General features: G+C 48.8%; 68 protein-coding genes, 1 long non-coding RNA gene and 8 gene segments (V, D, J or C); 46 read left to right on the top strand and 31 right to left on the bottom strand.

Annotated features, from left to right (window-relative positions):
• Positions 1-4506: 4506 nt before the first annotated feature.
• Positions 4507-12540, top strand: igfbp3 (insulin-like growth factor binding protein 3). The gene is made up of 4 exons (XM_053883118.1): positions 4507-4928; positions 6096-6343; positions 7096-7215; positions 11785-12540. The coding sequence occupies exons 1-4, from the start codon at positions 4556-4558 to the stop codon at positions 11887-11889; spliced, it is 846 nt and encodes a 281-aa protein (XP_053739093.1). The 5' UTR covers positions 4507-4555; the 3' UTR covers positions 11890-12540.
• A 1082-nt stretch (positions 12541-13622) lies between these two features.
• On the bottom strand, positions 13623-16441 carry LOC128769405 (insulin-like growth factor-binding protein 1). The gene is given in 5 exon segments (XM_053883095.1): positions 13623-14633; positions 14635-14715; positions 15234-15362; positions 15858-15997; positions 16065-16441. Coding segments are annotated over 5 exon segments (780 nt in total). The 5' UTR covers positions 16420-16441; the 3' UTR covers positions 13623-14558.
• A 4115-nt stretch (positions 16442-20556) lies between these two features.
• On the bottom strand, positions 20557-57848 carry LOC128769213 (adenylate cyclase type 1-like). Of its 2 annotated transcripts, XM_053882674.1 has the most exons (20): positions 56858-57848; positions 51658-51807; positions 51350-51468; positions 45196-45307; positions 34050-34177; positions 33823-33981; positions 33619-33760; positions 30719-30874; positions 28850-29047; positions 28690-28787; positions 28539-28623; positions 28383-28472; positions 27053-27315; positions 26421-26547; positions 26055-26171; positions 25140-25286; positions 24982-25080; positions 24803-24917; positions 24621-24745; positions 20557-23683 (listed from the first exon to the last, which is right to left on the bottom strand). In XM_053882674.1, the coding sequence occupies exons 1-20, from the start codon at positions 57464-57466 to the stop codon at positions 23288-23290; spliced, it is 3435 nt and encodes a 1144-aa protein (XP_053738649.1). In that variant the 5' UTR covers positions 57467-57848; the 3' UTR covers positions 20557-23287. The 2 variants fall into 2 exon arrangements, 1 of the variants encoding a protein (XP_053738649.1); XR_008416365.1 differs by lacking the exons at positions 20557-23683; positions 24621-24745; positions 26421-26547 and having other exon boundaries at positions 24868-24917.
• A 9091-nt stretch (positions 57849-66939) lies between these two features.
• On the bottom strand, positions 66940-70055 carry sirt5 (sirtuin 5). The gene is made up of 9 exons (XM_053882475.1): positions 69955-70055; positions 69051-69152; positions 68806-68939; positions 68480-68705; positions 68282-68369; positions 68163-68216; positions 67925-68048; positions 67741-67856; positions 66940-67413 (listed from the first exon to the last, which is right to left on the bottom strand). Exons 2-9 carry the CDS (start codon positions 69142-69144, stop codon positions 67359-67361), a joined length of 891 nt encoding a protein of 296 aa, XP_053738450.1. The 5' UTR covers positions 69145-69152; positions 69955-70055; the 3' UTR covers positions 66940-67358.
• Positions 67976-111439, top strand: LOC128769131 (phosphatase and actin regulator 1-like). Of its 2 annotated transcripts, XM_053882473.1 has the most exons (13): positions 67976-68115; positions 70750-70937; positions 87173-87337; positions 95685-95765; positions 96595-96798; positions 97126-97456; positions 99011-99207; positions 100473-100629; positions 103972-104027; positions 105402-105463; positions 106348-106488; positions 109822-109898; positions 109978-111439. In XM_053882473.1, exons 2-13 carry the CDS (start codon positions 70826-70828, stop codon positions 109991-109993), a joined length of 1599 nt encoding a protein of 532 aa, XP_053738448.1. In that variant the 5' UTR covers positions 67976-68115; positions 70750-70825; the 3' UTR covers positions 109994-111439. The 2 variants fall into 2 exon arrangements, with proteins under 2 accessions (XP_053738448.1, XP_053738447.1); XM_053882472.1 differs by lacking the exons at positions 67976-68115; positions 70750-70937 and adding an exon at positions 83665-84167.
• On the bottom strand, positions 78137-81109 carry LOC128769133 (zinc finger protein 99-like). Its single transcript, XM_053882474.1, has 3 exons — positions 81002-81109; positions 80138-80241; positions 78137-80068 (listed from the first exon to the last, which is right to left on the bottom strand). Exon 3 carries the CDS (start codon positions 80034-80036, stop codon positions 78402-78404), a length of 1635 nt encoding a protein of 544 aa, XP_053738449.1. The 5' UTR covers positions 80037-80068; positions 80138-80241; positions 81002-81109; the 3' UTR covers positions 78137-78401.
• Positions 111440-112772: 1333 nt separating the features above from the next.
• On the top strand, positions 112773-154449 carry phlpp1 (PH domain and leucine rich repeat protein phosphatase 1). Its single transcript, XM_053882266.1, has 17 exons — positions 112773-114512; positions 140133-140329; positions 141626-141751; positions 142383-142531; positions 145112-145258; positions 146655-146882; positions 147076-147278; positions 147425-147485; positions 147784-147879; positions 148754-148909; positions 149327-149527; positions 149603-149765; positions 149827-149957; positions 150027-150140; positions 151225-151419; positions 151765-151993; positions 152064-154449. The coding sequence occupies exons 1-17, from the start codon at positions 113156-113158 to the stop codon at positions 153303-153305; spliced, it is 4995 nt and encodes a 1664-aa protein (XP_053738241.1). The 5' UTR covers positions 112773-113155; the 3' UTR covers positions 153306-154449.
• mep1bb (meprin A subunit beta b) lies at positions 154333-160406 on the bottom strand. The gene is made up of 14 exons (XM_053883718.1): positions 160344-160406; positions 160256-160271; positions 160146-160196; positions 160040-160083; positions 159904-159982; positions 158493-158610; positions 158234-158412; positions 157869-158087; positions 156552-156704; positions 156271-156486; positions 155737-156201; positions 155480-155659; positions 155253-155421; positions 154333-154619 (listed from the first exon to the last, which is right to left on the bottom strand). The coding sequence occupies exons 1-14, from the start codon at positions 160404-160406 to the stop codon at positions 154394-154396; spliced, it is 2178 nt and encodes a 725-aa protein (XP_053739693.1). The 3' UTR covers positions 154333-154393.
• Positions 160407-165696: 5290 nt separating this feature from the next.
• Positions 165697-170738, top strand: LOC128769745 (opsin-5-like). Its single transcript, XM_053883717.1, has 5 exons — positions 165697-165784; positions 166576-166738; positions 167319-167446; positions 168508-168842; positions 170142-170738. Exons 1-5 carry the CDS (start codon positions 165697-165699, stop codon positions 170736-170738), a joined length of 1311 nt encoding a protein of 436 aa, XP_053739692.1.
• Positions 170739-171557: 819 nt separating this feature from the next.
• On the bottom strand, positions 171558-187158 carry amph (amphiphysin). Of its 3 annotated transcripts, none has more exons than XM_053883081.1 (20): positions 186965-187158; positions 179029-179109; positions 178892-178946; positions 178716-178810; positions 178558-178653; positions 178369-178476; positions 178222-178307; positions 178091-178166; positions 177942-178024; positions 177518-177656; positions 176667-176786; positions 176516-176599; positions 176362-176388; positions 176264-176281; positions 173795-175351; positions 173447-173491; positions 173192-173365; positions 172942-173127; positions 172774-172875; positions 171558-172699 (listed from the first exon to the last, which is right to left on the bottom strand). In XM_053883081.1, the coding sequence occupies exons 3-20, from the start codon at positions 178917-178919 to the stop codon at positions 172595-172597; spliced, it is 3129 nt and encodes a 1042-aa protein (XP_053739056.1). In that variant the 5' UTR covers positions 178920-178946; positions 179029-179109; positions 186965-187158; the 3' UTR covers positions 171558-172594. The 3 variants fall into 3 exon arrangements, with proteins under 3 accessions (XP_053739056.1, XP_053739057.1, XP_053739055.1); XM_053883082.1 differs by lacking the exon at positions 186965-187158 and adding an exon at positions 180133-180336; XM_053883080.1 differs by lacking the exon at positions 186965-187158 and adding an exon at positions 180359-180957 and having other exon boundaries at positions 171559-172699.
• On the top strand, positions 183033-185994 carry inhbab (inhibin subunit beta Ab). Its single transcript, XM_053883083.1, has 2 exons — positions 183033-184063; positions 184871-185994. Exons 1-2 carry the CDS (start codon positions 183652-183654, stop codon positions 185653-185655), a joined length of 1197 nt encoding a protein of 398 aa, XP_053739058.1. The 5' UTR covers positions 183033-183651; the 3' UTR covers positions 185656-185994.
• Positions 187159-189079: 1921 nt separating the features above from the next.
• mplkip (M-phase specific PLK1 interacting protein) lies at positions 189080-190031 on the top strand. The gene is made up of 2 exons (XM_053884117.1): positions 189080-189396; positions 189784-190031. The coding sequence occupies exons 1-2, from the start codon at positions 189136-189138 to the stop codon at positions 189928-189930; spliced, it is 408 nt and encodes a 135-aa protein (XP_053740092.1). The 5' UTR covers positions 189080-189135; the 3' UTR covers positions 189931-190031.
• A 156-nt stretch (positions 190032-190187) lies between these two features.
• On the top strand, positions 190188-192991 carry dnajc1 (DnaJ (Hsp40) homolog, subfamily C, member 1). Its single transcript, XM_053883911.1, has 12 exons — positions 190188-190389; positions 190792-190893; positions 190958-191004; positions 191069-191234; positions 191313-191410; positions 191474-191567; positions 191697-191778; positions 191838-191989; positions 192048-192167; positions 192229-192277; positions 192385-192737; positions 192808-192991. The coding sequence occupies exons 1-12, from the start codon at positions 190240-190242 to the stop codon at positions 192889-192891; spliced, it is 1497 nt and encodes a 498-aa protein (XP_053739886.1). The 5' UTR covers positions 190188-190239; the 3' UTR covers positions 192892-192991.
• A 289-nt stretch (positions 192992-193280) lies between these two features.
• On the top strand, positions 193281-196808 carry c13h7orf25 (chromosome 13 C7orf25 homolog). 2 transcript variants are annotated; one of them, XM_053883912.1, is made up of 2 exons: positions 193281-193369; positions 193625-196808. In XM_053883912.1, the coding sequence occupies exon 2, from the start codon at positions 193633-193635 to the stop codon at positions 194884-194886; it is 1254 nt and encodes a 417-aa protein (XP_053739887.1). In that variant the 5' UTR covers positions 193281-193369; positions 193625-193632; the 3' UTR covers positions 194887-196808. The 2 variants fall into 2 exon arrangements, with proteins under 2 accessions (XP_053739887.1, XP_053739888.1); XM_053883913.1 differs by having other exon boundaries at positions 193295-193380.
• LOC128769870 (inositol monophosphatase 1-like) lies at positions 194597-197158 on the bottom strand. Of its 3 annotated transcripts, none has more exons than XR_008416430.1 (9): positions 196407-197152; positions 196213-196349; positions 196026-196130; positions 195919-195964; positions 195748-195856; positions 195572-195680; positions 195228-195379; positions 194983-195163; positions 194597-194910 (listed from the first exon to the last, which is right to left on the bottom strand). XR_008416430.1 is itself a non-coding variant. In XM_053883915.1 (9 exons), the coding sequence occupies exons 2-9, from the start codon at positions 196467-196469 to the stop codon at positions 195045-195047; spliced, it is 840 nt and encodes a 279-aa protein (XP_053739890.1). In that variant the 5' UTR covers positions 196470-196479; positions 196543-197152; the 3' UTR covers positions 194955-195044. The 3 variants fall into 3 exon arrangements, 2 of the variants coding, with proteins under 2 accessions (XP_053739890.1, XP_053739889.1); XM_053883915.1 differs by lacking the exon at positions 194597-194910 and having other exon boundaries at positions 194955-195163; positions 196407-196479; positions 196543-197152; XM_053883914.1 differs by lacking the exon at positions 194597-194910 and having other exon boundaries at positions 194956-195163; positions 196407-196479; positions 197056-197158.
• A 319-nt stretch (positions 197159-197477) lies between these two features.
• On the bottom strand, positions 197478-201885 carry riok1 (RIO kinase 1 (yeast)). Of its 2 annotated transcripts, XM_053883288.1 has the most exons (17): positions 201647-201885; positions 201099-201282; positions 200964-201036; positions 200828-200897; positions 200722-200764; positions 200408-200500; positions 200232-200344; positions 200084-200164; positions 199887-199973; positions 199682-199819; positions 199513-199616; positions 199321-199427; positions 199180-199245; positions 198969-199109; positions 198814-198867; positions 197902-198042; positions 197478-197842 (listed from the first exon to the last, which is right to left on the bottom strand). In XM_053883288.1, the coding sequence occupies exons 1-17, from the start codon at positions 201700-201702 to the stop codon at positions 197732-197734; spliced, it is 1662 nt and encodes a 553-aa protein (XP_053739263.1). In that variant the 5' UTR covers positions 201703-201885; the 3' UTR covers positions 197478-197731. The 2 variants fall into 2 exon arrangements, with proteins under 2 accessions (XP_053739263.1, XP_053739262.1); XM_053883287.1 differs by having other exon boundaries at positions 199180-199427.
• Positions 201886-202054: 169 nt separating this feature from the next.
• Positions 202055-205837, bottom strand: cdyl (chromodomain protein, Y-like). The gene is made up of 7 exons (XM_053883901.1): positions 205664-205837; positions 204690-205410; positions 204428-204627; positions 204179-204351; positions 203838-204048; positions 203607-203750; positions 202055-203538 (listed from the first exon to the last, which is right to left on the bottom strand). The coding sequence occupies exons 1-7, from the start codon at positions 205685-205687 to the stop codon at positions 203380-203382; spliced, it is 1632 nt and encodes a 543-aa protein (XP_053739876.1). The 5' UTR covers positions 205688-205837; the 3' UTR covers positions 202055-203379.
• A 98-nt stretch (positions 205838-205935) lies between these two features.
• Positions 205936-208721, bottom strand: LOC128769862 (protein disulfide-isomerase TMX3-like). 2 transcript variants are annotated; one of them, XM_053883903.1, is made up of 16 exons: positions 208652-208721; positions 208503-208554; positions 208391-208433; positions 208200-208323; positions 207711-207756; positions 207566-207646; positions 207407-207506; positions 207274-207351; positions 207145-207211; positions 206985-207083; positions 206857-206914; positions 206734-206787; positions 206605-206661; positions 206385-206514; positions 206256-206324; positions 205936-206186 (listed from the first exon to the last, which is right to left on the bottom strand). In XM_053883903.1, exons 1-16 carry the CDS (start codon positions 208686-208688, stop codon positions 206010-206012), a joined length of 1272 nt encoding a protein of 423 aa, XP_053739878.1. In that variant the 5' UTR covers positions 208689-208721; the 3' UTR covers positions 205936-206009. The 2 variants fall into 2 exon arrangements, with proteins under 2 accessions (XP_053739878.1, XP_053739877.1); XM_053883902.1 differs by lacking the exon at positions 208652-208721 and having other exon boundaries at positions 208503-208638.
• A 420-nt stretch (positions 208722-209141) lies between these two features.
• ccr9a (chemokine (C-C motif) receptor 9a) lies at positions 209142-210681 on the top strand. The gene is made up of 3 exons (XM_053883905.1): positions 209142-209257; positions 209365-209415; positions 209477-210681. Exons 2-3 carry the CDS (start codon positions 209377-209379, stop codon positions 210539-210541), a joined length of 1104 nt encoding a protein of 367 aa, XP_053739880.1. The 5' UTR covers positions 209142-209257; positions 209365-209376; the 3' UTR covers positions 210542-210681.
• A 325-nt stretch (positions 210682-211006) lies between these two features.
• On the top strand, positions 211007-213008 carry bfsp2 (beaded filament structural protein 2, phakinin). Of its 2 annotated transcripts, none has more exons than XM_053883922.1 (7): positions 211007-211465; positions 211560-211642; positions 211707-211863; positions 211927-212088; positions 212308-212436; positions 212507-212727; positions 212830-213008. In XM_053883922.1, exons 1-7 carry the CDS (start codon positions 211007-211009, stop codon positions 212888-212890), a joined length of 1272 nt encoding a protein of 423 aa, XP_053739897.1. In that variant the 3' UTR covers positions 212891-213008. The 2 variants fall into 2 exon arrangements, with proteins under 2 accessions (XP_053739897.1, XP_053739896.1); XM_053883921.1 differs by having other exon boundaries at positions 212507-212733.
• Positions 213009-213061: 53 nt separating this feature from the next.
• On the bottom strand, positions 213062-216039 carry klhl18 (kelch-like family member 18). The gene is made up of 10 exons (XM_053883390.1): positions 215891-216039; positions 215401-215531; positions 215182-215322; positions 214899-215097; positions 214679-214839; positions 214473-214606; positions 214172-214394; positions 214001-214105; positions 213752-213863; positions 213062-213679 (listed from the first exon to the last, which is right to left on the bottom strand). The coding sequence occupies exons 1-10, from the start codon at positions 216017-216019 to the stop codon at positions 213293-213295; spliced, it is 1722 nt and encodes a 573-aa protein (XP_053739365.1). The 5' UTR covers positions 216020-216039; the 3' UTR covers positions 213062-213292.
• A 116-nt stretch (positions 216040-216155) lies between these two features.
• afg3l2 (AFG3-like AAA ATPase 2) lies at positions 216156-221103 on the bottom strand. Its single transcript, XM_053883210.1, has 17 exons — positions 220769-221103; positions 220117-220216; positions 219999-220058; positions 219811-219935; positions 219422-219574; positions 219279-219353; positions 219087-219208; positions 218747-219020; positions 218537-218674; positions 218319-218472; positions 218123-218230; positions 217940-218065; positions 217762-217872; positions 217586-217701; positions 217327-217527; positions 217063-217257; positions 216156-217000 (listed from the first exon to the last, which is right to left on the bottom strand). The coding sequence occupies exons 1-17, from the start codon at positions 220826-220828 to the stop codon at positions 216761-216763; spliced, it is 2358 nt and encodes a 785-aa protein (XP_053739185.1). The 5' UTR covers positions 220829-221103; the 3' UTR covers positions 216156-216760.
• fastk (Fas-activated serine/threonine kinase) lies at positions 220760-225352 on the top strand. Its single transcript, XM_053883209.1, has 11 exons — positions 220760-221252; positions 221968-222726; positions 222819-223137; positions 223201-223388; positions 223460-223608; positions 223679-223895; positions 223956-224115; positions 224177-224268; positions 224329-224857; positions 224920-225034; positions 225099-225352. Exons 2-11 carry the CDS (start codon positions 221988-221990, stop codon positions 225183-225185), a joined length of 2595 nt encoding a protein of 864 aa, XP_053739184.1. The 5' UTR covers positions 220760-221252; positions 221968-221987; the 3' UTR covers positions 225186-225352.
• Positions 224995-230496, bottom strand: ubtfl (upstream binding transcription factor, like). The gene is made up of 20 exons (XM_053883211.1): positions 229854-230496; positions 229236-229322; positions 228997-229172; positions 228841-228924; positions 228624-228779; positions 228490-228554; positions 228266-228386; positions 227996-228106; positions 227811-227938; positions 227597-227738; positions 227493-227534; positions 227322-227429; positions 227122-227262; positions 226944-227054; positions 226787-226878; positions 226532-226721; positions 226356-226403; positions 226146-226280; positions 225964-226083; positions 224995-225900 (listed from the first exon to the last, which is right to left on the bottom strand). Exons 2-20 carry the CDS (start codon positions 229288-229290, stop codon positions 225847-225849), a joined length of 2079 nt encoding a protein of 692 aa, XP_053739186.1. The 5' UTR covers positions 229291-229322; positions 229854-230496; the 3' UTR covers positions 224995-225846.
• A 412-nt stretch (positions 230497-230908) lies between these two features.
• On the top strand, positions 230909-234544 carry tmub1 (transmembrane and ubiquitin-like domain containing 1). 2 transcript variants are annotated; one of them, XM_053883539.1, is made up of 7 exons: positions 230909-231019; positions 231509-231946; positions 232017-233096; positions 233361-233542; positions 233625-233700; positions 233909-233954; positions 234276-234544. In XM_053883539.1, the coding sequence occupies exons 2-3, from the start codon at positions 231540-231542 to the stop codon at positions 232363-232365; spliced, it is 756 nt and encodes a 251-aa protein (XP_053739514.1). In that variant the 5' UTR covers positions 230909-231019; positions 231509-231539; the 3' UTR covers positions 232366-233096; positions 233361-233542; positions 233625-233700; positions 233909-233954; positions 234276-234544. The 2 variants fall into 2 exon arrangements, with proteins under 2 accessions (XP_053739514.1, XP_053739515.1); XM_053883540.1 differs by lacking the exon at positions 233909-233954.
• A 286-nt stretch (positions 234545-234830) lies between these two features.
• LOC128769695 (zinc finger protein 501-like) lies at positions 234831-237482 on the top strand. Of its 2 annotated transcripts, XR_008416424.1 has the most exons (4): positions 234831-235062; positions 235316-235445; positions 235511-237038; positions 237146-237482. XR_008416424.1 is itself a non-coding variant. In XM_053883630.1 (3 exons), the coding sequence occupies exons 1-3, from the start codon at positions 235033-235035 to the stop codon at positions 236845-236847; spliced, it is 1497 nt and encodes a 498-aa protein (XP_053739605.1). In that variant the 5' UTR covers positions 234831-235032; the 3' UTR covers positions 236848-237482. The 2 variants fall into 2 exon arrangements, 1 of the variants encoding a protein (XP_053739605.1); XM_053883630.1 differs by having other exon boundaries at positions 235511-237482.
• Positions 237483-237668: 186 nt separating this feature from the next.
• ttc19 (tetratricopeptide repeat domain 19) lies at positions 237669-240376 on the top strand. Its single transcript, XM_053883787.1, has 9 exons — positions 237669-237790; positions 238109-238230; positions 238294-238379; positions 238459-238569; positions 238638-238676; positions 238762-238818; positions 238876-238937; positions 238999-239287; positions 239360-240376. The coding sequence occupies exons 1-9, from the start codon at positions 237702-237704 to the stop codon at positions 239648-239650; spliced, it is 1146 nt and encodes a 381-aa protein (XP_053739762.1). The 5' UTR covers positions 237669-237701; the 3' UTR covers positions 239651-240376.
• On the top strand, positions 240333-244076 carry slc4a2a (solute carrier family 4 member 2a). 2 transcript variants are annotated; one of them, XR_008416427.1, is made up of 15 exons: positions 240333-240465; positions 240522-240657; positions 240726-240849; positions 240909-240957; positions 241025-241079; positions 241141-241319; positions 241394-241499; positions 241568-241771; positions 241905-242053; positions 242110-242304; positions 242395-242742; positions 242809-242975; positions 243043-243531; positions 243662-243835; positions 243907-244076. XR_008416427.1 is itself a non-coding variant. In XM_053883786.1 (15 exons), the coding sequence occupies exons 1-15, from the start codon at positions 240439-240441 to the stop codon at positions 243887-243889; spliced, it is 2391 nt and encodes a 796-aa protein (XP_053739761.1). In that variant the 5' UTR covers positions 240333-240438; the 3' UTR covers positions 243890-244076. The 2 variants fall into 2 exon arrangements, 1 of the variants encoding a protein (XP_053739761.1); XM_053883786.1 differs by having other exon boundaries at positions 243043-243296; positions 243362-243531; positions 243662-244076.
• Positions 244077-244308: 232 nt separating this feature from the next.
• Positions 244309-246659, top strand: LOC128769567 (E3 ubiquitin-protein ligase TRIM63-like). The gene is made up of 9 exons (XM_053883386.1): positions 244309-244518; positions 244856-245025; positions 245084-245264; positions 245326-245421; positions 245501-245734; positions 245795-245817; positions 245886-246010; positions 246085-246407; positions 246537-246659. Exons 1-9 carry the CDS (start codon positions 244399-244401, stop codon positions 246600-246602), a joined length of 1338 nt encoding a protein of 445 aa, XP_053739361.1. The 5' UTR covers positions 244309-244398; the 3' UTR covers positions 246603-246659.
• A 540-nt stretch (positions 246660-247199) lies between these two features.
• adhfe1 (alcohol dehydrogenase iron containing 1) lies at positions 247200-250761 on the top strand. The gene is made up of 14 exons (XM_053883304.1): positions 247200-247408; positions 248179-248216; positions 248279-248325; positions 248394-248447; positions 248514-248668; positions 248738-248934; positions 249001-249078; positions 249139-249244; positions 249321-249473; positions 249616-249714; positions 249786-249864; positions 249941-250037; positions 250099-250256; positions 250325-250761. Exons 1-14 carry the CDS (start codon positions 247356-247358, stop codon positions 250406-250408), a joined length of 1398 nt encoding a protein of 465 aa, XP_053739279.1. The 5' UTR covers positions 247200-247355; the 3' UTR covers positions 250409-250761.
• A 96-nt stretch (positions 250762-250857) lies between these two features.
• Positions 250858-258429, top strand: wdr33 (WD repeat domain 33). 2 transcript variants are annotated; one of them, XM_053883824.1, is made up of 20 exons: positions 250858-251036; positions 251532-251750; positions 251832-251900; positions 252768-252872; positions 252948-253043; positions 253347-253498; positions 254562-254786; positions 254863-255017; positions 255081-255159; positions 255239-255349; positions 255421-255515; positions 255588-255671; positions 255775-255911; positions 255975-256124; positions 256195-256740; positions 256946-256991; positions 257054-257384; positions 257460-257656; positions 257730-257894; positions 258162-258429. In XM_053883824.1, the coding sequence occupies exons 2-20, from the start codon at positions 251547-251549 to the stop codon at positions 258293-258295; spliced, it is 3081 nt and encodes a 1026-aa protein (XP_053739799.1). In that variant the 5' UTR covers positions 250858-251036; positions 251532-251546; the 3' UTR covers positions 258296-258429. The 2 variants fall into 2 exon arrangements, with proteins under 2 accessions (XP_053739799.1, XP_053739798.1); XM_053883823.1 differs by having other exon boundaries at positions 258159-258429.
• On the bottom strand, positions 257896-260196 carry sft2d3 (SFT2 domain containing 3). The gene has a single exon (XM_053883828.1). It carries the CDS (start codon positions 259170-259172, stop codon positions 258504-258506), a length of 669 nt encoding a protein of 222 aa, XP_053739803.1. The 5' UTR covers positions 259173-260196; the 3' UTR covers positions 257896-258503.
• Positions 259363-263395, top strand: slc39a6 (solute carrier family 39 member 6). 3 transcript variants are annotated; one of them, XM_053883827.1, is made up of 13 exons: positions 259364-259593; positions 260068-260230; positions 260291-260660; positions 260876-261041; positions 261111-261134; positions 261165-261266; positions 261330-261499; positions 261563-261721; positions 261874-261940; positions 262032-262388; positions 262451-262531; positions 262652-262842; positions 262913-263395. In XM_053883827.1, the coding sequence occupies exons 2-13, from the start codon at positions 260070-260072 to the stop codon at positions 263042-263044; spliced, it is 1980 nt and encodes a 659-aa protein (XP_053739802.1). In that variant the 5' UTR covers positions 259364-259593; positions 260068-260069; the 3' UTR covers positions 263045-263395. The 3 variants fall into 3 exon arrangements, with proteins under 3 accessions (XP_053739801.1, XP_053739802.1, XP_053739800.1); XM_053883826.1 differs by having other exon boundaries at positions 259363-259593; positions 261111-261266; positions 261877-261940; XM_053883825.1 differs by having other exon boundaries at positions 261111-261266.
• On the bottom strand, positions 263395-265383 carry crfb16 (cytokine receptor family member B16). Its single transcript, XM_053883716.1, has 7 exons — positions 265350-265383; positions 265110-265254; positions 264723-264913; positions 264537-264661; positions 264145-264289; positions 263909-264060; positions 263395-263843 (listed from the first exon to the last, which is right to left on the bottom strand). Exons 1-7 carry the CDS (start codon positions 265381-265383, stop codon positions 263667-263669), a joined length of 969 nt encoding a protein of 322 aa, XP_053739691.1. The 3' UTR covers positions 263395-263666.
• A 2348-nt stretch (positions 265384-267731) lies between these two features.
• cldn15la (claudin 15-like a) lies at positions 267732-269199 on the top strand. Its single transcript, XM_053883860.1, has 5 exons — positions 267732-267948; positions 268553-268717; positions 268787-268868; positions 268937-269050; positions 269118-269199. The coding sequence occupies exons 1-5, from the start codon at positions 267732-267734 to the stop codon at positions 269197-269199; spliced, it is 660 nt and encodes a 219-aa protein (XP_053739835.1).
• A 584-nt stretch (positions 269200-269783) lies between these two features.
• On the top strand, positions 269784-272432 carry saga (S-antigen; retina and pineal gland (arrestin) a). Of its 2 annotated transcripts, none has more exons than XM_053884193.1 (16): positions 269784-269869; positions 269954-270011; positions 270190-270250; positions 270315-270359; positions 270440-270639; positions 270702-270761; positions 270827-270894; positions 271039-271174; positions 271247-271331; positions 271391-271463; positions 271522-271659; positions 271721-271798; positions 271862-271876; positions 271939-271991; positions 272069-272078; positions 272168-272432. In XM_053884193.1, the coding sequence occupies exons 2-16, from the start codon at positions 269964-269966 to the stop codon at positions 272295-272297; spliced, it is 1200 nt and encodes a 399-aa protein (XP_053740168.1). In that variant the 5' UTR covers positions 269784-269869; positions 269954-269963; the 3' UTR covers positions 272298-272432. The 2 variants fall into 2 exon arrangements, with proteins under 2 accessions (XP_053740168.1, XP_053740169.1); XM_053884194.1 differs by having other exon boundaries at positions 272164-272236.
• A 3524-nt stretch (positions 272433-275956) lies between these two features.
• Positions 275957-279980, top strand: tmeff1a (transmembrane protein with EGF-like and two follistatin-like domains 1a). Its single transcript, XM_053883302.1, has 10 exons — positions 275957-276783; positions 277055-277164; positions 277235-277364; positions 277438-277467; positions 277545-277641; positions 277720-277868; positions 278253-278312; positions 278381-278504; positions 278570-278731; positions 278805-279980. The coding sequence occupies exons 1-10, from the start codon at positions 276648-276650 to the stop codon at positions 278887-278889; spliced, it is 1083 nt and encodes a 360-aa protein (XP_053739277.1). The 5' UTR covers positions 275957-276647; the 3' UTR covers positions 278890-279980.
• A 322-nt stretch (positions 279981-280302) lies between these two features.
• On the top strand, positions 280303-281997 carry cavin4a (caveolae associated protein 4a). Its single transcript, XM_053883214.1, has 2 exons — positions 280303-280900; positions 281290-281997. The coding sequence occupies exons 1-2, from the start codon at positions 280493-280495 to the stop codon at positions 281860-281862; spliced, it is 981 nt and encodes a 326-aa protein (XP_053739189.1). The 5' UTR covers positions 280303-280492; the 3' UTR covers positions 281863-281997.
• Positions 281998-282095: 98 nt separating this feature from the next.
• On the top strand, positions 282096-284714 carry ift57 (intraflagellar transport 57 homolog (Chlamydomonas)). The gene is made up of 11 exons (XM_053883212.1): positions 282096-282495; positions 282776-282950; positions 283192-283310; positions 283378-283483; positions 283538-283606; positions 283689-283811; positions 283875-283946; positions 284007-284138; positions 284206-284268; positions 284340-284406; positions 284466-284714. Exons 1-11 carry the CDS (start codon positions 282344-282346, stop codon positions 284654-284656), a joined length of 1269 nt encoding a protein of 422 aa, XP_053739187.1. The 5' UTR covers positions 282096-282343; the 3' UTR covers positions 284657-284714.
• Positions 284715-285163: 449 nt separating this feature from the next.
• On the top strand, positions 285164-300089 carry lamc1 (laminin, gamma 1). The gene is made up of 28 exons (XM_053883881.1): positions 285164-285746; positions 289805-290109; positions 291014-291144; positions 292679-292845; positions 292911-293099; positions 293226-293343; positions 293421-293519; positions 293583-293719; positions 293781-293903; positions 294096-294285; positions 294364-294476; positions 294548-294769; positions 294838-295026; positions 295097-295342; positions 295414-295567; positions 295636-295778; positions 295839-296017; positions 296084-296240; positions 296306-296511; positions 296585-296664; positions 297220-297357; positions 297419-297563; positions 297634-297783; positions 297852-297966; positions 298026-298225; positions 298295-298453; positions 298661-298760; positions 298834-300089. Exons 1-28 carry the CDS (start codon positions 285374-285376, stop codon positions 299088-299090), a joined length of 4785 nt encoding a protein of 1594 aa, XP_053739856.1. The 5' UTR covers positions 285164-285373; the 3' UTR covers positions 299091-300089.
• A 367-nt stretch (positions 300090-300456) lies between these two features.
• Positions 300457-308266, top strand: rasal2 (RAS protein activator like 2). 3 transcript variants are annotated; one of them, XM_053883268.1, is made up of 18 exons: positions 300457-300935; positions 302267-302394; positions 302999-303122; positions 303227-303327; positions 303410-303519; positions 303580-303733; positions 303800-303898; positions 303989-304531; positions 304605-304749; positions 304827-304971; positions 305036-305275; positions 305338-305539; positions 305603-305712; positions 305773-306553; positions 306623-306790; positions 306947-307149; positions 307215-307302; positions 307390-308254. In XM_053883268.1, exons 1-18 carry the CDS (start codon positions 300815-300817, stop codon positions 307555-307557), a joined length of 3630 nt encoding a protein of 1209 aa, XP_053739243.1. In that variant the 5' UTR covers positions 300457-300814; the 3' UTR covers positions 307558-308254. The 3 variants fall into 3 exon arrangements, with proteins under 3 accessions (XP_053739243.1, XP_053739242.1, XP_053739241.1); XM_053883267.1 differs by having other exon boundaries at positions 303227-303321; positions 303800-304531; positions 307390-308266; XM_053883266.1 differs by having other exon boundaries at positions 303800-304531; positions 307390-308263.
• dhx9 (DEAH (Asp-Glu-Ala-His) box helicase 9) lies at positions 307265-314486 on the bottom strand. 3 transcript variants are annotated; one of them, XM_053883262.1, is made up of 28 exons: positions 314387-314486; positions 313894-314045; positions 313690-313830; positions 313492-313606; positions 313287-313417; positions 312994-313142; positions 312406-312452; positions 312203-312339; positions 312051-312140; positions 311818-311979; positions 311674-311751; positions 311427-311618; positions 311214-311355; positions 311072-311154; positions 310844-311000; positions 310691-310788; positions 310412-310625; positions 310255-310349; positions 310110-310183; positions 309891-310043; positions 309661-309821; positions 309475-309586; positions 309240-309401; positions 309047-309174; positions 308740-308969; positions 308517-308632; positions 308258-308458; positions 307268-308195 (listed from the first exon to the last, which is right to left on the bottom strand). In XM_053883262.1, exons 2-28 carry the CDS (start codon positions 314002-314004, stop codon positions 307928-307930), a joined length of 3747 nt encoding a protein of 1248 aa, XP_053739237.1. In that variant the 5' UTR covers positions 314005-314045; positions 314387-314486; the 3' UTR covers positions 307268-307927. The 3 variants fall into 3 exon arrangements, with proteins under 3 accessions (XP_053739240.1, XP_053739237.1, XP_053739238.1); XM_053883263.1 differs by having other exon boundaries at positions 307269-308195; positions 313492-313603; XM_053883265.1 differs by lacking the exons at positions 313492-313606; positions 313690-313830; positions 313894-314045; positions 314387-314486 and adding an exon at positions 312514-312586 and having other exon boundaries at positions 307265-308195; positions 313287-313415.
• An 843-nt stretch (positions 314487-315329) lies between these two features.
• On the top strand, positions 315330-320852 carry lamc2 (laminin, gamma 2). Of its 2 annotated transcripts, none has more exons than XM_053883137.1 (22): positions 315330-315429; positions 315684-315775; positions 315951-316127; positions 316187-316304; positions 316363-316478; positions 316543-316674; positions 316742-316931; positions 316999-317111; positions 317182-317574; positions 317634-317855; positions 317921-318057; positions 318129-318285; positions 318385-318590; positions 318661-318740; positions 318809-318946; positions 319005-319149; positions 319232-319381; positions 319453-319567; positions 319642-319838; positions 319894-320052; positions 320118-320217; positions 320291-320852. In XM_053883137.1, the coding sequence occupies exons 1-22, from the start codon at positions 315377-315379 to the stop codon at positions 320542-320544; spliced, it is 3444 nt and encodes a 1147-aa protein (XP_053739112.1). In that variant the 5' UTR covers positions 315330-315376; the 3' UTR covers positions 320545-320852. The 2 variants fall into 2 exon arrangements, with proteins under 2 accessions (XP_053739112.1, XP_053739113.1); XM_053883138.1 differs by having other exon boundaries at positions 315339-315572.
• A 40-nt stretch (positions 320853-320892) lies between these two features.
• On the bottom strand, positions 320893-324929 carry nmnat2 (nicotinamide nucleotide adenylyltransferase 2). Its single transcript, XM_053883139.1, has 11 exons — positions 324454-324929; positions 323560-323648; positions 323418-323485; positions 323194-323272; positions 323006-323129; positions 322867-322947; positions 322751-322795; positions 322569-322645; positions 322318-322419; positions 322185-322252; positions 320893-322083 (listed from the first exon to the last, which is right to left on the bottom strand). The coding sequence occupies exons 1-11, from the start codon at positions 324533-324535 to the stop codon at positions 321981-321983; spliced, it is 918 nt and encodes a 305-aa protein (XP_053739114.1). The 5' UTR covers positions 324536-324929; the 3' UTR covers positions 320893-321980.
• A 159-nt stretch (positions 324930-325088) lies between these two features.
• smg7 (SMG7 nonsense mediated mRNA decay factor) lies at positions 325089-334204 on the top strand. Of its 2 annotated transcripts, XM_053883135.1 has the most exons (23): positions 325089-325354; positions 326670-326701; positions 326795-326912; positions 326997-327129; positions 327983-328154; positions 328228-328299; positions 328377-328527; positions 328608-328743; positions 328816-328978; positions 329043-329202; positions 329291-329361; positions 329447-329507; positions 329578-329694; positions 329837-330254; positions 330333-330474; positions 330565-330938; positions 331063-331374; positions 331774-331923; positions 332179-332262; positions 332356-332509; positions 332580-332750; positions 332816-332976; positions 333035-334204. In XM_053883135.1, the coding sequence occupies exons 1-23, from the start codon at positions 325329-325331 to the stop codon at positions 333149-333151; spliced, it is 3495 nt and encodes a 1164-aa protein (XP_053739110.1). In that variant the 5' UTR covers positions 325089-325328; the 3' UTR covers positions 333152-334204. The 2 variants fall into 2 exon arrangements, with proteins under 2 accessions (XP_053739110.1, XP_053739111.1); XM_053883136.1 differs by lacking the exon at positions 331774-331923 and having other exon boundaries at positions 325091-325354.
• Positions 334205-335479: 1275 nt separating this feature from the next.
• On the top strand, positions 335480-336028 carry LOC128769743 (T cell receptor alpha variable 39-like). The segment is given in 3 exon segments: positions 335480-335528; positions 335607-335905; positions 335972-336028. Coding segments are annotated over 3 exon segments (405 nt in total).
• A 2313-nt stretch (positions 336029-338341) lies between these two features.
• Positions 338342-338907, top strand: LOC128769742 (T cell receptor alpha variable 3). The gene is made up of 3 exons (XM_053883714.1): positions 338342-338405; positions 338484-338782; positions 338884-338907. Exons 1-3 carry the CDS (start codon positions 338357-338359, stop codon positions 338905-338907), a joined length of 372 nt encoding a protein of 123 aa, XP_053739689.1. The 5' UTR covers positions 338342-338356.
• A 70-nt stretch (positions 338908-338977) lies between these two features.
• On the top strand, positions 338978-339415 carry LOC128770059 (Ig heavy chain V region MC101-like; the record flags this gene model as incomplete). The annotated part of the segment is given in 2 exon segments: positions 338978-339041; positions 339120-339415. Coding segments are annotated over 2 exon segments (345 nt in total), but the record flags the coding sequence as incomplete, so codon positions are not given.
• A 7389-nt stretch (positions 339416-346804) lies between these two features.
• LOC128769741 (T cell receptor alpha variable 3-like) lies at positions 346805-347332 on the top strand. The segment is given in 2 exon segments: positions 346805-346868; positions 346947-347332. Coding segments are annotated over 2 exon segments (435 nt in total).
• Positions 347333-351146: 3814 nt separating this feature from the next.
• On the bottom strand, positions 351147-379929 carry LOC128769060 (M1-specific T cell receptor alpha chain-like). Of its 5 annotated transcripts, XM_053882338.1 has the most exons (6): positions 379870-379929; positions 379694-379798; positions 352281-352487; positions 352177-352218; positions 351988-352095; positions 351147-351274 (listed from the first exon to the last, which is right to left on the bottom strand). In XM_053882338.1, coding segments are annotated over exons 1-6 (510 nt in total). In that variant the 5' UTR covers positions 379916-379929; the 3' UTR covers positions 351147-351272. The 5 variants fall into 5 exon arrangements, with proteins under 5 accessions (XP_053738313.1, XP_053738318.1, XP_053738315.1 ...); XM_053882343.1 differs by lacking the exons at positions 379694-379798; positions 379870-379929 and adding an exon at positions 369409-370919; XM_053882340.1 differs by lacking the exons at positions 379694-379798; positions 379870-379929 and adding an exon at positions 364934-366322.
• A 484-nt stretch (positions 379930-380413) lies between these two features.
• LOC128769739 (T cell receptor alpha variable 3-like) lies at positions 380414-382233 on the bottom strand. The segment is given in 4 exon segments: positions 380414-380434; positions 380726-380827; positions 381785-382089; positions 382168-382233. Coding segments are annotated over 4 exon segments (477 nt in total).
• A 3014-nt stretch (positions 382234-385247) lies between these two features.
• LOC128769062 (immunoglobulin lambda variable 1-40-like) lies at positions 385248-386008 on the bottom strand. The segment is given in 3 exon segments: positions 385248-385309; positions 385404-385669; positions 385918-386008. Coding segments are annotated over 3 exon segments (306 nt in total).
• A 121-nt stretch (positions 386009-386129) lies between these two features.
• On the bottom strand, positions 386130-386630 carry LOC128769061 (immunoglobulin heavy variable 4-31-like; the record flags this gene model as incomplete). The annotated part of the segment is given in 2 exon segments: positions 386130-386425; positions 386504-386630. Coding segments are annotated over 2 exon segments (345 nt in total), but the record flags the coding sequence as incomplete, so codon positions are not given.
• Positions 386631-387771: 1141 nt separating this feature from the next.
• Positions 387772-388596, bottom strand: LOC128769738 (immunoglobulin heavy variable 4-59-like). The segment is given in 3 exon segments: positions 387772-387819; positions 388150-388454; positions 388533-388596. Coding segments are annotated over 3 exon segments (402 nt in total).
• Positions 388597-389799: 1203 nt separating this feature from the next.
• Positions 389800-390354, bottom strand: LOC128769679 (T cell receptor alpha variable 3-like). The segment is given in 2 exon segments: positions 389800-390212; positions 390291-390354. Coding segments are annotated over 2 exon segments (387 nt in total).
• Positions 390355-390483: 129 nt separating this feature from the next.
• On the top strand, positions 390484-393554 carry LOC128769677 (armadillo repeat-containing protein 1-like). The gene is made up of 7 exons (XM_053883596.1): positions 390484-390850; positions 391149-391321; positions 391414-391505; positions 391569-391758; positions 392629-392745; positions 392879-392953; positions 393030-393554. Exons 2-7 carry the CDS (start codon positions 391160-391162, stop codon positions 393222-393224), a joined length of 831 nt encoding a protein of 276 aa, XP_053739571.1. The 5' UTR covers positions 390484-390850; positions 391149-391159; the 3' UTR covers positions 393225-393554.
• A 9-nt stretch (positions 393555-393563) lies between these two features.
• On the top strand, positions 393564-394586 carry dusp28 (dual specificity phosphatase 28). Its single transcript, XM_053883597.1, has 3 exons — positions 393564-393732; positions 394053-394406; positions 394466-394586. Exons 1-3 carry the CDS (start codon positions 393649-393651, stop codon positions 394553-394555), a joined length of 528 nt encoding a protein of 175 aa, XP_053739572.1. The 5' UTR covers positions 393564-393648; the 3' UTR covers positions 394556-394586.
• A 58-nt stretch (positions 394587-394644) lies between these two features.
• proca (protein C (inactivator of coagulation factors Va and VIIIa), a) lies at positions 394645-396870 on the bottom strand. 2 transcript variants are annotated; one of them, XM_053883627.1, is made up of 9 exons: positions 396805-396870; positions 396645-396728; positions 396347-396528; positions 396254-396278; positions 396075-396185; positions 395674-395814; positions 395498-395616; positions 395320-395437; positions 394645-395259 (listed from the first exon to the last, which is right to left on the bottom strand). In XM_053883627.1, exons 1-9 carry the CDS (start codon positions 396809-396811, stop codon positions 394676-394678), a joined length of 1371 nt encoding a protein of 456 aa, XP_053739602.1. In that variant the 5' UTR covers positions 396812-396870; the 3' UTR covers positions 394645-394675. The 2 variants fall into 2 exon arrangements, with proteins under 2 accessions (XP_053739602.1, XP_053739604.1); XM_053883629.1 differs by having other exon boundaries at positions 396645-396725; positions 396805-396857.
• Positions 396768-400112, top strand: LOC128769692 (otolin-1-like). Of its 3 annotated transcripts, XM_053883625.1 has the most exons (8): positions 396768-397047; positions 397222-397335; positions 397406-397626; positions 397719-397772; positions 397898-398288; positions 398350-398430; positions 398505-398585; positions 398654-400112. In XM_053883625.1, exons 3-8 carry the CDS (start codon positions 397507-397509, stop codon positions 399508-399510), a joined length of 1584 nt encoding a protein of 527 aa, XP_053739600.1. In that variant the 5' UTR covers positions 396768-397047; positions 397222-397335; positions 397406-397506; the 3' UTR covers positions 399511-400112. The 3 variants fall into 3 exon arrangements, with proteins under 3 accessions (XP_053739600.1, XP_053739599.1, XP_053739601.1); XM_053883624.1 differs by having other exon boundaries at positions 397222-397626; XM_053883626.1 differs by lacking the exons at positions 396768-397047; positions 397222-397335; positions 397406-397626 and having other exon boundaries at positions 397742-397772; positions 397831-398288.
• mfn1a (mitofusin 1a) lies at positions 399594-403624 on the bottom strand. Of its 8 annotated transcripts, none has more exons than XM_053883621.1 (17): positions 403454-403619; positions 403239-403369; positions 403059-403165; positions 402835-402991; positions 402647-402771; positions 402471-402579; positions 402300-402407; positions 401961-402242; positions 401781-401902; positions 401582-401708; positions 401412-401510; positions 401235-401337; positions 400960-401168; positions 400800-400900; positions 400536-400733; positions 400332-400466; positions 399594-400262 (listed from the first exon to the last, which is right to left on the bottom strand). In XM_053883621.1, exons 2-17 carry the CDS (start codon positions 403362-403364, stop codon positions 400196-400198), a joined length of 2175 nt encoding a protein of 724 aa, XP_053739596.1. In that variant the 5' UTR covers positions 403365-403369; positions 403454-403619; the 3' UTR covers positions 399594-400195. The 8 variants fall into 8 exon arrangements, 5 of the variants coding, with proteins under 5 accessions (XP_053739596.1, XP_053739594.1, XP_053739595.1 ...); XM_053883619.1 differs by having other exon boundaries at positions 403059-403188; positions 403250-403369; XM_053883622.1 differs by having other exon boundaries at positions 399595-400262; positions 401961-402028; positions 402089-402242; positions 403059-403188; positions 403250-403617.
• A 243-nt stretch (positions 403625-403867) lies between these two features.
• Positions 403868-406189, top strand: si:ch1073-184j22.1 (erythroferrone). 4 transcript variants are annotated; one of them, XR_008416344.1, is made up of 8 exons: positions 403868-404458; positions 404753-404854; positions 404939-405053; positions 405223-405350; positions 405412-405567; positions 405650-405731; positions 405802-405880; positions 405956-406103. XR_008416344.1 is itself a non-coding variant. In XM_053882457.1 (8 exons), the coding sequence occupies exons 1-8, from the start codon at positions 404216-404218 to the stop codon at positions 406052-406054; spliced, it is 960 nt and encodes a 319-aa protein (XP_053738432.1). In that variant the 5' UTR covers positions 403868-404215; the 3' UTR covers positions 406055-406189. The 4 variants fall into 4 exon arrangements, 3 of the variants coding, with proteins under 3 accessions (XP_053738432.1, XP_053738433.1, XP_053738431.1); XM_053882457.1 differs by having other exon boundaries at positions 405412-405523; positions 405956-406189; XM_053882456.1 differs by having other exon boundaries at positions 403869-404458; positions 405412-405541; positions 405956-406189.
• Positions 406147-409386, bottom strand: LOC128769121 (cytochrome P450 7B1). The gene is made up of 6 exons (XM_053882450.1): positions 409140-409386; positions 408106-408242; positions 407360-407950; positions 407090-407296; positions 406800-406978; positions 406147-406730 (listed from the first exon to the last, which is right to left on the bottom strand). Exons 1-6 carry the CDS (start codon positions 409208-409210, stop codon positions 406437-406439), a joined length of 1479 nt encoding a protein of 492 aa, XP_053738425.1. The 5' UTR covers positions 409211-409386; the 3' UTR covers positions 406147-406436.
• A 360-nt stretch (positions 409387-409746) lies between these two features.
• Positions 409747-414840, bottom strand: vcpip1 (valosin containing protein (p97)/p47 complex interacting protein 1). Its single transcript, XM_053882449.1, has 3 exons — positions 412012-414840; positions 411784-411870; positions 409747-411019 (listed from the first exon to the last, which is right to left on the bottom strand). The coding sequence occupies exons 1-3, from the start codon at positions 414602-414604 to the stop codon at positions 410289-410291; spliced, it is 3411 nt and encodes a 1136-aa protein (XP_053738424.1). The 5' UTR covers positions 414605-414840; the 3' UTR covers positions 409747-410288.
• LOC128769126 (uncharacterized) lies at positions 414758-416463 on the top strand. The gene is made up of 3 exons (XR_008416345.1): positions 414758-415283; positions 415770-415906; positions 416313-416463. It is a non-coding gene; the product is annotated as an uncharacterized LOC128769126 (long non-coding RNA).
• Positions 415421-419775, bottom strand: LOC128769122 (CYFIP-related Rac1 interactor B-like). 4 transcript variants are annotated; one of them, XM_053882451.1, is made up of 12 exons: positions 417734-419775; positions 417567-417627; positions 417249-417322; positions 417042-417163; positions 416866-416971; positions 416666-416802; positions 416511-416588; positions 416339-416455; positions 416173-416252; positions 415974-416100; positions 415826-415896; positions 415421-415763 (listed from the first exon to the last, which is right to left on the bottom strand). In XM_053882451.1, exons 2-12 carry the CDS (start codon positions 417623-417625, stop codon positions 415700-415702), a joined length of 1035 nt encoding a protein of 344 aa, XP_053738426.1. In that variant the 5' UTR covers positions 417626-417627; positions 417734-419775; the 3' UTR covers positions 415421-415699. The 4 variants fall into 4 exon arrangements, with proteins under 4 accessions (XP_053738426.1, XP_053738428.1, XP_053738427.1 ...); XM_053882453.1 differs by having other exon boundaries at positions 417567-417609; XM_053882452.1 differs by lacking the exon at positions 417567-417627 and having other exon boundaries at positions 417734-419772.
• On the top strand, positions 417451-420903 carry phb2a (prohibitin 2a). 2 transcript variants are annotated; one of them, XM_053882459.1, is made up of 11 exons: positions 417451-417959; positions 418100-418240; positions 418402-418531; positions 418625-418709; positions 418795-418874; positions 418980-419164; positions 419227-419356; positions 419434-419537; positions 419604-419681; positions 419985-420061; positions 420715-420903. In XM_053882459.1, exons 2-11 carry the CDS (start codon positions 418220-418222, stop codon positions 420731-420733), a joined length of 909 nt encoding a protein of 302 aa, XP_053738434.1. In that variant the 5' UTR covers positions 417451-417959; positions 418100-418219; the 3' UTR covers positions 420734-420903. The 2 variants fall into 2 exon arrangements, with proteins under 2 accessions (XP_053738434.1, XP_053738435.1); XM_053882460.1 differs by lacking the exon at positions 417451-417959 and having other exon boundaries at positions 418090-418240.
• Positions 420904-423916: 3013 nt separating this feature from the next.
• ptmab (prothymosin alpha b) lies at positions 423917-426225 on the top strand. Its single transcript, XM_053882461.1, has 5 exons — positions 423917-424077; positions 425223-425288; positions 425360-425444; positions 425505-425593; positions 425660-426225. The coding sequence occupies exons 1-5, from the start codon at positions 424033-424035 to the stop codon at positions 425702-425704; spliced, it is 330 nt and encodes a 109-aa protein (XP_053738436.1). The 5' UTR covers positions 423917-424032; the 3' UTR covers positions 425705-426225.
• Positions 426226-428804: 2579 nt separating this feature from the next.
• dlg1b (discs large MAGUK scaffold protein 1b) lies at positions 428805-445821 on the top strand. 10 transcript variants are annotated; one of them, XM_053883689.1, is made up of 27 exons: positions 428810-429398; positions 430256-430387; positions 431935-432098; positions 432532-432603; positions 436196-436357; positions 436718-436825; positions 439473-439562; positions 440160-440213; positions 440286-440336; positions 440407-440531; positions 440595-440764; positions 440833-440969; positions 441046-441190; positions 441310-441439; positions 441507-441663; positions 441748-441850; positions 441917-442031; positions 442105-442281; positions 442349-442412; positions 443345-443444; positions 443864-443905; positions 443973-444023; positions 444100-444201; positions 444268-444440; positions 444591-444700; positions 444804-444895; positions 444967-445818. In XM_053883689.1, the coding sequence occupies exons 1-27, from the start codon at positions 429380-429382 to the stop codon at positions 445071-445073; spliced, it is 2952 nt and encodes a 983-aa protein (XP_053739664.1). In that variant the 5' UTR covers positions 428810-429379; the 3' UTR covers positions 445074-445818. The 10 variants fall into 10 exon arrangements, with proteins under 10 accessions (XP_053739661.1, XP_053739665.1, XP_053739667.1 ...); XM_053883687.1 differs by having other exon boundaries at positions 436193-436357; XM_053883686.1 differs by having other exon boundaries at positions 428805-429398; positions 436193-436357; positions 444100-444440; positions 444967-445821.
• A 67-nt stretch (positions 445822-445888) lies between these two features.
• On the top strand, positions 445889-447930 carry LOC128769733 (zinc finger protein 568-like). Its single transcript, XM_053883699.1, has 3 exons — positions 445889-446439; positions 446711-446905; positions 446974-447930. The coding sequence occupies exons 1-3, from the start codon at positions 446199-446201 to the stop codon at positions 447567-447569; spliced, it is 1032 nt and encodes a 343-aa protein (XP_053739674.1). The 5' UTR covers positions 445889-446198; the 3' UTR covers positions 447570-447930.
• Positions 447577-459073, bottom strand: tmem71 (transmembrane protein 71). Of its 6 annotated transcripts, none has more exons than XM_053883703.1 (11): positions 450136-456012; positions 449605-449729; positions 449489-449530; positions 449379-449421; positions 449111-449317; positions 448818-449038; positions 448546-448731; positions 448402-448468; positions 448279-448340; positions 448164-448207; positions 447577-448093 (listed from the first exon to the last, which is right to left on the bottom strand). In XM_053883703.1, the coding sequence occupies exons 2-11, from the start codon at positions 449663-449665 to the stop codon at positions 448070-448072; spliced, it is 957 nt and encodes a 318-aa protein (XP_053739678.1). In that variant the 5' UTR covers positions 449666-449729; positions 450136-456012; the 3' UTR covers positions 447577-448069. The 6 variants fall into 6 exon arrangements, with proteins under 6 accessions (XP_053739678.1, XP_053739676.1, XP_053739675.1 ...); XM_053883701.1 differs by lacking the exons at positions 449605-449729; positions 450136-456012 and adding exons at positions 456027-456149; positions 458985-459005 and having other exon boundaries at positions 447578-448093; XM_053883700.1 differs by lacking the exons at positions 449605-449729; positions 450136-456012 and adding exons at positions 456027-456149; positions 458971-459073 and having other exon boundaries at positions 447579-448093.
• znf622 (zinc finger protein 622) lies at positions 450840-453300 on the top strand. Its single transcript, XM_053883698.1, has 7 exons — positions 450840-450998; positions 451387-451942; positions 452067-452321; positions 452392-452554; positions 452619-452728; positions 452785-452925; positions 452992-453300. The coding sequence occupies exons 2-7, from the start codon at positions 451393-451395 to the stop codon at positions 453123-453125; spliced, it is 1353 nt and encodes a 450-aa protein (XP_053739673.1). The 5' UTR covers positions 450840-450998; positions 451387-451392; the 3' UTR covers positions 453126-453300.
• On the top strand, positions 453845-455867 carry marchf11 (membrane-associated ring finger (C3HC4) 11). Of its 2 annotated transcripts, XM_053883708.1 has the most exons (4): positions 453849-454269; positions 454766-454921; positions 454986-455178; positions 455282-455864. In XM_053883708.1, exons 1-4 carry the CDS (start codon positions 454027-454029, stop codon positions 455584-455586), a joined length of 897 nt encoding a protein of 298 aa, XP_053739683.1. In that variant the 5' UTR covers positions 453849-454026; the 3' UTR covers positions 455587-455864. The 2 variants fall into 2 exon arrangements, with proteins under 2 accessions (XP_053739682.1, XP_053739683.1); XM_053883707.1 differs by having other exon boundaries at positions 453845-454269; positions 454986-455867.
• Positions 458305-461220, top strand: LOC128769731 (uncharacterized). Its single transcript, XM_053883697.1, has 2 exons — positions 458305-458364; positions 459082-461220. The coding sequence occupies exon 2, from the start codon at positions 459180-459182 to the stop codon at positions 460803-460805; it is 1626 nt and encodes a 541-aa protein (XP_053739672.1). The 5' UTR covers positions 458305-458364; positions 459082-459179; the 3' UTR covers positions 460806-461220.
• myo10 (myosin X) lies at positions 460480-477345 on the bottom strand. The gene is made up of 41 exons (XM_053883685.1): positions 477121-477345; positions 474260-474358; positions 473874-474038; positions 472140-472327; positions 471939-472073; positions 471753-471877; positions 471580-471593; positions 471437-471521; positions 471271-471374; positions 471078-471207; positions 470897-471015; positions 470673-470819; positions 470509-470609; positions 470194-470260; positions 470027-470119; positions 469895-469963; positions 469746-469828; positions 469396-469501; positions 469256-469336; positions 467610-467734; positions 467439-467553; positions 467271-467377; positions 466858-467199; positions 466754-466793; positions 465833-466678; positions 465645-465765; positions 465341-465584; positions 465181-465276; positions 465016-465109; positions 464439-464494; positions 464236-464378; positions 463982-464173; positions 463768-463925; positions 463574-463697; positions 463201-463498; positions 462918-463125; positions 462720-462856; positions 462535-462655; positions 461981-462457; positions 461723-461914; positions 460480-461657 (listed from the first exon to the last, which is right to left on the bottom strand). Exons 1-41 carry the CDS (start codon positions 477139-477141, stop codon positions 461562-461564), a joined length of 6264 nt encoding a protein of 2087 aa, XP_053739660.1. The 5' UTR covers positions 477142-477345; the 3' UTR covers positions 460480-461561.
• Positions 477346-477956: 611 nt separating this feature from the next.
• basp1 (brain abundant, membrane attached signal protein 1) lies at positions 477957-480848 on the top strand. Its single transcript, XM_053883722.1, has 2 exons — positions 477957-478217; positions 479127-480848. Exon 2 carries the CDS (start codon positions 479141-479143, stop codon positions 479606-479608), a length of 468 nt encoding a protein of 155 aa, XP_053739697.1. The 5' UTR covers positions 477957-478217; positions 479127-479140; the 3' UTR covers positions 479609-480848.
• Positions 480849-481628: 780 nt separating this feature from the next.
• adcy8 (adenylate cyclase 8 (brain)) lies at positions 481629-494806 on the bottom strand. Of its 2 annotated transcripts, XM_053883305.1 has the most exons (18): positions 493053-494806; positions 490321-490470; positions 490038-490168; positions 489815-489926; positions 489598-489725; positions 489264-489422; positions 488912-489182; positions 486351-486548; positions 485662-485762; positions 485384-485585; positions 485222-485311; positions 484945-485117; positions 484757-484835; positions 484345-484503; positions 483601-483747; positions 483439-483531; positions 483260-483374; positions 481629-483070 (listed from the first exon to the last, which is right to left on the bottom strand). In XM_053883305.1, exons 1-18 carry the CDS (start codon positions 493941-493943, stop codon positions 482577-482579), a joined length of 3693 nt encoding a protein of 1230 aa, XP_053739280.1. In that variant the 5' UTR covers positions 493944-494806; the 3' UTR covers positions 481629-482576. The 2 variants fall into 2 exon arrangements, with proteins under 2 accessions (XP_053739280.1, XP_053739281.1); XM_053883306.1 differs by lacking the exon at positions 486351-486548.
• A 5705-nt stretch (positions 494807-500511) lies between these two features.
• Positions 500512-514843, top strand: efr3a (EFR3 homolog A (S. cerevisiae)). 4 transcript variants are annotated; one of them, XM_053884064.1, is made up of 26 exons: positions 500512-500657; positions 500898-500993; positions 505095-505171; positions 505356-505483; positions 505737-505887; positions 506372-506493; positions 507138-507287; positions 508575-508715; positions 508795-508873; positions 508964-509099; positions 509513-509590; positions 509957-510124; positions 510298-510412; positions 510528-510579; positions 510918-511090; positions 511233-511308; positions 511410-511571; positions 511662-511793; positions 511991-512058; positions 512129-512256; positions 512332-512382; positions 512769-512845; positions 512950-512998; positions 513059-513162; positions 513229-513278; positions 513473-514843. In XM_053884064.1, exons 2-26 carry the CDS (start codon positions 500984-500986, stop codon positions 513576-513578), a joined length of 2583 nt encoding a protein of 860 aa, XP_053740039.1. In that variant the 5' UTR covers positions 500512-500657; positions 500898-500983; the 3' UTR covers positions 513579-514843. The 4 variants fall into 4 exon arrangements, with proteins under 4 accessions (XP_053740039.1, XP_053740038.1, XP_053740041.1 ...); XM_053884063.1 differs by lacking the exons at positions 500512-500657; positions 500898-500993 and adding an exon at positions 501834-502076; XM_053884066.1 differs by lacking the exons at positions 500512-500657; positions 500898-500993; positions 509513-509590; positions 512332-512382 and adding an exon at positions 501871-502076 and having other exon boundaries at positions 512763-512845.
• The last annotated feature ends 2909 nt before the right edge of the window (positions 514844-517752 follow it).

Genomic DNA, 517752 nt, shown 5'->3' with positions numbered 1-517752 from the left:
CATCATCCCAGCGCCCCCATCTTAGCAGCACTGACCCATAAATCAGGGGAAAACGTGACCTTTACGTTGTAATGACAGCAATAATTCTCCGTGACTAATTCCCCCGTGGCACATAATAAAGCGCGCTGACCATCCATCAGGAATTTAAACTGCCTCCGCTCTCGGCGCTTGAGGCTATTTATCCAAAAGCGACATCATCGTACGTTGAGTGCGAGCGTATATTTTTACACTTTCCTGGAAGGGTTCTGCTGGAAACCACCGTTAATCGTTCTGATGAACATAATTGTGTCTGCGCGTACGAGTTTCCAACCCCAAATGGTCTCAGCTCGTGTCCTTGTTAGCTTTTTCCATTTAACAAACAGTTTGCGAGGATTTAGTCGCCTGTTTTACAAACTCCAGAGCAGATAGCTTGGTACATCGCTTCGCTGGAGCTTATCTGTCGGGCTTCTACAGGCTGTGGTCCAGGTGAGGGCCAGTCACGGTCAAGTACCAAGTCGCAGAGGTGAGGTTGGTACGAAGCCAAGGACTTTGAAAGCACCTGTCAATAGAATACCTGTTGAGATCTTCTCTCTTCTCTTATTGTGGTTTTATTTTGCCGGTCGACTTCCTGTTTCCTTTCCATTGAGTCTCTGGGAGTCAACTCACCTTCCGTCCTCTGTGCCAGAAGAACTTTCACCAATATCAACGTATTTTTCAGACAACTGACGAAACAAAGACCATTAAAAGTTCTATTAGTTTGGTGCTGATGGTGGGGGATACCGTAAACTGGCGCCCCAATATGTGCAGTCATGCTTTAGCACTGACTTTGATGAAACCTTTCCTCAGTGTTTTTTTCTTATCGTGCTGACACAGCAGTTTATGGCATCCTGAGTAGGATTTCTATCAGACAAATGACCCATTCAGTTTCACGTGATTTCACTTGGATGTGTACAAACACCTGCTAGATGGAGATGTTTGGCTTGTCACCTGAACAACTGGTACGGTTTTCAAATAATCCACATCACTAGATGGAATGATTCCACTTTATTCATAGCTATTTTCTGGAGTCAAAACTCTCCCACCAATTTTTATGTGAGCTTAAAATCCTTATAGTAAGAGTCAGTGCAACACAAAAAAACATTCTCCAAGAGGTGGCGCTGCAAGAACAAGATGCCACCGACCCTAAATGACAGGGGAAAACCAAGCAAGGGAAAAAAGCAAAGAAGGAGAACAAAAACAAAGTCAGTTAACAATCTAATATTATGATAACTCAGGTTCCAGGAGAGGCGGACTGAGGCCGTTGGAGATTCATGTCTTGGCTCCGTGTTCAAGATGCCAGTGTAATAATACAGTCAGGGACTTGAGCTCCAGAGAGGAGAAGACAAGAACAGAGATTCATGCAGGGATGAGAGCCACGGAAAACGGAGATAATGAAAAGGTTTGCATGTGCGTTTAATGCAGAGAAACTTCTGCGTCATCCGCTGAAGTCGGGGGTGAAGGAGTGCAAGCAATGTAAACATTTTTTGGCCCTTGTTTGGGGTTAAAATTCTGGCCCCTCGTGTGATTGAGTTTGACACCCTTGTTCTTGGCCTTACCTCAGTTTAGAAAAGCCATGACTTCACACTGCATCCCTTAATGCACTGCAGCAGTTGAAGATCAAACACAATCAGTTTCAAAAAGCCCTTTTTTTCAGTTGCCAAATATGAGCTGAATCTTTTGACAACGATGAGGTTTAAGATCTGGCATCGACACAAGCTCCGCTTGAACCTGAATATTTATGTCCATATGAGGGTTTATACTGGAGCAAATACTCACCTTCATTCTGCATCATTTGACTTTCTCTGCAACATTTGTTGGACCTTTGACAGCAGGTTGCGTCCAGCCAATATCCTGTGTGTGTGTGCGCGTGTGTGTGTTAAAGGCAATTCTTCACACTCGCGCTTTATTGAGTGGCTGCACTGTGGGACGACATTCCTCCAGAACACTGCTCCCTGTGCCCGCCGCTGGCTTCTGCTATGCTGAATATGCACAGGTGGCTGCGAGACCCCCTTCTAAGGAGCTGGGAGCGGAGAAGAAGGAGGGAAATCAGCAGGGCCTTTTTTTTTTCTGCGTATGAAACAAATGTTTGGCATTCCAGCGAGCGCTGCTCTGCTGTAGAGCTGTCTGTTAACAGGCGGCAGAACGCCAGGGCTTGTTGGCAGCTGATCTCAAACAAGCTTCCAAAGGCAAAAACCCAGCACCTTGTTGCCTCCGCTTTCTTCTTTTTAAGGAATTTAATCCTGATCCGCTCCCTCTTCTCATCTGCAAGCAATTAATAACAGAGTCCAGGTGTAATTACTCAGGAATTCTCTCACTTGTACGTGTAATATGTATTTTGAGGCTCGCACTGGAGCGGCGGACTGTCAGGGAGCTCCACTGTACGTGTGAGGATTCGAGTAATTGACGCAAATTCTTCGCATAGCTCAAGAGCACTACATACCATATGGGTATATCATTTTGGAGCATTACGACTATTTTGGGGTTTTGCACTCTCAAGGAGCCAAATGGCAGCGGGACCTTTCAGAAATGTCAAAAACAACAATCTGGCAAGGCCAGCGATACCTAGCATTTAGCGGCGTCAGATCGTATTAGTGGAAACGGGAGTGAAATACAGACGGAGAAATCGTGAATCTGAAAATGTGGCTGCCTGCTGTTGCTCGCCACCGCCACTGTGAGCGCTGTAACTTGCATATAAACTCCAGATAAAATAATGCTAAGAATGATGACTATTCCTAACAGCAACTTTCCTGTTCTGGATCATAGCGTCCGGCAATTTTCCATTTGTTAAAATCTTGGAATTTTCATTTTTTTCCCCACCAAGTGTCCTGACCCTTTGTTTTTTTTACAGCGTTACACATCCACAAATACTGAAAATGGCCTCTCAATGTTCCTGGATCCAGACGGTGATCCGGATCACTCCCAAAATTGCCCATATCACATACCTCCAAATACAAATTCATCTGTAACTTTTCAAGTTATTTTGAACAAATACAGACGGACAAAGCACCTTGGCTACCCTCCCTCCATTCACAAGTTGTGAATGTTTTCCTCCACATGCGTGAAACTCATTTCTCCTCCTCGTCTCTTTCTTTTTCCTGAGAGAAAAAGAGAAAATATATACATTGCTACTCACTAGTCTCACTCGTTCCACCCTCCCTGCACTCTCTTCTTCACCTCCCACTCATCTTCGTTCTTCACATGTATTCTTTCTTCCACACTTCTGTCCAGGACGCCAACTAAACATCACAAAGCCAGTAAATCATATAGGACAAAATGTTGACGGGTGAACTCTTCTGACATCATGGTTTCCTTGTTTACAGCAGCAGTGTTTTGCACAGGTAATGTGAGGCGTGATTCATCAGCTATTGTCATCGCTTGTTGACCGCAAGACAATGATGGAGGACAGAGTGGGAATTAAATGGAATGATCTATCTATCTATCTATCTATCTATCTATCTATCTATCTATCTATCTATCTATCTATCTATCTATCTATCTATCTATCTATCTATCTATCTATCTGTCTGTCCGTCTGTCTATCTCCCCTAAATTCTCTCATGGGTTTCCCCAGGCACTCTACTTTCCTCCCACAGTCTAAAAACATAGTGTATATTCAGGCTAATTCCTGCTTCTAAACTGTCCGTAGGTGTAATGATTGTGTGTCCCAGGATGTCCCCACTAACCCTGGAGTAATGTGGACACGGAGCGTAGCACCTAGAACTTGGAATGACGACCTTTCCAGCGTGTCCCCTGCTTCTAGTTCAGTGTAGCTGGGATTCTTTTATATCTTATTGCAGCCTTCCAGTGATGGCGGCAGCAACTGGAGTGTAGCAGATGTCAACAACAACATTCTGACCTCATGACGCTGAACTCAACAATCTGACTCAAGAGTCATAAAATATTCTAACAGGAAAACGTACGCAAATGTTTTACTAGGAAGGTCAAGTATAACCTGGAGCGTAGTGAATTAAATTAGACGCCTCGCAGCTTTTTAAAAGTGCACGGTGAGATTATACTGAAGATGAAGTGAAGTGAAGATTTTCTACGTAGAAATTCTAGATAATTCGCTCCGTTTACGCAAAAAAAAAAAAGATCGATCTGGAGGTGCGGTTGTCTGATGAAGCGCTGGTTGGTTGTCACTTGATTTTGGCGCCCCCTGTGGAATCACTCGCGTATGACAGATGACCGGCAGCCATCGAACTGGACACCAATTATTTTCTTCATCCTCTTTTACATTTTGTGTCTACATCTTTAGCGTCTTCCACAATGGCTCAGCGGGAGCCGCGCATTCTGCAGAACAATTTGACGACTGAAAGGATCGAGTCGCGTGAAAAGTCATGTCATGTCAATATGTAAACTTGCGTGAAGCCTGCAAATGAGAAGCAGCAGATCCATCAGTCGAGCACATTGGGGGGTGTGACTTCAGCCACTGGGGTCTATATATATTCGGATGTGGTGTCCGGTCTCTGCGTGCGCACGAGAGGGAGACGCTGTCCAGCGGAAGGTGGCCACAGCGGGACGTCGCGCGCGCTTCAACATGGATTCCTGCGTCCGCGCACTTTGCATGACTTTTGTCCTGGCGTCGTTCACCCGGAGGTCAGGTGCGGTGGGGCCGGTGATCCGGTGCGAGCCATGTGACGAGGCGGCTCGGCTCCTCTGCAAACCTCTGGCCAAGGACTGCGCCGAGAAGGTGCGCGAGCCGGGCTGCGGCTGCTGCCTGACGTGCGCGCTCAGCTTCGGGCAGCCGTGCGGCGTGTACACCGGGCGGTGCGGATCGGGACTGACGTGTCAGCATCAGCCCGGGGAGACTAAACCTCTGCAGGCGCTGCTGGAGGGGCGAGGGATTTGTGCCAACGCCAGTCACAGACGACCCCCGGAGAGACCGGTGGCGCCGGTCAACGAGCTGTCAGGTAAGTCACCTGGCGTCCAGTTGGACGGAGAAGCCGCGAGAATGAAATGGAATAGATTCGAATAGTCGGATTGTAAAGCAGGGTAAAGTGCGGCAGGGGTGTCAGTGGGGACCTGGGCAGGTGGGTCTCGGTGACGAGGCGCTTGGATAAATCTGATATTCCAGCGTCACGCCATGCTCGGTCTCTCAAGCAGATATTTCAGTCAGAACACAGGTATTTTACACACTCGAATTTCCAGTCTTGTGATCTTGGCTCTTCTTTATGACATTTGTTTCATTTGAAATAAACAGAAAACTAATGCATCTAATATTATTAAGACTGTAAATTATGTTCCACCGATAAAGTCTGAATGACCCTCATTACAATTCAGAATATACTTGGGTTGTTATTGTATTGTGTGTGTAAAGATGGTCAGTTAAGGTTAAGAATATATTTTACATTTTTGTCAAAATGGCGGCCATGTTTGTAGTGCTCTGTTCTTTTTCTTAGACAACTGATGAATATTTAGTAAATAATATAATAAATAATAATACGTTTCATGATGAACTCGCCTCCTTTCCAGGGTGTCCTAGGCCTTACTTTTTTAAATTTATGTAATATGTACTATATACATATTCTTATTTGTCACTTAACCTTTATGAATAAATGCCTTTTTTATTCTTGCTTTGAAAACACTGTTTCTGAGCAGAATTTGGATTTATTTAAAATAATGCTAATAATGACCTTGATGTCCACTGGTGTTCAATGTTGAGGACACTCTGGAAAGGCAGCCATGTCATAACAGGATGGATGGAAGACACTAGCATTGCTAGCATCATCGTCACAAATTCAATTCAATTCAAGAAACTGGTCAAATAACAATGTACATTGTCATTCTCAGAAGAGAAAACAATGCTTCAGAGGAACCCTGTTGCTCTTGTTTGCAAGTGAAGGTGAAATTCTGAAGCTCTTTTGGACTTTGCAGTGAGGGGACTTGGTCAGACATATTGGGATGCACCACACATTTTGATTGGAAACTGACCAAAATGAAACTAAATAAAGACAAGGCATCAAAGATGTATGATTTTATTTGGTAGAACGTGTAACACAAATGTCAAACTCACCAGTTCAACCCATCGTGAAAGCAGATGAACAGGGAAGCTAACCTGTTTCACTCCAACTCTGCAGAGACAGTGGAGACTCAGGACGAGGAGCGGAACTCCACCAGTTCAGGCATTCAGACATTATACGACACCCACAGACCGGTCGGACCTCTGCGACATCCACTGCACCCCCTTTTCCCTTCGGCAAAGTCGGAATTCCTCCGGCGAGAGCAGCAGAAGAGAGCCCAGAGTTTCAAAATGGAGGAGCTGCCGGGACGGTTCATCCCAGACCAGCAGAACTTCTCTCTGGAGATCAAGCAGGAGCCGGAATATGTAAGTGCCAAAAAGCCAGAGTGAAGGAGAGCGGTTATCTGTGTGCTGGTGTTTTTCCTCGCCTGCGGGTGATGAAATGTTTGGGGTCAGCAGCGCTGGTCGGCGGTTGGCAGCCACCGTGAGCAACAAAAGCGACATGACAGAGAGTGGGGAACGGCGTCCCTGCGGCTGACCTGGGTCAGGCGCTTGTTTGGCCACAAGGCGTCCGCGTGCCGGCTGCGCTGGGAGCCAGCGGATGATGGATTGGCCTCCGCGAGCTCCTGATGGAGAGCTCTGCTGCTATTTTGATCTTCTCTTTGGCCGGAGAAGTGAGCACACGCTCGTAATGGGCTTTCACTGGCTGCTTTGATTAGTGACTTGAGCACTTGGACTTGGGGACAAGCCTTTCGGCTCCAGCCTGGACCTCTTTGAATTCACTTCATCCTTCATCTTTTGTGTAAATCATAAGAGTTCTAAGAAGCTTTGCCGCTAAGCCTCCACAAGTCGTTCAGATGGAGCCCTCGCACATTCCCTTTCATATTTGCGAGCGCCATTGTTTGGGTATTAGAGCAAAGGAGTGTGATGCAGCGTGAGTCAGCTCTGCTAAAGACTCGATTTGCAAAATGAGCGGATTCATGACAAAAGCAATCTGCGGGAGGAAATTACTGCCGCTAATCAGCTGCATAATGCCTGTTGTTTTTTTTTGTTTTTTTGTCCCGAGTTTAAGCTGGTGAAACGTTGCATAAACAGAGTTGGTGTTTCCTGGTGTGCAGGGACCCTGTCGGAGAGAGATTGAGAGCATTCTCAGCAGCCTGAAGATTACAGACATTCTCAACCCCAGAGGTTTCCGCATACCAAACTGTGACAAGAAAGGCTTCTATAAGAAAAAACAGGTAAGAAACACGTTAGTTTAAATCTGCTGTGGGGCGACAGCGGACGCAGGAACTGACTCTGGAAAGCGTTGCTAGCAATCTTGCTAAGTGTCACAATGTTTGCGATGAAAATCCTTCAACAATGGTCGACCAATGTAGACAGTAGCAAAACATCGCGCGTCCATCGTACATTATAGCAACAGCTGCCTGAACAGTTTGTTTATCTCAGTTGACAATGCTTTTGAAAGATGTTTTTCTTGACCTTCTATTTTGTCCAAGAAAAAAGTTGCCTCTTTGCAGCGTGTTCTGCTTTGAGGAGATGAATGTTCTTTATTGTGTCGTACAAAAGACCAATGCAATTTTGTTGTCATACCTGAGTGGGTCACACCCGACTTACCTCTGCTTCTCAAGTCGCATTATAAAAGTAGGTCAACCTGCTCGGGGCAGGGCTGAAGTTTGTGGAAAACCAACATGGCGGATCGGCGAGGCAGAATTATATTCTCGAATGGATGTTATAGCCTTTAGCTCAGCTCAGTGGGGTATAAAGTCTATATTTTCCCGTCACGTAAAATCTGCTTAATGTGACGCCACATGCCGCTAGAGTTCATATGTTTCAACCTCGGCGTTTGGTGGGACAAATGTCGCCTGAGAATAGACGCACATAATGGCATCATTGACTTCAAAGGCAAAACCGTTTGTCACAAAGACTGCGGTTGTTGCAAACACACCTTTAGGTGAAATACCTTGTGGGTCCATGGTGAGTATGGGTTGGACTCACATATTTCATTTCCTGTACTTGAATTACTAGTGAAACAGTCGCGTATCCTTAAACACAGAAGAATGACATAATGCCATCGCCTTTGAAGGAGGAAGCCTTGTACATGACAGCATCGGTGTACCAAGGTACACACTCCTGCTGTGCAGTCCTGCTGCTGCCAGTACTGTGAATCAGTTTCCCTGTGTACTGTTGGGGTCCGAAAATGCTTTTTAAAGTGGCGAATAGTTTTGCTTGGCCCAATAACAATTCCGATATCTGTATACTAGCTGCTAGAAGTTTGAAAGTGAAACATGTCTTCTGCGTTGAAGACCTTGTTTGTGTTTGTTGAAACGTATATGAACCGTGGAGAAACTATTTTGGCAGGCCACATTAATAAGGACCTAGAGACTTTATCGTTGGGTCTCTCGCAGCCCAATTACAGATTCGAAGTTGTCCTCCCGTGTACAGTGGTAGTTATTAGAGCCTCATCACTGCACCACCATCCCAGTGAGGTACACCCTCGCCTCTGACTCTGGAGACAGGAACCACAGGGGCCAAACCCCAGCGGGGCTGACTCCTGAGACGATGCCCATTTAACGGGAACCTTCCCAAGGAGACAGACGTCAAGGTGGCCGCCGGCACCGAACGCACTCGCCCCATAATTGCTGGACTTTGGAGAAGCAGGCACAGAAATAGAGCTGTAGCCATCCCCACACTCACATGGTTCACCCACGATCGGGTTGTAATAAATGAGTGGTTCTGACGCATTCATATGGAGGCACTTATGTCTGCTGCGCTACTGCATCACCCAGACAGCTTTTCTTATTACATAGCAGTGCCTGCTGCTTAATGGACGTGTTCTCCTTGACCCACAATCATGCTAGGACCAGCCACGCAAGGGCAGCCTCATTGTCTTTGTTTGTGTAGAACAGTGCAGTTTGTTAAGGCCCGCGGGCGCTGACGGGGTGGCGGACATTTTTATGTCAGACGGTTTTATTCAGATGAGGACACGGTTTTAGAAAGGCCCTCTTAATAGCAGCAAATGTCTCCACTGGGAATACGTTGCCAAGTACGGAATCAATGCTGGAAATTACATAATAACGGGGTTTTGGTTCGCTCGTGTTGTGCGGCGTAAAATCTGCGTTTACCTGATTTGGCGCCCTTAATTTGGGTGGGCTTTGGTGTGTTGATATTCCAGAACGGTGGAGAAATATCAGCCGAGAATGTGATGGTTTAAGAGACCGCAAAATAGCTGGAGCGGCTCTTCGGGTCTCAGTTTAGAGTCCTGATTGGCTGAAGGGCAGTCAATGAAAAATGGCAGGTTTATAAATATCGGCTATTTAGAGAGCCACTTAGCCCACCTAAACGGTTTCTGACCCATCTGGTGGATTTGCACCATTTACACAACAAGCAAGGCAGATTTATCAAGTCGTAGAGTAATAGAGTGCGTTCAAAAAGCTGGAGTGCTCCCTCCCACGTCTGCCCGGGGACTGACGCTAAGGTACTCATGCTAAAGTACAGGACCGTCTGCCACTTTTGCCTTTGGAATTTTTGTCTGCCTTGGACTGCTCCTTAGTACAAGACCCTAACGCAACTCCCAGGATTGTGGCTCGATGAAAACGGTCCACCACGGTAAGGTGGCGATACAGGGCGCGGGATGCTACGGTATGCCCGCCGATAAGAGGTTTGTAGTCCCGCTACGGGTTAGTTCCAGACATGGACAGAAGTATTCCGATGCGACCCTTGAGAAATGGCTGGGGCCACCTTAAATAAACCTTAAGTTGTCGTCACCATCCACTGTTAAAGTCAAGCGTAACTTTTTTTGGACACGTATTCTTGAGTCACCCACGGCTTTGAGCAATCCTCTAAGCTAAAAAAAAAGACTTCTCTCGAAGTCTGACCAGTCTTTCGGAAGTATGACTGGCAAAATAACCTGGAAAAACAAAGTATTTTCCGGTGGAAACTCATAATATTCATCAGAAACCATAACTGTAGATCTCATTTTAGCACTAAATGTGGAAGGATGACTTCCATCTTGATCAGCTCCAACTCCTTTGTGGAGCAAGAGCCGGGTTGCTGTAGCCCTCGAAATGAATGGCTGCATGTTTTACTAGAGTGGAGGTTGACCTTTAGTAAAATTGGCAGTAAAATAACAGCCCTTGGGTAGCTCCAGAGACTCTGTAAGTCATTTGTAGTACCCATAATTTGGAGCTGTGGGGTATAATCAGCAACAGATGATTCGTAGTGGCCACCAGCTTCTGAAAATAGATCTCGGTTCTCAGTTGTTCACGAACGGGACTAAGCAAATATTTTACCAGCTTTCTGTTTACCTTAAAGGTCTCTATATGTGTGTGTAACAGGAGGTAGACCATAAAATGCAGCTCAAAATACCACGGCAGGTTGGATGGCCAAGGCTGCGTCGACTCAGCACAATCTGCCCATTAATGCCTCTTAAGGTCTCCAGCCTCACTTCATTGAGTCAAGTTATTCAGTGCACACTTCAGATGATATACAGCCATCGGGATAATAAAACGTGCAATATTGGAAAAGCGCACTGGCCGCGCTGAACGTTATATAATTTCTCGGGGTTTAAAGTGTGCGGCACATTCCTGACTCGTGAGTAAAGGAGCGACGACTGGCCGAGACACACAACCGTGTTTTCATTTAAAACAGTTCCCAATGTGAACAGCCGAGTCCAACTCGGGACACATGAAGGGTTTGAAACGTTTGAATTGGAAGGAATGAGTCATTCTGTGACATGCCGGAGGCTATGTTGCAAGTTTGTATTCCAAGGCTGTTTACGATTCCCAGAAGATTCCGACGGTTCTAGTAGCTGTATCAGTGTTTGAATCCTCCTCTCCTGGAGATTCATACGTTTACAGTGCCTGATGACTGGCTTAACATGACATGAATAAATGAACAACTTGTCAAACTCGAGGCCTGCAGGCCGCGACCATCCCATGAAGTTATAAACATGGCCCCATATAAGTATGTCCTTGAACACACTCCTTCTTCAAGCCCCATAACGTTCTGCAACGGTCGCCACAATCACAGAAGTTATTGTGAACTGACAATTCACCTCAGGTTTGAGACGTTGACTGTAGAAGTTTGTGACTGAGTTCAGTAACTCGATCACGCCGAAGCTACTTGCTAGTTGTCTTTAATAGCGGCTCCTTACTGGCAAGAAAATGTTTTTAAAAATGTTTCTATTTTTTTAACCGGATACTTATGTAGTATTTACTTAAAAAAACATTTCAAAATTCAAAAGACATTAAATGTCAAAAAAATGTATATAATAACTTTTACTTAATTTTACGTGTAGCTGAAGCAATTTGTTTACAACATTCTGAGCTAGCTGTTAGCTTAGCATTGCCCATTTCACGTAGCACAAATGATGCTATGATGTTAAAATAAAAAAATAGAAAAACACCAATTAACTCAATATAAAATTGGGAGCCATTTAAAAAATACATACTATCCATGTATAGAAAAAAATAAACAAAGTTCGATTATTTTAAACAAATACACATTTTTAAATACATTTAATGAAGTTATACTTCTATTTTCTCATTATATTCAATAAAGAAGGGGAAAATGTACAGTATAAAAATGTCATTTTCTGAAAATAAAATGCAAAATATACACTATATATATATTTTGCAAATATATATTGTATATTTTACATTATATCTATCTATCTATCTCTCTCTCTATATATATATATATATATATATATATATATAGATATATAGATATATATATAGATAGATATAGCGCTGATAAGTTGTGTGACGCCTGTTCCTTGTTCTGAACTGTCGCCCTCCTCTCCTCAGTGCCGTCCGTCCAAGGGCAGAAAGAGAGGCTTCTGTTGGTGTGTGGACAAATACGGGCAGCCCCTGCCAGGTTTTGATGGAAAAGAGAGAGGAGCTGCTGATTAAAACAACCAGAGAGTCATTAGGAGCGGCGCAGAGGCGGGGAGGGGGAGAGCGAAAGAATTGTAAACAAAAAAAAAAAAAAAAAAAAGACACTGAGGATATTGGGAGAGAGGTGCAGAGATGGCGCGGCCGATATTTGGATGTTTGCTATTCCTGTCTCTGGCCTGTGGGACCTTTGCGAAGGCAGAGCAGGAGTCACCAGGGGAAAAACTCTTGTCCACCACGGGTGGATTCTTCATAAGCTGTTTTGGAACCTGCACAACTTTGGAGACTGTTCACGTCTACATTTACGCACAGTTTGGTGGCATTACACATGCTTGTGATTTGTTATGATGTTTTGTATGTTTCGTCACGTGAGGTCCGAGTAAATGTGTTTCCAGAGTAAGCATGCACTGTCTTACACTGACTTGATGTTTCCCCCGACGCTTCATGACCGTGCAGCTCCGACACCACAGCTACGCTAATGGATCCTCACTCCAGAGGGACGTTCCTTCTCCTTATCATCGCTGTGGTTGTTATTTTCGCATAAGCTGAGATGCGTTGTCTCGGATCTCTGTGTAGTCAGTGATCGAACTATTTACCAGGTTTACTGTAAGTAACTATGCTGTGTGCATGTACAATGCAACCCTCAGAGGTCTATTTTTTACTTAATAAAGGCAGTGTAAAATCGCTCTCCTCTTTCTTGACGTCCGTCTGATGCTGTCATAGAAGCTTTTAAAGTCTGATCGTCCACTTAGCTCAGGAACACATTTGGATAAAGAAGGGGGGGTTAAACTTTTAACCAGAAAAACGCAGCCCAGTGGAGTTCGGACCATCAGACTCAACTCAACAACTTCGAGGCCAGAATTTGCTGGTTTGGAAAGACAGGAGGGTCAAGTCAAGTCAAGTTGAGCTAAAGAACTGACGTGTTGTTTGAGCGTAAGCACAGAAAAGGGTCTGTTCAGTGATGTCTTCAGTCTTCCTGATCACTCACTCTAACACTCAGCATCAGCTCCTCACAGCCAGGGACCGTGCTGAAATGAGATCCGTCCCGAGGTGAGGAGCATTTTGCAAGAGTAAAACAGCAATGGTGGCAACTTCTTTCAGTCACAAGGTTGATGTATTCTGGTGAAAAAAGAGCTGAGCCAAAAGCCAATATGAAGCAGATATTTGTTACGTGTGAAACATTGGAATTCAATATAAAATTGAAATTTTAACATTTAGATTTACTTATATTTAGATTTTAATTTGTATAAATAATGTATTTAAAATTGAATTGAAGTTGAAATATCAGAGGCATAATGGGGACATTTAACCAGTTATTAAATTAGATTAAATTAAATTAAATAAGGATTTTTGTCAACATAAGCCTCAAAACAAAATGTTGATTTGGTCAGAAAATTATTGCAGTCAAACAAAAGGAATAAACTGATAAATAACCAGGTAATGTGCCTCCAAAATATGTTTAAAAATGACAGGAATAAAGGATGATGAAGAGGTAGCACAATGTAAAATGACAATTGAAATGAAAATTGAATTGAAATAAAAGAAATCTTAATAAATTATTGAAACACCGTCTAAAACCTATGCTATGGCAAAAAAAAAAAACTCCAATAATTGTTCTTGTGTGTGGCGCTCTGGCTTCCTCCCACCACTGACAAACATGTATCGCAGGTCAATACGTGCCCTTGCCCTGTATAGCTGAGATGGACCGAGGTCTGACCTAACAGAGGCCGCAGTTACAATGAGATGGTCAAAGGTGGCCCACAACTCTCTCACGCTGTTTTTATAAAGTCTATATCTTGGTCTTAGATTAAAAAAACACTCTCATTTAGTGAGAAAAAAAGTTTATTATGAATAATAATAACAGTAATAAAAGATAGCAGCGACGTTTCAGCACAACAAACACAGGTATATCATAAATAAATAGAAGAGACAAGCACACAGACGCTGAGCGTGAAGCAGGGGACCTGAAGGGAACCAGCTGAGGTAGACGCATGCAGAAGAGCCCCCTCTGAAAAACCTCCGGGTGGCTTGGACGGAGCTCTGATATGTTTTCGCTCGGCCACCATGTAAATACTCGTGGCATTTTATGCATTTCCCCGAATACCAATTGAGGAAACGCCAATGGAGATACATTGGGACGAAGTCAACACGGCGGAATGAATAAGCAGCTGTGTCGGTGGGTTTTAGGGGGGGGGAATAAAAAAGACTCTGAGGAGCTGCAGAACTGTGGAGTTATTTAGTTCAGGACACAAACGTTTAAAGCCGTGCCATATTTACAAGAATGAGACAAGAGTACGGACGGAATAAATAAGTCGGGACACAGGTTTCCGGTTGCTAACCAAGTTAGCATGTAAGAGGGACTGGACGCTAAAAGAGCTGAGCCAAAAGGCAAAGCATCTGCTGTCAGGAAGATGGATGGGATTGTTCTCCTGGGGGGCTGGGCCTCTTTCATTAGAGTGCTGCCTCCTTGACCTGTCCATAACAAAGAAGCAGGAAACTTCCCTTCCGCTTTCAGTAAAGCAGTTCTAAAATAATAATACGCTTTTGTACAATGGAAGGACCGAGGTTGAATTTCCCTGTCTTGAAAGTAGGGCACCGGACCCATGGGTAGGTCCACCAGCGTTCAGGGTGCGGGTTCAGGTCGCCCAGAAAAAGACTGTTTACATGCTGGAGTCAGCACGGTGATCCTATTGCCGTGGATCCAAACCGGGTGGTGATTCAGTGAGTGACTTCTTGATGGCACTCTGAGTCTGCCAGGAGGTCGCTGGATCCCGGGATCCTCTTCCCATTCCAGGAAGAGACACACCAGCAGCGAGCCGGCGGTCCGACCAAGGATGACTCACACTGCAGAGGAGACCCACATGGGAACCACATTAATAAATCACACAGTAACTTCAGGGAAATCCCTTTTCCACCCTTTTTTTTTCCTTCATTATTGTCAATGCTTCTGCAGAACTCATGACGGTCAGTTCACTGATCATAAAGCAGAATTTTTTTTTTTCCAGTTTAATTCATTGCTGATTTTCCCCTTATAATTTTCCGGTGGGGGGATTAGAACGAAAGTAAAAATAAAGAAAGCAAAAAAAGGCTATTCTAATCACACAATAAATTATTATAAAGTCAGAAATTAGAAAATAAATTTTATTTATTTTGTTTATTCTTAATGATTTCCATAGTTGAAAGTTTGAGGAAAACATGAATGCATTATGAGATCATAAGATAACAAGAAAAATATGTAAATGAAACACTAGAAATGACAGTTCAACAAATATTGTGTATTTTGTATGTAGTATCATATAAACTGCGACCTAAATTCTTTATTAATTTTGGGGTAAGAAGGTAAAACGGTTCAGTTGACCTACCTGCTTCGACTTGTAGAATCCGTGCTTGTCGCAGTTGGGGAGGTAAAAGGTCGTGAACTTGTCACCAAGTTTCTGCTGAGAGCTGGCGATCACGTCCAGAGCTGCGTGCAGTTCGATGTGACACGGTCCCTGGCGGGAAGACAGTGGTGAGGTTCACCTGCTGCACTAGGTATTTATGCAGGACTTACTCTGACATGCAGCGATAGTTCTCTGGGCAACATTAATGGAAACAAACAAACAAAACAAGTTGTTTGTTTATTTTAATAATGATGCAATCCCGAAAAAAAAAATGTTTCAACCCGAAAAAAAAACATTTTTTAAATTAAAAGCAATGTAATTTAAAATTGATAAATTAAAATTTATTTAAGCTTTTTTTAATGTTTAATAAAATTAATACATCTTGGGAAAATGGATAAAAAATAATGTATTTGAGTTTTAATTTGAATAATTTCCACCACATATGTTTTCAGTTCCATATCATCATATAGCTGTTTTAGTCGTAAATATTGTTAAGTCATTTCACATCTTTTTTTTTTTTAAATGCTGCGTTATTTATTTATTTATTTATTTTTAGCTCTCACACCGCCCTCTAGTGGGCGGTGGCGGCGACGTTGCTTTACTCACTTGCTGCACCAGTTTGTTCCGGATGGCATTGACCTTTGCCTTGATGCTCTCCTGACCCTCGGCGGTGTCTTGGAGGTCAGATGGAAGGTTGAGGCCCAACATGAAGTGCAGCGATCCGTGCTCAGCAGCTTCAGCTTCTTCTAAACAAAGAGAAATAAACATGAGCCGTGACGGGAAACGTGTCCGGAGCACTGAGCTGCGCTGTACCTTGACCCGGTTCTTCAGTGCAGACCCCCTGCCCTCTGGTCAGTGCATGCAGCGGCCTGGCCTCTCCGGGTTTTGGGATGCAGCGGAGACCGTCCGCGCAGTGGGCGGTGTGGACCCCGCAGGAGGCCCCCCTCTCCAGAGCGCAGGCCATGCAGCAGCCGCAGCCCGGCTCCCTCAGAACCTGCCGGCAGTCGGCTGGGATGGCCGGGCAAGCGTCCATTTTCTCCTGGGTGCAGGGGGCACAGCGGATTGGCTCCGGTCCCACCACAGGAGATGACCTTACGCTGACCAGGTCAACCAGAGCCAAAGCTGCCAGCAGAAGCATCTTCTTGTATAATCCACTCATCTCCATCATGTTTCCTCTCTCTGCAGTCTCACTGTAGTTTTACTGGTTTCTGAAAAGCGGCTCCATTTATACAACATCCCGGCCTCCGCCGGGTTAATGGTTGACAGGACGCCAACAGATGTGGGATAGTTTTGCTGTAAACCGTGACCTTGCGTGACGCGCGAGATGCAGGTTCACAAGGTCGCGGGTCAATATTGACTTTCGGGAACATAAAGAGGCTGCACATCAAAACAACCCGGCCTCTGGTTCAACAACAAACTGACCAGTCATGTTGTGAGACGCCCATTCTCCAAAACAAACCAGGTCCTGTGGCCCTCTGACCGGGCCCCGGCCACCTCCTCCGGGTCAATGTGGCATCGGAACACGGATGAAAAACCGATGACAAAGGCCTGTACAGTTCAAATGACATTTAGATCAAACCTTTCATTGAACGTTTGACTCATTCATTCATCATTTATACACACATTTATATGTGTATATATGTAAAATGAAGAAATATAGCAGTACGTTTTAAAGGCTATTTTAAATCATATATAATTATTTTATATGAATTATACTTTGATAATGAAATATTTGGAGTATTGCTCTAAATAAATTCTTATTTCCACGCTTATTCAATATTCAATATTTTACTTTTACTTAGCATTTATTGCATTCATTTCAAGTAAAACAATTGTTTAAAAATTAATAGTTTTCATTACTATACAGTGTTTTTATATAAATAGAACAGAATAAATATAAATTAAATATTAATATTAATAATTTATCATTTTAATTCAGCAGTTTATTTGTGAGTGTACAAATACATTTAGTAATTTTTGACTTTTTTTTGCATCATTTAGATGTTGGTGGTGATGTACATGATAATTCTTTAATTCTTTCTTAGAATTTAAGTCTGAAAAAACAACTACTCTAAATAACTACTCAATGTAACCAAGTTTTCCTGCAAACCATATGCAACCATGACGATCGATGGCATCACCATCAAAAGAAGATTCAAAACAACACGTGGTTCATTGCTGTTTTTTTTTTCGATGTCCACAACTTTGACAAGGTCCGTGACGTGCAAGGCCTCCTTGTTTCTCTGATGTGTGCGCGTGTAAAGGTCCACCTTATCAGTCAGACAGATAAACAAGATCGTTCCCCTCCAGCGTTGCATAACTCTCGCCCTATAGACGGCAGGAATCACAACATGTTTGTGTGAGGAAAGTCGCTGCTGTAGTGTAGTATTCACCACAAACCGGTCATAAATCCTCCCATTTACACAATCGCTGTTTTTCTTTGCTTCGCTAACCGGCTACGTGTGCTAGCACCGTTTACAAATGAAGAAAAAAAACGGAATATATTCCACCTTTTTTGTCAATTACAGGTCCTGTAAGTTTGTATACATTTAAGATTACCTTGTGAGAAGGTCCTGGGAGGAGGCCCGGGGACAAACCCAGGACAGGCTGGACATTTCCAGGGAGATATAGGTACCATAAAAAGAATTTTAATGATGAAAATAACTGATATTTTAGTGGCCTGTGAGGAGAATCCAAGCAGAACCTTCATTATCCGGACTCTACTCAACAGTCAGCTGGTGTGTCCTTGCTGCTTCTATGTCGAACATCAGCGCCACCAGCCACTCGGGGAGCTCATTGTTCTGAGAATCAACCAGAGCGGAGGGTTATGGACGTCTCCTGAAGGTTTGTAACCTGTAACTCACCCTCCGGCGTCTCCTCCTTGGTGTCCTCTGCTTCTTCTTCTGCCGTTTCGCTGGATACGGCTTCAACATTTTCCACTCCTTCGGGAGCAACACAAGGCTCACTTTCATTTTCTATAACTGTCAGTATAGCTACTTCCACTGCAGGTCAGAATTGTGACCCTTGAAGAAGATAAAAAAAATAGAAGTCACCTTCATCTTCATGACTCGACCGAAGGATTTTGTCACGTTCATCGTGCTATCACGACTCGATGAGAAGCTCTGAGACGGTCGCCTTGAAATCTCCAAGCTGGTCGAGGATAGCTGACGTTGAGGTCTCATGACCTTCAGAGAGCATTCCTCCTCCTCCTCCTCCTCTTCCTCTGTTCCAATCTCTCTGTGCTCCTCAGCCTCATCTTGTATCTCACTCAGACCTTCACTCTCCAACTCAGACTCTTCCAAGATGGTGTCCAGCTGATGTTTCTGCAGCAAAACACAGACTCATTTCCGCTTCAGTTTCATATCTACCTGCTCACTCACGTGTTGCAAATCCATTTGAGGCTCTTTCTGCGACACCACGAGGTCGGACCGCAGCCTTCCTGTCAGATCATAATCTCCAGCAGGTGTGAGCTCAGAGAACTCAACTCATCAGGCTAATTCAAAGCAGCTTGCTTGCTTCAAACCCACGTAGTCTCCATGACATGAGAGCCTTCGCAAACCTACTCCACAAACCAACGTTGGTTTCTCCATAACAGCGACCTCGACTTCTGAAACATCACTGACATCCACGTCGGCGCTGAACAATCCCGGCCGCCGCTCCGCGTCCGAGACACGGTGACATGTATTTGGCTCAGGCTGCGGGAAGGATAATCACCGACGTAACAAAACCCGTTATTGTCTGCAGCCTTGACTGAAAGGTGTTAATACGAGCCATAAAGTGAGGTGTGAGAAATTAAACTTTATAGACTGGTGAAAACGGCCCACAAAAAGCTATATTTGCTGCCCCGCGCTACGCTTGTGGGGCGACGGAACGCTTATAAACGTCGGAATGGCAGCGGCTAACTGCACATCAGCAGAACGTATAGATGGGATCTTCACGGACTGGGTACATGTATTTATTTTGGGGGTTTATGCTGAAGTTAAAGCATTCCAGTCCTGCATCTGAGTGATGAACATGGCCAAGACATATAGACCGGTTAAACTGACTGGAATCATAACTAGAAGGGAAGAGGTCGCGACAGTCTTGGCACTGAGACAGAACTTCCTGGTGTGCAGCTTTCTGCTGAAATGGACCATGAAAACCTCACTGGAGAGTATTGTCGATCAAAACCTGTATGTCTTACAGTTCCTACACTTGTTGGACGGAGCAGTTCTTCAAATAGTAGTCTGCGGCGTGCTGAAGTTCTCCGGATGATCGGCCCCGAAAATAGTCAGGGCCAACTTCCTCCTTTAAGGAAGGAATAAGGAAGGAAGTCAGACGTGTCGGCTCATCGTTTGTCAAGGAAGTTGGTAGTGTTCTTTGATGCTTTCCAAGCTTAGCTAACCCTGCTTTCCAGCGAGCAGCACAGTGGTGGCGCCGTGGAGTGGAACTACCCCAGACGAACCGCGCAAGACTTTTATCACGTTCTCACTCCTCAATATGGACTTAAGTTGACGGCAAAGTCAGACTTGCGGGTTCAGTGTTGGAATTTCATTGGAGTCAAATGTCTTCCTTCCCACATTCTAGAGGGGTCTGGGTTAGGACCCGGACTGGGGGTCAACAATTGTGATCACTACTCCAATGGGGGTCACATGGTATATGTAGCACCTGATGTGGGAAGGAGGAGGGGCATCCAATTGATCAACTCTCTGCTGGGTGACCTGCTGCCTACAGGTCCAGAAACACTGCAGCACATGCTTCAACTGAAAGCCAAATGCATCAACATGCAGTGGCTCCTGCATCACTCTGGAATGCACAAGTTTAATAGTCGCTACTACGGAGTCTCTACCATAAGCAATGCGTTTCCTTTTCAATTGGCTTTTGCCATGTGCCTGCTCTCTATCTACGATTCCTCAAGGACGTACCTACTTTACACAGGCCGAGTTCCTGTCCTACTTGAAATGGCACCAGCACAGAATGTGTGAAAAACAAACAACTATCCCATAAGAAACCTCCTGTTCACTCCGTTCTTCGCGTTCGGTGGAAATTTGGGGAAAGATTTACCCTGCATTTCATCCCCATTCTTGAGCGCACCAAGGTGGATTTTGTGACCGATGACTTTTGTCATATATGTCAATAGAGTACCATGAATTTCAGACTATAAGCCGCCACTTTTTTTCGCAACCTGAACCCTGCGACTTATACAACGCGGCTAGTGTATAGATTTTTAGAGGCTAACTCCACCACATATCAAATAAAATGACATTATAAATTACATTTTATTCCGGTGCATTTACGGTAATATTTTTGGCTGTGTCAGTGGACATACACCATATTTTATACACCAATATTGTCTTTATTACAAAGTATTCAATAAAACCAACTTTACACTGTACAAGATACAACATAGTTTACAGCTTTTTACAAAAACAAACAACAAATCTGCGTATGAAATCAAATCATTCTAAAAAAAAAAAGAAAAAGGCAGGTTGCAAATCACTGTAAGCAGATAAGGCAAAAACAAAACATCATATATATACACATTGGTGGTGTAATAATATGCTGAGTCAGGCTATTAGAAGACTGGAGGATTGTGCGAATAAGTATATACTAGCATAACTGATGGACAACTGAAGCAGACCATGGCCACTGGACGTGAACGTGAGAGTGAGCTGACGTGCTTCTGGTGTGTGCTTGAGCTCTAATGTGCCGCCCCCCCTGAAGCTCCTGAGTCCGAAACAATTCAAACCATCCACCTTTGTTACGCAACAATTCCAATCACCAACACCGCGTTTTTTTGTTTTTTTTTCAGCACTCGCACGTGTCAATTATATTATACGGCGAAGCAATAAAACTCAAAAGCTATGGAAAGCTCATTACTTTGGTTTTTGTTATTATGGCTGTCACCTCTTAAAAGTCATGCAATGTTAACTTTATGTCCATCCAGTGAGCGCCGAGGGTTAGAAAAGGAGGTTGTGCTTTTCCCCTACAGCGAGTGTGTGATGGCATGCACACACACTCACGGGGTTTGAATACACACATGCTGATACACACTGTAGAGAAACACAAGTGAACACTGTAAATAATGCGACGATGTATCCTTGGCATCTTCAGAAACAGTGCAAAAGCAAAAGCAAGAGAGTCTCCCGTAGTGAATGCACGTGCTGCGTCCGTCCGACGTGGGAATCGGACCAGCGCTGTGTTTCTGCTACATTCCTGAGAGCGGAGAAAGGTGCCCTGTTTTAGTTCACCAAATCATGTTGCTGCAAGGGGGTTGCCTCACTAGTGAGACCTGACTGTGTCCTCAGGTTTCCTCGAGTATTGTGGCCCTTAAAGAGCAATGAAAAAAACCCTCCCCCCGCACTAATCCCATAATGTACTGCAACAGTTAAAGCTCTTTTAACAGAGGTATATTAAATAGGTATATTTCAAAAAAAGATGTAAACATATTTTGTTGATTCTAACAAGCAAGCTCATGTGTCACGACAAAGAAGAGTTTTTCCACATTGCGTGCTCCGTCGCATCAAATCTTCTATATATATGTCAGGGTTTCCGCTACATGGAAACGGTCCTGGCACACCACCACGGCTTAAAGGCCCATTTATGCCCAACGTTACATGTGGATCCGGACGGGTCCTTCTGTCCGCGCTCACTGTTCATTTTGTCTGCACGGTTCCACAAAGCTTATAGACCAAATTGAGCAATACCACTGGAAACTGTGGAGGGCAGCGTTGCTGTTACCACCCGATACGTAGCTCTATTGAGACACGAAGAAGACATAACAATGGCGGAAATTCTCTGTCGCGTTATATTCAACGGCCGCACCGACCAACGCCTCCTACAACACTGCCTCTGTTTCGTCTTTAGTGCTAGAGGTACGTTATCAATGCTTCTTCCACAGTCGCCATGTTTGTTTTGGAGCTTCTCGTCATAAACTTTTGACTCTGAGCTGCTCCCCCTGGTGGATATATTGGTGAACAGCAATACCAACACAACAAACGCATGGAAGCATGTGAGCAGTGATGGCAACATCGTACGCAAAGGGAGCATCAATGGGCCTTAAATAAGAGCCACCACAGCTTCAGAAAAATATGTCTCTTTTAAAAGATGAAATCTCACGTGATCAAACGTACAGTTTCAAAAAATCCTGGCAGAAACCCTCCACTACTGGTGCTCAGGCTCAGGAGAAAAGTGCCCTTTTTGCTGGGCCACATTTTTTTTCTTCTTAAATTCTTAAGAAAAAAAGTGACTCTCTCTGTCACAAAAACTCTGCCCACATGTATCTTGGTATTGGAGGGGGCATTTATTTGAGTTCCAGTGAGAGTCGATCGCCGGAATCACAAAAAAACAGAAACACAACTGCAGAAACAAAAGCCCAATTATCAAAAGTGCAATTCTGTTTCTCTGTTTTCGCTTTTGTTTCGGTAATTTTGATTCACCTTTTGCAACTGTTGTCCAGTTTTTGTGATTGTCATTTGTCTATTTGTTTTTGGAGTCAGTTTTTTCAAGTCACATTTTCCAGTTTCTCTGCTTCTGTACAATTTAAAGACAATAATTTCTAGAATTTCTCTCTTTCTGAGCACCTTTGTCTTTTGGGACACCAACGCACAGAATAATTTGATAAAAATGCCGACCTCTCTGTGTAAATGCAGATTACGGTAACCAAATATATATTTTTTACAAATTTAGTTGTGCTTAAAATAGGGCTTCACTTCTCTTTCCTTGTGATTCATGATCATTTTTTGTCACGTCTCTTTCATTAAAGAGAAAAAGTGGAAAATGGAGACTTTTCTGGTTTAAAAATGAGTTTCCTCTCAGGAGACTGTAGCAGAAACACAACGCCGTGGGTCATATTTAGTGTTTACATGTATTTTTTCAAAAGGTTTAAAGGGAGCACGAAGTGAAAGAAGAACCAAGAGTGATTTCCCTTCTTCCTGAAGTTCCAGAGAAGCTGATAAACTCCCTCAGAAAATGTCTGATTGTCTGGATTTAAAGTTCATATCCTGATTTTGAAAAATACCCTGATCCTTGTTTCAGCCTCTTTTTGTTTTCCAAGGTTAGACGGCGATCTCCGCCACAGCTTTAATCTGGATCCCCGTCACGTCGGTAGCTTCCATCTCCTCTTCCTCCTCACCGACCGTAGGCACACAGGAAGTGGTCAGGCACGCCGCTTGGCTGTTGCCGACGCTGGAAGTGTTCGTCTGAATGTTGCTGATGCTGGTGGCCGAGGAGACGCTGCCCAGGTGAGCCGGGACGCTGGTCTTCCCGCAGGAGTGGATTCTTCGCGCCAGGCTGGCGGATCGGATCACCGACGCGGTGGTCACCGTGCCGATGGCCTGGACTTTACCTTCCAGGAAGTAGGTCAGCATCTCACCTTTGCCCTTGACGCTCACTTTGCCCCGGCACACCAGGTCGTAGTTGGAATTCAGCAGGCGGTAAACTTCTTCAGTCACCTGCGTCCGACAGGAACGTAGCTTAGCTTGTAGTCAACAGGATTAAAGAGCGTTACTTTTACTTACTTTTTTTTTTGTCTATGACGGAACAATTGTCTTTCAAATCTTTTGGTATGAGTTCAGTCTTATCATTTTAACTGAAAATATTAGCACATTTCTATAGCATTTTATTGATCATCTATTTCACAATGACGACACAAATATGTTAAGAATCATGTTGGTGGATTATGACATGGACAGTGACTCAGTGACAGTCGCGTGTCGAACTCAAGGCCTGGGGGACAAATGTGGGCCACCAAGTTCGTCACCAAAATAGTTGACAAAATATGTCAACTAGTGAAATAAGACAAGTAAAGGGAAGTAACAAAAGTAAAATATGACACAATAATGTGTAACGTGACTGAACTCCACCTCACCTCCACATATCGTGACCCAGTGTTCAACCCGCGTAACTAGCACACAGAGAGTATAAACGCCACAGTTATAAATGTCAAAAAATAATCTGGCAACTTTCTAAAACTAAAAGCAGAATATGTTTTTGCTTTAAGATGAAAAAGTCGAAGTATAATTTAAGTATTTTGACAGCAACCACAGAGATGCTACATGCTAAAATTAGCTTCCAATAGCTTTTAAAAGGAGGCCATCCCAGTAAGGTGTTTAGGTCCATAAATATGGCTCATTTCTGACACTATGCAACTCATATTGCTTCAGTAAAATCTATGGAAGGTGTTCGTTATAATCCGAAACAGCGCGTGACACGCTGGGCGGTCGAAATGAGGTGTGCGTGAGGGAAAGACGTGGGTGAGCTTCTCAAGCGGTCGCTGTATGAGCTGCCATTCCAACTCACCCTCCTGTGGTTCAGTCGCCGGGTGTAATGACTGCCACAGTTTTATAGCCTCCTTCCCACGACACCCCCGACTTTCACCTGGTACAGTACCTGGATCTTTCCTGGAACTCCTGTGCTGTCCATCCGACTGGCCACGTTGACCGTGTTGCCCCAAATGTCATACTGAGGCCGGCGAGCACCGATGACCCCGGCCACAACCGGACCCACGTTGATCCCTAAAAACACCACACTGAAGACTCCGAAACATTTGGAATAGAACCATCAACACGTACCCACTCTCAAGACAAACTCATTGTAGGACTGGTAGTTGATCTCATCCAAAACGTCGAACATCTCGATAGCGTAGTCCGCTATGGTGCTCAGGTGGTCGTACACGGTTTTCTTGGCCTTGACAGGAAGCACAGCGACGTCATGAACCACGACACGACTGCGCTGACAAAGAGCCGCCTACCTTGGTGCCGATGGTGGGGACGAGCCCCACAGCTGCCATGTAAGTGCTGCCGATGGTTTTGATTTTCTCAATGTCTTTGTAGCATTCTTTATCCATGAGCTGCAAAAACCAACTCACAACCTGAGTTTCAGCTCAAAGATTTCGATCCCGCGTCCTACCTCATCGAAGTCGGCAATAATCTCATTGAGCAGCCTCAGGCACTCCACGCCCATGTTGTTGCCGTCCAGCTCGATGTAGAAGTCGTTGAAATTTGGGATGGAGGCGAAGAGGACGCCCACTTGTGCGTAAGATTGGTAGTAGAGATCCTTGTTTTGGCAAAAAAACAGTCAAGGTTTTAGTATATCAACTTGGTTAGTTTTACTTCCTGAAGTGCAGTTGACAATAAATGGTGCAATTCATAGAGCTCACTAGTGACACCTGCTGTGCGGACAAATAATTGACCAAGTCAATGTGGAGTAGTTGTTTTACACATGAATTCAGATACTATACTTCATTATGGAATTATTTATACTTATATTTTAAAAATATCCAATGCGCACAATAAAAGTGGCTTCATACGTTGGTTTTTAAAATAATTGTTTTCGTGTGTTTAAAAAAAAGTAGAATATTTGATCTCAAAATAAGTTGATGGTGTTCCAGTTTTTCAACTTTTTTTTTTTTTTAGCTGTGACTCCACATGCTATTTTTTTCTCTAGTTCATCAAAACAATAGATTAAAGTACCAGCTCACATTTTAAACAAAGCTGTCTGAGGGTATCGCATTTGTTGAATAGAAAATTACATATAGAGAATAGAAAATAAACCCACATTTGTGATATAGTTTAGACAAAACCATGTCATCAAACTGCAATGATATTGAATATTACAGGTCTTATGGGGTTCAAATGTGGGACAAATACCACACACCGATGAACAAGATATATATTTTAGATGAAGATTATCAAGTACATCAAAAGTTCACTACAGTAAAGTAGTAATTATAGGCCTTTTAGGGTGAGATAGTGCAACAGAAACTAACAATACAGTTTGAGTCAGCCTGCTCACTCAGGCTTCCAGTCCACCACCGAGTCTCACCATGTTTCTGGGGTTGGACATGAGGAAGTGCTGCGCCACATGTGCCGGCAGAAGGTTGAAGAGGATCCTCCTGTTATCCAGTTTGACTTTTTCCATCCCATCACGCTCCTCTTCCGCCTGTAAAAACGTTGCATCCATCAACTCTGAGGCAGTTTTTTTTTACAAGACTCCACCGCTTGGTGTCAGTAAAGTGCAAAACATGAGCGTTCAATTCCTCACAGCTCCTTGACTAACAGTGTTAAATGGACTTATAAGACGCCATTTGGACGTTCCGAGCTGCTGATCTTGCTCGTGCTTTGCTTGTGAAACCTGTGTGTTTGAGGAGAGTGTCATCTCTGCATCAACATCCGGCGGCTCCATCCTGACCTGCACAGCCCATAGGAAGTCCAGACGCAGCTTGAGGTCGAGCTGTCGGGAGTGGAGGGCCAGCGCACTGACAAAGAGCAACAGAGACAGGATGGGCTCGTAGCCTCGGATGTGGAAGGACCCCCCACTGTGGAGGAGACCGACACACCAGTCAGCGTTGGAGCAGACCACACGCAAGTCACGAACAGACCCCCCACACAGCACTCATGTTCTATCGGTGAGATCAAGTGCGGCGCTGGGACTCACACGTTTGAGGAGAACATCTCTGCATTGCACGTTTGTATGTCGCAAACCTCGGTGAAGAAAATTGGACCTACATTCTATAAGCAACTCTGTCGGCCTACTTCCTCATTTCAGGCGACTAGTGAGCACGTGTGTTGAGGATATGATGGGCGTGAAATGGAAGTGGAGTGTGTGGGCAAAGACAGACGTTCCCAATCATCTTCAGGCTTCTCTTCTAAGAATAGCAAGAGGTTTTGATGCTACGCTGCTGAACTGGACGGATTTTTTTCCTCCGCAATGTGGGAGCAAAACATGCAGGGGAGGTGTCGCAGCTCTGGCTCGGGGTCATGTGCTCAAAAGGTCTCGCAAGCTTGACATCGCACGTCGCTGAAAGTGTTGCGGCGTCTCACCCGGCGGTTTTGCGAAAGCCACTGAGCTCCAGCACGGTCACGTACAGCACCCCCAGGAGGAGCATCAGCGCCATTTTGGGCAGCCAGGAGACACGCAGAAACAGCGCCAGGGTGAGAGTTCCCACCACACAGGACAGGAAGGCGTATCGGGCACCGTCGCAAGGCAGCTCCGTCATGGTGCGGTTGGAGCCGCTGCCCACGTCGATGATGACAATGGAGCTGTTGGCGTTGGCACTTTTCCACAACCATGGCATGCAGCCCACCTGGACGGGAGACGGAGGACACCGCATTCATGAGCAAACTAAACGTGATTTTGGTTTAGCCATTTTTTTACTAATTTATTAATCTTTGTATTTTATTGTATTTTGTATTTATATTTCTATTCGCATTTCACTCACCAGAATTAAAACATTGCTAATCTAGATGTATTGGATTTTGCAGAAAATAGAGTTGTGTTCAAACATACATTTCATATCTAAAAATTATATTAAGAATTTGTAATGAATGACAGAAAAAGTGTACAATATATTCAATAATTTTGACCTCAGACCTCACAAATATATGCTTAAATGCATAAATATATATTTTTTATTTTTGCTCATATCCATTTGATTTGCATTCACATAGTTTATATGATATTTCGGCTACACAATTCCATTTATGCTTTCTAATGTGACTTTATGTTCATATATTATTGTAATGTGCTGCTTTACATGGTGTAAATATTAATCTCAAAAATATTTGTCATTCATAGATGATTATATTCAGCGAACACACACACACACACATATATATATTTTTATTTATTTATTTTCAGTGCTCAAATTATACAAAAACATCAGGATAAAAGCACAAAACAAATCCTACACTGGAGAACTTTCTTTTGTTTACTATTTCAACTTAACATCTACCTAAAATTTGATCATACTTGGTGATTGTAACCTCGATTAATTTATTACTACCTCTCATTTATTTATTTATTTATACCTCAATTTGAAGTACCTGGATATTTATTAATTTTCTCTCTTTATTTTCATTTAAATATTTCTGGCATGGACAAGTCTATATATGGCACCTTTGTACTAGACTTCTATTAGCAGTTGTTTATAGGGAGATACACAACAAAGAACATTCCTCACATAGTGAATGTTTCTCTGGGTAAGCCCTGTTTTGGATACCAATTCCCTGTCTCTGTCAAACATGGCCGAACACTGTCGGTAACACCAGTGATAATGACACATTTTCTAACCATGGTTTGCTCATAAAACACAATTTCAAGCTCAGATAAACTACAATTAGAGTCGGAAACAAGATGGTGGTTGGCACTTACCACACAGGCCTGCGCCACAGCGTAGATTAAGAGAACGATAAGGATGCAGAGTGCCGTGCGGATCTGGATGGTCAAGCACCCAGGAAAGCACTGAGGGACCAAGGGTGAGAGTTCATGTGATATTAGCCACAAACTGGCAGGTCAACTGTTGCTCACCTGTATTCTTGTAATATGCAGGTACATGATGCAAGCTACAAGGAAACAGATGCAGAAGACGAGAAGGACTAGCACCACCATCCCCCTGAAACAATCCCAACATGAGTTAGTGGGGCGAACATGGCGGAAGAAAGGGAGGGAATATACGCACTGTGGTATTATTAGCAGATAAACAAGGCCACACAACGCAGCGAGGATCAGGGAGAGGACCACGGCGCTGATGAAGTACTCATCTGGAACTTGGTGGTACTGCGAGAGAAAACATGATCAACTTGGAGATAAGAAGTCGAATGAGCCGCGCCGGCGCTCACCCTCTGCTCGCGCTCAGAGCACTTGTACATGAGTGTGAGGAAGTTGAGGTCAGCTGTGTCGGACTCGGTCTGCCGCGCCTCGATCAGCCGGCCGATGTAGCGGTTGACCCGCGTTCTGGGGCTGCTTTGAATGAGGTTGGCCTGGTTGGCGTTGGGACGGTTCCTCAGCTTTTGCGGCGCCGTCCTCATCGCCCTCCGCTGTGGCACCAGAGAAACAGCAGCCGTCCAATTACGCCACGATTCAAAGCATAACCCTTCATTCCCACACCTGCCTGTTAAAGTTATCATCTCTCATTTATTTTCTCTGTCCTCCTTTCAAATGGAACACCTGGTGCCTTTGATCTTATGAATCTGATGCTTGCCATTGCTGGCCTCAATGGGACAGAAATACCCTTCAAAAACATTCAATATCTCACAAACCCTATAAAAGACAGGCAGGCACATTTACAGCCCCCTAAATGAGACCATTCTGGACACTTCGTCCTTTGATGAAATGTTTGTAGCGGCCCATTTTCAGCCCACAGGCAGTTAAATATCGCTGTAGAAATGGCATGTTAGCCCTGCGCCCTTTTAACGGTTACTGAAATGCTTCCCATTTTGATAGGAACATCCGAGCCTTGACCTAAAGCCAGCAACAAAACTAATAAAGGCTTGTGAAATATCACATTAATGTCAAACTCAGAGGGATGTGGTGATATTAAATATACATAAAAGGACCGATCATTCTTCATTAGCATCTTTGATTTTCCATTTCCCTCACTGCCTTGACAGCAATGTCACTCTGGCTTCACCTCAAACTTCCACACCGGCGCTCACCTACAAATCAGACTCTAAATAGCAGCTTCGGATGTTTTACAGCTGCCAGGTCACAGGACTTCTATTCACGCACTCGAGGTAAAGCATGCTCTCTGACATTCATCGAGATTGCCAGTGTCGCAGGCGGTGCATGTGTGGAAATTGGTGTCTAGCAGAAGCAATATCCCGCTGTCATTACATGTGACAGTCCCACCATCGCTCACAATGACCCTGCAATACACAATAAATCAGCAGAAAGACACACTTTGTCTTCCTGGATATCATTGCCATGAGCGAGAAGGGTCTTCTTTTTTTCTACTTAGCCGGGGCGAGTGACCTCTAAACCTTACCCCAGACTCGCTTCACACACCAGGTCGTGTTAAAATCCTGTACAGTGGAGATGTAGCACTAGAAATACTGTTGGAAGGTGGAAGGGATACTATGTAACAAGGTGGTCTGGAGGAGGTCTCTCAGCGTCGTCGCAGAGGCACATAAATCATATGCTCCGGTCATAGGACTGTTGTGGTGAGGAAGGAGGTGAAGCCAAAGACTAAGGTCTTGATTTATGCTTTGGGTTGTGGCGACATGGACCCCTCATGTACCTAACATGGCTGAGCGAAACTCAGCGTTATGTCACTTAAAGTCTTACCTTTATTTAGAGCTCTTCATGACACCCAAAACATCATTTATACGTAACACAGTGACACTACCTTCTCAGGAAGCAAGAGCCATATCACTTGGAGGCAAACTTTTGAATGAAGAATCCTGATGTCTCGTGTCAAAATACCGTCCTCCACCAACACTCACATATCCTCCTTTTTTTTCTTTCAACTTTATTGCCATTGTCAGTGGGGATCCCACCAACTAGGAAAGTGCTTAGGAATAAAGTGCTGTCAGTAAAATAAAATAAAATAAAATAAAGGTTGGATTTGTCTCCCAGGGCTTGAGGTTGTCCCCTGTATATTGGATTTTTTTCCTCATTTATGAAGCATATTCGGTGATAAATAAATCCATTTCTATGATCACAACTGCACTAGCTAACAGAACAGGGACAGAAAGGCTGTGAGTTCCTACCTTATCGCCGTCCTCGCAGTTCATCACGTTGGAGAAGGGAATCTCAGCCTTGAACATCTTCCTGCAGTGCATAAGCTGCACCAGTAAGTAGCACACGGTTTTGAACTTCATCTTTTTGGCTGGCTTTATATCCGAAAGAATCAATCCAGGGAATATCTGTCAGCAGATAAGAGAATAGGAACTGGGATTAAGTCAGGATAGCTCACGCAGTCGTATGCGTTCAAGGTTTGGGGTGTGCAGTTCATGCCAAGCCTCCACACACTCTCACACAATTATGAAGCTTTGGACTAGAAAAAAAAAAGTCAAATCCAGCGGTGATAATAATAGTAGAAATGTTGTCCTCATTTCTCCGTTATTACGTAAGATAATTCAGAGAAAGCAGTTAAAATTAGGAACGCATTATAGTGAGTTCATCTCTCTGGATTCAGCGAGCAGGATGGTTTCATACAAAATCCTCTGGCTTTTGTCAGGAGTTAGGAAATGCAATATTTCAAGGTCGGCTTCTGCTCCAGAGAAACCTAGACCAGTGGATCATTAAGAGAATCAGGAAGTAAAGTGCAGTGACAAGGTGAAAAATGGAGTCATGAGAGAAGTGCATTGCTGCAGAAGAAAAGGCTGACAGAGAAGGCTATTGGTGTCTTGAAAAGGAAATCCAAACATGAATATAGGTCAAGGAAGTTGATAAAGATGAGATGAGATTTTAACCAATGTCAAGTGAAATCCAGAGGAAGTGGACGATAGAGTTGTCGAACCAAAGAATACAGGGCAACAACAGGGTGACTTTTCGAGAATACTATTCCTTTTTCCGCACCATGGTCACAATCATCTCCGCTGACTGCAAGTTCTTCCCCCTTCTGTCACCCTGTGATAATCTGATCCCTGCAACCGACCTTGTCTACTGTTAAAGAGGACCTGCTCCCCCTGTCACTTCTACATCCTTAACAGTCTGTTAGACAGTGGGCACAATAAACATGAACTTTGACACCCTGCCTTCTAGTCTGTGACAATTTCATGGCACAAGAAAGGAAGTAAAGGTGAAGGTTTAAAATGGAATCGAGGCAAGATAGATAAGAGTAAAATTAAAAGTTAAAAGAAGGATAAGGTAAACGGCACTATTGTAAATAGTGTTTTTTTACTAGTTTACTAGGCCATTTCAGTATAAAATAGTATTGTACTTGAGACCACCTGACTGGAGACAAAGCGAGACCAAGACCAAAACTAAGAACTAGACCGAGACCAAACTAAATCCAGAGCAAGCTCCTTTTTTATTTTTATTTTTTTACCAATGACAACGATCCGAAAAAGGGCTCTAATTTCTTCTGCTGTAAGAAATAAGTGTGTGTTTCTACATGACAGACTGGTGCTTCTGTACTCAGTCTTAGTCCCGGGCCTTCAAAGTCTCCGCCTTGGACTTGGCCTGTGTATGCTCCGGTCTCAGTCTCAGGTTAGGTGGTCTTGACGACAACACCAGTATGAAAATGTGACGCTTGAAGCACCAGGAAAGGCGGTGTCCAGAAAGGGGTGGTTTAAAACCAGAATGGAGAGATAGAACTGATGGAGAAAAGGAAGACAAAACACAGCTGAACATCCGTTAATGTGAGACACACAACACTGACGCACTGTAGGTTCAAGTGACGGTCAATGTAAACCAAGAATACACTGGATGCTGCCAAATATGGAAACCGCTTTAAGAAATATTATGATGGAACAACCAGGAACATGATAAAAGCGAGACTGCAGAATGTTAATGTAGAGGAAATTTGGGGCCAAGTCGGGAACTTGTGACGCAGATGAGCGTTGTAGGAAGTCGGTGTGATGCGGGAGGAACATTTGTGTCAAGCAAATGAATATGGAAGGATTGGAAATGTCGGAGATTGGGAGGAAAACATCGATGAATAAATCCCCCCAACACACTACTGGCATGTCGCAGGTTCACATGTCGGTCAATGGAACCTGAGCAGGAATCCTACGCTGCTAAATATGGATACAACTGTGAAAATTACTAAGAGGAGAACAGGAACAAATGGAAGGAAATCAATAAAAGGATAAGGAAGAAGGGAGCGTGTAAGGGAAGTTCGGTGTGTGGCTGTAAGATAATCCGAGGAAATACAAAGCCAGGGATGGTAATAATGGAGACGTGGATTTGGTTTGAAGCATCGGAGGAGAGGAGGGAGGAAGGGATGTCAGGAAGGGGAGTCAAGGAATGAGGTGTCCATGAGACAGTTGGGGTCCCTGAAATTGGGATAGAAAGGTAGAGAGCTATAGGCAGCAGTAGGAGACGAGTCGGTAACATGGAGGCGGAACTATCGGGAATAGAAGAGAAAGAAAAAGAGAAGGGGAGAGGAAGAAAGATACGACTGGAGAAAAGGAGAGCGAGTTGAGAGTAGAAACTTTACAGCCGTGAAAGGGACCGTCAGAGACAGAAGACAAAAAAACGAAGGGAAAAACGATAGCAGAAGTCAATAAAGGGAATTTAATCTCAAGTGTGGGAAGAGAGCGGTGGATAAAGGAAAGGAAGTTCAGTGAAGTGAGGTATCAGGGAGGCAATCGAAGGAAATGAAAGCAAAGAAAGAGGGAATGTGGTGCAATTACAGGAGGAGGAAGTCAAAGAGAAAAGAGGGAGCGGATGCCGGAGGAAGGCATGATGAGGAGGGAAAATGGGAAAAGTAAGGCGCTCCAGCTGTTCGGAGCGCGTCAGCTGTGGCGTGGCTAGACGCACATTAAAATTATGGCCACATATTTATTGAACTGTGAAGATCTCGGGTGATAGATGCCCAGGGCTGCATATATATTTTCTTATCGCACTTCAGAGGCTGCGTGTAATAATCTTTTCCAGACAGAAAGGGGAACATTCCAGGAGATCTTCACGAGCCTCGGCTATAAACACGTAGCGCACGTACCTTCCGTCGGTGAGATGGCACAATAAAGAAAGTTTCTATGTCATGTTTTTGGAGGAAGGCATTTCGTTCGTGTCCGTTTCCAGGCTCCACTTCGTAATCTCCGTTCAGGCACTCCAGTGTTGATCTGGTGATGTGGACTTTGCTGTGAAAGAAGAAGCACATGAAGATTGGAGGCACGTGAGAAATGGCATTTCCAGGACTGACCCAGGAAGTCCTCCCGCCTCCATCACGTTAGCCAGGGTCACGTCATTGGACCAAACATCGTACTGCCACTTCCTGAGGCCCAGAACGCCACACAGCACCCGGCCTGTGTGTAAGCCCACCCGCATGTTGAGGTTGACTTCTGTCGCCTCAGCGACCGAGCTGTGAAGATCAAAGAGGCTCAGAGTAGAGTGAGCTGAGAGACCTTTAGTGATTCAGTTCATGCTTACGTGATGGTGTCAATCATGTCCAGACCCATCTCCACACAGCAATGGGCGTGGTCGGTCTTGGGTTGAGTCAGTCCAGACACGCAGTAGTAACAGTCACCCAGAATTTTGATCCTGCGACAGTGGTTCTCCTACAGAAGGGAAGAAAATACTTGTCAATGTAAAAAAAAAAAAAAGAAAAACGATTTATTTCGGGGGTTTTTTAAATAGTTTGCGTTCCCAAAATTGTCAGGGCTAAATCATAAGGAAAAAAATTATTTTGAAGACCAAGATACAATTCAAAATGAATTCCTCCTGTGGCTGCAGCATGAAAATGGTGGCTCACACCAAAAGAACTGCCTCACGTTACGCAACTTCACTTCCTTCCACAGCTCTCCTCAAAGTTCAAACCGGAAAAATCGGTTTTCCTCCAGCTACCTGGGACCGGCAGTGTTGAACTTTTATAATCTTGACAGTTAATTAAATTCTGTTCATTACACTCCCTGGATATGGATCAGTGTTATTTGAAAGTATAGCTTCAAGCGCTCCATTGCCACGAGTTGCAAAAATAAATGAGCTGCTGTTGAAGTTATTGCCTTTGGAACTTGAAACTCTCGCTGTAAATGTAGTGGTTTAATCAAACCGAGCGATGGGAAGAAAAGGCCGGTGTAATTTGTCTTCAACATTCTTGAAGTGGACCTTTTTTTTGGACTTCTTCTGGATACAGTTGAGGAGCTTCAGACAATGGCAACAAACATGGCGTCTCATCTCCTTTCGAAGAAAGAGGTGTTGTCACTCTATAGCATTTAGCGTGAAAGCCTCACCCTTTAAAATAATATGGCCATAGTTTGCATGTCAGTAAAATACGAAATACTATCATGCAGTTTCAGTACTACAGCCGCTTCCCTCGCCCACAGCCAGGACACAAACTAAAGCTGGTCACAACATGTGGAAAACGGCGGGCACAAACGCTCAATGGTCCGAATATAAAAAGGATGAGTCACCAAAAAAAACCCTCTATTCTCGGAATTTGAACAAGAGACGTTCAATTGAGCAGGGATTCTGGACAACAGCTGGCACAGCCCCGATTGTTTCCATGGAGGTAATGGGATCATTGGTCATGCATATGAAGCACACAAAGACTCACAATTAGGCCCATGGCTGGGCACAAGAAAAGCTTTTTACATGTGAGCTGTGTGAGATTTAGAGGAGGCAGAATAGGCCTGTTAGAGTCGGGTATCTGTATTTTCTTCCTGTATAGAGCCACACGCGACGCAACTCAATGGTATTTGAATCATATATAAGGCGAATGTGTTTTTTAGTTGGCAGTGATGATGAGTCATCCAGCTTTGTTTGTCATCCAGTCCATACCCATTTATTACAATGGCACCTCTCCAGGGAGGAGCCAGTGTGTGTGGACCGTGGCTGCGATGTCTCAGTCGAAACACTTCATCATGTAAATAGAAGCCCCATTAAAGATCGTAGATCTACCGACATAATTATAAAGCAAGAAAATACACCCATAAAATTTCATACAAAATGGTTCCGGATATGTGAAAGAAGCCTTGTCCTTTCATACAACTGTCACACTTGGATTCCCAAAAATAGTGGGGTATTGCATGAAACCAGGGAGTATTTCTGGCCTAAATATGTCTTTTTTTTTTTATAAGTGACAAGCCACTAGACTAGTGTTTATCCAACAGAAGTGTCCTTGCCATGCAGGGTAAGAAATCATTGTTGTTTATCTGTTCAAAAAATGCTACCAAATGTTGACAGACATTGCCCCGATTATTTCATATTCGCCGGTGTTTCAGATTCCCATCGGAATCCACTAATCCATCAAGGAATTCCTGACCTTCTATAAAGTACTTTCTACTCCCATATTACAGTGTATGCTGTGCTCAACAGAGTCCTGTTGAGTGCTTGCGATCAATGAGATTTCAAATGCTCAAAAGGGTATCAAATATTATTGATATAATAAATGAAGGGAAAACTATTGGGCAAATAACTCTATTTTATCTTGTTTTTTTGTGTGCTGTAAAACAGTATTAGGTACATTTTCTTAGCTAGTTATGTTGGACCCCTTGAAGTAACTTTGCTACTTCATTTTTAGCAAACATCCCTCCTTGTATTAAACAAAATGGTCGGTCCTGAAGTCAGCCTTTCTTTAACAATTCAATTCTTTTAATGAATTATGCTTGTTTCAACTGTATTTCTTGTCCCTCAAAATAAATAAACAAAATATTCTGGAAACAAGTCCCTTTTGATAAAGTACTTTTTTGGGTCATATTTACATGTTTGACCCATAGTTCTGTTATTCATATCATGAGAAAGTAAATATAAAAGTTAAAAATGTGTGTGGCAAGCATTTACAATACATTTTAGATCCTTTTTTCTCTCCGTTCGACCTCACAGAAGATGAATTGCCCACACCTTATGTATGAGATGTTTAGATTGACAATGTGACTCACTTCACTCCTCAGTTATTAAACAGCTCAAATCTGTGTTAAACAGAGGAAGTGTTTTTCTTGACAGGCAAACAATCTCACTGCAGACGTGCCATTAGCTTTCGTGCTCGCAGGGATTTAGATCAAGGAAGCAACATGCTTCGACACTTCCCACCAAGAGACTGGCCTCATTTGAATTCAGGAGAAAAGATCTCCCCCAGCTTTGTTTCTAATCTTCCATCAAGTGCCCGCTTAGTATTCGCCTGGACGCCTCCCCTTTTATTCCGTTTTAATTCAACAAACCTCAAAGCAATTAAAAGTTTGACGCCACATCTTGCCGGCAGAGACGATTGATCCCGATCACTGGTGTCTGTTGGGGGTAACTGGGGTGGTGGTGGTTCAGTCGTGGCGTTGTTGTGCTGAGGCTGGCGTTTCAGGATGCAGGGAAAGCCCTGGTACTTAAGAGTCTCCTTGTGTGTATTTTTCCTTCGCTAATCTTCACCGTGGGGTTAGGAGCTGATTCAGATCCTGGCAGGATTACCACGGTCATGTGACCCAGGGACAGCGGGTGGTCTGAAAGGCCGGATAAACCATGGGTGTCATTTGTGGACACCTCGGTCCAGTGTGACCACGTTAAAACTGTCGCCCCAGTCGACGGAACAGAGAGTTATTACTGATAGCGGGTGAGAAGAGGAGCACGGCGCTTTTAGATGGGATTTTAAAACATATTTCATAGTCTGAAGTTCACTGTTCACAAACGTGTTTCTTGGACACTCTTGGGACATTTGGTGTTGGTGGTAGGATGCCGGGGAAGATCTTTCAAACCTTCACAGACTCTTTGTAAACATCTAATTGTGCTAACACCTGATGTTTACTCTGTATCACTCGAATTCAGCAGATCTAAAACTGGAATAAACAGACAAAACAAACAAAGTTAATATCAGTTCCAAATAGAAAGGTCTCAACAGCACATTGTGAGCCATAACTTTTGTAATGGCCTACATTCTCTGCTACTTCCTCCAAGAATGATTTTCTGTGGCAAATCTTATTCAAAATGCATTTTCACACCTTGAAAAATGAAGCATCATCTGTTCAAACGTCATCATCTTTGATCATTAATTTGTTGCTGCTCCAGGCAAAACTCGGGCAGGTGTTAAAAATGTTCTCTCCACGCTTCATCTCCAAACAATCCTTCCCGCAAAGAGGGACGAAACAGATCAATATTTTTGTTGCCAGCTCGGTTCACCATCGATTTGAATGAGGTGTAATTATTTATGTGCTACACGAATGAATAATATATCAATAATTATACCTCCCACCTTAACCTGGTGGGCCGACGCATGCTGGGGATTGTTTTGGTGTCTAACCTGTAGGTGGCTGTTGACGGGGGGAAAAAAAAAAAAGCGCTCACCGCCGGAGCAACGTGTGAAAAACACTCCCAAAATATCCAATAAGGTGTGAATTATTAAACATAGCAACAGGAAGATGAAGCGAGCCGACGATGTCAGTGCTATATAGCGTTGACCAAGTGATAAAGATTGTGTAACGTCAGGTTTAAAACACACGGCGACCAGGGTTCAGCATGGCAGAACTTACATAAAAGGGACGATTACATCGGGCAGCATCTGTTGTCTGCCTGTCTCACTGTCTGATTGGAGGATTACATACAACTGCCTGCTCAATTGTTAAGACACTTACAGCAGGATGGAGCACAGCAGGGGGGATTAAAAACTTCACTAATATTCCAAACAAATGAATAACATGCTTGCAGATGCAATGGGATGAGAGGGACGTTACGAGGGATAAATCACAAAGCTATTCTTCAGTTTCTAGCCAAGGTGGAGGCGGAAATTTGTCGGTAGGTTTGGTGCTACATCACAACAAACTGGTGTGGCTGGAGGACCTTCTTTAAACCACCTGCTTCAGAGGTGAAGGAGTACCTTGTATTCCTCACGCCTGAGGTGTGGACCAGGAAACAATGATCTAGTCTGTTATACAGCAGGTTGAGCCTCACTGGAAGGACATGTTCTGAAGGCAGTAAGTGATGCCGGAGGAGCTGAACCTGGCTCCAAATACTTCATGTCAGAATTGGAGAAAGGACCAACAGATATAATGGTGTGACATGGAATGAAGTGTAACAGAGTGAGCCAAAATCTGAAGCCCTCCATCGATCCACTGACAGTCACATGCTGTGACCAAAAGAACAGCACTACAGATGATTATCTTCCTTTGGATGTTTGGTTTGGTTTCACAGAGGAGGAGACACTGGCCAACCTTACCAGGATGCCTGACGGGCACCTTAAGGAAAGCCCTCGGGCAGACCCAGAATATGGTGGAGGGGTATTGAACAAACCCCACAACTTGTCTTGAAGGGCTGGCGAAGGTGTAAAGGGAGTGTCGAGTCTTGACCCGTTCGCTTGGCCTGCTGTCCTCACAACCAATCTCACCTAAGAGGATTACTCATTTCACTCTACACAGGAATCAGCACTCCGCTTTCCATTGTCCTCAGACGCCTTGCTAGTTCCCATGCTAACTTCCTGTCGCACACCCAGCAAGAGGCCACCTGCATGTGGCTGGGCTACACTGGGCTTTGTACTGTGCACCTTATCGCCTAAGAAGATTCCAGACACCAGGCAAGGAAAATGGCAACGTTGCCATTCCCTCCTGTCTCCTGCCTCATTCATGTAGAAATAACACCGACAGTGTGTAAACAAACACTGCATCCGACACAAAACGGTGGCGGATTCAAGAGTTTCTGTCGACGTGTAAACAGCACCTAATATTGGCCAGTAGCTGAAGACCTTACTCAAGGATAGGAACCTTGATCAGCTTGTCGAGAACTGTGCCTTTTGGCTCAGCTCTTCTCCACCATTCTCTTTTAACATTAACTTACAATGGATACGAAGCAAGTTGATTTCATCGTGTTGCTAAATTTATCCTTCCTCCGTTGACAAAAGCCAAACTGTTTGGTTTGGGCTGAGCTTCATCCCACAGCTTCTCGTGCGCAGACGTCTAAAGTAAACAGTCGTGTTTACACTGAGACCTCGATGTCTGGCAGGCAGCTGGCACTGTGTCAGTAACAATCCTTGAAACAACAATAATTCATGAAAGTGTCAGCATCCAAAACAATGTTGGATTATTTAACTACTGCCGACTTTAAAGCCCATTATTTTCCCGGAAGAAAAAGTGCATCATGAGAGTTGAACTTGGTTCGAAGTACCATTTGTTGAATGAGCTTGTAGCTGCGCATGAGCTTCACAAATGGGGCCGAAGGTAGGAGACAGTGGAGCGATATATCATTGAGCCGTCCTAAAAATGGAAACATGAGACAGGAAGGGAGTGCAGAAAACCACGGGGCATAAAAGACACAGTTGAGAGAAGTAGGCTGCTGCGTGTCAATCAAAAAGCCGAGAAACAAGGAGCGGAGGAGTCTGAAAGCTGTGATACAGAGAGGTGTTTGTGAGAGGAGAGAAAAGAGAAGCTCTGTGAAACTCTGCCATGGAAACGGCACAAACACGCACGCATGAACACACACACAGGTTGTTTCATGTTGTAGAGCACGACGACAAACATGGATTAATCGCCGAGTCTGTTGGTGTCCGGCCCGGGAACAGCTTCCTCGACCTTGAGATGCTCTCATGCAAGGGTTGTGAGTTCGAATCCAAGCCATATTTTTCAAGTCACTGGTGGAGGTACGAGTGCTTCTCTGGTTTTATTGGTTTATCCTGCAACACTGTTCACATCAAACCTTGAGTGGCCTCAACTGCCTTCAGAGTCGAGTGTGTGACTCGTCCAAGACGCTGCACGACTCCAGCTCAAGTGTGTGACCTGCTGCACTTCCATCCAGGTCTGTCACACATGATACTGCAGCAACAGCCGATTAAAGTTCTATTCTTAGAGCTAACTACATAGCGTCCGCAATGTAGCATAATCATAAAACACTCGTGAACAGTGTATGTTATTGTGTCGCGACAATACTACTAAAAGCAACAGCAGACGCTGTAATTACAGGAAGTTTTATTTGACAATGTGGTCACCAGGGGCCGAAACAAGGCAGTGTGAGGTTGAAGAAATGAGCTTGTCGACAGACAACAAAGGCTCAATGTGTCTTATGATGGTGTCAGTTAGAAAAGTAGCAGCTTCATGATGAAAATACTCCACATTTTCGGAGTGAATCAGAAAAACTAGAGGCAAAATAATGTTAAAGCCTATTGTTCCATAAACAGCAGACACTCACTCCAGATTTATATCTTCTTTAAAACAACTTCAGTTTCCAAAAATGTCTTGAAACTTAATCAATAGATCATCTAAACCAGTGGTGGGCAATTGAAATTTCCTAAAGGGCCACAAACTCTAAGAGTTGTGAGGGGCCATCATGCCAAAAGAAAGACAGCGATGACTGCAAAACATGATACAGTAACAGTAAACACTGTTCATGAAAGCAACTGCTGAAGCAACTTTGAAAATGGAGATACTTTTATACACTTCACTTATACCTTCTTTGGAGTTAAAAGAAAATGTATTTTTATTTTATGATATTTAGACATGGTTTTATGATATTTATTAAAATTAGGATATATTAGTTATATTGTAATTTTAATCTGATGTCAAATGGGCCACAACAATACAGGGATCGGGCCGCATATGGCCCCCGGGCCACACTTTGCCCAGGTCTGATCTAAACCTTTCTCCATTCCGCTGGTATGAGAGTCACATTACAGTTTTGTCTTTGCTCTCATTCAGTCTCTTCACTTCTCTCCTGGTTTTCTTCGACGTATGAAAGTGATGACGAATCAGAGCTTCCCTGAGACGTTCGCGGCTCTTGTCTCCAGGCTCGGTGGTAGTCAGCAGATTCTGGAGCTGGCGCTGAAGAGTTATAATTACTCCCAGCTTGTGTTCACGTGGGTGGTGGGAATAAAACATCAAATTCTGTTGGGTGCGAGTGGGCTTCCTGTAAACTCGGCTTTTCAAGCTTCTGCGCTGCGACTTAATAATGCTGCAGATTATTTACTGCCGTATCGCATTAATTGAAGGCTTATATTCAATGTTTATTCTTTTGTTTTGATATCAACACGTGCAAGAAGTTATTTGAGAAATTTAATTTAAAAAGGCAAAGCTATGTGTAATAGACACGTTTCTTTGTAACTACATAGGGAGTTTATCGGCCTATGGCTGTGTCAAGTCCAGCCCGGGGGCACACTGTGCTTTCAAAGACCCTGCAGCCTCTGCCCTGAAGTGTAGCGTATGTGGCTCATTGGAACTGTAAAAGAGAAAGTTAACCATCATCCAGACTCAACCGCTTATCTGTTGCCGGGTCGTGGGGGCTTGAGCTTCAAAAGTTTGTGCCAAACACCCTTCTCCAGGGCAACATCCACCAGCTCCGACTGGAGGATCCCGACGGCGTTGTGTAAAGATTGCTTGAGTTTCTCTGACCTCCTATAGAAAAGCTTTATTTTTCAACTTTTCCTTCATACTTCCATGCTCTTTAGATATAACATTCTAGCTAAAATATATTTTTTATGTCATTATTCATTGGCTTTTTACTTAAATATCTTGATTCACACTTATTTTCTGTCTCTCTCTGAGACCCAAATCAAAGAATAGATGGAAGTTTTCTGCAAAAAATGCAGTTGCAGTTTTAGCGAGACATACAGCATGATAATGCAGTTTAAGTATTGTCTTATGAAACAGAGGAGATAAACAACCTTCCACCCAAGGAAAACAGCTTCACCACCCACTTTTGAGTCCCGACCCACCAGTTGAGAATCACTGCTCAGCAGGAATGACCATAAAATATAATACACTGGCACCTAATGATACATTTCTCTCTGTAAAGAATATTTCTCCACCCCACTCCTTCCTTTATAAAGAGTTTGTTATGATGGGATCAGGTGCAGGTGCCAAAAGAGGGCGATAAAGTGGCTTGATATTTCCCTCTGTCACGATAACAATGCAAGATCATTTCTTACTTTTTTAAAGCTTTGATATAGAATTGAAATTAGACAAGTTAGACAACATTTACTATTGTCGGTGTAAATTAAAGATCAGAAACCAACTCCAAATCCCTTTATGGCATCATCATAAGCAATATTTCAGAGTCGTTGTCGACCATAAAATGGCCGATATAAAAGGGACGCACTGAGGCCGACACTTTGTTTGTCGTAAATCATCACAGTTGAAGACCATTTAAACAAAAGATTGTGAAGTTAGAGTCAACAATCATTGAATGTGTCACCATGCTTACATTTTTGCGGCATTATTTAAACACTGCGTTTCATTTGGCTTGACTGCGCACGACCAAAGAGGGTTCATGCTCGCGATGTTTTCCATGAATGTTTTCTGCAATGATGTTGAGCGGAATATCGGAAGCCACCTGAGGATAGGTGGGTGAGAGAGTAACAAGAGCGAGGTTCGTGAGGTTTCTGATGCGGGAAAATGGCTGCAAGTCATCGTGAAAGTCTTGGCTGGAGTGGAGAGCAGAGCAGAGGAGGAGACTTGGTTTTCATGCACGCCACTTCAGGAGAACACTCTGTTCCTGGACGGAATCCCATGCAGCTTGACTGGTCGGTGGAGAGGACAGGTGGTGTGGGGATGGTGCTGGAATGGTATTATGAGACGATGCCCGCTGGCCATGTGGCATCGCCCTCTCGTCGTATGGAACCGGAAAAAAAGCAGTGCGTGCCGATAGTGACCACAGCTCTGAATCACTGGGCACAGCCCACCAGCGCCCGACCGAATGAGTGGGTCAGGGCGAGGCCAGAGAACTGGATGACAGGTTTCACGACTGGGGACGGCCTCTAGGTGTGAGATGGGACTCCCAGCGAACCGCAGTAGCTATTCAGTTGTTACTAAGAGAGTCAGACAGCTCAAGTGGCCACAGAGAGAAAATTAGAGAGGACTTTTTACAGGAAGTACGTCAGCGCTGAGGCTGCCAGTCCTGCACATGGGATTTTACGCCAAAAGATCCTGCTATTGAGTCAAACACAAAGAGTTATCGACAAGACCGCATGTCGAACGACAAGAGTAAAAATAGAACTCCAAGAAAAACCTTCTATGAAAGTTTAAAAAAAAGGTTCAGTCATAATCTTGCGGATTAGTGGATTTGACTGGTGGCCTGGTGGAAGAAATAAAGTCCAGATTACATGCAGTGAAACGTCACTTCAGTGTCGAAGACAAGACTTTCCATCATCGGAATGAACTTGGTTTGGGGCTTTTTGACACCAAACGTGTAACAGTAAGTCATAGCGTCAAGGTGAAGCAAAGATCATGAGTTGCAAGGCGTACGTGCACAGGAAGTTATTTAGCACGACTATCTCCGGCTGAATACGACATCACAAACACACAGAATGCAAATAGATTGTCCCACTTCTACGCCAAGACTTTAAGTAAACAATAATAATCTATATTTAATATCGAAACAGCCACCAAATACTTGAAAAGTGTGACTGATATGCTGCTTTAACATGGCATACCAAGAGTGCCAAAATGAGGAATTAAAAAAGGAAAATAAAAGTGGAAATAAATATGTAAAAATAATAAGAAATACATGTGGATATATCTATTTCCACATTTATCTCTATTAATTTTCCCATATTTTTTCCACTTTAATTTCCAATTTATCACCCTATCGTCTTTCCTAAGTGTGCTTGAAGAAAGAGGTCACGCCCCCTTCAGGACAGAGGCGGGAGCTTCTTTAGACAGGAAGTTAGCATTACCAAAAGATGCTAGCTGTTGTCGTTCAAGCCAAAGTTCTGCGTCTTCGCCTGGGCATGACGGGCGTCACAATTCGGAAATAAGTATAAGTGTGCTACAATGGATAAAAATAAATAAAAGTTGATAGGTTTGTTTCCCATTAAACATCTATTTCAGTTGATTTTCTGTATTTATTTCCACATGTACTTGCTCATCTTGGCACTTCTGGTGTTCCACATTGCATAATTTAAAGAGAAGAAGAAGTAAATTACAAAGTATTCAATGAAAGAAATATATGTAAAACCATCAGATCTTATATTATAAAGCTTCGGATTACACTTTGCTCTGTTTTTTTTTATCACCAAGTGGCTTTAAATACAGTGGTTATACCCCAATATAATTATTGCGATAACACATGTAACTACAATAGTATGTCTGTTTCTGATGTAAATAAATATCGTACATTCCACGAAAGTTATGGTTGAGCCAAGCTCAAAGCAACTTCCCTATATAAAGTGTTTCTGCTGTTCTCAGAGTAAAAGACTCCAAAGCAGGAAGTAAGATCTAAGTATATTGTTGTCGCAGAAGTGCAAACAAAGTGGAACTATGCCCAACAAAGTTTCATAACATCAGCGACGAGAACAACAGCACATTTGAAAGCGACAAGATTAACGGTCAAATTCACAGCGAAAGTTGAGCGGATTTTCAGCGCTGAACTGAGATGAGGTGAAATATTGACAGATGGGAGCGCTGAAATCTTTCCTACGTGCAAACCAAGGGAGATTGTGCAACTTTATTCTTCCCATTCAAACAAGCCAAGAGAAGCGGGGCGGTTTAACCCTGAGTAAATCTGCGCTAGATTAAAGGGGGCTGTCGACTCTTCCTCAAATGAAGCTCTGGATAATCATATTAAGCATCATATGGGCTTCTGTGGCATCATACTAAGCTGATATGTGAGCGGCGTGCTAAATGTCTCCAGTCAGATCAAGCAGATTCCTGCTGTGAACCGCTGAAAAGGTGGACAGACTCACCGTGGCCAGCTCATCAAACTTCCCAAAGAGCTCATTCAGCAGTTTAACCAGCTCCTGCGCCGTGCACTGAGAGGCCAGGCTGGTGAAGCCCACGATATCTGCAAAGAGGATGCTGCAACAGAGACAGACATGAAGGGAAAAGAAGTCTTTTGAGTTATTTATAGCAGCACGTTCGACTGTATCAAAGAAAACAGGATTATTGAGAGCCAGATCAGATTAGTCCCCTGGAATATGAATCAAACAACACTATTTGTTAATCCGTTGGAGCATTGTCGTCGCGAGGAGGATTTGTTTACAGCCGACTAATCAAATATTTAAATGAATAACCTGGAGCAGCGAAAATAAATTAACAGGAGGAGGAGAGGAGAGTTGCTCCGTTCTGGATGTGACTGGCGGAGCAGTCAAGCAGAGACACTCAAAATAGAAGCATCCTCTCCGGGATCGCGGAGGAGACATGTCCTGTTAGGTGCTCAGGCTCTGATTCTTGGATGTAAAGCTACAACCCAGACCATGTGACCCGTCGAAAAGCAAGCTTCGCAAACCCAACATTTTGTGTCACAGGAAGCACATGGGCTGGAATAAAATGAAAAAAAAAAACATTCATTATTAAAACTATAAACATAATACTATTACATGAATAACATGATCCAGAAAAATAAGTTTTTCTGGCACTGTTCAATGACGTAAACAATCCAAATACACTCATGTTTGAGTGAGACACTGCAGATAAGATTAATAGTTTGGACTCATAACAGCTCATTTCCACGTCACATTGTGCTCCCAGATATTTGTAGGATTTTTGTTTTGCTACAGCTGATCCTCCACAGATAATTCCACTCTGCTATGTCTCTCAATATCTGGTATTTTTCTCAAGAGTATAGGCTCCTCTGAACAATATATTCTTCATTTGAATTGAAGTATTTTCACGGTCGGTTTGAGAGGGAAGTCCAGCATGATCAATGACCAGGCCATCATCTGCTGAAACCTCAAGTGAAGCACTGGACGTGTGGTCAGCAACTCCCCACAGCTCCCAACTGCCCCCAGCACTGCGTGGCCAAAAACTGCTGAGTCATCCAACTCCTCGTCCCAAAACAATTGCTTGTCATTTTCTTCATGTGGGCAGGAGTTTTGAGGACCTTCTAAATGTCACAGCGTCTCCCCTCAGATGCCACGGTGCGAGAACTGGAAACCATCTGTGGCTGACAAATGTTTGCAGAGCAATATTTATGGTCAAGACTTAGTCGTGGCAGAGTTGCACTGACAGGGACCCGACTGACGCCACCCAGGACTTCAGATCAGTGAGCGAAGAGAAAACACCCAATGGCAGCAGGCGTGCAGTCAAATAAGCCGTAATGTGTTTAGAGACTTGTCCAATAATAGAGCAAAGATCTGGATGAATCCCAAATTGATTCTGAATGATCAGCCCACACAACACATGCCCAGTTATTTAATCCCATAAACTAACAAAAAAAATAAAATTCCATTTCTGGCTCGGCACAGGCTGAATTTATTTCCCAGCTCAGGGTTCCGACAAGGATTTGTTTGCTTTTGTGATTCTCATCACACAATCTAAACGTAAACACTGTTTTTTTCCGTAGATCAGTTTGAACATCGTGACTTCACTGGCCTGATGCATTAATGTGAGAAGTGAATGAAGGCTTTTCACCTACTTGTGTCGCGTCTTAATAAGGCCTGTGTATTGGCAGGTATCTTGCGACACGATACGTATCGCGATACAGGAGTTGTGATGCGGTATATTGCCATATATGGCGATACTGTAAGTTCAGCAATATATTGTAATAATAGCCATCATTTTAAGAGGAAGAAAAATCAGATAATGCAGTGCAATATCACATGAAAGGAATGAATGGAAGTGAGGATATTAAAAAGTGTAAATATGCCAAGAAACCTATAAAAATATTTCATTTCATATGCCTTTTATTTGGATAGAAATCATGGACTAAACAACTAAGAAAGATAATATATTTTCTATTTTCATTCAATGTATTTTGAGGACAGGACATATACACAAAAATGGTCTAAAAATAAAGAACATTTACTGTTAATATTATTGCTAAAAAAGAAAGAGTCAGAAAAAGGACTACATATCAGTGGTATAGTTTTAGTCTTACCTCATGAGGGCTGTGGAAATGGCCACATATGGCCCTCAGGCCATGCTTTGCCCAGGTCTGATCGAAAGGATTCTTTTCATGCTGCATCGCAAAAGAAGCTATTTGTCATGGTGCGAAAGAGAATTTGTGGCCTTGTGTACAGGAACGTTGGGAGCTGTGGGAAGACTACACTAATCCCTACTGTAATTCAACTTTTTTTCTCTTTGTGCTATGCAGCACTGTCTTATCTAAAAACTAATCCACCCAACCTTCTATCTGAACAAGCCAGTGTATTTTTACTCCTGTCCGAAATGAATCAATCTACAGCCACCGGAGTGTCGGAGTGCCTCGCAAGCCCTGGACCCAGTTCACTCTTCACCTTATAGATCCAAGAGCCTGATCATTAAATAGCAGCCCTCACACCTCATCCATCACTTCCTCTACGTAGTCATATATCAGAGGAGTGTTATTCCCCCAATTATGCAAATGGCTTGTTTCCAGCTGTGGGAGACGTTAGTGTTTCTAAATTTGGCAGGTTGGACTTCAATCTTACAGCACCACAGAAGAAATAGTGCCAGTGCAAGGGTTAACTGCCAAGCAGGCCCCTCTGGTGCTTCAGTGTGTGGGCAGGGAGCGCACTGACAACAAGCCAAGGAGACCAAGCAAGAGACGCTCTGGGCTTCTCGGTTACTACTGAGAGTACAAGCAATGAGAGCGTTTGGTTTGGTTCTTGACCAGTTACTGTGTTTTGGCTGGTAGACATTAAAGACACATCAAGGATATTACTCTATTGAGAGGTTTAAACTAACAAGTTGGATAGATGGAGGAAGAGAGGGAGGGAGGAAGGATGGACAAGGATGGGGGGGGGTGGGATGGATGGTGGGAAGGAGGGTGGGTGGGAGGAATAGGATGGATGAGGAAAGAGAGGAGGAAGAGGAGGATGGATGGTGGGAAGAAGGGAAGCTGGGAAGGACAGAGGCAGGGTGGATGAGGGAGGGAAGGATTGAGAGAGGGAGAGAGAGAAGGCAGAATGGATGGATGGACGGATGGAGTGAGGGAGGGAAGGGTGGGTGGATAGATAGATGGAAGGAGGGGTGAGGGATAGATAGATAGATAGATAGATAGATAGATAGATAGATAGATAGATAGATAGATGGATGGATGGATGGATGGATGGATGGATGATAGATAGATAGATAGATAGATAGATAGATAGATAGATAGATAGATAGATAGATAGACAGATGGACGGACGGACGGATGGATGGATGCATGGACAGACAGACAGATAGCTAGATAGATAGATAGATAGATAGATAGATAGATAGATAGATAGATAGATAGATAGATAGATTGATAACATTAATATGAAAAACAATATTCTACATTATATTCTAGATAGATAGATAGATAGACAGACAAACAGACAGACAGACAGACAGACAGACAGACAGACAGACAGACAGATAGATAGATAGATAGATAGATGATAGATAGATAGATAAAAGTCTCACTTGACATTACTGACTGCATCAATCCCCGACTGACAGCATCATAATCACATTGAACACTGCCCACAGTCTCAGAATATAATGAAGTAAATGCAGAGTAAATTGCGCTCCACGCTGTTTACTTTCCAATTAGAGTCCAAGCGTATCACATGAATCATGTCCACATCCGATCCGGTCCGCTCTCACCGGGCGCCGCGCTCTACCAAGGAGTTCAAAGCATAAACACAATCAGCAGAGCCACACCGGGACGGTGACCATATTCCACAACAGGCAGACAAACATATTCAGGATTATGCAACAAGAATTTAGTCTCTGTTGCATTTAATCCCCCGTGGCAACTAAATCCTGGAGGCAAAGCCAACTCTTTCCCTCACACTTCACTGTCGTCTAAATCAGACCCGCTCTGACACACAACAGCAGCAGATACATGCATTTTTATCATCGTAATTTCCCTCACGTTTGCTGCGCGCATGTGTCGTGCAGATAAATATAGACTTATTTATAGATCCTCCGCGGGGGAAAGCTATCGATACGCTGACAGTTGTCGAGCCTCCACGACCCAGTGATCCTTTCTAGACTAATTTGTTTGGGGATTACATTTCACTGTTGTCAAGACGAGTCTAATCTTCTTCTCTTGCAAGAGCACCAGATACTTGAACTCATAAACCTGTCAACATCTTTCTTCAATAATCCATGGTTGTACGTACACAATGGTGTTTATATACACCGGGGAAGCATAAACACGAGGCACTTTATGAGGCAAAACTGGGCATCACGTCTGTTCTGCAACTCCGACCTTGAGCTCGAAGATATTTCTTATCATTCCTTTCACCTATATTCGCACACAAACCTGAAGATCATCTGAGCACTGGCCGGGGGCTCAGAATGGAGGCTTGCACACTTTTCAAGTGGGAGCTCTGGTGCGAGCACATGAAATATTTTAGTAGCACTAAGAAAAAATCTGCAGCATATATTGTTATTAACATTGTTTACGATGCTTACGAGCAAAACTCACTAGTAATTGCGATCAGAATTGTCACACTGTACGGCCCTACTTTGGAGAAAATGGGGGCCGGAAGCCTGAGGGAAACATGGACATGCTGTAGGGCTAATCTGTTAGCATGCTAATGCTTTGGTATATAAAGAAGCCTAGCCATTTTTCTTTGTGTTGCGGTCATAATAAGTCAGATAATAATGGGATCAATGGGTGGATCTGATTCGCAAATTCAAAATCGTGGTTATAATAAACTGAAACACAGAAATTTGTTGAAAATGCATCTCAATTGAGGTAGGTTTTGAGCAACATGCATCTGATTGTAGTCTGTTTCAGGTATACAGAACACAAATGCAGTAGTTACACCATATAAAACAAATTGCAGTAATTTAAATTTAAGAAGAAAAATAGATCTTGTTCATACATTAGCCGCACTGGTCGATGCAGTGGTGCTGTCTGTGCTGTGGACAGTGGACAGGACAGTGGTGCACCGGCTTAAAAGGCTTTTCAAAACTAGTTTTGAGAACGGGGTCATGCATTGAGAGTGAGGGAACAGCGGAAACACACTGTGTAGTACGGAGCATCTTGATTTATCCACTCTGCTCTCACAATAACACAATGAGAAAGATTACCTGGAGAGTTTCCCGAGACAAGGTGCAACTTTCCAAGTCAGCGGCCAAAACTCGAGTCGCTTGTGTCCATGTTGGACATTTGAGCTGAACGCACTTTGTCTCGAGACAGCATCTCACATCTTCTATTCACATTAAAGACCTCAACATGCACTGTTCTCTCCCGCGTGTCCAAAGTTCCGACACCACTGCCGGTCTCAGCGACTGCTTTTCGATTCCAGACCTCCAGGAGATCCACTCTGTTGACGGAGCTGTGGACACGCGAGCGACAACAGCACATTTTTAGTGCTTTAAGGGTAAATAAAAAGCCTCTGATTTAATCTGATTTCACCCTTTACAAATCCACATATTAGCCGGGCTGTTGTATAAGCCGCAGGGCTCGGACCGTGAGAAAAAAGTAGCGTCTTATAGTCCGGAAATTACGGTAGTAGATTATTTATTTCTTTACTTATGATAAACTGCAAAAAACAGGATAAACATAACCCATGATAGAAATGGAGACAATACTGAGGCTCAGATTCACCAACATAACGTCAATATTGTTCCACCCTAAAGTGTCACGGACACAATGGACAGCAGTTGCCAATGTGTTCCCGTAGTACGCCGGCCTGTTTGTGTTTAGCGCCTGATGTCCTCCATGATGTTTGTTTCATGCTCCAAAATGTTTCTGGGTGATATCACAGAACATTGTGCTTGCTTCAGTTTCCTAACCCGAGGACGTGTTTTGCCACGTTTTTTTCATTTCATTTATTATCGTGCCGTTAACAAAGTGAGTCAGCGTCAGTTCAAATATCTGAAAATCCGCCCAGAAGAAGTTGTGAAATCAGCGGTTTTGAAGTGGCGTCGCTCAAGGAGGAAGCACTGATTCAAAGTGGCATCCAGTCACGGCGGTTTACTGGATGATCTTACCTGACGTTGTCATGTCGCTGGATGTAGATTTTGTGGAAGATTCGTTCGGGTGGCTTCAGGAAGTCCTCTTTCATCTCCATGGCTACGTTCCTGGGGAGCAGGCTCATTAGGAGACGCTCCTGGATTATAAAAAAAAAAACAGAGATGAAGATTAAACAAGATCCAATGACATATAGGTCGCTTTAAGGAAACACGTGAAGCTCTCGAAGGGAGACACAGAATCCAGCGGATGTGTTGGCTCATGACACCTGATGGGGGGGTGAAAATCAGACGCGTGTCTTATTTATTCCACAGTTTGGGCTGTGTACCTGTTTCTCATTCTCATCCTCCATGCGGAGACGCTCCTCGATGCAGTTGCGAGCCTGCAGGAAGGCTTTCCTCTGGGCTCGCTCTGTCAGGATGCGCACAAACAGCCCAGACAGGTTGACACTGGTAAACAGAACCGTGTTGGCAACCAACTGCAGGAAGACAGAATATACATATTTTTAAATATTTTTAAAATGCAACATTTTCTACGAGGTTCAGTCAATAGCCAGGCAACTACAACTCTAGCTATTTTTTAATAGATGTATGTACATAAGAAAAACTAACTAACTCACCAACATTGTGGTGTTTCATTTGGCACGTATCAATGAGACATGGATTGATTTGCAGTAATGATACGAGAGTATGAAACTCATCGCGAGCCAAAACAGAAGCTACTTATTTTAGAAAATATGAAGCATGCTTATTTACTGCCTTTATTTTGAATGTAGGCGTTTTGGTGTGTCCAGTGCCATTCTGTTCCTCAGATGTGAGAGTCCCTCATCGCTATGACACAGTGGTTAAATATAGAACAGTAAAAAAGCAACTGGAAGATGGAGATATTGGTTCTTTTTTGAGTCTGATGTGAGTCAGAAGTTGGTTATTTTGAAGTGAAAACAGAGATTCACATAAATAAAAAGGATCCAAACTTGAGCCTTGCGGTACACCACCCCTATCTGTTGAATGCATAACAGACTGTAACATGCAGAACAACTCCAGGTGAGGAGAGTGCCAGGGCTCAAACTAAAAACCTATTCAAATACGTGCAAGGTACACACACAGTACGGAGTGAACCAAAAACATCCTTGACATGTGTTTTTCTTCTAACCAAACCTAAGATTAAAGAGAACAGTAAATTAAATAGAGGTTTTGACTCTCACAGTTATACTTAAAAAATAGGTCCCAATTCTCAATATAAATGTCCTCCATGTTCATGTCTCGGTTCTGTGACATTAAAGCAGCGCAGTGCACGAAGGTGTCTTCATCCATCACGGCTGCCCTCCTGCTTTTAACCTTGAAAACTGTTCTATTTTTCCCACAAAGTTTGCGTGACTTTGGAGGCAAACACGGTCTTCGATCCAGACCGCGCACCAAGCTGTTATCCAGAGATATAATTATTCATAAAGTGTAAAAAAAATATATGTCCTCTGCTCGAGTTGCGGCGAATACACAAGCACAGCAGACAGTTCACTTCCTGAAAAGTTTAAAGAGCAATTTCAAACTGAAAAAGGAGACAGTCCCAGACAACTGAATTTGACCTGGTTTAGATAGTGCTTAGCGCTGAGGTTGGCAAGCGACGGCATGTTCCGCCGATGTCTGCGTTAGTGCCTTGAGTGAGCTGATGCAGACATGGGAGTTAAGTAAGGTTGGCACCTCGCCCTGCGAAAATAACCCCAAGTGACTTCAAAAATTGTGGCGGAAAGTGTGTCAGATGAAACCTTTCGGGAACTCTAACGTTCCAACGCCGCCGAAGCGCCTGGTATCACGGACGTGTGACACCTCTTCATGACTACTTGTTTTGTGGAGTGTCTTCAGGGGTAGACAGGAAAGATGGCTTTTTGATTTCTTCCTAAAATTATCAAAAGTTTCACTTTCTTATCTTGAAAATTGAGCACAAAGTATTGAGTTATTGGTTGTGCCAGCAGGGACCCCAGGAGTAGCCTGTAGGCATGTTCTAAAAATATGTTTTCGTGACACGCTACACATGTTTTTATTAGTGAAAGATATTCCTAAAGTGCAACAGCTGTGAGGAATTTGTTGCGATGCTGCTGCTACTCCGATATGTGCAAAAATAGTGGGTCAGTAGATGGTAAAATGTGGACAGGATTTCTGACTCAATACCCTTGAAGTTTAGCAAGGATCTCATTTAGTCTAAATAGAACGACGATTCCAACATTTTCTTTTGTTTTTGGGCACCATTTTCACCGAGCTAAAGATACCTTAGATCAAACCTTAAGTGCAGTGGGCGACTAAGCCACACCATTGGACCTGAATATTTTATTGTCTGGCCCCACTAAATGTGTTGCTAGTCCGGTTCAGCAACTCTGCTACTATTGAAAAATGGATTCCAAGCGAGCGTCTTCGGACGGCTTCGCTGAAGCAGTCAACTTCCTGTGAACATGACTCGGCTGTGCAGGAGCGAGGGCCGACCGAGGCAGGCAGTAAGTATAAGTGAGAGGTTAGCGCAGGTCTGCCGGGGTCACGCCTCACACAGCTCATCTCCAAGATTAATGGATTAGCTATCTCTGGTCCCACACTGTCCTTCACATGGCCACACAACAGGGATCTCATCACTCACACAGAGAGAAAACAATCTCCTTGGTAAACACACCGTCATCGGCCGAGACTGTGATGAACTGATCAAATCTCAATCTGCCATGAAATGCACAATTTTGCCAACTTGACGCGAGGAGGAACGTTGCCGTTCCCCCAAGACGGGCTTGATTGATGTGACGCGTCTTCTCTACTCGAACCTGATGACAGTGAGGAAGGTGGATGTGCGAGCGAGTGTGTTGCTGATAGCACTCAAATATATGGCAATTTTATTTTGGGTTCCTGAAATGACATTCTTGAGTTCGGCCTATTTTCACTAACTCAAGCATATAGAGCGGTGATGGTGTGGAGCTCGTCCTAGTTCTGACGCTGGCAGGACGCCACCCTGGCGGCTCAATCCCCGTCTCGTCCTCCGAGACTGAATCATCCAGGGAAACAGTCCAGGTATGTCTCTCTAAAGCCTGGACACATTAGAGGGTCATTACACCCGTACAATGGGTCCCATCGATTCGACTTGCTAAAGTGCAAGTCGTGGCAACTTGTCATTCGGAATAGATAAAGCAAAATGTTTGTTTGGACTGTGAGCCGTCTTTCCCTTCCTTAGAAAGGAGCCCAAAGTAAAATGGATGAGCCACTGTGATGTAATGCTTTTAAGTTGAAATGTAATAAACACTCTGATCTGAAATGAAAAACTGCAGTTCCTATCCTTGTCTTGTCTGCGAACAGAATCTCCCACGATGGTGGTTGAGTCCCAGGGATGATGCTTTTCTGCTCCCACTTTGAGGCACTTAAGCTTCTGTAGGCAGCCGATAAGGGGGGCTCCAGGTCCAGGTTCCTCTGAGTTTCAGAAGAACTTTCTTTGGTACGAACTAGAGAAAGCAGGGAAACTTAAGCGCTAGCAGACCCTGACTCACAGTGGAATACTGCTTTTGCCACATGAACACAAAGGCTCACACCAATGTGTGATGCAGCGGCGCAGTTACAGTTGAGCGTTGATCGTTCATACAGGAAATCAGTCAACATAGGTACTTAAGGAAAGTTTCTAATAACGGAGTACTCAGAGAGTTTGAATTGGATTTTGTTTTGAAACACAACAACATGCCGCGGTGTGCCAACCACTACCCCTCCAGCATTGCAAATCTCACATCATGGTGCGACACTGCTGCTACAAACCACGACTAAACTTCAGTCTGGGATCAGTGTCAAATGTTCAAAAGCAGTCATTTTTTTAAATAAATCAGCTTCCAAAATAACTAAACCTTTAAAAAATATATTTATTTTAACTGACTTTGTCAATGTCCAGGCTGAAATTCTGTCGTTCATTCGCATATTTGTCAGTTGTGTGAGCAACAGTTGGCATAGCCAGTTGTTAAGGGATGGATGGTAGCACCTGTATCCTCATGTTTGTTCTTAAGATCAAGTATTTCAACTCATATTTTCATTGCTCATTCGACACAGTTTAAGCTTAGGCTTGCTCTGTTGGTCAGAATTGGGGTGTCTGTAGTAAACCAACCACATATACAAAGCCACCACAGAGGAGCTCCTGAATGCACTTATCCAACCACGTTGCTGCCTAAAATCCAAAATGTTGTCACAGCATCCTTCTAAGACTTCACTGTCGTATTTGAGGAGCTTGTCTGAAAGGGCATCTAAAAGAGGCTGGTAGATGTTGAAACACAAAGATACACTTTGCAGAGCAAGACAGAAGATCCCATTTCATTGAGCATTCTAAATACAGAGCAGACTCACTGGGAGCTGGAGAGAAATATATTCAAGCTCTTATCAAGCAAGTGAGCAACAGGGAGCTGTCCACAGTACTGAAGTCAGCACCGTGACCTGCGTTTGTTGCAGCCTGCAGGCCACTTCCTGCCATATACTGTGAAAAGCCTGGCTGGTACCAACCCAAATATAGCAAACATACCACCACCTCTGGAGAAATCACTGGCAAACATAAGTATCTGAATAATTAAAAGCTTAGTTTTGCACATCTTTTCACACCTCATTTTCTGATCTTGTTACCTAATAAGAAAAGAATAAGAATCACCATCTGTACTCTCAATATAGCCAGTACTGATCAAACACGTCCAAAAAAAGACTTGAGGGCAACAAACACAAACAACAATGACACTGAAAAGGCATCTTCAGCAGATAAAGATCATTAAGTTCCCAGTAGAGAATCATGTGCAGAAATAGATCCACCAGAATCATTGCAGTTGTTACTAGATGAGAGTTTAGCTAAATATATTCTGTCTTTACAGAGAGGGGTGACTCAGGGGTCCGTTCTCAGACCGCTCATTTTCCTCGTAAAATAATTGCACATACAGCAATGTAATGAGCACATGACATCACTACACATTCAGGGTCAACCAACTTTATGAATGTAATACCTTCATTCATCTTCAAAACAAGATTCTGAATCAGATGTTCTTTTCCTTCATGGGTTGTGCGGCTACTATTGACATTATTTTAAAATAAATGAATGAATCAGTACACACCGGACGTTAAGCACTATATTTTGTGTATTGTTTTGTTAAAACTATTTCAGCATAACTAGTTTCCCAACATTCAAAGCAAAAATATGAAATATGATCTTTGTAAACATTTGTATTGACGCCTGTGCCGACTGTTTAAAGGTTAGAGTTCATAATAATAACATTAGCCCTTAAAAATGATACGGATATATGCAACACACTTTAAGCCACATCATATCTGCTGTCATAAAATTAACACATGAATCATTCGATCATGAATCACCTGATGCCAACACTAATAATTAGTAGAACATTATAATAAAATAGGGGCCGATAATATCGGCGTTAACTGCCAGAAATATTAGTATCAAGACGGATAAAGTGTGTCAAATACTGTTGCACTTTTGTGGCGTACAAGTACGCAGGCGATGATCTGGTAAACGTGTTGGTGTTTACTCACAGTTCTCCACAGTTTCTGAGTCTTGACGGTGACAGAAGTTGCGGTCACTATCAGATGCGATATGCTGAGCACTATTCCGAACAGAACCGCCAGGAGAGTCCGCACGGGGAGCAGAGCGTAGGCGACGAAGGTGACCAGGATCAGCTGCCACATGCCCTGCTCGGGGGAGCTCGGGGCTTCCATTCCCATCGCTCCCAGGGGGAACGGACAGCAGAGGAAGGAGAAGGTGAAGCCAAAGAGAAGGGTCAGGTTGACGATCTGCTGCAGCTGAGTCACCTGCAGGTACTTGACGTTGGTGACGATGAAGAGGGACACGAAGATGACACAGTGGACCGGGTGGGAGCCTTTGGAGATGGTGAGCGAGGGTCCGGACAGCAGCTCCAGCACCGCCAGCGTGGACGACATGAAGATGAGCACAGCCAGAGCCTTCAGGGTGGATGTCTGCTCCAGCTTCAGGTTGTAGTTCTGGAACAGAGACTCCAGCTCCTTACAGTCGAACTCGTCCTCGCACACGATGGTGGTCAGCGGGACGCCCGGGGGGCAGTGACTTCTCTTCCGCCTGGTTTTGACTTTCTGAAACGGTATTTCCTCCATGTCAGTGCCATTCATAAGCTGAACACCTGCTCGCGGCGCGGGGCTCGAACGCGGACGCGCAGCCAAAAGACGCGCAGGACGAAGCGAGACTCGGTCCCCGATCGCGCCACACTATCCACAGGTTGGCTGGTGTTGTTCCTGGACATTGGCGAGCGGGGAATCGTTCATCTCTGCGTCCGAATCAGCGAGTATATCCAGAGCTGAGCGTCCGCTCGAGTGCCACATGGAGAGCAGCGCGCACGACGTCCGGTTCAGATGGAAACACAGCTTTTCTTTTTTTGTTGCGCGACTCAGATGGGATCACGCCTGCGCATTGAGAGGTGAAGATAAGACTGATCTCAGCTTCTCAGCGCTGATGAGAACACGAACAGTATTCCCAGTACGACACGTTCAGCTGGAGAACTAAAGCTTTCACTGTTTCTTTTCCCCACGATTAAAGACATTCGTGCTTTGATGGTGACACGATATTCCCTCTGGGTTGCGCGCATTATTCGCGTATTTTTCGAATTAAAAAAAAAGCTAAAAGTGAGTTTAAAAAGTAAGGGATTGTATTTGTCCATGTAAGATAGTATTGAAGTGCAGAAAGGACAATGAAATAGCACACATTTATCTGAATGTTAATAGAACTTTTCTTTTTGAAACAGCGATGCAGTGGACTTTTTTGAGGCAGGCGCCTTCAGTGGACTCGAATTGGGCAAAGAAATGTTATGACTTGAAAAAAGCCTTGGATCAGACCACCGTGTTGAGGGTCAGGATGCTCTTCGCAGAACATCTGTAGGACAGCACCAGTTCCTGGGACATGGTGACCTCCCTCAGTGGCCTTATAAAGTACAGATGCTACTTTGCTTTTGCCGAACTGCTTAGATGTTATTGCTCCATAAGGGGTCCAAAGAAGTGCATGTTCCCGGCGCTGACCCTGTACTCTGATGGGTAGAGGGGACTCCTTCTGAAGTCCCAAACTAACTAAAGATGGATCGGTCAAAGAGTCTAAGAGAAATCCTAGACCCTGACTCTACACCAGAAGTGACACTGACCCCTGCACCTCACACATTTCAGAATCCACTTGCTTAAGATGATTGAAGGATAGAGATGTTACGTAAAGGTCCATGCGTCTAAAAAGCACAGAAGCGATGTACAGATTCCTCCCACACACGTTTCCATCATTAAAGCAATCTAATTTTGACAAAGAGATTCAGTTATTCTGCTCATGAGTCATTCTCTCACTTGGTCGCCCAGCAGGAGAAACTGGCTGCTCCATGTTTGGCACAGGCGAGGGACAACAACATACCCACCTGCCATACATCATCTCATTCCATGTGACGGATACACACTCTCCATAAGGATCCGTTTTGCATGCAGGAGGCCGTCTGCTTCATTACAAAGGCAGGAAGAGTGATCGCTCACAGGCTGACCCGAAAGTGACAGATGGATGGTCGATGCCAAAGTCCAGCACTTGACACAGATGCCTTCTGTCTCCCGCTCTGTCTAAATGTTAAATAGGACTGTTGACTTTTCTGAGTGGAAGCCTTGAGACAGGAAGGGATTTTGGAGAGATGTTGCTGTCAGATTTGTGTTTGGCAAGAGACTGATGTTTGACTCTGTGTAGACAGACTTAAATATATGCGGTGCTCCCAAGAGAAAGGGAGAGTGTCACAGGTAGCAGTGTCAAGAAGGGAAGACGAGGTCGGTTGCCAGGGATCTTATAAGAAAACCAGCTCGGTCAAGAACAGAGCAGGTGGATCAGGGACATGACAAAGGTGGGTGGGTAAAAAGACATCCACAAGAGCAATATGGCAAGGCATGAATGAGGCGTCCAACTCCATCAAGCAGGGCAGTGCCGGATGCCGTATGAGCAGGTGGGCACTCCACCACCTAGTTCATGACAGGACGTGAGCTAGCTTGGGTAGTCAGGGGAGTCGAGGTATGGTGCTGAAAATAGGTGGCAACCCCTGATGGGAAATGCAGGGAGACGAGGAAGTGAAGTGTAGTGAGCTTCAGTTGCACGATAGCTTTGTGGTTCTCCAGTGGTCTGGCTCTGAGACCCATGGTCAGCATGGCTATGTTCTGCTCGAAGATAGTAGCAAAGAGTGCACTCACCTTTATTACTAGTGGTCATTGAGCTAGCGCCATATTTCGTCCTTTCCATATGAGTGTTTGAACGAAGCAGGCAGAGGAGAGATGCAAATGTCAGAAAACTGTCATCATTTATTGTCAGTTGAGCACGGTGTAATTAATCTGACATGGATTTTGTGCCATCTTCCTAATCACTTTATCAATATTCCTCGTGCGGCCGCTCGCCACATTAAACTCAATAATGAGCGGCGCTGAGTTTCAGTTTGGTAAGACATTTCACATTCCCTTGATGCAAATGTCACACAGCGAACAGCAACAAGATGAAGATCTGACATTCAAATGGGTTCTGGAGCCGGTTTCCGTCGGCTCATGCACATTCGCCGTGAAATTAGCGCGACGGTGAGGATCCTCTGACCTGTCAGAGACAATGAAGAGAGAAAATTTGCAGTGTTACCTGCTCGGCCTTTGGCTTGAGTGCACTGTCACACTCTCCTGGCTGTCGGGGGGGTGGGGGCAAAGCCAAGGTCTTGGGAGAGTTAGCGCCATGAAGCGGCACATCAGGGTCACGCTGGTTCCATCTATGTGGACGTGAATCTCATCTGCACACTCTGTCTATTTCTGTCTCTTTCATCTTCACCCAGAAAAATCCTCTGAGGCACAAGACATCGAAACAGCCGAGCTTCTTAAATTATGTAAAACAAGCGATTATGCATGAGAGACATATTTGCATTACCTCATTTGTAATTTGGATTGGACTAAACCGCCCGACTCTCCCCCAGCTGTTTACATCCTCCCCCGTGCCACTTGTTAGTCTTTGTTCTGATCACTTTTCTGCCGTGTCTTCAGCTAACAGTCGGCGTTTGATTCATAACTCGGGTATAATCTTCTATCTTCCACCAGGTGGGATATCTTCCTCCTTTTTCTTTTTTTTTGTGAGCTGCAGTCAACCATTTTCAGTCAAGTGCAGACTGCAGCCCAAAAGCTGCTTGATGTGTTCCGTTAACCGTCTGAGGCCCACGTTATGCGCCGGTTTTGTCAATGACATGGCAACAAGCTAACACGGCAGTTTACGTCGTCCCCAGTCAGAGCTTTTGCAAAGATTAGATATGTCAATATGGAACAGCAGGAAAGATGAAAATCTGTAGGTGGATGCATCCCTTAAAATGTAGGACATTGTATGGCAGACCTGGGCAAAGTGCGGCCCGGGGGCCACATGCGGCCCTTTGCATGTGTTTTTACGGCCCTTGTGAGGTCAGACTAAAACTATACAACTGATAATTTGTTTTTTTCTGTCTTTTTTTTTGTCCTGTTTATATTTTAGCCAGTTCAACAGTAAATACAACACATTCATGACTAAATTTTTGTTTCTACATTTTGTTTGTCATTTTAGTATTTTCCTCAAAATTAGTTGAAAGAAAATTGCAAATATAATTTTTTTTTTTATTTCATGCCATATTTAAACCTCTTAATATCCTTGCTTCCATTGAACCTTTTCATCCACATTACTTAAGATTTTTTTTCTTTTGACATGAAGGCCCCTCACAACAGTGACAGTTTATAATGTGGCCCTTCATTCACGTCTTTGTGACAGGTAGCATTGCAGTATTCAAACAAATATGAAGCCTGATCTAGTTTCTACTACACAAGAAGACGGACACATGTAACTTCAACCTGAGCAACACTTGTGTCCAGTCAAGGAGGCGAAGGCGGTTGTAGTTTTGTTGCAAAACACAGACATGGAGGCCGAATTTGACTGACTCAGATTCTGAACAGAAATATTGACACTCTCACTTTAGAATCAGTTTAGTTAGGTTAAATAAAACATGTATTCCTATGGGTATTCACAGCATCTTAGCTGATTATTAATCATTATTAAGTATTCATTAGTGTGTTTATAAGTGTTTATATTCTGGAAAAGTTGTGGAAAGTTTGCTCAAACAACATCGTAATTACCAAGTATTAACTGTAACTAAACAAGTAATTAACAGTTAAAAATGGCGCTTATCCAAAGTGATACCTCACACTGAAACAGAGAGTGACAGCGAGTCTAAACGGTGGCAGAGATAGGGGGACTGAAGGGGGGAAAAAAGGAAATAGCGGGAGAAGCCGCAGGAGACAAGGCAGCATCTGTGTTCGATGATGCCCAGACAAGACTCCAGAGGATCAGATGTAATTCAAAATGGCCGCCGCCTTGAGACATCATGAGACACAAATTAGATGAGTGATGATACTTTCACTTTCCAAGCCACAACCTTTTAAAATAGTGATATAGACCTTTTAAAATACGTGATCCCAGTACGACTGACTGCCTTCACAGTTGCCACCCACTCCACATGCATTTTCACTTAAACTCACTCATTCAGTCTCATTTTCGATAAATGCTTTTGGGCACTTAATAAGCCACGATACATAACTTTCCCCAGGTGTGCGGTCCCTCTCTCATCGACTGATCATCGTGTCCCACCGGTGTCCTGTGTGGCTGGTCAAATAATCTGCGCTCAACACCACCAAATGAAACAGCTCAGGCAGACCCCAGAGAGCGGAGTGATGAGTGCTGTGAATTAGCTAATGTCACTGGTAATTAAAACGTGATAAGAAACCGGACCTTCTCTGCCTGGTCTTCCCCTTCATTTTTTCCAACCGTATAACACAGCCAAGCTAGGTAGCACCTTAGCGATGGTTTTATTTTGAAGGAAGGGCCTTAAAGTGCTCTTGAAGACGCCAGCAGAGTGGAACCCCTCTGGTGTCTGCTGACATAACTTCTTAAAAACACCCCTCCCAAATCGTACTTCTCTGGTAGTAACGCTAAATTACCCAGGGCGCACTCTCGCCCACTACTTTATTGTCATGAAAGTGAAGACTGCAAACTGGCAAATGCAGGAGCAACGTTGACCTGGTTGAAAAGAGTCAAATCCCACCATCCTAGTAATGTTAGAATGTCCAACAGAATAGTCAACAATCTGCAGACGACTTTATAGCCTGATGCTTCTACAATGACTGAAGTACACATCAGAGGGTTGCAAATACTTGACAGTTCTTGTGCCATCTTAGCGAAAGGAAGTACAGAGGTGAGAAATTCAATGTACTACTGGTTGAAGAAGCAGTCAAATGAAAGAAGTACTGGCAGTTATTTTCCTCTCAGAGCCGCTGCCTGAGCTGAAGAACAGAAAAATGCCAGAGGCAGCAACCGGCTGCGGTCAATCTCTCATGTCTGAAAATGTAATGCACACATAATTACTAAATCAAAACTGCCGTCTGGCACAGAAATCCACGAGATTTTCTCCTTCATTCAGCACAAAGGATGATTGGTTCCAACTCCAAAACAAATGCGGTGCTAAGCACAACTGGTGGGTCGCTGTAATCTGACGGGAGAGGAACCCTACTTTACCAAGGTCACAGAGTCCATGTGGGTGTACAGGAATCTGTAAACCTTCAGTATTGATCAGACTTGATTTCTGTCCTTTCTATTCCTCTCTTGCAGATCATGGCTCTGGTATTAGTGACATCGCAATCGCGACTGTTTTAAGGATAAGAATGTGACGACCATATGTGCAACAATGATGTGTCATGTGTATTCTGATGTTGATGTTTAGAGTTAAAATCATTGCTAACTGTAACTATGAACCTGAGCGCTGGATCAAAAGCAACTTTTCTTCTGTGCCTGCTTACGTTCACCCCAAAACAGCAGAATATATTTGCTGAACAGTCTATAATGGGCTCTTCTTTGAGAAGGAAGAGTCAAGGAAGTGTCACAGGAACGGCTTTTATTTTATTTTATTTTATTTTATTTTATTTTATTTTATTTTATTTTATTTTATTTTTTTTAATTTTTTGTCAGCACTTTATTCCAGAACACTTTCCTCGTTGGTGGGCTCCCCACTGACCATGGCAATAAATTTCATTCTGATTCTGATTCTGATTCTGAAAACAGAGTCAAAACAAAAGGTGGTAGCGACCTCCCTTTTTATTATTGGAGGCTGATTTTGGCATAATGTAGCACTGTGGTTCCCACAGACTCCAAAATGTTTGCTTTGATTTTTTTTTTTTCCTGTCTGGGTAATATATCTGCATTAACTGGTGATATTTATTAGATAATAAATCAAAGAAATAATAATAATAAAATAAATAATCTTTAAACATTGAAATTTGGTTGGTCTTGCTCGTGGTTGATGTTAAATGACTTGGACGGCCATATTTGGGCCCTGGGCCTTGAGTTTGATACGAACGCCATAACAGATGAAAAGGCTTCTGTTGGCACTTGGGAGGGACTTGGTGTAGAACACATTCTTTTTCGTAATAATTTCGAATTGGTCACTATGTTTTGAGGAGTTTGCATGAACACTGAAGGATGCAACATTTTAAATCATCTTTAAAATTATAGGATTGTGAAGATCAAAGCAAAAAGTACCTAGAGAATTCTGTTCTTACATTTTGTTTTATCATTTTAATATCATCTTATAAAAGATAACAACCCAAATCAGCTTTTTCAATTCTTGCCACCTCAGCAGAATGAGGGGAGAAGAAGCTGACAGCGATAATTCCTCACAAATGCTACTAAAATGAGTAAAGTGAAGCTGCAATACTCCTGCAAGTTTTGCAGTACGTTAGGAACAAACACTTTTTTTTTTGTTCCTAATTTTATGTTCCAGCAAAGACTTTTCTTCCCAGCAAATGGTCCAGTTTCCTCGTGACAGCCGGCTGATTGTAACCTTTTGCTTATCATCTTCCTCGCCTCCTATCTATTAGGTAGCAAAACCTATTATCTCACATTATCATCCATCTACATCAGCATTGCTAATGAACCCACACAGAGATGCAGCGTCCTAAAGAAGGGGAACTAGTAACTGAGGACGACTGTTTCTCGTCCAGTCTGAGGAGTCTGTTGAGCACGGTAACCAAACTGCCGAGGGGTTTTTCTGAGAACCAAGGTGAAGCAGCTGTTGTCGGTCACAAGAGCTCACCGTCGTCTGGCTTGCGTGCGTGTCTGCGCACAAGCTTGAATGCGGATCGATAGCCATCAGGTGCAGGCGATGAGATTCAAGTGCAACACCCTGCCATTGTGGAATCCTCTTAAGCCTCTGATACTTGAGGTAATCTAGACCAGGCAACCGTGTGTCACCTTGTGTGTGAATATTGTTTCGTCACATCGGTGAACCAACCACTGAATAAGCAGTTTCACGAGACCCCGCAATGTATAATGACTCATTTAAATGATAAAACTTCAGTACCTTTGTTACATTTATCTCATTATCGTGTGCCCTGCCATCTGCTTTATACAGTTTACACCTCATAAAAGTTTTGAATATTAATTTCATCAAGTGAAACACCAGGTCAGGGAAGTCTGTTTTTGTGAAACTGCAAGGCTCACCACCAGGTTTCCACCCTGAGGTCAGAGATGGTGTCGGCCACTGAGGAGTCGAGTCGAGGGGCGCCATTTTTCCCTTCAAATGTAAACAACACTTTCATGAAAAACACAAAGACCAGGTCGCACGTGGGTCTGGTGTTCCTGTCAAAGCCGATACTTCTCCCTGCTGGACAAGGCGAGTGATCAATAACCTGGAGAAAGTGGCCACTTGCCTTGATCCTAATTAGTGCTGGATTAGAGTAGATTAGCCTGCACCTGATCCTGCATTTCAGCCTTCCTGAAACAACAGCCCTCTCACTATCAGGCCACAAACAGAAGCAGTTTAGCACAGCGAGGGGCGAGGCAGATGAAAACGATGCATCTCCTCCTGTCCTTGACGCTTTCAAACACGAAAAGGGTGAGGAGGGGGCGGAGTGGGGGGGTGGGGGTGGCGGGGAGTTGTTCCAAGGGTCAAGACTGTTAAATACACACAGTTCATGGAATGGTTAAGAAGGACTTGAGAAGACTGACCGTGAGACCCTCTTGACAGCAGCTAAAAATAAAAACAAAAAGTCGCCCGCCTCAGTTAAAGCCATTTATTTGTTTCTATGATGTTCAAGATAAAATTAGGGGTTTTATTTTTAAATCGGCTACAATTGTATCTCATTTACGCAACAGGCAGTTCATTTCACAAGAGTGAACTGCATGAAAATATCATGTCTCTTCAGAAATAGCTCCTGTGTATTTAGATTGTATGCTGTATCTACATTTAACAAGATATATTACAGTGTATACAGCTTCTGCTAAGCCACTCATTTTCACACAAACTGTGGGTTTGATAATATTGTAATATATATACTGTAATTCATCGATGTAATTCGTGTTAGATATATTCCAAGTGTAATATGCTCATCCGAACAGCAGGTGGCAGTACCTTTATTGAGAAAATCCTTTTTAAAATTTTGGTGAATCCAGACACTGTCGCCATAGACGCATGAAAGTTGATTTATAGCAGTATGAAAATTAAATGTTACGTTTTAGAAAGTCGGGATTTTCGATTTGGGCTCTTAAAACTGGAGCCAGTCATGTGACCGGAAGTAGTAGAAACAAGTGGGAAATACGTTTTTGAGTTGTGCTGTTTCCAAACAAACGAACAGAGCGCGACATCATGACGAGGTGGACAGTGGTAAGTACTGCAACACCAGAGCTGGGTGTTTGAACGAGTCCACTCCCTGTCCGACAGCATAATGTAAATTATTGACTCCAAACAGTCCATGAAAGGGCGGATAGAGGCAGGCAACTTGGAGTCACCTATTAACCTCTGTATGTTTTTGGACTGTCGGAGCAAACCAGAGTGCCGGAGAGTCCCAGTGGTCATAATACATTTTGCCGGAATATACATGAAAAGTGTTCTTGACCTTTAATACTAGGGAAGAATAGGATCCAGTGAAGCAGCTGACTTGCAGTCGAGCTCCTCACAACTCGTCACCCTGGTTGACCTGGTTTGCGATGACACGTCTGCCAGTTTGTATTCAGAAAGAAAATTGTAATATGCCCACACGCACACCACTCCAGCCCATTCTATCCCCTGGTGAGAGTGCAGACTTCCCATCTCCAGTGCATTATCCCTGCGTCTGTGTCAGACACACAGGCCCATGTGACATTGAATCTCCACCTCCAGTCGACATGTTTGCCATTAATAACATTTACTGGAATCTCTCCTGAGCAAAATATTGAGCTGTAAATGCCATTAATTCCATAGTCATTGTTTCATGACAGTCAATCATCAGCACCTGTGACCTGCTGGGATGAAGGGAGGCCACTTGCTGATCCCGACCGCTCTCCACTTCAAACCGTCTCCATTTTCGGCAGCGTGATTGATGCTGGTTTCTTCAGCTCAGCTGTAACTGCTCCTCCAGCCTCGGGGGTCCACAGCCAGCGCTCACACTTACTCATGCATACTAAACAGTAATATCTAAGAGCACACCGGTCTGCTCAGATGCTCTTTTGTGAAGCTTCTGAAGCTACATGGTGACATCTACTGGACATAGGAAGGACATCAGAAGCAAGAGCTGGTGTAGTGCTTTAATAATAGAAGACATATCTGTTCATAAATCTGTAACATGTGAATCGCAACAACAGCCGGAGACAGAAACAACTGTATAAATCTTTGTAACATGAGACGTTAAAGCGAGAGATTGGTTGAGTTAAAAGGCACTGGACAGTCTCCATCGTGTGTTCCGCCACACCCCAGAATTTCAATGTACAGCATATTTGATGTGTCAGCTAAAGATCAAGGTCGACATTCATGGTGCATTCCCTTTTCCTTTATCTTGTAAACCGTTCGTTCGTTCCAGTTATGCAAGTTTATTCAAGTATGGTTGCTAAAGCTGAAGTCGAAACTCTGTAAGGCAGTTATTTGGAATTAAATGTAACCCCACATCCACAGAAAAATTCAGGAATTTCAAAAAGATCGGATTCCTCAGCGACTCATGGGGCAATGGCTGGAGGAAGTGTTGTTCCACATGGACCCTGGAAATGAAAGCTGAAAAGATAAAGACAGGATACCACATTATTTTCTGTCTCCATAACTCAGAAAATAGTTTTATCCTTGGAGAGTATTTTTTTGCTGATTAAGATATATATTATTTAACATTTACAGACACCAGCAAGTGGCATTAGAGAGCATATTTGTAAGTTATCTTAACAGCTCTTTCATTGTTTAAAAATGAGACGTCTAATCTCCAACACAAGCCGATGCATAAGGATTAAATGTGAATCGATGGATGCGCAGCTTGTGGGCAAGGTAGCTCATTATAAACTATTTTACAAAAGCAGATTGATCTTCACTTGGTTTCAGTCCCTGACTCACTTGAAGTACTCTGTTTTCGGGGTTACTTGCGTGTTGAATTCGGCCACTGGGACGCCTCTGGAAGCCACTCGCGGTCCGAACATGGCTGCCGGGTAAACAATGGAAGACGTTCCCACCTGTTTGCAACACGTATATCAGTTATCTTTATCCAACATGATGGGAAAATAAATAGTCAGCCAGTTACCACAAGACACAGGTCGCAGGTTTCTAACTCTTTCTCCACTTTGGTCAGAATGTGAGAGTCCAAAGTTTCGCCGAAAAACACGACGTTGGGCCTCAACAGACCGTGACAGTCACTCTCCTTGCATCTAGAGACCACGGAGGAACATACCTCAAGTCAACTGTTGGGGAAACCAAGCTAACAAAAGCATTCAGGTATGTTTCACCTATTTACGTTTTATTTTAGAATGTATTGGGCGCACCTGGGCAGTTTATCCACCGGAATCTGGGCATCATCAACATCTGGACCGGGTGATCTGCACAGAATGGGAACAACATTTTCATGACTGTCCACTGAGGCAGAATCACCAGGCAACGTTACCCTTTGCCTTTCAGGGCGGAACATATGGGGCTTTTCTTGTTCACCGTCACATGACCACAACTAACACATCGCGTCTCCGCCAGGCTGCCTGCGGACACACAGACATTTAAGTTCTGCATTGAATTCTCACAGAGAGGAAAAGGGTGCTCTGCTCTGTAGTCAAGGTTTCTGCTTCTTTCACTCTTTCCTTCCTCTCACCATGAATCCTGAGCACGTGCTTGCATCCTGCCTGGTGCAGCAGATCATCGATGCACTGGGTGATCACCACCACAGAGCGTCCCTGTTTCCTCAAACGTGCTTCACATTCCGCGATGGCCAGATGAACAGCGCTGGGCTTTTTGTGCAGGGCAGCCTCTCTTCTGTAGTGATAGAACTCCCACACTCGCGACGGCGTGCGGGAGAAGGCCTCGGGGGTGGCTAGGTCCTTAATTCAGACAGAAGAAAATGATTCAGTGGAACACGTTTCAGCACTAGAATTGAGATATGCCGCAGGATAAGTCGTTACACAGTCGGATTATTTTTACCTGAGATTGCCATTTCCTCCATTTTTCATTTTCACCCCTGAAAGTCGGAACTCCGCTCTCAGCACTCAAACCAGCACCTGTGATGATTGCAATGTGTTTGGCTTTGGAGAAGATTTTACGGAACTCGGACATGTCTAGAGAAGAAACAGAACAGAAGAAAGAAATTGATTATTGAAATTTGGAATAAACGGTAAATGTCATTGTAAACAGCCACAATGATTTGGGGTATTCGTAGTTCACATTACCAGAGCTCGGCCGCGTGTCCACCAGTGGCCCTTGAGTCACATGACTGGAACATAGGCGAAGGCCGACTTGGAAGACTTGCCGGCGGAGAAGCATCCTCACTGCTGGAGACAGATGAGAAAACAATTTACTTAATTCTTCAAGGCACTGGCATTTACAGCAATATTATTCAAATTGTCAAATTCGTCAAATTATAGTTGTTTTAATTCTAGCATTTTTTTGCTCAATAATCCAGCTTTGTTATTGTGTGTCATATTGCATGCAAAAACTCTTAGTGCCATCAGTGTGTTTTCCAGTCTGTTGTCGAATCACATCTAACATATTTTAATATATCTTAATAATATATGTTAATATATTTTATTTATTATATTTTCTTTTTTATTTTATTATATGACATTTATTTTTTCTGCATAAAGCCAGATGATGAGCGGCATGTGATGGAGCCAAACAAGCTTCAGATCAGCTCTGCAGGAATGCGCAAACTAACTTTGTAATGTTAAGTATAAAAGGAGCAAATGTATTGTCGATAACAATAACCGAGTTTGGGAGCGTCATGTCGAAAGCCTGAACAAACAAATGTGTAGAAACAGGTTGAGCAAGGTTCAACAGTGGATTTGAAAGCTTTAGATTGCTGCTAACTCGTTAATGTTTGAGTTTTAGAGGACTTTAATCGCTTTTAAATGACCAAAAATGCACTTATTCTGGCATAACTACGTTTCCGTAGACTTTTGGTTGAAATCGTAAACAAACTTTAACAGCGCAACTGATTTGACCTTGGTTTTAACTTTAATCTAACTTTGCTAAACCCGGAAGTGGCTTAGGGCGTGTCAAAAGTTCTATTTTCCGCATGCATTTCGACAAATATCGCTTCGAGCGGAGCGATTTGAACCGTGACATACTGCTCACCTCGATCAGCCGCGCAACTCGACACTTGCTGGTCAGTAGCGGAGTTGTGTTGTTTATGTAGACCGCTGCAGACTGGGTGAGAGGTCGTAAATGTGTCATGAATGTCGTGAACCGAGTTCCAGCAGAAACAGTTTGGAGTCGTAAATGTGTCAGGCTGTCGTAGATTGTGCTCCAACGCGGAATGAGTGGTTCATGTGAGACCTCTACTGGCGGCTAGTTGTAGGTACGACTTTTGTTCATATAATCTTGCAGAACTAAATAATTAATTAAATAAATAATAAAAGAATGTTGTCATCATCCCAAAGAGAGAGCGCTGAGGCTTAATTATTATTAATAATTAATTCATTATTAACACCAATTTCCACAGTGGCATAACGGGGTGCAGATAATAGAGGCGATGTATTCAATGGGGCTCATGACAATATGTTGAAGCCTTTATTAGTGCTGGGTTTGATTCCAGATTGGTGCAACTCTCAGTTTGGATCAATACTTTGCGTGCTGAGTTTCTGTTTGATATGTTTTCATTTGGGCCCTTGAGTCGCCATGTGATGGACCGGAGTCCTGTCCAGGGTGTCCCCCGCCTCTCCCCCCCACGTGCCTAATAACGACTGAATGAATATTTGCGTAACCGACTCCGTTATCTAATGTCATCATTACGGATGCAGTTGGAGGTGGGAAAGTCAGTTTAATGATTTTTCATTCATGTGAAACTCGCTCCCTCCTCCCCCTCTTTCTCTCTAACACACTCTCCCTCTCCTCTCTCTCTCTCTCTCTCTCCTCCTCTCCTCTTCGCAGCGGTCTCCGAGTGTGTGGCTGAGCTTCTCCTCGCGTGAGACGGCCAGCACTCGCCAGTGTTCCCAGTTTCTAATTGATGGCGACCACCACAGACAGCAGCACAGACCGCCGACTCATCCGCCGACTGCGCTCCAAAAGCGACACCCCGTATTTGGTGGAAGCCCGGCTCTCCTTCAACCTGCGGACAGGTAGGCTCCGTCTCCCCAAAAAAAACCTGTCCCCGCAGCAGGGCGTGTGTGTGTTTTTGTCTCGCGGACATGAACAGTGTCTCTGCCATGACGAGGGGTTGCAACAGAATCGATGAGCTGCGCGTCTATTCCAGCAAATGTGACTGAAATGTTACGCAACTTTGTGGAGCGGTGCTGCCGCTGCCGCTGCTGCCGCTTACGTCTGGCGCAGTGAGCGCGTGTTTACTAATCAAACAGCGTGTTCGCAGCTTCCACCCTCCACATTTTGGGACTTGATTTATTTGCCGCCATGTTACATAACGCGCAGCGGTTCCAACGTGACCTGTAGTAGCCCCGCGCGAGCTTCGGCCGGACCGCTAATGGCCACAATGTGACAAGATAATCACTTTATTCCCCTTCTATATTTACTCTCGTTTACCGCGACTGTCAAATATCCTCCGCTGTGGAGAGCGTTGCATCCTCTGTTACCATGGTGACTTGGCATTTTGTGCTGACTGAGTCAACAGTGAGTGTTTCAGAAGGACTGCATTGTTGTGATGACAAAAAAAAGCCAACCTCAACTTGGCACTTGATCTTTGAGGGGAGAAGGATGTGACATCACCAATCGATAGGGTCTAAATTTAGCTGTCTTATTGCTCACTCACACGCTTATTTCTGTCATGAATTTCTTGATGATTAAGTGAAGACAATGCAGTGATGTTGAAGGTCCAGCCTGGGGGCCGTTTGTTGCCCTCAGTCAGATGTAACGGGGGCCACAGCCTCTGACAAGATCCCACTTGTGTGGACTATGTCATGCGATGAGGCACATTTTCCATCGACTGCTCAACTTTTTTTTTCTCCTTTTTCCCTTCATCATTCTTGTAATGTGGTGGTGTTAGATTAGTTTAGCATGTACGCTTATGAGCATCCTGGAGGGTCATTCACCTCTGCCACTTCTTCAAATAAGCCAGAACCTGTAGCAGGTGTTTTTAATCTGAGCTGCGGCAAAATTTGGAATTACTGTGAAAATGAATGAGGAAAAATAAACATAAATTTAAGTAGACTCAGAGAGGACAAACCTCCTCCAATAAAGAATCCTTCTGGATCTACAGTAAACGCTGCTCTGGATCATTTATTCCTTGTCCCATTTCACATATTCCCTAAAAATTCCATCCAAATCCGCCCATAACGTTTTAACTTATGGACAGACAAACAAACCAGCAGCACTGAAAACATGGCCTCCTTGGCAATGGCAGAAAAATGGGAATACTGTTCCTGTTTTCAATAAATATATCTTCATTTTATTCCTGTGTATTTTTCCACTTTTGTTTCCTTATTATGGCCCTCCCTGTGTACAATAAGCAAAAGGCCTTGTTGAAGTTCGATCAAACTACTTGGCAACCTCTAAACTAATTTGTTCCAAAGGTTTTTCAAGTTACTTATTGGAATACACAGAAATCACAGAAATCATGGGAATCTGCTCAAGTAAAACTGTCATGTTTTATGGCCCAAAGTGTCCTTTTATTTACAGGCAATATACCTGTCGCCGCCATCATTTCTCACCGCCCTGATGCATTTGGGCACTTTGTAAATTTGTGGAAAGAAATGATGTGGCTGTCATGGGCCCATTCGTCTCAAAATCACCATTCAAATTTAAACTAGTTGGAGTTTAGTAGAGTTGAAGGCAGCAGCGCAGCGAACTGTGTCGCTACCAAAATTAGTCTGACCCATTTAACTTAGTTATTAAGTTGGATTTGTATGGCAGCCACGGCAGGAGGTCCAGTGCTGCGGTGCCCTGTGGTCTGTCATGACCACAGATGTTAGCAGTCAGAGTGACACTGATGATGCTGGTGAAGTGAGTGAAACTTGGTTAAGAATTGAAAGTGAAAACCTTCCTCCCGTCAGCAGCGCTCCTGTTCAAGAACCCACTTCACAACAAGTGCCTGAAGATGGTACGGGGGCGATTTGTACAACAACACTGTTGACTCACTTCCTACTGAAGTACTGGAGCAGTATTTAGCTTGCCTATCGCCAAGGAAACCAAAAGTCGCCTGGTTGTGTGCCCGAGTAGCAAAATGAAAACAAACAGCCAGGTTTCTGAGGATGATGAGGAAGTGCTGCCTTTTAATGACTACCTTCTGTAACATGCGCTAATGGGTAATTATGGATTCATTACGGCGCCTGAATGGAAGTTGGTTTCTGCTTCCTGTGTTTGGGATTGGCTCTGCTTACTGAAGACAATGGATAAATGCATAAGATTTGCACATTGTTTTTGCACATTTACTACAGTTATTAAGCATATGTGCGTGTGTGTGGGTGGGTGTGTGTGTGTCTGTGTGTGGCTTATCCTCACTTATGCCTTTGTGGCAACCATTTATCTTAGATAAGAGAGACTCTATTGATCTCACAAAGGAGGAATTTAGTGTTAGAGAAGCTCTTAAGTTGTTGTGATTCGGTTGGACGCCACAAATCCAAACCTCAATATGAGGATGAAAACTTCAAAACAACTAGGTTATTCTCATTCTGGTTCATGTTTGGTTCAGAGTCCTGGCTAAGCTAAGCCATATGTTTTGGATGGTTAGGTTTAAGGTGAAGTATTATGGCAATGAGAGGTCCTCACAAAGATGGAGATGCAAACATCCCGGACACACACTTGAGAGCAGTGCAGATATTAACTATTTGATCAAATAGGAACCTCTGGGCTTTTATTCAACTGATATGACTCATTGGCTCCTGCACAAGGCTCTGTTTAACATCACACATTATCCCATCTTGCTAAATGGCTCGCTTCATGGTAGCATTTCTGGAGCTGCCAGCTATTATCCACGTTTCATAACTCTGTCGTAAAGATGGATAATTGACCTACTTTACACTCATATACGAGGGAGATAGCGGTGTAACTCTATCACTAACCCAATCACGGACTGAGTGTGAATATTTACGTCTGTGTTGCATTTTTCACAGCTCATTCTTGTTTTTATTTATTCCAATAATTTCATCACAAATTTCCATTTATGATTGTAGTTAAAGTTTATATTTACTATTTCTTTATCCAGTGATTCCAGTCAAAAATAACTCCCTCAAATTATATTGAGAAAAATAGAACAAGTCTACAGCAAAGGAATACATTTGATTCTGTTTAATTGTTGGAAAATATTCAATAAAAAGGCGTGCAATATGGTTTTTAATCCTCAGATTTTATGCATGTATTTGTTCATTCATGTACCACATTATATACATTTATTTTCCTGTAAAAATAATTTAAAAAATTACCAATATTTCTAAGATTAGATGAGTTTTTATCATTGAATTGCTAATGTTAGCATGGCCATTTGAATTTCAGTTGTGTGTGAGTGAGCGCAAAAAAAGGTGCTGGACTTGTCTTCGCTCGCACAGGCTGCTTCCCACTCGCCTACAAACGCATCTGCTGCTGTCAGTGTCAGAAACAGTCTGAAATACAGACGGATGTTTGTAAACCTGTGTCTTGCATGACTATTAGTCGCTTGTTAGTGCGTGATGCGCGCTTCCTGCTGACATGGGATCCGTCTCCCTGTAAGAACCTGTCAGCTCGTCTTTAAATACCCATCATTCACAAACCTACTGCCGCATCTGCTGCTGCGTGCAAGCGCACCGCGAGCCAATTGTTCTCCTGAGAATCCAAATACATAGAGTACTGACCCACAACTTCCACCTCATTTATGGATACGGTGTGAGTGATTATGGATTTATCTTAGATTGTTTCCTATAATGTGTTTATTGAAAGAAAATTAAAATGAGAAAATCAAAACAATTTTAACTTATTCAGCTTATAGTCAACAATTCTGCATCACATTCTTTGATCCTTTTCATTTCCTTTTTATTTTAATTTTAATTGAAATCACAAAACTGTATAGTTGCAAGGTCCACTATTGTGCGGCAAATAACACACATTTTTTTGTGGTTATCATCAAGTAATGCAACCATTAAAACCTTTAGACACTCATTAAATACAACATTAGATTGATAGATGGTGGGTGAAATTCGTGTTTGGGGCCAGGTGGTTGGCTTTACAGTTAGGAAATGTTATTCATTGCTATATTACTTTGATTCATTTGTATGAGTCAAATGAATTAAATAATTAAATGGCAGAAATGAGTGTCGACATCCATTTATAACTTCAGGAGCAGAACATGATGCACTGAGAGCATTATGAATATTCAATCTGAATTTAAAATGACAGCAAAAATTGACTGGTACTTATGTTTGGGACTATGGTGACTCAGCTTTCATATAAAATATGACATAAAACCCCAAGATTTGAAGCCAATGCTGGCTTTGCGGCAGATTTTTTTTTTTTTTATGTGAAAGTTGTGATCATTTATAGTTGTGGAACTACATGATGAGAAATAAGAACCTTTGTGAGTTGGCCTGTAAAAACTAGTGCCTTAAAAAGCTCCAGGCTGCAAAGGTTTGCACAAAATATGCTTTATTTGCAAAAGCAATGAGTATTTCAAGTGCAAAGAACACACACCCGCACTCAAAATAAATAATTGTAAGTGCTAAATCAAAAATGATGATGAATTTAGTACATATTGTTCAGTGACTGGCGATATGTTACACAGGATCTGGAACTTGGGTGTCTGAAATAGCGTCAAAAGAGATCGCTGTTTGTTTACATCCTCCCTGTATAGTGTTCAGGTGACGCCGCGCTGCACTAGTGAGTTCCGCTTTCTAGGGCATTATACATTTAAGTCATGGGAAAGTTGACATTTATAAGTGGATTCAGAATCATTCACGTCCAAATTGCGACCCTTGGCAAAACTGCAGCGCCTCACAAAACTCGATAAATTGCTTTCATAGTTGCGATCGCAACATCACAATTTCCTGCAGGGACTGATAGAACTGTGCAAAAGCAAGAGTCTTAGTCAAGACAAGCTCAAAAAATGTTTTGCTCTCGCGGCTGTAAATCGAGGCCACACTCATGATGGGTGAAAGTCTTCAAGCGGGGCAGCTACTGGGAGAACTGGAAGAGAAGCAATGAAGTGCAGTTTCAGATGCGCTGGCGAGGTCATGCAAATGCGCGCTCACTAACCGAAAATTCGCTGCTCCGGTCGGGCTCTGTGTTTTAGGCTGAGAAGCTGAGCTGCACTCATTCACCACCCACTGCTGCCTGTGTGCATGTGTGCGTGTGTGTGAGTGAATAACCCACTCTGTGTTACAATCAGTGGGTACAGTAAGCACCGCTGTCTGAAAGAGAACAATCAATACCCTCCAGCTGCACCGTGGGACAGGACCGACTTCTACCGCAGAGCCATTTTACACCCATACCGACCATGCATATGCGTGTGTGTGTATAAACCACTGCAGCTTATCCATCATGTAACTACAACATACGCCATTTGCTTATTTGTACCTCAGATTTGCAGAGATATGTCCTACCTATTCAACTCCCTGTGCCCACACACACACAGTTGAGACCGTGTTATGATTTACTAACAGATCTGCATCTCACAAAATAGACATCCATCTTCCCTCCCTGGTCACACACAAGCTGGTCTCCTCCCTGCTCTGAATAAAACATGAGGCACAGGCAAAAATAGGAAGCAAAGACAAGACGCTGCCGCCGCCGCTGCTGCATAAGTGTTCCCATCCGCCAACCCGAAATATATAAAAGCAGGCAGGTGTCTCCTTCCACCTCCTCGTCTTTCATCACATTCCTTTTCACTGCCACATTCGCTAGATGGGGGGAAGCTCCTGGCTGTGATGTGCAATTCAAACAGCAGTTCAGAAAGAATAGCGGGTTCTTTCCGTTCAAATCTGAATCTGAGCAGGACTTAAATGAGGATGTTGTTAGAGCCAAAGACATGACCAAGTCCATTGACTGGGACTTGATGCTGGCGCCTTTACTCGCCATAATGCCGGGGCTCTTCTGGACCATTGTGCTGAATAAGAAACTTGACAAAGTCTCTTCCACTCTGCTGCAAACCGTCCACTCCATCAAAGCTGCATTGCAGCACTCAGCAGTGCAGTTCTCCACCAAGGTCGGAGGAGAATTCCTTTGAATATACAGTGGAGGAACATATCTATTTCTTTAGTTTGCTTTTCAGTGTTATAGTATCAGCAGCAGGGTTTTTATTAAGACTTAAGTCATGTTCAGGTCAGGAGGTGGATGTTTGACAGTCAGGGCGCTGTGAATCATTTAGCTGGAACAGTCAGTTGGACTGACTTGAAATGCAACAGCAGTAGAAGCAGTAGAATCATACGAGAGTCAAAGCAACAATAGGTGGAATAATAAGCAGCACTATTAGCATTAGCATTCCGAGAGGCAGTGGTTTCAAAAATCCATTCACAGTGTAGTAATTGAACATAATTCCAGTAAAATATTAAGTGTTATAAATAGATATTAGTATTACTAGCAAACCACATGAATGTTAAAGTTTGATAAATAATGCAGTACCAAACAATAGTGGCAATATAATAAATCATTAAAACGGGCAGCGTAACAAAAACAAAGGTTTGTGATGCTAATAGAACAATTATTTACAATTTACAATTATTACAAAAGTGGTATGTATCACATTCAAAATGTGCTGTAATTGTACTAGAAGTGTTTGCATTAGTATTTCTTGAAGTAGTGGATCAGAACAATATTTGTTGACAAACAGTTTAGTAGTTGACTACTACCCTAAACTGCACTTGACTACTAATGCCATACTCGCAGCACAGTCATTGATTGTAGTCCTGTAGTTATAGTATAGAGAAACAATAAGAGAGGTAAATTATTAGTTGGTAGTCATTGTGGGTAACAATACTAGAAGTACTACTTAATGGTATAAGTACTTTTCATTGGTCATAAAAAGTAATATTAGTCATCGTAATTGCAGTAGCGGTTACATATAGATTTTTTTGTATTAGTTATTTCAACTGATTTATGAACAGTGTCACTGCTGTGACTGTATATACATTAGTATTATGAGCGCTAGAATTACTGGAATATTAGAGCACTGGAACTGAAGTGGAAGAAACGCAAATTTCTAGATTTAATTGTAAGCTAAAGTACTACAAATATTGAGTATAACTCGTGCTGACGTCCACAGTACAAGCGTTATATAACTGCATCTGAATCAAGGAGTTCTCAGTTTTACTGGCTCCGCCGACGTCATCTACTCGGGAATAATACATTTCCTTCTTTAAACTCTTGAACTCGGTGATGCCTGAAAAGTCTGCAGCTTTGGCGCCCTCTCGCGGTTGACAAAAATGGGACTCGAAATTTGGTATCAAAATATCACGTTTCACTCGGATATATTCAGTAAAAATGGATGATAGTTTATTACAAGATCATTAACAGCAGTGGAGAAGCACAATAATACATTTTGTTTTGTATTTTCAAAGACAATATCAACTGTTTCAAGTAGTATATTGCTTTACTCTAATGCTACATGAATCACATGAGGAATATCAGTCACGAAGCGCGATATCACTGTGAATTCAGACACTTTAGTGCATTCACAGACAGGGCCTCTCTCTGTGCTTCTTCAGACGGCACCTTTTCGTGAATGCCTTCCCGCACCTCTGACAAGCAAAAGGCCGCAGGCCGGTGTGAACCATCATGTGTCTGTTGAGCTGGTTGTTGAGTCGAAAAGCTTTGCCGCACACCTGACACTGAAAGGGCCGCACCTGACTGTGACTGGCTTGTTGGTGCGCCACCAAGTGCGACCTCCTCTTGAAGCACGCGCCGCAGTCCTCGCACTTGAAAGGCCGCTCCTCCGAGTGCTGCACCATGTGGAGCTTCAGCTGAGCCTCGGTCGGCCAACCCTTCCCGCACGTCTCGCACAAGTACGGCTCCTTCCCCTCGTGCCTGTACAGGTGCCACTTCAAGTAGGTCTTTTGGTTGAACTTTTTCCTGCAGATGGGGCAGGGGAAGCCGCCGGTGTGTCTCACCATATGAGCTTTCAGGCAGCGCATCTTGTTGAACTCTTTGCCGCAGTAGGAGCACACGCAGGGCTTCGACTCTGGCTCGCACTGGTGCATCTTCAGGTGAGACTGGCAGCGAAAACTACGTCCACACGTCTCACAGATGTGCGGCATGGCAGTCATCAGGTGGACCTTTTCGTGATTGTCTACCAGCGCCGCCGACGCGTAACACTTATTACACGTCGCGCACTGGTACAGAGTTTTGTTCTGTTGATGCCTCACCAACTCAAACAGTCTTAAAAACGAGGCCTTGCACGAGCTGCACGGGTACGAGCCTCGGATGTTATGGGACTTGGAGTAATGTTGTCTCATGTGGATGATATCTGAGAAGCTGTTTTGACACAAGCTGCATGTAAAAGTGTTGCCTTCCGGTTTGAGCGATTCGCAGCCGTGAATAGCAACATGCTCCGTCTTCATTGTCCGTTTCCTGCGACAGGTCCTTTTGGAACATTTGCTCTGATGCTTCTCAAAGCTTTTGGGATAAACAAAACTGTGACCACATTCCTCACATGTGACGGGAGTTTTCGGACCCCGTTCCTCCTTTTTGGTTGAAGACTTTAAGTTATTCCGCTGATGTTTGCTCGACACTTTTTGCCCGACAGGACGAAAGTGGTTTTCTGAGTTGGGAAGTTCGTCGAGCGACTCCTCAGACCACCCACTTTCATATGAGTCTTTGGCTCCATCCACACGACCATGTTTGGCTCCTTGAGAGGACGACTGCTTCTGGGCACTGATGGCCTCACAGATGTTCTGGTGTTTCTGAAAGTTCCTCCCGTAGGTGAAGGCTTTACCACAATCTGGGCAGATCAACTGTGGGGCAGAACTGTCACCAGCAGGTGGCGTGCTATCCCCCTCTTCCTTCCTTGTCTTTGACAGAGCACTAGCTTTGTTCCTCTCATCCGGTCTCTCAACAGGGTCACAACTTTTTCTGTGCCGCCTCAGTGTGGCGACAGAATTAAAAAACTTCCCACATGTCGGACACTTGTGGATTTTAGTCAACGTCCTGCTGCCTAACTGATTCTCATCGTCAACAACCACCTCAATGGAGGGTCCTTCATCTTCAGTCGCGGTAAAGCGCGGCTCCGTTCTTCTTTTCGTTACATGGACTTCCTCCTCCTCATTCTTTATTGACTCACGAGCCAGTGAGTCGTCCCATTCTCCATTCATACTTCCAGGCGGCGCAAAAAAGGTTGGTGCATCTTTAAAAAGCGGAGAGATCAGCTATTAAAAAGTCACTTTCATTGTTGTCAATAAAGTTAAACAGTCACCTTTGAAAAGGTCAAATCCTTGCTGAATATGCTGTGTGAAGTCGTGTGTCTCCGTCAGATAAGTGACTCCAGAGCGAGACGGGCACTCACCGATGCAGCACCACCTGTTGTGTCAGACCAGGTTTTAAAAATACACATAAAAAGCCATGCATTTTCATGTTGAGTGAGTCATTCCATCACAGCAATAAGATAATTGAGGCAATGTTCCCAGCAAGCGCCTGGGTTGAAACAACATCGCAACAATAATAAATGAAACACGGTCGCTCATATTTTTCACCCGGATTTCACTGGCAAACAACTTCAACCGCTAAATATCACATTGTCTCAGATTGATTTCAGAGAAAACTTTTGAGTATGGTTTTCAACAACATCGTTTTGGTAAGCAGAAGCTGAATAAATGACATAAACAATCCAAAAACTGAGATGTTTTCTAACGTGAGTCAATCCCAGACGGTGAAATCATCTCAACCCATCTTGTGGGAATGTCATCTTCCCCACTTTGTTTTTCAGTCACAGTCAAAGGCACGACAGCTTTGCCTTTTGGCTCAGCTCACTTGCCTGTCAATCTCAGTCGTGAACGCACCGTTATACAGAAGCTACTGGAGCTGCTCCACCTTGAGTTAGCAAGTGAGCACCGTCGCAGAACAGTGAAGCACATCCCTGCTTTCTCCCTCAGTCTCACCCCGCAGATGTCGAGCGCTTGGTCCGGGAGAAAGAGGCGATGCTACAACTGCTAAGCTCCATTTTACAGCAGAAGACCGCACCGCACAGTGCCATCATTCTGTCATTCCGAGGCGCTCTAGCCGTTTTAAATACTGTCATGTCTAATGCATATAGTTGTTGCACTTAGAGTTCAAAACTCACCACTGTCGGCAAGCACCTCGCTCATATCGGATGTTTTATTAAAGTAAAAGTAGCTGTGGAGATTTCACAGCAACATCGCAGACATCAGAAAACGTCAGACTGCGGAAGGACACCGCTTACGTCATCACGCACACAACTGTCCGCGTGCGATGCGCTCTGTCAAAACGCATATCTTTTTCACTAGTATAAAATTATCTCATTTTTTAATAATTCAGTATAAACAATAATAATTTGGTATAAATAATTGTGGCATATCCTACACTTAAACGGAAAGCAAATCAGGGTTAGTATCAAACGTGCTGCAGTATTGTATTTTGATCGCTAGATGGCAGCATTGTAGTATTGGCGCCGCGGCGAGAGCTCAAACGCAGTGCTTTCAGGAAAACGTTAAAAACTTCACCCATGAATCGTGACAACTGCGACAAGGCGTTTATTGTGTGTCTGTTTCTATTCAAATGATCCTTCAGGAAACTCACGGCCCTTGTTTTACATGTTAGTTAATGCATTGTGGAGTGGGTTTAACTTTTTACTTCAGATGCATTTCATTTTGTATTTTTATGTTTAACCTATAATAATATACATTTAGAAATTTGGCTATTGACTATTCATGTATGCCTTTATTTTAACTGTTGTGTCTTCTTTCATTCTATGTTTAATAATTACATATTGAACTCCACTTATTTATATCTTTACATTTCATCATATTTTTGAAGGCGATTTACATTACATGGCTATGACTGTGTTGACAAACACAAAATCTGTACATATGTAAATTGGATTTTTAGAAAATGTTTTATTCCACATTAAAGGAAACTCGAAACTATTTATAGAAACATAGGGATGTGTGATCCAACTGTCACATGGATATTTGGAATGTGACATAGATGACTGACTTGCACCATAAAACCATGTGACCTACATATATACACTGCATAGCTACAGATGCTTTCACTAATGGAATTTAGGTTTAGCCTGCGTCTATCATCTTAATTAAGAGATCTTCTTCATCCCTGTTCCTTGGAAACAATAGTGCACGTGTGCGTTACTATGGCCAAGTGTCGCTGCTAATAATGCAGAGGGAGAGTGACAGATGGACGGGCACAGAGAGATCCAAGGAGAGCAAACAGCAGATCTGTAGTGGCAGGCTGCTCGGCCGGAAGTTGTAGCCTGAAAAATCTGCAGCACAAAGGTTCATGCGCTTTTGAAAAAGGTTAGATTTTTCTCGGCCAGAGATGCAACACTGCTATAGTGCTGGATGAGACCTGATATTTATTGAGGCTTCTCGGAGACAGTGAGGTGAGAAAACATTTCCATCAGCTGTGAGTCAGAGAGGATTTGGCAGACTGCAGCTTTTACTGCCAATGTGTTCAGGTTAGGATTCTTCAAGCTCTTGAGAGGATATATCACTTAGACTTAAACACATTTCAATGATTCACCCGCTGTCCCAGATTATATGGAATAACGTTGGTGTTCCACCCTGAGTCTCTCGGGGTTGCACCAGCTGAACAAAAGTTGTGGGGGAAAAAGAAGTAGACGGGTTAAAATCTCAAGACAAAACTCTCACTCCTTCACTCTCCTGGACACAAAAAGAGAACCATACTCCCCAAAGACGGTGGCAAAGCACTGCGCTGCCCTGCGGTGAGAGTAAATCAAACAGCTCCGTCCTTCATTTCGGAGACTTTGAAGTCAGTGATATAAGCCGCCGGAACATCAAAGACCCTCGGCTCGTCCCGGGACCCCCTCACTTCTCATCAACTGTTTGTTACTCTTATCAATTACCCCCCCCCGAACGCACCACAGCCAATGACTGCTCCGGATTGGAAACGCTAAGAGAGAATGCTTAATCGCCGTCTCCGTCTTTGGGCCGAGCTGCTTTATTTTGAAATATGTGAGCGCACTAATGAAGCTCCCACCGCCCCTTGGGTTCTTTGACTTGAATTCTCCCTGCTCTTGTCTGATATTATTCCCAAATTAGATAGATGTTGTAATTGGTGCCGGCATCTTTCATGGCCCGCCTGCTTAAAACGGTGCAAATTGGGGAGGCCTTACAGTGTGTCTGTGGCATCGTTTCATTATTTTAGAGTCATAAAACTCAGATTTTAAAAAATCTGACTAGCTCATTGAAGAGTTTTTGATGGGGGCTTCTCAAAACACATTTGTGTTTGAAATCTGAAATCATTTAGTTGTCAGTCAGGATCATTTGTCGGTCTTTGAAGACTGCATGTGTATTTTAGTGTGGGTGTGTATAGGTTGAATGTTTATGTGTGTGTGGGGGGGGTGTAATCTGCACGAGTGCCTATGAGACAAATGAATACATGGATGTTAAGTGATGTTTCTGTGATGCGATTTGAATGTTAATCGCTTTTGTGTATATTTTAGTGCGTATTCTGGCGTGTATTTCCGGTTTTGTTGCTTTGGCTGTGCAGTAACAAGCATTTTTTTTTGTTTCATTTTTTTTCGTTTATTCTTGGATGTGTGTGTCTGATCTATTCCCCGGTGGTTATATAAACGCGTTTGGGTTCTGCTGTGGTGGTTTCGGTGAGTTCCGAACCCGAGTGTTTGTGTCCGTGCTTCCTGCTGCCTCATTGGCCAATTAGAGAAGCGGAGCTTTGGGCCAATCAGAGCGCAGCTGCTCAGCTCCTCTAATCGCGGATTAGACTGTACAGACTGCAGTCTGCAGCTCTGGAGCGACATGAGCGCCTCTCTGTCACTCGTCCCCGTCTCTTGTCTTATTAGCTCTTCTGGACTTTACTCCTTTTCTCTGGATTTATTCGCGCATTCCTCCACAAAGCCGCACATGCGTGGAGCGCTCACTTCCATGGGAGCTGCTTTCACTCGATCGCTGCTCTGATTCCGAGAAGATCCTCGTCTCCCACCGTCCTCATGTTCAAGACGGTCAACTACCCGGTGGTGGACCCGGCCCCCTCCATCATGCGCGGCACTTGGCTGGCCTCGGGCTGTCGGGAAAACACGCCCGTGGCCGTGGAGAAGCCCAAGAAGAAGACGTTCAGCCTGAGCAAAATCATGTCCATGAGCAACAAGAAGCCGCAGCAGAGCAAGCCGCCCAGCTACAACAACAACATGCCCTTCTCCATCCACTGTCACATTGGGAAGGAGATCAAGCACATTTGCAGCAACTGCAGCCGTGGAAACGACACGCAAGACGGTGAGTAGCACGCTCCAATCCCTGCGTGGATCCGTCCACGGTGGACCTGCGGCGCTGCCATTAGGATGTGCGCGGCTGTGTGTCTGTTAGCTCTTCCCTCCTCTTTGTCTCCTCCACTGGAACTTCCCAAATTGGGGACTTGTTGATTTTAAACGCGGCCACTGCTTCGGGTAGACTTCTGTCTCCACAGTTCTTTGTCATGACATCACCACTCAGCCATCTTGGTACAAAACAAATGTTTTGATGCCAGTGATGTAGGTCAAACGATCAGTCAGTGATTCTGGATATTGATAAGATGATAATGATTTTTCTGTCTCTCTCTTTGGTTTTTTTTTCCAAGTTGTTTGTAAATATCACGTTTTCACTCATCTTTCTCTCAAGATTTCTTCTCATTTTTGTCACACCCAAACCTCCCTCTCTTTAATAGTAATCTCTTCTTCTGAAAAGCTTCGTTTCCTCTCTGGTTTAAATGTAACATTTTTTATTTAGTTAAACTATATATCGAAATAGGTTCTCCTTTGATGTATTCTTCAATATTTTAGTTATCTTTCTTTATCATTTATTGTGGTTTTAAACATTATTTCTGAAAATAGCAGACGAAAGTTAAAAGATAAAAAAAATACAATACAAGCTAAAACATTTTTTTGAAATTCGTCAGATGGATGGAAAAAAATGTATCATGAATATAAAAATAAACAATGGAAAGCCACTAATACATATCATATTGCATGCCATTAAATATCTTTGTCAATTTTTTGCATTGGAAGAAAATTTGTATTTTCTTCAACTACTGTGTGCTTTTGTAGCTTTATGACTGTAAAAATAATATCTTTTCATCATAATTTTGAGGTTTTTACTCAGCAATTCGTTGTACAAACATTCAACATTTTAAACAATGATATTCCTATGACTAAGAATGAAAATCAATAAGAAAGATTAGAATAAATGTGGCCGCCATGTTTGTTATGATGCTGGAGCAGCTATAATGGAGTGATGATGTGATCTTTAAACCTCTGAGTGAGTGGATAGTTGGAGTGCTGACTGTCATTGTGACCAGTAACTGACTCCCTTCTCTCGTCCTCTGCTTTGTCTGTATTTAAAATGAGTCGACTATGGTTCAGCAAACTTGTCCAGGTCCTTGTGTTCTCCCGCTTGTTCCACCAAATCTCTTTACTTGCACTTGAATGGGAGTGATTTGCGTCCATCGAGTCAATTAGCTAGTGTGGCAGCTGGATGGTGAATATTGTTGGCTTTTGGCCCTCAAACCTTCGAGGTAATGAACCGTGGGACTAGTTTCCATTGCATGACCGTCACATTATTCACCGTGACACCTCGGAGCCCGGAGGTGGCGGATGGCTGCGGTGTTGGCAAACATTATGACTGTGATGCCATTATGTCAGAACCACCCGCAGAGCGTTTCTTAAAGATGTGCTTGGATGGGTTTGTCCAGGTTTCGCACTCAAAATTTGTTGGTCTTATGCTTTGACATTAATTGTCATTTAATAAACAAACAAAAAAAAAAAATCTGCATATGATAAATTATACACAAAATAAATGTACAAAAAGTTAAGATATGTAATTTGTAGAAAATGTTAATGCAACACTAAAATTTAGTTTATTTTTGGAGAATATTAAAAATGCATTTTACATTTTAATGCTTACTTAATTCAAGGTGCTCAGCCTTTGTACAAAGAGTCTGTTATTTCACCCACAGTTGTGCTTCTTGAAGGTCAGAGTTCGTCCATGAGGAAAACTGTCTTGTAAATGTGTTGTGTTGTGGCGAGAAGAGATATTGAGGGTAAAATGGTGAGAAGCAAAGTGCCAAGAGCAGCAGAGGAAGTGTCGAAGATGATGTTTGTGGACAGGGTGAGCGAGGAGGTGCAGGTGGTCACTTAAAAATAGAATGGATGTGATGGTCGGAGAAGAAGTATTGATCTTGTTTTCAGTAAACTGAGGGCTTAATAGCTGATGAACAACATGGAATGAAATGTTTTTATTCCAGCTACATTTGAGGAACGTACATGGTTTTATTGCATTGCTTTTTAACGTAGAACCTGGGTGAAGTGCCCTCATCTGAATCAGGAGAAAAGCAGGTTTTTGGGGAGAGGCAAGTCAGGGTCTCTTTTCTTTGGCTGCTGCCCCCTCGACCTAATGTGATATGAGCAGGAAATGGATGGAAAAGCCCATGAAAATAAATGTGAATTTGTGGAAAAACATTCTTTGAATTATTTTTTGATGTTTGCCATAGATGTAATGAAGAGGCCACTGTATAAGAATATTCACCAAAAAATAGAAATAAAGTGAGAGACAGGTGTTTAAAAAAAGACCTCCGAAATGTTCTGTAGCTTTTATTTTGATGGTCTTTGTTTAATATAATGTCAGATAAGGTTGTGTTTTTAGGATGAAGTTATGATGGCTGCATTGTACAAGAAATATTCACTCAATTCTGTTGACTACTACCGACAATGGATTCTAAATTTCATGCCTGAGTGACTGCCACGTGAGAGCTTCTGCTCAGCACCTGACGGTTTAATGGCTGCGTCAAACTCCTTCCCGTCCACAGTGAGTCTCTCACCGTCGTAGCTGGGAATCAGATAATCCAGTTTGAATGCTTCTTTCAGATCATCCTCTTACAGCTCTGAAATTTGAATTTCCCTCACCGCTGCAGCTTTTTTTTTCCCCTCACAATGGGAACGTTTCACATGCCAAAGTGGAATTCTCGGAAGACTTGGAATGCCGCTGCAAACTATTGTTTAGCCTACTTCTGTGCAGCCGTGGCGAATTAAAGATGCTGTTTCTGTGGGGTTGCATGAGATATTTCTGCCTAATGAGCTGCTTGTTTTTGGCTGAATGTTGCAAAACACTTTGCGTTCGAGGGTAATCAGGAATTCAGCTTTGTTTATTCCCAACTCATCATTCAGTTAGCAGGTGGGGAATGAAAGCAGGAGCTGTTTCCAGCCAGATGATCGCCGTGTCTTCACCATGTCTCTGTCTTTTCCACACAGCTGAAGAGGTCGAGAGGTTGGCCGTCATGCGTTCCGAGTCCCTAGTTTCTGGAGCTCACACCCCACCCATCCGCTGTCAGAGCAAGTTTGCCAATCTGGGACGCCTCCTCAAACCCTGGAAGTGGAGGAAGAAGAAGAGCGAGAAGTTCAAGCAGACGTCAGCTGGTACGTGACAAACTCCAGGCGACTGCAGCCTCTGTCGGATTAGATTGATAGCGCAGGTTCAGCCAAGAACAGCTTTGGCGTTTTGGCGCAAACAACAGCAGGGGTGAGGGGTGTCAGGACCTCCACGAGGCCTTTGGAAGTGGATGGAATGCTCACTCAGCCAGAGAGCTGCTGTTTTAATTCTGCTCAGTGCGATATTTTGGTGAAAGGTTCTTTCATGTTTGACTCGTTTCCTGCCCTCTGCCAGTGAAGGGTTCATCAATTTATCATCAGTTTCTACTCATTTTTCGTACCATCTGTTCTTTCAAACATGCTTCCTGATCAAGGCTTGTCGAGGTGATGCTTTCAGGTGCCGCTAGAATTCCAGGAAATGTATTTATTTTTTGAATCACAACATGATAATCCTGTAAGATCTTGAGCCAGTGAATCTTGAGTTCTGCTTCTGTAGCATTGTCTTGTAAAAAATACATAACAGCCACCAGGGTAATTAAAATGCGGGAAAGTGATCCAGCAGAAGTGCAGCGTCGGAGTTTGAGATGCTCTTTGATCGTCACGTGGATGTATTTTTACTTCCTTAGCTGACACTTTGTGAATATTAGGGGCGGGCTGTTTTGCAGCCAGCATCTTCCCGCTGTCGTCAGGGAAGAGAACTCGCTCGCAGGAGCCTGACCCGAATCAGAACAGGACGTTCTCATTTGAAACAGAATTATTCGATTTGTAACCATGGCGAACCATCAGTCGGAGTTGAACCTCTCAGAGCTTCTGGGTCCAAACATGTGGTCCTCCTACTAAATATGGACTTTTAGCTTGATAGCTGGACCGTGATGTGCCTCGACACAATCACTTTGTGCTGAAAAAGTGACTCCTACTCCTCTTTGTGGAATGCCACCTGGCTCTTCCGTCCACTCACTGGCTGCTATTTTTTACTATGACCCAAAAAATGGATGCAGATTGGTCTGGTTCTGTTGAAGACACAGAGTCCAGTTGAACAAAGACATAGCCATTTTTAAAGTATGACCCATATTTGACTCGACTTGACTTGGTACTTTGTATCTAATAACTAACGGTATCGTGCTTAACCTCATCTATGTTTCCATGGTTATTATTATTAAACCATGGATATTATCAAGTGAAATTAAATCAGTTTTCTGCTTTAAATCGAATCATGGCTTTAAATAAGGAGTGATAGAAGCCTAACACTAATGCTAGCTCACTTTAATTTCAATTTACTTATTTTACTTTTTTTTTTTTTGATTACTTAATTTTTAAATTCAGAATCAGAAAGTGTGTTACTCGCCAAATATAAACAATTTTACAAGGAATTTTTCTGACAGTGAATTTAACTGACAGTAAATTTTAACAATGATAGTTGTGCTAAAACGGCAAAAGAGATCAAAAAGTCTTATTCAAAATGCATTTTGCCAAATCTTATGAGAAAAACTCTTACATTTTCAGCCTAAAAAATAATCTGGTTAACTTTTCAAAGCACTTGATAAGTGTATTTTTGAAAATACATCCTTTATTGTGTTCTCCAATAGTCAAAAGAATCTGTATAGGTTGGGAGGGGGGATGTCTATTTATGGCCAAACGTATTAAAGATACTGCAGTTTTTACTTTGTAGTAATACCGATGTTGCCGTGTGGTTGGACCGAAATGTAGATGTGGAATAGACTGTGAGTTATATAAGAGTGTATAAAGATTGACAGAATTTGGAATGAGAACCAAAGAAGGACAGAGGAGGGTGGACAGGTCTGAGATTGATTTTTGGCTGAGATCGCTGGGAATGTACAGACCTGTCAGTCAGGGGAAGGCCGAGGATGAGGTTTGAAAACACGGTGAGGTGTCAAAGAAAAAAAAAAAAAAAAAAGAAGCCGGAGTTTAATTTCAAGAAAGATCCTCTGCCGGACGTGCAGTTTAAATTGACTTTTTTTCAAATCACAAGTTTCATTTATTCCAGAGCCTTTCCAGTATTTCTGTTGTAAAAATTAATGTAAAATCAATGTATAGCAAATATCCATATTTTTTTTTGGTCTTCAGTTGGTAATGGTTAATGAGGTTTTCTACAATAGATTTTCTTTATTCATTTAAAATATTTTTAAATACATTTCCCTACAGAAATGTCAAGCTTTGAGGATAAATAATCTCATGTTTTCACGTATATATTACATTTATTTTAATAACTCATGATATATTGTTGGTGTTTTGTATTCGCTTATTTAATATTTTTTCTCCAAACACAAACTTATACAAATGGACAAATATAGAGACAACACAATGAAATTTAATCTCTCATTCATTCATTCCCTCTTTGGATTTTGATTTTCTTTGGCTGTACAAACATATTTTCTAGTAAACAACCTCAGTGTTTGCTGAATTTCTTGTGTTTCCATGGCATGTAATAACAAGCTCACACTATCTGTTGATACAGTGATTTGTAGTCCAGAGTCATGGTTAGAGCTGAAGGGTGGTGAAGAGGAGAGTGCAGGGAGGGTGGAACAAGGGTGTGATCTGTGAGGTTAGAGGAGTAGCCTGCAGCTCAGAGTTGTCAGGAAAAGACTCAGCCGATGTGTTTAAGAGAGTTTTAGAGTCGATCTTGAATCTTAGTTTCACACTATGGAGGTTTTAGACTGAGTGTTGTGCCACTTTTCTGTTGTTATATAACGCGTGCAAACATGTACATCCACTCGAACACCTTCATGGAAGGAACCCGAGGTGTGAATTAGAGCCTTCCATTCAATGTCTCTTGCACTTATGCAATCACTATTGCCTTTCTATTTTTATCCAGCTTTTGTCTCCAAATATTGCTTTGCCCGCTGCACTCTTTTGTTTCGCTCTCCGCAGCGGTTGAACTATCAACAACCCTCACAGGAAAAGTCTTTGATTGAAATGTTTGGATCCGGTTCAATCTCTCAAGCTGCTTTTGTCGTCAGGCAGAGAGAAGCTTTAGACGACACTCGCCTTCAGCATGACTTCCTGTTGGTGAGGGAACGCTAGCGAGCCAAGTCCTGCGTCACATGAAATATTAATGCCAAAGTAAATGCACAGTCAACTTCAAACACACAGAAAAGCTCAGTTCAATATCCACATTTTCGGTCTTCTGTGTGTCCAAACCTCGGCAGCTGTAGTGGCGAACAACAAGGACAACAGCACGTGACCTCAAAAGCAAACTGGCTTACTGCGATTAGTGCTATTTGTAAATGTAGCGTTCAAAGGGTCGAAATACAGATGGAAAACTTTGATCAGCTTCACAGCAAACAGCCAAAACTTCGTGACCACTTGCTCAGTGTTATGCTTTCTGTCCTGATTTTTTCATATAATTGTGAAACTACAGAATATGAAATATAAATATGATTAATTTTGACTGTCATTTTGGATTAAAATGACAGTGAAAGCAGTGACTTGATATCATTGTAAACACAAGCAAAAAGGCTGAAGTAGATTCATTTTAAGAAATTGTAAACTTAGATGGTTTTTCTGGTAATCTAGACATCTGTCTTTAATAACACTACTTCAGAATCTGCAAATATTTACTGGCAACAGATACGTTATTGTTATTGTTTTGGGGTTTTGTACAAACAAACGTATTAAAATCATAATAATATGAGTCATATTGGACAAGAAACTTTGTGATAGCTGTACTTGGGTGGACACTTCTTTATTGAAAAGGCTCCCTAACACATCTTAAAATAAAAAAAAAGATGCAATTTATGATTTGTATTCATTTATCAATTAACTATATAGTATGCATTTAGCCACCATTATGATGGATGAATTGACAGCAGGCATCGTTTGCTTCTCCCTAGTTGCCTCCAAATAACTCTCCCTCCCTCTTACTCTCAATGGAGTTGCAGTATTTCCATTGTTTGTCATTTCTTTTACTTTGTTTCAAGGTTATACACTGCTGAGAAAATAAAGTCTTATTATTTTACATAAAATCCAGTACAAATTGTCACTCAAACTTTTACTGCCATTTACACTTCGCCCTTCAAAGTTCTTTTTGTTAAAAATAACTGTCTCCCTCCTGTAACCCAATGAAGCGTCCGTACACACTTTATGTAGCCAGCGTCATAAAACCCAGTTAGAATATTGTTCTCCTCAGAACCTAATGAGGCGAGTACTATTTCGGCTCTTGCTGCGTTTCTGGGAGAATCAATTTGGATTAGAGCGCGGTCACGGCACTTATGTTTGACATGAGCGACGTCGGGGAGCCCATTGTACTGTTGCTGAATGACATTGTCACACTTCCGTCGTGTAATTCCATCAAACGTATTTGTGTTTATAAATGTGTTATTATTTCCTTTGCCGCGGTTCTTATCAGCTTCTCGCCCTGATTTGGGAGCAGATTTCTTCATCCCAACCATGGTATGTTTCCTGGATCCGTGTCGCGCTGCTGGCCGTGTTGTTGTTGAGGATAATCAGAAACGTTATTATGGTGATGCGGAGCCGACTCCAGGGAGAATATACTCTTCACCTCAGGAAGGCGAGCGGGAGTGTTTGACAGCTGGATATCTTATCATGCCCTTTTATCATGCTCGCTGTGTCCACACATCCAGCTCCGAGGCTATCAGGAGGAAAAACCCACTCTGCAGATGAAGATCCGGAGATAAGGAGAACACGACTTGCTTTGTCGTGCTTTTATTTCCTGTTTTAATCTCATTCTTCTGGTCACGCTGCAGTGTTATTTATATCACGTTGGCTAAAGTTACTGTAGATTCGGAACAAGGGCGACAATTGCCTTTTTGTTGTTCTGTGAGGCAGGCGACGTGGATGATCAAGTTTTGGTCTCCTGTAATAGAGCTGAGCCAGAGGGAGACTGGTCTGTGACGAAAGCTGTGTTTAACCAGTTAACTGAGCACCAGCACTAGCTCTTTGTTGGTCAGATTGTCAATACCATTTATCTTTCATGTTTGGTTTCCGTTACCTCAGAAGTGGGAAGTCAGTGCTGCCAATAATGTTGAGTTCAGCACCTCGGTCCGCGTTGAGGTTGGCACACACCTCACGTGGTTATAAAATTACACTATAGAAACATATCTATATACAGTATATGGCTCAAACAATACTATGTATTGGACTGATTTAGGGAAAGAAAAAATAGAAGCATTACAGGTGTTATTCTCAGTTTACTCTGGTGGTGATAGTGAGAATTCACTCACACTTAAGTCCAGTGTTAGGTGACGTCATCTTGGGGGTGGAGCTTGGAATTTTCTGGTTCCAAGGACCAAAGCAACGCAGTGTCTTTATTTGTTATGGTGTATCACCTTCCAAAACAGGCACCGCTATCAAGCAAATGTTTTCGAGCTGGAGTTAAAATGGAGTGTCAGTCCCCAAAGTGTGGCTGATAACAAACTGTTGGGAAATCCCACCTATTACTGTAACACTGACCAAAACGAAGGTCTTCCTTGTTTTAGAGGCGAACAAAGAAGCCGGCTGACAGTGTCCTCACTAAGCTTCCAAATCTTATTTTGTCAAACTCTTGATGTGTTTGCTTTAATGCTCCAGACCAGATAAAAGACTCCATGAAAGTTTAAATGTTTTCAGTGAAGCTCCAGCGTAGAGAATCGCCTCAGTAAAAGCTTCCACTTTGAGCTGGTGAGCCTCAGGATGTGTTCCGACTATCTGGGTCACTTCGCAGTGGAATATATTTGCTAAAATAAAGTGTAGCGCGCTGTGATCAATATAGAGCCGGTATCGAGATCTGCCATCTTGATTTAATATGCCGTGTACTGAGCCCTCCCTGATGACCGGCTAATCTTCTCATCTTGATGGAGCGGCGCAGTGGACTCGACGTCTCGACGGATGGATCGCGGCGTGTCTAAAATAAGAGCGCCGCGATATTTTAAGACACTTCTGTGGTGTGAAAATGTGTCTTTAAAACGGCTTATGTTACGTACTGGTACCTACTTGGGTCAACATAGTCCTTTCACGCCTTAGTAAAAATAAAGTAAAAGAAAATGAATGAATACGTGAAATAAATTCCTCAACACTGTGTGAGTCTATGTAAAACTCCCAGATCTTCTTTGTTTCCATTACAAACTCTCAAGATCAGATAAAGACTTTTTTTCAACTTTTCAAGCCATATGGACTTATCATTATTGTATATATAATCATTCAATTAATGGGATTTATTTTCTGAATTAAAGTTCATATAGTATTTCTGGCCTTTATTAAATAATTTATATTCTTTCCTGTTTCCATCATTTTATTGTTTTACTTGTATATTACTATAACTATTTTTTATTGTAATATTCTCACGATAAAGTATGATGTATTGTATGGAATACGAAGAGTGCCATATTTCAAAAATAAAAATGAATAGAAGTTACTTTTTAAATGTGTTTCCATTTATGGAAAACCTGGAGGACTATCTGTTGCTTAGTATCACTTCTTGGTTGCATTTTGTGGCTCTGAGAAGCTTGAAAATGGAGCGATTATGTGGTCACTTCTCGAGAAACTTTGAAAAATAGATGCAGATAGAGTCGAGAAAAGAGGGATGTATGTCTGCTGTCGGTGGTGAAGGAGGATGAGTGAACTATGTTGACCCTAAAAACTGAAATGCTAAACTCAGCCTCCATGAATTTAAAGCTCGACTGATATGACATAGCCATAAACTGAGAAAACATCTTGCCAAGAATTGGATTGGATCACTTGAAATGATTGATTTGCCACGGCACCAACAGTTGCCCTCATTTTGGAATCGATGCAGGGGCTTGTAGGAATGTGTTCAGAAGTCCTTGTTTAATTGTGAATTCATGTCAAAGCAGAAATCGATTCCCAAGCTTGTGGGAGTCAAATGGAGAGCCCGGTGTAACCAGTGGGAAAGTTATGGCGGAAGACAGAGCTTAGAGTCGGTGTCCTTCACTGTTTAAAACAGTCAACACTGTGTTTTTTTTAGAAAATAATGAAAGAAAATGTTTTTAAGCATCAGCAGTTTAACCTTCTCAGTCAGACTCAAGTTCACATGTCAACATGGTCTCCTCATCAGACTCCCACCGGATGATTTCTGATGAAATGAACGTGAAACCCGACTCCTAACTGAATATTTAAACCGACTCTTGCCTCTTTGTTTTCGGCTTTGGTGAGACACATAATCAAATTGTTCCTCGTCGGTGCTGTTGATCGGATGGTGTTGCGTAACTGAATATGGCTTATGTCATGAAGCAATCAGAAAGTGTGTTTAATTCTGGATGTAATCTCTCAGCACGTCTCTTTTTATTGTGTTGATCTTTCAGCCCATTGTTAACAGCAAGCCTGTTGGGGGTGGGAGGGCATTTCGAACACGGTAAACTCTTCGTGACTCGCTCTTCCGTCATGTTGTGATTCAAAACTGTCGTGAGTTCAAGTGTTTCTCATTCTAGATGCAGCCTGACCAAGCCGTGGTGAAGTGTGCGCTTTAAAGAAAATCTAAATATAGAAGCAAGAAGTCGCTGTGGGCCGAGACACATCGTGCATAATCAATTACAAGAAGAAGCGTCGGACCAGCAGTTTTATCTTTCAACTTTTAATCAAGGTTATTTTGGGACAGATTTCGCCAAGGATGATCATTGGTGAAGCACAAGGAAAACTTATTTAACAGTTGAATTTGGTGTCGCAGTTCAAGAGCACATTCCACTTCACAGCTGTCTCTGGCGAAAGGGATTCCAAGGTTCCTTGACCTTTCAGGAAGGACTCCTATTCTGTTCTGAGTCACAGCATTTGGCCTGCGACCGGAGTACAATAATGCAGGAAAGGGAGATTTGTGTTCCATATTTTCCCATTGTTTTTAGAGGCGATTTAAATTATTGTTATAGTATTTTTACTGATACTGATACAGCGCTGCTCGCTGGACCGTCATTATCAACATATCTTAAGTTGCCCCACTCCCTCAACTCCCCCGACGCCACACACTCCCACTCCGACACCTTGAGTAACCAAATTTCAACAGTAATTTTATGGAAATACAGAAAAGAAGAAGGGCATCAAGTAACTGAAACTGAATAGGAGGGGTATAATCAAAATGTTGGATGAATGGAATTATACAGTAAGCTGCTATTTGTTAAAGATATCCAAGCAGAAAAAAGTTTTTAATATTCAGTTTCTTTAAAAATGAGAATTCTGAAGTCTTTTGTGAGAAAAAAATCTGTGCTGTGTTCCCTAACAGCCAAATGAAAGAGGAATATTATTCACTTCACTTGCCAGTGATAGATTTTTTTCTTTTTTTAGGAAAAGAAAAGTGAGGTAGGATAGGAGAAATCAAATATATTGTTTTGGTTTTTATTGTCATTCTTTTCACTGGCCATTTTTCAAGATCTTGAACAGTGATGTCTGCAGTTTTATTTGAATCGTCCCTGGTTTGATGTTTCCTCTGCAGCTCTGGAGAGGAAGATGTCCATGCGACAGAGTCGAGACGAGCTAATAAAGAGAGGAGTTCTGAAGGAGATATTTGAAAAAGGTGAGTCAACTTTGTGGATCACACGATGGGAGGCTTCCGAGAAACTTCAAGAAGCGCTGACGAGGGTCGGCCTTTTCCTGATTAATCCACAATTTCACCGCGGATCACCAGAAGATAGAATCTCTGGTTTCAGGAAATGCTGTGGCGGCGGAGGTGCTCTTTGATCGTGATTTCATGTGCGCGGAATTAAGGAGACTGATGCTGCAGGACATCAAAAGCAGACAGGCTTTGGGTTTTAAGCTCGTGCCAGGTTTCCTGGAGATCATACAGACTTGACTCTAGCAAATTACAATAAAAAAATATATTGTTTCAGAAGCTAACGGGAATTGACTGAGGCTCCTGTTGAACAGTTTAATCTCTATAATGAAGTTACCACGTCAGTGCGCTCCAATGATCACCACTGGCTTCTCACATGAATACCTTCTTGAGCTTCAATAGTTTTCTCCCCCACGTCTGCTAAAAAAACAAAGCAGCTTAATGAAATTAAATAAAATGTAATAAGCTCTTATTTATTTCCACCTTTCGACAGACTTGTTTGTGGAAAGTTTCCCCAGAGATTCAGCCACATGCAGCTTAAAAAAGCGTCATGTTTCCGCTGCTCAGATCGGCTGCCGTTCCCCTAAAATCCAATGAAATGACTGACGTATTGTCAGACTAGTGAGCTGACAGCTTCATCAGCCTGCTGTCTGTTGATAAAAGGATCTCGGGTCGTTCGTTCAACCGTCTTTGATTTCCCTGGCCCAATTATCTCCAAAATTTGAAGGCTGTTGCTTGAAGCGTGTTTCTGCGGGAATGATTTTTACAGCTTCTTTATCTTTTATTTGTTCAGCTACAGTTGAGTTCAGGTCGTCCATGGACAACGGCATCTGCGTCCAGGAGCCTCAGCTGAAGTCGTCGATGGTCCTCCCGACCAAGAAGTCGGTCACGTACGCCTCTGATCACCAGGAGACTCCGGCCAAGCCGCCGCTTTACCACAAGCAGCCTCCGGCTCTTCCCCCGAAGCCTTTCTCAAGGATCCCAAACCATAGCACAGGTGCATACACACCGTTCATTTTCATCCAGAACCATGACCTTGTGGACCGACCCGGCCTCAATGATTTATGCGTCTGAACCAATAGCACGCTGCTTATTAATCCGAAGCTCTCCTTCCGTCATGGAAAGTGAGATATCACGCATGCACTGGATTAAACTCTGTACAGTCCGCTGAGGTCAGATGAGCTCTGTGTCATTGTCAATCTGTCCGGTTAAGTAGCATTACCATAACCTACTTCTCATTGCTCTGCGCCAGCTCTTTCTATCTGTCTGACCCGACTGAATCCTGTCTGATCCCGCTGAAACCCACAACTTTCTCTTCATCCAGATTCTTGCCAACAGTTGAAGTTCTCGTCTCTGCCCGGGGGGAAGCACTCGCCTCCACTGCCGCCCAAGAAAGTCATGATCTGCGTGCCTCCGGGAGGACGGGAGTCCACCGCTTCGCCCTCCCCGAACCCCCTCACCCAGAAGTGTGCCGCCCCCCAGGGCTTGCCAAATCACCACGGCACGTTGCTGCCCTCGCAGCTGGCCTGTCTGTCGGGCCTCCACCAGAGTCACGGCCACCCACTGCAGCTCCAGTACGGGAGCTTGCACCCGCCCAGTCGGATCATCGAGGAGCTGAACAAGACCCTGGCGCTCTCCATGCAGAGGTTTGAAAGGTATGCAGAGTCCAAGTTAGTGTTTCGATCTGTATCACATGAAAAGGCATCTGAGGGCATGAGTTTCACCACAGCGCTTCATGAATTGCACGGTGAAAAGTGTTTATTTTAATCCGCCCTGGTTCTCAGGTATGAATCGTCTCACTCCCTCACAGGGCAGAGTGGCCTAATTCTGAATTAACTGTGTGGGTGCGCAGAGTAGGCGTCCCTCCAGCCGCCAGGCTCCACAAAAACCACAATCGGCTGCTCTTTACAAGAGCGTGTCTCTTCATGTTGGGAGAGAAAGAGCAGAATTGGATGTTGCGTAAGGGCCCTGCTTTCGGGCCGATTTATTGACCGCGGCGCTCGGGCCTGGCATAAGAAAGCCAAGCTCACAATTAGTCTAAAAGCTTAAAAGGTTGCGTAACTGTGGCTCATCATGAGGTCAGATGGGCTCATTTTAATCAAACGTGTCACTGGTTGGGGCTTAATTCAGACTAATGGCTACAAAGACCACTCTTTGTTTAGAGTCATCCAATTTGTTTAATCAGATCTCCACTCGCACTTATCAACTTTATATAAAGGTCTGGTGTCACACTACTGCTGCCTCTCTGCTACGTGTTTCTGCCTCTGCAGCGCTTGTACTTATTATACTACCACTCATCTGTTGCTTGTGTTTCATTGAACTTTGATACTGACTTTGTTTGTATCGTCACCGTCTGCGTCAACGCTGTCGATGTGACACCGGTACTTGCTGTGAAACAACAAACGCCTCAACAGCTCTTGCCAGTAGTACAAGTTATTTTGATTCAAGTCCCGCAGCTGCATTTACTTGCAGCACCACCAATAGTACTACTCCTACTTCTACTACGACTGTTTTATTACTGTAAATACTACTTCGACTACAACCACCATCTGTCTGTTATTTCTACCACTACTACTACTGTAGTATCAGTACTACTATTCACTTGTCCGCTAACTATTATTAATGTACGACTACTAGTACTACTGTTGCTGACTCTACTACAACTGGTACTGTAGCTTATTTTGCTACCATTCTTTTTTTTTTTTTTTACTATGGCTAGAATGACTACTGCTACTGTGGCTTTTACTGTAACTAATCCATTATTATTAGACAGAAAATGTATTACCCTAAATACTACACTTATTCATACAGTATGTGTATTAGCAGCACATTTGCCAGTAATGAATCATTATAAAGTGTTGATTTTAGATTTTACCCGAGAATGCTCACTGAAGTTTGCTCTAAACAACACTGTAATTACAAAGTAATTGAACAAGTAATTTATTAGTTTATTAGAATCTAATACATGTTCCCGAAACTGTGTTACCCTGTTTTATTACTACCATTACTACTGCTATTGAGTATCATAATTCCCATTATATTTCCTCAATACTACTACTACAACAACAACCTCTATTACTGTTAAGTCTCCCTGTTCAAAAACATTGAATTGTGTTTCACAGTAATCTGTCAATTCATATATTGTGTGTAAAACCTCTTTTGTTTCAGTCGGTCGGTTTGTAATCTTATTTTTGCGCTGGCTCCTTTAGCTCTTTGTTGCACAGCAGTAGTTCCTGTGGCCCTCTGGACCGGAGAGAAATTCCGTCTGTGATCATCGACTACGAGGACGACAAGGAGAATATGCCGAACGAGTCCGACTACGAAGACCTGCCCAGCATGTACAAGGACGAGGACGACGTCGACGATGATGACGACGATGATGAAGATGACGACTCAATATTTTCAAGTGAGCATCATGGTTTGATTCTTCCGATAAGTCTGAATCACGAAACCTGAAGAACTTGGTTGGTGTCAGATGAACTTTGTTGTGGGTGAGGAGCGAGATGTTGTTGACTGTACTGCAGCCCCCTCAGGTTATCCGCAGATGTGGCGACAGCTGGTCATCGTGCCTGCCAGAGTTTAACCTTTAATTGCAGATACAAGACCAAGTTCACTCAAGTTCACCCTGAACATATCTCTCACCAGTGGAAACGCTCTCCACTACTTCCTTCTGGCAAAACTGCTTAGCAAAGCAGTGTGTGTTGTGGTTCTGGCATCGCACAGCCTCATGTTCACATGGATGCACAGAAGGGTTTTTAAAGGTTGTGGTCGGTCATGTGCACATGAGTCGCTCAATATGCCAAATCATGACTTTTAGGAGAAGTGGAACTAAAAAAAGACCTTAAAGGTACAAGGTACTGGCTGAGAGCCTCACTCACTTTTGAAAACCAGGGGCAAAGTGGTTTGAGTCAAAATGCTTATAAATCTGTCGTAGAGTAAAACCTAAGCTGCTTAATAGTTTTAGACCTTTTCATTGTACAGAACAGTTGTGATGCATGTTTCTTATTTTTCTTGTTTTGTGGGTTTAAGAATAAAAATAAGAAAATAAATGACTTCTCCTTGGCGGATTTTGCATTATTGCAGTGATTATTGAGGTTAGTCTCTGATATTTGTGTTGGATTTTAACCAGCGCTGCGATGACTAGTCGACAATAGTTGATTTATGAATTATTTGTCGAAAGGTTAATGAGTCGACATGACGTCTTATCGCAATCCAAAGTCAGAGGAGAGGTGAGGCCAAAACTATGAAATTATGGGACCAGTTATCAAAGGACACATCAAAGGACACTAACCTCTGGCACTGCTTTCTGCGTATCTTGTGCAATTAAAATTCAAATAAACAGTTTCAAACATTATCCATTTACATTACTTTCTCTATTTTTTTCTATTTAGAACAGAATTAGTCATGTTGCCATATTTGTCAACCTGTATACGTCATATGCCGATTAGTCGCTGTTTTGAACTGATAACTCATACTGTAGCTACATGACATTCTGAGTATTGATCTCGATTCTTTGATTCTTGCATCCAAAGAAAGTTTTTTTAATCATGTTACCGTCATTGTTTTACTTCTGCCTTCATTCATTGACTGTACCGGCGTGAGTCAGTAGCTACACAGACGCACTGCTCCGGTCCTCGGCGTTTGACCTCTCGCCCTGTGTTTGGGTCGCAGGCTCGTTGGCGCAGAAGGTGCTGAGGAAGGACTCCCTGGCCATCAAGCTGAGCAACCGTCCGTCCAAGCGAGAGCTGGAGGAGAAAAACATCCTGCCGATGCAGACAGATGAGGAGAGGCTGGAGTCCAGGCAGCAGATAGGCACCAAGCTCACTCGGTGAGAAGCGGCTTTCTATTTTTAGCCTGGAATACATTTGCACACCTGCACAGCTGAGCTCCCAAATATTTTCTGCAAACTCACCCGGTGTTGCGGTGTTTAACAACACCTGCAGAACCTCACTGGCTGAAAAAGCCCAACATCCTGACGGACGGAAACCGAACAGCCTTTTGATGATTCTTTTCAGCGTTTGATAAGCATTAATTCTTTATCATTGACGGGCTGAAAATGGAGCTGACCTAATTTCAAAAACGCATCACCCCTCCTTCTCTTGTCTTGTGCTCTCTCCTCTGTCTCTTCCTCCCTCACTCACTGAATCACCACGCTGGTTCATGTGCCAAACCATCTCCACCCGACTCCTCCACACACACTTCTCACTCCACTCCAGTCCCTTCATAGCTGCAGTCGACTCGCTCTCTCTCTCTCGTGGTGCTGCATAAACACAAGAATTTGTGTACGTTTTTGCACCATGAATGGTAATTTGGAAGATCAAACAAACCTAATGTTTCCCTCCCGATGGATCACAAGCCTCATTTGATTCCACTTATGATGCTTTTGAACATGACTTGGCTCGCTGGATGGTGGGATGTAACCATGTGTTGAGAGGAGAGAAAGCAGCTGGGATGGAGGCCTGGAAACGTGGCTTCAAATGGAGGGCAGGGAAGGAGTTATATCAGGAGACGTTGGCACCCAAGTCATCCTTCCCCACTGTGACTGGAACACGCCGCATGTTCCCAGAAGGTCTGCCAGCGTTGTTCTGGTGTCCCTCAGTCGCAGTGGAAAACACAATTGTGTTCTAAATCCAAGAAGCCTCCTGATTGGTCAGTGAATATCGTAATGAGTTATGGTCGCAGAAGGTCAGAATGAAATATACATGATGTGTGTTTTCATTAATGCGTTATCACGCTGCTGCAGCACGTGGCACATATGCTGAGCTGTACCTATCAAAGTGTTTTCCAGGTCGTGGGTCTTGTATTATTTACAATCGTTTCGGGGCCATTTTTTAAAAGAGGGTGCGACGCACGTTTTCCACTGCTGTGCTTAGTAAAGTTTGATGGAGTGATGGTGGAGAGATGGAAGATGGACTGACCCACTTTGCCACACAACAGTGGCCTGGCCCAGTTCTCTGCAGTTGAAGCACCCTGAGTGGAAATTTGAATATTGAATGGCAATTTTTTTTTATGTGTAAACGTGAAACGCATTGGTCAGTATGTGGCTTTGCTTTCATAAGCGCTCAAGAATGTACAAAAGGGTAGAGTGAAGGTTAATGCACATTCTGTCTCTGCTCTCTGCTGATCATGTGACCGTTTGCCCCGCAGCGAAGGATGCATGCCAATTATATTTATAAACATCTGCTGCTTATAAAACAGAAACATTGGCGTGGAACAGCCTCCTGTTTGTGGATTAGCAGTTTTATAACAACATTCTGTCTAATAACCATTCAGTCATTCTACAAACTAGTTTTTATTTTAGCTCCAGTCCTTATGGTTTTGAGAGAAAGTTAAAAAAAAACAAAAACAAATACAACAACAAATAATAATAACAAAAGTTTGGGAAGCACTGCCTGACTATAATTCTGATGATTTAATGATAATAAATTATTACTTTTGGGGGGGGGGGTTTATATGGAACATTTGCACAAGATAAAAGTAATCTTTCATATTCACATGATTATTATTAAAACATTACAGTTTGCTATAAGACAACAAGGTCATGAGTAAGATATGGTTTTGAATTTGTATGATTTTGTAATATTTACAATCAAATATAATAATTGGATCTAATTTTGAAGGCCAGTGTGAATTAGATTTACTTTTTAAACTCTTTTAAACCCCCTAACTTTGTCTCCAAACTCCTTTCTCCTCAGGACCAATGACACCCTCTCCATCTTCATCTCTGACTCATATCATGGCGCTACTGATCTGCACGCTTCCCTTTACCCGCTCTCTTTTCTTCACCTCCCTAAATCCGCCCCCCTTCCCCCCGCCACATCCTGCATCGCCACCCTTCTTCAAATTCATTCAACACTTCAGTTGCGTGTAATTCTCACAGCTTTTTCAAAGAATCAATCCGTTAAACTTTATTTTTAAAGCGGTTACAACTGCGACTTTTCCCCACTGTTTCTGTTATTCAGCACGTAAGATTGAAAAGTGACGATCCGTCACCGCTGCTTGGCTAATGAAGGTGGCAGTGGGTTCAGGAATATGCCTTTAATTACACGATTATCTAGAATCGCTAATTACACCGTGCGCTTATTTAATTAGCTGGGAGGGACTGCCATTCACGGATGGCTGAACGTGGAGAAAGGTGGATCTGCCAACAGTGTTCCTCCCTCTACCCAGGAATGATTCCCGCTCCCTAGACTGCCGCTGTGCACGATTTAAAATAGCACTTTGATTTCTTCAGATAGCAAAGTTGATGTGCTAATAGTGGAATTTCTAACAGGCCTTAAAGGCAGCGGACCAGACAGTCGCAGATAGCCAGAGTGAAACCATCGATATGAACAAAGATCTGACACACTGAAGTAGAGGAGAATGTCTGAAACTCTGAAGATAAGAAATGGCCGAGCAGAGAAGAGCAAATCATTGATATTTTGCTTAGGAACTGACGGGGATGTATGTCCTTTAAAAGAAAACATTAAGGGCATGATAATAATGACGTTTATGACAGTGTTGTAGAAGAAGAAATGGGAATGTAATGCAAGATGGCTTTACTTCGCGAGGAAGTTCAATGCCTACGAGAGGACATGGAAAAATTTTGGCGTGTTATCTCAGTAGAGATCTTGCCACTGAAAGATCAAATAAAAGAAGAGCAACAAGAGATCAAAGGAGTACAGGAAGTCGGTTGTATGGCAAGCTACAATGAGAATAAAATGAGGAAATTATGGAGCGAAACTGAGAGACATGGAAGCTGATCATCTCAGGCTCCTCACTGAGGACCTAATGAAGGACCAGGTGGGGTTCAAAGAGGAATTTATTAGCGGATCGGCATGACCTCGACCCATCGTGGTGAAATTCCAGGCCGAAGTAATGAAATTCATAGTTGTTAGGGCAGCATGGCTTCACTGGTCAGACTGGGATCACATTCGACCACCATCACCCTCTTAAGGTCTATAAAGAGAGGCCTCTAGAAATCCAAATGGACTTCAATGAGAAACACCTGAAGCTGACCTTCTGTCTGGCAAGTGAAATTTTAAAAGAGACAGGTGTTAAAAGAGTTATTTTTCTCTCTGTTCCTTTGATCCCTGAAACCACATTGAAATGGGAGAGTTGTTGTATGTTTGATGTGGGATAGAAATGAACTTCTTCCTTTTCTTTTTCTTCATCTTCTTGTCCTCCCCAGGCGCTTGAGTCAAAGGCCCACGGCGGAGGAGCTGGAGCAGAGGAACATCCTCAAACGTGAGTACAACTTCACACATGATCCAGCCATGGAATGACAAAACTTCTTCCACCACATTACACCTATTGTGGTGGTGAAGCTGGAGTCCATGTTGATGGACGTCCTCAGGTGCATCCTGACAATGCGAGTGGCCTACTTATAAAAAAGCCAGTGGCGTACATCTTTATTCTGTCTTGGTCCGTCTTTTCATCTGTGGCAGGCAGCCGGGGCTCCCTGAGGTATAATGTTCACACAGACTAGTTTCTCAGCTCAAACACATACACACACTATCAGATAGAGGCAGCACTGGGACTCTGTGACTTTCACTTCAAAGACCGATTTACCAGCGGTTCCCACTCCCCCCGCGGCTCCTGTGAGATTGGCAGAGAGCAGAGCGCGAACACGAAGTTGTCCAATTTATAAGTGACCTGTCATGTCGGCCCCGTCACTCACAGTTGGCCGTCACCAGGGTTAAACAAACGGGGGCGCTCCTCCAGATACACTGTGTTGTAATGTCAGCAAGTGTGTCAATGTGAGGTGTATCCCCCAGATTTGTTGTTGCAACAGGAGCGCAACAGCGACTGGAAAATTCAGTGAGAAATTTCATGTGTGTCGGTTTGCCGTCTGTTTTTTTGGCAGAAGATAACCAGGAACATTTGTGATTTAAGGCCACCTTCATGGGTGTGTGAAGGGGGGAGGAGTCTGAATGGATATTAACAATAGAAACACAACTTTAATGGTTACAGCTACAACAAACCACAAATCCGTTTGTCGATTATTTCTTTGGCACACTCTTTGTCGATTGAGATTTTACTCATTTATATTAGCTAACTTAAATTGTAATTTCATTCATACTTTTTTATTAGTATTATTTATCATTGATTGAAGTGAAAACTGGAGAATGTAAAAAAGAATTCCATAAAATGATACTTTTATTTTTCCAGGGATTTAATGATTTTTTAATTACCATTTGCTACTGGATCTCCAGTTGCTTTAACATTTCCCAGACTGTTTTACAATTTGGATTCATGGTTTTGCAGCCCAAAAACCCTAGTTTAGGAGCAGCACCGTGGATTGACTTCATGTGTAAACTGGTGTCAAATTCAATATCAGCTGCACAGATCTGGACTACAAAAAAAACATTTTCTTTTTCATTTCAATAAATAAAGCATCAATCTTAACCATGACCCGCAGAGCTTACAGCTCACGCATCAACAACAACTCCCTCGGTACTCATCCTAAATAGTAGTAAACAGCGGGTGATGCAATTCGTTTGGGGCTGTCTTTAGCGGCTGTTAATGAAGGGATTATTCAAAGTGTGTTTTTGTTGCCTTTCAGTTGTTATTATTATTCATGTTTCGGAGCGGTCCGGTAATCACACTCTCCCTCCGCAGCTCGCAATGAACAAGAGGAGATGGAGGAGAAGAGGGAGATCAAACGGAGGCTAACGCGCAAGGTGAGTGAGGCGCCGCGTAGCCTTGGTGTGCGCCGCGGGAGCGTTGGACCGGGCGGCCAGATCTAGTTCCGACACCGCCCCCCGAGGTCACGGATGTCCGCGTTGCCCTTGGCCCTTCCACGTGTTGCCTGCCAAATCCTTCAGCCACACAGGGAGATGTGGAGCGTTTCCCCGTCACTTTTAATTAAATAATAACACTCGGCGCTCTCCCGCGGAAATGCTGCTGAGCTCCAAAATAATACAGCTGCTGCTGCTGCTGGACATTTGTTTTTGTTGCAGCCTTCATTGCTGCTCAACTTATGTTTAAAATACATTTAAATTTGGACACTAATTTCACTCTCCGTGCACTTGTTGAAGATGGTAGTCTACTGTGAAGTGTTAACAATGACATCACAGTTTTGTCTGTCATGGTTATTGGTCGCTCAATAAACGGGAGCCAAGATTTATGAGGAAGTCATGAGCTTGAAATGCGCCATCTCCTGCTACAACAAGCGTCTAAATTCTGGAGTCGAGAAATGAAGTGAAGGAACCGCGGCTTAATTTTAGTGAAATCGTCCCTTCATGCTCCGATAGGATCTGTTCTGATAAGTTCGTTCTGGTCTCCAAGTGATGCTTATGAAAGATTGATATCTTCAAATTAAAAAAAAAAAGGTCACCGCAGAAAGTTGTTTCTATTATTTCGGCCTGTTATCGTCTCCATTTGCTCTCGGGCAGCACAGCACCCAACAAAATAACTGTTGTCTCCTCTCTGGCTTTTGGGGGAGAAGCTAAATTAACTTCATCTTCTGCATTTATAAGTGTTTGTCCCCAACTTGTTTTGCAAGACTTCAGAAATAGCAGCAGCCAGTGGCCATGTGAGTGATGATACTGCATTCTGTTCTCAGCTGAGCCAGAGGCCCACAGTGGAGGAGCTGAGACAGGCCAAGATTCTCATCCGGTTCAGCGACTATGTGGAGGTCTCGGACGCGCAGGACTATGACCGGAGAGCGGATAAGCCCTGGACCCGACTCACGGCCGCCGACAAGGTGAGAGCAAGGTCACGAAAGAAGGGAGGGAGGGTGGAAAGAAGGAATGAAGAACGGTAGAGGGTAAGGAGGGAAGGAAGGAAGGGGGGTGGGGTGGGAGATAGGAGGGAGAGGTAGGAAAGGAAGGCATAGGGGAAGGAGGGTAGGGTGGGAGAAAGGAAGGAAGAGGGTAGGGAGGAAGGAGGAGGGGAGGGTGGGAGAAAGGAGAGAGAGGTAGGAAGGAAGAGGGTAGGGAGGAAGGAGGAGGGGAGGGTGGGAGAAAGGAGAGAGAGGTAGGAAGGGAGAGGGTAGGGAGGAAGGAAAGGAAGGGATGGAGGGTAGGGTGGGAGAATGGAAGGAAAGGGGAGGAGGGTAGGTAAGACTGAAGAGATGATGGAAGGAAGGGAGGAGCGAGAGTGGGTGTGAGGGGTAGGGAGAAAGGCAAGATGGAAGGAAGATAAATGGTAGGGAGGAAGGAGTGGAAGGAGTCAAGGAAGGGAGAGGGTAGGGAGGAAGGAATGAAGGAAAGGAGTCAGGGTGGGATGTCTAGGGAGGGTGGAAGGAAAGAAGGAAGGTGGAGTCTAAGGCTGAAGGACGGGTGGGGTAGAGAGGGAGGGAGGAGAGTAGGTAAGACTGAAGAGATGATGGGAGGAAGGAAAGGAGGGAGAGTGGAAGGAGAGAAGGAAGTTAGAGGGGAGGGAGGAAGGAATGGAGAGAGGGTGGGGTAGAGTAAGGAGGAAGGAAGGAAGAGAGGAGGGTAGTTAAGATAGAGGAGATGAAGGGAGGAAGGAAGGACTGCTGTTTGGAGGAGCAAAGGAAGTAATGATGTGACAAAGGAAGGTGAGTTGTGGGAGGAGGCTGGAGTGAAGGAAAGATGGAAGGGAGTGAGGACAGGAGTGCTATGTGAGGGAGGAAGGGTTGATGGAAGGAAGGTTGGGAGGGTTGGGGCAGAAGAAAAGGAGGGAGAATGGATGGATTGAAGGAAGTTAGAGATGAGGGAGGAAGGAATGGAGAGAGGGTGGGATGGGGAAGGGAGGAAGGAAAGTAGGGAGGGCATAGGGAGGAAGGAGCAACTCGAGGAGGGTACTTGGAAGAGATGAAGGGAGGAAGGAAGGACTGGGGTTTGGTGGAGCGAAGGAAGGAGTGACATGACAAAGGAAGTTGAGTTGAGGGAGGAGGCTGGAGTGATGGAAGGGAGCGAAGACAGGGGCGGTAAGTGAGGGAGCAATGGTTGATGGATGGAAGGGTGGGGGGATAGGGAGGAAGGAAAGGAGGGAGGTTGGAGGAACAACAGCGAGGTTCATGGATGGACATGAAGACAAGAATAAAGAATAGAACAGGTGTGATAAAATGACGGAGGAGTTTGGGAAACGTGGCGGCCATGACGGCCCTCTGTGACCCGTCTCAGGTGCAGCAGAGTCTAATGTGCCTTTATTTTTCCCTCTCACTGATGGACTGTGATCAAAGCTGTGTTGAATTTTGATCAGAAGAACGGAGCATCGCAGCAGGAGCCGGCGGCAGCATCATAAATAGCCTGGCAGCGCCACATGATGCAACCTATAACACAGGACGGCAATTGTATCCAAATTTGTTCCTCCTTTCTTGTTACAGCGAACAGCTGTCTCGAGTCAGACGCCCGCGAGGAGTCCGGCTGCTGCCCTCCTCCCCCCCTCCCCTCGTCGCCGCACCTTTTAATGAGTTCCTGCGCTCAGCCAAACAGGAAGCGCTCGGCTGATCTCCTCACACACCTGAGGTCCCGCTCATGTGAAAACCACGGGGTTACGCAACAGCGCCTCTTATATAAGGGAGTCAGCGGACAGGCCTCAGAGCCCGGGGCTGGATTCTGCTGACAGTGTTCCAGCAGCCGTGTCGGCCGCCATCAAGGCTTTGCTGTGTGTCAGCGCTGCTTCTGAGACCCTGAGTCATGTTCCATTCCCATCACCTGATCTCACATGATGGTTGGGAAGAGTGTTGTCTGGCTCACTTCCTGTCACCCTGACTCACGCTCCGCATCTCCTGTCAGTCTCCCAGAAAGCAGCTGTGATTTCAGGCCCATGAATTAGTCATCACTGTCGCTGCGTCTCTTTAGGGTTTAACGTCGACTCGAGGAGACGCCGCCGCCGTAGAGTTTTCTGATGAAAATGGGCGAAAATAAGATCAGACCGCAGAGAAGCGAGTGATTCTAAATGTGTACAAACATGATGCAACACCGCTGCAGCTTCGTGTCATATTACTGTGATGTGCTGCAGTAGAACGCTGAACGACAAGTACACATTTGATCTTTATACTTGGGATTTTACTTTCTGCTGCTGCAAACATTAATAACCAGGTAATCCTCATTTTTACTCAGTAATTTAAGGTTTGCATCAGCTATTTTTTATATTTAAAATATATTCAAAATGGTAACTTATATGATTATTAAATTGGTAAATTCTTATTATTATTATTTCCCAATTTTATGTTTTATCGATGACATGGCAATCATGTTCTGATATAATAATAACAATAATAATATTCATTAATAATAAAAATCTACAGTAAATGTCAAATGTTTTTTACATAACATTTTAGTCAATACATTTATTTGAATTCCATATGAAATGAATTGTGGACTATTGTATATTTGTTCAGTCAATCATTCTATTCTTTTATTATTGTTTTATTTACTGAATATTCATCTAATATCTATAGCATTTATTTGTCATTCCCTTAGACACATTTTATAGTATATAATGACACATATTTGTTTAATATTGTTCAATATATTGGGGAAGAAAGTCTATTTATTGAATGATTGTTCGATGAATACTTTTTTATCTTTCAGTTTTCATTGTTTTGACCTTTATTGTATTTATTTATCAATTTTTTAATTTATTTAGATTTTTATTATTTTTAGTTTATTATAACATGGATAATAAATGTGTCTTTAGAACATATATTTATATTTTATTCACTGCACTGGCAGTAAAAGCAGGTTTGTTTATTCATAACTGCTCTGAAGTCTTCAGAGCTTCAGTTTGTTTACAAGAAGCAAAAGACAAACGGAATAATCGTCGCTGAATCTCCGTGTTATCGATGTGAGTTCTGGGTGGAGCGTCTTGTTCCTGGACGTCTCTGCAACACTCTGCTGCTGCTGAAGCTCAGTCAACACCAACGGCCTCCAAAACACACGTGCGTCCAATCACGGCTCTAAAAATACCTCCCTGCCGCAGAATATCCGAGGTATTTAAGCCTCTATCGAGCTGCACGCGAGCCTGTGTGGCGTGGAATTAAAGCCACTTGTGATGCTACGCGCGGCGATGCATGGAGAGGAGCCGGGCCTTAAACCTGTCTGTGCTTCCCTGTGCTCCGCAGGCGGCCATACGCAAGGAGTTGAACGACTTCAAGAGCAATGAGATGGAAGTGCACGAGTCCAGCCGCCATTTAACCAGGTGAGGAGCCGCACTGCTGAGCTTTGAGCCTGACCCGTCCCGGTCCAGTTCCTCCACTCACGTCTGATGTTTTCTGCAGGTTCCACAGACCATAATAGACCAGCACTGTCTCCCTCCTCAAGTGCAGGACTGTAATTTGGTGCCCGTTTCTACAACAAGGCCATGACTTCAGAATTGCCTTTTATTTTTCCAAGACCCAAACTGCGTCGGTACTGCGGCCAAGATCCAGAACCCCCACCCCCCACAGCCCCCTCTCCACTCTCACCCCATTGTATTTACTACCGTCGTTCACCAGTGGATTCACACGTCACCACCAGGAGCGTCTCTCTTATATAAGCCTCTGGAAACAGCAGAGAAATCATGTGCAATAGTTCCTCTCCCTCCGCTTCTCCTCGGCTATAGCGCCACCCGGAGGTCTCTCTGTGTCACACGTAAACGTACCGACAATGTTATTCGCTTAACTGTGAACCCAGGAGTTCCATCTCCTGATGTACATTTTGTTTATATCCTTCAAGAAACACTCATGCTTGACAAATTTTGATGTAAAAAAAAAGCTGCAGCTGGCTGACGTCCAGTTCGTCTGTTTTATATTATTTTATTTTTTAATTTGATGATAACTGGCGTCTGGTTCGGGGCGCCGTTGTTTTGGACTTGACAACCATTGCGTTTTTGTATTTTGAGTTCTTTGCTTTTGCTGTGCTTTGTATGACACACTAGTCACCATCCTGAGCTTTTTAAACAAGCAATATGTTTGTGGGTTTTTTGTTTTTTTTTTAATTTTATTTTCCCTGCTGGTTGGTACCGTGGCACTTCAGGGTTTTCTTTCTTTTATATACTTTACATCAGGAAGGATTGATTCAGGACGACTTCTCCGACTGAGCCACTGAATTTACCTGCCTCACCCGACGATGCATTCACAGTTCCCACAGAGAGACTCTGGAGGAGCTAAATATTCATTGCACTGTTACAAAAAAAAGTCACTCTTTCTAAAGCCAAAATATTGACGTACCGTTTTTACTTTAGCACTAAAGTCGCAGATCCTTCAACGTTTGTGTAAATATGACTTTTTTTAAATGGAGTGGTGACATGAATCCCCCAGTGTTGGATCGGGTGTTTAATATAAGGACTGTTTGTTTTCTAAGTGTCGAATCAGCAGTTTTCATTCTGCACTGGTCACTTTTTTTTTGTTCCCAATTTCCAGTAGTCCACTTGAAATTTTTGCCAATTTCCACACCGATTATGTTACGGCAACAAGTTTTAAACGAGATTATAACATGCTGTACAGGATGAACAATTACATTTTGCTGACTTCAGCAATAATCTGCTTCCTTTCACGTCTCCTTTTTGTTTGTTTTTTTATTTGTTTTGGGTTTTTTTTTTAAAGGGGGGATGCTATGTAAACATTCTTCATGCAAATTAAATTTAATTTCCGAATGTCTATGTATCATGTGTATTTTTATTTTTCAGCTTCACCTGAGCAGACTGCAATGAACATTTGTGATTACTTCATTGTTGTTTTATAAAACAAAATTGATGCATCAGATGATTATTTTTTCGTTTAATTCCTTGGTTATTTCTCACTGTTCTTACCATTAAAAATCATTTTGTTTTATTAGTGAAGGTTGACACGTATGATCCTAAAAAGTAAGTAGTGTTTTGTTTTGTTTCAGGGTTTCAGAATTGTTGGATGTGTATAATATATCATATTGATATACATATATACATATACACACACACACACGTGTATATATATATATATATATATATATATATATATATATATATATATATATACGTCCAACAATTTTGAAACCCTGAAACACTTTTTTGAATCTGTTTTTGCCTTAAAATACTTTGTATCAGCTTTTGTTTTGACCGAAAAAATGCAAAAATAATGCCGGAATCAGTCACTATTGGACATATTTTTGGAAACATATTTGACACGAAACTTACGTTGTGCATAACGACAGTTAAATTACACTATTATGGGACTTGAAAGGTGCACAGATAAAACGCATGTTGCTTCTGGTCAATAGAACAAATTCGACTTCACTAGTCCATCCACTAGATGGCGACAGACACATGCGCATCAGCCCGAGCTCGTCCGGCTTGTGAAATGGCGTCCTGTGATTCCGTTGTTGAGTTATATCTGCTTCGTCACAGCCAACGTCCAAGACACAACGGCCAATATTTCTGACACCCACAATTACTATCTCTAAAAACGAGCGCTCCTCTGTAGCGACCTCGGTTTCATAACTCGAAATTTAAAGGCTGCTGTTATTCAACACCTGGCCGCTCACTGGTTAAAACAATCGCCAAGTGTTAAAATAGTTTAATAGCACTCCACCACACGTGACAACCTTATTGCGCTGAATATATATTATACAATCACTGGTAACGCCTTCTTTCGCTCTCGCCGCCTCACCTGACTGGAAGCTACGCGGTGCATTGTGGGAAACGTAGTGTGCTCATGAATTAATCTGCGTCGTTTTCCATTTTTAGCGGCAAGAGTCGGGGGGGCGCTTCAGGTTTCAGCATCAGATTTATTGCCAAGGTCAGTGAGGATCCCACCATTTTGTGAAGTGCTTTAGACTATAGTAATAATAATAATAATAAATGTAAAAAAAACAATAGTAAAATAAAATTGAATAAAAAATAAGTAAGAGAGATACAAATGACCCCCACCTCTCCCCGCCAAAAAAAACAAAAAACAAAGTCATAACTACTTAAAAGGATTGTTTTTAACAACACAGAAAAGCTTAACTTTGTGATGCAATAAAGCAATGCTGAAGTCGAAATTTAAAATTAATATAAAATAACATATAATATATATGATACAGCGACAATGTGGAGCTGTTATTAAACAAATATATAAAGTCTTTTTTTTATTTGGTGTTGTTTTATTTGCATGTACTAGACTAACCGACTTCACATCCCAGAAGCCACCGCGTTGTTGTCGGCGGCCGCCATCTTGTGTCCTCCTCATGAATATATATCAGTTCGTATGTTCGTGAACGTTCATTGCATATTCCAGCACCATGTTCCGGTCCAAATGGGACGTACAGCCACGTCTCCGCCCTGCTCTCGTCCCCGCGCGTCCTGCCTCTTTCAACGCTAAAATGTTTCTTCTGAGGAGCGAAGGATTCCCCGACGAGGACCAGAAGGCGAGAAGCGACTGACAACCGTCGCCGAAATCCGGGCTTTTAAATGTAGCCGAGCGTCGTTCGTTTGAAGTCGGGGACTTTTCATTGGCAGAGATGGAAAGTGTCGCTGAGGACGGGGGCGCCACGAAGTTAATGAAGAGCGCTGCCCGGGGAGCTCCGGCGGACGACGGCGGCGGACGTGTGACGGGCTCCCGCGCGGAGGCGAGGACCGCCGGGAACGGGCTCTCCGGCGCGTCGACTGGCCGAAGCTTGTCCAACTCCAGCTCCCTCCTGTTGAGACGGAGGCGCTTGAAGAAGAACCTCTCCGCCGCAGCTGTCAAGATGAACTCGGCCCTGTCCTCCGCGTCTCTCCACACACGCAGTTTGGATCGGAAGACCTTGCTGAAGCACCGGCAGAACGTGCAGCTGCAGCCCGCCGATCGAGAGTGGGCGCGGGCTGATCTCCACCGCGGCTCCATCCACGTCCACGACAGCCTGGCGCTCTCGTGTCCCAGGCCGGTGCTCTGCACTCTGGACACCACAGCCGGCGAGGTGGCGCTCAGCCTGGGGAAACTCTGCAGCAAGTCCGGCTCGGTGATGCGCATTTTTAGCAACGACGGCTCCAAGATGGACCAAAATGGCAACTGCAATGTCAAGTACGAATATAATTACAAGCAGTGCAAAGCGAGCGAGGACTCGAGTTTGAAGCGCTTGGCTCCTATGGAACCCACAGACTTGAGGGCTCGATCGAGTGACAAGATGAGGCTGTTGCTGATGAAGACTGCGCAACAGGACGGGAAACTTTTCACCCCGGAGTCAGAGTCGGATTTGAATTCCAACACCCCGAACGATGACGACGACGACGACGACTCTGAGCACAGGAACAGTTACGGCTTGAATTCCGGCTCGGACGTGGAGAGCAGCGCGTTCGATGATCTGAGCTCGGGGGCCCGGCTGAGCGAGCACCGGGACTCCCTCAGCGACGACATGATCCTGGGCACCGACGCGTCCATCCTCAGCCCGTCGTTCGACAGTGCCACTGAGGGCCACGACATGTACGGAAGCTCCTCGGATGAGCTGGAGCTGGACTGTCCGCCGACCGACAGCAACGGCATCGGGCTTTTAAATGACAGACAGCCCGAGTGCAGACTGGAGCCCCTCAGTCTGGCCCCGAGCAGTAGCGCGGGATCATTGTCAGGAACTTGTTCCACCGCTAATACACCTGACCCCCAGGACCCAGACTGTGGTCAGCTGGCTGTAAAACCGCCAGAATCCAGCGGTGATCCCGGTGATTCCATCCCCACGCTGTATGTCCAGCTGCACGGCGAAGCTGTGAGGAGGCTTAGCCCAGATGAGAGGCCCCTGCAGATACAGAATGACTTTCTCTTTAAGCTTGGATTTAAGGACCCATGGAGAGTTCAAGAAGAGGGTCTGAACACAGAAATCGGCTCTCTGCTGCGATTCTATGCAGGTGAGTTTGTTTTATTTCAACAGCAAAGAAGTCATTCAAAACTGTTCTGTGAAATGAGTCACATTCAGCGCCCTGTTAGGGCCCTCTTTAGTAATATACCAGACGTTTTGGTTTGACAACCCACTGTCATGTTACAGCCTCCCTGGAGGATAATCTGGGTTTTCATGGCGCTTTTGTGTGGACTTTTTAGTCTTGCGTGGTTTGTCCTGCACCCTCTACCAACTGGAGTCCTGTCCAGGGTGTCCCTTCCTCTGTTCAATGTGGGGAAATGATGGTGAAAACTTGAACTTGAAATGGAAGCCGTAGGGAAGACGACATGCCTTTGAATGCTTTAAATACTTCTGGTCTTTGTTGCCTGTCATGTACCTCCTGTGCTTTCTTTCATGTCTGAATGGACTCTAACAAACTTGCTATTATGTTAGTAAGGAACTTGGCTTAGAATTTTCTTCTCAGCTTTGTTTACGTCGGCAAGTTCTGTATCTACCGCTAACAAAAAAACAGATTTTGGAATTCAGTTTCAGCTGCTCCCTCATGGCTGAACAGTACACCGTGACTCAACGGCGCCCTCCATAGAGTATGATCATGGAGTAGGAAACACTCCTCACAGCCGACATCATCGAGTGACTTTTGTTTTTGAGCTTCAAAAAGTCAAGTCAGACAGCAGTTCTATTCGCCACTCAGCGGTTTGTCAGATCTACTTTCTACTGGGTTTGTTTTGTTCCCAACGTAACTTCCACTGACAGCACCACTGTGCCGCCCCCCCCTGCAGACAAATGGCAATTCCACAAAGTCATCACCCAAACTTATGGAGCTCAGACATGGGGCCCTTTCCGGCTTTTGCTCCATTATGTCCAAATGAAAAGGCAGAATGCCTTTGTGGTTGGATGGAGAGTCGGGGCGGGGAGCAGTATGGCTGGGAGGACCATAAACCCTTTCTGTGGACTCACTGAGCTCAGGTCATTGAGATGCTGCACACTTTCTCTCCGACTGGCGTCCAGCGCGGATACTGTCACACTAACCGAGTGCCTGCCAAGTTGGCCTAACGTGCTCCTCCAGAGCTCAGGAAGCGCCTTTCTTTCCCAGGCTGCCGGGCGCAATGGTTGGTCAGTCATAAAAGTGTCTGAGGAGGAAAAATGGTGCTGAAGAGAAGTGGAAAACGCTTCCTTCTCTGAGCCAGTGGTGGCTCCAAACAAGCCATGTATCGTCCGCCGCATGACCCGTCTTGAGAGGCGAATGCGCTTCATGTACCGCTACACTTGTTTCGGTTTGATGTTATCTTACGCTTCTGTGGGCTGATGTGAATGTGAGCCGTGCAGTCAGCTGAGCGGGCGACAGCCAATTGCGTGGGTTGATGAGCCTCCGAGGGCAACGCCTCCCACGTCCCATGTGAGACAGCTTAACGCCAGTCACCTGAGCCTGGCTACTACATGGAGAATAAATCCTCTCATGAGCAAGGACGCCGTAGAGGTCTCCTCGGCACAAGCGCCGGAGAGACGCAGAGATTCCTGAATGACATACGGCCTCGCTCCGACTTCCTCTCCGTGCTCTATGAAAGCATGTCAGGAATGTACGCTGGCTCCTCTAGAATGTCAAGCACGTCTGCTGAAGAGGAAGTGGAGCGAGGGGGGTGACAGAGAAGGGCGGGAGGGGGGTTACCACTCTGACACATGTTGAGCTGACTTTGACTGTTTGTCCTTCCCAGATAGTGGAGCCTCAGCTGACTTGCTGGCTGACTTTCAGCCACAGCTGCCACAAGTCCCGTCGCACCAAAGACCTTTTTGTGTGCGAGCCGCTTAAATGTTCCGTTTGTTCAGCAATTTTTTTTGAGAGATTTGAGTTCTAGTTCTAGTAAACTAGCTTGTCTGAATAAACTCCAATAACTGGTAGCTACATACCAAACCACCATGCTTAGCTTAATGTTTTCAAACTTGGCGCCTTTGTTGTTGTTGTCACGGCACAATGTGGCTGCACTGATCGTCAGCCATATCTTCATCTCCAGGGCTCTGGATTGTTGACAAATTCTCACACTTTTAGGACCAAATTTTTACAAGTAAAATTCAAATCTACTTGCACATGTTTTGACTGTGGAGCTCCCATTAAACCTGACAAAACACTGGCTGGCTGAGACCTGTCAATCACTGGCGTATGACCCACCCCTCCTGTCTGAAGACGTGCGTGGTGGATGCAAACATGCCAGTCAGCTGCCAGAAGTAGATAGAAATCATGGCTGAAAGCCACCAGTACCAGTGCTGCTACACATTAACAGCCATTCCACATTTGTTTCTAAAGACTGACTGTACTATTTATTTATGTAGCTTTCTTAACTACATCTTATTTATTGAGCCCTGTTCACATTTTTAAGTAAATGTCCTAGCTGCTGCTACAATTTTAGCCATTAGCATGCAACCCTGTACCTTATTCACCCTAAGATATTGACTTGTCTATATATAACAGTGTATTCTGGAATGGTGACGCATGACTGTTTGAGTGAGAACAATACTAATACTGCTTGGTACTATTTTGCTGTATAGATTTTATGCTCAGGCAATGCACTTATGCTACTTTTAAATCTGGGCCAGCTAGGATGAGAGGCAGGGGACAGCCTGCATTGGTCACCACACATATAGACAGACCACCAGTCTCACACACATTCAGCGTCACCAATTAACTGCTGTGTGGGAGGAAACCAGAGTGCCTGGGGGGAACTCACACAAGCACAGGAAGAACATGAAAACTCTCCTAGAGTTTCCTCGAGCTGGATTTGAACCTGCGACCTTGCTGAGAGGCGAAACTTAAACACCCCCACTGGCTTGTTTGTGGTGCGGTCAGGATACTCCTGAGTGCAGCACTCCTGAGTTCCAAAACATGGAATGGCATCGAGGTGAGCAGCGCACCTTGCCAAATTCTTGTGCAGCACAGAGGCCAGTTTGACTTTGAGAGGGTGGGCGGGGCATAATTCCAGCCTACATACCTCGCACGGGCCAGATGAGAGGACCCACTTTTCTTTCTCGACACACAAACTGGCAACTTCACATGTACAGACGGCTGATGAGATCAAAAGGCCGCTGTCCTCTCGGGCAGCCGGGCGAGTGATCCTTTCAGCGCTGCCCACACAGGAGCCTTTTGTAGCGCCCGGCCGCCGTTATTGGACTTGGAGGGCTTAAAAAAAAGGGGGCTATAACTACAGTACCGAGACCCGTGTAGTCAATATATGCACACTTGGTTGCTGACGCTGGTGAAATGTCTTGCCTTCCTGAAGGACGGAGATCTAATAAGAGATTCTAACAAGAGTCATCGCTATAATTTAATAGGCCTTTCAGCGAGGAGAGAATCGTACAGGTTGGTGTCGCTCAGCAACAGATCCCCCACTCTCAGGTCAGGAGATCCTCAGCTCCGCAAATAATGAAACTTTGTTGTGTGTGTGTGTGAGGGGGCGTTTGTGTGTGTGTCAGGTATTATTCATTCTGCTGAAATATCAATTTTCTTCTGTCGTTGCATGTAAGAACCTGCCTCCTTCCTTCCAGGAAACAAAAAAAAAAGCCTGTGGTGTAAATAATGGACCCTGTAATGCCTCGGATTTAGTGGCCACTGCGAGGACTGATCCGGTGCCAGGACTGACTTTCTGGGGAGAATTACATGAGAACATTGTTCCTGGGTGTTTAAGGCTGGGTGGCTTTTACAGTCCAATGAAGTTCTCACTTGTGTTTATTACACACATTAAGTGGTCATTTACTGTAACTCGTGTGAGGGTGATCTGTGTGGCGGCATGGTCTTCTGCAGACATATGAGGCGAGATGATGAGATGTTTCTACCCGTCCTTTGATTTATTGGTGTTTAGTTTTCGTCGAGAGAGGGCCACTTCTGATGAGTGGAAGTGTGTTGAGGCCGACGGTTGTTGGGGAATGTACTGACTAATACACTTGTCATGAGTTCAAATGAAACTGTCCTTGCCCAAACACACTTACACACAAGGAGCCAAACTAAATATTTAGTGCACTGGCTGAGCTGCTAGTGTGTCATTAAAATCCCGGGAGCTAACTTAGCATTAGCATCTCTGTGTGCAGTGTCAAACACGTAAACCTCCCTCCTTCAGAATCACCTTGCATTTAAAGTCAATTCACATTGGTTTCCAGAAGTTTCCAGATTAACCAGGGAAGTTTCAACTGATCTATTTAACTGGCATTGAAGACAAGTGATAGCCAACTGTTTCAAGCTCTCCTGGGCCACCTACAGTCAATTTGTTGGCCAGGTTTGGCCCGCGGGCCAGTGTGGAAGGCAGTTGGGATTCGGTTACGAAGTAACTGAATGAGATGTGGGATAAAAAAGCATAGCATAAAAGACTATACTTAGCTGTTGTTTAAATAAAGAATAATCCAACTGTGGCCTTTGAGTGTCTGTGATGCTCAAGAAATCGGAAAATATATTCATTATAATAGATGACATCAATTAGCACCTTGTATTTAACAGAAGAATGAGACGCTGCGGCTTGTAAATACTTCAACCTTTAAAGTTCAGAACAAGAGTTGTATTTGAATTGCAACTTGTTTTCCATAGTAGTGACTTGACGGCGCATAAAAGTTGAGTTTTGTTGAGTCAATCTCTTCAGTTTATTTAAGAATTTATGAAGCATATATGAGGATGGGGGTCGGCAACTGCTTCCCTCTTCCAACTTCCCTCCTCCCAGTTTGGATGTCGTGCTATTTTCGTCTGATATAAAAGCACACCATCCTAGAAATTGAGTGATGTCATGCGTTAAGCAGAATGTATGTCCGCAGGCTGGCAGGAGAAAGAAATGGCACACTGAACCCTATCAAATAGTGACACAGGATTTAGGAGAGGCCGCGGCCCCTGTGTTCTTAACCAGACCAAAGAGCCTCTGAATTATTTAGATTCATTAGCCTCCTCAGCTTAGCAAACACTCTCATCTCGACATGCTGCTCGGCATAAAGCAGCTGCTCTTTGTAAGCTTCCCAGGCTCTTATGAAATTAAAATGTTTGCATTTTAAAGAGCCGCTGATAGAGAGGGAAGTTTGAGCCATTTGTTAATAGCAACATTAATGAGCACCGGTGTGTACTGGCCCAGAAACTTTCAAGGTAATTCCTTTGCCGTTGGATGCGGCTGTATGTCTCCGTTCTTCTGTGAAACCCAGTCAGGGTCGATACCGGAGTCTGCACTCAATTTTCAGGTAATTCCCTTGTTGTTTTTTAAGCAAGGTGAACTTGGCAGGAAGGACTGTTTGTGGTGAGCCAATAAAACCAGACGTATCTGATGGAATGTTTAAGATAGCGGCCGTGGTTTTATACAAGGTTGGACTCCTGAGTGATACTGATAATGGCACTGTAGGGTTATCAGGTTCGTATCTTATAAACAACAGTCTGCATTGTTAATTTTAGATCACAGAACCCTGGCAAACGCATCATGACTTTAATACGGTCACTGTATCTGAGGTCGCCGCTGAAGTCCATGCAGATAGGAAGGTGAAGCTATCATCTTCAGTTGTTGACTGACGGCTTCTTCAAGATCAAGAACTTGGTTTTCAGGTGGAGGTTCATGACTTCTACTATCATGGGGAGTGATGGCAGGGTTCGCACTGCTGCAGAGTAGGGGGCACCGACGCGGCTTCAACTACTCCACTGAGTTTCACCAAGTGGGGACAAAAATCTAACACTGTCCAAGTTGCAGGCCGAAAAAAAAGTTTATAAAATTGAACTGTCTATTCCAGAAAACATGACTCACCACTTTCTCTTTCAATTTCTAGTATAAAGTGTTTCTCTTGTTGTCGTCTTGTTTTTATTGAGCTTCAGATTTGAGGCAAAGCTCTTGTAAGCCCCATAAAATGATCTGGCAAGACAGATTTGGCCTTTTAGTTTGGGACCAGTGTATTGGGTGAGATACCCTCACTTATGGTCACACGTTTTGGGAACTGAACAGCCACCGAGAGTTTCTTGTCATAGAGGTTGATAAGCTAGGTAGCTAGCTAGATAGGATGATAAGCAGGTTTATCTAGGAGTCAGGCTTTTAGCTCTGATTGTCTCAGACAGTGCCCACCACCCAAACACGTTGAAATGCTAATTTGGCAGCTCGCGTTAGCCATGAGGTACGATTTGACTGACAAAGATCATAGCAGTGGTAAAGCAGCCACTATAAAGGCTTTAATGTTTATGTAAACAGTGTTCAGTGGAGGAAAAATACTCGAGTTCTCGAGGTGTCCTACCAAAAAATAGGGCATCCACTGGACATCCAGGTGAGCTAGCTAGCCTCTGTTTGCGTTGAGGTGCCTTTGGTGGATCTGAACTCCTCTCATGATGGTGACTTCTAGCTTACTAGCCACAATTGAGCTAAGGAAAATGGATCACCACTATGAAGCAACACTGAATATTAAAATACATAAACACATGTTCACGTAAATATCAAACACTTTTCTCTGCCGTGGAACCAAACGACTCCCGTAACGTGTTTGCGCCAGCAACAATTAAACAGGGTTTATTAACGGGAGCCTGTGCCTTATCGAGAGCTATAATTATTCAATTAAACATAAAAACCAATGACTCTTAAAGCTGCGCGTCGAGCCCTTCTGGAACGGGTGAAGTCGTTATGACTTTGCAGCACCGTAGATGTTAATTAGAGCAATGTTTGGCGATGGATGCAGCGCAAATATTAACAGAAACATCAGCTCCACTTTATAGCGCCAGGCTTAATGATGCTCCACTCCTTTGTTAGCTTCACTATCTTTGAAGCCTGACTCCCAATTTGTTTGTTTATCTTTTTCGAATTTATTCCGAAACGCTCCAAATTTTCCGTCCAAGTTCTTGCTGTCTGGAATTCTTCACCGCAGTGATTTTGGATTTCCCCCGGCCCTCTTTCTTCTGCGGCACATTCATCGCGAAGCCGACAACTGGCTAATCGTTTGATAAACTGGCTGAATTGCCCAGGGAAAGAGGGTGTCGGGGCGAAGCCGCTACCACCGAAGCAACACACACTCTCCCCTGCATCCACTTCATTACCTGACAATACTCATTCTCAGCAGCCCTTTGCTGAGTCATTATGTAATTGCGTAATCCGATTTCACACTTTCCGGGGCTTGAAATCCAATAAGTTGTTGTCGCAGTGATATCAAATATATTTATGTTTCTCATTCAGTGGGATCGTCTCCGGTTATGAGAAGTGGACTTTAATTACGCGCGGCGGTCACAGTGAGAAGTGTTTTTGTTGTCTACAGAGGCAGACGTGGCCAGTCGGACGGTGTCATCTTGTCGGGGAACTGTTTCCAGTCCGATATAGATTGCCTTCTTGGCTGACATCCTCCCACCACTGTCCTCCCTCTCTCTCCATTCCTCTCATGATCGATCCCCCTCCTTTTTCTCTCACTATCCGTCCTCGCATCTCCTCCTCCCTCGAGCCATCTGACAGTTTTCATTTATCTTCCCATATCTCTTTATCACTCCCAAGATCCTTGCTTTTCATTCCACAAATCGCTGACCGTCCTGATAATCGCCGCTAAATATTAATCAAAATGCTCTGAATTTCCCTGCTAAGATTGGATTTCCTTAATTTGAAGATGGCTATTTATAAAGCGGGTGACTTTGAACTTAATGTGAACATAAAGTAATGAGGGCTAGTGAATGCTAACTCGCCTTGTGTCGCTCACAGAACAAGTGCACCTGTTTTGGACAAAACTGACATCAAAGCGAAGCATTATTTATTCATGTGGCTCAGTGGAGATGCAGCGACTTGGAAATGTCACTCTCTAAGTAGTGATGATTGGAGGAAAGGTTTCATGAACAAATCAACTATGTATTAGCATATTTAAATTACTTTTTTTTGGCATTTAATATGGCTAAGCTAAAACAAGAAACTAATTCTGAAACATCAACTGTTTTCATTTGTTAATCGATGTTAAAAAAAAGACTGAAAATGACAAGGCGATGAAGCCAGCGATTTTTCCAGATGACTCGTCATTTCTCTGTCTCTCGTAACCTTATCTCAAAAGTCGATGCAACTCCAGCGATCCGGATTTGTCCAGCTAAGAAGCTTATCTAAGTCCACGTTGCTCAGAACTGATTTTTGCAAGAAAGCCCAATATTGACCTGAAATAAAAATTGTAAAACTGCTTCCACGCGTTTTGACGTCCTGGCAAGTCTAGCATAAAAACTGTTGTCACGTGACCTTGTTCATTTATGTGCTTCCAAATGCTGGAGAGATTAAATGCACTTATGCATTTATTTTTATTTTATACAATTTCAAATTTATGGATTCTCATTGCGGCGCTTGAGAAGATGCACGTCTGAATTGGCACTTAAAGTCTGGTCCTGAGGCCTATTCTGGCCATCTTTGATTCGCCCTAAGTTTCTGTCACAGGGTACTGTTTCTGTTTATGTAGAAGGTAGGAAGCAGTGCTTGTAATGTATCAGGGAGATGTTTGGAGACAATGGATAGTCAAAGTTCAGGAGGAGGAAGATGCTGATCTGCTGTGGCAACACCCAATGGGAAATGCTGAACGATTCAAATGTACCGGAATAGGTTGGCGTTCATATACAACATATGCCAATGTGTACGTCTAATTTGCCACCAAAAAGATGTCTAAGTGTACTTAAAGGTCGAGATAAACTATCAGCCAAAACTTGCTGACAACAAGAACACGGGATCGAAAAAATGTTGCAATAGATTTTTGCCAAGAAGCTGTGACTCCAATGAAAATACCATGAATACTCCAAACCTGTTGCACGCAGAAGTGTTCCAGTGTTTTGTTTCTCAAAACCAGTTTAAGATGTGTTTCATGTTCTGAGCAGGTGACTAAGATAACATCATGCATCATCACAGCTGACCTTCTGGTAGACTGGTTTGGGTACATTTGGGAATTCAGCTTAATGCTTTCTTGTTTTTCCAAATCATACCCTGGAATTGTGAAACCTATAACTCTAATTAGAAGGGAAAAAATCTGTGACTTTTCTTTGTATTAAGTCCTTATAAGTGGAGGGGTGGAGAAGAATCCCTTCTAAATGTTAGTGGCCTATTAAAGGATTTGTGTAGCCAAGACTTGCGTGTCCTTAAAGTGGTATGGCCAGACACTCAGCCAGTGTCTGCTTAGTTGTGTGCAAAAAAACATGAAAAAAGGAGATGAGAAGTATGGAATTGAAATTCTCATTGCATTTGTAAGCTGCTAAATCTGGGCCGAACAATGTCAGGCAGATCTGTTATTCCTGTCTTCCTGCTGGCACACTCTGAAGTAGGGAATTTGCTAAGGGGGTTAGGAGGGAAAGGGGCTTTTCCTGCCTCATGGGAGCAGTCCAACTTCTCATCTTTCGGTGAAACCGCACGTTGACACTTTTAAAAGTATATGTTGCCCACAAGCAGAGGGGGTGTGAAGGTTGCCCCTGTCTGTAAGGTCATAAAGAAGTCTGAGTGTCCCGGCGCTCAGCACCAGCCACTGCCCCGGCTACAGGCATGAGGAGGGATTAGAGGGAAGCTAGCGGGGGCTCACTCTCTGCGGCTTTGATCAGCAGCAGTGCAGCCTAATACCAGACAACATCTGCAACCCTCAGCATTAAAGAGGCCCAAAAATTCCGATTAGGGAACACACGGGCTGCTCTCCCACAAGTGAGCAGAGCCGAAATGTGTCAATTCCTGGATGGGAGTTTTTGAGCGGATCCGCTGCAGCCATACCGACGACTTGAATCACGTGTGAATAAAAGACATGCTACCGAAATTGCCACTTTATTTTCAGTCAGGTCAAAGCCACTGTGTGTCATGTGCACGTGATGAGTTTAATGTTTGACCACTTTGGCTGTGTATGTGACCCATTGTTGTCCTTTTTGGAGACAATGTCTTCCACATTGACAAGCCTCAATGGACACCTTCCTTTCACTTGAGTCCAGCCAAGTAACATCGCAATGTTTTGCAAACAATATTGTGCGACTACAAGTGGGAGCAGATCCAAACTGTCTCCAAATCTTTGTTTGTGTCATCTGGACAAAGCAAGATAAGACGTGTTTGGGTGGAGCTTGCTCTCTTTCTATGGACTCTGCTCAAAGAGGAACAGGGGCACGGCTGTTGATACGATGTGACCCAGTTTAAAGTTCATCCATCTAAAAAAACAAAGGCGCACGAGAATGCAGCTTCCCCTGTTAGCTTAAAAATATACCTGTCCTTGCCGTGTGGGGTACTGGGTCACCGGTTTGACGGATTACTTTCACAGCCTGATGCAACATCGTAGGGTTTTGAGCAACGCTGCGTATTTAGAGTTTCAGTGCTTTATTTGAGGAAGAAAAAATGGAAGCTACTGAGGTGTTTAATACTTGTTAATATATCTTTTATCGCAGCGCTACGATACATGGTACTTTATCCCATAAAGCCTTTGGGATTTAATCACATGACTAACAGGATGTTGACTCTGATGTATGTTAATTATTTTATTGTCTTTCTGTCGTCACGAACTTAAGACAGTGTTTGCCACTTCCAGGATAAGTGCGGAAAAAAAGGCTATTTGCTTTCGATATCATTGTCATAGGGTGCGTTCCTGTGGCAGCATGTGAGCTCCTGGCATATCTCTGAAATAATAAATATTTACAATCACAACTGCGATCCGGTTCAAACAGATTCAGCAAACTCACTGAACTTGTAGCTAGCGGTGTTAAACCCATAACAACTGGTGTCTGTTTGTACAGGGCTCCATTCGCGGTTGTTGATTAATTAACCTGTTTGCTTCAATGCTATGTATCTTCACCTTCAAATTAAATTACCTGTGTAACTGTGCACAACCTGGACATGCATTGCTATATTACTGAGCATGTTCTGTCAATCAAAATGTGGTTTGTGCTTAGCTAACGTCTCATTTTCAATCTGTGTCTCTTGCACTTGATAGTGTTAGCAGCTTTGTCTCATTCTTTATTTTCACAATCTGTTGAACTGCATTTCTAGTCTTCACACTGCAGCACTGTGTAGCCATAGCTGTAGCTTCTGTGTTATTTGGATTCTTTTTCAGCGCATTGTCTTCATCAGTTTTCATTAATTCATGATTAAAAGAGTTAATCTTGTCTCTCTGCTTGAAGAACTATGAAAATAATATTGTCATTTTCTGTATATTCACTTATAGTTGTTGTATTCAGGTCAACACTGTCACATTGGAGGGTTACATTATCTCAAATATCGATGAGTCGCCAGGCAGCCATGAGTCAGCGCTCCTCCAAACAGCCTGATTCTCAGCAGCTCGCATGCTCCTCCACGTCCAGACAATAAAAGTTGTTGCCATTTGTTGCACCAGGAAGTACACTCTGCCCTCCCGCATCTAATTCTCACCCTCCCAGCATCTCCAGTTTAGAGCCCTCCCCTCTTTTAGTCCTTTCTTTTCTCACATACCCCCCACCTCCCTCCACACACACACCTCTCTCTGTGCCACAGCGTTCACATGGCCCCTGCATGTGACATGAAGCTGAGCCAAAACACCCCGGATGCCCGCTCCGGCTCTCTAGTGTTCCCAGACCTTGTTAAATTTTAAACAAAACAAAAGCAAAAGAGAAGGAGGGGGTGAAGAAGAAAGAGAGGAGCCAACACGTGGGTCCAGGGAATGTGCAACAACATCACTATCTCATTCATTCTCCCGTCCCGTGCATGGTCAGGAGAGCAGAGCCCTTTAATTCTGGCACTCTCTCTCCCCCCATCACTCTTCTTGTGGGAAAGCTGTCCTCTCTGCCTCAATGTCCTTCTCTCTCCTCTGAAGTGGACTGATTGTCGTTTTAAGCACAGATCTGGGCTCCGATTACTCTGCGGCCAGTCTGTCTGTGGGATTAAAGCATCGCTGCCTTGCTTCGTGACACCTGGCACCTGATGCACCAAAACTATTGCGCGTCTTATCTGGCTCATTAATATTCGCTCTGTTCTGTCCGAGGCTGCAAAGGGCAAATGTGTTTCTCCACGTGGGACACTGACACTGTTGTGTGTCCGGCCCCGCACATTTGCACAACAATAACTTCTAATAATATATTGAGAATGATCTAAAATTGGCATGAAAAAAGGTCAATGTGTGGGTGAGAAATGCAAAACACTTAAATAGGAATATATAGTTCATATGTATTTAATCCCAAATTATATTTATAAATATAAACTTAATATTGACGGAATATCGTAATTTTTTAGTAAGAAATGTAAATACATAAGTACTTCTGCTCCAACAAAATAAACGTTCCCTGATAGAGATCAAAGGCAATGCCCCCTGCACTCTGGAGGACCGAAGTAAATATAGTTTTACTTCTGCTAAAATGGCTGTTTTTTTGGTGGATTACCTTTGGTGGAGTCTTTGTTTCCTGTGGTGGAGACAGGGTTGTGACTTCGAGTTCCGAGGCGCTGCTGTCACCAGCTGTTCCATTGACCTCATTGCTATCAATTATATTTCAAGTGCTAAAAAAGGGCCATAATATTGGGTGAAACTTGGCCGATATTTTTTAAGTCCTACTTCTGCCCTCTACACGTAGCTGTACTGTATAGAAGATGAAAGTGACGGGAACTAGGATTGTTCCCTGATGTGTCTCCACGTCGGTGACTACTCCTTAGTTAGAGCTCCACTCCAGCATCTTCCCTCTTAAAGACGTAATATTACTTGGACGGTGCTGATAAATGTGGTAAATGTTGTGTATCACTGGTCTGTTTGGGTCGATCAGAATCCCATCTCGGGTCTGAACCATGCCCTGGAATTCCTTGTGAAAGGCTTCTATATTTAGCTGAGCTCCAAGAGTCCTTCACAGCGTCTGATGACAAACGGCATTGGAGGTTAAGTGCAACACAAACAATGATGTGCTTATCTGTGTGGATGTGGTCTGCCCTGAGGGAAACTTGGAGCTGCCAGTGATTTGACTGCCTTTCATCACGGATCAGCAGCTATTAATTCAAATCAGGAGTACACATACTCCGTCACTGTCGCCCCACGCTGAGGAGGGGACGGCGCTGCGATGCATCGTGATGAATGAACCAGAAGATGGTCGTGAAATATTGGCCAGTGGTTTTCATGGCGTGGAACTGAGAGCTGGTCGCTAGAGACTTTGGTGATACTTCAGATTAAGTGATGGTTTATCGAAGTGCTGCGGTCAGGGGTGTGCCGTGTTGCTATCTAGCGTGATTGAAGAGGGCATGTACTAGACCCTTAACATTTAACAAGATCACAAGATAGTTAATCTGTGTTGAAGTCTCTTGCGTTTGATAGAGTGTTAGCAGCTTTGTTTCTCTCTTCTTTTTCAGTGTCTGCTGTTGAACTGAATTTCTTCTCTTCACGCTGCAGCACTGTGTAGCCAAAATGTAAGCTTGTATCTAGCGGAGAATCGCTTAGTATTCGTGAAGTTATCGTACCGTGTTCAGTTAGCAGTGGTCATATGTACTAGCTAAATGACACCACGGAGCTTCTAAAAAGACGAACATGTCATGCATAGCAAAGCTAGCCAAAACAACATGCAAGCTAGCATGCCATTGTGACTCTCACGTGGCTACAAGTTGAGACGAGTTAACACGATGCAATCGACTCAGAAACTGGTAGATGGTAAATCTAAAAATAGGATTAATAATCTGATTGTAATCTTGTTAATGCTAGAGAGATTTGCTGCGTACTGCTGTCCACTTTGCTCTTCTCTTCTCTTTCGATGGAACTAATCTGTATTTAACTGCCTAAAGAAATCATGTCAGACTAGAACACAAACACAATCACAACTACACAACCTTTGCGTTGTTGTTTTTCTGGAAGTAACGTGGATAGTAAAATAAGGGAACATGCTAATACAAAAATGGTTTTGGTCAGAGGCTGTTCAATGAACATTTTAATTTACTTTTCCCCGAAATATTGTTAGGGAAGAAAGTTCTCTATGAATCTGAAATTTGAAAATCAATGAATAAAGTACATTTTTTTTCTGGTGATAACTGTGGTTGAATAAATGTCAAATTGACGTGAGTAATCCAGAGACCGACAGGGACTGACTAATGATTGGTGGTAATTACTATCAAGAAAAGAGATTATTCTTGGAATTTGGGCAGCAAATACACAGCGAATGATTGACGTGCGACATGGCTTTGTTCTTAGACTCTGACCCTGCTGTGTTGGCTCGTCGTGCCCTGCAGCTGACTGACAGGGACATGTTGTCGTCATGTTAACACACTGTTCTCTGTGACTGAGGGTTAACTGGCTGAGCAGCGAATGAATGAGTACGGACCTGTCGCCCTTCCGTCCCTTTAGGATTGATTTTTAGAGGCCGAATCAGAAGGAGTGGACTTTGTTAGTCTCTTGTGTTGTTGTTTTCTTTAGCTTTGTATGCTTCGTCAATGATGAAGTCAGATGACGACTGTGGCACTCTGAGGTGCGGGAAAATATTGATACACTCAAGGATTGCAATGCTCGGTTGCACAATATTGTATTGACATTCTAAGTCGTCCATTGATTTTTAATCAATAAATACATGGATGTGTTTGTGTTTTTCAGTTGTATTTAAGGCAGCCCGTCATGAATTGTGTCAATACAAACTGAGCATCAATTGTTGCAATGCATTCTGGGGCTTGTTCTTGGCTGTGTTATCTGAGTCTCATGGGTTATATTTAGCCCACATGCCTCAAGTTTGCTTAACATTATCAGATTTTCGCAGCACACCTTCAGGCGTTGCCAGGCATTTTGAACCGACTGAGTCAGCACAACATGGTCACAGGTGACGGACGGCGAGCGAGAGGCTCTGACTGTAAAACGTCCTGGTCTCATTTCCATCCGCAGCACACATTATTTATGCAGCGCTACAAACGAACAGGGGAACCCGGAGCGACAAACAGGCAGGAGTCCCCAACAAGCTAATTAATCATTGACATCCGCGTAAACACGCGCAGGCGTCCTTGTATAAGTGCCATACAGCGGGCGCTAGCCTTACACGCCGTGTCAAACCTTCACTACCTTTCCAATTAGCGCTCTCATCTTGCCTCTTTAGCCTGGTTTTCAGAGGAAGGTGTTGTCAGCTTCTCTGCTCTGCCTTCATCTCTCACGTTTCACCCTCCTCTGATGCTCTTCCCAGGGGGGGTCTGAGCGCTCCATGCTAGACCTCTGTGTCTGGGAGGGGGCTATTGTGTCGGTTCTCAACACAACAATGCCTGACTGCTCACTCTTTGCTTGCTGCTTTGGACTATTTTTTAGCCTCTTAAACAGAACAAGAGACCTTTTTTTTTTCTTTTTTTCGAGTGGTGCAGAGACATACGTCTGCTTCTGCTGCTGCACAGCCCATTAGCAACTGCTGCGTGACAGAATGCGGAGGCCCAAGTGACATAGTGATGCTGACGATGAGCAACTGGTGCTTGAAAGATGAGATAAGTGTGTGTGCAAAAGATGCTTCATGCAGGAGTTTAAAGTGCGTGCTATAGAATGTTGCTCCATACATCTCTATCTCTTCATGCCATCGTTGAATGCATCTCTTTTCTTTCTATCTTCTGCTCTTTACTAACTGGTGTTAAGCCTTAGCTTTAACTCATAATCCTGACGGTTGAATTTGAGTCAGTCATCAAAAATTAACTTTTCAGGGACATAAAACTGTTGCCACACAGTTGGGTACTTGAATAAGCTTATAGATATAAGCATCCTTAATACGACTTGGCGAAACTTGTCGCACTACTGTCACCCAATCGACCTCCCCCCACCTCCATCTGCTGGTTAGCTCAGTAAGTCCTGAACTCTAGATCCACTTCTGTTCTTCTCTGCTTAATTCACGTAAAATCTGAGCTCTTTCTTTACGTGCCATGACTTGGCGTCGGAGTTCAGATTTTTACTTCAACATTTAATGTGACAGTGTAACCTGGAATGTGTCGCTGAAAACGCACTGAAGCTGCGACCAAATGTGTCGCATAATTCTTTCCGATATCGCAGGGAGACTGTCGTTTGTCGAATGTGAGTTCACCGGCGACTGGCCAGGTTGTTTGCGCCATTGCGTTTGTAGCTGTACAACTCTCCCAGGTTCCATCCCCGATTGGTTTCTTCAAGCACCTTAGTGTTTAACTTGTTCAGATTAGCAACAACTTGGAGACCGTGTTTTAATGTCTCTCCAACACGCTGCCTCTGATCATCCATGTTGAAAGACTGCGAGCGCTGTAGCCCTTATTGCCTGTTCTCCCCAAATGAAGCCTAATTGTTGTGTCTTAATGGAAGCCATTACAGATTCAAATGATTCTGCAGCGAGAGCAGATCACACTTTCAGATGCAGTGATTTCCTTTCTTCTCCCACAAACAATAGCAGTGTGATTAACTCAAAAAGATGCGTTTGGAGACAAACACCGGATCTGTAGAGGCAGGAGATTTAAATTTGGGAAGGGCTGTGGTTGCTCTTCGTGCCATTGTGTGTGTGCGCGCGAGGCTGATTATGTGTCCTCATGTGTTGGTGAGCGCGCCGGACGACTGAAGGCCAGTGCTGCATCATTCATGAGTGTGTACCTCTCTGTGCCTGGTCCACACTGACCCACAGCGATTCACTGAGTGGCCATGAGCACGACGGCTTTTGTGTCGCGGCAGGCTGCTGTCATGAAGTGGACCGTTGTTGAGTTCCATGTGAGGGGAATGTAAAAAAAAAAAAAAAACATGTTTGGTTGAAAAGCCGTTGCTCTCTGGTGAAATATTTCAAAATAAATTGCACATTGGAAAATTGAGAGAGTTACATTTACAAGCCAATAAAAACATGAGAAAATAACCCATAACAGTCACTAATACATTTGAATATACAAATGTTATGAAATAAACTGTTGAATAGTTACTGGAAATTTAATGATTTAGTTGGTGCATACCAAATATAACCTTGCAACTTTATGATAGTGTTTGTTTCCGTCGCAGTGTTGAGTTGAGTGTGGCCTCAGGGCAGCACAGCTTGGCCCGTCCAAACGGTTTGATTCATTAAACCTGATTAAACACTGGGAGATATAGAGGTAAACGATTATTTATTACGTCCAGTGCGGTCACATTTCCACGCAGGCTGCATTCCGTAAGTGGCATTAGTGAAAATCAAAGTCTGAGAGGAGAATTAATGTTCTGTGGAGATCCTGTTGATTTGCACAGTGAATTCGAGCAGTTCCGGCCACAGCCTGCGTCTGCATGTCTATGTATGTGTGTGTGTGTGTGTGTGTGTGTGTGTGTGTGTGTGTGCGCGACAACAAGCCTGAGACTCATGTTACATAACTGGTCACCATGGCTCTCCTGCCAGCATACTATCACACAACACTAACTCAGTTCACACGTGCTGGATTGCTTCATTAGGTGCAAGCGAATGTTTAGCCGTCTATTTGTTTCTCACGCACTCGTGGCCTCCTGGTTTGTCATGATTCTGCCACCACAGAATTAGTTATTCTGTGGAGATGATCAGGTTTATCACTCTTTAGAACTTTAATTACATAAAAGCTATATAGTTTATGGACTCGAGTGCAGATACTGTTGAATTCCAGTCGATCAATGGACCTGGATTCCAATGTTTTGGAGGTTCAGCTCGGATTTCCAGACACTTGTTTTTGTCGTCACCTTGTATGTCTGAGGGAGTGTTGACCTGAAGCAGTGTCATGTGTCACTATGCAGATGATTGAGACGTGTTTTTGTCCCAGCTGTTATTGAAAATCTACTTAGAACTCTGAGACAATTTCAAATGTTTTTTTTGTGAGGATCAAAAATGTTCATAAATAAATATTTATGAACATTTTAGATCCTCACAAATGAAACCTTCACTTCCTTTAACACCAACCATCGACAGTAAATAATTCTGTACCTCAACTTATTACCACACTCAAACTAAAGTGCGTTATTTAAATCAGCGGATTAAGAATTGATATGGCACATGTGAAGAGTTGAATTATTCATCATTGGATGTAATTTTATTCTTGGAAAAGAGCATATTATAACAGCAGAGTGAAGAGTGCTACTCCTTAAAGCCGCTTCCCTCGGAGTCATTCAAAACATCCTGATCTGCTTCAGAATACTTTAAACTCCTTCCCTCATCAAGTTCTCTTAAAAAGTTAGATCGAAGTCGCTGGGTTCATAAAACAGTGAGAAATTACAAAACTGGCAGGCGAGCGTCAGACGAGCAGGCTGTTCGACTTTCGCCTGCATTTTTGAATAAGGCTATATAATTAATTGAACAGCTCGCCGTTTAAAACCGTTCCTCTTTTACATCATCTTTATTTCAACTTGGCTTTGTTGATGGAAAGTTGAAGCTCTGCCTATAGACTGTTAAAACTGTGTGAAGGTTTATTATGAAATTATACGTGAGATTGAAATGAAAAGGAAAAAAATCTAATCCAATGAATAAACTGTCAAATATAACTGTTTTTTAATTTATTATTACTATTTATTAAGGCCTTATCCATGATTGTATTTCAAATTAGTGACGTTTAAAGTAAGTCTTATCTCACATTTTGTTATATTAACATATTTTCTGAATGCAAAAAAAATATATATATATATTATAAATTACAAAAAATGATTAATAGTTGTTTTGGGAACATTAAAAAAAGTCAAATGAGAAGCCCAATTACACATTTAATTGAATAACCATTACGATAAATAATAATAATAATGTTCCTTATACCTCCAATTATACATTAAGGTATCATTATTTGTACTGAAAACATGATGTCTAAAACATTATTATGATCATTATTTAATCATGAATAAGGCGTAAATAGTCCAGTATATTTAACACCAAGCTGATCTCAGGTGGTCAGGAAGTTCCTGTTGCAGGAAACTGAGTCTAAAAAAAAGTCACTGTAGCATACAAATGTGTGAATGAGCTTCTTTTGTCTTGTTTGACTCAAGACTTCTGATCGCCCTCAGACTTTTTTTTATCGTGGACTTGCAAGTGACTTCCTGTAATGGCTCCCTAGTCCACATATCAACTTGTATCCAGCACATATTTAAGCTTCCTCCATAATCTGACCCTCCATCAACGACAAAGCTCTCTTTACACATGATTCAGATTTGTATTCTGTAGCACAGATAAGTCACCAAATGAACCCAGCTCAGGTGCGAAGCTGGCTAATCCAAAACATTATAGAGAGTGTAACAGCCCAGAATTTCCCCGCTGCAGGCTTCTGCCCTCATTATTTTTCCTGCTTTTATATATATGGATTTCATATAAACGAGCGCAAACATGCTAAATAATTCATCTGTTAGCGCTGCTCTCCTCCAGCAGATCTTTAATTTACACTCTCTGGTCTCAAACTCACTTCAGAATCTTAACAAAACATGAGCTACACCTATTGTTACAAGATGTGTGTGTTGCTCCAATCTGAGGAATCATTGTCAATTCCAGCGCTGGGTTTCGTAACACACACACACACACACACACACACACACACACAGATTACATAACAGCGGGAGTGGAGGTAGAAGGAGGGGGGAGGGGCGGCGAGGGGTCCGCACATCCATGTACGTCACCATCCAGCTCCTCACAGACCGACTCGCTGGGATTCACTGGAGGGAATCTTACTCACTGTCTGAGTCAAACACCTGCAGTTCGAATCGTCCTCTCGCTCAACTCTACGAGAGCCACTCTCAGTGTATCAATTCCTCTTTGTGGAGCCCGTCCTCTCCTGATTGTCATGGCGTCTGATAACATCTGGTTTGCAGCATCTGGTAACCATCAAAGAAGTGTAAGCGCAAGTGGGTCAAACTTTAATAAAAAGAAGATTCAGCATTACAGAGCCCTGTCACCGAGGTAAAGAATAGCCGAGTGTCGGCCCAGTAATAGGAACTGCTCCACGTCTCTAATATCAGCAGGCTGTTTAGTGCGCGTACCCCAGGGGCCAAAGGGTAATAATGGTTTGATGGGAAAGATATTGCAGGCTTTGACCTCATTTGGATTCAGGATGTGTTTCACTAAGCTTTGTAAAGACTAGTTCTGAAGGGTCACCGAGTGTTTCTGGTGTTTCGGCTTCTTCATTCGACTCCCTTTCTGTGGTCGCATTGATTCGCCAATCGTGCTGCGAATGAGCTGCACAGATGTGGAAGGGCAGGAAAAAAACACACCGGAAAGTCACTATTTAGCTGATAAAAAAGTGTCATCCAGTGATTCACATCTTGTCGATCAACTGGCCTTTCTCTTAAAAATGTCTTGAAACAAAGCTGCAAAGCTGCATGCGGCTCAGGAGCCGCCAGTTGACCAGGTCTGTTATAGAAAGTTATGTTTGGCCTCTGGAAATAACAAACATTTTAGGCTGACCTAAAAAAGCTGTTTGTCAAAGTGTGATTCAATCAGTAGAGTCAATTGACTCAACCCGAGCTGAGAGCACTTTTCCTGCAACTGTTAAGGACACCAATTGCGTCACCAAGATAAAAGTGGAGAAGAAACGATCACATACTTCAGATAAGTGCAAATAATTTAGCTTGAAGACAGTGCACCGCTAAATATGTTTGCTTCTGTTCTGCGATCACCCGGAGCCCACGAGACAGGCGTCTGCAGACCTCAGTCAAGCCGGCCACAACGCTTCCTCCTATGGCACCTCAGTAGCTGCAGGGCATGTTGTCAAAATAAGACACTTGAAATGAGGCACCAATGCCCGCCGGCGTTTGGTGAAGTGCAACAGCTAAACAAGAGACACTATGGCCAATTAACTCACGAGAGAGAAAGACTGTCACTGTGATCTGGTTCCATTTAGCTGATCCACTTGTTTAAAGGGGAATGTTGGGAAAATATATACTTTATCCTCTCAGGTTCTGCTTTGCCTGTTGAAAACTGCAAATGTTACAGCATGTCCTCACTTTGTGTTTTGACTGTTGGGCTTGTTGACTTGTCCTTCTAAGTGCAGCCAAAATATAGAAGCCAGCATCGCCTGAAATGGTCCAAAAAACAGTGAATTCTTTCTAAAGTTGGATACAAATTATATCACTTTAGCAAGTGCTTTTCATTACTTCGAAATGCTCAGACAATTCAGCCAGCATCTGATGTTGAGGGAAGTTTGCTGTCACCAGGACAACAAAGTTCCCTCAACATTTCCTGAAAAATTGTTTTGAAATATGCCAGTTTTGCTTTTTTCCCTAGTACTTTGGCGCCAATTTGATTTATATTGTGATTTTGATTTCTTGAAATTAATTTATAAATTGACATCAGTTTCCCGCAGGCGTTTGATCAAAGTGGTGACCGTGGGTATATTTGTATTCACAATGAGTATTTTTCTCTTTATAAAGATACAAAGCATAGATGGTGTTTTCCCGGCTATATTGAGCAGTGGTTAGCAGAGAATGCTAACGTGTTAGCACAGGGCTGCCAACTCTCTTGTAGCCGGCTTGAACCTCACACAAATCAGGGTTGTACCGCACCACCCTTCACATTTTGACTAAGTGCCTTTATATGTGTCTATATCGTGAATGTAGCCCGCAATGCGCTGGGTGAATCAGAACTGTGGATTGACAGTTGGAAGGTACGAGTAAGCATTAAAAGTCGAATCCAGGAACAAGTCCTGGCAAAACATTTGACAGTAGTTGGTGATTAAAAATAAAGTTTGTCACATGTACTAATTGTCCACTTTCAAATACATCCTTTATTCTAGTTGCTGGACTCTTTGAGGCTTTAATGTACTGTATGCATTTGAAGTCACTTTTTTAGAGCTCATTATCTGCATGTTTGAAGCATCTACAGCTACATCTTAACCAAGCATGATGCTAGAGGCACTCAGCTAGCTTGATGTTAGCCCATCCCATATCTACCTGCCCCACTTTGATTCTGAAAGACCCAGTTTTGGCTTTTAGGAGGCTTTGAGTGGACTCGCTGAGTGTGTTATTTAAAAAAAGAAACCTATGAAAAACCAGTGTATCAAGTCCACGTTCTTGCATCTTCCGTAAATCTGAGGGCAGGTCAACCGTGGGGAAATGTCTGGCACTTATGGGGAGGGCTGCGATGAGTGGTCTGAACCTGCGATGACCTTTAGTACCGAGTAGCACGGGCCATCAACTACAGTATGAGCAGACAGTCGGTGTTCATGGCTTGTCATCACGAATGTGAGTAACCAGCTGAAGTGGCACTGTGGGCAGGCGGTTGGAGGGGCGGTAGGAAACAGAAGACCCATGGTTGCTTCTAAAAGTCCCATCAAAAGTGAAAAGCTTTGCACTTGGCTGCGTGCCTGCTGCAACAGAGGAGCAATTTAAGTTGCGGTGTAACAGCTGCTTCTACCGACGCCCAGTTTGTCATAGTTTGTTTTTACATTATCCCGTCTTCCTAAGCCAGCGTCTCCGAGTACTATATTAAGCATCAAGACGCGTATCCCACTGCTACTGGAAGTGATTGCCAGCTTAGAAGTGTTTATAAGTCCCACCGCTCTGCAGTCCAGTATATCACATCTGTCACCCTCTATAGAATCCGCACATGTGTCTCAGCTTGCTTCTCCGTGACTTATGTGGGTCAGCGATGCCCTATGGTACAAGAACTGCCCAGTGGTGTAGTGAAGGTGTGCTGATGTCAGGTCGCATTTAGCAGGGCATGATGATTAACCAGGGATGTGTCCTTGTTACTACTGAGGCGCTAAGGAAGGGAGGAAAAGCGCTGATCTATTAAGAGCGGAGATGGATGGCGCGAGGTCAGCCTTGGGTGCTGAACGCTAACAGTGATGGATAACAAGGCCAGTGGGGCATCTGGGTTATCATGTTTTCGTCTGAAACTTTCACCCTTTATCAACTGGTGAGTCACGTAGTTGGTTGATGGCCGCGTCCAGTCGGAGCAGGTGGTTGTTCAGATGCGCTGTTGGACGGGAATGATGGAGGGCGACACTAGATTTGTGGTGCACGTAGAGGTGAGCTTATATGTGGTGCCAGGGGCAGACAAAAGGCCTTAAAATGTCTGCGTAATGGTTGAAGTAAACAGTACTTGGTTGCTCTCTAATATTCAAGCATCACCCAGTAAATTTTTTGAATGTCTTGAACAAATTGTGTGGTTTTTATTTTGATTTTCTTCTGTGTGTTGATGCTGACATGGTAAAAAAAATTGGACTTTCCACGCGGCATGAACGCAGGGATAATCTGTGCCTACATTACACCCGTGCTTAGGCTTGTTTTAGATACATTAGCTTAGCATACCAAACGTGGAAACCTACGGATAAGTGAGTGCAGTCACAGAGGAAATATCGAAGAATTCGGACGTATGTTCTAAACCAGACCCCTTAACTACTGACATGTATTTGTCTTGTGCTAAACTACAGTAGCAGGGTAAGGCAATATTTTACTTAGCATTTAAATAACAATGTTTATCTCAAATGGCCCGAAGTTAAAGGCACTCTTACTGCGGCGTAATGTACTGCAACAGTTGAAGCTCTTATTGCAGTTACAAGAAACAAAGGTTTAAATCAAATTGATGTTCGTGGTAAAGCTAGTACCTTGGACAATTCATTCACTTAGGACGCCCTGCGAGCGTCACTGACGGGTCGAGTGAATGTTGGTGTGCGTCTCTGTTGGTTCACTTCCTTCCAGAATTTGTGGACAAAAAGACTAATCAGCTCAGCCAGGATACACTCATGCAGAGTCTGCGTTACTCCTACTAGAAAACGTCTCGAAATAACCCGCACACCTACACAGTCAAGCCTTTCTATTATTTTCTAAATTTCCAGCCTTCTTGCGGATCCTCTTTGGGATGACCGCTCGAAATATCCTGCGGTTCAAACACGGCTCTGTTGAGCCAGTAGACACCAGGTTCTTCCTTCCCCTTCTTTGGGGCGACCACTAGTTCCTGCTGTTGCTTGGCCCAGGAGCAGGAAACTATTGTAAGCCTCCCCTCCCACGTCTCTCCTTCCTCCACAGCACATTCCCATGCGTGCACTAATGCACTTGCCTCCATCTGGTCTTCCCCTTTCTCATCCTTGCGATGGTCATGCACCGGCGGCGTCCATGCGGGAGGAGCCAAATCTGACAGTGGCGCCCTTTCTGTTCATGGTCCATCACTAATCAAAGTGGACGTGGAAATAGTTAATCACTGTGTGTGTGGATTTGCATTTGGAAATAGTGGGAGGAGGGAAGGGTGCCTGTCTGAGCGTATGCTCGTGTAGGAGCCGGCGTCTTTCAATAAAAGGCCTAAAAATAGTAGAAATATGCCCATGTGACATATTGAGGCTAAAAGCTTGTGAATAATTTGGCTGAATGCAACTCACACTCCGTCCTGGTCTCAGCCATGACAGATCCAGTCAGCTCACCTCAACCTCAACAGACGGCTTCTTTCCTCTTCGAGTGAAGATGTGAAATAATTGACTGTCATTCTGTAGATTATGATGACTATATTATTATCCAGCCTTCAAGCTCAAGCGAGTGGAGCCTGACATCTGCGCGGCATTCAACTGTTTCACGCTCCGCATTTGGTCCGGGCAAATATCCCTTCGCAAACCCAGGCTATTGATTCTGCTCTGAGCTCAAGATTAGGTTTTAACCCAGCTTAAAGGTCAGTTTGAGTCAGTTCAGCAAAAGGGAAAATGGATCACTCATGTATTGTCAAAGCAGATTTGGCGTGAGAAATATATTAAACTACAGTGTGCTGGATTCAGAGTCTTCCATAGTTTCCACATGGACTCTGCACCGACCCTCCTCCACATCCCCCATCAGTCTGTTCTCTTCATTCCACTCTTTATCCTATGTTTTTGCTAGTGTTGGTGTGGGTGTTAAAAGGTTGTGTAGAGTTTCCAGACTGGAAAATTTGTTTCTTTTATTGATCGGATATTAAACTGCAAAGTTGTGTGAAGTGAGCTGCTTGGCGAAGGTGTGCGCCGTGCCAGTGCTTTAAAGTCATTAGAATTGGAGCTTGTAGAAGAGCGTTCCCGCCATCCTGACGTGGGTTTCGCAGAGGTGGAGGTGGACAGAAAGCAGTTTTAAACGGAAGGATAAGGCAGCCCGGCTGACAGAACGCCTGATAAGCACCCTGACTGTCAGGTTTGGCAGGCTGGCAGCGGAGCATGCACGGGGGCATTGGAGGAGAGGCAGAACGGAGTTCACTTAGATATTCAGAGAGAATAAATTAGGAGCAATTTATGTAGATCAGCACTGCACCCAAACTGTTCAATTCCTGGTGCCAACAAACGTCAATGATCTAGTGCTAATCTCACAGAGATTGATGTACATTAACTCCAGCCATTGCACAGCTCCGTAAATATGACTTCCTTGTCGTTGACGTACTTCTTTTAACACAACGTGATTGTGCTGTAACAAACTAAGTTTCATTACAGTGCACAACCGCAACGGTTGTATTTATTGGTTATGTAAACACTCCTGAGATGTACACATCCGTTTGAAGACTAATGAGGCATCAGTTATCTCTCTTTCATCTTTCTGGTGGAAGTAATGCATGTTAAGCATGCGATAAATGAATGTCACAGTTAACCCCCAGCACGAGGAGTGATCTGAACTCATCTTAACAAACAGTTTTGTTTTTGTGAGTTAGAATCACCCGTGCAGTCATTTTTCATGAAAATAAATGGGCTTGTGTGACAGCACCGTCCTCCAATTTGCAGCTGTAACTGCTCCAATCCATCATAAACTGTCAGATGTGTTGTCATTAAATTCAGTCTGGTCTTGGCCCCACAGAGCATCGCTGATGTTTGTTAAGCACCCGCCTTGGCAAGTCTTTAATTTCATTGGGTTTGAAGAGGTTTTTTAATCTAGATGTCTTCTTATGTCGCAGGAAAACCACAGTATGTGGAGAGCTCGGAGAGGGTCCAGCTGTCCGGCACGTTCAACGTTCGGAAAGGGAAGCTCCAGCTACCGGTCAACCGCTGGACCAGGCGGCAGGTCATCCTTTGCGGCACCTGCCTCATCGTGTCTTCAGTCAAGGAGAGCCAGACGGGGAAGATGCACATCCTGCCGCTCATTGGAGGAAAAGTGAGTCGAGACATTTTGGAACTGGAGTTTGGACTGTGTAGGACTAGTGAGTCCAGTTTCACTGGCAACGAAGCGTTGGATATGGCATGCGATGTTCTGTTTACTCATTGTTTCGGCTACGCCGCCTGCAGTGGAGTTATTAGCTGCTCGGGTTGTGCTTAATGATTATAGCGAATAGCAACGTGATGAAGTACGAGACAGCTTGACTCCAAAGCAATATACATCGAGTTGCCAACTGAAGACGACGATCACAAGACACACTCGCGCAATTATTTCAGCCTCTTTTGGAGTGGAGTCACCCTTGAATAGGTAACTATCCGAGACGAAACGATCCGCTCGGTGGAAACCCCTTTGAGTTTCGCCCCTTTTCAGTACGAAAACCAGAACTCAAATCTGCCTTTCATCAAGCTCATTCACACAAGGGGCCGAACTTTTCGACCCAATTCTTAACGTGTATTTACAAATGAGTTTAACTGAATGTTCTGCTACGGGTGCTTCTGTGTTTTGAAGCCAAATACTCAAGCGACTCATTGGTTTGTCTTCTTGATCATCCATCTTGAGAAATTCCCTTCTCAGTCCCGAGGTTAACTGCTGACATTTATAAATCTCCACGTTCTAAAAAAAAACATCAATGTGGGTGATCTAGTTTGTATGTATAGCAAGTATAGCATTATTATCACCTGACTTTATTGAGCGTCAACTCTGTCCCGAGCCTCGATAACTGTCCTACTTTCTTTGAATCGATTTCCAAAAATCCAATTTAAATAACTGCATGTATTACTTTAAAAGATAATTAGCAGAATAGTCCGTCCTGCGCCGCCCTTTGCCTTATCATCTCGACGTAATAAATCACCTCAAAGTGCCTCACTGTCGAGAATCTTCCCCCCCCCAAAAGTGACCTTCGCTCATTTATTGCTTTGTGGTTCGTCTGCGAGGACGCTAATTAAGCTCTTAAGTCTCTCTCCTGAGAAGCCACCCCGATCCCTCCGCCTCACACAATGAGAGCGCTAAATCCGACCACGCCTAAATATTTCACTTCCAGCACATGACCTCCCCTTCACAATGCGTCCACACCATGTTGCCACATGTGCAGGGAGCTTGCGTGTCTCCGGTATTGTTTTATTGCAAACAGTCGGCTGTTTGTATTCAGCTACTGCGTGCCTTCGCCGTATAAACCCATCTTAGTACACACTTGCATGCGTTTCACGAGTGCTACTGCATGACTGGATCTTTCCCCTGCTGTGACTGTTATATTATTATGAATAATTACTGTGTAACGTGCGCTTTGTTCTGCAGGTGGAGGAAGTGAAGAAGCACAATCATTGTTTAGCCTTCAGCTCTGCAGGACCTCAGAGTCAGACGTACTACGTCAGCTTTGACAGCTTCACCGAGCACCTGCGCTGGCACCGACACGCTGCCAAGGTATGTGAATAAGGGTTGAAAAAAGAAAAAAAAAACGCACATATCGGAGTATAAGCATATGCTCCCAGCGCTGCTTACGGGTCAGCTGCACCGTGAATCAGAACACACGTGACTCTTCACCCACTACAATCCCACTGCCTGTGTAAGCTCAGTGGATTGAAAGCGGAGCGCATTTTGCTGCCGTCGACTGTTCAGTGTTTGCCTGAGTGTTGTTGCCGCACACAAACGCCACACTCATTTGGACTGAAGTAGGCCATAGCCAGAAAACCTCTCCTCTAAATATTAACAGGGACATGCATGTCACCCGCACCCAGAGGGCCACTCAGAATAGAAGCCTGGATAGAATAGAGCACGTGCCGCGGAGACAACTGCCGCGCCGGCAGCAAGACTGAAATACACCCTTGCATGATGAATCGGACGTTCGCATCGCGACGGCTGAATCATGATGTAATGTGCAGCACTGGATCGGTGGTGTGAGTTAACCGTGCCTCACTCCCTTTCCGGTAATCCCTAAGAAGATTGGCCGTTCACTGACATTTGACCTCCCCAGCAGCAGCAGCAGCCTTCAGTCACACGCGGCGCACCTGCGACGTCTTGTGTAGTAGCGCGCTAATCCTGCTTCTCTTTCTAGATGGTGTCGCAGAGGATCAACTCGGTGGATCTGTCCTGCTGCAGCTTGGAGCAGCTTCCTCCAAATCTCTTCTACAGCCACGATCTCACCCACCTCAATCTCAAACACAACTTCCTGCCGGCCGACCAATGGCTGCAGCCGCTACAGAGGTACACACTGTGATCCAAAGTCCAATTGTACCGGTCTGACTAGAGGCCACATCCTGGTCCCATAATGCACTCGCAACAATTCATTCTCTTATATGAGCAAATCTGCAATTGAATGATACTATGTTTCCAGAGTAGCTAACTTTGTGCTGATACTTTATTTGAATTTCCTGGCTGTTTTGAAGCGGTTATTTGAAAGGCTGGTACCGTGAATGGAATTAAACGCCTGTGTTTTGTATGAACTGGTGTGGTACTGTAAACACACCTGAGGCGAGAGTCAGCCTGGGAGGAGTGACAGAGGAAATCGGAGAGGCAGAGAGGGTGAGGGTTCAGGTTAGCTTGAAAGCACTCGTTCAAACAAATTGAGACAAAGCTCAGTGTAATTGGCCACAACACGAAGCGGAACACAGCAGGTCCCGACTGGCTGATTTGAGGCTGCTCAGCATCGGACTAGGAACGGGGCCAGCGGCACACAGGGACCAATGAACCAAGCCAGGCCCTTTCTCTTGTACCAGGCCAGGCCAAACGAGCCCAGAACCCAGAAGGGTTGGATGCGTCTGCAGGGAGGCTTTTAATGTGGCTGGCCTTCGACGCCGGCTCCCTCTGTTGGAACCATCTGCTGCTTATTGGGCTTCCAGGTTGAAGCCCACAGCCAATTCATGTGTGTGGAAATAGTTGCCATTTAACTATAAGAATGGTGTGAATCCATGTCTGTTGCAAGTGTCTGTGTGCGTCACATGACTGCAACAGAAAGCTTTGAGGTCAACACATACCGAATGTTGGTTCCGCACGGCATGATGGCTAAATAGAAAGAGTACAATGCTTTAGATTTGACATCCAAGTCACGTGTGTCCAGCATATTCTGTCCAGGGTTCCCTCCTCCCCCCCCACACAAAAAAATGTCAGTATTTCTTCAAATGAGCTCTTTAACTGCTCAATTGATCAGTCAATTCTTGGAGCCAGCAGCCCCAAAAGAACAGCAGGTTTTTTAGATGAAATCTGGACACTGTGAATGAGCACAATTAAAAGTGACAAAAAAACAGAGTGAATAAATGAGTGATTCAAAACTGATTTTGTGAGCATAATGCCATGCTACGTAAACTGAAGCGATCTAGTCAAACTGGCTATAGCATGTTGCACGCGGGTGAAAGAAAAAGGCTGCCATCAGAAAGTGTAACTCTATATGTGTAGCCCCTATCTGCACTTTTGTGTGTGTCTTGTTTAAATATAAACACTCTCCTGCCGTCGACACTTGACACAGGGTCCTTGTATTTTTCCAAGTGGACCTAGACTTATCGACCCACCACACGCCGGTTCTCTCTCTCCCCTTCGACTTGTGGCTGATTTGCCAGATCAGATATACAAAATCAGCTGTCCCTCTGGCAATGGACAGTCTTCCCAGAATGCATCTCTCTCCAAGGCAGAGGTCACCGCTCACTGAAGGGCAGTGTTTAAAAAGCTGTTCAAGAGTCGCAGCTCGACCAGGACGCCAAAACTGAACTTCTCAACCGAGAATCCAGCTGAATCCTGATTCACCTTCACACTTTAAAGTCTGAACACTTTGGCATTCCGTTCCTCACTCATGAACTAGACGACGGGACGCCAGGGTCTCCAGCTTATTTCTCAGCCAAATGAATGGTGAAACTTTGCTAAATTGATGGTCTGTCTCGATCCCCCCTGGGGCGTATGAGTTTCCCTGATGCCTGATTTGTATGTTTTAAGCTCTAAACTAATATTAACACCAGTGTTTTTCTTTCATTTTTAGATTGTTAGGCATGTTTATTTTTCAAATATAATCATATTATAAGGCTGCAATAGGTTCAAGAGAAATATCAGCCAGGGTCGGTGACCAGTAGTAAAAGAGCTTCACCTGTTGCAGTGCGTTATGGGCCTTGTCGTTTGACCTTCACAAAGAGGTTCATATTACAGTTGGTGGACAAACAAAACTGAGCTTGAATTGAATAAATGTCCCATCTCGAATAGAAAACACGGTCAACAAATTGTTTACTTTGGGAATTTCCTCAAAAAAATTCCACTTTAGCCGCCCAGCAGCTCTTCGCATTCATGTGTGGCCGCTCAACGGCTCCAATATTTCCCTTCCAGTTCTGCTTCTCGCTCTGTGTGTAGAAACTCCTCTGGGAAATAACTGGCAAAAACGCGTCCATCTAATGTAGCCCGTTCTCCTTCTCATGCTCAGGTTAACTAAAAGCAAATTCAGATATTTTTATGATGAGTGAACAAGTGCAAAGGAAAAAAAATGGAGGGGGTGTTTTGTCGCCGTGATTTACCTCATCTCTGAAGATGTTTTCGTGACAACTTTATTTTTAGCTCGACACATAAAGCCCATTGCTGTCTGGACTACAACAGATTCCCCTGGCTGTCCTCCCCCTGAGAGAGGGCTCACCCCTCTGAAGGTCACCCCCCGCCACGGGACACCACTCTAAATGTCAGCACTCGTCTTTGTTTGAATAAAAAACATACACTAGATTGTTTATTCAACATTTACCTCTACAGTGGAAAAAATGCTCTTCAAGGACTCATCTTGAGTTGAGTTTTTGTAACAAAGTGTGGTGTTGTGTGCAGGTTTTCTCGCTTGCGGAGCCTCAACTTGTCCAACAACTATCTGGGCCAGTTCCCGATGGCGATCTGTGACATCCCCACGCTGACCGAGGTCAACCTCAGCTGTAACTACTTGGCAAACGTCCCCAACTCAGTGGGCGCCATGACAAAGTAGGTACCTGGACGAGAGGTGCTTTTCATGTTTCACTGTTGACTAATAATAGTGGCCATAATAAACCTTGCAATGCATGCCATCTTCTTTGTCTGTGGCTACAACGTTATAACGCCTCCCACTGGTCTGGCATGTGTACTGCATTGTTTTACACTGACCTGCGGAAGCTGAGAAAGATCCTGGTGAGAACCACACGGGGGTCCCTCACCGATTACACTGTTTTACAGAAGCCAAAAACTCCCTTGGAATAACAAGTAGTTCCAAGTGGACCGGAGAATTTCTGCCGCAACGGCCCATTAAGTGAAATCAAAATCAGCTCTATTTCAATAAAAACAGTAATGTCCGTAAAGAATGTGGTTAAGATTCAGGGGAAAAAAAGAAATGAAATCCAATTTATAAACAAATTAGTTGTTGTCATCCGTTATTGCGTGAAAATGAGAAAATAAATTGGGGAATGTGACATTAATTTTAGCACATTTAAGATCACAGTGTTCTGCTGAAGTTTGGATTAAAGCTAAATGATGTTGAACTGTGTGCAAAATGACAGTAAAACTAAAGAATATTAAAATTTTTGAGGAGAAAATATGTCAATATATAAGTATGTCATGAGCTTCCAATGAACCAGGATCACGTCCTGGGTCAGATAAATGCCCTTGTTAACAACATCAAATGCCCTTCGCCATCCTTGAGGCGAAGGTCTGCCTCAAACAGGAATTCTCCTGTTGACTTTTGTGTTGCTAAATGTGAACGTTTACTAGCAACAAGCTCGTAGCAACAGCCACCACGGTGTACTTTAAATTCTTGCACGCGACTGTGCACACAGCAAGGCTGCGCGGCTCCTTTGTGGTGCCTGCCATTTGAGTTTGCCCTCGGTCAGTCTGTGACCCTTGGCTCTATTTGTTGTTAAAAGCAGGTGAAAAGTTGCCCCAGTGTGTTTGCTTTGCTGTGATGCTCGCTCTTGAATTTGCCTTCTGGTTATCGCTGATTAGAAAAGGGTGATTTTGTCACTTTATTAAAGGAATAAATGTGATTATTATTATCCTAAATAGTTGCTTGGTGGGGTAAATGGCGAGCTCCATCCTATGACGTGACAGAGTTCAGAAGTTGGCACCGCTATGTAATGTGATGCAGGTGAAAATGATGATGAGACAAATGTATGAAAAACATCAATGAATTGCTTTTAAAATATCTATTTTTAATGTAAATCACTGCAGAAGGATCAGACTCCATAATAACTGCGTCATATTTTTTCCGACCTGCACGGAACAAACTGGACCCACAGGTTTTCGGCCTGTAGATTCCTCAAGTTGCCAGCAGGGCATTGGTGCCGCTACTGACCTCTGCTGGCCGTAAACTGTAAGGTGGCGTTTAATCCAAGTGGTTTCACCTTCTCAGCTTGCAGACGTTTTTGCTGGACGGCAACAGTTTGGACGACCTCCCCGTCGAGCTGGGCTCTCTGCAGCGACTCAGCTACCTGGGGCTCTCCTTCAACCAGTTCGCCCACGTGCCCCAGGTCCTGGAGCGGCTCACGTCCATGGAGAAGCTGTGCATGGCCGGCAACAACCTGGAGACGCTCACCTTGCAAAACTTCCGACTTCTGCGGGTCAAGCACGTGGATCTGAGGTACGCCGGTCCCACTCGTCTCGTGACCCAACTCAGTTGGACGGCCAGTGGTGTATTCTGAAAATCATTTGCCTTCCATCAACTGTGACTTGCACTTTCTCCGGAGTTAATGCTTCACTGTTTGCTCTGCAGGCATCACACCATCATTGTAGAATAATAACCACAGAAACACGTTTCTTTTGACTCTTCCTAGACTGAACAAAATCTCCAGCATGGTGCCGGACGAGCCGGACCTGTTGAGGCACGTGACCCAGCTGGACCTGAGGGACAACGGCTTGACAGAACTGGACGTCTCGGTCTTCCCCCGACTGGAGATCCTCCACTGTGAGCGGAACTCCATCACCAGCCTGAAGGCCAAAGGCTGCCTGCTGAAAGCCGTCTACGCCTCAAGCAACGGTGGGCTCCCGGGAAGTTCTAATCTCCCTGATCAATTCCCCACGAGCTCCACTCGTCTGCTCCGAAATGATCCCGCCCATTTTCCATCTGCCTGGTGTTTGCCTGTCCTTGCTGGAGGGTAATGTGTTTCGCATGTCTCTCCACAGAGCTGCAGCAGCTGGATGTCACCCCTCTTCCCTCCAATCTCAGCTACTTGGATATCTCCAGGTGAGAAAAATCCCAAGGCGCCGGAACTGCTGAGTAATAGCAGCGAGTGGCGGGTGAATGTGCATTTCTGAGAGACTCATATACACGCAACGAGGGGCAATTGAGTGTTCACATGAAAAGAAATGCACCTTTCTTCATTCTAAGTCCCCAAAAAGATTCTTACCGAAAGACTTTCTTTCAAATGTAACTCTCCTGGAGTTAGAAAAGCAGCCAAACAAAACAAATGTAATTATTCTTTTCTCATCAAAACAGTTGCCAAACCCATTTGCAAACGGCAGATTCTCTTTCTCCGCCACAGGAACCGCATGGAGTCGCTGCCAGACTGGCTGTGCGAGGCAAGGAAGCTGGAAGTCCTGGACGTCAGCCACAACCTCATCGCCGAGCTACCGGCGCGGTGAGTCTCCCTCAACTTTTGTGTCACAAAAATCCCTGTAAATTTAGTAGAGTGCCGCCTTAGTCCTCCTGCCCTTCCCCGGCCTGTCGTCTCTCCCCCACCGAGGCTCATAAATCACAGAGATGGCCAGTAACCTCTGCAGCCTTCATCCCCTTGCTCCTGCTTCCCATTAGATGGTCGCTTCCCCGTCACCTCAGGAGCTCCTCTGCTGTCATCCACCTGTGTTTGGCTTCCTTTATCTTTATTCAAACTTGTCAAGATGATGTGACTTCTCTTACTTTATCTTCAATCTCAGCTTCTGAATTCATGTTTCAGCTTAAAAATCTTCAAAAAAGATTGTTAATATCTTCATATATGTGAATTCATATTCTGTTAAATAGTGAACCTGACCCCAAAATGACACCAAAAGTTACAAGTTACATTGAGATGTCAATGGCACAACTACCATTGCGGTTACAAACTGTATATAAACCTGATCGGACTAGAGATACAAGCATAACTGACATTTTGTGGTGCTAATATTTGGTTGATATTAAAGTCAAAGGTCATCGTGATGGAATAGAAATATACATTTCTTATAAGATTTCTTTTTCACCATAAATGAGAGACATTTTCAATGAGCAATTCCAGTCGCTGTAAGCACACATTTAGTCGTTATTACATGTTACTTCAGTTAATGAAGCACCACATTTCAGACCAGAGTGCCCCCTGCTTTCCGGCCCAGAGACTGCAGTCCACCACACGATCCCGTTAGAAGAGGACGAATATAACAGAAGCAATATTCGATCAGCCTCTGTCGTTCCTTCTGTCCGGCAGACCAAAGCACTTGTTCTCTCTGACTGATGTGACTCAGCCTCTGTGTCTTGGTCCGCAGGTTGTTCTGCAGCAACAGTCTGAGGAAGCTGAGTTCTGGATACAACCAGCTGCAGAAGCTGCCGGAAAGAGTCGAGCGCCCTCTGCTGGAGGTTCTGGATGTACAACACAATCAACTTGTGGAGCTGCCCTGCAACCTGTTCCTCAAATCTGACAGGTAGTGGCGGGGGAGAAAAACTATTCTTATCTGCATGATTTGTGTTTGTTTATCACTGAAAACTACATGCTAACAGTACCACTGAATCCATTTGTCTCTCATTATTCCTGTTCATGACACACGTTTTTAATAAAGCAACATTACTATTATATACAGATATCAAACTTAACTGATTTACAAGAAAAGAAAGGGACATATATACACACACACACACACACACACACACACACACACACACACACACACAAATCATTGTGTCAAGATTTTGTTGTTAAAGCACATAAAAATGGTAAAATGCAAGTCGTTTTTACAAATTCAAGGTGCTAGCTAGGATTAGCATTCTAAAATTGTTAGATTTATGCCAATATTTTAGCATTTAAACCTAAGGTGTGACCAGGAAATATTGAATCTCCTCAGCTTACGGTGTGTGAACGCATCCGCCAACAAACTGGAGCACCTGCCTCCATCCACTCTGTCCGAGGAGAACCACAGCATCCTGCAGGAACTGTATCTGACCAACAACCGTCTGACCGACAAGTGTGTGCCCATGCTGACCGGCCATTCGCACCTTCGGGTTTTACACATGGCCTACAACCATCTGCAGACCTTCCCTGCCAGGTACTGACTCAAACTGGAGTCCAGAAATTTGAGTCTTTGGATGGTAAAGACTCACCTTGACTCCTTACTCCTCAGTAAAATGGCCAAGTTGGAGGAGCTGGAGGAGGTGGACCTGAGCGGAAACATGCTGAAAACTGTGCCCACCACCATCATGAACTGCCGACGGATGCACACGCTCATCGCCCACTCCAACGCCATCGAGGTCTTCCCGGAGGTCATGCAGCTGATGGAGATGAAGGTAGCAGTGATGACATTCGCCTGTTGCTGAGTGACGTTCACGCCGTCTCTTCCGCACTCAGTGTGTGGACCTGAGCTGCAACGAGCTGGTGGAGATCGCCCTGCCTGAGAACCTCCCTCCGAAGCTCCAGGAACTGGACCTGACGGGAAACCCGCGTCTCAACCTGGACCACAAAACCCTGGAGCAGCTGAAGTAAGTTGAAGCAGAACTCTGCGAGCTGCGACAGCCTTCACGTCTTCATGCTGGCTGTTTCCTCCACAGTAACATCCGCTGCTTCCGCATTGATCCGCCGCCAACCTTTTCATCCAGCGAGGCGTCTGGGGGCCCTGCTGTGTGGAGTCATGGTTACACCGAGGCCTCCGGCGTCAAGAACAAGTGAGTTCAATTGGGTCAATGATGAGGAACGAGCGTCGCTGTCCGGTGAAGCCTCACTAATCAGAAGCCTCCCGAGGAAGCAGCACGTTGTTCAAGGCTGATGGTTCAAATGAAGGAGATATTGAAGGCAGCGCTTATTGATAACATGAATCATCTGTGCCAGATCTCACTCTCCAGCACTGTCAAATAAATAGCCTCATATTTCTGTGCAGACATAGATTTATGGATGGATATGAAAATATGAAAATTGCACTCATAAAGAAAAACTTTTCTTTTGCCTTTAGCTCATAAAATGATGAGGACATTTCTTCTTGTAAAAGTGAATTATTTTATTCTTCTTTCCCGTCAGGCTTGGCCGCCAACAGTCAGCCTCTTCCGCCTTCACTTACCTTCATCATCCTCACATATTTGGTTGATATTTATTTGCAGAAAATATCTTGTAAGACTAGAAGTGCACTGTTCCATGGACATTTCCTTGGGGATTTTGGAAGTATCCCATGTTGGAAACTTACCGTGGGAGTTAATGGGAATTTCGGGAAAGTAACAGTACTATATTGAAGCTTAAATATGAACAGAATTCATAAGAAAACCTCCATCTAAAATGTTGTCTACAGATTTATTTGTGAGCACAGAACATGTTTGAATTACTTGTGTCGTGGATGAACAAAACAAGTGTTACACAGGACAAGCAAGCTTCAGCATTTTTGCTGAAACATAGACGCCAGTTGTGACATGATATTATGTGTTTTCCATTGAGGTTTATTCATGTATTTTATTATTTAATTGACTGTATTTCATTTTTATTTTGGATTTATTCTGATACTGATTCATTTTAAATCATTTTATTATTTATTTTAAATTAATATTTTATTATTTGTTTTAAATCCCTTATTGACTTGTTTTTAATATGATATTAACTTGGAATTTTAGGAAGGAAATAAACTGATAAAAAAAGGCAAACAAAAGAAGCAATAAATATATATGATGTTATAAAAGATAATCCATAATAATTCAAAATTATAAGTCAGTGAAACACAGTGAGGTGTTTTGGTGGCTGATGTGTGCTGCTCTTGTCTCCTGGCAGACTGTGTGTGGCAGCGCTGTCGGTCAACAGCTTCTGTGGCAGCCGCGAGGCTCTGTACGGAGTGTTTGACGGCGACAGGAATGTGGAGGTTCCCTACCTGCTGCAGTGCACCATGAACGACGTGCTGGCGGAAGAGCTGCACAAGACCAAAAGCGAAGAAGACTATATGACCAACACCTTCTTAGTCATGCAGAGGTTTGTGTCTTGGTGGGAACAATGGAAGCATTTCCGACGGGAGACGAGGGTTCAACAGGACATGACGCCATCTTTTCTGGTGTCTGTCATGCACATGGCTCTGGTCTGAGTCTCAGACTGATGATGAGGCTCTCACCTGATGCACAGCATGAGCATGTTGAAAGAGTTTTTAATCACCGAGTGCAGTCATGTGGCGCGGGGTCATGAAATGAACAGGCTGCACTCGGTGCCACCTCAAGAGGATTATGTATAAAAAGACATTGAATATGCTCCTAATCTGATTATTGCTGTGGGCGCAGAGGTGGAGTGAGCGCTGGCTCTGATGATCCTGCTTTTCTTTTGAAGGAAACTGGGCACCGCTGGTCAGAAGCTGGGTGGCTCGGCGGCGCTGTGCCACATCCGCCACGACCCCACCGACCCCGGCGGCTGCTTCACTCTGACGGCCGCCAACGTGGGGAAGTGCCAGGCCATACTGTGCCGCGACGGGAAGCCGCTGTCGCTCTCGGTGCTTCACAACGTGGGGCTGGAGGAGGAGTATCGGCGCATCCGGCAGCACAGCGCCATCGTCACCGAGGTACGCGCCGCCGCCACAGTCCAGCTCTCAATGTGCAGTTTGGTTAGAACTGTTGTCACTTGTTCGGCAGGACAACAAAGTCAATGGCGTGACGGACTCCACCCGCATCATGGGCTACTCCTTCCTGTACCCGTCGGTGATCCCGTGTCCGTACGTGCAGACCGTCACGCTCACCTCGCAGGACGAGTTCTTCATCCTGGGGAGCCGCGGGTTGTGGGACGCCGTGTCGCCCTCAGAGGCGGTGGAGGCGGTGCGCAATGTCCCAGACGGCCTGGCCGCCGCTAAAAAGCTGTGCACCCTCGCTCAAGGGTACGGCTGCACCGACAGCCTGAGCGCTGTGGTGGTGCAGCTGAGCGTGAGCGAGGACTGCTGCTCCTGCTGCTGCTCCGAGCCGCCGCAGCCGCCGCCCAGCCCCAGCTTAGGCGCCTTCCAGTCGTCGGCGTCCGGCATCAAGGAGCGGCCGTCGGACGGCTCACTGCCGGTTCCTCCCTCGTCCTGCAGCGAGATCAGCAGCGAGATCAGCACCAGCGAGATGAGCAGCGAGGTGGGATCCACCGCCTCATCGGACGAGCCCCCGCACGAGCAGGCGCACCACGCCCATCTGCACCTGCACCACCAGGCCCACTCCTCGCAGCAGCAGCACGCCCACCCCGCCAACCCGCCCTGCCAGTATCTGTACCCGGGCTCGGAGCTGCCGTCCGCCCGCAGCGGCTGCGCTCTTCACTCCGCGTGCTTAGCCGGTGCCTTCCAGCGCCAGCTCTCCAGCGCCACCTTCTCCAGCGCGCTGTCTGACAACGGGCTGGACAGCGACGACGAGGAGCCCATCGCCGGCGTCTTCTCCAACGGGAGCCGCGTGGAAGTGGAAGCTGACATTCACTGCCTCAAATCCGAAGCCAACCAAATGGAGCGCCCCCTGCTCTCCCTCCCGCCACCTCCGCCCCCGCCCCCCTGCACTCCGGAACCCCTGGAAGACGGAGCCGACATGAGCCTGGGCGACGCCGAGAACGGCTCGGAGCGCGACGACTCCTGGCAGGGGGACGGAGGGAGGCAAGCGGGAGGGAAGCGGAGAGCCAACGGGTCAGTGGCGCGGCAGGAGAAGAGCCACAACCTCATCGAGGTGGCGGCAGACGCGCCGTCCAAGAAGCCCGGCGGCTACTTCACAGCGCCAGCCCAGCCCGACCCGGACGACCAGTTCATCATCCCTCCAGAGCTGGAGGAGGAAGTGAAGGAGATCATGAAGCAGCATCAGCAGAAGCAGCAGAAGCCGGCGGGGAGCGACCCGCCCAGTGACTACTACGACACCCCGCTCTGAGACCCACACCCCACCCCACCCCACCCCCCGGACACAACTCAACCAGCCCTTTAACAACGCCTCTCCTTCCGCGTGTGGCCGTTCTCAGTCTGTGGAACTTTAGACAACCAGCTGATATTATAACCGACGTTAGTCTCTTTGCAATAGCATTAGCTCTCGCCACAACACTAGTTTCTTTTGTACTAACCATATCTTTTAATGTGAAGGCGGTGGAATCACTGAAGAAACTTCTTTTTTTTTTAAACTGAGACACATAATCTTTTTTTTTTTTCCCTGTTATTATCAGTAAACCTTGTGCGACGGTACACCAGTAATACTACGTTAACTGTTGTAGATAGGGCACTTCAACTACTGTATTTCTTCAGTAAATCGTGACTCTTCTGCCTGTCGAGCGGCATAGACATTTTTTTGTAGAAATTATAAATACTAACTCCTAGGAGTTGCATACTCTATATGGTGGCTCAGTCACTTTTACTAATCTTCTCTGAGAGAAACTGTGATTTTTTTTTTTTTTTCAATGATTGTAAATAAGAGAAATGTTGTATACCTATGTTTGTACCAGGACTGTTTGTCGGTGCAGGTGGGGCAGGAGGAGGATGTGCGGTTAGAACTGCAGGTGAGGGAGGCGTCTCCCTTACACACCCTTTTACAATGGAGACTCAACACTACACACACACACACACACACACAGATGTATATTCACAAGAGGAACATTCCATGAGAAACAACAGCACAACATGGCTTTGGTTTGCTCCACTTTGTTTGATTGTGATGTCATGTGGTCATCACTGTATCTCCAGAACACTGCGGACTGCATGCGCACACACCAAACACCCACACACACACACACACACACGGAAACCCACCAGTAAAAACAGCGCCACATCCCTCCAAAGGTAAGTCTTATCACCGGCATGGCTGCGTCAGTTATACAATTATATCCACGTGGAAAAGAGACAACACAAATGTTCTTGTCTTTGTTATAATAAATTTTAAATTTGTGAATATAAATGACACTTGTCCTTTTTTTTTAATTTACATGCGTTTGGCCCTCTTCACCACTAGAGGGAGCTCTTCCACAGCAACATTTACAGCTTCTCGCCAGCGTACGCGTTCGTCATGACGAAGTTCTGGCTGCCAAAGTTCCTTTTCTTGTACTTCTTCTTCAGACAAACAGCCGTGACGATCGTGATTATAGTCATGGCCGCCAGCACGGACAGAGAGGAAGCCAGCGCCAGGGTAGTTTTGTCCTCCACTGTTCCCCGGCTCTGACACCGGTCCCCGTAAAACCACCAGTCGTCGCCCACCTTGCACCTGCAGTTCAGAGAAGACGGTGTTTAGAGGAAGGTAAATGTGAGCCTGAAGAAGCCTGGACTTCCTTCTTTTCCTGTTTTTGAGTCACATAAGTGGATGCTTCTCAGCCGAGAAAACGGAGTGAGGTTTGGACAAGTTGACCTCTACACCGTTCAAATGTGTGCGTGGCACAGCAAGTGTAAAACCGCTTGACTAATGCTACTAGTGCAAATGTCTTGGTCAGTCGTGACTTCATTACATGACACGTGATGGTGTTTTGTTTTTCTTTTCACACTGAAAATATAAGCATTTTTTTCTACACCTGAAGTGTCAATAGAAGAGGCATGAGGATGGTGCCCTGGGGTACACCATCATGGTCCGATACCCTCATTCCTAAAGGCAGTTTGAGTTCCCATCTTGAGCGAGCCTCTTTAACCCACCTAGACTTCCCCTATTGGTCATACATGCCCTCCTTTACCACGTCCATGAATCCCACAGGTTAAATCTGAAGGTTCCAGACACATGGCGTTTTCCTTACACCGGACCTGATGGTCCTTTGATCTTTTACGAAGTACCTCATGAGCGTTTCACCAAGACTCCTTGCAGTGTTGTTGTAGTTTGAAATGACTGTGAAAACTGAAGGGTAAGGTTTACCTGCACACAGGCTTGGAACCGTCCAGCACACACAGGCCGTCATTGAGACATTTCAAATTGCAAATGTCTGTGGTGGTTGACATGGCGGCACTCGGCTCGGTGGGACTTGGTGTGGTGGTACTCTGCCCGGTGACAGGCGGTGGCTGGGTCGCCGTTAGATGGGAGACATCTGAAACGCGTGCACCTGTTTAGGGCCACTCAAACCTATCCACTTCCTGGTAGCTCACCCTCCATGGTCAGGAGAAAGATGGCGTCCCCTCCCTTGATGAAGTCCCTGCTTCTGGCTCTGAGGTGCGTGAGGAACAGGGCCGTGCCCGAGCCTGGTCCTCTGAAATACTTTGAACCATCAGGCGCTGTGACCTCTGTGCCTACCTTTTGAGGATCGTCCCAGAAAAAGTCGCCGGAGTCTTAAAAAAAAAAAAATATATATATATATATATATATTACTACTATAAAATCTCTTCTTCATTTTGATATGAAATACCTGACTTCTTGGAGGGGTCGGTGGTGACGCTGCGCTGGTTGGACATACGTTTTTGTATATGTGGGTGCTGGTCCATCAGCGTCATGGTCATTTGTTTCCACGGACATGGCCAGGTTTGCCCGGTGTCGCCCTCGCGGGCGACTAGACTGGCATAGGCGGACAGTTCTCCGGGGTATCCGTCCTTGCCGCTGGGGTACAACTTCATCTGAAAGGTGTAGCCCTCCTTGGAGGTGAACAGCGGACTGTAGATGGCTTCGTCCATGGGTGTGTTCTCCATCACGTTGCTGAAGTTTTTCACTCGCCACATGAATTCTGGACACGTTGTCTCAGACAGGTTTATGTCGTCAAGGGACAACCCGCCCGCTGAGGGACCAGAACCCTCTTTTGTCCCTTGGAAGACGACGCGGAACTTGGTTTTGGCGTCGAGGCTGACATGGTGGAGTTGCCATAGATCCTCAGGGGATCCTGGCGAGGAGAGTGGAGTTATAGAGCGCAGAGATCAGGGGAACTACACACAGGTTTGACATGAATCACCGTCAATTTCTTTGATAAAACGCAGTGTTCCGTTGGGGTGAGCTTTGTCGAACTCCCGCACGTAGATCTTCAGTGAGTCACTGGGTCCGGCGCTGTTGTAGTAGAAGAACTGCAGACACTGGAAGCCTCTTTTGGGGTAAAGAAACCTGCTCTCAAGAAGGGCGTCGTCCCCAACTTTCGCAGTTCCGGTGTTGAAATGCATGAAGTATCCAGAGCCTGAAGATGGTGCACAGTGATCATCACCACGAGGAGACCTGACCTGACGATAAGAGCATCCTTACCAGTGCATTTGCCCAAATTGGAGTAGTCTGTGAGTGGCCCCCCAGCCGCCTTGGAAACCCGGAGCCAGTCCGCCTGGTCTCCTTGGCCCTGGATCATCCCGCAGATGTTCTCACGTTCAAAGTCACATGAGTCCAGGAAAGTGGAGCCTTGAGCTGCAAAGTGCAAAGAACTTTGAACGGCTCTAAACTTATTGACAACCTCACAAAGTTTATGTTTCCCAGGAGACAACACACCCTGAGTAGGACTCATCATGTAATTCCAAGGGCCAGAGTTTATTACAGAACTCACCCAGTAAACAGGCGACTTACAGCTGTTAATGTTTCAGCCTTAACTGAGCAGCACAACGAAAATAAGGGTCTGAACTTGGAGTAAGTTATTTAACAATGGCTTGTATTATTTAAGACAAAAAACAGCAAGGGACATACTACTGTAAAAGCGTATATATATATATATAGATATATATATATATAGATATAGATATTTGTGTGTGTGTGCGTATAACTTCTTAAAATTTTTATTTTCTATTTTTGTAATTACAGTTTGAAAACAAAGGTTATATTTGTTTTATTTACTTATTTTCAACCACTTTTCTTTCATATGATAATCTTTTTTTATCCTTATAATTATTATTGTATTTATTCATCAAATAACTTTATGGAAATGATATGAGATTATTATATATGCATAGAGCTTAACAATGTTTTTTTTCCAAACTCATATTTTAAATTTGTCCCTTTTTATTATATATAGAATTTGATTTATTCGATTTTTAATAATTGTTTGGAGTCATTGAAGCAACTTTGAAGTCAAGTATCATAACAACATATTTTCAATATTAACCTGTAATAATACAGGTAATAATTGAAGGTCTAAGACTGTTGTAATAATTTAAGCAGCTTCTAATACAAATAAAGTGCAGTTGTTTACTCATGACTTTGATGCTAGTGAATCAGGTTTATACTTTGGAACTTGCACTTCCTGCTATAAACCACGTGCTGAGATAAGCTAGCAGAAAGCTAGCGCTCTCCAAAACTGTGAAGGGGACGAGCGTGTGTATGAGTCGCCTCTTATCTGCATCATCATAAACGTATTCTAAGATAAGACAGTGAAGCATCCCTCCAGTTTGTCTCTGAAAGGTGTTTACGTTTCTCTGGCGACTTCAAGCTAGCATTAGCAACTGAAGCTAAGACTTGCATTAGCATAGCCAGCTTCTAAAACGACTTTAACTCGCTTCTAAAACGACATAAATGACTTGAATGATTGGGAAGTGAACCACCATTTTGGTTGAGGGGTGAAAGAGTTGAGCGTGAGATTACTGCAGTTGTAGAGGCGGCTGAGCTTGAGCAGGTCGCTGTCGCTGAACTCCATCCGCTGGCCGATGACGTCGCTGAAGGCCGGGATGTTGGTGACGATGGTCGGCTCGGTGCCGTTGCGGAAGGCGTTTTTGCTGTAGTGCATCATGGAGCCGTAGTCGTAGGGCACGCCCAGGGCGCTGGATGTGGTGTCGTCGTACACGTTAAAGTTGTGTTCTTTACCTGGACGTTGCAACCAACAACTGTCAGAAGATGTATGGTTCTGCCAGTTATAAACATGCTGTGATAGTTTCTTCCCAAAAAGTAGCTCTGCGTGTGTCGCGGTACGAATGGAGCCATCGACCTGTTGCTTCAGAATCAGGATTTACCAGCGGATATTCGGTCCCACATGATCTTCACGTAGTCGTCTCGGTCCGACCGGGACTGCTCGTGCCAGAAGCCCAGCGCGTGGAGGAACTCGTGCTCAATGGTGGCGATCCGGTCGCAGTTTGCCCCAATCGACAGCCTCTGCTTCCCAACATGGCGGTTTCCCACGGAAGAGAAGCAGCTTTGGGAAAATCGTTTTTTGTTTACAATCCGCCGTGGAAAGAGGGAGCAACGCTCAGAGCAAGTGCAGAAGAGGCTCACCCGCTTCCTTTAAAGACAGAGATGTAGTTCTTCTCTCCAGTCCAGGGCTTGAAGTCGATGCAGGTTTTCAGTCGGTATTGCTCAAAGGCCTTCAGAACCACGCCTTTGGCATTTATCTCTGCAATTTCAGAAGCCGCGTCATTGTTGTTGTTGGTTTTGTCTCATTTATTGCTCTCTTTGTTGCGTGTTAGGCATCATGGGATCTGGATTCTCTTCACTCTCTTCACTCAGCATGTTGAGAACTTCACTGTCGTTTTGTGTGCGATGGTGATGCTAACTTTCCAGCAAAAGTGCCCAGAAACAATTTTATTTAAATTAATATTAGCTGTTAGCTTAATGTAACTGCTTTGACGCAATGTAAGGATCAAGCGAATAAAACGAGAAAAAAAAAATCAAGCAAGTTGCACAAAGTACAACGTCCAGAACTAACCATGATTTGGTCCAACGAGTCAGAGGGGCAATTCTCTGTTTTGTGGTTAGCAATTTAGCTACTAGCAGGCTACTTTAGCTTTTTGGATAAGTCAGCTCTGAGCCAGTTTCCCCTCCAAAACCGGTGTCCATGACATCACATGTAGAAACTTGGGAACGAAACAAACGTGTCCCTTGTTTAAACATTGTGGATTAGCTAGACTTTGCAGCACATTGTCTTTCAGCCGCTAAATGTTGAAATTTCCTCAGATTTGTTTTATCATTATTATTTTTTTTACATAACTGAGACCACTTCTGTAACTGCCACATCGGTACTGAACAAACAACTCATAAGCTGTGATGTGAGGAATCATATGATCCTAATTACACAGTTATTACTATGTTTTCATTGTTTTCTCCATTATTTTGATGTAAATCGGAGATAATACTATGTATGCACTGTATGTATTACTTACCATCTATGTATGGCTGTGAGAACGTGTTTACTTTGTTCTGCTTTATTACTTCTTAAGATATCATCGCATTACTTTACTGCATTACTACATAACTACAGCTGGCAGTCACTACAGGTATGTCATGTTCCTGCCGTGCTTCATTTTAATAACTGCATTACCATCGTGGTACCATATTGATCCAGCCCATTATTATTAGCGACATGTCACCATGGCGTGTCAGAATATGCCTAAATTTTTTATTACATTTCCTTATGTTATTACTGATTTAATTTCTTAGTACTTGCTTCTTTTTTGCTACATTCCACTGCAGGATATTAGCACCTGTATCTTTATTGCAAGAACACTTGTTTATAACTATTTTTTTATCCTTTGTTCAAGTCGACACAATACTTAGGTTTTTGTTTTATTTAAATAAATCCAAAACGTTGTCTTATTTAGGTAGCCTGACGTTCGCATGTGATTTTTTTTATATAACTCTGCTGCTTCTAAACTGTGTTCCAGGTCCTGTGCCGTGACGTCATTCTCACCCAGGTCATCCTCCAGCACGTACGGGACGGTGGTGGGCCACCTGTACTCCTCCCCGATGATGGAGTTGCGCTGCTGCGTCTGAGTGATTCACTCAGTTGAGCCCAAGTTGCTTCACACTTTCACATTTATTTTTACCGTATCAATCACGATGTCTCCCTCGAAGAGGTCCAACCCCGCATCTGCAGCACAGGAGACACTTCACTTCCATTCATAAGCGTCACAGACTGAACATCTCGTTCACCTTCATTGATATCAAAGATGTCGCGGTCCAGTCCGCCGTCCACCTCGATGTCTGCGGACAAAGCAAAGTGAGAAGGTTTGAGGGCACTTCTTGGTCCATCGTCCACCCACCTGGCAGCGGCGCGGGCTGCAAGAGAGGCGACAGAGACAAGAGGTTAGCGGCTTCCGAGAGTCAAACCGCGGCGCGGGTGGAGCTCACCGGGGCAGAGACGCGCTGCAGAGACGCGCAGCACAGCGCCAAAGTGATGATCTTCCGCCACATGTCCTGAGCCGACGCCGCGGGAGACTGATGCCTCCCGAGGCCGCGGAGCTCGCAATTATGCGGGAGGCGGAATTAAATAAAATCCACGTGAAGCGTGAGTGAATCATTCACGGAGAGCAGCGGGTCACAGCTCTAATCTAATCTGCCGCACATCTTTGCACACTGGCAGATTATCAGCAGCCAAGAGGCTGAGCATGTCACTCCTGTTATGGGTTTGCACTCTGATATTATGGTTTTATTTGTGTATTTTGATCTTCTGAAGGTATGGCCTTCATTATCAGTTTTTATTAGCTACTCAATAGAATGTCAAACCACGTGTTCTCCAGGTCAGTGCACTGGCTGGTTCTGGTTTCTGTAGCTTGTTTTCCCCATCTGTTTATTGTCTTATTAATACCTGGCTGGTGAGAGTGACCGTGAGAGCTGTTGATAAAATGCTTTACGACAAAGCTACGGAAGCACGGTCCTGTTTTTCCATCAAGGAGGTCATTTACATTGTTCCAAATGACTTGGAAATTTAGATTAGGATTACATTTTCTGATAATATTTGCAACCAGACAAATGATTCAGTTTTGGGGGTCTCCAACACCTGGATTTTTTTTTCACCATCATTGCATGGACAGCAACTTACCTTCCCGTTGATATATTTGCTGAGAGGTTTGGAGTTCAATTCCCAAGTAAGACAATAAATAACACTGAAATACCTGCCGGAGCGTGACTAGCTTTTAAAACTACTGCCGACCTTGTTCAGTCAATAAAGAGTTGGTATCAGTTAAAACACATTTTTCTACATGTGAAGAGTCAGACACTTTCCTTGTTTTGTCTGAGGTTAAACGGTGATAGTGTTCAAGTGTTTCCATCAGTTAAAAATGAATCTGCTAAACACCTCTATTAAAAAAAAAACAACTAGTGTCTAGTAACTACTTTTGTAGTGTGGTATTGGCTTGTGGTAAATTGGCCTCGGAAATAATGGATGAATCAATAAGATAGCTGCGATTGATTAAGTGAAATATTAATTCATAACAAAAATATGTTTAGTCTTACTAAAATATATCATAAAGATTTTAGTCTCTGTTTAAGTAGTTTTTTTTTTAAAGATAAAACAACACTTAATGGATTTATGAACTGAAGCTGCGCGCTGGAGGTTTGCGCTCTCTGAATGCGTTTCTTGTGTTTTTGATCCTCTCATGTTAATTGAAATTCAATCAGTAGACGCTTTTGTTTTCTGTAAAATGCACGAGTGAAAGGCAGGCTCGGGGGCCAGATCTGGCCCTCCCAGATATTTTCTGTGGCCCCTCAAGTGTCAACCAGGACATGCTGATATCATGACCTACAAAAGCTAGTGTTCACAAGACTTTTCCAAGAACGTTTCATCTTATATATTCAGCCGTGCTACTCCCATTTTTTTCCTCAATAATTGGTATTTTAATAAAATCCTTACTTCTCCTGTTGGCCACAGAAGAGGCTCCTCTGGCTCCGCATTACCTCTGAGTGTAATTAAACCCTGGACGTGTCGTATTATCTGGAGTTGATTAGTTATTGATATTTGCTCGTGTTCGCTTTATATTACTTAAACAAGCTCGTGGAGGAGAGTTGGAGCTAATGGAGCTGAACTGATGCACTTCCATGATGTATTTGCAAGTTAAAGGGAACAGAAAGCTACTTTTGTTGGGGAAATGAGGCATTTATCATTTTAGTTATGTGGAAAAATGAACGGAAAATGGAGGGCGATAGGAATAAAATCATGGTTGGTGAAACAGTGAACCTCTCTCTGGGGTGTGAAGACGTGGGGTCTTTGTAAAACCCGGAGTCAAACCTGCCGTTGCTCTTGATGCGTGAGTAATGACTCTGACACATTTCATTGATCTCCTGATTTGACCATACATGCTTGAATTTTGTTACATAACCCGTCGCATTCATACTTGCACATTTACATATAGATTAAAACTCGCGATGTGAGCCGCGGCGCCGATCATGAAGCTGCCTGACCAGTATACACTGTGTCAGCATACATAATGCAACAATCAAGGAATGAAGAAATCCATCGTCTTTTATTGTTTATTTTATGTTAAAAAGGGACATGAGATCAGTCCTTCCTGTGTTAGGCTTGTCAAATTTTGATATATTGTAAGATTTATCTGCCAAAGTGGAATGATTTTGTCGCTAAACTCTTGATGCGGTGGCTGAGAAAAAGTGTTCATTCATGAACATTAGCTTAGCAGTTAGCATTTTAGCAGCCAGACATTGTTTGATGTAATAAAAAAGGTGAAACATGTTACAAATAGAAATGTATTTGCTTGCAAACATTGTTAGCTATTAGCCAGATATAGCATCTTTGTTCTAACAGCTAAAAAATTACACTTTTCTATTTTGTGGCTAGCAGTGTAGCAGCAAAATAAGCTTGTTTTTGTCAGTTTATTGCATTGTTATTGTTTTTGTGACTTGTTTGTCATCGCGCGTCGTGGCATTTAGCTCCCAGTGACTAACTGTACATTGTTATTGACCAACCACTGTCTTCTGCTCCACCCAAGCTCCTTTGTCGAGGCGTCGAACCATCGCTGTTTCTGAATGACACAAATGCAGTCATCATTTATCGGAGGACTTTTCTCTCCAAAGTGGGATAAGGTGTGAGGTCGTGTGTGTGTCATGATGGTTCCACTCTCTACGACACATTCAAATTCTTCTCTTTGAAAGTCAATATCTGCAGACGTTTTAAAATGTTTATTCTTAACACCCTTTGTCATCGCACACTTTCAACATGTTCCTCGCTCTGTCGACAGAAAAATATTGATCAAACGTCAATAGGTGGCGCACGCTGTTTCAAAGCAGTTGCTCAGAAGCGAAGATTAAAGAGGTGAGAGCGCCATCTTTTGACATCCGGATCTTCAGCCCATCACTGGTGGTCAACTGAGACCGGTGAGACCTTGCTCCTGCTGCCGTTCCTCCCTGAGAAGATCATCTCGCGCACAGAATTCACAGCTTTCTGGGCCTCCTGACTGCAGACTGACCTCCACAGTCTTCAGACCATCTGGTGAAGACTAAAAACACTTCATTTGTCTTCATGATTTTGATGCTGGGGCTCTGCTGGAGGTGAGGAACTTGATCTGAACCTTCATGGTTTCGGGGATTAAACGGAAAGAGCCGATGTCCAAGTTTCATTCTGACCCTTTAGCTTCCATTTTGAGTGTTTTCTGCCGGTGCAACAGGTCAGTGATGTACACAAACCCTTCCCACCCTGGACACCATCTTAAAGGTCCTCTCCATGTGGATTGACCTGCTTTCAAGAGGTTCTTGTTTCCCATGAGCTTAGCCACATCAGCAGCGTTGCGCCACCCAGACGGAGGTTCTCCGGGAGCCTCAACAAGTGCTCTCACCTGCGCACAAGTGAGGGGTCGCCCTCCTCTAGCTGAAGCCCCTCCAGCTCCCCTGTCAGTAAAAACTCAGCGTTTAGCGTCTGTGTCCAGGAGCCGCTCATGACTCACAGCTATTTCTAACACAGCTGGTGGCGGCGTTATTGCATTAAAAGGAGGTTATGTTTGTACAAGTTGTACGTCCCACACCATGTGTGAGATTGAACACACACACTTGTGAGTAATTCTTTTGAAGCCACCATATCTTCTCCGTCAAGGTTCAGATTGAAATTGAGAATTCTGAACGTGCTTTGTGTTTCACTTTCAACACGAAACTGTGGCGAATGAATCAGCTAGTTTAGCGGTGAGCTAGCTCACAGCATAGCAGCTCCTCAGTGACTCATCTCCACTGGATATTTAATATTTTTGTCATTTTCTTTTCTTCTATTTTGTCAGTTTGTTTTGTTCTTAATATAAAAGTAACAACTTATTTTGTTTTTGTTATACAGTGGAACCTCGGCGTTCAGTTCTGGATTTTCGTTCGAAATCAGAAGCAAAAACATCTCGAAATTTTTGTTCGAACTCCGATTTGTTCGAAGTCCGGGACATTCGAAAACCGAGGTACCACTGTATTTTAAAATCTGAGTCAGCATTTTTGTTTTTTGAGTCAAGACACTTTTTAATTTATGTATAAAATCTCAACTCATTTTGGAACTTTTTTGCACAAATATTTTTGGATATATTACTTATATTGATTTCACCGTTGCCATCATGCTTGCAAAAAAAAAAAAAAAAAAAAAAAAAAACTGAAAAAAAGGGGAAGTGGAACATCAACTCTCGTTGTCAGTGACGTCATCGGGAGGCTGGCGGTCCTCCGCCGCTGGTTGAGAATCATGTCACAGACTCTGGTGCTGCTCGGAGCGGAGAAACCTATCTGGGAGTGTAGGAAGTGACACAGCGAGGGACGCAGGTTTCTGGGGGAATCGCTGAAGTAAGGTGGGTTGATTGAAATATGGAAAGCACGTGGTCATTCATGAGGCGTTCATGACGATGCTCGACACGAGTTCAACAGATTCTGTTGCGTGTAAACTGGCTTGAAATGTTATTTATTCTCAACTTATCATGGTTGCATTGAGCAACTTAGGCTAATCGTTCGTTGAAATTCAAAATGGGGTTTAAATATGCGCCAAAGTTTCTATTTATGATCTACATTTTTAGCTATTTTTTTCCCCATTTTATTGTGTATATTTCCATTAATACATAACGTAATTTCTATCAACAGTTAACATGGTTATACTGTCAATTTATATTGAATTATTTTAAACGTTAAAAGATTAAATAAATATTCAAATAAATATTTGACTACATTCTTTTTCATTTCCTCATTTATTTCATTAATTATTTAGTATCAATTTAACAATAACATAATATTTTATTGCCATGACACGGATACTTTTTCTTATTTCTATTTCTATTGTTCTCATTTTAGTGGGAAAGTTTAATTACTTAATATTTGATTAAAATTTGATGAACAAGTACTTTTTAAATTAGATCTTATTTTGGTTGTATTATGATGTATTCTCAGATATCTTTAGCTTGAATCATTTCTTTATGAATATCATTTATTTTTTTGTATATTTTCATTTTTAATTGTCATTTCCACACTATATTTATTTATTTATTTATTTACCGTCTGATGTGATGTAATGTTTGCACGTTCAATTCCATTTTTCCTCTCCGTATTCAAACACGTCTCCAGCAGACAGGTGAGCACGTGGAAAAACACTGATCATGTCGTGCACTTCTGCACCACCTTGTCCATCACCGTCACATCACACATCGATCTCCATCCGTCCGTCAGACCCAGAGAAGAACACAGCAGGAGGTGGAAGAGCGGTGATGTCACCATGTGTGGATGAAGGAAAACACGCTTCTATTTTCAGATGGAGTCGACCAATGATGAAGTCCGTTTTCAGTCCAACATACCGGTGCAGCTGGATATTGCCGTGGCGGTGGTCTACTTCTTTTTCGGTGAGGATCCTTCCACACATCTCCACTCTCTCCGTGCATCTTCTGGTGTTGAAAATAATCCCAGGCAGACTCGGCCCGTGTGAGACGGACCGGGCCAGAAGCTCAGCGTCGCAGCTGCTCGTGTGTGGAGCCAGTCCTGCAACAGATGGGAGTTATGATTATGAATTTTACGGTCGGGGCGAACAGAATGGGCAAGAAATATAATCTAGCCTCAGGTCGACCTTTATCTTGCGCTTTGATGTGGCGCTCGGGCGGGAAGAAGAACCTGTTGTCCACAGATGACCGTGGAACTTGTGCAGAGTTGGGAGAGGAACATGGTTGGATGCCTGGCTTGGACTTAGTCGTGGGTTAAAGTGGTTTCACTTTGGCTTCCTGTCCCACCATCGACCGTCGTAGCAGCCTTGAATGAAAGCAGTCGTGCTAGCATGAGGTTATTACTGTGACATTCCATGTAACAGCCAGAACAACTACGTGCCACTAGAAAGAGGCACTTTTCCCCTTCACTACGACAACAAGCCACTTTTTAGTGCACCATGTGCCACTTCCCCGATGCCGACTGACAACCAGTCATGCCGCACTGACCAACATATGCTTCTTGCTTGAAGAACATTACAGCCACATATTCATAATGGACCCAATGCTCTCTAAAGTGGCGCTGCCACTCTCTGCAGTGCCATAAAGCGGCATGAGGACATGGGACCACCGCGACTCTGCTTCCTGCGCAAATGTGCGTCTCTCTGTGACGGCGATGACACACCAACTCCCTCCACGTTTTGTTTTGATCCCACCAGGAATCTTCTCCGTCTTCGGCAACAGCATCTTGCTTTACGTCTCCTATAAGAAAAGGCACCTGCTGAAACCCGCCGAGTTCTTCATCATCAACCTGGCAGTGAGCGACCTGGGCCTGACTCTGTCCCTGTACCCCATGGCCATCACCTCCAGCATCTACCACAGGTACCACACCCGCGGCGGCCATCTTTGCCCACACCCATATTGAGTTACCATAAACGGGTCACAAACTATCTGAAATATATCTGAGATACTGTACTTCATTCTTATTTTAAAATGATTTATCCAGAAAATGTATGAAAAGTCAATTTTAAGAGCCACTTATTTTATTAATGTACATGTTTTTGCTCTTCTGAAAGGCCAGTTTTCTCTCAGAATTCTGTTTACTTTATTAAAATAGCCTGAATTCATCTGAAATATTACTGAAAAAACACTGAGAAAAGAGTGGGGGGGTTAAATGTCTGGCGTTGTGGGGTGTACATGCAATGTTGTTGGTCAGTATTTTTCTTAAATTTCATTCATTTATTTTGGCGTGTAAATAAATGCCATAAAGTTGAATATTTGGTTCAGTAAGCTTTAAAGTTGGGAAAAACAAGTCTTCAAAAGAATCTAATTTAAACAAAACGTAACTCTATGGGAATTCATTTTTAAACCAAACAAATGTACAAAACAGTTTTGTTAACTCAATGCATGTGGGCGTCAGTTCCGAAGGTTCTTTTCTCACGACCCCTGGCCTCCCCCTCAGGTGGCTCTATGGAAGAACGGTCTGCTCCATCTACGCCTTCTGCGGCATGTTGTTCGGCATCTGCAGCCTGAGCACCCTCACCCTGCTGAGCATGGTGTGCTTCGTCAAAGTCTGCCACCCGCTCTATGGTGAGAGCCTTCAGAGGACCTTCTGCCTGACAGATGAGAGGTGGCCCATTGTTGATTTATGGGTGAAAGCAAGCAAAATAATCCCTTCACATTAGCCTGGCTTTGATGGGATGCACTCACCGGCGCTCAGCTGTGATGTGAGTTAACACGGTGAAACCATGGCGTCGCCTCCGGTCGATGTCGCCCCCAGAGTGGGGTGGTCACATGAGCACAGGGAGGAACCGAACTCCGAACTGCAAAGACTTATTTTTCCATTTGCTGAAAACATATGCTCATCTTTATGGCATTTATTTAAATGTGAAAAAACACACAAAATATGAATTATTATGTGTAAAAATGGACTTCACAACGTACCAATAAATCTGAAAACATTTGATGGTGCTATTTACATAATAACAATAATAGGAATAAGAAGAAGAACAATACTTTTTTTTTAACAAATAAAAGCATCTGAAATCAAAATGAAACGTATTTTCAAAGGACTTAAAACAATTATTTTTAAGAAATCAACACTGAAAATATATTATAGAAATGTTATATTGGATCAATTGAGAAAGTAGAAGTTTGTTAAGCTATATTTTTTAAGAACGTCCATTACTGAGATGTATGTATGAATAAATATGAATATTAATAATTTTATTGTAAACCTTTTTAAATATATTTTATTTTAACAATAATACAGTCATCTGGCAAATGAATTACAAGGTTCTATTTCACACAGTGAAGTCATGGCGTTGCCTCCGGTCGATGTCGCCCCCAGAGTGGGGTGGTCACATGAGCTGAGGGAGGAACCGAACCCTAAACCTAAAGCAGGGGTGTCTCTCCCTTTAAGGAACTGGCATCGACTGTTGGCAACAACTGGCGTCAGAAGGGGGATGGATGGATGCCATGGCAACAGAAATAATAATTTAAAAAAATGTACATGTTGATGTTAAGCCTCCACAGGCCTTTTGTTTACCGATGACTATAAATAGAAATGTCACATGCCTCATTTTCATAATTCATTGGCGGCTGAATCATTCTTAACCTCCTCAGCCTGTCGCCACCATGTTCTCCCACAGGGAACAGTTTTAACTCCCTTCATAGTCGCCTGCTGGTGGCCGGCACCTGGGTCTTCGCCCTGATCTTCGCCAGTTCCCCGCTGGCCCACTGGGGCGAGTACGGGCCCGAGCCGTACGGCACCGCCTGCTGCATCGACTGGCATCTGTCCAACCGCCACTCCACGGCTCGCTCCTACACCGTGGTGCTCTTCCTCTGCTGCTACATCCTCCCCTGCTGCATCATCGTGGCGTCCTACACCGGGATCCTGCTCACCGTCAACACCTCGCGCAAGACCATGCGGCAGCACGCCATGCGGCCCGCGCACGCCGCCAGCATCCAGACCGTCATCGTCAAGGTGAGAGCCAGCTGCGCCCCGAATTTCCTGTCTTCACACGTGAGAGTCGGTTTTATTGTTTATTGGCACCAAATCTAATTCCAGTTTCTTCATCACTGGACATTTTTCTACATTATTAATTCATTATTTCTTTTGTTTAAAAATCAATTATCATCAAGTATCTTTATATTCCATCATTTAAATTAGGTTATTTTGACATTTTTCCCAATTTTAAAATTTGCTGAAATATAATAATAATCAACTTTATGGCATTTATTTAAACGTAAAAATATATACATATTATTATTATGTGTAAAAAGTGACTTGATAACTAGAACAGTGCAACTCCAAATTCATATTTTCATAACGCGCCATCGAATCTGAAAACATTTGATGGCGCTATTTACATAATAAGAATAAGAATAAGAATAATAAGACGCAGGAATACTTTTTTAAAATAAATAAAAGCATATTAAATCAAAATGAATGTGTTTTCATAGGATTTAAAAGAATATTTAAGAAATCAACACTGAAAAATATTTTATAGAAATTTTATACATGAAAAATTGAAAAAGTAGATGTTTAAGTTATATTTCTTAAGAACATCCATTGCTGAGATGAATGTATGAATAAATATGAATATTAATAATTTATTATAAACCTTTTAAAATATATATTTTAACTATAATATAATCATTCAGCAAATAAATTACTAGATTCTGTCTATTTTAATAAAAATTAATAATTTGATTTTACTGTGTTGTAAAAAAATAAAACAAATATTCCAATATAGTGTTTGTTATAATTTTTCCTTGTTCTCAAAATTCAACTGGTATTAAAATACTGGTAATAAAAATACTGAATAAATAGGTTATAAGTGAATACATAAATCTAGTTTTTATGGTGATAAATGGATGAATCGGGAACCTTGCAGTGAGGAGGACAGCGCTTCCTGATGCTCATGTACATAAAACTGTATAATATGAAAACCTATACAATCCTCTATTAATTTAAAACTTATTTTAAATGTTAATAAATAAAATGTTATTTTTAAACAATACATGTTATTAAATTTATAGTATTTAATCATTTTATTTTACTTTTAATGAGGTTTTTTTTTATTCAAATCACATTATTTTTAGCCAAACAATATAATGAAAACAAAAAACTCATTACAAAAAGAAACAGTTTCATCCACCTTTGTGTTCTCTCCAGGCGAGAGTGTGAGTGGTTGTCGGTTCAAATTTTCCAAACCTTCCTCACCTCAACCAAGAACAAGCAAATATTTTGGATTGACAGTTTCCTCTTCTTCCCCTCAAGCTGAGCGTCGCCGTGTGCATCGGCTTCTTCATGGCGTGGAGTCCCTACGCCATCGTGTCCATGTGGGCCGCCTTCGGTCGCATCGAGGACATCCCGCCGATGGCCTTCGCTCTGCCCGCCATGTTCGCCAAGTCCTCCACCATCTACAACCCCATCATCTACCTGACGCTGAGGCCCAACTTCCGCAAGGTGATACACAAAGACTTGGACATCCTGCTCCACAGCTGTCTGAAGAACCCGCTCAGCTGCTGCTCTAAGCTGAACGTCCCAGTCAAGCTGGGTGTCCAGAGACCCTCAAACCCCTCCTCAGATTTGTCCGTACACCCCGCAACAGTGGCCCTGGACGAGCCCAGCGGCGAGCCGAGCCGCAAAGTTTGTTTGAAGAACTTCCACCGGCCTCCTCAGACCGTCAGAGTCGCCGCTCCAATCGATTCAGGTGGTGCATTCAAGGACCAGGAAGGCTTGGTTCTGTCCCCCAGCAGCCACCTGGCTCCACGGTCAGGTGACGCCTCCCCCTTCTGTGCAAAAGAGACTCCTGAGGATGACCACCTGCGCTTGGAGATGGTTCCGGGCCAGGCGAAGGTGGCCTGGCCCTGACACTCCAAAACATGGGCTTATTCTTTCAGGAAATCAAGTTCAGGAATGTATTATAAGTGTTTGTGACATAAATGTCTCTGAAACTGTATTTGGAAACACTCTATACTATGTGTGGTGCCTCAAATGTAGAAAGTATTTATTTATTTATCTTGGATCAGGTTATGTAAAAACGACTCGGCAGGAATATCAACGGAAGCCATAAAAGATTGTTTTTATCTTATTCAGTCACAATATTTCAAACGCACTCATTCATTTTACTGCATTATTTTAAGTACTAAAATACAAATGTGATGTGCTTTCAAGTGTCATGGTGTTACTTGAGTATTCCAGTTTTAGTTTAACATCTTTTTGTGAATCGAATTCAGGAATGTACTACATGAATGTTCAGTGGTTTGAAGCTTCACGTGTTTTGCCTCAAGAGTTCAAACATGCTGATGGTGTCCCACGAAAAAAAAGTGGTGCAAGGCGTTGACGTGGGAGCCATAAATATATTTTTCAATGTGTATTTCAGCAGTTAACAATGAAAAGTTGTGTGTTGCAAATTGTAAAAATAAAGGTCTTTGATGGAATATTATTATTATGATGATGATTATTAATAACGCCTGCAACACTCACCACAGAAATCAATCAATGTTTTTTACTGCTATTATTTGACGAAGAAATAACATTATACATAACTTGAAAATAGAAAATTAATCTAAAAAGTCTAGAAAGTATGTCTTCAATCATTAAATGACGATAATAAACGATGAACTCTACCTCGTTTATTAAACACGAAATGGGATCCAAAACTGTGCTGCCATCTAGCGGCATTTTTAAATACTACACAAAAATCCACACGTGTAGAAATTATGACAGAGATATATCTAGGAGACAGGGATTGCTAAAAAATAGGTATGTTCTACGTATATATGACAAGATAAATTCTTCCCGCCCTCTGCACCCTTTTTTCATTTTTTTTAAATAAAACAATTGCATAACAATATGGTATAGATGAATACATTATACATTAAAATGTAAAATGTTTTTGTCCAATGTTAAACAAGAATAAGATATAAAATTTAAAAAAAGGACAATACACAAAATAAAGGTAAAGTAAGGAAAACAAATGACAGAAAGAAAGACAGGAAAAGACACATAAAACAATGCAATAATAATGATAAGAGGCTCACGGATCTAAAAAAAATACATCAGAATTGAGGGTTTTCATTGTTTTTATTAGGTTATTTAAATGATGATACCACTTCATGATAGTCTGTTTAAAACTTAAATATTTGGGGATTTTTGTGCATGTAAAATTTGGCTGGAATAATTATCAAATTTGTAACATAAACTTAGTTGGAGGAGAAATGTGAATTATAAAAAAAGAAGTCGTATTTCCTGCGGTCTTAAACGTCACTGTGCTTTAAACACCTGAGGAGTTTTCAAGGCGCCATCGTTTCCGAATACACTCGCCGCTAGATGGATGAACATCGACTGGCGTCTATCGTGGAGGAAGGACCCGCTGACGCTTCTCAGCATAGATCACTTAAATTTATTTGGAGATTTCATCTGATACACTTCAAACTTTTCATGCTCAAAATGACAATATACAGTAGTGGATAACCAACAGTGATGGAGGACAACACTCGAATCAGAATCACAGACACGAACAACACAGACTTCCACACGTTGATAACTCTTCACTCATAGAGATGACTGCAACAGATCACTACTCACACGCTGGTTGGAACTATAGCTTGGATTTGGATAACCTAACTTCTGGGTGGAGTTGAAGATCATGCTCAGAGCTTCCTGCCGCGGCGGGCCCAGCTGTAGTCGCCTCGGCGTTGCTACATGCTGCTCAGAGAACACCTTCATTCCAGACGGTGCGTGAAGTTCTCCGGGAAAAGTCCTTTTGGGGCAGAAGTTCCAAAGTTGTTCCAGTCGTCGGCTTTGATTCCAGTGAGCCAACCTGCATCCTGAAGAACAGCAGCCCCGAAAACCTCATAAGAAGCCAATGAATTGCAGTTTGACCTTTTGACCTTGCACCCACCTGATCCTCGGCTGAGGCCGTTGGGATCACCAGCACGATGTCTCCTCTCTTCAGCTCCAGCTCATCTGAGTTGGCAGCTTCAAAGTCGTGCATGGTCTCCACCTGAGGAGGAGACGTTTCCCTCCGTTACGCTCGCCGTCGCTCTACTGATGCCACGAACCAGCTCACCTTGTACAGGAAGTGCTCCGGCAGCGAAGTCCCTCCCCCGGACGCCGGCATGTGTTTGATTTTCGAGTCGCTGGACTCTGCGCTGTCGCTCAGGGTCGTCGGGGAGATGATGTCAGCATCCCGGTCATCGTCGCCTTCGTTGCTGGAGGCAGGCTCGATGACCACGGACGGGATGGTCATCTTCTCCTGGGAGGGAAAACATCCGCATGTGAGCAACCCATCAGAGAGCAAGAGACGCATCAGCTCCCACCTCAGCTGCGTTGGAGACCGGAGACTCAACTGCAGCCGTCTTCTTCTCCTGCGGACTCTCAGTCGCTGTTCGGTCTGGGGCTTCATCGGTCGAGGCCTCTTTGATCTCAACGGACTCTGGAGCTTCATCTGCAGCGCCCGGAGCCTCTGAATCGCCGGCAGGTTCTTCTTCATTCTTTCATTGATCACAAGCACGTAACATTAAAGTCAGCCGGCAGGAGTGTGTAAGACTCGGATGCAGGAGAGACTCGCTCACCATTTTACCAAAGTCTGGAACAAACGTGGAGGCTGCAGGCGACTCCTTGAGGGGGACACGAGAAACACAAAACATCATGAGCTCCAACACACCACATTCAGTCCAGTCGCTGGTCTTTATCGAGTCCCGGGTCAAGCCACTAGCTACAAGTGCTTTGGTTCTAGGGGCAAACTTTGAAGGTACAAGTCTACGTGAAGCCGGGTTCAGGGGTCACTCTGCTAGGAGGTGACACTAACAAGCAAAAGAAAGGCCGACTCTGAGGTGAAAAGGGAGCAGGAACTGAGAAGACTGGTCTCTACCAAGGACTAGGACTCTAACTAGAACATCAAATACCTCCTCTGCGTTTACCTCTGTGTACAACTTCCCAAATCTCTGGTTCGATTCCTCGTCTGATATGTTTTCCAAATCCTGGATTCTGGAGACATTAAGGTCATTCATGCTTCCATCTGAGACGTCTCCGCTCACGCCACTAGATTCCTGCCAGGTTGCAGACCAGGCTCCTGGAGAGTGGCTGCCGGCATCCGCTGCACAGTCGGCGAGTGGGTCAGCGCCACACTCAGCTCTGCCACCTGGACTTTGAGCGAATGGGTCCGAATCAAACGCACCTGTGGTCCCTTGACTCTCAGCAAATGGGTCAGAATTGAAGGCACCTGAACCTCCAGAAGTAAGGGCGAACAGATCAGAATCAAACGCACCTACATCACCCTGAGTCTCAGCAAAGGGGTCAGAATCAAACGCACCTACATCACCCTGAGTCTCAGCAAACGGGTCAGAATCAAACGCACCTACATCACCCTGAGTCTCAGCAAAGGGGTCAGAATCAAACGTACCTACATCACCCTGAGTCTCAGCAAAGGGGTCCGAATCAAACGCGCCTACATCACCATGAGTCTCAGCAAACTGATCAGAACCAAGCGCACCAACATCACCCTGAGTCTCAGCAAACGGGTCTGAATCAAGCGCACCTACATCACCCTGAGTCTCAGCAAAGGGGTCAGAATCAAACGCACCTACATCACCCTGAGTCTCAGCAAAGGGGTCAGAATCAAACGCACCGACATCACCCTGAGTCTCAGCAAAAGGGTCCGAATCAAACGCACCTACATCACCCTGAGTCTCAGCAAAGGGGTCTGAATCAAGCGCACCTACATCACCCTGAGTCTCAGCAAAGGGGTCCGAACCATGTGCACCCACATCACCCTGAGTCTCAGCAAAGGGGTCCGAACCAAGCGCACCCACATCACCCTGAGTCTCAGCAAAGGGGTCCGAAACAAGCGCACCTACATCACCCTGGTCTCCTGCATTATCAAGCTCAGTGTGTGATCCATCACAATGATGTATCTCAGCATCAGAACCGACAGCACTGAGCTCTGAGGAAGCCTCTTCCACCACTGCTGGTCCAGAACCGCAGCCGTGACTCTCCACCCGAGAGCCTCGGTCAGCAGCAGCAGCGCTCCTGTCAGACGTCTGACCGCCGTCCACCCACTCCTCAGCAGTCTCATACTCAGAACCAGACCCATCAGGGGACTTGGAGCGAGTGTCCATGTGTCGAGCATTCTCATTGGTCTGAGGTCTCAGGCCCCGGCAGGGTTCATGTCCACCCTCCTCCCCGACGGAGGACGATCTCTTTGGAGGGTCAGGGTTACATGTGAGGGGCGTCGGGGAGTCCACGCTGCTGACCTTGTCCTCTGCCACTTCAGCATCTTCAGCTTGTGTGGGTGAACCCCCACTTGTCAGCGGAGGATCAGCCGCTGGTTGGACCGCGGCCCCCTCCGCAGGCTCTTCTGGAACTTCTGAGGACTCCTGAGCAGCAGCTTCCTCCGCGCTTGGTGCCGACTCTTCCTTTGCTGCCATCGACCCGAAGTCAGCCGACCAGTCGGCCACGAAACCTGTTTCTGCTTCCTGCTGTGGCGAGAGGAAGCAAGGTGAGAACCATGGTCCATGAATTAGATGCTCTTAGCATCACAAATATAGTTAACATATAGTACATCGGATCATAGTACCACGATCATAGTAGACATTGGGATCAAAAAAAAAAAAAAAGTGATTATAGCAAATGTGATCATATAAAATTGATCATAGACAACGTCATTATTGTTGAAAATATCGTGCATGAAGTCAACTTCATGATGGTGTAGAATAACATGATCGAAGTAAACATGGCAATTGTAAAGAATATCATGATCGTACTAAACACTGCCTTTGTAGAAAATATCAGAATTGTGAACATTGTGATCGTAGACAATAGCATGATCGTACTAGACATATTTGTCGTAGAAAATATCGTAATTTTAAACATTGTGATCGTACAGAATATCTTGATTGTACTAGACATATTTAGCGTAGAAAACATTGTAAATATTGTGATCGTGGAGAATTTCATGAGCAGACTAAACATCTTTATCATCAAAAATATCATAATCGTAAACATTGTGATCATGCAGAATATCATGATCATACTAAACATCTTTATCGTCAAAAATATCGTAATTTTAAACATTGTGATCGTACAGAATATCTTGATCGTACTAGACATATTTATCGTAGAAAATATCGTAATTTTAAACATTGTGATCATACAGAATATCATGATCCTACTAAACATCTTTACCGTAGAAATATCAAAATATTGTTAACATTGTGATCGTAGAGAATAGCATCAAGATCGTGGAAAATATTGTGATCGTAGTGAACATGATTATAAAGAATATCACGTTCACAGAGAACATCCTGAGCATCAGAAACAGCATCATCACGGGAAACATTGCCATCGTTGCGTAACTAACTTAAATGTGGTGAAACTCGCTGGATACTTACATTCTGTGCAGGTTGAGCCTGAAAAACAAAAGCGCTGTGTTAGCGTGATGTCATTGTTTGAATTCGCTACAGAGGAACGTGAGAAAAACTGGACCTACCGACCACATGTCCCAGGGAACCGCGGTCTGGAAAGACAAGACGGTCAGAGGTCATTTCTACGCGGACGACATTCCACCGAAGACGGTCCCGGAGTGATTTGGGACGAGACATTCAACCCGCTGAGCAGAGAGTCGGGTTTCACAGCAAACACACCTGAGGAATCGGTGAGACGCTGTCATCTGGCTGAAAGGCATCGAAGTCCAGATCCAGTAATGACTCTCCAGGCCTCTCGTTGGGCTGAGACAGACGGACAGGCGCCGCGGTTAGAATGGAGTCACATGACTCGGGGCGTGAGGTTTCACACCTGTGATGGCGACGGTGCAGGTAGAAACTCTCCTCCGAACAGGTCGATGATCTGCTCCTCTGCCACCTCCTTGCTCGGGGTCACCTTGGGTGGGGGCGGCACCGGTGGCCCCTGCTTGTGCTGCCAGACAGATCATGCAGGTTAGACATTAGCAAGCTCCACATCAAAGCCTCAGAACCTCCTGGCTCTCCATGTTGGGGCCACCTCAGAGCCTCTGGAGAGACAGTCGCTCGCCTCCCATGGGTTAGTCACTGCAAACCAAACTACTTTTATATTTAACCGTCCCTATGTGGACCTCCTTCAACAGGAAGTGGCACCAGCTTTGGCAGACAGTCTCCGTGTTACGCAGCACAAACACACATCCACTGTCTTTCTTTCATTCAGATTCCTTTCTTCTGCGTAATGTGTTGCACATCACCAGAAGAGCGACATCAGGTTCAGAATGTTCTGGCGACACAAGACTGGAAGACAAGCACGACGGGTCCGAGGGACGCTACAGTACCAGAGGTCTAAAAGCACAGACGGGTCGGGACGTCCAGCTGAAGCACTGATGTCGCCAGGAAGGACACAACACAGACCCTGACAGAGACTCACCGGCGCAGGTGAGCAGCAGACGGAAGCAGGACCCACCGTGAGACGGGTGACGATGATGGAGGGAAAATGGAAATAAGCGTTTGAGAGAAAACTAGCAAGAGATGCTTCACAAGAGGCGACAACAAAACACGTCCCAGTTCTGAGGGTTACATTTCAGCCATAACTGGTTTGTCATTTTGTACTGACACAGGAAAGAACCAGAGGTGCGACAGGATCAGAAACAACTCGTGTTCAGACCCGCTCAGGTCCACAGCTACCTGTGATGGAGACTTGGGTCTAGGAGGTCCAGGGGACACTGGTCGGAGCATGTGGTTAGAAGAGGCTACTGGGCTCTCGGGGGGGCTCTCGTCCTCTGGTGGTGATGGTGTTCTCGCTAGGCGCAGGGGTCCCGAGTCACTGGTGGCCATGACATACATGTGTCAACTGCATGGCTAGCTTTCAAGCTGAAGATGATGATGAAGATGATGATGAAGATAACAGTGAAGCTGATGATGAAGATAATAGTGAAGGTGATGGTGAAGATGATGATGAAGATAATACTGATGATGATGAAGATAATAGTGAAGATGAAGATGAAGATGAAGATAATAGTGAAGATGATGATGATGATGAAGATAAGAGTGAAGATGACTCCATGTTGTTGTCAGTAGGAGGATCTGAAGAGAGGAAGAGCAGACTCACCTTGGAGCTCCCTGAATTGTGAACATCTTGTCCGAGTGCTGCTCCCCTAAGTGGGTCATCACTTCATACAGCTGCCTGCACACCTGAAGAGCAAGCCACACCCCCAGATTCAGTCTCCAGTCTGGAGCCAGAGTCAGACACCAACTTACAGTGGAGATCTCCCGGTGGAACCTGGCCTCCAGGCTGGTGACACTCTTGAAGGTGCTGATGTAAAATCCCACTCGACTGCCGAAGAAAGGAAATGAGTGAGGTGACTCTGGTGATGTCATGCGTGACCCACCTGTCCCACAGAGAAGGCAGTTCGTCCTGGAGTCCAACGTTCAGTTCGTCAAAGACTCGCTGGGCCTTCCTCAGCTCGTCCTCGGCCTGAAACAGACAGAGGTCTCCAGGTTCAGCCTTCAGTGGACACACTTCATCCCTCACAAACCTTCATCATCTTGCGGTCGCTCTTCATCCCGGACGCCTGCAGGGTCTCCACGTGGTGGCGAGCGCTGTCATAGTCGATAAGTTTCCGGCTTCTTTTAGCCACGCGGTTCTGAAACCTCCAGCAAGTTCAGTTTTCAGACCAGACATCTCCGGATCCAACATTCTTCTCTGCCGAGAGCGAGTTGGTCACCTTCAGATCCGGAAACTGCTGCAGGTAGCCGTCCAGGTTGAGGAGCGTGGAGTCCACAAGCTTGTTGTGAAAGTCTTCCCATAAAGCGTCGCAGTCCTGCAGCACAGCGGAGGTCAGACGACACACACCCTCTCATGGACCACCGGAACAACCCAAACCTTTCCAATGGTCAGGACGTCCTCCTTGCCGTGCCAATCCAGCTCATAGACTTCATGCAGAGACTGAGTCAGGTTGATGGAGGCCTGCTGCATCCCTGCACAGGCCACAGTGGCCATCACTTACAAAGCTCCAGCCCTCTGAGCATCTGAGTCACCAGTGTGTCAGGTGGCTTTACCTTTAATAGCCGACATGTAGGACTTCATTTCCCTCTGCAGACGGGCACCTTCAGACTGACACACACACACACACATATATGTTCCTGTTGGTCTTTACATCTTATGTCATGTATGAAAATCAGGTGACAAGTCTCACCTCTTGTCTCCTGAAGTTAATAACAACTTGTTCAAACTGTTCATCTTTAGTCTCATCAGCCTTCCCCAGCTTCTGCAGGACCTGAAGACACACAACCAAAGTTCTGTTGGAGACAACTGCTGCAGGACATGGACACACACACACAACCCACACACGCACGCACACAGCATAACCTTAGCAGATGATGACAAAGATGATGATCACGCTGTGGTCATCATCATTAATATTATAATAATGATGTCACGTTGGTGAAGAAGGTGGGGATGAAGATGATGATGGTGATGATGAAGACGACATAGACGTGATGATGATAATAACACCAATATGATGCTGCTGCTGCAGATGAAGGTGATGAGGAAGATGATGGTGATGATGATGACAACAGTGATGTTGAAGACGATGATGTGATGATGATGAAGATGATGAGGAAGATTATGATGGTGATGAGGAAGATGATGATGAAGAAAATGATGAGGACGAGGAGGAGGAAGATGATGATGAAGAAGATGATGATGGTGATGAGGAAGATGATGATGATGAGGAGGAGGAAGATGATGAGGAGGAGGAGGAAGATGATGAAGGTGATGTTGAAGATGATGATGGTGATGGTATTGATGAAGATGACATACATGTGATGATGACGATAATGATGTCATTGTGATGCTGCTGGTGCTGATGAAGATGATGGTGAAGATGAGGAAGATGATGATGCGATGATGAAGATAAAGATGATGATATGATGAGGAAGATGATGATGACATTGTGATGATGATGGTGCTGATGAAGATGATGGTGATGATGATGAAGACGAGGATGACACCGAGCACTGGTCAGACCACTTCAGGACGCGCGCACCGAGCGAAAGAGCGGAGGGTTGGAGAGCGACGCGATGACACACGCGCACTCACGCACAGCCGGACACGCATATACACCTCCACCGACACAAGGTGTGAACGCTAAGCCGCTTACTTCGCCCCACAGAAACTTGCACGGCGCTGTCATTTCTGCCTACGTGCGCCGATGTGTGTGACGTCATAGCGTGTCCAGGTCACATCTACTCCATCATGTTAGCGTCAGCGCGGCCCTACACCTCTTCCTACTCACAGGCTCCTGCACCTATTCCGGTCCCTCGTCAGTTTCTCCTCGGTCGTGTCCTCTCCTCCTCCCGTCTCTTCTCCTGCCCTTGCAGCCCTCCTCCTCCTCCTCCTCTCGGCCTCATCCGTCGGACCTGCCGAGCCCCCATCTTCATCCTCCTCCCCGTCCTTGGCACCGTTTCCCCGTAAATGCTCGGTTCCCCCGCCCCGCGAGCGACAGCGCCACGGCTCCTTACCTTCTCCTGCGCGCGATTCAGACGTTTCTGGACGTTCTTAGCGAAAATTCCTGTTTTAATTTCCGCCATGATGAAGCTCGAGCCTAGGATTAGCAGCGACGAGGAGGGGGAGGAGCGTGTGTGTGCGCGCGCGCGCGTGTGTTGGTGCGTTAAACGTCTAACTCAAGTAAAAAGATACAAAACCCTCGTGTAAAAGTCATATATACTTTTTCAGCACGTTTTTTGTTGCAGCCTATACATTTATAGTGAGTCATACATTCCATCAAAATATTAAAATAAATCCACCTTAAGCGCTCACACTACTGTTATGGACGCAACGAGGCAGTAAATTCGGTCCATCCTTCCGCACTCACCAATGACTCAATGGAATGTTACTGAATCAAATACAGCAGGGAAATGCTGCCTCATGCATGGGCGACTCAAACACAACAAACGCCAATCCTGGAATTGTGTAACGCAACTTACGCAAGAAATATTTGTAACCAAAAAAATGACTAGGCTTGATGAATACTCAACTGCTTGATCGTTTTTTTGGACTTGCTGCTGTAAAAGATGCACTTACTGACTTTACATAAAGGCTCTTTTTTATCAGAATAGGAAATTGTGGGAATTCAAAAGGAAAATTAAAATAAAGTAAATGTGATATTCTAAAATTACAGCAGTGCAATATGACTGAAAAGTAATTGCTAAAAAGAATGAATTTAGTAAATGTGTGTTGGGCGCAACTATGCTGGTTCCAAAACCATGGGTGACACAGAGCCCCCTGCTGGCTGGAGGTTACTCATCTCCAACAGGAAGCTATTCCAGTAATTCAGAGCTAAATCGCGGGCAAAAGTTTTGACGGTAAAAAAAAAAAAAAACGGAAAAAACGGAAACCGTTTTCTTTCCACTGGAGTCAAAACCTTCTGATAAAAAATAATTTAGATAATATCTTTATCGACATCCTTTTTTTTAACGGATAATGACACTCCCTCGACAATGGGGTCAATAGATGAAAAATAAATTCACTCAATAAAAAAATAATCCTGGAATTCTTTTTTTTTTTCAGGTTAACACATTTTTAGTCAACCGACTTTTGACCCTGATTTAGCCCCAACAACCCCAAACAGTGAGACCACTGATCAGACATTGATACGCCTATACATTGATTCTCACCCCGAAATCGCAATTTTCGCCGCTTTAAGCTCCATTTTGACTTTGATGAAGCGGCTCATTCACTGTAGTGGAGGCTCTTAAATCCCACGCTGGGATCAAAGGCTTCTCCTCATAACCCACAACTCAAATTACATGTGGTGTGCCACAAGCTGCTGCTTCAGCTCCCATTTTAAGTGCTACCACATCGTCCATGTGTCTTTCTACGCCCCAACTCAGTAAAACAGAAAACTAAAAACAGGAAGTGGGCTTTCGAAATAAAAGTCTTCTTGTTCTTACAAAACAGACTGGCATCAGAGTCTCAGTCAATCCTACTGTTTCCACTGTGAGCTTCCTGTATTGAAAGACATTTAAAAATGTGATGATCTTGTCCTGTTTATAAAGCAGGGTGGGCGGGGCTAACCAGAATGCTGGCTGCAACTCTGACGTCAGAAGGTCCGTTCACACTCCCCAGTCTCGTGGCGTGGTCACGTGGCTGTGAACTTTTTCCAAGATTCCCGTTACATCCTCACAGACACGCTGAAAGTCCCTTTTGATTGACAGCAGCTTTGAGTTTGTTAGACAAAGTCCAAAGACTCCTGAGTCCATTCGATTGAACACACTACATTTAGCACAATATCATCATCTTTGTGTTCATTTGACACCTAGTGAGTGCTGCCTTACTGAACTCAGCCATGTCGAAGATCATTTTTTTCTTCTTCTTCTTCTTTCTCCGAGGCACAGCGTTGACAACTCTACAGCAATGTGTGACATCATCAATATGTGCCACCCTGAACGCATTTTCCACTCCAGATTCATTCCAAAAGTTTTGAGGAGTTTGTGAATGTAAGTGTTTCATGTGTAGTTAAACGCTACTTTCAAATGTCTTTCAATAGAAGTGATGAATCGAAACTGTTGCGTAACGTCGTGACAAGGTGGCACCTAGCAACACGCAGTTTATCGCACGAGTGCTTGAATACTTACATCATATACAGCACTCTTTGCGCACAAAATATTGTTAAGGAAGCTGCTCACAAACATGAACACAAGTTAAGAATAGAATGAAGTAGGGATGGCAGTACCCCGAAAAGTAGCATCAAAATAAGACAGCAGACACCACTGCGTTGGTGAGGGTTGTTTCATGTCATTTTGTTTGTGTTTATGTGTTGCCAAGTAAATAATAACGATTCAAAAGTTGTTTTTTTTCTCAAAAGTAAAGGCAGCAGATCCTCATAGGTCCTTGTGAAAATAAAAAAAGTTCTCTGTGAAACAGGACTGACACCAGTAGAGGACGCAGTACGATGGATGGAGTGTGTTCTCTGTGCAGGCAGGCACCTCCATCTGCTATGTGCTGGACTCCGATTGTGAAAAGTTAAATTTTTATCTCACACCGACGGAGTCTCTCCTCCACGTGAGATCATGATGACACTGAGTCACAAGTGTGTGTGTGTGTGTGTGAGTGAGTGTGTGTGTGTTTTGGACAAGGGGGGGTGAATGAATCAGGGACTCACACTCTTGTTCTTCTGTCGTGACGACTCAAGAGGAAACACCACAAACAGTCCCGAGATATTCTAAGTTTACACACTTGTGCGAAAGTGTGTATGTGTGTGCGTGTGTGTGTGTGTGCGCTCGGGAGCGAGAGCGAGAGAGAGAGAGACACTCAGAGAGGGACCTCTTTGGATGGAGGAGGGATTAAACGTCCACTGAGGTATATTTATGGGGCCAAAGCGAACCGGCAAGTGGAGTGACCCTGATACAGCACCACGGCACTAAGAGGTGGACCTCATGCAGGAACACCCTCAAACAGAAGCGACAAGCTGAAACCGGACCTGAGACAGGACCACAGCGCCCAGACTGGACATGAGAAAGGACCATCGAACTGAGAAGAGACTTTGTAGCGCTCCGGACAACAGAGACCAGACCTGACAGGACTCCAGGGCCTTGAATGAGGACGAGGAGTGACACGAGGAGCGCAAATCTAAGCCGGAGGGCCACCTGGACATCACACAGAGCTGGACTGTAGATTGCACACCTGAGGCAGGATCATGTGCCCAAGTTGAGTAGAGAGTTACAGGACAACAGTGGCATGCCATCCGAGTCTTTTCCTCCATCTTGTTGAGAGAGTCCAGAAACTTTGCTAGTGAGTATTTTCACAGACAGCCATGTCTGCTGAGGCAGCTCCTGCTGTTACCTTTGTCTTGCTGCTTGGTCTTCTTGCGCACTCCACCCCGACACCTCTGGCTCCTGGGTCGGACCCAGTCCCCGAGAGAGCGCTGGAGTCGGACTGCCCGTCATGTGCGTTGGCACAGGTGAGGAGAAACTCTTCGTACGGGGGAGGGCAGAGCGACATGGTCGAGGCGGTGAAGCAGCACATTCTCAACATGTTGCACCTGAACGCCCGACCAAACCTGACCCAGCCGGTGCCCCGCGCCGCGCTGCTCAACGCCATCAAGAAGCTGCACGTGGGCCGCGTGGCCGACGACGGCAGCGTCGACATCCAAGACAAGGAAGCGGAAGATGACGTTCCGAATCCTCCGGAGCCGCCGTCGGAAATCATCACCTTTGCGGAGCCAGGTAAGCGTGTGGCAAGTGCGGGCGACCGGTCTTGTGTTTCTAACACGTCACAACAGGGTTGCCAGACAGAGCGCGGTGAGCATCTGTTTGTTGCACAGGAACAGTCTCTTACTTCCCCAATCTGCTACGGCAGAGCGCGGTCGCGACCAAAAACATGTGACGGAGAGAGAGAGCGAGTTCAGCTGGTGTGAATCTCCGACTAATTGAGACTTTAAGCGTCGTGTAACTGTCACATCTGATTGGGACGTTTGTCAGAGTGAGTTAAAAAGATTCCCGTTCTGGTAAACGTGAACCAACTCGTGATAAACAAACTGTGCCAGAACTTGTTTGCTTACATAAACGTTTATAATGGCAGAGAGCTATAAATAGAATCCTTTTGAGTGGAAGCTCTAATTAAAAGGGCCCTCAAAGGCTCACCGAAATTAGAGAGGCAGTAATGATGGCGAGGACATACCGCGCAGTCTCAGGCCGTGAATAATCACTTTATTCAGCCAAATTTGGGCCCCAGTAATTATTCAGCAGGGGGGACAAAATGGAAAGGGGGGGGGACGAGTGGATACTAGAGGCCTTGTTAGCGACCTCCCTGAAATCAGGCCTCGTCTTTTTTTAGTGTTGCTGCTTGCATTGCTGCTGAGTATATTTAGAGGATCCATTTGTTGTGAAATAACAAGAGGAGAAACCAGGCGGCGTGAAATGTAATTCACAAACGCAGCAGTGGGAGGGGGGGGACATGTCAGCGTGGGGTAACTGGACTGGGGGGTTCTCATCAGGTCGTCGCCGCCGCTAAGAATGCGCTCCTGTTTCCAGGTGACTCCGCGAACCAGCTGACGTTTGACATCGCCATGGAGGGGAGCAGTCCACCCCTGGTGGAGCAGGCCAACGTCTGGATCTTCCTGAGGCTGGCGAAGGGAAACCGGGCCAAGGGGAAGGTGAAGATACAGCTGCTACAGCGCCGTTCCTCTGAGGAGGAGGAGGAGCGCGTGTCGGAGAAGATGGTGGACACGCGTCGCAGCGGCTGGCACACCCTGGCCGTGTCTCACAGCGTCCAAGCCCTGCTGGACGACGGAGACAAGTCGCTCAGAGTGAGGGTCTCCTGCCCGCTGTGTGCCGAGGCAGGCGCCACGCCTGTGCTGCTGCCCGCCGACGGCAAGCGAACCAAAGAGCGAGAGGAATCTCACCGACCCTTCCTGGTGGTGGTGCTTCAAACCAGTGAGCCGGGGAGTCAACGGAGGTCCAAGCGAGGTCTGGAATGCGACGGCAAGATCCACCTCTGCTGCAAACGGCAGTTTTACGTCAACTTCCGAGACATCGGATGGAGCGACTGGATTATTGCTCCAGCCGGTTATCACGCTAACTACTGCGAGGGCGAGTGTCCGAGCCACATGGCCAGCATCAGCAGCTCTTCGCTCTCCTTCCATTCAACGGTCATCAATCACTACCGCATGAGGGGCTTTGGACCTTTCCAGAACCTGCGGTCGTGCTGCGTGCCAACGCGGTTGCGTGCAATGTCCATGCTCTACTACAACGAGGAGCAGAAGATCATCAAGAAGGACATCCAGAACATGATTGTGGACGAATGCGGCTGCTCATGAACACGTTTAGCGGCGACGGCCAGAGCAAACTTTAACAAACACTGTCAGAGACTGAAACTTCAACAAGGATTTACCACACACGCGGATTTGAGTTTGACAGAAAGCCAAAGACAGCAGACTCTAGCGTCATCAAGCAGAATATAAATTATTGAATTGATGAATGAGACCTATTTTGATTTAATGAAATAAATAATTCTGCATTCATTATTCTGAGGCGTAATTTGTGACACAACACAAGAGTTAGTTCCTTTAGAATTGACCTAGATCCTAGTTTGTTTGTTCCCCTTCATCAAGCTACATTGGAGGAGATAAACAGTGGCCGTGGTGCACGGGGTTGTGGGTTCCAGGTCTTTGATGCGTCATGCCTAACCCACTGCGCTGGACAAAGAACCGTGGCCAAAACATCTCATTACATTATCGATATGATGGAAAAGAACCTGACAGCCTAGTGGCTGCACCTGGTATGACAGACCATGAGGTCACCGTGGAGATTCTGGCCACTCAGTGGGTCAGACCTCCAGCCCCCTTCAGCACCTGGGGATAATCTAGGTCAAAAGTTTCAGGGTTTTAGCGCGACACGCGGTTTCCACAGCCTGGCAGACATCCGTCTTTCTCCGTCCTGTTTAGTAAAAGTTCAATCTTTGCAAGAGGAGAGGAGATCCAGGGCAGCCAGAACTGGTTGGCAAGGTAACGCTCTGTTTGTTCATTGACCTACAAACTCATCGCTGACTCGACTAGTTTATTTAAGAAGCACAAAGACAACAAACACAATGCATTCTTGGTATTGGAGCACATCACTCTGGAATCAAACGCTGAACTGGAATCCGTAATTCCAATCAAAACTCAGAGACCATGAGCTCCAGCATTTGGGTCCAAGCAACAAAGTGTTCTAAGATGACCTTGTTGTGATGTGTTTTATTCAGAACTCTGAAATGAAATGGTACGTTACGCACGTGTTCACATGATCGGTGGAGCGGAACGTTCCAAAGGCGTTTGACAGTCTGAGATGTTCAAACAGTGTTGGATGTCATCCGCAGCTGAGGGTGACAGTGTGTCGCTACAGGAGCTGCGTGGCCAGGAAATGAACACCTGTCACTCAATTCTGGGCTCGCACAGTTCCAGCCCCCTAGTGGAAGACTGAGGAATTGCTCTCACTCAACTTTTATTTCAATTTTTTTTTTTCATTCAGTGGCTGACATTTTACATAAGTATTTGAAACCAATCTTTGTAGTTTTAAAACGTTTCGTTTGCATTACAATTTAAAGACGATTTTGAGTGGAACTAATAAAAAAAGAAGATGAAAACTTACCCACACAAAGCTACTCTCTGGAGTCCACACAGCACCACCTGGCTGGACCACAGTGACTTAGCCAACATCAGCCCTCCCTCCACTGCGCCACGGTGCCTCGAAATAGGTAACTACAGAACAAAACAATAGACGGTTTACCAACATTCCCAAAGCTTTCTTACTCATTAGAATAGCTTCGCGAAAATAGAATCTCTTCTTCGTGCCTCCTCTGCGTGTCTTGTCGGCGGTCAGTAGCACTACCGCCACCTGCTGTCCGATTGAAGTCACTGCAAGCATCGATGTTACAAACACTAGATTTATAAATAAAATAAATATAGGCCGATAATATTGGGCTAAAGCAAGCTCGTTTACTGATGTAGCGATATAAGTGAATATTCTGGTAGGCCCAATACAATCTGACATATGTGTGTTTTCGAGTACATTATTTACTAAGTAGTAATAATATATTGTATTGTCATTTCTATGTGACATCACAGGTCACTATTGATTCATAATGTCTGAGATATTACGCATTACACATTTTACTTTCTTATGTCTAAAGCAAAATTGATCAATGTGGTTACAGATAGAAAGTGAACCTGTCAGCTGCCACATGTGCCCACTGTTGAGGTGTGTATTGGTTTTTCTTTGGATAATTTGGGCTCATCACAACAGCATCACTGCCAAGGTCAAGGTCAGTTCAGGGGGGTCCAAACAGGCCCTTTGAGGACACCCCTGAGCTAAATGTTTTCCTGCTGTAAGATACTAACTCTTGGCTTTGGGAGAAATCTTTGACAAACACGTGTTTCACTTCACTCAGGAGGTTTAGGTCACATGATGTGGGCTGCACGGGCGTCCGTACTGAGTCAAACTGGACCGAGTCGTGTGTGGATGAGACACGTCATTGCTGTGAGCGAAGGGAAAGCCTGAGAAGCTCTCACCTCCCCCGCCACAAACTGCTACTCACTCACTGCTTCTATTCAGAGAGTCCGCCCGCACACCCTGGACCTGGACCAGGACCAGACCGGGTCGTCACAGGAAGTGATGCATGTTCGTGTCAGTTACACATCAACACCTTATTCACCGCTAATATCAATCTGCTCTCTTAAAGTTCCTTTTTCACAATACAAACTGACCTTGTCAACACTGCGAACACTTCCTCGCACCAGAGCTTTACAAGAACACGGTTGAGGGGAGAGTCAAAAATATAATGAAATATTTATAATACTGAAGAAACACTTGCCAATCGGTCCACTTGTCTAGAATCAAATGTTTTAATTGTATTTCACAACACATTGTGTTTCACTCGAGACAATTAAAAACTGTTGTCCCCAAGCAATTGGGATTCAAATTCCTTTGAGCAGAGCGACATTAAAATTTCAAATGATCAAGTGAAACTCGGCCTCGCCCGCTCATTTCCATACAAACTATGCTTTCCCATTCCAAGTGGTTTCCACTGCCATGTCTGTATTCAGATTCCAAAAATGTGTATTGCCATGATCATGTCAGCGCATGGTTCCAAAAGCAGAGTGAAGGGTGCAATTAAAAATAGTACAAAGAAATACATTTGGAAAATGGAAATTAACAGCCCTTATTCTCCCTTGTCCGAATCTAAAAAACATATTCGCCAGCTTTATTCAATTAGAAACAGAACTGCCAACTTTGTGGTTTTGGATTGAAGAAGAATGAATTCCAGCTGTGGAAAACATGCTGAAGGAGGGTTCTGGAATATAAATTTAGTAGTAGTTGTTCATAAAATAAGTGGGCTGACTTACTCAACCAAATTATTATGTTATTAAATCGAAGTAGAATAAAGTTTTAAAGATTCAGGGCATTTTAATTTAAGCTTTTTATTTTTCTAAAATTTGTCAGATGACAGTTACCAATTACAATTCTGTGCCGTCTTTTCCTCCACATTTTCTCTTTAATATGTATAAATAAATAATGTTTGGTAGACAGTAATAAATTAAAGTGAAGAAATTGAAGGTTTAGTTGAAGTGAGTGGCTCGGACAGGGTGTGATTCTGCAAGTGGCCGCCTGGCGTCGCTGCCGCTTTTATTCTGCCTGGTATATATATATATATATATATATATGTACTTCCGTTTTAGATTTAAAGTACTTCCGGGGGCTGGGTATTTGAACATCTTCCCGACTGGAACAGCTGTGTTGTTATCTCCGAACCTCTGGTCCAGATGTACCGTACTCCGCACCGAGGTCATCGCAGCCCGGGACCTCCCCGGCCTCCCGGCAGCTTCCCGTCCCCTGGCTCGGGCTGGAACCGTTCTCCGTACGGACATTCACCGCGGGGAGCCCCGTATTACTCCCCCGGTCCCCCCGGTTACATGTACGGCTCTCCGAGCGGCGGCTACAACGAGCGGCACAGGGACCTTGGGGGAAACAGACGCCGCAGTGGAGACTCATGGCGGCGGCCTGCGTCCTCGCATTACGTCCAGGTGAGTGTCATGGTGGCGCTTGTTGTCATATGTCCGGTGTTTTCAAGGGGCGAAAACAGATGCCAATATTAATGATTAGATTAGACCGGTTATTTAGTTAGGATTTGGTTGGATCGCCTTCATTCTTCCCACATTATCGAGACTTTACATTAGACATATAAGGCATAAACAAAAGTAACAACACCATAGACACTGTATCGACAAGACTAAGCATACAACAAACGAAATACACTAAAGTGAAATACACCAATAATTGGCACATTTGTGCTGTTACTCCGTTAAAAAAAAAGCAATTTTGTTAAGTAATTTTTCGAGATTGCAACTGCACTAATAAACCTTTTGAGCCTTGTAACCATGCGTTTGTTAAAGCCTTGTATCTTTTATCAGAGTCACTCGTCAGATTCAGTGGAGAAGTACTTCAGTCCAGCGATGCTTCAGGACCCCTGGGAGGCGCTCCAGGACGCCGCGGCCCCTCGACACCCAACACCGCCGGACTCCAGTGTCAACCAGGCAGCAGACGTTCCAGCGTCGTAGTTTTCTGTTCTCTGTGTGTAAAGAACGAAAAGAAAGTGAATGTTTCGCATAACTGTGACACAAATGTTTTTTTATTTTATATTGTGGTGTTTGTACATAAACCGATCCTTGAATCTTAAACTGGTTTGAGCCTTTGATTTCAACCGGATGTTTTGAAACGCCTGAACGTTTCAGATACACTATGCTAGGTGTAGCGGCTCCTCGCCAACAGATGGCAGTAGTTGTCGCCGCGCACTTGTAATAACCGCACAGAAGAAGACACGCCGCTGCAGAAACGGAAGTGATCGGTTCGGTCTTGATGCCTGAGCCATGGGCACTTGGACCGGACCCGCTGGGTCCTTGCTGCTCGTCTTAATCGCTCTGGTTTCTCTTTCGGCTGCTTGGGACGCGGACCTGGAGCTGCTGGACCTCGTCGAGGAGATCCCACAGACCTTCTACCAGTTCATGTCCCTGGAACCGGTTCGTGCTGACCCGTTACTGTCTCCATGGTAACAACGTGCCACGCATTCACCGCAATGTTAAAGCAGACTCGTGCTATCAACGCCGGCCGAATACCCGCTGCCGAATCTGCTCGGTTTAGTCCGCTCAGTCTGACCCATCTAGTGAAGCCACGTCACCCGTGTCGTCCAACCTGCTGCACGTTGGTTGCGCTGCTCGGCTCAAAAACAGTCGCGGGAAAGTGAAGAACAAACAATCTGGCGGTAATGACCGCCAGTATGGTGTTTACTTGAGCCCCATAATCGCTTGCTTGAGGGCATCCCGAAAACATGCTGCAGGAAGTAGCGTATCTGATCAGAGTTTCTCTAAAGAGACGTCATTGATGAAAATGTTGGGGTTAATATTGTGTGCTGAACCTCACAGGACGCCTCAGCAGCCGAGATCAAGAAGTCGTACCGACGTTTATCTCTCATCCTCCATCCTGATAAGAACAAGCACGAAGATGCCGAGACTCAGTTCAGACAGGTACGACACAACAGAGTACGTTTGGGCGCATGTGTGTCTCACTGTCTCCGTGTCCTTCCTCCAGCTAGTCGGCATTTACGAGGTCCTGAAGGACGAGGAAAGGCGGCGCAAGTGAGTCCTCCTGATGCGGAGCATGTAGTGGTCACGGCCTTCAGTGTTTCCTGTGCCCATTCAGGTATGATGACATCCTGGTCAACGGGCTTCCTGACTGGAGGCAGCCAGTCTTCTACTACAGAAGAGTCCGAAAGATGAGCAACACTGAGCTGGCCTTCCTCCTCTTCCTCATCCTCACTGTGGGACACTATGCTGTCATCTGGTCCATCTACCTGGAGAAGCAGCTGGTACCACATGATTTTACAACTCCGCCACAAACAGCAGTGACATTCCAATCACACTGACGGTTGCTGTGCTGGTTCAAGGACCAGCTGCTGAGTAAGAAGAAGAAGGAACGGAAAAAGAAGTTGAGTGCCAGACCACCGGACGAGGGCAAGAGTGATGGGTCGGATCAGGTCGACAGGTAACACTCACTTTTCATCGCCTGATTCGTTCGCTCTGGTTGTACCGGCTGTTTCCGTTGCAGAGCCGACGAACGACCCCACTGGCAGGACCTCCTCCCACTGAAAGTCAGCATATGGCTGTACCAGTCAGTCAGAAACCTTCCAGAGACCATCCAGGTGCCGACTCCCATCATCCATCATGGCTGCCCAGTTAACTTAAATAGACTAGAGGCTTTGTTTTTTAGTCATTTGGACTTCTAGGGCAGTTGAGGTCCTGGTCACTGAAAGTGAGTTCTGTTTTTATAGGAGGTCCAGCAGTACTACGAGGAGTACAAGCTGATGAAGCAGCAGCAGAAAGAGGAGGCTGAAGCAGATCAGTGTGTGCCCAGTAAGTTGGACCGATCAATGATCAGAGTGTTCGAATGAATAAATCATATCGACTCTCAGGAGAGAAGAAGCCGAAGGTCAAGAAGCCCAAAATGGAGTTTCCTGTTTATGAGCCAGTAGCACAGAATCAGAATTTCGGTGAGACCAAGTCGATTGAGGACCTGGAGGAGGAGGTGGACGTGTGGCTGCAGGACCACAAGGCCAAGAAGAAGGTGTGTGTTTGGCACGCAGGCATGTGTGCGAACAAGTACTAAACCGTTCTGTTTTTAGGCAGCCTGTTGGACCGAGCAAGAACTGAGCTGTCTCAGCAGGCTGATGGTCAAATTCCCAGGTGGGACTCCTGGCCGCTGGGACAAGATTGCTCATGAGCTCGGGCGATCGGTGGTGGAGGTGAGGATGGATGAGCGTCAACATGTGGGCCCTCCAGATCTTATGATTTTTCCTCCACCAGGTGACCACCAAAGTCAAGCAGGCCAAAGAGAATGTCAGCGTCACACCAGGTGAGATGGTGCTGACCCCTAGCGTCCTTGTTCTCCATCATTACTCATCAGTCTCGGCCGTGGTTTTGCCTGTGACCAGTCCTGCTCATGTTCTGCTGCTTCTGCAGGTCTGGTGAAACTGTCTGAGCTGAAGGCGCCGGCTCACATGGCGACTCAGCGAGGAGCGGCTGGAGAAGAGTCCGAGGATGGAGCGGTTCCAGCAGTCCGACAGAGAAACAAGAAGTCTCAACAAGCCTCTGCATCAGATGGGTCTGAGGTGCGTGTCAGAGGTCGGCGCCAGCAGGACTTTGACCCGAACAGCGTGGAGGAAGAAGACGAGCCAAACAGCAGTCAGAAGGTGGAGCCTGCCGCCTGGACTCAGAACCAACAGAAACTTCTCGAGCTGGCTCTGCAACAGTTTCCCAGAGGCACCACGGATCGCTGGGACCGGATCGCCAAAGTGGTGCCTGGGAAGAGTAAAGTGAGGCAGCGACTCACACACACTCACACTCACACACACACTCACTCAATGATTGATATTTGTGTTGCAGGAAGATTGCGTGAGCCGTTACAAGCTGCTAGCTGAACTTGTGCAGAAGAAAAGACAAGCGCCACACCCTCAAAGTGAACTTTGACCAATGCTCATTGCTGACTCACTTGACCTTTGACCTCTACTGTGCCTTAAGCCCCACCCCTCAGCTGTCTATCATTTGTGTTCACAAATAAACATATTTATTATCAGCTGTGTTCCTGTGAATCTTGTCACACACACACACAATGGTCCTCACTGTGTCCTGTAAGATCTTTGTAAGTCCTATTCTGGTTGATGGTAATGCACGATAAACAGCTATGGTATGAAAATTCAGATAAACATTACTCACCTATGTGTTAATAAAGTATCATCTTCATGAGCTCGATTATCTGTCAATACTGAACAGTACAGGACGTGATCGGGTTATGGGACTCATTTCAACCTCCAGGCGGCGCCAATTATTAACTATAAAAAGACAGAGCTTTTATTGTGAAAATTGTCGTTGAATTTCCGGTATGCCAAGTGACGCAATTAGCAACATTAGCTGCTGGCGTTGACAGTGTGGACCGAAGTTCTCGCGTGTAAGTTCAATGTGAGCGTTTCCTTTCCGTTTGTTCTTTGTATTTATGTACGTATGTGTGTGTGTCCGTGTTTTCACGCGACGCTGAAGCGCGGGTTCGACTGTCCGCTAAACGAAAGTACCTGGACTTCCGCGTGTCGGAGTCCTGTCCGTGGTGGTGATTTTACGGTGTAACGACTCTGACATGTTATGGCTCTCACAAGTCTGTGACTCGATCTCAGCACGGTGACACTGAGTGACACTGTTTCGCCCGCAGGTCCGTCCATGGCTCTCAAGGCGGAGCTGCACGAGCGGGTCAGATGTGCCCAGCAGTTGCTGCAGCGCGCCGAGCAGCTGAGCCCCGGGGTCGAAGGTGGAGGCAAACTCTGTGGAAAACTGCGATCGGAGCTGCGGTTCCTCCGGCGGGTCGAAGCGGGTCAGCTCCAGATCAAAGAGTCGCACTTGCACAGTACCAATCTGACTCACCTGACTGCGATTGTTGAAACTGCGGAGAGCCTGGAAGGCGTGGTCTCTTTGCTCCACGTCTTCACCTACCAGGATGACAGCGGGGAAAAGAAAACGCTGGTGGTGGATGTGGTGGCCAACGGGGGCCACACTTGGGTGAAGGCGGTGGGGAGGAAGGCAGAGGCGCTGCACAACATCTGGCAGGGCCGAGGCCAGTACGGAGACAAGAGCATTATCAGTCAAGCAGAGGACTTCTTGCAGGCCAGCCGCCAGCAGCCAGTGCAGTACCTTCATCCTCACGTAGTCTTTGCCTTCTACAATGGCGTCTCCAGCCCCATGGCGGACCGCCTCAAAGAGATGGGTGTGTCGGTGCGTGGCGACATAGTTGCTGTTGACACTATGGTTATGGAGGAGGGTTGTGCAGGAGAGGATGCAGACGAGGAGGCGGACAGCTCCGACTGCTCCGACGAGGAGGCCGATGACCAGGAGGGGAGCGCAGAGCTCACCCGGGTGGACCGCAGCAAAGTTGTGGCAAGTTTAGAGTTCCCCATCCAGATGAAGGTGGAGGAGTGTCGGCGGGTCAACCTGGACATCACCACCCTGATCACCTACGTGTCCTCGCTGAGCCACGGCCGCTGTTTCTTCTCCTTCCGAGAGCCGGTCCTGACGGAGCAGGCGGCGCAGGAGCGGCAGCAGCCCGTGCTGCCCAGCCTCGACGCCTTCATGGAAGGGAAGGAGCTGTACACCTGCCGCACGGCTGTTCGTGACTTCCAGGTGATTCTGGAGACGCTGGGCGGACCCAACGAGAAGGAGCGGGCCGAGCGGCTTTTGGCTCGCCTGAACGTGGTGGACGATAAGCCGTCGGAGCGCACGCAGTGCCTCACGCCCAGCTCCAAAGTCAATCGCCGTTCGCTCATCATCTTCGGAACAGGGGACGGGCTGCAGGCCGTTACCATGACGGCAAACAGTCGCTTTGTCAGAGCAGCCGCGAATCAAGGGGTGAGATACAGCGTCTTCATTCACCAACCACGAGCTTTGACTGAAGGGAAAGAATGGCGGGCGACGCCCCTCTGATGGCGGGACTCTTCTCTGTTTGACCTGAGACGGTTCAGAATAAACACAACCCAGGTAGTGTTTGTGTCTGTTTACTTTAGGTGGAAAAACACAAACCTTAATACTCTGATCATAACATGGTGCACTGGATAAAAAGGGGGCGGTGGAGTTCAAACTCTTCAGGGTGCGGCGTCGTCTCTGGTGGGACTGAAGGTCTCCAGCTCCTTCACCAGAGTGTCTGCGATGCTTCGGTTGTTGGCCGCGATGATTCTGCGAGACATCATGTCCAATGGACCACCTGATGACGTAGCGAAGGGTGAGCGCGAGCTGGGACTCTGAATCGTATGGTCACATGACCGTACCCTCCACGTCCATCAGGACTCCTCCCGCTTCAGAGACGATCAGTGATCCAGCCGCCACGTCCCACACGTGGATGCCGATCTCGTAATACGCCTCAGCCGAACCGGACGCCACAAGACACAGGTTTAGCGCTGCAGTGCCAGCACCGCGGACTCTGGAAGGACAAAGTCTTCCAGGGTGTCAGCAGTAATGGAGAGTAGTACATGAACGAGAGGTCAAAGATCTCTTGTATGACGACGCCAGTGAGTCGTTGATGACCATTTCTCACTTGACCTATGATCTCCCTTCACCTTTCAATCAATATCCAAATACTAGTCCCAGTGAAGTACTAAAGGAAGTACTGTACCCATGGACTGGCAGCAAGAGAATTTTCCGTAAACTGGTGAAAATCTTGTCGACAACTTCAGGATCCCGGTTGGACCCGAACTCAGTGCAGATGATGGACTGTTGGATGTCTGAGGATCAATGACATGATCAGACATGTGAGAACTGCGATTGTCCTGTCGCACAAACTGCACTGACCTTGCTGGTGGGAGACTTGCAGGGGCCGACCATCGCAGAAGGCCCCTTTCCCTCGCCGCGCGGTGTACATGTGGTCGTCCAGACAGCTGTACACAACGCCCACCTCCACCTAGAGAGCAGAACGTGAGGTCGCACCGGAGTCAAAGGTCACAGAGAGGAGAACAAGCTAACCCGCTTGTTGAAGCAGACGCCGATGGAAATGGCCACAAAAGGGAACCTGATGAAAGATGGTGTTAACTGTGAAGTCGTCGCCAGGCTTCATCTGCTTTCAAACGTACGCGTGAACGAAGTTGGTGGTTCCGTCGATCGGGTCTATGATCCAGGTGGGTGCGTCAGTGAGGTCACATGACTCACCTGCTGCCACCGACTCCTCACCAATCACTCTGGAACATAAAAGTAGAATTATCAGGTATCAGAGTCGGGAAGTAGTACTGATAAAGAAACTGGTATTAGAGCAGGACGGACCGGTGCTTGGGGAACCTCTCCCTCACTGACTGTATGATCAGCTGTTCCACCTTCTGGTCCGTCTGCGTCACCAGGTCCACGGTGGAACTCTTTGTCATCACACATCTCCCTCCGTCCCGCACGGCAGAACGTACCATCTGAGCAACAGACAGTAAATGGCCTGCACCCACTTTAACATCTCCTGAGCATCTTACCTCTCCAGCTCTTCTGGCCAGAGCAACAGCGTGATCCATCACATCCTGGACCTCGTCCGCCATCTCAACTGACCTTCAGAACACAAACATGACCTTTGCCTTCACAGGTAATTGAAATGGTCCAACCAAGTCGTACTGGATCTTCCAACGGGCTGTGCCCAGCTGACCGGGACTCTAACAGACAGGACATGGTCAGCGGGTGGGAGTGGCCTCTCACAAGGAACCTGAACCAGAACCGCTCCATCTCGAAGTTCACAAAGGCACCTTTCCAAGTCTGGATCTAGACCAAACACACTTATCGAAGACAAATCAATAGACACAGAGGACGAGACCGGAACCCAAATGTGATGTTGAGGTCACATTGCCCAATTATATTCTTTATTTCCTCGCCAGCGAGTCAGATTCGGGGACATCACGTTAATACCAGTATCTAGAAATAAACACGCACTGTAATTACGACGTTTCCTCTCATTTCTTTGGTCGGTGTGTGGTTCTGACCTACTTTGGGCAGCTCAAGCTGTGACCAACTGTGTGCGGTTCTGCTCTAGTTCTGCCCGACAGAGTCTGGTTCCGCTCTAGTTCTCACAGACTATGGGTGAAGTCGTCCGCATCGTAGTTCTGAAACCGACTTATGAACGTATGACCTGACCTGTCGCTGCTTTGCGGTTTCGTGAGGCCAGATATTGGAGTGTAGTATAACCCCCTGAGACGTAAACACAAACTGAATGAACACTTCCGCCCTCAACTTCTTCTTCAGTTTTGAGGCAGTGGAACTTTCGCCCCCTGCTGGCAACTCATAAATTCATGAATACCGACCTGTGTTGACATGTCGCGTTCACCAGCTGGCTGAAATGTTAAAAGATGATCATAGACATTTCAAGAAGATTGAAATCACGGTGGACCTACACGTTATCCACAACACTTCAACGGATCCTGCAGTGAAGCTGCAACACCACAACTATGCCGTTATAGAGCCAGTAGTGGCTGGAACTACAAGTTACGTGGAAAAGTCAGAATAAATCCCTTAGTATTTTTTTTTCAGCACTATATACCACATGCAAAACGGGATTTTATTGCTTTTATTTGGTAATGTCAGACCCCAGAATGACAATATGACTATATTTAAGGTCATACAGCTTTTACAACATTATATTTTTCAGGCTCTGCCCTCCATATATTGGCTCTTCCGTGGTCGCTCCATAGCTCAGCCCATGTCCAGCTCAGTAACTGAGGTTCTGATGATGTAGTGCCACAGCTGGACAACCATTCACACTGCTCAACCTCTTTGGTTGAGTTTTTGGAGAGGTGCTGCTTGACAGCCGTGATCATCGTCCCTTCTTCATCTTAGCAACCTTCTCCTTCCTCTTCTTCACATGTTTGGGAACTTTATTCTTCCTCTTTTCTCTCTGGGCTTCTTTAACTTGCTTCTTCCTCTCCTGAAAACATGGGGCGGAGTCAAGACGGCGTCATAATCGGAGGGCGAACACAAACTCACCTTTTTGTCTGTGACGTTGTCTTTCACCTGTTCGCTATTTTTGACATCGCCGCTGTCACCATCACCACCATCATCATCATCATCATCATCATCTGACGACTCTGAGCTTGACGACGACACACCCTCCAACAGAGCTGGCACCTGCAGGTAGTTTGAAATATTAGCTTAAACCAGGGGTTCTGAACCTTTTTGATCTCATGGCCCACCTTTCCCAGAACAAATGGCCCCGGGGCCCATTCAAGTAATAGAACTGATTCATTACTCTTGATTTCATATGTGATTTGTAACCATATTTAATCTACTTAGATGTAAACAAACCAAAACCTTGTGAAATGACATGAAACCATGTGATCATTGCTAAGATATTTGTCATAGAAAAGTCCAACCCGGAGCAGAACCAGGTGACCCAAGTCATATTCATCAAATTTACTAAAGAAAAAAATATACACTTGATGCAAACTGTTGATAAAATTGGAAAAACTGGATCAAATTGTGTATAAAATACATATAATAAAACCATGTCTAAATATCATAAAAAATATATATTGTATTTAAACTCAAAGTATCGCCATAAAATGTTATAATTCATTTATAAAACTACTTCAACAGTTGCTTTCATGAACAGTGTTTACTGTTGGGGGGAGACATCGCTTTCTTTATCATTTCACCTCTTCAAGAACTTCTCCACAGTTGTTAACTATCACAGATTTGCAGCTGTCAAGTCAATTCAGTGACACACTACTGCCACCACGTGGCCAATGTATTAAAACTGAGCGTCTCGCGGCCCTCTCGGCCCAAAGGTATACAACAACAAACTTCTAGCGGCCCTCTAGGAGGCGCACGCGGCTCAAACATGGTTAAGAATCGCTGTCTCACTGCACTCCTGTCTGGAACTGTAATCGGGAAACCTACCGTCTGAACTCCAGTCAGATTTTGCTTCAGCCCAACAACTGTCTGGTACAAAACCTGGCAACACAAGAGAGACAGCCAAGACACTTAAACACTGAATTTCAGAGCAGTGGTCATGATGTTTTGGCTGGACAGAGACGTGACATGCAGGCACTCACGTTGTCATCCTGTTCTCTGGATTTCAGATGAGGCTGGTCAGGTGAAGACTGCTCTCTGGCTCTGGACTGCATCAGCTCCACGTCTCTCTCGTAGTGAGTCACATCAGTCAGAGTTCGGGGAATGAAGACCTTCTTGAACACCTGAGCTGACCGGGACACGCTGGTCAGGTCAAGTTTTTCACCTCCATTACTCAATGTCAGCGGCCATCACCTCTTCGTCGACGCCATCCTGAGCCGACCGCTGCTCTGAGGTTCGTTGAGCCGCAAGGACCATCATCTGGACCAGAAACACAACATCAACACCAGTGATTGAACACCTCACACACACACTATGGGACTGGAAGTTCAGAACCTTCTCCAGGTACTGGTCCTGGTTCTGCTGAGTGATAGAAGAGTCTGTGATGAAGTCAAAGAGTTCTCGCACTGTCATCACAGCAACGCCACGTTTAGCAAAAAAATCTGAAAGGAAAAAAAGACACGACGTGATCCAGCCTCAGCAGGAGAAGAAGAGAGGAAGCAGGGCGACAACATGGCGGGGAGTTACCGTTGACATTGCTGCAGTCCTTCCTCAGAAACTCCAGAGCGTGAGGATGATCGTGTTCCACCGACTGGGACACATCGATGATGTAAGCGCTTCCATCGTGATACCTGGAGAAGAGACACCTCTGCTGAGTGGCAGGTTCCTCTGTGTGTGTGCGTGTGTGTTAACTCACAGCATGTTGAACTCGCTCAAGTCTGCGTGGACCAGCCGGGCGTCCTGGAACATTCGTCTCATGAGGTCCACAACCTCCAGGTACAGCTGACGTGCCTTCGCCTCAGATAGAACCGCGTTCTTCAGCAGAGGAGCAGGTCTGATGAATCAGCAGAATCTGTGAGACCCGACTGACTTGTGTCATTCATGACGTGTTTCATTCTTACGTTTGATCTTTTCCGATAAAATTCATCAGCAGAACGTGGCTTCTGAGCAGAACCGGCTCCGGACTAGGAATCCCTGCTGTCTGCAACCTGAAAAGCACAAACCTAATAAGCGACCACTGAGGACCTTTATGACCTTGCTGACCTCTAACAATCCCCTCAGCTGCAACGACTTCTTCGCTAGCTGGCTCGCATCTTACCTAATAAGGTTCCTCATCTCTTTTTCGGCCCAGGTTCTCACCATCTTGCGAGGGTTTCCTTTACAATATCCACGCCGAAACCTGCGGACCACAACCTCTGCTCACAGACCAATCCGAGCTTCCTCAGGGCCTTGTGAGTGCATCTCACCTGAACTCGCCGCTGACGTATCGGTCCCGGTCTTTGAAGTGCAGGATGGAAGTCTTGTAGATCTTGATGGCCCGACTGTCGCCTGAGGACGTGAGGCAGTGATACACGTTGGCCTGCAGAGAGGAGGCGTGGTTAGAACAAAAGACTCAGCACGCTGGTGTCCGGTTGGGCGTCACCTCTTTGCCTGTGCTGATGCAGCCGTTAATTTCAGCGATGAGCCCGCGACTCAACATCTTGAAGAGAATCATTCGCGTGCGAGGATCCAGAACCTGCAAGTGCACGATGAGTCTGTGCACTTTCAAAATCCAAGAGGTTCCATAACAGGCTTTTAGCTAGGAGGGCGTCTGCGAAACATGAAAAAACGGACGATTCACGACCATATCTTGGCCGCCAGGTGAAGCCATATACCAGCGCAATCTGGCGGCTAAGTTACGGCCGAGAAGTTTCGCAGACGCCCAGACGCCCTCCTCGCTAAAAGCCTGTTCCATACCTGCTCCACTGTGGCTCTGTCGGACTTGTCCTTGACCCGTAACCTGTGGGGCAGCCATCAGTGAGAAGCTAGTCGACAGGTGAGCTCCGACAGTGCACAGACTTACGTGTCTGCGTCTCTCTGCTTCTGCATCGTGGTCACTTTATTGATCACAGAGTCCTCGAGGTTGAGGCGTCCTGAGGCGGACACACTCAGGTCAGCACCAGCAGAGATGATCAGGCCTGGTTAACATGGTGACTCACCTAAATGTATCTTGTGCTCATATCGACGCAGACTCTTATCTTGATTCTGATTTAAAGGATTTTGTCTGTTTGCCTGGAAGGAACGCAGCAGATCAAAAACCATGGGTCGGTGATCACATGACCAGAGCCACTCACCTGAGAAGAACCACTCTGTATATATCGTTTAGTTAGGTCTCCTCCTCCTGAAGGCCACGTCCACTCCTCATCATCATCTTCATCGTCGTCATCTTCATCAGACAGGTACTGATCCTGCACAAAATCATCTGACTGCTGTGTGTTGTCCTCCACCTCCTGACTCACGACGGCCTCGTCAGATTGACTGCAGATGAAAAACACATAAATAAACTCTTCACTGCAGCTCATGTCTGGTGTGTTTACGGCAGGTGAGGAAAGGAACGACGTGCTTCGAAAGTTCAACTAACATTCAAACCTACTCTCAGTAAACTGATGTTTAAAGTTGTGACAATAGCACTGTAGCGTTAATACTCCAGCACTGAGCAGCCACATTATAAAATAAACATTAATAAATAAATAGTCAGGTGAGGCAGATGGATGACAACAATGGACCCTGAACGCAACACGTCAGACGAATGGCCAACTCACAAAGTAGTGCGTCTTACAAGCGGATTCTCGGAGGTTGTCCAACTACAATACTCGTTTAGTTCGTAAACCTTTACACAAACCTGTTTTCATCGACGTCATCAAACTGCCCTGGTTCGATTATGTCCAATCGCTCCATGACGTCACACAGAGAGTGTGACAAAACCCAAGGATCAACCGCAACAAAAAGCAGTGTCACTCGTAAGTCGAACCCACGAGGCGGGGAAGTTCTTCACCAGAGTTTGAGACCCACGAGGTTCTTCTGAATTTCGGGCAAGTGTTGGTCCGTGTAGCCCCAACTTCTTCTCCTGCGTCTTCCGCTGGCTACCAATAGCAAATAGTTGTTTAGCGCCCCTATCGACCTGGCATGTAACAGCAAGACATTCGCGTGTAAACCCAGTTGGTGTTTTGACATGTCAGATCGGACATTGGAATTAAAAAAAATTAAGGCCGAATTACATTTACTTAATTTATTTTCAAACGTAAACCGGCTGACCGCACAACATATTTTAAAACAGCGTAGGAACAGATAGATCCTCATGAAGATGAACATGTCTCACAGTTTAATGAACATTTCAAATGACGCATTTTGATTTTTATGCAACAATTGATGGGTTCAAATACTTAAAGAAAACACTAGAATTAAAAGAACATTTTTCAACACAATTTTAAATAGAAAAAGAAAACAAAAATATATATATAATTAAATGCAATTTGCTACTTTCCACCTCATGACCTCTTAACGCAGGATTGCATCCAAGTTCTCCATATTATTTAAAGTGAAAAAAAAGTAACATTAATTTAAATCAAGACACACCGACAGTATAAAGTACATAAATCGTTTCTAAACAACATTTTCCTTATGGACTTGGGATAATAATCCAATAAAATATTTCTTTCAGAAAACAAATTTAAAACATTTCATAAATCTCTGAGTCCCTCCTTTGGAGGACAAAGCAGAACAGAAGATGCATGTGTGTATGTAATGTCAACCCATTTCTCACCCATGTACGTGTACCATCAACAATGAACCTTTTCAATGCTAAGCATCATCACTGACTATAGCCAGAGTATTATAATGAAGCACCTATGAGCAACAAGCAGCCACAGAATATGATCATTGGAGTCATCTGCAGCCATTTTAAGCTGTTAACCAATGTTTTTAATTCTTGAAGTTATTTGGCTTATTATTGAGGATCAAAACATGGCAGATGCCGAGCATGAAGTTCAGGCAACAGCATTTGAACTTGAGTGGACACAGATGCCGTGGGACTTCTTAGACGTCACCTGACTTGCTGGTGTATTTAGCTTCTTGTCCGGCCCAGCAAACATCTACTCCACATTGACAACACTTTTCTGTGCGTGTGTCGCTCTCATCTCTGGGTCTCAGAGGGGGATCATCTCCACGACATTGGATTTCACCATCCTGCCCTCTGATTGGCTGATGTAGAGCTGTCAGCCGCTCCAATCCAGATCCAAGATGGGTGACTTAAGCTGCTGCCATCGGAGAGACTCAGAAGAATAGTAAGACAAAAGCCACAGTAAATGTCCAGACGTACAGCATCTTGGATTAAAAGGCTACCACGTCCATGTAAACAAACCCATTAGAAGACAGTTTATTCTCTTCAGAGAAAAAGTGTTGCACCTCAAACAGTCCCAGTTCTTTTGGTCAGTCTTTTTCATTTGACGCAATATTGTGCAGTGACCATCAGACATCCTTATTATAAAACTTGACCTTGCAGCCGCCTGGACTCATATTGAAGCACCGCAGGTGACAGAAGATTGAGCAGGTGGAGGAACCAACTCAGTTCTGGTGCTAGCTGAGGTCAGGTCGGCTCTGCAGGTACTGCAGGATGGCATCGGTTCCCTGTGGTGAGCTCCAGACCCTCTTAAGAGCTTCACACTCCCGCTCATTAGTTTGCTCAAGAGCACTGCGGTACTGGTTCCTCATAAGAGCTTTGGACTCTAGCAGGACCTAAAGAGCAAGAAATGTCAGCAAGAAATGTATCCAATACTGTGCGCGTGTGTGTGTGTGTCAGTCACCTGTGTGTCCACACTCAGAAGTTCCCGCACTCGGACCAAAACTTCCTGGAAAAACGTTTGGGGCCAAAGAACCTGAGACACTAGACCTTTAGAAGAAGCTTCTTGAGCCGTCAACTTCCTGTTAGCCAGCAGCAGCTCATTAGCCTGCAGAGAGACAGAAGTGAGAGTGAGACTATTGAGGGTGGCGAGAAAGACATGCAAAAAAAAAAAGTGACACTGTAAGTGACTTACAGAAGCCGTTCCCATGATTCGGGGGAACGTGAATGAGGCGCAGGCATCTGGCGTCTGTCCACAGGAAGTGTAAGGCGTTTGGAACCAAGACTTCTCATTGGCCCAGACAACATCGCAGAGAGGCAGCATGGCAGCGCCGAGACCCACAGCTGGTCCATTCACGGCCACAACGATGGGCTTCCTGAACTGGATGAAGGTGTTAACAAAGGTCCTGGAAGAAAAGAGCCAAGAGTGTTGTGAGTCAACCGAGTCAATTCAATGATGTTTTTTGTCTTGCTCTCAGCACCTCATTGACTGTGACATCATCACAAGGCTACAATAATTCACCCCAGGGCTTCTACCTGATAGTTTCGGCCATTTTGATGCTCTCCTTCTTTCTGTCGTCAGCCAAGCGCCTGACAAAGTCCAGGAAATCCAGTCCACTACAGAAAACACTCCCAACCGCACTTAACAAAACCAGCTTGCTCTCATCTGTGGCTGCTGTTGCCATGGCGCTCTGAATCTCTTTCATCACCTAAAAAGAGCGACAGTGATGTAAGATAGATACTAAGACAGCAAAGGCAGCAATGAAGGCTGGCAGGCGGGCTGACCTCGGGGTTAAGGCCATTGCTTTCTGAGCTCTTGGTAGACAGGAGGATGTGAGTGAAGTTGTCCTGCTTTTTCACAACGATATCGCGATAGCGATACGCGCTCTCCGTCTGTCGCACGCTGAATCGTAGACGCTTGTCGAAGGCTCTGCGCTCCTCCAGGCGCCGTTTCCCTGCGATGCTGGTCACTGTGGCAACAGTTCCTACAGACAGAGAAAAGTGGAAGCAAGCGCATTGGTCGCTCACTTCACCGAATGGACCTCACCTGTGTCGGTGATGGAGCATGTGGGGGTGATGTTGCTCCAGGGCAGGGAGGGAACAGAGGAGTTCTGACACCTGGGTCTGGTTCCCATGCGAGCTCGCTCCTCTCCTGGACTCAGCAGCGGGGCCTTATCCAACGATACAGCATTTTGGGGTGTGGGTGGATCCTGGTTCAGACTGTGAGCGGCGACCTCAGGGGGAACTTGAGTGGCCATGTCCAGACTGTGAGCTGCCTCACTGGTGGACTCCTCAGAGTCCAGCTGTGGGTTCATTGGACTTTTGGGAACAAGAATCTTAATTCCACTCTTGGACAGATCCACGCTGCGACGGGCCGACCCAGCTGGGGTTGCTGGATTCAGCACCCTGGGTTCAAACACATTTTCAGGGCACCGCTTCAGACCGACAGAGTCATGATGAGAAGGTGTAGCTGCAGCCGCAGCAGCTGGAGCAGGATCTTTAAACGTGCTGTGACCATGGTCTCCTGGATCGACTGAGGCTGGAGCCCAGGTCCTGTGAGCTGGGCTGCCTGGATGAAGCAGTGATCCCCGGGTGGACCTCAGCAAGGAGCCTTCCCGTCGCCGGTTAAAGTCATGCACGTAAACCATGCATGTGGTCATGTGACTTTCGGGCTCCCAGGTGTCCCCCTCGGGCCCATAGCCTCGCCACCGAACCAGGTACTCGACGCGGCCCTTTTTGTTCTTCCTTCTGTCCAGAATCTGCTCCACCTGAAAGTACAACAACAGTACCGACGGGTCAGGAGCCGACGAGAGCGGACCAGCACCGAAGACCAAACTCTTGTTTTTCAATAGTCGCCTATGCATCAAAAAAATAATCTAAACAAAACTTTGGTTGCTCGAACGGAACCGCGGATATAAATAAACAGGTGTATTTAGGAGAAATGTCCCGATGTTTCGTTCAAGTTTTGCAGTAAAACTTCACAAAACTTATTAGCAATAGTTAGCATGCTAGCATCAGCACCTCGTATAAGTCCTCCGTGGCCATGGAGACGTCAAACTCCAACTGTGTGGCCGAACCGATCACAAAAGCAACGGGTACAACTTTTTAGCCTCTTCGCGCACTTCCGAGCCACGAAATGGGCTGATGTGCTCCTGGTGGCTCCAGCTAAAGCTAACTGCTGGTCACCGGAAATCCGCCCTGTCACGGGTCAAACAAGACGTCACATACGTGCGCGCACACTGGCGCCGAGCGAGCACAAGGCGGGGTTTGTATCCATGACAACATACTCCGAATGATTGACAGTTTATTTCAAGGTCAGCATGACAAACATTGAGACCAGGTTCAGATAAATCAGGTTGGACCAAGGTCAGTCAGACTTTTTGTCCTCGAGTCTTCTGGCACGTGGTCCTTGGGTCTCATCTTGCTGTCCAAGTTCTCCACTAGGTGAAAATAACTTGTAGCAAAAGACAAAGAGGAGCACAACGAAGAGCAGGACTGCCCCCACTATGGTCCAGCCAAGCCACGGAGACCAGCTGAAGATAGGCTGGAGAAAGACCAGGACGAGTTGAGAGGTCAGAAAGATTTGCACAGACCAGATGGTGAGGAGACTCACCGCCATCATTACTCGGGCGTCGTACACGAGTCGCTTCATCCGTTGCAACACTCCATTTCCGCCCTGAGACTGAAACATCAAGAGAAAGAGTGACTATGACCTTCTCACCTCAGTGCCCTGGTTTCTTACCTGGATGCTGCCCTGCAACACTTGATCGATAAAGTCCAGCAGATGGCGCTCAGTCTCCACAGCAGACTCTGGCAGGAAGTAGCTGTCGGTGGACAGATTCAGCATGATGATGGACGGCACGTCCACTTCCCTGACAACCAGACGCCAAAACCAAATCACGCTTAACCTACAGAGCGCTTGTGGACTTTGTTTTGTCTGGTGCGGAGGCTCACTGACTCACCCCATTACAAGTCCATCAATGTAGCTCCGGTCCTCCATGAAGCCAAAGTAGACCAGACTGCAACACACACATACACACGGTTTATTTGTTTTCTGTTACCTCCATATCTACAGATTTAAGGCTTCTAACCGCCTGTAATCTTCTCTGTGTTCCTCAGAAAGTTTCTGGACCAAATGTCTGCTCCTGCACCAACACAAATATTTTCATCAGTGACACTGATCTCCAGAGTGTTGGGAGGAGCGGCTCTCCTACCTGAGACTCTCCTCACTGGGACTGGCATCCTCCTGAACGGAAAGAAGGACCAGTTTTCCTGCAAGGAGATCAAGTGAGACCTGTTCTCCGACGGACTGGTGTCTCTCACGTGTGATAGATCCACTTACCCGTGTCACCCATCGCATACAGGATGTAGCTGTCGATCTTCTGGTAGTTTGGAAATCGTTCTCTGTTGATCCATCGCTCCAAGTCCCCATCCTCGTCCTCTGAAGGACGGTAGGTCAGGGGTTAGAGGAAAGACATGATAAGAACATTTTGGGGTCTCACCATCGTATGTCAGAAGGGTTCCATCTTTGAGAACCACAACAGCAGGCAGGTGAGGAACGTGGACATCCTGGAAGCACAGACAGTGTGAACACCTCCAACTGGAAGTTCACAAAGCAGTCAACAGTTTACCGGCGGCAGAGCTTCTCTTGTGGAGGAGAAGAAGTAGGTGGAGACGATTAAATCTTCTGCTGCGGACCAGAAGTTTCCCTGTAGGAAATAGATGAGGTGTGTATGTACGTAGGGTGTGAGCATGTGTGAGTACCTTCAGCGGTGACGTCGATCCGATGTAAACAATCATGACGCTGTGGCGGCTCCTGGCGTGTTCAAAGAGCTGTCGGCTGGTCAGTGGTCGAACTAGAGGACTGCAGAGAGTGTTACTATGACATAGCTGGGCACCCAGTCGCACAATCATCTGCCTCACCCAGACAGTCTGTCAGCAAACTCCAAGATTCCCTCTGCATTTCGTGGGCCCAAATAGTTGTACTTGATGTTCTTCTTCAGACTGTGCGGGTGTCATAGGGTCATGTGAGGTTCAGTGATGGTGAGACTAAAGACTAGTCACTTACATTAGAATGGCTGGATAACCTCTGACCCGGAACTCTTTGGCCAGAGCTACAGAAAAGATAGACATTAGTGGGGGGAAATACACCCTCTTTTATCCTGTTTTTAAGAGTTAAAACCCACGCCAAGGGGAATTTCAAACTGGCATCTTATTCCTAAACCAAATGAGCGTTTCTCTGTTTCTCAAACTTTCAAAAATAATGATTCATAGCCACTCATACGTCGAGCGAGCCGAGAGGTTGGGGGCGGGACGAAGCGTGTGCCACCCAATAGGACTGGTTCAACCTAACGCGTAACGCGTCATTGGTCGAGTGCCTTCTCTTTTCTGTCAGCGGCGCATTGTGCAACGGATTCAGTGGAAAGTGCAGAAATAGTTTTACGTTAACGGAATACAAATACAAAACTAGCAAGACTATGACAGTCAAACAGTCTGTTGAAGTAGCATTTGTTGGTATTTTAAAGTGCTGTAACAAATGTATGATAGACGTGCTCACCGGTGTTGACCGAGGCATCTGATTTGCCAACAATGACCGGTGACCCGACACTTCTGAGTTCCGATCCCACCCGCCTCCAAACCGGGTCCAAGTGTTTACAGAATGTGCACCAGGGGGTGTAGAACTGAAGTGGACAGACGATGTGAGCGGCGGTTAAAATCCGAAGTCAGTGTCCGAGTGAATGTACGCACCTTAATGAGCCATATGTCGTCATCTGACTTGGTTTGCATGAAACTGTTCAACAAGTGCAGAAAAGACACCTTTACACCAGATTTTTTTTTTCGTTCGTTCGTGAAAACTTACGTGTCATCAAGCTCCTCAATGTACGAAGAGACTGATGATATCATCAGAAGACCTTTCCAGACACGGACAAAAAAACACACAAGAACATTTACAGTCATGAAGTTCCAGGAATAAAAAAAAAATGTATATATATATCGATTATCTCGAACCTGCAAGCAGAGCACACGTTCTCACTCGGACCTCCATGTTTAATCCTGCCGACTGCTCGTCTGCTAATCCGGCAGATTATCAAGAGGCTGAAACTTTATCGACACAGTGCGAGAAACAATTTGCTCAGTCAGTCATTTTTTAAATAAAAAAAAACACGTGCATCATTTAGCATTTAGTGTCTTGCTTTTGTGCATTCCTTTTTAGGGGGTGTTGTGAAACAGCGGTGGCTTCACCCTTTCGTCTATCTCTTCCTCTCGTTCATCCATCTGTCAGTCAGTCTGTCTTCGCATGACAGAACCTTCCTCCCACCTGACCTGCGGTGAGCGGGTTGGTGACTTCTGGTATAAGTGAGTGAGAATGTCTGATGTGTCTCTCTGATGTCCCCCAATAATCTGTCAAGTGTGATGGTTGCCGTGACAACACCCATGTGCTGACAGAAGCAGTCCAAAAAAGATAACAAACAGGAAGACATGTGTGCGTGTGAAGATGGCACAATAAGTCATGCAGGTCAACACGTGTCTGTCTAACTTCTGCTTTCCCGACGTCAACGTTGTGATGGTTCTTTCAACATCAGTGGATGACAAACGCTTGAAGACAACAAGAAGGTTTGTGGCTCTGAATACTTTTACATGTAAAATACTGTCTTTATGTGTGACTTTTGATTAATCTTTTCAGTCGTGTGCAAGTGAGTTATAACTAATTTTAATCCTAGACTGATTCGGTGATGGACGATCTGGATCTGATGACCTTGCCCCCCTCTGAGGTATAAAGTTTGAGGCTAAATGTAATTTGACTGCTTGCTGAAAGACTTGTTTTGACGCCAGGAACAGACGCATGGTGACTTGCTCACTTCCACCGTCTACTACGATTATCCTGAAATGTGGTGCAACATGGAATCCCTGAGAGACTTCCGGCGCATCAGCGAGCCGCCGCTCTTTTGGACAATAGCGGTGGTGGGTGGCGTGGGAAACCTCACAGTTCTGTGGATCTACCTCATTCTGCGAAGGCGGTTGAAGACCATGACGGATGTTTACCTGCTGAACCTGGCAGTGGCCGACCTGCTCTTCCTGGTCACGCTGCCGCTGTGGGCGGCCGAGGCTGCAGGTAGCTGGACATTCGGCTCCACTGTGTGTAAGGTCAACTCCGCCCTCTACAAGGTCAACCTGTTCAGTGGTATGCTCCTGCTCACTTGCATCAGTGTGGACCGCTACATTGTCATTGTTCAGACCACCGTGGCCCATAACTCTCGGGCAGAGCGCCGGCGCGGCAGCCGGCTGGTGTGTGGCGCTGTGTGGCTGGTGTCTCTGCTGCTTGCAATGCCAGAGCTCATTTTCGCCGCCTCGCACACGCCGGACGACGGCTCCCCAGAGGTCTGTCGAATGGTGTTTCCGGCAGAGCTGGGCACCCAAACCAAGATGCTGGTTCTATTGCTGCAGGTGACGATGGGCTTCTGTCTGCCCTTCGCAGTCATGACCGTCTGCTACAGCAAAGTTGTCACCACGCTCCTCAAAACTCGTAACTTCCAGAAGCACAAGGCCATGCGGGTCATCTTGGCAGTCGTGGCAGCCTTCTTGTTGACACAGCTGCCGTACAATGGAGCCCTGATATATGAAGCAGCACAGGCTGGAGGCGCCGCGGTTGCCGACTGCGAGCAGCTGAAGCTGTGGTCCAAAGCCCAGCAGATACTCAAGGGTTTAGCTTACACCCACGCCTGCTTGAATCCCATCCTCTACACCTTCATTGGCGTTCGCTTCCGTAGCGACTTCCTGCAGCTACTCCGCTGCTGCAGGGCCACTAAGGTTCCAGGGAGCACGAAGAGCAAGTCCAGCAAGAGCTCAAGGACACCCGCCCTGTCTGACAGTGACACTTCTCAAGCGCTGTCCCTGTGAGTCAGCTGCACCCTTCACCAGTCTCTCGCTCCTCGCTTCTCTGCCGCCTGAGTGACATGCAAGAGCAACACGCTAAAGAGCCAACTGGCACCAACTTGCTTCTAAGACCTCTGTGTTTGCAGTTGAAGAAGCAGATTTATCCGGCTTCATTTGATGATGATGTCACATGTGTGACCTTTTCAACTCACATGATTTCCTGTTCACAGCGGTTGTAATTGTTGATGAATAAAGGTGCTGAGTCATCCTTATCTGGTGTGCCTGGCTCTCTCTGGTGCTGATGCTGCACTCCGAACGCAAGCCCACCGACCCCTCCCCCCCTCCACTCCCACCTCTCTCTCTCTGCTTTCATGAAAACAAAACTGGTTGCCACAGCAACATAAACAACACAAACAATGGCCTCGTGTTTCCAGAAGTTCTGAGGTCCATATATCCGAGCAGTTGGAATGGGCAGCTGTTTATCTGGTCATGCCTCTGCCCAGACGCCGTTCCTCCTTCCTGGGCCAGTCCCCTGCGGACTGCCGGCCCCCCTCTCTTGGCCGGTCTTCTCCAGACCGTTGCCCCTCAGCTCCCAGCGTCAGAGTGAGCCGCGGCGTGTTCGTCGGCACCGCTCCCCAGATTGGTGGGTCCTCCGGCCTGGGGACGCGAGTGTCCAGAAGAGCTCTGGGCATCAGCAGCATCTTTCTGCAGGGAATGAGGAGCAGTGCAGCTCCAGTGCTTTCCCGGCTCGGGGCGCAGGGGGGCCACAGCGCGACCTCGGCCGCCGGTCTCAACAGCTGTCTGATGGAGTACCGGGACAAAGTCCGAGCCCTGGAGCAGCTGAACCAGCAGCTTGAAGAACAGATCCGGCTCAGTCTGGACCGCAAAGCCTCCAGCGCTGGAGCCTGGGGGCCCCTGCGGAGGGAGTGGGAGGACGTCTACAGACAGGTGCGTTACCAAGGTCTTGGATCAGGGTTAGAAAGTCTGTAAAACCAGTTTTTGTGAAGAGCTGGGGGGACACTAGGTTCCTTTATGTGTTCAGGTCAGCGAGTCCATACTGGAGAACGCACGGCTGATGCTTCAGACAGAGAACGTCCAGGCTAATGCTGAGGACTTCAAGGAGAGGTCAGAGGTCACACCAGCGGTCAAAGTGAAATTCAAAAAGTGAAAATCAGGCGTGTCCTCGCAGGTACGAGAGCGAGCAGCCCATCAGGCTGGCAGTGGAGGATGAGATCGCGTCTCTCTACAGGGTCATCGACGACGCTAACCTGACCAAGCTGGAGCTGGAGGAGCAGATGGAGAAGATGAGGGCGGAGCTTCAGGAGCTGGACCAGGTCCACGAGCAGGTGAGGCCCCGCCACTCAAACACGTTCGCGTGTGATACATGAACACGCTGCTTGTGTCGACAGGACGTGCGAAACCTCTACAGTCAGATGTCTGGACAGGAAGTGGACCAGCCCGATGCTCCCATTGAAACTAGCCTGGATCAAATTTTGGACCACATCAGGAACCACTGGGAGCGGGTGACTGAGCAAAGCCGGGCCGAAACGGACAGCTACCTGGAATATCAGGTTAGCATTGTGGGCATCGTTTTTCAACCTCAGCAGAAAGTGGCCCAACATCAGATGACAGGAGACTGTGTACTGCTAGAGCAGTACACAGTGGTAAAACAGGAACCTTGACGCTCTGGTGGTTGCACAACCAAAACTCCTGCATTTGTTTTTACTTTTAAAATTGATCAATCTATGTGTATATCTTCAGTTATTTTCTAAATGTTCCTGTGTCAGCAGGAAGCCCAGAGTGTCGGCAGCAGACTGAGTCCTGAGGAGCAGCAGGTGGAGACTCTGAAGGCAGAGTGCACCGATGCCGGCATCAAGATCCAGAGCTTGCAGGCTGAGACCGAATCCATCAGGGCACTGGTGAGCACCATCATCCTAAAAGCAGCCAATGAAGGCCACTGCCGTCTCCTCACCGCTGGCTCTCCTGCAGAGGCGAGGGCTGGAGAACTCCCTCGGCGATGCCCACCACTGGCACGACGTGGAACTACAGAACCTGGGCTCGGTGGTGTCTCGCCTGCAGGCGGAGCTGTCCGATGTACACAGAGAGCTTGAGCAGCAGCAGCAGGATTATGAGGCGCTACTGAGCAACAAGCAACGTCTGGAGCAACAGATCCGGGTCTACCACGGGATACTGGACGGGGAGGAGATCAGGTACAGGTGAGTCGGCCGAGGTTGAACCTGGTCCCACCCTGGTGTCCACACTCTTCTGCTTGAGACAACATGTTCCCAAGACTGAATGCTTGTTCGGTCCAGGAGCACGGGTGTGCAGTCAGAACTGGAGGAGCCTCCCGGTTCGGACCCAGTAACATGCTGATCACGGATGCGCGGGAACGTGACCACTGAGACGTGTCCGGATTCTTGGAAACACCTACTCAGGATCCGGACTGAGCTAGTTCTAGATTAGCCGGAGAGGATTCAATAAAGCTTCCGAAAACCACTAAAATCAGAGCCCGTTTGTTTGTAAACAAGTTTATTTGGACTTGTGAAATGTGAAGCAGCACCTCCTGCTGGACGGATCTTCTCTCTGCTAATGACGTAGGTCATCGAACAAGCATCAATCAGAATCAATTCACACACTTGCTAACAGCAAAACGCTAACTGTTAGCCACAGTGGATTCTCCCAGGCGCTGCACAGGTGTGGCACCCCATTAGCCCACTAGGGGGAGTGGCCTCCACATGGCCAGTCACGAATGCACCTAAGTTCTCTGAGAGTTGTTTAAGTGGGCTGGAGGGGGATGCAACCCACACCAACACCACCCTCATGGGAGACCATGGGCGTCATGAAGGTCCAGCGGGCTGAGTCGGGGTTGAACATTTCCAGTGAAGATAGGTTAGACTGTCCGTCGTACCCACCCACGGCATACAGCCGCCCTCCAGTCGCGACAAGCGAAACCCTGCTGCGCCGTGTGTTCATTGCCACCAGGTGGCTCCACTGACCAGAAGCTGAGCTGAAGACCTCTGCGCTGCTGAGGAAGCCTGAGCCATCATAGCCCCCGACCACGTACATGTGACCACCCAGAGATGTGGCGCCATGACGACAGCGCTTGTTGGTCATGGAAGGTGATGGATGCCATCGGTTAGTATGGTGATTGTAGTACTCCACCTGGACACACACACAGGCCACCGTCACAAGCGTTCAGATTGGACCAAAGCAGATCCGCGGTGACAGACTCACCGTGTTGAAGATCTGTAAACCGTCATGGCCGCCGGACACATACACACGACCTTCAAACACAGCCACACCCGCGGCGCTCCGAGTGGCGCTCATTTCTGTAAGCTCAGTCCACCTGCAGAGAAGAGGTTCGGAGCTCATGACGAACAAAGAAGAAGTTGTGATGTTGTCATGGTAACCTGCTATCTAATCGTCAATGTTGGCGGTTACCATGGCAACTAGTCATCATTGTTGATAGCAGTGTCACGTCACCTGTCGTTCTCTGGATTGTAGCACTCGACAGAGTTGAGAGATGATTTCCCGTCGTAGCCTCCACATACGTAGATCAACCCGTCGATCACCACCGTTCCCATAGCACTGGAGGACAAAACACAGGTGTCAGGTGATGGAAGCCAACAAATGAGGGTTGATCACCAGGCTAACCTGCGCTGGCAGTTCATGCTGGACACTTGAGTCCAACTGTCCGTCTCCGGGTTGTAAACTTCAACAGTACTTTGCCGTGACTGGCCATCATAACCACCGATGGCGTACAACAGCCCGTTCACAACGGCCACGCCCACTCTGCTGCGAGCCGTTCGCATCGGCTGACACCGCTCCCAAAAGTTCCCGACTGGATCAAACACTTCCACCACGTTTAAGGAATCACCTGGAGAAGGAGTGTGGCAGGGAGGGTGAGACAAGGACGAACACTAAAGGAGAGTGAGAGAGTCATGCACACACATACCAGAGCTGTTGAGTCCTCCTACTGCGTAGATGAGTCCGGTGATGGACGAGCACGTTCTGGGCCGAATCTTGAAGGCGGGAAGATGCCGGCGTCGCAACATCAAGTGGAAATCTTTGGCTTCATCCACCAGATCCCTGCATGGTCATCATCACTTCCTCAATACAACATCACAACATACATCTTCATAATAACCATCTTATCTTCACCTGCACTTGTGGCAGCAGCGAATCACATCCTCTTGTTGGACTCGGTCCGACAGGAACTGGGGTCGACACAGCGGGAGGCGAATTTTGGACATCAACTCTGGCAACAGAGAGACTCGATTCTCCTGGTCGTGGTGGACCCAGGCCAGAACGGCCTCAAAGACCTGGAGGACATGAGAGGATGTGTGAGGGCGTGCGAGGACAGGCATGAGTGGCGTCTCACCTGTTCTTCGTCCTTCACGTTCAGCTCATCAGAGTCCACCAGCTCCAGAATTTCCTCCTCTCTCAGGTCCAGGAACTCATCGGACGAAGACACCTCCACAAAGTTTTGGTGCAGGAAGACGTTTGCCGAGTCGTAAAGGGACGTGCACATCATTGTCTCAGCAAACTTTCGAACTCCGAGACAGTTTTTAGGGTGCAACCTAAGGACCAGAATGTCTCTTAAAGAGAAGAATCTAGGGGGAGCAGAGGTGAGAAGACCCCAGCTTAGTTCTGGACTGACTCACCGGTTCTGTAGGAAAGAACAGCAAGCGTCTTTAACGTTTTGGAGCTGCAGGAAACTGGACCCGACCAGGAGGTTCTGAACATTCTGCTGGTCTATGGAGACGTGGCCGCTGTAGGCAAAGTTGATGAGCGACTCCAAAGCACTGCAGGGATAGAAGCGTGTCACCGGGTCATCTGATGTGTTCCGGGATTGGCGTGGATTAACGTCATACCGCACTCACCTGGGGTCCATCCCCTGCATCAGGATCTCGTCTTGTTTACATTCCATCATGTCGTTGGTGAACATGGCGTGAAAATAAGGAATTGACGCAGCAAGAACGATTCGATGAGCGCTGAACATGTGACCTCCCACCTGTAAACACACATCATCACATGGTCTCTCCTCTCCTCGTTATGGTTACGGGTGGGTGAAGCGAGGGGGTGAACTCAGGGGCAGACCCAGGCCCAGGCAGGTGCACACGGGAACGACAGACAGAGCCGGGAGGGGTGAAGGCATAGGTTACTTCCGGGCTACCTGACGCCTCCAGGACTCGATGACAAGTCTAACCGTAATGACGTGGAATATTGACTCGCATGTTCTGTTCTGTCCTTGTATTGCCACCTTCTATCGCACTCACGACTCTCAGCATGCAATGTATGAATCCGCAGTTAGCGCGCATTAGCACGACCTAGCTGAGCCGCTTAAGTCGCTCCTAACGTAGAAATGCCTACCTTGAGAGTGACGTCACAGAGCTTGCCCTGTCGCCGGATCTCCTCCATGACGACATAGCCGCGGACCGGCATGTCATTCACCGAAAAATGAACCAAATCCTCAAGCTCCTCGCAGAGAACGTCACCCATCGTCCACCGGCCTAACTGACGTCACGATGGAGCGGCGGAAGCGTGGCGACTTCCGTCCACGCTGTTTCAAAGTTAAAGCTGTTTGACGCCTAAAACCAAAGCACCTCAAAAACAAGACAGACGTCAAAAACACTGCGTCACTTTATTGTTCATCTCCAGATTTATAAATGACAAAATGCTGGTTGAAAGGAAAGCAATTCATTTTACAGGCCCATTATTAGTAATCAGTACCAATAAATGGGCTAGTGAAGGTATAAGGACATTCATCCCTTCTTTCTGCAGCACAGATTGACTCTGGGTCTTTTGACAACTCTGGGAGACTTAGGTGTGTCACTTTTTTGTAATTCTATTGCATGGAGAAAAAAACCCCCAATTCTTTTAGTTTTTGAAGTGAAAAAAAAAACTGTGACCAAGAGAAAAGGAAACTAGGTGAAAAGGAAAATGTTCCATGTTCATTGCACTCAGACTACCAGTTCAGACCCACAAGAGTGGGAGGCTTATTGCTCTGATTAGGGTACCTGCTCACCCCACTTGCACCCTGATCAGGTCAGTCCCTATGCTCCAAGATGGTTAGCATTAACATGCATGTTGCCACAGAGACAGATGACGCAAACTTGTTTACATTTTTGTCATGAAGGAGTACAGAACTCCTCAGTTCAGTTCCCTTCTTTTTGTCGATCCAGAGAAAGAAGGCTGTGGAGGGGTGCAAGCCAGGTCATCAGGGCCAGAGAATTCCTGGTTTTAGAATGGCATCCCTCCAGAGATCTGGCGGGCGACCTGCTCATCCGGACTCTCCTCTTTGTCCCGCCGGTCCTGGTTCCAGTCTTTAAGGCCTTCAGGCAGCCTGGTGTCTTCATCCTCACCGCCGGTACCGTCCACCATTTCCTCGTATGTGGACTTTTCAGCGAATGGCCTCTTGCCAAGCAGCTCTACCATGTCCATTTTGTCCAGAACCTCTTTGTCCAGCAGCCGTAGCGCCACCTGCAGGACAGAAGCCCATTACATCCCAGCTTTCGGCAGTGCGGAAGAAAAATGATTGGCACCTTCTCTACTTCACTTTTCTTCTGGGTCAGCAGCTGCAGGGTTCTTTGGTACGCCTCACTGATGAGGGTTCGGACCTCTGTGTCGATGAGCCGGGCCGTGGCTTCGCTGTATGGTTTCTCCAGAACCATCTCTCCCTGACGGGGGATGTCAAAAGACACCTGACCTACTTTGGGGTTCATCCCAAACTGGACAACCTGTTACCACGATGACAAACCCAGCCATCAGGATGACATCATCATTGCGCGTCGGTCAAACCCTCCTACCTGAGCATAAGCGCTCTGTGTGACCTTCCGTAGGTCATCCTGCGCCCCCGTGGTCACCCTGTTGAAGAAGATCTCCTCTGACACCCGGCCCCCCAGAGTCATGCACATGCGGTCCAGGAGCTGCTCGCGGGTGTAGAGATACTGCTCCCGGGGAAGGTACTGGGCGTATCCCAGGCCTCGTCCTCGTGGAATGATGGACACCTTTTACAGATAAGGTTTAATGTGTGAGGACCATGACATAGTTACAGATCCGGCAGACCTTCAACAGTGGGTCAGCATGCTCCAGGAACCAGCCGGCAACAGCGTGCCCTGCTTCATGGAACGCCACTGTCTTTTTCTCTTCCGGCTGCAACACCTGCGTCTTCTTCTCCAGACCTGTAAGACGGGAGGGTCATCATCAGGTTTCCCCACGAGCATGTCACATGACCAGCTCACCTCCAATCACACGCTCAATGGCTTGTTCAAAGTGTTTCTGCTCAATGGCATCTGACAGATGTCTGGCCGCGATCAGTGCCGCTTCATTACAAACGTTGGCGATGTCAGCACCTGCACATGGAGACGCCGGTAACTGCAGGTGTCATCGAGGAGACTCCACCCCTCACTTTAGTGTTACCTGAGAAACCTGGCGTGAGCGCCGCCATTTTCTTAGCGAGAGCCTCCTTGTCCGTTTGGACGTCCAGCTTCAATGGCCGCAGATGGACCTTGAAAATAGACGCTCTTCCTTTGATGTCTGGGGGACCTGAGGAAGGTGACCAGATCAGCGGGTGATCTGCAAGGATTTTGCGGCATCACTCACCGATATAAATCTGTCGGTCGAAGCGGCCGGGTCTCAACAGAGCTGGGTCCAGGATGTCAGGTCGGTTGGTTCCAGCCAGAACCACTACATTGGTTGCGGTGTTGAACCCTGGCAAGAGGAAGGGTGATCAACTCTAGGTCACCCATCAGAGGACTGGCCCAGACGTGTGATGTAAAGGCTGGGTCGAAAGACTTACCATCCATCTCCACCAGAAGCTGGTTCAGCGTGTTCTCCTGCTCACTTTGACCTCCAAAGTTACCGCGGCCTCTTTTGCGCCCAACGGCATCAATCTCATCGATGAACAAGATGCAGGGGGCGCTCTTTCTCGCCAGGACAAAGAGATCTCTCACCTAAACAGGAAGTGACATCACTATTCTGGACTAGCGTGTTAGGTCTGTGTCCTTCAGAACATACTCGAGCCGGGCCAACGCCTACAAACATCTCCAAGAATTCAGAGCCATTAACGGTGATAAATGGGACATTGGCCTCGCCCGCTGTCGCTTTTGCTAGAAGGGTCTTTCCGGTTCCTGGAGGTCCAGTCAGGATGGCGCCCTGTCGAAAGGACAAGTGACTCCAGAGAACTTAAGTGTATCCTCCTTTTGTTCAGGGATGGGCGTGCCTCACCTTGGGGATCTTGGCCCCCAAGTCCAGGTACTGCTTGGGGTTCTTCAGGAAGTTGACAAACTCCATAATCTCCAACTTGGCTTCCTCACAGCCAGCCACATCTTTGAACTTCACATCAATCTGGTCCTTCAGAACTTTGGCAGTGGTCTCGCTCACACTGAAGAGTCCACCCATCCCACGCCCGGGTCGTCCTGTTCCCGCCTGACCTCGCCGCAGCAAGAAGAGCAGGAAGCCAATAATCAGCACTGTGGGGAGCATGCTCAGAAAGAAGGTCCTGGAAGGAGAGACAGCTGTCAATCATGCACCACCAGTCCACAAGTATGACCACCTCCTCACTCACCCATCAGTCTCGCTGGTGTACACCACAGGAAGTCGGTTTTCTCCTTCAATGCCCAGCTCATTCTGAACAGACTCCAGATTCCTCTCAAAAGTGTCGACACTCCCGATGTTGAACCACACATACTGAGGTGCATAGAAGGGTGAGACGCAGCGATGAGCATTTGAACTGGTGACACTAGCGCAGCAGACTCACCCCGTCCACTTGAGTTTGACCCGGAGAGAAGATCACTCTGACATAACGCTTGTTCACAACCTCTAACCTTTCCACCTGCACACACACAACTGTATTGACATTCTTTCTGTGCGAGTGTGTTCACGAGGGTGTGTGTGTCTTACCAGTCCTTTTGACAGAAAGTTGCTGACAAAGTCCTTCCATGTGACCTCTCGTCCACCGTCTCTGAAGAACAGGAAGTAAGAGACAGTTGTCCAAAAAGCAGCGGCACTCAGCAGAAACATCCGAAAGTCCTTGTCATCCCACGGAACGTCACCCTGAAATCACACACACGAGGACATTACAATATGAGCTGAATCAACAGTCCCAACACAAACACTAAGTCTCTGATAGTGTCCTAAACCAGGACTTTTTCAAATCGGGCACAATACTTTGTAATTTGTGGACTATATTTTCATGCTTATGCAGTGTTTCTCAAACTTCAGTGTGAAAAACATGGCCTCTATTCAACAGAAATAGAGTCGGTGATAATTTGGGTCATTACAACCCTGACCTTCTGCAGACGGTGGTACCAGTGAGACTCGTCCTTGCGGCCACCTCTCCCCCCGCCTCCTGATCCTCCTCCTGCTGGTCCACCATCAGAAGGATCTGGCTCTCTGCTAGGTTCCACCTTCTCCTCTGCAGCCAGAATCAGAGACAGTTATGTGAGCTGCTATCCCTGATGATGTCACCGTTTCACACCTTGAGCGGCTGCGTCCGACTGTCCCGACTTCTTTGCGTCAGGAAAGTACTTCTCAAAACCTGCAGAGAAAGTCACAGTTTAACAGGAGAGCGATAAAAGCTTCAGCATCTCGCTCACCTTTGGGTGGTCTGGAGCTCAACGCCCTGCAGTTTCCCAACAGCTGATGCAGCAGACCCGGCCCACTGACATTCGGCCTGGACCAGATCCCATGCTCCACCTCAACAGAAAAACACTTCATTGATTTGTAATCCAACATCTAATTGATTCATGAATAAACGGAACATGCAAAAAGAGAAACATACATACGTTTGCGTTTGCCTTTTTTCTCAGCCACAATCTCAGTCATACCTGGTAAGTTTTGGTAATGCTTTGTCAGCAGATAGTATCAGAACTATTGGGTCAGTCAGTGAGAGACTCAACAAAATGAGTTTTGAGGGTCTTCTAGAGACGCATTTTTGTCCCCTTCACTGTTTTCTTCTGCTTCTTTTTTGACAACAAACCCCTCTACAAGAACTGTCCCTGTCGTTGTCACTTGCAACGACAACCTCGGCATCTGCCCTGTCCACTGTGATGATGGTGGTGGTGTCAATGGCAGCGAAAACACATGACGTAATGCAAGGAAACTGTGGTGCAAGTGCAACACCCGTTCGCAGACACATACTTCAATCAATTTCAATTTAATGTGCTTGCGTATGGACATATTTGGAGCAGAACCTTCTAGGTCAAAGTTCCCCCCTGAGTTCTAGCATGTTTACTTGTTAGCACCTACCAGCCGAGGTCGCAGCAGTCGCCGGAAGTCCGTGCACAAGCGCATGAAACGGTGAGCCATCCTCACACACCGAACTAATGCGAGGTTATTCAGCTTCTACAGGCATCTTCGTGTCATAATGGTCTCGGTAACAGCCTGCTCCGCCATCGTACGGCACACTCTTCTTCGTGGAAGGTCGACATTGGAGCGCCCCCTGCCGTTAACAGCTGAGACTCCAGTCCACCTCTGCAGCCCGAGTCCACAGTTTCTGGTTGAAAACAGCAACAGTGATTCGGGTCAAAGGTAGATCGGATCAAAAGTGCGTCGCTGTGTTTTCATGAATCCGGGGTTGAACTTGTGACCGGCGCGGGACGCTGTTGTGCGCTGTCACAGTTGCATGCCGGGTACATGAGGAGGATGCGTCCGTGGACTTGACGGAGAACTGAAGTCCGATCGAGGCCTCGCGGTGTGGACCGGGCCGGCCGCCGGGTCCCCGAACTATGAGGTAATGTTTGTACCACAGTGACTCCCGGTGCCGAATCTCCGACTCGACGCCAGCAAGGTGACAGGGCTGGAGCTAACAGCTTAGCACTAGACTATTAGCCTGATGCTAACTTATGTCTGAGAAACTGACAGCTGTCAGTCAAAGAGGACTGCGTCTTGACGTCATCGCCAGTGTTTTAGTCGAGGCGATATCATGTGCTTCTGTCTTGATGCTTTCACCGACGGGTGGTACACGGAACAAAAGTTTCCAACTACACTATAAGCCATGACAAGACGTTATTGGCAGCAGTAAACAGTTTGTTTACCTCTGACCATGTTCATGATGATGGCCAGAATAACGATAGTTATACCGGATACGGAGACCATACAGGAAATTGACTTTAGTGGTTACCATAGAGACAGTTATGATGATTGGGGATAAAAGAAGCCGTTAGTTAGGCTTTGACATTCATGGTAACCATGGAGACCATAGTCAGCATTTGACAATATACCATCACTGTCACTTTCTAAGGTCCGATGGAAACCATAGATAAGATTTATGTTTCAGACGGAGCCCAAGTGTGAGTGCAACCATGGACTTGTCATCCAGTTTCGATGCTAGTTGGCTATAAAATGGTTAGGAATTCAAGCTGTGAGACTCACTATGTGTTTATAATGTTTAATAGCGTTATTAGAGTTCCATTGAGGTAATTCCTGGCTCTGTATCTCAACCGCAGGACGTCCTGGTTGCAGGACTATGCTATATTTGGCCACTAGGGGGCGTCGCCTTTTCAGAGCCCACCTCCTCCTCGGTTACCATCCGCCTAAGCCTGCTGTTCTGTGCTGTATCATGTACACTACTCGCCTCTACACCTCGGGGGGAGGAAGCGGAACCAAGCCGGGACGGAGGGGGGCTATGCTTGAGGTGCCCCACCCCTCCCACATGCCCCCCCACCCTGCATACGCCTTGTACCCTGGACGTCATGACAGTCATAGAGAAGCACACTTCCACTATCACGCCCATCTTTCGTCCCCCCATATGACCCCGCTGACGCCCCATTACATGCAACAAGCCCACTTCCAGACCTACGGAGGAGGTGTGTCGGCCGGGGGCCAGTCAGCACCTGTGGGCAGGAAGAAGGCCTGGACTTTTATCCAGGAGAAGATGAGCTACGACACCTTCTTCACCATGAAGCGTTTGATCGAACGCTCGCGACGCCCCGACGAAGTCCTGCGTTGGCTTACCCAGAATCCTGCCAAGATCTCCCACAATCATTACCCCGTAGCTCTGCAGAGGATCGGGCAGCTGCTGCAGGGTTCACACGCCTCCCAGACGGCAAGAGACTTGAAGACCTCTGGGGCAGCCTCGAGTTCTGATGGACGTCAGATCCTGGAGCAGCAAGACTTTCAAACTCTCTGCTGTGCCATCGTCCAAGACTGCGCCAAGTTTGACAACTTCAGCATTGTGAACTGTCTATACGCTGTGGCGACACTCGGTGAGTTCGTATGCTTCCAGACCTTCTCCTGGTTTCAGTCACAAGTCATGAAGACATTCCCACAAATCATGTCTATTTTTGTGTCCACACAGGTCTTCCTGGTGACTCTCAGGTGGTACAGGTGTTGGAGGCGGAGTCGAAGTCCAGATTGGACCAGTTCAACCAGAAGGACTTGTCAATGGTCTTCAGCTCCATCATGAAGCTCCACCCTCAGACTCAGCACCCGCTAACGGAGGCGTGTCTGTCTGGTCTGGAGAGGAACCTGGAGCGAGAGTGCCATCCGCAGACACTCTTCCTGCTCCTCTCCTACTACAAATTCAAGTGGCGCGCCCTGCAGGAGCCACCTGACCCCGCAGGAGGAGACGCCACCTGCACCTCGACCCAAAGCCCAGAATTGTTGACCATCAATAGGTCAGTGTGACAATGTCGGACTAGTCATGTGACACTTTTTAACCGTCCAATTTCTTTTTCCAGGAAAATCCTGCGATTGGTCAAACACATACTGGCCAGCGTGCCAGCCGTACGGGACCAGGAGCTGGTTCTGCTGGACGAGATGCTCGCGGCGTGCGTCAGCGAGGCTAGTAACAAGAGTCTGGAGTCCATCTTTAGTTCCCAGATCTTCTATCAGAACCGACAGGAGCGCTTCATCAGCAGTCTTGCTGGTTAGTCTGTTGTGTTGTCTTCCTACCACAAGCCCATCACATGACTCTCCTGTCCCTCCACTCTGCTTCAGGAGAGCTGCCCCGGAAGTTGGATGTCATTACTCCGTTCACAGTTGCTCTGATTGCAAAGTACGTGGCCCGACATCGACTCAGGGAAACCCGTCTTCTGGACGCCATAGCAGACTTTGTGGTGAAGAGAGCGGAGGCGCTGGACAGCAAAGTAAGGACACACTCTAGACCTCTGCTGGTGGCATGCTAGGGTCTGATCTGGTGTGTTGCTCCGGTGATAGGTGATCCAGAAGCTGGTCTTCCCCTTCAGCAGAATGAGCTACCACCCGGCCAACCACAAGCAGTTCTTCTCCCGTCTGGAGGAAGTGGTGGACCTGAAGGCTCTCAGCTCTCCGCTTGCCACCGTGAACATCCTCATGTCGCTGTTTCAGCTGGGCCATGTCCCTGGACCCGTCCTGCCGAGGGTTTTCTGCCCAACATTCATCAGCAACGTCACCAGTAAGTCATACCAATCAACCACAGATCGGCAGAGTCGGTGACCCCGTGCGCCCTTTGCAGATAGTCCGTACGCTCTGATCGCCCGACGTTACCTGTCTTTGCTGGACGCTGCCGTGTCTCTCGAGTACCCGGAGTACACAGGCCCACGCCTCCAAGATGACCACAAGGTCGTAATGTTTGACCACATTCTCACGGCAGATGAGGTCAACCGCAAGTACAGGTACTGAGTCGTCCTCTCACTCCCTCAGCCACAGTCTTGACCAATCCTTCTGTTTGTGCAGCTACAAAGGTCTGGTGTCTGAGGCACTCAGGCAGCTTCTCGGGGAACAGAACTTCATGCAGGACCAGATCCTGGAGCCTGGGTACCACACAGGTGAGTGGTGGTTCTGCTTTCTCACGTGACCGCTGTTCTCATGCACACATCCATCTGCAGACTTCCTGTTGATGCTGGACGGTTCTGGTCGGGTTCTGCCGCTGCACCGCTGCACCACCTTACCCAAACCTCCGGACGACATCATTTCGATCACGTCAGACTTTCAGAACTTTGATCCGTTTTCCTCGCTGGAAGATGGTGGCGGGGCGGAGTCTTTTTCACAGGGTGAAGCTGGCAATGACCCAGTGACAACAAACCCCCCGCTGGCACCGGCAGGTCCACCACGGTCAGGAATTGATGGCGGCCCGCTGGTGTTTGGGTCCTATTATGCAACCCCTTCTGAGTTTTATTCGGGTTTGGTGAAGGAGAACTCAATGGAGAGCCAGGACTCCTCGCTCAGCAGCGCCACCTCTGAAAATCATTCGTCATCAGCTCCTGCTGGACCATCAGAACCCGCCCCACAAGAATCCCTCCTCCAGTTCTCCCTTAACAACATCCTGGAGGACGAGGGGGCAGAACCTCGTCCGTCAGCCCCTCGCGCCGCGGACCAGCTAGACTCCCGCCCCTCTGATTCAAGACACATCCGGAGGTGGGTCCGCTGAGGGTTCTGGCTTTGATACTGGTTAATGACAACATCACTGGTCTCCACAGGGTGGTGCTGTCTGTCAACGACAAATGGCACTATTGTCACAACTCAGACGTGCTGGTGGGTTCTCGAGCCATGAGGGACCGTCACCTGCGACTGCTGGGATACGTGATCCTGCAGGTTAGCTGGCCCTGCATTCACACCCTGGCTCCCTTACTCACATGCTGATGTTGGTCTCTTGCAGCTGCCTTACCAGGACCTTGAAAAACTGAACGGCATAGAGGAGGTGAAGATGTACTTGCAGCAGAAGATCCTTGACATCCCGTCATGACTGGGGAGGGGCTGAGTCTATTTTTTTTTTTTTTTTAATTGCAAGGGTCACAAATGGGAATGTTGAGCAGCAGTTGAGGTCCATTTATTTATTTGTTAAGAGGATCATTTATGAAATAAATCAATTATAAGCATCACTGGTCTTTCATGATAGTGGCCATCGCCTTTTGCCTGAACCACCCTGGCCCTTTGAGGACCGGTTATGAGGCCAAATTTGTCTCCTGTTCCTGTAGGACAGAGTGTCGTAGAAGAGTGATGAGTTGCCCTTCGCTATTGACGCAGCAGGTCATAATCGCCCAGATAAATACTTTTACTAAGCCAGTATTTACTTCCTGTCCACACAGGAAGTAACAAATTCCTTCTGGATCAGTGCTAATGCTTTCCTGCAGAAGTAAAACAGTATTGGGTCGATAACATCACAGAAGTCTCCTGCAAGGAAAAGTGCATTTATTGTTGAACGTTCTACTGGTTTCTGGCGCAGCAGGCTCCGCCCCTCAGCGCCCGCATGACCCTCTGAGTTCTGAACGTCGCCGCTGTGAAAGCCTTTCAGACGACTGAACAGTGACGAGGTCGCCCCCTACAGGAGAAGCACAGAAACAGAGGGCGCCACCTCTGTTTGCGCTCTTGGCACTGGCCTCCTCAGGGAGGATGTGGTAGGCGGGTCAGTCCGAGTCCGAGTCACTGGATTCCTCAGAAGTGGTCTGCTCTTCCTCATCCTGAAAGAAACGGTCGCCATGGTGACTTTGTTTCTTAAAACATCCTCGCAGGATGAGGTCTACCTCCTCTTCATCATCGTCATCATCGTCATCATCTTCGTCACTGTCGCTGCTTCCCGTCGACTCATCTTCGTCTGACTGCGACGAGTCGCTCTTGTCGTCCTCCGTGTCTGTCACATCCTGCTGAAGTAGCAAGACGCTGTGAGTCACTCCAACAGATGCTAGTTCACCAAATAATCTTCTACCTTTGCGCGGTATGCCATCGCCCTCTTGCCAACGGCCACCCCCGGCGGTGACGCCTTCGAGCTCGGCATCTTCCCTTTCGCCGTGACTCGGACTTTAGCCGGGGAACTGCGAACTTTGGTGCCGCCTTTGCGTTTCTAATGAAGAAGCAAGGCAACATTGAGTGGCCTGGTTGACGCATGAATGCCGTAGCAGGTATGGCAGCGACTCACCGCCGTGGTGAACTGGTCATAGGCAACTCGTTCTTGCGGAGGCAAAGACTGCAAACAAATACACAATTAGAACTTTATAAAAAAAACTTTATAAAACCACAGCTTTATTTTATGACATTCGATAAACACATCAACATTCCGTGTTACACTTGGATCTCAGAAAAAAAGTGGCGTACCTTGACCCAGACCTCCAGCTGAGCCTTGTACTCCGTCTGCTGCTCCTCCACCTGCCTCTTGTACTTCTCTTTCTGCGGTGGAGTCAGCTTGTGCCAGCGTTTGCCGATTTCCACCATCCGCTCTTTCAAGCTGAAATGGTTGAGCTCGCCGTTGGTCAGCAGTTCCTGTGAGAACATCTGGTAGCCGCTCCTGTGGGGCGGAGGGGAATGTTGAGAGCATGGACAAGAAGTATGACAGGAACTTTGGAGACTCACACTGGCGGCTTCTTTGGTTCTCCGTCAAACTTTGGCTTCTTACTGCCGGCAGAGGAAGACGGTGCAGATGTCCTCAACTCTAACAGCTCCTTCTGGTGGACATATGGAAGACCTGGTCAGCTGGCTGACAAGTCTCAGGTCTGCAATGGACGCAGACCTCATATCTCTTCTGGTCGTCTGCAGCTTTCTTGATCCAGGGGATTTTTTCCTTCTTCTCCATGGACCTCCACGTGGCCTCCATCGCCACTTGAACTTTCCGACGGTCGCCCTGGAATCCAGAAGCAGCAGGTTCGATATCAGGCGTGCTGATGAAAACATGTAGGAGCGGAACCCACCCTGTACTTGGTTAGGTGGTCCCCCACCACGCTGTGTTGCCACATCTCCTCTGCCGTCTTGGGGGTTTCTGGGAGCGTGGAGTTCTTTCCCCGCCGCTCCTTCAGTCCCCCTGGAGGCTCCCACTGATCCAGCTCCGCCTCCTGACCAAAACGACTGGTTAGTTTAGCCACTGAAATTGACCAGTCAAACACAACATTACCTTAGAAGAGGGGGACTTGGCTCGGAGGGGGCTGGCGGCCACCACTCCTCTGGTTCCCCCGAGCTTCTCCTCGGTCAAGACACGATTGCGTTCCTCATCTGGGAGACTCTAGGAGGAAACAATCAGTTAGTTTGGGTCAGTCCAGGCAGTGGCTTGCTGAGAATCTCGCACCTCCAGGAAGCGGAGTAGGTCCAGCTCGTACTGCTTCTTCTTCTACACACAAACAGGCAAAGTTAAAGTCAAGCCGACACTTGCTGCAGTCCAGACTCACTCACCTGCTCACAGCGCTTTTGAAATGAATCCTTTTCTTTTTGGGTCATCAACTTCCAGCGCTGGCTGCACAGAACCATCCGCTCGGTGCTCGGCACCTCCTTCATGTTCACCATCAGCTCAGCGCAGTAGAGGGAGTAGCCGTTGCTAAGCGCACACGTTGGCTGTGTGTTAGCCTCTCACAGACACCAAGGTTGTGTGGAGCTCACACACACTTACGGCGGGGGTTTAGTGGGTCGTCCGTCAAACTTGTCCTTTAACTGTCTCTCTGCTTTAGTGAGGACGGAGCGCACGTGGTCTTCCAAGTTCTGGTCAGGGTGGGCTTCATGGAAGGCCTTCATCGTGTCCTGAATACACACGTGTCAGTCTGAGCTGGCATTCTTCAGCCAAGACCACCACTCTACCTCGTAGTCTTTCTGCAGTTCCAGAGCTTTACTGATCCACTTCAGCCTCCTCTTGTCAGACAGCTGGGACCACTGTCTCCTGAGAATCTCCTTTAGCTCCTTCTGACTCACCTGGAACCAGAGCATCACCTTCATCATCAATGAACACAACTAGCTGACAACAGAAGTGCTGGAGTTTTCTCTAAAAATGCCTTTTCATCTTGCATCCCATTTGATGCCTCACAATTTAAAAAGTCCAGCCCTGTTTCCTTCAGTTAAAAATCATCTCACCTCAGGGTGGAGCCTCATGTAGGTCTTCTTCTCGTGGTTGTACCAGAGCTGCTGAGGGGTTTTGGGTTTTTCTGGCTGATTGTTTTTCTTTCTCTCCTCAATGAGTTCCGGATGTTCCTGTCTGTGGGTCACAAAGACTTGAAGACCACAGAGCCAAAATTCCACAGTCGCATCCAGGGTCCACCACCCGAGTCAGACCCGGTCTGGGTCAGCGCCAGACTCACTTGAATCGGGCCATGTTTTTCTCAAACTCCTCCTTCTCCCTCTGGAACTCAGTGATGTACTTTTGCTGAAAGATTCAAGAACACCTGGTGAGCTTGGATCTGGAGCGAGGGCCGGAGTCCAGTAGACTGCAGACCTTCTTCTTGTCCGGCAGCTCCTTATACTTCTTGGACAGTATTTTTGTAAGGTCCAGGTTGCTCATCTCTGGATGGATCTTTGCATATTTGGCTCGTTTCTCCATAAAGAAGCGAAAGTAGGGGGTCAGTGGCTTCTTGGGGAAGTCCGGGTGGGTCTTGAGAAGAACCAGAGATCCAGCTTAACTCAGGTCGACCAGCAACCCCACCATCACTCACCTTAAGCTTCTTGCCCTTGTATGGATTCTTCACCAGGTCCACAGCATCCACCAGCAGTTCTGTCATGGTTCTGTACTTCCGGACCTACAGAACAAAATTCACCGAAAATGTTGGATGCATTCACTACCAGGCAGCACTGATGACACCCTTGCTCACCTCTGAAGAGACCTTTTGCCACTTCCTCCGACACATTTCTCCACTGAAGCTTCCGAAGCAAACTTTCTCCCAGTCGAAGTGAGACTCTGTTGTCTTGTACTTCATCAGGTCCTCCTCCGGGAGACAGCCCTGGATCCTCTCCAGCAGGGTGAGACAGTCCTCCTTACCCCACTCATCTGATACACACGTAAATATATCAGTACATCACCGGGGCAACACACACGCACAAACACACTTACCTGGTTCACTTTTGAGTCTGGCACTTTGTCCCACAGAGACGCCGCCCCCATTCATAATGCTGAAACTGAGTGTTCCCCAACACACACCTACACACAAACACACACTTAACTTATCGTTTACATCCCTTTCTTTATCATTATTAAGGTGCAAGATGAAGTCATTCAGTCAAACGCCAACGACATTCATTCTAAGACAGAAATGCTGGACCACGAGTTTTGGTGCTGTTCACCAGCTGTAGTTTGGAACCGCCGCTGCCTGTGCGGGGTTCGGATTGCAGCAGTTCGGCGGGATCCACCGCGGAGACCCCGCTGGTTTGCACAAACTTTCGCGAGATTAACCGAAACAAATCGTGTGGAAGTTATATTTGCATAACTTGGCTGCGATACACACAACTACGACAAACGGTTGATCACGTGTCGCACAAAATGAACACGTCGTGATCAAGAGTAAAACTGGTTCGGGTGAAGAACCCGGACTAGTTGACCAGCGGCTGACTCAGCAGCTGCTTCCCCAACAACTTCATCGAGGGGCGGCCATGACTGTTGCTTCGGTTCGGGGGGGAAAAAACGTGTCGAAAAGCCCCAAATCTGTGGAAATAGAAAGGCCGCATTTCTCACCAGTCCGGTCGGGTGCACGGCTCGAACTGCCCCTGGTCACCGCAGCGCTCGGCGCCTCGATTTCGGGCCTCTCGAAGTGTGTTTTTCTTCGCTGAGGCCCGGGGAGTCAGGACGACATGGAACCGACAAAGGAGCGCCTCGTCTGGGATGAAACTCCGCCCAGCGCCGCAGGGGGAGGAACTCCCGGGAAAACATGAGCTCAAAGGCGGAGGATGAAACCAGAGACCCGGCTGGAGAACCAGAGACCCGGCTGGAGCTCCGGCGTACACGGAGACCCGAGACACGATTTGTAAATGAAAAAAAACAAAACCAACTTATGAGCAGCTCTAGGCCCGAGTAGATAGTGGGCAGCGCTCTGGCGGAGTCAAGCGGAACTTGGATCTATGAGCGTCCTCCTGCGGTGAGCCAAAACCAGAACTTCCTTTCTGGCGATGCGCAGCTCCGTCTCGCGAACCTCGTTCCTGTCAATCAATCCACCTATCAGCGCACAAGTGTGACGCCACCTGCCGGCGTGGGAGTGTTCCCACCAGCTGAAGAACCCCGGGGCTGTGGCATCACGCCGTGTTTCGCTCATATTTGGGTCGGAAACGGAGCAACGGGGCGATGGGTTTTCTAAAAGTCCCATCGACGTGGTGTCATTCTGGAAGCAACAAACGAACGCTGTGATGTCATGGGTCACGTGACTACCAAGCCCAAACAAACAACAATGTCGGGTAGAAACTTCAACTCACATAACACACACACATTATATGACATGGGGGCATATTGCATTCACATGGACCAAACAAAAATAATTAATAATATTAATTGTATGCATCTGTTTAAGATATTTATTTGATCTTTTCAGAGAAATTGTCACACCAAATGACAACAAATAAAATGGTGACTCGAACACTGTCGACTTCAAATGGATTTTTTTTAGAAAACGTCATGGAGGAAAGAAAGAAAACATGAAAACATGACACAAGTATGGAAACATTATTGCTCAAGATGCGTCAAGTCTGTCGATGAGAAGACGGAGAGTTGAGGGGCGCTGTGGAGTTTTCGATCACTGTCGCCACGAAGAAGAATAACCGGAAGTGACGCAGGCAGAGGGAAATGGATTAGCTGACTTAGCACTGTTAGCCTCTGGTCGAACTTCTGAGATGAATCTGAAGAGCTGAACTGTAAGAGTTGACTTTACTACCGTTGTATTCTAAACAAACTGCTTTGTCATCGCTGACACCTGTGTCTGCAAAGAGTGCACTTTAAAGCCTATTTACACGCGTGTAGGTGTTAGCTCTTGCAGCAAGAGACAACTACCCCGGGAGAGTCCGGGTTAAAATACTAGCTAGAAATCAACTGACATGCGCTTTTGACTGGCAACCGAGGAATCAAATGTTGTGTATTTATTTATGTTAATAAGTTCCTATGCGAGTTACGTTTCCTAGTCGCTGAAGTCAACTGTACTGACTTCGTCATATCACACTACGAACGACGTTACAACGCCTTCTTTGGTTAATAATGGGATCGTTTAGTTCATGTCTGAATACTTGTTTGTTTAAACGAGAGCAATAGTTTGAGCGAGCTGTTGTTTCCTACTTATTTGTTTACGCTTGACATGTTGAGTTTGTTTACATCAGTATTATGTGCTAAGCTCCGCCCCCTTTGTGCAGGTGTCTCTGGTGATTGGCAGGCGGGGCAGCCATGGCGCTGATTGAGGGTGTGGGTGATGAGGTGACGTTGCTTTTCGGGTCACTACTGCTTCTGTTGGTTCTGCTACTGGCTTGGTCGTCCACCCACACATCAGAGCCCCCGGACCACCTGTTCACTTCATCTGCCACGGCCCCTTCACCGAGAAGGGAGACCCTCCCGGAGACGCCCGGCTCATCAGGGGACATCTCAGCACCTTCTAGTTCAGTCAGTGAGAGCAGCGACACGTCCCCCCCTGATGTGGCTGCACAGAGTGATGAGGACAAAGAGGATGATGGGCCTGGGCAGGACGAGGGTGGAGAGTCAACACAGAGGAACATGGTGGTCCGGCTGAAGTTCCTAAATGACACTGAGAGGACTGCTCATGTGGACCCTTTAGACACCGTGGGCTACATCAAAAGGTGAGCAACAAATGACAGGGGAAGCTGGTGTGATGTCATATCACTTAAATGTCTGGTGTTTGTTTTGCAGAACCTACTTTGCGGGCCAGGAACAGCGAGTCCGCCTCATTTATCGGGGTCAACTGCTACAAGATGACTCTCGGACCCTGCTGTCTCTGAACTTGGTTCACAACTGTGTCCTGCACTGTCACATCTCGCAACACGCCGCCGGGGCGGGGCCTGGCGTGCGGCCCACGGACCAGGTCCAGGTGGCGCTGAATGTCGGCAGCCTGATGGTGCCGCTGTTGGTCCTAATGCTGTCAGTGCTTTGGTACTGTCAGATCCAGTACCGGCAGTTCTTCACTGCACCAGCCACGGCATCTTTAGTGGGCATCACTATCTTTCTTAGCCTGGTGGCCTTCGGAGTCTACCGCCATTAGCTGCGCTTTGATGGCCTGGATGCGATGACGCGACCACACTGGGCTGCCTTTAGTTCCTGGTGCCATGACACTTGGGAACCTGTATAGGTCTGAATCACAGTGCCTCTTTTAGGTTCTGGTTGCTGCTGGTTCTGAAGAGTCGGGCTGTCAGTGAGGTCTAAATTAGAGAAATGAGACCGTACATGAGCAGTTTTGTAAGTCTAGACTGAACTGGATCAGAACCAGGAACTACAATTACTGTAAATTTCATCTTTGCAAAACAGATATTCTATTAAATTGTTTATTTATCTGCTTATTGTTGTTTTTGTCTTGAAAACCACTGGCTGAGTCATCACTGTGTGTGGGGAATTTCTTCAGCATGAGTCAGGGATTTTAGGGGTGACCTGGTATGAACTCACACTCAGGATGGATCTGGTGAAAGCTTGTGATGCTGGTGTCACATGCTGGTATTTGGTGTGGGGGACGGGAGTGAACTTCAATCAACAGTCATTCAGCTCGTGCGACAAAGTAATGAAGCGGTGCAATTAACTGCGCTTCCCATGCCACACCATCGGGGGCGCTGTGGTGAGAGTCTATTGCGACCGTGATAGAACAAGACGAGGCATTTGTGGCGGGAAATAGTAGGTATAAAATCCACTTAGTCGGAACACGAAATCCACAGTCGTCGGATTGTGAGGCCGCCTGGGAAGGTACAGCGGACACTTCCTCTATTATACGTGGGTTAATAACCGGTAAGTAACTAGCGTGTTAGCGGCTGGACTGCGTAACATATATGCACGTGCTTGATACGGTGCTTTTGTTGGGTGTTGAGCACGTGACCGGAACAAACGTTGGGCAGTTTGAGACTCTTCAATTAATCACAGACTGTTAGCCACACACGTCTTAATTGATAAACGCGTACAAGCACGTTTGTTTTCAGGCGATTGTTTGTGAGTCGGAATCGAAAACACTGTGGAGGTTGTTTTCTTAACTGGCGTCGCTGTGTCTCACCCAAGGCTCCGTCACTGCTACTGCAATGACAAGATGCAAGGATTGGATTAAAGGAGGACACGAGGAAGAGATGAGTGAGTAGGGAAGCTGCACAAGATGAGTGAAAGTGGAGGAGATCATCTTGCTGAGGCAACCACTGACGGCAAATGCCTGAAGACAAAGGAGATCAGGGTCACATGTAGCTGAGGTTAGTATGTCCACCCAGCTCTATTTCCTGCAGACACAACTGTAGCACCAATGTCTTAGTGACCACAAGTGTTTATCGCTAGATCAACCAGGTTCCTGCAAGGAGAGATGAGGCACATTCAGATGGGAACCTAACCATCAGCACAGACAAGCACATGGGTGAGGAAAAGTGATGTTTGAATTAGCATGATGAGGTTCTGGCTGGATATGATGTCACAAAAGGCCGACTGTAGCCCTGCTCCCAGGATTCTGTTCAGCTGGGCTGTGACGAAACCGGATTGAAGCATGTTCTGATCCAGCCGACGTGTTTCCTCTACAATCCGATTTGGTCGCTCTCTCTGCTACTGTCTCACTCTCTTCTCTGCAGGTTGTGTGCTCAGCTGGATGACTTTTGAAGTCCAGTCGTCTCCCAGGTAGTTTGTCTGTCTTCAATCTTGAAATTACCTGATTGTTTGAAGGGAAAAAAATCCATCTGCATCACCGGTTAGCAGGGAGATGATGTAAACAGAAGGCCGAATTGTAGCGCCCCCTCCAGGCAGTTTGTTCTCACAGGGGGGGCTCTGTGACAAAAACCTCAGTAAGCGTTCAGCTGATCCCTGATTTCATTTTTTGATTCTGCCAAGTCTCAAATCATAAGAAATTACAAACTTGATGCATGACTGTTTTCATGAACACTCAAGCTCAAGCAGTGCTCGTGCCCCTCAACAACCATACTTGTTTTTCTGTCTCCCTAGTGTTGGTGTGTGGAGCACTTCACATAAGACCCTACCGTGTGGCTGCCATGTGTCGCATGATCGGAACCAAAGGTGGACCGGACTGTGTCAAACTTGTTTGATTTGACATAAAAATCTGAGGTGGCGTTTGATCCTGGGTCGATCCGAGGTGATGCCTGACACATGACCTCCTCCAGTTATTTATTTTGCAATCCAGCGCTGATTCCAATCTGTCCCTTTTCGTAACGCGTGTCAACTGATTGTATTCCTGAATAAAGTTTGAGAACTGATTCACCGTTGACTTTTTTTTAAATTGAATGTATTATGTCTAATACAAATTCATCATACGTCTTTGAGTCAGAAAATCAGCTTGGTTGAAATATTAGTTGTATGATAATACTCCTGTAATAAGTTTTATATCTCCCACGATGGAGAGTGTAAATAACTTCAGAGGTCATATTCTCGCTCTAGCTCACTTCTACGGAGATGTCACATTTTCATAACTTTTGCTGCGTCAAGGTTTATGCAGTGTACATGGTAAGCGGTGTGACGTCACCAACACGCACGAGACGGCACTTTCAGTTGGCGCTTTCGAGGGCTGTTGGTGTCGAAACCGGTTTTAAATGTAGCGGTTACACTGTGGAGCACGAACTCAATTACGAAATATGCGATCTTAATTCGCAGACACTAGTGACCTCCGACCCGGAAGTGCTTTTTGTCCTCAGTTGCTGCCCATTCTGCGGTCCAGAATCAAGCTGATCCAAGTGCGGCAGGACGGATGGACCAGAACCAGAATCATGCCTCGTCGGTAAACACGTCCGTCACCGTCTACCGCCGCCGTCTCTTATGCTGTTGGGCTAACTTTGCTAACGTGCTAACTGTGGCTGGATAAGTCAAACCGAACTCGGGTCGGATTACATGGAGAAAAAAGTCTGAAGATGAAAACATGTTTATTGCTTGTCTAGTTCGCGACTTCTGCTCGTCAGTCAACCGTGCCGAGTTTAGTGACGTACTGTTGTCATTTACAATCTGAATTACAACTTCCTCACACTCTGACCCAGAACCAGGTCTGGATCAAACCAGAACCTGAAGAAGACCAAGGCAGCCAGATGTTCCCCCTCCTGAAGAAGCTGTCAATAAAACTGACAGACTGCAGGGACTTGCTGGAGGGGCGGGACTTCCTGTTAGTGGGTGAGTCACTGGAAAGAAGTCAAGCACTTGTTTGTCATTTTGACCTTTGACCTGCCGCCATACAGGGTGCCAACTGACGCAGTCACCACCCGCGGCCACCATCCGGAAGATGGTCTTCTGTCTTCAGTGCCAGAAAGGGTTCTACAACCCCTTACACCTTGAGGCCCATCACAGGTCTCACCATGAGTTGAGCCAGGACCAGAACCAGTGTTGGCAGTGTGGCAAGACGTACCCCACCCTCCTGAGCCTGGTGCTGCACCAGCAGATCCACGACCGCTCCTCCGTCTACCGCTGCTCCCACTGTGACAAGAGCTTCGCCCTCCGCAGAGACTGGAAGACCCATCACCGGACTCACTCGGGCACCAAGCCTTACGAGTGCTGGTGCTGCGGGGATGGCTTCAGTAACCACGGCGACCTGACGGAGCACCTGGGCACTCACAAGGGTGAGCGTGGCTTCCGGTGCGAGATCTGCGACAAGATGTTTACGTCCTCACAGGGCTTCAAGTCTCACTACCAGTCCCACTGCAAGCAGAACCTGCTGCCCTGTGCCACGTGCCACAAAACCTTCAGCACTGCACAGAGCCTCAAAGTCCACCAAGCCACCCACTCAGACAGCAGGCCGCACCAGTGCCTCACCTGCGGCAAAGCCTTCAAGCTCCTGAGCGCGCTGCGCTTCCACCAGCGGACTCACCGCGAGCTGCGCGACTACCACTGCTCCAAGTGTGACAAGTGCTTCTCCAGCCTGCAGGGCCTGAAGCTCCACGACCGCACGCACACTGGACTCAAGCCCTACAAGTGCTCCGAGTGTGGGAAGAGCTTCACGCAGTCGCCGCACCTGAAGGCGCACATGGTGACGCACACTGGCGAGCGTCCGTTTCTGTGCACCACCTGCGGCAAGAGATTCACTCAGTCTTCTCACCTGCGTTCCCACATCACCTTGTTCCACGTGGGGCAGAAGCCCTTCAGCTGCTCTGACTGTGGGAAGAGCTTCACCATCGCTCATTACCTGAAGGTCCACCGTCTCAGCCACACCAAAGAGAAACACTACAAGTGCTCCTACTGCGACAAGACATTCTCTTACCACAACTCCTGGAAGGCCCACGAGCGAATCCACACAGGGGAGCGGCCCTTCACCTGCCGGGACTGCGGGCGGGCCTTCATCACCTCTGGATCGCTGCTGAGCCACCAGAGGACCCGACACACCGGCGAGAAGAGCCACTACTGCATCACCTGCGGAGAGTTCTTCTTCACCAGCACGATGCTGCGTACGCATCAGCTGGATCACACCGGAGAGCGCCCCCATGCCTGCAGCTGCGGGAAGACCTTTAAGACTCGTGGAGTCCTGCGGTGTCATCTGAAGAGCTTTCCAGAGCATCAGCCAGCGACCAGAAGCACGGACTGATCCGTCATGTTCCTCAACTGTGTGTTATAAATGTGTCGTCATTGATGAAAGACTGACCAGCTGTCGACTGGTCAAAGGTCACTCACTAGTCCAGTCACTGACTTCATTAAAGGTGTGTCTTCATTCACGTGAATTGCACAAGGCTCCATCCGCTTGAACGTCCGACTGTTCTCCTGAATAGGCAAGAATGGGTACGAGGTTCTGGTCCATATGTGGTTTTTAAAGTTAGTGCTGCACTCAAGGTCACGCAACCATCAGGCCTGTGGCCTGGCTCTGAATCTCTCCACGTTTTCTTCAGTGAGGTTGTTGGAAGATCTCTGTCTGGATTGAAGTTGGGATCAAATCTGAGACAAAAAGATAAGTAGAAGGACATGGAATACCTATTAACTTTGTTTCATGATAATTTAATTCTTCGAAGAGATGACCATGAAGAGAAGAAGAATATTCTGCACATGGTACAGATGTTATCTATCCGATCTAATCCATTCAGTAACATCTGCATATGTCGTGACGAAAGAAATGAATAACAGTAAAAAAAGCAAGAAACAACCAGAAAGAGTTGACTAAACGAATTCAGACGTGATAACACACACATACACACATATATATATAGTTAGTGTTGCCCAGTATTTTCTTAATAATAATAATGAGCCATAATTATCTTTGTTTTCTTCCTAATCCAAAGAAGTGAGTCCAAATCTATGCGCTACAAAACCTGCTTTCCAACTGATGAATAGTGTCACTACATCGGCATTAAAAATTCAAACGACGTTGGCTTTGCTTGGTAAATTTCTGGGTGCTTTTAATTTGAAGGTGCGTGTCCGAAATTTCCGTCGCGATAGTAAACAGACAAGATGGCGGCCCGGTGGGTCCTTTCACCGTCCAGATACTGGATGACTCGGTTCCTCTCCCCTGCGGAGTTGAGGCGGACGGGCTGCCTCAGGTAAGGCTGTGACGTCACTCGAAACGCTCATCGGTTGACGCTGAACCACGTGACAGACGAAAGCGTGAGGATTGTTTCATCACCACCTCCACTTCACCTTCACCTCCAGGAGGGTGGGGGGTCTGACTGACCCTCCTACACATGGTGACCAAATGTATAGACAACCGTGTAGAAGAATGCTGCCTTGCGGTGAAATGAATGGTTGTAATAATCCTCAAGTTACATTCAAATAAATCATTAAAATTAACAGTATTCCGATAAACTACATGTGTGGGTTTAGTCTTGATCCCTTATCGATCATCTGTCACTTCTTCTCAGGGTGCGCTGCACCGCCGTTGCCATGACAACAGCTCCTGTAGTAGCAAAAATTCCGAGAGGTTCTCAGAAAGAGAGGCAGGAAGAAAATAAGAGACGAGGAGGAGTCTTGTGGGCCGCATTTGGTGAGGACCTGGTTGTTTTTCCCAGATGACAGTTTGACCCGACTGAAGGTTCTGGTTCTGCAGCTCTGAGTCTATTTGGGCAGCAAGAACAAAAAGACGAAGTCCAGGAGAAACATGACGAGATGGTTCTGCTGTTAAAGAAGGCCAAGGTACCAGGACCCTCACTGGGCTGTGTGCATAGCACCGTGGTTCTGGTCCTGTGGTCCTGACCTCTGGTTCTGTGTCCAGCTCAGTATTTACCGTGGGAACATGGAGGACGCAACGGATTTCCTCCATAAAGCTGTTGTATTGGCTCACCAGCTGCAGGACCAGGCAGCCATCATCTACACCTACATCCAGGTACCCAGGTAACCACATGACCGGGCAGCAAGTGACGACCTTTCACCTCATCTCTGTTTCCTCCTCAGATGGCGAACTTGGCGTTTGTGCGGGGTCAGCTGGACAGTGTGAGTTGTCACTCGTGATTTTGTCAGGATGGCTTCACCTGATGACCTTGCACTTATCTAATCCAGATCTTGTTTTGGATTCTAGGCTGAAAAACTTTTTAAAGCTGCCATGAGTTTCATGCTGTCGGGGGGAACGGCACAGGTAAGTGAGCCTGTGTGTGTTGTCGCCATGTTTGTGTTGAATTGTCTCTTTGACCAGGACGACAACGCCATCATTGAAATGTCTCTGAAACTGGCGACCATCTACGCTGAGCAAAACAAGTGAGTCAGAGGCCACATGCTAGCGCACGACATCACTCACAGTTGCTTGTGTTCCTTATAGGAAGGAGCTAGCTGAACATGGGTTCCGGTTCTGTTTGGACTCACTGGAGGCGAAGCTTAAGCAACTTTGCAAGCAGCCTCCAGGCAAGGAGGTCGCTGGTGAGGTCACAGGTCATGTGCTCACAGGGGAAGAGGAAGACCTGAGGAAAGAGACTCGTCTCCTGTTGGGACTCTGTTTGGACTCCCGAGCCCGCTACAGAATGTCTTTTCGACAGCTGGATCAGGCAGAAACGGACTACAGGTCTGCTCTGGACATCTGTGCCCAGGAACAGGGCGAGGCTCACCCTCAGGTACCGGACGCTGTGACTAGTTTGGGATGGAGGGATCAGTCCATTGTGGTTCTCACTCCTCACTTCTTCCAGACACTGGTTCTGATGAGCGACTTGGCCACGGTCTTGGATCTGCAGGGGCGCTATGATGAGGCACTGGTTCTGGTCCAGAAGGCAGTGGATCTGGGTCGCTTAGCCCGCAACGAAGACCAACACGTGTTACTCAGCAATCTAGCCGGAGTCCTGCTGCACATGGGAAGATACGAGGAGGCGGAACGGATCTACAAGGAGGCTATGTTCCAGGCCAAGCAGGTCGGGGACCAGGCGACCCAGGACCAGATCCAGGAAAGTCTAGAGGAGCTGATGAGGAGGAAGCAAAAGTGAAGGACATTCACTGGATCTCACTGGTAGTCAGTGAATGCATCGGTGCTTCAGTGACTCCAGTGACCCCCGGGGGGCGGCGAGACTTCTGTCATGTGACACGCTCAACTTCACCTGGGGAATAAACACAAACAAACAAAGTGGTGATTAAGTTGTTTGACTCAAGCAGCGGCCACTGGTTCTGACCCAATACTGCCACCTCCCTGGACTTTCCCACGAGATGTGAACTTCCTGTTGTCTGTTGGCTGAGATTTCCACACAAAAAGTCGTGCTGACTGTAAACACACCTGAAACACACACACACACACGGTGAGAAACTCACACACAGACTGTCATGCTAACACCATCATATTATGATCATAACACGCACAGCAGCTATAAAAGCTCATGCTGCTGTGGTCAGTAGTGAGGTAGGTCTCATGCTCATCCTCTCAGGTGGTGGTCACTGCTTCCATCACGGGTCTAGACAGACTGCGGAGTGGCAGCCGGACCACAGCGGACCTCCTGGATCATCTCAGGCTGCTCTCCTCTCCTTGAGTCCTGACTTTCTTCCGGACCCTAACTAGGATCCAAGTGGAGAAGAGCAGAAGTGAGATCTGAACTTTGTCCTGACTGTGTGAAACGGTCCTGTGACCGGACCACACACACACTTCATTAGCTGATGAGCTTTAGCTCCACAGGTGTCAGGTTTATTTTCTCACAGTCAAGTTAAGACCCCCCACCTCCATCCACTCCGCCCACCCACTTAAAAACTCAGGTTCTCCTGCTGCTGGAGAAGTTCTGAAGGTGCCATGGCTGAGCTGCAGACTCCAAAGCAGGTAGGAGCTAACTCCTCACAGACACTTACACGCAAACTAAATGCTTTTGGTTCCAGGTCAGTGTTGAGCTCCATCAGCTGGTCTCGGATCGGAACCAGCAGCTTGAGTGGCAGAAAGAGACGTGCCACTCGAGTGAGGGGGTGGGGCTTGACGTGGCGTCCCTGTGTTTGATCCACAGCATCTTCAAACGGGGTGAGCCTAACTGGTGCCGCTGGTATATGAACATGGCGCCATAGATGATGACACAAAATGTGTCGCAGGTGCAGTGATCCTGGACATGGAGGAGAGCTCAGTGGGCGGAGTTTTCTCACAGCTGGCGGATCACGTGGCATCAACACCTGAAGGCCGCAAAAGGATTCTGAACGTCCTAATGCGTCCGCACAGGTCCATCCTCCGTCTCCCCTCCCTGCTGTCGGTCCTGTCTGATGTGTTTTTTTTAATAGATACAAGCATGAGTCGGAGTCCGGCAACCACAGGGTCGACCGGAACCAGGTGCTGACTCATGAACTCATAGTTTTATTTTCTCACAAATTTAATCCTAGTGCATCTACATTTGTAGGTGGCCCCGCCCACAGCTGTGAGGGACTCGTGCACGGGCGCAATCGTCCTCACAGGTAAGACCCGAGTGGCCTCTCTCAACCGGAAGCAGCTCTTATTTCCTCCCACTCACGGCAGGCAGAGTGGACTTCTTGGACACGCCTGCTGCGGCGTTCGTGCGTCTGAAAGAAGCCGTCACTCTGGAGTCCTTGCTGAACGTCCCTGTCCGATTTCTGATCCTGCTGCTGGCTCCCTCTACTGCCACGGTAGACCCTCAGCAGCTGGGACGCTGCGTCAGCACTCTGGTGTCAGACCAGGTAAACCCTGGAACCATATCCCTTCCCCATCCAGAACCTGACCGCAGTTTTCTCTTTGTTTTCGGCTTCTTAAGGAATTTTTGGGGGCACTAGTCCAAGCTCAGGACCAGGAGGACCTGATCGAGGCCATTACTGGCTTTCTGGTCACACCCCCGGCCGAAGACCCTCTGAGACTCCCCGGTACATCTGGGTGGGCAGCGGAGGTACAGACCCAGTTCCGCTAATACCAGCCTTTTTGGTTTCTCCAGATTGTGGGACACCATCTAAACTGGATCATGATCTCCTCAGCCGGTCCGGTCGTGTGTTTGGCGGCCTGGTTAGTGATGTCACCCGACGGTACCCTCAGTACCTGAGCGACATCAAAGACGCACTAAACCCGCAGTGTTTGGCTGCCGTCTTGTTCATCTACTTTGCTGCACTGGCACCTGCGGTCACCTTCGGCGGTCTTCTGGGTATGATTAATTCGTTCATCTTGCTGGACCAATCCAACCCCTTTGCTCTGGAGGTTTCTATATCTGACCTTCTCGAGGTGGAGTCCCATCACATGAGAACCACAAGTTCACTAACATGGCTGTGGTGTCCCAGGTGAGAAGACCGGTGGCCTGATAGGCGTGTCTGAGCTGATCATTGCGACATCGGTCCAGGGCCTGGTCTTCAGTCTGCTGGGGGCGCAGCCTCTGCTGGTGATCGGGTTCTCCGGACCACTGCTGGTGTTCGAGGAGGCTTTCTTCACTGTGAGTGCTTTAACTCTTCTAATAGTCGACAAGCTATAAGCCGTATGTGTATGTAGTTTTGTGAGCAGATTGGTGTGGAGTACCTGACAGGTCGGGTCTGGATCGGGTTCTGGCTGATTCTGATTGTTGTCCTGACGGTGGCCCTGGAGGGAAGCGTTCTGGTCCGCTTCCTGTCTCGCTTCACTCAAGAGATCTTCTCCTTCCTCATCTCCCTCATCTTCATCTATGAGACCTTTGCAAAGCTGGCCAAGGTCAGAGGTCACAGAGAGGTCACGTCTCTACCCGGTGCCGTCACTGAAGTGTCCAAAAGTGTTTTTTTTAATTTTTTTTTATAAATCTAGATCTTCAAAGAAAATCCTCTCTGTTGCTACGTAAACAACACAGCAACTTTGTTGCCAGGCAACACGACAGGGGCCCACCTAAGGGTCAATGAAGACCCCAACATTGCGCTGATGTCACTGGTCCTCATGGGCGGAACGTTCCTGATGGCCTGCTACCTGAGGAAGTTCAGGAACAGCAGCTTCTTTCCAGGACGGGTCAGTACCACCATTCACACACACACACGTACACGCACACTGAGGCTGTCTGTTGTGCTGCAGCTGCGACGGGTCATTGGGGACTTCGGGGTTCCAATCTCAATCCTGGTCATGGTTCTGGCGGACGTGGCGTCGGGAGACACGTACACGCAGGTGAGGTCAGAGGTCACCACTCACCGCGTCATGGTCATTCCTGACCAACTTTCGACTGACCATCAGAAACTGCGGGTTCCGTCTGGGTTGTCGGTGTCCACTCCCGAGAAGCGGGGCTGGTTGGTGTCTCCTCTGGGCTCCGAGCGGCACTTCCCACCCTGGATGATGTTTGCTAGCTTCCTGCCTGCAGTCCTTGTCTTCATCCTTCTCTTCATGGAGTCCCAGATCACAGCGTAATGACCAGTCACCCATCCGCTCTCCGACTGTGCCTCAGCAGTCACGTCCCATTTGTGGTTTTAGTCTGATCGTCAGTAAGAAGGAGCGGATGCTGAGGAAGGGGACGGGCTTCCACCTAGACCTGCTCATCATTGTTCTAGTTGGGGGAGTCTCAGCGCTCTTCGGATTACCCTGGCTGTCCGCTGCCACGGTCCGCTCAGTCACGCACACCAACGCCCTGACTGTGATGAGCAAGGCTGTGAGCAGTGGCGACCCGGCCCATATCCAGGAGGTCAAGGAGCAGAGGGTGACTGGGTTCCTGGTGGCGCTTTTAGTGGGTGAGAACGGTTTTGGTCCACACTCCTGGAAGCTTCGGGCATTTTCTGTCTGTTTTCACCCACAGGACTTTCTGTGGTCGCCGGGAAGCTGCTGGGTCAGATCCCCCTTGCAGTTCTGTTCGGAATCTTCCTCTACATGGGTGTGATGTCTCTGACTGGAGTCCAGCTGACCGAGCGGCTGATTCTGCTTCTGATGCCGCCAAAGTACCATCCAAACCGTGGCTACGTTCGTGGCGTGAGTCCTGATCACTACTTGAACCGGACCTAAACAAGCAGAACCAGTCCTGCAAATATAAGAGAAGGTGTTGGTTCTTGTGGACTCAAGCTTTTTTTTTTATTTATATGTTGCACCTGTTGCTTATTAGGTGAGGATGATGAGGATGCACCTCTTCACTGTGGTCCAGCTGCTCTGTCTGACTGTGCTCTGGGTTGTCATGGCAACAGCGGCGGCGCTCTCCTTCCCTTTCGTGCTGCTCCTCACTGTCCCACTGCGGCGGCTGCTGCTGCCGCGGATCTTCTCGGCCACAGAGCTGCGCTATGTGAGTACCGCCGGTGTGACGCTACCTGTCATTGCAACCAGCCATGACCTCTGACCTCTCCCTATCTGCAGCTGGATGCTGATGATGCGGTGCCCGTGGAGGTGGAGGGGCCAGTGTGAGCTGCATCACTGGTTCTTTCCCCATGTTTTTTTTCAGTCAGTGACTCTTTTTCTTTATGTGGTGCTCAGGTGTGAGTTTACAGCATCACACACCTGAACTCACCTGACCGCCCTCGACTCACCTGTAGGGGAGCAAACATTTTTATTTGTCTCTGAATGAAAACCAATAAAATAAAAATACAGGACCCCAGGCTGATGATGATGATGGTCTCACACACTCACACACACACACGCTGACATCTGACACCTCAGCATATCTGCAACAGCTGACGTTTGAGTGTCTAAAAACAGCTCTGGCAAGGAGAGGGGGGTCTTCACTCCAGTGGCCACTGGACTTCAGTTAGAGACGGTGGTCCTCCGGCGGTCACCTCGATCTGTTTCAGTTTTTGTTCGAGTTAAGTCCTCGATTTTGGAGAGTCTTGAGGAACTGGATCGGGGACAGTCATGGAGGGTCTGGAGAAGCAGCTGGTTTGTCCAATCTGTCTGGAGATGTTCTCTAAACCAGTGGTCATCCTGCCATGTCAACATAACCTCTGCAGGAAGTGTGCCAACGACGTCTTCCAGGTGCAGCTCTTTCACATCTTGATACATGTTTGTGACCTTGATGTGGACTAATTGCTGGAGAGAGAGTCAGGTATCGCTGGTCTCTAGCAAGGCCTCGTCTCTTAGCTGGATCTTTTGGTCAGGAGGGGTGTCTGTGGCATGGAAGTGTCTCTGGTGTGGACATGCCTGTGAGGTGGATGTGTAAATGGAGTGGATGATTCACTGGTGTCTGTGCTGAGAAGGTACCTCTGGCATGGACTTGTCTGTGGCATGGATGAGTCAGGTAGGGACATGTGTCCAAGGTGGAGGCGTCTTCCTTGTATGCTGTTCAGGAGTGATGCAGTGTCCATTTGTCCAGGCAGCGAACCCGTATTTGTCCACTCGTAGTGGCTCCACAGTGACCTCTGGTGGACGCTTCCGCTGTCCGTCCTGCCGTCATGAAGTTGTTTTGGACAGACATGGAGTCTACGGACTCCAACGCAACCTATTGGTGGAAAACATCATCGACATGTACAAGCAGGAGCCCAGGTACAAACACACTTGCTGATGGACTTCCCCCATGGCCTTGACCACTGGTTGTGTTTAGTAAGGCACCGGCAGCGCAGGTGAGGCCGGAGCCCCAGCTCAGGTGTTCCGAGCACGAGGACGAGAAGATCAACATCTACTGTGTGAGCTGCAGCGCCCCCACATGCTCGTTGTGTAAAGTGTTCGGTGTGCATAAAGACTGCCAGGTGGCGCCGTTGGATACAGTATTCACATCCCAGAAGGTGAGCCAATCACTGCTCGGCTGTCTTCCTGACGTCACCAGTGACCAAACCTTGCGTCCAGGCTGAACTCACTGACTGCATCTCTATGCTGGTCGGAACCGGAGACCGGATCAGAAGCTTCATCAGTGAACTGGATCAGAACTGCCGTGCTGTGGAAGTGAGTGTGGGGGAGATGGGTCAGGGGAGGAGCCTAACTTTCTGACTGGACGGCCGTTGTGTCTTTGTCTCCTTCTCAGGAGAATGGAAGGCGGCAAAAGTCAAAGGTCTGTGAGTCGTTCGATCACCTGTTTGCTGTGCTGGAGGAGAGGAAGAGTGAGCTGACGGTCCGAATCAGCGCCGAGCAGGAGGAAAAGCTGGACTATGTCCGCGGGCTCCGCCGGAAGTACAGCGAGCACCTGGAGAACTCTGTAAAGATTCTGGAGAATGCCATCCAGACTCTGGAGGAATCAGAAATGGCAGTCTTCTTACAGGTGAGCCTCACAACTCTACCTGGCCTGAAGGCATCATGAGTGACGTTGTGTTCCCCGCAGGCAGCCAGACCGCTGCTGCGCAGGTGAGTGTCACATGCCCAGTCGACTCACCATCGACCCATCATGGCTGACCTCTGGTGTCTTCCGGCAGAATGGTGGAAGAAACCGACCACCGTCACCTGGACAAAGTTCAGCTCGGCTACGAGAACATGGAGCATTTCAAAGCCAACTTTTCCCACCAAAGACGGGCTCTGGAGAGCATCAACTTCCTGACAGGTTAAACACCCAGTTTCAGAACCAGTGCCTGCTTCAGTCTGAATGAAATTTGTTTGTCTGTGTTTATTGTGCAGCCCAAGAAGAAGGCCGAGAAGGTGTGAAGTCGGTGATAGGGATGTCTCCGGTCCTGCCAAATCCTCCAACAACGCAGGCCATTCACCCCACAGCTCCTCCACCTCAGAGATCCCAAGAGGCTCTGGTACCTAACAGGTCCACAGACTCCCCACTGAGGGCCACAGTGAATCCATCCCCTCAGATAGCCACAGAGGCTCTGCCCCCTCAGAGAACTGCAGCAAACCCACCACCTCAGAGAACCACAGCAAATCCAACCCTGCAGACATCGACTGAGACTCCGCCCGCTCCTGCCACACCCAGGGACGTGAGCGTGTCGTCTGAGGTCTGTCATTGTTTCTTTGAGAAGCTTTACGGTTGGGAGGGAGGCTGGATTAAGGAGTGGAGGGGTGTTGCTCAAGGGTAAGACTTGATCCTCGACCAGGTCAGACCAGCTGCTCTTGTGTCTGTGCAGGTCCAGCCGGAGGACGAAGACGGACAGAGACACGTTTTCTCCTTCAGCTGGTTGAACCAAAAATGACAACATGGTCTTCATCTTCATCATCACCCACTTCACCCTCATCTTCATCAACCTGTGACTGATGTACTGATTGTGTAAATGAAATTAAATGAAATTGACAAATCTGTTGAGAAACTGTCCCAAACTGTACCAAAAAAATGCACTTTAGAACCAGTTAATACATCACTGTTCTGTTCTTTAAGGAAGAAGCGAAAGGCAAATTATCCAAAGCTAATGAACTTCATCACGGTGGGATGGAAACCCTGTCTAACAAATGCTTTTACTTAACTGATTTTACTTCAACAAATGTGAAAAGAAAAGCGGCGAAACGTCCATATTGACTGCCCATGTCTCTAGACTGCTGGAGACCGCAATCCATACAAATACGAAGATGAATTTAGAATGTGTATTCTTTGAATTCTCAATAAGGAAAGCGAATGAGATTAATTTCGAAATAACATTTATACTGAAGCGGTTTAAAAGCGACACTTGCGCAATAACAATAGTTTACAGGTGCATTTCCGGTGTGCTTCTCATCGCGTGACGCTTTTTTCGAGGGTCGTCAGGACCGGACTATCCTGAGCTGGACCCAATTCGATCGATCGGTTCTAGTGAGTTTATCGTGAAATCGTCAGGATTTCTTAATAGATTTGAGGCTACGTGAGTTCTTCGTGGCTCTTATTTTGAAAGACTCGAGTGGAAGTGGAGGGTGGGCAGCTTCTCGGGTCCTCAGTAAGATAAAGCTCGTTTCTTCTGAGGAGGGTCTTTCTCGTCATGACTGGTCGGGTACGAGTTGTGGAGCTGCTTCGGCGGCTTGAGAGCGCAGCGTAAGTTTGCTTTTTGCACTGCCGTCGACCTATTACTTTGGCTCTGCTCAACCTTTGCAATACTTCAACCACTATGTGACGTCACCTGCTCCATGCTATTCATATGGTGTATAAAAAACGCGCTAGTTTTGGAATTTGATTCCAAATGTAGTTAAACCGTCTGTTTAATGGTGACGCCCAGCAAGCTTTGACATTTACCAACATCAAGAACTAATGTGGATCACGGCTGAAGGTTAAAAAATGGTTGAAAGTAATAACCGCAAAGGCAATCCGCGTGAACCAAACGTGTTTTCCTGTTCGCACCTTGTTTTTACGACGGTTACCTCTGACCCAAGTTCATGGTCGCTACCCGCGCCGTCTTGTGGTGACAAAACAACAGTACACCCAACGCGTTACATTGGTAATGACACCGAGCTGCTGTTGCTGCATGTTTTGTAGAAATATAATGTATAGAATATATTTAGTTGACATGTTTACCTCAGGATAGTGTTGACCTATGACCCCCTTAGCAGATGCACCTAAGTTCCAACCTGAAACTGGTCCACAGAACTAGAATCAGAATCAAGAGTCAGTCTGGTTAGGCTGACTTGGACCACAATCAGGTCCAGTTTCACTCTGTTGACCTCCACCTCATGTATAGACTTTCGAGGGGTGTCAGAACTAACTCCACCCAGGTTCCTGGTGTTTTTTCTTTAAGATATAAAAGGACAAGAGTCTAACACAAACTACACACAGGTGGTAGTCAAGTGTGTGTGTGTGTGTTCTCACAGGTGCAGATGTCCCGCTCACTCCAACACGTTCCACCAAGGTAACTCACTCTTGCACAGTCACTCACGCACAGACACTCATTAACAGAGGTTCGCGGTGCAGGGGCAGCGGTTACATGCAGCAAGAGAGAGACGGATTACGCCTTCGAGGTGATGGCACCAGCCAGCTGCTGAGTCAGTCCCTCAACTGAATTAACAAGTCTAAATATGTCCGTCAGATGGCGAGCTCCAACATCCGCTATGGAGAGGGGGTGACGCGAGAGATCGGAATGGTGATATACGCTTTATTTCTTATCATCATCATCATCATCCTCACCAGTCTGGCCTCCATCCTGCAGGACCTGCAGAATATGGGCGCTCGGAACGTGTGTCTGATGACTGACAAGAACCTGTCCAGCTTGCCTCCAGTGAAGGCGGTTCTGGAGTCACTGTCTTCCAATGGAGTTAATTTCCGGGTCTATGACGACGTGAGGGTGGAGCCGACGGATGGAAGGTGGTGCCACTTGTTGCCTCCAAGTGGGAAGTGTAAGCTTGTGCTCCAACATGTGTGTTTGTGTTGCAGTTTCATGGATGCGATCGCGTTCGCCAAGAAGGAAACATTCGACATGTTCGTGGCTGTCGGCGGCGGCTCTGTGATCGACACCTGCAAAGCAGCTAATCTGTACTCGTGCCACCCCGAGGCCGACTTCCTGGACTTTGTCAACGCCCCCATTGGAAAAGGAAAGCCCATCACCAAGGCGCTGAAGCCGCTGATTGCAGGTGGATCTCTTTGCGTGTCCTTGGAAACAAGGACTTTCAAGCTGAAGAGTTTGTCGTCTGTTTCAGTTCCAACCACGGCAGGAACTGGAAGCGAGACCACTGGCGTTGCCATCTTTGACTATGAGCCCTTGAAGGCCAAGACAGGTGACCCCGATCGTTTCAGCGAGGAGGTGACGTTGATGTGACCGAAGCATCTGTGTTCAGGAATTGCCAGCAGAACCATCAGACCGATGCTAGGCCTGGTCGACCCGCTGCACACACTGAGCATGCCCAGTAGAGTCACTGCCAACAGTGGCTTTGATGTCCTGTGGTGGGTTGAGCTTTTATTTGAATGAATCCTTTGTTATTTTTCACTCATGCATCCGCATCATCGTCCACTCATGCAGTCATGCGTTGGAGTCCTACACCGCACTGCCGTATCACCAGCGACGTCCCTGCCCTCCCAACCCCATCAACCGACCTGCCTACCAGGGCAGCAACCCCATCAGTGACGTCTGGTCCAGGCACGCCCTCAAGGTCGTGGCCAAGTATTTGAAAAGGTGACACACACGTATTCCAAACTGTTCCAAAGAAGCGAAAGTGAGTGTGAAACCAATGCGACTGATGCGTTGTTTCGGTGGTGACCTGTGGCGCCATTTTTACGTTTGATCTGAAGATACAATAAGACACGTGTGTTTGCAGAGCTGTCAATGATCCAGAAGATGTGGAGGCTCGCTCCAGCATGCACCTCGCCAGTGTATTTGCTGGAATTGGTTTTGGAAACGCTGGAGTTCATCTGTGGTGAGTATATCGGCCCCTCTTGGCACTACAGCGATCTGTGACATGATCATTAATATCTTGTGTATTTTCAGTCATGGAATGTCGTATCCCATAGCAGGAAATGTGAAGACCCACCAGGCTGCTGGGTACAACGTAGAGCACCCCCTGGTGGTGAGTGAATGCAGCTGAAAACGTTGACTGGCCGAGCAGATAGGAGGCGCTCTAGAGTTGTGACTGTGTGTTTCAGCCTCACGGTCTCTCCGTCGTCCTGACGTCCCCAGCCGTCTTCAAGTTCACTGCTTCAATGTGTCCAGAGCGCCACCTGGATGCTGCCGAGATCCTGGGTATGGCTGAACCACATGATGATTTCACTGTTCTGTTTGTGAGACTCTGTGTGGCGCACAGGTGCTGACATCAGTCGACTGAAGAAGGAGGACGCGGGGCTTGTTCTGGCCGACCAGCTGCGGCAGTTTCTCTACGACCTGCAGGTGGAGGATGGGCTCGGGGCTCTGGGCTACAAACAGGAGGATATTCCCGACCTGGTCCGAGGAACCATCCCTCAGGTCGGCTTGGCTCTCCAGTGTTAAGTTGTCCTGCTCCGCCATGTTGTGCTGATGGTGTGTGTTTTCAGGAGCGAGTCACAAAACTGTCGCCCCGAGGTCACACAGAGGACGACCTGGAGCAGCTCTTCGCAGACTCCATGAAGCTATACTGAGCGGCTCTATCCAGACTGACAGCAGGATGGCGCTATCGTTCAAAAATCATTTTGCAAAATGTGAAAAGCAGCCATTATTAGTAGCTGTCCTGGAAGTGATTTAGAAATGATTGAGGGTTAACTTTTTTAAATCATAAGTGACACTACGGGTGCATTGAACTCAACGCCAGAATGACTATGAAATAAAACAGACTCATATTTGTTTAAATTCTCATATAGTTTGTTTGTTTTGATTGAATATTGTTGTTGGATTCTTGACCGTAAATCTTTGTAGCACTTACTAATGTGACTGTCACTGATAAATCCTCTCATGACCCTGAACATTTATGAATTAAAGTATGGCTTGATTAACAGTCGTTCGTTGGTTCTGTTTACAACAAAACTCTCGAGTGCCGAACTCCATCTCCCACAATACTTTGCTACAATCTCCCGCCCATTGTAGACTTCTACCAACATGCTTTGCGGCGGTGTGGCAATGGAGTCATCCGGCGGATGATGAGGGAGATTAATGTTCAGTTTCGGTAATAAACGAGGTTCGGAACTTCACGTTGCTTCAGAGCAAACGTCCGTGGAGGAACCGAAGTGCCAGTGACCGCTGGTGCCCGAGCTCTGCTTCGTGAAAACCCCGGTGAGTGCTCAGCCGAGTCGGGCCGCAGTCCAACCTCCAGACTATTGAAAACACGTCTGGGGAAGCACAAAAGTTCCACGAAACGTCCATATACCGAATAAATTGTGTAAACAAAGCTCAGTGTTTCAGTCGGAGTTGTTGGCGAAAAGTCTCAAGATGAGCTTTCCGTTGCTAACTGATAGCCCTGTTAGCTGAGCACGATACAAACATTATTAGCATGAGCTACACGTTAGCCTGTCACTCTTGTCTCACTCAGATGAAGCCCTCTACAAAATATCACAACTGAAGCAGGTCTTCTTTTATATCATTTTAAAAATGTATCTGTGCCACCATTTATGCTTTAAGGTTTATCTGTAGCTGGACCTTTTCTTGTATATTACTAAGACTCCGTCAAAAGTCATTTACCTGTGTTCCAATGCTGTTTGAAACTGGAGGGGTCGCTGTTCATCACCTCTATAGAGATTTGAATACTAAAACAATACTTTTTTCCCCCAGGTCTAGCTGGTCACCATGGCTACGGACATCAGCTCTCCCCAGCGCTTCTTTCACATGCCGCGCTTCCAGCACCAGGCGCCGCGGCAGTTGTTCTACAAGAGGCCAGATTATGCCCAACAACAGGCCATGCAACAACTTACCTTTGACGGTAAACGCATGAGAAAAGCTGTCAACCGCAAAACCATCGACTACAACCCCTCAGTCATCAGACACCTGGAGGTAAGCGCACCTGTCTGTTCTGTCAGTCGCAGTGAGACATCACTTACGTTAGAATGTGACTATACTGGTGTCTTCATGTAGAATCGCCTGTGGCAACGAGACCACCGAGACTTCCGAGCCATCCAGCCCGACTCAGGATGTTACAATGAAGTACGTATCGTTTGTATGTGTCTGGGTTTGAGTGGAAGAATTTGCTGCCCTGTTTGGACTTAGATTAAATTAGTCTTTAGTCCTCCCACAGTGGAGAAGGTAGCTGGCTGTAGAGACAAAGACATATTCTTACATTTGCACCCTGTCTTTATACACAAATGGATAACACACCTCTGGAAACAATGCTCATAAAAAAACTGATCAGAATGGAGATAAATAAATAATAAACTCACAAATAAACTCAGTTTGCATATTAACTGAGCAAAACAGTGGAACAATACATGTCACAGTGCGCGACAGACCTTGCACTGGCGTCACAAGTGGGACCGCCATGGGTTCCTTCAAAGTAGCAACAGAATTTATGACTTTAATCACCAAATACAGCTGCTCTGTCACAGTATATGGAGGAGCAGAGACAGCTTCCTGTTGTCGCTATATTTTGAGATTCTGCTTGTCCACCGGGCGTCAGTGACGTGACGCACACGGGTTGGTGTGAACACAATGTTTTCTGTGAATGGATACGTGTCCACGGAAAAACAGATAGGCGCAATGTCCTTTTCATGTGTATGTGTCTGGGTTTGACTGTAAGAATTGTTTCTGTTGCACACACAATGGTTCTGGTGGCGTGAATGATAGTTTTTATTTCTTGTTTGTCAAATGGTTATGCTAGCTGTCTGCCCTATTGTGCTGATGTGATGAGACAGAGACAACCTGTCAAGTGTGTTTTGCTGTCATAATTAAAAAAAAAACCCCAAAAACATTCAGTGCCCCGCTATTGAATGTCGAATTAAACTAAATGTGTGCGTTTGTGTGCATACCCATCCTTCATTCAGTTAACCTTGATTGTGTTTTCCATTGTGTGCCCAGCTGGTTCCTCCTGTTGGAATGGTCAACAACCCCATGAACGCAGTCACCACCAAGTTTGTCAGAACCTCTGCCAATAAAGTCAAATGCCCCGTGTTTGTCATCAGGGTGGGTATTAACACACACTCTCTGAAGAGGAGCAACATGGTCGTTCTCACCGTTGTGCTGGCTGTCTGTGTGCAGTGGACCCCCGAGGGCCGTCGTCTGGTGACCGGAGCCTCCAGCGGAGAATTCACTCTGTGGAACGGACTCACCTTTAACTTCGAGACCATCTTACAGGTGAATGTCCTTTCTTTTTCTAATGCTCGAGGGCGGACATGTTATGTGGGCTTCACTGAAATGCAGAAAACTGTTCTGCTCATTTGAGCGGCTTTAAAATTGTGCAGATTACGTAGCACTTTTGAGGTTTTCACCGGTCATTTTCATGACAGTTACATCTCATGCAACAGTTAAGCTATAACCCTCTGGCATCTCTTTCTCTGTTATTCTGTACTGATGCAAAGGTGATGAGAACGTTCTGCCAGCCAGTCCCTCTTCTCCAGTCTAATGAACAATACCACTGTTCTGCTGCTCCACTCGCAGGCTCACGACAGTCCGGTCCGAGCCATGACCTGGTCTCACAACGACATGTGGATGCTGACGGCAGACCACGGCGGCTACGTCAAGTACTGGCAATCCAACATGAACAACGTGAAGATGTTCCAGGCCCACAAGGAGGCGGTTAGAGAAGCCAGGTTTCTACTTCATCTCACCTTTTCTGTCCTTCGACTTAGTCCTTGCTGCACCCGGTCAGTGCTGCTCTGGCAGGCAGCGTCCACCATGGGGCGCCTGCTGCTCCTGCTAGGGCTGCTGCTTAGCTTTAACCCAGAATCCTGTCTCTTGTGTGACTCCCGCTGGATTGTGTTGAATAATAAAGTCGTTCCTCTTCAGCTCGGTGGCTCTTTAACTGATCAGTGATCAATAAAGTTTGAGAAACGATCAATAAAGACGATCACTGGCATGATGACGTGATATTGAATAAAGTCACACCTTCTCTCCAGTGGGTGAGACATGTGGTTCCATGGAAGCAACACTGATCCATCAGGGACAGGAGACTCTACCCAGAATCATAGTTGAGAATAGTCGAGCCAGAACACTGTAATCCCAAGTAGTAGTTAGGGGTGAAGAGGAAGTGACCACACACCTGCCTCACTATTGTAATGCACTCACAAGTTGGTCGCTATGCCGCAGCTATGCACTTTCTGTTGCACTTGTCAAGCACCTGCCTGCACACACCTCGTGGTTACAGCTCTCACTGCTGCACCGGTGTATTCATCAACCAACACTTAACTGAAACACAAACATTACTTAGTGAACGGGGTGTGACAGCTGAAGAACTCAGGAATATTTGGACTATTAAAAGTGTGGTGTTTTTGATGCAGCAAACACGAACAGCACTGACATTTCTTCACTTGTTACGAGGTTTTGTTGTGTTTGTGTTCCGACACCTTCGCTGAACATTCCTGACCCTCCAGCGTAAACTGTACTTGATGTATTTTAGTTGTGAGTAGCCTTGCAAAGCAGGTTAATGAACCTGTGGTTGCTGAGAGACACGAAGGAGCTCCACAATCTTCCCCCTGTTCCTGATGGACTGCGGTCTTGGAAGTCCCTCCTCAAAGTCCGTGCGACAGCTGAGGAGTTGGATTGGCAGATGTGCTCTTGTGCTGTTGTACCTGGACCTCCATCCATATCCTGCCTCTGGAGGTCAGGTGCATCTGGACCTTGGTTCTCTCTCTGATCCAGCTGTTTGTGTGTCAGTTTTTCTCCCACAGACAACAAATTTGCCACCTGCTCTGACGACGGCACGGTCCGGATCTGGGACTTCCTGCGCTGCCACGAGGAGAGAATCCTGCGAGGTCATGGCGCCGATGTGAAGTGTGTGGACTGGCATCCCACCAAAGGTCTGGTGGTGTCAGGCAGCAAGGACAGCCAGCAGCCCATCAAGTTCTGGGACCCGAGGACGGGCCAGAGTCTAGCTACGCTGTGAGTGTCCGTCCTGCTAAAGCTGGTCCAGGACCAGCTCAAAAAGCATTCACATTTGCACCTCTGACCCCTTCAGCCACGCCCACAAGAATACAGTGATGGAGGTGAAGTGGAACCTGAATGGCAATTGGCTGCTGACGGCGTCACGTGACCACCTGTGTAAACTCTTCGACATCCGCAACCTGAAGGACGAGCTGCAGGTCTTCCGAGGCCACAAGAAAGAAGCTACAGGTGAGTGATGCGATCCTCATGACGTCGCGACAACACCACTGATGTGTCTGTGTGTGCACCCAGCGGTCGCCTGGCACCCAGTGCATGAAGGTCTGTTCGCCAGTGGAGGTTCTGATGGGTCCCTTCTCTTCTGGCACACCGGGTCAGTACCGGTCACTCGGGGTGCTCTTGTGTGTGAACGCTGAAGTGTGACAGGAGTGTTGGCGTGTGTTTGTGCTCAGCGTGGAGAAGGAGGTTGGAGGGATGGAGATGGCACACGAGGGTATGATCTGGAGTCTGGCGTGGCACCCGCTTGGACACATCCTGTGTTCTGGATCTAATGACCACACCAGGTACACACGCATATATAAACCCAACATACAAAGACCACAGTTTAAAATAATAAAATTTAACTGTGTCTCAGTAAATTCTGGACCCGGAATCGACCTGGTGACAAAATGAGAGACCGCTACAACCTCAACCTGTTGCCGGGCATGTCAGAGGACGGCGTGGAGTACGGTGTGTGTGCGCTGACATGTGTCTGCTGAGTGTGTGTGTGTGGCAGTGTTTCTCACAGTGCTCGTGTTTCAGATGATGTGGAGCCTAACAGCGTCGCCTCCATTCCTGGAATGGGAATTCCGGAGCAGCTGAAGACAGCCATGGAGCAGGAGCAGAGTGAGTCAACAGCTTGGACCTTCAGTCAAGAAGCTGTAGATTTGGGCAGTGTGATTCTGACATGGTGGAACATGAAGGTGAAGACAGACATGCTCATCTGTAGGTTCAGAGGCTGGTCCGGATGAGATGTCCATCCCTGGTCTGGACTGGGGCATGGACGAGGTAATGGGCAAAGATGCCAAGAAAGTACTGCAGAAGAAGGTGCCCTATGCCAAGCCCATCCCAGCTCAGTTCCAGCAGGTGAGAGCACCATAGCTGACATGTTATTGTGGAAGGTCTCACACCTCTCTGCTGCCTGTGTAGGCGTGGGCAGAGAACAAGGTCCCTGCCATGCCCTCTGGTGGTGACTTATCCAAGTCATCGGAGTCTTCGCACGACCAGAAGAAGAAGAGTCTGGCGGAGGTTGAGCACGAGATGGCAGCACTGCAGTACACCAACCCTGGTCTGCTGGAGGTGAGCGGTACCTCGTGTGCCACATCCGTGCGGCTGCAGTCATCTGACCCACTTTGTTTTGTTACTCCAGCACATGAAGATGGACCGGGATGGGAACATGGGACAAGGACAGGGCCCCATGGCTCCCTTCTCAGGCTCTGGAGGACCTGGCGCCCCTGGTCAGCCTGGCTTTTCTTTAAACATACCACCTGGCTCAAAAATGGGCCCGGGTGGATCCAAACCTCCTTATATGGCCTCAGGACAGATGGGCCCATCTGGACCACAGCCACCTCACCAAGGCCCCCCTCAGGGCATGATGGGGCAAGGCGACATGCACTCTGGCCCTCCAAGAAACATTGGCCATCAGGGTCCTCCTGGCCCGAGAGGGATGCAGGGGCCTCATGGAGGAATGATGGGCCCGCCGTCTCGAGGGATGGTCTCTCAAGGCAACATGTTGCCCCATCAAGGAAGCATGATGGGTCACCAGGGAGCGATGATGGGGGGTCAAGGCAGGACTCATGGGAACATGCAAAATAACTTTGGGATGCACGGACACCCGGGTAACGTGCAGGGCCCACCGAACAACATGCAAGGGCCTCATGAAAACATGCAGGGACTCTCGCACATGCAGCATCAAGTGAGTGCCAGAACTAGTGGTTTTACATGGAGTTCTATGCCAGCAGATGTTGTCTCTCCTGTCAAATGTGCTAAAAGATAAGGCATCCAAAAACACAAAGGATTCTGCACAACATTCCTGTACATTATGTGCACTTGTAGAGTGGTGGGCCATGAAGGTTGGGCAGGTTAAACGTTCATTCTGACTGAATGTCTCTGTGTTTCAGACATCAGGGCCAATGGTTCATGGGCAGCAGGGCCCAAACAGCAAAGGTAAGACACTGTCACACGTGTGGTCTGTGCTTGGCTTCGCTAACATCGGTGTCTCCGCTCAGACCCCAGAGGGCCTCCACTAAACCACCACATGGGTCCTTCAGACCGACAGGGACCCGGAGGGCAGGACTCCGGCGGTTATTGGGGGGAGAACCAGCAGGGCCGGCGAGGACCAGAGGACTATGATGGAGGACGGGACTTCCACTCTGCTGATGAGGAGGGCTGGAGACCCGGGCCTGGTCACGGACCTAATTCTGGCTTCCAGGGAGGTGGAGGGGGCCACCGGGCAGGTGGAGGATCTAGAGGAGGGAGTGGTGGGAACTGGGGTCCTGACGACCGGTTCTCCCGGGGGGGAGGAGGTGGAGGTGATTTCCGAGGCAGACGAAACGACAGGTGCAGTGTTGCGTTTGAGAACTCCCCGGCTCCAAAACAGCCTTCTGACTGTGACGGTTGCTGGGCTGTTTCCAGGTTCAGAGGCCGTTTCCATGACGATTATGGAGGCCAGGATGAAGGTTTTGAAGGCTCAGATGACATGAATCGCGGCTGGGACAACGGCGGAAGAAACAGATCCTCCCGGAGAGGAGGTCCGCCGAGAGGAGGAGGAGGTGGCGGTGGCGGTGGCGGTGGGAGTGGGCCCCCTCGAGGAAGCGGTCCTCAAAGAGGAGGTAATCCAGGTTGATCAACACGCATTGTCGTAACGTGGCCGGTTCTTACTGTGGCAGCTCCTCTCCCTGGCAGGTCATGATGGCTACCGGGACTCACAGATGCATGACGGGTCGTCACCAGGGGGGAGGGAGCGATCGGCGTCCTTGCAAGGGATGGACATGTCCTCGCTCCCACCCCGTAAACGTCCGTGGCAAGAGGGTCAGGGAATGGGGGACCATGAGTCGGGAGGAGACGGAGGTGACTTGATATAGTTTATTCAAATATTAGTAGTGTTCATAAGTATGAAACACCTGTTGCATTAATGAAGTTATAAGAACCGTTTTGTTATCGTTGCATGTGTGCATTGTGATGATAACTTTGGAGTACAGTACAACAGATCTCTCAACAAATTTCTTGAATTACTTCTCTAATGTTATTACATGGTAGAAACACCCCTTTTTCAAAACACTCCCGAGTTTCCATCCCCTGCTGACCACCACTTGAACAAACATTGTGTGCCAGCAGGTCAGTCTCAGAGGGATGACGGCAGCTACGGTGGATCAGGCCGGAGTGGTCGAGGTAGCTGGGGCCCCGGAGGCGGACCAGGACCGCCTCTTAGACGAGGACCACGGGGAGGCATGCGGGGTCGACCCGGCTAACTGGAGTCATGTGACAAGACTTCTCCACTCAGCAGCCAGATATTTTATTGTGAAAATCTTTTTTGTACAAAATTTCTGTTCGTGTTTTCACTGACGTGACAATAAAGTTTGACACTTCTGAAGTTCGTCGTGTGGCAGTTGAAGAGGAGGAGCTGTTAATCATTAAGCAAGGTGTAAAGGACAGTCCCTGAAGCAGGTTGCACTGGGCTCAGATAGACACGGTCTTTCCGGTCACAACCCTCTTGATGGCGCTCGCAACCAGGCTCGCCATGAACCGGATCCCGGCGCTACCTCCGGGAAGCAGAGACACGAGGAGGCCGACTATGGCGGTGATTTGGACGGCGGCTCCGAGTGCTGTCAGCAAGGTACTGTGGAGGCTCAGGGCCGAGTACAAAGTCCCTCCCAGGGCACATAGGTAGACAGCAGCCCCGGGTGACGTGATCAGTCCAGCGAAGAGCTTGGTGGGTCCGCGCAGAACCGCTGCAGCAGCGAGCGCGAACATTGAACCAAGCGACCAGAGCAGCGCGAACTTCCGCGCGTAGAGAAGCAGCAGCGGCGCGTAGATCGCGGAAAGGCCGAAGCAGAGCGCCGAGAATGCCGCGCAGACGCCAGAGATCACCAACCGCTGGCGTCGACTCAGACCCGGCAGGCAGGGGTCTGGCTCGGACGACCACGGCCACGACGATCCGCTGCTTGTGCCGGAGTTCTGTCCAGCGGTTGCGCCAGACCACGGGCTCGACCACCGTCCAAACCAGCTGCCGGGAACAAAGTCTGAATCTCCGATGTCCACCGTGGTGCTGGGGCTGGCCTGCGCGGCAGTTTTGACCCCCTTAGATTGCGCCAGGTAGTCCTGAAGCTGACGATTCAACTCAGCCATGTTTACTTCCTGCTTTCTTCTTCGCCGTCATATTTGGACGTGAGCGTCGGCGCCCCCTCGAGGAGTAACGTTTACCCCACCATGTCCGCCAATTCAGTTGCAGCCTCCTTTGTTGCTGACGTCAACGACCAACCCCCTACTACAAAGACTCAAATAGAACTAAATACGAGGCAATTGAATATATATATTTTTTAATTCCAAACACTTTTATTTGTGACAGTTGTGCCGTTTGTCGCTCTGTCTTTATTCGTTGCGGAAAGCGTCGCATTCAATTCCGGGCTTCCGTGAACGCAGCACGGAGTTCCCGTCATTAGCATCTTTAGCAAGAACGCCCAGAGAACCTGCTGAGCTGAGTCCACGCGATCGACAGAGAACCAGTTCGGTTGGGAGCGCTACTGTCCAGTGGGTTCCTTGTGTCCAGGTAAACTCGCGCCGATCTTCATTTCCGAGGGAGAAGTGTTTTGCTATACCGCGCGCGTAAACAACGTGTACGCGTTTATGGTCCCCTCAAGATTCGGGTCCCCGGGAGCCGAGCGACTGGGCGAGTTCTCTAGGCGGGTTCGGGGGACGACCGAAATACGACTGTTTGTGAAATTGAGGCCAAAAGTGAAATTAGCAGGATGCTAACAGCTGCTGGTTCACGCGCGTCAGCCAACGCATCTCAGAACACGTTTAGTCTCTTTATCAGAAACACCTCAAGCGTGAGGATGTTCAACCGTCAGAACATCCTCAGATGGTGAGGAACCCAACTTTACGAACGTGATCACCCGGATCCTCCTTCGGACGGAAGCTGAAACTCTCTGTTTTAGGTCGCGGATGTGATCTTGAGACCTGCGTTGGTTCCATCTTCGCCACGACTCACTTCTTGTCTCTGAACTTCCTGTTTCCTGCGCAGACATGGTCCAGGTTCGTGCCGTGTTTTTTGTTCTGGCTGTCTGTGCGTCAGTCACTTCTGGCTTGTCCGGGCCAGACGGCGGCCCGACCACTGCGTCGCTGGCGGTGGACTTGAGCCTGGCCAAGTCCACTCAACAGCGACACCTGGAGGCTCTGTTCAACAGGTGAGGTGGCTCTAAAGAGAAGTCTGATGTTCTGGTCCTGAAGTGTTTGAGTGTGTTCAGGTACGGAGAGAATGGCAGCATCACGTTGTTGGGCCTAAAACAGCTCCTGCAGAACATTGGACTGGACCGCATCCGGAACGTGACGGTGCTACACACTGAGCATCCCGGCCACCATGAAGACCACCAGGGTCACGACCACCATCATCCTCACAGCCATTACCACCACCACCACCATCCCCATGACTCGCTCGGATCTAAGGTCCTAGAGGTGCCCTCGGAGCGAGAGACCGCGGATCGCCAGCGCACCGTCACCCCAGGACCAGCTGCGGTTGCAGGGTTGGTCCTGGATACGACACATACAAGTGGAGATGAACACCGAGACCACACAGACGAGGACCACAGTCACCACTCTGACCATGGTCTGGTTGAGGTACGAGTCCTCTGAAGAAGGCGAACAAAAATGAGTCACACAACCCTGACATCATCATAGAGCACCAGGGCGTCCTGTCAGATCAGTTCAGCGTCATTTGCTATGTGGCGCCATCAAGTGGACAGATATTATAATGTGTTCTGGAGCGTCGAAGGTTGTGCTCATGTGGCCATAGAAAGGCCTGTTGTCATGAGACTGTCGCTCTCTTGTGTCAGGTCGCCCACCCCTGTCAGAACGCTTCTACAATCCTATTGGCTCATGGATTGTCACAGGAGGCCAGTGTGACTGTGCAGGACTTCGCCTTCCTCTGCCCCGCCCTTCTCAGTCAGATCGACGGCGGCAGCTGCATCCAACACGGGACGCCCCACCATCACGATGAAGGTTTGTCCTGATCTAGTGGTACCCGTATACTCTGGTGGCTCAGGTGCTCACGAATGGTTTCTGTTTAAGGCCATCATCATCATCACGACCACGGTCACGATCACGACCACGGTCACGATCACGACCACGGTCACGGTCACGATCACGACCATGGTCACAATCACGACCATGGTCACGGTGACACTGAGGAGCCACACCTTGTTGCCGGCAAAAGCATGAAAGCAGGTGACTTTTCTTTTCCTTTGTGTGTTTTGGACTGGACTCTCACTCTCTCTCTCTCTCCCGCAGCCTGGATCAGGGGCTTCGTCTCCATCTCCATCATCAGCCTGCTGTCTCTCCTCAGCGTGGTTCTGATCCAGATTATGGACCGCGTCTTCTTCCAGTTCCTACTCAGCATCTTGGTCGCCCTCGCGGTTGGCGCGCTGAGCGGCGATGCGCTGCTGCACCTCCTACCCCATGTGAGTCGCCGGGGCGAGGGCTGGTACTAAGACCAAGCTCTAAGAGCAGCAATGTGTCCCCAGTCTCAGGGGAACCACCAGCACCTGCAGAAGGACTCGAGCAGTTGGGACCACCTGGACTCGGTGTGGAAAGGTCTGACCGCGCTGAGCGGCGTTTACCTGATGTTTCTGATCGAGCACTTCCTGACGCTGGCCAAGATCTACAAGGACCGGAAACAGAAGGTCAGGACTCCCACGGGACGTTGGGGTTTGAGGGTGTGGGCAAAGTCATGACTAGTCCATCTTAAAAGTGCTTTAAGGTGGACTAGTCTGTGCCAACATCCTGTCGCCCGATTCATGAAAGAGCCATTTATGTTCTTTTGCTTCTCATCCAGAAGAAGGACCAGGTGGATCCGGAGAAGCAGATGGCCCTAATGGACCAGAACCTGAAGCCAACAGAAGGTGAGGAGTGACGCCAAAATGATGAAATATATGGCCTACTAACAGTAGGGGGAGCCGGAAACTAAGCGCTGCGGTCACTCTTCTTCCCCAGATGTGGAGACGAACGGCGCCGGGGCACTAGTCGGGGGCTCCAAAGGTTTACCGGAGTGCGGTGTGGCGGAGGAGGAGCAGGTGATGCTGGCGCCGACTGCTTCGTACACGGCGGAGGACTGTGAGAACAAGTGCCACTCCCACCTTCACGACACGGTGGGGACGGCGGACAGTGAGCACCATCACCACCACAACTACCACCACATCCTGCACCACCACCACTCCCAGAACCACCACCCGCACAGCCACGCCCACCCCTACTCGCAGCAGCACTTCCAGGAGGCTGGCGTGGCCACGCTGGTGTGGATGGTCATCATGGGGGACGGACTGCACAACTTTAGCGACGGTCTGGCCATCGGTGAGCCGCCCGCAGGTTTGTGACGGCTGAGGTCAGGTGACTGACGCTGTGATCCCTCACAGGTGCCGCCTTTACCCGGGGCTTGTCTGGTGGCCTCAGCACGTCAGTGGCCGTCTTTTGTCGCGAGCTTCCGCACAAACTTGGTGAGTTGTTGTGGCGCCCCCTGCCGGGAAATGTTTCTCAACCATTTCGGATCTGGTGAAAGGCATGATGGGAGTCGGCTACGTTCCATATCTGTGTCTAAATGTGGTCTCTCTTTTTAGGAGACTTTGCAGTGCTGCTGAAGGCCGGCATGACAGTGCGACAGGCTGTGCTGTACAACTTCCTGTCGGCCATAATGGCATTCCTCGGCCTGCTCGTCGGCCTCCTCATAGGTCAATACGCTGAGTGCGTCTGCATGTGGGTGTTCGCCCTGACCGCCGGTCTGTTCCTGTACGTCTCGCTGGTGGACATGGTAGGTGCATGCACCCGCGCTCCGACATGCTCTGCCAGTCGCTCCTCTGGACCTTCTGTCTCACCCACAGGTGCCCGAGATGCTGCACAACGGAGACAGTGGCTCCGGTCACTGTGGCTTCTTCCTCCTGCAGAACGTGGGAATCCTGCTGGGCTTCACCATCGTGCTGCTCTTCGCAGTCTTTGAACACCAGATCGAATGAGACGGGGCCTCTGATAGACCTGAGCGTGCCGTGACCTCGGGCCTCTGATGGAACCATGTGACTCCATGTGACTCCATGTGACTCCAAATGCACGTCTTAGTTCATTTATGTCTGGAAGTTTGGGTCCTAGATCACAAACTGGCATTCAGCTGGAACAGCTAATAGGCTAGAGATGACATTAGCAGTAGTGATGTAGTCGTGCAGCTTTAATCGGGACAGTGACCCACACACCCCTGACTACAGGGCTTTTTTGTTACAGAGTCTGGTCTGGACTCATTTTTATTAACAAAAGAAAAGAACATTTTTTCGTTTGAAGTGTTTTCCTGGAACAATAAACGTGTGTGCACACGACTGATAGTGCCTTTCTGAAACAGTTCGGGCCGAACTCACGGTCTGATGGAGCTGACTCAGAACATGTGACCCTGAAGTTTAAACCCAATATTCAACGTTCCCATTGAGTCCTGGTTCTGGAAGTTCAGATGTGGTCGTCATGCTGTGATCCGTCTCCTGTGGTGGTGGACTAGCTCAGACTTTGTCATGTCCAGGACCCACCTGATGGTGCTCCTCACCAGGTGGTCCACCACCTTCAGTCACAAACTCTGGATGTGGCACTTGGCTTAGTTCAGGTGTGGCTGTGCCACAGCGTCTGACCAGGTGGTTCCCCTGTGGAGGCAACTCCTGTCCCTGATGTAGGTAAATCCCAGTCCTTGGTGTCCTTCGGGTCACTGGTGGTCACCATGGAGATGCGGAGCTCCTCCTCCTCTTGGACCTCTGGGGGAATGATGTCCCAGTCATTTCGCTGAGGAAGAGAGGACATCAGTTGTCATGACAACAGCCCGATTATCAGCGGGAACATAAACTCACCAGAGAGTTAGGCAGCACCACCTTGTGGAAGTACCATGAGCAGGACCCGGATTTGAAGTGGATGACTGACCAGAGGATGATAAAGAGGAGGGCAGCGGTGACCAATGTCGCTACCGTGACCACCGTCAGAGCCTTCCAGATCGAATCTGGACCTGTGTGGGGAGGGAGGGGGCGCAAGTGAAGTGGTGAGAATGAGTGTGTTCTTGTGTCTGGGTCCGAGTCAAAACGGTCAGAACCTTTTATGGAGACACATCGGGTCTCACTGTTGCTGCTATGAAGCTGTTCACCCAGAACTGTCCGCACGCGGAAACAGTGGACCTTCTGGTCCTTTAGCTGGACGTGAAGATTCTTTTGTTCCACCGGGACTGTGAAGACCTCTGCCTGGACACGAGAGGAGCATTTAGGTCTCATAGTCAGGTTCTTCTGGGCAGGTTCTGTCTCATGTTTGGGATTAGAAAGAAGAACTCAAGGAGGATAAGAGTGAGAGGAGGAGGAAAATGGTAAGAGGAGATTAACATGAAAGGAATGTAACAAGAACTGAAGGAAAAGTGGAGGAGAAGAGTATCAAGAGGAGAGTAAAGGAAGAGGAGAGGACAGCAGGGGGAGGACGGACTCTCAAGAGGGTCACCTGCTGCTCCTCCCCACGTCTCCACATCATGACAATGACGTTTCCTGTGAGAGGAAGTTGACTGAATTTCAGGACGAGGAAATCTCCCACCGTTGTCGTCGTCACTTCAGGAGGAGTCAGAAGAGCTGTGGGGAGGGACCAGTCAGTCACACTCTTCACACACTCTTCACACTCTCTTCATCTCACTGTGTCTGCGGTTGAACGGTGCGTCCAGCTGACCCCAGGCCGACTGCAGCGGCCCGCAGCGGCCTTTCACACGCAGGTTGTAGTCGGAGTCAGAGCCGAGGTCAAAGGTCAGGTCACACTGAGTTCTGGCAGTCACCTGACACTCGTGTGCGTCAACCCAGCTGCCGTTAAGAACCAGGAGCTCGAACTCCCTGAAAGTCACAGGAGAGATCAGAACCTTTGACCCAATTCCACATGAAGACACATTCATTAGTGTAATTAAGAGAATGGCAGCTTCAGAATGTAGTGGCTGGTTTGTGTGTTTCACAGGGTGTTGCCAAGGATGCAAGTCTGGTTAGTCATGCGTGCGAGCGTCTTTGTTTGTTCATGTGTGTTTGTGTGTCTCACCCCTGAAACTGGACAGAGTAAAGGACAGTGGTGCTGCAAGGCTCACGCAGGGGCCGCCACCTCAGAGTGTGCCTCATGTTCACAGACATGATGGAGACGTTTGTGGGCGGTGCCAGAGTCGGGATGTCCGCGGGCGCTGCAACAACTACAAAAGAAGAAAGATCGCCGTGGGCACCGGGGACAGGCTGAACCCAGTCGATGCCATAGGGGCAAGGCGCATTAAAAAGGGGTGAAACTCACAATTCATATGAAGCAGCAGCAGCAGCAGAGTCATGTCAGGGGATTCGGTCCAGTTCCAGTCCGGTCCAGAACCTGAAACGTGGAGCGGTGAGGTAGCAGAGAGAGAAGCGCAGCTGGCTTTGGCGCGGCAAGACTGGCGGCAGCAGCGTTCGGGCGTCTGCTTCTCAGATCCGGAAGATCCAGTTGGACGAGTTAAACTCACAGATTGTTTAGGAGGTGTCTTCATGTGACCTCATCATTTCTGGCAGCTGAGCGGACAACGGTGGGGCAGACACCCACGTGCTTGCTCCTGAAAACCTTCACCACCCTCTACTTCTGAACACCAGTGCTGACTTGGAATATCATCACTTGCTTTGTGTCTGTCCTCCCTCTGACTTTTTTCAGTCATGTGACTGATGAAGATGGCGTGTTTGGTCCTCTCTGATGAACACACGGAGCCAGAGTGTGTCCATCAGCTTCACACTGAGGCCAGCATCACACCTCCAGGGCATGAAAGCAGTGTCCAGACATGGGCCACTTCCAGGCAGTACAAAGATTCCTTGCTTATTGGTGATATAGAGCAGTGTTTTTCGACCTTTTTCAGGCCATGGCACTTTTGGTTCATTGAAAAAATCCCGAGAACCAAAGCACCAAAGGAACCTTGGCCAAAGCGCACTTGTGCTTAAAGTCCTATAGAAAATCCCTATTCATTTGTGAAAAACTGTAGCTACTGACGCTCGGTTGTTATTTTACCAGGCTATTTACAGAAATAAATTGCAGAAAATGTATTTGTTTCAAATGTGTCCAGAATGGGTATATATATCATGATTGATTTATTTACTTTCATTTTAAATAACAGTTGGGATTTTATCACTTCTCTTTTGCATGATTTTATTGTAGTTTCCAGACAAATCCTTAGCATTCTTTGCCTGAACTTGCTTCATAAAAACAATGATTCTTTCTCGTTTCACATTTTGGAGCGCATTTATTTTGTTGTGCATTTAGTTTTTCACCAACTTTTAAACCACAAAACAAACATTGACAGTCCATGAGTATCAATAAAGTTTTGAAGTGAGACGTCACGTTAGCCGTTAGCTCTGTTAGCTCTGTTAGCTCTGCGGTGCAGACAGTCTTTGGTGTCGCGGGTCCAACAAGGATCCCTCCCTCCATGGTTCTGTGGTGAAAGTGTGTGGTCAAGTTAGAGGCGCGTCAGGTTTAAAAACAACAGGAAGTTGCCCATGTGAGCGGCTTCTTGGCTGTGAGTGTGTGGGAAGAGGAGCGCCGCGCACCACAGCAGCGCTGCTCTGACTGACGGACAGTTCAGCGCATCAACACACTGGAGCTCTACAGTAGAGTGGACAGAAAGAATGTCAATGAGTCCATGTGATCTCCTCACCTTGGCTGCTCCTCAACACCTTCTAACTGTCATGATTTAATGTCATCATGTCGGCCACCTCCATCTCTAGACACCTGAGGTGAAACTGGATCATTTTCCCACGGCACACCTGACACTCTCTCACAGGAACCCCGGTTGAAAAACACTGATATAGAGGGCTACTACAGGGTCCATGGACAGATGTGAATTCTCTTCAGATCAATAACAATCCTCAGGCATCTAACTGGTGTCCCTGCCAATTGTTATCATTGTTCATTATATAAGAAGGGCGGGAGTGAATTAGCTGGTCTTCTTCTCACTCCTTTTTCCATTTTATATTTGTATGTCTTCTGCTTACAAGATTCTATCTTATTTTCCTTTGATTGTTGTATTTTTATTCAAATTTAAACAAAAATTTGAATCAAAAATCCTTCACTCTGACGCCCAATTTTGACCCAACCATCCATCTTACCAACACTTCCCATCAGCAGTTTCACAGGAACCAAACTAAAGCGTTCTGAAACCACTTCAACAACAGACAGTGTTTATACATATTGTACGTGCGTGTATGAGAAACTTCTGTGTCACGGATGATAATGAGTTTCAGTCGGACCATTAATGCTGGACCTTGAACCCGGAGCGTCTCTGTTTCTGGGCCATAAAACCATAAAACTAACGAATGACTCGGTTCCCGCCTCACTGAGACAGTAACCTGCTGAAACAGTTCCTGCTTTATTGAACCAAACTCCTTCGAGATTCTTTAGCTCGAGCAAGATTTGGTCCCCAGTGTCTCTCGTGGCCCCTGACACCTTTCGACGGGTTCCCCATCGACAATTCCTTGACTTCCGAGGCCTCCACAGGTCAGGGGGTGTGGCCTATTGGTGGGTAAGGACAACAGAGGCGTGGGCAGTTTATGGCTCCTGTGGATGGTCAAAGTCCCGTCGGCGTGTTGGTTTCAGCTCAAACATCGCAGACCTCAGCGACGACACCACAGCTCCGTAGATCCCGACATCGACCCAGCAGCAACCATGTCTACGGCAGTGGAAGTAACCGGGTACATCATGTGTGTCATCAGCTGGCTGCTGACCGGAGCCTGTCTGGCCAACGACTACTGGAAGATCTCCACCGTGTCGGGCAGCGTCATCATCTCACAGCGGCAGTTTGAAAACTTGTGGCACTCCTGTGCCGAGAACAGCGCCGGCATCGCCGAGTGCCGTGACTTCGAGTCGATGCTGTCGCTTCCTGGTGAGCCACTTAACTTGACTTGGGCGTGGGGGGCAGGGGTGGAGGTCTTTCACTTGGATTTCTCTAGGACCACTGGGAAGGGGTGGGGGGGAGGGGCGTTGACCAGGACCTTTATAGGACCACCAGAAACGGAGGGAGGTTTCTGACCAGGAAATGAGGGGTTTATTCTGAGAACTTCTGTTGGAGTGGGAAGTGGAAATTGGGTCAACATTACGTAAGATGGCGTCAGCATTGGCCCCTCCCACAAGGAAACTTCCCTCAGAAGTTGGTAATCTGCTGACCTCAAACTGGGCCGGACTTCAGAAGATGTCCGGCCACTTCTTGATTCTCATTTTCGGTTCCTGATGGAACTCTCAATGCTGCAGCGCATCTGCTTGATGGTCGAGAAATGATTTGTTCGATTCCCGTGTGATGCCACTGCCAGTGCCGGGTCCCAGTGGTAGAGGAACACAACAGTGACTGTTTGAATGAGAATCAGGGACTTGACAAGCGACTCAGTCCGGCAACTTCAGGGGCCAGAACTGAGACAGACTAACTGTAGACCGAGACTGTCGTCTCGACGAGACAGACGTCTCTCACGCTGGAACTTCCGTATCATGTGCAGAACACATCCAGGCGTGCCGCGCCCTCATGATCATCGCTCTGCTCCTTGGACTCGGGTCCATGGTGGTGGCCCTGCTCGGACTCAAGTGCATCAGGATCGGATCGTCCACAGACCAGGCCAAAGCCAAGATGGCCTTTGTTGGAGGAATCCTGAGCATCCTGGGCGGTGAGTAGGGAAGCGTGTGACGTGAGACAGATCAAAGCTCCAGTTCTGGACTCGGTCTTGTGTCCTCAGGTCTGTGCTGCATGATCGCCGTCTCCTGGTACGCCTTCAGAGTTGTGGAGGACTTCAATAACCCTTTCTTTGGCGGCGTCAAGTGAGTCCACTAGGGGCGTCTGTGTGGGTCTGTGTGTCTGCTTCACAGCCACCTGTGTGTGTTGGCAGGTTCGAGCTGGGCGAGGGTCTGTACTTGGGCTGGGGCGGGTCGTCTCTCTCTATCCTGGGCGGAGCTATGCTCTGCACTGCTTGCAAAAAAGCGTCCTCTGGTGGAAAGATGGGGTAAGTCTCAGGCGCTGAATCTGAACCAGTACAATCTGTACATGTCACCTGTGCTTCCTCCTCACAGTGGTTACCAAGGAAACCCGGCACAGAAGGTCTACAAGGCAGCGGCCCGGTCGGAGCCAGAGTCATCCAGAGCATATGTCTAAATACTTTACTCTTTAATTCCTATCAATAAAGTTTCAAATGTTTTTTTTTCAATCAATAAAGTTTTATGTGACAACGATCAGCTGGTGAGCTTGTTTATACTGCTTTGTGGGGACCAATTCTAGACAACGCACCGTCCTTGAGGGACCTTTTGCCGGTCCCCACAGGGTAGACTTCAAAATAACTGTGTCATTTTAGAGTCCTGGTTAAGGTTCACCATCTGTTTTGGATGGTTAGGTTTAGTGTGAGAGGCTGGGGAGAGCATTATGGGAATGAGAAACCTCACAATGTCCTCACAAGGAGATCAATACAATCATGTGTGTGAGTAAGGGATTAGCGCTCCCGTCTTGCTGACAGCCTTGTTTTGATTGTATCTATTTTCCTATTGAAAGTTCATCCCATCATGCTACATACAACTATATTCGGCATCTATCTGCTCATATATCATCCATCCATCCCTCCATTCATCCCTTCATTCACCCATTCGTCCATACACTTGTTCACCCCCTGACAGCTTTCAGTTTTAATCTGGAGTTTTGCTGATCAGAGATTTCTATGATCCTCAATCCTCTCAGTGAGTAGATGAGTGTGAGTGAGTGAGTGAGAGTGAGACGCATATAGGCTGCCGCTGTGCTACCTGTCGACAGTCTTCAGCTGGACTCCGGGCCTGGGGTGAGTGCACAGGAGGCTTGATAGACTTCAGTTGTGTTGTTTGTGTTTGTGTGCGCTTGTCAACAATGGTTGTTTGCGTTGCAGTGAAAACGCCATGAATCCAAAAAATGTGGTTTTCAAGAAGCTGTGCAAAGACAAGTCTGTGAGTCATCCCACTACACTGGTCCAGTTACCTTGGTTCTGGTCCATCTGATCTTCTCTGAAGTTCTCTGATACTAAGTGGGGATGGAGCTGTCTGGGTCAGACCCAGGCGGTACCACTTCAGAACCGAATGCAGATGTGTGAGATGGCTCCAGTTAATGTTATTTATGATGTTCTAGGTCGGTGTCTACATGGGCAGACGAGACTTTGTGGACCGGGTGGACTCGGTGGATCCAGTTGGTGAGTTTAGCTTGCGCTGCAGAACCGGGTCTTGTGCAGCGTCGCTGAACTGTTCCTCCCCCAGATGGCGTTATTCTAGTTGACCTTGAAGCTCTGCAAGGAAGAAAAGGTGAGGTGTTCTGGCCCAGTCCGTCACGTGAGCCGAGGTCTGACCCGGGTTCTGTCCTGGACTGCTGTTTGTCTCTGTAGTTTTCGTCACCCTGTCCTGCACCTTCCGCTACGGCAGAGACGACATGGACGTGATGGGCGTCGCCTTCCGCAGAGAGCTGTTCCTGTCTACCCGGCAGGTGTACCCGCCCCTGATGGACCGGGACAAGGGGGTCCACACTCGGATCCAGGCCAAACTGCTGAGGAAGCTCGGCGACAACGCCTATCCGTTTTTCTTCGAGGTGATTCTTGCTTTCGTGTCATAAGTAACATTTGTTTATTAAAATCTAAATCTGTCTGCTAGTTTCCCGACAACCTTCCCTGCTCTGTGGCGCTCCAGCCTGCGCCCCATGACACTGGCAAGGTGAGCTCCAGCGCACTTGAGTGTTGAACAGCGAGCATGCGCTCAGTGGCAATGTCTGTCTTCAGAAATGTGCGGTGGAGTTTGAGATCCAAGCTTTCAGCGCCGAGAGCCAGGACGCTAAAATTCGGAAACAGTGAGTATGAAGCGGCAGGGGGGCGCTGTAGCTCGTGAAAATCCACTGGTAGCTTGCCATACGTTGCTGCACCTTGACTCGATTGAGCAGTCTGAAATCGGTTGGTCATGTCTGGGGACTAGAGATGCCCTGTCGGTCCTGCAGGAGCTCTGTGAAACTGATGATTCGGAAGGTTCAGTTCGCACCGGAGTGTGACGGAGCAGTGCCCTCTGTTGAAGCCGCCAGGGACTTCTTCTCCTCGGACAAGGCCCTTCATGTGGAGGCCCGTCTGGATAAGGAGGTCTGGTTCTGGTTCCCATGAGAGCGAAGTGTGAGTTGACTCACGGTGCTCCCCCTGCTGGTCCATCCACAGGTGTTCTATCACGGGGAGCCCATTCGTGTGTACGTGAACGTGCGCAACGATTCAACTAAACACGTGAAGAACATTGTGGTTTCAGGTAAGTAACTGTTTTCCTCTGGGGATTTCACCTGAGGCACATCTCAACTTCTCTTTCAGTGGACCAGGTGTCAACTGTGGTCCTCTACTCCAACGACAGCTACGTCAAATCCGTGGCCATCGAGGAGTTTGGGTGAGTACTGACATACCAAGTAGCGTCCACAGAACAGTGATAATATGCTCGGATGCAGAGACTCCGTGGCGGCAGGAGCCACCTTCCAGAAGGTCTACACGTTGCTCCCACTGTTGGCCTACAACAGGGAGCGCCGTGGCATCGCACTGGATGGGAAACTGAAGCACGAAGACACAAACCTGGCGTCCTCCAGTGTGTGAGTAAGAGACCCATCACAGCATCGGTCACCAAGGTCCTCATGGTGTCTTCTGACGCAGAATCAAAGAAGGAGTTTTGAAGGAGGTTCTGGGCATCATGGTCTCCTACCGGGTCATGGTGAAGCTGGTCGTCGGCGGGTCAGTTGTTTGGCTCCTTCTCTTGGTGTCAGGTTCAGAACTCATTTTGTGAATGTGTTGCAGGTTGATGGGATCCAGGTGAGTCGGGGAACTTTGCTCTTCTCCCTTGCTTTGGAGGACTCAACAGTTTTGTGTTGCAGCGAGCATGGAGTGGAGGTCCCGTTCAGACTGATGCACCCCAAACCTGACGCAGGTGTGTGCTCCGTTTCTGCATTATTGTGAGTCTCCTGGTTAAACCTTTTGTTTCCCTTCTAATTCCTGCTGCTGCAGTGAAGGACAGGTGAGCACCCGGACCCTCCCACCCCTGGGCAGAAGACCAATATTTGAGGAGAATCTTCACAGAGAAACTGTTTTTTTTTTTGGAGGCAGTGAGCTGGAGGAGGAGCTGGTGTTCCAGGAGTTCAAGCGCTCGTACCTGCGCGGGATGGTCGGTGATGACGACGACGACGACGAGGGAAACATTTCAGGCGGCGATGACTTGGCGCCGAAAGAGAAGTGACATGTCAGGGGAACATGTGATGGGAAGTGATGGTGTTATCGTGTGCAATGTAGTGTTAAGATAGAGAAGTAGGTGAAAGAGTGCAGCTGCCCTTAGAACCCTTCTAGAACATTCAATAAAAGACCTCACTCACTTCGTCGCGTGTTCTTGAGTGACTGGACCTCATCTGTCCGCTGCCACCTTCACACGGACGCACACACTCTGGAGGAGCCCCAGGAGACTGATCATAATGACCCCCCGATAATGCTCCCTGCGGGGCCTCAAACCGGATTAGTCCCCAGGACAGGCAAATCTGGTTAGTGAGGGATTGAGAGTCCGGAGCTCAGCGAGTCTGAGCCGCTTTTCGGGAATCTGCTGATTCAGTTTGTGAGTGGAAGTGGAAACTTCCCATCAGGGATTCAGTCAGACCCGTACGGTCTCTCCCAAGAGGTCAGGATTTCTTCAGTCTTACCTCAACACCTCTGGATCTCTGACGTCGCCGCACCACATTGCTGATCATGACGTTCCTAGTACGGACTTTGTTTCGTTTATTTTTCTTTGTTGTCCAACTGAAGTGCAACTATATAACAACAACCACCGAACGTGTGAATCAAACAACATAAGCCTCGGGTGAGAAAGAAGACTCCGCCCACACGAGCCACCACTGCCCCCCAGCGGGATAATAAAAGGTGGCGGGGGCCATATGGTGGTCCGGACCAGACACCAGACTGTCCACCCGTTGAAAAGAACCAAAGTCCATTACACTAATCTGTAGTGTATCTTGATCCATAAATCTCAGGAATTGAAATCTACGCTGCAGGAGGCACCGCTCACGATGCTTCGCTGGGCAGCAACATAATACAATAGAAAGTAAATGAAGCAGCAGACTTTTCTTCGCGGCGAGCTCCTTTGCTGAGGAGCCAGGGAAGTCTGGACCGACGAGAAGATCCAGAAGAGTTTGGCAGAGTCGTCACTTCCAGTCCAAAGACCCTCCTGCAGATCTAGTGAGCAGTTTCTGACTTTAGTTTCAGTCTAGGTCTGACAGAGAACCAGGACTGAGGTTTGATCCCCCAAAACTGAGCAGGTTTCTGGTGAGAACATCAAGCTCGTGAGCGAGATCCAACCACTTGACCTTTGACATTTGGGGCCTGTAGAAGGTCATCCGAGTATTCACAAGAAACCTCTTACCTCCAAAGCTGGACCCTCGAGCTGTGCACTAGAACCTTGTGATCATGTGACTTTATTTCTGAATACAAAGATGTCAGCCCCTGGTCTGCTCCCTCACTCTCTTTCCTTTGGTTATCCGCTCACTGGAGAGGAAACAACTGGGAAGAAGATCTTAAAAGGGGGAAACCGGAGTACCCGGAGTAAACCCATGTCAAACAATCAGAAGTTTGCAAACCTGCTCTACTGACTTGGCTCTATGTGCCTTTTTAGAGCTTGGGAAAACCGGAGTACCCGGAGTAAACCCATGTCTAACAAATAAACAGTAACAGACCTGCTCTGTTGACTTGGTCCCACATGCCCGAAAGGGGAGGGCAGTGTGCAGCCAATCTTTACTTTTCAAAACCAGGGGAAACCGGAGTACCCGGAGTAAACCTGTACATCACCCTTTTGAGGCCTAGTCTGGACAAAGGCCAGCAGCAGCTATTTGCAGCACCGGGTGCTTCGGAGCTTCAGCAGGTGAATCCTAAAAATGGTGGCGACAAACTCGTCCAACTCGGTCTTCTGGAGCTTCATCAGGACCAGGATGTTGTCCGCGGACCCCCACTTCTTGCACAGCTCTTTGAAAACCACCTTGACGATCTTCTCGAAGCGGTCAGGCGTGACGGTGAAAGCAAGGTTTTCCACTTCCGCCCAGGTGGACACGAATAGCTTGTTGATGATGTTCTCCGGGTTCTTCAGCGGCAGCTTGATGTCTGCTCGGCTGTAGATGTGGGACACCAGCTTCTCCACCATGATCTGCAGGCACACCTGGTTGAACTCAATCTGGTCCTTGGCTAGATCCTCAAAGGCTACATCTGTAATCTCAGGGACTATCATCAGAGGAATTTCTTGCACGAGTTCTGGGAATTGAATTGGACTCTCTTCGGTGATCTGTGGGAAAATCTCTTGTGGGATCTCTTCGATCTCCTGGATCTCCTGGATGACAGGGATTTCTCTTCTCCCCAAAGACTTTGAGTCCATCAGAAGCCGGGCAAGACGCTTACTGTGGCTGTCGGCTTGTGTTTTCAGCCACCAAGTCACCAGGATGAGAATGTTGCGAACTCTGTTGATGATCCGCATGTAGAGAACGTTGGGTTCCTGTGGGTAGTCGATGTCATCCATCGTGAGGGCGTCTTGAATATTCTTGTACATCAGATCACTGAGGAGCTTCACATTCTTGCCGTTGTAAATGTTTTTTAGTTTCTTGAATTCAGAGTCCGTTCCAGCTTTTTCTCCATCCTTGCTGAGGAGCACGGCCTCCACGTGGGACAAAAACGTCTGGCTGTTTTCCTGCGTCAGCCCGCACTGAAAGTCCAGCTGGACCTGAGCCAGTCCACGACGCAGCAACGCTTTAAAAATGTATTTTCCGAAAATTGTCCGAATTTTGTTGCGGATAGATTTGAAGCAGCGCTCTTGCTTCTCCTTGTCGATGCACTTGCATTCGGATTCCAGCTCCTCCAGACATCGGGCCTCGATGATGATCCGGGCGATGTCGCTGGAAACAGATTGAAACTCAGACAAAAGAAGTCGGGGCTCCGGCCCGTTATCCAGGTCCCCTAAAAGAGGCTCTGTGATCTCACGTATTTCGCTCATGATGATCTTCTGGACCGCATCAATCGTGGTATTCAGGAATTCATCAGGTGATGTGACCATGTTCCGGATATCATCTAAACTCTGAACGATTATTTCCTGTTTCTTGAGACTCGCTTTGGTCTTCTTCACCCCGCAGGGTTTGCAACACAACACCTTTGTCATGAAGTCTTCGATCATCTTGCTGGCGGCCTGGACCATAGCGCCGAGCCTGAAGAAGGCATCTGTGTTGGGAACCGTCTCCTGAGCTTGAACAGCCAGACTGGACTGAACGCTCTCCCGGACTTCTTCCACTACGAGGTTTATCAAGTTCTTGGAGCTGTCTCCTCTGAGTTCCTCCTCCTTAATGTTCAAAACGCGAGCAAACGTCCTGGGGACTGTGTTGCCCACCGTGGCCAGGATGTGCTCCTGACTCACGTTATTGATGTTCTCCACAGCTGTCAAGAAGGACCTGGCTGTTCCTGAAACAATGTTCATGAGGAGTTCTGCCAATTTAAATTTGGTTTTGAAGTCAGGAGTCCCTGCCTTGAGGGCCGTCCATTGTTCTGCGTCCATGCCATCGAAGAACGAATGGACCATGTCCTGGAGGTTGTCCATGGACAAGTCAGGGACATTGATCGTCTTAGAAACCACTTTCGCCATGAGCGTCACTTTCTCAGCCAAACGTTTGAACAACGTAGATGCATATATCCCCTCTGACGTCCCGACTTTGATTCCTGGATCAAAGCACTGAAAGACATTGGCGGCCAAGAGCTCGGGTCTGATGTCATACTCGCCCACCGATGACCCTTGACCGCCGACTCAAGCCTTTGTTGTCCGCCTGGTTCCTTTGATGTAGACCCTATCTTATGCCAGTCGGACCAAAGAGGAAGGAGGCCGATCCTTCTAGGGAACCACCTTTTCATGACCTGTATGTTTCCAGGACCCAGAGACGTGCAGGTCGGATCAGAGCCAACCCAGGCAGGAGGAGGCAGAAGCTCACGTCACAGGAACAGCTTTTTTCCCTCTTCCATCAGACTGACTGATTCGTGAAAATCCCATTTTATTTTATTCCAAAGCACTTTCCCAGTTGGTGGGATCCTCACTGACCTTGGCATTAAAGCTGATTCTGAAGCAACACACACACACACATACACACTCATTCTCTCTTTTCTCTCTTCTCATGTGGAGAAACATTTGTTGTGTTTTCACTTCAAAACTGCCTTTCATCATCTGCATCTAAACCCAGAGGACGATATTTTTGGGGGGTTGGACCCTTGTCCTTGCCCAATGTCTCACCGTCCGTGGTGTTGGGCGTGGCTAAGGAGCGCGTCACGTGAGCGGCGCGTCTGCCTGGTGCCCCGGATCTCTTTGTTGTGTTCGCAGCAGCTCCGCGGCCTCATCACCGCCTCATCACTGCCGAGGCTGCCGCCGCAACATCCGCAGACAGCGGGGACGATGCTGCCGCCTGCAGCCGCCCGGAGCGTCTCCTCCGCGGCGCTTTGAGCTCCACGTTTCCGTCTCCTCCGCAGCTCGTTGACTCACGTCGTTGTTTCCGGACACCTGCCTGCACGGGCTCGAGGAGGAGGCTCGGGCATGGATGCTGCGGGGAGGGGCCCCGGAGGGCGGCTCCTGCTGTCAGCCTGCGTGCTGTCGCTGCTGCTGCTGCGGGCTCGCGCCTCTTACAGTCCGCAGGGGGCAGAGTGTCGCGGCCGGGGGAGGGACTGCACAGGTGAGGCTGCCGCTCTGCATCCCTGGGTGTGCGCGTGCGTGCGTCTGTTTTGACCTTCAATATTGTTTATCAATAACCGGTCCTTTCCTCGTGCTTCTCCTCTCCACCTCATCTTTCTTCTCCACTCAAATCCATCCCATCATGTTTTCATCCAGCCACCAGTCACCATGACAACTGTTGCAAGATGTCAGCCAATGACTACGGAGTGAAATATTGCTCTTTACACCAGCTACTTTCATGTGTATTCATGTTGGTCACTCCGTTTTGACAGATTTGTCAGAGAAGAAAAGCGACCTGCGTGTGTGTGATGATGCCACCTGCAGGTTCGGAGGAGTGTGCAAAGACGACGGTGCGCAGCTCAGATGCGTATGTCAGTTTCAGGTACGTGTTTCTGCATCAGGAGCGAGCTGAGCGGTGCTGCTCTAACTCACTCGACTTTGATCTGGTTCAGTGTCACAAGAACTACATCCCCGTCTGTGGGTCCAACGGAGACACGTACCAGAACGAGTGCTTCAGGAGGCAGGCGTCGTGCCGACAGCAGAGGCTCATCTCCAGGATATCAGACGGGCCGTGCTCGGCGGGTGAGCTCACAGGACTGGTGGTGGGTGTTCTGCATTCAGCATCAGCGTCTGACACCTTGTTTGTTTTTCACAGATCCAGGATCAGGATCAGGAGATGCTGACGGTGAGTTCCTCATCATCATTCCCATCCTGTTCATGTTCAGTGCTAAGTCTCTCTGTGTATGTGTGTTGCCCCTGAAGAAGGCGATGGTTCTGGCTCGGACGTCAGCAGAAAGTTTACCAAGTGCAGCTCCTGTAAATACGGAGCTGAGTGTGATGAAGATTCAGAGGATGTATGGTAGGGACACACACACTCACACACAGTGCTGCTGACTGGAGAAAGTCTCTGTAAACCAGTGAGTCTCTGTCTACACAGGTGCATCTGCAACATTGACTGCAGTGGTCACAACGAAAATCCCGTCTGTGCAACTGACGGGAACTCGTACAACAACCCCTGTCTGGTGCGTGAGGCCTCATGCATGAAGCAAGAGCAGATCGATGTGAAACACCTGGGCTGGTGTCAAGGTGAGGCCCCGCCCACAAGATGCACTTAGAACCTTCATCATTTCCCGATCATCCTCTTCATCCTGTCCATGAACCTCACCAAACTCTCTCCAAAATCTCTCTTCCCCCAATGATTGAACCATCTGGCCTCCATGACTTGCTCTCCAAGCTTCTCCAGATCCCTCAGCTCTTGTCCCTTCTAGTTGCTCCCAATGACGACCTCAGTATCTTCATCTCTGACTCTCCGTCTCCTCAGTTACTACTTCTGTCCACTAGAGGCGCTGTTTCACTCGAGCTACTACTAGTTGAACGCCTTCTTTGTCCCATTCCCACCTCACTACTGTCTCAATGTCCTCGTGCATGACGTCCGCAACATGCTTACACTGTGTGTGTGTGTCACCCCAGCTGACAAGGATAAACTAGGAAAGAAAGATGACGGTGCGCCCTTCAAAATAAAAGTCTTGGGTAAGTTCATCTATTGGGGGTGTGGTTTGTGGTTGAGACAGGGGTTTGAACTGTGTTGCTCCTGCCAGAGACGAAGGGACTGGAACATGGAGACGGCCTCTCCGCCGGCGTGCCGGTCGCCTGCTCCGACAGCTACGCCGGCTTCTGTGTTTACGGTAAATGTGAGATCAAGTACAACGTCGCCACCTGCAGGTGAGTCTCCGACTGGCCTCATCAGTTATTGCTTCCGTGGTGACAGTGTTGCTTGTGGTGAACAGGTGCGACGCCGGTTACAAGGGTTCTCAATGTGATGAGCGCCAGGATTTCAATGTGCTCTATGTAGTCCCCAGTGGACAGAAGCTGCATTACGTGCTCATCGCCACCATCATTGGAGCCGTTCAGATCTCCATCATCGTCGCCGTGGTGACCTGCATTGCTCGGTGAGGAAACAGTTCTTGTGCTCGAAACGCCTCACTTGACAGTCATGTGACTCTCACGCTCTGGTCTCTTTAGGAAATGTCCAAAGAACACCAGGGGGCGCAGACACAAGCAGAACCTAGGCCACTTCCCGTCCGAGACCAACTCCAGGATGGTGTAGTTTCTCTTTTTATACTTTTTTAACCTCGAGGGAACGGCACGATTTTGTATTGAACAGAATTGAACCACCGTCACTTTGCTATGTTCTCACCGCGTCCTGAGTCGCGGTGAAGTGATTGTGTAGTTTTGTGGCGGTCCTTCTCCCCCCCCGCCCCCACAATGACTTGTCTGACAGGAAATGTCGCTGTTGATGGTTTTTGTTTGGCGGTACAAACACTTTTTTTACTTCGACCAGTTTCGGGGTTCTTGTGTGACCTTGAGTTTGTACACGTCGAGAGCGTCGGCATGTTAGTGGAACCGTGTTCGTGATGTAGTTTTGGAAACGCTGCTCGATGTCAATGAATGTTTTTAATCGATGATTGTAAATCTAAAGTTGTTTTCTTGAACGTCAGACTACTTTCCTCCTCCAGAAGTCAGGCGTGCCCGCGGACTTATGCTTTAAAGAAACTTTAAAGTTTTAGGCTTGGCAAACTTTGGTCGTCTGCGCCTTGCTAACAAACTGGGAAGGGACTCTGGAGCTGTCATGTGACAGAGGCTCGCCAGTCCACACTGACAGCGCTAATGTAGCAGTGCGCTAATGGTCACAGTTTAAAACAATTATGTGAATATTAAAATATCTTAAAATGATCTATGGACTTCCTTTCACCTTCCAAAACATTCAAGGAAATGTACGACAGATATGATTTGTTACCTTGGTCCTGTGTGGTCACCAGGGGATGAAGGGGCCACAGAAGAAGGTTGAGCCTGACCAAAGCACAAACAGAACCGAAACATGTTAGCATTTGTTAGCATTAGTGTCAACCGTTGACAATCTTCGCGATAGCAGGAGGTGTTTTTGTCGAGACATCAGTGACATTTCTGTACTGTCTTAGTCCTTCCTGATGTCAAAGGTCATTGTGACGAGAATGTGTGCATGTAAACTTCCTGTTTGTGTCAATAAACTGTTTGATTTGTGTGTGTTTGTGCATGTGTGTGTGTTGGTGATGTGCATGTCTTTGAGCTTCTATGTTTGTGTGTGTGTTTCCTGTCTGGCCGGTGCAGAAATGTATCCAAGCAGTCAGTAGAAATGAATTAGACTGGTTGTGTTTCTGTTATATAAAGTCATTGATGAGCGAGTGCGCCCTCTGCCGGAGCCAGAATGGAAGTGGGTGTCTGGGTGTGTGTGTGGCAGCTGCTGGACTCAGTCAGCCTGAAATAACTGAGGTTATGAAGGTTCATAGTAAACCGTATTGCTGTGACAACCGGTCCAGCACACAAGCGCTACATGGCTTGTCTAGACTCCAGGGTCCAGTGCAGCCTGTGTCAGCATCAGGGCCAAAAGAAGCGCTGTTCCTCAACTGTCAGAACTTGCAGCTGCTGTGACGGAGAGTTTGGAATCTGTGATGTGGAACCCAGAACTCAATCATCTCCTGCTTTACGTCTCCCAAAATGTCCCAGTGTCGCCTTACCAAGTCCTTTATTTTTAGCTGCTAGATTCATGTTGCTCCCGGATGCAGAAGGAGGAGTTCTTTCTCTTGGCTTATCAGACCTGAGCGGGTCAGAACGGTCCGGCCGGTTCCCCAGCAGTGAGGTTCTCGACATTAACCCCGACTTAACCACTCTAGATGGATCAGACTAAGTATCGCAGCGCTGGCGCCCAGGAGCAGTTGGAGATCGTTGGCGTGGAGGATGAGGCCGGGAACCCGATCAGCGGACTGACCATCCTGTCGCTGCTGGAGCGAGTGGCCGGAATCATCGACAACGTCCAGAGCTGTCAGCAGCGCATGGAGGAGCGCCAGCTGGAGCTGGAGAACAACATCAAAACCATCCAGGGTGACGTGCTCAAGCTGGCAAAGGACCACGGGGACACGAGTGGCACCGTAGACAAGCTCCTGCAGAAGACACGCAAGGTCAGCGCCAACGTCAAGGAGGTCCGGTCACGTGTGGAGAAGCAGAATGTCCGAGTCAAGAAGGTGGAGTCGACGCAGGACGAGCTGCTGACCCGCAACAAGTTCAGAGTCGTCATTTATCAGGTACCTTCCACTGAACATGTTAACACCATCCAGCAGGGGGCGCCCCCAGGTTTCTAGCTACATGGTAGAATGTGTGCGCATAACAGCAGTCAATCATCATGATTCCATTATTGAAGTTTTTCACAAGGGCCACTGGGAACAAGCCCCACCCCTGAGGTCAGCTGACTAGCCCCTCCTGGAAATGAAAAGGAGATAGTGGTTTGATGTATGGGATGAAGTCCACATCCATAACGTGCAGCAGCTGCTGGGCTCTATTCTGAGATCACCCTGCTGTCACTCAGGTCTAATCCTCCCGTCCCACATCCCGTCTGTGTGATGTCATCACACATGTGAAGTGACTCAGAATCATGGCTCCATTGGTTCCACTTCTATTTGTTCTCTGCTCACAGGGGGAGACGGAGGTTCCGTCCGTGGCTGTCACCAAGTCTTCCAAAGGCTGTGGTCTGGATGGTCTGGAGATTGAGCCCGATTCCTATGAGGTCCCGGTGGACCTGTCGTCTGATGAGGAGTACCTGAGCGTAGAGGAGGCAGACCCATCACGTGCTGCCCGCCTGAAGAAATCAATGGTGAAGAGCACGGAGACCCTGAAGGCGGCCTTCTCCAAAGAGAACATGAACAAGACCAAAGACAACCTGGGCACCAAGTTCCACTCGCTGGGCGAGAAGGTGATGCCCCCAGAGAGGAGGGAGAAGATGCATCAGGCAGGTGAGCGGCTGAAGCAGTCAGGGGAGCGACTGAAGGAGAACATCGCCAAGAAAGCCCCGAGCAAGGAGAGCTTCCGCATCAAGCTGAAGAAGGAGCGAGCCGTGGCCGAGGGCCAGGAGGGTGCCGAGCCCACCGCCCCGGATCAAGCCGGCAGCGTTAACTACACGGAGGTGGCAGCCGAAACTAAGAGAGAGCAGGCTGTAGATGAAGTTGGTGCCACTCGGATAGCAGGAGGAGAGGAAGACTTGAGGAAGTAGACAGAGGACAGGGGAACCAGAGAGAAGCTCCGTGGGGGGTTGTTTGTCCATGTATCAGGTGTGTGTGCGCGTGTGCACGTGAGTGTGTGTGCCTGCTTGTGAGATGAAATAACAACTAGCTCTTAGTAAAATATAATCCAGTCTTGTCCAGCGTCTTCTTCTCCACTCGCACAGGAAGCGAAATCTATTTTATTTTGAAAGCGTTCGCCGGAACACCGTTTCAAACCGGAGGTGAGGTTATCCTACAGCCTTACCATCACAGCTGGGAGCTGTTGCGTTTCGCGATTGCCTCTTCTTCGCGTCTTCGCCTAACAAGTCGCATGTAGGCGACGACGGGTTGCTTTTCGATGAGCTAGCTATTGTTGGCTTCGCAGCCAAGATTAGCTTCAAGGCTAACGTGCCGTTGAGTTGAGGTTAGCTTCCCAGCTAAGTGCTACCTGGCTACTTGGCAACTGTTGCCTAGCAGCAACGTCGACGCGACATGGCGGATGACGGCCGGCGGGAAGAGGACGAGCGCGCGCCCGGGGCCGTGTACCGCGGCTTCGTCGTCATGGAGACGCTGATGGAGAAGTTGAAGGTTCTCGATGTCGAAGAGGAAGTTCTGTCCAAACACAACATGAAGAACCTGTCCAGGTGACACGGGCCCTACAGCTTCCTTCTGTCTTAACTAGTAGCATCTGGCGATCTGTTCGCCATCGCTCTGAAGACTGAATATGTGTGTATTGTATGTACAGTATTAGTAACGAATTTTCAGAGTATTATCATCGTTTCAAATATCTGCCAGTAGAGGGCGCCAACTCCTTTATTTTGGTTGCGATCCGGAGAACAGGGAGCAAAAACATCCAGCTAAAAACTACAGTAACCGTGAAGGAATCACCAAGCATGACGGTCTTCTCTGGTTCCTCTTTGTTAGACACAACTTTGTGTCCAGTCCCTATGTGGCGTCCAACCCTGGCGAGCAGTTCTATATGTTCAGCATCATCGCGGCGTGGCTGATCAACGCCGCTGGGCGACCGTTCGCCGTGCCTCAAGAAACAGACGAGCCCAACGCCACCGTGGCTAACATTCTGACCGAGCTACGGGCCATGGTGAGTGCTGGGTCAGAGACTAGAGCCATATTTAAATTAATGAAACTAAAAAAATCATTTTATGTGGCAGCTTGTTACACACACACACAGTGACCAGATTTTTGTCACTTTCACCAGCTTTAGCTAACATGGGAAAGTCATCAACACTTCTGTATGAAAGAAAAATAAACAGGGGGTTGGGGCTGACTTTGCGGGAGACTTGGGTTTTATGTCCCATGACTAGTGCCTCACTCTGCCTCAGGGGGTCAAGGTGGACTTCCCGCCCTCCAAACTGAAGTCGGGATCAGGCGAATTTGTGTGCCTGGTGCTGGACAGACTGGCAGATGAAGTTTTGAGGAAGCGGGGCTTCAGTTTCCGAAGGTAGTGCAACACTCATTCTGGGCAGTCAGCTGTGACCCAGGTATGATGATTCCATGTGTGTCCTCAGACCAAAGTATCCTCCTGTGACGGCAGAAGATGAACCAGTGAGCGAAGAGATGGTTGAGAATGGAGAACTGATGCTTGGTGTGCAGGAGGAGGAGGAGGAGAATCTGGTGGGTCCCTGTCGTATCTGAGGTTTGTGTTGTCTTAACTGTGTGTGTCTGCAGGAGGAACCAGAAGAGGAGGTGGAGACGGTTTTGGATTTGGAAGATTTAAAACTTCGCTCGGGTCAATCTGTGAGAGCAGTGATGTCACTTCCACTTGTCTTTTGCTTGTGTTTGAAGCCCCGCCCCTAAGACAGCTTCTGTTCTTTGGCAGGAAGTGGGTTTATCCTCTAAACCGGAGGAGATCCTGCATGCCACTGTGGATGCAGCCGAGTGGATGCTGGAGCTGGAGCGAGTCCTGCCACAGCTGAAGGTCACCGTCCGGTCGGACAACAAAGTAAGACATGGACGTCATGAGTCTCTTCACCCGTAAACATCTCTGATCTATATGTGCCTACAGGATTGGAGGATCCATGTGGACCAGATGCATCAGCACAGAGATGGGATCACCTTGGTCCTCCAAGAAGCCACGGTGGGTTCACTGAGCAGGGTGGTCCTTATGTGGCCCACTGACTGGACTTTATCTGTTCAGGGTCACCTGGACCGGCTACAAGAGGACATCGGAAAGACTTTGGAGAAGGTGAGCAGCCGAGAGAAGTACATCAACAATCAGCTGGAAACGCTCGTCCAGGAGTACCGCAGTGCCAAGGCCAAACTGAGCCAGGTGGGGGGCGCTTCTGTTCAGTACCGGTGTCCTCCAGTGGCAGGCACTGAATGTCTCTGTTGTTCAGGTGAAGGTGCGCCACCTGCAGGCCAGCAAGAATGTGGCTGAGAAGACCCGGATTTTAGCAGAGGTACTCCACCAGTGTAACTTAAATAAACTGAGTTCTCAAGTGATGACTCATCGCTGGTCACGTGACTACAGGTGAGCGACGAGCTGGAGAAGATCAAAGTTGCCATGGAGGAGCGAGGAAGCAGCATGTCGGATGGAGGTGAGCGTCCTCCCGTCTGTCTGTCTGCTTACACTGAAGCTGTGTGTGTGCGTGTGCAGCGCCAGTGGTCCGGGTCAAACAGTCTCTCACGAAGCTGAAGCAGGAGGTGTTCCAGATGGACGTCCGGGTTGGGGTGGTGCAGCACACCCTCCTCCAGGCCAAACTCAGGGAAAAGTCCAACATGACACGGGACATGCACGCAGCCTCGCATGTGTCGGAGGCCTCCGGCAACACCAGACCCTTCAGCTAGTCCCGAGCGGACCGATGTCACTTCCTGTTTGTATTGTCATGTTAATAAAAGTTTGTGATTAAAATAGTCAGACAACATTTTTATTACTATGTGCATGACTCTGTTCATGGAGCATTTTTGGAGACACCAGATAAAATATGGGACAGGAAATGCTGTGATTTGATGACAAGGTTTCACTCTGGTTGAGGCAGAGTTTCTGCTTGAACTCCACTTGTCTGCTGAAGTGTGTTGGTGTGTGATGTGAAGCTGCTCAACATCAGACATGGAAGGTTTCAAACTGGTTCAGTCGTGCTCCCTCCCTCCCCTGCTCTCATGGAAGGAGTGAATGAATGAATCAGGATCAGATCAGTGCTGTAGTGAATATTTTCAAATGACGAACAAACTGTTCAAAACCAGACCTCAGATGTGACGTCACACAGGCGCAGAAAAGAAACGGACCTGGGGGGGCGCCGAAGCCCCTCTCGACCGCTGCGCATGCGCACTGGTGGACTGGGTGTAGTCTGCAGCAGCGTCTCTTCCTGCCGGACTTCGGTTCATGGCGGCGGACACAGAGAGTTGGACGCTCCGCGACTCTGAGAAGATCTGACCCGAGGCCAGAACCGAGCTCCGCCGCCGCCCGCCCCCCTGACTCTTGCTGCGCCAACTTTCTGAGGAACTTTTCTCAAACTTGGTCTTGGTCCCAAACTTTCCCCGCTCGAGGTTGGAGGGACCGACACGATGCGAAGTTTGATCCGGGCTCTGGTCGCCTGGAGTTGGGTGGTCGCGGTGGTCCGCGCCGCCATGGACGAGTGCGTGGACGATGTAGGGGCGCCACAGCGCTGCATGCCGGAGTTCGTCAACGCGGCTTTCAACGTCACGGTGGTGGCGACCAACACCTGCGGGTCCCCACCGGAGGAGTACTGCGTCCAGACCGGAGCCACCGGCGTCACCAAGTCCTGCCACATCTGCGACGCCCGGGACTCTCGGAACCACCACAGCGCCGTCTACCTGACCGACTACAACAACCAGCAAGAAACCACCTGGTGGCAGAGCCAGACCATGTTGGCGGGGATCCAGTACCCGAACTCCATCAACCTCACCCTGCACCTTGGTAAGAACCCCTGACCCGGTTTATGGCCGATCCGCCCGGAGCCCCAAGCCCACTCTCCTCTCTTGCTCTTGACCCACTTTGAGAGGTTAAGCTCGTTATTCTCCCACTGCTTTCTGAGGTTGGAAAAACTCTGAGTGGTTCCCGTTCTAGCCTAGAACTACACAACGGTTCCAATTAGAAGAACTAGAACATTATGAAGTGCTGAGAAACTCTTGAGTGGATCAGAATGGGGGGTGTTTGTTTGGGGGCAGGGGTCCTAATCAGTTCATCGCCAGTGTTTGTTTGACAAACAGATTGTCTCTCCAGACCTCAGCTCAGTGTCTGGACCGCTGGCTGGTTCCTGCGTCAGACCACAAACAACTCTTCAGTTGATTATGTCTCCGACTGAAGGAGTCCTTGGACCTCAGCTTCTGTTATGAACCTCTTCTCTCTAAAATCCCTGTCGGTTTTCCCTCTGACGTCATCGACTCACAGGAAGAGAAACTTCAGCCACTTGCCTGCTGCGTGTAAAAATACTTGTCTATTCTCAGCACAGACATTCCTGGTCGTGCTGCCGGGGCATCGGCGTGCTGTTATTTTGGAAACACCAAAAGACAGGAAGTGAGCCTATGATCCAGGTCACATGATCTTTAAATTCGCTGATCATAAATCTGAAGTTCAAGTCCGAGACCCTAGTTTACACTATCAGTAAAGAAGCAGGATGTGATGTCACCCTTGAGAGACGACAAAGAGCAGTGGGAATGTGTGCGGACAGCGGTCGGCGTGTGTGTGTGTTGTGGGGAGGGGGTTGTTTGATGTGTGGCAGGAAGCTGCGAGCCCCGACTCGTCCTCATGGAGGAAGAAAGACGAGACTGACTCTCGAGAGACGCTCCTCTGAAGCTGCCGAGTCAAAACAGTGTTCCCTTTAAAGTTGCTCAGAAACTACTACCACCATCATCATCATCATCAAACAAGAGTGGACTAGTCATAGGGGCTTGATCTTGCAGCAGGTGGCGCTCTCACTTGTAGGATACAAGTTTTGTACTCCTTGCAAAGCAAGTGGTGCACTGATTTGAGCGTCTTTTTTTTCACCTCATCAACACAACAGTATCTGTTTGCGCAAAACTCTGATTTGAACGAAAGGAAATGTGTGTAGGCCCCAGCGATGGGAAAAGTTGAACTCTTGTCCTCCTAGCCACGCCCACTCTATGCTGTGTGCTGTCAGGAACGCCTCCATTAGACTCCATGGAGCGGCCCAATGGGAAGTTAAAATCACTTGCAGCCAGAGCCTCAGCTTGTCATCAGTCCAAACTAACTGGAGGCAGAGCGAAGATCCTCCGAGATTTCAGACGGGGGACACCAACTAATAACTTCAGAGCGGAGCATCATCATGATGAGGGAGTTACTGCATCATGGGGAGGAAGACGTCAACATTTGATACATGCATCAGTTAGGAAATGTGGATTTGGAGATTAGTCACTAATAATATTCCACTGTCTCACATTCATTCTTGTTTCACTCTTACGCTTGTTCATGTTGCACTCTCGTACTCAACGTTTCACTCACACTCATTCATGCTTCACTCACATACTCATTCACACATAGTTGTGTGTCACTCTCACTCGTTGATTCTTAACTCTCACATTCGATTTTCACTCTCGTTCATGTTTCACTCTCACACTCATTCGTGTTTCCCCCTCTCATTCATTCATCTTTCATTCACTCATTCACACATAATTGTCAGTGTGCCACTCTATCTCATTGATTCTTGGCTCTCACGTTCATGTTTCACTCTCACTCTCCTCCCATTTATGGTTCACTCTCACGTTCATTCATGTTTCACCCTCTCACTCATTCATCTTTCACTCACATACTCATTCACACACAGTTGTGTGTCATCCTCACTCGTTGATTCTTAGCTCTCACATTCATGTTTCACTCTCACTGTCATTGATGTTGCACTCTCACACTCATTCATGTCTCACCCTCTCACTCATTCATGCTTCACTCACATACTCATTCACCCATAGTTGTGTGTCACTCTCACTCGTTGATTCTTAGCTCTCACATTCGATTTTCACTCTCACTCTTGTTCTTGTTTCACTCTCACACTCATTCATGTATCACATTCTCACTCATTCACGTTTCACTCTCACTCATTCACATTTCACCCTCTCCCTCATTCATGCTTCACTCTCTCACTCATCATGCACACAGTTTCCCCTCTGGCTTGTTAATGTTTCACTCTCACACAGCCGTTTGTGTGTCCTCTGTGAGTGTTGAAAGTTATGGCTACAGATCGATCTGGACCAGGCCTTGTTCTCGGGATGGAGTCCCTCTTGTTGGAGACCTGTCCGCCACTGAAAACACTGCTGCTGGTGTTCCCTGGTTAGAGCAGGACCGCAGCCTGAAGGTCCACCTGTGAGAGCAGAGCAGAGCAGCGTGGGAAACTCCCGCTGTCATAAAGTCAGTTTGACTCCAGCTGTTGGAAATTAAGGCTCTGGGGGAGTGAGGGAGTGAGAGAGTGTGTTGGGGGGAGTAGAGGAAGGGGGGTCATTGAGTCAGGAATGAGCTTCTTCGTGGGAAACGGTTCCGCTCAGAGATCACGGACCGCAGCACAGCTGGATCAGCAAACGACTGGAACTGAATCCTGCAGTTATTTTCTTGACAACCTCGGACCAGTGCCAGCCAGTGGGCTGGGACGGGCTGGACCATCATCGAATCTTCTTCACCTAAGATACAAGACTCCTGGAGCCGGAGGTCACATGACTGCTCTGACAGGGAGAACGTCAATATGGATCAGAGCCGGAGGGAGGAGGTTTGAAGGAAGCGCTGGAGAGCAGCTAGTTATTAAGTGACATCTGGATTAAAGCGAGTCGTGATGGTGATGTCACTGAGGGGTGGCGCCACCTGTGCTCCTGCCCTGTAATTACCTCTCAGTCAGCCTGTCTGTCTGCGGGTTTTGTTGTGGTCCATGATGTGACATCATCACTGGTCCCACCTGACCCTGGAGGTGAAGTCTTGTGACGCTGTATTGTTGACCTCTGACCAGGAAACACACAAGGCATGCTGGGTAATCATCATCCACTCATACTATGGAAACAGCCACCATGTCTGGACTTTTGTCAGTGTCCAGGTGCATGATGGGAAATGTCGTTTCTCCTCTCCACACACACACACACACTTCTCATTGTCTCAGCTAATCTCGACTGTATTGTTTGTTCCTGATGCGTCGCACCTCCAGGCTGCTTCTCTGGTGGTCCAAGTCGTTAACACCCCCAACACCAGCAGGGGTCTTGTCCCGTAATTGTCTCTCTTCCACCTCTGTATGAAGCTCCACTCAGACTGAGGAGTGAGTTTATCTCCGACCAGCGCCTTTGTTTTCCACTTGGCCTTTCCTTGGCGCTCACGCTGACCCTCAGACGTCCAATCAGCGCGCTGCCTCTGATGTTGATCAAACAGAAGGCCGTATCAGCAGCAGTCGCTCTGCTGAGCGCTCAGTCAACTCCAAGGATTCCTGAGCGGCGAGGAGATAAGAGGAGTAAACGGTGAAGGTCGTTCAGCTGATCTCTCACACTGAGACGCTCACTCAAATACACACTGCTGCAGGTGTAATGAGATTAGTTCGGGGGGAGCGGGGGGTGCTGTAAGACTGTGACCCCCCCCCCCATTCACACCCCTTGCCCCCCTGCAGTCAGAGCCTCATTGTTTCTCAGCACCCAGAAGAATGTGATGATGTCATGGGAGGAGATTTAATTGGACAGTTGCCCCCCCCAACTCCTACCATGAAGGAATGTGTGCTGGTCACATGACCTGAGTGGGGGCATGATGAAACCAGAGATGGAAACTTTCATCACAGACCAACCCCCCTGCCCCCCACCCTCTGCTTGCTGCATGTGCTTTGTCTAACCCCCCCTCCAGCGCGGGTCGTGTCTGGGCCGGTCCGGTATGCAAGTTCCTTGTTTACATTCTTGCTCGACAGATCCGGTCACTCCTCCCCCTCGTGGCTCCGGGACGAGTCGTGTCGTGTCACAATTTTGAGGTTCTGATAATCTGAATTGTCCCCCGCCTCCCAACAGGAAAGGCCTTTGACATCACCTACGTCCGGCTGAAGTTCCACACCAGTCGTCCAGAGAGTTTCGCCATCTACAAGCGTAGCCGCGAGGACGGGCCCTGGACCCCGTACCAGTACTACAGTGGTTCCTGCGAGAAGACGTACCAGAAGAGGAACCGCGGCTTCATCCGGACTGGCCAGGACGAGCAGCAGGCGCTCTGCACTGACGACTTCAGCGACATCTCGCCGCTCACCGGAGGAAACGTGGCCTTCTCCACCCTAGAGGGTCGACCCAGTGCCTACAACTTCGACCACAGCCCAGTGCTTCAGGTGTGTTTGATTTTATGTGTGTGTGTACGTTCGTTTGTTTATGAGTGTGTGTTTGACTTTGTGTGTTTTTGTGTTGGGCGATTTTGTAAATTTGTGTGTCACTGTTTTGTGTATATGTATATGTTTGTTGTATTTGTGAGTATATTCGTCGGTTTGCATGTGAATGTTTATTGGCATTGTGTGAGTGAAAGTTGTGGACACGCACGTGTTGTGTTTGTGAGTGTGCGTGTACGTATGTTTGATTTGCTGTTTGTGTGTTTGTTTATGAGTCTGTGTTTGATTTCATGGGTCTGTTTTTATGTTGGTCTTCATTTGTGTGTATATAATTTGCTCATATGTTTTTGTCTGTTTGTGAATGTGTGTTTGCTTTTTTTGTGTGAATGCACGTGTTGTATTTGTGAGTCAGTTTGCATGTTTATGAGTGTCTCTCTGAGGGCGCAACAGTCCAGTCCCATGCAGTCGGCCCACACGGGTCGACTGACTGGTTAGACTGTTCTCTCTTCGACACTACAGTGAGGGTCCAGGAACGAGGGGCGGAGATAACGGGAGCAAACTTGAGTCCAAATGGCTCATCAGCTCTCAAATATTTGACTCTGGTGCGGAGGCGGCGCTTCCTGCAGCTGCAGCCGCTCAAACACACTTGTTTGCCATCAATCAACCCTACGGATGTTTCCGGGCAGATGACCCCCCTCCTGTCATCTTCCCTGGTCCTGAGGGACTTGAGTTTGGAGAGAGAAGCCCGATCTCTGTCGCCTCCTGCTGGTGTTAAATTGCCTCACATGATCGCGGGAAGTTTAGGAAAAAGCTTGAGCTGTGTGAATAGATCAGTTCTTCCTCACCCTGCTTTGTGTCTGTGTGTCTGTATGTCTGTGTGTGTGTAAACTAAGTGCTCTGCTTGTTGCAGGACTGGGTGACTGCCACCGACATCCGGGTGACCCTGAACCGGCTCAACACTTTTGGAGATGAAGTTTTTAATGACCCCAAAGTTTTGAAGTCGTACTACTACGCCATCTCTGACTTCGCTGTGGGAGGAAGGTAGGAACCCACAAACTAACCCTTGTAGCCAAACCCACCTCAGCAGGGAGGGTTTAGATCGTCATTCATTTCTGGTGTGAATTGAAGAGGTCCAGTGAGGTGATGGACCCACACGGGTCAGTAGTGACTAGGACGTAGCTCGGCTTCCACTTTTAGAGAAAAGCAGCTTTTCTGCCTGAGCGAGTCCGCTGGGTCTTGTCCCCGTGTGGTCCTCCATTGACATCGTCAGCCCATGAATGGTTTGGGCAGGCGTGACGCCGGCTCCTGCAGCCGCCATCCGTCTCTGAGCACCACCAACTCCAACATTCCACACATTCCCGGCCACTGGATTACTGGGAACCGCAATGGGCCGGGCCGTCAGCCACGAGGCGCGGGAGATAAGATGCGGCACCTGCTGACCTATCTTCTGAACGGCTTGGGCTCTGTCCCCGCCCTCATCTACCTGACCGCGCTGACCCGAAACCGAGCCCCTTTTCTCCACACTTCCTGTTTGTTCTTCCAGCTCGGTTCAATCATTCACGGCAGAACAATTGAGAGCGCTGTCGCTGGGCAGAGAAGGGTTGCCAGGTTTGCGTCACACGCTGAGGAATTAATTTAACAGTTAATGATTCATTTTAAAGACCCTCGACCCAGGGGCCATGCACAGGTCACTCCCTGCTCGAGATGATCCACTAGACCAAGGAGATTCAGACTCCTTGGTTTAGTTGTGTCACCGTACGACAGCTCAGGAAACTGTATTATTCAGTCCGACTGTAAGAGAGAAATGTGAATTTCGACTTGTCTGCCTAAGATACCGAGGTCTTTGCCAGCATTTGCTTCTCTGGCGCCTCAGAAGTAAAAACAGACTCCTCAGAGAGAACCCAAGACGATGTGATAACATTAAATATAGTTCAGAACATGTGTGTGTTTAACAGGAGGCTATTTTGGTCCTCAGTCTTCGTGGACAGCTGAAGAGACTAACATGTTGCAGATAGTGCTAGCTCTGTTGCTAACTAGCATTCGCTCACACGCCACTCTACAGCAGCAATGAGACAAGTATTTGAGAGGAATGTCATTTATCAACTAAGATATGGGTGTGTACTGAACCGATGGTAGCCCTTCTGGTCGCACCGTACCCTTGAAGTAGCTCGCGGCTGCTAAAAGGTTGGTGACCCCTGCTGTAAACGTATGTAAACATGGTCATTGAAGTTTCATTCTACTCACTCGTCACCATGACAACACTAACACACCTATTTGTCATCGTGATGACACGGCCGTGTCATACACTTGTTACCATGTTGGCACTTATGTGTCACACACACATTAAACTCACGTGTCACTCAATAATTTGTCAGTTCAGTCTGACAGTTTTGACATGACCTCTGGAAACTATTCTTATATTTTCCAGCTCACACGCCCTCACGCCCTCACGCCCTCAGGGCAATCGGAAAATCTCTGTCACTATATAAAACTTGTTGTCTGCCTCAGTTCCTGCTGTTGTGTGAAGAGTCGTAATTATGCACTCACAGCTGCGTGTGTGTTCTCCCCGACCCAGGTGTAAGTGCAACGGCCACGCCAGCGAGTGCGTGAAGAACGGCGGCGTGCGCCTGGTGTGCAACTGCAAACACAACACTGCCGGCGACGACTGCGAGGTGTGCAAGCCGTTCTACAACGACCGCCCATGGAGACGCGCCACGGCGGACAACGCCAACGAATGTCTGCGTGAGTAGTGGCACCCTGCCGCGCGCCGCGATGTCACACTTGCTGACCCCTTCCGTTCTACATAGCCTGCGACTGCAACGGGAAAAGTGGCGAGTGTTACTTTGATGCCGAGCTCTACCGCGCCACCGGTCATGGCGGTCACTGTCTGAACTGCGCCGACAACACGGACGGACCCAACTGCGAGCGTTGCCTTGACAACTACTACAGGGACGCCAGCGGGGGGCGCTGCCTGAGCTGCGGCTGCAACTCTGTCGGTGAGTGTTTTTGTGACACTATATTTCACAAATCTCTCCTATATTTCCATGACTGAAAAATGCTACTTGTAATGTCAAATGAAGCAGGAAGTACAGGTTTTTAAAGCTTGTGTGGTGTGTTCTCAGGGTCTCAGTCTCCCCAGTGTGACAACAGGGGCGTGTGTGCTTGTAAGCCGGGCGTGACGGGAGAAAAGTGCGACCGCTGCCAGCCAGGATTCCACAGTCTCACCGAGGCCGGCTGCAGGTATGACATCATCACTACAGCCCCCCCATCTCCGACTATGAGCATCAGAGCTGATGTTTTGTTGCTGTTGTTGTCAGGCCGTGTTCCTGCTCACCGTCCGGCAGCACTCAGGAGTGTGATGTAGCCACTGGTCAGTGCCGCTGCAAGGAGCATGTGGAGGGGTTCAGCTGTGACAGGTAACACTCAGTGATCGGTCGGGACAGTCCTCACAGAAATCCTAACGCCGCGTGTGCGTGCAGGTGCAAACTGGGCTACTTCAACTTGGACCCCAACAATCCAGCCGGCTGCACGCCGTGTTTCTGCTTCCAGCACTCGTCGGTGTGTGACAGCGCAGACGGCTACAGCGTCCACACCATCAGCTCGTCCTTTCACTCAGGTGAGTGGTGCAGTTGCACCTGTGTTTTGGTTTTGTGTGAGCTGACACGTGCGTGTTTCAGGTCCTGAGCAGTGGACTGGGCAGCAGCGTGACTCCGCCAGTGTGGAGGTCCAGTGGTCCCCCCGCGATCAGGAGATCTCACTGATCTCTGAGGATTATTTCCCCATGTACTTCATTGCTCCAGGTTTGTGTGTGTGTGTACATGTATTAATATTCTTGTGTTGTCCAATCTTTGACAGAACATTTTGGCCGGTCCACATAGAATTTTGAGGGTGAAAATGTCAGAATAACAGGATCTTTAATTTGGCTTTAAGTTTGGTTCAGTGTGTGTGTGTGTGTGTGTTTCTTGTGTGTAACATCTGCGTGTCTGTCACAGAGAAGTTCTTGGGGAACCAGATGCTGAGTTATGGACAGAATCTCAGTCTCAGCTTTCGGGTGGACCGGCGCGACACGCGTCTGTCTGCGGAGGACTTGGTTCTGGAAGGGTCTGGTCTGAGGGTGGCCGTCCCACTGATCGCTCAAGGAAACGCCTACCCCGGCGAGAGCATGCAGACCTTTGTGTTTAGGTGTGAACACACACACTCAACATGTCAGGGATGTATGAGCCATCCCTGAGCTTGCTGAAGCTTTGGTTCTGGTTTCAGACTTCACGACAGCACCGACTATCCGTGGAGGCCAACTGTTAGCCACTCTGACTTCCAGAAGCTTCTCTACAATCTGACAGCTGTGAAGATCCGCGGGACTTACAGCGAGAGGAGTACGTAACACACACACATACACATCACTCCTCTGTCGACCCCTGTTGGTCATCACATACAACGTCTTCAGGTGCTGGTTACCTGGACGACGTCACACTGGTGACGGCGAGACGAGGCCCTGGAGTCCCAGCCCGGTGGGTGGAGCAGTGCACATGTCCGCTGGGATACCAGGGGCAGCACTGTGAGCAGTGCACCCTGGGATATCGTCGTGCTCGTCCAGAACTCGGCGCCTTCAGTGCTTGCGAGGCCTGCAACTGTAACGGGCACAGTGAAGCCTGCGACCCAGACTCAGGTAAGTACGCAGAAGCTCCTGGGCCGAGGTCCAGAACAGTTGAAAACACCTCCTTTATCTGGTCTCAGGAGCGTGCAGCTGCCAGCACGACACGGCTGGTCTCAGCTGCGAGCGCTGCAAGGACGGCTTCTACGGTGACGCCACCCAGGGCACGCCCAGCGATTGTCAGCCATGTCCCTGTCCGTCTGGAGCCACCTGTGCTGTTGTTCCCAAAACCAGCGAAGTGGTGTGCACCAACTGTCCCGCCGGCACCACAGGTAACACGCTCTCACACCCACAGAGCCACACACTCCTGTGTGTATGCTGCTAACACACCTCCATCTGCAGGGAAACGCTGCGAGCTTTGTGATGACGGTTTCTTCGGCGATCCTCTGGGTCAGAGCGGTCCGGTCCGAGCCTGCCGCGCCTGTAAGTGCAGCGATAACATCGACCCGAACGCAGTCGGTAACTGTGACCGGGTGACTGGCGAGTGCCTGAAGTGCATCTACAACACCGACGGCTTCTTTTGCGACCGCTGCCGCGACGGTTTCTATGGCAACGCTCTCGCCACCAACCCAGCAGACAAGTGCAAGTGTGAGTGGACTTCGGGTTCCTGGCACCGCTGCCTCGCTGTGCCTGACCCTTGTTTTGGTTCTGACCTCCAGCCTGCTCCTGTTCCTCGCTGGGCACCGTGGGTCAGCAGAAGTCCTGCTCCCAGGTCACAGGTCAGTGTCCGTGTCTCCCCAACGTGTCGGGACGCGACTGTGGAAGCTGCGAGCCCGGATTCTTCAACCTTCAGAGCGGCACCGGCTGTGAACGGTCAGTTGGTTCTGTGATGTGTTCGCCCGCATGTGTTTGCTTATCGGCTTCTGTGCTCCGCCACACAGCTGTGACTGCAACCCGATTGGCTCGACGAGCGGCCAGTGCGACATCTCCTCGGGTCAGTGCGAGTGTCAGCCTGGGGTGGCCGGTCGTCACTGCGAGCGCTGTGAACAGAACTTCTTTGGGTTTGGCTCCTCCGGATGCAAACGTGAGTTTCAGAATGTCAGTCACCTGATTGACTGATGCTAACGCCAAGGCTCTCCCGCAGCCTGCGACTGTGACCCAGAAGGCTCGCAGTCGGGTCAGTGCCAGGAGGACGGCAGGTGTCAGTGTCGGCCCGGCTTTGTGGGCTCTCGCTGTGACATGTGTGAGGAGAACTACTTCTACAACCGCACAGTGCCGGGGTGCCAGCAGTGCCCGTCCTGCTACAGTCTAGTCAGGGACAAGGTGCGTGGGGAACCGCTACCTGGACTGACACGAACAGTGCCGTGTCATTAACGTCCAGTTCTGCAGGTAAACCAGCAAAGACAGAAGCTCCAGGACCTCCAGACTCTGATTGACCAGCTGGGTTCGGGTCAGAACACCATCAGTGACCAGGCGTTTGAGGACCGTCTGAAAGAGGCGGAGCGCGCCGTCATGGAACTGCTGGAAGAAGCACAAGCTAGCAAGGGTAAAATCCCAGCTGTCGCTCACACCCTCTCGCTGGAGTTAACCGGGTGACCTCTGACCTCTTAGACATGGACCGCGGTCTCTTGGACCGGCTGAACAACATCAACAGCACCCTGACGACCCAGTGGAACCGGCTCCAGGGCATCCGCAGCACCGTGGACAACACCAGCACCCAGGCCGACGTCGCACGCAACAGAGTGCGCGACGCAGAAGACTTGATTGACCGCGCTCGCCAGGAGCTGGACAAGGCCAAGGACGCCATCGGCAAAGTGGTGAGCGCCGCCGCCGGCGGTGACATCACCGGCCGACCAAGTTATGAGCTCATGAATGTGTTTCTGTCATCAGGACATCAAACCTCCGACTCCTGGTGCTGACCCGAACAACATGACCCTGCTGGCTGAGGAGGCCCGGAACCTGGCCCAGAAGTGAGCGTGCGCACACACACGTTTATTTTTCTGTCCTTGTGGGGACATTGTGAGGTTGCCATAACCCTCTCTCTAGCCTCTCACCCTAAACCTAACCATCCAAAACGAATGGGCTCTGAACCAAACTCAAACCCAATTATAATGACCCAGTTATTTTGAAGTCTTCGTCCTCAAATTGAGGCTTAACCTCGTGCGATCCGGCCAAATGTCCCCAGAATGTCATACGGTCCTCACGAGCGTAGTGTTTTGAAGAACGGGTCCCCACAAAGTAAGATAAACAAGTCCAGATGCTCACACGCACCTCTCATTGACATGATGCCTTCCCCTGACTCTCCCCCTTAACTTAACCTTCCAAAACACACAGCTTAACCAGGACTCTGAACCAAACTTACACCCATTTATAATATACTATGTTCACTGGTGTTTTAACCCTCTAAACCTTGTGAGGATAGGCCAAAAAGTCCTGACAAGAATGTGGCTTGTCAAGACTTGGCACTCACAAGGATGGAAAAACTCACACACCCTCACCTCACCCATATAACTGTGGTCCCTCAGACACAAAATGGACGCCGACCAGATCGAAAGGATCGCTAAAGACGCCAACGACACATCAACTAAGGCGTACAACCTGCTGCTGAAGACACTGGACGGCGAAGGTTCCATGAACCAGGAGATTGAGGAGCTCAACAGGAAGTAAGAGACCACCCCTCGCAGTCTTGTTTGTGAGTGTGTGTAACACGTCCGCTGTGCTCAGGTACGGTGAAGCCAAAGAGCTCGCCAAGAGTCTGGAGAAACAGGCTCAGAAGGTCCAGGCAGAGGCAGAAGATGCCGGGAACCAGGCACTGAAGATCTTCGCCAACCTGACTAGCTTGCCTTCACTTGACACCAAAACCTTAGAGGTGAACTACCACGGTTGGACTGGGCTCCCCTCTCTCCTAGCTGCTCCTAACTGCCTGTGGTTCTCGGCAGGACGATGCGCGGAAGATCCAGAAGGAGGCATCAGACCTGGACAAGCTGATCGACAAGACAGAGAAGGAGTACGATGAGCTGCGGGAGGACCTCCGGCCCAAAGAGCTGGAGGTGCGCCAGCTGCTGGAGAAAGGACAAAGCGAGCAACAGGTTAGTTTGCAGTTGCCGTAGAAACGCATCACCCACATCTGCCACTGACACCGCTTCCTGTGCCACAGACTGCAGACCAGCTGCTGGCACGAGCCGATGCCGCGAAAGCCCTGGCAGAGGAGGCAGCGAAGAAAGGACAGTCAACGTTCAGAGAAGCAGAGGAAATCCTGGAAGATCTGAGGGGTCTGCATCTCTGTCCGTCACTCTGTCCATCCCGCTGTTAACCAGGGGTCTCCCTTTAGACTTCGACCGGCGAGTCAACGACAACAAGACAGCAGCTGAGGACGCTCTGAAGAAGATCCCTGCCATTAATGCAACCATCCTGGCTGCCAATGAGAAGACGCGGCAGGCGGAGTCTGCGCTGGGAAACGCCGCCTCGGACGCCAGGGAGGCCAAGAAGAAGGCAGAAGAGGCAGAGCGCATTGCTAGTGCCGTGCAGAAGGTGCGTCCCACGCCATCGCCGTTCTTCAAAGACGCCATCATCGAAGCTCAAACACCCATCTCTTCGCAGGGTTCAGAAAAGACCAAACAGGACGCAGATATGGCCCTGCAAGACGCCCGCCGTCTGGACAACCAGGTCACCGACATGATGGACCAGCTGAGCGAGGCCGAGAACCAGCTGACCCGTCAGAAGAACCAGGCAGACCAGGACATGATGATGGCCGCCATGGTACCTCACACACAACCGACACCTGAACCACACTCATACCCATCCCTGACCGCTGACCCACCAGACCCATGACTCAGAACCAGCCGTCGGATTAGTTTCCTTGACGTCCAGATAAACTTGTCACATAACTGGACCAGACTTCCTCTAGAACCAGACCAATTCCAGGAGTTTCTTCAGTGGTTTTGAAGACTTTCTCTTTCCACCCAGGCTTCAGAGAATGCAAAGGAGGCGGAAGACAACGCCCGCAAGGCCAAGGGTGCGGTCAAGACCGTTCTGAGCACCATCGCCGCCCTGCTGGAGCAGCTAGGTACTGACACGCACATGTCGCCCTCTGACACTGCAGTCTTCCTCACCGCTGTCATTTTGGAAATCTCTTCCAGGAAACATCGACAAAGTGGACCTGAGCAAACTCAACATGATCGAAGACTCTTTGAAGCAGGCCAAAAACAAGATGGCCAACAGCGACCTGGAGCGCAAGCTAGAGGAGTTGAGTGACGTGGCGCGGACGCAGGAGGAGATGATCAATGATTACGACCGGCAGATCCGTGAGATCCGCTCCGACATCGCGAACCTCAACGACATCAAAAACACGCTACCCGAAGGCTGCTTCAACACGCCGTCCCTGGAGAGGCCTTAGCCCCGCCCCGTTCGTGGCTGCCCATTCAGGTTTCTCCATTTCACGACTGTGGTTTAGAAATGAACTTTTGAAGCCAAACAGAACCACAAACCCGACAAGACTGCAGCAGCAGGAAGTCCCGCCGGCTGCCTCTGTGTTTTAACCCTGAACGTAATCCTCACCGCTGCCTCTCCCACCACCTTGGCCACTGAAGGAACTGCCCTCCTCCTGTTTCCATCACTCCTCAACAACTCAGTCTCCTTGTGTGTTCAGCTGCCTGATGAGAAACAGTCCAGACCCACACTCGGCCACAGGGGGGCGCCATTGTCCTCGACTGGCCGCGGTCACGCCACTAACGACCTTATACCTCGTGTCCTGTTGACATTTCACACTCCTTCTCATCCTCCTTCCCTCCCCTCCTCTGCTCCCATCCCCACCCCCCCACCCACTGTCTCAACCCAACACTATGCAACTTTGTACATTTCTCTGATACACTGGTGCTAATTATTATTTGGTGTTTTTGTGTGAATGTTTTTTATTTGTGGATTATTTGTGTTAGAAATTCGCGCGCCGACTCACCTCCACGTCAAACTGGAGTCGTCGCCCCTCCCAGCCCCCAGTGTTCTTTGATTTTTGCCTCATTTCAATCTAACGAGTATTGGTGTGTCGTTGATCACATGACTGAAGTTATCCTCAGCGGCGAGCTCACGCAGTAGTTAACCTTTTTAACGAGTGTTTGTGCCTTAATACAAAATTTATAATCTCGACGTCACTCCTCAAACTTCTCCACGGACGTTTCGGGGGGGGGGGGGAACAACCCTTCTGACCCCGGTTGTCACGGCACCATGGATCGGTGGTCTGACTCGGGACAATGTGCTTCATCACCGGCTCCTCCAGAGTGGGAGAGCCTGTAACTTCTGCTCCTCCGCCGGGAGGACTTGAGGCTTGACCTTTGACCTCGTCTGTCTCCTCTGTTAATCCAAACATTTGAATAATAAACTTTACTACATATGTGTGTGTGTGTGTGATGTAACCATGATGACTGGCAACCACAGACCTGTCGCTGGGTCACGTGGGACTGGCTTTCCTCCTGGGTCTCCAGCGGTCAGTGGGTGAGCAACTGAAAGTCCTACAGATCATACAGAATCCGAAGACTTCCTGGTGTGAGAATGGAGATGGTGAGTTTCATTGTGAAGATATCAGAAGTGACTGTGTTGGGTAGAAGCTGTCTCTTTCTGGAACCAACCTTCAGCGCTCTTGAAACGTGATCATGAACAATCCTCAGTGAAAACAGAGAACGGCTCAATTCAGTTCAGTTCGACAGCAGCGCGCTCTCGCGTCTCAATCGTTTACGGGTGCGCGCTGGCCTCTGGCTCGCGCTCAGGGCAGTGTCGGGGACGCGCAGACACGCCGAAAGCAGTCGCACTGTTCCAACTTGACTGGACCGAACCCAGTAGAACCGCGGCTAGGCCCGTTCCTCTAACCGCTGGTGGGACCAAGGACCTCGCACTGCCGGCGGACCGTGTGTGTCGGCCAATGAAGCCCAGTCCACTGGGCTGCCGGACCGCCGGTGGCGTCCGCGGCTAACGGCTAGCTCGGAACAACCGGACGGTGTGGAGGAGAAAGTTTCCCGGTATCGACCTTCCGGACTCTCTTACGCCCCCGGACCGAATCGCAACACGGACTTCTTTTTTTAAACTTTTGCGACTTTTCTTAAACAACCACAACAACTTGTGGTGCCGGACATGGAGTCGGACACGGCGACAGGAGACGTGGACTCTGTTCCCGGAGGATTCCTGGACCCCCTGGTGGACCGGATCCTGGCAGAAACCGTGACACAGCAACAGGGCTGGCTCCGACTTTACGGTAAAGCCCTCACACACAGGACGTCACGGACCACATCATGGTTGGTTCCGGACTCTTGACCCATTCTGGGGTGAGAGTTCATCCCGGGTTTCCGCCCAGTAGATCGAATTTGAATGAGAATGAGGGAAATGTCAACAATAATAACCAAGACCAACGCAGTTGTTCATATGTGTGTGCGGGGGAGTATATTTGTGTGTCCACCCGCTGAGCGCAAAGAGAGACCTTTCACCAGAGCCGTGTTGAAGTGACAGTAAAACTGGTCCAGACCCGGCACGGGTCCTACGAAGATGGCCCTAGCGGTGGAATGTGAGTGCTCTGGGGTGAGATCATCGGCTTGATTTGGAAGTGCATGTTCTCTACAGCAGGACAATGGAGGGGAAGTGGAACAGGAAGTGGCAGGATTTCCTCTCCTAAGAAACATCACCTATTTTAGGAGCAAGGGAGGGGTCAGAGGTCACCACCGGGCACCACAGAGGTCTCATTCCCCTGCCGATGATGGTGTTGGTATCAGGAGAGGGATGATGGTGGTGAAGATTTCAGGGAGGTCGATGATGCTGTACTCTCTTGAGGAAGCTGCTGCTAACCTGCACTAGCCAGCAGGTCCAGAGCCGTATCAGAGAGAGCCAGACGGCAGTTACAACAGGAGGGTGTGAGAAAAAGAGAAGAAGCAGAGACAGAAGCAGAAGTGGAAACACAATCATGAGGACTCTGATTCAGAACATCTTTAGTGAAATACGTACAGTCAGTGGGACCTGAAAACGGAAGCAGGTTAAACCATGACAATGTATGTTCAGAGTGATTGGAAACTATTTTCCCCTGAAGAGCTCATGGAAACTAGATGAATCTCTTCCTATTGAAGGTGTGAGAAACTAATGACATCAGTGCTGTAACAACAACAACAACAACAAAGTGGCTTCATAACTGAAACTCTCAAATGTTCACAAACAAGCAGGATTGTCAGTCGCCGGCGCCTCCTTCTCCAGACTCTGCTCTTGATATGTTTCTGGACAGTTTGGACGGGATTCCAAATTCCTTGGATGCAGGTCTGTCTGGTCGCCCAGAGTGCACCTGAATAGCCGTCTTAAATGCTGTCTGGCAAACTAAGCACACCACAACAACCAACACTTAGTCACCTTTCACCTGTGTCCTCCTTCCTGTCTGAATGTGGTGCATTCAGGGAGGTCTGATTTCCAATGTTTTTGTCAGGAATTTAATCAATAGTTCGGCCCAGACATTTTTTTCTTACTTGACAGCTGAGACACTTATTGACCAAGTGACCTTGAGACATGTGAGACTATTGCATGATGTCATTCTCTTCTCCTCCCCATCAGATGTCAAGGGTTCCCCGCCTCACCGCCTGTCATGTGGTCAGAGTCCAGAAAGCACCAGCGCCATTTGGGACAGAAAGTTCTGCATCTTGACTGACAGCCAGTTGCTGCTGATCCACAGAGATGACCAGGTGAGGACACTTGCTGAGGAGGTCAGGAGGAACTAAGCAGGAGTGTGAGAGGACCTGGAGGAGCTGAAGAAGGGGCTAGGAGGAGCAGAGGGGGAGGTCAGAAGGTGCTGAAGATGAGGTTAGGAGGAATGGCGGACAAGGTTAGGAGGAACTGAGATGGATGTCAAATGGAGCTGAAGATGAGGCTAGAAGGAGCTGAGGTGGAGGTCCAAAGGTGCTGACAATGAGGTCACCTGGAGCTGAGGTGAAGGTCTGCAGGAGCTGAAGATGAGGTCAGCAGGAGCTGAAGATGAGGTCAGCAGGAGCTGAAGATGAGGTCAGGAGGAGCTGAGTTGGAGGTCAGGAGGAGCAGCAGAGGACTTCAGGAGGACCTGAGGTGGAGGTCAGAAAGAGCTGAAGATGAGGTCAGCAGGAGCTGAGGTTGAGGTCAAAAGGAGCTGAAGATGAGGTTAGGATGAGCTGAGGTGGAGGTCAGAAGGAGCTGAAGATGAGGTGAGGAAGAGCTGAGATGGATGTCAGAAGGAGCGGTAGACGAGGTCAGGAGGAGCAGCAGAGGAGTTCAAGAGGAAATGAGGTAGTGAAAGAAACTGCTCACCTTCCTCAGGTTGGAAGTGACCTGCAGGAGAACCAGACTGACCAGCAGAAGAGACGAAGTCTCCGCAGGACGGTCAGTGTCCCCTCAGATGGGCAGTTCCCAGAGCTGCAGGCAGGAGGTGCTGTCAAACCAGGTGGGTGTTTGTGAGAGGGAGTGGGGTGAAACATCACTGTCATCATGGCGATGAGTGGACTCGAGAAGATGCTGTTCTCCAGGCTTGTATGTGTGTTTCGGCAGAAGTGTCTCAGGAAAGTTCCCCAAGGAGGAGGAGTCTGTCTGGTGCTGGAGGAGCAGACAGGACGGTGGACAGTCCGAACTTGTCTCCCTTCAAGGTTGCAGTGAGTTGTTTTGTTTGTGTTGAGCGATGACGTTGTCATTAGCATCCTAAAGAACCTCGCCTGGTCTGTTCATGTGATTTAGAGTTTCTTCAGCAAGCGTCTCAAAAGTTCCATCAGGAGGTCGAGAAGTCAGAATAAACTGGACCGAAGCAGTTTCAGACTGCCCACGCTCCAACCTGCTGATCCGGACAGGTGTGGCTCCACACACACACACACACACACACACACACACTCATACATAGTCCTCTGCAGGTCTGTAGGACTCCCCAGGCTGAAGGAGTCCGTCTCGCAGGAATCCCTCCTCAGTCCAGGGAACATGGTGGAGGTTCTGGACCTGCACATGGAGGAGGATGTGTGCGTGAAGCCGCTGCACCAAAGCATCACAGGACAGGACTTCTGTTTGGAGGTGATGACCAGCACGTGTCTGTTCAGGGAGCGACCTGTCAACATGTTAACAACGGTCATGTGACAGGTGGCGTTCTCCGGAGGAAGCAAGTGGTTCAGCTGCTCCTCTGCATCAGAGCGGGACAAGTGGATGGAGAACCTGCGACGGACCATCACACCCAACAAGGTCTCACTTATGAGCTGCTTTCACACTGTGCTTAAGTTCCTGGAAAGCTTTCAGGAGGCTTGTTGGCTGAGGTTGGTTGATCTTCTGCAGGACAACTGCTGGCGAACAGAGAACTTTCTGCGTCTGTGGATTGTAGAGGCCAAAGACCTACCTCCGAAGAGGAAGTACTTCTGTGAGCTGTGTCTGGATGACGTCCTCTACGCCAGGACCACGAGCAAGACCCAGTTCTGGGGCGAGTACTTTCACTTCGACGGACTTCCTGCTGTGAGCAGCGTCACGGTGCACGTGTACCGGGAGCCTGACAAGAAGAAGAAGAAGGAGAAGAACAACTACGTGGGGCTGGTCAACATCCCGCTGGCTGGGCTCTCCAGCCGGCAGTTTGTGGAGCGCTGGTATCCCATCAGCATGCCCTCTGCCGGCAAACTCAGAGGCGGCGGACCATCTGTCCGAATCAAGACCCGCTTCCAGAGTGTGACCATCCTGCCCATGGAGCAGTACAAGGAGTTCGCTGAGTTCATCACCAACAAGTACGGTGCTCTGTGCTCGGCACTCGAACCGGTGATCAGCGTGAGGAACAAAGAGGAGCTGGCCAGCGCTCTGGTGCACATCCTGCAGAGTACCGGGCGAGTGAAGGTCAGACACCCCTGTGCCTCGCGGTCAGGCCCTCACACTCATGAGCGTCACTGCAACTACCCATCGGTTTCAGGACTTCCTGACCGACCTGGTGATGTCAGAGGTGGACCGTTGCGCCGACCACGATGCGCTGATCTTCCGAGAAAACACTCTGGCGACCAAAGCCATTGAGGAGTTTCTGAAGCTGGTGGGAGACCAGTACCTGCAGGATGCTCTTGGTACATGAGCACATGTCACTCACTCACACACACACACACACACACATATTGACTGACTGTCATGGCGCCCCCTCCAGGTGAGTTTGTTCGTGCTCTGTATGAGTCAGATGAGAACTGCGAGGTGGATCCTGCTCGGTGTTCTGGAGTAAACCTGCAGGAGAACCAGAGTAACCTGAAGATGTGCTGCGAGCTGGCCTTCTGCAAGATTATCAACTCTTACTGGTGAGTGATGCCACGCCTCCTCCACTCTCCTCCCCACGCTCTCATGCACTTCCTCTCTCCTCAGCGTCTTCCCACGGGAGTTGAAGGAGGTGTTCTCCTCATGGAAGCAGCTCTGCGTCTCCCGGAGTTACTCTGGTGACATCAGCCGCCGCCTCATCAGCGCCTCGCTCTTCCTGCGCTTCCTGTGTCCTGCCATCATGTCGCCATCACTCTTCCAGCTGACGCAGGAGTACCCGGACGACCGCACGTCCAGGACCCTCACCCTCATCGCCAAGGTGATCCAGAATCTGGCCAACTTCTCCAGGTAAGTGCAGAGGGCTGCCTCACCTGCCGCGGTGAGTCCAGTAACACGTTTGTGTCTTGAAGCTTCGGGAACAAAGAGGAGTACATGGCCTTTATGAACGACTTCCTGCAACATGAGTGGGCGGGGATGATGCGCTTCCTGTCAGAGATCTCCAACCCCAACACCTTGGCCACCACGCCCGGATTTGACGGACACATCGACCTCGGCAAAGAGCTGTCGCTGCTTCACTCCCTCTTGTGGGAGGTGGTGTCCCAGCTGGACAAGGTCTGTGTCCCTGTGAGGGTCAAGAAATGCCTGACAGTGACCCATGTTTTCTCTTCTCTGCAGGGTGAAAACTCCTTCCTGCAGGTCACCGTGGCCAAGCTGGGACCTCTGCCGAGGATTCTGGGCGACATCTCTCGCTGTCTGGCGGCACAGACGCAGCGGGCAGACAACAGGTGAGTTGTGGAGAAACAACTTTCAAGAGTAGCAGACTCACACAGTTGGTGTTCCTACAGTCTTCTCCCCGCAGTGGGCGAGGCCACCGACCCCCTGCAGAGGAGACAGCCGCCCCTTGCTCAGCAGTCACGCGGGAGCAGTGTGTCTTTGGTGGACCTGCTGGACACCCGGACTCCACAGAGCACCAGTGAAGCCTCTCAGCACAGCGAGGCCCCGCCTCCCCTCTCCAGGGTGGACTCTCAGGCGTCTGAGAAACAGGCCACACCCCCTCTCGCCATAATCAAGACGGCCCCTCCAAGCAGAGCGCCGCCCAGAGGCCAAGTGCTGCAGAGCGCCCCGCAGGTGAGGCGGCCGCCCCCGGGTCTGCAGCCGCTCTCCTTCCAGAACCCAGTCTACAACCTGAGCGGCGTGGTGGCAGCAGCCTGCTCGCCGCACGACTCCAGCTCTGAAGACCTGAGCACAGACGAGTCCCAGCTCAGCCGCTCTGACGGGCCGGGGAGTCAGGTGGAGTGCAGGCATCACCTGGCGTCCAACTGCAGCCTGGACGAGTCGGGGAGTCGACAGAGCTCGCACGAGTCCTGTCCGACACCGCGGCGGCAGATGCCTGTGCATGCCGTATCTCGACAGAGTGCGACTGCAGGCACTGCCCACATCATCAGGGTGGAGAAGCAGAGGGGCGGAGCCAAGACCACCCGCCCCCTCCTCCCTGGTGCCTCGGTCTGTAGCAGCGCCAGCAGCAGCACCACTGAACTGACGCCCACGATGAATCACATGACCCAGCAGGAGCTGCTGTGCTCAGTCGACCCCATGGCCCCGCCCCCGAGGAGCCCCTCTCTGCAGGTGATGGCGCTTTGTCAAGTGATGAATGAATGATATTATTCATGGGACTGATGATGTCTCTGTCTGCAGGTGACCTCCCTGGTCAGGACTGAGGAGATGGCAGCGCCCCCGGCTGGTTCAATAGCTGTGACCATGTCCCCGGTGGAGAGGACAGCGGCCTGGGTCCTGAACACCGGACAGTACCAGGACGAGGAGGAGGAGGGGAAGAGCCTCGACGAAGGGCGCAACCACGACAAGGTGAACTGATCCAGGAAATGGTCATGGTGCACAAGTTCAGCTGCTAAATGTCTTAGCCAACAATTCTGCCTCGGCTCTGAAGAATCAGATCTGTGTTCACTTTCAGATGTTGCCTCCTGATTAGGCGACTGGAATGACAGGTGTTTGTATGTGCAGTATGAGCAGGAGATCTCACGGCTGCGTGAGCGCCTGCTGATGTCCGGCCGCCGTCTGCAGGAATACGAGCGGCGGCTGCAGCTGCAGGAGCAGACCATGAGCAAACTGCTGCAGGAATGTCAGAGTCGCCTGGATGACAGCGAGGAGCGGCTGCGTCGGGAGCAGGAGGAGAAGGAGCTCCAGATGAAGAGCGTCGTCTGCAGGTGAGCTGCTCAACACTTGCGCCGTGCCCACAGCCGTGCGTGCGCTGATGTGTGTGTGTGTGCAGGTTGATGGCGGTGGAGGAGGAGCTGCGGCGCGACCACGCCGAGATGCAGTCTGTGATCGAGACCAAGCAGAAAATCATCAGTGCTCAGGTGAGTGTGTCGCCACCTGTTGGTCACACCCAGATTTTAGATGTTACTTCCCCTCTGACTTCTTGTCTCTCCTTTTTGTCCAATCAGGAGCAGCGGATCGTCTCCCTAGATGCCGCCAATGCTCGCCTCATGGCGGCACTGTCACAGGTGAAGGATCGCTACAATTGCCCAAACGTCCACAATGGTCTGTCACCTAGCAACCAGACCAAACTGTCAATCACTGAGAATGGAGAGTTCCGGAACGGCAGCTGCTGATTGGCCCGGCTTTGTTTATTTATTTCCTCAACTGCCCACGTTGGAGCACCCTGCTGGCTCACTGTGTTTCTCCATATTGGTGACTCAACACAAAGCACACATTTTATTCGGATGTTTTTAATCTGGCGCTGGAGTCTGCTGCTCTGTCCATCACCTCTCACCCAGAAGTGATGCACTCCAGTCCAGCTCCACGTCGCCGTGTTCGATCTCAGGAAAGCCTGCTGTGACACAGTTGTCCACCAGGTGGCTCTTGATTTAGTTCTTTAATGTAATAAACATAAACAAACGATCAGTTGACTCTGGAGATGTGAACTCTGTTATCTTAACCATTTGAGGGCACATGTTTTCAGGTAGGTGGATCCAGAGGGATTCAGTAGCCTCCACCTCCTCTGTAGCCTCCGCCCCGCCCCCCTCTGAAGCCGCCTCCGCCTCTGTGTCCCCCTCCATAACCACCTCCCTGATATCCCCCTCCCCGGTGGTAGGGCCCTCCACGGTATCCTCCGCCTCCTCGGTACCCTCCGCCTCCACGGTACCCCCTGCCTCCACCTCCGTTGTAGCCCCTGCCCCAGCCTCCTCTGTAGCCTCCCCCTCCTCCATCAAAGCGTGCCATCTTGGGTGGTCGTGGGCCGTCCCCCATCCTGTGGAGGGAGAGACAGGTGAGGCTGGATGTTCCTGGGTGGCTCTGGGGAGCAGGACTGACCTCTGATTGGTGGCCATCAGATTGATCCCAGAGGCGGAAGGTTTGGAGATGTGTCGGATCAGGTTGAGCACCCGCTGGTTGGTTTGGTCCAGCTGAGCGATGAACTCTGGATCTTTGGTCACTTCCACCACCAGAGCTTCCATCGCAGCCCTTAGAGCCAGGATCCCACCAGCCACCTGGTGGAGCATCCTGAGCTTGATCCTGTAAATGTCAGAGGTCAGATGGGCCCAAACACACTCGTGCACACTGTCACACTGACCATTCATCCAGCTCCACCACGCCACCGCTGGACGTCACCTTCTTGCAGGCGAACAGCAGCAGCTGCAGGGGGGTCACCAGGGTCATGCCCTTCGCGGAGATGGCCCGAGTCCGTATCTGAAAAACACAAATCCTCAACACATTTGTCAAAGCAACACCTCTTCACTACGCAGTGAGGTGGGGTAAGGGACCTCCTTGGTTTGGAGACCACCAACAGAAGGTACCTTCTCGCTGAAGACGAAGAACGGCGATGGGTAGGTCATGTCGTGGCTGCTGAAGGGGCAGTTGACAGAGGACTTGTGGATGAGGGCATTGCGCCCTTCGGTGGTCAGTATCTTCCTCTTTTCCTTGTGGTAACAGACGTTGGGGTACGAGCCGAAGGTCAGCAGGGAGACCACCAGGTCCAGGTTGTTGTCAGGTCCCGTGGTGTTGAACATCTGGTTCATCAGACTCTCTGGCAAGCAACAGATTTAAATATCTAAAAATGTAAAACAGTGATCCACCAGCAAGGCCACAGATTGTGTTGGGTACCCTCAGGAAATCCAGAGTTGACAAGGATGTCCTTCAGCTGAACTTTGGCCTCCCAAGTCATCCTCAGTGTCGAGACGTTCAGACGCTTGTGCTCGCAGAACTGGAGCTCCGTCTCCTCTCCATTGATCCTGCACTCAGACACATCCAGCCATAAGCGCTCCGGAGGAGGAAGCAGCCAGGAGCCGCATCTCACCGGACGTCATCCCATGCTTGAAACACAGCGAGCAAGGCCACGTGATCCGAGAAACGGCTGCCGGCGAAGTTGCGGTGAACAAAGCCCAGTCGTTTCCCCTCGTTGATAAATGGTTCTGGGAAGCAGGAGGCAGCTGAGATGGTGCACATGGCATCTCCAACACTAGAGGGAGACAGAGAGTTAGATTGGGCGCCTGTTCACAGGATTAACGTGTGAAGACGGCGGTGGAACCGACTGGAAGATGCAGCCCATGATCATCATCTTCCCCAGTCGAGGTTCAATGGGCAGACGGGCGAGAATCCGACCCAGAGGAGTCAATTCGTCATTTGTGTCTAGGGCGTCCAGCTCTGCCCGAGAGAAGATGGATGCAAGACCAGATGACGCAGACTGGAACAGACCCGAGCAGCTGCACTGTCAGTACCTCGCAAAGTGTGCTCCGCCTCTATCACCGCATCCAGCGGGGGAGGTTCAATGGCTTTAGACAGGAAGTGCCCGATGGCACCGAGTCTCAGGAGTTTGATGCTGAGGGCAACTTCATGGAGCGGCGTCCTGAAAATCTCCGGGGTCATGTGAGTCTCCAACCTGAGCACAAGCAGACGCACAGGTCAGCGCGGGCCATGGAGAAACATTGGTGTGCAACCTCCAACAAACCTCTCAAAGCGAGCGCGGCTGCAGAGGTGAAAGCAAAACCCGGGACGGACTCTCCCAGCTCGACCTTTGCGCTGCTCCAGATTGGTTTTTGACGCCCAGACGGTGGCGTAGTTGGTCATGTTGTTGTGAGACGTGAAGAGCTTCACCTTCTGCCTGCACAAACAAACACTCGTGTCACATGCGCATCAGCCGGCGGTGAACGGAGCCACCGACACTCACTTGCAGGAGTCGATGACATAGACCACGTCGTTGATGGTGATGCTGGTCTCTGCGATGTTGGTCGACAGAATCACCTTGAACACACACAAACACACTAAGTTGTATTTGCTGCCACCCACCGGTGACCCAGGGATGAGTCACTGACCTTCCGTATGTTGTCTGGGACGGGCTCGAAGACGAGCCTCTGCTCCTCTCGGGGTATCTGCGAGTGCAGGGGCAGGATCCGGTAGTGGAAACGGGCTGCGGAGAAAGGAACATAAGAAGCAGAGTCGTGGTGAAGTGGCGTTTCCAGCAGCGCCTACAGAAGTGAGGGTTGGACTCCAGGTGGCGCTGCAGCGAGTAGATGAGGTTCCAGCCGGGCAGGAAAACCAGGACAGCGCCGGAAACCTGAAGCGTCTCAATGTACTTGAGGAGCGCTTCCACCAGCTCGAATGAGGTTTCCTTCTCATTGATCTGCGCCATGGAATGCTTGGTCTCCCCCGAGTACTCCGGGCCGCAGACCAGGTTACAGTTGCTCTGCGCACAAGTTAAGTAGTTCAACAACAAGTAGGAGTCAACACGTTTGTGTCAGGAAGACTCACGTCATCGTCGCCTGCCTCCTCATCTTTGTCCCTCTTCTTGCGGTCTTGAGGTGGAGGGGTGAAATTGGTCATCTGTATACAGTCCTCCAGGAAATACTCTGTCGACACACCCACGTCAACAAACACACGTGTAAACACAGGCGACACTCTCACCTTGGACAGAGAAGGTGCGGCCACACACTTCTATGATGGGACAGTTGAAGAAATACTCTCTGAACATGGATGTGTCGATGGTGGCCGACATCAGGATGACGCGGATCTCTGGGTAGGCCTGGACCACATCTCTGAGGACCACCATCAGGAAGTCCGTCTGCACACACACACACGCACAGAGTAAGAGAGAGGACCCCGCAGGGGCGCGAGCCGGGAAACACAACTCACGTTAATGTCGCGCTCATGAATCTCGTCCACGATCACGTGACTGATCCCACGGATTCCTGCCTCCAGCTTCCTCAGCAGGACTCCTGAGAAGCACATGTGAGTGTGTGTGTGTATTGGTGTGTGTGTGTGTTGGGCAGCGTACCGACGGTGCAGAAAAGGATGCTGGCGTGCGGCCGGGGGAGGACGGACTCGAATCGAACGCTGTAGCCACAGCTCCTGCCCAGGTCCTCGCCTCTCTCGTAGGCCACTCGCTCGGCCACAGACACGGCGCTGATCCTCCGGGGCTGGAACACGTACACCGGCGCGGTCAGTGTGTTTGTGTGACAGTGTGTGAGTCGCCTCCACACAACCGCACCTGGGTCACCACGATGTTGCAGTCGGACGCACGCTGGTCTTTGATGAAGCGGTCCAGGATGTACTGGGGCACCTGGGTGGTCTTGCCGCAGCCAGTCGCTCCCCTGATGATGACCACGGAGTGGTTGTCCACAGCGTCCATGATCTCCTTCTCAAACTGTTTCACTGGCAACTTGTCTCGCTCCACCAGCAACTGCGCGACACCACCATCAGCGCAGGCACGGACTCGGAGCCGGACCTGGACTCACCTGTTGGAGGTTTTTGTCGTTCTCCAGCTGCTGGGTCAGCTCGCAGTGGATGTCCCCACTGATCTGCTCCGGAGTGCACTGAAGACAGGGAGCTCACACATCAGACACCAGCAAAGAAGCAGCCCCCCGACTCCCAGGACTCACGAAGGCCAGCGGACCCTCATCGATGTTGCTGCTGGTCCAGGGGTTCCAGTTGACCTGGGGGGGCGACCAGGGCACGACTCCAGCTCCACTCTGACGCTGCGACGGCTCAAACGTGGCCATCTTGGCCTGGACCAGGGACACTGGGTTGCCCGGGTCCTCAGGCTGAGGGGCGTTGAATCAGAGGTCAGACCTTGACCCTGGATGACACTTGTGTGGAGGGTCGGGCTACTCACAGGCGGTGGGATCTGGACTCCGAGCTCCTCCGTCAGAGAGGTGATCTGCGTGAGCAGCTCTGGAGCCACGGTCACCTCATACACGTCCAGCTGGAGGAGAAAGCTCACGTTAGCCTCCAGTAGGTCCGGCACCGCAGGTCCTGGCTTCTCACCGCCTCGCCTTCCTTCTTCTTGGTGATGCCAGAGAAGGACTCAATGACTCCGAGGTGGTACAGCTGCCGCACCACAGACAGAGCACATGACTGCGCTGCCAGCTTCTTGTTGGACCCGTGCTCCCGAGCAGTGATCCCTGAAGAAGCATCAGACTCGTGTCAAACCGGCTCCACAGTCACATGAGAGAAGAGAGGATCCTCACTTCTGCCCAGCTGCCGGACAAACAGCTGCATCTCCGCGATGAAACTCCTGCAGATAGACGTGATCAGACCTCGGCTTCCACACCCACTCAGCCACGGTCAGGACTCACCTGAGGTCTCCCTGGATGTTTTTCTGCCAGACTGAAACAATCAGCACTTCTGGCTCTGGGGCACTGCTGGTCCCTGCGGTGGAACAGTGACACCAGAACTCAATCTCCCAGCACCTCCGGGTGGGCTACACCCATGGGACCGCTTTAGTGGACCTAAACGCCGTCCCATGTCTTTCTCCAAAGCAAACATGCGTTCTGGTGTCACCCAAGGTTCCAGTGCAGGACACAGACCTCAAGAACCATGTTCAGGATCTTCACGGTACCAGACCTCCTGCCTGGAGGCCTCTAGAACCACATCAGTCCGGCAGAAAAACATTCAGGGGACACTGAGACTAGAGCTGTGCGACGGCGGCCAGAGGGATGAGGGTTACCGACCACCATTATTCTCGAGTAGAAACCCACTAGAGATTCATCTTCTAGAGGGACTCATGGATCTACTAGCTACCAACAGATGAATTTAATCTCAAACTCGCTCCAGACCTGTTGTGGTCCGGTCCCACTTGACTGTATTTATAATCTGCATTGGTTTTCTCCTTCTGGAAGAACTGGTTCAGACGGGCCTTCGCATTCTCGAGAGTCCAGTTTCCGTGGAGACTCGCGTTCAGGTCCACCTCCTCTGACTCAAGGGTCTGCAAAAAAAAAAAAAAAAGATCTTGGTCAGGTTCTGGTCCATCATAGCAGGTGAAAGACATCATCAGTTTGGTTCTGGCCCACTGGGTCACTGTGACCAGCTCATTGTGAAGAACCTGCTGACAGCGTCAAGAGAGTCCTACCGCCTGAGCATCCATTTCATCTCGGCGCATGTAGTACTCCTTCAGGTTGACACCAGGGTCCCACCCAGCTCCGCCTCCACTACCTCCTGGGTACCCCACAGCTATCGGCCCTGGATCACTGCCGCACGCCTCTGAGAGACACACACACACCAAGAGAGAGGTGAGAGAGAGTCACATGACCTGCAGAGGCAAGAGAGGACTTTACCTCGTTCAGCTTTCACCATTAGGTGGGGGGGCAGAGGACCTCCGGCAGGCAGGCCACCACCATTCCCCTCTCCCCCACTCGGGTGGCCGTAGCTTCCCTCAGGAGAGGTCACCTGCTGAGAGAATAAGTTTCAATAATCCTACATCTTACTCAGAAACAGAATGTGGAGATTAACATATAAAAAACAAACGTGCTCACCCCAACAGACGGCACTTCTGCTGCGTTCATCTCCCCGACCCGCACCAGGTAGTTAACAAAGTCTCTGGCCGCGTTGGACTGAGCATCCTTCTTGTTGGTGGAGTTGCCCATCCCCGTGTAGGCGAAGCCCTCCACACGGACCTGCAGCACAGACGTGGTCAGACAGAGACCAGAGGCAGAGACTGGGGGTTGTCACTGACTCACCTCACACAAGAACTTCTGTCGGTTCTTGTTTCCGGCTGCTCGAACATCATAGTTGGGAGTCAGCTTTTTCTTCCCACACCAGGCGTAGAGGAAGTTCTTAATGTCCGCCATTGTACGGTCAAAACATCACTTAGGTCAGGTGGAACTGAGCTCTAGGCAAAGAGGTCATAGCATTTTTTAAAAATATTTCTCATTATTTTCTATAGATAGATAGATAACTAGAGAGATAGCTAGACATACAGATAGAGACATCACATCGTTTGCACAATGAAAAGATCGAATAAATCACGTAGTGCAATTAAAAAACAAGTTTATTCAAACTGGACACGCTTAGACCCGCATTCGTTGTGTTTGACAGACCTACAGTCTCAAGACCTACGATAAGCATCCAAAAGCTAAGCAGCAAGGCTAAGCTAAGCCAAGCTTACGCTTACTGCAAATTCCTTGAATCTTATTCTGCAACAAAGCAACGAGCAGTGTAACGTTTACTTACGCTTTAACACTGGTTCACTCTCGAGCCAGGCAATTGATGGTCTTGTCCTCAAACAGGTCCGCGGTCTCTCTTCTTCTAGTGACGTAAATAACGAACTTAGTGCTGCGTCGCCACCTGCTGGTGAGGAGTTAACAACACGCATGTAAATGGGTCTCCACCGTGGAACGTTCGAGAAGTGCTGTTCGAACAGCTGAGACGTTTTGTTTTATGACTATGCTTTTATTTACTTATCCCCTGAAGAAGAATAAAAGCTTTATTTTATGATAGTTGAAATCGATCAAATAAAATATGTATAAAATAAAAGCATAAATATGTTAGAAACAAGTTTTATTTTAAAAATTGTAGAAATGTAATGCCTATTAAAATTTAAACAAATACTTTTTCCATCTCACAATTGTGGAGGGTCATACGTGTTGATCTGATTTGTTGTTGCCATGGATCCTTTGTCAGACACAGGAAGTGTGGCTCATCCCCACAGGTCTTGGGCCCATGTTTGCGGTTCTGACTGGATGAAACGTAAGTGTTGGGGTTCAGTATGGTGGGAGGTCAGGGGAGCCGTGAGCTGTAACGCAGAGACGCGGGACTCCTGACTCGAATGTTTCACTCCGATGACCAAGTCTCAGACTTTATCCACCTCCACTGTAGTGATTCCACTCTCTTGTTTTGATGGCAGGAGGGCCAAAATAACATAGAAGAAGAAGAATGAGAGGAAGTGCCGGCAGCCAAGTTCAAGCACATTGCTAACACTGTCAGGGTGTGTCTGTACCTGAGGCAGGTTATAACTGGAGTGTGTGACTGTGTGTCAGTGTCTAGGGTGTGTCTTAGTGTGGTGTGTCTGGGTGCCAGTGAGTGCAAGTGTGTGTTTGTGTCCAGGGTGTGTCTTACAGCCTCAGGTCAGAGTTTTCGCGTTCCTCACAGGAGTCGCGTGTGTGAGTGAGTGAGTGAGTGAGTGAGAGCTGCAGGTTCAGACTTTGAACAGAGTTGTGTAAAATGAAGAGAAGTTGTTTTGACTTCATGACAGACAAAGTTTCAGGAATCCTTAGGTGTGTGTGTGTGCGTGTGTGTGGGTAATGAGTGACTGAAAGGAGGAAGAGTGGACAGATCACAGCTGGCGTCTGGTTTGTTATCTGAACTGACCCGTCTGACCGTGACGGTGGTCACTGCTACTGCCGCGTCACATGGATGGGTGTGTGTTTGACTCAGTGTGTGTATGCGTTAGTCAGTGTGTGAGCAGGTTCAGACCTGCAGCAGCACCTATAAACTCTCGCTCTCGTCGCTGACGGAGGTTTTTCTCCAGGGATCTCGCGGACAACATGACTGTCGGCTGGACTTGGATTTGTGGACTGTTGGCTGCCGTCAGTGTCGTCGTGGCGACCAGAAACTATGACTGTGAGTTATGATCAGTGGGTGTTGAGGGTTTTGTCTGGGGACTGTTTTGCTTCTGAGAGGTAGTCGGAGAGGGGGACACACACTGGTCTGGCTTCCAGCCATGGTCAGGTGTTACTGCTGGACGAGCCCGATCTGGATGAATGATGATATCACCGCTGCATTTCTCCCTCTACAGATCCGCTCCGCTGCGAGTGCCACGGCAGAGCCCGGGTTTGTGCCTGGGACTCAGAGGGGCTTGCTTGTGTGGACTGCAAGGGGAACACGGAGGGTCGCCACTGCGAACGCTGCAAGGCCGGTTTCTACTCCCAACGGCCAGAACTGAGCTGCCGCCCGTGCCACTGCGACCCGAGAGGTGAGATATGGATGGACCCCTGAGGTGGCGTGAGCTCAATGGTGTTGCCCTCACTGCAGGGTCTGTAAGTTCGAACTGTGACCCAAGAGGGCGCTGCCGCTGCAAGGACGGATTCAGTGGGGATAAGTGTGACCAGTGCCCAGATGGGACCATCAGGCCTGAGGGCTGTGTCCGAAGGTATGAAGCTGGAGGTCAGAACCAGGCCCACCCTGTTACTGACCTTCTCTTTCTGCAGACGTGTGAGCAGAGAAGAGTCACGGAGTCCTGTCTGTTTCTGCCATGGCCACACAGACCAATGTGTCCAACAAGTCGGCTTCTCCATACACAACATCAGCTCCACCTTCAGCAGCGGTGACCATTACACAACAGGAGCTTTTCAGAAAAGAGAAACAATGACTGAGCCAGCTGTTTCCAGGTGTGGATGGTTGGAAGGTCACCAATGCAGATGGGGTGACTCCAGCCAATGTACGCCTCCGCTGGTCGCCTAAACATGAGGATGTGGAGGTGATCTCTGAGAACAGCCGACCTGTTTACTTCTACGCCCCAGGTGCGAGTCACCATCACTGGCCTCCCTCTTGTCACCAGTACCTCACCTGGTGTGTCTCTCTTCTCAGCCTCATTCCTCGGGAACCAGTTACGAAGCTACGGTCAAACCTTTTCCTTCGCCTTACGTTTGGACCGCATCACTCGGAGCCCGTTGGCTACCGACGTGGTTTTGGAAGGTTCTGGCCTTCGAGTATCCACATCGTTGGGTGAGATGCGGCAGGTCGCACCATGTGGAACCAAGTTCCTTTACACTTTCAGGTGAGAAAACACAGTGGTGTCTGAATTGTGTTGAGTTCTGGTGTCACCTGAACTGCTCTCCTTCCAGGCTGGATGAACAACCCGGCAGCAGCTGGCATCCGAAATTGTCTTCGGTCCAGTTCCTAACTTTGTTGTCGAACCTCACTGCCATCAAGATACGAGCCACTTCTGGGGAACATGGTAAGATCTCCATCAGTGCCTTGCATCTGGTTGGGCTGACGATCTTCATCTGAGGTCTTGCCTGCTGTAGGACGGGGCTACCTGGACAACGTGGGACTGGTGTCCGCACGGCGTGGAGATGGAACCCCGGCTCGCTGGGTGCAGACCTGCAGCTGTCCTCCTGGATACATGGGGGACTTCTGTGAGCAGTGCTCAGCAGGTTTCAGGCGGCAGACCCCGGCGCAAGGAGCCTTCAGCACCTGCGTTCCCTGCAACTGCAGAGGAGGCAGCTGTGATCCGCTGACCGGAGACTGCTACTCTTCTGATGAGACCCCTGGGGAGCTTGTCTGTTCACCAGGGTTCTACAGGGACCCATGGAGGCCCCACACCTGTGTGAAGTGTCCCTGTCCACCTAGGGAATCCTGCTCACTGCCAGTCGGATCTCTGACTCCCATCTGTCACGTGTGCCCGACAGGGACCACAGGTAAGTGCAGAACTGCTCTGAGTGCACGAAGGTTTCTCATGTGATCTTTGTGTCTGAAGGCGTGGACTGTGCCGAGTGTCAGGAGGGATTCTACGGTCGCCCTGATGAGCAGCAACCCTGCAGACCCTGTCAGTGTAACGGACACATTGACGTCAGGGTGGCAGGAAGCTGTGACCGCAGAAGCGGGGAATGTCTGAAGTGTCTGAACAACACGATGGGGCCCAAGTGTGACGTGTGTCTGCCTGGGTTTTACCACAGCCGAGCCACAGAATCCTGCAAACGTAAGACATGCGATTCCACTGGAATCAACATTAGGAAAGAGTCTAATCGTGTTCCTGTGATGCAGCATGCAACTGTGACGTTGAGGGTTCAGATCACGGCCAGTGTGACAAGAACGGCCGCTGCGAGTGTCGGGTCGGATTCCAGGGTCTGAAGTGTCAGCAGTCCAACTGTCCCTCCTGTTTCAATGCAGTCAAAGCCAAGGTGACCAGCATCTCCTTAGTCTGATCAATATGATGAAACCATCTTCACCAAACATTGACCTCTGACCCCAGTTGGCCACACTTGCGGCCAAGCTGCAAGAGCTCCAGAACCTCGTTCCTAAGGAGGGAGAGACACCGAAACCCACAGATACTGCAGAGATAGAAGCTCTCCTGAAAGGCCTTGAGTTCCTGGTGGATGAAATGCAGGACACCAGGAATGAGCTGGCAGGTCAGAGACCGTTCACTGTGCAAAGACTTCCACCTCTGTGGAGAGCAAAGTCCAAACCCACCTGGTAAAAAGAGTCATAATGTGAGTTCTTGTCATCAGAATCTGAGAAGCGTCTACAGACGCGTCTGACCTCGAACAACCGGCTCCGGGTAGCCGAGGACAAGAACGTCCAGAAGGTGGAGGACATTGCTGCTGGTATCAAGGAGAAACAGAAAACATACCAAACAAAAGTAACACAACTCCAGGATTTGATGGCCAACCTGAGAAAACAGCTGGAGGATGCCAAGAAGGACCTGCTAGCAGCTGTGAGACTCGCACACCCGATCACACATTTAGCAACAGACACACCGGTGACTGACTCGTGTTATCTGTCAGGAGCTTCCGAGCGGCGACAATCCCGTGACCTCGAATGAGCTGAGGCCGCTGGCGGAGACCGCCAAGGACCTTGCAGAGGAGTAAGTCACATGATCTTTACTGAGGTGGACCCTCACAGTGATATGTGATGCACTCTACTGGCCCGCAGACATCGTGAGACGGCATCAGCGACAGAGCAACAGGCGGGTGATGCCCTCAGCGACTCCCGTAAGAGCCTGGATCTGGTCAAGACCCTGATGCCCCGGGAGCACAAAGTCAAAGAGCTGATAGACAACTTGAAGTCGGCGTGAGTTTCAGCGCCACCTAGGCCGCTCCACAGTACCTTTACCCGAACATGTGTTCAGGTATGACGAGACGGCGGCCAAGGTGAGGAGTCTGGAGAACCAGGGGGTGCGTCAGAGTGGTGAGGCCCGGGACGAGAGCAAGATCGCCAAAGGAATCCTGAAGGAGGTCATGCGTCTGGAGGGGGATTTGCCTGAGGCCCCCCAGGTGAAACCTACCACTGATCCAAACGCACACACACACCAGGTTTGAACGAAACCACCATGGTTCCATGTCCCATTGTTCTTAGGGAGAGATGGATGCGACACTCGACAGACTAGAACAGGTGAAGAAGGTGGTGGACGACACCATCTCTGGGTACGAGGCGCTGCAGGACCGTGTGCAACGGGAAAAGGATACCGTTGACAACCTACTGGCTGAAAATGACGCTGCGAAACAGGTACTGAAAAGTCAACATCTGATGCCCAGGGGAGGTGGTCCTGCTTCAACAAGAGATTTGTTTTCCTGCAGAAGTTTGACGACCTTGTTGACCGAGTCAAAGACGCCGATGCTCAGACGACGGAGGCCCTGAAGCGCATCAAGGACCGCACCAGCGAGCTGGACAACTCCCTGAACACTGTGAGAGGTGAGTGATGGCCAATCTACTTCAGCTCTCTCAGAACCTGCTCCTCCAGACCCTCTCTGACTCGTCCTCTCCAGGCTTTGACAAGCAGATTAAAGATAGCAGCAACCAGGCAGAGGACTTCATCAAACGCCTACCTGCCATCGACGCCACCATCAAGCGGGCCGTCAGGGACAACAATGAGCTGAAGCCACAGAAGAAGCAAGTGGAGGACGACCTCAGCAAAGGCAAGGAGACCATCAACCAACTGGACGATCTGGTCAACGATGTGGAGGTGAGGAGCAGCCATCTTGGTGAGCGTTGCTGGAGCTTAGTCTGACTCTCTTCAGGGAACGCTCAGATCATTGCCGCCGCTCACCGGCCTCAAGAATGACGCCACCAAGTTGCACAAGGAAGCGAAGGACCTGAAGGACAAGACGAGTCGCACTGCAGCCGGTCTTGGTTCCGAGCTTGCAGAAGCCAAGAAGCGGGAAAAAGACGCCCAGGAGGTGAGAACAACACATAGGGAAGCGCTCGAGCATGAACTGGATGAAATGATATTGTTTGTTCTCAGGCTTCTGATAATGCAGCTGAAGCGTCGGACAACAGCAGGCGCGCGGTGGACGACGTGCGAAAGACACTTCAGCACGTCACTCGTTTGCTGGACCAGGCCAGTAAGATGGCAGCAAGTGCATGTTCTCGTCCAGTAGCCCGTCTGAGTGTGTGACGGTTCATCTCCCTTCCCAGACCAGCCGGGCACCGTGGACGAGGCTGACGTGAAGCGGCTGGAGGAAGCGCTTTCCAACTTACAGAAGGATGTGAACGGAAGCCTGAAGCCACGGCTGGACGACATGGAGGATCAGGAGGAGGCATACCGGCGACGCCTCAACACCATCGACCAGGACATCGGCACCATCTTAGAAGACATTAAAAATCTGGAGGACATCCGCGATAAGATTCCCGAAGGATGCTTTAACAGTCCACCCATCGAGCTGCCGTGAAGTGACACCCTCTTTCTCACCTCACACCAAGTCACCGTCATCCGTCCCACAGTTCCCACCATACATAGCGGCTGGCTAGTTCCTATGGAGCTGTGGGTTCCTTGGAGCTACATGCTGTTCCTTTGTAAGTCGCTCTGGATAAAAGCACTGAATGATGTGTAAGTAATAGTGTCTGAGCTGAGCCTGCCCACTGATGCCACACATTGGCCGATGATGCAGCTACAGCTTTCACAACCACTTGTGTTGACACCAATGTTTTATTTATACTTGTACGTTGTATCTTTTTGTAACTTTATATTATTCCATATGTGGACCAAAAGTAAACGTTTTCTATAGCTTTGCTTCAGTGTTTGCTGGGATGTGGCTGCATGATCATACAAAAAAAAAATCAACTCTGCTCTGAACACAACTTTATTAGCTCCATATTGCACGGTGAAGCTGTCAATCAAATGAGAAGACTGATGACATCATGCAGTGTTGAAAGTAAACAAGTGCAACCATAAAAAAATATGTAAGGCGAACAAAACGTAACGTAACCGCACTGCTGTTGAAGGTCTGCAGCACTGTGGAGGACAGCTGCAGAGAACATCAGCTGACCTGCTCCAACACTGCCCAGCTTGTCTCCATAGCAACCTGGATCAGCAGCCAGATGTATCCCACAAATACCCTTAGTCTGTAGTCTACTTCACTCTACTGCCCCACGACTGACCACGAGGAGCAAGACTGAGCACACACTCACTCACACAGACACACACTCTCAGACGCTCACTCTCCCACACACACACATGGCGTAGACAGAGGAGGCGTTTCTTTTGATAGTAAACATTGTGTACTGTTTCTCTACAAACACAACAGCTAGTCGACACTCACGTTCATGCTAAATCATCTACTCATGCAACTACGAGGACCGGCCACTGGGCGGTGTTGTCACAACGCTGGTGGTCGTGTCAATGCCGGCCAGTGACAGCGCCAAAAAAGTGCAGGGGGGGGCGGGTCTTCATGTCGACGCGTCAGTCAGACTTCCTGACAGAAAGATTATCTACAAGGGGTCTGGGGGCGGGGAGCGGGGGTTTACCTGGGCGGTGGAACTCCACATTAACGGAGCGCAGCAGCGTGTTTGGCAGCCATGTTGGCACAGGGTTTTCATGTCTGACAGTCCCCCTAAAATCTCTTTTGCCGCTGTCTACACTTGTGAGAGAGGGGCCCTCAGTGAGGGGGGTGGTCATGTCAGGTGACCCTGCAACTCCTGATCTTATTCTGACAGGAAGTCCAACAATCAACCAGCAGACGGGCTGCCTCCCTGGACGTGAAGGTCACATGACACAGACAGGTTGAACATATGATTGACATGGGCGGGGTCATACACACAGGCCATGGTGCCCTTGCACCCAGCAGCCCCCCCCCCGAGGGTCTCTGGAATTGTACTAGCTCTTGCCCTATCCTGAGGCGTTGATGTACAGCTGACTCTGCAGGACATAGTCGATGACCGGCTGGCTCAGGTAGTCGACCACATGACCATCACCGTGCTGCAACGCCAACCTGGGAGGCGGGGAGGAGGAGTGGGGAAGAACAGAGATGTAGAGGAGGAGTCAGTGATGGACATGTTGGGGTCTGACTGAAGCTCAAGAGTGGAGCAGCACCTGCTTTTGGTGGAGCTGACTGTGGACATGGGATGGTTGATGTCCTCCTTCACCACGATGATGTTATCCTGGAAGCACAAAGACACTTAGGGGTTAGAAGAGTTGGGTCAGAACCAGATGCGTCAGCTCCAACCTTGTGTTTGCGCAGCACAGACGAGTGATTCATGATCCTCTCTGTGTCGGCCCCATCCCGAGGAACGACCACCATCCCAAAGTCACCCACGATCACCTCCATCTGCAGAGAAGGTCACATTTCTGACATCTATCGAGTTCCACTGGACTGAGTTTGAAGGAGAGGGACATTGAGGAGCAGAGGGGGAACATCCAACATGGAGGCCAGTTGATGTTCACTGGGAGGGGAGGGGAGGTCACAGGGGTGCTTACATCACTGTCCTTCCACAGTCCCGGGATGCAGAAGGACTCCAGCAGGTCGCTGCCGCACAGCAGCAGGATCCGCAGCTCTACAGAGAGAGACGCTCAGTAAACGCCGCGTTTACTGGACTCAGACAGAAAGGAGGGGAAGAGCAGAGGAAGTGGCGGGACCCTGGCGCTGAGTCAGCACTCACCGATCTCCTCGTATCTCACCGCTGGGCCCAGGTTAGCGTTTTCATCTGACAAAACAGCGTACCAGAGTTGAGGACGAGAAACCCGTTGACATCACGGACCATCTCCCACAACTCACCCACGAAGGTGAAGCGATCCACATGAGGGCGAAGACAACAGACGTTCCCCAAACTCTCCGAGACCTTCGTCCACAGTTTCACTAGGAGATCATCATCATTAATGTCATCATCATCACAGTTATCTTCATCATAACTCACAGGCTGTTGGCTTGTGGTTGATGTTGCGATTGTGATAGATGGGCGGAGCTTTATTCTGTGGCTGTCCAATCACAGGAGGGGAGGACGGGGTGCTGACGTTAGACAGGATGCAGCCGGTCACTCTCTGGAGACAAAATGCTGCTTTAGACAAAGAGTAAGGTTTAGCTCCCGCCACAGGTGAGGGTCACCTTCATGAGGTCACGGTGGTGTTCCAGAACGCTGCAGGTCGTCTGCCAGGTGTCCTGGTAACACTCCCATGGGTCCACTCTGCAGCAGAGAACATGGATCAGAACACACTGACGCACTGCTGCCCCCAGTGGTCAGTGTCTGACCATTGTATCCTCAACAAGTCTTTTGGGTCTACTGAGTCAGTATCTGGTCATAAACTGGTCAGTTTTAGGTCGTGTCCTACCTGATCCAGTCTGAGGACTGGACCGCCAGCTGACACATGGTGAGGCGATGTCTGCTGGACACGAGGCCCTGTTCACACACACACAGAGGAGAGTCAGCGAGTCTATCAGGAGGAGACAGGTCCAAGTCACTGCCGCACTCACAGGTTTGCCATAGGAGTCGTGGACCGGCGAAATGATCCCTCCGATCACAATAAAACGCCCCGTCTTGTTCAGGTACTCCCGAGCTTTTTCTGGAACACACATGTCAGAGTGTCACCCCCGCATCATCCCGGTCCAGTTGCTCAGATCAGAGCAGTTGTTCTGCCGTTGGGTGTTCCTCACGCATGTGTGCATACAAATGACCCCCACTAAACGGCGCTGTTGTGCCGTTCTCTCTATGTTTACGTTGGGGTTCGGCTGTTCGGTTCTGGTGACGTTTACACAGCGGCTCATGGTGGAGCTGTGTGGTTCCGACCATGTTGATATTTGCGCCGTGGCACGCAGAGAAACGTCGCTCGTCATGTGACTATAAAATAAATCTCAAGTTCCGGTGATTTGAATCCCCGCCAGAAATATGTAAAGTGGGTCGTCAACATTTCCTTCAACAACGGTTCTACATTTTCATAACAAATCCAATCATTCCAGGCATCTAAATGTGCTCCATCACAGGTGAAGGTGGGACGCTATTTTGAGATTGTCTACCTCCGTTTAAGATCAAATCAAGTGGCACCTTGAAGTGTGTTATTCAGTAAACGCTGACTTGATATGCGACCTAATAATCGCTATACATACAAAGTAGGCTATTCTTTTCTATGGAAAGTTGAGGGGTGAGGGGGGACAAAATCTAGCACAACACCGGTCCATCCTATTCTGGGCTGCGTCACACGCACGAGGCCCGTGTGGATCTTTTCACCAAACACCGTCAGCACGGTTCTAAGAACCGAACCCCCGAAGCGCACATCATGTTCATGTATCAGTTCACGGGTCCAGATGTCGGACTCAATGGCAAGCACGACCCGGCACACCCACGATAAGGGGCCCAGCGGAACCACTCACCGAACATGTGGATGTGTCCTTTCGTGATCGGGTTGAAGCTGCCGCATGACAGCAGGATAACGTGGGTTTTGTTTTCGGTCATGGTTCCTTCTAGTCCCGGTTCCGTGTGGTTCTGTTATGGCAGCAGCCGCAGCTCGGAGTCTGGGGACGGGGGAGGATGCTGCTGCTGCAGGGCCGAAGATTCACGGAAATAGCCGAGGATGCGCTGAGATTCACGAATGCGTGCCGATGATTGCCGACGAACCCGTCTGAGGCAACAGCGCGCGACGTCTGAGGGGGTCAGAGGTCAGCCTGCGAACGCACGGCAACATGCTGTTTCGTTGACTTTTATTATGGTTAATGATGGCATGAGTAGAGAGGAGGAAGTTGGCGCTGACAACATTTGAACACTGAATTGACAGACTCGACTTCCATTGTAGATTGCAGCGCCACGTTATTGAAAGAGCCAGCTGTGACCCGTGATCTCACTTGAGGGCAGACGACTTTAGTCTGGCTCAGGAGCAGGTTGCTTTCTGCAAATCCATTTGTTTCTCCGTGAAAGAAAGCGATAAAAGTCAGTCTTCTAATGAGTCTCCATCAAAGAACGGTGGCTTTAATAAACAATGCAGAACTTTGTGACAGAAGACAGGTCCGCCTGAGTGCTGGGTCTCTTTTATAGGTCTCGGCGGAGTCAGTTGTCCACCACAGCCCCACGCCAGGTCCAAGATTTGTCGGTGAAAAGTTGCTTTTCAAAGGAAGTTCGGATTCAACCGTCACCGAGTTGACGAAAACAGCCGAGTGTCGCCCGAGCTCGGGTCAGACGGGAACAACATGGCGGCGGGAGAGGCGCTAGCACCAGGTCCAGACGCTGTCTGAAGGACTTAGGACCGGCCAGCATGAACCTCTGCGCCCACTATCTACGGTAGGTTCACGTCAGTAAACTATACGCTTTGTCCCAGTGGATCAGAGACGACCACTCCCGGACCCTTGCTCCTCACAGCCGGGCTGTTCTGTTGGGCTGCTAGCGCTGAAGCTAACTGCCGCTAACGAGCGTCATGTATCAACAAACCGTCGCCACCAAATCCTGCGGGGATATGAACGAGAGGGACTCCATCGATTGGTTGTCCAAATACCAATTGTTAACTCGTGGGACGAGTGTCATCTGTGTGCGTTTTGTAAACCAGGGGCGTCGATGTTTGGTAGTTAGCCTAGCCTTCGAGTCCTAGCGTCATTCTGACAGTTGATTCCAGTGAGTCCGATTCCAGAAGTCAACAACCCACTGACGTTCCCTGTCGACTTCGTTTTCACAGTCGTTTAATGTGTCTGTGACGATGCGGTGTGGGGATATTGGCGGCAGCCACTATGTGAGGTGACGAGATTGAACAATGCGCTGATGGATGAATCCAGAACTCCAGATTATGGGTTTATTTTGACGGCGTGCGGACACTGCAACTGTAGTGAAAGCGCTTCCGTGTGTTAGTTTCCTTACTGAGCTGCGTATGTTTAATGTTTAAATAATGGCTTGGCAGATTTAATGATTTACTTCGAACTGAGTCACCGACTACCGAGCGGTGCTTTGCTCGACAAAACACAATATGAAAATGAAAGTCGAGATCACAGTGGAATTTGAATAGCCCCATCATGTGCCTGCGTTTAGTAAATTTGATGTACAATTCATACATTTGGGAAAATAAAACTTCAGGTTCTTCTCTGAATCTTGGTCATCACAGTTGTTGACACTGTGACAACTTGTGAGATTTGTTTACTGAGAAAAACATGCACCAAATGGCCCCTTTGAAAACACAGAGACTAGAAGTTCTATACAAAGAGTTGCTGGCTTACTTTGTTTCCAACAGTGGACCACTTGCATTTTAGTCATGTGCCAATGAAAACATTAGTTCACCTCACATTGAATCATGTTTTGTAAGGCTTTACAGGTTGAATACGAGACAGTTATATTAAACCTCCCTATGTTTGTCACGGCTTGGACTAAACAGTGCATTGTTTTCTTCTTTTTCTCCCATTGTTCAGAATTCTTTTCTTGTTCCCAAAAACGTGTCATCCCCACTTTGCTAAACACATTGTCTTCAAAGTCAAGTCTGCTGTCCCTGGGTGAACAGACTTTGATGTAACTAATGGAACATTATTGTGACCTTTGCTGGAAACTTCCCTGGTCTTTGATGATGGTGTTGTTTTTCTAAATTTGTGTTTCTCTCCTGCCTTTTTTTTATGAGCAGCCAGGCAGAGGCCCTGAAGGCTGACATGACTGGTGAGGCTTGCACACATATTTTTAATCTTTGGTGTCCAATTGTCAGAGAGAACTCCAGCATTCATGAAATTGTGCGCACACTTTTGTCGTCAGACTCAAAGTTGGGTGCAGCAGAGGTGTGGACGTCGCGGCAGGCCCTGCAGGATCTCTACCAAAAGATGCTGGTCACAGACCTGGAGTACGCCTTGGACAAAAAGGTGGAGCAGGACCTGTAAGTAGCTCCGCCCCTTCGCCACATCACATGACACCCGAGATTTTTTCTGCAGTGATGTGTCCTGATCCTTCTGACCTGCAGGTGGAACCACGCATTCAAGAACCAGATCACCACTCTGCAGAGCCAAGCCAAGAACCGCGCCAATCCCAATCGCAGTGAGGTCCAGGCTAACCTGTCGCTGTTCCTGGAGGCGGCCAGTGGCTTCTACACTCAGGTGAGATAAACATGCTCAGTCAGCTGTCACCACGCGACCTGGTCGTACCAAGTGTGTGAGTGTTTCAGCATCAAAACATGCTGGTAGATGAGCAACAGATGAGCCCCAAGCCGGGGGTTCTTAACCCTTTTGATCTCGGGCCCCACCTTTCCATTAACCAATGGGCTCGGGCCCCATTCAACGGAACTGATTCATTACTCTTGATTTCATTTGTGATCAACAACCATATTTAATTGACTTACACGTAAACAAACCAAAACCTTGTGAAATGACATGAAACCATGTGATCATTGCTAAGATATTTGTTGTCGAAAAATCCAACCTGCAGCAGAACAAGGTGCTAGTCGTACTCATCAAATTTAGGAAAGATTTTTTTTTTAATACACTCGATGCAAACTGTTAAAAAAATTGGAAAAACTGAATACAATTCTGAATAAAATAAATACATGTCTGAATATCATAAAATAAAAATATATTTAATTTAAACTCCAAAGAAGATATAAGTAAAGTATAAAGTAAATGTAAGTAATACCATAAAATTTTCAAAACTGCTTTGACAGTTGACACTTTCTGTGGCATGTTTTCTTTTCAAGAACTTCTCCATAGTTGTTGACTATGACAGATTTGCAGCTGTCAAGTCAATTCAGTGACACACTACTGCCACCACATGTGGCTAATATATTAGAAGTGAGCCAACATCTCACGACCCAAAGGTGTAAAACAAAAAAACTTTTAGCGGCGCTCTAGGAGGCACTCGCGGCCCAACCATGGGCCCCGGACCTATAGGTAAGAATCCCTGCCTTAGAGCACATAGGTCAAAAGTATGTGACAGGCTGTTGATGTGTGTGTGCAGCTCCTGCAGGAACTCTGCACCGTCTTCAACGTCAACCTGCCCTGTCGGGTCAAGTCCACCCAGCTGGGCATCATCAATGATAGACACAAGGGCGGCGACGCCATCGTCACACCACAACCCAGCTCCTGCTCCTACATCTGCCAGCACTGCCTGGTCCACCTGGGGGACATTGGTGAGACAAACACTCATTTTTATTTTTTCTATTCTTATAGTCTTTCTATTCTCACTGTCATTCTGTGCTGCAGCCCGTTATCGCAACCAAACAAGCCAGGCGGAGTCATACTACCGTCACGCAGCACAGCTTGTGCCGTCTAATGGTGAGTGTCTCAAAATTTCAAGAACTGTCTAATGTCCTGTTAGATGACATTTATATTTATATTTCTATGTGTTGTAGGTCAACCGTACAATCAGCTGGCCATCTTGGCCTCATCAAAGGGAGACCACCTGACCACCATCTTCTACTATTGCCGCAGCATTGCTGTCAAGTTTCCGTTCCCAGCAGCATCCACCAACCTGCAGAAGGCGCTGAGCAAAGCACTGGAGAGGTGACATTCTCATTCACACACTTGCTGGATCCAGGAAGTTTGACGTGGCAAATCTTGACTCCTGCGCTTCTGTGTTGCAGCCGGGACGAGGTGAAGATTAAATGGAGTGTGTCTGACTTCATCAAGGCCTTCATCAAGTTCCATGGTCACGTTTATCTGTGTAAAAGTGTCGACAAGCTGGAGCCCCTGAGAGAGAGGCTGGAGGAGCACTTCCAGGTGAGAGGGCGTGTGTTCGGGGAACGGCCCGGCAATGTGTTTAGGAGAAAGTCTGACTGTGTGTCTGTGCAGAGGCTGATCCTCCAGAGAGCCTTCACCTCTCAGCAGCTGGTTCACATCACCGTCATCAACCTGTTTGAGCTGCATCACCTGAGAGACTGGACGTTGGACGACAGCGAGCAGCAGCTGAGTGAAGATCAGCTGACCAGCTGCTCCCAGTTACTGGGACTATTCAGTAGGACCAACGTTCACATGCTCTTTAGGCTCTCTGTGTGCTACATCACTTTCTGTTCCTCCAGTGGCCTTCCTGGGCATCATGTGCACGCGAGTGCTGCTCAACAAGAAACACGGGGAGGACGAGACGGCTGAATGTCCTCTACCTGCCATTAAGGTGTCCCTGGATTGGCTGAGGCTGAGACCGAGCGTCTTTCAGGAAGCTGCAGTGGACCAGAACCAGCAGTATGTGCATCAGTCTTCTCTGTCTATCCGAGGGGGATTGGTCTGTGAAGGTCACTCCAAACATCTGACGTTCTCTCTCTGTCCTCAGTATCTGGCCCTGGCTGGTCTCTGTCCTCAACCTCTTCCAACTTCAAGACCCCCAAGAGTCCAACACCCCAGGTGACTCCCCACCCACCACTTCTACATTCTGCTAAGTTGAAGACAGCTCCGTGCTTAGTGGCGTCTTTTTGCTTTGTCTCGACAGTGACCCCACTGCCAGAGGAGTTTGAGCTGCAGGGCTTCCTGGCGCTGCGACCTTCTGTCAGGTATTGAACCCTAGATCTGGAGTGCCGGCGGGTCTGATGTTTCTCACGCCAACTGGACTTCACTTCTCAGGCCTCTGGATTTCACCAAGGGGCACCAGAGCATGCTGGCTGAGCGAGACCTTCCACCCATCCATAGATACCAGAGACTTGTCAGCCTGGGAAAGTGGGTGGCTGATAACCATCCAGGGTGGGTCCTGGTCCTGTCACATCACAGCCCGGATCCATCTGTGTTCAAAGTCCACTCACTCTAAATGCTTAGCAGCGCCTCCTGTGGATGAACCTGTTTGGCTCTGCGGCCCCTCTGTTGCTGAATGTTTGTGTGCTTGCAGATTGATCCAGTGCCACGTGAGTGAGGACGGCATGCTTGTCTTCATCACAGACATTCCTGAGCAGGATATCAAGGAGCCACAGGAGGTGCCTGTGCTGCAGGACTCTTCTAATGGAGAGCAGCTCTCCAGTGATGCAGTGAATGGCGGTTTGAAATCGGTGCTGTCAGTGGGAAAGACTCAGAGCTCCTGGTCGGACAACATTGAGCGGCCTGTTGTCACCTTCAAGGAAAACATCCAACCTCCAGAAATGTGTCGCGATCTGACACGGAACCAGCACGTGAAGGATGTCTTCAAGGAGCGCCCCGAGCTCACCAAAGCCAACGGGGGCTCTGGGAAAGTGGACGGGAAAAAAGATGGCAAGAGGAAGAGTGAGCCCAAGAAAGGCGTACAGGAGAAGGTCCCTGATGTTGGCAAGCAGGTGGGCTGCGCTGCCGCTCGTGTGACCCGCCATGTTTCTATCCCACCAAATGAATTTGTTGATTTTTTTTTTTGTTAGACAAAGTCGCAGGTGGAATTGAGGAAGACCCCTGTGTCTGAGGCCAAGAAAACACCCACCACTCAAACTCAGACCACATGCTCGTCTCAGTTCATCCCCATCCACCATCCTGGAGCCTTCCCGCCTCTGCCCAGCAGACCTGGTACACACACGCACACGCACACACACACACACACACACGTGTGTGCTGGGTTCGGTCCTGCCAATTTTGACCCGAGTGTTTGGCCGACAGGTTTCCCTCCCTCAGCTTATGTCATCCCTCCTGCGGTGGCATTTCCAGGGCTCCAGGTAAATCCAGGCTTCACCTTCACCCCTGGCGTCTCTGGACCCTTCCTCCAGCCTGCGGTACACAACCAGACTGGCAGCCTGCCACCAGCTGGAAAACAGTCCCCCATTCCCTACAGCCAACAGAGACCTTCTGGGCCGGGCCAGGCTTCTGGTACCATGAGCCAAGGTCCAATGCAGATGTCAATAAACCAGGACCACGGACCAGGGCCCCTAAACCAAGTCCGGTTACCAGGGTCCTTGAATCAGCAGCATCAGTCTCCCACCAAACCTCCTGGGGGGCTTGCCAAGAGTCCACCTCACCACCCGGGACTGCAGCAGGTCGGTTCCAGTCCAGCTTCTCTCACACTCTCATACCCACTGAAACTATTGTATGGACACACTTCTTTCTTTCTTCATCACTCTGAAATGTTGAATGTTTCTCATGTGGTGTTCATGTGTACAGTTCATGCCGGTCCCGGAGCAGCAGATGTGGGGTCCTGCTCCGGCCTCACTGCCGAAGATGGGCTCCCTGCCGATGAAGCAGCAGCAGCAGACCTTCTACATGTCCTCGCAGGAGCCACTCAAGTTGTTTGAGCACCAGCTGCAGCCTCCACTGAGCGGCATGGACAAGAAGATCAAGTTCCCAGACATGAAGATGCAGGAGTTCTACTGGGAGCCCTCGTTCAGGATGCCTGACCGGATGAAGCGAGCCCCGCCGGGTAACATGGGCTCGGACCAGGACTCTGTCCCAGGACCACGAGGTGGAGCTTTCGAGGTGTGTACAGTGCTTCTCCTGTCGTACACAAGTGGTTGTTTTCCACATTCATCAGTCTCCTTTGCACATTCTCTGTACTGGGAGAGGTCGTTGGCGTCACGTCAATCCCTCACCTCCACGTTCCTTCACTCCTCCCCACCTACCTTGTTTTATTCCTCACCTTTCACTCCCTCTCGTGCCCCACCCTCACAGACATGGACATGAGCAGGAAGTGACATCAGAGGGTAGAAGCAGTCGCTGACCAGAGGTTTCAACTCAACTTTCCTCCTGTCTTCTCCTCCTCCCTCTCTCCTTCCTCACACTCCACGTCCTCCTCACCTGTCTCCCCTTCTATTCCTCCCCCCAATCATATTCGTTCTCCTTCTTCCTTCCCTCCTCCTCCTCCGCCTCTCTCAACAGGACACCAAGAGTTCGCCTCTTCTGCCTCCTGACCTGTTAAAAACTCTGGCAAACTTTGAGGAGGAGGAGGAGCTGGCTTTTTCTAAACCTCCTGACTTCTTCCAGGCCCTGGCTACTCCTCTCAGTTCCTCTTCTGGACCAACCATGTTTGTATGTAGCTCTCTTCAACCCTCTCCCACTCTCAGGTCCCGTTTGACCCACCAGCACTATCCGGACTGCCTGTTTTGAAAGTTCTTCCACTGTTTCATTAGCAGACTCATTTAGAGCCTCACTTCTAATGAGCCGCCATGCTGACTCGAGCCTGTTCCCTCCTGGGTTTGCAGTGACAATTACAGCACCAGGAAGACAGTGTAGCCACGGTACAGAAAGATGTGTTGATGTTCAAGAGCAGCTTTGTGTTTGCAGCTGCCCTCCCAGTCCAGGATGGAGAGTTCTGACATCATGAATCAGCAATCTTCCCTCCTGACGCTCTCAGGCTTCCCCGTCCAGGTGAGTGACCTACACACACCTCCACATGAGGTCAGATAGTCGGCGCCTGGGTCTTCCCGGTCTGTACCTGGGCCTCTGTCCTTGTTTGCTCAGGACTACCCGAACCAGAACAGCATCTTCAGCCAAGCCTATGGAAAAAACCTTCCCTCCAGTTCCAAACCAGATGCAGCAATGATGCACCAGGAGCTGTCGCTTTACTCTCTGTTTGAGGGGAAGCCCTGGTCGCCCTCCCTTCCTGCCAACTCAGGTGAAATGACACCCACAGAACCGCCCTCGCGCAAGGTGACCCCAGCTAACGGGGCGCTTCTTTTTGTCAGACCACTCGACCCCAGCCAGCCAATCCCCGCACTCTTCCAACCCCAGCAGCCTGCCTTCCTCACCCCCGACTCACAACCACGGAGCGCCACCTTTCTCCAACTTTGGGCCCATCGGGACGCCGGATAGTCGTGACCGAAGGCTGCTGGATCGCTGGAAGGCAGAAAAGAACGGTTAGTTGCTTCTGGGAAACAGCTTCACTGGTGACCAGCACCACTCACATGTCCATGTGTTGCAGCGGTCAGCACTGGTGGGGGATTTGGTCTGGACTACTTGCCAGCTCCGTCAACGACCTCTGACTCCAACTGGCATCAGGCGGGGCCCCCTGGCAGCTCCTGGACCAGCCAAGAGTCACCGATGGAGGAGTCCCCATCGACAGTGCTGATGGACAGCCTGAAGGTGGGTCACCTGAGTCCAATCTTTCTGCTCCAAAGACGCTGACGCCGTCTCTCTTCAGTCCATCTGGTCCAGCTCCATGATGCAGCCGGGGCCTTCAGCGCTGGAGCAGCTGCTGCTGCAGCAGCAGAAGCTGAAGCAGCAGCGCGGCCACATGTCCATGAACCCGCCGCACTGAACTGCCGCGTGTGCGGCACGTTGGTTCCAGATGACTACAAACCACCAAGAAAAACCGAGGGAAAGGATCACTCGAAGTTCTTGACGAAGCTCCAATTCAGACAGCAGATTAAAGAATGGGTGGAGGCTGGGGCGGCACTGTGACCCCCCCCACCTCGAGGGCTGAGACACCCCCCCTCGCTGTTGAGGAGTGGCAGAGCTCCTCTCTGTCGGAGGGTGAGGTGCGCACATCACAGGCGTGTTGAGCCTATGAGGAACAAACGCTGCTGCTAGAAGCTCCGCCTACCGAACGGGCCGACACGCCCACTAACTTGTTCCTTCAATTACAAAAAAAAAAAAAAATTGGCAGTGACCTCCAAGTGGTTTTCAGAGTCTCTACTACAGACAGTCTTGATCTGAGAAGAAGTTTTGTGTGACGCCACAGCCTGGTGAGTTCTGACAGGGCGGGAGATCTTTGGTTTGACAGTAGACGCGATGGCTGCATCATGGTGACCATGATGCATTTAATGACATGATGGCACGCAGCTTGTTGACGTCACCCGTCAGTGGGTCAGTTCTGCTAGTTAGTTCACTGCCTGAGGTGAAGACGACAGGTTCTCAGCGCGAACTGATGTTTCCTCAGCTTCCTGTGTCTTGTTTGTTCTGGTTCATTTGACGCGCTGCCTCTAAAGTGTCACTTCCTGTTTCACTCGTTTGATCGTTGGAAGCTTCCTGTCTGGCTGCTCACTTTGACCTGGCTTTGACCTCAGTCATCGCCTGCTCCGGCCGAGTCCACCGATGAAGTCCTCACGCACCCACACACACACACACACATACGAGCAGCGAGGATTCTTCAGCGTGCGCAATATGGGACACTTGTCAACTCAGCCGTGTCTGGAGTGAAAATAAATCCTGAATCATTAGTGGACTTTGCTGGACGTCTTGATCACTGATTAGTTTCTCTGTCCGACCTCCAGATGCTGTCTGACACCTCTGAACAGGTTCTACAGTGTTCTGGTGATTGTGCTTCTCTTGTGTCGATGTTTCACTTCAAATAAAGTTCATATTTTAACGAGTTCGGGCTCCGAGTCTCCTGACCTTCTCAATTCTGTTCTCAAACAAGAAGATCAAATACGACTGAGTTCAGACACAAATGTTTCTTCAAAAGGACTTGAAACAACTTCTACTGGAGGCAGGAAGATGATCCGAGAGTGTCTCGCCATCATTGTAACTCATCAATCACTCCAGGAGCAGCTCCAGAGTTCTTGATCTACATCTCAGGAACGAGGGCCACAAGGTCAGCAGCCTCTCTGGACTCCAGGTTTGCATCTCAGCTGAAGGACAGAAGGAATCAGATGGAGCCGAAGATCAAGTCTGCTGCAGTGATGGACTGCTGTCTACTTCTGTGCTCTGACGGCCACAGTGACCTGCAACTTCCACATCCACCACCAGAGGGCGACAGCTGACCACATGTAATGGAGAAGATGGAAGAGGATGAGGTGCTGACCTCCAGCACAGAGAGAAGGTTCACATACACTGTCTGGAAGTTCTCCTCCAGTCAACATGCTGAGGTGGTTCTGCTCCATGTTTGTGGTTCTGGGCCTCCTATCAGGTGAGTGGCACTGACTGTCAACACACTGATCTTCAGATGTGACACAGACTCTCTCCTCCTGCAGGTGTCTGTGTTGGACGACTGACTCCAGCCATGGTCCAAGAGTCATATGAAGAAGGCAGAGCTGTCACTCTGTCCTGCACCATCTCTCCTCCTGCTACTACTGGGGACCGGCTCTATTGGTACCGACAGTACCCTGGAGGATCACTGGATCTCCTGACAGCTTACTTTCAGGGTGGTGGAAGAGTTAAAGCTCCAGTCTCTGGCCTGACTGCTGGTGCGAAGGATGATGGAAGTCAGATGGAGCTGAAGATCGAGTCTGCTGCAGTGACGGACTCTGCTGTCTACTTCTGTGCTCTGAGGCCCACAGTGACAACAAACACACACTCAGCTGTACAAAAACCTCTCTCTCTCCTCCACTAGGGGGCGACTATGGAGATGGAACCGTATGTGTTGCTGAACTGCTGAGAAGTGGAGGCTTTCAGGAGGATCAGCTTCAAGGTTTTCATCTCAGCTGAAGGACAGAAGGAACCAAATGGAGTTGAAGATCAAGTCTGCTGCAGTGATGGACTCTGCCGTCTACTTGCTCTGAGTCTCACAGTGATTGCACCATCCACACCCGCCACCAGAGGGCGACAGCTGACTTCATGTGATGGAGAAGATGGGAGAGGATGAGGTGCTGACCTCCAGCAGAGAGAAGGTCCACACAGACTGTCTGGAAGCTCTCCTCCAGTCAACATGCTCAGGTGGTTCTGCTCCATGTTTGTGGTTCTGGACCTTCTATCAGGTGAGTGGCACTGAGTGTCAACACACTGATCATCAGATGTGACACTGACGGTTCTCCTCACCTCCTCTCCTCCTGCAGGTGTCTGTGTTGGACGACTGACTCCAGCCATGGTCCAAGAGTCATATGAAGAAGGCAGAGCTGTCACTCTGTCTTGCACCATCTCTCCACGGGCTGATGACCGGGACCGGCTGACCTGGTACCGACAGCACCCTGGAGGATCACTGGAACGTCTGGTATCTCACTTAGCAATGGAAAAAGAAGTGATGCGTCCAGGCCTGACTGCTGGAGTGACGGCTGACAGAAACCAGATGGAGCTGAAGATCACGTCTGCTGCAGTGACGGACTCTGCTGTCTACTTCTGTGCTCTGGAGCCCACAGTGACAACAAACGCATATTCAGCTGTACGAAAACCTCCCTCTCCCTCTCTCTCTCTCCTCCACCAGGGGGCGGAGTTCCCACCCTTCATCTGCCACCAGAGGGCGACAGCTGACTCCATGTGATGGAGACGATAGAAGAGAATGAGGTGCTGACCTCCAGCAGAGAGAAGGTTCACACAGACTGTCTGGAAGTTCTCCTCCAGTCAACATGCGGAGGTGGTTCTGCTCCATGTTTGTGGTTCTGGACCTTCTATCAGGTGAGTGGCACTGACTGTCAACACACTGATCTTCAGATGTGACACTGACAGTTCTCCTCACCTCCTCTCCTCATGCAGGTGTCTGTGTTGGACGACTGACTCCAGCCATGGTCCAAGAGTCATATGAAGAAGGCAGAGCTGTCACTCTGTCCTGCACCATCTCTCCTCCTGCAACCTCTGGGGACTGGCTCTATTGGTACCGACAGCACCCTGGAGGATCACTGGATCTCCTGACAGCTTACTTTCAGGGTGGTAAAGAGATAAAGCTACAGACTCTGGCCTGACTGCTGGTGCGAAGGATGATGGAAGCCAGATGGAGCTGAAGATCGAGTCTGCTGCAGTGACGGACTCTGCTGTCTACTTCTGTGCTCTGAGGCCCACAGTGAAAACAAACGCACACTCAGCTGTACAAAAACCTCCCTCTCTCTCACTCCTCCATCAGGGGGCGACACATGGAAAGAAAACAAACATGACTGTGTGTGTAGTGTGATCTGCGACAGAGGAGAGGAGGAGCGTCTCAGTGACCAGGCTCCACCTGGAGATCTAGAAACTTGATGATGAAGACGAAGCAGACGAGAGTCTTCATCTTCTCTGGAGATCAGTGACTCAACACTGCACACATGATGCCTGTGTTCTTCTCAGTGCTGCTGGCTGCTGCCTGTCTCGGTGTGTGTGAGTGTGTGTGAGTGTGTGTGTGTGTGTGTGTGTCCTGGTTCTTCTCTGACTCTGTTGATCTTCTCCAGGAGCCAGAGCACAAAAAGATGAGGTTCTTCAACCAGACAAAGAAGTGACTGCAGCTGAAGGAGACACACAGACTCTCTCCTGTCAGTACAAGTCCTCACCCTCTGGTGACTATCTCTTCTGGTACAAACAAGTCGGGCACAGCAGACCCACATTCATCTTGATGGTCTACACACACGACACAGAGTCCTCTCAAGGAAAGTTTTCAGCTCAGCTGGATGCAGCATCATCATCAGTTTCTCTCAAGATCCAGGACCTGCAGGAGTCGGACTCTGCTGTCTACTTCTGTGCTCTGCAGCCCACAGTGACAAGAAACACACACTCAGCTGTACAAAAACCTCCCTCTCACTCGCTCTCTCTCCTCCACCAGAGGGCGACACACAGCACACAAAGGCCGTCTTGATGCTGCAGGGGGAGCAGTCCGATCAGCCGTCATTGTTATTGGTCACGTTGTTTCAAAACCTCACTTGCCACGTGTGTCCAACAGAGGAGGAATGGTGTTGATGTCTGTTTCTTTCATTTTGCCATTTTGTGGTTAACAAAAAAACAACAAAAAAGCAATAGCAAAATGTTTGTGATGACCCTAACCTCCGCCTGTCCCTTGGAGCCCGGCTGCGCTCCACATTCCTTCTGATTAACAAAGAAATTGAAAATGAAAAAATATCATTTCAGCAACAAACATTCCGATTTATTATGTAAAATAATAATGTCACCTACTGTTGCAACCTTTACACACACACACTCAGTACGGTATTTCAGGTTTGGTCCCACGATCCTTTCAGCTGAATTGGAACATGAATCTGAGTCGGATCCGAACCTGATTGTCACTGACCCTGTTGTGTGTGTAGGTCAAGATCAAACGTCTCAGACTTAGACGAAAAACTGAAATTCACATCAAGCTTAAAGTAGATATTTGTAACAGTTAGACATAGACATGTAGTTTCACATTTTCTGTGAGGACAGGTTTCACACTGAAGGATCTGGAATCACAGTCTGGCTCTCAAGCTCTGAGTAGAACCAGCCTCATGACTACATAACTTTATCTGGGCGACCTGACAATGGTCCGGTCCAAAGTAGTGACATCACTCACACTTTATAGCAGTCGAGAGTCCAGGAAGAGAAACCAGAACCTGCTCGACTAACAGCCAGGACCAGAGTGAACAAAGCAGTTACAGTCACAGCTGGAAAGAACTGAGGACGAGTAACAGTCACAGAGGATGAAATGACAATGTTTCACTCAGACACATTTAACTAATTTATGATGTGCACTGTGGTGTGAAGGACTCTGCTGTCTACTGTGCTCTGAGGCCCACAGTGACCTGCACCATCCATACCCACCACTAGAGGGCGACAGCTCACTTCATGTGATGGAGAAGATGGAAGAGAATGAGGCGCTGACCTCCAGCAGGGAGAAGGTCCACACAGACTGTCTGGAAGTTCTCCTCCAGTCAACATGCTGAGGTGGTTCTGCTCCATGTTTGTGGTTCTGGACCTTCTATCAGGTGAGTGGCACTGACTGTCTACACACTGATCTTCAGATGTGACACAGACGGTTCTCCTCACCTCCTCTCCTCCTGCAGGTGTCTGTGTTGGACAACTGACTCTAGCCATGATCCAAGAGTCATATGAAGAAGGCAGCGCTGTCATGCTGTCCTGCACCATCTCTCCACCTGCTTCCAACGAGGACTGGCTCTCCTGGTACCGACAGCACCCTGGAGGATCACTGGAACATCTGATATCTCTCTTAGCAATGGAAAAAGAAGTGATGCGTCCAGGCCTGACTGCTGGAGTGACAGCTGACAGAAACCAGATGGAGCTGAAGATTGAGTCTGCTGCAGTGACGGACTCTGCTGTCTACTTCTGTGCTCTGAGGCCCACAGTGACAACAAACGCACATTCAGCTGTACAAAAACCCCTCTCTCTCCCTCTCTCTCTCTCCTCCACCAGGGGGCGGAGTTCCCTCCCTTCATCTGCCACCAGAGGGCGACAGCTGACTCCATGTGATGGAGACGATAGAAGAGAATGAGGCGCTGACCTCCAGCAGAGTCAAGGTCCACACAGACTGTCTGGAAGTTCTCCTCCAGTCAACATGCTGAGGTGGTTCTGCTCCATGTTTGTGGTTCTGGGCCTTCTATCAGGTGAGTGGCACTGACTGTCAACACACTGATCTTCAGATGTGACACTGACAGTTCTCCTCACCTCCTCTCCTCATGCAGGTGTCTGTGTTGGACGACTGACTCCAGCCATGGTCCAAGAATCATATGAAGAAGGCAGAGCTGTCACTCTGTCCTGCACCATCTCTCCTCCTGCTGTCTCTGGGGACCCGCTCTCCTGGTACCGACAGCACCCTGGAGGATCACTGGATCTCCTGACAGCTTACTTACAGGGTGGTGGAACAGTTAAAGCTCCAGTCTCTGGCCTGACTGCTGGTGCGAAGGATGATGGAAGCCAGATGGAGCTGAAGATCGAGTCTGCTGCAGTGACGGACTCTGCTGTCTACTTCTGTGCTCTGCAGCCCACAGTGACAACAAACACACACTCAGCTGTACAAAAACCTGTCTCTCTTCTCCACCAGGAGGCGACATTGAGCAGTCACATGCCTGGTTCAGGCAAAGAGGAGCCACAGAGGAGGGGAGGAGCGTCTGTGTGACCAGGCTCCACCTGGAGATCTAGAAACTTCATGGTGAAGACGAAGCAGACGAGAGTCTTCATCTTCTCTGGAGCTCACTGACTCAACACTGCACACATGACGTCTGTGTTCTTCTCAGTGCTGCTGGCTGCTGCCTGTCTCGGTGTGTGTGTGTGTGTGTGTGCGTGTGTGTGTGTGTCCTGGTTCTTCTCTGACTGTGTTGATCTTCTCCAGGATCCAGAGCACAAAAAGATGAGGTGCTTCAACCAGACAAAGAAGTGTCTGCAGCTGCAGGAGACACACAGACTCTCTCCTTTCCGTACAAGTCAGTGTCCTCCAATGACTATCTCTTCCTGTACAAACAAGTCGGGCACAGCAGACCCACATTCATCCTGGGGGTCTCCACATATGGCAGCAAGTCCTCTCAAGGAAGGTTTTCAGCTGAACTCAGTACAACATCAGTTTCTCTGAAGATCCAGGACCTGCAGGAGTCAGACTCTGCTGTCTACTTCTGTGCTCTGGAGCCCACAGTGACAACAAACACACACTCAGCTGTACAAAAACCTCTCTCCTCCACCAGGGGGCGGAGTTCCCTCCCCTCATAAGGGGTCTCACACTCCCCAACATGAGATTTCATTACATTTTCCTGTCTGTCTTCACATTTTTCCACTGGTTGAATGTCTGTGAAGATAACCACCTCAGTCGGGGGGGGGGGGGGGGGGGGGGGGGGGGGGGGTCTGTTGTTTGGTTTCAGAGTGAGCAACATGATGCACAGTGCTACTGAGAGAGTCGATTACATCTTTACACATCACATTTTTATTCAATATTTCCTCATATCCTCAGTGACTTTCTCCAGGCATCGTAGCTCTCATAGGCCTACTGAACACTCTGGTTTGGTCCCACACTCTTACAAGCCAGCTCCACTGTCTGTGGAACATTCAGGTACAAAGTCCCATGATCTCGCATCTTCTGGTCGTCGCAGACAAGGTGAGTGGTGTTCCTCTCCGGCGTCACGTCGCCCCAACTCCAGCACTGCTCCTGGTACTGACCCGAGTGGGAAACAGCCAGAGATCACATGTCATAATAACCACCCTCTGACTGAGACCAAGAAGAATCCCCAGCTGCTCCTTCCCCTCACTGGTCCATTTTGACATCAAGCAGAAAGAAGAAGTCATGAGACCACCCTACTCTCCTGATGGCCTCAGTGTGGATGTTGGAGGTGATGACCAGCAGCTGTGTGTTTGTGGTTCGAAACTCTTCTTTTTCTATTTCTCTTCTGCTTGAAATTCAAGCATTTAATACCTATTTGCTCCACACAGTAATTTCATCATCATTCACGTTGTTCAGTCAGAATAACCATGGACAGTATAATTGATGGTTAGAAGTCCAATAGTTTGACCCTCCCACAGACCCCACAAGACACACAAACGTCTTTCACTATCTTTGTGAGGACCTCTCAGTGACATAATGCTGAGCCAAGCTTCTCACCCAATGATGAAACATCCAAAACAAGGCCACAAAGTCAGAAGCCTCTCTGGACTCCAGGTTTTCATCTCCGCTGAAGGACAGAAGGAACCAGATGGAGCTGAAGATCAAGTCTGCTGCAGTGACGGACTCTGCTGTCTACTTCTTGTGCTCTGAGGCCCACAGTGACCTGCACCATCCTCACCCGCCACCAGAGGGCGACAGTTGACTTCGTATGATGGAGAAGATGGAAGAGGATGAGGTGCTGACCTCCACCAGAGAGAAGGTCCACACAGACTGTCTGGAAGTTCTCCTCCAGTCAACATGCTCAGGTGGTTCTGCTCCATGTTTGTGGTTCTGGGCCTCCGATCAGGTGAGTGGCACTGACTGTCAACACACTGATCTTCAGATGTGACACTTATCGTTCTCCTCACCTCCTCTCCTCCTGCAGGGGTCTGTGTTGGACGACTGACTCCAGCCATGGTCCAAGAGTCATATGAAGAAGGCAGAGATGTCACTCTGTCCTGCACCATCTCTCCACGTGCTACATCCGTGGACCTGCTCTCCTGGTACCGACAGCACCCTGGAGGATCACTGGATCGCCTGACAGCTTACTTTCAGGATGGTGGAACAGTTAAAGCTCCAGTCTCTGGCCTGACTGCTGGTGCGAAGGATGATGGAAGCCAGATGGAGCTGAAGATCAAGTCTGCTGCAGTGACGGACTCTGCTGTCTACTTCTGTGCTCTGAGGCCCACAGTGACAACAAACACACACTCAGCTGTACAAAAACCTCTCTCTCTCTTCTCCACCAGGGGGCGACACTCTGAGCAGTCAAATGACTAGTGCAGGCTGAGAGGAGCCACAGAGGAGGGGAGGAGCATCTCTGTGACCAGGCTCCACCTGGAGATCTAGAAACTTCATGGTGAAGATGAAGCAGACGAGAGTCTTCATCTTCTCTGGAGCTCAGTGACTCAACACTGCACTCATGACGTCTGTGTTCTTCTCAGTGCTGCTGGCTGCTGCCTGTCTCGGTGTGTGTGTGTGTGTGTGTGTGTGTGTGTGTCCTGTTTCTTCTCTGACTGTGTTGATCTTCTCCAGGATCCAGAGCACAAAAAGATGAGGTGCTTCAACCAGACAAAGAAGTGACTGCAGCTGAAGGAGACACACAGACTCTCTCCTGCCAGTACAAGTCAATGTCGTCGTCCACTAATGACTATCTCTTCTGGTACAAACAAGTCGGGCACAGCAGACCCACATACATCCTGGTGGTCTCCACATACAGCAGCAAGTCCTCAACTGGAAGATTTTCAGCTGAGCTCAATACAACATCAGTTTCTCTGAAGATCCAGGACCTGCAAGAGTCGGACTCTGCTGTCTACTTCTGTGCTCTGAGGCCCACAGTGACAACAAACACACACTCAGCTGTACAAAAACCTCCCTCTCTCTCACTCCTCCACCAGGGGGCAACACACAGCACACAAAGACCCTCTTGGTGCTGCAGGGGCGTAGTCCGATCAGGCACAGTCTTTATTGGTCCCAGTGTTTCAAAGCGTCACTTGCTACGTGAGTCCAACAGAGGAGGAATGGTGTTGATGTCTGTTCCTGATACACTTTGTCGTTAAGAACAACAAAAAAGCAAAACCAAAATGTTTGTGATGACCCTGACCTCCGCCTGTCCCTTGGAGCCCGGCTGCACTCCACATTCCGTCTGATTAACAAAGAAATTGAAAATGAAAAAATATCATTTCAGCAACAAACATTCCGATTTATTATGTAAAATAATAATGTCACTGTTGCAACCTTTACACACACACACTCCCACACAGTATCTCAGGTTTGGTCACATGATCCTTTCAGCAGAATTGGAACATGAAGCTGAGTCGGATCAGAACCACATTATCACTGATCCTGTTGTGTGTGAAGGTCTGGGCCAAACATCTCAGAATGAGACGAAAAACTGAATTCCTCATCAAACTTCAAGTAGATATTTGTAACAGTTAGATATAAACATGTAGTTTCACATTTTCTGTGAGGACAGGTTTCACACTGAAGGATCTGGAATCACAGTCTGGCTCTCAAGCTCTGAGTAGAACCAGCCTCATGACTGCATAACTTTATCTGGGCGACCTGACAATGGTCCGGTCCAAAGTAGTGACACCACTCACACTTTATAGCAGTCGAGAGCCCAGGAAGAGAAACCAGAACCTGCTCGACTAACAGCGAGGACCAGAGTGAACAAAGCAGTTACAGTCACAGCTGGAAAGAACTGAGGACTAGTAACAGTCACAGAGGATGAAATGACAATGTTTCACTCAGACTCATTTAACTCATTGATGATGAGGCCCACAGTGACCTGCACCATCCATACCCGCCACTAGAGGGCGACAGTTGACTTCAGGTGATGTAGAAGATGGAAGAGGATGAGGTGCTGACCTCCAGCAGAGAGAAGGTCCACACAGACTGTCTGGAAGTTCTCCTCCAGTCAACATGCTGAGGTGGTTCTGCTCCATGTTTGTGGTTCTGGGCCTTCTATCAGGTGAGTGGCACTGAGTGTCAACACACTGATCTTCAGATGTGACACAGACGGTTCTCCTCACCTCCTCTCCTCCTGCAGGTGTCTGTGTTGGACGACTGACTCCAACCATGGTCGAAGAGTCATATGAAGAAGGCACAGCTGTCACTCTGTCTTGCACCATCTCTCCACGGGCTGATGACCGGGACCGGCTGACCTGGTTCCGACAGCACCCTGGAGGATCACTGGAACGTCTGGTATCTCACTTAGCAATGGAAAAAGAATTGATGCGTCCAGGCCTGACTGCTGGAGTGACGGCTGACAGAAACCAGATGGAGCTGAAGATCAAGTCTGCTGCAGTGACGGACTCTGCTGTCTACTTCTGTGCTCTGAGGCCCACAGTGACAACAAACGCACATTCAGCTGTACGAAAACCTCCCTCTCCCTCTCTCTCTCTCCTCCACCAGGGGGCGGAGTTCCCACCCTTCATCTGCCACCAGAGGGTATCAGCTGACTTCATGTGATGGAGACAATAGAAGAGAATGAGGTGCTGACCTCCAGCAGAGAGAAGGTCCACACAGACTGTCTGGAAGTTCTCCTCCAGTCAACATGCTCAGGTGGTTCTGCTCCTGGTTCTGCTCCATGTTTTTGGTTTTGAACCTTCTATCAGGTGAGTGGCACTGACTGTCAACACATTGATCTTCAGATGTGACACAGACGGTTCTCCTCACCTCCTCTCCTCCTGCAGGTGTCTGTGTTGGACGACTGACTCCAGCCATGGTCCAAGAATCATATGAAGAAGGCAGAGCTGTCACTCTGTCCTGCACCATCTCTCCACGTGCTACCGCTGGGGACCAGCTTTCCTGGTACCGACAGCACCCTGGAGGATCACTGGATCTCCTGACAGCTTACTTACAGGGTGGTGGAACAGTTAAAGCTCCAGTCTCTGGCCTGACTGCTGGTGCGAAGGATGATGGAAGCAAAATGGAGCTGAAGATCAAGTCTGCTGCAGTGACGGACTCTGCTGTCTACTTCTGTGCTCTGAGGCCCACAGTGACAACAAACACACACTCAGCAGTACAAAAACCTCCCTCTCTCTCACTCCTCCACCAGGAGGCGACATTGAGCAGTCACATGCCTGGTTCAGGCAAAGAGGAGCCACAGAGGAGGGGAGGAGCGTCTCTGTGACCAGGCTCCACCTGGAGTTCTAGAAACTTGATGATGAAGACGAAGCAGACGAGAGTCTTCATCTTCTCTGGAGCTCAGTGACTCAACACTGCACACATGACGTCTGTGTTCTTCTCAGTGCTGCTGGCTGCTGCCTGTCTCGGTGTGTTGTGAGTGTGTGTGTGTGTGTGTCCTGGTTCTTCTCTGACTGTGTTGATCTTCTCCAGGATCCAGAGCACAAAAAAATGAGGTGCTTCAACCAGACAAAGAAGTGACTGCAGCTGAAGGAGACACACAGACTCTCTCCTGTCAGTACAAGTCAGTTGCTTCCAATGTCGAGCTCCACTGGTACAAACAAGTCGGGCACAGCAGACCCACATACATCCTGATGGTCTACACGCATGGAAGCAAGTCCTCTCAAGGAAGGTTTTCAGCTGAGCTCAATACAACATCAGTTTCTCTGAAGATTGAGGACCTGCAGGAGTCGGACTCTGCTGTCTACTTCTGTGCTCTGAGGCCCACAGTGACAACAAACACACACTCAGCTGTACAAAAACCTCTCTCTCTCCTCCACCAGGGGGCGACACACTGAGCAGCTACCTGACTGGTCCAGAGTAGGAGGAGCCACAGAGGAGGGGAGGAGCGTCTCTGTGACCAGGCTCCACCTGAAGATCAAGAAAGTTGATGATGAAGACAAAGCAGGCCAGAGTCTTCATCTTCTCTGGAGCTCAGTGACTCAACACTGCACACATGACGTCTGTGTTCTTCTCAGTGCTGCTGGCTGCTGCCTGTCTCGGTGTGTGTGTGTGTGTGTGTGTGTGTGTGTCCTGGTTCTTCTCTGACTGTGTTGATCTTCTCCAGGATCCAGAGCACAAAAAGATGAGGTGCATCAACCTGAGAAAGAAGTGACTGCAGCTGAAGGAGACACACAGACTCTCTCCTGTCAGTACAAGTTTGCGATCTCATCAGTCAACTACTATCTCTACTGGTACAAACAAGTCCAGCACAACAGACCCACTTTGACCCTGGGAGTCTCCACATATAGCAGCAAGTCCTCTCAAGGAAGGTTTTCAGCTGAGCTCAATACAACATCAGTTTCTCTGAAGATCCAGGACCTGCAGGAGTCGGACTCTGCTGTCTACTTCTGTGCTCTGGAGCCCACAGTGACAACAAACACACACTCAGCTGTACAAAAACCTCTCTCTTGCCTCCACCAGGGGGCAACACTCTGAGCAGCCACATGTTCACATGACATCACTCATTGTGGAGGAGCCCAAGTGAAAAGAAGTGGATCAGTGTTGAAGCTTCAGTTTGAAGACGAATTCACAGAGATTGTTGCTGGTGATGTTTGTGTTCACAATGACAGGTGAGACGCACATACACACATGCATTTCTATCCCTGTGTTGACATTGTGGGGACCTCTCATTGGCATAACCCTTTCCCCAGCCTCTCACCCTAAACTTAACCATGTAAAACGACAAGCTAGTTTTAACCAAGAGTCTGAACCAACCTGACATCCAATTATATTGTCAGAGTTATTTTGAAGTTTCAACCCTCACATTCAGGCTGAACCTTGTGGGGACCGGCCAAATTGGCCAAACAAAGAAAAATATCCACACAAGCATGTGTGTTTCCTGCAATTTGTCCTCACGACTACCAGTAAACCAGGTCCACACGCACACTCAGACTGTCTCTTCTTCAGGTGGCAGCTGGGGATGACTGCGTCCTCTGGAGGACCAGGTCTGGACTGGACCAGGAGACTCTCGTCTGCAATGTCTCTGGACTCTCACCTGATGATGACTTGTTCTGGTCTCGACAAGATCCAGGAGCAGCTCCAGAGTTCTTGATCTACATCTCAGTAACAGGGACCACAAGGTCAGCAGCCTGTCTGGACTCCAGGTTTTCTTCTCAGCTGAAGGACAGAACGAACCTGATGGAGCTGAAGATCAAGTCTGCTAGAGTGACGGACTCTTCTGTCTACTTCTGTGCTCTGAGGCCCACAGTGACCTGCACCATCCACACCCGCCACCAGAGGGCGACAGCTGACCACATGTAATGGAGAAGATGGAAGAGGATGAGGTGCTGACCTCCAGCACAGAGAGAAGGTTCACACAGACTGTCTGGAAGTTCTCCTCCAGTCAACATGCTGAGGTGGTTCTGCTCCATTTTTATGGTTCTGAACCTTCTATCAGGTGAGTGGCACTGAGTGTCAACACACTGATCTTCATATGTGACACTGACGGTTCTCCTCACCTCCTCTCCTCCTGCAGGTGTCTGTGTTGGACGACTGACTCCAGTCATGGTCCAAGAGTCATATGAAGAAGGCAGAGATGTCACTCTGTCCTGCACCATCTCTCCTCCTGCTTCTCCCCAGGACTACCTCTCCTGGTACCGACAGCACCCTGGAGGATCACTGGAACATCTGGTATTTCACTTAGCAATGGAAAAAGAAGTGATGCGTCCAGGCCTGACTGCTGGAGTGACAGCTGACAGAAACCAGATGGAGCTGAAGATCAAGTCTGCTGCAGTGACGGACTCTGCTGTGTACTTCTGTGCTCTGCAGCCCACAGTGACAATAAACACTTATTCTCTACACAAAAACCTCTCTCACTCTTCCACCAGGGGGCGTCACTCTGCGCTGCCACATGACCAGTGAGCACTGGGAGGAGCCACAGAGGAGGGGAGCAGCGTCTCTGTGACCAGGCTCCACCTGGAGATCTAGAAACTTGATGGTGAAGACGAAGCAGACGAGAGTCTTCATCTTCTCTGGAGCTCAGTGACTCAACACTGCACTCATGACGTCTGTGTTCTTCTCAGTGCTGCTGGCTGCTGCCTGTCTCGGTGTGTGAGTGTGTGTGTGTGTCCTGGTTCTTCTCTGACTGTGTTGATCTTCTCCAGGATCCAGAGCACAAAAAGATGAGGTGCTTCAACCAGAGAAAGAAGTGACTGCAGCTGAAGGAGACACACAGACTCTCTCCTGCCAGTACAAGTCCTCAGCCCTGTCCTCCAATGACTATCTCTTCTGGTACAAACAAGTCAGACAAAGCCAACCCACATTCATCCTGAAGGTCTACAAGGCTCGTGCAGACTTCTCAAATGGAAGGTTTTCAGCTCATCTGGATGCAGCATCATCCTCAGTTTCACTCACGATCCAGGACCTGCAGCCGTCGGACTCTGCTGTCTACTTCTGTGCTCTGCAGCCCACAGTGACAACAAACACATATTCTCTACACAAAAACCTATCTCACTCATCCAGCAGGGGGCGACACTCTCCACACCAAGGTTCTCACACTCCTCCCCCGTGGGCATCACAGTCCTCCCGAGGTCCCACAACAGTCCTCCACCAGGGGGCGACATTATCCAGAAAAGGTCCTTCCACACTCCTCCACTAGGGGGCGATACTCACTGTAGCTAGCGCTCTGTTACCATGAAACTTCCTGCCCCTCTTCATCTCCCCTCCTCTTCCTCGTCACCAAACCAGATCTGCAGCTGAGCCGAACAACACAACAACATCACTTCCTGTTGATCTGCACCTGTCTTCTCATCAGGCGGTGGAAACTTGTGCGGTGGCGCCCTCATGTTGCTTCCTGTCAGCAAGAACCACAACTTTCCATCTCGATCACTTCCTGCATAACAAACGTTGCAAAGAGTCAGAGTCACGTATCTTTATTTTAATATACTGTGACTGTGCTGCTCTGTATCGATGAGTTCTTCTCCACCAGTACACTGTAGTTACATTTGACATGACCTTGAATGACCTCCACCTCCTTCCTACACCGTTATGTTAAACTGATTCTGATACATGACGTTCAGTGCAGTCCACATTTCTTCTTAGTCTTTGAAGACTTTTATGTCAAGTTGTGGGTAAATGTCAGTGATTTTGTTTTGTCATTGTTGTGTTTATTAAGAATGTTTTTAGATGTGTTCAAAGTGCACAATCGTCAGCAAAGAACTTAAAGGTAAGCAGGCTCCAGTGCACAGTGAGTACAGAACTCCAGGGTCAAATAATAGATGACACAATGCACCAACTTCAGAATAACTTCTTCAATTTAGACCTGCTTCAAGAGTCAACTCACCACAGGAGCTTTAACTTCCTGGATACTCTCCACAGTAGAGGACTACTTCACCAAACCCATGAGAATAACTGCGACTAGTGCAACCATAATATGAATTTCATTGTCTGGTATTCATGACTGAGGCCTGAGCAGGAACCGAAGTATGAGAAGAAGGAAAGCTGAGGATGGAATTGGCAACTTTTGAGAAGCTCTACAGCTGGAAGTTAATTTAGAAAAACAACATAAATTATATTTATTATTAAGTTATTGAAAGATATTGTGAACTGGTGAGTTCTGATGAGGCCTGCAGAAAGAGACAGCCTCTGCAGGGATCAAAACTAAACAGAGGACGGAAAGAGATTTTAAAAATTCAAAAACAAACTGATGGATATTAGGAAAAGTGGAAAGAAGGACTAAACAGACAGAATATTGGAATTGAAAAAAATAGAAGACTCAAATTGGATTCACACTGGAGGCGCTAATATCGAAGACAACAGAACATCATGGATTTTTTTTTCACTTTTCTTCACTAACCAAGCGCAGACACAGGATAAAAGGTGGAAAGCTGGTGTGGGAAGATCCATGTCCATGAGCAAAGCAAGTGCATTCGGAGTGTGGTGTCAAGTTTCGAGAACAAGACGTCTGTGGACAGCAACAGCATCGACATGAGCTTGGTGAAACGAACTGTGAGGCTAAGACACACATCTGCAACCTCTCTAACAGTTACATCTCCTGATCCGAAGGTCACAAAGGTCACACCCGCTTCACAGTGTAGTTGACAAAGAAAATCCGAGTAGTTACAGACCTGTGTCTCTGTAAAAACTGTTTGTATGAAGACTAGGTACATGCTCAGAAAAAGAAAATCCTCTGAGTCATACACAGATCGACCACACTGATGATACAACTGCAGCAGTCCACCAAATAAAGCTATACAATAGGAATATTTCTGGATCTAAAATGAGGCAACAGTATGTGGAGGTGGAAAATATTAGATCAAGAAAGAGGGGGACAGAATGTGGAGTGCCTCAAGGCTCAGTTCTGGGATCCAGAATGTTCAATGCTGTATATAAATGATATCAATGTGGGTCATGTAAAATGTACTTGCAGGATCTGAAGACAGGAAGTGAGAGGACTGAAAAGGGAGTGGAAAGAAGTTAGAACTGCTAGAGGACTTCAGAGGTCAGGAGCTAGTCAGGACTCATTGGAGACGCAAGGGAAGACTGAATGTTTCGGAAAGGACCACTGAAAACCCAAAGAGCATGAGCAGCATATATGTGTCTAGTGTTCGAGGCGGAGTAAGGCAAAGGGAGAATAATGGGCAGAGAACAACTGATCTTCTGTGTCTCTACAATGTCTGATAAAATGGTGCTCACAGTAAGTGACTAAAATGGCAGCAGAGAATTGTGTAGACAAAGGAGACCAGATAGAAATGAATGAATCTGTCTCATTGTTTTTTGTTTTTTGTTTTGTTTACGTTGCCTATTTTGTGTGTAAACTGCATGTGTTTTCTGTGTAGCTCAGTGTTTGTGTTTACGATGTTGCTGTTGAATGTCTGTGTATAAGTGCAGACTGTGCGTTATTGTTTGTGTTACGGTGTTGTGTATTGATCAGTACTATTGTTGACTATATATATATATATATACATATATATATATGTGTGTGTGTTAGCATCTTGTTGACAGTGTGTGTATTGATCAGTACTATTGTTGACTATATATATATATATATATATGTGTGTGTGCGTGTGTGTGTGTGTTAGCATCTTGTTGACAGTGTGTGTATTGATCAGTACTATTGTTGAGAGGCGACTGAAGGGCAGCAACACACAAAGGACAGAAACAAACACACACACAAGCAAACACTAAAGTGACAGGAACTCACAACACAGCACAAAAGACCTCACACAGACACTAACACACAGCTACTGTTCTTCTCTCTGTCCCTTCTCAGTCTCTGTATGATGTGAGGCGCACTGTTGACTGAACTGCATGACAATAAAGAAGCCATGTGATATTATAGACTGTTATATGTTATATGTCACATCAGCAGTGTCTTGGAGGAGATTGAAATAAACTTTTATTTTCTGGGCTGCCGAGTGTTCATGTTGCTGCGTGACTGTCGGCCGCGTTGAAGCTGTGCGTTGGCGTTGACAGCCGCTCTGCTTCTCTCAGACGTGAGTTGCACCTGTTTCCACTTCCTGCCGCCAGAACAGCGAGCGCCTCTGACGAAGTTCACACAGACCGCTTCCTGTTTACGCGGACCACTTCCTGTGTGAGTCGGCTCGCTCCGGGAACTGAACCCAGAAGTTGCTGATGTGTCACAGTCGACCTTTTAATCACAGACTTTTAGAGCAACAGGAAGTGTTGTGAACACACTCCAGTACTTGCACAACACAAACGACAAACTGGTTTTCTTGGTTGAAAATGTATTTATTGAAAATCATATTGAAAACATTGATTTCAAAGCAAACCTTGTCAAACACACACATATACACACGGAGGGTGAAGCTTCAGTCTTCAGAGTTTTCATGTCCTTCCTTTTTTCTGTGAAAAAAAAGACATAAAAGCTTGTGAGGTCCAGGAGACGGTGTGTGTGTTGTGCGAGTGTGTTGAGGGTGAGGGTGAGAGGCTGGGGAAAGCATGAGAGTCAATGAAATGTCCAACACAAAGATAGCAGTATAAATGTGTGTATGTGTGCAGGTTGTTTATCTGACTTTGTGGTGACCAATTCTTAACAAAACGGGACAGTATCACTTTGTGGGGACATTTGACTGGATCCCACACGCCTCAATATGAGGTGGAAGACTTCAAAATAACTGGGTCATTATAATTGGGTTTAAGTTTGGTTCAGAGTCTTGGTTTAACCATTTGTTTTGGATGGTTAAGTTAAGGGTGAGAGGCCGGGGAAAGGGTTATGTCAATGAGTGGTCCCCGCAAGGATAGAAATACAAGTGTGTCCCTGTGCGTGGACATGTATTAATATTCTTGTGTGGATCAATCTTTGACAAGACACTGATCTTATGAGGACATTTTGCTTTATGAGGATGTTTTGGCGGGTCCTCATAGAGTTTTGAGGGTGAAAATGTCAAAATAACTGGATCATTGTAATTGGGTTTCAGTTTGGTTCAGAGTCCTGGTTATGGTTAGCCATGTGTTTTGGATGGTTAAGTTAAGGGTGAGAGACTGGCGAAAGGGTTATGTCCTCATAAGAATAGAGACATAAGTATTTGTTTGTGTGTGTGTGTCCGTGTCCTCACACTCTCTGGTCCAGAAGCGCAGACTCATCAGGACGTTGAAGACCAGGGTCTTGATGAAGAGCAGTCTGAGGACGAGGAGCGTCAGGGTGGTCAAGTTCATCTTCTCATCTGTTGGTGAGACACAAGGTTCAGGAGATGTTCCCATGGTTCAGGTCCATCTGGGGGTCAGAGAGGGGATCAGAGACTCACCTGTCTCCACCACTTCATCACAGGGATCCTCAATAACAATGCCTGCAAGAATCAGAGCAGAGTGAGTGGGGTTCCATCAGACATGGTCACAAGCAGAACCACACCTGCTTCACACTTGTCCTTGTCTGCATCATTCAGCAGAGCCAGCTGACTGAACATGGAGCTGCCTGTGATCCTGGCTGCATCCGTCAACTCGAAGAGTTCACGCTGGTCTGAGTCATTGACAGCTTTGTGGCGAGTGAAGCCGGTGGCCAAACAAGCTACCATGTTTTCCCCATCCAGTCGGAAGAATGAGGGTCCCACCTCATTCCCTGTGGAGAAGAGACAACACAATGAGACCCAGCTCAGTTTCTCTGACCTGGAGACCACTGCAGCCCAGATCAGATCCAGGAGACCCCAAAGCACAGAGATGTGGACCGGAGTCTTCCAGTCGCTGGTTCCACCTCAGCTGTGAGGAAGAAAAAAAACTCACGGGACTGGACCGTCAGTCTGGATCCTGAACCAAAGAACACTTTCCCACCAAAAACATTCACACTGCAAACAATGTCACAACAAAATCCCGGAGACTCCAGTCCAGTTGGACCCAACACTAGATTTGACTTTGATTCTTAAATTAAACAGCTCACATAGAGAGATCCAGAGCCAGAACCACACTGTCAGTGTCAGTATGACTTGGAACTCACGGGCCTCCACGGTCAGTCTGGATCCAGAACCAAAGATCACTTTGTTTAATCCACTTCCAGACACACTGTTCAACCCGCTACAACAAAAACAGCAAAGTCTCACCAAGAGAAGTCCACAACACTCCAGACTACTTGGTCACTTATTTCTCAGAAGTCAGAACAATGAGGCCAGAAGAACCAAGACCTCCACAGACCTTGCTACCTGAAAACACCAGGACCTAGACCAAATTCATAAACCCAGGTTGGACCACCAAGACCAGACTTAAGGTTTGCACTAGAACTTTTAAAAAACAAAACCATGTCGTCTGAGACTCACCAGACTCCACAGAAAGTCTGGATCCTGAACCTAAGACCAGTCTTCTAGTCCCGTCAGTCTCACTGCGAAAAATCTGGCAATAAAAACATCAAGTCTCCAGACCTCTGTACCCGGACCTGGACATCCAAGACCAGAGGTCAACCAATGTACACCGAAACAAGACTCAAATTACAGAGGGATGTAGAAACAGATCATCTGAAGAACCACTGAGGAACTCACTGGACTCAACGGTCAGTCTGGATCCAGGACCAAAGACCACTTTCCTCAACCCAGCATCAGTCACACTGCAAACAATGCCACGACGAAATCCTCCAGACCAGTTGAGCCCAGACCAACACCAGATTTTACTTACTGAAAATCGAATTCAAACTCACGGGCCTCCACGGTCAGTCTGGATCCAGAACCAAGGTTCAGCTTGTCAAATGCATTTCCAGACACACTGTTAGACCAGGCACAACAAAAACACCCAGACCCCCCCCGAGTACTCTGACCGAGACCCCGGAACGTTGACCTGAGACCCCTACATACTCCAGACCACAATTAAGCTTGTGTGGAACCAGAAAATGAAAAAGAACCGGAACCACATCACAATGACTGAGTAACTCACGGGCCTCCACGGTCAGTCTGGATCCTGGAACGAAGACCAGTTTGTATGATCCAGCAACAATCACACCGTGAGACCCAGCACAACAAAAACACCGCCTAGAGAATACTGGTTTACCTACTCAACAAGAGTCCAGACTTTAAAGGTTGGACTAGACTGACCTGGAGCACCAAGACCTCCACTGACCAGTCACTACCCCAGAAAACTTTAGCCTCCCCTGACTGCCAAGTCCTCTCTCAAACTGAGCCAGTGTAGGACATGAGACTTGTGGGACCACGTCTCCTGAGACTCACCGGACTCTACAGTCATTCTGGATCCACTTCCAAAAACCAGTTTTCCAATTCCACCAGTCTCACTGTGAAAAATCTGGCAACAAAAACATGAAGACTCCAGATCACTTAAGAACAAGACCAGAATTTGCATCTGGATAGTACAACCTCAAACTTAAACCTAGAGTGAACCAGAATCACAACCACAGCCACTATGAACTGACAGGCCTCTACGGTCAGTCTGGATCCAGGACCAATGTCCAGCCTTCCAGATCCATAGTCATACACACTGAAAGAAAGACATGCTACAACAAAAACAACAGGCCCACAGAGACGCTGAAGTCCGGAGACCCAAAGACCACGGGGACCGGAACCAGAACCATCGTCTGTAGAATCTCTGAGGAACTCACAGGACTCCACGATGAGTCTGGATCCCAGACCAAAGACCAGTTTGTTTCCAGACACACAGTAAATAATGTAGCTGCACAAACATTATGACCACAGACCACTCAGGAATCTACAATATGACTTAAAACTCACGGGCCTCCACGGTCAGTCTGGATCCAGAACCAAAGACCAGCTTGTTAAATCCAGATTGAGTCACACTGTGAGACCTGGCACAACAAAAACACCAAGACCACCAAGAGAAGACTGAATTACCAGAGTCCAGACTAGCCAGACTTTAAAAGTTGGACTGGACTGAACTGGAGCACCAAGACCTCCACAGACCAGTCAGTACCTCAAAAAACGTCAGCGTTCCCCGAGCACCAAGACCGCCTACAAACTGACAAACCTGAATTTGTGTGGAACATGAGACTTGTGAGGCTTGGGAGGTTGTGCGAGACTCACTGGGCTCTACAGGAGCTTACGGGCCTCTACGGTCAGTCTGGATCCAGGACCGATGACCAGCCTTCCAGAGCCATAGTCATACACACTGAAAGACACGCTACAACAAAAACAACAAGTCCACAGAGACCCTGAAGTCCGGACACCCAAAGACCACCGGGACTGGAACCAGAACCATGTCGTCTGTAGAATCTCACTGGACTCCACGATGAGTCTGGATCCAGGACCAAAGACTAGTTTGCTGCCAGACACTCAGTTAATTATCTAACTGCAAAAACATTATGACCACAGACCACTCAGGTAGAACAAAATCTAAGGTAACCCAAACTCCAGAAGACCACTACGAAAGACAGTAAAGAACCAAGTCATCTACAATATGACTTAAAACTCACAGGCCTCCACGGTGAGTCGGGATCCAGGACCAAAGATCAGTTTGCTAAATCCAGATTGAGTCACACTGTGAGACCTGGTACAACAAAAACACCAAGACCACCAAGAGAAGACTGCAAAAACATTATGACCACAGATAACAGGAGGATCCAAGCCTACCCAGTCCCCAGATAACTTATGAATATGTCCTCTATAAAAGACAGTAAAGAACCAAGTCGTCTACAATCTGACTTACGGGCCTCCACAGTTAGTCTGGATCCAGGACCAAAGATAAGCTTGCTGAATCCAATTCCAAACGCACTGTGAGACCCGGTACGACAAAAACACCAAAACCTCACCAACTATACATTACCAAGTTAACTACGGTACAGACTAGTTGGACTGTAATCTGTGCAAAAATCCAACTAGATAGACCAGAAGCACTTAAACCTCCACAGACCTTTCCACCAGAAAATACTAGGACCCAGGCTAAGACCTTCTCATGAACTGAAACCATGCTACAGCGACCAGACTAAAGATTTGCATGAAAACTGTTAAAAATGGAACCATGTTGACTCACCAGACTCCACAGTCAGTCTGGATCCAGAACCAAAGACCAGTCTTTCAAGCCCGCCAGTCTCACTGTGAAAACTCTCCTGACAGAAACATCAAGACTCCAGACTACTGGACCTGGATCACAAACTGCCAAGACTCGACTCTTGATGTCAACTTACAGACGGATACAGAACAGATACAGGACCAGAACCACATCCATGTGAAAAATCACTGAGGAACTCACTGGATTCTACGGTCAGTCTGGCTCCTGGACCAAAGTACAATTTGAGTGATCCAGTCATAGACACAGTGTGAGACCCATCACAACAAAAACACCATGACCTCAGACCCGAGGAGAAGACCATAAACGTCGGTCTTGATCCAGGTGCAAAGACCTTATTGGTCAACCAAACTGACCTTGTGTAGAACCTGAGACTAGTGGGACCATGTCATTTAACTCACCGGGCTCCACAGTCAATCTCGATCCAGAACCAAAGAACAAGATTCCAGTCACGTCATTCTCACGGTGAAAAATCTAGCGACAAAAACATTCCGGACCACTTGACCCAGACCTCAGGAAACCAAGACAAGATTTTACCATTTATACATAAATCAGACTCAAAGCTAAGGAAGCGCTAATCAGAACCAGAACCACAACTGGGTTATGTGAAAATAAACACTGAAAAACTCACGGGCGTCCACGATCAGTCGGGATCCAGGACCAAAGACCAGTCTGTCAGATCCACCATAATACACACAGTAAGAGATGTTACAACAAAAACACCAGTCCAGAAAAACCCTGTCCTGAGACCTGTAGGCAGAGAACTGCTACACTTCAGACTACTACACCAGAAGCACATAGACCATGGAGACCAGACTTCAGAGTCACCCTAACACTGATTATGACCAGAACCGCAGAGGAACTCACTGGACTCTACAGTCAGTGTAGATCCAGGAGGTTAGTTTCCAAGCACACAGTGAACCTCCTGACAACTAAATCATTATGACCACAGTCCACTGAAGAAGAGCAAGAATGCAGACTGCTCAGACCCTGGAACAGTTTGTCTGAGTAAGAATCCAGAACATATGCCTGAGACCACCACACCTAGACCATCAGGACTCCGAAGCACAGTGGAGGAGCAGGAGAACATAGGCAATACAATATATCTACAGTGTGACAGAGAAACTCACGGGCCCGCACGATCATTCTGCATCCAGAACCAAAGACCAGTTTGGCGAATACATTTCCAGACACCATCTAGAAAAGACCACATTACCAGGTCCAGATCTGCAGTCCAGAATACACAAAGGGAGTTGGACAAACAGACCGAAAGCACCAACTGTTCGGCAGACCCCGAAATACTAAGGCCTCTCACAAAATGACCCCAGAGCACGAACACCAGACTAAAGAATCACTCTTAAACTGCCCAAAACCAAGACCATGTTTTTTTTAAAATCCAGGTCAAAAGACCACTCTCAAACCAACAACGTTCAAACTGCAAGAAACATAACGGTGAAACACAGAAGACCCTGGACAACTTGAGACCAGAACATTAGTCTCTGACTCACCGGCCTCCACGGTAAGTCTGACTCCAGAACCAAAGACGAGTCTTCCAATCCCAACATTCACACTGTGAAAAATCAGGCAACAAAAACATCAAGACTCCAGCGACTGGACGCGGACCTAGGACCGCCAAGACCACCTTAAACTTAAATCTGACACAAAGCGTAACCAGAATAAACCAGAATCAGAACCAGTACAACAATGTTGGGAAAACCACTGAGCAACTCACTGGACCAAACAGTCAGTCTGGAACTAGGACCTAGGACCAGTATGTTTCCTAGCACACAGTAAAACATGTCACTGCAAATAACATTATGACCAATGACCACTCAGGCCCAGACCCGGACCCCAGAATACTTCAAATAAAGATCCCAGAATACAGACACCACCAGAACTCTAGACCACAATGAAAGATGGGACAGAGAACCAGAAGCAAGTCGTCTACAATGTGACTGAGATACTCACGAGACTGCACAGTCAGTCTGGATCCGGGACCAAAGACCAGTCTGTCTATTGCATTCCCATACACACTGTTAGACCCAGTACAACAAAAACACCTCATTGCCACCACATTAACGGTTCAACAATGTGAACTACCCAGCAGACAGACTTGACTGATCTGTCACACCACGACCTCCACAGACCCTGAGCACAAACGTTTATTACAAACAGACCCCCATGACCAGACTCCGGAATCTGACGACGGCCCCCCTCCAGACACTGTACCACCTGTTGTTGGAGACTCACCGGACTCCACAGTCAGCCTGGATCCAGAACCAAAGACCAGTGTTCCATGCCCATCAGTCACACTGTGAAAATTCTGACGACAAAATCATCATGTCTACAGACCTCAGACCACCAAGTCTAGATTTTACCACTGAGAGATAAAATCAGACTCAAATATATCATAGAGAACTCTACAATCAGGACCATGTCAGCAACAATTTAACAAAGAAACTCACGGTCCTCCACAGACAGTCTGGATCCAGAACCGAAGAGCAGTTTCAATGAACCAGTTCCTGACACACTGTGAGACCCCGTGATGCAAAAAAAACGAAGACCTCAGAAGACCTCAGAAGACCATGCCGACTCAGATGTGAAGCGCTGAGACCCCTCACATACTGACCACCAAGAGCAGCCCGAGGAGTGGCACTGAAACTGTTTAAAACCAGAACCAAAGACTCACCGGACTCCACAGTCAGCCTGGATCCAGAACCAAAGACCACTTTTCCATAGTTAGTCAGACTGTGAAAAATCTGGCAACAAAAACATCAAGTCCACAGAACTCAGACCACCAAGTCCAGATTTTACCAATCGATACTACCGTCAGAACCAGAGCTATGCCGTCTGAAAATTCAATGAGGAACTTACCAGCCTCTACGGACAGTCTGGATCCAGAACCAAAGACCAGTATTCTAGCTCCATATTCAGACACACTGTAGGACATTCCACAACAAAAACCAAAGCCACAGAGACCACATTAGGTCCTGAGATTGGTAGGAGGACCCAACTACCCGACTACCTGACTACCACACCAGATGCACCTGACCATTTCTGACCATGAGGACTGGAACTATGTTGTCTGTAGAAACTCTGAGGAACTCACTTGACTCGACGGTCAGTCTGGATCCAGAACCAAAAGACAGCTTGAGTCCAGACACACAGTGAAACACACAAAAGCAAAAACATCTTGACCATAGACAACTCAGGAGGAACGAGAACAAGTTATCAGAATAACTGGACTGAAGACTAAGACCCTGGGAAACAGACTCCATGCGACCTAAACTAAACCACCCAGACATTGGACTAGACTGACCTTAAGACCTCCACAGAATAGTCGAAGACACAGTAAACTTAAGCCTACCCTGAGCACGAAGACCAGACTTAAGACTTTGACACACAGTCAATAGACCACTTGACTTGGACCTCAAACCACCAAGACCTGATTTTACCGATAAATACTAAACTCAGATCTTCAGCTGTTTTTGAGAGATGTTGAATTTGAACCACGCGGTCTGAAAAATCAGTAAGTGACTCACGGGCCTCCACAGTCAGCCTGGATCCAGAACCAAAGACCACTCTTCCATAGTTAGTCACACTGTGAAAAATCTGGCAACAAAAACATCAAGTCCGCAGAACTCAGACCACCAAGTCCAGATTTTACCAATCGATACTACCGTCAGACTCGGAGCAAACATACAGCAAATCAGAACCAGAGCTATGCTGTCTGAAAATTCATTGAGGAACTCACCGGCCTCTACGGACAATCTGGATCCAGAACCAAAGACCGGTATTGTAGCTCCATATTCAGACGCACTGTAGGACATGCCACAACAAAAACCAAAGCCACAAAGACCACATTAGGTCCTGAGATTGGTAGGTGGACCCAACTACCCGACTACCTGACTACCACACCAGAAGCACCCTGGTTTCTGACCATGAGGACTGGAACTATGTTGTCTGTAGAAACTCTGAGGAACTCACTTGACTCGACGGTCAGTCTGGATCCAGAACCAAAAGACAGCTCGAGTCCAGACACACAGTGAAACACACAAAAGCAAAAACATCTTGACCATAGACGACTCAGGAGGAACGAGAACAAGTTCTCATAATAACTGGACTGAAGACTAAGACCCTGGGAAACAGACTCCAGACCACCACACGACAACAATTGGACAGAGAAACTCACGGGACTCCACAGTCAGTCTGGTTCCAGAACCAAAGATCAGTTTTTGAACTCCAAATCCAGACACACTGTGAGAGCCAGTACAACAAAAACACTACAGACCACCAAGAGAGGACCACGTCACAGAGTCAACCAAGGTCTAGATGCGACCTAAACTAAACCACCCAGACATTGGACTAGACTGACCTTAAGACCTCCACAGAACAGTCAAAGGCACAGTAAACTTAAGCCTACCTTGAGCACGAAGACCAGACTTAAGACTTTGACAAAAAGTCAATAGTCCACTTGACTTGGACCTCAAACCACCAAGACCTGATTTTACCGATAAATACTAAACTCAGATCTTCAGCTGTTTTTGAGAGATGTTGAATTTGAACCACGCGGTCTGAAAAATCAGTAAGTGACTCACGGGCCTCCACAGTCAGTCTGGATCCAGGACCAAAGACCAATTTGTATCCAATCTCTGACGCACTGTGATACAGACCACAACAAAAAAAAACCCAAGACCTCTGAGCACCAAATGAAGACCATCAGAGGTTAACCAGTCCAGACTACTGGGTTTATAAAATACGAATATGTGGGACTAGAGAGACCTGAATCACCAAAGGGCCAGGACCAGTTAAATATCTGACCCAAGATTACAAACATGACTAACATAACTAAGAGAACTATAAACCATGTCATATACCCCATGGTAAGTTTGCATCCAGAACTCAAGTTCAGTTTTGTGGATCGTGTTCTGGACACAATGCGAGAACTGGTAAATAAAAAAAACATCCTCAGACAAGTCTCTGGAATCAGAACTGGCCCACAAATACTCTGGACCAGCAAAAAAAAAAGAAAAAATACAATGAGAATCACATCATATGAAAAAAAACTCACAGGCCTCTACGGTAAGTCTGGATCCAGGACCAAAAACCAGTCTTCCAAAGGCGTTATTCACACTGTAAGACGTGCTACAACAAAAACACCAAGACCTCCACTGAGATCAGTAGAAGAGGACCAACGCTTGAGAGACAGGGGCTGAAGACCATAGATGCCTCTACAGACAGTGACTAAGCCGTGTCATTAATCCTGCCTCGAGCTATGAAGACCCCTACAGACAAGACCAGATTTGAGAGTCACACTAAAAGTGTGGAACCACTGTAGAACTTACCGGACTCCACAATGAGTCTGGATCCAGGACCAAAGACCACTTTGTTATTTCCAGTCACACAGTAAGACACATGACTACAAAAACGTTATTACCACAGACCTCTCTTGAAGACCGAGCAAGAACCCGGTCCACAGACAGTAATCCACCACACTTAGACCACCAGAACTCCAGACCACTGTAAGAGACTAAGTGGAACAAAAAGAAGATCCTGAACCACCTCTTGTGCAATATGACTGAGACACTCACAGGGCTCCACGATCAGTCTGGATCCAGGACCAAAGACCAGTCTTGTTGCACCGACATTCACACAGTAAGATATGTCCCGGCAAAAACACTGAGGTCAGAAAGATCCTGAAGTCCCAAGACCTGCAGGGGCAGAACCACCACACTTCAGACTGTCTACTGTCATCAGAGGCACCATGGGGACCATTTCCAGAACCAGATCCATTTTGCCTGTAGGTACTCACTGAACTCGATGGTCAGGACCACAGACCCCTCAGGAACAGCAAGACTACTAGATTTCAGACTATGTGGAATGAAGACTGAGTAAGACTTTTCCAGAGACCACCGCACCACTAAGACTTCAGACCACAATAAAAGATTGTGTGGAACTAGAAGGCGAAGCTGTACCACGTAATCTAAAATATGACCGAGTAACTCACAGGCCTCCACAGTCAGTCTGGATCCAGAGCCGAAGATTAATTTTCTTATTCCAGTTCCAGACACACTGTGAGACCTAGTACAACAAAAACCACTAGATCTCAGACTAAGAGAAGACAACATTACCGAGTTAAAAAAGGTCCAGACAATTTTCACTCTAAACTTCACGGACTAGACATGGAGCACCAAGACCTCCTCAGACCAGTCACTGCCACGGAAAACTGAAGTCAATCCTGAGTTCTCACAAACAGACCAGACTTTATATTTGCACTTGCATCAGAATGACATCTGCAACTCACCAGACTCCACAGTCAGTCTGGATCCAGAACCAAAGACCACTCTTCCATTTGTGCCCATCACACTGTGAAAAATCTGCTGACAAAAACATCAAGACTCCAGCCACTAGACTTGAAGCTCAGACCACCAAGACAAGACTTCACTATCAGATGGGAAAATCAGACTCCAAGCAAATGTAGAGCAAACCAGAATCAGAACTTTGTCATGTGAACAAACCACTGAAGAACTCACGGGCCTCTACGGTTAGTCTGGATCCGGGACCGAAGACCAGCCTTCTATCTCCACCGCCATACACACTGTAAGACATGTTACAACAAAAACAGCAAGAGCACCAGGACCCCGGTGTCCTGAGACCCGAAGGAGGAGAACCACACCACCAGGACTCCAGACCACAATAAAAGATAGTTTGGAACCAGTGAGAGAACCAGTACCATGTTGTAAATGATATGACTGAGTAACTCACGGGCCTCCACGATCAGTTTTGATCCAGAACCAAAGATCAGTGTTTTTACTCCAAATCCAGACACACTGTGAGAGCCAGTACAACAAAAACACCTCAGACCACCAAGAGAAGATCACTTCACAGAGTCTACCAAGGTCCAGATGCGACCTAAACCACCCAACCATTGGACTAGACTGACCTGAAGACCTACACCAAACAGTCAAAAAGCGCAATAAACTTAAGACTACCCTGAGCATGAAGACCAGACTTACGACTTGACTTGGACCTCAAACCACCGAGACCAGATTTAACAGATTAATACTAAACACAGATCTTCAGCTGTTTTTGAGAGATGTTGAATTTGAACCACGCGGTCTGAAAAATGAGTAAGTAACTCACGGGCCTCCACAGTCAGTCTGGATCCAGGACCAAAGACCAGTTTGTAGCCAGTGTCTGACACACTGTGACACAGGCCATGCCAAAAAAAAACCAAGACCTCTGAGCACCAAATGAAGACCATCACAGGTCAACCAGTCCAGACTACTGGGTTTATAAAATACAAATACGTGGGACTAGAGACACCTGAATCACCAAAGGGCCAGGACCAGTTAAATATCCGACCCAAGATTACGAGCATGTCTAACTCATTGAGAACTTGAACCATATCATGTACCACACGGTAAGTCTGCATTCAGAACTTAAGTTCGGTTTTGAGGATCTTGTTCCGGACACACGGCGAGAACTGGTAAATAAAAAAACATAGATGCCTCAGGAATCAAAACCGGTCCACAAAGACTCTGGACCAGCAAAAACAGAGTAAATAGAATGAGAATCACATCATCTGAAAAAAAACTCACGGGCCTCTACGGTCAGTCTGGATCCAGGACCAAAGACCAGTCTTCCAGAGCCATCAGTCACACTGTAAGACGTGTTACAACAAAAACACCAAGACTTCCCCTGAGACCAGTAGAAGAGAACCAGTGCCTGAAAGACAGGGGCTGAAGACCACTGAGGCCACTACAGACAGTGACTAAGCCACATCAGTTATTACTAAATTGAGCTATGAAGATTCCCACAAATGGACCCCAAACCACCAAGACCAGATTTGAGAGTCACACTAAAAGTGTGGAACCACTGTTGAACTCACCGGACTCCACAATGAGTCTGGATCCAGGACCAAAGACCACTTTGTAGTTTGCAGTCACACAGTAAGACACATGACTACAAAAACGTTATTACCACAGACCTCTCTTGAAGATCCAAGCAAGAACCTGGTCCACAGACAGTAATCCACCACACTTAGACCACCAGAACTCCAGACCACTGTAAAAGACTATGTGGAACTGGAAGTAGATCCTGAACCACCTCTTGTGCAATATGACTGAGACACTCACGGGATTCCACGATCAGTCTGGATCCAGGACCAAAGACCGGTCTTGTTGCACCAACATTCACACAGTAAGATATGTCCCGACAAAAACACTGAGGTCAGAAAGATTGGGAAGTCCCAAGACCTGCAGGGGCAGAACCACCACACTTCAGACTGTCTACTGTCATCAGAGGCACTTGAAACCGTGGAGACCATTTCCAGAACCAGAACCATTTTCCATGTAGAAACTCTGAGGTACTCAGTGAACCTGATGGTCAGGACCACAGACCCCCGCAAGACCACTAGATTTCAGACCAGGTGGAATGAAGACCAAGTAAGACTCGGGAACACCAGAGACCACCGCACCACCAAGACTTCAGACCACAGTAAAAGATTGTGTGGAACCAGAAGGAGAAGCAGAGCCACGTCTAAAATATGACCCAGTAACTCAGTTGTCTTGTTCCTGACTCACTGTGAGACCCAGTACAACAAAAACCACTAGATCTCAGAATAAGAGAAGACAACATTACCGAATTAAAAAAGGTCCAGACAATTTTCACTCTAAACTTCACGGACTAGACATGGAGCACCAAAACCTCCTCAGACCAGTCACTGCCACGGAATACTTAAGCCAATCCAGAGTTCTCACATACAAGACCACTACCAAGACCAGACTTTATATTTGCACTTGCATCAGAACCATGACATCTGCGACTCACCAGACTCCACAGTCAGCCTGGATCCAGAACCAAAGACCACTCTTCCACTTGTGCCCATCACACTGTGAAAAATCTGCTGACAAAAACATCAAGACTCCAGCTACTGGGCTCGGACCTCAGACCACCAAGACAAGACTTCACTGTTAGATGGGAAAATCAGACTCCAAGCAAATATAGAATCAGAACTTTGTCATGTGAACAAACCACTGAAGAAGAACTCACGGGCCTCTACGGCTAGTCTGGATCCGGGACCGAAGACCAGTCTTCCAGCTCCACCGCCATACACACTGTAAGACATGTTACAACAAAAACAGCAAGAGCACCAGGACCCCAGTGTCCTGAGACCCGAAGGAGGAGAACCACGCCACCAGGACTCCAGACCACAATAAAAGATAGTTTGGAACCAGTGAGAGAACCAGTACCATGTTGTAAATGATATGACTGAGTAACTCACGGGCCTCCACGATCAGTTTTGATCCAGAACCAAAGATCAGTTTTTCAATTCCAGTTCTAGACACACTGTGAGAACAAGTACAACAAAAACACCTCAGACCACCAAGAGGAGACCACATTAGCGTGTCAACTACAGTCCAGACAGCTTGACCTGTAAATTACCCAGATGTTGGACTGATGAACCTGGAGGTCCAAGCCACTACAGACCACAGTCACTATCCCACAAACTTTCAAAAACTGATCCCAGTCCACCAAGACTAGACTTAAGATTAGCACTAAAACAATTTTAAATCAGAACTCTGAGGTGTGTCTATCCCAAGAGGACTCAACAGTGAGTCTGGATCCAGAACCGAAGACCATTTATCTAAACCTGACATCAGTCACGTTGCAAGACCCTGGACCAATGTGACCACTAGATCCCAGACCACATTCCCAAGCTGAACCTGTTTAGAACATAACACTGTTGTCTGAGACTCACCAGACTCCACGATGAGTCGAGACCCAGAACCAAAGACCAGTCTTCGAGTCGCGTCATTCTCACAATGAATAATCTGGGCACAAAAACTTCAAGATTCCAGACCCTGTCACCCGGACCTCAGACCACCCGGTCCAGACCACGGAATACTCAAATCAGACAGCGATTTTCAAGAGATGTTGAATCAGAAGCACGTTGTCTACAATATTACTGAGAAACTCACGGGCCTCCACGGTCAGTCTGCATCCAGGACCAAAGACCAGTTTTCTAGATCCATAATTATTCACACAGCATGACGTGTCACAACAAAAACACCAAGACAACCAAGAGCCTGAAATCCTGAGACCTGTAGGAGAAAAAACAGTGCTCCAAAGCCTGAGAGTGCAGACCACCAGGGAGGGTGAAGAGCCCAGATCTTCACAGAACATTCACCTCCCCAGAATTGTTAAGCCTACACCCATGAACTGACCACCGAGACCAGACTGAAGATTTGCACTAAAACTCTTTCAAATCAGAACCATGTCATCGGAGACTCACCCGACTCCACAGTCAGCCTGGATCCTGAACCAAAGACCAGTCCTCCATTCAAGTTATACACACTGTGAAAAATCTGACGACAAAAACATCAAGACTCCAGAGGACTTTGGACCACCAAGACTAGATTTCATCAATAGATGAACAAAAAAACATTGACTTACGGGTCTCTACAGTCAGTCTGGATCCAGATCCAAAGATCAGTTTATATGATCCAGACACACAGTGAGACCCAGTACAACAAAAACACCAAGACCTAAGATCACAGTCGACAAACCTGGAGCACCAAGCCCTCCACAGACCAGTCACCACCCCGGAATACTCAAGCCTACGCCGATCACAAAGACCCAGACTTAAGAGTCACGCTAAAATAGTTTCATATCAGAACTGCGTTGTCTGAGACTCACCAGATTCCACAGTCAGCCTGGATCCAGAACCAAACACCAGTTTGTCTGTTGTGCCTGTCACACTATGTACACTCTAGTGACAAAAACATCAAGACTCAAAACTACTTTACTCATTCCACAAAGATTTCCTAGTTTCTAAAATCAGACTCAAAGCAAAAATAGAGCTAAGCAGAACCAGAACCAGAACCAGAACCACATCGAAAAATCACAGAGGAACTCACGGGCCTCTACGGTCAGTCTGGATCCAGGACCGAAGAACAGTTGACCGAGTCACACTGTGTACACTCAGGTGACAAATACATCTAGACTCCAGACTACTTCGTACCAGAAAGACTACATTTCTTAGATTCTAAAATCAGACTCAAAGCAAAAATAGAATTAAACAGAATCAAAACCAGAACCACAAAAAAAAAAATCACAGAGGAACTCACGGGCCTCTACGGTCAGTCTGGATCCAGGACCGAAGACCACTTTGTCTGTTGACCAAGTCACACTGTGTACACTCTGGTGACAAATACATCAAGACTCCAGACTACTTCATACCAGAAAGACTAGATTTCTTAGATTCTAAAATCAGACTGAAAGCAAAAATAGAGTTAAACAGATTCAAAACCAGAACCACATCGAAAAATCACAGAGGAACTCACGGGCCTCTACGGTTAGTCTGGATCCAGGACCGAAGAACAGTTTGTTAGCTCCACCGACAAACACACAGTGAGACGTGTTTCAACAAAAACAACGAGACCTCCACTGAGACCAGAAGGAGAACCTGCGCCCGGAACGAAGAGACTGCAGCCCATCAAGACCTCTGGAGACGGTGACTAACCTATATTACAATATGACCCTGAACCACCAAAACCATGGGGTGTACATTACGACTGAGAAACTCACGGGCCTCCACGGTCAGTCTTGTTCCAGAACTGAAGATGACATCGTATGAGCCAAACACACTGTGAGAAGTGGTGCAACAAAAACACAGAGACTTCAGACTACCAAGTGAAGACCACATTACTGGCTGAACCAGAGTCCAGATAGTTTGACTGGTCAACTACAAAAGGGTCAAACTGGACAGATGACCTCCATATAGCTGTCACCACTGGTCTGCCCTGAGTACAAAGACCACTCACAAACTAACAAGCAGGACTAGACGGAAGAGCCATGTTGTCAGAGACTCACCGGACTCCACGGTCAGCCTGGACCCTGAACCAAAGACTAGTTTTCTAGATGACTCCATCACACAGTGAAAAATCTGGAGACAAAAACATCAAGACCCACTGGACCTGGACCTCAGTCCTCCAAGACTAGATTTCACCATTAGATACAAAAGTAAGTCTGCAAGCAAACCGGAATCAGAACCAGAACCACATTGTCTGAAAAAACACTGATGAACTCACGGGCCTCTACGGTCAGGCTGGATCCAGAACCAAAGAGCAGTTTGCTAGTTCCATATTCATTCACACTGTAAGACATGCCACATCAAAAACAACACCACAAAGATTCTGAAGTTCTGAGACCTGTCGGCAAAGAACCGCCACACTTCAGACTACCACAACCGACGCACCAAGACTTTTACCCATGACGACCAGAACCAGAACCACGTCTGTAGAAACTCTGTGGAACTCACAGGACTCGACGTAACACTGGATCCTGAACTAAAAAACAGTTTGAATCCAGACACATTAAATCATGAGAATACAATAACATTATGACCACACTCACAAACACAGAACAACCAAGACAACTAGATCTCAGAATACTTGGACTGAAAACTGAGTAAGACCTTGGAAAACAGACCTGAGACTACCACACCACCAAGAATCCAGACCACAATAAAATATTATGAGGAACCAGCAGGAGAACTAGAACCATGTTGTTTACAAAATGACTCACGGGCCTCCACGATCAGTCTGGATCCAGGACCGAAGATCACTTTGTATGAGCTAGATTGATACACACTGTGAGGGCCAGTACAACAAAAACTCCAAGGCCTCAGACCCCAAGAGAAGACCACATGAACCGAGTCAACAAAGGTCCAGACCACTCAAGTGTGAAGTACCCCGAGACAAGACAAAGCAGCACCTCTACAGAGCAGTTTAGTAAGGCTAAACATATCTGAGCACATAGACCCAAATCCACCCCAGACTACTAAGACCAGACTGGAGATTCACACAAAATGTATCTAAAACTTTAACCATGTCACATACATAACCTTGGAGGACTCTACGGTCAGTCTGGACCACTTTTATTAACCCGACAACAGCCACACTGCAAGAAATTTGATGACAAATCCCTCCAGAACCTGGACCACTGTGACTACAGATCCCAGACCACATTCTCAAGCTGAACCTGCGTAAACTCACAGAACTCCATGATAAGTCGGGACCCAGAACCAAAGACCAGGCTTCGAGTCACATCATTCTCACAAAATCTGGCAACAAAAACATCAAGACTGCAGAGCCCTTCACCTGGACCTCAGTCCACCAAGACTAGACTTTACCTCTGAATACAAAAATCTGATTTTTTTTTCAAGAGATGTAGAATCAGAAGCACTTTGTCTACAATATGTGTGAGAAACTCACCGGCCTCCACGATCAGTCTGGATCCAGAACCGAAGATCACTTTGTATAATCCAGTCCCAGACACACTGTGAGACCCAGCGCAACAAAAAGACCTAGACCAAAGGACACCAGGAGAAGACCTCACGGGTCAACCAGAGTCCGCAGCAGCCCAACTACCCAGAAGTCAGACTAGCAAGATTTGAATCACCAAACCGCAGAAAACCTGGCGGGTTTAATTTTGAACCCAAGATTGGACTGAAAAACACTTACGGGCCTCAATGGTCAGTCTGGATCCAGGACCAAAGACCAGTCTTCTTGCTCCATCATTCACACAGTGAGACATGTCACAACAAAAATACCCTGAAGTCCTGAGTCTTGTTGGAGGAGAACCAGCACCTGAAAATCTGCAGACCGCTTACACCTCCAAAAGACTGTGACTAACCCATCTTACTTTATCCTGCCTCAAGCTACGAGGACCTCTCACAGATGGATCCCAAACCACTAAGACCAGATTTGAGTGCCACGCTAAACAGCATCTGGAGAACCACTGAAGAACTTACTGGACTCAACGATGAGTCTGGATCCAGAAGCGAAGATCACTTTGACACTTCCATACACATAGTAAAACAGAGGACTGCAAAAACATTATGCCTGCAGATCATTCTGGAACCAGGTCATCAACAAAAAACTCACGGGACTCGACGGTCAGTCTGGATCCAGAACCAAAGTAGAATTTGTTATTGCCAGTCACACAATGAAAACCTCCGTGACAAAAACATGCTTCAGAGAACACAATCAGTCCTACTGTCAACTCAGCTCTGGTTAGAAAGAAGACCAGGCAAGAACCCGGAGTACAGACCTGTGACCACCAGACCCAGGACTAAAAAAGTCTCGACCACTGTATAAGACTGTCTGGGACCAGAAGAGCATCCAGAACCATGTTGTTTGCAGTTTGACTGAGAAACTTACGGGCCTCCACGGTCAGTCTGGACCCAGGACCAAAGAACAGTTTGTATGATCCAGATCCATACGCACAGTGAGACGAGGTGCAACAAAAAACACCACCTCAGATCAATGAGCATTCAGACATTTACCATGTGAACTACGCAAGCCAGCCCAGGGCACCAAGACCACTCACAAACTGACCATCAACACTAGACTTAAGATTTGTACTACAACTGTTTAAAACCATCAGTACAATGTTGTCTGAAACTCACCGGATTCCACTGTTAGTCTGGATCCAGAACCGAAGACCAGTCTTGCAGTCGAGCCATACACACCGTGAAATATCAGGCGACAAAAACCTCTCGAGTCCACTCCAACTGTAAATAACCCAGAAGTCGGACCAGACAGACCTGAAGCACCAACACCTCCACTGACCGAGTCTACCGGTATCATTTTCTGTGGACCCACTGAGGACTCCAGGGTCAGTCTGCATCCAGGTCTGAAGGCCACATTTCTCAAACTAACATCAATCAGACAGTATGAAATCTGACGACCAAACCTGAAAGACCTCTTAAACCACTGGACCCCAGACCACTTGAGACTGAACTTGAACTTGAACTGAACAACCTGAGACTTGTGGTCGTCGTCCACTCACCGAACTCCACTGTCAGTCTGGATCCAGAACCAAAGACCAGTCTTCCTATCCCATCAGTCACACTGTGAAAAATCTGGCAACAAAAACATCAAGACTGCAAACCGCTACACTTGGACCTGACCACCAAGAGCAGATTTTAGCATTTGATACGTAAATCAAACTCGAATATGACGAAGATGTAGAACCAGAACCGTGTCGTCTACAATATAACTGAGATACTTACGGGCTTCAACCATTATTTTGGATCCAGGACCAAAGACCATTTTGTATCCAGCTCCAGTCACACAGTGAGTCCCAGTACAACAAAAACAGCAATACCTCAGAGCACCAAGAGAAGTCCACAGTTATGGGACAACAAGAGTCCAGAGAACTCTGACTGTAAACAACCCAGATGTTGGACTAGACCGAGGTTCCAAGACCTCACTCACCAGGACCAGTTTAATATTACATCCAAGATCACACATGAGACTGAACCAGGATCAGACCTACATTAAATACAGGACCATAGCGGAACTCACTGCTCTGTACGGTCAGTGTGGATCCAGAACCGAAGACCAGCTTTTGATATCCGCCTCCAGTCACACCGTGAGACCCAGTACAGCAAAAACCCACAGACCTCCACAGACTACAAGGGTTAGCTTGAACTAGATGGACCAGGAATAAACGGAGGAAGCCCATGTCCTGAGGAACCTGCAGCGGACTTCAGAACGGGATCCTGAAAACAGAGAACCACTGAGGGACTCACGGGTCTCCACGGTCAGTCTGGACCCGGGACCGAAGACCAACAGGATCCAAGCACAGACACACGGCGAGACGTGTGACTCACGTCCTCAGAGCGCCAGGTTCCACAGGGCTTAGACCCCGAAGACAAAGACTCCAAATAAAAAGTATTGTGAAACCAGAATCACGTCTGTTGTTTTTTACATCTGTAAAAAACAAACAAGAAAAACTCACGGGACTCCACTGTTAGTCTGGATCCACGACCGAAGATCAACTTCCAGGTTCCATCATTATACACACAGTATGATGTGTCACAGCAAAAACCCCAAGACCAGCAAGAACTGCACTGAGACCATTGAGAGGAGAGCCAGCACCCAACACACAGACCACTACAGACCCTAATCCAACTAAGATTTTCCAAGTTGGTCCCTGGACCACTGAGGCCAGATTTGAGAGTCACACTGAAACTTTTAAGAATCACGTCGTCTCAACGTCCGGTGAGGAACTTACTTGATTCTACGGTGAGTCTGGATCCAGGACCGAAGACTACTTTGTATCCCGTGTTAGACACACCGTGAGAGCTGGCACAACAAAAACAGCTCACTAGAATCCAGACCTCTCTGACTATAGACAACTCAGAAGTCAGACTGGACAGAGCTGAGGATCCCAGCACGCCAGAACTAGTTTCATACAGGACCCAGGATTGGACCCAATCTACTATGACACACAAGACTCACGCATAGTGAACCAGAATCACAACTTATACATGACAGTCGTGGAACTCACTGCTCTGTACGGTCAGTGTGGATCCAGAGCTGAAGAACAACAGACAGAACCAACGACCAGGCTTCGAGTCACATCATTCTCACAAAATCTGCCAACAAAAACATCAAGACTGCAGAGCCCTTCACCTGGACCGCAGTCCACCAAGACTAGACTTTACCTCTGAATACAAAAATCGGATTTTTTTTCAAGAGATGTAGAATCAGAACCACTTTGTCTACGATATGTGCGAGAAACTCACGGGCCTCCACGGTCAGTCTGGATCCAGAACCGAAGATCACTTTGTATGATCCAGTCCCAGACACACTGTGAGACCCAGCGCAACAAAAAGACCTAGACCAAAGGACACCAGGAGAAGACCTCACGGGTCAACCAGAGTCCGCAGCCGCCCAACTACCCAGAAGTCAGACTAGCAAGATTTGAATCACCAAACCGCAGAAAACCTGGCCGGTTTAGTTTTGAACCCAAGATTGGACTGAAAAACACTTACGGGCCTCAATGGTCAGTCTGGATCCAGGACCAAAGACCAGTCTTCTTGCTCCATCATTCACACAGTGAGACATGTCACAACAAAAATACCCTGAAGTCCTGAGTCTTGTTGGAGGAGAAAGAGCACCTGAAAATCTGCAGACCGCTTACACCTCCAAAAGACTGGTGAACTCACTGCTCTGTACGGTCAGTGTGGATCCAGAGCTGAAGAACAACTTTTGATATCCCCTTCCAGACACACTGCAAGACCCAGTGCAGCAAAAACCCAATGATCCTGGATTACGACTACACAGTTTCTATAAAAACAACTCACGGGTCTCGACGGTCAGTTTGGATCCACGGCCGATAAAAAGTCTCCAAGATGCATCATTGGACACACAGTAAGAAGTGCCACAACGAATACACCTTACTCCTCAGCTGACCCCACTAGGGAGAGAACCAGCAGCCAAAATACTGAAACTGCAGCCCACGGACTGGGAACCCAAAATACTTGATCCTACCTTAAACACAATGACCTCTCATCCCTAAAATGAGCAACTCACTGGACTCAACGGTGAGTCTGGATCCTGGACCGAAGACCACTTTGACATTTCCAGACACACAGTAGAACACATCACTGCAAAAACATTATGACCACAGACTGCTTGGGAGGAGGATCCCAGATCCTATGTCCTTCTAATATCCCTGACCTCCAAGATCACTTGAATAAAAACAAATCTAAAACCAGAACCAGGTCATCTACAAAATTGCTCAGAAACTCACTCGACTCAACGCTCAGTCTGGACCCAGAACCAAACATCCATTCAGTCAACCCAGAGCCAGTTACACGATGAGAACATCACGGACAAAATCCTTCTGCTCACCTGGTTCTACAGTCAGCTTGGTTCCGCTTCCAAAAACGGGTCTCAGGTTGGCGCCTGCGAGGTTCTCACAGTGAAAGAGGTTGAGACAAAATCTTCGTCTGCATCCAACCTCTGGTCCAGCGCCATCTAACCCAGTTTCTCACCGTGAACGTGCGACACAAAACAACCCCAGACCTCTGCATGTCTGGTTCTGATCCAACGAGTCTGGATCTTCAACCACACCCGACCAAACAGCCAGAAAACAATGATATTGAAGCCAACAAAGTTCTGGTTCAGGGAATTTATCAGGTCTAATGAGAGCTGACAGCAACGGTTCTGGACTCACGGTTCTCAGTGTTCAGTCTGGATCCAGGTCCAAAGATGAGCTTGGAGGCAGCACCAGCATTCACACTGTGACTTGCCTCACAGCGAAAACTTCGTCTCTGGGTGGTTCTGACAGAAGCCTTAAGTTTGATTTGGAACTTTTTTCTTCTCAGTTTGAGATGCTTGACCCATTTAAGCTCAGATCAACTATCACCATTTATTTTCAAACAAAACTAAGAAGCAGTTTCTAATCCGACTTTCTGCTAAACCGTGATAGAGAAATTAAGAAGGACGGAGCGGGAGAGTTACGAACCGTTCTCCACCGTCACTTTGGTTCCGGAGCCAAAATACACCCGGTACGTCTGCGTCGTCACACTGTGAGACTTACTGCGACGAAAACATGGCGGCAGCTCCGCTCAGACGCTTCTGCGACGATGTTTGTTATTTTATCAAAAACATTACACAACCAACAACGCTGGAATAGAGAGGTTTTTTTTGCTGTGCATGTTGGGTCGTTGGAAGCCTTGAATTGTTGGCTCATGTTTTGGTTCTTGTAATCTAAACAGAAAACCAAATAGCAATAGTTTGACTCAGAAACTGCTCTTTATCTCGAACCTTGTTCATTGTCAGTAAAAAACTCACCTGCTTTTGTAGTCCTGATGCTACACGCATCACTTCATCCACCTGCAGAGGGCGACACCGAGGACCTCCTCTGACTGCAACAAATCACACACACAACTGGATCAGTGAACGCTTGTTGCAGTTCTGATCCGACTCAGGTTTAAATTTCCATGATGCTGAAAGGGTCATGTGACCAAACCTGAGATACTGAGTCATCCACAGCAGTCACCAGAAGAAGGTACAGGCAGTGTGTGTGGGCATGTTTTGCCACACTTGAGAGAACCAAGTCTTGACAAGCCAGATGTTGCTTTGTGAGGACATTTTGTCCTGTCCTCACAAGGTTTAGTAGGTTGAAACTTTAGCAAACGTAGTTTACTTTAATTGGGTTGAAGATGGGTTCAGAGTCATGATAAAGTGAAACCAAGTTAAGTTTTTTTTTTTTTTTTTTTGTGGTGGTGACACACAAATGCATCAGGAACAGATATCAACACGGCTTCTGCGAGCTTCAAGGCGGTCTTTATGTGGAGAGTGTCGCCCCCTGGTGAAATAATGAGAGGTTTTTGTACAGCTGAGTGTGTGTTTGTTGTCACTGTGGGCTGCAGAGCACAGAAGTAGACAGCAGAGTCTGACTCCTGCAGGTCCTGGATCTTCAGAGAAACTGATGTTGCATTGAGCTCAGCTGAAAACTTTCCTGTTGAGGACTTGCTGCTATATGTAGAGACCTTCAGGATGAATGTGGGTCTGCTGTGCCCGACTTGTTTGTACCAGAAGAGATAGTTGTCAGTGGTCGAGGACTTGTGCTGACAGGAGAGAGTCTGTGTGTCTCCTTCAGCTGCAGTCACTTCTTTCTCTGGTTGAAGCACCTCATCTTTTTGTGCTCTGGATCCTGGAGAAGATCAACACAGTCAGAGAAGAACCAGGACACACAGACACACACTCACACACACCGAGACAGGCAGCAGCCAGCAGCACTGAGAAGAACACAGACGTCATGTGTGCAGTGTTGAGTCACTGAGCTCCAGAGAAGATGAAGACTCTCGTCTGCTTCGTCTTCATTATCAAGTTTCTAGATCTTCAGGTGGAGCCTGGTCACAGAGACGCTCCTCCTCTCCTATACACACACACTATACACACAGTCATATTTCTTTTCTTTCCATGTGTCGCCCCCTGATGGAGGACAGAGAGAGGTTTTTGGACAGCTGAGTATGTGTTTGTTGTCACTGTGGGCCTCAGAGCACAGAAGTAGACAGCAGAGTCCGTCACTGCGGCAGACTTGATCTTCAGCTCCATCTGGCTTCCATCATCCTTCGCACCAGCAGTCAGGCCAGAGACTGGGGCTTTAAGTATTCTACCATCCTGAAAGTAAGCTGTCAGGAGATCCAGTGATCCTCCAGGGTACTGTCGGTACCAGGAGAGGAGTTCCACGGATGTAGCACGTGGAGAGATGGTGCAGGACAGAGTGACAGCTCTGCCTTCTTCATATGACTCTTGGACCATGGCTGGAGTCAGTCGTCCAACACAGACACCTGCAGGAGGAGAGGAGGTGAGGAGAACTGTCAGTGTCACATCTGAAGATCAGTGTGTCGACAGTCAGTGCCACTCACCTGATAGAAGGTCCAGAACCACAAACATGGAGCAGAACCACCTCAGCATGTTGACTGGAGCAGAACTTCCAGGCAGTCTGTGTGGACCTTCTCTCTGCTGGAGGTCAGCACCTCATCTTCTTCCATCTTCTCCATCACATGAAGTGAGCTGTCGCCCTCTGTTGGCGGGCGTGGGTTGTGCAGGTCACTGTGGATCTCAGAGCACAGGAGACAGCAGAGTCCTTCACACCACAGTGCACATCATAAATGAGTTAAATGTGTCTGAGTGAAACATTGTTATTTCATCCTCTGTGACTGTTACTAGTCCTCAGTTCTTTTCAGCTGTGACTGTAACTGCTTTGTTCACTCTGGTCCTGGCTGTTAGTCGAGCAGGTTCTGGTTTCTCTTCCTGGGCTCTCGACTGCTATAAAGTGTGAGTGATGTCACTACTTTGGACCGGACCATTGTCAGGTCGCCCAGATAAAGAGGCTGGTTCTACTCAGAGCTTTAGAGCCAGACTGTGATTCCAGATCCTTCAGTGTGAAACCTGTCCTCACAGAAAATGTGAAACTACATGTCTATGTCTAACTGTTACAAATATCTACTTTAAGTTTGATGTGGATTTCAGTTTTTCGTCTAAGTCTGATATGTTTGATCTTGACCTACGCACACAACAGGATCAGTGATAATAAAGTTCTGATCCGACTCAGCTTCATGTTCCAATTCTGCTGAGAGGATCATGAGACCAAACCTGAAATACTGTGCTGAGTGTGTGTGTATATGTTGCAACAGTAATTGTCATTATTATTTTACATAATAAATCAGAATGTTTGTTGCTGAAATGATATTTTTTCATTTTCAATTTCTTTGTTAATCAGAAGGGATGTGGAGCGCAGCCGGGCTCCAAGGGACAGGTGGATGTCAGGGTCATCACAAACATATTGCTTTTTTGTTGTTGTTAACAACAAAATGACAAAATGAAAGGAACTGACATCAACACCATTCCTCCTCTGTTGGACTCACGTGGCAAGTGAGGCTTTGAAACACCGGGACCAATAACAATGGCGCCTGATAGGACTGCTCCCCCTGCAGCACCAAGACGACCTTTGTGTGTTGTGTGTCGCCCCCTGGTGGAGGAGTGAGAGAGAGGTTTTTGTACAGCTGAGTGTGTGTTTATTGTCACTGTGGGCTCCAGAGCACAGAAGTAGACAGCAGAGTCCGACTCCTGCAGGTCCTGGATCTTCAGAGAAACTGATGATGATGCTGCATCCAGCTGAGCTGAAAACTTTCCTTGAGAGGACTTGCTGCTATATGTGGAGACCATCAGGATGAATGTGGGTCTGCTGTGCCCGACTTGTTTGTACCAGTGGAGATAGTTGTTGGAGGCCGCTGACTTGTACTGACAGGAGAGAGTCTGTGTGTCTCCTTCAGCTGCAGTCACTTCTTTGTCTGGTTGAAGCACCTCATCTTTTTGTGCTCTGGATCCTGGAGAAGATCAACACAGTCAGAGAAGAACCAGGACACACACACACACTCACACACACCGAGACAGGCAGCAGCCAGCAGCACTGAGAAGAACACAGACGTCATGTGTGCAGTGTTGAGTCAGTGAGCTCCAGAGAAGATGAAGACTCTCATCTGCTTCGTCTTCATCATCAAGTTTCTAGATCTCCAGGTGGAGCCTGGTCCCAGAGACGCTCCTCCCCTCCTCTGTGGCTCCTCCCAGGCTGCACTAGTCATGTGGCTGCTCAGTGTGTCGCCCCCTGGTGGAGGAGCGAGAGAGGTTTTTGTACAGCTGAGTGTGTGTTTGTTCTCACTGTGGGCCTCAGAGCACAGAAGTAGACAGCAGAGTCCGTCACTGCAGCAGACTTGATCTTCAGCTCCATCTGGCTTCCATCATCCTTCGCACCAGCAGTCAGGCCAGAGACTGGAGACTTAATTATTGTACCACTCTGCAAGTAAGCTGTCAAGAGATCCAGTGATCCTCCAGGTTGCTGTCGGTACCAGGAGAGCTGGTCCGTGGATGTAGAACGTGGAGAGATGGTGCAGGACAGCGTGACAGCGCTGCCTTCTTCATATGACTCCTGGATCATGGCTGGAGTCAGTCGTCCAACACAGACACCTGCAGGAGGAGAGGAGGTGAGGAGAACCGTCAGTGTCACATCTGATGATCAGTGTGTTGACAGTCAGTGCCACTCACCCGATAGAAGGTCCAGAACCACACACATGGAGCAGAACCACCTCAGCATGTTGACTGGAGGAGAACTTCCAGACAGTCTGTGTGGACCATCTCTCTCTGCTGGAGGTTAGCACCTCATCCTCTCCCATCTTCTCCATGACGTGAAGTCAACTGTCGCCCTCTGGTGGCGGGTATGGATGGTGCACGTCACTGTGGGCCTCAGAGCACAGGAGACAGCAGAGTCCATCACACCACAGTGCACATCATAAATGAGTTAAATGAGTCTAAGTGAAACATTGTCATTTCATCCTTTGTGACTGTTACTCGTCCTCAGTTCTTTCCAGCTGTGACTGTAACTGCTTTGTTCACTCCGGTCCTGGCTGTTAGTCGAGCAGGTTCTGGTTTCTCTTCCTGGACTCTCGACTGCTATAAAGTGTGAGTGGTGTCACTACTTTGGACCGGACCATTGTCAGGTCGCCCAGATAAAGTTATGCAGTCATGAGGCTGGTTCTACTCAGAGCTTGAGAGCCAGACTGTGATTCCAGATCCTTCAGTGTGAAACCTGTCCTCACAGAAAATGTGAAACTACATGTCTATGTCTAACTGTTACAAATATCTACTTTAAGTTTGATGTGGATTTCAGTTTTTCGTCTAAGTCTGAGACGTTTGATCTTCACCTTCACACACAACAGGATCAGTGATAATAAAGTTCTGATCCGACTCAGCTTCATGTTCCAATTCTGCTGAGAGGATCATGAGACCAAACCTGAAATACTGTACTGAGTGTGTGTGTGTATATGTTGCAACAGTAATTGTCATTATTATTTTACATAATAAATCGGAATGTTTGTTGCTGAAATGATATTTTTTTCATTTTCAATTTCTTTGTTAATCAGAAGGAATGTGGAGTGCAGCCGGGCTCCAAGGGACAGGCGGAGGTCAGGGTCATCACAAACATTTTGTTTTTGCTTTTTTGTTGTTGTTAACGACAAAGTGCATCAGGAATAGACATCAACACCATTCCTCCTCTGTTGGACTCACGTGGCAAGTGAGGCTTTGAAACAACGTGACCAGTAACAATGGCGCCTGATAGGACTGCTCCCCCTGCAGCACCAAGACGGCCTTTGTATGCTGTGTGTCGCCCCCTGGTGGAGGAGAGAGAGCGAGTGAGGGGCAGGTTTTTGTACAGCTGAGTGTGTGTTTGTTGTCACTGTGGGCTGCAGAGCACAGAAGTAGACAGCAGAGTCTGACTCCTGCAGGTCCTGGATCTTCAGAGAAACTGAGGATGGTGATGATGTTGTATCCACCTGAGTTGAAAATTTTCCTGAGGAGAACTTCTTGTCATTTGAGTAGACCTTCAGGATCAATGTGGGTCTGCTGCGCCCATCTTGTTTGTACCAGTAGAGATAGTCACCAGAGGGCGAGGACTTGTACTGACAGGAGAGAGTCTGTGTGTCTCCTTCAGCTGCAGTCACTTCTTTCTCTGGTTGAAGCACCTCATCTTTTTGTGCTCTGGATCCTGGAGAAGATCAACACAGTCAGAGAAGAACCAGGACACACACACACACACAGACACACACTCACACACACCGAGACAGGCAGCAGCCAGCAGCACTGAGAAGAACACAGACGTCATGTGTGCAGTGTTGAGTCACTGAGCTCCAGAGAAGATGAAGACTCTCGTCTGCTTCGTCTTCATCATCAAGTTTCTAGATCTCCAGGTGGAGCCTGGTCACTGAGACGCGACTCCTCTCCTCTGTGGCTCCTCCCACTCTGGACCAGTCATGTGGATGAGTGTCGCCCCCTGGTGGAGAAGAGACAGGTTTTTGTACAGCTGAGTGTGTGTTTGTTGTCACTGTGGGCTGCAGAGCACAGAAGTAGACACCAGAGTCCGTCACTGCAGCAGACTTGATCTTCAGCTCCATATGTTTTCTCTCAGCTGTCACTCCAGCAGTCAGGCCTGGACCCATCACTTCTTTTTCCATTGCTAAGTGAGATACCAGACGTTCCAGTGATCCTCCAGGGTGCTGTCGGTACCAATAGAGCCGGTCCCCAGAGGTAGCAGGAGGAGAGATGGTGCAGGACAGAGTGACAGCTCTGCCTTCTTCATATGACTCTTGGACCATGGCTGGAGTCAGTTGTCCAACACAGACACCTGCAGGAGGAGAGGAGGTGAGGAGAACTGTCAGTGTCACATCTGAAGATCAGTGTGTTGACAGTAAGTGTCACTCACCTGATAGAAGGTCCAAAACCACAAACATGGAGCAGAACCACCTCAGCATGTTGACTGGAGGAGAACATCTAAACAGTCTGTGTGAACCTTCTTTCTGTGCTGGAGGTCAGCGCCTCATCTTCTTCCATCTTCTCCATCACATGAAGTCAGCTGTCGCCCTCTGGTGGCGGGTGTCGATGGTGCTGCTGATCAAGATCTCTGGGAGAACTCTACCAGAACACCAGCAGGTGAGAGTCCAGAGACGTTGCAGATGAGAGTCACTTGCTCCAGTCCAGACCTGGTGCTGCAGAGGAAGCAGTCGTCCCCAGCTGCCACCTGAAGAGGTTAGTGAGGTGTTTCACATGACATTGTCGACACAAACATCACCAGCAGCAACTTCAATGAATTCATCGTCAAACTGAAGCTTCAACACTGTACGACTTTTTATTTTCACTCTGGCTCCATAATGTGTGAGTGTACAAGCTGATCCTTCTGAGAGCCTTCACTTCTCAGCAGTTCAGCAACACATTAGGTTCCATCTCCATAGACGCCCCCTGGTGGAGGAGAGTGAGAGAGAGGGAGGTTTTTGTACAGCTGAGTGTGTGTTTGTTGTCACTGTGGGCTGCAGAGCACAGAAGTAGACAGCAGAGTCTGACTCCTGCAGGTCCTGGATCTTCAGTGAAACTGCTGATAGTGATGATGATGAGGGTGATGCATTGTGGTTAATTGAAAATCTTCCTCTCGAGGACTCTGTATCACGAGTGGAAACCTTCAGGATGGATGTGGGTCTGTTGTGTCCGATTTGTTTGTACCAGAAGAGATAGTTGTTAACTGACGAGATCGCAAACTTGTACTGACAGGAGAGAGTCTGTGTGTCTCCTTCAGCTGCAGTCACTTCTTTGTCTGGTTGAAGCACCTCATCTTTTTGTGCTCTGGATCCTGCAGAAGATCAACACAGTCAGAGAAGAACCAGGACACACACACACACACACACACACACACACACACACACACACACCGAGACAGGCAGCAGCCAGCAGCACAGAGAAGAACACAGACGTCATGTGTGCAGTGTTGAGTCACCGAGCTCCAGAGAAGATGACTCTCGTCTGCTTCGTCTTGATCATCAAGTTTCGAGATCTCCAGGTGGAGCCTGGTCACTGAGACGCTCCTCCCCTCCTCTGTCGCTGATCACACTATACACACAGTCATGTTTCTTTCCTTTCCATGTGTCGCCCCCTGATGGAGGACAGAGAGAGGTTTTTGTACAGCTGAGTGTGTGTTTGTTGTCACTGTGGGCTGTAGAGCACAGAAGTAGACAGCAGAGTCCGTCGCTGCAGCAGACTCGATCTTCAGCTCCATCTGGCTTCCATCAGCCTTCGCACCAGCAGTCAGGCCAGAGACTGGAGCTTTAACTCTTCCACCATCCTGAAAGTAAGCTGTCAGGAGATCCAGTGATCCTCCACGGTACTGTCGGTACCAGGAGAGCAGGTCCACGGATGTAGCACGTGGAGAGATGGTGCAGGACAGAGTGACAGCTCTGCCTTCTTCATATGACTCTTGGACCATGACTGGAGTCAGTCGTCCAACACAGACTCCTGCAGGAGGAGAGGAGGTGAGGAGAACTATCAGTGTCACATCTGAAGATCAGTGTGTTGACAGTCAGTGCCACTCACCTGATAGAAGGTCCAGAACCACAGACATGGAGAAGAACCACCTCAGCATGTTGACTGGAGCAGAACATCCAGACAGTCTGTGTGGACCTTCTCTCTGCTGGAGGTCAGCACCTCATCCTCTTCCATCTTCTCCATGACGTGAAGTTAGCTGTCGCCCCCTGGTGGTGGGTGTGGATGGTGCAGGTCACTGTGGGCCTCATCATAAATGAGTTAAATGAGTCTGAGTGAAACATTGTCATTTCATCCTCTGTGACTGTTACTCGTCCTCAGTTCTTTCCAGCTGTGACTGTAACTGCTTTGTTCACTCTGGTCCTGGCTGTTAGTCGAGCAGGTTCTGGTTTCTCTTCCTGGTCTCTCGACTGCTATAAAGTGTGAGTGGTGTCACAACTTTGGACCGGACCATTGTCAGGTCGCCCAGATAAAGTTATGCAGTCATGAGGCTGGTTCTACTCAGAGCTTCAGAGCCACGCTGTCATTCCAGATCCTTCAGTGTGAAACACCGGGACCAATAAAGACTGCGCCTGATCGGACTGCCCCCCCTGCAGCACCAAGATGGCCTTTGTGTGCTGCGTGTCGCCCCCTGGTGGAGGACAGAGAGAGAGGGAGGTTTTTGTACAACTGAGTGTGTGTTTGTTGTCACTGTGGGCCTCAGAGCACAGAAGTAGACAGCAGAGTCCGTCACTGCAGCAGACTCAATCTTCAGCTCCATCTGGTTCCTTCTTTCCTGCAGCTGAGATGAAAACCTGGAGTCCAGAGAGGCTGCTGACCTTGTGGTCCCTGTTCCTGAGATGTAGATCAAGAACTCTGGAGCTGCTCCTGGATCTTGTCGATACCAGAACAAGTCATCAGCAGGTGAGAGTCCAGAGACGTTGCAGACGAGAGTCACAGAGTCTCCTGCTCTGGTCCAGACCTGGTCCTGCAGAGGAAGCAGTCGCCCCCAGCTGACACCTGAAGAAGAGACAGTCGGAGTGTGTATTTCAGCATATCTATTCTAGTGAGGTCCAATTTTGGGGAAAACACTGTCTTGTGGGGCCCTTTTTCCAGACCTCATAAGGTGAAGCCTCAATTTGGAGATGAGGGCTTCAGAATAACCTGGTCATTATGAACAGCATGCGAGTTTGGGGAAAGGGTTATATCCTCACAATGTCCCAACAAGGATACAAATACAACTGTGTGTGTCTCACCTGTCATTGTGAACACAAACGTCACCTGCAGCAATCTCTGTGAATTCATCTTCAAACTGAAGCTCCGATGCTGATTGACTTTTTCTTTTCACTTGGGCTCCACCACAGTGAGTGATGTCATGTGGACATGTGACTGCTCAGAGTGTTGCCCCCTGGTGGAGGACAGAGAGAGGGGTTTTTGTACAGCTGAGTGTGTTTGTTGTCACTGTGGGCCTCAGAGCACAGAAGTAGACAGCAGAGTCCGTCACTGCAGCAGACTTGATCCTCTCTTCCATCTGGTTTCTGTCAGCTGTCACTCCAGCGGTCAGACCAGAGACTGGAGGACTCACTGTTTCTCCCCTTCCTAAGTAAGCTGCCAGGAGATGCAGTGATCCTCCAGGGTACTGTTGGTACCAGGAGAGGAGGTCCTGGGGGGAAGTAGATGGTGCACGACAGAGTGACAGCACTTCCTTCTTCTCTATCACATGAAGTCAGCTCCCCCCTCTGGTGGCGGGTGTGGATGTTGCAGGTCAACATGGGCCTCAGAGCATAGAAGATAGAAGAGTCCGTCACTGCAGCAGACTTGATCTTCAGCTCCATCTGGATCCTTCCATCCTCCAGCTGAGATGAAAACCTGGAGTCCAGAGAGGCTGCTGACATTGTGGCCCCTGTTCCTGAGATGTAGATCAAGAACTCTGGAGTTGCTCCTGGATCTTGTCGATACCAGAACAAATCATCAGCAGGTGAGAGTCCAGAGACGTTGTAGACGAGAGTCACAGAGCCTCCTGCTCCAGTCCAGACCTGGTCCTGCAGAGGAAGCAGTCGTCCCCAGCTGACACCTGAAGAAGAGACAGTCAATGTGTGTGAGTGTGAACTTGGTTTAGTGATAGTTGTGAGGATCAATTCTTGAAAAACACACCTATTTGTGGGGACATTTTTCTTTGTTGGGCCATTTTGGCCGGTCCCCACAAGGTTCAGCCTGAATGTGAGGGGCTGAAACTTCGAAATAACTCGGTCAATATAATTGAATGTTCGGTTGGTTCAGACTCTTGGTTAAAACTAGCCTTTAGTTTTACATGGTTAAGTTTAGGGTGAGAGGCTGGGGAAAGGGTTATGCCAATGAGAGGTCCTCACAATGTCCCCACAACTATAGAAACACAAGCGTGTGTGTCTCACCTATCATTGAGAACACAAACGTCACCAGCAACAGCTTCAGTGAATTCATCTTCAAACTGAAGCTTCAACAATGATCCACTTCTTTTCACTTGGGCTCCTCCACAGTGAGTGATGTCATGTGGACATGTGGCTGCTCAGTGTGTCGCCCCCTGGTGGAGGAGAGAGAGAGAGAGGTTTTTGTACAGCTGAGTGTGTGTTTGTTGTCACTGTGGGCTGCAGAGCACAGAAGTAGACAGCAGAGTCTGACTCCTGCAGGTCCTGGATCTTCAGAGAAACTGAGGATGGTGATGATGTTGTATCCACCTGAGTTGAAAATTTTCCTGAGGAGGACTTCTTGTCATTTGAGTAGACCTTCAGGATGAATGTGGGTCTGTTGCGCCCGACTTGTTTGTACCAGAAGAGATAGTCACCAGAGATTGAAGACATCGACTTGTACTGACAGGAGAGAGTCCGTGAGTCTCCTTCAGCTGCAGTCACTTCTTTCTCAGGTTGATGCACCTCATCTTTTTGTGCTCTGGATCCTGGAGAAGATCAACACAGTCAGAGAAGAACCAGGACACACATGCACACACACTCACACACACCGAGACAGGCAGCAGCCAGCAGCACTGAGAAGAACACAGACGTCATGTGTGCAGTGTTGAGTCACTGAGCTCCAGAGAAGATGAAGACTCTCGTCTGCTTCGTCTTCATTATCAGGTTTCTACATCTCCAGGTGGAGCCTGGTCACAGAGACGCTCCTCCCCTCCTCTGTGGCTCCTCCTACTCTAGACCAGTCATGTCGCTGCTCAGTGTGTCGCCCCCTGGTGGAGGAGAGAGAGGTTTTTGTACAGCTGAGTGTGTGTTTGTTGTCACTGTGGGCCTCAGAGCACAGAAGTAGACAGAAGAGTCCGTCACTGCAGCAGACTTGATCTTCAACTCTATCTGGTTCCTTCTGTCCAGCAGGTGAGATGAAAACCTGGAGTCCAGAGAGGCAGCTGATCTTGTGGTCCCTGTTCCTGAGATGTAGATCAAGAACTCTGGAGCTGCTCCTGGATCTTGTCGATACCAGAAGAAGTCATCACCAGGTGTGAGTGCAGAGACGTTGCAGACGAGAGTCACAGAGTCTCCTGCTCCAGTCCAGACTTGGTCCTGCAGAGGAAGCAGTCGCCCCCAGCTGCCACCTGAAAAAGAGACAGAGTGTCTATATCTATCCTAGTGAGGTTCAATTTGGGGGCAAACACTCTCTTGTGGGGCCCTTTTTCCAGACTCCACAAGGTTAAGCATCAATTTGAAGATGAGGGCTTCAGAATAACTTGGTCATTATGAACAGGTTCAGAGTCCTGGTTAGGTTTAGCATGAGATTCTGGGGAAAGGGTTATATCCCCACAATGTCCCAACAAGGATACAAATACAAGTGTGTGTGTCTCACCTGTCATTGTGAACACAAACGTCATCAGCAACAATCTCTGAATTCATCTTCAAACTGAAGCTTCAACACTGATCCACTTCTTTTCACTTGGGCTCCTCCACAGTGAGTGATGTCATGTGGACATGTGGCAGCTCAGTGTGTCGCCCCCTGGTGGAGAAGATTGAGAGAGGTTTTTGTGCAGCTGAGTGTGTGTTTGTTGTCACTGTGGGCTGCAGAGCACAGAAGTAGACAGCAGAGTCCGTCACTGCAGCAGACTTGATCTTCAGCTCCATCTGGTTTCTATCAGCCGTCACTCCAGGAGTGAAGCCAGAGACTGGAGACTTGACTTCTCTTTCCCTCGCATAGTGAGATACCAGAAGTTCCAGTGATCCTCCAGGGTGCTGTCGGTACCAGGAGAGGTAGTCCTGGGGAGAAGCAGGAGGAGAGATGGTGCAGGACAGAGTGACAGCTCTGCCTTCTTCATATGACTCTTGGACCATGGCTGGAGTCAGTCGTCCAACACAGACACCTGCAGGAGGAGAGGAGGTGAGGAGAACCGTCAGTGTCACATCTGAAGATCAGTGTGTTGACAGTCAGTGCCACTCACCTGATAGAAGGTCCAGAACCACAAACATGGAGCAGAACCACCTCAGCATGTTGACTGGAGAAGAACTTCCAGACAGTCTGTGTGAACCTTCTCTCTGTGCTGGAGGTCATCTTCTTCCATCTTCTCCATCACATGTAGTCAGCTGTCGCCCTCTGTTGGCGGATGTGGATGATGCAATCACTGTGGGCCTCAGAGCACAAGAAGTAGACAGCAGAGTCCGTCACTGCAGCAGACTTGATCTTCAACTTCATCTGATTCCTTCTGTCCTTCAGCTGAGATGCAAACCTGGAGTCCAGAGAGGCTGCTGACCTTGTGGTCCCTGTTCCTGAGATGTAGATCAAGAACTCTGGAGCTGCTCCTGGATCTTGTCGATACCAGAACAAGTCATCAGCAGGTGAGAGTCCAGAGACGTTGCAGACGAGTCACAGAGTCTCCTGCTCCAGTCCAGACCTGGTCCTGCAGAGGAAGCAGTCGCCCCCAGTTGCCACACACACACACACACACACACATCTATCCTTGTAGGGGGCATTGTGAGGACCTCTCATTGCCCTAACCCTTTCCCCAGCCTCTCACCCTAAACTTAACCATGTAAAACTTTAATTATATCAATTATATTGACCAAGTTATTTTGAAGTTTTAACCCTCACATTCAGGCTGAACCTTGTGGGGACCAGCCAAAATGGCCCAACAAAGAGAAATCACACCTCAGAAGTAGATGTGTTTCCAACAATTGGTGCTCATAACTATCACTAAATCGGTTCCACACACAGACTCTGACTGTCTCTTCTTCAGGTGTGTTTCACTTATCATTGTGAACACAAACGTCACCAGCAACAGCTTCAGTGAATTCATCTACAAAATGAAGCTTCAACACTAATCCATTTCTTTTCACTTGGGCTCATCCACAATGAGTGATGTCACGTGAACTTGTGGCTGCTCAGTGTGTCGCCCCCTGGTGGAAGAGAGAGACAGAGGTTTTTGTACAGCTGAGTGTGTGTTTGTTGTCACTGTGGGCCTCAGAGCACAGAAGTAGACAGCAGAGTCCGACTCCTGCAGGTCCTGGATCTTCAGAGAAACTGAGGATGATGCTGCATCCATGTAAATTGAAAATCTTTCTTTAGAGGAATTCTTGTCACACACAGCAACCTTCAGGATGAATGTCGGTTTGCTGTATCCGACTTGTTTGTACCAGAAGAGATAGTCATCAGAAGAGGGGAAAGCAGACGTGTACTGACAGGAGAGAGTCTGTGTGTCTCCTTCAGCTGCAGTCACTTCTTTCTCTGGTTGAAGCACCTCATCTTTTTGTGCTCTGGATCCTGGAGAAGATCAACACAGTCAGAGAAGAACCAGGACACACACACACACTCACACACACCGAGACAGGCAGCAGCCAGCAGCACTGAGAAGAACACAGACGTCATGTGTGCAGTGTTGAGTCACTGAGCTCCAGAGAAGATGAAGACTCTTGTCTGCTTCATCTTCATCATCAAGTTTCTAGATCTCCAGGTGGAGCCTGGTCACAGAGTCGCTCCTCCCCTCCTCTGGGGCTCCTCCCTCTATACACGATTATGTTTCTTTCCATGTGTCGCCCCCTGATGGAGGAGAGAGAGAGGTTTTTGTACAGCTGAGTGTGTGTTTGTTATCACTGTGGGCTGTAGAGCACAGAAGTAGACAGCAGAGTCCCTCACTGCAGCAGACTTGATCTTCAGCTCCATCTGGCTTCCATCATCCTGCGCACCAACAGTCAGGCCAGAGACTGGAGCTTTAACTGTTCCACCATCCTGCAAGTAAGTTGTCAAGAGATCCAGTGATCCTCCAGGGTACTGTCGGTACCAGGAGAGCGGGTCCCCAGAGGTAGCAGGAGGAGAGATGGTGCAGGACAGAGTGACAGCTCTGCCTTCTTCATATGACTCTTGGACCATGGCTGGAGTCAGTCGTCCAACACAGACACCTGCAGGAGGAGAGGAGGTGAGGAGAACCGTCAGTGTCACATCTGAAGATCAGTGTGTTGACAGTCAGTGCCACTCACCTGATAGAAGGTCCAGAACCACAAACATGGAGCAGAACCACCTCAGCATGTTGACTGGAGGAGAACTTCCAGACAGTCTGTGTGGACCTTCTCTCTGCTGGAGGTCAGCACCTCATCCTCTTCCATCTTCTCCATCACATGAAGTCAACTGTCGCCCTCTGGTTGCGGATGTGGATGGTGCAATCACTGTGGGCCTCAGAGCACAAGAAGTAGACAGCAGAGTCCGTCACTGCAGCAGACTCAATCTTCAGCTCCATCTGGTTCCTTCTGTCCTTCAGCTGAGATGAAAACCTGGAGACCAGAGAGGTTGCTGATCAAGGGGGGGAGAACTCTACCAGAATATCAGCAGGTGAGAGTCCAGAGACGTTGCAGACGAGAGTCACAGAGTCTCCTGCTCCTGTCCAGACCTGGTCCTACAGAGGAAGCAGTCGTCCCCAGCTGACACCTGAAGAGGTTAGTGAGTGTATCTCAACTGTCATCGTGAACACAAACATCACCAGCAACAACTTAAATTAATTCATCTTCAAACTGAAGCTTCAACACCGTACAACTTTTTATTTTCACTCAGGCTCCACAGTGTGTGATTGTAGAAGCTGATCCTCCTGAGAGCCTTCACTTCGCAGCAGTTCAGCAACACATACGGTTCCATCTCCATGGTCGCCCCCTAGTGGAGGAGAGAGAGAGGTTTTTGTACAGCTGAGTGTGTGTTTGTTGTCACTGTGGTCTCCAGAGCACAGAAGTAGACAGCAGAGTCCGACTCCTGCAGGTCCTGGATCTTCAGTGAAACTGAGGATGATGCTACATCCAGCTGAGCTGAAAACCTTCCTTCAGATGACTCTGTGCCATGTGTGTAGACCATCAGGATGAATGTGGGTCTGCTGGGCCGAACTTGTTTGTACCAGTGGAGATAGACAGTAGCAGACGAGGACTTGTACTGACAGGAGAGAGTTTGTGTGTCTCCTTCAGCTGCAGACACTTCTTTGTATGGTTGAAGCACCTCATCTTTTTGTGCTCTGGATCCTGGAGAAGATCAACACAGTCAGAGAAGAACCAGGACACACACACACACAGACACACACACTCACACACACCGAGACAGGCAGCAGCCAGCAGTACTGAGAAGAACACAGACGTCATGAGTGCAGTGTTGAGTCACTGAGCTCCAGAGAAGATGAAGACTCTCGTCTGCTTCGTCTTCATCATCAAGTTTCTAGATCTCCAGGTGGAGCCTGGTCACAGAGACGCTCCTCCTCTCCTCTGTCGCTGATCACACTATACACACAGTCATGTTTCTTTTCTTTCCATGTGTCGCCCCCTGATGGAGGAGTGAGAGAGAGGGAGGTTATTGTACAGCTGAGTGTGTGTTTGTTGTCACTGTGGGCTGCAGAGCACAGAAGTAGACAGCAGAGTCCGTCACTGCAGCAGACTCGATCTTCAGCTCCATCTGGCTTCCATCATCTTTCGCACCAGCAGCCAGGCCAGACACTGGAGCTTTAACTGTTCCACCATCCTGAAAGTAAGCTGTCAGGAGATCCAGTGATCCTCCAGGGTGCTGTCGGTACCAGGAGAGGAGTTCCACGGATGTAGCACGTGGAGAGATGGTGCAGGACAGAGTGACAGCTCTGCCTTCTTCATATGACTCTTGGACCATGGCTGGAGTCAGTCGTCCAACACAGACACCTGCAGGAGGAGAGGAGGTGAGGAGAACTGTCAGTGTCACATCTGAAGATCAGTGTGTCGACAGTCAGTGCCACTCACCTGATAGAAGGTCCAGAACTACAAACATGGAGCAGAACCACCTCAGCATGTTGACTGGCGGAGAACTTCCAGACAATCTGTGTGGACCTTCTCTCTGCTGGAGGTCAGCACCTCATCTTCTTCCATCTTCTCCATCACATGAAGTCAGCTGTCGCCCTCTGGTGGCGGGTGTGGATGGTGCAGGTAATTTTGCTGCAGCTGGGGGTCTCGTCTCACCGTGGACAGAAACAGACCGCAGAGTCCAGCTGTCGCTGGTTCTGGATGTTCACAGAAACCGATGATGGTCATGATGGAGGTGATGCATCCTCTGCGACTCCATCACCGCCCCCTCCTGCCGGGCTCGGTCAGGTGGTCCGTCACCAGGGACCATCCAATCACAGCGCCGCTTCTGTTAGTGCTGGTGTTGTACTACTAGCTCCAAGACTCACCCCGGAAGTGTCAGCGTCTCCATCGGTTGAGCCACCATCAGTGAAGACTGCGGCTCTCCATCACCCACCATGTCCGGACCTGGCTCCAGGTTGGCGGTGGAGTTTGACTCCTGGAGCTGCAGACAGTGAGAGGTACACATTAGCATTAGCTGCGGGAGGGGCGTTAGCGTTAGCCCTCTTGGACGGTTGTTGTGCTCGGTTCCGTTTCCCCCTGTAGCGTTCGATATTAAGGTGCGATTGTCTCGTAATGTGAGCAGGAACAACAGTGACACGAGAGTGTTACAGAAATGGCATTTATGAATTAATGAATATTGATGACGAAAATGAAATTGGCGATTGAAGAACAAGAAAACGTGCTACAACTGTGTGGAAGCAATAGTTGTGGTGAACTCCAGCTTTGATGGACTGAGGTTGTGAGTTCTTATTTCAGAAGCTGTAGCCATGAGCGAGGACCAGGATGCCCTGGCTGTGGTCACCCAGCTGAAGGACTTGTCTGCTGACCCGCTGAATCGGCGGGCCATCGTTCAGGACCAGGGCTGTCTGCCGGGTCTCATTCTGTTCCTGGACCATCCCAACCCTCAGGTGGTCTACACCGCCCTGCTGGTGAGCTGCTGACGTTGTTGGATGTGTGAGTTGTTGTCCGCCGTCGGACCCACTGGTGGTGGATATGGCGTGATGACTGGACCACTCTGCAGGCGCTGAGGCACCTGGCTGAGTGTCGGGTCAACCGGGACCAGCTGAAGACCGAGCTGGGAATGTTGTTGAGCCTACAGAACGTCGTACACAAGTGAGTGCACCTTCCATTCCCGAGGGCGGCTTCTGTGTGTGGCTGATGTTTCATGCTGTCCAGGTCCACTACTCCCGGGGAGACCAAGCTCCTGGCCTCACAGGTCCTGGAGCTTCTGCAGGCATCCGGCAATGAGGAGGCTGAACCAGCCGATGGGCCTGTGAGCAGCAGAAGGAGAGCCCGGTTCTTCTTGGGTTCCAGCAACAAAAGAGCCAAAACTGTGGTGCTGCACATCGACGGCCTGGACGACTTGGTGGGTGCTCTCCGGCATGAGTTCGGCTCGGTGCCACACCTGAACACATATGTCCTGCTGCTTCAGTTAGTGCCTTCAGACCACTGACCTGGACTTGGCTTTACTGCTACAAATGGTGGAAATTAGTTGGTGTATCTCCGTACGTCTACTCGTGAGAATGACAACCAAGAATCCAACAAGTTATATGCAAGAAATCTATTCCCTGACAGAGGAGTCTCATACATAAGCAGAATTCTTGGTCAGCAGCTACACCTGACTTAGCCTTAGTAGTAGTCCGGTGGAGTGACAAAAAGACTATCTGAGGTCCACGTGGGCTCTGTCCTCATCTTATTGGTCCTCAACTGTTGACGCCAGTTCCGGTCACTGGTTCCCTCGTAACCATGGCAACGATCACAAGGACCCAGGTGGCTCGACCAGCTCCACCCAGCCCTGGAGAAGATGGTACTTTCCAGCCTCCTCCGTCTGACCTTGTACCCGCCAACAAGTTCCGTGTCTGCTCAGGCCTCCAGTGTCTGCTTCACTCCCGCCATCTGTAACGTCTCTCTTTCTCACGCCCACTCAACCACACTCTCCTCACTCAGCATTCCTCCGTCTGTGAATAACTTCTTTACTAGTAGCACAAACAATTCCACACAACATTAATATTGTTTAATAAATGCACAATTCCCATTAGTGTGCTGGTGAAAGAACAACACCACAACAATCGCTGATGTTCAGCAGCAGTTCTGGAGTGATGCCAGTTCAGATTCTGTCTCGGTCAGCAACCACAAAAGTGCACTCTGGACAAGTGCAGAACTGACCCATCACTGTCCTTTGGTGCTGTGCTGAAGAGATGTTTTCTTGTGTTCTGACATGGCGTCGTCTCCGCAGAGTCGTAGGGGTCAGTGTGAGGAGGCGCTGCTGAAGATCCGTGGAGTCATCAGCTTTACCTTTCAGATGGCCGCGAAGAGGTGTGTGGTTCGGATCCGCGCCGACCTGAAGGCCGAGGTCAGTTCCCCGGTGATCCCGCCCCGGAGGGGCGAAGATGTCCCGCTGTTCTAAAACTGTCCCTTTTGGTTTTTCAGCCAAATAAATTTTGACTGACAGAGTTCCTAAAATCTGGAAGTGTTCTGGTCCGCAGGCTCTGGCCTCAGCCATCGCGGCCACGCAGGTGATGACCGCTCAACAGGTGCTGAAGACTGAGACCGGAGATGAAGTGAGTTCTTCTGAAGCTTCTGAAGCCCAGTAGAAATGTTCCGGAGATTTAACCTCATTCTGCTGGTCCTCTCCAGGTCCTGGTTCCCTTCGCTCTGGAAGGTTCTTCACCTGAGGTGGAGCAGAACATGAAGCTGCCCGACTACCTTCCAGAGGATGAAGACCCGAACCAGGATCCAGACCGGGCCGTCACTCACATGAGCAGTGGTCAGGGAGGGGCAAGCTGGATGGGTGCTGCTGCCAATTTCCTCTCTCAATCCTTCTACTGGTGACCCGCCGGGCCGCATGGGTCTTCTTCAAGTTGTGTTGTGATCCGGACCTGTGACCTGTTTATTTCTGGTTTCATGGTGTGTGCCTTTAATTTCAGATGTTCTCTTCGTCTCTCACGTGTCTCATCTCCTCCCTCGCGGTCTGGTCCTGCTGCAGCTGGTGCAAGTTTGGCTCTGCAGGTCAGACGGCCTCCACCAGGTCTCTACACTGATCCTCTCTGTGAGATGGAGGGCTTTCTCTTGTGGCCTGAGCCGCACACATTCCTCTTCTCGTATTTGAAGACCCCTTGGAGTCGCTGTTTGTGTCACAAAATAAATAAAAGCAAGTCAAAATGCGGCTCTTCTCGTCTCACTCAGTCTGAGGTTCTTTAGAGTGTGTGTCGTGAAGCTGCAGGACAGCTGTAACTGGGCTAAACTTAGAGGCGGCATGTGCTGGAGAAGAGCGTGGGGGTTGGAGTGGGGTGCAGCTCAAACAAACAAGAATGTTCTGAACTCAAGCGTCCAGTCTGAGGTGCGTTTCATGTCTTCACTGACCCTTTATTTAGCTTTATGTCTAGTTCCTGTTATGAGTTCACTGACCACAGTAACCATGCGATACATTCACTGACATCGGTAAGACAACAGTGAGCCTGCGTTGTTTACTGACTTAAGTAGCGATGTGATGCATTCACGGACGACAGTGACCGTGTGATCTGTTCATTGATCACAGTCGCCGTGCTTTGCGTTTACTGGCCGTGATGCGTTCACCGACCAATGAAGGCGTGTGATACATTCACTGACCACAGCTGTAACTGACACAGTGCCGCTCTGCTGTCCCCGTGGTGCCTTCAGGTGTTGGCGATGTTGCAGCTCTCTCAGGTGACGGACTCCCTCTTCATCAGTAATGGTCGCTCTGCCTGCAGTGTGCCGTTACTCCAGCAGGAGGCGGTGACGCTCTGCATCAACGTGACCAAGCAGCAACCTTTCCCATCATGGGACGTCAATAAAGTGCGAATCCCGGTCTCCGACGATCCGACTGAAGACCTACACCGATACCTGGACCAATGCGCCGACGCCATCCACCAGGAGGCGACTGTTGGCGGACGCACAGTCGTCTACTGTAAGAACGGACGGAGTCGCTCTGCGACTGTGTGTGTAGCGTATCTGATGAAGCACCAGAAGATGGCGCTGGCTGATGCGCTGCAGGCGAGTCGATGTGATCGCAGGTGACTGCGAATTCTAAATAAACAACACTGTGTTTATAGGTGGTGAAGACGGCACGTCATGTGGTCAGCCCAAACCAGGGCTTCCTGTCTCAGCTACAGAGGTACGAGCAGGAGCTGGAGGCCCGGTGACACCAAAGATAATGTGTGAGGTGGCGAGATGAAAATAAAGCGTCATGTGCTCTCTGGTGGCCACGACTGTAAAACGGAGACAGTAGAAGCAGTTTCTGTTGTTTATTCAGGGATTGAGACTCAGGCACTTGGCGCTTGGATACGATGTTCTCTGTCCCACTCGTCTTGCACTTGCTGAATCCACTGGTTGTAGTTGGACACCTTGGTGTAGATGCCGAACTTGTCCTCGTTCCCGCAGCCTTCGCCCCAGGACACCAGGCCCAGCAGGAACCAGGTGTCGCGGTAGAGCGTGACCATGGGCCCTCCGCTGTCGCCCTCGCAGGCATCCATCTTTGCTCCCAGGACCCCGGCACAGAGCACGTTGTTGGAAATGTTGTTGGACATTTGCTGCGCGCAGATGTCGTGGCCGACCAGCGGGACTCGGATGATGTTCAAGGCGGAGCTGTAGTGGTCGCTGTCCAGACTGTCCTTCCCCCAGCCGCTGACCACCGTGCTGGTGCCGTTCAGGTGCAGCACGCGCTCCGCCATCTCTCGTCCTGGCAGGCAGATGGGGACTATGTAGTCAGAGGCCGGCGCCGGCGACTCCAGGCGCAGCAGACCGATGTCGTTGTCCACGGTGCTGCTGACGTAGTCGGGGTGCTGGAAGAACTTGGTGACCTTCAGAAGCACCTCGGTGCCTTCATCCCGCTTGCGCTCGTAGTCTCCTGTGGACGCACAGAGATTTCAGTCGTTGGAACGGCTCTCGAGCCTGATGCAGATCTCACCGAGCCGAACTCTGAACCGCAGGTTATTCTCCAGGCAGTGCGCAGCGGTCAGCACCCAGCTCTCGTGGATCAGCACGCCGCCGCAGTGGAAGTTCCCCTTGGCGTTCAGCAGCAGCGCCTGCACACGCAGTACAGTCGGACAAAGGATGGAATGACAGTTTGGAGCAGAGACAGGTACCTGCCAGGGACTCTCCCCTTTCTTTCCCACTTCCCCCGCCACCATCCACGGCAGCAGCCCCTCCTTCGGCTGAGTGTACGACGTTCTCCCTACCAACAGTTGACCACAAGACCTGCGACCTGCGGAGTCAATGAGTGAGTGCTCTGGGTAGGACCCTGACTCGGCCTGGGCCTCACTTTTGGGGAGGCAGCGCCGAGCGTCGTCCTGTAGAAGGTAGTCATCCAGGCAGCTGCAGGTCCTGCGCTGCTTATCCTCGCTCTCATGGCACTCGTGGTCACAGCCGCCGTTGTCTAGCGAGCAGTTGGTGGCAGTTTGTGCTGAAGACAAGTCAACAGGCATGTAATTGCAAGTTTGTGGGTGCGGCTCAGGGTAAGAGCCGTGCAATGAGTCACTGCCATCATGTCAACTATATCTTCTGTGAGACAGGTCTGAAGGACCTTGTGCAATACACCAAATCTGGCATTTACGGAGCGTTGAGCAGCCAAGATGTTCAAGTCCAAACATTAGCTGAACTCTCTGTCAGGAAAAAGTGTTTCTGCCATACACCACCTGACCACCAGGGGGATCAGACACTCACGGTGGTCGCAGTACTTCCCCTCGTATCCAGGATTACAGCTGCAGGCGTAGTCCTGGTACTGGTCCACACACGACCCATGGACACACTTGTGGGTTTGACACTGGTTCCCATCTGAAAGCCATGATGTTGCTGGTTTAGTTAGATGACAGGTTGATGGTTGATCGGGGGTTACGGCTCACCTGTGTAGACTGTCCAGAACTCTAGCTGCAGGGAGAGAAACAGGAGTTCAGTCTGAAGCAGTAGGAGCGGTCAGAGGAAAGGGCTGGTCTCACCGTGGCCTCCCGAGTGTTGAAGATCTCGCGAGCTTCTTCAAAGTCGCACCTCTCCTCCCGACATTCCCGTTCCAGAGACGGCGGCTTCAGCTCCTCCAGGAATGAGTTGGCTCGACGAGAGCGCAGCAGCATGTGAGCAGCAGGGGGCGCTGTGAACACTGACATGCCAGTGACCACATGACCTGTGGACGGCCGACGTCACGAATTGAATTAGTGATGCCACGGCAGATGGCAGTGATGTCATGGACACAACGTTCCCCACGCGTCTCTGGAGTGTCGATGCCCGGACTGCACTCACCCGACCAGCCGACCAGTAGCACCGACCACAGAGTCAAGCTGAAGGACATGAACACAACAAGGCCGGACACGTCACTCAAACCTGCTGAGAGAAGAGTCAACCCGTTATGTCCGTGACCTTTGACCTTCCACCCTCTCAACGATAATAATGTCCTTTTTACTTTTCATCTTGACGAGAAAAATCACAGCTGCGACGACGAGGAGACACACGGTTAATGACTGACCCTTGTGTGTTTGCTGAGAGTCCACAGTACACACACACACACACACAGACACGCACCCCTCAATCATGCTCAGCAATACACACAAACACACCCACGCAGAGGCTCACTCAGACACACGTCCCACTGCTGGTGTCTGGTCTCGGGCAGGAGGATCTGCTAGAAACCGGGACATCCATTCAGGTCAGTGGTTCCTAGTCTTTGTGTGCAGACACTCAGCTCAGATGTCATGTGAGCTGCTCGGCCAAAGACACAATGGAGGCTCTAAGATTTCACTTGCCTCTGTATCAGGGTGCGGTCCTGGTCTGGACCGTCACCTGCACCATTATCAGCACCCCTTGTTTTCCTGTTTCACAGAGTGTTTGTGTCAAAATGGGTCGCAGACAGGTCGCCTGAGAGACCGGATCCAGTATCCGTCACGTTTTGTGAAGCCGAGTGAAAGTACCTGGAGAAAGCCAACTGCAGAATCAGGTGTTTTGGCAGAAACCTTGAGAGCACCAGACTCCCCACTGAACATGACTCTCACACATTATCACGCAAGGAGATGAGTCCTGGTGACCCGGAGATGCCAGGATCTCACCAGCCACCCCAGATGCTGGCACCCTGAGTCACTTTTGGAGTTCATCTGTCCGCCTTCCTGACATGGGACAGACACACCCTCATCCGTCCCTCCATCACCTATACCTGCAGGTAGAACTGCAGCTGACAGCCTTGTTGACCCCCTGCCTCGAGACCCCTGAGCAATGTACTGAAGAGGAGGAGGTGAGAGTAGAAAAAGAGTATGTTGTCTCAGAGACAATATACTCAAATCTACTCCTCCTCCTCATCTCTCCCGCCTCCCCCTCCTCCTGAAGGTCTATAAAGCTGCTGAGCAACTGGCCTCTTGGTTGTCAGCGAGCGTCGCAGCGGTGAGTTCAGACACTGTTGTTTGTATGATTTCATCTCACCTGACAAGCCTCTACACAGGAAGGTGTGAGAGTTTCTGGAACCACAGTTGGCTGCTGCTTCTGAAGTCTCTCATCATCTCCTCCAGATGTGGTTGTGCCTCCTCCTCCTCCTCCTCGGCTGCAGCTCCTGCTCCTCCATGCTTCTCCCTGAGACCAACACGTCCACCTTCGACCCCAACACCTTCTACAACCCACCACCGGGAGAAACACAACCCTCTTTGCCACTCTTGCGAGGCGCCCCCCGTCTGCCGCCAGATAACCTGTGGTCCCAACAAGGCAATGAGACGTCAGGGAGTCTCCGCATGATGCAGGACCCTGTGCCTGAGATGACACTCCTGCCTGACATGAGAATCTGTGACATGGTTCTGAACACACCAGAACCGGTGCCTCCAGACGAAGTCCCCTCCTTCTGCTCTTGCTCCCACTGCAAGGGGACTCCGGGCCCCCAGGGGGACAATGGGGCCCAGGGAGCAGAAGGCAAGAATACTTTTCACTGTTTTCACCTGTCCACGTTCTTTACATTCAGATCATTTGGCAGGTGAACGCGGGAATCCTGGGAGAAGAGGGCTGACAGGGTTTCAAGGTCGCAGGGGGAATAGAGGTCCTCTCGGGCTGAAAGGTGGTTTTTGTTTGTCACAAAACTCTCTCACAACAAAAAGGGGCCAGAAAATGACCAATTCTGTTGTGGTGCAGGTGAGAGGGGACACCTGGGGCAGCCCGGTCAGACTGGGAGCCCAGGATTTACAGGTCCAAAGGGTGAACGTGGATTCAAAGGTGCTGCATATCTGAGCTTTGGCGACGACCTCACACTACGTGACATCACACATGACATCATCTTTCAGGTGATGGAGGAGGCCGCGGGGATCCCGGCTCTCTGGGTGTTGATGGTTTCCCGGGAGAAACTGGATCCTGTCCAGCTTCATGCACCATTGTCTTTGGCCCACCAGGTCAACAGGGATCGACTGGACCCGCTGGGGCACAAGGCCTCCCAGGTGTGCACGGTCATGTGGGTCTTCACGGTCCTAAAGGGGACAAAGGGGAACTTGGCAGGCCCGGTTACCCAGGACAGCCTGGTCCTCCCGGCAGAGATGGGGAGGGGGGTATGCGCAACTGCACCGATGGGATCATTGGGAATAAAGGGCCACCAGGACCAAATGGTGAAAGGGGGGAAAGAGGTGACACTGGTACAACTGGGGTGCAAGGACAAATGGGGTTGAAGGGAGAGCCCGGTGACATGGGCTTCATGGGTCCTCCCGGTCCCTGCTCTTCTGCCATCCAATCTGCCTTCTCTGCATCCATCAAAAGGTCTTTCCCCACAGCAGACCAGCCTGTCGCTTTCCCACACGTGCTGAGCAACCAGCAGGAGCACTTCAACCCCCAAGTGGGAATCTACACCGCCCCAGTCAATGGGACCTATATTTTCTCATTCCACCTGACCACTGCCTACAGGATCCTGAAGGTGAGACTGTTCCTCAACAGTGTACCAGCATTTAAGACGACAGGAGGGAGCAACTTCGCCACCACAAGCATGACGGTGGTACTGCATCTGAAGGCGTCCGACCAGGTGTGGCTGCAGGTAAAGAGCAACTTGACCAATGGACTGTATACCAACAGTGAGAGCAGCAGCACCTTCACTGGGTATCTGCTGCACCCGGAGTCTTGCGTGCTACCAGGCTCTCCTGCCCCGACATCTCTCTAGAGAACCTTCTTTCTACAATAAGGTCCCGTGAAGTTCCAGCTGCAGGTCAGGAAGTGGTCTTTATCAGTCATATCAGACACATGCTCTTCGAATAAGAGGTAATATATTTATGATCCAACATGTTATAAACTTTATGAGATAGTAGCTGTCGTTTCACATTAATACAACAGATCACTGTCCTTTTAGCGCCACAAAGTCAGATTCACAATTGTTTTGTGAGTTGCCAGTCTGAGGAGGTCAGTGTGAGTGGAAGAAAAGAGAAATGAAAGGACAGCGCCTTATAGAAGATGGCCACCACTGTTGTTGTTCATTCTTGATCATTGTTCCTAGCTTCCTCTGCTACTCTAGTTTCATTCCATATCTAAGGTTAACTAGAGGCATTCAACTGCGACCCCAGCACCCTCAGGCTGTTAGGAGTCTCTCTGTCTGTTTGGAGTAGTTTGGATTTGGCCCAAAACCTCTGCATGTGCAAGTACTGAGACACAGGAAGCCCCGGGTCAAGGTTGAAATGGATAATAAAGTTGAAGCTAAAACAGTTTCATTGACTTCTGTCGAATGTGACAAAAACAAATTCACAAGTTGGTTGTCTGAACAATAAAAGACACGTCTACTGAGCAGCTGGAGTAATTGTGTGTGTCCTGCACGGGTCGCTTTGTCCACCACCATCTTGAAATGAGTGTTGTTTTCAGTCGTCCTGCAGGTACTGGACAGAAAAGGACTCCAGGCATGTGTCCAGACCCGTTGCTCGGTTCCTGTGTGGACACACGGAGCAGAGGGTCAGGAGACCATCTCAGCATTTGGATCTCTCTGAGGCCTCTGACCTGAGGGTTTTGGACCTGCACTGTATGCTCTCCAGGTTCTGGATCTTGTTCCCCAAGTGACGGATGTCCTCCTCCAACTCCGCTGCGCTGAGACTCACATGCTGACAGAGGCGAGCGAAGCTGGAGGTCAGTTCCCTGCGGACAAACAGTTCTTCTGGTGTCTGCAGCGGGTGTCTGCTGATCAGGAAGTTGGCGGGGTCTTACTGGTGCACCTGCTGGCTGCAGGTGGAGCTGGTCAAGTGAACAGCTTCCTTCAGCCTGCAGGTAGCATGCTCCACAAACTGCTGCTTCAGTGCACGCTCCTGACTACGGTGGGTCCATGTGAACCGCTCGTACAGGTACAGGGTTCCATACAGAGATAGAGTCAGGGCCACAAGACGCCAGCCCACTGTGTGCCAGACCTGTGAAGATAGGACTCACATGAGACTCACCTGATGCCACCTCCTGGAATGAGTGAAAACACAAAGCACTCTTCCGACCATCAGGACCGCCACAGAAGCTCTGGAAGTGAGGGACACCACACCTTTTACTATGGAGACCATCACTTCGTCGTTCATTAGGGCGTCCACCTGAAGAGAGTCGACATGTTGACCCTGCTCACTTGCAAGCGCCACTACTGCAGCTTCACCTGCTGGACTCCGCCCTCTTGGTGAGCATTTAAAGCCCCAATAAACCGCGAGGCGAGAGAAGCCCATCCAAGAGAGAACCGGAAGTCCAGGTCCTCCTTGAAGTTGGAGCACAGTGAAGCAACATCCACTTGGCAGGTCAGTCTGCGGGTCGATGTGCAGGCGGGGAGGACATTCTGGAGGTCTGGAGAGAGCAGGGGCCGGACGCTGTCTGTGGACACACACACACACTGAGAGAGACCAAAGCTTCACCTAGACCAAGGACTGTCTCAGCTACCAGTCATGTGATTGTGAAGGTTCTGCAAGTCTTTCTGGACTCTGGTCGAGCAGCGGTGGGAGACACTGGTGACCAGCGAATCCTCCACATGCCGCAGCAACTTCTGAGACGACATAATTGAGAGAGAGTCTTTTGAGTCAGCACCAGCATCTCGCGCCTGCACGCATCCCAACCCACCATCTTGTAGACCGCCAGAGATTCTGGACTGAAGTCAGCTTGGAATTCCTCCACCACTACTGGAAGCGATCGGATCTGATCCGACATTACTGTGGCGACCTGCCAGGACAAGATTGAACCTTCAACAAGAAAACCCAAGACACTGTCACACCCCTGCGAAAGAAACTCACAGACACGCTGACAGCCTCCCTCATGGCGAACATCTTCTCCTCAACATTTTTCCTGAGGAGCACAATCTCGGCGAGGATAAAGTTCCGACGGTCCTGGCGCTCCTCACGCTCCTCCAGGAGACGAACCCTGCACAGGGGGGTGGAGCTCAGAGTCAGTCCATGTCGACATACCTGCCTTTACATTGTGGCGCTGGCTCACTTCCTGTCGGCAGCTGCGACATTGATGCTGTCCATCGCAGCTCTGATGTTCCGGACGATGTTTCCAGCGCTGATCGTGTGATGCTGGAACTTTGTCATCACAGCGGACCGAGACAGGAAGTCCTTCATCCACAAGGTCAGAGGTCAGGACAGAATACAAATCTCAATCCTCAAACCGTACCTGCAGAGTTCTCTCGAACCGCCCGAACTCCTCCAGTCTCTCAAGGAAGCTTTCATCAGGAGCACCTCCTGCAGGTGATGACAACAAGGTGAGTGAAACCTCTACTTCAACAGACTTCCCCTGTCTACCTGTCTCCGCTGCCGCATGAGACGGCATCACCCTGGAACTCAGGACCTCTTTTGCCGAGACGAAAAAGATCCGGTCCACGGCCTGGTCCTGCCTGGCCACCTTCAGTTCGTCGACCAGGAAGTGGACACAACGGTCCAAGTGCTGCTTCCTCACCTGGGAAGCATGACACATCATCATCTTCTTGTGTGTCCTACATACTGACGGTCTCACCTCCTGGACTGAGTCCGGTTCTGTCACTGAGGCATCCCAGCGGTTGTGGACGATGAAGATGTTGGGTTTGGAAATCCTCTGTCCAACTTTGTGGAAGAAAAGCTTCTCCTGTGCAAGATTAGCAAATATGAGACCCAGAGACTCTGCTGCACTAGACAAAGCTAACCTCACCGTGTTCATCAGCGTCGACTCAGCGTTTCCCACCAGCACAAAGACATCTGCATCCAGACAGAACTCATCGATCCAGTAGTCCAGCTCCTGAGTGACATCAGTGCCGGGGCTGGGCAAAAAGTTCTCATGTCAGCAGGACTATCACATAACCCTCACCCCTTCTGTCCGTCACTCACCTGTCCATCAGAACCAGATCCTCTCTGAGAAGAGCGCAGCGACTTTTGGGCCAAAAAACCTCGACAAGACTTCTGGAGTCCAAAGATGACCTTCTGTGGAGCGCGTGGGCCAGCTGGTGGACCGTCTGGAGAGCAAAGTCATCTTCATCATCAGGCCCCTTCATCAGCTACATCTTCATCACCCTCACGTGGATGCTCCTCTCCGAGGTCTCCGTGGTCAGGTACGGCTCCTCTCTGTCAGTGCCTTGGATCCTGAGGAAGCAGTTGGTGGTGTGTCCAATGCCTGTGGGCAGAACTCGCTCCCTCAGCAGGGCGTTGATGACGGTGCTCTTCCCGTTGCTGGTCCTGCGGTGATGGTGAGGATTTTCACACAAGACTGCAGCACAAGAAAGTCAGCGCGTGTGCTGCTCACCTGCCGAAGAAGGCCACTTTCATGTGTCTCCGGACCAAAACCTCTCTGATTGTGCTGAGCTTGGTCGCCCAGATCTGAAGGTCCGCTCTCTGCTCTCGCAGCAGCGCCTGATCCAAGTCGGGCCCCAACTCTGACATCACATGTTTGGTCAGGTGTGTGTGTGTGTGTGTGAGTGAATACCTGAGACACACCAGCCATGAGAGTAGAACCATCTTTCACAAGGTCCAGCAGCTGATCAAAGATGGAGGTGATCAGACGCTTTGCAACAACAAAGCGATGCAGCGGGGACTCGTGCTCCGCGTCCATGACCCCTGGCACAAACACACACAGACGCACAAACCGCACACATGAACGCAACAAGTGGCACTACAGAGTGACAAACAGGTGAGTCTCACCGAGCTCTTGGGGTCAGAGGTCACGCTGGAATCTGGAGGGTCGATGTTGTCTGATCTTGTATCATCGAGACACACTGTCGGTCTGGAGCTGAGCTGTGTGTGTGTGTGATCCTCTTAGAGGGACTTAGGCTGGCTCACCTGCTCTCCCTGTCTCTCCTCCTCCCCCTCCCCCAGGCACTGTCCGAGCGGCGAGCTGACCTCAGGCGACCTAGGAGACCTCATAAGTGACAGTTGTTTCATCATCACCAAGTGGTGGCTGATGTCATACATGATGTAACTGCTAATGATGTTACAACTTCACATGAATTTGGACTATCAGTGACAGTCAGATTCACAGGGAACACCCCTGCTTATCTGTGTGTCAGTGTGAGTGTGTGTGTGTGTGCTGGAGAGAGAAGTGAAAGACGACTGATGGGACATCCGATAAGCCGGAGACAGACGCCACCACAGAGACGTGCAGGGAAGGACTGAAGAGTGACAGTTCAGATCTCTGAAAGATGAGGGGGCGGAGGCGAGGGGCTACCAGAAGATAAGAGGAGACTCGGCGCACTTCGGCTGGGAGTACCACAGTCGGCTGCTGTGAAGAACGTCCGTGTTGTTGGAGAGACAGAGCTCAGCATTGGAAAAAGAGGAGGGGGAGGAGGAGGAGGAAAAGTTTCACACACTGACTCTCTGTTCATGTCTGGAAGAGTCACCAAAACCTCAGAGTGAAGTTTGAGGCAGCAGCAGGAGGAGACGACAAGGAAAAAGTCTCAGGATGGAATGTCCTTGAAGACAGAGGCACCGCTGACTAGACCCACACTGAGATCCAGGTCCTACGTGCTGGTCATGCTTGCCTTCAAACGGAGGTCATCTGGAGGGGCCGGTGAGAGCCAGCTCCTGGGACAACTGGTGATGATGATGATGATGGTGGTGACGATGGTAGCAGCAGACATTGAAGGTCTTGATGGTGAGGAGAGTCTGGAGATCCTGGAGGACGACGAGGCTGATGGAGCAGAGAATGGGGTAACAAGACATCTGTGTCATCATGGTGACCATAGTGTGTGACACGTTGTCATGGTGATGAGATTGCGTGTGTGAAACGTGTAGCCGTGGTAATGAGTGACACATCAGTGTTGTCGTGATGAGGGAGTGTGTGATGACAATGAAAAAAAGGTCAGAGTAAAGATGACTGGATGAAGATGACTGTGATGATAAAGTGGACCGTGATGAGCAACAGATTTTATCTTCAGATCAAGAATGTCCTCACATGTGACTGTTCTTCTGTCAAGTGTGTGACTACGGCTCTGGTCCCTGCAGGAGTCCTTGGACATGTCACCTCTGCACTCCTGGCTGATCTTCAGGAGGAACTCCAACAAAGGAGACAACCGGAAAACCAAGGGAACCAAGAGGTCATCTAAGGTCAGTAGAGGGTCCAGAGCAGGTCAACACCGGAGCCGTTGCTCCTGAGGACAGACACACTGTGACCAAAACCTCTCCTTCCAGCATGGACTCCCTGGACCTCCAGGCCCGCCAGGGCCTCAGGGGCCCCCTGGGCTCCCGGCATCGCCCCAGTGGCCGAAGCAAGAGCTGGTGGAGGAGCTGCGACAGAAATTGCAAGGTGACCAATAGGTCTTCATCAGAACCTGAGTTCTGTTTTGGCTGGGTCACATGGGCACTTTCCTAATGTCCAGCCACGACATGTCCTCCCTGTTGAGGATGGAAAAGTCATGACATCATGTGCGTCTGTAGCTGTCAGGCTTCATTCTGTCACTCACTGTCCCGCGCAGGCCGATGGACAGGTGCGTGTCTGCAGTGCGACCGAGCTCCCCGTATCGCCGCCTCCTTCCACAGTCGCCTCCCTCACCCCGTCGCCGTCCCTCGCCGTAGCCTGCTGGAGCTGCAGACCTTCAGTCAGGTGGCCACACACGCTCTCCCGTCAGAACCGCATCCTCTAACCCGACCGTTGACCCTGGCAGGCGGGGCCCGTCCAGAACCGACTCCAGAGAGGAGGGAGCTTCAACATCAGCACAGGACGATATTCGGCGCCCGTGTCTGGATTCTACCAGGTCACCGCCAGTTTGCTGATAGGTGAGCCAGCGAGTCCAGGTGAGACAGATGGAGTCAGTCGAGTGGTCAGTAGGTCCATCAGATGCACTCTCCATCCTGCAGGACCATTTGTGAAAGACTGACTACCTGCTTGTTTGTGTGTGTCAGAGTCTGGTGAAAGACAGCAGCACCGTCTCAGAGACAGTGTCAGGGCATCAGTTTGCATCGAGTCTCTCTGCCAGAGGAATCTGTGAGTCATTGTCTTTATCTTCACCATCTTATTCTTCGGTATCACCATGACGTTGTGTGTGTGTGTGTAGCTCAGTACAGTCGATGATGGGCGTGGCAGTCTCAGGGGGAACGTTCAGCATGTTACTGACGGGGGCGCTCTACCTGCAGGTCAGACCAGGTCCTCTCAGAAGACATGACCCGACTTGGTAGTAACATTCTCTGGTGTGTGTGTGTGTGTGTTAGGCTGGAGAGTACGTGTCTGTATTTGTCGACAATGGCACCGGCTCATCTATCAGCGTCCTCGCAGACTCCTCCTTCTCTGGAATTCTCCTCGGAGTCTGAGACTTCGGGGCTACTCGACATCATGGCATCACATCGGTGTTGCGCTGACAGGGCTGCAGCGAGTACCCAGAGTAAAGGGATATTTATTCAGGTTTGTTGTTTTATTAAAAAGCCAATAAAGAAACATACATCAGTTCGAAATGAGCTGAGTGTCACTCTGTTATTGGACGGCGTTCGTGTCTTTGGCTCATGACCAGCAGGGGTCACTATAGTCATGGTGTCAGCACAGTCCTTGTGACATGGAACTTAAGAGTGCAACAGCAAGACTAGATTAGACTTAGACATAAAAGTTTAAAAGGCACAAAAGTAGGTGAAATCTTCTGGCTGGATTAGAGGAATGTACATAGAAAAGACATGTAAACGGAACAGTCCTAGCAGAGGTTTATGGTCGGCACCTTAATCTGAATCTGAAGTCAACATTGGGCTGCAGGACCCCGATTCCGGCCCGCTGAGGATCAGGGTAAGGGTGCGGGCAACCCGGTTGCTCGGGCGTCAGATCGAAGTAAAGCAACAGCAGAGCGACAAACTGTTTGATCTCATTGACAGCAAAGTGGCGGCCTGGGCACTTGGAGGCCCCCGAGCCGAAAGGCATCAGGAAGTATTTGAGCTTCTGTCCGTCCTTGTGGAAGACTGGCTTCTGTCCTTCGACCTCCAGGAACCGATCATACCGGAATGCCTGGGGGGGTTCAGAACCAAAGATTAAAGTCTACCACAAAACCCAAACTGAAAGGATCTCTGGTCGTACCTCCGGGTCCTCGTAAATGTTGGGGTCCATGTGCAGGCTCGGAGGGTAGAGGGCGATCACGTCCCCCTTACGAACGTTGATGGAGCGCTGAGAAGACACCTGAAGAGTCAGGTCCTCCATGACCAGCCGGATGTTCATGGAAGCCGACACCAGCCGGAGACTCTCTCTGATGGAGCTGTCTGTGGAGCAAGACCAGCAAAACAGGGTCCACCGTCAACAGGGATGTCGAGCCGGACCGCAACGCTTCTGCTCAAAGATGTTTAAATTACATACAATTATTAATGACATACCCAGTAGGAGCATCTGGTCCAGTTGGTCACGGGTTAACGCCACGTCCATGTCGTGGTGGAACTGGATCCCGCTGCGCTCCAGAACTTGCTGGACCTCCTGCCGAACCATCGCCAGGGCCTCGGGGTGTGTCAGCAGGTGAAACACAGTCCAGAAGGTAGCTGGAGTCGTGTTGGCAACCGAGGCCCACAGGATAGTGAAGTGATGAGCTGAGGGAATGAGACAGAGGGAGTGAGATCACACAACACAATCGCACACAGACACACACACACCTGCTTTGTCAACGTCCGTGAGCCTCTCAAACTGGTCCAAGACTTCCCTTCGATATTGGATGAACTTGGATGTGTTCTGCCAGCTGTGGACTCGGTTGGGCAGGAACCAGCGCAGAAGTCGGTCCCGGGTCCACTTGGTCCGGCCCAGCAGACAGAGGGGGACGCGGGCGGCGAGCAACGGGAACATGGCGTCAAAGCGGACGAAGTCTCGCCGCAGCTCTTCCATGCCTTCATGGCGGCCGTTGGCAGCGCTGCGGCCGTAGATGGTGAGGACCGTGGCCTCGAACATCACAGAGTAGCAGAAGTCGTACAACCCCGACGACGTCCAGCCGGCGAGGTTCAGGTGGTCCAAGCGAAAGACTAGCATGAGGTTTCCAATCATGCTGTCTGTCAGATTGCCCAGGTGGTCTCCCTGCAGAAGCTGGAAGGAGCGGTGGACCTTCTCATCCAGGCCAGGGAACAAGGCCACAGGCCTGTAGCCAAAGATAGCAGGCGCAGTCTTGCTGGAGAACTCGTGGAAATCCAGCTGGCGTCCCTGTTTAATGACTCTCGGGTAGAGAAGGGGGTCCATGATGAAGGTCATGTAGCGACCTGCTCGAGAAAACGCCACAGTCACAGCATGGAGCAACAATAACCCCGCTAACTTGTGAAGACATTCGCTAACTCCTATTAACACAATGATGCCAATACAAGCTAACTGGCAAAAAGTAGAGCAGAGGCGGTCGCGCCAGAGTACAGGTTCTCACCAGCGATGTGAACAGTGAAAATATCTCCCAACTTTTTCCTATGGTCCTCGAGGAATTGGCGTGCATCCTTCCCAAACTCCAGAGCTTTTCCCACATGTGGGATCCAGCCGTTGACCAGTGGTGGCTCTCCATGGCGTCTGTAGGACAGAACAGACTCCAGGAAAGCAGCTCGACTACATGGTGACTTCAGTAAATTCACAAGAACTTTCCCGATGAGCATGAGGATCACACGAGCAAATCGGAACCCAGTTTCAGTTCATCTCTCCAGGGACTTCCCATAAAAGGTAGGGGGTCTGCTCATCTGTCAGAGAGTGCTGAAGCACACAAGAAACTGGAACTTTTGCACGTTCTACAGAACGCCAGGAGGTTGCCATGGGTGTGACCCAGGACCAGATGGAGAGATCAAATCTCCTCATTGACTCAGTGTTGAAGGCGCTGAGCCAATGAAATTAGTGATGCAGAATCAGAACGGGCTGCTCTGGTCCAGAACTTCGTCTGACCCACAGGTAAGTTTGGTTTCGAACTCGCGCTTGAATGTTTGGTTTCGAAGTCCAGCGTCTTTTCAAAACTTGATCTAACCCCGGTGAGAATTCACAAGTTTTGGTCCGGTTCTGATTTGTCGCTATATGTGCATGTAACTGAAATGTCCCGACACTTCGCGTCGATCAGAGCAACGCGGCCAGTCTGCAGTTAGATATTGTCTTTTTGGCTCGGGCTCGAAACCGCTGGATTTCAGACTTCACCTGGAGCGGATCTGTGCAGAACGCGCCGATCAAAATGGAAATTGTGAAAACAAAGACCCCCAACTGCACCGGAGTTTCATGTCTCATGTTCCACTCGAATAGTGAAAGTTGGCCGCACCTTTGGACTGGAACACATCAGCCGCATTGAGCAACATTAGGAAGTTCGACGGGGAGAAAAAGAACTCCAGCTGGATACGAACCGCCTGGGAGGCGACAAGGAAGCCGAACGCGCTGTTGAGATGCATGCACTTCTCAACACTTCGGTTCGGATGTGTTCGGACCGGGACTCACCTCTTCCTGGAGCGCAGGACGCCGAACAGCAGCGCAAGCAGCGCCAGCAGCAGCGCCAGCATCGGGGACATGGTCCAACTCGGTCCCAACTACTCACCCGCAAGTTGCTCCAGGACACACGACCGCTGCTTCCGGCCAGGACTTTCGCAATAAAGCGGAAATCACTCAAAGTTTGTTCACCTTTTGTGTAGCTGAAGAACATAAGGACGCTGGGGTTTGCGTCTTTTAAGCGGTTAAATTAGCTTTTGCGTTCCCTGCAGCTGGTCTGGTTATCATATGTATTTAGCCACTTGAGTCATCAAACCAGCAATGTGTGACCCCCCCATACAGAAACTATCATTTCCAGATCAAACACTGTGACTAAGGAGTTTATCTCGCTCTAGGTTCTGTTGAAACTGGACTGGTGACAGATGCTGAACAAATATTGAAAAACTGGCAGGTCCACCGAGGCGTGGGTGACTTTGTGGACATGAAAGTTGGCTCTCCGGGGATGGAGCCCTCTTGTCAGGATCCCCTGACCCTTCAACCCATTCGAGTAGTGGCGAGAGTTTGAGACATCAGTGTTGTCGTGGTGATGGTTGACGCTAGTGTGGTGCAGCTTCAGCTATACAGAGGACGGACTCCGAAACCAAGATGGTTTATTGGATCACGCGTGCTCAGCGAGGTGGAAGCGGCAGACTTAACTAGAAAACTGAGTTTCTGTACATGACGATAAAAACTTTACACGTTTGTACAACAACAGCATTCAAAAGTGCAACCAAACTGGGGTGAGGAAGTTAAGTTTCTGATGAATTTAAGGCGACAAAGACCTGGCCACGGATTAACACAACCCTGGACTCCCAGCACTCCCCACCAGAGCTATCAAGTTAGCATATTGTGAAATGTGACCCGGTCTCCTGCAGGGGGCGCTAGAGTCACTCCAGGAGGATGCTGTTGACTGACCAGTAGTTACCAGTGCTCCGACACGAGGTCAGAACACTGCAGCAGCTCAAGATAAAAGTCTGTCACTCGCACGCGTGAGGCTCAGCGACATCTTCTAGTGAAGGGTCACTCATGCAGTCAACATTAAAGCGGTGAGCAACTCCCGATCAGCAGGTTTGTGATATATGTGTGTGTGTGTGTGTGTGTGCGGGGAGAGTGGAGGAGGAATCAGGAGTGGTCCATTGGCTCGGCACCAAGATTCTGCTCGGTGTTCTGACTATCCATCTCCTCCAGCTCCTCTGACCCTTCACCGGCTGCTACGGTGGGAGCGGAGCCACGTGGGGGCCGTCCCTGCGGGGCCTCGCCCTCTGGCAACGCAGTGGTCTGCTGCTGCCTCAGGTTGCGGTCCATGGAGGCCTGGATGGTCGAGACCATCTCCTGCAGCCGCCGCCTCTGCTGCTCCATCAAGGCCGGGTCCGGGACGCGCCCGTCCTTCATGGTCACAAACCCCGGAGCCATCCGCACAAGTTCCCTCGTGGTGTCCTCTGGAATGTCTGCAAGATCGAGGGGGTCCCGGGACACGCTGGTGCTCAGGTCCACGCCGCTGCTGTGCTGACGCGTGATGGGTCGGTGTTCTGGTGGGGAGGAGCCCTCACTGGAGCCCAAGGAGTGGCCTGGACCCTGAAAAGCCGTGACGTTCTGGAGCTGCTCCTTCTTCCGTACAGCGCCTCCGCTGCCCAGCTTCAAGCCCCCGTGGGCAGGGCTGGACTCCCTGCTGCCCCGGGATGCTTCCGACCGCAGCTGCAGAAGAGCCTCCTTCACCAGCTCCTCCACATCTGGACTGACCGGAAAGTGACCGGCGGCATCCACACACAGCTCCAGCCGCCCGGCCGCCGCGTTGAAGACAAAGGTTTTGCCCGTCAGGTGAGGCAGTGAGCAGTGCTTCCCGTCCAGCAGCCCTGCAACAGCAAGTCATGGCAATGTGTGTGAGTCAGCGAGTCCCGCAACCGTCCAGAATTCGACCATGTATTGTCCTTGATACACACAGCATTGTCCTGCTCTTGCATTAAAGCAGTATGAACAGGGCTTAAATTGGCATTTGTTGTGCCCCGGGGCTCTCTAGGGGGATCGGAGGGCATGGTCCCCGCCGGGGTCAATTCTAAAAAATGAACCATCAAGTGGAAAGACACAACTCAAGCCTTACATCACATGCAAAACTGCAAGGTCACGAGACAAAAATGTGAAAGTTATTTAAGTCTGTTTAAAACTATTTTCTGAACAAAACAAAGCAATATTGATTGAGATAAGTTATTTCATAGAAGTGACATTTTAATCATGAAAGGGAGTTGTGACTTGTTATGAATGTGGTCAGACATCACCGTATACTGGATGTTGTTTACAGAAATGGACGAAAATCTCTAGGGAAAAGCATAACTCCTTGTTACATAACATGATCAGATTATGTTATGAAAACATGACAATATATAAAGAACTGCTTTAAGGTCATCAGTGAAGTCAAATCGAGACAAAGTGCTGTATCAGCAAGCCCAGACGACTCTTGTTTTACAGGTTACTTTTTCAATATTCTTGCATCCGGGTAGGATTTTATGCTGCCTGAGACATCTGGACATGGTTAACTTTGAGCCTCGCGTGAGTGGGAGTGCGCATACATGCGTCCGTGAGTGTGAGTCTCTGTGAGTGTGTTTGTGGGTGCGTGTCTTACCCATGTCTTTCTTGAATATGTTGTAGAAAACGCCGCCCTGCTGGAACAAATGTGGGAGTTTTTTTGCATACGACCAAACATCCTCACCTGAAACAGATAGACAGGTCTGAGATTCTAGAGAAAAGAACCTGTTTCCAGGTCTATCTAACTCCAGTTTAGGGGGGAGAGAGGAAGATGGATGGATCTATGTTTAAACCGTTCAACAGGTTCACACTCAGAGACACTCACCCATCAGTGTAGCGAGGAGGCAGAGCGACGACATCTCCAGGTCGATGTTTTCCTGCAGTTCCCGGCTCAGCCTGCGGGCAGTCGCGCTGTCATCCCCCTTCAGCACGGGTGAGCTGACCTCCGCGGTGCCGAGCTGAGACTCCTGCGAGCGCAGTATCTCCACCGTCACTCTCTCGCCATGCTGCAGAGCCACCGGCTCGTTCTCCTCTCCCTCGCCGGGTGCAGCCAGCTCTCTCGGTGGGAAACCAGAGCGGATGCACTGCTGCGGCGGAGGCACGCCAAACTGCGAGGCAATGCTGCGCTGCAGCTCAGCAAAGGTGGTGTCGGGCTGGAGCGTCAGCGTGGCCTGCCTCCCGTCACTGGTGGTAACACGAATCTTCTTACTGGTCAGTGACTTGGTCGGCGTGGCCGGAGCCGAGGAGGTCTGAGTCTGGCTGGCAGGGGACAGCGGTCGCTCCTGTGCCTTCTGCTCCTCCTTTATCTTGTCGGTGCGCCTTCTCTGGGTGACGGCGGCGTGCTCACTCACGCTCTGCTGCAGGCTGCGCTCAGCGCGACTCATGGTCAGCTCTTCCTTGTGGAGAGTTTTAGCCTTCTGCCCGGTCAGGATGATCTTCGTTGGGGGAGAGAGGTCGCTGGCCATCTCTGCAGTGTCGCTAAGTCGCTGAGCGTGGGCGCCAGCAATGGACACGGGGTTGTACTCTCCCGGGTTCTTCTTGGCCGTGTGGTGCAGGATGGTGTTGACCACCTTCTGCACCAGGATTTCGCTGCCAAACTCACCAGGGAAGTGCTTGGTGACCAGCCGCATGGCCACATCGTACACATTGCTGTTCAACGCCGCGTCTGCCTCATACTGGAACCAGTGGACAGTCTCTCGCACCACCCGCCCCCCCCACTCCAGCGTGATGGGAAATGCCTCCGGGAGGTTGTCATACTCCTTTCCTTCCCAGTAGTGTTTGAAACCACACCCACACTTTCCACCTTGGGAGCGGGTGTTGGTCCGGTCCCCGTCCAGGTAAACCACCGACCCGTTTCCTCGCACATGCCGGACCGAGGTGCCGTGGCACCAGTGGCAGGTGTTGAGAGAACTCAGTTTGTAGTCTGGCAGGAGGACATCCCGTTGCGGGTCGTAAGAGCACACAATGTTGTTAAGCGGGAAGCTGTAGTTCTTGTCCTGACGCAGCGTTCCATGCGTAGACTTGGCCAAGTTGTAAAGTTTCCCGCCCGGAACCAGCCACTCAGGAGGCACGTGGAGCTCTGAGAGGGCGCCACAGATCAGGCAGCGGTGCAGCCGGTTCTCCGTCACCGACTTCTTAGCTGCTTCAGTCACCTCCTCCGGTTGAATGCCGATGACACCGGTCCGTCTGTACACATACTGGTGCACATCAGCCACCAGCGATGGGTGGATGGCGTGCTTCTCCATAAACACCTGCTCCATCGCGCCCACCAGCCTCATCAGGTATTTGTCCTGCAAGCTGCGGTCTCCTCCGATCAAACAGCTTCCATCCGACTCCAGCTTGACATACTTTTTGATGAGCTCCTGTGGGACACCCCAGGCCTTGGGGAGCAGGCTGGCTGGAAGCTTAGGCAGCACTGTGTTCTTGATGCCCACCAGCGGGATGTAGTGGTTCCGTCCGGAGCTGCTCCAGGCGATGCAGATGGGTTTGTTGAGCGTCCCGTCCCTGCCCTTGCACTGCTCCTCGCTCACCAGACCGGGCAGGAATGTGGCGGAGTAATCCCCAGAACTCCTCATTCCACTCAAAGAATCCAAAAGGATGATGGGCCGGTGCAGGACATTGGCCAGACCAAATATGTGGATGTTACGCAGCCCGAGTGGGACTCCTTCAGGAGGGACGAAGAGCGGGTCACACTCGTTGATGATGTCCTCCCACTCCGCAGAGTCAATGAAGTCGTGAAATAGAGCTTTGTAGCGGCCCAGGTTCTGATTGAAGTTCTGCTTGAGGTTCTCCCTCAGGGCATGCCAGAACAGTTCTCTGCCCACAAGTGCTCGGGACACTGCATGGACCAGGCAGTGACCGTCTCCGTCCACGTGGACGGGAATCAGACATTCTACATTGCCATTGGCTTTCTTGATCTCTTCCAGGGTGTCGTGCAGGTAGATGAGACTGCCCGACCGGTCCTTTCCGTAACCCATGGTGCCCACATGGTCCACTTCGATGAGGAAAGCCCGGTCTCCCAGGAGGGAGCAGTCAAACATCTCACCCTGGTTCATGTCCCTCAGCAGCTTGGCTTGGCCCGTTTGCTTGTCCATACCGTACCGGGTCAGGACCGGCGACAGGAGCTTGCAGTGGTAATTCGACAGCCCCATCACCTTCACCAGTTCGGTCCCTTTCTTCGGGGCCCCGGTGACACCGAGCAGCGCGTTCCTGAGCAGATTATGAAGAACCACATCTGGGTCGGTCACCTCTTCCACGCTGAGCAGGTTCTTCTGTTCGTGGCGCTGACCACACTCGGTACACTCGATGCTGACGGAGCCGTGAGCCGGGAAGAACAGCCGAGCCTGACACTTCGGGTCCGGACAGGTTCCGGAGAGAACCCGTTTGTCTCTCTTCTTGGTGCCTTGCAGGAGCGACATGTCGAGGAGTTGTAACTGCTGCTAGGATTCACAAAGTCATGTTTGTCGCACCGCCACTGGGCCGTAGAACCGAACCAGAACCGCAGCTCTCAGAAACAACACAGCAACAACACGGAAGCGTCGGCACCAGTGGCGGCAGCCTGCTTTGCTGGACGGTGGGAGCTGTAGTTCTGGCGCGAACTAAACACAGTTTTCACCTCGATAAACTGAACGGACGTCTTTCATGACGACTCAGCACGGTCTTTATTATAAATAGCAACGGATTCAGTGATAGCCTCACCCTTTGTTTGATTTCAAAGTGTCAAGAGACGAAACTGTGCAACCGCACTTACTACAGAGACCAGCATGCACCGCGACCAGAGACGTTTGTTGTGTAAGGAAACGAGCAGAGTCATGACTGACAGTTCGAGCCTAGCGATTATTATCAACTTTGCTTTGTGTTGGTGCTCTTCTGTTCTCTTATAATATTACGTGTGACGTATCACGTGTAACGTTTGGTCATACATAAAATTTCACCAAGCGTTATAATCTGTGGCGAATCTGCTTTTGTGTGAACAACAGTTGAATACAACCGTACGATGTCTCGTCAACACCAACAACAAACATCTCTGGACGGAGTTCCTGGGAAGTTTAGCTGGAGATACCAGGGTTGTCCGTCGGCTCTCAAGTGCCTATAAAGGTGAAGCTTTCGAGCGCCGCCCGAAAACTGCTCAGTCATCTGGTGTCCACATGAGGGCGATGTTTGAAGCAGTCTATCAAATAAGGACACAATAATGGTGATGATATTTGTATTTGAGCGTGATCAGATGACGTCGCCATGTCGCTTATATAGACCTTTTTTTCCTTTATTTCCAATAGCATGTAGTCAAAAGTCCCTCAATCAAATTTGCAATAGAAATACATATACACTTACAAAAAAAACAAACAAACATGTTTTACAGTCACCCTGGTCCAGCTGGTGGTCCTCTGCTGGTTGGACCACTTTTGTCTGACCATCAACATGTATGGATGCATCATGACGTGGTTGCCCCTCAGGAGAGTCATGTGACACGATGACACAAAAACAAGCTTTATTATTTACTACTAGAGTGCATGTCAGTGCAGCATGTTCCGGATGTGTTTGGGCGTGGCCTCGTCGTTCAGGTGCTTGGTGGTGTATCTGCAGGGAGAGGAGAACCTGGAGTAAACCTGTGCGCCTGATGAGGGAGAAGCATGATGTACCTGAGAGCGTTCACAAGTCCCTCTACGCTGCTGACCGGCTGTTCTCTTAACACTCGGATACACCCTTTCATCTGGACACAAGTGAGGTCACTCTGAGTGTGTTATTGACACTGTTAGTGTGTGTGTGAGTGAGAGAGAGAGTGTGTACATCTATATTGGAAGTCTTGACGAAGGCTCCGGCAGGATGAACATGGTCGTACAGAATAATGACTCCAACCATCACTCGGAGACACAACGACACGGTTTCCTCACTGTTGAAGCGATTGCTGTACTCACTACAAACACACACACACAGCAGAGTCAGTGTGTAAAAGGCTCAGGTTGTGCTGATCATGTCTCTGACTCACGGAGACTCCAGCATGACTTTACAAACACTAGCCATCGTGCTAAGACAGTCTGTTGTGTTCTCTAATGGAACGTCCGGATTCTGAAGCCATGGAAACAAGATGACAAAGACAGTTGTTTAATATTGCCTCTGTGTTTTCAGTGAATCTCATGCAGGTCTGGACTCACATCAGACACAAACTTGATGGTGGCATCGCTGAGTGTCTTCAGCATCGGCGTGGCTCCGGCGTAGAAAAGAGACATGCGGTTGGCCAGCTCGTTGTTGACCTCGCCGGCGCTGTCAACCTGAAGAGGAGACACGGTGAGACGGCCCTCTGACAGGACCACGACCCAAACCTACACTCGGGTTGTTGATCCGCATCCGACTGATGGTGCGACGGTAGTAACTGAAGTCGTTCTGAATGGCAGGGTTGGTCATCTGGAGGGGTAGGGGGAGAGGGTGGTGATGATGGTGATGATAATGGTGAAGACGGCAGCGATGAAGACGACGATGACCTTAAGCTCGTCGAACCTCAGGGTGAAGTGCAGGATCTGAGCAAACTGTCGAGCCAGTGCTTGCTTCTGCTCCAGGTGCTGAGTGGGCGTGGCCTCTGAGCTGGTCAGCACGTCCAGCAGACACCACAGACTGGACTCTGGAGATGATTGACAGGTGAGCCTGGCAGGTGACAGTGAAGACGGATGGTGGGGGGTCTTACCAAGCTTGTGGGTAAATTCATAGAAGGTTTTCAGTTTGTTGACAAGAGGAACAACAGCTGACCAAGCCCGCTCCTGGACCCCCACCGCACCAGGTCTCTGGATGGCCTACACACACACACACACACACATGCGCACGTCAGCACTCTGGTTGGACAATGAGATTAGGCTTGGTTACCTGACGGATCTCCTCCCCTGCTCCTCTGTAGTTCTGAAGATCTTCCAGAATGACCTGAGACTCCTCTAGCACCCGGTTCACCTTCTCCCACACTTCAGACTCTGCTGCCGTGGGCTGGGCGTCTAGAGTTGAAGGTCAAAAGCCAAAGACAACTGATCAGAGAGAGCCAACATCATCTGCGTGTGTGCGTTTGTGTTTGCATCTCACTCTCAAAGTCCAGGAAGAAGTTCCCTGAGCAGCCATCAATGTCTCGGGTCAGAACTTTGATGAGATTTCCCATCCTACAGGTGACAAACACACCAGGTGAGTCACCAAGACTCAGGACCACCTGTTTGTTTTCTTAGGTCCTCAACATGCCGAGTTCTGGATGAAGACCCCTCCACCTCGTCCAAGTGGACCAAAATGAGATGAGCGGTTCTGACATCCAGAACACCCCGGCAGGAGACCACCACAGACGTGGCCCGGTCCGGGTGAGATCTGGAGGAAACACTCTTTAGTCCTGGGAGACGTTTTTTTATTAGAAACCTGAGATGTCGGTTCGACCAAGCTGTGTCTCGGGCGGGAGCCGCTGCGGGACGAGACATGTCTGATCAGGGATCAGGATCCACCCCCATCGCCGCAGGTCACAAAAACCCACATCTTCCCGAACACGCAGCGAAAGCGACCTGCTCCAGACTCAACTTCTCACTCACCTTCCGCGAGGATGTCCGGTCGCTCTCGGTCAGGGTCTCCGGGTCGTCCGCGGTGGTCCAGGTGACTCCGTCGGTCCGCCTCCTCTACATGATGATGGGCTTCCTGAACCCGGAACACTCCGCTCTGTGCTCCGTTAACTATAAAAGGAGCGGGTTCCTCTGAAAGATCCGAGCCAATCAGCGGGCCTTGAACGCAACGCCAGGGCGAGCAGACACCTGAGCGCAGGTACGGAAACCCGCGCGGACCAGAACCACATCTGGAGTACACTGACAGCTGCAGTGGCCGGGTCACGTGATCCTGGCGCGTCCTCCACAGGTCCTCCTCTGACTCATCAACTCTGTCCGTGACATTCTGTGCTTCCACAGTCTTCACCTTCCAGAACGTGCCTCCTCGCTTGAAACGTTGCCTGCCGTCGGCACTACATTTCCCATGTTGCACCGGGTGAGCGGAAGCGTGTGATTACGTGTGCTCCTCGTCCAGGCAACATGGCAGGCAATGAGCCCACGGTGAGTCTTTCTTTTCCTCATGGAACCTTCGTGATGACAGTCTCACTCTCGGTCTCGACGTCACTGTCAGCGGGTGGCGTCAGGGGTGTGTGGTGACATCTGCAGTCGCAGTGAAGTTAACCCTGTCGAGAGCCCTCTAATTAGCTCGAGTGTGTCCGCAGGGTCTTTTGCAGCAGCTGCGCCAGATCGCAGGCAGGATGTCATCCGGGCCTCGTGGTGCCGGTGCCGGGGTCAAACTGCTGATCGGAGCGGCGGCGCTGGCGTACGGCGTGAAGGAGGCCACCTACACAGGTGAGCCGAGGTTCTGACTGGACGTCCCACGAACAACCAGTTCAAGGCTAGTTTTCAGATCTCATGGTTCTCATCAGCTCCTCCTGTGTGCAGTGGAAGGAGGGCAGCGTGCTGTCATCTTCAACAGGATCGGGGGGATGCAGGCGGACACGGTGCTGGCTGAGGGGCTGCACTTCAGGTTCCTCCTCTTCATCCAACCAGTCGCTGTGACTCTGAGAATATGGACTCCCTCATGGTGAAGCTTCTTGTGTCTGTTTCTTCAGAGTTCCTTGGTTCCAGTATCCAATCATCTATGACATCCGGGCCACGCCCAGAAAGATCTCCTCTCTCACTGGCAGCAAAGGTCAGAACCTGGAGTCAAGTTGTGTCTTGAGTATTTACTTCATACTTGATGGCACTGGCGAAGGAGGAGGATGATGAAAGTGATGATCAGAGTCGATGCCCTCAGACCTCCAGATGGTGAACATCTCTCTGCGAGTCCTGTCACGGCCGCAGGCGTCGACCTTGCCGCTCCTCTACCAGCGTCTGGGGAAAGACTACGACGAGCGCGTGCTGCCATCCATTGTCAACGAGGTGCTGAAGAGTGTCGTGGCCAAGTTCAACGCCTCCCAGCTGATCACACAGAGGGCACAGGTATTGGCCTCACGCGTCGCCCCACAGCTTCGTCTGAAGAGCTCAAAGAGTTTGTCCTGTAGGTGTCACTACTGATTCGTAGAGAGCTGGTGGAGCGGGCCAAAGACTTCAACATCATCCTGGACGACGTGGCCATCACGGAGCTCAGCTTCAGCCGTGAATACACCGCTGCCGTCGAGGCCAAGCAAGTTGGTGAGAAAGCACTTTGCAGACGTCTGTTTTCCACGTGGTCCGACTCAAATAGTGATGCGGATATGCGGCCTGTGCAGCCCAGCAGGAGGCACAGCGAGCGCAGTTCTACGTGGAGAAGGCCAAACAGGACCAGCGACAGAAGATTGTCCAGGCTGAGGGCGAAGCAGAGGCAGCAAAGATGGTGAGACCCAGGTTGCTGGGATAGACGGTCACAACAACAACCTGTCTCTCCCTGTGTGTCACTCAGTTGGGTTTGGCTATCTCCAAAAATCCTGGCTACTTGAAGCTCCGGAAGATCCGGGCCGCTCAGAACATCGCTAAGACGGTACGTATGTATGCCTATTGGAATCAGTTTCTTCTATTGTGTATGTGGAATCTCTTTGTCCACGAGAGGGCGCCATGTCATCTTCCATCATGAGCTTGCATCTCTGTATATACCTGGTGTGTTCTACAGTACGCAGTGCCGACTGTGAGGCGTTTTGTTAAATCTTTAGTCCAACTATGAGAAAAAAATGTGAATTTCTCCTAGTCACACTCGGACAGGCAGATAATCCAGTTAACATTAGCTGGATTAAGGACTGGAGATCTGTCTGTCTCACGTCTGTCTCACTCTCCACCTCACCTGCAGATGTCCCAGTCTCAGAACAGAGTTTACCTGAGTGCTGACAGCCTGGTGTTGAACTTGCAAGAGGGGGGTGGATTTGAGTGAGTCTCTCTCTCACACACACTCACACACCCACTCCACACACACACACGTTTGTATTGCTATCCCTGTGGGGACATTGTGAGGTTTCTCATTGCCATAACCCTTTCCCCAGCCTCTCAACCTAAACCTAACCATCCAAACAAACGGCTAACCTTAACCAGGACTCTGAACTAGACTTAAATTTAATTATAATGACCCAGTTATTTTGAAGTCTTCATCCTCAAATTGAGGTTTCCCCACAAATGCATAAGGTCCCCACGAGGATAGTGTTTTGTCGCATGTTGTCTTTGTATATTAGTGAGGACTAACCATCTAAAAGAAATGGCTAAACTTAACTCTTGATATATAATTACCAAACTATTTTGTAGTTTTAACCCTCAAAATGAGGCTTGACAAAGTGAGGGTCCTCACTTTGCAAAATCACTCTGTTTAAAAACTCATACAAAGATAGAAGTAAGAACACACATGCACACTGGTACACACGTACACATTTCTACACATCACAGCAAATATGTACATTTGTGTGCGCACACAGACGTTAGTACCGATTGGCTTCTTTGTGAACGCAGTAATGATCACACTTAGACACACTCTCTCTGTTCCGGACTATTCCATGCAGTCTTAATGTGTTCTGACCCGGATTGTTTGTCAGTCTGCTGCAGCAGAAGTAGTTCGGACCTGGCATGGAGCGAAGGGGCAGTGCATCGACTGACAAGGAGTAGCAGCAGCAGCAGCAGCTTCTGGGCCAAACTGAACCTTCCTTCTGACTCTACTTCCTGTTTGGGACCAGTTTGATAAAGTTTGTACGATTTTTTTGTTTGTCAATAAATGGATTCTTCTAGTCAGCGGTCCCCTTCCTCTACAGAGCGTCTAGCTAATAACCATGACTTGATGCGCTCCAGTGAGAGTCTGCCGGGGATAAGGTGTCCATCGCTTCACTTTGTTTTGATGGGTGCTGACCACTGCAGACTGACCCTGACAGAGCTCTGCTGTGGCCCGGTGAGCTCAGCATCAGCCTGGCGTGAAGGCCATCTACATTCCCTCGAGCTCATTACTGCTGTGACCTTCCAGTTTGACCTTGTGATTGGGAAGTGCTCTGAGGATTCCTCTTAAGACACTCGTCGCTGCGGACCAATCAGGAGGGCAGTTTCATCTGAAAGAAGTGGGAGCTACAGCGAAGATCCGCCACCGGGGGCACGGCTGATGACGTCTTTGGTCCGGCCCTCCTGATGTTCATCACCGTCTTATTAAGTCATGTGATCGGCATGTTCATTACCCGCTGCTAACGCTTGTGTTCCAAACTCTCCATCTACCACCAGTGTCGGGCTGCAGAACTGTTGGTGAGCTGTAGTCGGCGCTCACAAGTGTGACCTCGTTTTCTGTTTGCTGCATAACGGGGTGCAGCACAGGGCACCCTCCACCCCCCTCAGGAGAGATCAGTGTTACCATGGAAGCACTGTCCTCCCTCTGCGCGGCCGGTTGCTATGGTGATCTCGCAACGGGGTCGACTGCTGTAGTACCAGCAGAAACCACGAGGAGGCGGCTGAATGTTTTGAAGCCCCCCAAATAAAGTGTTTTAAACAAATCGATGCTCTTTAACGGTCCGACGTGGCGGTATATATACCAGTGTTATGTCCGTCTTTGCGCTCGACCGCAGACTGGCGCTTAACGTGTGAGGTCACGTGACCGAGTTCCGTTTTCATCAGTCATTTCTGACTTTCGTGTCCGTTGAAGGGACCACACGCTCATGCACTCTCTGACACAGTCGTAGGAATAAATCAGCATAGAATCAATTGTGTCCTGAAGGTGGCGTCGGAGTCTTGATCCTTGTGAAATATGTTAATAAAAAAAACTAAATACTGGCGCCATCAAACAGCCCTGATGTCATTTCCTGTCTGGACTTCGTACACGACCCACAACTCCAACACAAAAACTAATAAACTGGAAACTCCCTCCGGCGGTGTGTCTGAATGTGTATGTGTGTTTTACTGACTGGAGCATCTTCGTGTCTCCTCATGCTCAGGAATTTCGTCCGGACTTGTTGAGTCGTTCTAGACCAAAGTCGAGCTCACTGGAGGACAGCAGCCTCAGAGTCTGTGTATCGAGTCATGTTTACTTTCTGACCCTCAGTGGCCACCTCGGATGCGGCTTCCCTCTCTGACTCCAGCAGACATGTCCGTTCCTCATTTCTTTGTTGATTCGCGCTTGATCTATGACTCAGGCAAGACCACGACACTTTTTCGACGCACAACCCTGCGTCCTCAGTGGGTCTGCCCCCTGGGTCATAGTAGTTCCAGGCAGGTATAAAGTGGACTCGGGTTTCATCATAATGCGATTATTTAGTTTTGATCGTGACGTGAAGTGGCGAGCAGGTCTTGGTTCTCCTGGCTTCTGTCGCTGGCTGCAGGGTCTGTTCTGACCCTGTATCTGACCCAAGCGTACAGACATGGACGTCCACGCAGAGAAGTGGGGACAATTCAAGAAGAAAAGCGGGATCAACGCGGGTGAGAGCTCTGCAGGAGTCCGCACGGACGTGTCAAGCTGGAGGTGGACTCCGACTCCGAGCCTCCCCGGGTTTTACTTCCTTCTGCGACTCGTCAAGTCTGCCGCCATTTCGGGAGCACGGGCTGCATGTGCGCGCGTGCACGTCTACATCCTGTTTATGGTTATTTAAGTGATAGTGAAAACGAACAACTTAGGCGGGGAAATGTCAGATACTACGTGTTGAGTCATAACAGCGGTGACGCCTCAGCTTGTCGTTGGTTCGAAATGCAACTTTCAACGTCGGCTCGTCATCGTTCAACTTGACCTGGAGACATTAACGCTGCAACCTGAACACACACGACGCCACACACGCACTTTATTAGTGGGTCTGTTTAGCATCTGAGATGGGTCGCGCCATCTCGCATCTCAACCGAGCAGATCCAGAGTCCGGATCCAGTCCCGCGTCTTGGGGAAGCTGGACGTAGCGCGGTTCGAATTGACGGACGCTCAGCTTATCCAATTGGCACTCTGGGAGAGATGCTTCTTAACGTTTCGACCAATCGCAACGGCGCTACGCCTCGTGCGTCAGTGCAGGAGAAGATGGGCGGGTCGTCACCCCTCCCCCACACCGAGCTATGGCGGTGTCTTTGTCCGTCTCTGGATTTATTGGTGAGAAACACGTGTTCACTCTTTTGTGCACTAAAACGAGCTCATGAGCACTTCAGGTCTGATCTGCACCTCCGAGCATGTCTGTCGTGTCGCACTCCTTTCCCTCCTCCGCTCCCTCCCCCTCCTCCTCAAAGCTCTATCTCACTATGGCGGAGGAGGAAGCGAGCGGGCGGCATCAAGCCTCGCGCTCCCCGCTGCGTCTCCGCTCACTGACTCGAATCTACTGTGACGGCCGGAGCGCGCCACTCAAGTGCCTCGCGGGGGTTCCCGGGCTCGCCTCTCACCTCTGGCACCCGGGACACACCATTCGCGTTGACATCGGGTAGCGAACTGTCCAAGACCCAAGAGTCCAGTTATTGCCAAACTGACCCGTTTATCCGTCGAACTAAAGAGGGGTGGTGTCAGAGAGCTGAGCAGATGAACGTCAATCAATCAGTACCGGGATTGTCCCGCCCATCCGACTGATCTGGCCGCTCACTCGACGGAACCGGGCTTTCTCGGCGTATTGCGGGTCGTAAGACCCATCGAACCGTTTTAGCGCGTTATATCGTGCCGGTCGTCATTTTGTTGCACAGAACGGCTCGGAAGCGGGAGGGGGCGTGGCTTCCTCGGTGGACGCTCGAGCCATTGTTCCACTACAGCGCTCTCAAAACACACCCCTCATGAAGCAACGAGCCAATCAGCGGCCGGCTGGGTCATCGGCCCCCGCCCACAAGCTATATGAAGGCCCGGCCGCGGCTCGCGCCGCCACTGGCACAATAACACTCAGATCCTTCCGCCGAGCAGCGCAGCTAGTTCCTCAGCTCTTTATCTCACGATGGCGGACACTCAGGTGGACTCTGGCTCCGACATCTCCGCCAAGGTAAGCCGCGTCACGTCGTCGCCACCGCCGCGAGACTATTGAGAGAACGAGGCTCGAGTATTTGATTCGAATTGTTTAAAGACCTGGGCCGGCACTTGGCGCTCTTTCTGCGGCGCGGGCCACAAACGGGAGAAAATTGTGCACCCGACCCGGAGGTGGTGGTAAAAATGTGTCTGCGGTTCGGACGGTGCATCTCGCAAACGAGATTCGTTTAGACTAGTCAGTCGTCGTCCGGAGATGAACAGTCTGCGCGGGTTCTTTGTTTATCCAGTCGGCTCGGTCCGTTCTTCGATGGTATTATCCGATCGGCTGCTGGACCCGCGCAGACGCGTCTTCAGGGTCCGTCTGATGCGGAACCGAGCAGAGGATGAGAGTTAATCTCCTCGCTGCGACGCTCCTGGCGGTTCCGGTCAGAGCGTCGGTTAAGCGGAGGGATTTGGGCTCCAGCTGGTTCCGAGTAAACTCCGTCCGTTTGAATGGAGGCGGCCGCAACGCGGTGATTGACGGCAACTTTCGGGGGCTCGTCAGAACCTCAAGCGTTGTTTGGGCGCCAGTTCTGACCCGGTTTGTTTACCGACCTCTGCAGCCGTCAGGGTCGTTCAGGTTTCGAACTCGCCGCAGCTTCCGCGCTCTCGGTATTTTTGGAGCTTTTGGGTCTCGAGGGGAAACTTTTCTTCTCACTGATGCGCGTGCGCGCGTGTGTAGGTCTGATTTGTGGTTCTGGGTCCATAGATAAGAACGTTTTTAGAACGCCTCCGTTCGTTTTAGTTCTAGGTTCTGGACCGCGCGGCGTTTCCGCTGCTGCGCCGGTGAAGGATAGTTGCGAGTATTGTTGTGTATTGTGGTCGTGCGTCAGTGTGTGCGGGAGGTTCTGGTCGGCCATGTGTCGTCTTCTATTGTCCTCCGTTACAACAAGCGACTCCCCCCACCCCCGCTTCCTCCGCCCCCTCCCTCTCTGATATTTTAAACGGCGCGGTGCTCACTGGGTATTGTAGTTCCTCAAGCAGGCGTGTCTGGTGACATATGGCGCTGAGGACTACAATACCCAGGGTGCCCTGGGGCCTGATCAAAGTATCAGATTACTGCTCATCAGATGGGGGGGGGGTGCAGATAGAAGGAAGGACCAGATCTGACTGTTTCCATAGGATCTGAAGGAAAAGAAGCTGGTGGAGGACAAGGAAAACGGCAAAGATGCTGCCACCAACGGGAAGGTAAGATATGTGGCCTGGATGTTAGTGGAATGAAGCAAACACTGATATTGATATATGTTATCGTTGTGCAGGAGAAAGAGGAGAACGGCGAGCCTTATGTAGATGATGAGGATGAGGAAGATGTGGACGAAGAGGATGAGGAGGACGACGGAGAAGGTATGATAAGTAACAACTGAAAGTTAGGTTCTTTGAGGTAACTGTTGTCGCCCTTTGCAGGCGATGAGGAGGACGAAGATGACGATGACGATGAACTGGAGGGTGGTACAAAGCGACCAGCGGATGACGATGATGAAGATGATGACGAGGTGAGTGTTGGCGCGCCCTGTTGCTCACAGACGTGTTCGGTGGACTGAGCATTGGTGTGTTTTCAGGATGACGTCGAAACCAAGAAGCAGAAAACCGATGATGACGACTGATCCGTTCCCCCAAGACGTCCTGCATAAACACTTCCTGGTTCTTCACCTCTGACCTTTGGTCCGTCACAGGTGGAGGAGCGGGAGGACGACTAAAGAGAAAAACCATCATTTAAAAAAATCAACATGGTCATTAGCCAGTAGAGTTCGACTGCATCACCCTGCCGGGCCGCCCCAACCCAAACACCACAATCTGGCTCCAACAACCCGAAAGAAGAATTTGTTTGTATTTTTATTTACATTTTATATTTTTGTACATATTGTGAGGGGGCTTCTCCCGCAGCGGTCCCGGGGCTTCCTCCCAGATCGACCATGTTCACCACAAACCTGTACAAACTCGCCGTTGAACTCCAAGCATTCCAGTCGCCGTACGAACTCCAGCGGCACCATTGCTAGTTTGTTTGCGCGGGGGAGGGGCCGGCCCCGCTCACCGGCCTCGTTTCTACTTCCTGTTTTCTTTCTTTCATGGCGGTTTTTATGTTTGTTGTTTGACAATAAACCGGACTTTTATTTTGTGAATTGTACTCTGCGTTTTGTGCTTCTTCCGTGGCTGAGGTTCACTGTCCTCCAGGGATCCGGTTGTCATGATAGGCCAGCTACACTCCAGTCAAGTCACATTGCTGTGTCAGCAGAATCCAGAAAGAATGACAAAATATAGGGAAATACAGGCTTCACTCTACTCTTTTTTTGTATCCACTTCAGTCCAAGATGGCGAAGGTGGTGATCAGGAGGCAGACTGCTGGTGGTCTTCATCTCATTGTTCCAACAGTTGCATTTCAATAGCAGCAGCCCTGGAGGTCATAAAACCCCCATCATTGTTATCTTCTCATGGCTTCAGGGGGTGAGAGAAACCATGTTGGATCAAGTTTCCAGAAGGAGGTCCACAGACGGATCATGCCTCCTAGCTCTCCTGCGTGTCAGAATTGACAAGAGATTTAACAACTGTTTGTGGTAGTGGGCACAAGCCACTGGTCACTGAGAGGATGGCCAGACACTGAGGAAGCCATCATCAGGAGGCTCTTGGGCAAGTCCTAGTTAGAAGTGGAGAACCTGAAGATGAGCAGATTAGATCCATTTTTTATCCAAAACTTGAAGACTACTTTATGTGCAGAAAATGTTCTCAAAGTCAAGGAAGAGACCTAACCTGGAGAGATGTTTCTGGGTCAACTCACAAGTGTTCATGTAGGACGTCACAGTGGGTATCAGTCTGAGCTCAGACTGGAACTTGAGACCAAACAACTTAAATAGTTTGTAAATAAAAAAAAAAGGTTTTTATTTAAATAATTACCGCAAAGTGGTGTGGTGCAGGGTTCGTTCTTCACGTTCGCCTCGGAAGCGCAAGAGGAAAACAAATCGACACTGGAGGTCGCTGTTGCTTTGACTTTGTGAACATGTTGATCATGGGTCGTGGAGCAATGATAATATGCTGTAGGTGGTCCGGACGATCCTCTGGATCCATCAGACTTTGTAACACACTCAGAGTTCAGAACAATTATAAACCCAATGATAAATCTAAATAACTTAGTGAGATTAAAGACTCAAGGGTAGGACAGCCATGTTGAAGGTCACATGGTGAGCGGACGTCTGCACTCTCTGAGTGGTGTTCTTGACTCCCCGATTTGACTGTTGAGTGTCATTCGTTTGTGTTCATGAAACATCCGCGCTGTTGGGTCTCCTGCCCCTGGTGGTCAGACACGAAACAGCAGCTTTTTTGTGGTAAATTTATGAAGGATCAGTTGAGGTGGAAGAAGGTCACATTAGATTCATGTGTTGATGCTGCAGACACTGACATAGCAGGTTGTTCGCCCATGGAGTTAGCATTAGCAGACAAGACAACAGTGAGTTTTTTTTCAGATGAACACACAAGCTGAGTTGTGGAGCGACGTCTCGCTGTCAGCTGACTGGAACTGTGGCTGTATTGTGAGTCTGGACAGAAGACTCACCACTCAGTCTCGTCTAAGCAGAGCTAGAGGTCGAGGCCTTCTGAGATGACACAATCGCTCTGATCAAATGGTTCTGATCCAACTCAGAATCACATCATTCAACCGACCCATCGCCACACTGACGCTCAGCCAGGCGTGCGTGTGTGTCAGGATTTATCCTCCATCTGCATCCCGACACGTTGCCAGTTTTCATCTCAATCTGGACTTGATGCTCGGAATTAATCTTCACCATAAATCTGAACACACACACAAACTGTAATTACACACACACACACAGGCAGCACTGATGGTCCAGCTCTGGAGAGGTGCAGCGGGTGGGCGTGCCCATGTGTTGAGATGGCGTAGGGCTTGGTCAGTCTGGTGTTGATGAGAGGGTCGCATCTTGATAGCACGAGAGTCAACGTCTCCTTCAGTTCATCAATTAAACATGACGTCTAAAAATAAACGATTCTGCGCTGCTTTAATCTGGACCACCTCAAGGCTCAGTGTTCAGTTGACACATCAGTGTTCAGCAGAAATATGAGAGCATTCTGCAGAAACATCAGCGTGTTCAGGCGAAATCGGATCAGTAGAGACATTGTTTAGTAGAAACATCCTGTGAAAAAAAAAGTATGGTCATGAGAAACAGGTATGATGTATGAACATGAACGAGTTGAAACCACAGTGGAAACAGGTGTGTTCAGTAGACACACCAGTGTTCAGTAGTGATACAGGTAGGTTCAGTAGAAAAATACGTGTTGTCACATTAGTGCTCAGGTGACATTTACAATGATCAATGACAACACTCCTGACCTGCAGATGACCAGGCCAAGGTGGCAGCAAGTTATTCACCAAGCTAGTGACAGTGGCTCCAGGTGGACCGGTTAGGAGCTGGGGTAACAGAGCTGAGTTGTCATGGAAACGTGACTTCCTCAGACAGAGGGGGACCGGGACATCTGAGGACTTTTTTTCTGAATCCATGTTTCCATTTATCCGTCTTCAGATTAACTCTCATTAATCTTAATCCCTCCATCCCTCCTTCCCTGCCCTCAGCTTTATCTCTCCCGCCCTTCCTTCTTTCCTTCCTTCCCGGGAACTGCAGGTGAGCTGTCAGGTCGGACCTGGAGGCGTTTCGAACGTCACATGGTTCGAGTCCCAGTCCTCCAGGACGCCATTTTGGAGGAAAGTTTGGAATCCAGAGCTGGAGGAGGAGGAGGTAAAGGAGGAGGAGGAAGGCAAACCGAGAGGAGGGATTTACACGCAGGGAAGTTTGACACGAATGCAGTGGGGACAAGAGTGTGGCCCACTGCAAGATAGGTCGGGCTGGTTCCGGGAAAGAGTTCGGGTTTGGTTCGGGGCCGAAGAATCTCTGCAAGCCCAAAGTTTGTTTGTTTTTTTCCTGGGAGCCCGAACTGAAGTGGGCCGGTCTCCCTCCCACCGATTGCTCTGCATGAAGTTCTGCGGAAAGACGTTCGATTCCCACTTTCACCGGCCGTCGGATCAGGGCTGAGCGGGGCGGGCGGCGTCTCCGGCCGGGAGCGAGAGTCGCTGAGAGACAACTGTCCGGGACTCTTCTTCTGGTCTAATCCCCGAACACTAGCTGTTGTTGTCGCGCTGCCCGGACAGTTCGGCTCGGGTCGGGGACTCGGTGCCTCCACGGAGGGTTGCTGTTTGATCGATCGAGCCAGCGAGGAAGGATCGCATGTGGCTAACACACAAGTAGCTCCAGAACCGGCCGAACCGACCCGAGCCAGACATGCCCGTAAGGAAGAAAGGTAAGCCGCTTTCACTTCACGTCTCAGCGCCGAGCTAGCGCGGCTAACGGCTGCCCCCGGCGAACCGGGCTGTGACCGAACCTAAGCATGTAACCGAGTCATACCAGGGCTCCTAGACAGAGGCTTGAGTCGAGCCCGTTCGGCCTAAACGGACCGAACCGGTCAGGTGAAGTGAGCCAAACTAGCGCTAACAGTTAGCCACCGCTGCTATCCAAGTTGAATGTGCCCAAAACTAAAAATAAACTCCAGAATGCTGAAACATTTTCACCTGGTGGAGGTTCGGACCTGCACCTTACTCCCGAACCGTCGCTTCGCAATCACTGAAACTTCATGAATAAGTTGGTGGCAACGGAATATTGACGGTCAAACTTTGAGTCCAGCAAGTAGCCGCATCCAGCAGGGCCGCACCTAGCCCGACCCGGGCCCTGGATGGACCGTTGCTCAAGAACCCATCCTCTGGCTCAGCTCGTATTTTGTCTCCACTGTGACAACTCGGCCGGTTTCTGCTTCAGTCTCTCAGAGATAACTCAATACTTAGTCAACTTGGGACAACTTTTCTGCCACAAAACTGAGAACCAGGCTGTCCTAGTCAGAGGTGCGGAGTCCTTTTTAGAAGTTCTGAGGTCTGTGTCTTCATGGGCACCTTTGTTAAACTAGTTGGATGTATGACGCTTCTGTCACCTATGTTCTTATGATGGCAACTGTCGACAACTTCTCTGAAGCTCTGACAGATCTGATGCAGACCTGAGACATTTAGGTGTGGTAGCGTGATGGAGGGTTCCACAGCATACCTGAGCGTACACTACAGCCTAGTAGCATAACCGGAACTGGGCTGTCACATGGTTCTTGTCTTGCAGATGCGCAGCGAGCATTGCTGCTGCTGGAGGAGTACCGGGCCAAGCTGAACCATGCAGAGGACAGGCAGCTCCGCCTCTCCATCCAGCGGGTCATTGACATCTTCCAGAGCAACCTGTTCCAGGCCCTCATAGGTGAGTCACACTGGGAGGTGGATGCACCAACAGTATGGTCACCTTCATAGCTGCAGATGCTGATGAGTTATTTTCATGGATGTTGATATACAGTATGGACTTTCTGCCTGTCAAAAGATCAACATTCAGTCTTCAGTTCATCCACTTTTTGTTGTTTGCAAGTTCATTCAGTCTGTTCTGTGAGGGAATACGTCAGGTTTTCACTTCCCATGAGACTTTCCCATGCCAGCTGACTCTCAGCTGCAAACTGAAGCTGAACCAGCTTCAACCAAACAGATCGAGAAAAGCCCTAGAATATTTCACTCCCCTCCAGAGGCCTGCTTCCTCTAGGCCTCTGCCACAGACTGAGATGACTCTGGTAGCTGCAGTTCAACGTGGCACTGGTGTCTCCAGCTGCAGCCACAAGCTTGAAATGGGTACCAGCCAGTCAGTTACGGAGGACAACCAAAGATGATGTCACCAATGACAGTCCCGCTCTCTGTTTCTGCAGCAGAAACAGCCTGCTGGTGGCGCTGTTCTGTTCAATAGAGATGGTCTGTTTCCTCCTCTTCCAACTGTCATCTTCATCACTAGTGTGGCGATCGTCCTCTTCTTCTCATCATCTTCATTATTAGACAAGTGGAGATGCTCCAGCTCTGTTCATGTAGTTCCAGAAGCAGATCCAGATCCAATCCCTGATGTCCTCCACGATCAGATGTGGAGACCCTCTGTAAGAACGTAGATCCAGATGGAGGTCTCGGGCAGATTAGAGAGGAGATGTGGCGACTCGCCAGCCTTGATAATCCTGTTTTTTTTTTTTTTTTTTGGATTTAGACAAGTTTGACTCCAATTTGTTGACGTACGTGCACACACACATCCTTTCTCACGGCACACAAATATGCACACACAGTTGATTGGTGTGGTCTGATTCTGGTCCAGGAGGCCGAACCACGTCTGTGGAAGAGAAACTATTTTGGGTTCGGTCTTCTGAACCGGCGTCTGATCTATTTTCACTGGCGAGCCAGCACCGCCTCTCTCTGCTCTGTTCTCGTGCACACAACATGTCACTCTGTCGGATCAGAACCGCGCTGGTCCCTCATGTGAGCGCAGCAGCTCTTAAGAGTCTCTGGTGCTTTGTTTCCTCCTCAAAGTTGCTCCCCCCAAGTGCAGGTGATCACTATGGGTGGGACAAGATTGCAACATCACTGTGCTCCGTCTCTCACAATAAATAATACACTGAGGGCTCTTTGAAGTGGGCGGAGTTCCGAGCAGGTGAAGAAGAACCCTTGTATGAATGGCGGGTTGCTGCTGAGGCCCTGTATCTATGTAGCATTCAAGAGGTTAGACCAAGACTGCAAATGAAATAATACTTCTTTCGTCATTCACTACTAATGAATTCCCATTTTACTGGTTTTATGCAGATATTTTTCCAATGATTAATATTTTTAAGATTCCATACATGGTGCCTTTGTGTGGATTTTTAAATCAACAACTTTTTATTGCCACTTAATGGGCAGTCAGTGTTGAGTTGTTTTTTCTGACCTCCGTGACCTCTGCTCATGTTCCAGATATCCAGGAGTTTTATGAAGTGACCTTATTGGATAGTCAAATGTGGGCGGAGTCTTCCAAGGTAGCCGACCCGGTGGCTCCCGTCAACCTATGGGACTTTTCCAGCCTCCAGAGCACGACGGTGACCTCGGACACGCTGCCCAGCCTTAGCACCAGCATTGAGGTACGAACGTGCAAGAGTGAGGAAGTGTGTCATTCGGTGGGATACATTCGATGCTACCCCTGGAGGGTTGCTGGTTCTCCTGCCTACAAGAATGTAAACACAGCCCGCTCCTTCAAAACAAAACAGGTTTCACGGCAAGCGGGTGGGAGGAAACACCCTGTTAGCACGGTGCTAACCAAGCTAAGGTGGTTCATGTTGATGCTGTTCATTATTCTGGAGGGTTTTTTTTTTGTTTTTGATGCTGAAGGTCTCACTGTCTCACTGTCTTGAATCGGTGGAGGAGCTCTGAGGGGAGCGGTGACGAAGAACGATGGTTAGAGAAACGGTCACGTCTGATGTGACAGCACTGTTGTGTGAGCGCCCCCTGCTGGCCGCCATCGGACTGCTGACCGGTTTCTCTCTCTCTCCTCTGACTGACTCCCCCCTCCCCCAGGACTCTCCCCTCCTTATCGAAATCCTGCACACGCTGGCGCTGGCTGACCGGTCGCCCAGCCACCATGCACATGTAAGTACGGGCCCCCCGCTCGGGTCAGGGGTCGTCCTGTCTGCCGCATGTCCCATCCAGTCGGGGGGGGGGGCTTCAGGTCAATGGTCAGTGGACCGTCTCAAGATGTCGCCAGACAGCAGTGTTTGGCTGGTCATGTGATCAGAGCCAACGTGACCCAGTGGTGAAGTTCCACTTTGTAAAATTCTGCGACACAAACCTTACAAATCTTATTGCAAACACCAAATAATTTGTATGAATTGTGGGTGACCACTCATTGCTCTGATCATGTGACGGCAAAATACTGGTGAGGCTTAAGTTCCTTGAGGATCCTGGATGTTCAGGTTCTCTGGTCTACAATGCTGGTGGCAACATGTTGAGACAGCCTGCTGGGTCACTTCATTCATTTTTGGTCATGTGGTCTACTCAGTGCTTCTCCTGGTCTCTGGGCCGCAAGCTGTTGGGCGGTTGTCTGGGTTTGTGTGAAACCAGTTGAGCTCGGGTCTTGACTATCTGTCTGGCTGGACCCCTAGGTTCTGGTTGCAATGTTACTGCAGTCACATCTCTTCAGAAGTCCATTATCGAAGAACCTCTGAACAGAGCTGTTTCTGGTCTGGAGAAGCTTGGAGATTCTAACTGGTCTTTGTGTTGTCGCTGTTTTGTGGAATTTTATTTTTCATTCTTCAATGACTTCACTGTTGCTGCTTAGTTGGCCCATTAGCTGTTAGCGCCTCCTCTCACAACATGTATTTTCTCCAAAAATAATTCTCAAACTTTCTATCACTATGGACACAAGACTTGTTCATCTGCAGACATGACTCCCTCACAAGTTGTTGCTTTACACCTCCTGTTTCCCAGGTTAGGGTTTGACTCCGGGTCATGTCAGTGATGACCGATAATCAGATTTTGAGCGTGAGCACTCTGGTTTCCCCCAGCAACCGCTCAGGTGGCCAGTCAGGACTGGACCTGTACTGACGTTCTGGACTTTCATGGTGGCGGTTCTTGTGGAACTGGACTGTGTGTGAGTGAGTGACGTTGAACTTCTGTGATGGATCCTCCGATTATGTCATAAAGCACTGAACTGATTGGATTAGTTTTAACATGGGACGGTGTATATGGCTAATTCGCACTGGATTAGTGAGTGAAACCGCCACTGTGGGAGGGTCGATCCGCTCACGACTGTCACCTCCTGCCTTCGTGTGCAGATGGTGTTGCTTGGTATGTGCTCCTGATGCCCCCCCTCCCCTCCACACGGATTACTAAACCGAGTCCCACTGCCCGTCCTGAATGGCAGAGATCACTTTGTTGCTTGTTTATTTGTCCCGATCAGAGTCTGCGTCCCCAAATACAGTGATCTTTTTTGAATCTCTTGAAGAGTTGTTTGCGTTTCACTACATGGGAGAGGCCTCATTGACGCTGCTCCCTCCAAGTTGGCGACAGATTCTGACGGGATACATATGAACTTGAGCAGAGTTGGCGCTCGATCTGGTAATCCGTGTGCTGGAAGTGAACCTTGTGTCTGTCAGTTTGGGGGCACCTCAGGGTTCAAATATAACTTCCATGGCTCACAACCAAGCATTCTGCAAGAGATTTGACAAATCTACATGCTACTCCACCAGTGTGGTGCTTCATTGACGGAGCCCTCCATGACCAGAACAACATGACATCACTTCTTGCTTTGTCAAGACAGCTGTTTCCATGATTAGACACGAAAAAGTTTCTGACAAAACAAGATTTTTTTTTCATATTGAGTTTTTTTGTGTACAAGCAGCTGCCAAATTTGGTGACACGTGTCTGAAATTTCCTGTGACGTACGAATGGTAGCTTGGGTACAGGGTTGTATGAAGAGGTGTTATTGTCATAACCCTTGAGACTCTTCTCTTGTGAGGAATGTTCCAGAAATATTCTTCTTCACCTGCAACCTGAGTCACTTCAGAGAACGTGTGTCTGGACAGACTGCCCAGATTGACAGAGGTGATTTTTTTCAGGCCCGTTTTACCTTCAGGTCTGAGGAGTTTCAATCATTTTGAATTTGATGTGATGAGCAAAAGAGTCCAGCAGGGGGTGCCGCTGTGACTGCAGTATAACACACTGGGTCTCATGCCTTTGAGGTTCTGATCCAAAAGGATCTCTATAAGAAAGCCCCAAGTTCTGGGTTGTAGTCTGGAGCAGGTGGACAGCCTCAGTGAAAGGCCAGGGTGGTAACCAGCAGGTGGCGCTGTGTTCTCCAGTTGACAGGAAGTACCTAAAGAAGAGCAGCATGCTTTTCTTTTCAGTAAGCTCTTCTCCCCTCTCCCACATCTCTGATTCAACATCCATATATCTGACGTGTCATGTGACCATCCTCCTCTCACTGCCTCCCCCTCCCAAGTGCACGTACGCACACACACATACACTACTGTGACTGAACAGGGATCCAGAGTGAGGTAGAGGAAGTGGGTAGCTGAAGGAGGTGAAGGAGGGTTATAATCTTCAAGAGGAGGGGTTGGAGTGGGTGGAGGGGGACACGAACGGGGGGGAATCGTGTCGCGTCTCTGCGATGGAGCTACGTGAGGAATGAAGGCGGATGCTGAGAGCCGGGAGCAGCAGCAGCAGCAGTGGAGGAGGGAATGCCGGGCAGCGCGGGAGGAGCCCCAACAACAACAAGAAGAGGAGGGGGAGGCGTGTGTCGGGGGGTGGCCCGGTCCAGTCGGAGGATGCCAGTCCGGTCCCCGAGGAGAGGACGGTTGAGTGCTTCTCTCCTCTTCTGTGTCACTGCAAAGTGGCTTGCAGCAACCGCACCGTGTCCCTCATGTTCGGCTGCAAGGTGGGTGGTCCTTGTGAGGGGCGGGGCCATGAGTCCTGTCGGTGTTGTTGGATCGCCCGCTTTCCTGACTCTGCTCGGCTGCCCTCAAATTTTGGGGTTGCCGTGACTATATCGGTGTTGGCAGCATTCCGCTGAGCTCTGCGCTGAAGTGGACTCCCTCGAGAAGTTTGCCGCAGTTCTAGTTCCTTCTCCTGATGGATATAGCATGTCATGCTGTCATCGTGATGCCTGGGTACGCCACCACGGTGCCGTCATGGTGTCATCACGCTGCTGGGTCTGTCATCACAGCGTCATCACATCCACTGTGTCTTATGCCGTCATTATGTTGACGTGTTTGTCGTTATGTTTTGGGGTCCATCATTATAATAGTGTTGTGGAATCCATTGTCATGGTGTCATCACATTGCCAGGTCTGTTGTCTAGGTATCATTGCGTTACTCCGGTGTATCGTTGCGGTGCCATCACGTTATGTGGGTCCATCGCCACACTGCCATGGTGTCGTCCTGTTTCATGGTCCATCGTCACAGTGTTGTTGTAGGATCCATTCTCATGGTGTCGCCCTGTTGCCGGATCCGTATTCCCTGTATCATCATGGTACACAGGTTATCGCCTTGGTGCCGTTGCACTGTTGTCTCTTTTTCACTCTGTTTTTCTTAACTCTTGATAAGTTGATACTCGGTTTTGAGGGTTTTTTTTCCTCTATCCCTGTGGGGTGCAAACAGTTTGGTTGGTTTGGTCAGAACTTTATTTGGCGTTGAACTTTGACAGCTTTCAGCCACCAGTTCTGACTGCCCTTTATCTCCAGCAGAGGTATCGGCACCACGACGAGGACGTGTCCCCCCAGGACCAGAGCTCCCTGCAGCTGACTGAGGAGGGGGGTCCAGAGCTGGTCCAGGTCTCGGAGAAGAACCTGTCTCAAATCGAGAACGTGCATGGATATGTGACACATGCGCACATCTCTCCCTTGAAGGTATGATGCATACTCGTACACACACATAGGCGCATGCACTTACGCACACACACACACACACACACACACACACGCACACACACACACAGACTGATGCACAGACGCCAGTGTGTCAAGCGTTCTTGCCGTCGTGTCATCATTCACAATCCGCGTGTGTAGCTGTTAAAAGAACTGGGGTCGAGGAGCGCCTCCTGCTGGACACAGAGAGTTGAAGCCCATCGCAACATAAAGTAATTCTGCGTATATTAGTCCCGAGTGAGCCGGGTCGATGACATCATCGTCCTGGTGTTGGTTTTGTGACATCATCTCTGTGATGTCGTCCTGAAAGTTGACCTGCGAGACTCTCCTCGTGTCCTGCAGGTGGCGATGGTCGACTGCGTCTTTGACGGGTCTCCATTAGGACTGAATCAATCGGAGTTCCCCTCCCCCACGCCCTCCTGCTCCTCCAACCCGTACCCCCCCATCCAGGTAACTACCCCCCCTTCACCACCCAAGATTGTTACCATGTTAAGTGTTGCACCTCCATCGGTAGAGCTCCTTAAGTGTGTGTTTGTGTGTCTGTGCTGCTCCCATGCTAGTGTTAGCCGTCTATGTAGCATTAGGTCGGGGAGGAAAATGCCAACTGTTGCTCAGGCATCGATGCTATCTCTTGCACTAAGTGCTACTCCAGCATCGGTGTTCACTCCGGATGACACCAGTGATTACTCAGCAATCTCTACTGCTGAGTCATGTTGGAGGAGGAAGAGAAGAAAGGGAAGACTTAGGACGATGGAAGGAAGAAAACAGTGTAGGGGTGAATGTGGGAGGAGCATATTGCTGAGACAGAGATGCTGCTCGCTGTTCTCCACCATGTCTCCTCCTCCTCCTCTTCTTCACGCTAGAGGAGGACGTCGAGCCTGCTGCAGCTTCTGCGTGTGTCTCTGACAGGAGGAGTTGGGAGGGGGAGCCCCTCCACTCCCCCCCTCGCCTGCTCTGCAGCAGAGAGTGCAGAGGAGGCGACAGCAACAACATGCTGAACTCGCTCTTGTTCGCTAAAACTATCAGACGGCGCGTCATCGGCACCCTGAGGAGAACCAAGAAGCTGCAGCGCCGCCTACTGGTAGGTCAGATAAGCCGGTGTGTATGGATGCGGTTGGGGGGCTAAGAGATGCTTTATTGGCATCATGTGATGAGGCCGAAATCATGTGACCACAGCAGGTGACATGGCAATGCCCGCATTCCAGCCAAGAAGACCTGCTAGATTAGCATATACGTTTGTATCCTCAGTGGCACGGGGAGATGATGTCACACCAACGATGGAGACTGATGTCATAGGCTCCCTCATCATTTAGAGGAGTTTGTCTGCTAGTCGTCACTTAACTGCAGTGGTTTGTCTGATGATGATGTCGTGTTGTGCAGGTGCACCTAGATTCCGTCGGAAAGTCTGTTCGGTGTACAATGAGGTCATCACTGAAGCCCTGTCCTCAAAACAAGTTTATATTGGAGTGCGAAGTTCTTATGGGACACATGTGAACACACGTTTGTTTTGCTATCTTTGCGGGGTCCTCTCATTACCATAATGCTTTCCCCACCTTCTCACCCTCAACTTAACCAACCAAAACAAATGGCTAACTTTGTCCAGGACTTTGAACCAAACCTGGCCCCAATTATAATAAACTACTTTTACCAGCATTGTAACCCTCTAAACCTTGTCAGGACAAGCCAAAAGGTCCTCGCAAAGCAAAAGGTCTTCACAAGAAGGTGGCTTGTCAAGACTTGGTACCCACAAGTAAGCCAAAACATGCCCATACTCTTATGAATACACACTGATGATCACTCATGTTGGTATTTCTGTTTTTGTGAGGACCTCTCATTGCCACAATGCTTTCCCAGCCTCTCACCCCGAACCTAGCCATCCAAAGCAAATGGCTAACTTGAACCAGAACTCAAAGCCAAATCCAATTATAATGACCCAGTTATTTTGACATTTTAACTCACAAAACCCTATGGGGACCTGCTTAAATGCCCTGACAAGATCAGTGCCTTGTTAGATTGGTCCACACAAGAATAATAATACGTGTACACACACATGAACTCGGAGAAACACACACAGTCCGGGGGATTGACATTGATTATTTATGCAGTGAGTGAAATGCCCCCTCCCTCTTGCCTCCCCTCGGTGCTGACAAGTGTTCTCTACTGGTGGGGGGGGGCGGGGTTGAGCGCAGACAGTACCAGGAGGTCAGTCAGCCCGAGCGTTCCCAGTCAGCAGGAGTCTGCTCTCACCTCCTCCTGGGACATGAGTGCCCGGCCGCCCCGGCAGGACCCTGCCTCCGGGAATGGCTGCTGTAGGAAGCAGCTATGGGTGGACCAGCTGGCGGCCCCGGTGCCACAGCAGTGGCCGTCTCAGGCCCATCCTCGGGTCCAGGCATCCCTGGCCCGCTTCACTGCCTGCACAGTTCCGGGCTCGTACCGCGCTCGCAGCCGCTTCCTCAACCTGCGTGACAGCGTCAAGAAGAGTCCAACCAAGAGCACGGCCAAGGTATGCGGGCGGCCCGAAGTGCCCTGGACGCCTTTCACCTACAGCCAGGTAGAGTCCTGATGGCCCCACGTGTCAACTGAGCACAACTGTACTGAAGCTACTGCTGCAGTTAATCCTGTAGTGTGTTTGTACATGATGTGACGTCACTGGATTGCTGGCTTGATTCTGGTGCTGGAGCTCACCTGGGTCCTGGTTCCCTTCCTGGTCCCGTGAATCGGATCCTTCAGACAACACATGGCCAGGCACACGCAGAAATATCTGAGCTTTTGGTTCTAATTAGAATTTGCCTGTTTTGGTGGCGGAAGGGAGGGGGTGGGGGGCAGGAGCTTCAGGAAGTAGGGCTGCAGATCAATGGCGTCAATGTGGTGGCTAATTTTAGCGGTGCTGGCTTCCACATGTTCACTGGCTTTACGTAACGGAGGTCACGGTGATGACTCGGCACAGGACACGCAGATATTTGAATCAGAAGTGTCTAAACATCTGAAACCATGTTTGTCCCCACCTGCATTCACTCACTGACTTGCCCACCCACATCTCTCCTGCTCGGTGTGGATGTGTGACACTCTGAACCCTCATTTTCATGCTATTGTCCAGCAGGCAGAAGTCACGACCCCGTCCTCCATTATCCCTGTGATCCCTGTTTCACCAGCCGAGACCCCCACCATCACCCCGACAGCCCCCCAGGTTCTGTTAATATTTCTGTCCACCTGTCTGCCTCATCTTTCTCTACTTGTCTGCTTCTTCTTCCTTCACCTGTTTGCTTCCTCTTCCTCCACCTGTCTGCTTCCTCTTCTTTCACCTGTCTACCTCATCTTCTTCCACCTGTCTATCTCATCTTCTTCCACCTGTCTATCTCATCTTCCTCCACCTGTCTGCTTCCTCTTCCTTCAACTGTCCACCTCATCTTCTTCTACCTGTCTATCTCATCTTCCTCCACCTGTCTGCTTCCTCTTCCTTCAACTGTCCACCTCATCTTCCTCTACCTGTCTGCGTCCTCTTCCCTCACCTGTCTGCTTCCTCTTCCTTCACCTGTCTACCTCCACGTTCTATTCCTGTCTGTCTGTGTTGGGTCGATATCTGGACTGACTCGCCTGAAGACTGTTAGATTGCGATCTTGAGTCAGAACCTGACCTGGCTCTGGACTCTGGCTCCCTCAGACCACCATCTGGATGAATATGTAGAGTTTGTGTTGACATGCGGGGGAGGAGGAGGAGGATGTGTGTCTCCGCTTTCTTGTTGTGTTGCAAATGCAAGCTAATTTCATGTTGTCTTCTCTATCAGGCCAACCCTCCTCCTGTGGTGGTCAACACAGACACTCTGGACATGCCCCCTTATGTGAGTCTTCATCAGTCTCTCTGATGCCTGTGGGCGGTTCTGACTGGACCTCCGTTTTGTGTGTATGTGTAGGTGAACGGTACGGAGGCAGACTATGAGTACGAGGAAATCACTCTGGAGCGGGTACGTTTGACTTGTGTGTTGTGTGTCTGGATGTGGGTTCTGAAGAGCAGGCTGGTGGTTCTGTGTGCAGGGGAACTCGGGTCTGGGCTTCAGCATCGCTGGCGGCATCGACAACCCTCACATCGGAGAAGACCCCAGTATCTTCATCACCAAAGTCATCCCAGGAGGAGCGGCGGCCCAGGACGGACGGCTCAGGTGTGTAGTCTTGTTGTTAGATTGGAGCTGTGTGGTTTCCATGGTTACATGACTTTGTTTTAGGGTCAATGATGTCATCCTGCGGGTCAACGAGGTGGATGTACGCGACGTGACGCACAGTCGGGCGGTGGAGGCGCTGAAAGAAGCCGGTGCTTTGGTGCGCTTGTACGTGCGGCGCCGAAAACCTGTCGCAGAGAAAGTGACGGAGCTGAAGCTGGTCAAAGGACCAAAAGGTAGACGGCGGAATGCCAACGCACTGAGAACCTGGACATCTGACTGTGACTCTGACTACTTGCACTAGGTCTGGGGTTCAGCATCGCCGGAGGGGTTGGTAACCAACACATCCCCGGAGACAACAGCATCTACGTGACCAAGATCATTGAGGGGGGGGCCGCACACAAGGACGGACGCCTGCAGATTGGAGACAAGCTGCTCGCTGTGAGACACGCACGTTGGCGGATGCTGTTGTGGCACAGACAAGACAAACTGAGGCGCTGTGTTGTGTGTGATACAGGTCAACAGTGTGTGTCTGGAGGAGGTCACTCATGAACATGCCGTCACTGCCTTGAAACACACACCTGATGTTGTTTACCTGAAGGTTTCTAAACCAACCAGTGTCTTCATCAACGACAGCTTCACCTCACCTGACCTCTCCAGCTGTGAGTGCGCGCGCACACACACACACACACACACACACACACACACACACACACACACACACACACAATCACAGTAGCCATACACACCTAAACACTTTTGCTGTGTGTTTGTGTGACAGCATTCCCTCCTCACCTGGATAACCACGTCAGCCCCTCTAACTTCCTGGGTCAGCCTGCCCCTCCTCCCACCTCCACAGGACGTTACTCCCCTACCCCCAAGAGCATTCTGGGAGAGGACGACGTCATCAGGTGAGACTCACCAAAGCGTTTCCTAGCCGTTTGTCATCTGCTCTGACAGTCTCCTTCTGGACGTCAGGGATCCCAGGAAGGTGATTCTGGTCCGGGGGTCGGCGGGTCTGGGCTTCAACATTGTGGGAGGTGAAGATGGAGAAGGAATCTTCATCTCCTTCATCCTGGCAGGAGGCGCAGCGGACCTGAGCGGAGAGCTGCGGCGAGGAGACCGGCTGGTGTCGGTATGTTCACACAGGTTCACGACACACGCGCTATACACCAAGACACACTGCCGAGCAGGTTGGGTGGTGTGTGTGTGATCACAGGTGAACGGCGTGGACCTTCGTAATGCCACTCATGAACAAGCAGCAGCTGCCTTGAAGAACGCTGGGCAGACTGTAACCATCATCGCCCACTACAGGCCAGAGGGTGAGTAGCTGTTGCAGCTGGTGCAGCCTTCTGGTCATGTGACAGTCACATAACTTCTGTCTCCAGAATACAGTCGCTTTGAGGCAAAGATCCATGACCTCCGGGAGCAGATGATGAACAGCAGCATCAGCTCTGGCTCCGGGTCTCTGCGCACCAGCCAGAAGAGGTCGCTCTACGTCAGGTCAGAACCACTCATTGCACTGGATGCATCACCACTGTCATCCGACTGCTAACATTTTGTGTCTTTATTTCAGAGCTTTGTTCGATTACGACAGGACGAGGGACTCGGGTTTGCCTAGTCAGGGACTGAACTTCAGGTTTGGAGACATCCTCCACGTGGTTAACGCTTCTGACGACGAGTGGTGGCAGGCCAGGCAGCTGACTGCTCAGGGCGAGGTGGAGGAGGTCGGGGTCATACCCAGCAAGAGAAGGTCGGTGTGTTTGTTGTGTGTGTGATAGAAAGAGCGAGACCAGGTCTCACTGCTCTCTGGTTCTCAGGGTGGAGAAAAAGGAGCGGGCCCGACTAAAGACGGTCAAGTTTAATGCCAAGTCCAGAGAAAGGGTAAGTGAAGCTTCATCATATGATGGCGGAAGGAGAGAGAGTGACAGGAGGAAAGAGAGATGTGGAGGACAGACAGAAGAGGGAGGAGAAACAGGGTGGGTGGAGGAGAGGTCAGAGCAGTGTTAAGCATCTATTAGCTATGTGTGTGAGGAGAGAGGGGAGTGCGAGGATGGATGGATGGGTGGGTGGGTGAATGGGTGGGTGGGTGGGTGGGTGGGGTGGAGGAGAGACAGCAGGAGTTGCAAAGAGACAAGAGTGGGAGGAGGAAAGGCAAGAGAGGTTTTAAGCACTTACTAGCTGTGTCTGTGTGTGTCTGTGTCTGTGTGCGTGTACGCCGCGGTCACCTGACCTCTGCCTACTAACGAGAGTTGCACTAATCTTTGCGTTAACTGCATGTCGGCCAGTTTTTACCAAGCTCACACTCGTGTGTTTGAGTGACCCGACGCTCCGACACAGGGACACGCATGAACCCCAGTCTGCGACGCTTGACACTGACGCTGCTCCTCCCTCACCTCTCACTCCCCCTCTGACAGCTACAGCATGTGATCTGATGATGATGATGATGATGTCACTGGCCAGGCCCACTGTTACACGCATTGCCACCGCGGCGGCATTTGCTCAGGCCGCCTCAGTAACACGAGAAGTGGCTAAATGATTAACGACTGGTTACCGAAGCATGTGCTGCTCCTAACCCTGTGGGTGGCGCCTCCTGCTCCTCAATGCTCCGTTCCCAAGTCTCCTTGTCGTCCTCTGAGACTTGAGCACCTCCCATGATTCTCTGCTCCAAAGAGCTCTCAGGAAGTGACTTCCGAGCTCAAACTAATGGACAGGTCGTGTTTTTTCAGTCCGGAGGTCACATCTTCTCCTCTTCCTCTCGTCCCCTGCCGCCCCCTACACCCTCCCCACGCCCCCCCTCCACTCCCTCTCCTCAGCAGTCCGTCACTGACAAGCGTAAAAAGAACCTGTTTACTCGAAAGTTTCCGTTCAACAAGAGCAAAGAGGCGAGCGAGCTGGAGACCAGCGACCTGGACCGTAAGTACCCGCAGGAGAATGGGGAGGTCAGAGGTCAGCGACAGCGGGAGAGGTCAGAGGTCATCTGATGGCGGCGTACGGCAGAAATGTACAGTTCGCCACGGCAACAAGTTTCTGTATGACAGACTTAAACTCAGTCAGCCAGAGAATGTTGCCGTGGCGACCGTGTCCTCGGCTCTCAAGTCTGTCGCTGCGACTCAGTAATGTGTTTCTGGTTGTTTCTCTCCTCGTTGCTGACACGTCAGGACACGTGTGATGACATCATTTCTAGAAGTCACAGTGAGTATTGACCCATCAGCCACTCTGGTGACCGCCCCAACTGCCAATCACCTTCCTGTGAAGAGGCCCCGCCCACAGCTTTACGACCGCGGCAGCTGAGGTTTGCTGATCATCTGACCTGCGCTCTCTTGTGGTTTCAGAACATGTGACGTCGAACGCTAGTGACAGTGAGAGTAGCTACCGTGAGTCAAGACTATGCCCACTTTTGGAGCCAGGCACCTGATTCGGAGTAACTGTTTTTGTGTGCAGGTGGTCCAGAGGAGATGGTGCTGTCCTACGAACCGGTTGCCCAGCAGGAGGGTACGAGTCCCCATGCGCACATTTTTGATCATGTAGTCCATGTAGTCTGACTTGGACTTGATTTCCTGACTCGCAGTGAACTACAGCCGACCTGTAATCATCCTCGGCCCGATGAAGGACCGGATCAACGACGACCTCATCTCCGAGTTCCCTGACAAGTTCGGGTCCTGCGTGCCACGTGAGTCGTCCGAGCCCTCCGATCAGACGTACTGGTCGCTTGACATGCCCTACTGTCGCCCTGCAGACACAACGCGGCCCAAGAGAGACTATGAGGTGGACGGCCGGGACTACCACTTCGTGGGGTCCAGGGAGCAGATGGAGAAGGACATCCAGGAGCACAAGTTCATCGAGGCGGGACAGTACAACAACCACTTGTACGGGACCAGCGTGCATTCGGTCCGGGAGGTCGCCGACAAGGTGAGGCAGCCAGGAACTCATGGGGTGTCGGGTTCACTGTGCCTCACTCTGGAAAAAGATCCCTGTGGTGTGATCAGGAAACACACACTAGCATGCTGCTGCAACGCTACACTGTGTGAAGAAAATGAAGTGTCACTAATGTGCGTTCAGGGTAAACACTGCATCCTGGACGTCTCTGGAAATGCCATCAAGCGCCTGCAGGTGGCGCAGCTTCATCCCATCGCCATCTTCATCAAGCCCCGGTCGGTGGAAAACATCATGTAAGTGACTTGACCTGATCTGTCTGTGGTACAGTCTGGAGTCAGCTTGCTATTGTGATGCAGTTGTGTTACCATGTAGTTACCTGTGATGTTCCCGCTGCAGGGAGATGAACAAGCGCCTGTCGGAGGAGCAGGGCCGGAAAACGTTTGAGAGGGCTGGCAAGCTGGAGCAGGAGTTCACTGAGCACTTCACAGGTGAGGCAGAGCGCCCCCTGCTGCAGCCACCTCACCTGTCACTCAACCTCACCTCCCCTGTGTGTCTGCAGCGGTGGTCCAGGGCGACACTCTGGAAGAGATTTACGAGCAGGTGAAGCGGGTCATAGAGGATCACTCGGGTCGCTTCGTCTGGGTCCACTCCAAGGAGAAGTTGTGATGTCGGCGCCACCCCTCCCTGCCTGCGCACCGGACGCCGGTGTTTTCTACTTCCTGGTTCGGACTCCGTGAGACAAGCACACACGGGTCGTGTGACCGGTACGACGATGTAGCCGCTGCACCTGCAGGATATGGATAGAGCTTCGGACCGGAAGAGAAATTTTGCACGTTTGATCGTCAGCACATGACGAGCCCCTTCCCCTGCTAACACGCCTCCTTCTGCTCTCCGCTGTTGCCTGATGGCAGCGGCACACGCAAGCTTTGCAGGTTCTGGCTGGACAGAAGGGGGCGCCGCTCAGGATTCCAGTCGTCACATTTCAGAAACTTGTTTTTCATTTGACATCATTTTAGCATGTTTGTTTTGATAAGCTGGAGCTCTGACTTGGAGATATGTCAAACATGTCAAACAAGCTCTCCTTTGTGAACCGTAAAGAAACTTCTTTCTCAGATTCGAGAGGTTGGTTCTGTTTTCAGATTTTCATGTTCTCCATCCTGCGTTTCTGTTGCTCGCGACGGCACCCTCTGTTGGACCGAACCTGCAGCTTTGATGCTTGATCACGGGTCCTCTTTCAGTGAGAGGAGCCAGACTGTACGAAGAGATTATGACATCAATATTTAACCCTCGTTAAACTGCCTATTTTCTAACGACGGAATTGACAGAACTTTATTCCCGACGTTCGTACGTCAGATAGAAACAGATCTGAAGTCTATTTTTCTCTTTGTTTGGGCGCCTCCTGTCTTTCATCTTCTTTTGTAAACAATAAAGTCTTAACAAGAAACTTATGATTCTTGGGAAAATACTGGCAAACGTTGAATGTTGGCAGCACCAAGGGGTATGAACCCACGAAGCAGGCATCTACTGACTATCGCCTTGAAGGTGGAACCCATCCAGAACCAGGCCACCGCTCAACCGACCGTCGCTTAGCTGGATACTAAGTGTCAGCAGTGAATAAATGGACACGATTCAAACTCTGACGGGAGTCGCGGTCGCCAAAATATCACGTCTGTTTTAGGTTCTTCAAACATCAACTCGCTCGTCCATCGCGCTCGTCGTGTGTCTTTACTAGCAGGCGTCACTTCCGCTCGGCCTTATTTACATCCGGTTAGATTTCCTCCCACCGCCGTCATGTCTCCTGCAGCGTCTCTGCGCGCACAGCTCGCGTCCATCATGGAGGTTCTGACCCAGTCGGCGGTTTCGGAGATCTGCGCGCTGCTGGACGGAACCTACTCGCTGTTGCGGCTGGAGCTCTCGCGCAGCCGCAAAGAAAACGAGCTTCTGCGGAGGAAGCTCCGAACCAGCGCCCTGCGGACCAGCACCAGGGTCCAGCTGGCTGCCACGCGACCCACGAGACTGGCCGCTCCTAGAGGTAGAGGGTAGACACCGTGATGCCAACTGCCATCACATGAGGCCACACTTACAAATGTTGCACTTTCATTCCTGAGTTTAACTACAGAGTTGCTGAGCTCAGACACACACGTGTTTTTAAACCAATTGGCGCTGGTGCTGTCAGAAAGTAGAACCGTTTTTTGAGATGAAATACTTTAATTTCTACCCTTGTGCTTAGGAGAGTCTTACTGTGCACTTTTGCTGCGGAACCTCTCAAGTCTGGAAGTATTTACTGACTTTCATATCTTCAGGGAAGACGCTGCCTTCCCCAGCTTGGCCCCAGGAGGCCCCACGCTGCAGAGTCACCTTGCCTCTCTGTGGACCAGTGTCCAGATCGGTGAGTCCGGTCCAAACTTCTGAATGTGTTGTGTCTTCTAAATTGGTGGAAACAACACACACTCGGACGGTCAAGGTGGAGGACGACAGTGAGGCTTGGATCCCAGCAGGCAAGTCAACTTGTTGACCCGCGTTCCCATAACAAAAGGGCTTATATTTGTTTGGCTTCTCTCGCCAGACACCTGTGACGTGAATCCTCCAATACAGCTGAAACAGGAAGTGGTGGACGTGGGTGTCAGCAGGAAGTCTTCCGAAGACCAGGATCCTCCTGGGACATCGTCGGTGAACACCACGGCACAGCGTCGGCGCCCAGCGGTCTTCGCAGGCGGCGAGCAGGAGGCTCCGCTGCCCAAGTTCACCACCCCTGTGATTAAGAAGTACTGGAGCATGTTTGAAGAGGAACGGCGACTGGGCGCACACAGGAAGTCGTACTGCTGTGAATTCTGTGGCAAAACTCTGGCGTGTCTGAAGAACCTGAAGACGCACATGCGAGTGCACACCGGCGAGAAACCCTTCGTCTGCCCGCTGTGCGGCAAACGCTTCTCCGACTCCAGCAACCTGAAGCGCCACCAGAGCGTACACACTGGCGAGAAGCGCTACAGCTGCTCGCACTGTGGCAAGCGGTTTGCCCAGTCGGGCTCGCTGAAGGTCCACATGAGTGTGCACTCGGACTGCAGCCAGTTCAACTGCTCGTTCTGTGGGAAGACCTTCATCTCTGGGAGCCACCTGCGCCGACACCTGGCCACCACGCACCACACCTTGGCACCACAGTGACAGATGGATAGCACACCTTGTTTTAAGAGCATCCTGGACCTCCAGCTCAGTGACTTTATTGTTCAGTTTCAGCTCGTGTGTTTTCGTAATAAAAGTCTTTGACCTCACAGCTGCTCCCATGTCTGCCTGTAGGGGGCGACTCTTATCAAGAACATCACAGATGTGGGTGTCAGCAGGTGAGTGGAGTCAACTGGACCTTAGATTCATTCATTACATGAAAAAGCTTAGTATGCAGAAGCCAGTCTCCGTGGCAACGCTGGTTAGCAAAAAAGTAAACACATTAAACTTATTACAAAACATCTGAGAATCACATCTCCAACCATTGAAGTGCTGATTGCGTATTAAAGGTGGTGCGGTGGAGGTCAACACCACAGCATCACGAGTCCATCAGTTATAACTTCCCCTTGTGATTGCTGCGGCAACGGTGGCGCTGTTTGCTGATCCTTCTGTCGTACAAATTGTGAATATGGCACTAAAAGTTTTGTCTCCTCCTCCTTTTCTCACTCGTTTCTCGATGTGATGTCCTGCAAGGTCACATGATACCGTCAACAGAGTCACAGCAGAGAAGAAAAGAGACCCTAGGAAGTCACTCACTTCTGTCTTCGCTAGCCGCCACTCGCGCCTTCCGCTCCTCCACCCTGAAAACAAGCACCCCGTCTGTCACACCCGACTCAAGGACGGACAGAGAGGACCGTAGAATGAGACTTACAAAGGCTGGAGGCGGTGACTGCAGTGGCGGTTCCCAGGGCGACGAAACTGGTCCACGAGCTGCTGGGAAACATAAGTTAGATTTTGTTTTTCTCAAGAACAGTGGACTTTTCAGAGTATTTACATGAAGACGGCAGCCGAGGCAAGAAAGACGATGAGGAAGAGCAGCAGGAGAGTCTTCGTCGTCGACCCTGAAACGAGGGGCACATGAGGTGCACTGTGGTGACCCGGAAACAGATGAGTGCTGAGGAGCAAGCGCTTGTCTCACTTGAGGGGGGAGGGAGGCTGCAGGGGTGGAAGGCTGTGGGGGGTGGGACTTCAGCGAGACCGGCTGGTGACAGGTTGAACCTCTGGTCAGGGTCTTGTGATTGACATGTCTCTGAGGAGATCTCCTCCTGGACCAGCTGGTGTGGAGGGGCTGGTTTGTCAGAAGGGGGCGGGGCCTCGTAGGCATCTGGAACAAGAGACTCTTGGTGGTCACATGATGGGCTCCTCCGGAGGATCCTGCGCTCTGACTGAGGAACCCGCCCTATTTCTCACCGTAAGTGAAGGTGCTGTTCCAGACTGAGTCGTCCAGAGTGGTGCAGCCCACAGGGTTCGGGTCCGACTCCTGGGCTGGGACCTGGTCTGGCTCCTTGACTAGACCGGTCCCGAACACTCCTCTGAAGACGCTCTGACCCAGCCAGGACTGGCAGCTCTCTGTCACCTCGCTGAGCAGATTGGCCAGAGAGCCACGGTGCCGCCGCCGTCTTCGAAAGATCCTGAGGTGAGGCAGGGTTGGTTTGTTACCATGGCACCCATAAGGGATGTAGTTCCGACAGCAGTTCCCTCACCTGACCAGGTTCTCTTTGTATGACACGTTGCTCTTGCACGGCGTCAGAGACACGTTGCCGTGGTCGTCCCATAGGAAGCTGTCGTCGTTGACATCATAGTAGCCGTTGGTCAGGAGGCGTGGCGAGCGGCGGCAGCAGCAACTTTCCCCGCCGTCTGCCGGGTAACAGACGTAGGACGAGTCAGGAGACAGGAGAGACTCGTCCAGACTAGGGGGTGAAGGAAAAGTCAGACAGATGGTCCAGGGTCAACAGCACGTGCTCATCTCACCGGCGACAGGTGTGTCTGGTCCGTCGTCGCTTCACCGGCGAACCTGCAGGCCAGAGTGTTAGTGACACTCAGTAAGATGAGTGTGTTTTTGTGTGTGTTGGCACACGTACTTGTTGTGGCTCCGGAGAAGAACAGGTCCATTCTCAGTTGATCTGCACAATATATCCAACAATAATGGGTTAGAACCAAGTGGTGTGGACTCTGGAGCTGCAGCGATAATCCGGACCATGATGAAGCGGGTTTGAAAAACGGACCGCAGATGAGAACGTCAGCAGGAGACTCTCCATCTGCTCTTGGTTGTCATGGAAACCGCGACCCTCCCCACATATCTCCCATCATGCCTGGCGGATGCTGATGTTGGAGAAAACCGCGTCGCGGAAGCCGGAAACAGCTTTCAGTGACGTCACATAGCGATATAACTGTTGTTTATAAAGTGCAGTTTTTGTTATTATTCGGATCATCTGACACGAGCCGACCGCGTCTTATTCGCGCGCACATTTTGTCACTCTTGCAGAACATAGAGTCTGTAAACGCACCAGCCAGTCAGAGACGGCACTAAACAGCGGTCACGAATCTGGAAAAAACGCTCATCCGCCGAAAGGAAACTGATTTCGGAACGCGTCAGTCGGACTACAAACTGCGGGAAAAAAAACAAATGTTCACGAGTTTCTTGAAGTAACAAGGAAAGTTTACCCGAACGGATTCCGTGTAAATGTTCGAATTCATGTAAAACATTCGTGTAAAAGAAGAAACTCACTTCCCGATCCAGTTTTCACCCTTTGTAGCGGCGATGCCTCTTAAGTCGAAAACAAAACACACTTCCACTAGTGTCGAACGTCCGACACTGACAGACTCGCCCACCGGAAGTGACCGTTAGGTTACGACCTTCAAAGTAAAATCGCAGCGTTTCAAAAATAAATTGACCGACGATCGTCGTGTTCATCCATGGGGGTTTCCAGATTCCAGAAAAGTGGCCTGAAATGGGGGGAAAAGTTGCTTGTTGTTTCTTAAATGAGCTAGATAACTGTCAGATCTGTTTACTGAAATGTTGCATTTTAACAAAACCGATCATTCCCTTTCCTTTATCGACTCACAAAACACAACGCTCAACTTAAGAGTTGATTAAAAAAAACAATTTTGATCGAAGCATCTAAAATTAAAAAAAAAAAAATGTGACCCATTATCATCGTCACCACAGATAGTTCCGATGAGTAAATTTTGTTTTCTGCATTTACACAGCAAACAAATATCGCATGAATATGATGTTGTCATTTGGACAAATATATCTTTTAGGTCTCTTATATACTTATTTGCATCTCGCTATTTTCCTTATTGATTCCAATATAAAATTTGGAGAACAGTTAGAAATCAATAGAAGCAGATAGAGTGGTATTATATTCCTTGACGTAGTTGTTTGTCCGGTATGAAAAAAAATAAACGTTCTGGTGGGGTTTTCTTTTGTCGCCGACAGGTGGCAATGCTGTGCCGGGGAACACTTGGGACCACGACCAAAGAAGAGTAGACAGGAAGTGTTGGTGTTGTGACGAAACACGTTTTAGAAACACATCCGACTGCCAAACCAAAAAAGTCTTCAGATTCGTTGAAGTTTCCTTGAAACACGTAAGATTCTAGTCGTTTGTTTTTGCCACTGTGGCCTTTGCGACTCTATCATTGTCCTATCGATCGGTGAGCTAATGTGGCTAAGCTAAGAGCTGCGCACACTGTATATTGCTAGAATAACATCGCCTCCTTGGTGGAGGTAATAATGTGTTCGACGTTAACCACGTCGTGACAACGCTGTCTGAAGAGGTGTGAAGCAGTGGGCGAGTCAGTTCTACTTGTATTTCTGAAGTTACTTTTTCAGAACATCTATGTCTGCAATCTATTGCAATCCCATCTCCACGATGGCTCAGGAACCTCCCATGTCCCACTGTCAGAGCTGCTGTTATTCTTAACCTGAGTGTCTCTGCTTCCAGTGTGACATGACTAAGCTTGTCCCCTCCTTCAGGTCGCCATGGCATCCTACACATGTATCAGTTGCCGAGTGGCGTTTGCAGATGGGGAGGTCCAGCGGGCCCACTACAAGACGGACTGGCACCGCTACAACTTGAAGCGCAAAGTTGCCGACATGCCACCAGTCACCGCCGACAACTTCCAGGAGCGTGTTCTGTCTCAGCGCGCCGCCGCGGAACTCAGCTCTGCGGCCGTGAGTGAAGGCTGCAACGTCTGCAACAAGAAGTTCTCCAGTGCCAACGCTTTCCAGAACCATCTGCAGTCACACAAACACCTGCAGGCTGAGAAGGCGGCGCTGCTGGCTGCGCAGAGGAAGGTGGAGAAGATCAATGAGAAGAACCTGGAGAAGGGACTCGGCGACGAGAAGGCGGACCGAGACGCGCGTAACGAAGCTCTGCAGCAGGCACTGAAGGAGACGCTGAGGCCCAGTCCAGCTGCAACAAAGACCAAAACCAGAACTGACAAGTCTGAGAAACCCCCCAGACTAATGTGGCTGGAGGAGCAAGCCAAGAGGAAGGATGGAGGTGAAGAAGAGGAGGAGGAGGAGGAAGGTGGGTGTCTGATGGCTGTAACATTATGACCACCTGATGTGACTCACATTCAGAACTGGACCTTGGAGTTCTGCGATGAAAGGGGGAGAGTATTTGACTAGTGGTAGTCAATTGTTTGTTCCAGAGTGGGAGGATGTGGACGAGGACATGGAGGATGAGGAGGATGAAGATGATGAAGAGGAGATGGAGGAGGAGGGGGCCTCAGCTGAGTCCTGCCCCTCCACCATGCCTGGCTCCATCCCCATCACAGATTGTCTGTTCTGCAGCCATCACTCCAGGTCTCTGATGAAGAACGTGGCCCACATGACAAGTGTCCACAGCTTCTTCATCCCAGACCTGGAGTTCCTGGTGGACCTGCGAGGTCTTGTGCGGTACCTGGGTAAGTGGGGGGTGGGATGTCTGTGGTAGTGAAGCTTGGGAAACAACTGAGCTGGTCCTTGCCTGCGCAGGTGAGAAGGTCGGGGCCGGCAACGTGTGTCTGTGGTGCAACGAGAAAGGCCGCAGCTTCTACTCCACCGAGGCGGTGCAGAGTCACATGACTGACAAGAGCCACTGCAAGCTCTTCACCGACGGAGACGCCTCTCTGGAGTTCGCCGACTTCTATGACTTCAGGTGAGGCGATGGGTTTAGGGAGGTGAGGGGGTCAGTTGTTGACACGAGTGTCCTGCACCATCAGGAGCAGCTACCCGGACAGGGGGGATGGTGATGAGCCTGGGGCCGAGGAGCTGCCTGACCACACCAGTCTGGAGTACGACGATGAGACTCTGGAGCTTACCTTGCCTTCAGGTGAGAGCGGAAATGGTGTTGCAGACTTCCACGACACTCACTGATGGTTGTTTCAGGGGCAAAGGTCGGCCACCGGTCGCTGCTGCGGTATTACAAGCAGCGTTTTGGGCATGAGAGGGCGCTAGTTCCCTCTCACAGGGGCGCCGTTGGCCGGGTCTTGCGCCAGTACCGAGCTTTGGGCTGGAGCGGCGAAGCAGGTGAGTGTCGATGTCAGGCCACGCCGCCCTCCTTTACCCCCCCAGTCTGACCGTCTGGTCTCCCAGGCAACGGCGTGCTGGGCCGGCAGCAGCGAGACATGCAGTACGTCCAGATGATGAAGTCCCGGTGGATGCTGAAGATGGGCATGTGCCACAACAGCACTCGGCAGAAACATTTCCGGGTCCAGGTCATGTTCTGATCCAGACTTCTGAATCATATTCACCCTCTGGGGCAGTGCCACAGATGACAGCGCCCTCCGCCTTACTGCGTCCTGATGTGTGGGCGACCCGCACTCCGCCTGTGTGTCAGCCAGGCTGGGGACATGTTTGAAAGGGGCAATGATGATTGACAGCTCACCACTTCCTGAAGTCCCTCACTGCTTTTTTAAAATTTCAATTTCATGAAAATAAAGGAAGCGAAAGTGCACTGTGTTGTTTGAACCAATTGAGCAAAAAGGTCCAGACAAAGGACACTGCTTGACCATAACATTATGACCATCCTTGGAGTTGGAAAAGGAAGCAGCAAGATAAGAACAGGTCTGTAACTCCAACATTCCTGAAGGCTCCACAGTCCAGCCCAGACCTGCTGCCCCTTCTGTTTGGAATCCAGCGCAGAGATTTGGGTGTGTGACTTAGCAGAGCTGACCACATGAACTGCAGGTCTCATGATATGCATTTGTTGCTGTGTGGGTGAGAGAGAGGGATCAGAGGTTGCTTCGGTTTTATTCTTTTAGGACATGTTGTAAGCCAATAAGCACAGATGGAAGCGGGTGACTTTTTGCAGTCATAGAATGTCACGTGACTGACGCGTGCCCGTTATCTTATCTGTGATTGGCGGAAGCGCGACGTGAAATTAGAAGCGGTTTGCACCTCTTCCAAAAAACAAAGACGGGCTTTACATACGGAAGTGACGTCAGTGGGCGGTGCCACGTGAAGAGTCGGTCGGAGCAGGAAGATGGACGCAGGCTGCGGGGAGACTCTGGCCGGTGGGAGTGAGGCGCCTCCAACCTCGTCGGCCCGCAGTTTCGGGCGGGTCCCGCTTGTGATGCGCAGATTCTGAACGCTGCGTCATCGCGGCGTTTATGCAGCTGTCATCCTAACATGAGCGCTGAGGAGGGAGGGGGCCCCGCCGGCGGGGGGGTGCAGGAGGAGACGAGTTCACCAAGCACCTGTGAGGAGGCCGGAACCTCAGCGGGAGTCCCGCGGCCCGGAGAGGACCTGGAGCCGGACCCTGGGGAGGAGGATGAGGGCGCGGGGGTGGAGTCCTGTCGGTCCAACGGCAGCGGTGAGGGTTGCAGCCCCCCAACTCCCAGCTGCCGAATCTGCTTCCAGGGCGCCGAACAGGTGAGTCACACCCCGCCCACTTACACCTGTCGCGCGCCCCCTCATCTGTTGATCTGGGAGAACGGTGTCTTCACACCTGCAGCTTCAGAGCGTCCTCTCAGAACCGGCGGAGCTGGGACACGTTCAAGGGGATCTTCTGCCTCAACTTACAAAAATAATACATGGTTGTTGATTTTTAAGTAACCAGCACACTTTTGTTGAGTTATCTTTAAAAAAACAACTTCCTATAACTTGAGATTTTTAGGTCTGAATTTTGAGAAACTTAAAAACCGATTTTTGACCTGAAGTGGTCCAACCCCTCCCAAAATATCTGTCCCAGCATGCATTGCAGGACGACCTCCTTCTGAGGAGCCAGAACTTGTCTTTTGTCTATACTGAACTGTCTGAAGTGTCCATAACAGTGGATTTTCTGATAGTCGCATTGATCACACATGCTAAGCTAATGCTGTTTCTTACATCAAAATGATTTTGTGGTCCGGGTTTTTCTCTCCCCCAGGGAGAGATGTTCAACCCGTGCCGCTGCGACGGCACAGTCCGGTACACGCACCACCACTGCCTGCTAAAGTGGATCAGCGAGCGCGGCTGCTGGACCTGCGAGCTCTGCTGCTACCGCTTCCACGTGGTCCCGGTCAACATGAAGAGACCGTGGCAGGTGAGTGTGGTCATGTGATCACTTCTGCTCTCTGCTGGTCCTGCTGAGCTTTCCTGGTACACAGTGGCAGTCCATCACTGTCACCCTGGTGGAGAAGGTCCAGATGGTGGCGGTCTTCCTGGGCTCCCTCTTCCTGGTTGCCAGTATTTCCTGGCTCTTGTGGTCCGCTCTGAGTCCCAACGCCGTGTGGCAGCGCCGGGATCTTCTCTTCCAGATCTGCTATGGAATGTATGGAGTCATGGACCTGGTCTGTGTCGGTCAGTCCTCCTCCACTCCAAGCCTCTGTCCCTTTCCTCAACATAGATCAGAGCTCTTTATGTTGGTGTGTTTTCCACCTCCTGAACTGCTGATGTTCTCCAGGTCTGATCGTCCACGAGGGGGCAGCAGTGTGCAGCGTTTTCCTCCGCTGGAGGGCTGTCAACCTGCACTGGGACGTGCAGAGCTACGACAAGACTCGAGACCTGAAGGAGACTCAGGCAGCTCGGACTCTATGGTTACCCCTCACGGCCGCGGGACCCGCTGGCCAACCAGACTCCACCCAGCTGGACGTGCCGGCCTGGACCTGTCTGTGTTTGACTCCTTTCTTTTCGGCCCCTGGGAACCAGAACCACCAGAGTCAGGAGGGTGACTCTGGGGAGGTGGTGATCCGGGTGACGTCTGTGTGACCACAGCGGGGGCGGGGCCTGAGACAGTCCAGTGTGACCCCATGTCGGTGCCAGGACAGATGAGTACCTTCTTGCTAGCTAGTGTCAGAGGGATCACCTGGTTCTGAACCATCATATATTGATTCTGTTCTGGCGTTCTTTTGGTGCCGCTCTTCCAGTTACAGGCTAGCCAGGGTGGCAGCGCAGTCGTGTGTATCGGTGCCTTAGCAGGCGGAGTGTCGCCGCTGCAGCACAAACGTGATGTGAATGTATCTTTGTTTCAGAATAAAAGTTTTTGATATGGAGTTACTGCATTTTTCTTTTCACGCTGACGCCACTGAGCGTCCGGTATTTCAACTTTAAAACCGTCGACTGGGTTTATAGACTAAAACTACAAACGGCTACATGCTATCAAAGCCAGGAGGAAAAACATGTGGTGCAACACAACATAGAACACAAACCGGTGATGTTGGACCCTGGTGTGACCCTTCTTCTATTGATGCCAGACCAACAAATGCCCCAGAAGTGGAGACCCTGAGTAGCGCACTCCTCCTGGACCATTCAACTTTGCGTCCTTTGATTTCCTGTATCAAAGCCGGAGAAGGAAATAAATGTCAATCAGGAAATGTGCCTCCAACTATTTGCTTGAAGAATAAACTACAGAAGCAGCAATGGCGAGTTCAACTCAGCCAGGGAGCGACCTCATGATGGAAAACCTGTACAACATGGTCCACTCCTTTTTCGTGGACATGGACTCAGAGCAGTGGGCCTCGCTGATGGCCGGGAACCCAGACGTCAACACCGAATTTAAGTTAGCCGAACTCCTAATGAATATGGTCTCTGGCATTGCGAAATCCTTCTTGACGCCTTTAGAGAACGTCGCCAAGGTTTCTGAGGAGCGTGTCCTCGCAGCTGTGAGGAACAGCGTCCCGCAGACCTTTGGTCGTGTATTCAACATTGAGGAGGAGAAAATCAAAAGTGACAGCACGAAGAACTTTGTAAGCCTTGTGGCACAGGAAGTGACGGACAGCGTCAAGTCCAGTCTGTCGGTCCCGAGGCAAGAGCCGGGTGCCGGCGACACCTCGTGCCGCCTCAGCGCCATGATCAAAAACGCTTGCCGGATGATCAAGTATTTCCTGTCAATGGTGTTTAGCAAACCCAGGTCCAGAAGGAGTAAAACAGCCAGTAAGAAGGAGGTGGAGGTGCTGACACCTCTGGACATTGAGACCGAAGCCAGCAGCATGGTCAAGGATGACTTCCTGCTGGCAACTGCCCAGGCGGTTCAGGAGATCCTCCTGACTAAAGTGCGTGAGATCACAGAGCCTCTGTTTGGGGATCTGGAAAACGGCCCGGAGCCTGGACTCCTTCAGTCTGAATTTCAAAATGTTTTCATCGACATTGCCCGCATGATCATCCAGGCTCGACGTCTAGAGGAGGTGGACTCGTGCAAGTGCACCAACGAGGACCGGCAGGACAAGTGCTTCAGGATAATTTGGAACCGAATCAGGACAATTTTTGGAAAATATATTTTTAAGGCGCTGCTCCGCCGCTGTCTGGCGCAGGTCCAGTTGGAGTTTCAGTGCGAGCTGACACAGGAAAACAGCCAGAACTTTTTGTCCCACGTGGAGATGCTGATTGTCCCAGAGCAGCGGCAGGACAAGGCCGGGGTAGAGATGGTCCTGGAGACGCTTAAAAATGTCTATAGTCTGAAGAACATTCATCTGCTGAGCGACTTGATGTTCAAGAACATTCAAGCCCTGATGACGCCCGGGTCCATCAAGACCCCTCAGGAACCTGACGTCCTGTATGTCAGGATCGCCAACCGGGTCCGGAATATTCTGGTGCTTGTCAAGTGGTGGCTGAAGACACAAGGGGACGGTCACAGTTGGAGGCTGGCCCGACTTCTGATGAACACCACGACTCTGGGCAGAGAGGACGACCCGGTCACCGTGGTCCAAGAGCTCTCTGAGGGCCAAGAGACAGAGGTGCCCATGCAGATCTTTCTGGAGGATCCAGCTCGAGAGCAGGTGGAGCTCAACCAGGTGAGTCTGCAGATCATCGTGGAGAAGCTGGTGTCCCACATCTACAGCCAGGCGGACTTCAAGTGGCAGGTGAAGAACCCAGAGATCATCATCAACAAGCTGTTCGCAGCAGCGTGGGCCGAGGTCCAGAACATGGCCTTCAGCGTCACGCCAGACCGGTTCGAGAGGATCGTCCAAGAGATTTTTATAGAGCTGAGCAAGAGGTGGGGCACAGCGGACAAGATTCTGGTGATGATGAAGATGCAGAAACCAGAGCTGGAGGAGATCGTCGTTAAGGCGTTCAAAACTCAGCTGCTCGTCCTGAACAACGACGACCTCTGCTGTTGACAGAAGGCACGCCACCTGCAGCTTCCACCTCCAAGGCTCAACCGGAGGAGACTCCGGTTTAAAAAAAACGGACTGAGTACTTTGGCTCCCGGTTCGTCACCTATGTGTGGGTTTTCTCCGGGTACTCCGGTTTTGTCCCAAACAAACGCGTGTAAGTGGTAGATAGGAGTGTAAATATATGTCTCCAGGTTGAGAGACTCGTTCTAATAAACACATTTGTAAAAAAAAAAAAAAATCTCTCTCTCTTGAACGAATTTCAACGACAACCACAATGAAACCTTCACTGACATTAATCACATGAAAATGTAGTGTCACCTCGCCGACAGTAGATGGCGCCATGAGCTACCGCTTCCACTCCCGAGTCTTGCCAGGTCACTCAGTGGAGAAACCAAAGCGTTTCTGGATTTAAATGAAAGGTCGTACTTCTATGGTGAGTTTTCGGAAGAACATCCACTAGGACAAATGTACACACGTTGTTTCTGCTGTAATGAATCCGGACTAGATATACATAACGCCCCTTTACCAGTCAAAACAAAGGCAGCATCGTAAACAAACCTACAGAAAGTAATAGCTAAAAGCTAAAGCTAAAGAAAGTTAATAAACTGTTATATCACCGTTATTCGTACTTTGTTAATGTAACGAGGCTCCGTTAAAAAAACGTTAAGTAGTCTCAGTAGTTAATAGACTCGGACTCGTCACTTTTTATACGTTAATACCGTTAAAATTATGTAAACACTGCGTCAGACTGAGTCAACAGTTACACTGAAAAGTTCGATCTGGTTTGGAGTTGGTTTCACTGTCTACAGCCACACAACTGAGTTGGACTTGACACCTGAACTTTCTGACAAAAATGTTGATGAAAATTAATCCATCAGTGATCGATATTTTCAGCCCGAACTGTGGTCACAATGAACTGAGGATGACGGAACCAGTATGAATCTGTTTGGCTGTGTAAACTGACCGGATATTGGGCCTTGGCGAAGACACTAGTTCAACATCAACTCTTCACACTTCTCTCAACAGACACAAAACGTACCTGTCATTTCAGACCTGTGTGTAGCTGTGTTCTCAGTGCTGGTCTGATGTCTCCATCTGGTGAAGCTTCTGGAGCAGACTGTTTGTCCAAGTCACTGTGTCTGACCTCCAGCAGGACTTTTGGTCCTTTGATGCACAGAATCAAAGGCCCTGGAGGTCATAAAGTCTCTCGTCGTGGATCTCCACTGTCAGCTTTGAGTGACAGAAACCATGGAGAGATCAAGTTCCCAGAAGGAGCTCCGCAGAAGGATCGTGGAGAGCCTCTACGAGCTGGTCCACCACTTCTTCAGCACCATTAGCGCGGACCAGTGGACCTCCCTGAGAACAGGGAATCCAGATTTTAGCACCAAGTTCAAACTGGCCGAACTGCTGATGAACATTGTCTCGGTCTTATCCAAGTCCTTTCTGGTGGCCCTGGAACATATGGAGAAGGTTTCCGAGGAACAGGTCCTGGCCACCGTTGAGAGCACAGTCCCTCAGACCTTCTCTCAGATCTTGAATGTGGAGGAGGAGGAGACGACCAGCGACAGCACCAGGAACCTGGTGAGCCTTGTTGGCCAAGAGGTGACTGAGAATGTCCGCTCTGGTCTCTCAGTCCTCCCCAGGGGACCGAGTCAAAACAAGGAGGCCTCTGGGCGGCTCAATGAGATGATCCGCCACACTTGCCAGATGATTAAAGACTTCATGTCCAAGGTGATGTGCGACACCCCTCCTCGAAGAAGGGCTGGGTCTGGCAAGATGAAGATGGGAGCTTCCTCTTGGGAGCTCCGGGTCCCAACCTCGAGGGAAATCCCTGCCCCGAGTCCAGGCGACTTCCTGAGCTACGTGGCAGACACGGTGAGGGTGGTCATGCTCAGGGAGGTGCACCAAGTAACAGATCCGCTACTAGGGGACTTGGACGGCAATACGGAACCTCCGCTCCTGGACTCAGAGTTTGGGATGGTGGCCAAAGATGTGGCCCAGGTCCTTATCAAGAACCGGCAGGTGGCCGACTCTGTGTGTCCATGTAAAAGTTTCCTCCTCAAACAGAAGATACATAAGTACATCAAGAATCATATCCGGACATTTCTGGGCAAATACGTCCTGAAGGCTCTGTTGCGGCGCTGTCTGGCCCAGATCCAGGTGGACTTGGGTCAGGAGCTGTCCCAAGAAAGCAGTCGCGTCTTCTTGGCCCACTTGGAGTCCCTGATGGTCCCAGAAGGAGACAGAGGCCAAAACGAGGCAAAGGTCTACAAGCGGATCCGGGCGCTCACCAGCCTCCGAAATGCAAAAATCCTGAGTGACTTGATGCAAACACACCTTCAGATTGAAGTTGGCTCGACTGAGAGGACTGTGACTGAGGATCCCCGCAAGGTCCTGTATGTCAGACTCGCCAAGAGAGTCAACGACATTCTGGTCTTTGCGACATGGTGGATCTCCACCCAAGCCAGTGGTCACAGCGAGAGGATGGCCAGACTCCTCCTGGACTCACCGACCCTCGGTGTGCCACCGGCACGTGACAGCGAAGACCCCACAGACTTTACCAGGGTCTGTCTGGAAACTCTGGTGGAGAAGCTCGTGTCCCAGATCCATATCAAGACCGAGATCAACCGGTCACTGAGGAAGCCGGAGATCACGGTCAAGAGGCTCTTTGACAAGACCTGGGCCGAGGTGGAGAACCTGCAGATGAAAATCAGCCCCGACAAGTTTGAAAAGATCGTGAAGACCATTTTCAAAGGCTTGTGCAAGAGGTGGGGATCAGCAGACCGTGTCATGGTTCTGATCAAACTCCAGGATCAAGAGCTTGAGGACTTCATCGTGTCTTCTTTTAGAAGGAAGCTGCTGAAAGCTAAATGAGTGAACCTGGATATGGTGCGACCCCCTCAGCAGACTCTATATTAGAGGCTCTTGAGGAGGGGGATCTTGAGGGTCTTCTGGCTCATCTTTCGCACTCTCAGTCAGGTCATGTGACCCTGCCAGAGACTCTGAGCAACTTCATTGGTTTATTAACACCTTCAAGAAAATCTCCACCGACAAAGATACAATCACAAACTTGAACTGGCAGGTCGGGAGCAGAAGACAAAAGGAACATTAAGGCACATAGAACCTTGTGGAACCACTTGTGCTCCACCAACTGCTGCATTCAGGCATCGGAATGTTGAGACCCTTTGTGATTGGAGTGAGAAGTCATGGGGTGGAACATAGGAATGAAAACTTGGTTGCTCTAAACAAGTCTGTCAAGACGAAAATTAAAAAGTGTAATCTTCGTAAAGGCTCTAGGTTTTCTTTGGAAGAGCGTTGTCGGGGTTCGACCCGCAGTCGGTGACGTTGCTCCCCAGCAACACTCAGCTGCATTATATTTTCAAACACACGGGGGCGCTCTTTCCGTCAGTGCTCTGTTGAAGTCCACTTGACCTCGTTGTGCTTTCGATTGTACTTTCGCTACTCCACAGGTAGGTGGCGCTCACACAGTCGGACCCATCTTCGAGAACCCAAACAGTGAGGCCCACAAGCAGACACCTGCCCTTCAGTCAGATGGCGCCGCGGTGTCCACGTCCGTCCACGTCCGTCCACGTCAAGCCACGACCCGTGAGACCTCACAGAGGTCAAAGGTCACCAGGCAGCGGTCTGGCTGCCGAGCGAGTTGCTGAAGCGCTTCTTGACGATCATGCTGATGTAGGCCTTCATCAGCTTGGCCACGTCCATCACCTGCAGACAAGATGTCAGGTCACGCTCATTCCCTCAGTCACTCTCCAAGCCGCAGTGTCACCAACCATCTCCGTGTGGAAGGTCAGCTCGCGACCCTCCACTGCGACCTTGTAGACGTTGGGCAGCGGCGCTCCGAAGGACAGGATCTGCTCGTAGCTGAAGACCTCCAGCGGCCAGGGCTCCCCACGCTTGTACAGTGACACGGCCTCACGGCTAACCCCAAGCCACAGCTCCGCCGGGTACGACCCGTCAAGACACTGCATACATGTGCACCGGAACGTCACTTCCTGTTTGTCACCTTCAGGTGGCGCCAGCGTTCTCACCTCCACGTTGAAGAGCGTGGATCCGTACCCCGGCCACTCCTTCACCAACGCCATGTACTTGGCTGCGGCCTGGTCTTGGTTCATCCCCTGCAGCTTTCTCCACTTGTCCATCACGCTGGTCCTAATGGTGGCTGTCTCCTCCCTCACCCAGACCTCCAGCTGGTTCTCGTCCTCCAGACGCTGTTGACTAATGGAGCTGCTCCTGAAGCTGCGCCTCAGTGTCCCTTCCAAGAAGCTCGAGCGTTTCTTTTCCGATGTTCCACATCGTTCAGAGATGGTACCGGAGCCTGGGGCGAAGGTCCTGGCAGAATTCTGGACCCGGGCACGCAGTCGTGCCATAGGGAAGACCTGGGCGAGTTCAGGGACGTCTGCCTGGGTGCTGTAGTCACCAAGAAGGTACTGGAGCCTCAATGCAGCCAGAAACTGCAGGGTCTCCTCAGGCGCCGGGTATTGACCCCTTATTACGGCCTCATGAGCCTGCCGGGTCAGAAGCACTTGGGTCAACTTCTGCTCGCTCGGTCAGGGCTACCTGGAGGAGAGAGTTGGAATCCCACCTGCTCAAAGATGAAGGCAAATTCCACGCTGTCCCGCGGAACGCTGTCCGTGTCTAGGAAGCAGTAGAGTTTGAAGTAGAACTTCCAGCCCGAGTTCCGTGGCTCTGAGGTGGCTGACAATCTAAGGAAATACCCATAAGATTCATGAACCTGGAAACCAAAAGTGACTAGGTACCAGACCGGACCTCTCGAAGCGGGCCAGCACATCGGCCACCACGGTGCGGTTCTCCACTGCCTTCTCCGTCCAGTCGTTGTGTTCAAAGAGAGCAAATGAGTTTCTGCTGTTTTCCATCGAGAGGCCGCGCAGAAGCTTCTCCACCACCTGACACACACAGTTAGTGTTAGCATCACAGCTGTGGACTTGGGATCACACAAGCACAAACCTCTCCGGCCGTAGTGTGAGAGTTGATGGAGATCTTGCAGCAACCTCCACCGTGACAGAAGACGGTGGCCCTCATGTCTTGTCGGGCAATGATGGACCGGATCTCCTCCTGCGACGGGACATTCTCTCTGGTTCTGGTTCTCCTCAGAGAGTCCAGGGCAAAGGCGGCATAGTGCCCCATCTCTGTGCCGGGGAAGAGCTCTCTGGTCCTGCAGAGGAGGAGCACAGGACGGGTTAGTGGTGAAAAACCCAGCCCTGCAGGAGGTTCTGAGGGCCGGACAAACCTCTTGAGGTGGAACTTGAGGTATCTGCTAATGCTCCTGCTTGGGATGAAGCTGCAGCTCATGCAGGTGAGAATCCTCCAGCTACAGATGTTCCCAGGTCCACCAGGGCGGGGTGGACGTGTGGTCTGTTTGATCAGCTGACAGTAGATCTCGTCCCGCAGAGCCTTCAGTTCCAAGCCCGTCTGCACGATTCCCTGGATGAACGGAACTGGGTCTGACACACCCTCCAGGTGCTGCAGGGAGCTGAACACCTTCTGAGCCTCCTCCTGAAGAGTGGTGTATGGTCTGGTCCTACCAGCTGAGAGGAGACCAGGATATGTCCTTTCAGAAACTGCGGTCGTCTTCCTGAAGTACACAGACCAGATGGACTCACCTGTTGGGCAAATCTCTCCGTAGGGTAGCGGCAGCAGCGGAGAGTGCAGTGGGTGAACACTGTGCCGAAGGATTGGGTTCCTTTGGTAGATCTGATCCACCACCTCCGAGTTCAGACAGTTCTCCTGAGGAGACAGGACAGCGGACTTCTTAGATCACCGGTCAGGGTCTCACGTTGGAGACTGGAGCACCCACCTTGATGTCGTGGATCAGTTGCTGGGTCGGCGTATCAATGGGGGCTTTGCTGTCGATGACGTTCTGCACGGCGCCGGCCCAGCGGGCCGCCTCGTTCAACAGCTTGCTGTAGAGCCGGTACGAGTGTTTGCGCCCGAACACGATGACGTTCCAGTAACCTGCGAGAGCTCAGCATGAGTCCCACCAGAGGTCAGCTGCAGAAGGTCCAACTCACCTGTCTCTTTGAAGACCTTCTCGTCCGGCAGAACCACAGAGCAGAGGCTGTTCAACACCAGCGTCCCCAGCTTGGGGGCGCTCCGCTCCGAACTCTTGTAGTAGTCCAGAGAGTTGTGGGTCAGAAGGAACCAGCGCTTCTTCAGCTTCAGCGACGTTCTGCTGCTGGTCTTCACCTCCTTGTGCAGCCAACCTGCAGGACACACGTCACATGACCCGTGTCCCAGATCTAGCGTGGGCGTGTTTGTGCATCACCTCGGATGATGAACTCCTGCCCGTCCACTCGAGTGTCTCCCTTGGATCGCTGCAGCAGGGTGATCCAGTGGTGCATCTCTTCAGGAGTGTCGGCATTGCAGTGCAGCACGCGGTTCGCTGTGATGATGACAAAGGAGTTCGGCCTGCAAGGAAGTCAGCGGGTGAGGAGGACGTTCCCTGCATGATCATGGCGCTTCTCTCACCTCTCAGGGTTGTCAGACGCACACACGGAATCGATCATCCCGACATCTAGAGTTCCCTGTTGACACACACATGTAAAGAGGCTAGAAAATGAAAGCTATTTACCACAATTAGTGGTGGCACTACAAACATGGAGGAATCCCTGAACAAAAGCATCTGTTTGCTTTTGTTCAGGGATGTTTTTCGCTACACAATGTCCAGGGTTTCCACTACTCTGAATGGACTTGAAATTCTTATAAAATTGAAATTCTTATACAAATATGTCCAAGACATTAAAAGAGCTTTAGTTTAAATAAGGTGATACAAAAACTTGAATATAGACACCATCGTGAGTTATTGAGCTATTGTCAAACTGATGCAAAATAAACAATATTTTGTTGTTTAAATGTATGTATGGCTCATCATCTGATTCAGGAATATACCAAATTCATTCAAATTTAAAAAATGTGGCTTCTTGTGGCAAATATTCTGATACCATTAAACTGCAATTAATTGAGATTAATTAATCATAAATTCTCGAATTAATTCATTTTTTTAATCAAATCCCCTCCCTACCCACAATGCATCGGCAGAACTCACCACAGCATTCTGAGGATTCGCCTGCTCGTCGTGCATCTCGCTGATCTCCTGCTCTGTGGAGCCGCTGACCTGACTCAGCACGCTGAACCACTGGCTGTTACCATGGAGACACCAGTGTTACCACAGAGACACGTCACTGAGGATCTGAATTAACCGTCAGCACACCTGGCGTCCTCCGCCGTCTCCGCGATCAGGTGATACGTCCGGTCAGGCATCACGATGTTGATGCCGTTCTCTTTGCCCGTGTTGTCGACGACGTCCCTGCGGAGACAGACGGGTGTCACCGACCGAGTTCACCACCGCAGCACCAGCAGCTCCAGCTTACTTGGCGTTGTGCATATCTAGGACGCCCTTGAGCCGGTCCTCGCCGTCGTTCTCGAAATACATGAGTTTGCTCTGGCGCAGCACGAACCAGCGCCGCTTCCAGTTGCGGCGCGAAAGTGTGGACGAGCCGCCGCCCTTCTTGTGCAGCCAGCCCTGCTTCAACGCCTCCTGCTTCGCGCGGAACCACAAGAAGGTCTCGTCCTTCAGTACGCACCAGCGCCGTTTCCAGGTATTCATCAGGCCGCCTGTAGGGGGCGCGTGGGGGTCAGAGTTTCTCACACACGCACAGAAGCGCACACACACACCTCTGATGAGCAGAAAGCTGTGGAAGTACGGCAGCGTCACGCAGCTGTAGACCGAGTCCCGGCGGAACGACAGGTCATCGTCCATGTCTAGGCGGTCGAAGTCGTCCTCACTGTCCTCAAACTGACACACACACACACAGGAAATGTTTGACACGTTTTTGCATGCGGCGACATGGCGGGAAACTCACCGAGGACTGCGCCCCCTCTGAGCCAAGGCGGTAGATCCCCGAACTGTTGTAGGTGCTGACTGAGCCACGGCAGTCTGGGGACCACTGACCACTGCGGGGGTGAGACAAGGCCATGCTGCCACTGGACACGATGGCACCCTCGTCAAAGTAGTCCTGGTCGTAGTCCGACTCCTCGTCTGGAGGGATGAGCTCCACCGGGTCCTCGGAGGGAGGGCTACAGTGGGGTGGGGGCAGCATGTGGTGAAGGATCGTGGTCGGCGGTAGCGGTGGGATCACCCGGTCGTTGGCGTAGGGGTCTTCCTCTGAGGAGTCGTCACTGGTGCGAATTCCACTGGTTCGCTGCCCATCCGAGTGTCCGTGTTCGCTGGGGTTGGGCGAGTCCTTGAAGGCCTCGTCGTCGGCACCGAAACCTTCGTCCACTTCCTCTTCCTCACGCCGCTCACAGCAGGGCGCCTCCTTCTCCTCTCCCCCCGCACCTCCCAGGGAGTTCTCGATGTTCCTCACGCACTCATCGATCTCATCGAAGTTGAGCGAGTCCAGGAACATCTGCGCCGCCCGGCAGGCCTCGTCCTCCAGCCGCTGCAGCTCCTGGTCCCGCAGGAGCTGCAGGCGGCTGAGGGACGCCTCGGTGAGGGACTGCTCCTGGCGCTCCTTCTTCCGCTGCAGCGTCTGGATCTCCCGCTCCAGCCGCAGGATCTCCTCCACTTGGGAGGCCTCTTGAGGATGGATGCCCACCTCCTCTGTGACCTGCTGAGAGTCCAGCAGAGGCCCTGACTGCCCCGACACTGGCAGTAGTGGAGCAGTGAGCACTTCAGCTTGCTGCTCCTCCTCCCTCCATTGCTCCCCCTGGGGACCGACACACAGCTTTAGAGTCACTAGCTGTTTGACAACACTCTTGTCTAGATGAGAAACAACCCGTACCTGTGAGGCCACTCGCTCCGCCTCCACACGCTTCCTCTCCCTGCACACAAACACAACTTCATTGATGAACTTTACTGGTCTGAATGAAAGTGAACCAAGCTCACCTCTCCTCCTCTTCCATCCTTTTCTGCTCCTCTTCCGCCCTCTTTCTCTCCTCGTCCCTCCTCCTCCTCTCTTCCTCTTCTTCCCTCCTCCTCTCTTCCTCTTCCTCCCTCCTCCTCTCTTCCTCCCTCCTCCTCTCATCCTCCCTCCTCTGCTCCTCTTCCTCCCTCCTCCTCTTCTCCTGCAGCAGGACCTTGAAGGTCCGGCGGGCCAGGTGACCTCTAACCCTCGTCTGCAGCGTGACGGCGGCCCTCCGCTGCTGCAGGAACTTCCTCCTCCAGTAGAGGGCACGACAGTTCTTCTGGACCACCAGGATGCTGCGCAGCAACTTCCTGTATCGCTTCCTGATGGACAGTGAGACACGTTATTCTTCTTCTCCACCAGCCGCCTCCCTCACTCCTGTCCATATTCCTACCTGGCCAGGTGTCCCAGAATGTGAGCTCTGATGATCATTGCTGCTCTCAAGACCTCCAGCTCTCGCAGCTTCTCCAGACGACGCTCCAAAGACTCTCTCAGGAAGACCTGAGGAAGTGGGGGAGGAGGTGAGAGGACGAAGCAGGAGGTTGGACGTGACCTCCCTCACCTTGGTCTTCCCCAGCTGCCACTCAGCAGAGCTGCTATCATGTAGCTGCAGCAGCTGAAGGCAGCGCCCCCTGGGGTCATCTGCTGAGACCGCACGCCGCATCAGCACCTGGTACCTGCGAGGAGATCAGGGTTCAAACTTTGACTCTCCTCTCCAGGAATCGGCACAAACCTGGCACAGAATTCCTGGAATGGTCTCCGGATGGGAAATCCTGCCCGCCTGATCTTCACTGTCTCCAAGATTCCGGAATATCGGAGCTGATTCAGAACCAGCGACTGGTCAAAGAGGTCCGGCATCTGTGGAGGGACACGGCAGAGACATGGAGCGTTGGGAATGCTGGGAATGCTATGGGAAGAACGCACCACCAAGTACAGCAGTCGGTGACATCATCGCGGATGAAAACTAATTAGCAACCGATCAGCAGAAATTATTGACGAGCGCCTGCGGCGACTTGATGATGGAGGTCGTGACTTGTTATGTCATTCCCGATAGACGCCGAGTCAGCACGTCCTCTTCAGGTGAAAAACCTCACTACACCAGTCATGAGTCAGGTTCGCCAAGATCCCAGCATCAGCCTGAAAATCAAGCTTGCGGTACCACAAGTCCGAGTCAAGGACCGAGTCCCATGTGTAGATGGACAAATCCAAAATCATCCAAGTCATGAGTCCCACTTAACACCAACCATTTCAGTTGAGTCGAGCAGACAAGTGCTTCGCAGTGCTCAAGTCCCAGCGACTACTTCTCTGGGAAATAAGAGACAAGAAGCATTGGGTCCAATAGCAAACACCTCAGCTCTGACGTGATGCTGACAGCAGCAAAGAACGCCCAACACTGAGGAGCCATTGATGGTCCGGGGTCTCGCTCGCCCTCTGACCCCCTGGGGCGGGAGGGTTCCCCGAATAAGAGGGCTCATTCATTCTCACACTATTGTCTCTTTATCCAGCAGGTCGTCGCTACAGGACCCCGCGAAGCTGAAGATGCCGGATACTGGTGAGCTTGCACCTCAACCACTGCTCATTAGCACGATAAGTATTAGCATGAGAAGCGCTAGCTTCCAAGAACCCTCAAGTGCCGGGTCCCCAGCAGCAACTGTGCAACAAAGATCCCTGGAGACGTGAAGACGACAGACCTCCATCAAAAGAGCCGCTCTACTCCGAGTATCCTCTCAATGTCTCGACCAGGACCCGGTGCTCTGAATTCAGTGCACACACCAGCACGACATGTCCCTCACACGTCTATCACTGCCGAAGGCAAACTCACCAGGTTCTACAGCTCCACTGTGACCAGCAAAGTGGCATCCCTTCACCGAGCAGGTCCACAAACACACCACACACACCAACAGCCTGCAGCTAAATCCCTCTTTTCCCATCAATGAGCAGACGAGGACTGAAGGGACAACATCTCTGCCTCACACACACACACAGACAGACATACACAAAGGCTTGTTAACTTCCCTCTCAGAGTAAAGGTGGGAGGGACATGGTTGCCATGGCGATACATCTCCAACTGAGGCTGATTTGTGCAGCGCTCTCGGGTGTGTGAGAATGTGTGTGTGTGTCGGACAGCAATATTTTAAGTGAATCTAAATGGTTATTTTATACAACCGTATGTGTTTATAGTTAAAAAGTGTTTAAAAAAAGCTATTAACATTTTAATTCATAAAGAAACCTTTTATCTGATAGTGTGTGTGTGTCTAGATCTGGATGACAAACATCAATGCATTGATCTTTCCAAAACGTGTGTGTGTGTCCAGGAACCACTGGTTGTTCCACCTGTTACATAACTTGACCTTGTGTGACCTCTCAGCAGAAACTCACCTTCTGTGCATTTGGTTTGATACAGCGAATAAAATACGGGTTTGACGTGTTCAGAGTCGACATGAGCGAGTGAAGAGAGTCCTGCAACAGACAACACTGTCAGTGTAAGAGGGAGTGTGTGCGTGAGTGTGTGTCTCCACCTTGAACTGTGAGCTGACGGTGGGTCGTCGGTGTTTGTTACTCTTCAGCGTGTCTTGATTGTTGCGACTGTGAACGTTTTCAAAAAGATCGTAGACGAAGTCGGACCTGAGGAAGCGACACGGTAGCTGTGACGTCCACCCATCGATATAGTCGTTCACCACATTCAGCTCTTATTATTTTAATATGGGAACAGCTCCCCCTGCTGGCTACGGTGTTGTACTGCAGAGGTGGATGAAAACAGATTTCCCGCTCACTCTGTTCCTGACAATTTGAACTATTATGGAGGCGAAAGAGCAGAAGCCTGCTGGTCTGATGATGGACACATAAAGGTCTAATGATGAAGACTCACCTGCTCTCCTTCAGCAGATTGAGGACATCGTCTCTAAAAGTGTCCCTGTTCTTCTCCAACATTCCTCTCACATCGTACAGAACCTGGAGCAGGGAGCGGAGTGGTCAACACACTCGGAGGCACACACACCAACACACACCAACACAAACCTCTCCAGCGTAGTGCCTGACTCCGAACAGGTGAACAGCGACCCGAGGTTTGATGTAGAAATAGTTTTTCTGCATCAGAGGCACCGACATGTCAACACAAACAAACAAACAAACAAACAAGCTGTTGTGTACCGAGTGCTGACTGTGAAGTTTCTCCAGCAGAGTTTCATCCGTCGCCTTTGGGAAGTGACTCTCCTCGTTCAGGAGCGACAGAAGACCCAGTTTCTGAGAAGACAAGTTGTACGTCAGCACCATCATCATCATCGCCATCTTCATCACTAACAACCCCAGAGCCTCACCTTCTCAATCAGATCCAAACACTCACTGTTGTCCTTCCAGTCGATGTGGACCCAGACCAGCCCCTCCCTGCAGGGAAAACATCAGTCACACACAGTCTTGTATTTGTATCCTTCTGGGGACATGACATTTCTCTGTGCCACAACCCTTTCCCCAGCCTCTCAGCCTAAACCTAACCGTCCAAAACAAAGGACTCAGGGTCATATAATGACCCAGTTATTTAGAAGTCTCCATCCTCAAACTCAGGCTTGACCTTGTGGGGTCCGACCAAATGTCCCCACAAAGTAGGACAACAAGCCACACACTCATGGACCTACTTGTTGTACTCCAGCTGCTCCAGAGAGAAGATGTGCTTGTTGAAGTACTCCTGCAGCTTCTCGTTGGCGTAGTTGATGTTGAACTGCTCAAACGTGTTCTCCTGCAGGGACACCTGGGTCAGAGCCGCCCACAGACCGTGCGCGCGCCTCCGACCAACACACACCTGGAAGTTCTCAAAGCCGAAAATGTCCAGGATGCCGACGGACTTGAAGTCCTCAGGTCCTCTGATGCGGAGGTTGAGTTTTCGGATGATCCAGGTGAAGCACTGCGAGTAGAGCGCCATCGCCAACGAGTCCCGCGAGTCCACCGCCTGACGCACAGCAAAACAAGATCAACAGCAGCCTTCAGAAACCTCCTCGCCACGACTCTGGTCCTGCAGCAGCGTACCTGCTCCACAGTCAGCGGGGTGGAGATCTCCTCTCCCCGCAGGATCATGGACCGGTGGGTCAGCACTTCAGCCAGCTGCTCACAGTCCAGGCCCAGCAGCTCTGAGGTCCGGGCGAGAGCTGCAAGAACCGAGCTGCGGTCACATGATCCAGTCTCACCACAGTGCTGGGCTACATCTTACCGGACTTGGACGTGACCTGAGCTCCTCCGGCCGTCATGAACTGAATGTTACCCGCGTGCAGAATTCCCGCCAGCAGTCGCAGGATCTCGTCTGTGTGCTCCTCGCTGAAATTCATCGTCCTCATGGAGTTCTGGGAAAAAAGCCGGAGTCAAAACTTCGTACACAAGGAGAAGCGAGAGGAGGTTCTCAGTACCAGGACTTCGTGGAATGTTTCCTGGTCATTAATGGTCTCGTCGCTGCAGCAGCCGCTCTGGTTTAGGTAGTGGAAGTTCTCCGCTGGCGCCAGACCCAAAGCCTCTGCAGAGACCCGGAACACCGGTCAGAGCCTCACACTGTGACCCGGACCCGAGGGAACTCACCATGTTGGCTCTTGTTGGTTCCAGCCACCAGAGCATAGAACATGTGGTAGTTTCTCTCTCCAGGGTTCTGTCTCACAACCCGGTTCTGAGGGGGAGGAGAAGTTAGCCGGATGGAATCAGAAGACGCACAGAGAGAAACTCACCTTTTCTAAGAGGTCTGAGGTCAAAGGTAAGTCAAGGGACACGCTTGTTTACACATGGCAGGAAGAGGTCAAGGAAAGGTGAAGTGAGAGAGATGGAAGGAGGAGGTGAAGAGGAGGAGATGGAGTGAAGACAGAGGGGGTGAGGACGTGCAGGTCTGTTGTAGGAAGGATACAGTCGAGGATGCGCCCTCCCTGAATGTTTCCTTGCTGACTGAAGTGCAGCTGCACGAACTTCCCGACGCGACTGGAGTTGTTGTTGAAGACCGTCTTGGCATTTCCGAATGCTTCCATGATGGGACTGTAGGGGGAGCAGAGGAGCAGTTTTATCTGCTTCTGGAGGGGCCGAGTTCCTGACTCACCTGCTCTCCAGCAGCGCCTCCTCCACATGGGACGTCCGGACTTGTGCCGACGCCTCCAGAGAGTTCTGGCTCATGGCCGACAGGAACTTGAGGATCAGCTTGGTGCTCTCGGTCTTCCCGGCGCCGCTCTCGCCACTGAGCCAGGACGGCATACAGTATCAGCATGAGGACGGGTCGAGGCATGCGCCCCGCCGGACTCACCTGATCAGGACACACTGGTTCTGTGGGCGCCTCCATAGCGAGCGGTAGCACTCGTTAGCGATAGCGAAGATGTGTGGCGGGATCTCTCCTAGGTGGTGCCGACTGTAGAGCTCCACGGCGGCTCGGTCGTACAGGTCAGGCAGCGGCTGGTACGGGTTGATGGCAGCGAGGATGGACCCGATGTACGTCTGGAGAGCAGAGGAGAAGATCAGACCGGGACCATGAGGCAGCTAGCGTTAGCAGCCAGCCAGTGACTTTACACGAAAGAAGAATTGTCATGTGACCTCAGCCTCCAGGACACAGGATCAGTTCACATCCACCCAGGACAATTACACAGTGGTCACCTGCTGTAGTGAGTCTGATCCACTTTGTTGTCGTGACCCACTGACCCACTTTCTCTACACGCAAATGCAGACTTTGTTTATACCCACAGAGACTCTGTGTGTGTGTGTGTCGGTCACGGACACGAGCGCGAAAAAAAAAACAGTCACGATGGTCTGGTTTCTCTGGAGTCGGGTCGAGGTTCTGGTCATGTGACGGCTCCAGGAAAATGAGTCTGAGTCTTGCTTCTCCATCGGCTCAGTGGAAGGCTCAGTTGCAGAAAGTTCACAGGTTGAATTCCTGCACTGAACAATGTAAACGTGGGATCAAGTTTCCTGCGTCACCTCTGTGGAATGACTCCTGCAGCGGTCCAGAGCCTGGACCACCGACCCGAGTGCCGTTAATCACAGTGGGAAGTGGGGGGCACCAGGACTGACGACAGTCAAGAGTGAAGATGAGATGCTCTTCCTCACTTCTCTCTCGTTCCCTTGCTTCTTACTTGTTCCCTTTCTTCTCTCTTGATTCCTCACTTCTTTCTCGTTCCCTCACTTCTTTCTTGTCCCCTCACTTCTCTCTTTTTCCCTCACCTCTCTCTAGTTCCCTCCTTTTCCTCTTGGTCCCTCAGTTCTCGCTTGGTCTTTAATTCCTTCACTTATCTATTGTATCCTCGTCTAACTCTTGTTCCCTTCCTTTTCTCTTGTCCCCTCAGTTCTCTCTAGTTCCCTCACTTCTTTCTTGTTCCCTTGCTTCTCTCTTGTCCCTTCACTTCTGTCTAGCTCCCTTTCTTCTCTCTTGTTCCCTTGCTTCTCTCTTGTCCCTTCACTTCTCTCTTGTTCCCTCGCTTCTCTCTAGTTCCCTCACTTCTTTCTTGTTCCCTTGCTTCTTTCTTTTTCCCTTGCTTCTTTCTTTTTCCCTTGCTTCTCTCTTGTCCCCTCACTTCTCTGTAGTTCCCTTTCTTCTGTCTTGTTGTCTCACTTCTCTCTATTTCCCTCGCTTCTCTCTTGTTCTGTCGCTTCTCTCTAGTTCCCTCAGTTCTCGCTAGGTCTTTACCGTAATTCCTTCACTTATCTATTGTATCCTCGCGTAACTCTTGATCCCCTTCCTTCTCTTCTCATGGCTTCATCGGTGCTGGTGCCAACAGGGGGGCAGCCAGGAATCTTGGGGCCTCTGATAAGGTCGGACTCGGGTCTCAGGCCTCACCTGGTCTGCTTTGAACGCGGCAGGGAGAGAGTCACTTCCTGTGAGCCTCTCAACTCTTCTTACATTCCTCAAATGTACCAGCTCTGAACAACAAGGTAGAAACTGTCCACTTGTGAGTCAGTTCACTGACAAGTGTCAACATTTGCTTGTTCTCTCTCGCCGTGTTAGCTTAGCGCCAGTGCTAACTGATGCGGCGGGTCGCCACACACTTACATAGATGTGTGTGTGTCTGTAGCGCAGGAAGAGGTTGTGCAGGACGGCGCCATCGTGAAGGTCCTCCAGAGTGGACATGTCCTCCACCCAGGCCCCGCTGCTGCCGCTGCCATGCATGGGCTGGACCTTCTGCTGCGTCAGAGTGTTCTGCTTGTAGGTGTAGACCTGCGGACAACAGCCGTCAGACCAGAAGACGTGTGGCTCACACACACAGTGACTGGACGACCATCTGCGGCACCTGTCGGCAGGTGCTCCAGTTACACACCACAGATGGCCGATGCACACACAGATCATACCAGAGTCATGTGACCTTGTCAGTGAACAGCACTGCTGCTGCTGACTTTTGTTGTGTTGTTTCAAAGAAACAACAGACAGGAAGCAGTTACCTGACCATAGTCTGTGGCGAAAACGACCACGCCGCCGCCGCCCGAGGACACGGTGCTGGGAAGATACTGGTCATCCTCTCGAAGCCAAACACGCTGGCCCTGCCGACCACAGAGGTGCACTGTTATTGTGTTCACAGGAATGCACACACATCAACAAACAACAGTGACCCCCGAGGAGTGTGTGTCCTCCGCACGCGTGTGGGACTCAGCGTGACGTCGGGGGTACGGGGGTCGCGGGCGGGGTGAGGACGCCGCGGGGAGCAGCAGCTGCGGTGACGGAGGATCCACTTCCTGTCAGGAACAATCGGGTTTCTGTTCGCCGTCGCTCACACTGACACTGAGAGCTTCTGTTGTGGTGCCCGAGTCAGCGACCAAGACCAAGAGCGAGTCCCAAAGCCAGGACAGAGCTCTGAGACCAGGAAACCTCAGAGTAACATAGTCCGTCAGTTCCATTAAAGAGTAGCGATTCGAGCGAGGCAAACACACTCACACGAGAACAAACATACGCACACACTCGCACAAACATTTTTTCATACACACACACACACACACGACATCCTGACATACACTTCCTGTCTGTGTGTTTTTCCTGCTAGCCACAGAGGTCAGAGGTTAAAGGTGAAGCGAAACACCAGGAGAGGCCGAGTGTTGCTCAAGGGCACAAAGGCAGCAGGGGAGACGACCGCCACTGTGTTTTCAAGTGGGGTCCAGTTGAAACACAGCGGGTACAAACTCAGAACCTCCTCTGCTCAGCAACGAAGCAGCAAATCTGCAAGCTGTTTAAATTCTTTCTGGCCGCCACTACGGTGTCACGTTTCACTTTTAACAGTGGGGGAGGAGGGGAACCGAGGTGGGAGGAGGGGGGGGGGCACCAGAACCACAGTTCATAAAAGCTTGTAAACCGGGCCGGACTCAAAAACCCATTAATGTCTGTGATTGAACCTTTTAGTTTTTATGGTTTTAATGAGAATGTCAGGCTCCGAGTGTGCGAGGGTGTGTGTGTGAACCTGGTTTAGCTATACTTGTGGGGACATTTTGGCTGGTCCCCACAAGGTTCAGGTTCAATATGACGATGAAAACTTCTAAATAACTAGGGCATAATAATTAAGTTTAACTCTGGTTCAGAGTCCGGGTTATGGTTAGCCATTTGTTTTGGATGGTTAGGTTTATGGCGAGAGGCAAAGGAGAGAAAGCATGAAAGTCAGTGAAATGTCCCAGCGAAGACAGCGGTACAAGTGTGTGTGTGGCGGTCTGACTGCAGCTCACACGACCACACACTAAAATAGTTTCTGGGTCATTGATGTTCTGACGAGCCCAGGAGTCGTCACGGTAACAAGTAGTCATGTGACGTGCTCATTTGTTTCCTCAACTGACGGTTGAAGATAAACACACCTGAGGCCACGCCCATCTGGAGTGCACACAAACCGACTCTACTGAGTCAACACACACACTCGCGGGGAGGAGCTTCATCAAACTGTTTGCTTGTGCAGACACATATGTGACCTTTGACCTGGTGCTGGATGCAGTTTGAAAAGAGCCAATCAGAGAAGGCGAGTCTGAGTCACCTGCATGTGCGTCGGCACCTGACAGGTCGGTTCTGACCCGCAGCAGGTTCAGAAGAAAACAGACGCCGCAGAGCGCAATCCGAGGTCGGAGGTCATGTTCAGTCTGTCCACTGCTGGACGCCCCAGGAACAACTCTTTTCGATGACTGAAGTGATGACTCACGTCCTGCTGACGCACGACTCAGGTGAGTCGCACTGATGACGTCACAGGTTTGAAGACAAACACCCCCGGGAACGTTTGCTCTTCTAAAGAGGCAGAACCAAATGAAGGTTCCACACAGACAAACATGTCTGGGTCGGTTTCAAACATGTGTAAACAAATGCAGAACAGCTATGATGGGGAATTGAACCAACAACCATCAGTCATGGAGCGACTTCTATTAATAACCCCAGAGTTCTAGGCAGGAAACGAGGAGGTGCGGAAATACCGGAGATCCACCGGGACTGAAGCCAGACACACTCTGATGTTCCCTTCTGAGGAGTGAGTGAGTGAGTGAGTGAGTGAGAGTGTAGGTGTGTGTGTGTGTGCAGTTTCTTCTGCTGCACAAAGGAAGAAAGAAGTGCCGCACAAAAGTTCAGAGTTTCAGCTGCAGAATGTGGAGGTGCGTTCCACTTGTGCTTGAAGGTTATTGAGCAAAGTAGTGACAGCGCCCCCAACCTCATGAAGCAGAGTCAGAGATGCTGAATGAAGTCTGGACCTCCATGGTTACCGACTTTGGAGTGTTCACCAACAACAGGTCATTTGTCAAACTCTGAGATTCACTTGCTGATAACTTTGAAGGCCCCCCTACGGGTGGACAAAGCCTTGAGGTTCTGATACCACAAGTCAGTTCCACACAGGTGAGTTGCATGGTACACATCACCTGATGGTTGACCGATCCTCAGAGATTTCAGAGTGACAGCGAGTCAACAGACTGAAGAGAAGCACCATCTTTATGATTCGACACTCAGTTCAAGTGATGCCACGATGAGGAACATGAATAAGGGATGAGAGGAACGTAATGAGGTTTGACCAAATTACCTGTTGCCATGACAACTGTCAGCCATGCTGACCATGCTGAGACCAGCTAGCAGCTGCTGGACTAACACCGGATATCGCGGTACCGACGTGGAATCGTGAAACTGTGACTCGAAGCGATTAGTTCAAAGTTCTTTGTCCGCAAACGGAGCAAACGAGTTCTAACTGTCACGAGTCAGTTGTCGACAACTTATTACACTGCTGTGCTCCAGTACTAACGCTGCTCACGAACCCAGTGTGGGGTCAGCGGGCGGTTTCGAACCATCAACGCCGTCTCACCTCCGCGAAGAACAGATCCATGGTCGCTCTGCAGCCCGCTCATGAGGAGTCCAGCCGAAGGAAGAGCGGCAGGACCGGGATCCAGACCGGGTCCAGTCTGGGCTCATGAGAGGACGGTGACCCGGGGAAACGTCACCCTCTGCCGCTGGCGCCGTCCGCGACTTCAGCGGCGTCTAAATCGACGTTTTGGAGCCCAAAACAGCCGCGGCGAGACGGACAGGAGCCGGACAAAGTTTGGGAGAGAGTCGCTGCCGAGCTCCGCCCCAGGGACCCTGATCCCGCCCCGGACCAGTGGAGCAGAGATTCAAACAAACAGCAGCAGCCGACCTAATGAGTCTGGTTTTAATATACCTGCTAGCGACATTAATACATCACTATAAATAATAATATCCATAATAAAACATAACATAGAATGGATAAATAAAAAACGATCACTTCATATTTAGACATGAAACTCATATGAATTTTAGATGTGATTGAAAGGAGAGGGCTGTTTTGTTGAGGCGTCCTGTGTGTGTGTAACTGTTTTGTCTAAACCGAGATGCAACATGCTCCGTTAATAAAAACCTGTTACAAGAACTGCCTGACCCTGAAGAGCGCTGCAGCACCGGTGTGGGCAGAGGTCACGTGACGTCAAATCTTGTGGTCTTCAGAAAAACAGTAAAGTTTTAAAGTTTGATTGACAGCTAGGGGCACCTCAGACATGAAGACAGGCTGAGATGGACGAGGGGAGACTTAACTTTCCCTCTGGAGCCGGGGAGGACGCGCATGCGCACACGTCAACACCGTGGATGTCGAAGTCTGCCGCCGCCCTCTTGTGGAGAGTCGTGTGCGTTGCATCTGGTATCAGGTCTAATCTCGGCGGGACTCAGGTGCGCTGAGGTGTCGACACGCTCGTGGACCGCGCTGACGTCCAAACATTTGGACTGTTTTTAATCGTTTTTTTGTGCACTATTGTTGCGCGTGCGTGTGTGTGTGGACGCAGGCGCAGACAACTGTGTCGTGAACGCGCAGTGGGCACAAACTAACGGACGCGCACACGAAGCCGAAGCAGGAACGAACCGGAGATCAGCGGAGCGTCCGAGACCGAGTTCACGGTAGGAACCACCAGACACACACTCCATCTCCACACCTCTTTTCCCGGCTTGTGTGCGCGCGTGTCTGTGCGTGTGTTTGGAGAACGAAGGAACGAAGAAGAGGAAGGAGATGAAAGAACATTTTGATCTTATGATCCAGGTTATAAGAACTCAGAGAAACATGGATGAGTCCAGAGAGGGGTGTGTACCTGTGTGTGTGTGTGTGTTTGTGTGTGGGCGCGGGGAGCGGGCGTGGGGGGTTTCATCCGTTCATCCTCAGTTCATCAGTTCATCTGTGTCGATTTCACTTGAGTGCTTAAGATGGTTCTGCTGCTGCCATGGCAACAAGAGTGGACCCACTTCAGCGGTTCCGTTCGCTCTTTGATGAAGGGTGAAAAAAAATTCGACGCCGTTCTAGTGTGTAGTTTGTGTGTTTGTGGTGTAGGTGGGAGGGGTGGGGGGCTGCGTCGGCACCGTCGAGTTCGGAACCGTGTTTGGGACTCAACTTATACCGTCTCGACGCTCATTCAGCCGGTTCCTTTGTTTGCAACGGCGCGCATGCGCAGTGGAGGAAGGGTGTGGAAGGCAGCCGTGCCACCTGCCTATCAATCGAATAGCTATCGACCGTGCGCGTCCTTTTTACTGCGTGTGTGCGCGCGTGCTTGCAGGTGTGTGCCTGAGAGCAGTGTTTTCAGTCTCATTGTAAAGATGATCATCATCCCACTCGTCTCCATGGAGACGTGTTGACTCAACTCTGGGTCACCTGACTGGTGACTCATCACTGATGTAGGTGCCAGCAATGTGCACGTTGCATTTCAAACCAGGAGAACATTAGTGATGATTGTTGGGATTGAAGTTGTGGAGCTTTGGTCTGAGCTCAAGACATCTGCCCTTCCAAGTGCTTTCTCTAAAACACTTTTCTTTCTGCAGAAGCGAGAGACAAAATGGGAGGAAAACTGAGCAAGAAGAAGAAGGGCTACAGTGTGAACGATGACAAGTCCAAAGACAAGGACGGCAAGTCAGAGGGGGCGTCGGCCGAAGAGAGTGAGGCAGCGAAAGGAACCAAAGACGAGGCTCCCGCTGCCAACGGTGCCAACGACGTGGCAGCCACGGACACCCCTGCTGCCGAAGCGTCCAAAGATGAGGATAAGAAAGCAGCCGAGGCACCTAAGGAAGCAGAGAAGCCCACGGCGAATGGAGAGTCGGAGGCCGCGAAGAGTCCCGAGGAGAAGCCCGAGAGCAAAGACGAGGCAAAAAAGACTGATGCCACCACAGCGGCACCAGCTGCCAAAACCGAGGTGGCTTCTGCTGACTCAAGCAAGCCTGCTGAGGCAGCAGCCGACCCCTCCGCCAAGGAAGCCAACGCCACCGAGGCACCGAGCAAGGATCAAACCGTAGCAGTCAAAGATTAACACACATGCTCTGATGTAACCGCGAAGATGTAAAAAAGACGCGGCGCATGCCGACAAAAACAATAATAATTGTGATGATGCTTTGACGGGGAGGCGCAGCTGCCGCGCCGCTGATTATTGCGATTATTATTGTTGCTTTTGTTCTCTTTTTTCTGATGTCGTATTTGAACTTTGACCTTGTGTCGTCACTCCATCCATCACGACATCCGCCATTGTGTCAACACGCTGGACGCCGACGTCAGCGCATGATGTTGTGGACTTGTGTACTAAGTGTCCGTGCCAGAGGAAGGCAGCGGAGCATCACAATGTTTGAATCTAATACAATAACTTAGCCGAAACATTTTTAAAATTGGAAACGACTGAAAAAAAAGAAACGAAAAACGTTTTCCACCTTTAGATTTTATAAGAAAAAGTTTTGTAGTCATTTGTGATAAAGTCTCTGAGAATCGTCGCACAACCTCTGACGGACCAAAACAACTTTTTAGACCTTTCTACCACTTCTTTAGTTCCTCAAAGAGGGAATGAATGGGAGTGGGGTAGTCCATATCTGCTAGGTGGAGTAGCAACAAAAACAAAACCAGCAACCTCTGAATTTCCTATTATAAGAGTTGCAGTTACCACTACTGGCCACCAGGGTTTCCTCAGTGGACATCAGCGAAGTACGGAAAAAATGGAAGTTTTCTGTCGCACCTTTTCGCACTTTTTCAAATTGATGATTAGCGTGAGGGCGTGGCTAAAGCTAGGCATGACATTTGGGGGATAATCAGCCATTGCTTCGGAAACCTTCACCCCGTAATTCATCCATTCATTCATAGTTGTTTGTAAACACTGGAGGACAATGCAGAATTTGGAATCTTTTGCAATTACAGTTTCTGTCACCAGGGGGCGACAGACCCCACTTTAAAACCAGCACGTCTCAAACTGTGAGTGACCACAGACGTAGCGACACAGCGGTCAGACACATCTGGAACTTTGACGAGTGCGCTCCTACGGTGGCAACGTTTCTGCCTCACCGCAAACGGTAGCAGATCATCGTGACGGAGAAACGTCGCCATTGTCTTCCTCCTTATTTCCTGCATGTGTGTGTGTGTGTCTGTGTGCGTGTGTGTGTGGTTATCTTGTTAATCTGGTGAAGGAAAACAAAATAAAAGTACTCTAGTGACGTTCGTCAGTCGTGTCGACGCTCGACTGAAAACTGTTTCTGTTAATACGTGCAAAAGTAATAAAGCTGAGATCCAGATCCTGGTTCTTAATTCAAATCACCAACCACACGATCACAGACTGTGGGACCCGACAGAGTCCAGGTTCAGTGAAACTGCATTCAAGAGTGTGTTCGTTTGTACGTTAGAATTTTGTCAGTTGACTATGTGTGTGTGTGTGTTCCACACAGACACACTTCTCCATCACTCCTGCACAAACCTGCAGCCTGTTGCTAAGCAACATGCAGGGGCCTAGCAACGATTGCCATGGTAACCAGAGGACTAAACTGTCGCTGAAGGTAACAGCGAGAACCTGTCTTCCACCCTCTTCATCAATCCTCGCCATGTGCTCCAGCAACACCTTGCTTGCAACAGCCTCAGCCTCTTCCTCTTCCACTTCTCCTCCATGACAGCCACGTGACACCACCTGTCCGTTCCTCCTTCAAAGTTCCTCAAACTCAACAGCACTAAAACTGAGTTCCTCATTGTCGGGACAGGGATCTGTCGAGAGTCGTTTTATCTACAGTGGTGACCATGAGCTTCCTGAAGGCCCTTGTGAATTATTCATTACTATTAGAGCAGTGTCGCTGAGTGACATCACACGCGGCAGCGATCAGAGAAAAGGATTTGGAATTCTGAGTGGTCTTTCTAACGTCTGTAGCTCCCTCTGGTGGTCATGGAAAACGCCGCATTTTTCAATTAGAATTTTCAAATATTCTGGAAATGAAGAATGTTATCTGTATATAGGAGCCCACGTGACCGCTGTGACTTTGGAAGGGGCGACACATTCGCCGCCGCAGTGACGAACTGAACGTGAGCTGATAACAAAATTAAACGTTTATTCAGTCTCAGATAGAAAAGAAATACAAAAAGAAAGATGACACCAGCAGGGGGCGCACGACATGTTGCAATCGTCCTGCTCACAGACACGTGCTCTCCTCCTCCTTCTTCACCCTCACAGTCATCCACCAGCGCCTCCTCTTTTTCCCCATCCTCACAGTCGTCCATCACCTCCTGCTCCTCTCCTTCATCCACCTCAACACTCAAAGAAGCTTGGGGAGATTAAAGTGTGGTCGATTTGGCTGCGTCCGTCTGGATTGTAGTTCAGCAAGGCGGCCAGCAGGTGGCTCCCACGGTTGTGTTCAGATGTTCAGTGAACTACACACGTCAGGACCAAGTTGAGGTTCTTCAAGGATGAAGGTCATCTGCTGAGGCTGCTCAACAACACACGATAATCACACAGGAGCGACTGGAGCTGCGGTCGTATTCCAGCACTGGAACAGGAAGTGACATCGCAGAGCCGGCGCTTCATCACATTGTGCTTTTTTCTTTCACGCTCATGTAAACACTCACACAGACACGTCCCAGGCTGCTCCTCACAACCACTGGCACGCTCATGTTGAAGACTCTGCCTTCAGGTTGTTCGCGTTCAGCACGAAAAACACGAGTCCGTTTGTGCTGTAAAATAGTCACATCACCACGTGATCACATTGAGGGAACCGCTGTTGAGTCTCCGGTCAACTGGCTTGGACTGCGGTGGACCTCAAGACCCTGAGGGGCAGAGGCTCAAAGAGGAGGTGATGGAGGGGACTTGATAACCTGCGGCCATCTGGCTCACCACTAGGTGTCACCATAGTTTCCCCCTGCAGAATGGACTTTGTTGGCTGTTCAAACTGGAACGAAACTCATCGTCACGTTTGGAAGCACTTTAGGGCTGCGTAGGGCCTCAAACGTCTCGTTCATTCATCCCTTCCTCAAATGGTCGGACCTCACGACAGTTCGGTCTTATCAGCCGCCTCGGCGTGATGACCGCTGTCGGGTCCAGGGGGCCCTAACAACGTCCTCCTGTTGTAATGGTGGTGGCCCTTCATGATGCCCGAGTTGTTGCTCTCGTTGAGGATCTGCTTCTGCTTCTGCCGGTTCAGCGACTGCACCAGACCCAGGACCACGGCCGCCAGAGAGTACTGGCCCGTGATTTTGCGTGGCTGCAGGATGAGCGGGTTCGGCTGCATGCGCCCCAGAAGGAAGTGCGTCCGGATTTTTCCCTCCTGCTCGCTGATGCCCTTCACGTAGATCTCGCCCCGGTATTCAAAGGCGAAGCCGCGGTCCTTCAAGATCAGGTAGGTTTCCTCTGGCACCTGGATCTTGCCGCTCACGCCGGTGCTGTCCATGCGGCTCGCCAAGTTCACCGTCTTCCCCCAGATGTCGTACTGGGGCTTCTTAGCGCCGATCACACCGGCCACCACCGACCCGTGGGCCATCCCTGCCACAGACCATATAACTCATTGGTTGGTGTCATGGCCAAGGTGAGGACTTAACATGTAGAATGGTCACTGACTGAGGGTCTAAAAATGAGAAGCTACTTTAGATGAAGACAGCTGTGACGAAGAGGAAGGACGAGTGAAGAAAGAGAGGAGACATGTGATGGGAGGAGATGGAGCTGAGGACTTACCGATCCGAAGTTCAAAGTTGTTGAAGGAGTGTTTGTTGATCTCCTGGATGCTTTCGTTGAGGGCTATGGCGAAGTCTGCCAGTGCGCACAAGTGACCCCACTTATCTTCACATTGCTGAGGAGGAAACATCAAATAACTTGCGATTCAGCACAAGAAATGTTTAGGACCACTCACACACCTGTTTCTCAGGGGACAGTCCGGACACTGCCATGTAGGTGCTGCCGATGGTCTTGATCTTCTCAATGTCTTGAAAGCGATCTTCGCCGAGGAGCTGAGGAACATGAAGACAGAGCGAAGGTTGGCACTGGTGTCCACACAACTTGCCGCGCTCTTGTCTTACCTCATCGAAGTCGGCGATGATCTCGTTGAGCAGCCGCAGACACTCCACTCCCTGGTTGTTCATCTCTGTCTGGGAGTAGAAATCCGCAAAACCCGGGATGGAGGCAAACATGACACCCACCGCGTCGTACGACTGCGAGTACAACTCCTGCAGAGACAAAAGGTACCAGGTGAAGTAAGTGACATCAGTGAAGTCATCCTGCAAGAAACCATCTCAGTCTTCCATCACCCTCACTGAGACTTTTCACATTTATGAGGAGAGAACTGGAATATTATGACGTGCACTATGGTCACCATGGCAACCACCAGTACATGTAACCGTGGCTCTGATTCAACTCCACAGCTGGGACCTCATCAGTTCTGATCCGCCCAAACTATTGTCGTCAGGAAGGCAAATACAGTGTTGCTGGAGTCAACAACGCGCCACAACACAAAAGCGCAGACGTGTGCAAGCAGCTGCTCTTTTGTCTGGACCATCATTTAGACCAGTCAGGGAGTCACAGCGTGCGGTGGCTCTGAAGTGGTTAAAGTGGAGCTGAGGCAGACTCATCCCAACAAGCTGACGTTCCTGACGTGTCTACTCTCTGTTACACAAAAAGCTGTGGGTCAAAAGAGCAGAGAATCCCCGCAGTAGCAAGGGAGAGCCACTAGAGGGGCTCAAGCAAAGAGAGAACGCTGAACATGAGTGGGGACTGGAGACGCCCACCACTGGGACTAAACTAGGACAGACACCGCAGGCTCCCACCTCATTGTCTCTGTCCTTCTCCAGGAAGTGTCGAGCCACGTGAGAGGGCAGGATGTTCCGCAGCATATTCTCGTTGTGTTCTCGCAGCTCCTTCATCTCGTTGATCTCCTCTTTGGCCTGGACTCGCCACAGGAAGTCCAGCCGAGCCGTGTACTCCAACTGCGGAATGAATTAAATGAAGAGCTTTACTGACCCCTGCCTGTGGAACTGGGAATTACATTCTTCACAGTAAAACCGTTATTACAGTCGCAGTATCACAGTGGCAACAGTCGTATTTGTTAAGCTAATACTACTACAGTAGTAGCAGTAGCAGTAGTAGTAGAGTAAGAGAGCCAACAGAGGTAGTAATCAGAATATTGGAGTAGCCCAATGTGTAGTACAAGTTAGAGCAGTACAGGGGGAGTGGCGTCACCTGCTGGCCATGGTAGAAGACGGCAAGGAGGAACACAGCCATGAGGAGCAGCGATGTCTCTTTGGTTCCAAGAAAGTTCCTGCACAGACAGAAGATTCTTGTACAGAGGAGAACATCCAGAACATACCCACACCACCTACGCTACTCCTCTTTGTGTCAATACTGGTACTGCAGCTGCAGGGACTCACTGAGTGTTGTGGTGGACGGTGTCGTAGCGGACAAACAGCGAAGCGTAGAAGGCCTCGGTCAGCAGCGAGTACACGGCGATCATCACCAGCAGCACGGCGAGCTTCAGCACCGAGTTGAGACGCAGGAAGACGGCACACGTGACCATCGCCAGCACGCCGGTGAACACGAAGTACTGTGGAGACACACCAGGAGGGGGCGCTGGTGAGCTCACAGACCATTCAGTCATGACCAGATAGCTGTCACTGACAGCTCGCCCCCTGCTGGCCGTGTATGTACCTCGGGGTAGAAGCAGATGTCGTGGATTGAGGTGGATGTGTATAATGTCTGGTTCTTGCTGCTGGCCGAAGTGTCCGGGTCGCACCACAGCTGAGGAGGCAAACACACATGATGACCTCGGAAACACAAGCCAGAGAGGTGTGAGGTGTCTTCAACACTCACGATGTTGATCATGGCAGCCAGGAAGTTAATGAGGATGGACACGAAAACGATGGCGTTACGAGCTGCGTAGGTCTCGTTGATCCAGCAGCACGTCTTCCGCAGCACTAGGGGGAGACACTTGTAGTCCTCCGCCGTCGTGACCAGGACCAGGCAGGAGTGGAGCAGGATGAGGATGGAGAACTGGATCACCATGGTGACCATCCTACCCACGCAGATGCAAACTCTTAGATTAGCATTGGAGTGCAGAAGCTAACTGACGTTAGCGAAGGTGAGCTTACCTGGCGGATGGCAGCAGACTCTGGATGGTGGTGATGAAGACCAGCACAATGAAGGAGCAGACCAGGTTGGACTTGAAGACCTCGTCCCTCATCTGTGAGTACTGGGGACAGAGACACGACGGGATTTAGTCAAACTCAAGCTGAGTCTGGACCAATGATCGCAGGAGAGCAGCGTGGGCGGAGACCTCCATCCAGCCACTTGTCAATCATCACACGCTCGGCTCCGCCCACCGGCTCTCTGAGGATTCTGGGAAACGACTGCCAGGAAGCTTCATCACTACGACCAAACACACTAGAGGTCAACAACAAACAAGACACAGACCAGAACAAGACACATGGGCGCACGTCACGGGAGAGGTCAGGGGGTCAAAAAGCTCACGGGGGCACGGGTCAGTGAAAGACCATTAGATGTGTTTGAATTGAAAACGGTTGAAAACGAAGAAGTCCAGCGACGCTTCAAGTATCAGAACCAGTGAGAAGCAAGAAGTTCTTTGCGCGACTCACGACAACAGACCATGTCATTCTGCAGCCGACTGACTTGTTTTACATTTTTAAATGATGAAACCTCCTCTAATGTTCGTGTTGAAAAGTGCCGATACAGCGGTGAACAACAAGCGCAGGGTCTGGAGCGAAGACAGAAGCAGAGAGTCTGACACTGAGAGGGTGGTGGGGGGGCAGGGTGGGGCTACCTTCTCTTCCAGGCCGGAGTCTTTAAGCATCAGTGAGAAGGGTTCGATATTCTCTCTCCTCAACTTATCGCCACTCCGTAAGTCGATGGCGTTCTCTATTCGCTTGTTTATTTCCTCAGGGCCCGAGCTCACATGCAACGCTTGAGCGAGGTGGTTGGGAAGAAGATTTATGGAATTTCTGGTGAGCGCAGCCACAGTCTGGAAGCACACACACACACACACATATAGATCAACCGGCTCGTCCCCAAAATGACACAAAGTGACATCATCGGCGATGTCACACAGATGACACTTGATTCACAGCGCCGCTAAAGGCTGAGCGAGTTCACACGGTGCTTTAGAGGCACCAGCAGGCAGGTAGGAAGCGCAGATCTGGAAGTTCAAACTTTCAGGATGGTGCTCAAACCTAAGTGGAATTCATATGTTGATGTTGATATGTCAATGATGCAGCTCAAATTTCATCTGTTTCCTACAGTGTTTTGCGTGTGTGTGTGAGAGAGAGAGAGAGACGGTGTGTGTGTGAGTCCCTCTACAGTAGAGCAGGTGATGTGAGTAAAGGCAGGAACGGTGCAATTATTTCTGCTGAGTCATGGCTGTTCAGTGCAACAGGAGGGAGGTGTTTCCTGACCGTGGGACACGTCTGACTAATTCACACTCAGCCGAGCCAGTGCTCCTCTGCCACCGTCACCACCTCCTTCATGTGCGCCTGCTTGCAGCTGGATGAGCCACCATGAGTTAGTGGGTCAGTGACGTGACAAATCCGGGTCAAGACACAGCTGGAGAAGCTCCAAACCAAGGGTCTTTGGACCTCCAGGAGGAGCTTATCTTCACCTCCAGTCAGGAGAGTTCACTCACAAATCAGAGCCTGGCGGATGCAGTGGTGTCGGGCCGACCCAGCCCAGGTCCATGCCAGTCTATTTTTAGCGCTCAAAACTGATGCTGAGATCCAGCAGATTTTAATTACAAGTTGCTGGTGCAACAGTGTGCTAATCTGCTTACATCAGCGTTGCCATGGCGGCAGCTGTAAGACTGATGAGGATGTTTGTGCAAATTCTGGTGCCATGTTGTGATCCTGCATGCGGCCCCCACCACCCCCACCCCCTTGAGCATCTCTGAGGTTCACATCGCCGCCTGTTTGCAAACCTTTGAAGAGCGGGTGGATCAGAACACGGCGTGTCGTGCTGAATTACAATCTAAACTCGTAGATTATCCGTCACACGGACGTGCACGTGACGCATCACATGACCTCGCCATGTCCCCCCAGCAGCGTCGTGCGTTGGCCTTTCCATGACGGCAGTAGGTTCCGTGGATCATGTGCAGCATGTCAGGCTGCAGGCCGAAACAGCTGACCCGCTTCACCCGACAAATGTCAGGGAATTCAACCTGTGCGACGACTCGGAACTTGAAGAGGTTTCAGACTCTGCAGACAGGCCTCTGTTGCTCAACATAAACATTGACTTCATGAGCGAGAAACGGCGCCACAATGGCCACTCCCCCCCGGGCACATGGCTGCAACACTGACATGAGGTGACCACACTTCCTCACGCACAAAAACACACACTCTGGGAAAAAAATAAACAAATGCGTATCTATATATATATAGATATATATAGATGGAGTGGGTGGGACTCGTTTAAACAATTCAATTTATCAAGTTAATTAGAGAATTTGTATATAATCTCAATTACTCGCAGTTTAATGGTATCAGAATATTTGCCACAAGAAGCCACATTTTTCATTTTCAGTGAATTCGGTATATTACTGAATCAGATGATGGACCCATACATACATTTAAACAACAAAATATTGTTTGTTTTGCATCAGTTTGACAACAGCACAATAAAGCAGGATGGTGGCTATATTCAAGTTTCTATATCACCTTATTGAAACTATGGCTCTTTTAATGTCTTGAAAATATTTGTATAAGAATTTCAAGTCCATTCAGAGTAGTGGAAACTCTGGCCATTGTGTAGTGAAAAACCTCCCTGAACAAAAGCCAACAGAAGCTTTTTTTTGCTTTTGTTCAGGGATTCCTCCATGTTTGTTGTTGTTGTTATCATCCTAGCTGCCACGTGTCTTGTGCATCAGTGTGATCAGTGGACCAGGAACTCCTGCACTTACAAAGGTTCCCTGTTGTCTGGAGAGCAAACTGTTCAATTAAATTACAGTAATCACATCAATATATATATATATATTGATGTGTGATGACTGATGTGTTTGTGTGTGTATGTATCCACTCTCACGCATAACTTCCAGTAACAAGTTGAAAAAACGATTTGTTGTTTCAGAGTTACTGCAGTCAGCAGGGGGCACTATGACCTCCACAACCTGCAACCAGTGACAGTTGCCCTGGGAGCATCAAGGGGCTCTGTGGCACATCAGGCTGACCTCATGATCTTAGCGCTGAGAAAACAAAACGTGTGAGAAAGAAGCGGCGGAAACACCACATGCCTTCGTCATCCACGGCAGAATGACATCTGCAGCAGGAATGACATCACACACTCAGGTGGACCTGCCTGTTAAGTCGACTCGATCACTGACACAGCAGATGACCAACTCACATTCTGCTTCCCCACGATGTTGTCGAAGGGCAGCTCGGGGCTCCATGATGCCTCGTTGAAGGTGGCGCTGCTGGCCCGCCGGTCAGCCGAGCTGGCTGCCTGCATCATGATGTCCTCAGGCAGCGTGAGCGTGCTGTCCTCCGGCTGTTTGATGAGGAACGTCTCGATGTTGTGGCGCCGCAGGAAGTCATTCCGGTCTTTCCCGTGGCCTTCCTCCACTTCGTAGTCACCATTCAGGCAGTCCAGCGCCGCTTTAGAGATGTGGATCCTCCTGAGACAGCAGCCCCGCCCACTTGGCGTCAAGACTGGTGTTCGCCGCAGACGCCCACGCGACCAACCTGACAGCACTTACCCGGGAATCCCTCCAGACTCCAGCTTGTTGGCGATGTCCACATCCCAGGACCAAACATCAAACTGCCACTTCCTGAGTCCGAGGACGCCACACAGAACCGAGCCCGAGTGGATTCCTATTCTCATGTCGATGTCGTGTTTTGTGCGAGATCTCACGTACCTGCCAACAACAAACCCGGTGAGCCCAGACAAAACATCTTCCTGCTCTCCAGGTGCTAGAACCAACTCAACCCTTCATCTGTCCCGCCACCTGAGGGCGCCGCTCACCACCAAAAATGTCTTTTTTTTACACCATAACCTGACTTGGTGAAAAGAGAGAGCTGAACGAGAGTCACCTGATGGTCTTGATCATGCTGAGTCCCATCTCCACGCAGCAGTGGGCGTGGTCCTGCCGCGGCTCAGGGAGACCGGAGACACAGTAGTAGCAGTCGCCCAGAATCTTGATCCGCAAGCAGTGGTGCTCCTGCACACACACAGTTTACTGTGAAAACCATTCATACAAACACAAGCATGGACTCACACAGACAAACATCAGTCTCTCAGCAGCCTTACGTGTGCGAGGCGGTCGAAGCGGGCGAACAGCTCGTTGAGCATGCGCACCAGTTCCTGGGCGGACAGCGTGGTGGACAAGTTGGTGAAGCCTTTGACGTCTGCGAACAGAATGCTGATAAAACATGGAAACGTCACTTTCCTGTCCAAGTCACATGAGCACATGCATCCAATTAGCAGCTGCATTCACTTCATTACGTCGCCAGAGACCACGTGTCGGGCTCACCTGACGTTCTCGTAGCGGTGGATATAGATCCGGTGGAACTGGTGCTGCAGATGTTCGTCTTCCACGTTTGTCATGTCGTTGATCATCTCCAGAACCACGAACCTAGGCAGGACCGACAGCACCAGCCTCTCCTGAGAGGGCGGGACAAGAGTGTAGTGAGGTAACTTCAAGGTAACTCTACTGACTCCCATTGTAATGAATGCCAAACAAAAACCATCATGTCGGTCACCTTCACCTGAGCTGAAGGTCAAGGTAGTGAACTGGTCCCGACTTGTCAACTCACCTGTCTCTGGTTCTCGGTCTCCAGCCGCAGCCGGGCTTCGATGCAGCGCCGCGTCTCCAGAAAAGCCTGGCGCTGAGCGCGGTCAGACAGGTAGCTGATGAAGATGCCGGCTGTGTTCATGCACAGGAACAGGACGGTCTGCGCTGCAACCTGAGACACACACGAGCACTTTAGTCTGGAACTCCTGGAAAGCAAGTCAGAGGCTTCCAAAGCTCGTGGGAAAGAGCCAGAGAGTTTTGACTGACAGGTGCGACTCCTCAAGCCCAGCCAGGAGTGGGAGAAGGTTTGGTCACTCGTACGGTTCAGCTGAAGACGTGTGTGAGCAGGAGGATCCGCCCGAGGCGGAGCGGCATCACGGTGAGAAACTGTTATTGTCGCGCGTCCCTGGGCTCCATCCCACTGATTCAATTACTCGCCTCTCCCCCCAGGGCTCCTGCCCCCCACCACCCCACAGAGACCCAAAATTAAAGCAGCTCATCAGCTGCAGCATGTTGTTTTGGAAAGAGCCGCGCCCCGCGCTGAGACACCGTGACCTCAAGATGAGCCAGTCAGGTGGATGCTTTTAATGAGGCCCCGTTAACAAACAGAGCAGGACGATAATCAGCTGGTTAATACGAGTCATTAAAACACTTACAGGTCGACTCTCTGGAGAGTCGACTCGTGAGACTCCGACTGTGTTATTGTGCTGTGATGGTCTGAAGCAGGTGAGGCACTGGCACTGGTTCTGCTCCACCACCACCTTAATGTCTCCGCAGTCGAGCACTAAACAATCCATAATTGAAGAGATGGAATATTGCAGGACCGTCGGGTCGCGTTACCCGGCAGCCATCGAGTCCGCTGTGACGTGTCGGCGGGCTTATTAGCGAGCATGACACTTGAGCACAACAAAACGGCTGAGGTCAAACGCTGCATCAATATGTGAGGGGATCAGTTTCAGCTCACACGAGCGAGTCTAGGGTCCGCCCAGGTCTGGCGCTACTCACCAGACATGGCGGTGTCCGGCACCAAAGCCCTGGATGATGTCACAGAGAGGATGAGGACGGTGGTGAAGATAGATGTGTATAATCTGCAGCACTAGTCTCCTCTGGTCAGACGGACGTTGCATCTCCACTCTGGTGCGCTAATCCGCGGTAATCTCATTAAACATCAACCCGAGAGTGAGGCGGGATGAGGGGGGGTTTCTGGTGTGACTCCAGAACCGTCAGTGTACCAGTACCAGGAGGAGGAGAGACGAACAAGGGAATGGTGTGTGGAGGAGGGGGGGTGATTCGCGTGGGACCTAATCCGTCTCAAATCATCCTCAATGTGAAGAATAAGCCGGAAATCTCATACGTTCTTAAGCGGTACCAAATCTGCCTCCGTAATCTGAGCCCACTCCAGATCATCCACACACAACAAACAAACATATGATGCAGACACACCAAGCATGAGCACACAGGACCATCAACACAGCAGAATACACTGGACTATTGAACAGTTAGTCACCCCGGTGGTTCTGGTTCTCTATCTCGGTAAAGAAGACAGATCACCTTCACCAGCATCTCATCATTACCTTGGTTTCGCAACCTTAACCCAACCGACCCTGATGACCCATTGACCAACTCAGAGGATCAATGTGTCTCAACCTTCGACCCCCTGACCTGGCCACCATTAAACTCACCAACAGGTGGAGCAGGACTGGAAGAGGGTCCTTAACCAGGACCAGGTGAGAGTGGTGAGACACATCAGGAGGTCAAAGGTTATGATGCTTAATCTGGAATGGCCCCTCCCTCAGGAACCAGACTCAGCACTCAGACCTCCTCAATAATTCATGAACTAATGGAGCTTCTTAGAGAGACTCTGATCTGAACCCAGCCCTCCCTCTGGCAGGACAGCCGTCGCCACTCTCTCTCTCTCTCTCTCTCTCTCTCTCTCTCACACCGAGCGATGGTGACATAGACAATAGCCACCATGAAAACTTCTGATTTCATATCAAAAGAACAAGTTCACGGCAGTAACACACACCTTTGTTGTCTGATTGTTGGTCAATAGAGCTCATTGTTGATCGCATCTCAGCGGCGGGTCAATAGCGGGAGAGGGAGGAGAGGGGTGGGGGGAGTCTCTGGAGAGTCTGTGCAAGGAGATCGATGGCTATTCTGAGAGTGACGGGACCACATCGCCATGGAAACCTTGTTTATATTTACTATCAGACCATCAGACGGCTGCTTTCTTATTGATGAAGGCGAAGATGATGATGAAGGTGGTGATGGTCCCATCCCACTTTGCTCACTCACGTCTGCACTAGCTCTCACACTGCTTTTAGCGTCGGTGACAACACTGCACCGGGGGCAGTGGTTGGCTCTGCAGCCAGAGAGTGGAGTGTCAGAAACCTGTTTTAAGTCAACCCTGGTTTTACACACTCCTGTACACGTGTGCTGGAACTACAGCCATCAAGGTCGTACAAGGTGACACAGTGAAGAACAAGGGGATCACGAAAACTTTTGAGTTTTATCTGTCCTCATCAGCTTCAGGGGACGTTATGAGAAGCAATAATCCTGAACTTGTCGTGGACAGCATTGAGTTGTTGTATTCAGTGATGTCATTGCGACTGCCATGGCCTCACGGATGAGCTGAGGATGACTTTTTAGAGTGTTTAGTGAGTGCACCTCAGGGATGTGAGCATGAGTGAAGAGGACCCAAGGTCAGCAAGGGGTGAGGGAGGAGACGGTGTCGGGGGACTCCCTGGGACTCACCTGGTTGGTGGACAGCGGCAGGTTCTCAGGCAGCAGCAGCTGCACCAGGACGTGGAGGCCGCAGGTGAAGAGTCCGGCCAGGATGGCCCACGTGAGCGGCAGCGGCAGCATGCTATAGGTGGCGAAGAGGGTGAAGAGCACGTAGCCCACCCCATCACCCAGCAGCCCGTAGCCCAAGCCCGCAGCCAGGATCTGTGTGGCCATGGCCACCCAGGTGACCACACCGCTGTACTGCAGGTAGCTGTGCGACGTGGTGTCCTTCCGCACCACCACTAAGGCACAGATGACCACCTCGATGCCCGTGAAGAAGCCCAGCAGCGTGCCCTTGATGGGGTCCATAGGGGAGGAGGCCATTGTCAGATGCAGCACCAACAGGGTCAGCTTGGTCACCACATCCAGGATGTTCATCACCACCACCGACTTGCGCCTCTGGCCCAGAAAGTAGCGCTGGTACAGGCGCTCCAGGTCGCGCGACTTGAAGGCGTTCCGGAGCGTGGGGAAGATGACCCCCCGGTAGGTGTACCCCCAGTTCAGGAAGAAGTCCGAGTTGCTGGGCGCGCAGTCGATCTGCAGGAAGCCCAGGTCGCTGCTGCCGCGCTCCGGGAACACTTTGGTCCCGCCGTTGTTGTGCCGGTCACCCACCGAGCTCCGGCCCGCAGACTGTTTCCGCGATCCCGGACTGTCGTACTCGTCCGACCCGATACCCTTCAGCCCCCCGCCGCCGCCCTGCTCGTGGATGAACCGCTGCTCGGTGATGTGCCGCACCGCGTTCTGCCACAGCAGCCGCTTCGGGCGCGCGCTGCCGCCGCTGCTGCTGCTACCGCTCGGTGTCCGGTTGATGGTGTAGAGCTCCTCGCTGGCGCTGGAGCACCGGACCTCGGACAGCTCCATCCCCGCTTGCTGGCTCGCTGTCGGCTGCAAAGGCTGCTCCGATGCAGGTTAGCGCGGCGACTGAGGGGGGGACGACGTCCTCGTGTGCGCGATGAACCGGGGGCGAGTGCTTCTTCTCTCTCGGGCGCGGGGTGAAGCGCGGCTGGAGGTCATTGTCGCGGGAGCTGGGAATCCGCCTGATGTGGCTCGAACTCAGTCTTCATCAGAACCGAGCGAGGCGTCCGGGTGGCAGCCGCCGAGCGAGGAGCGTCCGCCGCATCACGGAGAACCGTGAGACACAAAGGTTGTCTGAGGAAAAACAAACCTCCCAAATCGACGTTTGGCGCCTTCACGGGGCCATTCCACACGCCTGAGAGAATATTCCGTCAAAACAGCAGCATCCTAGCTGTCACTTGAAGGAGACTCGCAATCCCGGAATACAATCTCAGGAGGCGACAACTTGATGCTCCGCGTGACAGCGACACCTCCTCTAGTCTCCTCCGGAGTCTCGGATGCAGCAGCGAGGTGGAGGAGCAGGATTCCGCGTGTCTGCTCCTCCTCTTGTCTTCTGCTCCTCCTGCTTCCGCGCTTGGTCGTTTTCCTCCGCGTGGACGGAGCACTCTGGTTTGACGTCAACCCACAGGGCGCGTGTGCGCGTGTGTAATGTGCCCAGATTAAATGTGGGTGCAGTTCCAGTTCAGGTGTGTGTGTGTGTGCGTGTAGTTAATGTACCGAGTGTGCATGTGAGGACTGGTGAAGGGCTGGTTCTCAATGGCTGGCTCGTGACCCTGAAACAGGTCACCGCATCACACTTAGCTGGAGCATTAGTTTGAAGTTTTGTTAAGCAGCAGTGACGTCATCTGCTGCTGCAGCAGGAAAATGAGTCATCTCTACTGTCCCGACACACACACTCTCTAAAACACACACACACAGAAAATAGCGATTTCTGGGCTCGCCAGGTTGCCTTAGAGTCTTTCCGACCCACAGCAGTCGCGCAACAAACCAGTCACAGTAAAACCAAAGATCAGACGTCAAATCTGGTTAGTTCTTCCTGCAGCACCTGTGCCTTCACAATAAGAGCCAGCGGTGAACTTGAGCTGATCCTGGATGACATCATCGAGTGCCGCGCTGCTTTTCTTTGATTCATCGAAAACAGTCAACAACAGTTCTTCCTCAGGAGAGTGTCTCTCACACTGACCTGACCCGGGATGACCCCGTAGTGGTGTCGCGCCCCCCACCTCCCAGCTGAGCCTTGGTTATCTTATCCAGCATCTAAAACTTTATGGTCGAGGTCGTGTCAGAAGAAAAGCTGCGGAACACGTGACGATATTCCGAGCCGAGGAGCGGGAGTCTAATCTGGCGCTGGCAGACGCTCGCGTGCAAACCAAAACTCAGATTAATCAGCAAAAACCCCGGAGATGTTTTCACAGTCAATTAATCTTCCTCTAATCATCCCCGTGCCCCAAAAACAGGAATGCTCTCCCGCCGCGTCCCACTTTCATGTACCGCAGCTCGCAGGACTCAGATTAGATCAGTTGCAACAGCCGCCAGCGCCTGAAGAGTCGCCGCCTCTGTTCCACACGTTCCTGCTGGAGCCCCAAATGACTGATGTAGTCTGATCTTCCCCCTCGACCTTCAGACGCGTCAGAGGTGGCTGGTCTTCTCTCTCGAACACACCTGCTCACAGTCATGTGTGTTGCTAGCTTGGTTGTGTGTTTGTCTGGGATGAGCCTGTGGGGACCCTGAGGTAACCGCGTCAGGAGGAACACTACCAGACAGCGTGAAGGTCCAGGTCTTCATGGACACACAACTGCGGAGTGTCGACAAAACTCTTCGCGAGTCTGTCGTCCAGGTTTCCTCTGCAGAGTTGCCAGAATGCAATCAGCAGCGAAATCCAGCGTCATTACCATGAAGAGGACCTGAGACCCGGGTCGTCGGGCAGACTGAGGACTCTTTGTTCTCAGACCAAACATACCAGGTCCAGCTTTGACAGTCGGTGGATCAGGGCCGTGATTTTGGAAAGATGGCGTCATCATGAAGAGAAATTCTGAGGCGTCTTGTTCATGCTAGCATGTCTGTGTGAGTGCTTGTGTTGTCTTTGGTGTTGCTTCCTGCGCCAGAGTACTCCCGTGGGGTGGAGCTCGATCGTTCAGGTAGAACCATGAGAGAGTCACAAATGAACATCTGTCCCCGGCTGCAATGTGACAAGAGGGGTGTTCCTCTTCATTCGTCGGACCCTCAAGTGGAGCGCTCAAACTCCAGGTCGGCACAGTCAACGCGGAAGTGTTATCCATGGTTCTGATCCGGTGACTGCTGTTGGTGTGACTTCAGAGCGGCAGCCGGAGGCGATGACTCATCACCGCAACTCTCTTTCTTCCTCCCCCTCACTCCTCTTCCTCGCTGCTGCACGCTCACCGTCTGGATCAGGTTCTGCTCCGTCTTCCCTCGTTATTCTGGGATAATTTTTAGATCTGATGGAGGAGCAGCGGCAGAGTTTCTTTGAGTCTGAATCTTCGCAGCATGGTGCGTGCCTTGTGTGCTCAGATGTCCATTTCTCCATTCACTAGTCTATTCAAGTTAGAGCGCACCCTTATGGCCGAAACCAGGCATACGTGGAATTCACCAAACCAACGTACCTGAGGATCTTAAGTCTACTCAAATCCACAGTTCCATGTTCTGCAGTCAGAGTGAAATCTGTCAGCTTCACAACTGAAAAATAAAATAATTCTGCCAACTTGACAAAAACATTGTGAAGTGAACAACAATAAGACACAATGGACTGGGCACTGAACACAGCAACTAAAGTAGTACCCCGAACATGAGCCTTCACTGTGGTGTCGTGGGCCTGGACCAGCATCAGAACCAGCCCTGGCCTGGTCTCAGCTGCTCCGATGGTGCTGATGATTACAATCTCACAGTTGTGATAACGGTCTTTGGCACTCGACGACACCCCAACTGTTGTGCTAATCACAGATCGGGATACCGGCCCCGATCCAGAGAGTCACATGACCCAGAGAGACGGAATGGCTAACCAAGTGCAGGCTTCCTCCTTGGTGGAAGGGTAGGAGTGGCTGTGAGAGGAAGGATGACTGAGCTGAATCTGGGTCAGGGGTGGAAGTGGGTTGTAAGTAGTTGCCAAGGCCCTGACAAACATGCAAGAATGGTCCTGGTGAGGGGATACGAGAGAGAGGTGGGTGTCACACAGTGAGGCGACATCACACCCCCACACCTCCGTCACTGCTGCCTTGCTCGAGGGCTCTGAAACACACCGGATCTGTTCACACAGACATGGACCAGGAATCTGACCGTGAGCTTGGAGTTAATGTCACAGTCTGTATTCATCCCCCCAGAGCCATCGATCACATGATCAATGAAACATCTTCTCATCAGTGGGCGAGTCATCACACATCTGACATTCCCTGTGAGGTCCGGGGCCTCTGGGCCCACCACGGATACACTTTGTGGGTCAGTCGGCAGCACGGAGTCTCAGACGCCCGCGGCGTTCTCAAATGTCACTTCTGTAATGAGAACAATGTGACGAGGACCATGTGATCTCCGAAGAGCGCTGCTGCAGTCTCCATCCTCGGTTCCTCAACGTGACGACGGCATCAAGACTACTTAAGGACCAGAGGGAGCTCAGAGCAGCCTCAAAAGACCTGGGCCAGGGTCTCGGGAAGACGAGTACCAGATCTGGTGGTGAAGTAGCGAACCACCATCCAGACCTTATAGAGGTCCGGCAGGTGTGTTCAGGCAGAAGCAATCAGAGGAAGGTCGCTGGTTTAAAACCTGAACCAGATTTAGCAGATTTCAGCCGATGTAATCTGTTGAGTGCAGCAGCTGCTTCGCTCCACTGCCTCCTGATGGGCCTATCCAGGTCACAGGAGGTCCAGGTGAGTGAGCAGAACTGAGGAACCTGAACACACATCTGACCCCAGCTGGACTGCTCACACTGACAGCAGACCCTCATCTCCTCCATAACCAAGTCTTCAATAGTGTCTGGTTCTGATCCGCTAGTCGCTCCACAAACCTTCTCTGTTCAAGATTAAATTTAGAGAAGACTAAAACTGCCGCTGACCTTAGCGCGGCTTGCCCGCCTGTTCCCCGCTCACGTTCTCATTATTCGCTCCAGAAGCTGTTTCCTCCCACGACGGCGTCACGCCGCCTGTCGCCATCGCCTGCCTGACGATCGGCCACCTGCTCGCCGCCGGCGCACAACGTCTGTGAAAAGTGGATTCTGTTTTTGTCGCAAAAGGTTTGTGACATATTTGACTGAAGCCAAGAGAGGCAGCGACTCCGTGGTCCACCGCTGAAGTCAGCAACATCATTCCAGGACAAGTTAGCGGTTAGCACATGAGCCTAGTGCCACAACAAGAACTCAGCAGTCGAACAAAACCTCCCTACCTTCACCCCAGCAAAAAAGTGGTGTGACGTCATCAACATCAGTCAGGTACTAGTGCACGTCCCAGGAGTGAGAGCACCCCCTGCTGACTGAATAACAAGTGACCTTGTCTGGCCAGCTCACACTAACACACACACACACGCGGTTTGAAACTCACTTGTTTCAGCTTTTGTTTTTTATCTTTCCATTTATCACTTGAGCCTCAGGATATAATCCCTCACACACACAGACACACACACACACACAGACACTCACTCACTCACTCAAGCACCGCAGGTCATCAGATATTCTCCGAGGAAGATGAACAGCTTGTGTGTGCGTCTGAGTGTGTGTGACTGTTATAGAGAAATAAGGAGAGCTGATGTCCTCTTCCGTGCACGCACACGCGCACGCACGCACACACACTGAGGTGCTAATAGAGGAGTCACAAATAGATGAGGAGGCCTAGGAAGTTCACGCGTCAGGTGTCGGCGTGTTCGCTCAGGGTAGTGAAGGCACTCGCTGGAGAGGAGGTGCGAAACACAGACGACTAATTAAGGGGAATGTCAAAAGGGTCGTCGGTTAATGGCTGCAGCGCCACCTGCAGGAGACTCAAACTGTGATGGATTTGAACAGCAGCCTTGGAAACAAGCAGACGTCGATCACACCCTGGGTCTGAAGGATCGATCTGTTAAGAGGCCCTCACTTCTGAACCAGACTGCTCCATGCCCACTGTGTTCGAGGTGGAGTCTCCCTCTGACCACCCGATCGATTAAAACCAGCTGATCAATCGTCAGACCAGAGTCCAACGGTCCATCTGTTGCAGACAAAAGCCGTGTGTGAATGTGCGCGTGTGTGTGTGTGTGTAGCATAGAGCTGGGCTCTAAATGTCAAGTGTTTGCAGACTAAATGTCACGGAGCTGCTGGCTGCGTCGCCAGACCCGCCACACAAGAGAGAAGAGGTTTGTTCCCTTCATTTGCAAACAACCTGAACCAGGCTTCTGCTGAGATACTGTCCAGTTGATGGCTTTAGAATGGAAGCTTCTCAGAGAAGCAGCAGAGTGACCAGGAGAGAGCACAAGAGTGGGTGAGAAAGAAGGTGAGAGGATGAGAGAGCAAGTGAGAGTGTGACAGCAAGGACACACACGAATGTCTTTGCTTCACTGCAGGTGAATCCAGACACAGGAGCAGAAACCAGTCTGCTGGATTTGTCGCAGAGAAAACAATCATATATATGAGGATAATGGGACAACACAACACTGAAACTGCTTTTAAACAGCTAAAACAGAACAAAAAAGGGCGGTCAAGGCTACAGCGAGGCTGAAACATCTCACTGAATCCCTGGCGACTGAGTCAAAACATGATGTTGAAGCACCAACCAACACACTTTTCATTGATTTCATTCAAGCAGACGAAACGGCTACAAAGCTAATAGGAATCAAAGTGAAGAGGTCACAGACAGGAAGCGCAGCGAAGCAACTGTTGCCCATCTGTGCTGCTGATCAGTGTTCAGTGGACGAGGCCAAAGGTCTTTAAGAGCTTAGAAAGCACAAGCTACGCTCACTCTCTCAGCTCAGGAGGTATTTTCAGTTCCAGGTAATTACCCGCAGCTCACTCTACCGACTCCCCAGAGCCGGTGGTCCTTAGCACGTGCCGCCATCAGATTCTTGGCCGCCGTCGATGACTCCGGTGTGTGTCTGAGGGTCGTAATAGCTGTCTGACGGAGGTCACCTGGGACAGTGTCCAGCACACCTCTCAGCTCCGACTCCAGACATTCGTCAGCCAGTTCACATACTAAATCTGGTTTTAAAAGTCAGTGCTTTATGATTTGCCATATATTTGTGTACCTGTGCTCTCTCACAGGAACAAAGAGTTGTGTCTCTGAACACACCATTCATTTTGACTCGTGGAGTCACTCGAACTCACCCACACGTGAACGCAACTGTGTTGCGTTTACGTGTGGATGAAGTCGTTAAACACGGCGCAGAAAGGAGGTGAACTAGGTTAGCAGCACAGTCATACACCAAAAGCTGCTGAAACTTAAAAAATGTCTAAAATGTCTGTTATATGTCTGTAAGTCAGCCAGAATGTTTTCAAAAGTTATAAGAAGATGAAAGTTTGATGGGTGCAATGTTAATTCAACCGACAGGACTTGAACTACACACCTGTCAGTGACGGGATTAACCTGCAGTGTCAGCTGCCTCGTGGTGCCTTCACGTACACACAGAGAGTTTGGACAGCAGCAATGTGACGCCGACGCGGGGGAGTTTTGGATCGCATACACCGCCGCTCCACTTCCGTGTTCACTGGGAAGAGGAAGCACCTCAGCCGACCCAGCGGTGGTTGTGTACACGCCGGTACGTTATCCCCTCCTTGCCCCTCAGACTAGCCTCCAACGCAGGCGTGTTGCCCCGCAGCGCCTCGGGCTCGGGAAGTTAGCTGCTTTGGCTAATTCCGATACTGCCGCTGTCAACCTGTCGGGAGGCTTTCTCCTGGATTAGCTTCGTTAATCGCCGCAGTGTCGCGGAGTGGACGTTGTACGGATGTGTTGACTTATAAACTGCTGTGTTTATGACTTCTGCCGTCTCCCGGGGCAGACAGGAGACCCGCGGAGGCGCTGCTACTGCTGCTACATGGAGGCTAACTAACGACCGAGGAGGAACTGCGGTACCTGAACGTCACAATGCCAGCCGGTAAGAGAGAGAGAGGGTGTGTTTGTGTGTGTATGTATACACGCGTGGGTATATGTGTGCGTGCGCGCCAGTTCTTGGATGGTCTAAATATGTTGTTCAAGTGACGAAAAGAAGCAAGAGCACACACTTTCTTCGAGTCAATGATGAGAGTCAGACCATGAAGTGTATGTTCTGCTTGTGCTTAAACACCGGGTCACGTCATGGAATGATCGTCACCCTCTTGTCATTAGTTGCTGACCTTTAAGTTTTTGTGGTTCATACGTTTTCTGAATGTCCCAAATAACAAGTGCTCCACTTTTGTCGCTTCCTTTTTTCTGTGTCATCCTCGTGGTTTCTAGTGAGTCTTGCAGAAGCTCCCAGGAACCTCAGTTTGAAACAGAAGTTAGCGAAACAGGACAGGAGAACTTGAGTTGGCTCATGTTCATGACTCAGTCCGGCGTCCGAGTCGTGATGCTTGAAAGTGTGAAAATAAAAGTTGTTTCTGGAGATAACAGGTGGATTCATTGCGATCAAAACACTGCTGTAGTGAATGTAAAAGTCTGGTTTTTGCTTGGAAGTCAAGGTCAGCGTCGACATCTAGTTTAAATGACGGCTGAAAGATGGTTCTGAAGGAAGTCTACGATTCAACGTGACGACAGAATTCCGAGGTTTATTTTTGTAGTCCCAACAAGGGTGTTCAGCTGCTGAATCACGATGGCAGTCAGATGAGATTGTCGTCATGTCAAGCCCCGGCGCACTTGACTTGCAGGTTTAGCTTCCACTGGGGCTCCTGCAGGGATTCCAGCAGGTCCACCTCTGGTCCCCGATGAGTCGGCAAGAACACGGCCGTTGAGCAAATCGCTGAATTCCTCCAGTCGAGGCCGTAAATCTGCATAATGACTCGTCAATCAGCATAATTAAAGCACACACACACACAGAGTGTGTGTCGGGGGATTTGAGCTGACTCTGCGGCGTTCAGCAGCTGCGAGAGAAACAAACACTGCAAGGTCAGACATGACGGTGAGAGAGGAGGAGCGGGGCGAGCAAGGAAGGCAGAGGGATTCCGACTGTCATCCAGCATGGAGTCGGAGAACTACGAATACGGTAGGAGGTTCTGGTCTTTGTGGCATGTGTTTGTGTTGTTCCTGGATCTGAGGCTGCTGAAGGTTGCGTGTTCAATTCCACACGACTGGTTCTGGCCGTGTTTCGGTGGAAGGACTTATTTTTTCTGTGCTGGACACTACTAGACTGCTGGGAGGTGACCTCTCAAGTGAAGCTGAGAGGGGTGATGTTCTGAGGTAGGGAACTGTTCCCTCCGGCCCCTCTGCGTAAGTCGTAGGCTGAGGTGGCAGGGGTCGAGCGTTCCCTTCCTGTTTGAGTAGAGCTGAGCCGCTGGACATCTTCATCGTGACCGAATCGGTGCTGTGTTGATGGTTGTCGATGAGACTGCAGGCTTGGAACCAGAGCCATGTGAGCAGATGTGTGGTTGTGCGGACAGATGTTTGTTTGACTGAAGCATCGAAGCATCAGAGGTCGTCTGTTGCCGTTCAGGCTGATGAAGCTCCGCCCCTTCTCTTACTCTGATGTACTTGTGAGGCCTATCGTACCGTCTTTCTCTTGGTATCTGTCTCTGTTTCATCCTGTCTGTCTGTCACCGATCTTCTGTTACTGTCTCCATGATGACTGTCAACTGTATGTGATGCTCACCTTCTGGCTGGATCTTGTGTGTGGCGCCCCCTGTAGGCGAGCCTCTGGTATCAGGTTGTTTGTATTTCTGTGGCCAGGAGCGGGTCCTGGACCTGCTCACCTGGGGGACTTGTGGATCCTTTGGAGTGATAAACAGCACCATCTTGAGCAAAGACCCGTTTTTGGAGTCAATGAAGCCGGCATGGTCGATCAGCGAGATGAGGTCTTTGCCCCGGGACTCCCTAATGGGATCAAGTGACTGTCTATCACAGCAGCACCGGATCCGGCACGCTCCATCAATCTGGGATCAATAGCTCATTGAATTTGATCAGCTGAGCCGTTGTGGAGTGTCACCAGCCAGAACCACAAGTCTGGGTTTCAGTCCAAACACCGGAGGGGGAGTGAAGACTGAACCGCACTGATGAGCTCCTGGAGTTTGAGCTCATTAAACTCTCTGTCTAGGATTCTGGACCTCAGAAACACACCGCGACTTTTTAAACTTCTGTCTTCTTTCACCATCATCCAAGCCATTTAGAAACTCGGAAGACAAAAATGGTGTTCGGGCAGCGAGACCTCCTGCTGAGTCCTGTGAGTTCTGACTCACTATGTGATTCATCGACTCCACCGCAGCGACCCAGGTGTCGTTCCAGGGGGTCCGGCTCTCCTCGGTATCATCCGGGTTGATGGGACATTAGTGCTGGTCTGAGAGTCGCTCATTAGCCAGGAAGCATCCGCTCGTGTCGTGATGAGACCGTCAAGGACAGAATTCCGCGGGACAGTGCAGGACTATATATACGCGGCGGCGAGAGTTAGCGGAGCGTGTAATTACAATCTCGCACAGGATTTATGAAGCTGCTGTGGAAACGTGGATCTGGAGCGAGACTGGGCCCTGCAGCGTCTCTGTGATGCCGTCTGCGGTTCCACTCGCCAGCCACTCGCTGTAGATCCTCATCCATCCGTGTGAGCAAGTGTCCTTGAGCAAGACAAACAGTGGGGTTGTCTCGAGACTGATGTCAGCCGTCAGAGCTGAAACATCATGATCGCTGTTGTGAATCCCCTGAACCGGACTGGAACCACAGACTCCCGAGATGCAGTGAGATGAACGCATACACTCACGTTCTGGTTGGAGGTTGGAGAGCAGTGACTCCTGGTCATCGATTCTGAAACTCAGATTTCTCACTTTACAGCTGTCAGGCGCGGATGCTGGTTTGGGGGGGAAAAAAATGAGTCACGCGATCTCTTTCAACTCCAAAATAAATCTGCAGAGGCAGAACTGGAGCCGTCTGATCTGACCTGGAATCAGCTGAAAGCCTCGGGATTAAATTCTTCCTGCTGCACTCTCCTGCACTTCCAGTAAAGTCTGATCCGCCCACTGCTGAGAACAAGCATCTGGCCCGGCTCAATTTGGACATCCTGGTCCACTAAGGTGGTTAAATGCCCAGATGATGGCGCCACTGAGTCAGATCACAGGTCCGATCTCCGACCGTTGTAACATTATGCCCACCTTCACGAGCAGTTGTGTGGGACGAGAGCCAGCGCAGGAACATTTTAGCCTTTGAACCGACGACTATAGAGCTGCAGCTGTTCAGGTGCGTAAACAAGTGAACTGGTCTGACCCGTCCCGAGTCCCACCTGTAATATTTGCTCACCTATTCCTCCATCACGAGGCCCGCCCAGGTCCTCTTCCCATCCTGGTTGGTAACTTGAGCTCCTCAGACATCCGACCCGGCTCCTTCTGTTCACAGTAGCGGGGCGGTACTACCGGGCCCTCGTCTCATTTGCTCACCTGTTTTTCCTAAGAGTCGGAGAGAAGCTCGGGTGTCTCAGCTGTGAGAACTTGACTAGAGGATCTGAGGACCATGCCTTCTCTGTGTGTAGACCTGAGACGTAGGTATCGTCGGGTTCCTCGGGGCGAAACCGGGCAGACTCAGGGCTACAGCAATGCATCCAACACGGTGGACACTTCTGGTAGGTTCTAATGCAGAGGAATCAACACAACCACTGGCTTTTGATACAGCGGTACAGACTCGTGTTTGTGTTGTTTTTGAGTGACAGTTGGAGCTGAGCGAGCAGCATTCAAGTTTTGTAAGGCAGCTTTCCGTTGTCACAGTGTGTTGTTCTGTGTTGGCTTGAACGTCAAGAGTTGTGAGTCTGTATTTATGATTGTCTTTTTCTGTGTCTGGTTGTTGAAGCTGGAATGGAAGTTTTAGAGGTGCGCTGTAAAGGTTTCCACGGCAACGGTTCTGGATCTTAATGAGGCTGATCAAAGCCCAGACTGAGACCAACCTCAGCGGGAGGGGAGGGGGCGGGGCTTGATGTGAGCAGACTCAGTGCACGTGGTCTGTTTGGTCAGCATAGCTCATGAGGCAGAACGGTACTGTCCTGACTGGTAATGCTCTGTCACTGATGGGGGGTGTGCGTGTGTGTGTCATGCAGGAGTGTGCGGCTGCTGTGGTCCGCTCAGACCCAGATACAAACGTCTGGTGGACAACATCTTCCCTGAAGACCCAAAAGTGAGTCCTGACATCAGTTTCTCTCCTCAAGCTGCTCAGTAGGACAAATCTGGACTAAACACACAAATAACAACACAGGTTGTTAGATGACAATTTGATTGAGGAGACCAGGGTCAGGTCAGGGACCAGGACCAGATGCTGGACCTGGGTCAGATGGACCTGGCTGACTTGTTTGTGTCTTCAGGATGGGCTGAGTAAGTCGGACATGGAGAAGTTGACCTTCTATGCCGTGTCCGCTCCCGAGAAGCTGGACCGGATCGGAGCGTACCTGGCAGAGCGACTGAGTCGCGACGTGGTGCGTCATCGATACGGGTGAGTGAGCGAAGGAGGTTGTGAGGAGGAAGTTGAAAGAAACCTTAGAGGAGGAAGCTACACGAAGATCGCAACATGAAACTCTCATGCTAGTTTCACTTTGATATCAAATCTCACATGAAAGGAAATTCTTCAGCAAAGGGCTCTATCTTTGAGGGACAACAGCACTGGTCCAGTGTAGAAACCTGATGTTCTTGCCCAATTAATTCAAATGAAAGTAGAAGGAGAACTGAGACTTGTGCACATGACCCAGGAACGTGGTGATCGCCATGGAGGCCCTGGACCAGCTGCTGATGGCGTGTCACTCCCAGAGCATCAAGCCCTTTGTGGAGAGCTTCCTGCACATGGTGGCCAAACTGCTGGAATCCAGAGAACCAGACCTGCAGGTCCTTGGCACCAATTCGGTAAGTTCCTCGGCAGGTCCCCCGGAGTGTGTTGCCCTGCAATCTTCTACTTCAGGGTGATGTGTAGGCCCCCTGTTGAGCTGAAAAGAAGAACTGCAAGTGCTTATATAGCTGAAGGAACATCCCAGTGGATTGGTACCTGCAGCTCTTGGGATGCCCCCTCTAACCAAGGACTATCAAGTTTATGAAGCAGGTGTGATGGCAGTCTAGGGTCTGGATCTGAAGTGGTCTTGGCGAGTTGACACCTCTCCACATCGAGGGTGTCCACTTGAGACCCTTTAGATAGCCCCTCAGTGTTGGAGTGTTGGTCTGAGCACTTGCACCAACTGATCCTGTTGTGTGCTGGAGTGAGACCCCAACTCAGAAATGTTCGCAGCACTACATTTCAAGTCATTCGGCCTTGACATCAGCGTTGTTCTACAGTGAAAAAGTTGTTTTGTTTGGTCTTTTAATTCTTGAGCCTTGACTGCTTGTTCTGCTGCAGTTTGTCAAGTTTGCCAACATCGAGGAGGATACGCCCTCGTACCACCGACGCTACGACTTCTTCGTGTCGCAATTCAGCGCCATGTGCCACTCCACCCACGAGGACCCCGAGACCAGAAGCAGGTAGAGATCTGACGCACCCCTCGGGTGTTATGGCTGCTTGCTGAGGCGTATGTGTCGAGTGTGTAGGATGAGAAGAAGGAAGCGCTCTCGCCAGAGAGAACAGCCCTGCTCGCAGGTACGGCGTCGCTCGGGAGGTTTTATTTCTACCGTGAATAAATTGAGGTCCAGACATCAAACAGCTGAACTCATTATTGTGAGTCTGACACTGCTGGAGCTGCCGAGGTAAAAATAGCTGCTCGGTGGCTGAGAGGAGGACTGACTGCACACACTCACACACTCGCACACACACAACCCTCTGGATGTGACACCTGCTGAGGACGTTCACATTCACAAGATAATTAAGATCATAAGAGTAAACGGCCGTGAGTCTCAATCACTGCACAAGATGAGGTGTGTGTGTGCGCTTGTTCATCCTACTTTATGGGAACCAATTCTTAGGGTAAGAGGCTGGGGAAAGCATTATGTCAATGAAAAAATTCGCAATGTCCCCACAAGGATAGAAGTACAAATGTGTGTGTGTGGTGTCAGGGATGGAGGCTCGCTCTCCCCTGCCTGACTACATTCTCATTTACACTCACTTGATGTTCCCGCAATCAAATATTCATCTGTGACAGACTGACCTGATCACCTGATCCACTATCTAGGATCCGGGTGGCGGGCATCAAGGGTCTGCAGGGCGTGGTGAGGAAGACGGTCAACGACGAGCTGCAGGCTATCATCTGGGAGCCACAGCACATGGACAAACTGATCCCCTCCATGCTGTTCAACATGCAGGACAGCGATGACCTGGACAGGTAAGCTCCCAATTGAGTCCCGGAGGGACCCAGTGGTTCTTTAGTGTTTCGACCTTTTCTAGCCACAGCACCCTTGGTTCATTGAAAACAAATCCTTAGCATTCTTTGCCTGAACTTGGTTCATAAAAACATTGATTTTTTTTCTCTCTTCACATTTTGGAGCACATTTATTTTGTTGTGCATTTAGTTTTTTGCCAACTTTTAAACCCCAAAGCAAACATTGACAATCCATGAGTATCAATAAAGTTTTGAAGTGAGACGTCATGTTAGCCGTTAGATCTGCGGTGCAGACAGTCTTTGGTGTCGCGGGTCCGACAAGGATCCCTCCCTCCATGGTTCTGTGGTGAACGTGTGTGGTCAAGTTGAGGCACATCAGGTTTAAAAACAGCAGGAAGTTGCCCATGTGAGCGGCTTCTTGGCTGTGAGTGTGTGGGAAGAGGAGCGCCGCGCACCACAGCAGCGCTGCTCTGACTGACGGACAGATCAGCGCATCAACACACTGGAGCTCTACAGTAGAGTGGAGAGAAAGAATGTCAGTGAATCCATGTGATCTCCTCACCTTGGTTGCTCCTCAACACCTTCTAATTGTCATGATTTAGTGTCATCATATCGCTCACCTCTATCTCCGGACACATGAGGTGAACCTGGATCATTTTCCCACGGCACACCTGACACTCTCTCACGGCACCCCGGTTGAAAAACGCTGCTTTAGGTGTTTCTTCTCAGGCCTCGCAGGGTCACGGGGGAGTGTAGCTCCTCCTACTTTCATGCTAACAATATAATTCAAAAGATTTACAGGCCAGCGAAGCTGCTTGTGATGCTAGCAGGGTACAATGACTCACTGTGAGTGTTCACACTGAGCGGCTTTGGCTCTGTGAAGTCGTTTTTTTTTTTTTCTTCACTATGAGGAAGCTGAATTCTGCGTTTGTGACGAAGCCTCTGGCGTCGCTGCTTCGGTCTGGTTAATGACAGTCGACTAATGATCCGTCCGCAAATAAACAAGGGGCTCCTTCAGTCAGGGCTGGGGTCGAAGGTTCAGGTTAAAGACAAGGACTCGCTTCATGACGGGAATCGTCACGTCTGATTTAATCCAGCGACCTAAACATATCCCACCCAAGTTTGAGAACCTGGTGCTGCTTTGACCACCAGTCACTGTCACTGGAACCTAGTGAGCCTCAACGCTGCCCCTGGTCTGCTGCTTACCGTTGCGGCCGACATGTGCTGCACATTTGGATACTGACTGACTTCTGACCTTCATATGACCTCTGTCTCCTCCTTCTTCTGCAGGGTGCAGCACCCCAACACTCCCTCTGGCTCGGGGCAGGAGGTGGAGGAGAACCCAGCCTCTCTGGCTGAGAGCTGCTTCAGGGAGCTGCTCGGACGAGCCGCCTATGGAAACATGAACAACGCTGTCCGACCTGTGCTGGTGTGAGTGCACGCACACTAAATATATCTGGGTTGAAATCAGCCCCTCCTCCCTCTAGCTTATGTCTCTCTCTCTCTCTAGGCACCTGGACAACCATCACCTGTGGGAGCCCAACGAGTTTGCGGTGTCCTGTTTCCGGATCATCATGTACTCCATCCAGGTGATCACACGGACCCCACATTCCAGGCTGGAATAGAGATTCTGACCTGCCTGGCTGGTGTCCTGACCCGGGTCTCTGTCATGGTTCCAGGCTCAGCACTCCCATCACGTGATACAGCAGGTCCTCAACCACTTGGACACACACAACAAGAACACCCCTCGAGTGCGGGCCGGCATCGTCCAGGTTCTGCTGGAGACTGTGGCCATCGCCGCCAAGGGCTCAGTAGGTGAGGCCACCTCGTACCCACTGTTGGAAGCAAGAAGCAGAACCTTAAAGGAACCCTGAACGTTTGACCGGAACCGTTACCAGACTTGGATCAAAGAGCAGTATTGGCGTGAACATGTTCTAAAGAGATACTGGACCTGAACGTAGACCACACCAAGCTCTGGATCTGAATGAAGACTGTAGACCATTGGACTTGAAGCATAACATTGACTTGAGTCTGTCTGAAGACTCAGAACCTGAACCTTCTAACAGACTCATGATTTAACTAGAACCTTGACATAGACTTTGGCCCTGAGCTATAGCTGGGGCTTATCCAGAAACCGACTTTGACCTGATCACCAACCAGAACTGGTCCTACTCACTTTCACTTCACACTCATCAGCACCATTCTGTCTGGTCCGGACTCAAACTCAGGTATCGATCTGGAATGCAGACGCAGCGACATGCTCCCCTTCGAGGTGGAACACTCCAGCCCTGCCAACCTGTGGCTCGGTACAGTATCAGGACCAGCTGGACCTCCTGCTTGTCTGAGATGAGACGTGGACTGTAGTAACTGAGCTAGCTGTCCTCAGACAAACAGATGTTCCTCTCGTCCCATTGAGTGCCCGTGAACTTAGTTAACCCTCTGTTGCATTTCTGATCTGTTCGTCCCGGTCCATTTTTAGTCCCTTACTATCGATTCGCTCTCCTCCTGTGGTCCTTCAGTGCTGGCCTCTGTTAGACTAGAACCAGGTTTGAATAGCTTTGTGTGATCAGTTATTGTCACTAGGCGAAAGGTTGGTGCGGGAACTTGGGTCAGACCCACCGGGTTCCACAGAAGCCTTCAGTGGAGTCACTACTGTGTTTTGTTTCCTGCAGGTCCAACCGTGCTGGAGGTCTTCAACACGCTGCTCAAGCACCTGAGGATGAGCGTGGACTTCGAGCTCGGTGACGGATCCCGGCGGAACTCCGGTACCAGCGTGTCATCGGGCCGTGGCAAAGAAAGCGAGGAACGCATCGTCCAGAACGCCATCATCCAGACCATTGGTGCGTCCACTTCCTGTTCCCATGCTCCCAAACTAGCCACACCTGGTGGATGACGTGTGAACCGCAGTTGCATTCAGCTTGCCTGACTTAGATGTGACTCGGCATCACTGGAGGAAGTTGACTCACAACAAATGGGCGTCACATGACTAAGCTGACTCCTCGCTGTCTGACAGGCTTCTTTGGAGGAAACCTGCCCGACTACCAGCGCGCTGAGGTCATGATGTTCATCATGGGGAAGGTTCCTGTGTACGGGGCGCCGTGTCACACTCTAGACACGGACAAGATTGGGTGAGTCAAGAGGCTAACTCTCACACACACACGGAGGCCAGGACTTGCCTCTGCCATGTCGTCTGGTGGTCAAAACTTCTCATCGACTCTTCTGACCTTTCTGTGACCTCCACAGGCACCAGGGTACCAAGAGGATCCAGACAATGCTGCTCAGCTCGCTCATCATGGTGAGTCTACTGCACCTGGAACCTGATGGTCTCCTCACAGGGTCCCAGCTCACCTTGCTGTGTGACATCTGATCAGTTCACGGAAACAGAACACACACACGTGCTATAAATAATCTGGCCTTCAACCTTGATGCACCAGCTGCAGACAGCAGGTGGCTCTGCTGCCAGGGTGTGTGCTTCAGTGTGTGTGTGAGTGGGTTCATGACTTGGTGTCTGTCGGTACAACACTGTGGTGCGAGGTCATGTGAGCGTCGCCATGTGCTGCAGTGGGTTTATGGAACAGAAGGAGGAAGCGTAAATAGTTCTCACGCTGACCTGGCTTGCGTCCTCTTCCTCAGGTGACCTCGGGGTTCAAGTCCAAGTCCATGTCGGCGGCACTGCCTGCTCCCTTCCTGGACCCACTTTTCTCCATCTCGCTGATGGAGGACAGCGAGCTGCGGCAGCTGGTGCTGGAGATCCTGCACAACATCATTGATCGCCACGACAACCGCGCCAAGCTGCGGGGGATCAGGTACATGACCTGGTAGCGGGCCCCCGGCACCACTGGCCCTCACACGGAACATGGGGTGTCACATGACGTCTGAACTCGGTGTCTGAGCATTTGTCTGCCTTCATCGACAAACATCTACTCACCTTCAGACGCTTGTTTCCAGAATCATCCCCAACGTGGCGGCGCTGAAGATCAAACGGGAGAAGATCTCCAAACAGGATGTGGCCTTCATGAAGAAGGTAGGTCCTGGTACCACAGAAGCTGTTGGCAACATCAAACCCAACAACCACAACAGACTGATGACCCTAACCGGAGCGTTGACCTGCGTTGTGTGTCTCAGCACGGGCAGCAGCTCTACCGTCACATATTCCTCGGCTGCAAAGAAGACGACAACGTCCATAAGAACTTTGAGCTTCTCTTCACCACACTGGCCGTGGTCACCATCGAGCTTGCCAACGAGGACGTGGTTGTCGACCTGATCCGCCTCGCCTTGGCTCTGCAGGTACAGGCTCCAACTGGGGTCGATCTTCAGTGAGGAGTCGTGTTGTCGGGCGACGTCATGACTGAACATCTGGGTGTTTGTGTGGTTCAGGACATGGCATTAGTCAACGAGGAGAACATGTCCATGTTCATCCGCTGCAGCATCATGGCGTTGGTGGCAGCGTACCTCAACTTCCTCAGTCAGATGATCGCCAACCCGCCCGTCTGCCAACACGTCAGCAAGGTGCGGCCCTCCCCTGCAGTACCTACTGAGCGCATGGTTTCATCCAAACATGACACCAAGTTCTTTCGCTGCATTTCTTGTCTGTTTGTGGAAATAACTGGAGGTGTGTCGGTTGCTGTGTTTGGGGTTCTTTGGGTCTGGTCTCGCATGGCGCCACCGTGTGTTTGGTTGTGTTCACTGAGTCTTCTGTCACTCAGGTGATCGAGCTGAGGAACATGGACGCCCCGTACCTGCTGCCCGAGCACGTCTTCAGGGACAAGTGCCCGTAAGTCTTTGGTGGAGGTTCTGATCTCAGCAGGACGAAGCCACGTTCTGATCACCGTCCTTCTCCACAGACTTCCGGATTCTCTGGACAAAGAGGACCGGCTCTTGTACTTCCAGACTGCTGACTTGGCAGAGTGTCTCGCAGGCCCTGGGTACAACGCAGAGAGACTCTCCATCCCTTATGTGCCACAGGTCACAGGTACGACGGCCTACGGATGGAGATCAGTGAGTTGGGAGAATCTTGAGTCTGTCTCTGACCCGGTTCTCCTGTCAGTCCTGTACACGGTGGGGAAAATCCTCCACAGGTGCAAACAGACCTCCAGAGGTAAAGCCAGTCCTGCTCTAGTCCGGTTCCCCGATTGTTAGTAGGCGGGGCAGTAGTAGAACCAACAACCCTGCTGATGACCCTTACAGCCCATAGTAGGTCCAGTTCCATGACCTGGACATCTGTCTGAACCTAGAACTAGAGATGGTCCTTGTGCATCTGTAGACTAGGAGTCTTTGAAAATATTTAACGGGTCGTTCATTTCCCCACGTTGCTTCTCTGGATCTGTTCTGGTGAGTGTTTACTCTGATGTGGTGCATTCATGTTTGCTAGTTTGGATGTGTTTTTGGTGACCAACAAGAGGGGGCGCTCCTTATTTAGCATTTGATGTGACTCAAAGTAGCCTTCCCTGTGACGATGATGATGATGATTGTGTGCAGATGAAGACCGGCTCACCAGGAGGAAGAGCTTTGTGGACACCATCTCTCTGCAGGACATCATCGCCAACAACTTGCCGGACAAGGTCAGTTTGTAATGCATAGCAGTGGGAACAGTGTGCCTCAGGCATAAAGAAGGAGATGACAAAGTTCAGGTTCTGGTCGGGATAACAGTGTTTTGTTTCTCCAGTCTCAACTAGCCGAGGAGATCACGTTTGAGACGCTGAAGAAGGCCATCGGTGAGTCACCGCTCCGGCTATGTCCCTACTGCTTCCTAACCAACGACAGGACTGTTGCAGACACGACCGGACTGGAGGAGCAGGAGCGCGAGAAACGCCGACAGGTGATGGAGAAGTTCCAGAAAGCTCCGTTCGAAGAGATCGCCGCCCACTGCGAGTCAAAGGTGGCGCCGTTCATGCACTTACATCATCATTCCAGGACAGCAAACTCATCCGACTGTTTCTTGCAGGCGACCATGTTGCACGACCGACTGGCTCAGATCTTCGAACTCACCATCCGGTAAGTCGGTGACATCGCGCTTCCTAGCATCATGAAAGATTTCATTTACTTTTGCATTTCTCACTAGCTAGCATAACATTGCTAATAGGACAGCCAGAAACACCATGATGAACTTTTTCTCTATAAAAATATATGAATTTTTGTCACTAAGCAACACGCTAATGTCTGTGTGGCTCTCTCTCTCCTGCTACCAGGCCGCCGCCCAGTCCATCTGGACTGGCGTCCGTCTCGGCGGGACATGCCCAGCACCAGTCGGTCCCCGTCTACGAGATGAAGTTTCCAGACCTGTGTGTCTACTGAAGGCTAACCCAAGCGGGGGCAGCGCTACACACCATGATCACACCGAGCTAGAGCTTCTGGAAAAAAAAGCTAGCGTTTCTCTAATCTGTTGTTACGAGACACTCAGAGATCAGAATCATGAAAACATAGGAATTTTATTTTAGCTGTAGTTATTCGCTTGCAGCGACGACACCGTCGGTTCCACGCTCGTCCGTGTTAATTCAGTGTTTGAGCCACAGCGGGAGGTGCTTGTCGCCATTCTGATTCCACATTGATGACTTACCAGTCACTCTTAAATCAGTGTGTGTTGCTAGTGAAAACAGTTTTTCGTATCCTGAGATGAACTTGTGACGTAAAACGCTGCCTCAATAATCGTCGTTCAAGTGTCGCAGGTTTACGAAAAGTGTCGATCTTGACAGTGTTATTAATGTTTAGCTACAATCTGACGGTGTTCAGACTAGATTAGCGTGGATGTCGATCAAATAGTGCCAAACCGCCTGCTATCTGTCTCACACACAAACGCACGCCAGAGATATTCTGTGATCAAACATGACGCCGCCGTCATGACGGCAAGAAGATTCATCGCACACGTTTGTCCAGGCAGACAACAGTCAGAGCCGCCGTCCAACCAAGACTGAAGAGGAGTCCGGACGAATGGTCCCATGGTCTTGTATGTTTCGAGAGGGTAGAGTGCTCTGGCACAGGAAGGCCTCGGGCCTCCAGGAGTCAAGTGAACGCTGGATGGAAGTTGAAGCTGAAGTCGTTTTAGTTACAGAGGAACTGGACTCTTTAAGAGAATGTTGCTGAGTCAATGCAGTGGAATGGACCTGCACTGCACCACCTAGTGCACGTTTATCATACTGTAAAAAATGCATGTCGGAAGTGAAGTTGGCATTGGGCGAAGAAGTCGCGGGCGGCTCTTGACTCACTTGCAATACATGCGAAAAGGTGAGACTTTACTTTTTTTTTTTTTTTTTTTGACACAATCAAACCAGCGTGTTTAAGGCCGATGAATGTTTTGGCTGGAATCCATTTCAACTTCCTGAATGTTGTGGGGAGATACAGATTTATTTTCATAACGCTCGAGTCAATGGAACTCTTCGCACGTCACTTTTATTTTTGTCACGTCCGTCACACTTTGAGTCGAATGTCGCGTCAGCTGTGAGGAACATTCTTCTGATGGAGTGAGTGACTCAAAGTTCTGCTGGTGAACGATGGGGGGCTCATGACTCACTGAAGGATCAGAGGTACTCAGAATAAATTTATAGTCAAGTTTTAAAAATCAACATTGCCGTCTGAACGTCTCTTTTTTTTAGTTTCCTTCCTCCTCTTCTTCTTCCTCCTCCTCCTCCTCCTCCTTTTCCTCCACCACTTCCTCTCCTTTCTGTTCCTCCTTGTCCTCTTTGGCTGGTCTCTGTCCTGGACTGGGCTTATGGTCGAAGGTGAGAGTCCCACCATGGGGGGCTGGCAGTCGTGGGGTCTCAGGCGTGGGTCTCTCCTCAGAGCTCTGCCCACTGTGAGAAATGATTGAGTTGAAACTTTAGAAAGGAATTGCAAACGATGTCTCACCTGTCCAGGCGGCCTGTAGGTGGCGCCAAAGTGTCTATTTCAAGCACTGCAGAAGCTCCGCCCTCTTCACTGGAGAGCGGGGAGGCCGGCGGTGCGAGCGGCCTTCCTGTGTGGCGACAGGGAGGAGCGGGGCCGCGACAGCGCTGCGTGGCCAGACTGTGGTTGAAGCTCGCCGCCGCCATGCACTCGGCCGTCGTCCGGTCGCAGACGCACTGCAACTTGTCGCAGACGGAGACCCCCAGACCTGCAGACAGGAAGTGCAGTGTGAGGCTGTGCACTCATAAGATGGAAGAGGCCTGGACTCACATCGTGGTTTACGTTGGTGACACGAGACGTGAGCGTTGAGCTTCCTGTCTGCGCGACATCCAAGCGACACGATCTGCTGCAGACAACACGCGTGGAAGAAGCAGCACCTGCGCAGACGACGCTCACTTCAGCGATGATCTGTTGCCAGGCAGCTCATTTGTAGATGACTTCCTGTCTCACCTGTCCAGCTGGTCCAGCGGGGCTCCGGTGCCCACCCTCCCGCAGTGACAGCCGTACATCTCGTACTCATGTGGACATCGATCGGTCAGACAGTGAAGCATGGCCCCCAGTGCGGGCATCTCGCGCCGCGCCTGGCCATCGCCACCGTAGATGGTGAACATCTGAGGGCACTCTGAAGGTTAAACAGCAGGTGAAGCCTCTGTTCTGGCCTCAGGGACTGTGGGGGCGGTACCTCTGCGGCCTGGCGGCGGCTGAATGTCGGTCAGACCCACAGACTCGAGCATCGACCAAGCGAAGAACGGAACCGCCCTCTTGTCTGCTGCGTCCTCACCTGTCAATCAAAGGTCAGTTGTACAATGCGTGGAGGGCTGGAGAGCGAGCGCACCTTCAGGACCATCCTCCTCCGACTGCTCCTCCGTCTCCTCCCGGGACTCTGTTGTTGCTGGCGTGGTTCTGCTGTCCTTCGCTGAGTTGGGTCGGGTGGACCGGACGGTGCTCCTCGCTGTCGTCATGGTGACTGAAGCTGTTGCAGGTGGACCGTTGTGTGAGTTGCGTATTGGCTAATAGATGACCTCTGTGGCCAAACTCACTTTGTGTTGAAGTAGTCAAAAACTTCTGGTTGGCAGCCATTGTTCTGGTGACACGAGTCGTTACCAGGCTGTTGGTAGTCGGTCTGAGGGTCGTCTGTTGTCCTGCGGGGGGCGCTGGTGTGTCAACTGAGCAAAAAAAAACAAAAAAAAAACGTGGTGTGACTCATGTTACTGTGACTCTCTGCTGCACCTTAGACGACACCCACCTGCTTCATCATCATCATCTTCTTCTTCTTCATCATCATCTCCTCCACCTTCTTCTGATGACTGCCAAGTCGTCTCAGTGACAGGAAAGACACCTAACGGCAGGTCGAGCGGTGAACCTGAAGACAAACCAGTAGGAAACTCAGGTGTGACAAGCTCCGCCCACAGGTGAGACACCTGGAGCAGCGCCTACCTTCCTCCTCTGCCTCCAGCGAGGCTGGTGTCTCCGTCAGTGCGGGTGACATCGCGGTCTCGGGTCCAGTCCATGACCCCTGATCTGCCACCAAGTCACGTGCCGTCGTCGAGTCTGTCGTCTGTGTGATCTGACCCGTGTGATTGACAGGTGTCACCTCGGTCGTGTAGCCATGCTCGGTCCAAATGTCCGTCACACCTGGAAGAAGAGCAGTTGAGGGAGGAGATGTCACCTAGACACATGACCACAGCGTCTCACCTGCTGTCGTGTTGATGATGTCATCAATGTCCTGCACCCAGAGGTCGCTGGAGTTCAAACTCTGGTCCAAATCTAATGGGGACACACACACGTCAAACACACATGTTTGTCTTCCTATCCTAGTGAGGACCGTCATTGACATACATTGATATTATCTTTTTCTCTAACCATCTAAAAGAAATGGCTAAACTTAACCAAACTAAAACCCAATTATAATAACCCAGTTGTTTTGTAGTTTTAAAGCTCAAACTGAGGCTTGACAAAGCGAGGACCAGCCAAAATGATTTCACTGTTGAAAACGCATACAGGTTCTCACAAAGATAGAAGTATTAGAACACATGCACATGAACACAAGGATACACACCAGCAGGAAGAGTTGTGTTGTCTAATTCGGTCCAACTGAGCGTGTCACTTCCTGTGGAGAGATTAATGTGTTTTATACCCTGCCAACACCAGAGAGACCTGAGGGACCACACCAGCGCTTGTGAGCGCACCTGTCTGGTTGGAGCAGGTCGTGGGGTCGAGTCCTCTCAGGCTGGAGTTGTAGAAGCTGTGGGTCAGGCAGTGGAGGGCGACCCGGTCACACTCACAGAATCGGCGCTGACACTCATCCCCGTCTGGAGGAACAGAACCATAACCAGTGATCTGAGGTGACATTTTTCCTGCCATGCTCTCTTACTGCAGCCTTCTAGCTCTGAGCAGGTCCAGTTCTGAGGCAGTGGCTGCAGTGCTGGGCTGCAGGTGGCACCGGCCTCCCTGTGGCACCGCCTGTGCGCGGCGCAGCAGCTGTCCAGAGTGTCCACAGCACCCCCCGCTGGCTGAAACCTGCACACGCAGCCGTAGTCCTCTAGGTCTCGGGGACAGAGACCGGTGGCACAGCGGAGCTTCAGAGCAA

The sequence above is a fragment of the Synchiropus splendidus genome, chromosome 13, assembly GCF_027744825.2.
Source record: "Synchiropus splendidus isolate RoL2022-P1 chromosome 13, RoL_Sspl_1.0, whole genome shotgun sequence".
Taxonomy (NCBI): Eukaryota; Metazoa; Chordata; class Actinopteri; order Syngnathiformes; family Callionymidae; genus Synchiropus; species Synchiropus splendidus.
Note: the sequence above shows the minus strand (reverse complement) of the source record. Positions and strands in the feature narration are given on the sequence as shown.

Coding starts and splice junctions, on each gene's coding strand:
- cdyl (XM_053883901.1), bottom strand. CDS start 205,687: ATGGCCACGGAGGACTTATACGAG. Junction 204,352..204,427: donor GCAATGGCCTTAACCCCGAG/GTCAGCCCGCCT, acceptor CGCTCTTTTTAG/GTGATGAAAGAGATTCAGAG. Junction 203,539..203,606: donor TTCTGAGTGTGGACACACAG/GTGACTGACACA, acceptor CTTGCTCTTTAG/GTCCTGCTAGAGTCCAAAGC.
- tmem71 (XM_053883700.1), bottom strand. CDS start 456,126: ATGGTCCAGGAGGAGTGCGCTACTCAGGGTCTCCACTTCTGGGGCATT. Junction 449,531..456,026: donor ACCAGGGTCCAACATCACCG/GTTTGTGTTCTA, acceptor TATATTGTGCAG/ATCAACTGAGAATGGACCTG. Junction 448,732..448,817: donor GAACAGCACCTTCACTTACG/GTGAGAAATAGG, acceptor CTCTTGTTCCAG/ATGCCTACGAGGCCCCGCCC.
- ift57 (XM_053883212.1), top strand. CDS start 282,344: ATGGCGGATGACGGCCGGCGGGAAGAGGACGAGCGCGCGCCCGGGGCC. Junction 283,607..283,688: donor AACTTCGCTCGGGTCAATCT/GTGAGAGCAGTG, acceptor GTTCTTTGGCAG/GAAGTGGGTTTATCCTCTAA. Junction 284,139..284,205: donor CCAAGGCCAAACTGAGCCAG/GTGGGGGGCGCT, acceptor TCTGTTGTTCAG/GTGAAGGTGCGCCACCTGCA.
- fastk (XM_053883209.1), top strand. CDS start 221,988: ATGCTATATTTGGCCACTAGGGGGCGTCGCCTTTTCAGAGCCCACCTC. Junction 223,609..223,678: donor CGGAGGCGCTGGACAGCAAA/GTAAGGACACAC, acceptor CTCCGGTGATAG/GTGATCCAGAAGCTGGTCTT. Junction 225,035..225,098: donor TGGGATACGTGATCCTGCAG/GTTAGCTGGCCC, acceptor GGTCTCTTGCAG/CTGCCTTACCAGGACCTTGA.
- rasal2 (XM_053883266.1), top strand. CDS start 300,815: ATGGAGTCGGACACGGCGACAGGAGACGTGGACTCTGTTCCCGGAGGA. Junction 304,972..305,035: donor AAGATTATCAACTCTTACTG/GTGAGTGATGCC, acceptor CTCTCTCCTCAG/CGTCTTCCCACGGGAGTTGA. Junction 306,554..306,622: donor CGAGGAGCCCCTCTCTGCAG/GTGATGGCGCTT, acceptor CTCTGTCTGCAG/GTGACCTCCCTGGTCAGGAC.
- vcpip1 (XM_053882449.1), bottom strand. CDS start 414,604: ATGTCGCTCCTGCAAGGCACCAAGAAGAGAGACAAACGGGTTCTCTCC. Junction 411,871..412,011: donor CCTCCTCGCTACACTGATGG/GTGAGTGTCTCT, acceptor TATCTGTTTCAG/GTGAGGATGTTTGGTCGTAT. Junction 411,020..411,783: donor CATATTCAAGAAAGACATGG/GTAAGACACGCA, acceptor TTGCTGTTGCAG/GGCTGCTGGACGGGAAGCAC.
- LOC128769567 (XM_053883386.1), top strand. CDS start 244,399: ATGGAGGGTCTGGAGAAGCAGCTGGTTTGTCCAATCTGTCTGGAGATG. Junction 245,818..245,885: donor GCCAGACCGCTGCTGCGCAG/GTGAGTGTCACA, acceptor GTCTTCCGGCAG/AATGGTGGAAGAAACCGACC. Junction 246,011..246,084: donor GAGCATCAACTTCCTGACAG/GTTAAACACCCA, acceptor TTTATTGTGCAG/CCCAAGAAGAAGGCCGAGAA.
- cldn15la (XM_053883860.1), top strand. CDS start 267,732: ATGTCTACGGCAGTGGAAGTAACCGGGTACATCATGTGTGTCATCAGC. Junction 267,949..268,552: donor GTCGATGCTGTCGCTTCCTG/GTGAGCCACTTA, acceptor TATCATGTGCAG/AACACATCCAGGCGTGCCGC. Junction 269,051..269,117: donor TCCTCTGGTGGAAAGATGGG/GTAAGTCTCAGG, acceptor TCCTCCTCACAG/TGGTTACCAAGGAAACCCGG.
- basp1 (XM_053883722.1), top strand. CDS start 479,141: ATGGGAGGAAAACTGAGCAAGAAGAAGAAGGGCTACAGTGTGAACGAT.
- LOC128769870 (XM_053883914.1), bottom strand. CDS start 196,469: ATGGCGGACGAGGTCCAGGATGTGATGGATCACGCTGTTGCTCTGGCC. Junction 196,350..196,406: donor TGGCCAGAAGAGCTGGAGAG/GTAAGATGCTCA, acceptor TCTGTTGCTCAG/ATGGTACGTTCTGCCGTGCG. Junction 195,965..196,025: donor ACCACCAACTTCGTTCACGC/GTACGTTTGAAA, acceptor ATCTTTCATCAG/GTTCCCTTTTGTGGCCATTT.
- adcy8 (XM_053883305.1), bottom strand. CDS start 493,943: ATGGAGCTGTCCGAGGTCCGGTGCTCCAGCGCCAGCGAGGAGCTCTAC. Junction 485,312..485,383: donor TGGCTGCCATGATCAACATC/GTGAGTGTTGAA, acceptor TTGCCTCCTCAG/CTGTGGTGCGACCCGGACAC. Junction 483,748..484,344: donor AGAAGGACAGAGACAATGAG/GTGGGAGCCTGC, acceptor TTGTCTCTGCAG/GAGTTGTACTCGCAGTCGTA.
- adhfe1 (XM_053883304.1), top strand. CDS start 247,356: ATGACTGGTCGGGTACGAGTTGTGGAGCTGCTTCGGCGGCTTGAGAGC. Junction 248,935..249,000: donor GCTGAAGCCGCTGATTGCAG/GTGGATCTCTTT, acceptor CGTCTGTTTCAG/TTCCAACCACGGCAGGAACT. Junction 249,474..249,615: donor GTGGCCAAGTATTTGAAAAG/GTGACACACACG, acceptor GTGTGTTTGCAG/AGCTGTCAATGATCCAGAAG.
- LOC128769122 (XM_053882451.1), bottom strand. CDS start 417,625: ATGTCTCGTCCCGCAGCGGCTCCCGCCCGAGACACAGCTTGGTCGAAC. Junction 416,589..416,665: donor TGAGGTTCGACGAGCTTAAG/GTCATCGTCGTC, acceptor CTACCCCTCCAG/ATGACCAACCCTGCCATTCA. Junction 415,764..415,825: donor GGACTTGTGAACGCTCTCAG/GTACATCATGCT, acceptor CTCTCCCTGCAG/ATACACCACCAAGCACCTGA.
- LOC128769677 (XM_053883596.1), top strand. CDS start 391,160: ATGAGCGAGGACCAGGATGCCCTGGCTGTGGTCACCCAGCTGAAGGAC. Junction 391,506..391,568: donor CTACAGAACGTCGTACACAA/GTGAGTGCACCT, acceptor CATGCTGTCCAG/GTCCACTACTCCCGGGGAGA. Junction 392,746..392,878: donor GCGCCGACCTGAAGGCCGAG/GTCAGTTCCCCG, acceptor TCTGGTCCGCAG/GCTCTGGCCTCAGCCATCGC.
- igfbp3 (XM_053883118.1), top strand. CDS start 4,556: ATGGATTCCTGCGTCCGCGCACTTTGCATGACTTTTGTCCTGGCGTCG. Junction 4,929..6,095: donor GCCGGTCAACGAGCTGTCAG/GTAAGTCACCTG, acceptor CCAACTCTGCAG/AGACAGTGGAGACTCAGGAC. Junction 6,344..7,095: donor TCAAGCAGGAGCCGGAATAT/GTAAGTGCCAAA, acceptor CCTGGTGTGCAG/GGACCCTGTCGGAGAGAGAT.
- sft2d3 (XM_053883828.1), bottom strand. CDS start 259,172: ATGGCTGAGTTGAATCGTCAGCTTCAGGACTACCTGGCGCAATCTAAG.
- wdr33 (XM_053883823.1), top strand. CDS start 251,547: ATGGCTACGGACATCAGCTCTCCCCAGCGCTTCTTTCACATGCCGCGC. Junction 251,901..252,767: donor ACTCAGGATGTTACAATGAA/GTACGTATCGTT, acceptor TTGTGTGCCCAG/CTGGTTCCTCCTGTTGGAAT. Junction 255,018..255,080: donor CCACAAGAAAGAAGCTACAG/GTGAGTGATGCG, acceptor GTGTGCACCCAG/CGGTCGCCTGGCACCCAGTG.
- dlg1b (XM_053883686.1), top strand. Junction 430,388..431,934: donor CCTGTTCCAGGCCCTCATAG/GTGAGTCACACT, acceptor CTCATGTTCCAG/ATATCCAGGAGTTTTATGAA. Junction 441,664..441,747: donor GAGGAGACCGGCTGGTGTCG/GTATGTTCACAC, acceptor GTGTGATCACAG/GTGAACGGCGTGGACCTTCG.
- LOC128769862 (XM_053883902.1), bottom strand. CDS start 208,600: ATGACTGTAAATGTTCTTGTGTGTTTTTTTGTCCGTGTCTGGAAAGGT. Junction 207,212..207,273: donor CAAGAGAAGCTCTGCCGCCG/GTAAACTGTTGA, acceptor CTGTGCTTCCAG/GATGTCCACGTTCCTCACCT. Junction 206,325..206,384: donor TGTTGCAGGGCAGCATCCAG/GTAAGAAACCAG, acceptor TTGATGTTTCAG/TCTCAGGGCGGAAATGGAGT.
- c13h7orf25 (XM_053883912.1), top strand. CDS start 193,633: ATGGCTCTCAAGGCGGAGCTGCACGAGCGGGTCAGATGTGCCCAGCAG.
- amph (XM_053883080.1), bottom strand. CDS start 180,427: ATGGCGGAAATTAAAACAGGAATTTTCGCTAAGAACGTCCAGAAACGT. Junction 176,600..176,666: donor CTGCACCGTCGCCATCACAG/GTGTGAAACCTC, acceptor CGTCTGTCTCAG/CCCAACGAGAGGCCTGGAGA. Junction 172,700..172,773: donor CGGCCTCAGCCGAGGATCAG/GTGGGTGCAAGG, acceptor GCTGTTCTTCAG/GATGCAGGTTGGCTCACTGG.
- cavin4a (XM_053883214.1), top strand. CDS start 280,493: ATGGATCAGACTAAGTATCGCAGCGCTGGCGCCCAGGAGCAGTTGGAG. Junction 280,901..281,289: donor TCAGAGTCGTCATTTATCAG/GTACCTTCCACT, acceptor CTCTGCTCACAG/GGGGAGACGGAGGTTCCGTC.
- phb2a (XM_053882459.1), top strand. CDS start 418,220: ATGGCAGGCAATGAGCCCACG. Junction 418,241..418,401: donor TGGCAGGCAATGAGCCCACG/GTGAGTCTTTCT, acceptor GTGTGTCCGCAG/GGTCTTTTGCAGCAGCTGCG. Junction 419,357..419,433: donor CGTCGAGGCCAAGCAAGTTG/GTGAGAAAGCAC, acceptor CGGCCTGTGCAG/CCCAGCAGGAGGCACAGCGA.
- crfb16 (XM_053883716.1), bottom strand. CDS start 265,383: ATGACTCTGCTGCTGCTGCTGCTTCATATGAATT. Junction 264,290..264,536: donor GACGTGGGGAGGAGCAGCAG/GTGACCCTCTTG, acceptor TCTCGTGTCCAG/GCAGAGGTCTTCACAGTCCC. Junction 264,061..264,144: donor CCGATGTGTCTCCATAAAAG/GTTCTGACCGTT, acceptor CTCCCCACACAG/GTCCAGATTCGATCTGGAAG.
- si:ch1073-184j22.1 (XM_053882456.1), top strand. CDS start 404,216: ATGTCCTTGAAGACAGAGGCACCGCTGACTAGACCCACACTGAGATCC. Junction 405,542..405,649: donor AGGTGAGCCAGCGAGTCCAG/GTGAGACAGATG, acceptor TGTGTGTGTCAG/AGTCTGGTGAAAGACAGCAG. Junction 405,881..405,955: donor CGGGGGCGCTCTACCTGCAG/GTCAGACCAGGT, acceptor TGTGTGTGTTAG/GCTGGAGAGTACGTGTCTGT.
- klhl18 (XM_053883390.1), bottom strand. CDS start 216,019: ATGGGTGACGTTCTCTGCGAGGAGCTTGAGGATTTGGTTCATTTTTCG. Junction 214,395..214,472: donor AGGAGGACTCAACAGCTCTG/GTATGTGTGTGC, acceptor CTCCTTCTCCAG/GTGATTCCTTAAACGTGGTG. Junction 213,864..214,000: donor TACAATCCAGAGAACGACAG/GTGACGTGACAC, acceptor TCTTCTCTGCAG/GTGGACTGAGCTTACAGAAA.
- LOC128769742 (XM_053883714.1), top strand. CDS start 338,357: ATGCTGAGGTGGTTCTGCTCCATGTTTGTGGTTCTGGACCTTCTATCA. Junction 338,406..338,483: donor GGTTCTGGACCTTCTATCAG/GTGAGTGGCACT, acceptor CTCCTCCTGCAG/GTGTCTGTGTTGGACAACTG. Junction 338,783..338,883: donor TCTGTGCTCTGAGGCCCACA/GTGACAACAAAC, acceptor ATCTGCCACCAG/AGGGCGACAGCTGACTCCAT.
- tmub1 (XM_053883540.1), top strand. CDS start 231,540: ATGGCGCTGATTGAGGGTGTGGGTGATGAGGTGACGTTGCTTTTCGGG. Junction 231,947..232,016: donor ACCGTGGGCTACATCAAAAG/GTGAGCAACAAA, acceptor TTTGTTTTGCAG/AACCTACTTTGCGGGCCAGG.
- LOC128769133 (XM_053882474.1), bottom strand. CDS start 80,036: ATGAATGGAGAATGGGACGACTCACTGGCTCGTGAGTCAATAAAGAAT.
- proca (XM_053883627.1), bottom strand. Junction 396,186..396,253: donor GTTCTGGACAGTCTACACAG/GTGAGCCGTAAC, acceptor CATGGCTTTCAG/ATGGGAACCAGTGTCAAACC. Junction 395,617..395,673: donor TCGGCGCTGCCTCCCCAAAA/GTGAGGCCCAGG, acceptor TTGACTCCGCAG/GTCGCAGGTCTTGTGGTCAA.
- smg7 (XM_053883135.1), top strand. CDS start 325,329: ATGAACCTCTGCGCCCACTATCTACG. Junction 325,355..326,669: donor CTCTGCGCCCACTATCTACG/GTAGGTTCACGT, acceptor TTTTATGAGCAG/CCAGGCAGAGGCCCTGAAGG. Junction 326,913..326,996: donor AAAAAGGTGGAGCAGGACCT/GTAAGTAGCTCC, acceptor TCTGACCTGCAG/GTGGAACCACGCATTCAAGA.
- riok1 (XM_053883287.1), bottom strand. CDS start 201,702: ATGGAGCGATTGGACATAATCGAACCAGGGCAGTTTGATGACGTCGAT. Junction 198,868..198,968: donor CCAGAGAACAGGATGACAAC/GTGAGTGCCTGC, acceptor TTGTGTTGCCAG/GTTTTGTACCAGACAGTTGT. Junction 197,843..197,901: donor ACAACGTCACAGACAAAAAG/GTGAGTTTGTGT, acceptor CCATGTTTTCAG/GAGAGGAAGAAGCAAGTTAA.
- LOC128769745 (XM_053883717.1), top strand. CDS start 165,697: ATGGAGTCGACCAATGATGAAGTCCGTTTTCAGTCCAACATACCGGTG. Junction 166,739..167,318: donor ACCTCCAGCATCTACCACAG/GTACCACACCCG, acceptor CCTCCCCCTCAG/GTGGCTCTATGGAAGAACGG. Junction 167,447..168,507: donor AGTCTGCCACCCGCTCTATG/GTGAGAGCCTTC, acceptor GTTCTCCCACAG/GGAACAGTTTTAACTCCCTT.
- ccr9a (XM_053883905.1), top strand. CDS start 209,377: ATGGACGATCTGGATCTGATGACCTTGCCCCCCTCTGAG. Junction 209,416..209,476: donor TGACCTTGCCCCCCTCTGAG/GTATAAAGTTTG, acceptor TTTTGACGCCAG/GAACAGACGCATGGTGACTT.
- phlpp1 (XM_053882266.1), top strand. CDS start 113,156: ATGGAAAGTGTCGCTGAGGACGGGGGCGCCACGAAGTTAATGAAGAGC. Junction 149,528..149,602: donor CTGCAGACCTTCCCTGCCAG/GTACTGACTCAA, acceptor CTTACTCCTCAG/TAAAATGGCCAAGTTGGAGG. Junction 149,766..149,826: donor TGCAGCTGATGGAGATGAAG/GTAGCAGTGATG, acceptor TTCCGCACTCAG/TGTGTGGACCTGAGCTGCAA.
- efr3a (XM_053884063.1), top strand. CDS start 502,052: ATGGAGTCGGAGAACTACGAATACG. Junction 511,794..511,990: donor TCTGCCAACACGTCAGCAAG/GTGCGGCCCTCC, acceptor TCTGTCACTCAG/GTGATCGAGCTGAGGAACAT. Junction 512,257..512,331: donor TTATGTGCCACAGGTCACAG/GTACGACGGCCT, acceptor TTCTCCTGTCAG/TCCTGTACACGGTGGGGAAA.
- saga (XM_053884193.1), top strand. CDS start 269,964: ATGAATCCAAAAAATGTGGTTTTCAAGAAGCTGTGCAAAGACAAGTCT. Junction 270,012..270,189: donor AGCTGTGCAAAGACAAGTCT/GTGAGTCATCCC, acceptor ATGATGTTCTAG/GTCGGTGTCTACATGGGCAG. Junction 270,251..270,314: donor GGACTCGGTGGATCCAGTTG/GTGAGTTTAGCT, acceptor TTCCTCCCCCAG/ATGGCGTTATTCTAGTTGAC.
- LOC128769733 (XM_053883699.1), top strand. CDS start 446,199: ATGTCTCCTGCAGCGTCTCTGCGCGCACAGCTCGCGTCCATCATGGAG. Junction 446,440..446,710: donor GAGACTGGCCGCTCCTAGAG/GTAGAGGGTAGA, acceptor TCATATCTTCAG/GGAAGACGCTGCCTTCCCCA. Junction 446,906..446,973: donor TGAGGCTTGGATCCCAGCAG/GCAAGTCAACTT, acceptor TTCTCTCGCCAG/ACACCTGTGACGTGAATCCT.
- mfn1a (XM_053883619.1), bottom strand. CDS start 403,364: ATGGACGCGGAGCACGAGTCCCCGCTGCATCGCTTTGTTGTTGCAAAG. Junction 402,580..402,646: donor GATCTGGTTCTGATGGACAG/GTGAGTGACGGA, acceptor CTTTTTGCCCAG/CCCCGGCACTGATGTCACTC. Junction 400,263..400,331: donor TGCAGGTCCAAAACCCTCAG/GTCAGAGGCCTC, acceptor GTGTCCACACAG/GAACCGAGCAACGGGTCTGG.
- marchf11 (XM_053883707.1), top strand. CDS start 454,027: ATGAGCGCTGAGGAGGGAGGGGGCCCCGCCGGCGGGGGGGTGCAGGAG. Junction 454,270..454,765: donor GCTTCCAGGGCGCCGAACAG/GTGAGTCACACC, acceptor TCTCTCCCCCAG/GGAGAGATGTTCAACCCGTG. Junction 454,922..454,985: donor ACATGAAGAGACCGTGGCAG/GTGAGTGTGGTC, acceptor CCTGGTACACAG/TGGCAGTCCATCACTGTCAC.
- myo10 (XM_053883685.1), bottom strand. CDS start 477,141: ATGGATCTGTTCTTCGCGGAG. Junction 467,378..467,438: donor GGCAGCTGGGGAAGACCAAG/GTGAGGGAGGTC, acceptor CCACTTCCTCAG/GTCTTCCTGAGAGAGTCTTT. Junction 461,915..461,980: donor CCACGCTCTTCAACGTGGAG/GTGAGAACGCTG, acceptor ACATGTATGCAG/TGTCTTGACGGGTCGTACCC.
- ubtfl (XM_053883211.1), bottom strand. CDS start 229,290: ATGAATGGGGGCGGCGTCTCTGTGGGACAAAGTGCCAGACTCAAAAGT. Junction 228,780..228,840: donor ACAAGGGCAAGAAGCTTAAG/GTGAGTGATGGT, acceptor GTTCTTCTCAAG/ACCCACCCGGACTTCCCCAA. Junction 226,404..226,531: donor AGCTGGAGGTCTGGGTCAAG/GTACGCCACTTT, acceptor ATTTGTTTGCAG/TCTTTGCCTCCGCAAGAACG.
- mplkip (XM_053884117.1), top strand. CDS start 189,136: ATGTACCGTACTCCGCACCGAGGTCATCGCAGCCCGGGACCTCCCCGG. Junction 189,397..189,783: donor CGTCCTCGCATTACGTCCAG/GTGAGTGTCATG, acceptor ATCTTTTATCAG/AGTCACTCGTCAGATTCAGT.
- lamc2 (XM_053883137.1), top strand. CDS start 315,377: ATGAAGAGAAGTTGTTTTGACTTCATGACAGACAAAGTTTCAGGAATC. Junction 316,932..316,998: donor AAGTTCCTTTACACTTTCAG/GTGAGAAAACAC, acceptor CTCTCCTTCCAG/GCTGGATGAACAACCCGGCA. Junction 317,575..317,633: donor GTGCCCGACAGGGACCACAG/GTAAGTGCAGAA, acceptor TTGTGTCTGAAG/GCGTGGACTGTGCCGAGTGT.
- dhx9 (XM_053883262.1), bottom strand. CDS start 314,004: ATGGCGGACATTAAGAACTTCCTCTACGCCTGGTGTGGGAAGAAAAAG. Junction 313,607..313,689: donor CAGAAGTGCCGTCTGTTGGG/GTGAGCACGTTT, acceptor TTATTCTCTCAG/CAGGTGACCTCTCCTGAGGG. Junction 310,789..310,843: donor CCGCACCTTCTCTGTCCAAG/GTGAGAGTGTCG, acceptor GTGTGTCGACAG/AGTATTTCCTGGAGGACTGT.
- tmeff1a (XM_053883302.1), top strand. CDS start 276,648: ATGGATGCTGCGGGGAGGGGCCCCGGAGGGCGGCTCCTGCTGTCAGCC. Junction 277,365..277,437: donor AGACGGGCCGTGCTCGGCGG/GTGAGCTCACAG, acceptor TGTTTTTCACAG/ATCCAGGATCAGGATCAGGA. Junction 278,505..278,569: donor TACAACGTCGCCACCTGCAG/GTGAGTCTCCGA, acceptor TGTGGTGAACAG/GTGCGACGCCGGTTACAAGG.
- LOC128769731 (XM_053883697.1), top strand. CDS start 459,180: ATGGAGAGATCAAGTTCCCAGAAGGAGCTCCGCAGAAGGATCGTGGAG.
- LOC128769131 (XM_053882472.1), top strand. CDS start 83,885: ATGTTCAAGACGGTCAACTACCCGGTGGTGGACCCGGCCCCCTCCATC. Junction 87,338..95,684: donor GTTCAAGCAGACGTCAGCTG/GTACGTGACAAA, acceptor TTTCCTCTGCAG/CTCTGGAGAGGAAGATGTCC. Junction 106,489..109,821: donor GACTCACGGCCGCCGACAAG/GTGAGAGCAAGG, acceptor TGTGCTCCGCAG/GCGGCCATACGCAAGGAGTT.
- LOC128769060 (XM_053882338.1), bottom strand. CDS start 379,915: ATGACGTCTGTGTTCTTCTCAGTGCTGCTGGCTGCTGCCTGTCTCG. Junction 379,799..379,869: donor GCTGGCTGCTGCCTGTCTCG/GTGTGTGTGAGT, acceptor GATCTTCTCCAG/GATCCAGAGCACAAAAAGAT. Junction 352,219..352,280: donor CAAGGACAAGTGTGAAGCAG/GTGTGGTTCTGC, acceptor TGATTCTTGCAG/GCATTGTTATTGAGGATCCC.
- sirt5 (XM_053882475.1), bottom strand. CDS start 69,144: ATGCTTCTCCGCCGGCAAGTCTTCCAAGTCGGCCTTCGCCTATGTTCC. Junction 68,217..68,281: donor TCCGCCCTGAAAGGCAAAGG/GTAACGTTGCCT, acceptor CATTCTGTGCAG/ATCACCCGGTCCAGATGTTG. Junction 67,857..67,924: donor CCTGCGACCTGTGTCTTGTG/GTAACTGGCTGA, acceptor TGTTGCAAACAG/GTGGGAACGTCTTCCATTGT.
- inhbab (XM_053883083.1), top strand. CDS start 183,652: ATGTCTGCTGAGGCAGCTCCTGCTGTTACCTTTGTCTTGCTGCTTGGT. Junction 184,064..184,870: donor CATCACCTTTGCGGAGCCAG/GTAAGCGTGTGG, acceptor TCCTGTTTCCAG/GTGACTCCGCGAACCAGCTG.
- dnajc1 (XM_053883911.1), top strand. CDS start 190,240: ATGGGCACTTGGACCGGACCCGCTGGGTCCTTGCTGCTCGTCTTAATC. Junction 191,235..191,312: donor TCTACCTGGAGAAGCAGCTG/GTACCACATGAT, acceptor TGCTGGTTCAAG/GACCAGCTGCTGAGTAAGAA. Junction 191,779..191,837: donor AGCAGATCAGTGTGTGCCCA/GTAAGTTGGACC, acceptor ATCGACTCTCAG/GAGAGAAGAAGCCGAAGGTC.
- slc4a2a (XM_053883786.1), top strand. CDS start 240,439: ATGGCTGAGCTGCAGACTCCAAAGCAG. Junction 241,500..241,567: donor AGACCCTCTGAGACTCCCCG/GTACATCTGGGT, acceptor TGGTTTCTCCAG/ATTGTGGGACACCATCTAAA. Junction 243,532..243,661: donor ACCGTGGCTACGTTCGTGGC/GTGAGTCCTGAT, acceptor GTTGCTTATTAG/GTGAGGATGATGAGGATGCA.
- LOC128769692 (XM_053883625.1), top strand. CDS start 397,507: ATGGGACAGACACACCCTCATCCGTCCCTCCATCACCTATACCTGCAG. Junction 398,289..398,349: donor TGGGGCCCAGGGAGCAGAAG/GCAAGAATACTT, acceptor ATCATTTGGCAG/GTGAACGCGGGAATCCTGGG. Junction 398,431..398,504: donor AGGTCCTCTCGGGCTGAAAG/GTGGTTTTTGTT, acceptor GTTGTGGTGCAG/GTGAGAGGGGACACCTGGGG.
- LOC128769213 (XM_053882674.1), bottom strand. CDS start 57,466: ATGAATGGCACTGACATGGAGGAAATACCGTTTCAGAAAGTCAAAACC. Junction 51,808..56,857: donor CTCAGAAACTGTGGAGAACT/GTGAGTAAACAC, acceptor GTCTTCCTGCAG/TTGGTTGCCAACACGGTTCT. Junction 26,172..26,420: donor ACTTCCTATGGGCTGTGCAG/GTCAGGATGGAG, acceptor ACGTTTTTACAG/GCGGAAGAGGAGCGTGATGG.
- ptmab (XM_053882461.1), top strand. CDS start 424,033: ATGGCGGACACTCAGGTGGACTCTGGCTCCGACATCTCCGCCAAG. Junction 424,078..425,222: donor GCTCCGACATCTCCGCCAAG/GTAAGCCGCGTC, acceptor CTGTTTCCATAG/GATCTGAAGGAAAAGAAGCT. Junction 425,445..425,504: donor TGAGGAGGACGACGGAGAAG/GTATGATAAGTA, acceptor CGCCCTTTGCAG/GCGATGAGGAGGACGAAGAT.
- dusp28 (XM_053883597.1), top strand. CDS start 393,649: ATGTGCTGGAGAAGAGCGTGGGGGTTGGAGTGGGGTGCAGCTCAAACA. Junction 393,733..394,052: donor ACTCAAGCGTCCAGTCTGAG/GTGCGTTTCATG, acceptor TGGTGCCTTCAG/GTGTTGGCGATGTTGCAGCT. Junction 394,407..394,465: donor CGCTGGCTGATGCGCTGCAG/GCGAGTCGATGT, acceptor CTGTGTTTATAG/GTGGTGAAGACGGCACGTCA.
- lamc1 (XM_053883881.1), top strand. CDS start 285,374: ATGCGAAGTTTGATCCGGGCTCTGGTCGCCTGGAGTTGGGTGGTCGCG. Junction 293,344..293,420: donor CTCACCGAGGCCGGCTGCAG/GTATGACATCAT, acceptor TGTTGTTGTCAG/GCCGTGTTCCTGCTCACCGT. Junction 298,761..298,833: donor CGCCCTGCTGGAGCAGCTAG/GTACTGACACGC, acceptor AATCTCTTCCAG/GAAACATCGACAAAGTGGAC.
- LOC128769695 (XM_053883630.1), top strand. CDS start 235,033: ATGGACCAGAACCAGAATCATGCCTCGTCG. Junction 235,063..235,315: donor ACCAGAATCATGCCTCGTCG/GTAAACACGTCC, acceptor ACTCTGACCCAG/AACCAGGTCTGGATCAAACC. Junction 235,446..235,510: donor GCGGGACTTCCTGTTAGTGG/GTGAGTCACTGG, acceptor GCCGCCATACAG/GGTGCCAACTGACGCAGTCA.
- nmnat2 (XM_053883139.1), bottom strand. CDS start 324,535: ATGACCGAAAACAAAACCCACGTTATCCTGCTGTCATGCGGCAGCTTC. Junction 322,646..322,750: donor GGTGAGATACGAGGAGATCG/GTGAGTGCTGAC, acceptor CTCTCTCTGTAG/AGCTGCGGATCCTGCTGCTG. Junction 322,420..322,568: donor GACTGTGGAAGGACAGTGAT/GTAAGCACCCCT, acceptor CCTTCTCTGCAG/ATGGAGGTGATCGTGGGTGA.
- afg3l2 (XM_053883210.1), bottom strand. CDS start 220,828: ATGGCTCACCGTTTCATGCGCTTGTGCACGGACTTCCGGCGACTGCTG. Junction 220,217..220,768: donor GACTGCTGCGACCTCGGCTG/GTAGGTGCTAAC, acceptor TTTTCTGTTGAG/GTGGAGCATGGGATCTGGTC. Junction 219,575..219,810: donor GGTACCACCGTCTGCAGAAG/GTCAGGGTTGTA, acceptor GTGTGATTTCAG/GGTGACGTTCCGTGGGATGA.
- mep1bb (XM_053883718.1), bottom strand. CDS start 160,406: ATGTGGCGGAAGATCATCACTTTGGCGCTGTGCTGCGCGTCTCTGCAG. Junction 159,983..160,039: donor GAGACATCGTGATTGATACG/GTAAAAATAAAT, acceptor TGAATCACTCAG/ACGCAGCAGCGCAACTCCAT. Junction 158,611..159,903: donor CGTGCTGGAGGATGACCTGG/GTGAGAATGACG, acceptor CTGAAATTGCAG/AGATAAATGCCAAAGGCGTG.
- ttc19 (XM_053883787.1), top strand. CDS start 237,702: ATGGCGGCCCGGTGGGTCCTTTCACCGTCCAGATACTGGATGACTCGG. Junction 237,791..238,108: donor AGGCGGACGGGCTGCCTCAG/GTAAGGCTGTGA, acceptor ACTTCTTCTCAG/GGTGCGCTGCACCGCCGTTG. Junction 238,570..238,637: donor TCATCTACACCTACATCCAG/GTACCCAGGTAA, acceptor TTTCCTCCTCAG/ATGGCGAACTTGGCGTTTGT.
- slc39a6 (XM_053883825.1), top strand. CDS start 260,070: ATGGTCCAGGTTCGTGCCGTGTTTTTTGTTCTGGCTGTCTGTGCGTCA. Junction 260,661..260,875: donor CTGACCATGGTCTGGTTGAG/GTACGAGTCCTC, acceptor CTCTTGTGTCAG/GTCGCCCACCCCTGTCAGAA. Junction 262,843..262,912: donor ACGTCTCGCTGGTGGACATG/GTAGGTGCATGC, acceptor TCTCACCCACAG/GTGCCCGAGATGCTGCACAA.
- bfsp2 (XM_053883921.1), top strand. CDS start 211,007: ATGCCTCTGCCCAGACGCCGTTCCTCCTTCCTGGGCCAGTCCCCTGCG. Junction 211,466..211,559: donor GGGAGGACGTCTACAGACAG/GTGCGTTACCAA, acceptor TTATGTGTTCAG/GTCAGCGAGTCCATACTGGA. Junction 212,734..212,829: donor GGGGAGGAGATCAGGTACAG/GTGAGTCGGCCG, acceptor TGTTCGGTCCAG/GAGCACGGGTGTGCAGTCAG.
- znf622 (XM_053883698.1), top strand. CDS start 451,393: ATGGCATCCTACACATGTATCAGTTGCCGAGTGGCGTTTGCAGATGGG. Junction 451,943..452,066: donor AGAGGAGGAGGAGGAGGAAG/GTGGGTGTCTGA, acceptor TGTTTGTTCCAG/AGTGGGAGGATGTGGACGAG. Junction 452,322..452,391: donor AGGTCTTGTGCGGTACCTGG/GTAAGTGGGGGG, acceptor TTGCCTGCGCAG/GTGAGAAGGTCGGGGCCGGC.
- LOC128769121 (XM_053882450.1), bottom strand. CDS start 409,210: ATGTCCCCGATGCTGGCGCTGCTGCTGGCGCTGCTTGCGCTGCTGTTC. Junction 408,243..409,139: donor GTCCTGCGCTCCAGGAAGAG/GTGAGTCCCGGT, acceptor TCTGTCCTACAG/ACGCCATGGAGAGCCACCAC. Junction 407,297..407,359: donor CACGGACGTTGACAAAGCAG/GTGTGTGTGTGT, acceptor TCATTCCCTCAG/CTCATCACTTCACTATCCTG.